Source organism: Gorilla gorilla, chromosome 9, assembly GCF_029281585.2.
Source record: "Gorilla gorilla gorilla isolate KB3781 chromosome 9, NHGRI_mGorGor1-v2.1_pri, whole genome shotgun sequence".
Taxonomy (NCBI): Eukaryota; Metazoa; Chordata; class Mammalia; order Primates; family Hominidae; genus Gorilla; species Gorilla gorilla.
The window spans coordinates 85,452,662-85,976,643 of NC_073233.2; the positions used below are offsets into that span (position 1 = coordinate 85,452,662).

The 523,982-nt window shown below is 42.1% G+C and overlaps 9 protein-coding genes and 1 pseudogene across 22 annotated transcripts; 3 read left to right on the plus strand and 7 right to left on the minus strand.

The window, feature by feature from the left end:
• The first annotated feature begins 7,679 nt into the window (after positions 1 to 7,679).
• Positions 7,680 to 30,638, plus strand: AQP11 (aquaporin 11). The gene is made up of 3 exons (XM_019035847.4): positions 7,680 to 8,710; positions 22,553 to 22,669; positions 28,295 to 30,638. The coding sequence occupies exons 1-3, from the start codon at positions 8,092 to 8,094 to the stop codon at positions 28,372 to 28,374; spliced, it is 816 nt and encodes a 271-aa protein (XP_018891392.3). The 5' UTR covers positions 7,680 to 8,091; the 3' UTR covers positions 28,375 to 30,638.
• A 4,508-nt stretch (positions 30,639 to 35,146) lies between these two features.
• Positions 35,147 to 56,916, minus strand: CLNS1A (chloride nucleotide-sensitive channel 1A). Of its 3 annotated transcripts, none has more exons than XM_004051865.5 (7): positions 56,658 to 56,916; positions 48,847 to 48,983; positions 44,835 to 44,936; positions 44,083 to 44,190; positions 41,626 to 41,799; positions 38,727 to 38,816; positions 35,147 to 35,690 (listed from the first exon to the last, which is right to left on the minus strand). In XM_004051865.5, the coding sequence occupies exons 1-6, from the start codon at positions 56,780 to 56,782 to the stop codon at positions 38,749 to 38,751; spliced, it is 714 nt and encodes a 237-aa protein (XP_004051913.2). In that variant the 5' UTR covers positions 56,783 to 56,916; the 3' UTR covers positions 35,147 to 35,690; positions 38,727 to 38,748. The 3 variants fall into 3 exon arrangements, with proteins under 3 accessions (XP_004051913.2, XP_004051914.2, XP_018892861.2); XM_004051866.5 differs by having other exon boundaries at positions 35,147 to 37,809; positions 56,658 to 56,890; XM_019037316.4 differs by lacking the exon at positions 41,626 to 41,799 and having other exon boundaries at positions 56,658 to 56,888.
• A 22,157-nt stretch (positions 56,917 to 79,073) lies between these two features.
• RSF1 (remodeling and spacing factor 1) lies at positions 79,074 to 239,495 on the minus strand. 2 transcript variants are annotated; one of them, XM_031015963.3, is made up of 16 exons: positions 239,023 to 239,495; positions 183,286 to 183,377; positions 165,721 to 165,813; positions 159,415 to 159,620; positions 144,159 to 144,313; positions 119,373 to 121,138; positions 117,131 to 117,337; positions 112,246 to 112,350; positions 110,200 to 110,279; positions 104,199 to 104,253; positions 102,799 to 102,908; positions 97,192 to 97,259; positions 95,905 to 96,112; positions 94,161 to 94,381; positions 91,165 to 91,353; positions 79,074 to 86,579 (listed from the first exon to the last, which is right to left on the minus strand). In XM_031015963.3, exons 1-16 carry the CDS (start codon positions 239,207 to 239,209, stop codon positions 86,005 to 86,007), a joined length of 4,317 nt encoding a protein of 1,438 aa, XP_030871823.3. In that variant the 5' UTR covers positions 239,210 to 239,495; the 3' UTR covers positions 79,074 to 86,004. The 2 variants fall into 2 exon arrangements, with proteins under 2 accessions (XP_030871823.3, XP_030871822.3); XM_031015962.3 differs by having other exon boundaries at positions 119,364 to 121,138.
• Positions 153,003 to 153,787, minus strand: LOC129525611 (ferritin heavy chain-like). The gene is made up of 2 exons (XM_063693411.1): positions 153,274 to 153,787; positions 153,003 to 153,155 (listed from the first exon to the last, which is right to left on the minus strand). Exons 1-2 carry the CDS (start codon positions 153,727 to 153,729, stop codon positions 153,087 to 153,089), a joined length of 525 nt encoding a protein of 174 aa, XP_063549481.1. The 5' UTR covers positions 153,730 to 153,787; the 3' UTR covers positions 153,003 to 153,086.
• LOC115936216 (small ribosomal subunit protein uS10-like) lies at positions 222,427 to 232,215 on the minus strand (annotated as a pseudogene).
• Positions 239,496 to 239,601: 106 nt separating the features above from the next.
• Positions 239,602 to 288,735, plus strand: AAMDC (adipogenesis associated Mth938 domain containing). Of its 9 annotated transcripts, XM_055356875.2 has the most exons (6): positions 239,630 to 239,736; positions 250,385 to 250,505; positions 259,481 to 259,686; positions 260,940 to 261,089; positions 286,103 to 286,198; positions 288,556 to 288,735. In XM_055356875.2, the coding sequence occupies exons 3-6, from the start codon at positions 259,648 to 259,650 to the stop codon at positions 288,694 to 288,696; spliced, it is 426 nt and encodes a 141-aa protein (XP_055212850.1). In that variant the 5' UTR covers positions 239,630 to 239,736; positions 250,385 to 250,505; positions 259,481 to 259,647; the 3' UTR covers positions 288,697 to 288,735. The 9 variants fall into 9 exon arrangements, with proteins under 9 accessions (XP_055212849.1, XP_055212852.1, XP_018893061.2 ...); XM_055356874.2 differs by lacking the exon at positions 250,385 to 250,505 and having other exon boundaries at positions 239,602 to 239,736; XM_055356877.2 differs by lacking the exon at positions 250,385 to 250,505 and having other exon boundaries at positions 239,602 to 239,675.
• Positions 288,736 to 295,096: 6,361 nt separating this feature from the next.
• Positions 295,097 to 418,155, minus strand: INTS4 (integrator complex subunit 4). The gene is made up of 23 exons (XM_031016212.3): positions 417,765 to 418,155; positions 414,284 to 414,475; positions 404,624 to 404,741; positions 402,170 to 402,276; positions 384,251 to 384,436; positions 383,639 to 383,689; positions 382,044 to 382,132; positions 379,250 to 379,370; positions 355,129 to 355,200; positions 352,602 to 352,776; positions 343,077 to 343,282; positions 339,478 to 339,620; positions 337,087 to 337,202; positions 336,079 to 336,212; positions 333,664 to 333,821; positions 322,548 to 322,641; positions 318,370 to 318,450; positions 316,955 to 317,085; positions 309,832 to 309,891; positions 307,231 to 307,390; positions 306,869 to 307,012; positions 300,203 to 300,323; positions 295,097 to 295,504 (listed from the first exon to the last, which is right to left on the minus strand). Exons 1-23 carry the CDS (start codon positions 417,816 to 417,818, stop codon positions 295,326 to 295,328), a joined length of 2,892 nt encoding a protein of 963 aa, XP_030872072.2. The 5' UTR covers positions 417,819 to 418,155; the 3' UTR covers positions 295,097 to 295,325.
• A 21,494-nt stretch (positions 418,156 to 439,649) lies between these two features.
• KCTD14 (potassium channel tetramerization domain containing 14) lies at positions 439,650 to 462,628 on the minus strand. 3 transcript variants are annotated; one of them, XM_063693414.1, is made up of 2 exons: positions 462,534 to 462,628; positions 439,650 to 441,205 (listed from the first exon to the last, which is right to left on the minus strand). In XM_063693414.1, exon 2 carries the CDS (start codon positions 441,203 to 441,205, stop codon positions 440,528 to 440,530), a length of 678 nt encoding a protein of 225 aa, XP_063549484.1. In that variant the 5' UTR covers positions 462,534 to 462,628; the 3' UTR covers positions 439,650 to 440,527. The 3 variants fall into 3 exon arrangements, with proteins under 3 accessions (XP_063549484.1, XP_063549483.1, XP_004051918.3); XM_063693413.1 differs by lacking the exon at positions 462,534 to 462,628 and adding an exon at positions 454,202 to 454,315; XM_004051870.4 differs by lacking the exon at positions 462,534 to 462,628 and adding an exon at positions 447,098 to 447,271.
• A 25,052-nt stretch (positions 462,629 to 487,680) lies between these two features.
• On the plus strand, positions 487,681 to 492,202 carry THRSP (thyroid hormone responsive). The gene is made up of 2 exons (XM_004051871.5): positions 487,681 to 488,198; positions 491,515 to 492,202. Exon 1 carries the CDS (start codon positions 487,739 to 487,741, stop codon positions 488,177 to 488,179), a length of 441 nt encoding a protein of 146 aa, XP_004051919.1. The 5' UTR covers positions 487,681 to 487,738; the 3' UTR covers positions 488,180 to 488,198; positions 491,515 to 492,202.
• A 1,629-nt stretch (positions 492,203 to 493,831) lies between these two features.
• Positions 493,832 to 503,606, minus strand: NDUFC2 (NADH:ubiquinone oxidoreductase subunit C2). The gene is made up of 3 exons (NM_001279694.1): positions 503,441 to 503,606; positions 496,840 to 496,983; positions 493,832 to 493,881 (listed from the first exon to the last, which is right to left on the minus strand). Exons 1-3 carry the CDS (start codon positions 503,604 to 503,606, stop codon positions 493,832 to 493,834), a joined length of 360 nt encoding a protein of 119 aa, NP_001266623.1.
• Positions 503,607 to 523,982: the final 20,376 nt, after the last annotated feature.

The following is a 523,982-nucleotide window of genomic DNA, read 5'->3' on the forward strand; positions in this document are numbered from 1 at the left end:
TAATGTAAGAAGACAGGAATAGGCCTCGACTTACTGCTAAAAAAGGAGGACTCTGTATATTTTTAAATGAAGAGTGTTGTTTTTACCTAAATCAATCTGGCCTGGTATATGACAACATAAAAAAGAAAAACTCAAGGATAGAGCCCAAAAACTCGCCAACCAAGAAGATAATTACGCTAAATCCCCTTGGGTACTCTCTAATTGGATGTCCTGGGTCCTCCCAGTTCTTAGTCCTTTAATACCTGTTTTTCTCCTTCTCTTATTTGGACTTGTGTCTTCTGTTTAGTTTCTCAATTCGTACAAAACTGCATCCAGGCCATCACCAATCATTCTATATGACAAATGCTCCAACAACCCCACAATATCACCCCTTACCCCAAAATCTTACTTCAGTTTAATCTTTCCCACTCTAGGTTCCCACGCTGCCCCAATCTCACTCAAAGCAGCCCTGAGAAACATTGCCATTATCTCTCCATATCACCCCCCAAAATTTTCGCCGCCCCAACACTTCACCACCATTTTGTTTTGTTTTTCTTATTAATATAAGAAGACAGGAATGTCAGGCCTCTGAACCCAAGCTAAGCCATCATATCTCCTGTGACCTGAACATATACATCCAGATGGCCTGAAGCAACCGAAGAACCACAAAAGAAGTGAAAATAGGCTGTTCCTGCCTTAACTGATGACACTCCACCACTGTGATTTATTCCTGCCCCATCCTAACTGATCTTGTGACATTCCTTCTCCTGGGCAATGAATCTCAGGAACTCCCCACCAAGCACCTTGTGACCCCTGCCCCTGCCCACAAGAGAACAACCCCCTTTAATTGTAATTTTCCACTACCTACCTACATCCTATGAAACTGCCCCACCCCTATCTCTCCCCTTTTGCTGACTCCTTTTTCGGATTCAGCTCACCTGTACTCAGGTGATTAAAAAGCTTTATTGCTCACACAAAGCCTGTTTGGTGGTCTCTTCACACAGATGCGGGTAACACCAATAGGCAGTAGGTAGACATGAGCACGGGGGAATTAAAGGGTCAAAGATTTGACCAAAATATTGGTTGGGGGAAAATGAGGAGAGTGAAAATCACCTGGTGACCACTGAACAGGTCCCAGAGACTAAAACTCCTAATCTGAGGAATTTAGAAGGGAAGAAAGACCACCTGGTGACCATCAAAGAGGCCATACAGAGGCAAAACTCCTTATCTGGGAGAAAATTAGAAGTAATTAGACTTCCCTGCGGGGCATGGTGGCTCACACTTGTAATCCCAGCACTTTGGGAGGCTGAGGCAGGCAGATCACCTGAGGTCAGAGTTTGAGACCAGCCTGGCCAACATGGTGAAACCCCGTTCTCTACTAAAAAAAATACAAAAAAAAAAAAAAAAAAATTAGCCAGGCTTGGTGGCGGGTGCCTGCAGACCCAGCTACTCAGGAGGCTGAGGCACAAGAATTGCTTGAACCCAAGAGGCAGAGGTTGCAGTGAGCCAAGATAGCACCAAAAGGACTTTCCTATTATCTAAAGCAGGGTTCTGGTTTCAGATTTCTTTCCCCCAAAAAAACTTATAAGTAAAATTTCTATACATCTCTGGAATGCCAAAACTCATTTGACAACCATAAATACCCCAAAGGAAAAACCCATGGAGGGCAGCGCTCTCAGTCCTCTCACTGACGCACCCTGCTGCACCCTTTTGCAACATTCTTCCTTTCTAATAAACTTTCCTTTTTTCAAACCTATACTGTTGTCGGTAAATTCTCTTACCAAACCACAAGTCGACCACTGCCCGGTGTCGGGGCTCTGAAACCTTGCCTGGCAGTAGAATCATCCAGAGAGCTTTAAGAAATCCAAATGGGCCAGGCGTGGTGGCTCACGCCTGTAATCCCAGCACTCTGGGAAGCCAAGGCATGTGGATTGCTTGAGCTCAGTTCACAGCCTGGGCAACAGGGCAAAACCCCATTTCTACAAAAAATACAAAACTCAACTGGGTATGGTGGTGCATAGCTGTAGTCCAACTATTGGGGAGGCTGAGGTGGGAGGATGGCTTGAGCCCAGGAAGTTGAGGCTGCAATGAGCCATGATCTTGCTACTGCACTCCAGCCTGGGGTGACAGAGGAGACTGTCTTCTAATGCCTGTGCTGCACCCCAGACCAGAGCCTCGGGCTGGGACCCTGGGCAGCAGACTTTTTCAGCTCCCCAAGTGATTCCAAAGTGCATCCAAGATGGAGAGGCATTGGACTAGATAATCTCTAAGGTTTCCTACCATTCTGGCATTAGGAAGCTAGAGAAAAACAACAATAAATAATTATTATATAATGGCTACTACACATTGAGTGGTGTCAAGCACTTCACCTAGAGCTCTATGTGTGCTATTTAATATTCACAGTTAACTTAAGGGGTAGGAATTATACAAATGAAGAAATAAGTTTGAAATGATTTTCATTTGCCCAACATCATGTAGCTAAATGTCAGAGCTAGAATTTTTACACAGGTCTGTCTGCTGCCCCAAACGGAAACTTGAAATTATTGCATTCTACTATTTTGCATAACTCTCACATGGCATTGAAAATGATTTTTTAAAATCTTGCTTACTTGGATGGAGGCAAATGCCTAATGCTTGTGAATGGGTAAAATATTTCTGTGAACTTAGGGGCTTTCACTCTATTTCCAGATACATATTTCTTGTTATAATGGCTCCACTTCTAAATACGGGCTGTAACCGTCTTTTTTTTAGACAGAGTCTAGCTCTGTCACCCAGGCTAGAGTGCAATGGCATGAGCTCAGCTCACTACAACCACAGCCTCCAAAGTAGCTGGGACTACAGGCACGCACCACCACACCTGGCCAGTTTTTATACTTTTTGTAGAGATGGGGTTTTGTCATGTTGCCCAGGCTAGTCTTGAACTCCTGAGCTTAAGCAATCCTCCTGCCTTGGCTTCCCAAAGCGCTATTTTTTATTCAGTATCTTCATACTGAAAAAGTCGACTGTGGAGCATGAATGGCCACCAAACAAATGAGTTTAAGATGCTGCCATCTTGTGGCATTTTGGGCCAGGCCAAGTGTGTAAGTAACCAACAGCGAGGACAGCCCGCACATGAAACTCTAGCTACACCTGCTGTTTTGCCATCTTTCCAGTGCCTTCCTACCGGTAACATCATTTTCTTTCTTCAAATTTAACACTAAGAAAGAATCAATGACAGCAACACAAGAAAATAAATAAGAACTGAGGATCAAATAATAAAGTCCTCTAAGGATCAAATAATAAGACCCTCTCCTTTTTTTTTTGACACGGAGTCTCGCTCTGTCACCCAGGCTGGAGTGCAGTGGCGCGATCTCAGCTCACTGCAACCTCCACCTCCCGGGTTCAAGCGATTCTCCTGCCTCAGCCTCCCGAGTAGCTGGGATTACAAGCATATGTCACCATGTCCAGCTAATTTTTGTATTTTTAGTAGAGACGGGGTTTCACTATGTTGGTCAGGCTGGTCTCGAACTCCTGACCTTATGATCCACCCACCTCGGCCTCCCAAAGTACTGGGATTACAGGCATGAGCCACCGCACCCGGCCCTCCTTCTAATAACTTGTTGTGTATAACCTTTGTCAGGTTAATTTTTCTGGGTCTGAAATTTCCTTCTATAAAATGGGGACAGTAACACTCATCTCATAGTATTGTTGTAAGTTCAAATTAGAACACGTGTAAATTCCTGGCAAATTGTAGGCATTTGACAAATGTGGCCAGACGTTCCTCCACTTAAACATTTGTGCTGTTGTGGGTGTTGCAATGCAAAACCCCTATCACTGAGTTCCCCCCACCACCCCCAGCAGTTTCCCCATTACTCACAGCATTCCAAGATCCTATCAGAGTCTGTATCCTCCAATTCTGCTTATCTCTTACCCCTGGACTTTTCACCCGGCCGACCCTGGGTGACCTGATACACAGCTCCCTCTCTGGCCTCAGTTCCCAACACCATGCCTCTCCTTCACCTTGCTCTGCCCACTGGCCTCCTCCCTTTTGCTGTTCCTCTGCCTGAAAGGCTCCCCTAGATACTCTCACAAAGTAGCACAAACACACAAATCCATCCCCAGTCCCTTTCTATCCCCTTTGACCTGTGTAGTTTTAATTTGCAGCACCTCTACCACTCATCTCATATTATGTTTGTTATTTTCTGGCTCCCTGCCCCAACTTAAGCACCTGAAGACAGAGACTTCATCTGTCCCTAGCGCCTTGCACAGTGCCTGGCACAGACTAGGCACCCAATTCATATTCGTTGAGAGAATGAACAAACCCCGGGGTAAAGGAATCTAGATGGGTGGCCAAGGCCATTTCCAGAGCACCAGCTCTCACAGTTTCAAGAATCACTGGAAGCTTATTCCAGGACCCCATCCACAGAGATCTGAGTAAGGATCTGTAAGTAGGCATGTTATTTATTTTTTAAAATTTTTTTATTTTTTATTTTTTTGAGACAGAGTCTCGCTCTGTCGCCCAGGCTGGAGTGCAGTGGCGGAATCTCGGCTCACCACAAGCTCCGCCTCCCAGGTTCATGCCATTCTCCTGCCCCAGCCTCCCGAGTAGCTGGGACTACATGTAGGCACCCACAACCGCGCCTGGCTAATTTTTTTTTTTTTTTGTATTTTCAGTAGAGATGGGGTTTCACTGTGGTCTCGATCTCCTGACCTCATGATCCACCCGCCCTGGCCTCCCAAAGTGGATTACAGGTGTGAGCCACTGTGCCCAGCAAGTAGGCATTTTAAATGACATCCATGTGAGTGTGAGGCAGTGGTCTGTGGCTCCTTTTGAAAAACACTGCTGTAGGGGAACAGATAAGCCTAAGAATAAGTTTACTAGAACAGGGATGCCCTAACAGAGTTTCTCAATCTTGGCACTAATAGCATTTGGGACCAAATCAATTCTTTGTCCTGGGTGCTGTCCTGTGCACTGCAGGATGTTTCATAGGATCCCTGGCCTCTGCTTGCTAGATGCCAGTAGCAATGCCCGCTCCCACCTGCTGTGACAATCAAAACTGTCTACAGACAAAGCCAAATGCCCCAAGGGGTGGTGGGGTGGAGGGGGGTGCAAACTTGCTGCCACCACCTTCCACAGAAAACTATTTCCCTGGAGTGTGCAAGGCCCTGGGCCAGTGTGTGTGGGTGTGTGTACAGGTGGGGGGAATGTTAATATTAACAATATGTTTTAAAATGTATTGCAAAACTCATGAGCTCATGTGAGCTATGGTGATTTACTGATGAAGATTTAGAATGAGTATAGAAGAGGTATTCAAGTTGTTGTCAACTTGTTGCCAACAAGTTGTCAAGTCAGTGCGCATGAAGATTCTTTGTAGTGTCCAGGTGCCGTGTCTTTCTGTTCTGGTTTGAGAACCATCTTTTTATGTTCTTTATTTTCAAATGCACCATTCCTTGCTGGTTTCATGGCTCCTACTCCTGAAGAAGGTAGCAATGCTGTTATTACTCACAATGCCATGACTGCTTGGAACCTGTTTGTATTGAAGCAATATAGACATTTTGGCTTCTGCTTATCCTCAAAACCTTTAACTCATGACACTGAATCATCCACCATAAGCACGTGGCTCCAGTGGCTCTGTTATAAAGATTGTTATCATGCTTCATTGATGACTAACACAAATGCACATCTTATCCAGAGTCTGAATGGAAATGATAACTACTTTTCTGGTAATGTTAAATTATCATTTCAGATTTTTTTTTTTTTTTTTTGAGACAGAGTTTCACTCTTGTTGCCCAGGCTGGAGTGCGATGGTGCGATCTCGGCTCACTGCAACCTCTGCCTCCCAGGTTCAAGCAATTCTCCTGCCTCAACCTCCCGAGTAGCTGGGATTACAGGCATGCACCACCACGCCTGGCTAATTTTGTATTTTTAGTAGAGATGGGGTTTCTCCATGTTGGTCAGGCTTGTCTCGAACTCCTGACCTCAGGTGATCCCCCGACCTGGGCCTCCCAAAGTTCTGGGATTACAGGCATGAGCCACCATGCCCAGCCTATCATTTCAGATTTTATGGCACAACCACATGACTCACCTTCCAACTATGTCTTCTCTTGAACTCATTAGGGTGTTATCATTGCATTTCCTTGAATGTAATCTTCCTCAGTATCAGTGGAACCCTTCCATCAGCAGGCAGAATAGATGAGTGGCCCATCTGCACAAGAGTGCTCTGGATAGGAGGTGTCACAGTGTACACAGGCAAGAGTCAGTGGACAGGCCCACACATGCAGCCCAAGCCAAAAGGTCAGTAGTAGAGAAGCAGCAGAAATTCCAAGATATGTGAGGGGGAAGATCAACAAAGTGCTAAGGTATAGCAGCTCAGTGTCTGCTTGTGACAGTCAACCGAAATCTGCATCGGCACCATCCTAATGGTCCAACTTCACATGAGCCAGTAAAATAATATTGTGCTGGCCAGCAGGAGTGATCTGCCCCACAGGCTGCCCTTTTGGAAATGTGGCCTGGCCACTGGGCTCTGAGACCACCCCATAGGCACACGTTCTGCAGCTCCTCAGGACATCTGTTTGACCCCATGCACTAGGAAGAAGGTTAGAGAGCACTTGAAGGGGAGAAACTGAGTTTAGAGCATCCCACCTGGAGAATACTACTAGTCCCAGCCTGTCCCAGTCAAAAGAGAGAAACTTGAAATTTCAAGGTGGGTACTCCACAGCGGGATGGACGGTGACAGGGCCCTGTCTGCCCAGGGCCAAGGGTGGTAGTACTGCACTAGAGCAATGGTGAGTAAGCCCGGCTAATTTTTGTTTTTTTTGTGGAGATGGGATTTCTCTATGTTGCCCAGGCTAGTCTCGAACTCCCGACCTCAGGTGATCCGCCCGCCTCGGCCTCCCAAAGTGCTGGGATTACAGGCGTGAGCCACCGCGCCCAGCCGCGCCCGGTTTTTGTTGTTGTTTTTGTTTCTAAAAACAGCGTCTCGCTCTGTGACCCAGGCAGGGGTGCAGTGGCGCGATCTCAGCTCACTGCAGCCTGGAACTCCTGGGGTCAAGCGGTCTTCCCGCCTAAGCCTCTCCGTGCTGGGACTACAGGCGCGCGCCACCTCACGCAGCCGTATTCCTGCTTTCAAAGCAGATGGAAGAGGTGCGCCAGGACCCCCAGTTCTTGGAAACAGACCTCTCCAGTTACCTGTTGTTTCCTCTTCACGAAGAGTGCATGTAACAGTAAGGCACAACTGTTTCATATTATACGTAAAGAGTTCATGCCAAAGGTCACATGCTAAAACTAGGCTACACTTTGAAGAATCACCGCTCAAGTTCTGGAAAAAAGAGGTGACCGTTGAACAACACTGTGAGGGTAATCGATGCCACTGAAATATACACTTAAACTGATTAAAGTGGCGAATTTTATCTGGCATATATTACCACCATTTTTAGAAATGTTTTTTGGCAGGTGAAGAAAAGCAAGGCTCCAGGAGGCCCTGCGCACCGGTCTACGCCCACTAACTCACCCGCCCCCTGCGCCGCGTCTCCCCTCTCAATTTCAGTCGCCCATTGATAAAAACGAGGTGGCTATGTGAGATGGCCTTCAGCGGTCTTTCCAGCTCCACGGTTTCACAGGGTGGAGCGGGGAAAGAAAAACTCTAAGGTCCTCGCTGCAAAGCAACCGTCTGAGCTCCGCCGCGCCGTGCCGCTGCTCTCCGCCCCGTAGTCCGGGTTTCACCGCCCGCAGGGGCGCAAGGGCCGCAGCACGCGTGCGCAGTGGGCACCAAGAGCGCTGCGTCGACCACGCCGCGCCGGCCCTCCGGCGCCGCGCCCGCCTACAAGGCCCTGAGGGAGACGGCGGAGGGCGAGTGCCCGGCGGGCTCGGCTGACCGTTGGCTCTGCGGCCGGCGCCCTAGGCGACCTCCCCTCGCCTCCCCGCCTCCCCGCCTCCTGGGCTCTGGTTCCAACACCCCAGCGCCGAGCCGGGGAGGCGGGGAAGACCCTCTAAGTGTGCCGCTCGAGAGCCTCCCGCTCGTCCCGCCCCGAGGGGCGTGAGAAGGGGAGGGGCTGCGGACTTCGGACTCGGGCCTGGAGACCGCCTCCTACCCAGAGCCGGAGCCCGCAACCCGCTCAGGCGGCGACGGAGCCATGTCGCCGCTGCTGGGGCTCCGGCCCGAGCTGCAGGACACCTGCACCTCGCTGGGACTGATGCTGTCGGTGGTGCTGCTCATGGGGCTGGCCCGCGTGGTCGCCCGGCAGCAGCTGCACAGGCCGGTGGCCCACGCCTTCGTCCTGGAGTTTCTAGCCACCTTCCAGCTCTGCTGCTGCACCCACGAGCTGCAACTGCTGAGCGAACAGCACCCCGCGCACCCCACCTGGACGCTGACGCTCGTCTACTTCTTCTCGCTTGTGCATGGCCTGACTCTGGTGGGCACGTCCAGCAACCCGTGCGGCGTGATGATGCAGATGATGCTGGGGGGCATGTCCCCCGAGACGGGTGCGGTGAGGCTATTGGCTCAGCTGGTTAGTGCCCTGTGCAGCAGGTACTGCACAAGCGCCTTATGGAGCTTGGGTCTGACCCAGTATCACGTCAGCGAGAGGAGCTTCGCTTGCAAGAATCCCATCCAAGTCGACTTGCTCAAAGCGGTCATCACAGAGGCCGTCTGCTCCTTTTTCTTCCACAGCGCTTTGCTGCACTTCCAGGAAGTCCGAACCAAGCTTCGTATCCACCTGCTGGCTGCACTCATCACCTTTTTGGTCTATGCAGGTTTGTCATTCTCACCAAATACTTGGCACTTCCAGAGCCTCTATGACATGAGGCTGTAAGTTCTTTACTAAAATACATTTGAAACCCTCTATCCCGCTATGATGTAAATGCTGGTATCCCCGTTATTCTAACCATTTTGCAGCCCGTTCTTAACCAGTAGGGCCGACACATAGAGCCTTCATGCAGTGCTTCTTTGAACACCCAGAGAAAGGAGCCGCCTCTGTGCTGAAACTGAGATACTGTGAGATATTGCCAAGGGTTCAGATATCCTACAAAGGGATTGTTTTAATGGTAGAAAGGAAAGATAACTTATTAACTGCCTCTTTCTTCATGCCAAGGTGGTATAGATCGTTTCGGATACTCTTACTGAAAAATGATCCTGGCTTTACAAAGTTCCTTTCGATTTAAAGCACAAGGCACATGATTGGTTAGTATAAGAGCGGAGGGTAGAAATTTTGTAGTTCCATTTTAGTCCTATAAATGATTTAAAGTCATTTCTTATTTCCTTAATAATTCATTTTGAGTTATGAAATTTCTTATTTCCTTAATAATTCATTTTGAGTTATACATGAGCTTTTAAGTGACCTATTAAGAAAAATGTGTTTAAATGATAACTTGCTTCAAATTAAAGATGTTTTTTAAAATATAACTCTTGAGAAATCTTTTGATTTCTTTTAAACCATTTGTTTACTTTGACAGATCTCAGATGCAGTGGGCAATCTAGTCCTAAGTGGGAGGAGGAAATCCAAAACACAAGTATTTAATGGTGAAATGTGTCATTTTAAATGATTACAACAGAATATCTTCATTGGGACTACATCTAAATTATAAAAGACTGTGGAGGCAGAAATAACAACAAAGGAAATTTGTGGTAATAATCTTCTGCCCATTAAAAGTGAAACCATGACTAGAAGCAAACTTCAAGATAAGGACTCCTAAACATGTACTTGACCTTCTAGGGTAAAAATGAAAGCCTTCAGCCGGGCGCGGTGGCTCACGCCTGTAATCCCAGCACTTTGGGAGACCGAGGTGGGTGGATCACCTGAGGTCAGGAGTTTGAGACCAGCCTCGCCAACATGGTGAAACCCCGTCTCTACTAAAAATACAAAAAAAATTTAGCCAGGCATGGTGGTGGGCGCCTGTAATCTCAGCTACTCGAGTATCTGAGGCGGGAGAATTGCTGGAACCCGGGAGGCGGAGGTTGCAGTGAGCTGAGATCGCGCCATTGTACTCCAGCCCAGGCGACAACAGTGAGACTCTGTCTCAAAAAGAAAGAAAGAAAGAAAGCCTTCCCAATCAATTTCCCCTTCTTTAGGTCTAGTACCACTTTTTAAGTAGACATAAATGGAAATAAGTGGTATAGAAGAGTTAAGGGGGCCGGGCACGGTGGCTCGCACCTGTCATCCCAACACTTTGGGAGGCCAAGGCGGGTGGATCGCTTGAGCCCAGGCGTTCGAGACTAGCCTGGGCAACATAGAGAAATCCCATCTCTACAAAAAATACAAAAATTAGCCGGGCGTGCTGGTGAGCACTTGTAGTCCCAACTACTTGGGAGGCTAAGGTGGGAGGATCACCCAAGTCCAGGAGGTTGAGGCTGTGGTGAGCTGTGATAGTGCCACTGCACTCCAGCCTGGGTTATAGAGACCCTGTCTGTCTCAAAAGAAAAAAAAGAGAAAAAGAGTGACAAATACAGGCATATTTGAGGGATTGGTGAGTAGTTGCTTATTTATTGAAGTTTTAGATTTTGGCTAAAGCAGAAACATCCCTTGTATATGAACAGAATTGTCGCTGCAAAAAGAGTTATACTATGGTTTAGCTCTTTATTTCTACAATTAAAAGCAGTAAAAACTTAAAAAAGAATTTTTACATCAATAGAACATTAACTACAGTTGGATTTTTCAATACCTGTGTTCCTCTTCCCTCTCTTGATTAACCTGAAGTTGATATTCTTTCTGTCTACTTTTAATACATATTTATGATTCCATAGATAATACTGTATATATTAGCCATTCCCTATTTTATCAGTGACAAAAAATTTGAGAGAAGAGACACAGATAATACTTGGAGTTATAGATCCAGTCATAGATATAAGGAAAGTTATTAGAAGTATCTATAAAATATCAACAGATCAAAAACACTGCCCTTTTTTTCTTGAAATGAGGGTACTAATTGATGGGGGAGAGGGAGAGTATAAAGGGAACACTAGAGCAGTGTTTCTCTCTGTATTAAAATCACCTGGGGAGCTCTTTAAACGTCCTTGTTCTGGGCCCACAGATTAAAATCCAATTGCTCTGGCACGGGTCTAGGCAGCGGTGTATTGTAAAGCTTCACAGGTGATCCCATTATGAAACCAAGGTAAAGAAGCACTGCTTTAGGAGTCTAGACCTGCACTGTGCAATTCAGTAGCCACTAGCTGCATGTGGCTGTTTACACTTAAATTAACTGAAATTAGATTCAGAGTAGCCACATTTCAAGTGGTCAGTTGTCAAATTGTGCTGTAGCTAGTGGGTACAGGATTGGACAGTGCTAGAGTCTGTTTGCATAGGTAGAACAAAATAGACAATTGTTGATTACTATTAGTTACAGAAATTTATAATGCAGTATGATCTTCCCTTTGTTTTCTGCCAATATAAGGGAGATAAGAATATTCAATTGTCAGCTGTTATAGGCCAAGCGTTTTGCAAGGAAATTTATGAGAGTTATCTTAATTCTTACAACAACCCATCGGCCGGGCACGGTGGCTCACGCCTGTAATCCCAGCACTTTGGGAGGCCGAGGCGGGCAGATCACGAGGTCAGGTGATCGAGACCATCCTGGCTAACATGGTGAAACCCCATCTCTACTAAAAAATACAAAAAAATTAGCCAGGCATGGTGGCGGGCGCCTGTAGTCCCAGCTACTCGGAAGACTGAGGCAGGAGAATGGCGTGAACCTGGGAGGCGGAGCTTGCAGTGAGCCGAGATCGAGTCATTGCACTCCAGCCTGGGAGACAGAGCGAGAGAGCGAGACTCCGTCTCCAAAAAAAAAAAAAAAACAACAACCCATCGATGAATACATTCTTCCCATTTTAAGTAAAGTAAGTGAGGCCCAGAAAAGTGAAATGACTTATCTAAGCTTACATAACTAGACTGTGTTAGAACTATGGTTCCAACTGGCACTAAAGCTCATACGGATTCATTATCAGCATTTCCACAGTGTGCTCCTCAAAAGTTAACAAAACTATACACAATTGAATATATTTAGCCATAAAAAGGAATGAAGTTATGATGTATACCACAGCATGAATGAACCTCAAAAACAATATGCCAAGCAAAATAAGCCAGACACAAAAAGACAAATACTGTAAGGCTCTACATATACAAAATAACTAGAATAGGCAACTTCATAGAGACAGAAAGTAGAATAGAGTTACCAGGGACTGTGGGGAGGAGGGAGGAATGGGGACTTATTGTTTAATGGGTACAAAGTTTCTGTTTATGTTATGAAAACCTTTGGAAATGGTGCTGCTGGTGAAACAGCGTGGTGAATGTAACACCAATGACTTAACACTTAAAAATGGCTAAAATGGCATACTTTATGGTATATATATATTTCACCATAATTTATACAATTTTTAAGTTACAAAATGATGTTGTTGCCCAATAAATTTGGCAGACACTGGATTAAACAGGTTTTCTAATTTTAAGACTTCATAGAGCCTTTACTATGCTTCTAAGTATTGTGAAACTCCAAGAGGAGGATTTGGAGCACAGTTTTTCAAACTTACGAGATCCTCTTGTCTAGGAGTGTGTAGCAGAAGAGAACATACTTTGGGAAATGCTGCACTAAGTCCCATCTCTCCCTTTTATTTTCTATGGCTATAAGTCATAACTTTGGAACAGAGTTGTTACAAATAGGACTGTCTTGGGACAGTTGGCTAAGTCAGGCATCATTACAAGTTATTATGATATGTCTTTTTTAAGCTTCTAGGATACTACAAGTACAGATTTGACAAAGGTGCACCTTGGGAGATTTCTTTAATCACTTGCATTTTGAAGGCACTGAGAAGTCACCAATACAGGGTACATCAAAATAACTTATGTATTTTAGGATTACAGAACATAAGCGTCCAGCAACATAGCCACAGGCTCCTGGGATAGCCAGTGACCAAGTGTCTGTGTATTTATTGATTTAGCACCCCAAATTTTGATGGGCACATGGAGCCCCAGTTATGTCATTACCATTTATCGTGTATTAACTGACTCCCCTAATCATGTAAAAAAAAAAAAAAAAAGCTGTGCGATTTATTAACATATTAGAGCTATAAACTGTTAATCAGATTTCAAGCAATCTTCCTTACTTTGGGTTCTGGAAGAATTTAGTTCAATGAACAGTTTGAGAGAGAGCTGCATTCATTTTTTATGCATAATTAGATATTGAAAAACACCTGGGCCGGGTGTGGTGGCTCACGCCTGTAATCCCAGCACTTTGGGAGGCCGAAGTGGGTGGATCACCTGAGGTCAGGAGTTTGAGACCAGCCTGACCAACATGGAGAAATCCCACCTCTACTAAAAATACAAAATTAGCTGGGCATGCTTGCGCATGCCTGTAATCCCAGCTACTCAGGAGGCAGAGACAGGAGAATCGCTTGAACCTGGGAGGCAGAGGTTGCAGTGAGCTGAGGTCGCGCCATTGCACTCCAGCCTGGGCAACAAGAGCAAAACTCCATCTCAAAAAAAGAAAAAAAGAAAAACATCTGTTATTTTACACGTCAGTTGTCTTTATTACCACATACTGCTCATTTCTTTCATAGAATTTTAAATTATATTGTTTTCTGACACAATGCCTGTTTTCCTCTACCAGATGACAAGCTTTGAGTCTGTAGACCACATTTGTTTTATTTGTCATAACATATATCAAGATCTTAGCATAGGACCTGGTACAAAGTAAATGTATTTTTAGAATAAGTGAACGAACTAGCAAATAGTCTGTTTACTCTAAAAAACTGTACAGGAAGAAATAATATGGCCGGGCAGGATGGCTCACGCCTGTAATCCCAGCACTTTGGGAGGCAGAGGCAGGCGGATCACCTGAGGTCGGGAGTTCGAGACCAGCCTGACCAACATGGAGAAACCCTGTCTCTACTAAAAATACAAAATTAGCTGGGTATGGTGGTGGGCACCTGTAATCCCAGCTACTTGGGAGGCTGAGGCAGGAGAATCGCTTGAACCCGGGAGGTGGAGATGGGAGGATCCCCTGAGCCCTGGAGGCGGAGGTTGCTGTGAGCCAAGATCCTGCCACTGCACTTCAGCCTGAGCAACAGAGCAAGACTCAGTGTCAAAAAAAAAAGAGAGAAGGGAACATACGTTCTTTTTAAATAGGAGTTATTATCAATTTACAAATGAAAAACACCTTCAAAGGTCCAAAATTTATTTTGTTATGCCAGTATAATATAGTGGTTAAGGTCGGGTGTAGTGGTTCATGCCTATAATCCCAGCACTTTGGGAGACGGAGGCGGGCGGATCACCTGAGTTCAGGAGTTCAAGACCAGCCTGTTGATTCATAATCTGAATCAACATGACCACCCACAGCCTATTCATTATCCTCACTACTCTACTATTCTTTAACCAATTCAACGCCAACATGGTAAAGCCCCATCTCTCCTAAAAATACAAAAATGAGCCTGGCATGGTGGCGGGCGCCTGTAATCCCAGCTACTTGGGAGGCTGAGGCAGTAGAATTGCTTGAACCTGAGAGGCGGAGGTTGCAGCGAGCTGATATCACACCAGTGCACTCCAGCCTGGGCAACAGAGCGAGACTATGTCTCAATTTAAAAAAAAAAAAAAAAAAAAAAAAAAAAAAAATATATATATATATATATATATATATATATGTATGTAATGGTTAAGGCCAGGTATGGTGGCTCATGTCTGTAATCCCAGGACTGGGACGTCAAGACAGGAGGACTGCATGAGGCCAGCAGTTTGAGACCAGTCTGGGCAACATAGCAAGACCCTGTCTCTACAAAAAAATTTTAAAATTAGCCAGGTATGGTGGTGCACGCCTGTAGTCTTAGCTACTTAAGAGGCTGAGACAGTAAGACTGCTTGAGCCCTGAAGTTTGAGGCTGTATTGAGCCATGATTTCATCACTGCATTCCAGCCTGAGTGAAAGAGTGAGATCTTGTTTCAATTTAAAAAAAAAAAGACTGTGCCCTTAGGCTGAATACTTATTTTGGGCCTCACTTTCCTCATCTCTAAAATGAAGAAATTTGATAAGACTAGTATGAGGAATAATAATTCAAGTTTGTAGCATAGTACCTGTCATACACGAAGTACTTGGGAGATAATTATTATTTATTATTATTATTTCCCTCTATATTTCTAACAGGCTTCCAGTATAATTTGATCATTTTTGCATATAATTTGATCAGTTTTATTGCTCACAACTCCTTTTGGGATAAATTCAGGAAAATGTAAGTTGTAACTTTTATAACGAAATTTGTCCATTGCAAATAAGTAAAGATTTTGGTACAAATCCCTAGGTGTTCCCCACAACATCTGAGAACAGTCTAATGTCATTCTTCCAGGTTTGTAAGAATAACCACTAATTTGAAAACAGGCCAGGCGCAGTGGCTCATGTCTGTAATCCCAGCACTTTCGGAGGCCGAAGTGGGCGGATCGCTTGAGGCCAGGAGTTAGAGACCAGCCTGGCCAAAATGGCGAAACCCAGTCTCTACTTAAAATACAAAAATTAGCCGGGCATGGTGGCTCGCGCCTGTAGTCTCAGCTACTCAGGAAGCTGAGGCATGAGAATCGCTTGAACCTAGGAGGTGGAGGTTGCAGTGAGCTGAGATTGCACCACTGCACTCCAGCCTGGATGACAGAGTGAGAATCTCTCAAAAAAAGAAAAGAAAAGAAAACAGCTAGCTAGCTAGCTTAGTTAGTAACATTAGCATATCAACAGAATACAAACCAGAAATGAAAAGTGGAGTTTGGAGATGCAAACTTTGAAATTATTTGCCCAGTAATGTCCGGGAGTAGAGATTGAATTTGGGGAAAACAAGCAGGCTTGTCATTAGAGAGGTATTTTCTTTTTTTCTTTTTTCTTTTGAGATGGAGTCTCGCTCTGTCACCCAGGCTGGAGTGCAGTGGCGCGATCTCGGCTCACTGCAACCTCCGACCCCCAGGTTCAAGCGATTCTCCTGCCTCAGCCTCCTGAGTAGCTGGGATTATAGGCGCGCTGTAATTTTTGTACTTTTAGTAGAGATGGGGTTTCACCATCTTGGCCAGGCTGGTCTTGAACTCCTGACCTTGGGATCCACCCACCTTGGCCTCCCAAAGTGCTGGGATTACAGGCGTGAGCCACTACATCCAGCCTAGAGAGGTATTTTCAACTCCTGACAATGATATTTTATCAGAGCTCATCAGGGTATGATAACACTCCTTTTGCTTTGCTTACGTGCTCATTAAAATGGGTTCTCTGGAGAGGGAAGACAAATATTCCGGTTACTGGAAAGCTAGCTTCCACTCTAAATTAATAAATAGACCTTCCAGCTTCTACATGGGTGTTATGTGATATTTAACTAGTATTCTTCTGTCACAGAGAATTTTATTCCCTTTAGGAATATTGAGAAACTTTAGTGCCTAAAATTGCCAGATTTGAGACTTAGCCTCTGGCTGTGGTAATTTCACCAAATCCATGCTGTCCTCTGACTCTTGGCAGTGGACTAGCTGGATCTCCCGGTTATACCTCTTCTTCAACATGCATGATTGTCATCTCCCCTTCAAATGTCAATAAATAGTAACTTGTTTTTTGAAGCCATCTTCTGATAGTTCCATGCCTGATGATTCTTTAAAAAATAATTCATTTTTAATTACACAATACGTGATATGTTCTCTATGTAAAAAATTCAAAGACTAGAGTGCCTTTTGACTGCCATCCTCCATGCCTTCGTGCCTGTTTCCTTTCCTTCCCTGTCTACTCTTCCTTCCACGGTAATCCTTGTCTCTGATGTTTGTGTTACAACCTTCCAAACTGGTTGTTTTTGTTGTTGTTTTTTGGGTTTTTTTTTGAGATGGAGTCTTGCTCTGTCGCCCAGGCTGGAGCACAGTGGTGCAATCTTGGCTCACTGCACCCTCTGTCTCGAAGGTTCAAATGATTATCCTGCCTCAGCCTCCTGAGTAGCTGGGATTAAAGGCGTCTGCCACCACACCTGGCTAATTTTTTTGTTTGTTTGTTTGTTTGAGATGGAGTTTCACTCTTGTTGCCCAGACTGGAGTGCAATGGCACGATTTAGGCTCACTGCAACCTCTGCCTCCCAGGTTCAAGTGATTCTCCTGCCTCAGCCTCCCGAGTAGCTGGGATTACAGGCATGCAGCACCACGTCTGGTTAATTTTATATTTTTAGTAGAGACAGGGTTTCTCCATGTTGGTCAGGCTGGTCTTGAACTCCCAGCCTTAGGTGATGTGCCCACCTCAGCCTCCCAAAGTGCTGGGATTACAGGCGTAAGCCACCATGCCTGGCCACACCTGGCTAATTTTTTTTTTCTTTTTTCTTTTTTTTTTTTTTGCACCCGAAGTAGCTGGGATTACAGGCACCTGCCACCACAGCTGGCTAATTTTTTTTTAATTAATTATTTTTTAAAATTATACTTTAAGATCTAGGGTACATGTGCACAACGTGCAGGTTTGTTACATAGATATACATGTGCCATGTTGGTCTGCTGCACCCATTAACTCATGATTTACATTAGGTATTTCTCCTAATACTATCCCTCCCCCAGCCCCCCACCCCATGACAGGCCCCACACCTGGCTACTTTTTGTATTTTTAGTAGGGGTTTCACCATGTTGCCCAGGCTGGTCTTGAACTCCTGACCTCAAATGATCCACCAGCCTCGGCCTTCCAAAGTGCTGGGATTATAGGCGTGAGGCACCATGCCCAGCCCCAAACTGTGTTTTTATTTTTATTTTTTTGAGACAGGGCTTCACTCTGTCACCCAGGCTGGAGCGCAGTGGTGCAATCAAAACCTCCGCCTTCCTGGCTCACAAGATCCTCCCACCTCAGCCTCCCGAGTAGCTGGGACCACAAGTACATGCCACCATACGCAGCCAATTTTTGTATTTTTTGTAGAGATGGGGGTTTTGCTATGTTGCCCAGGCTAGTCTTGAACTCCTGGACTCAACCAACCCGCCCATCTCAGCCTCCCAAAGTGCTGGGATTACAGGCACGAGCCATCAAACCCAGGCCCAAACTCTTTTCATGTGCATTTATTATACATATAGATAAAACCCTACAGGAATGATATATTATTACTGTTATTTACTTATTTATTTATTTTGAGACTGAGACTTGCTCTGTTGCCCAGGCTGGAGTACAGTGGCGTGATCTTGGCTCACTGCAACCTCTGCCTCCTGGGTACAAGCAGTTCTCCTGCCTGAGCCTCCCGAGTAGCTGGGACTACAGGTGCACGCCACCATGCCCAGCTATTTTTTCTTTTTTTGTATTTTAGTAGAAGTGGGGTTTTACCGTGTTGCCCAGGCTGGTTGCGAACTCCTGAGCTCAGGTGATACACCCACCTCGCCCTCCTAAAGTGCTGGGATTACAGGTGTGAGCCACTGCACCCAGCCAGGAATGACATATTATTATATATATTATTGTATATGTGTATACTTGTGTTAACATTAAAAAGTATCATACCTTACTCAGCAGGCTTTATTCCTGATAGCCAAGAGCCGGAAACATGAGGAGCCCCTCTGCCCGGCCAGCCGCCCCGTCCGGGAGGGAGGTGGGGGGGTCAGCCCCCCGCCCGGCCAGCCGCCCCGTCCGGGAGGTGAGGGGCACCTCTGCCCGGCCGCCCCTACTGGGAAGTGAGGAGCCCCTCTGCCCGGCCAGCCACCCCGTCCGGGAGGGAGGTGGGGGGGTCAGCCCCCCGCCCGGCCAGCCGCCCCGTCCGGGAGGGAGGTGGGGGGGGGTCAGCCCCCCGCCCGGCCAGCCGCCCCGTCCAGGAGGGAGGTGGGGGGGTCAGCCCCCCGCCCGGCCAGCCGCCCCGTCCAGGAGGTGACGGGCGCCTCTGCCCGGCCGCCCCTACTGGGAAGTGAGGAGCCCCTCTGCCCGGCCAGCCGCCCCGTCCAGGAGGGAGGTGGGGGGGTCAGCCCCCCGCCCGGCCAGCCACCCCGACTGGGAGGGAGGTGGGGGGCTCAGCACCCCCGCCCGGCCAGCCGCCCCGTCTGGGAGGGAGGTGGGGGGGTCGGCCCCCCGCCCAGCCAGCCGCCCCGTCTGGGAGGGAGGTGGGGGGGTCAGCCCCCTGCCCGGCCAGCCGCCCCGTCCGGGAGGTGGGGGGCGCCTCTGCCCAGCCGCCCCCACTGGGAAGTGAGGAGCCCCTCTGCCCGGCCACCACCCCGTCTGGGAGGTGTACCCAACAGCTCATTGAGAACGGGCCATGATGACAATGGCGGTTTTGTGGAATAGAAAGGGGGGCAAGGTGGGGAAAAGATTGAGAAATCGGAGGGTTGCTGTGTCTGTGTAGAAAGAAGTAGACATGGGAGACTTTTCATTTTGTTCTGTACTAAGAAAAATTCTTCTGCCTTGGGATCCTGTTGATCTATGACCTTACCCCCAACCCTGTGCTCTCTGAAACATGTACTGTGTCCACTCAGGGTTAAATGGAAAAAAAAAAAAAAAAAAAGCCGGAAACAACTGTCTGGATGTCCTTCAAGGGGCAAGTAGTTAAACAAATAGTTGGGGTAGTTGTGGAATGCAGAGAAGTGTTTGGAGATATATATTGGAGGAAGAAAGGGCAAGACACAGTCACAGGTCATTTATGACATGGAAGATACAGGATGAGGAAACAATTTGCTTTTTTTGGTGGTAGTTGTTCAACGATACATCTTGGATATCTACCTAGGTTAGTAAAGAGATTTCTCTCATTATTTCAAAACACTGCATGATATTCCAAAGTAATAGTAAATTTGTTTAGGGCTGTTTTCCTGTGAATGGATATTTAGGTTTTTCCTAGTTCTTTGCTACAATAAACAATCTTGTAGGGCCAGGTGTGGTGGCTCACGCCTGTAATCCCAGCACTTTGGGAGGCCGAGGCAGGTGGATCACGAGGCCAGGAGATCGAGACCATCCTGACTAACATGTTGAAACCCTGTCTGTACTAAAAATACAAAAAATTAGCCGGCCGTGGTGGCAGGCGCCTGTAGTCCCAGCTACTCGGGAGGCTGAGGCAGGAGAATGGTGTGAACCCAGGAGGTGGAGCTTGCAGTGAGCCGAGATCGTGCCACTGCACTCCAGCCTGGGCAACAGAGCGAGACTCCATCTCAAAAAAAAAAAAAATCTTGTATATGTCTTCTCATACACAAATACCAGTGTTTCTCTAGGACAGTAATTCTGAACTTAGGGACAGTTTTTCCCCCAGGGGACATTTTTGGTTGTTACAATGTGGGGAGAGGGAATAAGCCACTGCCATCTGAGTAGAGGCCAGGGATGCTGCTAAACATACTATGGTGCACAGGACAGCTCACAACAAAGAATTATCCAGTAAGACATTAAAGCCAATGCCATGTTTTTAGCTTTTGTTAACACAGAACCCACACCTGACATGGATTTCTGTATCCGTTAACTATTGCTGTGTAACACACCATTCAAAACTTTTTTTTTTTTTTTGAGACAGGATCTCACTCTGTCACCCAGGCTGGAGAGCGGTGGCACAATCTCGACTCACTGCAGCCTCAACCTCTGCAGGCTTAGTTTATTCTCCTGCCTTAGCCTCCCAAGTAGCTGGGACTACAGGCATGTGGCACCACAACCAGCTACTTTTTGTATTTCTTATAGAAACGGGGTTTTGCTATGTTGCCTGAGCTCATTACAAACTCCTGGGCTCAAGTGATCCACCCGCTTCAGCCTTCCAAGGTGTTAGGATTACAGGCATGAGCCACCATGCCTGGCCCCAAAACTGAGAATAATTTATTTTTCATGATTCTGTGGGTTATAGATGGGCAGTTCCTCTGAGATCTCTCATATAGCTGCATTCAACTGACCAGTGGTGAGGCTGGAAAGCCCAAGGTAGCCTCACTCATATGTCTGGCAGTTGTCAGCTGTCATCTAAGATGCCTCAGTTCTCTTCCGTGTGGCCTTTCATCCTCCAGCAGCCTAGACCAGCAAACTTACATGGTCAGGGCATTCTTCCAAGAGAGCAAAAAGTGGAAGCTGATGGGTTTATTAAGATGTGAACCTAGAATTCACACAGCAATCACTCCTATTACATTCAGAATTCCCATAGCCCTACTCTGCTGCATTCTATCTATCAACACAAGTTGCAAAGCCAGCTCATTTTTAAGAGAGGGAAAGTAGACAATGTCTTGCTGGGAGAAGCAGCTACCACTAAGTCACACTGATCAGAACTGCTGTGTGAGGATGAGAAGATTAGGAAGTGAAGTCATTTGAGTTTTAGAATGGTATAAGACTGATCAGTGGTGTTCATCTTAGATCTAGTGGAAAATCTTCAGTATACCATGGCCTTGAATACTGAAGTAAACTAAGTGAGGGTAATGATTCAGTCCATTTTTATCAATACATGCCTAAAAGTCACAGGTCATTTATATTATCATAGGTCATATTACATTATATTGTAAATGTCTGTGTGAGTCTTTATCTTTCTGCCCATGGTATCTAGTACACAGGAACTCAATAAGTTTTTGTGTAATCAAACTGAAATGACTAGCTGCCAACCAGACAATTCTGTTCACCCTTAGCAGTTGCAGGTTTAACATTCCAGGATTTGACTGTTCAAGAATGATTCCAAAGGTCTATGATATCATTTATAATTGCTGAGTCATGAATATGAATCATGCTGTGAGGCTGGTACACTAGAAAAAACTCTTAGCTATTGAGTGAGCTTAGTTCATTGCTAAATATCTTCATCTCAGCACAGCTTCATTGTTCTCGGCCTATTCAAGTGTGAAATCTCAGTAGTGAAATCTTATGAAAGGGCCACTTAATTTCCATGAAAACAGGCTACAATGGTGCATGTCAATAATAAAACTTCTGAAGATCTCAGGATCTATCTCTGTGGCTAAGTAAAAGAGGCAGAGTTGTGTGCCTAAGCTTCCACTTGGAAAAACTGCTGAAAATGTCACTGTCTGAGGGATGCTCTTAGGCTGGACTTTGAAAAGCGAAGACACAGCTCTGTGGAGTACTGCTGGACAGGCATCCAGCCTCCTCTTCCATTCCGTACTTGTGTGGCAAGACTATAGACTCCTAGCCCCATGTCAGAGAAATACCCTGGGTGCAGAGCTGGAACACAAATCCTAAAATGTAGCCAACAGTTATAATTTGTGCTTATCTCTCATGACTACTCACAGTCCCTTCTTAAGGGCTCTGTTGACAAGTAAAAATGGAAGCAATGATAAAGCTTTGGTCTACTGGTCCATTTTACCTTTTCAATACAAAGTTATGCTTGTACTCAAGAGGATCTTGGGTCATTGTATCTATTTAACTGTATTTTCATTTTACTTTTATTATTATTCATTCATTTAAATTGATAAATGTTCAGGGCAGCCAAATCTATTTTATAAAATGGTAGGAATAATAGAGCACATTAACTTTCAGTGTCCATTTTATAGTCTATAGGAAAAGCACTGGGTTCAAACTTTAATGTCCTCTGTCTTTTTTTTTAAAATAAGTGGCATATTATGATCTATGATTATAGTCTAAAATATGCTAGGTGATTCTGCAAAGGAAGATCACAGACTAAGAATACCTAAAATAAAAGTCACATTTAGTAACCATTTATTTCCAGTTACAAGAAAATGGAAGATAAATCATTTGAAATCACTCTGCTTAAAATCTGTTACAGGAGGAAGTCTAACAGGAGCTGTATTTAATCCAGCTTTGGCACTTTCGCTACATTTCATGTGTTTTGATGAAGCATTCCCTCAGTTTTTTATAGTATACTGGCTGGCTCCTTCTTTAGGTAAGCATATTTTTATTTAATATGTCTGAAAGATTAGGGTATTTTAAAATATGATATGTGTATATCATTGTAACATGTCAATTTCCAAAGCCACAGCAGGCACAAAACAGAAAATGAAAAAGGTAGCTAACATGCCTGAAATAATACTTTGTGTAGTATCCTTTAAAATTGTTAAAGGTAGTCAGTTTCAGATATGCTATCACTTTAAGAAACCTTGAGATCTGAGCACCAAAAAAGCAGAGTGCTTACTTCCCTTCAAAAATAATCTTTTTTTTTTTTGCTAAAGAAATTTGTTTTTTCACATTTGTGAGCTCCAAATAAAGTATCATTTAGTTCATTTGACTCATTTTGCAGAACAGCATCTCATGAAACAATGAATACCTGTATTAAGTATAGTTTAAAAATTATCCATATTACATTCCTGTTATTTTTATTGTTTTTGTTTTGTTTTTTTTCGAGACAGGGTCTCTCTTTGTCACCCAGGCTTGAGGGCAGTGGCATGATCATAGCCATAGCTCACTGTGCTTGAACTCCTGGGCACAAGCAATCCTCCTGCCTTAGCCTCCTGAGTAGCTGGGATGACAGGCATGTGCCACCACACCCGGCTAATTTTTGTATATTTTGTAGAGATGAGGTCTCGCTATGTTGCTCAGGCTACATTCCAGTTATTTCTATTTAGATCAGATATATAAACTCTTTATAAAGATGGGTCAAATAACACACAAAATTATACAATATACAAAAAATTATTATGCATTTCTTATATAAAGTTATCAGCATTTATTGATTTTGTTTAGTCATCTGTTTTAAGCCTGATTATAACTCATAACTGTAAGTGAATATGAAGATGCTTGGCCCTCCATTAATTCACTCTTCTTTTTATCCAGTTAGCATATTGTTTCTTGTTAGTCATTTTCTTTAAAACACACACACACATACACAGAAGTTAACACAGAAGGGAAGTACCATAACAGGTTTGAATAGTCAATCACTCTTTACTCTTCCTGTTTACCTTCCATTCCTCTATCTCACATTAATGTTATTGTTATGCTCAATATCATATTGTTATGCTCAATATTGTTATGCTATCAAATTGTTATGCCCAATAATATCTATAGGCCTAAACATGAAGAATATCAGAGAAAAACTGGTTTTAAATGCTAGTAATATAACTTTTGGTCAGTTCTACAGAGTGCTAGTATTTTCCGATAACTTCTTTAAAGAAAAATTTTCTCCATTTTTAGGCCGGGTGCAGTGGCTCACGCCTGTAATCCCAGCACTTTGGGAGGCCGAGGCGGGCGGATCATGAGGTCAGGAGATCGAGACCATCCTGGCTAACATGGCGAAACCCCGTCTCTACTAAAAATACAAAAAATTAGCTGGTCGTGGTGGCGGGCACCTGTAGTCCCAGCTACTTGGGAGGCTGAGGCAAGAGAATGGTGGGAACCCAGGAGGCGGAGCTTGCAGTGAGCTGAGATCGCGCCACTGCACTCCAGCTTGGGCGACAAAGCGAGACTCCATCTCAAAAAATCCGTTTCTAAATTTTAAAGTTAAAAAGGTCACTAATGTAAAGAAGTTAAGAAGTTAACAAACAAGGTCACTAATTGGGCAGGCCTACAGGTAGTTTTTATATGAAAAAATACCCCCAGTATGTCTGGAGACTAACATATATTAACATGATTTATTTGTTAGCGTGCTCCAACTACAATTGTAACAGTAGGCTAAGGCAGAGGTCCCCAAACCCCAGGCTGCAGACCAGTACAGTCCGTGGCCTGTTAGTAACCAGGCCGCACAGCAGCAGGTGAGTGGCAGTCAAGCTTACAAAGCTCCGTCTCCTGTCACATCAGCGGTGGCATTAGATTCTCATAGGAACATGAACCTTACTGTGAACTCAGCATGTGAGCAATCTAGGTTACACACTCCTTATGAGAATCTAACTAATGCCTGATGATCCAAGGTGGAACAGTTCCATCCCAAAACCATGCCCCCAGTCCATGGAAAAACTGTCTTCCAGGAAACCGGTCCCTGGTGCTAAAAAGGTTGAGGATCTCTGTGTTAAGGAATTATTTCATCCATTACTTGAAAGAACATTAAAAAGTAGCCAGGTAGGCTGGGTGCGGTGGCTCATGCCTGTAATCCCAGCACTATGGGAGGCCGAGGTGCGTGGATCACCTCAAGTCAGGAGTTTGAGACCAGCCTGGCCAACTCTACTAAAAATACAAAAATTAGCTGGGTGTGATGATGGGTGCCTGTACCCGGGAGGCTGAGGCAGGAGATTCACCTGAACTCAGGAGGTGGAGGTTGCAGTGAGCCGAGATCGCACTACTGCACTCTAGCCTGGGTGACAGAGCGAGTCTCAAAAAAAAAAAAAAAACAAAACAAAAAGCACAGTGGCACATGCTTATAGTCCTAGCTACTTGGGAGGCTGAGATAGAACTGCTTGAGGCCAGGAGTTCAAGGCCACCTTGGGCAACATAGCAAAACCACATCTAAAAAATATTTTTTTTTAAAAAGGGTCTTTATGGAAGAATTTTAAAAAGGAATCTGAAGTAATGACAATCTCTGTAAAAGGACCTTTATTTTTTCTTAGAACACATTTTCCAGCCAAAGCAGCACTTAATGACTTCCTGGAAGAACATACTAGAAAAAAAGCCTCACGATAGATAAAAAAGGAATGCTAAATCTTCTCCCTTTACAGAGCAGAAAGTGTGATAGGTTGGGGAAAGTGACTATATTCTCTTCATGTTAGTGTAGTACAAACAGGAAGATAACACATTATATGTAGCCAAAACATTTTAAAGAACCACTTACCCCCTAATAATCCGAACATCCCCCCCAACCCCGCCAAAAAAAAAAGCCGAAATCTCTTACAAATAGAAGTGGAATCAAACTTTTTTTGGTCTGGCTGTGTCACCCAGGCTGGAGTGCAGTGGTGCAATCTTGGCTTACTGCAACCTCTGCCTCCCAGGCGCAAGCGATCCTCCTGTCCCAGCCTCCCAGGTAGCTGGGACTACTGGTGTATGCCCCCACACCCAGCTAAGTTTTGTATTTTTTATAGAAATGGGGTTTCTATAAAACCACACCCAGCTAAGTTTTGTATTTTTTATAGAAATGGGGTTTCTATGTTGCTCAGGCTGGTCTCGAACTCCTGGGCTCAGGGGATCCGCCTGCCTTGGCCTGACAAAGTGCTGAGATTATAGGTGTGAGCCACCATACTTGGCTGAGATCAAACATTTTCGAATTCATATGATACTTTTTATATTTAGCTTGTTGAAAGTATGTATTCCAAGATTCTCAGTTGGTCTAAGGACCCCTACCTTTTAAAATAGACCCAACATAAAATATTTATTGTATTTTTGGTTTAAAGAGGCATGTTTCTATATTTCTTTCTGAGGTTTATGAATGAGAATAAAGGCATCTCCTTCAATATATGTAGATAAAAGACATGTATGTGAATAAATGATGATTTTTAGAATACTGCATTCTAGCCTGCCATTGAATTTTGTCATATATTGAAATTACCTTCCCACTGGAAAAAAAAATTGGCTCCAAATGAAATAAAGAAATAAAGCAACACATTATATAACTCTGAAAAGAATGGGAAAAAATAAATTATAAATTAAAAGAATCATTCAAAGAGTTAAGAGATGAGGAGTCCAAAATAAAAACAAAAACCCCAAAACAAACACCACTCAACTACCAAAGCTACATTAATTAGGCAGTGCCAGGGTGCCAGGGGAGTGAGATAGAGGAAAGAGTAATCCCAAGGTATCCACCTTCTTTCCTTCTTGACCAAGCAGGAAGCAAACTATTCTTGGGAGTCATAGTCCATATTCTTTCTTGTTTCTCATCACAGCAGAGATAATTATAATTCCTCTAATGTCCCCTGCCATCTTACCGAATTAAAAATTTAGAAATGTGACTATAAGGATGTATATGTGGCCTGGTGTAGTAGTACATGCATGTAGTCTCAGCTACTCGGCAGGCTGAGGTAGGAGAATCACTTGAGCCCAGGAAGTCGAAGCTGCAGTGAGCCGAGATCGTACCACTGCACTCCAGCTTGAGTGATGGGAGTGTGACCCTGTCTCAAAAAAAAAAAAAAAAAAGTATATAGAATTCTCTAGTTTATACATTTCATACAGTGAAAAGTAGAAAATTCTATTTGCTTCTATGAAACTGCAATTCTATTTTTGGAAAAAGTTTTAAATGTCTTATTTTCTAGTTCTGACTTTATAAAAAATGACAAAAAAATTTGTGGGTCAGTTAACATAGAGGTTGTTTCTGATTTTTTTTTTCATTTAAAGCCTTTGGTTGCAAACAGACTAATCTCTCACAAATATGTTAAGGTATCTAAGTGGTTGCCAAACCTTAAGGTTTTTTGTTGTTGCAAACAAGAAAACATAATTTCAAATGTGCATGTGACAAAACTTGTTTTCAATCTGAATTTAAACTGATCTAGGGCTTTAAGCCTGAATACATTCAGTTTAAGATGAAAAATTAACCACTGCAGATTTACTTTTCAGGATAGTGACTTGAGCCCTTGGCTCACTCTCCTTAGTCCCTATTTCACATTGAAAAATTAACCAAAAGCTACATGCCAGATTTCTCTGTTGTAATTCTCAGAAATGAAGATTACTAATATGTGAATTTTCAAAACATTTTGGGCCGGGTGCAGCAACTTACGCCTGTAATCCTAGCACTTTGGGAGGCCAAGGCGGGTGGATCATGAGTTTGAGACCAGACTGGCCAACATGGTGAAACCCCATCTCTACTAAAAATAAAAAAATTAGCCGAGCATGGTGGTGGGCGCCTGTAATCCCATCTACTCAGGAGGCTGAAGCAGGAGAATCGCTTGAACCTGTCGGGCAGAGGTTGCAGTGAGCCAAGATCACACCACTTCACTCCAGCCTGGGCGAAAGAGCAAAACTCTGTCTCAAAAACAAACAAATAAACAACAATTTTGTATTATATTTCAGATTTAAACTTCTACCATCAACTGAAATTTTGTTTAGATATTTTATTTGCTTGACACATCTCTAAAACCAGTTAATGGTCAGTTAAATAAGGTTGAGATAAAAATGAAAAAACTGTTAATAGTTGAGATTAATGAAAAAAGAGAGACTGGATAAAGTAACCTAACATTGTTTTTATTTGAACATTCTAAGTGAAAACTCCTAGTGCTTTCAGTTGCTTTATTCTCTAGGTATGTCCCTGGGGCACGGAGGGAAAGGAGAGTGTTACCATTTTAAAGAGGAGAAAATGAAGACCCAAGTCTAGAACTAAAGAGCCAGAACTAAAACTATACATCTTTGGATTTAGTTTATCCTTTGAATTCATTGTTTAGATCCTATTGGTTTTACCAAATGCATACTGTGTTTAAGGATTCACAGTTGAAGAAAAAATAATCTGAGAATAATAGATTTAAATCTGATGATATTAGATTTAAATCTGAGAATATTAGATTTAAATATCTAACATGTTTCACGTAGAATTGATGTAGCCAATTCTTTAAGCATGGCTTTCCAAACATCTAGGTATATAATTGTAATTTTAAAATATACCCACCTAGTGATTATGAACCTCCGTAAAGATTGTTTTTTTATTTTACTGTATTTTGTCTTTCAGGTATATTGTTGATGATTTTGATGTTCAGCTTTTTCCTTCCATGGCTGCATAACCACCATACAATTAATAAAAAGGAATAACTGTTCCAAAGACTCAGACTAACATACAGGACAGTCCAGCTGGATGTGATAAAGATTTTATCACCTCATATGGAAAACACCGGCTGCACTGGATTCATCAGTGTTAACTTCCTTTGAGGAAGCTGCCTTATAGTTTTCATTACTGGGACTTAAAAAAAAAAAATTACTGTGAAAATGAGGTATTCTGTACTTCTCAGTTAAGACTTGTTGTTTGAGTGATGTATTAAATGCTGCTAGAAAAGCCTCATTACATTAAACATAAATCAGTCTTAATTGATAATTGTTAACTTTGATGAAAAACAAGTACAGGATGAGAAGGGAAGTAAAGGTGATAGTAAGACCAGCGAATTTGTGTATCAAGGGTCACCAAAATGAACAGAATTTTTAACTATAAGTACAACGCGTCAACTTACAGAACTGGGGAGAGGATACTTTCAGCCACCACCTCACACAATGATACCATCAAACAGTGTCATCTTTCAACAGGAAAGTTGCTTTTAGAAGTAGAATATATATTCACTCACATGCAAACGATTTCCTACATTTTAAGTACATTAAAATCTAACACCTAAAATATTTTCTCTAAATAGACAATCTCACTAGCTCCAGCCAAGTGGTTATTCTTTAATAGAATATAATAAAACAAAACACCCATACAAAGTCAGGATTTAAGCTTTTCACATTCTCCTTTGAACCAACAGCTAGCTACCTTATGAAGTAGGGAGGGCATGTATTTTTAATCTCCATTTTACAGATAAGGAAACTAAGCCTAGATGGGTTTGCTGCCCTGGCTTAGATCACATAGAGCCAAATACCATCTCTAGTCTTCAACTTCAATCCAAAAATTCTTCTCGGTCACGATTATGACTAAAGGGAAATCAAGGGTTCATAGAAACATTAAATACTTTATAATAACGTTACAACTTGTTTAGAAATTAACTAGTATTTTTTGAGGTTTAAAGAACCTTCCAGTTTTACTATATTAGAAGGCTTCTTTTATTGTATGCGGTCTAATTTTTATTAAAAGTTCAGGCCATAAAAGGTTAAGTGTGTATCCCTTCAAAGGAAATTCCATTATCAGAGTTACAATTGAAATTAAAGGCTGGGCACAGTAGTTCACGCCTGTAATCCCAACACTTTGAGAGGCCGAGACAGGCGGATCACGAGGTCAAGAGATTGAGACCATCCTGGCCAAGATGGTGAAACCTCATCTCTACTAAAAATATAAAAATTAGCCAGGCATGGTGGCGTGCACCTGTAGTCGCAGTTGCCAGGTAATTTAAGTGCTGCTTGGTGACCAGCTTGTAGACAGTCACTCTGTCTATACCTGCAGACTGAACAGGTGCAGCCTTTTGCCAAGTCTACCCAACAAGGCAGCCAGCTTTGTATTTTAAAAAGCAGAGTTCGGCCGAGCACAGTGGCTCACGCCTGTAATCCCAGCACTTTGGGAGGCTGAGGTGGGTGGATCATAAGGTCAGGGATTCGAGACTAGCCTGGCCAAGATGGTGAAACCCTGTCTCCACTAAAGGTAGAAAAATTAGTCAGGCATGGTGGTGGGCGCCTGTAGTCCCAGCTACTCAGGAGGCTGAGGCAGGAGAATCGCTTGAACCCGGGAGGTGGAGGTTGCAGTGAGCCGAGATCGTGCCACTGCACTCCAGCCTGGGCAACAAGAGTGAAACTCCATCTTAAAAAAAAAAAAAAGAGTTCACAAATGTGACTAAATGGCTAAATGCAGTCTCTGACATATTTTATTTGGCCTCACAGTAGTTTAAAAAGTCGAAATTAAGTAAAATCCATAGTTCTAGCTGCTCTTAGAAAAACTCCAAAGACCTTGCAATACTAGGCCTGAATTCTGCCATACAACACAAAATAACGGTTGTTCCCTTTAAAATGGTCCCATCTTGCAAACATGAAGCTAAGTGTCACTTACTGTTTCATGGCTGTTTTTCTTATAGGAATATGCCTTTTTACATCTCTAGCATGAGGACTTCTGTGGGTTAAGAAAAATGAGTATTAATTTGTGAAAATGCCTAGCCCTCTGAACTTCCACTGTCAGACTTTGGAGTTTGTGACTTCTGATGACACTGCTACCTCTATAGCCCTCTCAAGTAGTGGCTCTTTTCTCTCCCACACCTAGTATACCACTGTGCCTGGAGGCAGAGTAGATTTCCTTGTCCTCAATGTCCTCATTGGATGCTTGTCCTCATTGGATGCTGCTCATCCATTCTCCTCTGCTGCTTCCATTAAAAACATGTCATCAGTTACCTGGGTACTTGTTGCAGTCTTCTAGTATACAGTCCCCTCAATTTCCCTTTGTTCCTTTCAGATCTTAGTTCCTGCCTCACTCTCTACCACCACCACAGTTATACTTCTTGGTGACAGATACAAAGATGATCCTTCCAGCTTCACGGCCTTGGAGTTCACTGGATCTCTCCTTTGAAAATTTTGTCTTCTACTTTGCCTCAGCTGCAATTTTGGTGGTAACCTTGAACTTACTTACTACCAATAACTGAAATCTTCTATGAACTCAGACACCCTACTCTCTAACCGCTGACCCCTTTTCAGCTCAGTCTCTCTAGGACCCCATCTCCAGTGATCCTTTGACCCCCACGTGGAACTTCTGTCCACTGATAACACCACTTTTTCACATCTCTCACCCCTCTCAAGTACCCTCTTCTCCTTAAGCAGCTTACTTGGCCAGTCATCATCACATGCATACACCCTTAACTCCCTTGCTCCTCTTATCTCATACTCACAGAGCTTAGCCTCAACTTGATTAAATACAACTGTTTGCTTATTCCATGCCTGCACTTGTGCAATAGAATAGCAGCTTTTTTTTTTTTTTTAAAGATTTGGGGTTGTAGTAGACAGCTGTACATTTTTTGCAATCCAGCATCTAAGCATCCTTCTTATCTGGGGTAATCCACTCCTGTAAGCATCTGCACAGCGGCAGCGTCCTTCCACTGTAGAAGCTGAAAGGCCCAGATACTCCTTCTGCCCTTGGCAATGAAGACACACAGTGCCAACCAGAAGTTTGCATCTTAAGTGTGGTGACTCACAGACACAGGGACAATCAAGAAATCAGTCTAACAGCAGCGGAGGAATCATAACATCTTATGTAGATTTCATCTTTTTATGAGCCTGGCTTATTTCAACTTTCCTGTCCATTTAGTGAGCTACCAGATAGCTTTCTAATAAAAATTTTCTGCTTAGGCCAGGCACAGTGCCTCACGCCTGTAATCCCAGCACTTTGAGAGGCCAAGGTGGGTGGATCACCTGAGGTCAGGAGTTCGAGACCAGTCTGACCAACATGGAGAAACCCTGTCTCTACTAAAAATACAAAATTAGCAGGGTGTGGTGGTGCATGCCTGTAATCCCAGCTACTGAGGAGGCTGACGCAGAATTGCTTGAACCCGGGAGGTGGAGGTTGTGGTGAGCCAAGAGCACGCCACTGCACTCCAGCCTGGGCAACAAGAGGAAAACTCCGTCTCAAAAAAAAAAAAAATTCTGCTTAGTCAGATTTGGATTTACAATCATAATTTGGGCTGATGCAGGGTCATAATTTTATGAACATAAATTGCTACACTGTCCTCATATTTGTACTGTTTACTATAGAGGCTTAGACTGCTATATTTTGTGGGAATATATGTTTACCTTTTTTCATAATTCTGTCAGCTATTTACTGCTGCTACTGATAGAACTACCTTTTTCTCCTTGTCAAACCCATTGTGTGCCTAGAAACTAGATATTCAAGTACATCAGACCTGTTTGTAGAGCAAGAGTAGAGATTTGCAGTGAAAGCCTGAGGTCCTGAGAAATAAGTATAGATTTCATGATGTCTAATTGCTCAGTGGATTTTTAAGCTAATCAGATGTATTCTAAATAGTGAGTTGATATATTTGTAGCTGCTGCTTTCTGTTATGAAAAGGATTACTACTATTAGTAACAACCACCATCTATTGAGCTATATTCTAGGCACTGTTGTTCTAAGTGCTTTACATGTACTAGTGATTCACGTAATCTCCAAAATAATCCATTTTTTTGTCATTTGAAATTATGAAGTTCCCCTAGATACTGATTTTACTTATGTAAACATGAGCAGAGTGAGATGTTAGTGAAAATATGTTCCAGCTCCTTCATAAAGGGATGGCAACAATTCTATGAGGATCCCCATGAGAGACAATGCTTAGAATTCAGTTATTGGTCACAAAAGATGAGTCACAGATATGGATTCATCCATTCTATACTTTTAAAACAGGATTTGCATGATAATCAGGTATATAATAGTGAACCCATCTGAAATCCTGCAGATAAATTCTATCTAAGTATCTATTATCTCTGAGCAGTAAGTAATCATACCTGTCTTCTTCTAAAAGTAAAGGACTATACAGATTGAATATCCCTTAAGCAAAATTATTGGGATCAAATGTATTTCAGATTTTGGAATGTTTTTAAAATTTTGGAATAATTCGCATTATACTGGTTAAGCATCCCTTATCCAAAAATCTGAAATCCAAAATGCCCCAATGAGCAGTTCCTTTGAGCATCATGTTAGCACTCAAAAATTTCAGATTTTGGGGAATTTCAGATTTCAGATTAGGAATACTCAACCTATATATTATGATCATCTGCACATAACCTCTCACCTTTACCAATACCGAGGAAGCTTCTAACAGAACCTCAAAAATACATAACCACATAACCTTTTTTGATTTGTTTTTTGAGATGGAGTTTTGCTCTTGTTGCCCAGGCTGGAGTGCAACGGTGTGACCTCAGCTAACTGCAACATCCGCCTCCTGGGTTCAAGGGAGTCTCCTGCCTCAGCCTCCCAAGTAGCTGGGATTAGAGGTGCCCCACCAACATGCCCAGCTAATTTTTTGTATTTTTGTAGAGACAGGGTTTCACCATGTTGGCCAGGCTAGTCTGGAACTCCTGACCTCAGGTGATCGACCCACCTCAGCCTCCCTAAGTGCTGAGATTATAGGCATGAGCCACCGTGCCCAGCCCCTATAAAGATTTAAACAAGCTTATGGCCTCAGCTCACTGCAACCTCTGCCTCCTGGGTTCAAGCGATTCTTGTGCCTCAGCCTCCTGAGTAGCTGGGATTACAGGTGCCCACCACCGTGCCTGGCTAATTTTTGTATTTTCAGTAGAGATGGGGTTTCACCGTATTGGCCAGGCTGGTCTCAAACTCCTGACCTCAAGTGATCTGCCCACCTCAGCCTCCCAAAGTGCTGGGATTACAGGTGTGAGCCACCACGTCCGGCTGGGACCATATCTTAATGAATACATTTTTTAAATGAAGAACCTAGAACAGAGAACCATTAACCCTAGCTTTTAGGAACATTTAGATGACTTACATTTTGGAGGGGAAATGTCTATGTACCTTTAAAGTCTCTCTACATCAGGAACACACAAAGAAAACAATTCCAGCAACCCTAAAATTAGGCTCAAATGAAATCCATAAATATTGCCTGGCTGATCATTATAAATTTTATCTTTTAAAAGCCTGACCTGCTCTTTTTTCTCAGCTTCTCTTTTCTCAATGCTACGGTTCTAACTATCTAGTGAATGTTACAGCTCAATCTTTGAAAGTCACTTAGTCTAATGAGGAAATAAGCCCAGAGAGGTGCCCACATGCTTTGGTCTCCTGCCTTTTTGCATATTGCATTGACCACAGCAACACCAACAAGAAACCGAGTACACTCTGAATCTTCTCGACATTTTGCTATCAGAGCAATTTATGTTCATGCAAAGTCACAATTATAAATTTGTTCCTTTTAAAAGGAACTCAAATGGAATTTCTAATATTAGCCTGTGAGAATGTCCTGACTGATTACTGAAGAATGGACAAACTTCTAGGATAGAATTATGGGTGTTGCTCAGATGGGTAGCAGAGAAACTTGGGAAGCTCTTGTACTGGCCATTGAAATGTTAACACTGAAACCCTGCAGCAGTGGGGAGAGTGTGCATGCTTTCTGCTGCTGGTAGGTGGTAAGGCTGTATGATGCTTTAAAGCACAGGCTCAAAAATCACAATTAACTATCTACATGACCTTAAGCAAGTTATTTTACCTCTCTCTATAACTCAGTTTCCTCAACTATAAAGTGGGATAAAAGCGTATCTCATAAGATAATTAAGAATATTATAATACATAATAAAGAACTCAGGACAGTGGCTGGTACAGAGGTCTCAGTAAATTTTAGTTTCCATTTCAAGTGGCTGTTTTACTTGCCTATTGTTAACAGACTCAGAAATTCTGAGAGTCTGGTTAGAAAAAGGAAAATTAGTTTTTTTTCAGTCTACCTTGCAAGATAAGGGAAACCAAGTGACAGTGCTGAAATGAACACTGGGCTGAGTGGTACCAAACATCAGTTTAGTCACTAATTAGCCATGTGATCCTGGTAAGAAGGTTAGCTTGTATAACCTTATTTTTAAGGACACATAATGATATCAAAAGTCCAAGTATAAATCAGTAATTACAAATCAGCCTTATAATACCCAGGTATCTATGAAAACTAAAAATTGAGAGTTGATAAATATAAGAAATTACTGCTGATCTAAAAGGAAGTGGCAGAAATCCCCTGAAATGTGTTAAATCTTTGCCTTACTAAATACTTGCCAGAAGCTATAACTATATTTTCTTATTAATTTCATGTTCATCTTCTCAACAAGTAAACAAAAATAAAGCCAACAAAATTCTCATATTTGCCAGCATTATTTTTTAAAAAACATTTCTCATTAATAGTTTTAGTCAAGAATGAGAGCAAAGTAATATAGAAAACCTAGGTTTATTTGTTAAGCCATTACAAAAACAAAACAATTACCATTTGAAGTACTTTGAGGACTTCATCCCAGACTCACTTGTTCTGTTACAGAAACTAACCTAAAAGGCTGGAAATTAAAGGATACAACCTAAGAGGTTATAACAGCAGACTGGTAAAACATGGCGAAAGGAGCTCTCTCTTTCCCCCGCAGTCTACCAAGCTCCTGTGCATTTTCACCACATAGATCTGCTAGCTTACAAATGATGCACACAGTCAAGGTAGGATTATAGGCCTACTCAGAGGGTACCCAGACACAGAAAGTTTTAGGGTAAATAATAAACTACAAATACCCTCTTGGTTAAGTTAATTCATCAAGTTAATAAAGGTCATATTATCTATCTTCTGCTGGTGACAACTTGTTGTCTCAGTATAGTCTGTCTCAAGAAAGAACTGGTTCAGGTTGGGTTTTGGAAAAGGAAAAAGACTTTCATTAACTTCACTCCAGAGTGGAAGAGGCACCAAGTTCTCTCCTACAGTTAGGAGCAGAATCTGAAAAACAAAAGGTTTACAGTGTTTACAGTAGTGATAATAATAATAGCTACTACTTATTGAATGCCTAGTCACGAGTGCCAGAGGACTTAGGTACATTTTATCTTAGCCTCTGCAACAACCCTGCAAGGTAGGTATTATCCTCCCCATTTTACAGATGGGGGAAGTGAGGATTAAATAAGTTATATGCCTTGTCCAAAGGTGTACACAAGTATGTGGCAGAGTTGTGATTCCACGATTAATGTGCCGTCTCCACCCCACCTCATGCATTGAGAAGTCCTAGTTCCATTATCCTGAAATTATTAACAGTTGCATAAACTACTCTTAATTATTTATTCCTTATTCATTCTTTTAAAGCAAGTACAATTTTAAATGATTAAAAATTTACACAGCCAGGTGTGGTGGCTCATGCCTGTAATCCCAGCATTTTGGGAGGCCAAGGTGGGCGGATCACCTGAGATCAGGAATTTGAGACCAGCCTGGCCAACATGGTGAAACCCCGTCCCTACTAAAAATACAAAATTAGGGCCGGGCACGGTGGCTCACACCTGTAATCCCAGCACTTTGGGAGGCCAAGGCAGGCGGATAACCTGAGGTCAGGAATTCAAGACCAGCCTGACCAAACATGGAGAAACCCTGTCTCTACTAAAATTACAAAATTAGCCGGGCGTGGTGGCACATGCCTGTAATCCCAGCTACTCGGGAGGATGAGGCAGGAGAATCACTTGAACCCGGGGGGGCGGAGGATTTGGTGAGCCGAGATTGCACCGTTGCACTCCAGCCTGGGCAACAAGAGCGAAACTCCATCTCAAAAAAAAAAAAAAAAAAAAATTAGCCGGGGTGTGGTGGTGGGCACCTGTAATCCCAGCTATTCAGGAGGCTGAGGCAGGAGAATTGCTTGAACCCGGGAGGCAGAGGTTGCAATGAACCAAGTTGCGCCACTGCACACCAGCCTAGGCAACAGAGCGAGACTCCCGTGTCAAAAAAAAAAAAAAAAAAAAATGTACAGACATTGTTCGGAATTCAGATCAATTATCCAGATGAAGAATATGTATAAACATTATACATAATGTTTATACATTATAAACAGGGTGCGGTGGCTCATGCCTGTAATCCCAGCACTTTGAGAGGCCGAGGCAGGCGGATCACGAGGTCAAAAGATCAAGACCATCCTGGCCAACATGGTGAAACCCTCTCTACTAAAAATACAAAAATTAGCCAGGCGTGGTGGCACGCGTCTGTAGTTCCAGCTACTTGGGAGACTGAGGCAGGAGAATCGCTTGAACCCAGGAGACAGAGGTTGCAGTGAGCCAAGATCACACCACTGCACTCCAGCCTGGGCGACAGAGCGAGATTCCATCTCAAAAAGAAAAAAAAAAAAACCGTTATGAATAAAATAATTCTCTGCCTCTGAGCTCTAGGACAAAATTAACAGAAAACAAAGCTCATTAAAAAGTTTGTGGCTATTTCACCATTAAAAAGAATCCTAAGAATTCTTGCCAAGGACTGCAGTAACATCCCATTTGTTTAACTGTTAGTGACATACCAAATGAGTTTCTCATGATTCTGATTAATAATAGAGTGGCTGATGTTCTCTGTATAGTCTATTCTTCAAAAGAAATACGTGAAAGCCCAAAGACCCAAAAATCTGTTTTCTAATTGCAATAAAACAGTTACTAAACAAGTATCACTGAACTGAAAAAATTAATATGCTATAATGTGATGAGAAATAAGGAAAGAATACTTAAGTTGATATCAAAGGATTTCCCATGAAGTAGAACAGTGAAGTTACTGACAATTGGAACTGTGAGAGCTAAAAATCAAAGTTAATAGAGCTCCAGTGACGTGAACACACGATTTTAACAGAGAAGACATTGCTAATTTTAAACTGTATGGCTACCACTGACAAAAGTAAATGTGGAAATTAAAATTAAGCATTTAAGGGAAAATATAAATCACAGAACTCTAAGAGGTTATTTTCTGATAGTTCCACTGGCAGGATGTGAGAAGAAAGCAGAGGTCCAGTATCACAATTCATGGTCAGTATAAGAAGCAATGTTATACAGTTTTCACAATGGCAGTAACTTGGAAGCTAACTGGAACTTTAAAAGGCTGGTTTCTGAAATGAAATAGAACAGGAGTAAAGGAATTAAAACTTGTAACTGGAGAAAAGTCAATGATTACAGAACTAGGTTCAGAACTAAAATCTGTATCAGAAGAAAAGAGAAGGAATTCTGAAATATTTATCATTGCAGGGAATAACAAAGGATCTTATAACTTAACTGGATGACTGACAGTGGTAGCAGAGTCAAGTCAAAACATATAAATCTTACCATGCTATTACCATATGCTTTAGTAAAATAAAAGAAGGCTAGCGAGAGCATCTCAAAGACTGGAGGATAGCCAGTATTCAAGAAAACAATGCTATAAGGTAGGAGGAAGTTGTAGTGGGGAAACAGGGACAACAATTTAACAACAGCTTATAAGGGACTACAATTACTGGTTCTAGCTCTGTATGATATGAACATGACCTTCAGTTATTATCTAACATATAGTTGAAATACTTAGGCTGGCAAAGGACAATATATTTCTCAGAATAATGGAGTAGCAAATAAATTGTCAGGAACAATCTGAGGTTTAAAAGAAGAAAAATTTTTTTAAAGAAGGAAAAAGAAATAGGCCAGATACAGTGGCTCACAGCTGTAATCCCAGTACTTTCGGATGCCGAGGAGGGAGAATCATTTGAGGCCAGGAGTTAGAGACCAGCCTGGGCAACAATGTGAGACCTTGTCTCTACGAAAAATTTTAAAATAAGCTTCATGTGGTAGCATGTGCCTATAGTCCCAGCTATTTGGGAGGGTGAGGCAGGTGGATTGCTTGAGTTCAAGGCTGTAGTGAGCTAGGATCATGCCACTGCACTCTAGCCTGGGTGACAGAGTAAGACCCTGTCTCAAAAAAGAATTTAAAAAAAAGTAGAAAGTAATCATTTCATATGATTTTCATGATCAGCAACAAGGGAGAAAATGAACTACTCACCTTAAACTTGCATAAATCATTTTCAGTGATCAACATCTGCATCCTCAAACTGTCCAGCAACTGTTGGTGTGGTATCCACCTCCATCCCATCTAAACAAAAAAATTAATTACTGAGCAATCCCTATGAACACTTCAGACAGGTAGATTCAACTTGTAACTTCTACCAGAAGAAAGCTAGTGCCCTCTGCTGGTAAGAATTGCTTTTTCCTCTTTTTGGAAAAGTCTGAAGGGACAAATTGAGAAAGAAAATGCTACCTGGGGATTTAGGCCACATCAAAATCAGTCTGCGACACTAACTGTGTAAATTCTCAACCTCAATACTAAAATAACTCTATGTAGGAACTTTCAAATGCAGTATCAATTGTTCACCCTTTACAGATCTAAGTATTTACTGTTAGGCTTTTTAAGGTATACAGCCCTATCCTCACAAAGTGAAAAGACAAAAATCAGTACAGCAAGCTTTTTGCTTATTTCCCTGTTTTTGTCATCTCATTAAATAAAAGGTGGGGAGGGAACAAGAGAAAAAAAACAAGAGCCCTGATATGGTTTGCCTGTGTCCCTACCCAAATTTCATCTTGAATTCCCACGTGTTGTGGGAGGGACCTGGTGGGAGGTAACTGAATTATGGGGGCAGGTCTTTCCCGTGCTGTTCTCATAATAATGAGTAAGTTTCACTAGATCTGATGGTTATATAAGGGGGAGCTTTCCTGCAAAAGCTCTTTTTGCTTGCTGCCTTCCATGTAAGATGTGACTTGCTCCTCCTTGTCTTCCACCACGATTGTGAGGTTTCCCTAGCCATATGGAACTGTAAGTCCAATGAAACCTCTTTCTTTTGCTAATTGCCCAGTCTTGAGTATGTCTTTATCAGCAGTGTGAAAACAGACTAATACAAGCCCCATGGAAAGAGTTGTCTTGGCCAGGCGCAGTGGCTCACGCCTGTAATCCCAGCACTTTGGGAGGCCAAGGTGGGTGGATCACCTGAGGTCAGGAGTTTGAGACCAGCCTGGCCAACATGGCGAAACCCCATGGCGAAATCTCTACCAAAAATACAAAAAAATTACCCGGGCATGGTGGCAGGCGCTTATAATCCCAGCTACTCGGGAGGCTGAGGCAGGAGAATGGCTTCAACCAGGAAGGCGGAGGCCAAGGCAGGCAGATCACCTGAGGTCAGGAGTTAGAGACCAGCCCGGCCAACATGGTGAAACCCCACCTCTACTAAAAATACAAAAATTAGCCAGGCATGGTGGTGCATGCCTGTAATCCCAACTACTCGGGAGGCTGAGGCAGAAGAATCTCTTAAACCCAGGAGGTGGAGGTTGAAGTAAGCCAAGATCATGCCACTGCACTCCAGCCTGGGCAACAGAGTGAGACTCTGTATTAAATAAATAAATAAATAAGTAAGACAGAATCATGGCCGGGTGCAGTGGCTCACGCCTGTAATCCCAACACTTTGGGAGGCTGAGGCGGGTGGATCACCTGAGGTCAGGAGTTCGAGACCAGCCTGGCCAACATGGTGAAACCCCGTCTCCACAAAAATACAAAAATTAGCTGGGGATGATAGTAGTGGGTAATCCCTGCTACTCAGGAGGCTGAGGTGGGAGAATCACTTGAACCTGGGAGGCAGGAGTTGCAGTAAGCCGAGGTCACGTTATTGTACTCCGGCCTGGACGACAGAGCAAGACTCTGTCTCAAACACACACACACACACACACACACACACACACACACACAGGGTATATACACACACAAAAGGACACAAGAGTGAAAGGATATGCAACAGAAAATTAATAGTAAATGCCTCTCAGAATTATATTTATTTTTTTCTACCTCTTCTTTGCCTGTGCATACTTTAAGCCAACATGGTGGAATCTTGTCTCTACTAAAAATACAAAAATTAGCTGGGAGTGGTGGCAGGCGCCAGTAACCCCAGCTATTCGGGAGGCTGAGGCAGGAGAATCGCTTGAACCCAGGAGGCGGAGGTTGTAGTGAGCCAAGATCGTGCCATTGCACTCCAGCCTCGGCAACAAGAGCGAAACTCCGTCTTAAGAAAAAAAGAAGGGTGTGATAGTTAAATTTATGCATCAGCTTGGCTAGGCAATGGTGTCCAGATAGTTGGTCAAACATTATTCTAGATGTTTCTGTGGAGGTTATTTTTTAGATGAGATTAGCCTTGTAAACTGGTGAAAACTGGGTGAAGGAGATTACCCTGCATAGTGTGGTGGGTCTCATTTAATCAGCTGGAGCCCTCAATAGGAAAAAGACTCACCTCCCCTGAGCAAGAAGAAATTCTGCCAGCAGAACTTCTGAGGCAGCAGAATGCAACATAAACTCTTCTCTTGGTCTCCAGTCTGCCGGCTTACCCTGCAGATTTTGGACTTGCCAGCCTTCAGTCACCACGTGGGCCAATTTCTTAAAATCTCTCTCTTGCTTTGGTGGGTGTGTGTATACCTGAAGAGATGCCTGAACTGACAGCCCTCAGAGATAACCTACCGTGGACTTCTAGCCTCCAAAACTATGAGACAATAAAATTCTATTGTTTGAGCCACCCAGCCTGTATGACACTTTGTTATAATAGCCCTAGCAAACTAATACACAGATGCAACAGTAAATTAATAGTGGATATCTCTCAGTTAGAATTACACTTGTTTCTTTTTCACTTCTACTTTCCTGTGCACATTAAAAAAATTTTTTTGACTATGAACAAAGACTTTTTTGGTAATGAGGAAAAAAAATCACTAAAAACAAATGACATAAGCATTCCTATACTATGTAATTCTGTATCTGCTTCCTATACTATAGTCAATTCTTTCTCTTAGTTATTAAAAGAACTTCTATTGACTATCCATAACTTATTGCCCAAGTGCTCATCTGACTGTTCACACTGCAAAAGGACACTCACCTTCATAATCTCTTATTGAATCTTCTGTCCTGACCCCAGCCATATTATACTGGCTGCTCACAGACTGAGAAAGCATTCCTTCTAATCTCTCCAGTGTGGCTTGGCCTTCTGCTGTTAGATGGGATAATCCTTCTTCATAGGTGTAAAATGTAGGGATGTCCCCCTGTCCTTGTTCTAAACAAACAGAAAACTTTAAAGTTTAAATACAACAATTAGAAAAAACAAAATGGAATCAATAATGTATCTGCCGCCAGCCTGGCCAGCATGGTGAAACCCTATCTCTACTAAAAATACAAAAAAATTAGCCAGGCGTGGTGGCACGCGCCTGTTGTCCCAGCTACTCAGGAGGCTGAGGCAGGAGAATCGCTTGAACCCCAGAGGTGGAAGTTGCAGTGAGCCGAGATCACGCCATTGTACTCCAGCCTGGGCAACAGAGCAAGACCTCGTCTTGGAAAAAAAAAAAAAAGAATCTGCTGAAGATAACATACTGTCCAAATAGGCTTCCAGGAAGATACTTTTCAACATTTATTTATACACATATATAGGGTACTGCTGAAGACAGAAATACAAAGAAGATGTCCCTACTCTCTAGGGTTATTAAAAGAGATAACAAACCAGTAAACAGCAATTCCCAAAGAATCCCAAGTCCAGGGACTAGAAAAAAAAAGTGCGTTCCTAAGGTCAGAGAGTCCTACATTATCCTGAGGTGGGAATTTTACAAGTGAGCACAAATTAATTTGATATTAATTTGTATAATGAAGATGTTTTCTGATTAAAAAACATGCTCCTTTCTTAAAAAAAATCAGGGCCAGGTGCAGTGGCTGATGTTTGTAATCCCAGCACTTTGAGAGGCCGAGGTGGGAGGACTGCTTGAGCCCAGGAGTTCAAGATCAGCCTGGACAACATAGTAAGACTTCATCTCTCCAAAAAAAATGTTTTTTTTAATTAGCCAGGCACAGTGGTGTGCACCTGTAGTCTCAGCTAATCGGGAGACTGGGGTGGGACAGCTTTGGTCCAGTAGTTCAAGGCTGCAGTGGGTGGAGAATGGTACCACTGTATTCCAGCCTGGGCAACAGAGTTAGACCCTGTTTAAAAAAAAAAAAAAAAAAATTAGAAATTCTGGAACATACAAAAAGGATGAAAAATTTTAAATCACTCAAAAATCTCAGAAAGATAAGGATATATTTAGGTATGTGATGGCGAATCCCAGAAATGTGTTTATCTCAGGCCAGGAAGTGGGTACATATGAAGGAAAGGGCTTTGGATACCCAGATTGGTGTACATAAGACCAGTAGGGAAAAGAAAAGAGAACAGCAGGTACTTCAAGCTATAAAGACTCTTATCACGCTAGTGACTGCATTCTGGTCTGGGGGAGGCAATCGGAAAGAGCTCTTAAATAAATGAAGTATGGTTCTGAGAAAAAGAAATGACCTTCGCAGTGAGCTGTTTGAAGGAACATGTTAAATAAAGATGCAGGCCAGGCCCAGTGGCTCATGCCTGTAATCCCAGCATTCTGGGAGGCCAAGGCCAGAGGATTGCTTGGGCCCAGGAGTTGGAGACCAGCTTGGGCAATATGGCAAAGCCCAGTCTTTATAAAAAATACACAAAAATTAGCCAGGCATGGTGGCGCAAGCCTGTAGTCCCAGGTACTCAGGAGGCTGAGCTGGGAGAATCATTTGAGTCCAGCAGGCAGAGGTTGCAGTGAGCAGAAATCACGCCACTGCACACCAGCCTGGGCATCAGAGTGAGACCCTGTTGCAAAATAATAATAGTAATAATAAAACAATATAAATGATCCAGGTTCTCAAGGTGTAGAGAGAGAAGCTTGTTCTCTGGGGGCAGCTGCCTCAGCTTAAAAGACTTTCCTGACCATCCACTTCCCTATCTACCATTTTCTTTCCTCCCATATGCTCTACTTACCCATTCTTCCCCATAACAATCTCTATTTCTTACGCTCAAAAATTTGTCTGTTGCAAAGGGCTTTGGCATAAAGTGTTCTACCGTGTCATTCTATTTTAATAATAATCTTACCAGCCAGGCACAGTGGCTCACACCTGTAATCCCAGCACTTTGGGAGGCCGAGGCAGGCGGATCACCTGAGGTCGGGAGTTCAAGACCAGCCTGACCAACATGGAGAAACCCCATCTCTACTAAAAATACAAAATTAGCCTGGTGTGGTGGCGCATGCCTGTAATCCCAGCTACTTGGAAGGCTGAGGCAGGAGAATCGCTTGAACCTAGGAGGCAGAGGTTGCAGTGAGCCGAGACCACACCATTGCACTCCAGCCTGGGCAACAAGAGCGAAAACTCCATCTCAAAAATAATAATAATAATTTTACCATACTGCATACTTTACAGTCATATAAAGAACTATAATCCTCTACCCTTAATACAAATAAATGCTTAAAATGAAACACTTAACAAACAAAAAAACCACTTTAAAATCCATTTCACTAACCATGTGCTTCCACATCATATTCTTCTCCATCGTAGTCATCTGAATCCTCATCCTCAGGATCTGGATGCAAGGCCTGGCATTCGCACATTGCAGTGAACATTGCCTCCACTGAACAAGGAAATTAAACTGTAACCAATCTTTTTTTGTAATAAAAGTAACCATCAGTGCAAATAAATTTAATGGGTACACAAAAGGCCACAATATTTACAAAATCTGCCAAATTGTAAGATCAATCTTGAAAGCGGTTGAAGCAAAAGACAAGTCATAAAATAATAAGAGTTCATTATGAGAGATTATTGCGATCTCTTCATGGCTTGTGGGATTTTCCAAGAAAAAAGGGTCAGAGTCCTGGTAAGACTGCTGGCATCAGGGTGAAGGGTGAAGACTGCTCTCAGCTGATAGGGCTCTTTCCAGCCATCCTGAGATCTTCCACTTTAAAACTGCCATAACTCCTCTGCCATCCAGCAGGTGAGACTAAGTCAACAGCACCAATCAGTAAAACTAACCAGAGTCCACTCACAAAATATACCCAGATGACAGAGTGTCTACAATATTCTCACTACATTCACAACCTTTGATATTAATAGGTATTTGGTCCTTAATGATATTACCAATGCTAAAATAAAGAAAAAGCAATAGAATGGAGGTAGTGGTGGTAAAGGTGAGAGGTGTGTGTGTGTGTGTATGTGTGTGTGTCAATTGGGAATGCTTGGTATGTAAAAGGGGAAGAATCAATACTGTAGAACACTCACATGCTGATTTATCACTAGGCATAAATCTAAATTCAGTAATAGGTTCAACATCATCATCACTGTCTTCCTCTTCTTCATCAGCAACAGGTTCTTTTGATTCTTCTAGAAAATAAAATACCCTTTTAATGTCATTATTTGACTTTAAAAAAATGAAGCATATTGAAAATCTGAATATTGCAATTCAATTTTAATTTCCAATTATGGTTGACAAATTTATTTCCAATTATGGTTGAAAAATTCTGATTATTTATCCAGTGAGCATCCTAGAAAAGCCTTGCCTCGATCTCCTGACCTCGAGATCCACCCACCTTGGCCTCCCAAAGTGCTCCCTCCACGCCTCACCGGGAATGAATTTTTAAGGTTATTTTTAAGGTAATCTAATCTCATCAACAATGAGCTAAGGGTCATCTTTTTTTTCTGAGACTGGGACTTGTTTTGTTGCCCAGACTGGACACCCTTGCCCTCTCAGGCCCAAGCGATCTTCCCACCTCAGCCTACTAAGCAGCTAGGACTACAGGCACTTGCCACCACACCCTGCTAATTTTTGTTTTTTTGAGATGGGGTCTTACGATGTTGCCCAGGCTGGTCTGAAACTCCTGGGCTCAAGTGATCCTCCTGTCTTGGCCATTCAAAATGCTGGGATTGTGGCCGAGGTGGGCGGATCACGAGGTCAGGAGTTTGAGTCCAGCCTGGCCAACATGGTGAAACCCCATCTCTACTAAAAATACAAAAATTAGCAAGGTGTGGTGGCAGGCGCCTATAATCCCAGCTACTCGGGAGGTTGAGTCAGGAGAATCATTTGAACCCGGGAGGTGGAGGTTGCAGTGAGCCAAGATCACAGCATCGCACTCCAGCCTAGGTGACAGGGTGAGACTCCATCACAAAAAAAAAAAATGCTGGGATTACAGATGTGAGCCACTGTGCCTGGTCGTGATGGTCTTTTTTTTTTTTTTTTTGAGATGGAGTCTTGCTCTGTCGCCCAGGCTGGACTGCAGTGGTGCCATCTCGGCTCACTGCAAACTCTGCCTCCTGGGTTCACCGCATTCTCCTGCCTCAGCCTCCTGAGTAGCTGGGACTACAGGCGCCCGCCACCACACCCAGCTAATTTTTTTGTATTTTTTTTAGTAGAGACGGGGTTTCACCGTGTTAGCCAGAATGGTCTTGATCTCCTGACCTCGTGATCCGCCCGCCTCGGCCTCCCAAAGTGCTGGGATTACAGGTGGGAGCCACCGCACCCAGCCCTGATGGTCATTTTTAAAGAGACTTACAGAGGTATGCCAAAGAGAAAAAAAAACTTGGAGCTTAGAGAATCAGAATGCAAGGAACAAAGGCTGGGAAAATATGATTCAAGCACATGTAATTTATGAGAGGAGTTCACGATAAAAAGAACTAAAGGGCCAGGCGAGGTGGCTAACGCCTGTAATCCCAGCACTTTGGGAGGCTGAGGTGGGTGGATCATGAGGTCAGGAGATGGAGAGCATCCTGGCCAACACAGTGAAACCCCATCTCTACTAAAATACAAAAAAAAAAAAAAAATTAGCGGGGCGTGGTGGCGGGCACCTGTAGTCCCAGCTACTCGGGAGGCTGAGGCAGAAGAATCGCTTGAACCCAGGAGGCGGAGGTTGCAGTGAGTTGAGATCGCGTCACTGCACTCCAGCCTGGCGACAGAGAAAGACTCTATCTCAAAAAAAAAAAAAAAAAAGGAACTGGAGAATTAGTGAAATAAATGTGACCCAGAAAGATACTAATTTCTAGTAAGATAGGAAATCCTGCATATCTTACTAAGAAAGGATTAATCATAATCACATCAATTACAACCAATCATATAGATTCTGTATGATTATAGAGCACATATTTAAAACACACACCCTAAAACCTACTGAACTGCTTTTTCCTAGTTTAGGACTCAGAGCATTTGCATTTTAAACAAGCTTCCCACGTATTTCTAATGTGTATCCATTAGTCTTGAGTTTGGGAACCAGAGACTAATATACTCCCTTAACTTTCTGGATGAAATTCAGGCTCAGAGAAATGCAAATGACTTGCCTAGCAAGTTAATGACAGAGTTTTTACTTTTTTTTCTTTTTTTCGACAGTTTTGCTCTGTTGCCCAGGCTGGAGTGCAGTGGCGTGATCTCGGCTCACTGCAACCTCCACCTCCCAGGTTCAAGTGATTCTCATGTCTCAGCCTCCCGAGTAGCTGGGATTACAGGCACCCGCCACCACGCCCAGCTAATTTTTGTATTTTTAGTAGAGACAGGGTTTCACCATGATGGCCAGGATGGTCTCGATCTCTTGACCTTGTGATCTGCCCGCCTTGGCCTCCCAAAGTGCTGGGATTACAGGTGTGAGCCACTGTGCCCGGCCTAATGACAGAGTTTTCTTATTCAATGTGCTTTTGCCCTTAGGCTAGTATTTATTAAATGCTATTTCCTAAGCCTTTCTCTTGGCATGTACCTTTCCCACCTCCAGTGCCCGTCACTATTTAGGGCCATTTCACACCAGCATCTGGAGTTGACTGACAAGAGCAAGGTTTCGCATTTCTGCAAATGAATGAATGCTTTAAACTAAACATGACACATAATATTCTTGGTTATAAAATCGTAGTTGCATTTACTTAGACGGAGAGTAAATTTTGTGCCAAATGCCTTATTAGGAAGTCTTACTACACTACTACACCCCAAGGTTAACAGCCTTTTACTTTTCCTCATCCTCTTTTTCAAATTTCACTAGATTTTTCAATGTCTTTGAACCTTTTCCAATGGCAAGAATTTGAAATCTTATAACAAAAATATTTTCAGATAGCTGAATCAGTCATTACCACCTAATGAGGCAGGTCTTGCCAAAAGTCCTAAGAATTACTAAATAGTGTCACAACTGAATATAAATGATCATATTATATCTGGAACCACATTAAAATCCAAATTTGAAAGAGCAATAGCCTTATAGGTAACTTCATAGGATTGTCTCTTACACACTACTTCAAAGAAAAGCAACCCGTTATTTTAAACATGAGCATCTTCACTAGATTTTTACAAGTCTTTGCAATTATCCCAAAGCAAAACTTGAGAATCTTTATATCCTACAGTTTCTCAACCTTGGCACTACTGACATTTGGATGGAATAATTCTTTGTTGTGGGGGACCATCTGTGCATAGCAGAATATTTAGTATAATAATAGCATCCTTGGCATCTAACTGCTAGACACCAATAATACCCTTCCTCTTTCAACCAAAATGTCACTGCCAAATGTGGGGGAATGGTGAGGCTGGTGGAGGCCCATGGAAAACATATCCCCCCTACAACCACTGAGACCCACTATTGTAACAAAATAAAACAGTTCCATCTTAAATTATGAGAAGCACAGGGTATACTGATCCAAGCCCCTAAGGGTGCCTTTTAAAAAGAGAAAGGCAGAATAAACAGTGAAACTTTAGAGGAAAAGCTAGAAATACATATCCATATCCATAATAAATGAAGAATTCTAAGTGTAAATATAGAGAAATATATACAGACACACATGAACATCCATTGTGAAAACTTCAAGTGTCCAAATTGCTGTGCTGAAATTTTGCTTAATAAACTACTACCCAAAATGAGTCAATGGCCTCAATGTTACATTGATTATTATCAAAGACTCTTTTTCTTTCTTTTTTTTTTTTTAGACGGAGTCTCACTTTGTCGCCCAGGCTGGAGTGCAGTGGCACGATCTCGGCTCACTACAAGCTCCACCTCCCAGGTTCACGCCATTCTCCTGCCTCAGCCTCCTGAGTAGCTGGGACTACAGGTGCCCGCCACCACGCCTGGCTAATGTTTTGTATTTTTTAGTAGAGATGGGTTTTCACTGTATTAGCCAGGATGGTCTCCATCTCCTGACCTTGTGATCCGCCTGCCTCGGCCTCCCAGAGTGCTGGGATTACAGGCATGAGCCACCGCGCCCGGCCTCAAAGACTCTTTTTTAAAATATAATTTGCTATCAAAGGAGGTATTAGATTAAATTACACCATACATACCTTCAAATTTGGCATTCACCATAACATACAAATGCTCTCCTAGACAGTCACTTCGGTCCCTGGATAATGCATGTAAACTAATGGTGGGGTATTCCAGTGAGAATCCTAATCCAGAGCCATCTAACCAAGACAGGCGGCTGAAAAACATGTTTTAAGTAGATTATTTTTAGAAAGTAAATCCTCATGTAAGACCACAAAGTATATAAAAGTTCAGCTTGGACACCTTTATGCATATAAATAAATTCAAGTTTACTTTTTTAGAAACGTTCATAAAATAAGAAAATTCAGTAGTGGAAACTGAGTTTTCTTTAAGATCAATTCTGTTACGGTCTCTTTCCCTCTAGCTATAAATTCAAACGGACTTGAAATTCCATTTTCCTCAGTCACATGTATGTTTCTATGACTTTCATGCTTACTCTTTTTTGGTATGTCTTCAAATACCCTCTTTGCTTTTGCAAATCCTCCCCTCTTCCATGAGGCCTCCCTTCAACTACACCAGTCCACAAAGATCTCTTCCTTTTCTGATTTGCAAATTTTAGCACTTAACTCTGTGGTAATGAGTCTTATATGTGCCCTTGTGGAATGTGAACTATTGGACAGCAGAACTTGTCACATTCCTTTATTTAACATTCTTCAAAACCGTTAACAAAGAGCTCAGGAGTTAAGTATGCAATAAATCCTTGGTAATCACGCATTTCTCCATGAATCCTACACTAAAAGACATATATATGAAATGGCTGTAATCACACTCACCGCAAGTCAGGAAATAATTATTACCCTGAGAGACAGATTCCCTGAAGCCTTTCATTTATTCAACGTCTTTAAGAGAAAGCCACAGAAAAGCTACGTCTAGTTTTCCCTCAAATGTGGTCAAATGCAAATATTTTATTGGTGTAACAAAGGAAACACATCACCAAAATCAGTATGTTGAGCTTTCAGTAGAGGCTAGCTAATTTTCTGATAATACTTCATCCATCTGGAGCTGTACCACTTAGCAGAAAAAAAGTAAAAAATCCTGAAGAAGTAAAAAAAAAAATGTTAATGCAATATAGTGGTTGCCTAGGGCTAGAAGGAAATAGGGAATGTGTGCTAGTGGGTACCAGGTTCTTTTTGGGGTGAAGAAAATATTCTAAAATTGTGGTGATAATTGCACAATTCTGTAAACAGACTAAAAACTACTGAATTGTATGTTTAAATGGTTAAACTGTATGCTATATGAATTATTTTTAAAAGTTAATGAAGTAAGACCCCTGTATCATTCTGTATTCTATACAATTTTAACAAGCCTGGCTGTCTAATTTCTAACCAAGCAAAAACAAAAGTAAAACAGGAGAACCTAGGACTGCCTTGGGCAGGAACAATGACAGTGTGACAGTCTGAGATCACTCATGTTCAGTGGAAGGGGAGGATGAACTTTACACCTCAGTTCCCCTAAATGAAATCAATGTCTAACCACATGACCCTCAGTTACCAAAAGCATTACCAAAAACAAAGGCAGATTATTAGATTGTGGTGATAACTGTACAACTCTGTAAATATACTAAAACTTATGTAATTGTATACTTTTTTTTTTTTTTTTTGAGACGGAGTCTCGGTCTGTCGCCCAGGCTGGAGTGCAGTGGCCGGATCTCGGCTCACTGCAAGCTCCGCCTCCTGGGTTCACGCCATTCTCTTGCCTCAGCCTCCCGAGTAGCTGGGACTACAGGCGCCCGCCACCACGCCCGGCTAATTTTTTGTATTTTTAGAGACGGGGTTTCACCGTGTTAGCCAGGATGGTCTGGATCTCCTGACCTCGTGATCCACCCGCCTCGGCCTCCCAAAGTGCTGGGATTACAGGCGTGAGCCACCGCACCCTGCCCCTAATTGTATACTTTCAAAAGGCAAAAGTAAGAATATATGCATTGTCATGTGGAAAGATTTCCATCCAACATTCTTATTGAAAAAAAAAAGTAAAGGAAAACTAGGAAGCTTATAAGTGATAAATCTTTGTTTTTTTGAGATGAAGTCTCACTCTGTCACCCAGGCTGGAGTGCAGTAGCATGATCTTGGCTCACTGCAATCTCCACCTCCAGGGTTCAGGTGATTCTCCTGCCTCAGCCTCCCAAGTAGATGGGATTACAGGCGTGTGACACCACACGTTGCTAATTTTTGTATTTTTAATAGAGATGGGGTTTTGCCATGACGGCCAGGCTGGTCTCAAACTCCCGACCTCAGGTGATCTGCCACCTCGGCCTCCCAAAGTGCCAGGATTACAGGTGTGAGCCACTGCGCCTGGCCTAAAAGTGATAAATCTTAAAGAGCTAAAAGTGATAAAAACTCTACAAATTGTTTTCCAGAACAACTCATTCCTACTGGTTCCAAAGAAACACTGTATTATGTAATGAGGTTATGTGCTGTATGCATCTTTCCTGCCCACTGCTTTCCTTTTAATGTGGAGATGAAATAATGCCCAAGTATCACGAGTCCCCTACAAAAGCTATATTATTTTAAAGCAAATAAACTGCCCTTTTCTGATCTCAAAAATTTTCTGGCGTTATCACAATTCAGAAAGAAACATTCCAAATTTGGGTGTCCAAAATAATTTCAAATATCCAGAGCCATAAAACTTGAATGACTCAATGACGACATGGAAAAACTGAAACCTAAACATAGAATGAGTGCCTATCAAATTATGGCCTTCACTTTTAAAAGCCATCATAATAACTCTGTAATTCCTTACTAGTGCAGAGAGAATACAAATGCTCCTCTGCACAGCATTTGCTATGGAACTCTCATAATCTTTTACATGAACTGGAATTATGCATTCTATAGGACAGAAGCCAAGTTCCACACTTAAAAACACTTATTCTAATCGTTAAATTCTTTTTTTTTAAATAAAAAAAGAAAAGAAACCCTAGGTTTCTGTATTTTACTTTTTCAGATTTACAAATGCAAATCATATATTAATATTCACAGATATTTTTAAATGGGAAAACAACTTACTTTCAACAACTTATTTTTTCCAACAGCATGTTACTATGTTAAAAAAGATTTGACATTATAAGCCGAGCGTGGTGGCTCAGGCCTATAATTTTGGGAGCATTTTGGGAGGCCGAGGTGGATGGATCACCTGAGGTCAGGAGTTCCAGACCAGCCTACCAACATGGCGAAACCCTGTCTCTATTAAAAATACGAAAATTAGCTGGGTGTGGTGGCAGGCACCTGTAATCCCAGCTACTTGGGAGGCTGAGGCAGGAGAATTGGTTGAATCCAGGAGGCGGAGGTTGCAGTGAACCAAGATCACGCTACCACACTCTAGCCTGGGCGACAGGGGGAGACTCCATCTCAAAAAAAAAAAAAAAAGAGATTTGACAGTACATTCATGTAATCTGGCAATTTTAATTTGAACAAATACCTATTAACAACAAATTAAATCCTATTGCACATGAATTCTTTGTTGTACCACCACCAGATTTTCTAATTCTAGCAGAGGCCACGATGAAATAGGCCAGACATGCTGCCATTAAAGTTTGCTGGGATGATTGTAATAAATCTACTCAAAGTATTCAAGTTCTAACTTTCAAGGTGCTGTAGAGAAACATAAAAGATTTCACTGTATCATCTAAAAATATAACTGTTTTGTCTGATCATTAAATTCTGATTTGCATTTACTCTTTGTATATATTCTAGAAGAAATCCTTCTAAAACATTTAATTAATCATACCCAGTTCCAAAGAAACCGTGAGTCAAAAGGAAAAGACAAGAAGAATTAGACACAGAGTAAACATGTAGAGAACATGTTTTGCTGAATTCAAATGCTTTTGCACAAGTATGGTGAATGTCCTTTATTCCCAGCACGGGATGAAAAACAGGACAGGAAGCTAAGAGAGGTCTTGAATTTGGGTTAACTTAATTATTTGGTTTAAGATTAATTTTGGAATGAGATACAAAAAAAAATTTTTTTAAGTTTAAATTACCTAATTTTAATTTGATTACCTATTTTATTTTACCTGTTTTAAACTATTTTATATTATTCATGCCTCTGTATCCTCCTTATTTGGATAAAAATTCAACTTCCTGGCCGGGTGCAGTGGCTAACGCCTATAATCCCAGCATCTTGGGAGGCCGAGGCAGATGGATCATCTGAGGTCGGGAGTTTGAGACAAGTCTGACCAACATGGAGAAATCCCATCTCTGCTAAAAATACAAAATTAGCCAGGCATGGTGGTGCATGCCTGTAATCCCAGCTACTCGGGAGGGTGAGGCAAAAGAATAGCTTGAACTCGGGAGGCGGAGGTTGCGGTGAGCCAAGATTGCGCCATTGCATTCCAGCCTGGGCAACAAGAGTGAAACTTCATCTCAAAAAAAAAAAAAAAAAAAAAAATTCAACTTCCTATAAAAAACTAAGCTCTGAAATAAGCCGGAGATTCTAAATCTTTCAACACAAATCTGAGAGACTAAACCAAGTCCAGCCAAACCTAATCTGTTGCTGTCCCTCTCTGCCTCAAACTAAACAGTTTCACCAAAGCCTAAAGGCTATAAGCCAAATTCATGAACATGACTCTCTCCTTCTCCAGCTTTGTTATCTCTGGGCATTCTCCCTCACTCCCTCAGATGAAGAACTGCTGGACTGTATATATATGTACACAGTATGTGTGTGTATTTATACTCTTTTTTTGTATTTATGTTTCACACACAAAAAAATTATTTTGGCCGGGCGCGGTGGCTCATGCCTGTAATCCCAGCACTTTGGGAGGCCAAGGTGGGTGGATCATGAGGTCAGGAATTCGAGACCAGCCTGGCCAACATGGTGAAACCCCGTCTCTACTAAAAATACAAAAATTAGCTGGGCGTGGTGGAGCACGTCTGTAGTCTCAGCTACTCAGGAGGCTGAGGCAGGAGAATCGCTTGAACCCGGGAGGCGGAGCTTGCAGTGAGCCAAGGTCGCGCCACTGCACTCCAGCCTGGGCGACAGAACAAGACTCTGTCTCAAAAAAAAAAAAAAAAATCTTAAAGAAGAAACATAAGAGATTTGTTTGTGAAAAGCTGAAACAAATAATGTTTAATTTTTTTAAGAGACAAGGTTTCACTCTGTCACCCAGGCTGGAATGCAGTAGTGTGATCACAGCTCACTGCAGCCTCAACTGCCCAGGCTCAAGTAATCCTCCCACCTCAGCTCCCCATAGTAACTGCGACTACAGGCAAGTGCAACCACGACCGGCTAATTTTTGCATTTTTTGTATTCTTTGCAGAGATGGGGTTTTGTCATGTTGTCCAGGCTGGTCAAGAACTCCTGGACTCAAGGGATCTGCTCACCTTGGCCTTCCGAAGTGCTGCGATTACAGGCGTAACCCACCTTGCCCAGGCTAAGAATTTTTTAAAAGCTGATAAGAACTTAAAAAGAGTTATACTTCCTTAGTATGAGAATTGTATTGTGGTTATACAAGATAATGTCCCTGTTCTTCTGAACAGGAAGTGGAAAACATGTCGACAATTCTCAAATGGCTCAGAAAAAAAAGAAAAACAGAGACATAAACATGGCAAAATGTTAACTAATAAATCTTTGTGAAGGGTGTATGGGTAGTAATAACACAACTTTTCTTTAGGTTTGAAATTTTTCTTTTTTTTTTTTTTTGAGACAGTCTCACTCTGTCGCCCAGGCTGGAATGCAATGGCATGATCTCGGCTTACTACAACCTCCGCCTCTCGGGTTCAAGCGATTCTCCTGCCTCAGCCTCCCAAGTAGCTGAGATTACAGGTGCACGCCACCACACCCGGCTAATTTTTGTATTTTAGTACAGACAGGGTTTCACATTGTTGGCCAGGCTGGTCTTGAACTCCTGTCATCAGTTGATCCACCCGCCTCAGCCTCCCAAAGTGCTGGTATTACAGGCGTGAGCCACCACACTGGATCTTAGGTTTGAAATTCTTCTAAATGCAAAAACCAATACAGGACTGTCCCTCAAAAGGAGTTATAATACTGAAAGAAGCGTCAACATACAGAAATGTCATGAATAAAAAAAGAATGCCTGGGAACTAGGAATGTATCTATGCTCCATCTTCCACCACTTCAAAGAAACTGCTTTCCCCAATTATCAAAGATTTCCTTGTCAATACTCAATATATGCTCTTCACATTTTGTTTTGACTGCTCCTTCCTCCTTTCTCAAGTCTCTTCTTCCATGACCCACCCATCGGCATATCCCTAGGGTTCTACACTTGGTCCTCTTCTCTTCTGAGATATCTAATCCATTTCCATGAGTATACACTAACACTTTAACGACCTCCAAACATCTCTCTTTAATACCACTTTCCCAAGACACACATTCTTTATTTATTTATTTATTTTTTTTGAGACAGGGTCTCACTCTGTCACGCAGGCTGGAGTGCAGGGGCACAATCACAGCTCACCGCAGCCTCGACCTCCTGGGCTCAGGTGATCCTCCCACCTCAGTTTCCTGAGTAGCTAGGACTACAGGCCGCCACCATGCCTGGCTAATTTTTGTATTTTTTGTAGAGACTGGGTTTCGCCATGCTGCCCAGGCTGATCTCAAACTCCTGGGCTCAAGCGATCCGCCTGCCTCAGCCTCTCAAAGTGCTGGGATTACAGGTGTGAGCCACCGCGCCCGGCCCAACACACACTCATATGCACAACTACTCCACACATGTCCTGACCAAACTCATTATCTGCCTCTCACCTCAATCTTGCTTTTCCTCCCATCCATATGTCCTATCTTAGTTTCTGGCCTGAAGCCTAAACCTTGCTCAATGTCTAAATTTCCCTTTAAAGCAGAGGTTCTTTACAGTTTTTGTGCTCTGGATTCTGTAGTAGGCAGAATTTTGGCCCCACGACCTTCACTTTCTGGTGTCATGCGGGTGAATATGTTATATTACACAGCAAAAGGGACTTCACAAACGTAATTAAGGTTACCAGTCGACAGTAACATAGGGAGATTATCCTGGATTTTACAGGTGGTTCCAAAGTAATCACATGAGCTCTTAAAAGTAGAGAATTTTCTCTGGCTGTAGACAAGTGATGGAGCAAAAGGGGAAGCAACACATATCTGAAGGGCAGGAAAGATTCAATGTCATTACAGGCTTCAAAGTAAAGAGAACTGCATGTCAAGGAAACAGGGACCTCAATTCTACAACCACAATATTTACGGTAGATCTGACTGTCAAAATACCAAAGTGCTCCACGTGGCCTAATAAAAGGGCAATTCCTTCCAGGACCCCAAAACGGGAGTCTGGTCTCTCTGCATATGACCCCTGTCTGTGTCGAGTTAAGGGTGTTCCTCTCCTTACTATACCTACAGAAGAAAATCCTTACTGTGTAACCAAACTTTAAAAGTCCTCCACAGTCGGCTCTGAAACTACGTATCCCAGAGAGGGGAACATCTCCTGCATCTGTTCATCCGGAAAGACAGGCACACTTCAGACCCTTAAAACCAGACCGTGCGTTAAGGGCAACGCACGCGTCAGACGTCCAGTAAATAGGCGAGTTAAAAAAAAAAAAAGAAAAAAAAAGAAAGAAAGAAAAGAAGAAGAAAGAAAGAGAGAGAGAAAGAGAAAGAGGAAAAAAAGGAAAAAAAAAAAAAAGCACAATCCATAAGAGGAAATTCCGGCCGGAGAAAACAGAGAATGGAAGACTCCGGAGGAGTACTAGAAAAATCGAGTCTTCCACCCGGTACAGGTATCCCTGAGGCGTCGGGCACGAGACCCCGCTCCCAGCAGGCCTCCAGGCCGCCCCTTGCCCGGCTCCTTCGCACCGCCTGCTCCAGCAAGGAGGAGGGCGGCGCGCAGGAGGCCGGCGCTGGGGACCAGGAACCCTACCTCTCAGCGATGTAAAGGGTACCAGTGCCGAGGCCCTTCCCGTTCAGCACAGCCTCAGTGTCTGGCTGCTGCCGCAGGAGCCCCTCCGCCGGCCCAGGCGGCGGGAAACTTTTGAGGAAGCTCATAGCAGCAGAGAGTGCGGCAACACAGGCCCTGAGGGAGTTGGAGCACAGCAATGCGTGCACCACACCGCCCGCCCTGGAAGAGGCAGTCACCCCGGAAGAACAACTTAGTCTGCCCCGGAATCTGAACGCCGTCGACCATAGAGATGAGACATTCTAGGAAAAGCGGCGGAGGTCGGCTAAGAACGTGTGGAGTTTGACCGCGCAACACCCCTCCCCTTCTTCCTCGCCATTTCTGAGGCTTTGGGCTTCAATAACTGAGGGTTCTGTGGGAAGTCCCTCAAAATTGTCACAGTGAAACCACCACTGCAAAATTATAACTGAGACACTGAAAGCGATCTGACCTACCCAAATCCATGTTGCTTCTAACCTCCAAACTGTCCTTGTTCATTCCTGGATATAGGCTGAACTAACTTTGGGAGGAACTTAGTTTACAGTTTGAAGTTTAAAACAAAGATGATGACAGCCTTTTCCCAAAACAAACTTCCTTCTTGCCTGGGGACTGGACTGCCTTTGTAGGACTAACAAATCAGCCACAAGATTAGAAATGATGGTTTAGATTAGAAATTACAGCTGCAAGCTACAAGATTCTGACCCTCCCTAAACTGCACCTAAGATCGGTGCTTGAGATATGTTGCAGACCCTGCACTTGATGGATCAGCTGGCACCACCAGATGGATAAACTGGCTATGTGATCTTGTGCCCCCTCCCCCCCAACCCAGGAACTGACTCAGCGCAAGAGGACAGCTTCAACTCCCTGTGATTTCATCTCCTACCCAACTAATCAGCACTCTTGACTCACTGGCCTTCCCCAACCTGCCAAATTATCCTTAAAAACTTTGATCCCTGGCTGGGCGCGGTGGCTCACGCCTGTAATCCCAGCACTTTGGGAGGCCGAGGCGGGCGGATCACCAGGTCAGGAGATCAAGACCATTCTGGCTAACACGGTGAAACCCCGTCTCTACTAAAAATACAAAAAAATTAGCCGGGTGTGGTGGCAGGCGCCTGTGGTCCCAGCTAATGGGGAGGCTGAGGCAGGAGAATGGCGTGAACCCGGGAGGCGGAGCTTGCAGTGAGCCGGGATGGCGCCACTGCACTCCAGCCTGGGCGACAGAGCGAGACTCCGTCTCAAAAAAAAAAAAAAAACAAAACAAACAAACAAAAAAAAAAACTTTGAGCCCTGAATGCTCTGGGAAACTGATTTGAGTAAAAATAAAACTCTAGGCCGGGTGCAGTGGCTCATGCTTGTAATCCCAGCACTTTGGGAGACTGAGGCGGGCAGATCACGAGGTCAGGAGATCGAGACCAGCCTGGCTAACACGGTGAAACCCCGTCTCTACTAAAAATACAAAAACAAAATTAGCCGGGCGTGGTGGCAGGCGCCTGTAGTCCCAGCTACTCGGGAGGTTGAAGCGGGAGAATGGCGTGAACCCGAGAGGCGGAGCTTGCAGTGAGCCGAGGTCGCGCCTTGGCACTCCAGCCTCGGCGACAGAGCGAGACTTCGTCTCAAAACAACAACAACAAACTCTAGTCTCCTGCACAGCAGCTCTGCGTGAATTACTGTTTTTCTATTACAATTTCTGTCTTGATAAATCAGCTCTGTCTAGGCAACAGGCAAGGTGAACCCATTGGGCCATTACAGCAGCAACCCTGTTACAACCCTGTAACCCAGTTACATACAACCCTGTTGTAATTGCCCATTGGGATCACCGTGCCTGCTGCTTAGACAGAGCCTATTTATCAAGACGGGGGAATTGCAATAGAGAAAGAGTAATACACCGGTGGCAGTGGCTCATGCCTGTAATCCCAGCATTTTGGAGGCCGAGGCGGACGGATCACCTGACGTCGGAAATTCAAGACCAGCCTGACCAACATGGAGAAACCCCGTCTCTACTAAAAATGAACAATTAACCTGGCGTGGTGGCGCATGCCTGTAATCCTAGCTACTCGGGAGGCTGAGGCAGGAGAATTGCTTGAACCCGGGAGGCGGAGGTTGCGGTGAGCCGAGATCACGCCATTGCACTCCAGCCTGGGCAAAAAGAGCGAAACACTGTCTCAAAAAAAAAAAAAAAAAAAAAAAACAAAGAGAGAAAGACTAATACATGGAGTCCCTTGCCAAAGGATGCATAGGACATAGAGACCACTCATCTGGAGCTCAGAAGTCTCCCAACTCGGTTATAATGTTCTGATCTGGCCACCCCACCCCCATCTCCTGGGACTGTTCACATCTCAGGTATACACAACCAAGCAGCATACATCAATCTAGGTCCTTATACTTCCCTAGTGCACAAGCCACGTCCCCACGTGTCAGGTGGGCAGATAAGTATAAAGGGTTAATAAGGGCAGGGTGAAGAGCTAGCTACATCAGTAAGGAGCTGGGGCACTGACTGGAAAGGAATTAATCCACCAAAATTGCAATTGATGTTCTGTTTCTTCGTTAGGCACTAAAGAGTATCGTAGTAAGAGGAAGAAAGACTTCCAAAATCGTCATAATGGTAGCTAAAGTTAACGAGTGTTCTGTGCCAGGCTCTCTTCCAGGCACTTTACCTGCACTTTGCTTGCATCATCTCTTCATTTACTCTTTGCAAGTTTGTGAAGTTACTATTATTGACCCACTTTACAGATGAGAGACCTGAGGCATTAAACTCAAGAGCAATAATTTGGCCATGAGAGAACAAGTGAAATTCAAGTAAATGCTCTTGTAAACTCAGTATGGTAATACCTTTGCAGTAGGACTGCTGAGGCTGGAGGACAGGATGTGTGGGGTAGTTTTGTTTCTATCTTCTCAACAGTTAGGCTGGCATTAAATTTTTAACGTGTTTGAGATCAGCCTGGGCAACATAGTGAGACCCCCATTTCTACCAAAAAATAAATAAATAAATTAGCCCAGCATGGTGGCATGTGCCTGTGATCCCAGCTACTTGGGAGGCTGAGGTGAGAGGATCATTTATTTGAGCCTCAGAAGTGGAGGCTACAGTGAGCCATGATTGTGCCACTGCACTCTAGCCTGGGTGGCAGAGCAAGACTCCATCTCAAAAAAAATTTTTTTTCCTTTAACGTAGACTAGTTTGTTGGTAGTGTTAAAGTGAATTAAATACGGGTTGAGGAGGGCTCTGTACTTCTATATTTGAGTCCTTGTGGATGCACTGTAACCTAAGTTAATAGGGAGATAACTTTGAAAACCTAACTTAGTAGTATTCACCTGTAAAAATAGCTGAGCCTTGGCCAATCCCAGCAGCCATACTTCAACAACTCATACACTGTTGAGTGTTCAAACTGTGTTCAAATAAGGCAGATGCCAACCTGTAACCAACCCAGCTGTTTCTGTACCTCACTTCCAATTCTTGTACATCACTTCTCTTGTTTTTTGTCTATAAATTTGTTGTGACCATGAGGCATCCCTGGAATCTCTCTGAATCTGCTGTGATTCTGGGGGCTGCTTGATTTGCAAATTATTCATTGCTCAATTAAACTCCTTGAAATTTAATTCTCTGAAGTTTTTCTTTTAACAGATGGTGTCAGAAGTGGGATCTGAAGTAGAGCTTGTAACGATCCCCAGGAGTGCTGAGTGAACAAGCAAGTTACCTGCAGAATCCACTGTGTCCTTTGATCTGTCACAGCAGCTGGGGATCCTGGTAAGTTCTCTCTCGGATTTCAGAGCTCCACAGATTAGTGTTTTGAGCTCTCTGAGTTCCTTTTTTTTTTTTTTTTCTGAGACAGAGTTTTGCTCTTGTTGCCCAGGCTGAGTGCAATGGCGAGATCTTGGCTCACTGTAACCTCTGCCTCCTGGGTTCAAGCAATTCTCCTGCCCCCTCCTGAGTAGCTGGGATTACAGGCATGCACCACCACACCCAGCTAATTTTTTATATTTTTAGTAGAGATGGGGTTTCTCCATGTTGGCCAGGCTGGTCTGGAGCTCCTGACCTTCAGGTGATCCACCCACCTCGGCCTCCCAAAGTGCTGGGATTACAGGCATAAGCCACCACACCCGGCCAGCTCTCTGAGTTTCTTTGAGCAAATTTCTTTTCCAAACTAGGTTTAGAAGTTGCAACAGAAACTAGACTGGGTCCAGGATCAAATCTGATCTGGTAATTAACTGGCTTGAATCCAGTTAGAGGCCTTTTATATCTGACTAGGCCAGAAAGAAACTGGTAGTACGTGGTAATATTGTTGGGGTTGTAAAATTTGGCTTTTGAAAATTCACAGGGATTTTTGTGTTCCTCCCCTTTATTTCATTTTTTTTGCTTGCTTAGGTAGGAAAAAATCATTGGCTAAGCTGATCAAGGGAAACTGAAAGTGAAGCCAATATCTTAGGTAAAAATAGATCCTTAATTTCTGGAGGACTGAGTTTCTTCCAGCTTATACCTGCATAAGTGTTAGGCCTGGGAAGCAGCAGAGCCTTACAGAAATGGCAAAATTTTACTAAACATAACTTACAGTGGAAAGTTTCAACTGAACAACAATGCACTGAAGTGCATTTAAAAATGAGGGCTCCCAAATTAGTCTCATCTAGGGATGCCTATTAATATGCAGAAGCTTCTAAAAAGATTTAAAGATGACAGGGCCCATCCAGGGGCAAGTTTGAGTCTTGCCCGTTTGATATTGGGTGCTAACTGGAGTGGCTAATGTCTATGTTTTGTCACATGTATTTTGCTCTGGCCAATGTGGAAAAAGATAAATTCTCTTTGTGTTGCAACTTGGCCCCCAGGGCTATAGTGCAGTGAGCCAGGTTACTAGAACAACTCAGGGAAAAGGCAACCAGCAAAAGTGAAAGGATTTCTTACCAATCAGACGTCTGTCCTCTCTCTGTGCAAACCGGTTGAATGAATGATAACAATCACTGTTTATATCCTCTGTAAAGTTTTTCTTAATGCAACAAAGGATTTTAAGGCTATTGTTAAACAGTAGCGAATCTGGTGGGCTTTGCGTGTCTTTCTGTATGGGTCTGTCATAAAGAGAAGTACCTTAGGATAAAACAAAAGGACCCCATAAGCCCGCTGTTCAAACCACCCCAGCAAACTAGTCAGTTCCAAACTTTGCTACAAGTCTCTTAAGAAAAAACAAAAAAACAAAAAACAAACCAACAAAAAAAAAACAGAAAAACTGGATGAGGTCTCCATCTTGTTTTATGTCCTTAGGAGCCTGACCTTGTAACCATGTGGAGAGTACTTTCTCTTGGTCTCCACCTTCCAGGAAACAGGAATTTGGGGGTTCATGTCATAGTTAGCTCCAAAAATCATTTTCAGGAGTTAAAAGCGTTTGCAAGCTCAAAATTAACTACCTTAGACTCCTTCTGGGAAGGGCAACAGAAAGAGCTCGGTGCTGTAGCTCAGCAGCTAAGGCTTTGCCATTTTACAGTGGTGGCCTGAGTTCAATTCCTGGCTTAGGATATGAGTACTTTCTGGGTGATATTTGTGTGACTTTTTTTTCTTCCTTTTTTTTTTTTTTTTTTTTTTGAGACGGAGTCTTGCTCTGTTGCCCAGGCTGGAGTACAGTGGCGTGATCTCGGCTCACCGCAAACTCCGCCTCCTGGGTTCAAGAGATTCTCCTGACAGACACCCGAGTAGCTGGGATTACAGGCGCCCACCACCATGCCTGGCTAAGTTTTTTGTATTTTTAGTAGAGAGGGTTTCACCATGTTGGCCAGGCTGGTCTCGATCTCCTGACCTCGCGATCTGCCCACCTCAGCCTCCCAAAGTGCTGGGATTATAGGCATGAGCCACCACACCTGGCCTGTGTGACCTTAATCATTTGTTAATTCTCTTCCCCTCCATGAACAACTTCAGGGTTCCCTTCTTGAATTTTCCTTTCTCTAAACACCTGGGAGGTTACCTTTTGTAAAGTTCAAAGTCCAGAAATTTTGGCCACTTGGCATGGCTAAAGTCAGGTAATAAGAGATTTAAGAGGATTTTAAAAAGAGCACTATGGTTAAAAGTCAGCTTAATTAAAAGTGGATATCTGCCAGGAGCAGTGGCTGGCAGCTGTAATCTCAGCACTTTGGGAGGCTGAAGCAGGAAGATTGCATTAGCCCAGGAGTTTGAGACCAGCCTGGGCAACATGGTGAAACCCCGTCTCTACAAAAAAATACAAAAATCAGCCAGGCGTGGTGTTGTGGGCCTGTGGTCCCTGCTACTCGGGAGACTGAGGCAAGAAAATCACTTGAATCTGGGAGGCGGAGGCTACAGTGAGCTGAGACTGCACCACTGCACTCCAGCCTGGGAGAAAGAGTGAGCCTCCATCTCAAAAAAGAAGTGGATATCCAATAGGTATATTTAAAAGGCCTTTATGCTTTTTTTTTTTTTTTATCTTGGATCTTGTTGTTCTAGAAAAAAGTTTTTTCTTTTCAGTCAACTGAATTATTTTTCTCCATTTTTTCTTGCCACTCAATGCATGCATGAGAGGCTCTAAGATAGCTTCTAATAGCCTGAGACTCCTTGGGAAAAACAGAGGAGGTGCCACACAATCCGTTTTGGGAAAAACCTCTGTTTTCTTCATGGAACCCCAGGAATTGAAAGTAGATAGATCCTTCTCAAAATCTTTGTTTTTGTTTTTTTCTCTCCTTCCTTCCTTCCTTCCTTCCTTCCCTCCATCCCTCCTTCCTTCCTTCCCTCCCTCCTTCCTTCCTTCCTTTTCTCTCTCCCTCCCTCCCTCCTTCCTTGCTTCCTTCCTTCCTTCCTTCCTTTCCTTTTCTTTCTTTTTTTTTTGAGACAGAGTCTCACTCTGTCCCCCAGGCTGGAGTGCAGTGGGGCAATCTCGGCTCACTGCAGCCTCCGCCTCTAGGTTCAAGATTCTCCTGCCTCAGCCTCCTGAGTAGCTGGGACTACAGAGGTGTGCCACCACACCTGGCTAATTTTTGTGTTTTTAGTAGAGATGAGGTTTCATCATACTGCCAGATTGGTCTCGAATTCCTGACCTCAAGTGATCTGCCTGCCTTGGCCCCCTAAAGTGCTGGGATTATAGGTATGAGCCACCACACTGGCCAGGGATCAGTTTTTAAGGATAATTTGGTGGGTATGGGGTGCCGGTGAGTCGGGAGTGCTGATTGGTCAGAGATGAAATCATAGGGAGTCCAAGCTGTCTTCTTGTGCTGAGTCAGTTCCTGGGTGGGGGCCACAAGATCAAATGAGCCAGTTTATTGAGCTGGGTGGTGCCAGCTGATCCATCAAGTGCAGGGTCTGCAAAACATCTCAGGCACAGATCTTAGGCCTTACAATAGTGATGTTATCCCCAGGAGCAATTTGGAGAGGGTCAGAATTGATCTTTTGGCTAATTTGTTAGTCCTACTTAGGCAGTCTAGTCCCCAGGCAAGATGTGGGTTTGTTTTGGGAAAGGGCTGTTATTGTCTTTGTTGTAAACTGCGGATTATAAACTAAGTGCCTCCCAAAGTCAGTTCAGCTAATGCCCAGGAATGAATAATGACAGCTTGGAGTTAGAGGCAAGATGGAGTTGGTTAAGTCAGATGTCTTTCAGTGTCTCAGTTATGATTTTGGAGTGGCAATTGTAACCTCATCCTCTTGAGTAGCTGGGAGTACAGGTGTGTACCACTATGCCTAACAGATTAAAAAAATTTTTTTTCTAGAGATGAAGTCTCACTATGTTGCCCAGGCTGGTCTCAAACTCCTGGGCTCAGGTGATCCTTCTGCCTTGCCTCCCAAAATTCTGGGATTACAGATGTGAGCCACCATGCCTGGCTACTTTGTAAAAGAACGCCTTCTCACCCATCGTCTAAGACAAATAGCATGAGTATGATTATATGCTGAGTCCTATGCATCCTCCTGTCCATCCTAAGAGTTGTCTTGATGACCCTGACACAGTACGTGTCAAAAGTGAAATTCACTAGAATGACCCTGACTCAATGATATGTGGTCCACGCGTTGTTTGGGTAGAGGAAAGATGAAGGGGAATGGGGTATGATGAATCTTTGGTGCCTGGGTGGCTATGGAATCATCCATGGTATAATAAAGCAGCTGAAACTCTGTTGTGAGGGGCAGAAGTTACCTATGGAATTTTAAAATGATAGCTCCAACTCCAGGAGATTTGGCTTAGTGGAACCCCTGGCTGCTTTTGGCTCTTCAGGCTAACACAGGGTTGGGGAGGGATGCAGTCCAGATGATACCTTTTATATTTGTTCTGTCTTCCAGGTGGAAAAAATAACCTCTCTTCCAGGTGGGGGGAAAAAAGATAACATTAGAGTCCAGGGCTACAGTAAAATTTTAGACAAAACAGAGGGAGAAGAATACCCCAACTCGTTCTTCAGCCTAGCTGCTGCCACTGATGCAGCAGACCCACCATGCCCACTCCTTAGATTCCAGCCAAGATCTTCTCTGGCAACTCAAATGTTAACCCTGTAAATGCTGAATTTACTACTGAGGTTTGAGTAAATTTGCAGTGAGAGCAAAAAAATGGGGGAATTTAAAAAAATGGTTTTGTATTTTGTGGCTGTTGTATCTGGATGTATAAACATTGACGTAAAATGTTACATGCTTCTAATTTCTTTCTTTTTTTTTTTTTTTTTTTTTTGTTTGTTTGTTTGAGACAGACTTTCCCTCTTGTTGCCCAGGCTGGAGTGCAATGGCACAATCTCGGCTCACCGCAACCTCTGCCTCCCGGGTTCAAGCAATTCTCCTGCCTCAGCCTCCCGAGTAGCTGGGATTACAGACATGTGCCACCACGCCCAGCTAATTTTGTATTTTTAGTAGAGACAGGGTTTCTCCATGTTGATCAGGCTGGTCTTGAACTCCTGACCTCACATGATCCACCCGCCTCAGCCTCCCAAAGTGGTGGGACACAGAGCCACTGAGCCTGGCCTATATGCTTGTAATTTCATAAATGCTAGAGGAACCATTCCAATCATGGAAAGCTGCAAAGACAACATGTTAATGATCAACACCTGTGAAAAGAAGGGAATGAAAATAAAAATTAAAGAGAGAAAAAGGAAAACACATTAGTGAAATGACTTAATTAACTCATTTTGCGGTCAAAACCTTGCTTTTTGTGGACACGTTAGAATATAAGTTCATTGAGTACTGGAAACAGAACAATTCTCCATAACTTCTTCTTCTTCTTCCTCTTATTATTATTATTAGAGACAGTCTCGCTCTGTTGCCCAGGCTGGAGTGCAATGGCGTGATCTCGGCTCACTGCAATCTCTGCCTCCCGGGTTCAAGCGATTCTCCTACCTCAGCCTCCCAAGTAGCTGGGATTACAGGCGCCCACCACTACACCTGGCTAATTTTTTTTGTATTTTTAGTAGAGATGGGGTTTCACCATGTTAGTCAAGCTGCTCTTGAACTCCTGACCTCAGGTGATCCGCCTGCCTTGGCCTCCCAAAGTGCTGGGATTACATGCATGAGCCACCATGCCTGGCCCATAACTGATTATTTATACTACAATTTTTGCTTATTAGAGCTTCAGGAAAATGGGAGGCAACATGAAAAGACAATCTCCAGACAGATACATTTTTGGAGTTTCAAAAGCAGTTTTTATTTTGGTAATAAGCTTTTGTGAAATCAGACACTTGACCCTTAAGAGACAGATGATTTTCTGGCCTGATACGCGATTTTTTTTTTTTTTTTTTTTTTGAGACAGAGTTTTAGTCTTGTTGCCCAGGCTGGAGTGCAACGGTGCAATCTCAGATCACTGCAACCTCTGCCTCCCGAGTTCAAGCGATTCTCCTGCCTCAGCCTGCCGAGTAGCTGGGATTACAGACATGCGCCACCACGCCCGGCTAATTTTATATTTTTAGTAGAGACGGGGTTTCACCATGTTGGCCAGGCTGGTCTCAAACTCCCGACCTCAGATGATCTGCCCGCCTCGGCCTCCCAAAGTGCTGGGATTACAGGCATGAGCCACCGCGCCTGGCCGATGTGTGATTTTTAAGTGGGTCATTTTGGACTATAAGACTAATAAGACAAAAAAGGTCAGTGGAATCCTGCTTGTCACTTAGATTTGGAACACAGTTTTCTGGTCCTGAAGCATATTGACTTTGCTGGTGCTGAAGAAGCTACTGGCTTTTATGTTATCCTGAATTCACAGACCCTAATTGCCTGGAACTCACACTACATAAAACTAGATACTGTCTGTTATGGGCCTGTTTCAGTCTCAACATGAGCTGTGCAGAACTGAAAGCAGACATATGCTCAAAAACAGCTCTTCCACTCATGGACCATTGCAGATTTAGGACAGTCCTTTGTGGGGCCATAAGTTGTGAAAACATCAGGGAAACTGGCTGGTCCATCTGGGTCACTTGCAGATACCTACAAGAAAGTGTTTATTCTCCGATGAGATTGTGTGAAATTAAATTACTCATCATCTCTATATTTTGGATGCAGAGACTAATTGCATTCCTAATGTGTGATCCCTGCCAAAAGCTGCAACTTAGGGGAGGGCACATCACAAACAGTATGAGCCCTCTGACAGATTAGACTCAACCCTTTCTCAGGAATGCCTCACTACTGTTGACTCGTGCTTGAATTTCCTAATTATTTGCAGTTTCAACAATGGATTGATGATACTCTAATCCTACTTCTCTCATCTTTCTCCTGGTACACAAATCTAAGTGCAGCTTGATTGTAAAATGCCGCTGTCTTCAGAAAAGCAAGGCTTTTCTAGGATGCTCACTGGATAAATAATCAGGATTAAAGGGCTGAGAAGTTATATAAACCCATTTTGAAAATGCATGAAAATTCAGGATGTTGTCCTGACCAACTTTTGAACATGATGTGTCTTTTTGATTAAGTGGTATAAAAATATTTTTCTGTGAAAATTCTTTTTTTATTTTTTTCATTTATTATTTTTGTCTTTATTTTTATTCTTATTCTTCATTTTCTTTTTTTTCTTTATTTAGGTGTTAAGAAACTGTTCTATAATATCGGTGAAAATTCTTTTGTCCTTCTTACATACAACTCCTCCAGACAAAAGATCCGGGTTAGAGTATGGGATGAAAAAAATGTAAGATATTGATCACTGACTAAATGGAACACACCGATTTTGTAAACGTGTAGGAAAACACAGCCCCAGCACCTGGGGAGGCCTGGTTGAGGGCAAGGGCAAGAAGGGAATTGATGTTCTTGTTTTTCAGAGTTGTTTCTGGAAACTTTCCCCTCTTACTGAACAAAAACTTCCCGTGCTGCCTTTCCAAGCTGCTTTGAGCACCTTTTATTCAAACTGACTTCTAAGCCTATGATCACAGCTGATAGAGCTGACTTTGAGACAGCAAGAGTGGTCCCTGCTCCTCAGCTTTCCAGGCAGAACACTTACAGATGTCATCCACACTCATGAGACTGATGAATTGATGTCAAGGACAAGCAAAACTGTTTGGAACTGGCCGGGCGCGGTGGCTCACACCTGTAATCCCAGCACTTTGGGAGGCCAAGGCAGGCGGATCACAAGGTCAGGAGATCGAGACCATCCTGGCTAACATGGTGAAACCCCATCTCTACTAAAAATACAAAAAATTAGCTGGGTGTGGTGGCGGGTGCCTGTAGTCTCAGCTACTCGGGAGGCTGAGGCAGGAGAATGGCGTGAACTTGGGAGGCGGAGCTTGCAGTGAGCTGAGATGGCGCCACTGCACTCCAGCCTGGGAGACAGTGAGACTCCCTCTCAAAAAACAAACAAACAAACAAACAAACAAAAGCTGTTTGGAACTGACTGCAGTACCTCTGATATCAAGAACTGAGCTGAATTGTTTTATTTTATTTTATTTTAATTTTAAAGACAGGATCTCATTCCATCCAGACTGGAGTGCAGTGGCTCTATCATGGCTCACTGTAGCCTTGACCTCGTGGGCTCAAGCAATCCTCCCACCTCAACCTCCCAAGTAGCCGGGACCACAGGCACATGCCACCATGCCCAGCTAACTTTTGTATTTTTTGTAGAGACCAGGTTTTGCCATGTTGTCCAGGCTGGTCTCAAACTTCTGAGTTCAAGCAATCCATCTGCCTCAGCCTCCCAAAGTCCTGGAATTACACGCATGAGCCACCATGCCTGACCTGAGCTGAATTATTTCAGACTAGAGTGGGAACCCATGGGTTAGAGGCCCCATGGTGGGAGGCCACATTGGGCACTCTGTTAACCTGTACTGCCTGACTAATGCATATTCTGTTTTGCAGTGCCCTAATTATTATAAACTTTTTTACAATAAGGTGTCTTTTGCTCTTAGATAAGAGCCAAGAGGTTGGATTGTGCAAAAAAAAGAATATCATAGCAAGCCTGAGAATACTTATCATTAGAAAGACCTGCTTACAAGCTTAGCCCTTCACTAGTGCCTGGGAACTTTGATTTTGAGACGATTCCTACTACCCTGGCTGTAAGAGGGGCTCACTGTGCCTTGTGTTTGTGCAAACAACATGGCTTATGCTGAACACGTGCTTTCCTTCTGGGGTCTGACATTTTGGTATGTGCTAGGCAAAATGGTGTTTGTGTGACTGGCTCCCAGTAAAAACTTGCCCCAAGCCTCTAGTGAGCTGCACAGGTAGGTACCTTTTCACATGTGTTGTCATAATTAAGTCAGTCTTGTGTGACTCCTCTGAGAGAGGACCTTTGGAAGCATGTACTTAATTACCTCGTTTCTGCCCATGGGCCATGTCCCTTTGCTGATTTTGCTTTTTATCTTTTCACTGTAATAAATGACAGCTGTCAGTCCTCCTGGTGAATCATTGATCCTGGAGTGATCTTGGAGATTCCCGACACAGTAGCCAAGTGGGATTTATCCCAGGAATGAAAGGTTGATTGAACATATGAAAATTAATGTAATACACCGTATTACTAAAGGGAGAAGCCATATAACCATCTCAATGGATACAGAAAAAGCATTTGACAAAATCCAACTCCCTTTCATGATAAAAAGACTGGCAAACTAAAAAATTAGGAGAGGAAGGTAACTTCCTCAATCAGATAAAAGACATCTATGAAAACCCTCAGCTAACTTCATACTTAATTGTGAAATACTGAATGTTTTCACCTAGGATCACGAACAACAGAAGGGTGTCCATTTTCGCTATGTTTCTTCATTGTACTGGAGGTTCTAGCCAGGCAATTAGGCGAGAAAAATAAACAAAAGGAATCCCTCTATTTCTAGTCACAGATGACATTATCTTGTATCTAGAAAATCTTAAGGGAATCCACATCAGAAAATTTATTAGAGCTAAATAAAGTTTAGCAAGATTACAGGTTACAAAATCAATATACAAAACTCAGGGCCAGGTGTGGTGGCTCACGCCTGTGTGAGCTGGGGCACTTTGGGAGGCTGAGGTGGGTGGATCACAAGGTCAGGAGTTTGAAACCAGCCTGGCCAATACGGTGAAACCCTATCTCTACTAAAAATACAAAAAAAAATTAGCCAGGCGTGGTGGCAGGTGCCTGTAATCCCAGCTACTCAGGAGGCTGAGGCAGGAGAATCGCTTGAACCCGGGAGGCGGAGGTTGCAATGAGCCGAGATCATGCCACTGCACTCCAGCCTGGGCGACCGAGCAAGACTCCATCTAAAACAAAAACAAAACAAAACAAAACAAAACAAAAAACCTCAGGTGTATTTTTTTTTCTTATTACACTTGTAGTAAAATACACATAATGTAAAATTTACAATCTGAACCATTTTCAGGTATACAGTTCAGTGGTGTTAAATATATTCACATTGTTTTGCAACCATTACCACCATCTATCTGGAAAACTCTTTTCATCTTACTAAACTGAAAATCTATACCCATTAAACAAAAACACTTCATTACCCTCCTGCCTAAGCCCCAGGCAACCACCATTCTACTGTCTGTATGAATTTAATGATTCTAGGTACCTCATATAAGTAGTATTTGTCTTTTTGTGACTGGCTTACTTCATTTAGCATAATGTCCTCAAGGTTTATCCAAATTATAACTCATCAGAATTTTCTTCCTTTTTAAAGGAGAATAATATTCCACTGTATGTTTATACCACATTTTGATTGTATTAATCTGTTGATGGACACCTGGGTTGCTTCCAACTTTGGTTATTGTGAATAGTGCTTCTGTGAACATGGGTGTACAGATATCCCTTTGAGGCCGGGCACAGTGTCTCATGCCTGTAATCCCAGAACTTTGGGAGGCTGAGGCGAGTGGATCACTTGAGGTCAGGAGTTCGAGACCAGCCTGGCCAACATGGTGCAACCCCGTCTCTACTAAAAATACAAAAATTAGCCGGGCATGGTGGCACACTCCTGTAATCCTAGCTACTCGGGAGGCTAAGGCAGGAGAATCGCTTGAACCCAGGAGGCGGAGGACGCAGCAAGCCGAGATCACACCATTGCGCTCCAGCCTGAACGACAGAGTGAGACTCTGTCTCAAAAAACAAACAAACAAACAGAAAACACACACAACCAAAAAAACAGATATCCCTTTGAAAGACTGCTTTCAGTTCTTTTCAATGTTTGCCAAGAAGCAAAATTGCTGGATCGTTTGGTAATTGTGTTTAAACATTTTTGAGAAACTGCTATACTTCTGTATTGTTTTCCACAGCAGCTGCACCATTTTACATTCCTGCCAACAATGCTCAGGGATTCCATTTTGGGCATGTCCTCATCAACCCTTATTATTATTTTTTGTTTGTTTTTTTGACAGCAGTCAGTACACAAGTCTTTCATCTGCTTAGTTAAGTTTATTCCTAAATAAAAATCAATTGTATTTAGGCCGGGTGCGGTGGCTCACACCTGTAATCCCAGTGCTTTGGGAGGCCGAGGTAGGTGGATCACCTGAGGTCAGGAAATCGAGACCAGCCTGACCAACATAGTGAAACCCCATCTCTACTAAAAATACAAATTAGCTGGACATGATGGGACATGCCTGTAATCCCAACTACTTGGGAGGCTGAAGCAGGACAATCGCTTGAACCTGGGAGGCAGAGGTTGCAGTGAGCGAAGATTGCACCATTGCACTCCAGCCTAGGCAATAAGAGCAAAACTCCATCTCAAAAACAAAAAAACTAAAAAACAGTTGTATTTATTTTCTGCTTAGCTTTTTTTTTTTAGAGGTGGGGTCTTGCTATGTTGCCCAGGCTGGCCTTGAACTTCTTGGTTCAAGCAGACCTCCTGCCTCAGCCCTCCGAGTAGCTGGGACTACAGTTGTATTTCTGTACACTAGCAATGAACAATACAAAAATGAAATTTGGCTGGGTACAGTGACTCACACTTGTAATCCCAGCATTTTGGGAGGCTGAAGTGGGTGGATCATTTGAGGTCAGGCATTGACGACCAGCCTGGCCAACATAGTGAAACCCCATCTTTACTAAAAATACAAAAATTAGCCAGGCATGGTGGCACATGCCTGTAATCCCAGCTACTAGGGAGGCTGAGGCAGGAGAATCGCTTGAACCCAGGAGGCAGAGGTTGAGGTGAGCTGAGATCACGCCACTGCATTCCAGCCTGGGCAACAAGAGCGAAACTCTGTCTCAAAACAAACAGACAAACAAACAAACAAATGCAATCTATATCAAAATTCCAACTGCCTTTTTTCACAGAAATTGACAAATGGAACCTAAAATTCACATGGAAATTTAAGAAGCCCAGAATAGTTAAAACAGTCTTGAATAAAAAAAAGGAGCCAAACTAAAGGACTTACATTGCCTGATTTTGTATCTTAGTAAGAAGTTACAGTGATCAAGACTGTGTAGTAGTAGAATAAGGACAGATGTATAGCTCAATGGAACCAAATTGAGAATCCAGAAGTAAACCCATACATTTAGGGTCAATAGATTTTTGACAGGGATGCCAAGATAATTAAATGAAGGAAAAAATAGTATCTTTTCTTTTCAATTTTTTGAGACAGGGTCTCACTCTGTTGCCCAGGCTGGAGTGCAGTGGCACAATCTTGGCTCACTGCAACCTCCGCCTCCCGGGTTCAAGCAATTCTCCCATCTCAGCCTCCTGAGTAGCTGGGACCTTAGGCATGCACCACCACACCCGGCTAATTGTTGTTGTTGTTGTTGTTGTTTTCTAGAGACAGCATTTAGCCATGTTGCCCAGTCTGGTCTTGAACTCCTGAGCTCAAGCTATCTGCCTACCCTGGCCTCCTAAAGTGTTGGGATTACAAGCGTAAGCCACTGCAACTGGCCAAGAATAGTATTTTCAACAAATCGTGCTGAAACAACTGTTTAACCACATGCAAAAGAATGAATTTGGATCCTTACCTCTCATCATATACAAAAATAACTCAGAAGGGATCTAAGTTCTAAACTTAAGAGTTAAACCTCCCAGCACTTTGGGAGGCCAAGGTGGGCGGATCATCTGAGGTTGGGAGTTCGAGACCAGCCTGACCAACATGGAGAAACCCCGTCTCTATTAAAAATACAAAATTAGCTGGGCATGGTGGCACATACCTGTAGTCCCAGCTACTCGGGAGGCTGAGGCAGGAGAATTGCTTGAACCCGGGATGCAGAGGTTGTGGTGAGCCAAGATTGTGCCATTGCACTCCAGCCTGGGCAACCAGAGTGAAACTCCGTATCAGGGGGAAAAAAAAAGAGTTAAACCAATTGGGTCAGGTGTGGTGGCTCATGCCTGTTAATCCCAGCTACCTGCAGGCTGTTGGCATGAAAACTGCTTGAACCCAAGAGGCGGAGGTTGTAGTGAGCCAGATTGTACCACTGCACTTCAGCCTGAGTGACAGAACGAGACCCTGTCTCAAAAAAAAAAAAAAAAAAAAAAAAGAGCTAAACCTATAAAACTCTTAGAAGAAAACATAAAATGTAAATCTTCAAGATATTGACTTAGGAAGTGTTTTCTTAGATCTCTAACATCAAGCATAGGCAACCAAAGAAAAAAAAAACAGAAATTGGACACCGGCAAAGTTAAAAAACCTTTGTGTATCAAAGGACACTATCAAGAAAGTGATTTATCAGAATCATAGAAAATATTGCAAATCATATATTTGGTAAAGGTCTGGTATTCAGAATTCAGCTGGTATTTACTTATAGCTCAACAATAAAAAGACAGCTCAATTAAAAATAGGTAGAGGTTTTTGGGACATTTCCATGAAAAAAAGCAAAAAAAAAAAAAAGAAAAAAGGAGGCGGGACAGAGGATTTATTTTTGCTTTTTTGTAAAGACAGGGTGTTGCTCTGTCACCCAGGCTGTAGTGCAGTGGTGCTGTCATAGCTTACTGTAACCTGAAACTCCTGGCCTCAAGCGATCCTCCCACCTTGGCCTCCCGAAGTGCTGTACTGAGATTAGAGGTGTGAGCCACTGTGCCTTGCCTCTCTTTTTTTTTTTTTTTTTTAAAGAGATGGCATCTTGCTCTGTCACCCAGGCCAGAGTGCAGTGGCATGATCATGGCTCACTGCAGCCTGCAACTCCTGGGCTCAGGTGATCCTTCTGCCTTAGCCTCCTAAACTGCTGGGACTACAGGTACATACCACCATGTTTGACTAATTTAAAAAATTTTTTTTGTATCAATGGGATCTCACTATGTTGCCCAGGCTGGTCTCAGACTCCTGGCCTCAAGCAATCTTCCTGCCTTGGCCTCCCATAGGTCTGGGATTACAGGCATAAGCCACCATTCCTGATCATAAAAATAGGCAAAGGATTTAAATGGACATTTCTACAAAGCAAATATATGAGCAGTGAGTAAGCGCATGAGAAGATGCTCAACATCATTAATCACTAGGAAATGCAAATCAAAACCACAATGAGATACCACTTCATATCCCCTAGAATGGCCATAATAAAAAGACTGTCAATAATAAATATTGTTGATGTGGAGAAATTGGAACACTTGTGCATTGCTAGTGGGAATGTAAAAAGGTGCAGGCACTGTGTAAAACAGGTTCAAATTTCTTCAAAAGTTAAACACAGAGTTATCATATGATCCAGCAATTCCACTCCTAGGTATGTACTCAAGAATGAAAAACATGCATGCCCACTCAAAGCTTGTACATGAATGTTTATTATTTCTAATAGCCCTGACCATTCATAGCCTCAAAGTGGAATTACTCAAATGTTCAAATGGATAAACAAGATGTGGCATATACATACAGTAGAATATTATTCATGCATATAAAAGAATGAAGTGGCTGGGTAGAGTGGCTCACGCCTGTAATCCCAGCACTTTGGGAGGCCGAGGTGGGTGGATCACCTGAGGTCAGGAGTTCAAGACCAGCCTGGCTAACATGGTGAAACCCTATCTCTACTAAAAATACAAAAATTAGCCAGGCATGGTGGCACACGCCTGTAATCCCAGCTACTCAGGAGGCTGAGGCAGGAGAATTGCTTGAACCCGGGAGGCAGAGGTTGCAGTGAGCTGAGATCATGCCACTGCACTCCAGCCTGGGTGACAGAGCAAGACTATAAAAAAAAAAAAAAAAAAAAAAAAAAAAAAGAAGTACTAACTTATGCTATAACATGATGAACCTTGAAAACATGTTAAATAAAAGACATTAGATCCGTAAGGGCTACACAGTGTGATTCCATTTATATGAAATGTCAAGAAGAGGCACACTTGTAGAGATAGAAAGTAATAGTACTTGGCAGGGACTACGGAGGAAATGGGTAGTCACTACTAATGAGTAGGGCGTTTTTAGGGTGTTGACAACCTTGTGAATATGCTTGATGAGGCAGGAGAATAGGGTCTGGAGGCAGGGAACCTAAGACCATTTCACATCACTTCTTAGAACCAAGTTGAAAAGAAAACTCATAACTTTCCACAGCCTAAGTAACAAAAGGACCAGAGGCTACTACTCCCTTTGCAAATCCCCCACCTTTTCTGCTGGGCAGTTGGGAAACTGGCTGCCTGAAACCAATCAGACTGTTTGCCGGCCAGTCTTTGTTTGCAACGTTCTGACTTTACCTTAGCCTCTGATTGGTTGCAAAAAGAGGAGAGTGAGCGTTGTACCCTCCACTTCAGTCTTTGATTGGTTGCTTTCCACAACCAATCAGACCGATTGAGAGCTACCACTTCATTTACATGAGGTGAGCATGAAGTGGCCAATGGAAAACCTCTAGGGGGTACTTGGACCTGAGAAGATTCTGTATCCGGGCCCTTGAGTCGCTGCTTCTCCAGCTTCCACACTGTGGAGTGTACTTTCATTTTCAATAAATCCCTGCTTTCCTTTTTTTGTTACTTCATTCTTTGCTTTGCTGGGTGTTTTGTCCAATTCTTTGTTCAAAACGCCAAGAACCTGGACAACTTGCAGTCAAGACCCTCTACCAGTAACACTAAAGACCTCTGAATTGTACACTTTATAATGGTGAACTTTATGGTATGTGAATTATCTCAATAAAAAACAAGAAACTTTTATAAATAAAACTTACAAGTTCTTTTGGACATCGTTATGTAATCACATCCAGATTATTAAAAGTGGCTGTCGGCCGGGTGCGGTGGCTCACGCCTGTAATCCCAGCACTTTGGGAGACCGAGGTAGGAGGATCGCAAGGTCAGGAGATCGAGACCATCCTGGCTAACACAATGAAACTCTGTCTCTACTAAAAATACAAAAAATTAGCTGGGTGTGGTGGTGCACGCCTGTAGTCCCAGATACTCGGGAGACTGAGGCAGGAGAATCACTTGAACTCGGGAGGTGGAGGTTGCAGTGAGCCGAGATCGAGTCACTGCACTCCAGCCTGGGCGACACAGTGAGACTCCATCTCAAAAAAAAAAAAAAAAAAAACGGCTATGTCAAAAAGGGGACAGTCATCTTAAAGACGGCTTCTTAGCATTCCATCTCCCCTCTCTGATATACTTTTCCTGCTTGTGGATCCTTGTCTTTCTTTTCCTTTTTTTTTTTTTTTTTGAGATGGAGTCTCGCTCTGTTGCTCAGGCTGTAGTGACCACTCATCATCATCACTTATGACCTCAAGTAATCCTCCCATCTCAGCCTCCCAAAGTGCTGGGATTACAGGCATGAGCCACTGCACCCAAGAGATCCTTGCCTTTCATCCTGGGCTCTCTGGCCCTCTCCTGGTTCTGCTCAGAGCATTGGCCAGTAAAATTTCAGCCCTACTTCTGCATTATTCTGAATCTGAAGCCAACTTTCTGATTTTCTATTAGGTTGGTGCAAAACTAATTGTTGGGCCAGACGCGGTGGCTCACACCTGTAATCCCAGCACTTTGGAAGGCCCAGGCAGGTGGTTCACCTGAGGTCAGGAGTTCCAGACCAGCCTGGCCAACATGGCGAAACCCAGTCTCTACTAAAAATACAAAGAAATCAGCTGGGCATGGTGGCACACATGCCTGTAATCCCAGCTATTCGGCAGGCTGCGGCAGGAGAACCCCTTGAACTGGGAGGCGGAGGTTGCAGTGAGCCGAGATCACACCACTGCACTCCAGCCTGGGCGACAGAGCGAGATTCTGTCTCAAAAAAAAAAAAAAAAAAAAAAAAAAAAAAAATTGTGGTTTTTGCCTTTAAAAAAATAGATATATGTATATTATATACAGCAGAAACTGCAATTACTTTTGCACCAACCTAATAGCATTGAGCCAGCTACCTCTCTTTGTTGTTGCTACAGAAAATCTTTTATGGTTGAAGCTAGGACAGTACAGGTTCAAATAAGGTTCTATCATCATTAATGAAGTACTTCCTCTAACTTTTTGGTTGTAAATGGTAGAGTAAGAGCTATTTGGTTATGTGAGTTCACAGTGCAATTACTGGTGTCCCACTAGCAAGCAATAATGTCAAAGAGAAAACAAAATGCACATTACATTCACCAGACAAACATGAAGCAAGTGCAGGGAAAAGGGAGGAATCACATTCCTGTTTTAAGTTTCAGCTTTCTGTAACAGCTGTTCCTGATAATAAAGTATGTTGCTGAGACGGTGGCTTGTTTCCTGGAGTTTCTCTTAGGAATTTCTGACATTTCAGTAATAATTTCCAAATACACTTTAGGGTTTTCCATAGTCTATTTATTTTAAAGACTGGAAGTTAAATAAGAAGTAACTGGGAAGGGTATTGAACCAGAGACAGGATCAAACTTTCGTTTTCCACAATAGGGAGAACTTTATTTAGAGAGGAGTGTGTGTCAAGTAATGGAGATCAGAGATAGAGAAGTAAGATGTGAAAGGCCCAGAGGCGGTAATAAAAAGACGACCGATCAAGGACACAGGCAGACAAGGTACTGCAAAAAGAAGATACCTCGTCAGAGACAGGACTAGGGAGAAAGATAGGTGCTCAAATGTGGGTAAAGTGGCTCTGAAATGGGCAAGGAGGAGTGATAAGGAAGCCATAGGTGGCCGATATCAGTACTAGTAGGTTCCCAGCTGTCTTCATTTGGGATTTGACTGTATATGCTACATTGCAATGTCAAGTTACATCCTCTTAGAGTGTCCTTTCTCTTTGATATTCATTTAGACTTTTAGTACCCTAAAGAGCTCATGCAAACTCATTAAGAATCAAAATGACACAAGCATTAATCTCACCCAGAAGGGTCCCAACATCTAACTTCAATAGAATATTTTCGTTATTTTTTATAATTCCGCCTCTACTAAAGAATCACAGAATAGTACACCAATTCTATTTGTAAAAGAAAAGAACTGTTCTACATCTTCTGGTCTTATAATCTGAAAAAGAAATGGGCTGGCTGAGCACAGTGGCTCACGTTATTTGACTGATTCTCTTAAAGTGAAAATTTCAAATAAATTTAGCATTGTAACTAGCCATTTTCTTGCTAGCACCGACCAGCTTTTACTCCATTAGGTGAAATTCTTCAAAAGTTCTTTACCTAGTTAATATTTTCCATCAGAATCACAAATACTCTGCTAGTTTGTTGGTAAAAAAGCAAGTTCAGTGTGAATTTTACTGTATTTCAAGAGTAAATAAAAACTGTCAAATCATTTGTAGCTGAGAAGCCTACTCAGGGTTGGAAGGACCGGTTAGTCATTTGGTCTAATCCATTTTTTAAGGCGTGGATCAATGTGTGGATGTTTGGTCTCCCAAACATCCCCTATTCCTAATAATTCACTTCCAAGCTTGTTTATTATTAGAGAACTAAGCTTCCTCCATAGAATGAATGGAAAACTTTTGCCCTATGGCTTCTGTCCTCTGGTCTAGTTCTGTGCTCCTATGGGACCACACAGAACAAGTCCACAGCCTCTATAATGTGTTAGTTCCCCAGAGGCTAAAGATAGAAATCAATAATAGTTTTCTAATATCTATATTTGTCGAGTTGGCAAATAGCCTTAAAAATTATTTTAGGGAAATTGATGCACTTGCAAATTTACTTTCTAGATAGTGGGAGAACAATTCATCTAGGCCTGGGTGATAAATTTTAACCGTCATGAACTGTTACAGACAATTTGTTCCATGTGCCACAAAATTTAAAATAAGCTAAGTTTGCAAACACATCATGCTAAATAATTCAAATTTAAATTTTTATTATGACAATTGACATATTAAGTGAAAGAAATGACAGAAGTATTATAATAAAACATTTTGAAAGAAAAAGTTACACAATTAGGCCAATAGCTATAAAATGGCTTTAGGCCTGGCTTATAACACCAAGAGTTCTGATCAGACTGTAGTGAGACACTGAACATTTCATTAACAAAAATACTGGCACCAGCCACAACATATTTTGGTTGTCACTTACAAGGAATATTGTATTTAAACAACTATGCACTGCAATTCTAACACACTAGGTGTTCATACACTGAAGTTAACCCCTGAAGCTTTAAGCTACCAAGAATTCCCATACTTTTAATGCACAGTTTACTTTGTGTGTTATCAGAATTACATTTCCAGTTTTCTGATCTTCCCTGCCCCCCCACCCCCACACACATGCAGTACATTATGTGACAGAGAGCACTCCAGCTTCTATTTGACTAACAGCACGGTCCTGATTACCTCAAGAGTTAGTTTTATGCTAATCTTGGAGCTTCTGCTTTAAATCTCATCTCCTAGAAACCAAATAAAACATTCTGAGAACCTATTCCAGGAATATTTTTTTTAACGCATAGGAAAATAAAGCATTTCATATAAGCATGTTGGAAAATTCAAGAGGCATTCTGATCAGTCCCTGAATTCCAGCTATTACTTTAAATCAAAATTCTAAAGATACCATTTATAAATTTTTATGTGGAATTTGTATTCTTCACATGGAAACTCATGATCTGCAGGCTTCCCTTCCGAATGAGGATAGCAAAAAACTGACGCTGGCAACACATGAATATAGCTTTGATAGAAATTATGACACACTTAGATGAATTTAATTATTTTCAAGAATACACTTGTACTACAAAGGTGAGAAATTAGAATGGCAAAATTATCAGATGGGAAAAAGTACTGACATTTAAACGAAGCTGTGAATATACCATGGTAAAATGTGCCATGTAAAAGACTGTGCTAGAATCAGAAGTTCTACAAGATTTCAAAATACTTAGTGAATAAGGAAGGAACTGAAACTTCAATTTGACTTCTCTTGCTGCCACGCTTCAGCAGACAACTATTCCTGTGGAATTAAGTCCACTGAATAACCAAATAGACCAATTCTAGTTTTTTCCTTCTTTTACATGAATAGATTAAAATCAAGCCCTGCTCTACCACCATCTTAGCATAGGACATACCCTTTCAAAGTGTACACAAAACCTCATGGCAGGTTTGGGCAAACTACAACAGATACCATCTCAAGAAGCTACTTTGAAAGAGAATAGAACACCAGACTAACATTGAGAATACCCTAGTTAGGTATCACAAAAATCATGCGCTGTAAGAATATGCTGTTAACAGCCAAATCTGGGCTACTGTAGCTGTTCTGATCCTGGAAATCCATTTACTAATATAAGCTAGATCTGTGTGTGTGTGTGTGTGTGTGTGTGTGTGTGTGTGTGCAATTTTCATGCAGTGACCTTAAAGCTTTGGAGACAGGGCTTGTTACTCTAATTTCAAGGCTTGTCCACACAGCAGTTGGCATGCACCAATTCTGCTAAAGGGCAGGAGAATGAAAAAGACATGGCACAAATTTTTAAACAATTTTAGGTTTAATTACATAATGCACCTGTAGATGATCTAGCATAAACACAATTGTAAAAAATCTACATCCTATTTTAGGGTATTTTCCCACCTCCCATCCCTTAAAAGCTGTACAGTTATTTTTTTTAAAAAAAGGTGACTCTCAGGCAAAATAAACTTTTTTTTTTTTTTGCAACATACAAAATAAGTTAAATGATTCAGAAGGTTTTGAGCCATGAAGTTCCCCAATAACTGTGTTCTGGCTGTTCATGAGCATGACGTGCAAGCTGCTGGTCTATGACCAGAACTCAATAAATACAGATCAAACAAAACCGCAAAACACTTAAATTAGATTTCTTTAGAAACTGATGAAAGTCAAGAAAATATATACTTAGGATTAACAATTCCATTCTTAACTTACATCATCCAGTGGCAAAAAGCACGAGGCAAGTATTCAGTCCTTAGCACACTTTCTAGCTTGTACCGGTTTGGCCAAAAAAGGAAAAAAAAAATTCCTTTAAAAATGTTTTTTTCTCATTCAAAATATCCAAGAAATTTTATAAATTTCTACTCATCTATTGTTATGCCCTCTTATATAACTTATGTATAGGATAGTCATATTTTAAAGTTATTAAAATAAACATCTTCACCAACTGAAACCATTACGATGTGCCAGAATTGGGTTTACTGAATTTTCCAAAGTGGTATAAATAGGAAAGGAAAAAAAAAATTGTGCTCAGGTGTCCAAAAGGAGGAAAAAAAGTCCACAAATTGGATCCTCTTCTAATCGACTTCCAGGAGGGTTTGCATGAATGAATACAAAAAGTGGTGAGTGTGTAACTAAAGTGGTTATATACTAAGCTCATTACATTTTGGCTTATGACTGCTTGCTTGGCAATTACTCTCTTCAACATATTACAGTTACTTAGCAATTCTTGGCACTCAAAAGATGTTAAAAGATAATTTAAGTTGGAGCAAAACATTTTGAAAACAAATTAAGTGAACATATAGCAACTCAGTTTAAATACATTGATAGCAAAAGGCTTTGACCTTAAGGATTGGTATAAAAATGACACAAAAAAATCAGTTAACTTGCCACTTCCAAGGTAGGTTTACAGGCACACACTTTGGGAAAGGTAGATAATATAGGAATGGATTTTAATCTGAGAAGATTCAATAATGGATCATATTAAGCAGAAGAGGGCTAGGTAGATTACAGCAGATATGCAGCCTTGGCATTCTCTGCTTCTTCGAGAACGAGGAATATATTTTGAGAATGTCAAACATCAGGAGAAACTGTTGTCTAGATTTTCTGTAATTAAATGATGTTCATAATATTTGTATCTGTTGCAATGCAGCCATCTTATTTCCTTCAATAGTTAATGACGGATTCATTTTTATTTTTTCTGATACTTATCTGAAGTGTGTGGGTGCGCACACACACACACACATATACACATGTACCATTTAACTCTGGGTCTTTGAATAGTTGTTCTATAGCTGTGAGGCATCACCTTGAATAACGGACCTGTTCCACTGTACTGGTAAAGAGTGGAGTTCCTAGCTTTTTCTGAATATTAAACTTGTAGATTCATTAGGTTCTTTACAGTTGTGTGGTAGAACCAGCAAAGGGTTAACATCTCTTATGCCCACAAACAAGCTAAAAAAGCAGTCCTTGTGACAAAGGACACCCCACCAATCCCACTTAAAAACAGCTAACATTTCCTCATCATTTTGACTATTAAACAAGTAAATGTCCATGTTTTTCTTAACATATGTACTTTGCTCAAATGTATATTATGGGATGGGTTTCATCAACCAAAAAGTAAAAACTGGGTATGTGTAACACCCTTTTAAAATTAATTTGTTTAAAAATTATTTTTCAAAAGCTTCATTAGCATTTAAAGTTTTTGGCTCTTGGGCAGGTCACTTTTATATATAGATTGCCAGTAGACATGAATTTATTCTAAATGAAACTACCCTTTATCCTCTGAATCTGTAACCTTGACCAATTGAAAAAAGGATGTCAAGGAAATATAACTTGATGTACATTCTTGAAAATATCTCTGCCATCATTTTGCAGTAATGTGCCAATGATGGAAAATGTTTTACACTAACTTCATCAGCACTGATGTACAAAACCAAAACGTTTTCAGTCTGAGTCCTCTTCACACATATTTCAGTTCAAAGCTTCTGCTGTGTGAAAAGCTGACTAGTTTTCAAACCTTTTCAGAAATTGCAAACTAAATATACTGAATATTAATCTACGTCTCCCTTTAATACATTAGCTACAGTCTAGAGTTTGACATCGGGAGTCCAACTTGTATTTCAACAAGGGGGGTTTAAATTATTAAAGGGCTCTATTATGTAGCAGCTATTTTGAGTCTAAATCCATGGTTAGTGCTCTAAAAAAGATCCAAGACTGTCTAAACTCTACATCAATTACTGCTTTCCTATACTTTCTGCAGTTCATAGTGACTGTATTGTCTTTGTATACAGAACATTTCGTTTTCTAAAATTTTTTAACTTCTTCAGAATACCTTCAGAGTGTATTTCAGTGATCATAAACTCTTTGAGGGACTGAATCTGAACTCCAAGCAGCACAACCGTTTTTGCACTGCTCAAAATTTAATAATCAATAATCTATCTGCCTAATAATGTTTTATCAACCGCTTGGATTACATTCTTGGTAGATTACCTATAGTTAATTGATTTAATCAAAATATAAGGTGAGAAGGGGTACATTCACTATCAAGTTGACGAACACTTATTCAAGTTTGGTAAATATCAGGCAGCACAGCACAAGTGGTCTCCAAACCTAAATGGAATACTCAGTCTTTGAGATGGTAAGAATTACCTTAGGCTTTCTATAGTAGAAGAGTAAAAATAACTCCTTATTTCACATTAGGCATCCTGTTAAAATTATCTACCCATTTAATACTACTTCTGATCACTTGGCTTAACTGAGGAATAGAATAGGTGGAAGAAGGAGCTGGTGTGTCCAGAGGTAGAGACAGGGCACATGGGAGAGTTTCCACACAATAGTGGCTTTACCCAGCTGCAGGACTAAAATGGTAGAGTGAGACTGGGTGGCAGGAAAGGGCACTTGTACATTCAAACCACTTACCTTGCACTAGTAGAAATCTTTATATTGCTTGCCTGTTTTAGATGGTTTAAAAGGTTCTTAGCTGACTTGCAAATAAATAAAACAAACCTAGCTGGAAAGGAGACTGTTAAGTAAATGCAGCTCCTTACACAGCCCTGCTTTACTGTCTGTGAATGTTAAGCCCTTCCCTCCCTTCCAGTGGAACACTGTCTCAAAATAAAAATCACAACTTACTTGGAACCACATGCTATTGGTGCATCCTATTTTTAGGTTGCTTTCATTATTTTATTTTTTATACAGATACATACACATTGCTAGAATCAAAGCAAAAATATTAATGGGCAGGTACTACAGAACTAAAGTGAAACAAAACAAAACAACGAACAACTGAAAAACAATAGCTATAAACTTTCAAGGCCAAAAGATAAGATTTAAGGGCAATACCTGTTGAAGAAGGAAAAGGAGTATAAAGTTCCTAGAGAGGTATTTATAATGCAAATCTAATGCCAGCTTCTTAGTAATAAAAAAGAGAAGTGCTTTACTATACACTGACTAGCACATAATACTTAATTTGGAAAGAAAAATTAATGACGTTCCTTGGGCCAGCAGCAGATATGGTGTGTCCATTGCCGGCAACAGACACAACACCGGAACAGAAAAACCCAAATCCCAGGGCTAAAGTATTCACAGAAGTAATGGTTGAAGGTTTCAGGATTTAACAGGCTAGGTTTAATCACAAGTGCTACACTCTATACAATGTTATGGCTCTGCCTGAAATTTTACAGCTATAACAGAAACTAAATAAGACAAAGTTCATATTTTAGTGTCAATTACATGTTAGGTATTTAGTTAGTTACAAACCCTTTTTTCTTGAAACAAAGGGCTTTTCTTTAAAGTGTTGAGATGTTTGAAATGGATGTCATGCCTATTAATTACATCGGCAGTTCTCATTCAACTCTATGTTGGTTGTATGACTATTAATGAATTTTAATAGAAGTCTAATGGCCAAAGGCCAAAACTACATTCAAACTCTGCTAATATATCCAGGCAGATAGGAAATTCCAACACACACACGCACACGCACACACACAAACACGCACACACGCTAAAACTCAAACTAAAAACCTCCCAAAGGAACTGCTTTGTTTGTAGACTTCAATTTGAAGTAGATACTAAGGGCAAGAATAGACCAGTTAAAATTCACCTGAAAATCTCTTCCCAGTCTTCAAATGTGCTAAAATCTCACTGTCAGCTTAGCATCTCTTCATGTATGTTATCTATAGATGTATTTTTTTCAAAATGATATTTCAGATATTTAAACATCAAGTGGCCAGAAGACAAGAGTTATACTATTGGCAAAGTTTACAGTCCACCCAGGCCTTAAGAAAGACCACATTCATTTCACTAATAACTCTCCATCAGACACAATATATTTGAGGCCACCTTATTACCACTGCATAAAGCTTATTTTAAAAAATTTGTTGCTAGCACAGTCTGGTTGGCAAAGCTTCATTATACATTTTACTGTACAAATGCTTTTCAGATGATTTTATTTTTTTTTAAACAAGAAACTCTGCTATAACAAAAATTTAGGTTAATTATGATGGTACTTTCACTGTCTCTTCTTTATTAAGTGTGGTTATCTCCAATAGTAAACAAGTTCATTTCACAAAGGCTGTTACTAAATGACTTATGTATGATGTTATCTACAATTCTCAAACTGTAACAGTACAGACTTGAACTTTTAAATTGTCTGTAAATCATCATCTATGCCATGAATGTTTAAATATAATATATATTTAATATGAAAAAGCTAAAGCACAAGTGCTTTCACCCACCCCTAAATTCTGTTTTGGGCCCTCACAGATTCGGAATGCATTTTCATCCACCCTTTTTCACAAAGTCAGGAGAGCTCAGGAAATATAAAGTCAAAAATATACAAATCTTTGTTGTTATTATAATAAGATTTTCTTTCCATGAATGAAATTACCAAGGACCATGAACCTGGAAAAAGAAAATCAAAAGGAATTTACAGCAATTATTTATCTTCAAAGTTCAGAACTGGTCACTTCACAGAAAGACTTCAGGATTTGTTGAAATTTTTCTTCTAAAAGTCATTCTGTAGTGGAGTTTTCTAGGAAAAATTAAACAGCTTTTAATAACTGGCCCGCTGGTGTGAGAGCTACCGTGGAATAAATTAGCACAAAAATGGAAAAAAGGTCTTATAACTGTTCACTGTTACAGACATAATCAACAAGGTCAGTCACTCTCAAAAGCTCATCTTCCTCCTCTTCTGGTGCTCCTGCCTCCTGCCCACCACTTGTCCCATTGGAGGCTAGGCTTGCACTGGCTGTGCTGTTGTCCTTGGGGGTCTGAGACTTCTCAGTAGGCTTGCCAATCAAGTTCTCAATGGCTTTGCCAGGGCTCTGTCCATTGGTTGAAGGTAAGTCCACTAAGCTATAGTCCAATGGGCTCCCCACTTTGCCTACATTTTCAAAGTCCTCTTCCTCATCACTTTCTATCCGATAGGGCTTCTTGGTGCTCTCTTGTTCTGAGGGCAGGACCCTAGGCTGGCTGTCATGGGCAGGCTGATTTGCATCTCCATGAGCATTGTCACAACTCTCCTCCTCATCCGTCTCAATCCGATGTAGCCGTTTGCGGGATGGTTTGCCTTCCTCTTCCTCCTCCTCCTCATCTGCTTCTGAATACTCATCTGTGCTTCGGCCCCGCTTTCGAACTGACCGCTTTGATTCTTTAGCTAGCTCGTCATCTTCAGAGTTCTTGGACAAATAGCTCTCTAGAATAAACAGCACATTTAAGCCATTGGCACGGTTAACCATAAACGAACTTAATTCTCCTTTTCCTCCCGATATTCACCCCACGTCCTGCTTTCAGAATTGCTTGTCCATAAATGTTTCCTTTCAATAATTGGCCTGATTTCTCTCTTCTCAGTCCCATAACAATGCCCAATATGATTCATGGTGTACTTTATTTATGATTTTAGACAATATTTTCTTTTTTTTTATTGAGACAGAGTCTCGCACTGTTGCCCTGGCTAGAATACAATGGTGTGATCTTGGCTCACTGCAACCTCCGCCTCCCGGGTTCAAGCGATTCTCCTGCCTCAGCCTCCCAAGTAGCTGGGATTACAGGCGCCAGCCACCATGCCTGGCTAACTTTTTGTATTTTTAGTAGAGACGGGGTTTCACTATGTTGGCCAGGCTGGTCTCGAACTCCTGACCTTGTGATCCATCTGCCTCGGCCTCCCAAAGTGCTGGGATTACAGGCATGAGCCACTGTGCCTGACCTTCTTTATTTTTTGAGATGGAGTCTCACTCTGTCTCCCAGGCTGGAGTATCGTGGCGCAAACTAGGCTCACTGCAACCTCTGCCTTCCAGATTCAAGCAATTCTCCTGTCTCAGCCTCCCAAGTAGCTGGGATTACAGGTGTGTGTGCCGCCACACCCAGCTAATTTCTTTGCATTTTTAGTAGAGACGGGGTTTCACCATGTTGGCCAGACTGATCTCAAACTCCTGGCCTCAAGTGATCTGCCCATCTTGGCCTCCCAAAGTGCTGGGATTATAGGTGTAAGCCACTGTGCCCAGCCAACAGCAGATTTCTTGGGGGAAGATGTCTGATAATGCTTGAATTAAATGAAGATAGGTTAGTTCAAACTAACAAACTCCTTCCCACTAGTACACAAATTAGGTTATCATGTCAACATGCTGATAAGGAAAGATTCAAACTGGACACCCAACTCTGTACATCTTAAACACTGTGCCAACTCTCATCTTAGTTATTAGACGCCCTTGGTAGTCTTAATTGTCTTCTCTTCTTTGTCTACATAGTTGGGCCCCCCTATCCATTAATTTAACCAACTGCAGATGGAAAATATTCAGGAAAAAAATAGATGGTAGTGTCTGAACTGAACATACATAGACTTTTTTCTTGTCATTCACTAAACAATACAGTATAACAATTATATAACATTTACGCTGTATCAGGTATTTTAAATATTCTAGAGATTTAAAGTATATAGAGGATAGGGGTAGGTTATATGCGAATATGACACCATTTTATATGAAGGACTTGTAAATCCAAGGATTTTGGTATCTGCGGGGATCCTGAAATCAATCCTCCATGGATACTGAAGATGACTCTACTTCCATTTTAGAAGAACTCACCTAGTCTCACAACTTGGCATGCCATCTATGTGCTAATGGCTCTCATATTTATTTTAGGCAACCACTGAATTCCAGACTAGTGTATCAAACTGCCTACTCGACATCTAGGCTTGGATATCTCTAAACAGGCATCTCAAATGATGTGTCTAAAACTGGGCTCCTAAACTTCCTCCTTAAACCTGCAGCCCTGTGGTCTCTACCAACTTGGTTTTTGGCAATTGCTCCTCCAATTGCTCAGTCATCCTTGATTCTTTTCTTTCTCTCATCCAACCCAACAGTAAATCCTTTGGGTCTCACTTTAAAACATATCCATAATGTGACTGCTTTCATCCCTTTACTGCTACTGACCCAGTTCCACCCTCCATCATCTCTCACCTGGACTATTACAATAACTTCCCAATGGGTCTTCTAGCTTCTGCCCTGGCCCCCTTCAATCTATTCATAACACAACTACCACAGCAAATTAAAATCTAAGTCAGATCATATCACTCTTTTGCTCAAAATGTGGGATGGTTTGCTTTCCTCTTCCTCCTCATCTGCTTCTGAATACTCATCTGTGCTTTGGCCCAAATGTTTCTCACCTTACACAAAATAAAAATCCAAAGTCTATACAATGTCCTACTCTGTGTTATCTAATATGATAAACACTAGTCACATGTGGTTATTTTAAATTTAAATTAGTTAAAATTAAATAAAAACAAAAATTCAGTTCCACGGTCACACTAGCCACATTTCAAGTGCTCAATAGCCATATGAGGTTAGTGGCTATTGTAACAATCAGCACACATATAATCAGTGCAGAAAGTTTAACTGCACAGCACTACTTATCATCAGAGGTTAGCACATTTTTTATGTAAGAGGCAGGCCCTATAGTCTCAGTCACAACAACTCAGCTTTTTGAGAAAGCAGGCAACAGACAATATGTAAACAAATTGGTATGGTAGTCTTCCAGTAAAAACTGTATTACAGGGCAGGGTGCAGTGGCTTACACCTGTAATCCTAACACTGTGGGAGGCCAAGGTAGGGGGGATCACTTGAGGCCAGGAGTTTAAGGTCAGCCAGGGCAACACTGCAAGATCTCATCTCTATAAAATAAATTTAAAAATTAGCAGTGTGGTAGCTTATGCCACTTCTAGCCACTTGGGAGGCTGAGGCGGGTGGACTGCTTGAGCACAGCAGATTGAGGCTATGGTGAGCTGTGATTGTGCCACTGCACGCCAGCCAGGGTGAGACCCTGTCTCAAAAACAAAAACAAAAACCTTGCTTTTTTATTTATGTAAGCAGGTGGGCTCTCGTTTGCTGACTGGCCCCCACTGACTTCTTTGCTTCATCTCATTATGTTTGCCTTCACTCATTCTGCTCCAACAACCCTGCACTCCCTTCCGTTTGCTGAACATGACAAGCACAAACACACCTCAAGGCCTTCATATTTATTGTTCCATCTGCCTGTATCATTCTTCTTTTAGATAAGTGCATGACTCACACACAACATTTCTTTCAGGTCTTCACTCAAATGTTTTCTTAGTGAGGATTTCCTTAGTATATTATCTGAAATTCAACTACTTTCCCAACCCCCTTTTCTCCTTTATTTTTTTCCAAAGCACTCATCTCTAATATATCATATATTCTACTTATCTATCTTGTTTATTGTCACCTTCTTCCCAACTAAAATAAGAGTTTCATAAGAGCTATTTTGTTTGCTGTTATATTCCAGTGCTTGGAATAGGGCCTAGTTTAATAAATATTCATATTTAATGGCTTAACTAATGCAATTTATGTTTGTTTCTGTGACACATGAAGGTAAGTACACATTCGAAAAAGATGTTCACCTCCCTTCTTTAGCATCCCACATCCAAACATTTTTTTTCCCTTTCTCTTTTGTCTTGGGCTCAAACTTAAATTCATGTTTAATCTATGAAAGCAAAACAATCTTCAAAACAGGCCATAAAGCCGGGCGCGATAGCTCACGCCTGTAATCCCAGCACTTTGGGAGGCCAAGGTGGGCGGATAACCTGAGGTCAGGAGTTTGAGACTAGCTTGGCCAACATGGTGAAACCCCATCTCTACTAAAAATACAAAAATTAGCCAGGCTTGGTGGCACATGCCTAAAATCCTAGCTATTGGGAGGCTGAGCCAGGAGAATCGTTTGAACTTGGGAGGCGGAGGTTGCAGTGAGCTGAGATCACACCACTGCACTCCAGCCTGGGTGACAGAGTGAGACTCTGTCACAAAAAAAAAAAAAAAAAAATATATATATATATATATATATATATATATATATGTGTGTGTGTGTGTGTATATGTATATGTGTGTGTATATATATGTATATATGTGTGTGTATATATGTATATATGTGTGTGTATATATATATACACACGTATATATATAAAATAAGTAAAACAAAAAAGACTAAATGGATGTAGGAAATTCATATTTTAGAGCTTGTCTTGTATTACTGGTAGGGGGCACAGTTATAGCTATTAGGAAATAAAACGGTTTCCAACTGAAATCATAGTCAAGGTGGAAAGAGACAGTAGGCACTTTTATTTGAAACCTTTTAGCTATTAAGGACATAAGAGGTTATTTCAAAATGAGGGCCATGAATAAGGGAGTAAGAAAAAGAAGTAGAATAATCTTGATCAGATCACAATTTTCTGAGACTTTTCTAGTTTCAATGAAAATTTAAATTACAATGGAGATCTTAAAAATTAGCCTCTTATTGAGTATCTTTTATTTAAACTATGGTAGGCACAAGATTATAGGTTTTATCTCAAAGATACTACTGGTTATACGGATTTTTTTTTTTTTTGAGACACAGTCTTGCTCTGTCACCCAGCGTGGAGTGCAGTGGCACAACCTTGGCTCACTGCAATCTCCGCCTCCCAGGTTCAAGCAATTCTCCTGCCTCAACCTCCTGAGTAGCTAAGATTACAGGCGCGTATCACCACACAGGCTAATTTTTTTATTTTTAGTAGAGACAAGGTCTCACCATGTTGGACAGGCTGGTCTTGAACTCCTGGCCTCAAGTGATCTGCTTGCCCTGGCCTCCCAAACTGCTGGGATTACAGGCGTGAGCCACCATGCCTGGCCTGGTTATATGAGTTTCAAAGAACGGTACAGAATCACAATCCTGAGTTCACTTTATAATGTCTATTTTGCCCTGTCCAAACTTCTATATATAGGAGGCCTATGCCTTACCTTCACTCTCTGAGCTGGAAAGTCTTCGCTTGTGTACTCGCCTTATTTCTTTACCACGTCGCAAACTCTTCTGGGAACCATCACTTTCTGAGTCTTCTTTGTAGTTAATTTGTCTTTTCTGATTTCTCCTTGACCGCCTTCGCCGAGTTTCTACAAAATCATCACTAAAATCATCACTGAAGTCACTTTCTATTTTAAAAAAAGGAAGAACAAAGTACAAAATTTAAGTCTATTAAGTAGAAATGTAGCTTAGGTTATAAAAATGAAAAGCTACCAAGCAGAGTTCAGTCATAAATATTTTTAAGTGAACAGTAATTTTTATGAGTCTCATTTTATTTGAGAGAGTATCTCACTATCACACAGGCTGGAGTGCAGTGGCATGAACATGGCTCACTACAGCCTCAACCTCCTGGGCTCAAGAGATGCTCTGGCCTCAGCTGCCCCAGTAGCTAAAGCTAGGATCACAGGCATATGCACTACCACTCCTGGCTACCTACCAAAGTGTTGAGATTACAACATGCCTGGCCTTTAAGTCTCCCTTAAAAAAAAAAAAAATGAGTCAATCTGTGCGGGTTTTTAATGCCAAACCTCACAATATATACTCTTAGCGGTGAATCCTCAAGATTAGAAAATGTTTTATCCTTTTTAGTTTGTTTGTTTTTGAGACAGAGTCTCACTATGTCGCCCAGGCTGGAGTGCAGTGGCATGATCTTGGCTCACTGCAAACTCCACCTCCCGGGTTCAAGCAATTCTCCTGCCTCAGCCTTCCGAGTAGCTGGGACTACAGGTACCCGCCACCACACCTGGCTAATTTTTGTATTTTTAGTAGAGATGGGGTTTCGCCATGTTGGCCAGGCTGGTCTTGAATTCCTGGCCTCAAGTGATCCGCCTGCCTCGGCCTCCCAAAGTGCTGGGATTACAGGTGTGAACCACCACACCTGGCCTAAATGTTTTATACTTTTTTAGAAATATTCCTTACTGCAGTCGACCTACAGCTACCTGGTCAGGTACACAGCTGCCATGACTGCTCTTCTTGGTAAACGGCTACCACAAATCCGCCTCCTGATAATATGCTGTTCTACCTGTGGCTATAGTCGTAATGTATTGCAGAGGTTATGCCCTCTAACCAAAGAAAACTCATGAATCTGTTCCACATAAATACAGAACTCAAGATATATTTTTGACTTTTCTCCATAAAGAATACAAATCTGCTAAATAAAGCACACAGACCTAGTTAAACTTGCAAAGCACTGCTAAATAGCATTGTTCCTGTCATCTCTGATCAATAAGCCAGAGTGAGGCTGTGGCATTATGTCACAGCTGTTTTTCAGAATGTTAAATTCCACCGAAGTACGACATTCAAGCTTGTTATTCTTTCGTGGATTTCAAACATTTCAAAATAGCTAGCCAATAGGTTGAAGTGGTTCTCACTGGCCAAAATTTGGGACAAATGGAGCCTAAATAGTGATGGGAATGTAGTATATCCACTGATCAGAATAAGAATCCACGAGTTTACATTGACATAAATAAACAAACATATGGAGGAGAAGGGAAATGTTCTTCCTTACAGAACAACAATAAATAAATATAACAGAAATGACAGAGTTAGAATTATCCACAGGAACTAAAACTAGCAGATGAAATATAAGGAACAGGATATTTAAATAGTCTCAAATTCCCACAAATTACTTATTAATTATAAGGAAAAATAATAAAGAGACTCAGAAGATGCAACATTCTCTGTGCTATTCCCACTATAAATGCATAATCTGAATCTTATCACAAGGAAACAAAAGAAATCCAAACTGTGAAACATCTACAAAACAACTAGTATGTACTCTTTAAAAATATCAAGATGAGACAAAATTTGAGGATTATTCCAGATTAATGGAGACTAAAGAGATGTGAATAAACGCATAGCCCTGGAATGGATCCTGGGTTAGGAAAAGAAAAAAAAGATATAAAGAATAATATGGAGATACTTGTTAAAAATTTGAATGTGTACTGTTAATTAGGTAATAGCATTATATCAATGTTAAAATATCTGAATTTGGTAATTGCACTGTGGTTATGTAAGAAAATGTCCTTGTCCTTAGGAAATAATCACTGATAAAGGGGCATGATATTATCATCACTTATTTAGATGGTTTAGGAAAAAAGATAAATAAAACCAAAAAAACCCCACAAGGATGGCCAGAGTCTGATACTCATATCTATGGTTCTTCTCCAATAAGATGACACCGATCAATTTGCCAATTACATAAAGCACGCATTTCTTTTAGCGGTTGAGCCTCTATTTACTCACTTAATAGGGATAAGCATACTCTATAACAACATCAACTACTGTTAATCTGTAAAAACTACTCAACACTGACTGTGGTCTAAATGAGAGTTAACTTATATTCTTCTCTCTCCAACAGCTGGGCATCTGAGGGAAATGTTCACAGTTTATTGAGAATGATTTCCAAGAAACCCTATGAAGATGAAGGTTTAGGAGTGGAAACATTTGACAACCAAGGAGTCATCACAATCCTACTAGGCATCTGATATGAAGTTAACGTATCAATCAGTATGTATTTTCTCAGATGTGCTTTCTATGAGAAAAATTTAGTCAGAAATAAGTCTTAAGAACAGAATTTTAAGAACTCTTAACTCCAGAAGTCATAAGAATTTGTTGAGCTGGCCAGCGTGCTGGCTCACGCCTGTAATCCCAGCACTTTGGGAGGCCGAGGTGGGCAGATCACCTGAGGTCGGGAGTTTGAGACCAGCCTGGCCAACATGGAGAAACTCCCTCTCTACTAAAAATACAAAATTAGCCAGGCATGGTGGCGCATGCCTGTAATCCCAGCTACTTGGGAGGCTGAGGTAGGAGAATCGCTTGAACCTGGGACACAGAGGTTGCAGTGAGCAGAGATGGTGCCATTGCACTTCAGCATGAGCAACAAGAAAAAAAAAAGAATTTATTGAGCTACCATATGGTTACAGATTATTTTTACCAGAGTCTCTACTGTTCTCCTCAGATTCCTCCTCTTCATCATCATCGGAATATTTTTTCTTTGGGGTCTTTCTTCGCAAACGCCTGCTCTGCCTCATTGGCCGAGAGGGGTGTCGCCTCAGTCTACGGCTACAAAAGTCAGTGTCACTGTCATCATTAGATGGCGGATCTTCTTCACTTTCATCTGGGTTTTCATCAGACACAACAAACTCATCTTGAGATCTGTCCAAGAGAAACCAGATAAAATACAATGGTATTTAGAAGAGTGAACCCATTTTTAAGAGTTCTGAGTTCAAATTCTGGTGAGCCCAGTGAATCATTAAGAATAGTGCAACATATCTGGATAATTGTATCAAATGCCCTATTTATAAAATGGGGAAAATGTTTTGCCACCTATCCTCTTAGGAGGGGTTGTAAAGATGAATTAATGTTGATTTCTGTACTGCTTTGACCTCTTGGGATGTCCCCCATGTTAAATTCGACATATTCAAAAGTGAATTCATTATTTCCCAATCTACTTCTCTCTTCTGTTCCCTGGCCTGGTATTTGGCACCATCACTCATCCAGTAACTCCAACCAGAAACGTGGTATTTATCCTAACTTTCCCCTTTTCATTTCTCATATCTAATAAATTAATAATTTCTCGAGTCTACCTCTTAAAAGATAATCTCTCAAACCTGATCTCTTCTGTTTTCAGCTTTTCATACTCACCTGAACTACAAAAACAACTCCACAAATAGTTTCTCTAATATCTGGTCTCATTTCCCCTCAATCTATCCTCCAAATGAATGCCAGGATGAACCTTTCTGAAGCACAAATCTCATATTAATTTAGTGTTTAAAACCCTTCACTGGTTTTGTATAATTTTCAGGATAAAGTCAAAACACTTATGCATGACAAATAAAACACTCCCTAATCCGGCTCTTTTTATCACTTGGCCACATCTCCAGTAGGGAACCCTCTACTTCATCCCCTTATTCCTGCTATCCAGAGCCAACAGGAGTTTCCCAAACATTCTATGACATTTTACGGCCTGCTGTCTTGGACATATGACTTCTATGCTTAGAATACCTTTTTCTTATCCTGCTTTTAGTCTCATACTTGTTGATTCCAAATACTCATTCTTCAAATTTCAGATCAAGCTTTACTTCTACTTTAAGGTTTACTCTTTGGATTAAGCCAACTTTCCTCTGTAGCCTAATTTATCTTTCCCTGTATTTTAGTAGCAGTTATGCAGAATGACTTTTTTTTTTTGTGGTTTATATACTTGTTTCCTCTTCTAATAATCTGAAAAGAGAAACTCTGCAGTATTATTTCAATTCCAACTCTGCAAAGAAGCCTTTCTTGATCTTCTATACTGGATTACCAGTCCAACTTCTATGAGTCATGAGAGGATAATATCTTATTTATTTTTCACATAGGACTGGAAACCCCTCATGGACCTGGCAGAAGGTGGCACAGAGGTACAGAGAAAGCTCTCAACAAATGAAAGTTTAATTGTAGTTAGTAAAATTTAAATACAATTTTGAATGTTAAACAACCATAAATCTATTTTCTGTTCTAAACTTTAAAAATGGGTCAAAATTAGTATTCTTGAATCTGCTTTAAATATCCTGAAAATAAACAGAGGTTGTCTATGTACATGAAGAAGAAAACCCTCATCACAGCATGGGCAAGCCTCTCTGCTAGCCCAGTCCTGTTCCTGCTGGTATCTAGGGATTGGGGTCTAGTAGGAGACCACACACCCATCACTGATCTTGAATTCATCCTCGCTCTCTTCTTCATCCAGGTTGCTATCACTGTCCAGATCGTTTAATCGCCGGCGTTTCTTCCTTCGAGCAGCAGCTGCCCTCTGGGGTCGTTTATTTTCTTTTCTTTCTTCATCCAAAATAGTAGAGATGTCTTTCCCACGATGACCTGTGATGGTGGAGATATCTTTTCCTCGGCCAACTCCTGAATTTGGGGGAGGGAAGTTCGGGGAGAGAAAAATACGTGTTTATTAAAAGCTTCCCTTTAATTTCTAGAGACAGTCCTTATTCATGCTTAGCAGCTCTTCATTTCTATATTTTCTTCCAACAAATATGCAGTTTTCTCATGACTTCAGCTGACAGAGGTCTCAGAGTTTTAGCATTCGTTTATCCTACTGAAGAGAAGTTTACTATGTAGGGAACCTCGTTTTTTAAATTTTTATATAATTCACACACCATAATATTCACCCTCTTAAAGTGTACAATTCAGACATTTTTAGTATAGTCACAAATTTGTGCAACCATCACCACTACCTAACTCCAGAACATTTTCATCACCCAAAAAAGAAACCTCATACCTATGAGCAGTCACTCAAGAATCTCTTCTTGAAAGCTGTCTTTTGGAAAAGGCTTTAGAAAGAGGCCAATAGAGTTTTTAAAAACAGTGTTTGCAGGACAGAAAAAGTGAGAATTCAGCAGCAAAAATGTAAATAAAACATACATCTCTGGAAAAGCCTTAAACAATCTACTTATTAATCTTTTCCAGCGTTTTCATAATAACTAAGTAGAAACCAGAATGTTCCATATTGGAGCATTGGCTAATAGTGCTTTAATTAAATTACCTTCAAGTTCTTCTATTTTAATGCCACTTACTAAAGACTATGAAATTAAGAAACTAATTTTTAATAGGTTAACTTAAAAAATTTTGGTTTAAATTATTTTGGTTCTGATTATCCATAATTTTTGAGACTTTGTAGTCTCAAAGACAACTGAAAAGTTTCCTCAGTTTTCTATATGGAATCAGAAGTAAATTTTTTAACCTATGCAGGAACATCAATGTTTTATATCAGCTTGTAAAACAAAACTGCTTTAAAAGTAGTTAGTAAGATCTGAGTCTATACACTGACATTGTATCCACAAATTACTCTAAATCTGAGACAACTAACATCAGTACTAATCATGATACATAATGGGAAAGAGAATAAAAACATATGCTCACTGCCCTAATTTGGGCACCTGAATGAACTTCTTGGCAGAGTTCTATGAAGAATGACAAACACATACCTCCTCCATCGGCTTCTTTGATGTCATCTTCAATAGCTTCATCAATTGCTTCATCAAACTCATCAAATCTAAAATATACACAATGATCACATTATAGCCTGTCCTGGCTTTTTTTTTTTTTTTTAATTATTTTTATTTATTTATTTTTGAGACGGAGTCTCGCTTTGTTGCCAGGCTGGAATGCAGTGGCGCCATCTCGGCTCACTGCAACCTCTGCCTCCCGGGTTCAAGGGATTCTCCAGCCTCAGCCTCCTGAGTAGCTGGGACTACAGACGCGTGCCACCAAACCCAGCTAATTTTTGTACTTTTAGTAGAGACGGGGTTTTACCATGTTGGCCAGAATGGTCTCGATCTCGACCTCGTGATCTGCCCGCCTCAGTCTCCCAAAGTGCTGGGATTACAGGCGTGAGCCACCGCACCCAGCTGTCCTTTTATTTTTAAACATTACCTTTAGCAGATGTCTGTTACTGTCTGATTGTTTATGTCCCCTCAAAATCCCCATGCTGAAATATTAAATCTCAAGGTGATGGTATTAGGAGGTGGGGTCTTTGGCAGAGCCCTCATGTATAAGCTTAGTGCCCATATAAAAGAAGCCAGAGAGAGACCCTTTGTTTCTTCCACCATATGGGGTTTCAGTGAGAAGATGGCCATCTATGAAGGAGCAGGCCTTCACTAGGCATTGGGTCTACCCTAAAAAGTCCCCTCATCCCTTCCGTGATTAAGAACACCCTAGAAGGTGCCATCTATGAACCAGAAAGCAGGCCCTCACCAGACAGCATACCTGCCAGTACCTTGACCTTGGACTTCCTAGTTTCTAGAACCGCAAGAAATAAATTTCTGTTGATTATAGGCTATCCAGTTTACGGTTACTTTGTGACAGCAGCCAAATTAGACTGAGGCAATGTCAGCAAAAATTTTTATAAAGGGCCAGATGGTAAATATTTTAGGCTTTTCAGACAATGCAGTCTCTGTTGTAACTACTCAACTCTGCCATTGTAGTGCAAAGCAGCTACGGACAACATGTAAGTAAATGATACAGACGTGTTTCAATAAAACTTTATGAGCATTAAAATTTGAATTATAGGTAATTTCCATATAATTTTCACAGGATATCATTTTTCTTTTGATCCTTTTCTTCAAGCATTTATAAAAACCACTTTGAGGTCACGTTGTACAAAAACTAGAAGTGAGCTGAATTTGGCCCACAGGCCATAATTTGCCAACTCCTAATTATACAAATCACATGGCAAAGTAAGTAAAACAAAATTACAGTTCCGTAAATACTATTAAGTCCTAATAACATGTCTGGGCACAGCGGCTTACATCTGTAATCTCAGCACTTTGGGAGGCCAAGGCAGGCAGATCACTTGAGCCCAGGAGTTCAAGACCAGCTTGGGCAACATGGTGAACCCGTCTCTATAAAGAATACAAAAAATTAGCTGGGTGTGTGGTGCGTGCCTGTAGTTCCAGCTACGTGGGGGGCCGAGACAAGAGGACTGCTTGAGCCCAAGGGGCAGAGGATGCAATAAGCCGAGAATGCACCACTGCATTCCAGCCTGGGGGACAGAGCGAGACCCTGTCTCAAAAAAAAAAAAAAAAGAAAAAAAGTCCCAATAATAGGGCTATATTATTACTGCTATTGAAAATTATATTATTACTGAAATTCATACACAAATGGTTAAAATTTTAGAACTAGGTAAAAGTATTTCTTGAAGCTGTTTACCTCGACTTAAAGAAAAGGATCAAGACTAAAGGATTCCTAAGATTTCTTCACATATAAAATGCCTTTTACTTCAGGGCTCAGCCAAAAGGATGAAGTAACTTGTTTAAATCTACGCTAAAAATGGTAATTACTAGCCTGTGTGGCTATTTATATTTAAATTCATTAAAATTTAAAATTCTGTTCCTCACTAGACATAATTCAAGTATTCAATAGTCACATATGGGTATGGCCACCATATCAGACATCAAAGAAATAGAATATTTCCATCACCAGAGTATATTATATTGAAGAGGGTGGGATTACGGGCACACAATGGATTAACAACAGCATCAAAACTAAAAGCTGGGGCTGGGTGCAGTGGCTCAGCACTCTTGGGAGGCTGAGGCAGGAGTATAACTTGAGCCCAGGAGGTTGAGACCAATCTGGGCTATATGGTGAGACCCTGTATCTACAAAACTAAAAAATTTAAAAAATTAGCCAGGTGTGGTGATGTGTGCCTGTAGTCCTAGCACTCTGGGAAGCTGAGGCAATAGGACTGCTTGTGGATAGGAGTTTGAGGCCGCAGTGAGCTGTGATCATGCCACTGCACTCCAGCCTGTGTGACAGAGTGAAATCCTGTCTCAAAAAAAGAAAAAAGACTAAAAACTGGAGGCTGGAAGTGGCTGTATACACCCTTAGTCCCAACTACTTGGGAGGCTGAGGCAGTAGGATGGCTTGAGCCCAGCAGTTGGGAGTCCAGTCTAGGCAACATAACAAGACCCCGTCTCTAAAAACTAAACATCCTGCCTTCTCAGTTAGAATATATAATTTCAAAGGACTCACAAATTTCAGATGGAGAGCTCTTCTTTTACAATGTAATTTTTACTGGCTGCATAGTATCTCACCTTACAGATGTATCATATTTAGTTAAAACAGTTTATTTCCAATTTTTCACAATTGCAATATTATGAGAAACATTCTTGTAGCTGCAGTGTGGATTTTTCTTAAGTTCTGAGAAAGTAAAACTCAGCACATCCATTCACTAGGGTAGAATAGCAGATACATATAAAGCCAGATGCCAGATGCAAAATTAACTGAAAAGAGCATTTGTTCTGAGGACAGGGTGCAGCTGTAAGGTGGCATAATAACCTATTTCTTTGAGTGACTACTTTCTTACTGAGAAATTTGTTTGCTAAAATCAAAGACCATCAGAAACTTCAGGCATCTGAAACTATTTCACAAAGAATGAAACATCCCACTCTTGCCTTAATGATAATCTAGGTCATTTTTAATGCAACTAAACAGCCTTGATTTATATCCCAGATGCAGAGCTTCAGATAAAAGATTTCTGAATACAACACTCCATGTATCTATAGTCCCTTGGTCTTGGTTGTCTCATCTGTCATGGTGGATTAACACAGATTATCCCTTTAAGCTCTAAAATCATATACGACTAAAATCGGAATTTAGGGTAAACTATGTATTTTCATATAAAATGTATTGTGTAATGCATTTATTTATACTCTACCTAGTTCCAAAATGACTGACATATTACAAAACAACTCAAACATGATATGTATTTCATCCATACATGCTTATGTGCAATTTCCTTCCTTCCCTCCTTCCTTACTTTCCCCTTTCCTTCCCTCTTCCCTGCCACCCTCTCTCTTACAGAGTCTCTCTATGATGCCCAGGATGGTCTTGAACTTTTGGGCTGAAACGATCCTCCTGCCTCAGTCTCCCAAAGTACTGGGATTTCAAGTGTAAGCCACCGTGCCCAGCCAATTTATGTGCAATTTCGTTTGTGAGAAACACTAGGTGAATGCAGAAAACTGCACCTAGCTGAAATGAGTTGCCCAGGAATCTACAAAACACACATACCTAAGACATCTACCAGTAACATCACTTCACTATGTGTTATAATAAAACTATAGCCTTTTGCATCTGATGTTATACTTTTCTGATTTCAGATAAACCTCCTTCTGCCACCACACCATAATTTACAAACTACAATTCTCTGCTTCCACAGACAAGCTTCAGGTATTTTTCAGTATAAAACGCCATAGTTAATGCAGTATTTATGTATTTCTTACTTATTTAACATATGTCAAATGGCGCTCCCATTTTTAGTAAATTCCTATCTTTTTTAATGCATCGCTAATGAAGTTTTTAATGTATGTCTCTAACCCCGTATTTTCCATAATCTCTACGGTTTTTCCTGTATAATTTTGCACAGCATGGTGATTTTTAAAAATACATGTTATGTTGCAGCAGAACTGACTTCACATTTGCACTTTCCATCTGTCAGCTTTGACTTCATACATACAGAAGAAAACTTTTTATTTTTTGAAGTATTTTTTTAAAGACTAGGATGGGCACTATTCCTGTATATATGGGATTTTACCCTTACTGAGTCTACCATATTTTTATAAAGTTTTAACACTAACAATAGAAGCAAATTCCTCCATGATTACTGATGCAAGTTTATAAATAAGAAGCAAGTTCAAAGTTAAGAGTTTCATAAAATCCACTGTTTTCCTTTTCCAGTTATTCAAGTTAAAAAACTGATTTGGTGTTATCCCAGCAGATTTTAGAAGCTGTAGGCCAAAAAATGATCTAAAATAACTAAAATATAATTTATTTATTATTTGAATGAGACAGCATGATTTAGTGGAAAGAACACTAGACTGGAAGATAGGGTTTTAGAAGATAAGGTTTCTAGGAATAGCTACTAACAGTGACCATGGAAAAATCTCTCTGGTATCTTTGGTGTTAAAAGGTAAACCAGGTAATATTTACTGATTCTTTCACTAGGTACTTATGGAGCATTAACTATCTGTCAGCACCATGCTAGGTATAGGGGACACAAGTCCATGTAAAACAGACATGGTCCTTACCTTCATGCTAACAATCTAGTGACGAAGAAAAATGTTAATAAATCATCACAACCACACTCATTACAATTGTAAGTGCTTTCAGGGAAAAGAACTGGTTGCTATGAAGGCATATAATGAGGGGGATTTGATCTAGACGAGGTTAACAAACTAAAACTGAAAAGGAAATTGCAGGTAAACAGCATGTGCAAAGGGACTAAAAGGCGATGCAGCAAACGCAGAGAGTGTAAGGGAGACTGTGATAAGATAGAGTTGGAGAGGGAAGTAGAGATGAGACTATGCAGTGCCTTACTGGCCTTGTTAAAAGTATCAATGCTTGGCTTGGTGTGGTGGCTCATGCCTGTAATCCCAGCACTTCGGGAGGCTGAAGTGGGCAGATCACCAGGTCAAGAGGTTGAGACTATCCTGGCCAACATGGTGAAACACCGTCTCTACTAAAAATACAAAAATTAGCTGGGCGTGGTGGCGGGCGCCTGTAGTCCCAGCTACGTGGGAGGCTGAGGCACGAGAATCGCTTGAACCCGAGAGGTGGAGGTTGCAGTGAGCCGAGATGGTGCCACTGCACTCCAGCCTGGCGACAGAGCAAGACTCCATCTCGGAAAAAACAAAACAAAACAATCCTTATCCCAAGAGCTATGGAAATCTGATAAAGTATGTTAAAGCAAAAGAGGATGACATGAACAGATTTACATTTGGAAAGGATCACTCTGCTCTAAAATTATATGACTAGGCCGGGCGCGGTGGCTCATGGCTGTAATCCCAGCACTTTGGGAGGCTGAGGAGGGCAAATCACCAGAGGTCAGGCATTCGAGACCAGCCTGGCCAACAAGAGCGAGACTCAAGTCTCAAAAAAAAAAGAAAAAAAAATTCTATGACTAAAGATGGAAGGCAAGAAATATATATACAACTGCTAATAATCAGCATGATAGGAAAAGCATACACTTCTGGATCATGCTCTGTACTTGCAAAATAAATCCTCTTTCGCTGTAGACATTTCCATACACTTCATACCTGTAGCTTATACATTTCCTTGTTCTTGTTGATCTCCTTTCAAGCAAGTTTGCTTTGGATTTTTTTGAATCTTTTTTCTTTTCTTCTTGATCTTCAGAAAAGTCTGGCTCCTTAAAAAATATGATAATAAGCATAGAGGTTATTCCTTATGCAGAACAAAGTTCCTTGGGATAAACAGTTTTGTAATCTCCATTTAGGTAGCACATGTGAAAGGTCTGAAAAAGTTTGAGATGATCCCCTCCAAAAGTGAATAAACATGGCAACACTGAGTATACAGATTAAAAAGAATGCTGGTGATTAAAGGATGAAATCCTTCTGTATTAAAATTCTTATGCTTTAGTGAGTTTATAACCAGTACTTGTTTTAAAACAGTCATGATGAAGTTTTTCCATTGATAATTTAATTTAATTTGCAACAGAAGATGTTCAACAGGTATGCTGCATGAATGAAAGATTTAGAAGAAAGGGGTTGCTACTCAAGGAAATAACTTGACAGGCCATTTAAGCTTGTGATTTAATTAAGCCGGAATGAAATTACTTATACACATTTTTACAAATTGCAAAAATTACAAATTATGTAAATTACAAAACTACATTTTATGCACTTTCACTCATGATATACCCACCTTAGTTATAAATTAGACTAATAAATGCAAAACAAAGGTAATCCTTCAAAAAACCCAAACTGTGTTGAAAAATACAAACTGAAGTTTTCAACAATCCCCAAAATAAAAATTAAAAATCAAATCTCCCCAAACTCTTCTTTAGTCATTTTACATAAACAGCATGCAAAACAAGCTAACAACACATTATAAAGTTCAGTGTAAAAACAGAAAACACACTCCAAAGGTAAAAGCTGTAAGTTTAGTTTAGATGTGATATCACATTTTGGAGTTACCTGCATACATAAAATTTCAATCATGAGGGATTATGGGTGATTTCTCGAAGGTCTTAAATTTCCATTTTTAATACTGGTATATCATAGATTTAAAACCACTGTCCAGGAGCGGTGGCTCATACCTATAATCCCGGCACTTTGGGAGACCAAGACAGGCAGATCACCTGAGGTCAGGAGTTCAAGACCATCCTGGCCAACACGGTGAAACCCCGTCTCTACTAAAAATACAAAAATTAGCCGGTATGGTGGCGGGCACCTGTAATCCCAGCTACTCAGGAGGCTGAGGCAGGAGAATTGCTTGAACCCAGGAGGCAGACACTGCAGTGAGCCGAGATTGCGCCATTGCACTCCAGTCTGGGCAACAAGAATGAAACTCCATCTCAAAATAAATAAATAAATAAATAAATAAATAAATAAAACCACTAACATTACATAAGGTGGGTAAAATTTTAGAGCAATTATGACAATCTCCCATTTAAAAACATTACAAATCAGAAACTTACTTGTGGAGGAATGATGTTTTCAATACTGATACCAACATACACCAAGCGTTCTTTTCTTTAGGTGAAAAACAAACAAAATACATGAGATTTGCAGAAAATAAAATTGTTATGTAAACATCACGAATACACATGTTAAAATTACAATTTCATGTTAACAGCAGAGGGTAAGTCACAGAAATGTTAGCTATTATTTATTTATTTATTTATTTATAGACAAGGTCTCACTCTCTTGCCCAGGGTGGACTGCAGTGGCGTAATGTTAGCTCACTGCAACCTCTACTTCCCGGGTTCAAGTGATTCTACTGCCTCAGCCTCGCAAGTAGCTGGGATTACAGGTGAGAGCCACCACAACCAGCTAATTTTTGTATTTTTAGTAGAGATGGGGTTTTGCCATGTTGGCCAGGCTGGTCTCAAATTCCTGGCCTCAAGCGATCCACCCACCTTGGCCTCTCAAAGTGCTGGGATTATAGGTGTGACCACTGCTCCTGGCCCATGTTAGCTATTAAGTATAAAACTTTAATATAGTATTAGTATGTGTGGGGAGCTCAACATTTCCTAGGGTTAAGATAACAATATCTTTCAGAAATGACTTACATTGGCGAAATAAAACCTATAACTGAAATAAGACAAGCAACTTCATCAAGAGTCATGCTGTGACAAGTTGATAAGATTAGATGGAAAGCCACCTTTGATTAGACAAATTAGATCTTTGTTATGCTGGAGAAAGTTTTTAGTAATATTTTGGGTGTATGTATAAACAATTATAATCTCATGGTAATAAATATTGCTATAAAAATTATGTAAACAAAACCTTATCAAGGTCCCAGTGAATGACACTGAGACCATTCATTCCTTGCTGTTGAAAGAGAAAAAAGCAATGCAGACGTATAGCTCTGTGCTCTAGAAGGCCACAACTGAAGATAAGTAGAGCCAGGAAATACAGACTTGAGCCAATGACATCTCCATAGTTTCATTTCCAAGAAACAAACCTTTGTTGATTTTAATTAAATTACGTATTAAAAAAACAGCAGGATGGCTGGGTGTGGTGGCTCATGCCTGTAATCCAAAGCAGGAGGTCCCCCGATGCTGGGAATTCAAGACCAGCTGGGCAACACAGTGAGACGCCTGTTTCTCTAAAAATTGAAAAAATAAAAATTGGCCAGGTATGGTGGCACACACCTATTGTCCCAGCTACTCAGAAGGCTGAGATGGGAAGATTACTTGAACTCAGGAGTTGGAGGTTGCAGTGAGCTTTGATCATGCCACTGCACTCCAGCCTGGGCATCAAGAGTGAGACCCTGTCTCAAAAAAAAAAAAAAAAAAAAAAAGAAAGCAGGTGTTTTCCCTGGTTCTCTCAAAGTTAATCCAATTCAAGAACAGCTGAGCTCTGACATGCCTCTGTATGTTAAATTGAACTGAACTGAAATAGTAACCATTCTGTCTCTCTCTGCTTGTAATGTTCCTTATATAAGGATATTAATGTATCCAGCTGGCTAGGTCTTTTAGAGTGCAGCCTTTAGTGCCCTGCTAACAAGAATATTCATGGTCTTTTTAGAGATAGGTTGTGATGCTATTAAAACTGGTATGTTTAAAAATCATTCAGTGGACTTCTAAAACATCAGATTTCACAGAGCATCACACCATCAGGTCTGTAGACAGTTGCTGGTTAGCCACTAAATACTCACTGAAATGTATATCCATCCCTCTTTTCCACAAGACCGTAGAGACCTCTGTGGTAAAGACCACATTATATACTTCCTCATTTGATTACACTCATTGGCATAAAGTAGGTACCCAATACATGTTGCTTAAATGTTGAATGACTGCATAAACAAGGGTTGCTTAGGGAGTAAATAGGGAGTAAAATGCTCTTGTATTATGACATAGGGAGTAAGTACGCCTCTAAGCTGCTAGGATGAATGCTAAATAAGTTATTTCACAGATTTTTAAAAAGTGAATATAAGTGCTTACTTTAGAAAACTGAATGATGATGGCTAGAATTTACAGCTAATATTTATTTTAGAAACACATATTTTGCTGTTTAGAGCTCCTAAGATTCATATACATGTGTGTGTATACATGCACACACACACATACTTGTATTCTAGGAACTATATACAACAAAAGCTTTGTTAACCAGATTATTAGGGAGAATCAGCAAACACCAACAACAATCCGTTAACTGGCTCTGTGCCAGACTGGTCTTCCTGTAACAGTAACTTTCCTTTCTTTTCTGTACACAATCTGAGAACTTAGTATATGACATAAAGTCATAATTACAGATGTCCTCTTAAAGGATGACATTTAAAGCCGGGTGTGGTAGCTCATGCCTGTAAACCCATAATTTTGGGTGGCCAAGGTGGGTAGATCACTTGAGGCTAGGCGTTTGAGACCAACCTGGCCAACATGGCAAAACCCCATCTGTAGTAAAAAATACAAAAATTAGCCGGGTGTGGTGGCGTGTGCCTGTGGTCCAAGCTACTCAGGAGGCTGAGGTGGGAGGATCACTTAAAGATGGGAGGCAGAGGTTGCAGTTATCGTGCCACTGCACTCTAGCCTGGGTGACAAAGCGAGACTCTGTCTCCAAAAAATAAAAAGGATGACATTTAAATAAAGAGGATTACCTAGAGTAGGAGAGAAAGTAAAGGAACTAGTAAATTGGAGACAGTAATATAAACAAATATTGTGGCATACTTTAAAATAAAAATTTCTAAAAATCAAAATATTTCATAATTGCAGTGGCATATCCTATAGTATATGAGGCTGTTGTCAAAATTTTTTCACCAGGCTTTTACACATATAAATGGTATAAGCATCAAAAGGCTCCAAAGAATAAGCAGGTAAGAAATTCTTAGTGGTTTACATTCTTGGCTTTTAGAAAGAATACATTCTCAGCTGGGAGTAGTGGCTCATGACTGTAATCCCAGCACTTTGGTAGGCCAAGGCAGGTGGATCACTTGAAGTCAGGAGTTCAAGACCAGCCTGGCCAACATGGTGAAATCCCCGTCTCTACTAAAAATACAAAAATTAGCTGGGCATTGTGGCGCGTGCCTGTAATCCCAGCTACTCGAGAGGCTGAGGCAGAAGAATCGCTTGAACCCAGGAGGCAGAGGTTACAGTGAGCTGAGACCCTGCCACTGCACCTGAACTCCAGGCTGGGTGACAGAGGAAGACTCCGTCTCAAAACAAAACAAAATTCTCTTCCTTAGTGGATGAGTCTATTAGCTATCTACATTTCTGAGACAAATCAGCTTCAGGACATGGGAAAACTGCTAATTTCTGAAAAGGATAAGCAGATTTGAGCAAGATGGAGGCAAAGGAAAAATCTAGTTTTTATTCGTGATTTAATTTAAATACCTTTAGTTACATCTTTTGCAGTGTCAAAAATAAAAACAAGAGAAACAGCACATCAAAATAGTCCTAGTAATTTCATACAGGATCATTCTTTATTTTTTAAAATGTTCTTGGAAAATATTCCAAATATCTGAAACACAAGTAGTTTATGGAAATAACCCAAGGTTTAGCTGGGTGTGGTGATGGGCACCTGTAGTCCCTCCTACTCGGGAGGCTGGGGCAGGAGGATCCCTTGAGCCCAGGAGTTCCAAGACCAGCCTGGGCAACATAGTGAGACCCTGTGTTCAAAAAAAAGAAAGAAAGAAATAACCTAGCATTTCTCAATTCAAAGTACTTTTATGTCCTAGTCAATTTGAGAGATTAACTTGCCTTTAAACTAAGTAGCATCCATTACGAGCCAGAGTGCTCAAACTGGGTAGTAAAAAAAACAAAACCTTTAGGTTCTGGAGGCTGAATCCATTTTTAAGGTTCACCTTTGCACAAGGTAAAGTGAGAGGATTATGGGACAAGCTGATTGCCTTAAGGCAAGCTAAATTTGGAGGGCGAGACTATGAGTCAGGGGATATAAGGTAAAGAAGTAGCAAATGAATGCTTAGATTTCCTCAATCATACTAGTGTATAAACGGGCATCAAGTCCTATGACAGATTAATCCTCTGAAAATTCTCCCCAACACCTCCACCTTATTATCACAATGCCTGCCCTAATTCAGGCCTTACAGACTCTCAGGTTTGCTATTCCAACAGTCCCAACTCTATTTCATTCTTCTGTTACCAGAGCATTTTTTTCTGAAATAAAGATATACTTACATACGTCTCCTTTGATGGCCGCCCCACTTTCTATAGAGAATAAATCAAATTCCCCAACCTGGAAAGCTATTCGCAATTTGGCCTTACTCAGCTTTTACAAAAATCTATCTCCTACCATTCCTCTACTGTCACTTTTACACTTTGCCTTTGCTCATGTTTGTGCTCTTTGTCTGAAATATGTTCATCGGTATAATCTCAATTTATCTTACAAGGCCTCTCTTGAGAACCCCAAATCCTATGAGAACTAAAATGCTCCTCCACCATGTTCCTGTACTGCTTTTAATATATCTCCACTTTTCCATTTTATCGTATCATTGGTTCATATGTCTGTACTATATTATTGGTTCATATGTCTGTATTCTCTAATAGAAGGTGAGTTCCATGTAAACAAGAGCTTTGTTTTTGATCTTTCCTCTTCAGTTTGGTATATAGTAGGTGAAAATGAATGTTTAGAAATAGATTAATTAAAGAAGGTACAAATAAATATGAACTATTGTCCTGATTATGAATCCCCTTTTAAAGACTAGGCTCAAGTTCAGTCTTAAGAACTTCATCTAAGAACCCTTCTCCAGGCTGGGCACAGTGGCTCACGCCTGTAATCCCAGCTCTTTGGAAGGCCGAGGCGGGTGAATCACAAGGTCAGCAGTTCGAGACTAGCCTGGCCAGTATGGTGAAATCCCTTCTCTACTAAAAACACAAAAATTAGCCAGGCGTGGTGGCGGGTGCCTGTAGTCCCAGCTACTCAGGAGGCTGAGGCAAAAAAATCACTTGAACCTGGGAGATGGAGGTTGCCATGAGCCGAGACTGTGCCACTGCACTCCAGTCTGGGCAACAGAGCAAGACTCCATCTCAAAAAAAAAAAAAAAAAACCTTCTCCAACTGCTTAAGACCACCACTGCAATGCTATATTGAAAAGAGGGGCATCTCTTACAGTCAGTAGGACACAATTCAGCATTTAATACTCTTTATTTCACCAATGTTAGCTGCCCACCCAAGGAGATGACAGGGATAACTGAATTACAGACCAGTTCTTACAGTTTTTTTGTATTCTCTACAATACTTAGTATGGACATACCCTCCACAATATTTGGGCCAATATTTATTCAGAGAAGGTTCTGACAAATACCTTATTTATTCATTTATTTATTTATTTTGAGACAGAGTCTCACTCTTGCCCAGGCTGCAGTGCAGTGGCGTGATCTTGGCTCACTGCAACGATTCTCCTGCCTCAGCCTCCGAGTAGTTGGGACTACAGGTGTGCGACACCATGCCCAGCTGATTTTTGTATTTTTAGTAGGGACAGGGTTTCACCATGTTGGCCAGGCTGACCTCAGGTGATCTGCCTGCCTCGGCCTCTCAAAGTGCTGGGATTACAGGCGGGAGCCACCATGCCCAGCTACTTCTGATAAATACTTCAGATAGAAAGTTGGCAAACATTTCCTATAAAAGGAAAGATAATAAGCATGCAAGCTTGGCAGGTCATAAGGTCTCTGTTGCAACTACTCAATGCTGCTGTCACAGGGCAAAAGTAGCCCCAGACAATATACAAACAAATGAGCAAGGTTGCGTTCAATAAAACTTTATTCACAGACAATAAAATTTGAGTATCATATAATTTTCATGTGTCATGAAATATGATTCTAGTTTTTTCCCCCCAATCATTTAAAAACATAAAAAACATTCTTAGTTAGCAGGCAGTACAAAAACAAAAAAGAGGCTGGATTTGGCCCACAGGCCACAGTATGCCAATCCTTGTTTTAGATGGATCCATTTATCCATACAGTGAGACAATTCTGCTCTCATATTCCCAAACAAAACATTAACACACATATAAAAATACCTTCGTTCGGCACGCTCTTTCTTCTTTAAGGCAACATCCAAATCCTGCAACTGTTCCTCTAATTTTTCACAGAGCAGTTTCTGAAGAAGCAAAATAGATAAGAGTAATTTTAAACAACTTTTAGCAATCATTTATTACATACATGTTAACTTCATGGGTAGTGTGCTCTGAGAGCTGGTAAGGGACCACATAGTAAGTGAACAATGAAGCTTTTCTTGTGTTTAATTAAACACACCTTTTGAACAGAAGATGAGCACAGTACCTTTGAAATAAAGCACACGTTAAAGAAACATATAGCTTTGCCAAAAGAAATGCATTCTGTGCCTATCCTACTGGCAATAGTCAATGTTTAAAACAGCATTTGGTTCAACATGTGTATGTAACAGTGATTATACTTTTTAAAAAAGATCCCAAGATGTTTTAAAGGGAGAAGGTTATACGTACGATATAACATAATGATGCCAAAAACTATTTTTTAAAAAAGGAGACTGGGCTGGTGTTAGTGCTGTGGTATTTACAACTAATTGATCACAACCAGTTACAGATTTTTTTGTTCTTTCTCCACTCCCAGGGCTTCACTTGACTATCCTTAAAAAAAAAGAGACTGTAAAAAAATATACAAACAATGCTACACAGTTACTGAGTCAAAACAGAGCTGAAAAATGTAATTGATAATAAAGCTGTGCTAAGCCACAGAAGTCCATTTCACTGAAGAATGCATAAAGCTCATCATTTTATTTTATTTTTTGAGACAGATCTCACTCTGTCACCCAGGCTGGCGTGCAGTGGCACAATCTTGGCTTACCGCAACCTCTGTCTCCCAGGTTCAAGCGATTCTGGTGCCTCAGTCTTCTAAGTAGCAGGGATTACAGGCGTGTGCCACCATGCCTGTCTAATTTTTGTACTTTTAGTAGAGATGGGATATCGTCATGTTGGTCAGACTGGTCTTGAATTCCTAGCCTCAAGTGATCTGCCTGCCTTGGCCTCCCAAAGTGCTGGGATTATAGGCATGAGCCACCATGCCTGGCCAAACTTTCATCATTTAAAAAAAATAATTATTACTACTTTTAAATGTTTTAGAGATGGTGTCTTGCTATGCTGCCCAGGCTGGTCTCAAACTCATGGCCTTGAGTGATCCTCCTGCCTCAGCCTCCCAAGGAGCTGGGACTATAGCTATGTGCCACCATGCCTGGCGGTGTTTTTGTTTTGTTTTTTGTTTTGTTTTGTTTTGTTTTTGAGACAGAGTCTTGCTCTGTTGCCAGGCTGGAGTACAATGGCGTGATCTTGGCTCACTGCAACCTCTGTCTCCCGGGTTCAAGCGATTCTCCTGCCTCAGCCTCCCGAGTAGCTTGGACTAAAGGCGTGTGCCACCATGCCCAGATAATTTTTGTATTTTTAGTAGAGACAGGGTTTCACCATGTTGGCCAGGATGGTCTCGATCTCTTGACCTTGTAATATGCCCACTTCGGCCTCCCAAAGTGCTGGGATTACAGGTGTGAGCCACTGTGTCTGGCCTAATCTACCATTTTTAAGGCAAATGAAAGTAGGTTTGTGAGAGAAAAGTAACCAATGAGCACAGCAGCACAGAAATAACCTGATTCTTCAGTTTCTAAAAGAAATTTGCCTAAGATAGAAGAGAAAGAGAATCTATGTTTCTCCTAAGCCTGATAACACCATCTACAAAACTACTGACAAATACAAAGTAGGTAGAAACCAAAAAAGAGGATGAAACAAAGTGATACGTAGGAAGAAACATATATCCTTCCTTCTACATATCTACACTTGGTGCTTTTTGTGCTTTTAACAAATACAAGAAAAAAATCATTCATAATTTTACAAAACTTAGAGGGCTTTTGATAACTGCTTTGGGAAAAAAAACAAAAAGGAAAACCTAAAAGCTATTAATAAAAGGTAGAAATCTAAACAGAGGTAAATATTATTTACACATTGCTTTGAAGGTTAAAAATATTCATTCAGCAGCTATTAAACAGTTATTAATTTGAATACAAACTCAAAGACTAGAAAACCAAGTGGGCGGGGTCTTACATGTTGGCAAGGTGGGCAGAACCATTCTCCATCTGGGATGATCATCAGGGGAGGGCGAAGGCAGGCAGTATGGTATCCACTATCGCAAGAGTCACACAGAAGAATCTGAAATAACCACACTGATGTCAACCTAACTATGACTAAAATTCAATGACTCTTAGGTTAAAGACGTTTCAATATCTCTGAGTACTATACTGCAAAGCACTCTTTATTTGCATAAAGCTAGTAAATAAAAAAGCTCTGATGATTAGTGATCTGACATTTATTTATTTATTTATTTATTTATTTGACAGAGTCTCGCTCTGTTGCCAGGCAGGAGTGCAGTGGCACAATTTTGGTTCACTGCAACCTCCGTCTCCCGGGTTCAAGTCATTCTTCTGCCTCAGCCTCCTGAGTAGCTGGGACTACAGGTGCCTGCCACCACACCCAGCTAATTTCTGTATTTTTAGTAGAGACGGGGTTTCACCATGTTGGTCAGGATGGTCTTGATCTCCTGACCTTGTGACCCACCCACCTCGGCCTCCCAAAGTGCTGGGATTACAAGCATAAGCCACCACGCCCAGCCCATGCTAATTTTTTAAAAAACCTAAAAAAAAGTTAAGCTATAAAATTTAGTTAAAAATAACAAGTCCTTTCTGACCTAGAGTTAGAATCCTTTTTCATTCAGTATATAGTCATAAAGGCTATAACAACATATTCCTCATAACAAAGTTTTAAAGCTCAAGTATCAAAGACTACCCTACCACACAGAATTTTTAAAACACAAAAAATTTCCATTTTAAATAGCATTTCAATTACTTACCTGTAAGAAACACTCATGGTTCTTTTTAAAATAAGGAAGAGACTGAGGTATAGAAAAGGAATACAACTACATTCAGAACCGCCATCATGTAATACAAAGGTTCGTAACATCACTTAGTCTTATAGTTGTTTTATCGGTATTTGAGTTTAAGAGGACCAAGGTCTAAAACTAAACACAGTATACTCAAAAATGTTTAATTTAAAAGAAACTTTTTACTTTTAAATAATTTTAGATTTACAGAAGAGTTCCAAGATGGTACAAAGTTCTCTTATATCCTTCACCCAATTTTTAACACCATTACCTCATATAACTATGGTACATTTATCAAAACTAAGAAATTAACATCAATACTATGAACTAAACAACAGGCTATTCAGATTTCACAAGTTCTTCCACTGATGTCCTTTTGTTGATTTTGAATCTTACATGTCCCCTTACATTCAGTTATGTTTTGTTAGTATCCCCAGTACGTAACCGTTTCTTGGTCCTTCTTTGTCTTCCCTGACCGACAGTTTGAGGAGTACTATGTTAGTCAGATATTTTTGGTAGACTGTCCTGAAATTTGAGTTTGTTTGATGTTTACTCATGATTAGACTGGGGTTCTGGGTTTTGGAGAAGAACCTACAGATGGGAAATGCCCTGCTCACTGCATTGTATCAGGGGATACATGTTATCAATGACTTACTACTGCTGTTATTAACTTTGGTCACTTGGTTAAAGTACATCTGTTGGTTTTATCCACTCTAAGGTCACCTTCCGTACTCTATTCTCATGATAAATGCAACCCACACTCAAGGGTAAGGGAATTAAGTTTTCTAGAAGTATGAGTATCAAATAATTTGTGGATATATATATTAAGTCTCAATAGTAATAAATCAATAAATACCTTGGGGGAGATGCACTGAAGCTATGCCAATATCTTCTCACTCCTTAAGGTTCTGCTCACTAGTTTTAGCATTCGCTGGGGATTTTGCTTGCAACGATTGTTACTGTGGTGTTCTGATGGTGATTTTCTATCTCCCTTATGCCTTCTACATATGTTATTAGGAATTATTCTGTAAGGAAAATAAGTCTCTTCTTCCCCACATTTGTTTATTCAATTATTTATATCAATATGAATTAATGATTATTTTATTCTTTGGGTTACAATCCAAAGCTATCATTATTTAATTTGTTGTTGGAACTGTTCCAGCCATGGACACAATGGAAGCTCTTTCAGGTTGTCTCTTGTGTCCTTGGGACTTGCCTGCATTTTTTTTTTAAGTACTTCCTTACTTTCTGGCACAACAGGATGTTTCAGGAACATCTTGTATTTTCCCTGCCCAAGACTTAGAACCAACCATTTCTTCAAGAAGCCCTAGCTCCTTTACTGGATAATGGTACTTAGAAACCAAGATCTGGATGCTCTGAAAGCTCACTGCTACTGGCAACTACTTTTAATCTCTCTCAGAGGACAGCGCTAAGATATGTATGTATGGATATGTATACACATATATCTTTCTGTGCCTATATTAAAATAAACATGGAGTTCATGCTAGTATCTCCAGTTCTAATCTACCATCATAGGGTTCATCATGGCTCCTATTATTTACACTTTATTTGCTCAACCCTAGTATAGATGAAGTTTCTACAATCTTAACCTGTACCATGGGGGTGGGAGGAGGCACACCATTACAATGCATCATCACTTGCTCGCAATACCCAGGGTTTGGTACTTACTTACATTAGCATTATACTTCTGGTATACAGTTGATTGCATAGGCACATGTGGACTAACCTGGCCACCTAATCAATTTATCACATAGTTTCTATAAAACGTAACCTAAATTTCAAATATCAAAATTACAGGTAAACTTTCAGAATTTATTTCTAAAGGGAAGATTGCTTCTACTCTGCAGTAAAGGCAAAGTCTCACTAAATAAATATTACCATGTAAGATTTCCAAGCCTCAGGTGATAATCCATTTATTTTGACTAAAACATCTGGAAAATCCCTTAGAGTTCTATATTCATTTATACATTTATTGCTTTTCTGCTGTTAAAGCTCAATTAAGACAAGGACCATGCCTTTCTAGCTCAGCAGCATATTCTTACGATTTAACACATAATAGCTGCTTGGTATTCTGACTTGAGGATTATCCTTAAGCACTTGGCATAAGAAATCTACCATATTTGGGATCTTCAGTTTCCAGTGTCATTCACAATATAATTTCTGCTCACCCCATTTTACTTCTCATTTCTTCACATCAGTTCATTACAGCAGCCTTTGCTGCCTTAGGTAAAATGCCCTCTTTTAGTTTAAAGGGACATTAGAAAATGGTAAGGAGAGAACACAAGTGATGCTTTTTTTTCTTGATTTAGAAGGCAGAAAAGACTACTATCTCAAATGTCCTCTTGGCCTTTATCTGTATAAAAATATTGACTTAACTTGCATAGCCTTGATGATCATAAAATGCTTAGAGGGATCTTCTCAGCATAATTTCAACATCTATTCTTCTCAGAGCTCAAGTCATTCTCTGGTTCTATCTTTTACTTGAGCCTTTAAAAACTACTGGGTTATGATAAATTTCATTGATAATACATTTAGTTTCCAGATATGATATTAACAGTAAGAAAGAAAAGAGTAAGTAAACCAGAATTAACTTTAACCCAGCACATAATATAGATCAGAAACTGTGCTAGGCAACTTTACACGAGCTGTTAAAAACGCTCCTCAGAAGTATGTGGCGTGAGTCCCACCTTACAATAAAGAAATCAAAATACAGAGAAGATAGCTCCTGATAAGTAGTATCCTGATAAGTAGGATCTGAATTCATGCTGTCTGGCCCTATGCTTTTCCCATCACATCATAATGCTTTGCAGGAAAAAAGAGCCTGGAGAACCACTTCTTAGGAATTTTCCAAACTTTAGAGGATCTCAAATGTTTCTGGTCCACACGATTCTACTCAAGTAGAAACATCTTTCTTTACATTTTCTTCTACTTAATAGCTGGAGTTTGCCTTTAAAGTAAAATCTATTCAAAAGAACAGCACAGGTGCATAGAATTAGGTATAACAAGGCTATTTCCTCAACAGACTCACTTATGAACTGCAAATTATATATATATAAAAATATATTATATAAAATATATTTATATATAATATATAACATATATATTATATATATAATAGATTAGATATTGATTCTCCTGATTCAGGCAACCTTTGAAGAACTTACTTCCTGGGGAAGAAAGCTCCCTATAAAAGTGGTACTATTCTTTTTGGAATATATCTGGTCTACAATTTATTCTCTTATAAACTAAAAATTTTTTTATGTTAAAAAAATTTTAGTCGGTATATAGCAGGTGTATATATTTATAGGGTACATGTGATGTTTTAATAAAGGCATCTAATGTGTAATAATCACACGGGATAACTAGGGTATCCATCACCTCAAGCATTTACCATTTGTTTTAGAAACATTCCAATGCCACTCTTTTGCCATTAAAAAAAATTTAAAGCCCTACTACATTATTACTTGACTTACATGTTTTTACAGGAAGGCAGTAAGGCCTTCAGGCCTAATTTACTTAAAGCTGGCATTTCAAAAATATCATTATAAAGTTACCTATTTATCTATCCAGCCATCCATGAGACAGGGTCTTGCTATGCTGCCCAGGCTGCATTTGAATTACTGGGCTCAAATCCTCCTACCTCAGCCACCTGAGTAGCTGGAACTACTGGCATGTGGCCACCATGCCAGGCAGAAATGCCATTATTAAGTAATTTAAAGGGAAAGAAGAAAAACTTAAAAAGAACAAACTAAAAATACTTGAATACATTCATCAATCTGTGAGAAGAGATTGAGATGTATTATTATGTAGAGGAAATATCAATATACAAGCCAAGTAGAATGAAAGTAGGCTCTTGATCACTGGCCTTCCTACAATTAGGTTATATGAGAAACAGAAATAAAGGTTACTCTGTAGCATACAAGTTATCATTAAGAAATTCAAATAATGATAAAACCCAGAAGACTTAGGTTGCTCCAGGCAACCTCACCATGTCTGTAATATGAGTATTGTTCATTTACATCAGGTACATACTAGCTCAGGATGGTTTGGAAGGCCACATTTTTTGCACGGTTCATCATCATCTGCTAGGATGGCTTCTTCACTTTCCTTTTCTTCTTCCTCTTCTGAAGCTGCAGATGATTTTTCACTGCCAGACCCTTCACTTTCATCATTGCTGGAATATTTCCATCTGCCACGTGTCCGAGAACCAGTCCATCGAACTTTGCCTTTGGGTTTTACCTTGTATAAAATAAAAAAAATTGGGATAATTTGATATTAGAATGTCTTTTAAAAATCTCCTGATTACATGTCCATTGTATAACAATATTCAGCCAATATACCAAAAAAAGGGGAGAAAATTATTATAGTCTCATCATCAGATATAGCTATGGTTAAATTTTGGTATATATTTCCACTATTTTTTCTACATTTTTGTTTACTTTTTTCTTAAAACCGAATTATAATGAACATTTGGTCTTATATTTTTCCTAGTCACATTCTCCTAACATTACTATAAATGCCATTACATAACTGTTTTTATCTAATCCTCTACTAGACATTTAGGTAGTTGTTTCCCATGTTTTTCACTTTCGTCAACAATGTACTGTATCTTTACAAATATTTTTACACACATCTCTGTGGTTAGGATAAATTCCTTGAAGAGGATTCTGGGTCAAAGGTCATGCACATTTTAAATACTTTGTAAGAGAATGATGACTATATTCTCACATATTTTCATATAAAAATTTAAAATCCTGTATTAGAGATAAATTTTAAATTTTAAATAAGCCAGAACTGCATATAAAAATCCTGACAAACGTAAAAATATATACATTCAGAGAGCAAATTTATAATGTGATTAACAGCTTTTTATTGTGTAGTTTTATACTCTTTTAACTTGTATTTTAGTTTATTCCTACACTATAGGTCGTCAGCAAAGAACAAAATAAGTCTAACAACAAAAGAGGAAACTTAAAAAAAAATTAAAAATTCAGTATCTCAGGGAACACAGGATCACTTACAATGAAGAATGATCTGATCGTTTAAATACATTAAAAAGAAAAGTAGCACTTTTGATTATGATAAATTCCCATAGATTAGCAAAAGACTTGTAAAATATTTTGCTTAAAATAACAGGGTCATAGTTATGATGAGTAATACCAACATTAATGAGCAAAATGGGGAAAATAGGCACTGTCATACACTGGTAATGCTATATTAATGGAGCCTTTTTGGAGGGCAATGTGGAAGTAGCTATCAAAACTTAAAATATACATGTCCCTTGACCCAGCAATTCCAATTCTAGGAGTCTATTCTAAAGAAATACTCACTCATGTCCAAAAGGATCTTCAATGCAGCATTGCCTGTAATAGTGAAAAATTGGAAACAACCTAAATGTCAATCAGTAAGTGAGTGGTTAAATAAACTGAGGTATATCCACACTATGGAGTACTGTGTGGCCATTAACAAGCAAAAGGGATACTATATCTACGGACATGAAGAGTTCAGAGACACTTTAAGTGAAAAACTCACAGAAAAATGAACATATTTGATCCAATTTCTTTTTTAAATAAGTAAATATTTATGAACATCCACATACATGCATGAAAAAGGACTGGAGGGCCAGGCACGGTGGCTCACGCCTGTAATCCCAGCACTTTGGGAGGCCGAGGTGGACGGATCACCAGGTCAAGAGATCGAGATCATCCTGGCCAACATGGCGAAAACCCACCTCTATTAAAAATACAAAAATTAGCTGGGTGTGGTGGCACGCTCCTGTAGTCCCAGCTACTTGGGAGACTGAGGCAAGAGAATCGCTTGAACCAGGGAGGCAGAGGTTGCAGTGAGCCGAGATAGTGCCATTGCACTCCAGCCTGGCGACAGAGCAAGACTGTCTCACAAAAAAAAAAAAAAAAAAAAAAGGACTGCAAAGATACTATACCCCAAACTGTTAATAGTGGCAATTATCCCCAAACTGTTAATAGTGGCAATGGGGAATTCTCATTCTATAATTCTACAGGTTGGATATTATTTGAATAGTTTACAAGGAGAATATATTCCTATACTACTTTTAATTTCTTAAAAAAGTTAAAAGATGACAAGAGTATAGAGTATAAGTAAGAGTATAAAGTCTGAAAAGGTATCTCAGACAGAGGAAGAAAGATACTTTTTCAGTTGTCTTTGATGACTAAGTTTTAGACAAAACCAAAAAACCTATTAATATATAGAGACAAATATTTTTAATTAAAGTTAAGACAAGTTTTACCTTGCTTACTTTAGAATTTGTATCTTTCTCTGATTTTTTCAAAATTTCCTTTTTGTCAGTTTTTTGCAAAGCTGTTGACTCTTCTTCCACCTCATCTTCTCCTTCCCCTCTTTTTTTATCAGCTTTCTGATCTCTGATCTCAGCCACTTTTGCAGTGGGTCTAGATATTCTTGGAGATCTTCTTAAAGTACGACCCACATTTGTTTTCTCCTCTTCCTTTTCTGTCTTCTCTTGCTTGTTTTCTGGTTCTAGAACTTTGGGGGGAGAATCGGGCTTCTTTTTCCGACTTGATATCCTGATTGTTAATTTGATGCCCTCTTTCTGCCTTTCAGAGGTTATCTCTGTATTTTCTGAGGCAGTGGTTTCTTCTTCAGGAACCAACTTATATTTGAATTTGCTTTTTTGCATAGAACCCTTTGTCTCAGAAGGCTCCTCTATGCCAGAGGTCTGGGCATTGTCCAGATTATCCACTTCTACCTTTGTGAACTCAGAATCCTCTTTTAGGGTTTCTAGGTCTACTTTTTTCACAGACTGGCCACCAACAGTACCTGTACTCTGGCATTCTACCACTTCTTTTTCTGAGGCTAGTTTCTCACAATGGTCAATGATATTAGATGGTGGAGAAGTTTCAGCTGCCTCAGGAGAGCCAGGCTTTTCTGACTCTAGAGTACTCTTTGGAACTTCTTCTGGTATTGGACTCAATCTTTGTGCGTCCTTATCAAGAAAAGTCTTTTTGGACTTCTCTAACTTTTCAAGACATTCTAGGATTGGTGGGCGCTTATCCTTCTTAGTTTTGGGAGACTTCTCTTCACCTTTCATGGTACACGACTCGGTGGAAGATAAAGCAGTTTTTAAAGAGAGATCTTTTGCCATCTCAGAAGACTCAAGAGAAGTTTCCATTTCTGGAGGATCGGGTTCCTCTATTTGTGCTTTTTGACTATGGATCTCTAAGACTGATATTGAACTATCTGCATCTTTCCTCAAAGGGGCTGTTTCTTTCTCAAGCTCACCTGTTTTCATACTTGTTATGACAGAATTTAAGGACTCTGTTCCATTTCCCTCCGTGATGATATTTCTGTCCTTAGAGGGGCTATAGCTCTCTTCCTTTGTCTCATAAAACTTTGTCTCTATTGGTTCTGTCTTAAAATTTGGAGCTACCCTTTCATCACTAACTTCTCCATTTACTAGCTGTTTCCCTTCATGACCCAAAGCAGTGATTGTAGAGATCCTTTTACAAGTCTCTTCCTCTTGTTTTATTTCATCTTTCAAAAACTCTTTTGTTGGAGTAACTGATTTACACAAAGGTCCCTTGACTGGACTGTCAAAATCATCACTCAGTTTAATTTCTCGTTTTTTTAGTGGTATCTTGGCCTGCTGGTCATTTTTAAGTTTCTCAGTTTCTTCAGTAGATTTCTCAGTAATTTCGTGAGAAGATTTAATATTGCCACCAAATTCGATCCTTTCAGGCTCCTGTGCCACTGGCTTCTCCATGCTACTTTTGGTATCTTTAGGATCTGCTCTACATTCCTTCACCTCAACTTTAATGGGTTTGACATTTTCCTTGAAGGAATCACTTTCTTCTTTGATAATCTTTTTCTCTTCATTTTCTGGCAAAGGTTTTTCTAGCTTCACTATGACTGGCAGTTTCACAAGTTCCTTTTCATCTTCTTTTTCTTTCTTCACAGTAGTCTCTTCTAGAACATTGGCTGTAGAACGGTTTTCTAAATCCATAGGCTGCTCCTCACTTTTCATCTTTTCACTTTCTTTCTGTTCCTCTAAAAATCAGAAAAAGCTTAATTACATGAATAGAAACTTTCAAGGCTATAAAATATAAGACTTAGTATAATGTATATTTCCACTTAAAGTTTCTATTTTAAAAGAGGTGGCCTCTGTCATTGGATATTTGACAGTAAAAAATAAAATCTGACAATGAAGAAAATTACAAAAACTTTGAGATACAACTTCTAGATATTAAAAAAACATTTAGAAAAATTTAGGTTTCTGCTTTTTACTTTTTGTTTTGGTGTTCTCAATGGATTGCAAATATTTATGCAGTTCAAATAATTTATTCAAATTCAAGAGATGGCTTAAAAACATAAAATTGAAAATGCTACCTAAAACATTTCCAGAAGACTGTATTTGTTTTAAAAACTGACAACTGTTAAAAGAACTGAGCACTTCATTTCACTGAGGTACCAGGAACACAGCAGTGGGAAAATGAAAAATATAGAAAGACAAAAAGCCCATATCCTATTACCCAGAGGCAATCACTAGTAATATTTTAGGTTACTTCCTTCTGGTCTTGTATATTTTTCACTAAGTTGGTATCATGTTGCCTCAATTTATTCATTGAAACATTGGCACTTTCTTATGATACTTTTATAAAATGATGCCTTTTATAAAAATTGAGTTTAATAATTATATAACATTCCTCAATGTGATCATATTACAACTTACTTTATCAAATGCCACCACTGAACATTTCAGAAGTTAGTACTATACAAAGAAACTGTTTAGATTTATCTGTCAATTCTTCTTTATACCTTATTGGCTATATATTTTCAACTTTTATGGAGTACCTAATACTAGTGCAGATTTAAGCACAACCAAAGCTATATTCAGTAAATAGCATAATCTCTGAATAGGATTATACAGACTGCATTCCAGAATTCATTGACTACTAATTTTACGTACATTTTTAATCCCTTCACCTTATCCTTGCTACTGAAAAACCTAATTCTAAACAAAGTTTTACTGAGACATAAATTTTTTTCCTAAAATTTTGAAATGATTCTCGTCAAGTTGATAAACCAGTTAGGATATATTTCATGGGAATAATGGGATGGAAAGAAGTGAGAAGATAAAGCAGGATATGTTTTTTGAAATGAAAATTTAACCACCATTTCTTTTATGTAGAATGATGTTGCAAATAAAAAAGCCAAGAACCATTTAGAACCATTCAGTGTCTGAGAGTTAAGCAACTGTAATCAGTATTTCTTCCTTCTTTACAAAGTCAGTGCCATAGGGAATGCTGCTAAAATATTTCAAGAGATGAGAGTAAAAAAAATTTTCAAAAATTCAAAATATAAAATAGTCCTACAGCATAAATAAGGTAAGAAAAAAACAGAGATGACAGTAATTATCTAAGTTGCATGTTTTCTCTTTCCCACTGATAAAACAGGTTTAATAAATTCTCATTTATTGAGATTAGCTAGTATATCAGGAAATTTAACTAAATGAACACCTTGTTTAACGGTTAAAATACTGATTACTATCTTTAAAAATAACTTCAACTGCCATGTGCAATGGCTCACGCCTTTAATCCCAGCACTTTGGGAGGCCAAGTTGGGTGGATCGCTTGAGCTCAGGAGTTTGAGACCAGCCTGGACAGCATGGTGAAACTCTGTCTCTACAAAAAATACAAAAAGTAGCCGGGGCATGGTGGTGTGTGCTTGTAGTTCCAGCTACTAGGTAGGCTGAGGTGGAAGGATCACTGGAGCCCAGGAGTTCAAGGTTAACCCTGATCCCTGATCATGCCACCACATTCCAGCCTGGGTACATTCCAGCCTGGGTGACAGAGTGAGATCCTGTCTCAAAAAAAAGAAACAAACAAACAAAACAAAAAAACCTTCAACCCAATACTAAGTGTGGCTAAACACAAGTTAATATTTTTTATCCCTATTCTATGGTTCACAAAGTATCTAAAGATTTCATCATGACCCTGATCCAACGTAAAATTAAGTTTCTCAGTTTCTTCAGATTTCTCCATGTTTTAATTCGAAGGTAACTGATCTTGGTTTGAGTAACAACACAGCAAAATAAAACAAGAAATGACATTAGGTTCAAGATTCCCAGGTTCACTAACAGTAATTTAGCTAGTGATGCATCTTTGGGTGTGTCACAAACTCACTGATCTTTCTTCATCTATAAATAAAGCAGCTGGACTAAATAACCTCAACTATTATTCTTCGCTGGTGTCATATTTCTTTTATTCTAAAAATGTTAAATTCTTGGTTTTTTGTGTGTTTGGCTTGGTTTTTTTTTTTTTTTGAGACGAAGTTTCGCTCTTGTTGCCCAGGCTGGAGTGCAATGGCGTGATCTCGGCTCACCACAACCTCCGCCTCCTGGGTTCAAGCGATTCTCTTGCCTCAGCCTCCCGAGTAGTTGGGATTACAGGCATGCACCACTACGCCTGGCTAATTTTGTATATTTAGTAGAGACGGGGTTTCTCCATGTTGGTCAGGTGGGTCTCGAACTCCTGACTGCAGGTGATCTGCCCACCTTGGCCTCCCAAAATGCTGGGATTACAGGTGTGAGCCACCACGCCCGGCTGGCTTGGTTCTTTTAAGAGAAAAAAATGACAACAATTAATATTCTAGCTCCTCTAAATTAAATAAATGTTTCCAAAATAGTGTAGAGAAAGGAAGAACTAGGACAGAATATGAACCTTTAAGCACTATAATAATTAGTAAAAAGGTCAGTTACACAAGCATTTTCCCAAAGTTTGTCAAAAGAAAGTTGTAAAAGAGCACATAAATGAGTTTAAAAGGCATAAAATTTGAAGTGACCAAAGGAAAAATTCACTCCAAAAATTGAAACACAGCATCATATTTCTTCACAAATGAGGTGACTCAAGAGAAGTGGTAGCTACTGTGGGTTTTTAAAGGTGATTCATTCATTTACTCAACAAATATTTATTGATCACTTATTATGTGCTTTCTCCACCACCCCTAGCAGAATCACTCTGTAATGATACATTGAATATTCTATGTAAGTTAACAGTAGAAGACACTGAGTTGCCTGCCGATTATCTAGTCTCCTCTTCTTTCTTACAAACAGAACTTATTTTGTTCAGGAAGGCACTTGCCTCCTCAAACACCTTAAAGCTGTGAGTCATGTGATCCAGTTATGACCAATGACATGCATGAGGAAGTCGTGGGTGAGAAGGGAGTCAGCTGACTGGTGCCTTTTGCCCTTTTCCCTTCTTTGGGTCCAGATTCTATACACAATACCTGGAGAAGGAGCTGTGGTCCCAGCTACGTGGGAGGATTGCTTGAGCCCAGGAAGTCAAGGCTGTAGTGAGCTATGACTCACTACACTCTTGTTGGTGCGACAAAGCAAGACCCTGTCTCAAAAAAAAACCAAAAAAACAAAAAAACCCAACAAACCAACAAAAAAACCCACCACACAAATAAAATGTTGGATATACAAGTGTTTTATACTATTTTTTATTTGAACTATTTCATTAAAAATTAAGACTCTCAGCCAGGTGCAGTGGCTTACGCCTGTAATCCCAGCACTTTGGGAGGCTAAGGTGGACAGATCACAAAGGTCAACACGGTGAAACCCTGTCTCTACTAAAAATACAAAATTAGCAGGGTGGGGTGGTGTGAGCCTGTAGTCCCAGCTACTCGGGAGGCTGAGGCAGGAGAATGGCTTGAACCCGGGAGGCAGAGGCTGCAGTGAGCTGAGATTGCCCCACTGCACTCCAGCCTGGCGACAGAGTGAGACTCTGTCTCCAAAAAAATTAAGACTCTCAGAGAGTCAGACAAACCTTAACGCTCTTGTGTCACCTCCACCTTGGCCAGCTGTGGGACCTTTAGAAAATTACCTGAAACTTTCTAAGTCTCTTTAGACTCTAAGCTCTTTAAAACTGAAACATAAATATCTATACCTCAAGGAGGAGCTGTGAGGATTTTTTTTTCTTTTTATCTTAGGGGACTTTTTGAAAATGGAGCATGCAAAGTACTTTTACACAGTACTTGGGAGCTATTATTAATTATTTGGCCCCATCTTTTTACCAGAAACTTCAGCCACATTGGAAAATTCAGTTTCCCAAAGCTGCCATGACTTTTTTGTTTTACTCTGTTAACTCTGCCTAGTAAGCAATTGCTATTTTGTACCTTTTAAGATTCCTCACTTTCCTAATTTTTTTTTTTTAACTTTTACTTTAGGTTCAAGGATACGTGCGCAGGTTTGTTATACAGGTAAATTGCGTATCATGAGGGTTTGACATACAGATTATTTTGTCATCCAGGCAATAATAAACATAGTATCTGATAGGTAGTTTTTTGATCCTGACCCTCCTCCCACCCTCCACCCACTTTCCTAATTTGTAAAACAACTAAAATAACAGGCACAATCTCCTGGGTTGCCAATGATTGCATACAATACCACATATAAGGCCTTCAGAAGAGTAATACCAGGCAAGCACTCAATGTTTGCCAATATTATTATATTATAGGCAAGATCTTACCTTCCTCAAGCCCAGTTACAATATCACTCCATTTTATAATTTTATCTGATCCTTTCCCTATAAGGAATTAACGGCTCCTTTTCTTGTGTTTGCACATTGCTTTATAGAGACTTCTATAGCAGCACTTACTGCCCAGAATTATAATTATTTATTTACAAATCTATGTATCCTACCAGTCTTATGAACTACTCTGGGGCAGAATCATGGATTATTCACCTGCAGTAAGACACTCAAACATGTGCTGACTAAATTGAATAACTGAAACGGTAACAAACGCTAGTCTAAATGTTGGCAAATAACATCAACACTTTTCATGAGGTAGCTTTTACTAACAGGAAGTCTTATGTAGACTGTAAAGCAATATTTAATTAAAAATTCTATGAAGCATATTTCACCAACCTACAAAGTGAGATTTGGGCAAGGACATGATACATTTAACAGATGCTAAGGTATACTGCATTGAAGAAGGATTAATAAATGCATTTACTTAAAAGACCATTTAAAATATAAGCTAAAACTAAAGATCCCAAAACAAAATTAGCCATGGATGTCAACCAACAATGCAGAGGCTGAAATGTTCAAACTCCACTAGTAATCAAAGAAATTAAAATTCAAAAAGCAGTGAGATTTTTAATTTAACCAACCAGCAAAGTTTTTATTTAGTCATAATGTTCAAAGCTTCTAGATACGGCAGAAGGAATTATGCTCATACACTGGTAGTATTAGCATAAATTAGGTAAAACCATTCAATAACTATTCAATAAATATTTACTGAGTGCCTGCTTTACACTTGGAAACCTCATTAAAGAATTTTTCAAAGACAGGGAAACTATCACGTAGCATGTTAAGTGCAAAAAGTAGAAAATAAAACTCATTTTTCATGTAATCCTAATTCACATAAATAAGCCAATAAATCTGTAACCACGCCTAGAATAATGACTAGAAAGAAACAGAACACAATGTTAACAGTATTGTTGCATCTTGATAATAGGATAACAACTAATTTTTATTTTTTGCTTTACACTTTCCCAAGCTTTCTATAGTGAACACGTAATATCTTTTTAACTAGATAAGTAAGAAACCCAGTGTGTTTAATGCAGGGAGTGGAGTGACAGGATCAGATCTGCACTTCAGAAAAGGTGCTCTTGGCCAGGCATGTTGGCTCATGCCTGTAATCCCAGCACTTTGGTAGGCCAAAGTGGGCAGATCATTTGAGCCCAGGAGTTTGAGACCAGCCTGGGCAACATAATAAAACCCGTCTCGACCAAATATAGAAAAATTCGTCAGGCATGGTGGTGCACACCTGTAGTTCCACGTAGTTCCAGCTATACTAGAGGCTGAGGTGGGAGGATCGCCTGAGCCCAGGGAAGCTGAGCCTGCAGTGAGCCATGACCACGCCAGTGCACTCCAGTCTGGACAACAAAGTGAAACTCTGTCCTCAAAAAATCCCCCAAATCAAAAAAAGCCAGTGATGTCTATTTTAAGCTAAGGCCAATCCTTCCATTAATGCTTTGCATTTCATATCCTCTAGCCCACTCAGAAAGAGTTTTAATCAAAGTTTCATCATCTCACTTGTTTTAATGAGCTCTCACTAGCTGTAGTATTGACAACAGATTCAAGTGAATGAAGACAGAAACAAGAATAAAGAAGGATTATTGCAAGAGAACTAATTATAAAAGCTCTTCAAGGCCATCCCATTTTATTCAGATTGAAAACGAAAATTGTCAATAAAGCACAAGGCCCTGCACAATTGGCAGGTCCCTCTCCCCCCTCTTTCAGAGCCTTACATGCCTGACCTTTTTCCTCCCCTGTTACAAATAGTCCCCACTCATTCTGCTTCAGCTATATTGCTAACCTTGCAAACAGACCAGCAAACTTTCTATAAAGGGTCACAGTAATATTATTAGCTTCCCAAGCCATGGAGTCTGTCACTACTCAAGTCTACCACTGTAGTGAAAAAGGAGTCATTGACAATCAAATATTAAATGAATAAATAAAATTTGATTAATAAAACAGGTGGCACAGGCCAGATTTGGAAGATAAACCCTGGTCAGTCAATCTTTGCTCTAACATAGTAAGTAAGCAGGGTTGTGCCACCTCAGGGTCCTGCCTGTTTTTGTCAGCATAAAAATCCTTTTTCTCTGGTATTTGCATGGCTTGCTCTCTCAGATCCTTTAGGACTCTACTCAAGTACCAACTCTTCCATGAGTCATTTTCTAGCAACTCAATCTAAAATCATGCCCCACTCTCTTCCCCAAATTATTTTCCTTCCATACCTCCTTACCACCATCTATACTATATATTTTATTTACTAATCTTGTTTATTGTTTGATAATTATGACATGTAACCTCCATCATGGGAAAAATTTGACTGCTTTTGTTCACGGCTACATTCACAATACTGAAGATAGTGCATGACAAATTGCATATACTCAATAAATATTTGTTGACTGAAATGAGTGAAATATGACAGGTGAAATATCACCTGTGTCTAAGAGTATATGTCTGCAACTGAAGTTTTGTTTGCCAAAGAAATTTTCACCATTTTGAAAATGTCAACAGACTTAACAGTTTCCAAAATGGGTTCAAATACTGAAATTATCATTTGATACTATCAAGTTGCACATAATGGAAAATTTTATGCAAGCTGCCTGCACCATTTTGCTGTATGATAAAGGGATCTGAATTTGTGCCAATTCTTTTTTTTTTTAATTTTTATTTTTTATTTTTAGAGACAATGTCTTGCTCTGTCACCCAGGCTAGAGTGCACTGGTATGATCATACCTCACTATAACCTCAAACTTCTGAGCTCAAGCAACCCTCCTGCCTAAGCCTCCTGAGTAACTGGTACTATAAGCAAGAGTCATCACGCCAGGCTAATCCCAAAGTGCTGGGATTACAGGCATGAGCCACTGCACCTGACCAGTGACAATTCTTTTATAACTTACTTTAAAATTTCATGGTACTTACTTGACAAAGGTATCAAGAATTTTTTAATGATTAAGTATAGCAAAGAAAACCACACAAAACAAATGCATAGCTTAATACAGTAGAAGGCAAAAATGAAAAAAAATTTAGCAGCTACCCCAAGAGAGCTATACATGCCTTTTCTAATATAATTCTCTTCTTTACCAAAAATAACTATTAATCTCACTTTTTTAAATTAAAAAAAAATTTGTTGACAAGTAAAAATTGTATATATGGCACACAAAATGATGTTTTGAAATATAAATACAGTGTAGAATGGCTAGATCAAGCTAGTTAACATATGTATTACCTCACAATATAATTTTTTTTTTGTAGTGAAAACACTTAAAATCTATTTGGCAATTTTAGGCATACGGTGTTATTAACTAGTCACCACATAGTACATATCTCTTGAACTTATTCCTTATTTTGTTGATAGTTTAGTTTTACAAGTTTATTTTCTTTTTAAGGACACGTTAATGTTATCCCCTCTATCCCTTATTTTTCTTGCAATTTATTTGTTCAAGACACCAAATCCACTGTCCTACAGTTTCTAGATACTGTAGACTACATTCCCATGTTCCTCTGTTCTTTGTTTATCCTGTGAATCATCCCTTCAACATATTCAGGTTCAATTTCTGTGGCAAAACTACTTCTCTGGTGTTGAGGAGTTCTTTATTAAGAGACATATGATATCTGGTTATTTCTCTTTTTATTAGCAGATGTTGATACTCAATATAAAAACTTTTAATTTATTAGCAATTTCAGAATGCTGACATTCCCATTCTATCATTCATTCATCTGTGACTAGTTGGAATACTTTTATAAAAACAAAAGTACTTTACTCATTTACTATCTTATTATATAGTGGTAAAGTTCATATACAAAAGGAAGGATACGTATTTGACTCTTTGAGTCATTTTAACATGGCTTTGATAACTTCCTTACTACCTGGAGTGACAAGATGATTCCTAGCTTATCATGCTGCAGAACTGAAATCAACCATTTTTCTGATTTTTTAAATTGGTTTAGTTTTGTGGGAAGTTGTATTTCAAGACCACGATCTGGGCATTAAGGATGCTCACAGGTACTGGGTTTACCAATGTTTCTAAGCCTTTTCAGTAAACAGGGTTAGGAAATACACACATAGACACCCCCCCCCCCCACCCACATTTTTAACTAAAAAAAAAAAAAAAAGACAAAACTCATGAGTTCATTCTGATAGTTCATGTTTTCTTAACCTTTTCTAGCTTACCTATTATTTGCTTTTCCCACACTGAAAATCTTGGTTTTCAAGGACACAGATAATATAATTAAGATATCATACTATTTTGTCTCAAATTATATACAAAACATTTTCAGAATAACAATACTGATACCATTACCAATGTCATTAAAGAAAAGTTAAAAAAGTTTGTGTATGTGGCCAGGTGCAGTGGCTCACGCCTGTAATCCCAGCACTGTGGAGGCCGAGGCGAGCGGATCACAAGGTCAGGAGTTTGAGACCAGCCTGGCCAACATGGTGAAACACCATCTGTACTAAAAATACAAAAAAATTAGCTGGGCGTGGTTGCAGGTGCCTGTAATCCTAGCTACTCAGGAGACTGAGGGCAGGAGAATTGCTTGTATCTCGGAGGTAGAGGTTGCAGTGAGCCCAGATCGAGCCATTGTACTCCAGTCCGGCAAGAAGAGTGAAAGTCCGTCTCAAAAACAAACAAACAAACTTAAAGTGCACTCTCACCCTACTTTCCCTAATGTTAAGAACTTACCTAACTAGAGTACAATTACCAAAACAGAAAATTAACATTGGTAAAATACTATTAAACAGATTTTATTCAAATTTCACCAGTTTTCCTTCAATGTCCTTTTTTATTCCAGGATCCATGTCTCAGTGTATTCTTTTTTTCCTTGGTCTCCTCCAACCCTTAGTCTCCTCCATTCCTCATTCTTTCTTTGTCTCTTCTGACCCTGACACAGTTATTCTGTAGAATACCTCTTAATTTGGGCTTGTTTGGTGTTTTCTCTAGATTAGACTGAGGTTATACAATCTAATGTGGAATTTTTTGACAATACTTCCACAAAAGTTACGTTGTGCTTTATATAAAGAGTTACATGATGTCAATATACCTGATATGGTTTGGCTGTGTCCCCACCCAAATCTCACCTTGAATTGTAATAATCCCCATGTGTCTAGGGCAGGGCCAGGTGGAGATAACTGAATCACGGGGGTGGTTCCCCCATACTGTTCTCGTGTAGTGAATAAGTCTCATGAGATGTGATGGTTTTATAAATGGGAGTTCCCCTGCACAAGCTCTCTTGCCTCCCGCCAAGACATGCCTTTGCTTCTCCTTTGCCTTCCACCATGATTATGAGGTCTCCCCAGCCATGCAGAACTGTGAGTCCATTAAACTTCTTTCCTTTATAAATTACCCAGTCTCAGGTGTCTCAGGTATATCTTTATTAGCAGCATGAGAACAGACTAATACAACACGTTACTGGTGAGGTTAACTATTTGATTAAGGTGATGTCAACTGGTTATTTCACTGTAAAATTACCATTTTCACCTTTGTAACAGATAAATATCCTGGGGGAGATACTTTGAAATTATGCTAATATCATGCTTCTAAACAAACTTTCACCCACTAATTTTAGTATCTATCAGGGATCTTGCTTGCAACAATTATTACTGTAGCATTTTCTTAATGGTGATTTTCTACTTCCCCCATTACATCTACATGTTTTAACTTATGTTCACTTGCAGGGAAAAGCTGCCCCTTCACCTTTATTTATTTATTCAAATTGTACTTACGTTAAGTCTGAACTCATAGATATTATTCTATGGATTAAAATCTATCTTTATATATTTTGTTACTAAAACTCTTACTGCTTTCAATATTGGGAAACTCCTTCCACTGGCACCTATGTCCTAATGATATGCCCAAATCCCTTTTTGAGCACATCCTTATTTTCCAGCATTACCAGATGTTTCAGGCTCATCTTGTGTTTTCCCTGCCTGTTCTTGAGATCAATCTCTTCTCTAAGGAGCTCTGGTTCCTCTTACAGGAGAATGACATTTTGAAATCAAAATCTGGAGGCTGTGTTCATTGTTACTGGGGTGTCACTGCTCTTAGATTCCTCTCATAAACACATATATGCAGGTATACTAACTCATACATATGATTAAACTTTTATTTATTTATCACCTACTACTGATGTTTTGTCAGTCATTTTGGCTATCTAAAGCTCATTCACGAGAAGATTCCTATACAAAACACTCACGGGAAAAGAGATTATAGATATTGGTAACAGCTTATCTGCAGTCTATCTGAAAGTCACATTGGCTGGACATAAAGTCCCTGGCTGACATTTTCTCCCCCCGAGAGTCTCTCAAATACATTATGGCATTTTCTTCTGGAATAAAGCACTGATGTCAAAAAGAGTGAAGGCAGTCTGATTTTCCTTCCCTTGTAAGTCATTTGGTCTTTTTGTCTGGATACCCAAGGTATTTCTTTCTTCAAAGAAAGCCCTGTAATTTTACTAGAAAATGTCTTGATGTTGAATGGTCTGCACTGAGTTTCCAACTACTTCAGGAAAGTGTTTTCCAACATAGTCTTTAGTTATTTATCTGTCCCCTTGCTTTTTCTTTTTTGTGGACACCTATCTCTTGGATCTTCTTTGCCTATTTTCAGTATAGCATTTTCTCTCAAATCCTTATATCCTATGTTTCTTTTGTTTTTTACAAATACCCTGTTTTCTAATTTTCTATTTTGTAAAGGCATTAATTCTTATGTTTGTTGACTCAGATGTTTATCTTAATCTTTTTAAAATTTTAACTCTTCTGAGTCCTACCACTTATTATAGTGCTCATGTTTGATGGGCATATCTTTCTGAGAAGCTTTCACTGTCTGTAGGGATGTTATTCTGCTTCTTGTTCTCTCTTGTTCTTATAATCCCAGGAGATTTGAACTTGCTCCCTTTTAGTTGTCTGGTTTTATGTACAAGTAGATTTCCTAAACTTTTAGAAAAAAGTCATTTTTATGATAGTTTTGCCAATTTCATAACTTTAGAGCTCCCCTGTTATTTTTGTGAAATACTCAAATTAAAGCAATGTACTTTATGAGATCACCTAACTCTATTCTTCTCCCATAATTTCATTTGAACCTTCTTTTTGTTTGTCCTGTTGTCCCTGTCCTACTTAATTTGGAGCCTATGCCCAGCAGTTTCACATCAGCGTAGAGCTTAATCCTGGAAAGGCTTTGGGTGGTGAGGATTGAGAATTCATGAGGCCCATAGTACCTGAGAATCTTTAAGACCTTTGTTGTAGATTTTGTCTATACGTTTTTGTTATTACCATCAATATGTTCCTTTTATGGGGGAATTGGTAGAGACTCAAAATCCACACCACTATTACTTTCCAAAATTCATGAATGATAAATTTTCCCCTTCTAATTCAAACCACAACAAACTCAGAGCAAACCAATTTCAACAGTTCCTCCAATCATGAAAGATTTCTTCTGTTTCTTTCTCCTTTTCTTCCTTGCTTCCTTCCTTCCCTCCTTCTCCAATAAGGAAAAATCTTTCACATAAGAAGCACTAGAGGCCAGGCGTGGTGACTCACACCTGTAATCCCACTTTGGGAGGCCAAGACAGGCAGATCACTTGAGCGCAGGAGTTTGAGACCAGCCTGGGCAACATGGTGAAACCTTGTCTCTACAGAAAATACAAAAATTAGCTAAGCACAGTGGCGCATGCCTGTAGTTCCAGCTACTCAAGAAGCTGGGGTAGGACTGATTGAGCCCTAGAGGCGAAAGCTGCAGTGAGCCATGTTTGAGCCACTCAACTCTAGCCTGGAGACAGAGCATAAACCTTGTCTTTAAAAAAAAAAGGCTTACTCCTGTAATCCCACTGCTTTAGAAGGTTGAGGTGGGAGGATTCCTTGAGGCCAGGAGTCTAAGACTGGGCAACATAGCAAGACCTCATCTCTACAAAAACTTTTTTTTTTTAATTAGCTGGACATGGTGGCACATGCCTGTAGTCTGAGTTACTCGGGAAACTCAGGTAGGAGGATTGCTTGAGCCTAGGAGTTCAAGGTTACAGTGATTTATGATCATGACACTGTATTCTATCCTGGGCAATTGAGCAAGACCTTATCTCTTAAAAAAAGTTCTTAAATTATTGGGAATGATAGAGGAGTTAAAAAATTATTTAAGTTCTTTAAAAAAAAGCAGCAGCACTACAGTCTGTATCCTATTGTTTATGGCAAAAAAATACAAGAAAGAAATGCAAACGTCAATGTATTTCCTGTCAATTTTTTCTACTTAACTCAAACATGATGTAAAAGACAGATGGTGATAATAAAGAGTATCTTTTCTTTTATTCCTATAAAAGGAAACTATTTTAGATATCATAATGTTGTAACAATAACATCTGTATTTATTAATCTCCCTATACTTGTTTAAAGTAAAACAATGTTTTATTTTATTTATTTATTTTTTTGAGAGAGAGTCGCACTCTGTCGCCCAGGCTGGAGTGCAGTGGCGCAATCTTGGCTCACTACAACCTCCACCTCCCAGGTTCAAGCGATTCTCCTGCCTTGGCTTCCCAAGTAGCTGGGATTACAGGCTCATGCCATCACACCCAGCTAATTTTTGTAATTTTAGTAGAGACAGGGTTTCACAATGTTGGCCAAGCTGGTCTTAAACTCCTGACTTCAAGTGATCCTCCCGCTTCAGCCTCCCAAAGTGTTGGGATTACAGGCGTGAGCCACCACACCCTGCCAAAACAATGTTTTATATAATAAAAATAGTAGGTTTTTTTCCTTTTTTGAGACAGGGTTTCACTCTGTCGCACAGGCTGGAGTATGGTGGTGTGAGCACGGCTCACTGCAGCCTCAACGTGCTGGGCTCAAGCCTGCATCAGCCTCCCCAGTAGCTGGGACCAAAGGCGTGTAACACCATGCTTGGCTAGTGCATTATTATACATTCAGTACATAAACTTTTTGATCCCCATCCATAAGTTTCTAGAAATTGCCCACAAGTATCAAAAAATGTTCAATCTTACTACTCATCAGGAAGATGTAAACTGAAACCACAATGAGGTATCACCTAACGCCTGTTAGGGTGGTTATTATCAAAGACAAGACAACAGGTGTAGGCAAAAATGAGGAAAAAAAAAAAAGAAAGAGAATCCCTGTACACTGTTGTTGAGAATGTGAAGCAGTACAGCCATATAGGAAACAGTATGGACGTTCCTCAAAAAATTAAAAATATTAAGTACTATAGGATTCAGTAATCCCACTACGGGGTATATCCAAAGAAAATGAAACCAGTTTGTTAACGAGATATCTGCACTCCCACGTTCCCTCCAGCATTAATCACAATAGGCAAGATATGGAATCAACCTAAGTGTCCATCAACAGATAAAAGGATAAAGAAAATATGATCTATATACATGATGGAATATTATTCAACATTAACAACAAAAGAAATCCTGTCATTTGTGACAACATGGATAAACCTGGAAGATACTATGCTAAGTGAAATAAGTCAGGAACAGAAACAAATACCCCATGATCTCACTTACATGTGGAATCTTAGAGTTGAACTCACAGAAGCAGAGTAGAATAGTGGTTATGAGGGACTGAAGGCGTGGGGAGATGCTGGTCAAAAGATAAAAACTTTCAGTTACGAAGAGTAAGTTCAAGAGATCTACTACTGTACAACATGGTGACTACAGTTACAACAACGTACTGTATACTTGAAAATTGCTAGGACAGGAGATTTTAAATGCTCTCATCACAAAAAAAGATAAGTCTGTGAGTCAATGCATATGGTAATTAGTTTTAGACATTCCACAATATGGAATTAGTTTTAGACATTCTACCATAAATATATACAACTTTTCTTTGTCAATTAAAAAATTTAAACCCAGCCAGGCACGCTGGCTCATGCCTATAATCCTAGCACTTTGGGAGGCCGAGACGGGTGGATCACTTGAGCTCAGGAGTTCAAGACCAGCCTGGGCAACACAGTGAAACCCTATCTCTACAGAAAAGGCAAAAATGAGCTAGGCATGGTGGCTTGTGCCTGTAGGCCCAGCTACTTGGGGGTCTGAGGCGGAAGGATCACTTGAGCCCAGGAGGTGGGGGTTGCAGTGAGCCAAGATCGCACCACTGTACCCCAGCATGGGCAAAAAAAACCAAAAACCAAAAACTAAAAAAAAAAACACCTTGCAATCTAGAATAAAAAAATAATATAAATACAGGATAAGGGTGTCACCCTTGGGGCCTCCTGAATACAGTAAGAATCCTGGAACTTTGGTCCACAGAGTTGATAGAAGAGATATTGGCTTCCATGGAACATGAGGCTTTTGAGTGGTTCCTGGACCCGCTCAACGTAAATCCCATCTGCTTGTTTCTCCAGTTGTCACCTGGGAGAAAACAGCTTCTGGATGGCCATAAGAACTGTTACAAAGACTATTCCTAAGGCTAGATGTTGCTCCTGTTGGCAAGCTATGATCCCTGTCCTAGATCGATCTCCGCATACTGATGCCAAGTGTTGTCTGTAGTAGTTTTGTGAATCTGAATACTGAAACCTAAGAAGGATCCCGACAGGCACTAAAGATATAAAACTGCAATGTATGGAAAAATACTGTGTTGTGTAGCTCATTTATTAATGAACACATTGACTCATGTATGGGAGCTTATCCAATTCACAAGTTTACCATGACAATGCCATGTTCCACTTTTAATTTTTTTAATACAAAAAAGTCCCTAGATAACGATACAGGGAAGTAAGTTCTTTTATCTCCAGTCATATTAAAATTCTCATCAAAGTTACAAAGAAATCATTATGAGTAACATCATAAATATCTGTGCTTTCATCAGGTACAATAGAAAATATAAAAAATAATTTAACATCTTGTCTCATTTATTACCAGTAATCTATTCACTACGAGCGAGAGTATTTCCAATTGTCCTTACATATGCAAATGCTCATTCTAGTTTGATACACTTTTTTGCTGCACTCAAACTCAAAATGAAAAGAAAGTTTTGGCCGGGCATGGTGGCTCACACCTGTAATCCCAGCACTTTGGGAGGCCAACGCAGGCAGATCACCTGAGGTCAGGACTGCAAGACCAGTCTGACCAACATGGAGAAACCCTGTCTCTACTAAAAATACAAAATTAGCTGGGCCTGGTGGCGCATGCCTGTAATCTCAACTACTCGGGAGGCTGAGGCAGGAGAATCGGTTGAACCCAAGAGGTGGAGGTTGCAGTGAGCCTAGATCGCGCCATTGTGCTCCAGCCTGGGCAACAAGAGTAAAACTCCGTCTCAGAAAAAAAAGAAAAAAAAACAGTTTTGATACACGTAATATTTTTCTCTTAAGAATATATAGCTGCACATCTCAGCATTCAAAAATGAATCTCCTTAAAATATCAGTCCTCCCCCTCCCAATTTCTTCCTCAGGTACCTTTTATGTTAACCATCATAGTTTTTACAATGGATAGTTTCATAGTATTACATGTTACAGACTGAACTGTGTCCCCCACAAATTCATATATTGAAGCCCTAATCCCCAATGTGACTGTATTTAGAGACAGAGCCTTTGGTGAGGTAATTATGGTTAAAGAATTCTCACAAGAGCGGGGGACTTTAACATTACAGGAATGGTGCTCTTATAAAATCAGAGGAACAGAAAACAGATAGCTTTTTCTCCACACACACAGAGAAGAGAGTCATTTGCAAGCCAGGAAAAGAGCCCTCATCAGAAATCAAATTTGCTACTTTTAACTCCAGAACTGAGAAAATAAGTTTCTGTTGTTTTAAGCCATCCAGTCTGTGGTATTTTGTTATGAATAGCCTGAACAGGCTAATAGACTACGTTAAGTTATATTATTTTGCCACATAGAACTTAAGCTTTATATCTGACATCACATTAATAATGATCAAAGGAAAATCATCAGTAAGTTAATCTACCTACTATAACTATACCGGGCTGGGTGCAGTGGCTCACGCCTATAATCTTAACATGTTGGGAGATGGAGGGGAGGATTGCCTGAGGCCAGGAGTTTGAGACCAGACAGGGCAACATAGTGAGACCCTGTCTCTACAAAAAATTAAAAAAGTAGCCACGCATGGTAGCATGTGCCTGTAGTCCCAGCGAGGCAGGAGGATCCCTTGAGCCCAGGAAATGGAGGTTACAGTGAGTTGTGATTGTGGCACTAGATTCCAGCCTGGGCAGTAAGAGCAAGACCTTGACTCTAAAAATAAATAAATACAAAAACCAACTATACTGACATACTTCACTTCAACAATTAGCAACTCTCTCCTTTTTCTGAAATAATTCTTGGTCTTTGTTATTCCAAAATTGATAAAGACATGAATACAATAAATATCTTATTTTCATGTTAACTACACTGTAAGAAAAAAATATAAGTCCAAGCACCTGAGACTAAGCCTGATTTTAGAGGGCAAAAGAAAGGAGTATGGCAAAATGGAGTGTAAATCTCACGTAAATAGAAACAACCATTACTCAGCTACAGAGTATTTTTGACATATAAAAATGATGATCCCAAGTTGACAACTTTTCTAATTTTCAATTTTAGATGTCAACAGCAACTTCATTTAAAAAATCAGTCATATGAAAACATATGTTCCCTCAAAAATTTGTATATTAACATTCACCGCTGCATTATCTATACCAAAAGGTGGAAAAATCCAAATGTCCATCAAGTGAACAGATAAATAAAATGTGTTATATCAATACAAATAAATATTATTCATCCGTAAAAAGGAATGAAGTACTGATACATGCTACAACATGGATGTTGTAATATTTAGCATATGTTTTTAACATTATGTTAGTGTAATGTTAAAAAAATTACGCTAAATGAAAATGTCAGACACAGATGGCCACATGCTGTATGATTCTATTTTTATGAAATGCTACAAAGAGACAAATCCATAAAGACAAAGTAGATTAATGGTTTTCAGGGGATGAGGGTAGGGAGAAATGGCAAGTAACTTCTAAGTGGGTACAGAATTTCTTTGTGGGGTGCCAGAAATGTTCTAGAATTAGTGGTTATGGTTGCACAATGCTGTGAATATACTAAAATCACTAAAATGGTGAATTTTATCTTAGCTTTTTAAAAACAAAGCAGCACTGTAGAAACCAAAATAAACACGTTTTTGGGCCAAATTAGGTCTGTGAGCTGCCAGTCTGTAAATTCTGTTCTTTATAAGAAATTCTCAAATGATATCTTATCTGATCACCTGTAGGCAGAAGTGCATGACTGTAAAAATTAAAAAAAGGACAATCTTCTTTCAATTAGTAGAATTAAAAACTAAATGTTAGTTGGGCTTCCCTCAACTTTTTCCCCAGAAAAGTTTCTTTTTAACTTTTTGGTCCCTTCTAAATTAGAATACAGTATCCAATGTAGAGAGAAAATATATATTAAATTCCATGGTGTTTTATATGCACGATACCTTCCAGGTAGTATTATCACCTAAATTAAGACAATGGATCTTAAACTCCCATAAAAGGGTATAAATGACACCAAACACTTACTTGGAAATCTACCACAGTCTGAGAATAACAACTCAAAAAGTATTTGAGCGTTTCAAGCCTGATGCCACGACTAGCCCTAATATAAGTGGGATACAAATAGTATAAATAAAGTTTCAGATGTTCCTTGAAGTATAATCAGACTTTCATGGGAGTTGGGGAGACAACATCTGAGGGAGAGAAACAGCATGCAGACACAGAAGGGAATGCCCAAGACATATGGAGAAAACAAAAGCATCTAGATGATCTGGAACCAGTACTCATGTAAGAAAAAGCAGGAGCTATTGCTAGAAAGAGAGACCAGACTGAGATTCTGAATGTTAGTCTAGCAAATTTAGACTTTCAGAAGGCAATTCGAATTGTCTTTGAAACAAAGTCAACTTAATTATTTAGTTGGTGTCACCATTTTCTAGGCCACTTATTGCCATTTTCCATTTTTTTGCCCACTTTTACAGTTAATATGTTTCTCCTTAACACCTATACAAAAATAAAAATTTATCTTACTGAGTTAAGATACAAGGCATGGCAATTTAACTAATGACTAAAGAAAAATCTATTTTAGCTACAAGAATAAGAGTGGTTGTTATTCCCTCTCCAGTGCCTATTTATTTTTATTTCTTGCTGCCCAATTTGCAAATATCTAATCATGCTTAATTTTTAACTTTTGTCACATTTTGCTTCAACACTCTATGTTAGACATTCCCCAGGACTGTTTCCGGCTTTTGACATACTCCTTCCCACCTGGCCCTGATCCCCCAACACAGCCCAAGGGTAATGTTTGTTTACATCCGAAAGGAATAAAAATGACAGAACAGAATCATATTTATTTGGTCTTGCCATGGAATAGACTACAAGAACTACATCTGAGAGGACAAGGGTGAGAGACAGGGTTTTTGGGGGCTGAAATTATATGCAAGTGCAGCATTAAAAGGGCACAGGGACTCTGGAGACAGATTGCCTAGTTTTGAATATTAGGTCTGCCATTAACAAGCTATGTGACCTTGGGAAAATTACCGAAATCACTCTTTATCTAATTTCCCTCATCTGAAAAAAGGGAAGTAATAATATTACACTACTAAACAGGGTTTGTTGTGAAAATGATCTGACAATATAGGCAAAAGCATTTAGAACAGTATTGGCACATGGTAAATGGTTTATGTGTTACTGTTTTATCTACTATAGTGTAAGCTTTACAAAAGCAAGGATTTTAGTCCTTCTTTATTAAACTATATGCCTAAAATCATGCTTAGCACAGAGAAGGTGCACAGTAAGTATTCACTGAATGAATGAATGAATGAATAAGAAACATTTTGTTGTTAGAGAAAGAGAAGCAGAAAAGCAAAAGAGAAGGTAGGCTGTGCGCGGTTGCCCACATCTGTAATCCCAGAACTTCAGAGGGCTGAGGCAAGAGGATTGCTTGAAGTCAGGAGTTCGAGACCAGCCTGGGCAACAAAGTGAGACCATGTCTTTACAAAATTAAAAATTAAAAAAACATTAGCCAGGCATGGTGGCGCACACCTGTAGTCCCAGCCACTCAGGAGGCTGAGGCAGGAGGATCACTTGAGCCCAGGAGTTCCAGAATGCAGCATACTATGATTGCACTACTGCACTCCAGCCCGGGTGACAGAGTGAGACTGTCTCTAAAATAAAAATAGAAGACAGAAAAACAAAGAGAATGAAATGTCCTGCTCCTCCTCTTCTACTTTTTCAAGGATGCCATCCCTCACAGACCATTTTCTCTTAGTTGTGTTGAGAGGTATAACATCAGCATTCATTGAGAAATGTTTTCAGAAACAGGTGTATAACGGCCTTTGGTGTATTTGTTTCAGAAGTTAGGAGATGACCTTATTACTCAAAATATGGTCCTCTAACCAGCAGTATCAGCATTACATAGGTCCTTGTTAAAATAGCCAATCAGCAGACAGCCAAGACCCACTCCACCAGATTCTGTACTTTAAAAAACTCCCGAAGTGAACACCCAGCATATTAAAGTTTGAGAAGTACTACTCTAGACCACTTTAAGAGCATAGGGTATAGAAGGATCAGGCTTCAAATCTAGACTCTGACACTTAATTATGTATATGATCTGAGGCAACATTATAAATGTTCCAATTTCCTCATCTGTAAAATTAAAATAATAATAGTAGTTACCTCAAAGAGTTGCTATGAGGATTAAATGAAAATCCATATGCAGCATTTGGTAGACTGCAAAGAAAACAGGATGTGCCCAATAAATGTTAGCTGTTGTTATTGTTGAAATCCCCCATTATCTACTATAAGGCCCCACAAAGAAATTTCAGCATTAACTATTAGGAATAGCTTACCTAGAAAAAGTTTGTTCTGTTTTTCTTTCTACTTTAAACTACACAATGAGTCTCCCTTCAAGATCAGTGTCAATTTTGAGGTCTTGTATTAGAAATAATTGCCTCTTAAATTTCTATTATTCTGACCTTGGTTTCCAATTCACATTTTCTCTGGCTTTGATTTTAATTGTGTATGGGAATAAGAAAATATGTGAATGAATGACCAAAATGAACAAGTAATATTAAGTTTAAACCTAGAACTAATCCTTGGAAAATACTACTAAAAAAGAATAGAAATTCAACAGGAGGCTCAGACTACTTTTAAATTATTATGCGTGGCTGGGCACAGTGACTCATTCCTATAATCCCAGCACTTTGGGAAGCCAAGGCAGGAGGGTCGCCTGAGGCCAAGTCAAGACCAGCCTGGGCAACAGAGCAAGATCCCATCTCTACAAAAAATAAAAAATGAAAACTAGCTGGGCCTGATGGCACATGCCTGTAGTCTTAGCTACTCAGGAGACGCTGAAGGGCTGGGATCACTTGAGCCCAAGAGTTCTAAGCTGCAGTGAGCAATGACTGCACCACTGTACTTCAGCCTGGGCGACAGAGAGAGATCCTGTCTCAAAGGAAAAAAAAAAAGCTCTCCTAAAGTAGTCTATAAGTTTAATTTTAACATATGAAAAATAATTTTTCAAAGCAGAAATTGGGCTTAGAAATAAAACCACCACAGACATTTGAAATAAAACCACATAAGCAATGAAAGACGGTAATCAACATTTCGGCTAAAAGCAATGCTTAATATATAGGAACATTATTATATACTACACGGAAAGGCATAATTCCTTGTTTACAAGCAATGCTTGCAGATATGGAATGCTTTCTATAAATGGTTTCCTGAGAGCAGCAAATAAAGGAATAACATTATTTTTAGGTTCTAATCAAAACTAGCAGAAGCAAACTAAAAGCAAAGAAAACATAATAAGGAAAGCAAATTCCTTCCCTTGTCATTAAAAGGTTATCAATAACAAATATTAACTAAAAAGATGTTGGTCAAAATTTCAGTTGGTTTCTTTCCTTTTGAAGAGCTCAGGACTTGGCTCTGTCTTCCTAGAATGGTTAGAATTTGATCTGCCTAGTTAAGCAAATTAGAAAACTCAATCAGAAATCAGGTTTAACAATTACAATTATCATAGACTTAAGAGTTTTCAAAGCATAATAAAAAAATAAACAACCCAAAGAAAAAATGGACAAAAAACTTGAATAAACATTTTTCCAAAGAAGATATACAAATGGCCAATAAACACTTGAAAAGATAGATGCTTAACATCACTTGTCATTAGGAACTAATAATTACAATGAGATGCTGTTATAAAAAAACAAACAGAAACAAGTGTTGGTGAGGATGGGAAGCAACTAGAGTCCTTGGGCACTACTGGAAGGAATGTAAAATGATGCAACTGCTGTGGAAAACAGCATGTGCTTCCTCAAAAAATTAAACACAGAATTACCATATATGATCCAGCAATTCCACTTCTGATTAAAAGAAGGGAAAGCAGGGGACTCAAGAGATATCTGTACACCCAGTTCATGGCAGCATTATTCCCAATGTCCAAAAGGTAGAAGAAATTCAAGTGCCCACTGATGGATGAATTGATAAACAAAATGTGGTATATACATACAATGGACAATTATTCAATAACTTATTATTATTAAAAGGAAGAAAATTCTGACATACACTACAACAGTGGTTCCCAACCTTTTGGCACCAGGAAACAGTTTCGTGGAAGACAATTTTTCTATAGGAGGTGGGCTGGGGGGATGGTTTTGGGATGAAACTGTTCCACCTCAGATCATCAAGCAGTAGATTCTCATGAGGAGTGTGCAACCTAGATCCCTTGCATAAGTGGTTCACAATAGGGTTTGTGCTCCCATGAGAATTTAATGCCGCCATTGATCTGACAGGAGGTGGAGCTTGGGCGGTAATGCTCACTAGAGTGGTAATGCTCACTCGTCCCTGCTCACCTCCTGCTGTGCAATCTGGTTCCTAACAGGTTACAGACCGATACTAGTCCTTGGCCTGGGGGCTGGGGACCCCTGTAACATGGATGAACTTTGAAGACACTATGCTATGTGAAATAAGCCTGTCACAAAAGTGCAAGCATTATGATTCCTCGGATATGAATGATCAAATTCATAAGAGACAGACAGCAGAATGAGAGATGCCAGGGGCTGAGGGGAAGGAAAAATGCAGAGTTTAGTGTTTAAAACATACAGAGCTTTAACTGAGAAAGATCAAAAAAGTTCTGGAGATGGATGGTGGTGATGGGTGCATCACAACAACATGAATGTACTTAATGCCACAGAACTGTATGGTTAAAAATGGTTAAAATGGTAAATTTTATGTTATATTTTGCCACAATAAAAAAGTTCATTAAATGTCTTCACATTCCTTAGTAAAAAATATTATGTTTTGATGATCTGAACATTTTTTACTAAGATATTTTTAAATGTTCTACATAAAAGAGCAACATATTTAATGTTTTTGGCCTCATTTTCTTTAAATTAAGGAAAAATCAACCTCCTTTTATAAGAAGGCTCCCAATTCAAATTGAGATAGAAATTCAGAATTATATAGTTGGGAAGAGGAGTGGAAGAATATGGAAGAGATTACAAAACAAAGCAAAACAAAACACACAAAAAAAACCTTGTTTAGGTGTTTCTTCCTCTTTTTTAGTCTCCTCATCCTCTAAGCTGGGACTTTCCCGAGAAGAGTTGTCTTGTTGGCTAGAGTTTTTCAATAGTACAGGATCAATTTGTGCTTTCAGGAGCGCAAGAGTCTCAGCCAACTCGTTTCGATTTCTAAACAAGGAAAAAAATAAGACAGCATAAAAACCTTTTTCCTGTTCTAGAGAACTTTCTGAATAATACCGATAGAAATTAAAATAAAAAAAGAAAAATACATTAAGAACATCAAAAACACTGGTACAGCTAGCCCTAATTAACCCTGAATTTTAAAAGCACTAAGAAAAACACATTAAAATATACTGTTCTTCAGAGAAGAATATTAGATTTTCCTCTCTACTGATTGGAATGACAATGAATATCTCTTTGGTTGAAAAGAAAAGTAGGAACAAAATTACACAAAAATCAACGTTTGATAACTTTAAAAATAGTATGTAATCTCTAAGGAGATGAAATCAATGTAAAACTTGATTGCAAAAGTATTTTTTTGTTTTGTTCTTGATTCATTTGGAAATAATTCTTTTCTACCTTCAGAGATAACAGCATTTGACACTGCTACAAAATTAAGATCCAGAACTTTCTGATTACAGCAAAACATCAGTTCCAATAACACAATTTAAAAACATAAAAAATTTTGGTAGCTGATTTTATTTTGTTAATAATGGTTTATGACTGATTCCACAATACCAGAAAATTCCAAATAAATAAGAGTCTAACCTATAAATTCTACTTAAAAAAAAAAAAAGAGACATGGTCTCACTTCGTCATCCAGGCTAGAATGCAGTGACCTGATCATGGCTCACGGTAACCTCAAATTCCCAGGCTCAAGACCCTCCTACCTCAGCCTCCCAAGTAGCTAGGACTACAGTTGTATATCCCTGTATCTGGCAAATAAAATCCTATATTTTTACTAGCAAAAACAAAGGTGTGGTATGGTTAATTTAAATGCCACTTACAACTGAGAAAACTCACTTGGATATTTTTCTTGCTCAGACAAGCAAGAAATGCTGTCAGACAGTGCATAATGCTGAAGATAAAAAGCAGACCCTGGACTAAGAGTTGGGAAACTGAGTTCTAGATGTGCCACTAGGTTATTAATTAGCACCAAGATCCTCCCATCTGTGTTCTCAATGTGCGATGTAAATACGCCTGATTCAAAGTGAAAACTGTTAAGATGAAATGACTCGTTTTCTTATCTGTCATGTCACATATGGCTCCTACCCTCCTTTCCCTTTCCAATTCCATGCCAGCTAGGTTCTACTGCTTTAGAGTAGGAACTCTGCATTCCAAAGAGCCCCTGGACAAGTTGTATATCCTCATTAGGCCTCAGCTTTCTTATTTGTAAAATAAAAGAACGGATTCTCTTGAGTATTACTAAATTGGTCTTCTAAATAAAGCAGTAAAATTGCCACTGATAAAAATCAGAAATTAAAATGACAATCATTTATTATACACGAGAATGAAACATACATGTTCATACATATCATATGAGCATATATAATAACCAGTCTAGAATTTTAATTATCTAATATCAAAAGGTAAGATTAGATGTTTTCTCAAAGTCTTGTCTGGTCCTGCCTCCATTTTACAGGAAGGAAAATTAAGACTCAGAGACTTTATTTATTTTTGGCAAGGATCCAGTCCCCTAATTTCATTACAACCTGCTTCTAACTTAAGGATCTATGCTTTATTTACTACTCATATTCCATTGAGAATTCCATATGTTAAAAAAAGGAAAAAGAGGATTCCATATGCAACAAATGGCTCGATCTATTTATTTCTCAAAGTCATGGTGGGAACTGAAGAGTATACTGAAGTTATGCACCATACCAATTTTAAAAAGCTTCAAAACGTAAGAGAGCTAATATTGCTAGGAAAATCTATTTCAATTACTTCCACTACTTTTTTTTTTTTTTTTTTTTGAGATGGAGTTTCACTCTTGTCACCCAGGCTGGAGTGCAATGGCAGGATCTTGGCTCACTGCAACCTCCTCCTCCTGGGTTCAAGCGATTTTCCTGCCTCAGACTCCCGAGAAGCTGGGATTACAGGCACCCATCACCACGCCTGGCTAATTTCTTTTGTAATTTTAGTAGAGATGAGGTTTCACCATGTTGGTCAGGCTAGTCTCGAACTCCTGACCTCAAGTGATCTGCCTGCCTTGGCCTCCCAAACTGTTGGGATTACAAGCGTGAGCCACTGCACCCAGCCTACTTCCACTACTTTAAGCAAAAAGGGAATTTAGCATTAAAATTTATTAAAGAACAACTCCCTAAAAGGCTTTTAATCTGTTTAATGTGTTTAAACACAAGCCTAAGGTAGTCGTTACTATTATGAAAACAAAACTACCCATCTTTGGGTTTTTCCTATTTTGAACAATTTTAAAAATCCTAAATCTGAGTTAGTCAGAGGAAATTTTTATGAATTCCCTCAAATCACATCCAAATTTCTTAACACTATCTACAGAATATTTTAGACTATGGACCCTAACAACAATCCAGTTGTTTTGCTACCCCTCCCTCACTTGTTCTCTGTTCTCCATACCATTTCTTCTTTCAGGCATGTTAAATGAGATATATCCCTCCAAAATACCAGGCTTTCTTAGGATATTGGGTGACTGATTGCACTTCTGCTCTCTTAGCCTGGAATGTGTTCCCCATGGCTAATTCCAATTACTCTCTCAAAGACAAGTATAGAATGAAAAAACAAAATCTAGTATATCTACATATGGAAATACTACTCAGCCATAAAAAGGAATAAAGTTCTGATTTATATTACATGGATAAACTTTGTAAAGATTATTCTACTTGAAAGTGGCCACACATGGCTGGGCATGGTGGCTCACACCTGTAATCCCAGCACTTTGAAGGGCAAGGCAGGCGGATCACCCGAGGTCGGGAGATGGAGACCAGCCTGACCAACATGGAGAAACAGGAAAGGAAAGGAAAGGAAAGGAAAGGAAAGGAAAGGAAAGGAAAGGAAAGGAAAGGAAAGGAAAGGAAAGGAAAGGGGAAAGGAAAGGGGAAAGCAAAGAGGAAAGGGAAGAGGAAAGGGAAGGCAAAAAGGAAGAGGAAAGGGAAGGGAAGGAAAAAGGGAAGGGAAGGGAAGGGAGAAGGGAGACGGGAGAAGGGAAGGGAAGGAAAGGAAAGGGAAAGAAAGAAAGAGGCCACACACAGAAAGTCACTTATTATATAATTCTATGTATATAAAATGTTGAGAATAGGCAAATTATAGACACAGAAAGATTGGTGGTTGTTAAGGGCTAGGAAAAGGGAGAATGAAGAATAACTGCTAATGGGTACAGGGTTTTCTTTTTAGGGTGAGAAAAATATCCCAGTGTTAGATAGTGGTACCAGATGCATAACTTGTAAAAAAAAAAAACTGCTCAATTATATATATTTTACAAAAAAGAGATGGTGGCTTGGACAAGAATGTAGCTATGAAGGAGAACTGATCAAATTCTAGATACAATCATGCATGAAGAGCTGATTGGATTTGCTGTTAGGGTAGATGTGGAGTGAGAGAAAAAGCAGTTATGGATGTGCTCCAAGGTTTTGGGCCCTGGGGTTTACACTTGGTATAAAAGCACTCTCTGTAGTCCCACTCTGTTCCTGAAGAAGCACCTGATGGAATCTGGTATAAGGTCTCTATTTGCTAAATTTCTCTCATCATTAATAACCAAACACTAACACTTGGTTATTATATTTACATCTCTGCTTATCTTTTTCATTCCTAAAGAAATTCTATTGACACATTCCATAGGGTTGAGCCAATGAAAGGATGTAGCTGCTATTAACAGAGATGGGACGTTCAGATTAGGGTAGAAAGGTTCAGAGTTTAGTTTCGGGCAGACTGGTTACTGACTTTGACTTAACCAGATTCTAAACTGTTATATTTTCCTATATGTACCTTAAGTTAATCTAGACTTCAATGAAATGGAACACGTCATCCTAACCATTATTATTGTGAAATATGATTTCTCCCAGCCTAGGAGTTGTTCAGAGTTTGAATTAGTGGTAGGTGCTAAACATTTCAGAAGCAATGAAGGAAAAAAAAAAAAATAACAAAAATAAACAGACGCCCCTGAACCCCACCCCCACACACACACAAAAAAGTCAAGTATAGGCATTATCTTCTGCCAAGTATGAGCCAAGCATCTGGTTCTTCCACAGCACCCTTGATAATCTCCATCACAGACTTTGTGACTCTGTATTACGTAATATCTCCCTGTACCTTTCTCCCATAACAAAAACTCCTTAACAAATGGGACCAGGTCTTCACATCTACAGAGCATAAAACAGTATAAATATAACAAGTCTTTTGTAAATATTTTAAATATATGATTCCAGAGTTGAGAAACAATATTCCAACTTTTTGGTATAAATGCCAAATTATTCAGTAGGCAAAAAAAAAAAAAAAAAAAAAAAAAAAAAAAATTGTGGAGGCCAAGAAAACTGAAGAGGCATTAATTAGTAATATCAATAGCAGTACTATTAATCTAAGATGTTAACATTAGTGAATGAGCACTATGTTCCAAGCATTAATTATTCCAAGAGTTTTATATTAGTTCATATAATTCCAATATAACCCAATTAAATAGGTATTAAATTATTCCCATTTTATGACTGAGGAAACTGAGGACACATAGAGAGGTATAGTAATTTGCCTAAGGTAAGTTAGTACAATTTAGCAAGACTGAATTTTGAAGTCTGACTTTAGAGCCCTTCTTAATCACTGTGCTATATTAGCAGGTTTTATATATATATATATACGGTTTAGAAATGCATTCATACAGTTCGTAATTATGGGTACATGAAAACTGTATACTATTTCAAATTCAACTTTTTGAAAATGACTGTCAAACCATTATCAATTTTGAAAATATTTTTAACGAGGTATAATTCATACTGTAAAATAAACATATTTTAAGCACTCAGTTCATCAGTTCTGACAAATGCATACATTGTGTAATCTACACCATAATCAACATAAGGAATATCACTACTCCCACAAAAATTCCCTCCTGTCCTTTCCTACTCAATTCCTTTTCCCCACCAAAGCAAGAAGAAATCACAGTTTTGATTATGATAACCATAGATTATACAGTTTGGCTGTGTCTCCACCCAAATCTCATCTTGAATTGTAACTCCCACAATTCCCACGTTGTGGGAGGAACCCAGTGGGAGGTGATTGAATTATGGGGTGTGTCTTTCCTGTTCTGTTCTCATGATAGTGAATGAGTCTCACGAGATCTGATGGTTTTGAAAACAGGAGTTTCCTGCACAAGCTCTTTGCCTGCCGCCATTGATGTAAGACATGACTTGCTCCTCCTTGCCTTCTGCCATGATTTTGATGCCTCCCCAGCCATGTGGAACTGTGAGTCCAATTAACCTCTTTCTTTTGTAAATTGCCCAGTCTTGTCTTTATCAGCAGCATGAAAACGGACTAATATAGTAAATTGGTACCAGGAGTGGGGCGTTGCTGAAAAGGTACCTGAAAATGTGGAAGTAGCTTAAAAAAATGGGTAAAAGGCAGAGGTTGGAAGAGTTTGGAGGGCTCAGAAGAAGATATGAAAATGTGGGAAAGTATGGAACTTCCTAGAGACTTGTTGAATGGTTTTGACAAAAATGCTGACAGCAATATGAACAATAAGGTCCAGGCTGAGGTAGTCTCAGAAGGAGATGAGGAACTTGTTCCCCAACTGGAGTAAGGGTGAGTTTTGTTATGTTTTAGCAGAGACTGGTGGCCTTTTCCCCTGCCCTAGAGATTTGTGGAACTTTGAACATGAAGGAGATGATTTAGGGCATGTGGAGGAAGAAATTTCTAAGCAGCAAAGCATTTAAGAGGTGACCTGAGTGCTGTTAAAGTCATTCAGTTTTATAAGGGAAGCAGAGCATAAAAGTTTGGAAAATTTGCAGCCTGGCAATGTGACAGAAAAGAAAATCCCATTTTCTGAGGAGAAATTCAAGTTGGCTTCAGAAATTTGCATAAGAAACAAGAAGCCAAATGTTATCCCTGAGACAAATGTCTCCAGGCATGTCAGAGGTCTTCACGCATGTCAGAGGTCTTCACGGCATCCCCTCCTATCACAGGCCTGGAGGCCTAGGAGGAAAACATGGTTTCATGGATCAGGCCCAGGGTCCACGTGCTGTGTGCAGCCTAGGGACTTAGTGCCCTGCATCTCAGCCACTCCAGTCATGGCTGAAAGCTGCCAATGCAGAGCTCAGGCTGTGGCTTCAGAGGGTGCAAGTCCCAAGCTTTGGCAGCTTCCATGTGGTGTTGAACCTGTGAATGCACAGAAGAATTGGAGTTTGGGAACCTCTGCCTAGATTTCAGAAGATGTACGGAAACGCCTGGATGCCCAGGCAGAAGTTTCCTGCAGGGGTTGGGGGCCTTCATGGAGAACCTCTGCTAGGGCAGTGTGGAAGGGAAATGTGGGATCAGAGCCACACAGAGTCCCTACTGGGGCACCACCTAGTGGAGCTGTGAGAAGAGGACCACTGTCCTCTAGATCCCAGAATGGTAGATCCACTGATAGCTTGCACCGTGTGCTTGGAAAAGCTGCAGATACTCAAGGCCAGCCCGTGAAAACAGCCAGGAGGGAGGCTGTACAGGGGCGCAGCTGCCCAAGACCATGGGAACCCACCACTTGCATCAGCATGACCCAGATGTGAGACAGTCAAGAGAGATGATTTTGGGGCTTTAAGATATGAATGCCCTGCTGGATTTTGGACTTGCATGGGGCCTATAGCCCCTTTGTTTTGGCCAACTTATCTCATTTGGAATGGCTGTGTTTACCCAATGCCTGTACCCCCATTGTATCTAGGAAGCAATTAACTTGCTTTTGATTTTACAGTCTCACAGGAAGAAGGGACTTGCCTTGTCTCAGATGAGATGTTGGACTGTGGACTTTTGAGTTAATGCTGAAATGAGTCAATACTTTGGGGGACTGTTGGGAAGGCATGATTGGTTTTGAACTATGAGGACATGAGATTTAGGAGGGGCCGGGGCAGAAAAATATGGTTTGGCTCTGTCCCCACCCAACTCTCATCTTAAATTGTAACTGCCACAATTCCCACCTGCTGTGGGAGGAATCCGGTGGAAGGTGATTGAATTAAGGGTGCAGGTTCATTTCCTGTGAGTGAATGAGTCTCACGAGATCTGATGGTTTTAAAAACAGGAGTTCCCTGCACAAGCTCTTTCTTTGCCTGCCGCCATCAATGAAAGGCATGACTTGCTCCTTCTTGCCTTCTGCCATAATTCTGAGGCCTGCCCAGCCACATGGAACTGTAAGTCCAATTAAACCTCTTTCTTTTGCAAATTGCCCAGTCTTGGGTATGTCTTTATCAGCAGCATGAAAATGGACTAACACAACAGATTTTTAATTTTATTAATTCTAGAACTTATCACAAATGGAATCAAACAGTATGTGCTTCTTTCACATACAAGGAATTTTGAGACAAATCCATATAGTTTCATAGGTCATACCTTTTTATTGCTTAGTAATAATTCATTGTATGAGTAATGTTAAGAATAAAGATGCTATGAACATTCTTATAAAAGGCTTTTTGTAAACATGTTTTCATTTCTCTAATATAAATACCCAGAAATGAAATTTATAGGTTATGGGATAATAGTTTGTTAACATTTGAAGAAACTGCAAAACTGTTTCCCAAAGTGGTTGTATCATTTTACACATACAAGAAGGTGTTTCAGTTGGTTCATATCCTTGCTAACATTTGGTGCTGTAAGCCATTTTCGTTTTACTAATTCTAATGGAAGTAAGGTAATACCTCATTGTGGTTTTAATTGGAAATTCTACAATGAATAATGATGCTAAGCACTTTTTCATATGAATACTGGCTATATATATATTTTCTTTATGAAGTAACTGCTCAACAGTCTGCATATAACTTTGTCTTCCTTAGTATACTTGGTATAAAAGTACTTTCTGTAGTCCCACTAAGATCCTGAAGAAGCTTGTGATGGAATCTGGTCTATGGTCTTTATTTGCTAAAATTCTCTAATCATTAATAACCAAACACTACCACCTTGTTATGTTTACATCTTTGATTTTTTTTTTTTTTTTTTTGAGACACAGGGTCTCACTCTGTTGCCCAGGCTAGAGTGCAGTGGTACAATCACAGTTCACTGCAGCCTCAAGCTCCTGTGCTCAACCAATCCTCCCACCTCAGCCTCTCAAGTCACTGAGACTACAGGCAAGTGCCACCACACCTTGCTGATTTTTGTATTTTTTGTAAAGACAGGGTTTCATCATGTTGCCTAGGCAGGTCTCCAACTGCTGGGTTCAAGCAAACTGCTCACCTGGGCCTCCCAAAGTGCTGAGGTTATAGGTGTGAGCCATCATGCTGAGCTCATCTTTTTCATTCCTAAACAAATTCTATTAACACACCCCATGGAGTGAATAAAATCACTTATTACATCATATTTGATGTAAAAATTTTTTTTCTGTACTTTTATCTTCTTTCATTGAGGCCTAAAGATGAAATAATGCTTTTGTGGCAATTCTGTTTTAAACATTAACTGGAATAAGTAGGACACTGGCTGGAGCTTAAACATTTTTGCTATTGAAACCTGTTGTAATAATTGGTTGAGCCATATGAAATCACCATTTTTATAGGTCAAAATGTTCAAATGTTAACAATTTCATATGGTTTAATGAAACTTAACTACTTCTATTGTTTTGTAAATCACATACTAAATCTTGTTTCAACTTAAAGTATAATTCTTTATATGTAAGTTAATTGCTTCCTATCTATTCATCTAATATATATATTTATATTATTATTACATTTTTTGGGGGGGGTACCAAATTTCTTCATCTGAAGGAATGGTACAAATCAAAGAACTTAGGTGGATGTTTTGGTACAACTTATAGAAAAGGTAAAGGAAACCCCAACATGCATGCACTGCCTTGGTAACCAGGGAAGTCACCCCACGGCTATGGGGAAATTAGCCGAGGCTTAGCTTTCATTATCACTGTCTCCCAGGGTGTGCTTGTCAAAGAGATATTCTGCCAAGCCAGATACGAGTGCTCCCATCTTGTGCAAGTTGGTCACATGGTCATCCAATTCTTTGATGGCTTTCACCTGCTCATTCAGGTAATGTGTCTCAATGAAGTCACACAAATGGGGGTCATTTTTGTCAGTGGCCAATTTGTGCAGTTCCAGTAGTGACTGATTCACATTTTTTTCCAAATGTAATGCACACTCCATCACATTCAGCCCACTCTCCCAGTCATCACAGTCTGGTTTTTTGATATCCTGAAGGAAGATTTGGCCACCTCGTTGGTTCTGCAGCTTCATCAGTTTCTCAGCATGTTCCCTCTCCTCATGAGATTGGTGAAGAAAGTATTTGGCAAAGTTCTTCAAAGCCACATCGTCACGGTCAAAGTAGTAAGACATGGACAGGTAAACGTAGGAGGCACAGAGCTCCAGGTTGATCTGGCGGTTGGTGGCGGCCTCTGAGTCCTGGTGGTAGTTCTGGCGCACCTGCGAGGTGGACGTGGTCCTCATGGCGGCGACTAAGGAGAGGTGGCGGTGGCGGCGGTGGCTGCGTGGCGCTGGGGCAGCGGCGGGGGCCTTGGGGCGGTCTGAGGGTGCCGTGAAGAGGTGAGGGAGGGCTGGCTATGGGCGGCGGGCTGGGGTGGGGGACGAGCGCCAGGTTCCGTCCAAGCACTGTTGAAGCAGGAAACCCCGATGACTCTTGGCAAAGAACGTCTCTATATTTATATTATTAATTTTGCAACTAGCAGAAATGGAAGTTGCTATGTAACAGTACAAGTTTTAAGACTGTGGTGATGTTATGGTATGAAATTTTCAGTAGATCAACTATGTAAAATTATCCCTTTTTGGTGGGTTCTCATTTTTTAAAAAATTCCATTTGATTTTTAATTTGCAAAGTTCAGTTTATTTCTAAATTTATCAATTATTAAGAAGGCTGACTTATTAGCTTTAGAAAATGGAACCCTAAAGACTAGATAACTTTTGTTATATAATCCTCTTTTAAGAATTAGGTAGAAACACGTTTCCAACACTAGCTCATCACCAAGAAAATAATACTGTTACTTTAAAGAAATTGTTTTAAGAAATAACAAGAAGCTTTTAATTTACTAGTAAAAAATAATACTTACTAGCTAAGAAAAGCACCTAAATGCAACCTATTAAATGAAAAAGTCAAAGTCAAAATCTCATTTGCTTTACTTGTTCTTCCCTTATCACTTGATTTTCTTCTTTCTTCTTTTTTGAGATGGAGGCCGCTCTGTTGTCGCCAGGCTGGAGTGCAGTGGCGCAATCTTGGCTCACTGCAACCTCTGCCTACTGGGTTCAAGTGATTCCCCTGCCTCAGCCTCCCGAGTAGCTGGGACTACAGGCACACGCCACAATGCCAGCTAATTTTTGTATTTTTAGTAGAGACGGAGTTTCACCATGTTGGCCAGGATGGTCTCGATATCTTGACCTCATGATCCACCCGCCTTGGCCTCCCAAAGTGCTGGGATTACAGGTGTGAGCCACCGCACCCGGCCATCACTTGATTTTCTAAAGAAATCTCTTGCTAAAAAGATTACTGCCTCTTACAAAACTCCACTTCACATAAACTTGCACGTTTAATTGAAAAATGTTTGACAACATCTATCAGTCTTAAGACAATCACTCCCCTGCAATGTACAAGGAAAAACAAACGTTCTTGCTCCTGTCAAATTCAGTTCTGCTTCCCCATAATTTGAATCCAGTGATCCTGGCTCAGCCTTTGAGATATTCTTCTACAAATTAATCCTTTAAATGTTTGAAGATATTTATGTCTGAGTAAATTTCTGCTAGATAAAGCATTTTCAGTATTCAATCATCTTCTTTGTGGTTGTTCCCATAATGGACTTTACTATATTAATGTTTCTTTCAGAGTCTGCCATTCAAACAGAAATACCATGCTCCAGGTATCTCATCCAAGTCAAATGAGATGATGCCCCACATTATTTTAGGCACTAAATATATATTAGTGACAACTAAGATCTTATCTTTATGAGGAGGCAAAAATTATTACAATGGTTTCTACATTCAACCTTTGCAACAATGAGAGACCTATGTGGACAAGACAGTTTACTATATTTGTCAGTAAGAGTTCCACTGTGTTGGGTTAAAGCTAATTGGAATGTCATGTCATAGAACATCTCATTTATAATATGCATAAACACACCCAACTGAAAATTTGAGATAAATTACCGTCCTTCCCCAGAAAATACACATATAATATTCACCTAAAATCTATTCTTTACAAGTTGAGGCCTTTCACAGGTGCCTGCAGCCCCTCTTAGAGATCTTAGAGCCATACTATTCACTATTACATCACCAATTGTTTAGCATAGTACCTATTACACAAGGATGTATGTAATAGAATTTATAAATTTAATGAAATAAAGGAATGTTAGTATGACAATCAGCTGTTTAAAAACTGAATTTCATTACACAAAATCAGAGTCAATAAACCAAACGATTTCTGAATGGTCCCAAATATTTCTGCATTATTTGGGCAATGTTCCCTGGCTCATTGTAAATAGAAACATATGTATTAATAGATGTCATCAAAATGACTAAAAATAACCCGGCACCATTTTCTGAAGAAATTTGTGGTTGTGAAAATGAGAAAACTATGGGATGGGTATGGTGGTTCACACCTGTAATCCCAGCACTTTGGGAGGCCACAGCAAGTGAATAGCTTGTGCTCGGGAGTTCGAGACCAGCATGGTCAACATGGCAAAACTCCGTCTCTACTAAAAGTACAAAAATTATCCAGGAGTGGTGGTTCACACCTGTAATCCCAGCTACTCAGGAGGCTGAGGCAGAAGAACGGCTTGAACCCGGGAGGCAGAAGTTGCAGGGAGCTGAGATCGCACCACTGCACTCCACACTCCAGCATGGGCAACAAAGCGAGATCCTGTCTCAAAAAAAAAAAAAAAAAAAAACCAAAAAAAAAAAAAAAAAAAAAAAAAACGGAAAACTGCGTGCAGGCATTAATCTACACGAGCATTTCCTTCTGAACAATTGCCACATACACCATTTTGTTTATCAAAAACAAATTTTAACAAATGGAAAGAAGTTTTATGTGTTTTGGGGTGTGTGTGTGTGTGTGTGTGTTTAAAAAGAGCAGAAGCCCAAGGAATAAAACGTGGAGAAATGATCAAGCATGAGAAGAGGTGAAAGCAACACCAGGGGAATTTTCTGACCTTTCTGCTGATAAGTATTTCTTTAGTGAATAAACTAAATTTCAGTCTTTGGAGTTAGAAAGGTTGTAAGAAAAACGAATAGCTGGCCAGGCACGGTGGCTCACGCCTGTAATCCCAGCACTTTGGGAGGCCGAGGCGGGCAGATCACGAGGTCAGGAGATCAAGACCATCCTGGCTATCACAGTGAAACCCCATCTCTACTAAAACTACAAAAAATTAGCCAGGCATGGTGGCGGGCGCCTGTAGTCCCAGCTACTTGGGAGGCTGAGGCAGAAGAATGGCGTGAACCCGGAAGGCGGAGCTTGCAGTGAGCCAAGATCGCGCCACTGCACTCCCGCCTGGGCGACAGAGTGAGACTCCGTCTCTAAAAACAAAAAAACAAAAGAAAAGCGAATAGTTAAAAAGTTAAAAAGGTGGAAATAAAAAGAGAAAAGGTTTATTGAGCATGTATTACAGTGTCAGTACCATTTCTCATATATTCCTCACAACAACTTTTTGAGGAAGTATTATCACTTTCATTTTAAAGTACAGGAATGTAACTCTCAGAAAAATTAAGTACAGTTAGCCCCCCATATCCACAGATCAAAATATTTAGAAAAAAATTAACTAAAGTTAATACAATAAAAATACAAATTAAAACTATAGTATAACAATTCTATACCTAGCATTTACAATGCATTAAGTATTATAAGTATATGGGAGGACGTGCATAGGTTATACACAGATATTATGTAAAGGGCTTAAGCATTTGCACATTTTGTTATCCATGAGGGTCTGGAACCAGTGCCCCATGGATACCAAGGGACAAAAGTAATGTGTCTACAGATGGTAAGTGGATGAACCCAGATTCAAACATAACTGTTAACTCTAAAATTTCACATCATGCATTAAGGTATAATCTACTTAAAACAGTACACATTAGACATTTTTTTCTCTTTTTTTTGGAGACGGAGCCTTGCTGTGTTGCCCAGGCTGGAGTACAATAGCGTGATCTTGGCTCACTGCAACCTCCACCTGCTGGTTCAAGCGATTCTCCAGCCACAGCCTCCCGAGTAGCTGGGATTACAAGTGTGTGCCACCAAACCCAGATAATTTTTTTTTTTTTATTTTAGTAGAGATGGGGTTTCACCATGTTGGCCAGGATGGTCTTGATCTCCTGACCGCGTAATCTGCCCACCTCAGCCCCCAAAGTGCTGGGATTACAGGCGTGACCCACTGTGCCCAGCCTTCCAGTTCTTTTTATCTTGAACTCCTCTCATAAATTACACCTCTGCCTCCTGGGTTCAAGCAATTCTTCTGCCTCAGCCTCCCGAGCAGCTGGGAGTACAGGCGTGCACCACCATGCCCGGCTAATTTTTTGTATTTTTAGTAGAGATGGGGTTTCACCATGCTAGCCAGGCTGGTCTCAAACTCCTGACCTTGTGATCCTCCTGCCTCGGCTTCCCAAAGTACTGAGATTACAGGTGTGAACCACCGCACCCAGCCCATTAGACATTATTTTAAACAACTATGACTGATCAATAGTAATCGTTATCTCACTGTCATATTTTCTTCATCTACAAAGAAGAAAAGAATGTTTTAAACAACTATGCCAAGTTAATATGGGAAATAACAGAAACAGTGGTATAATGTCATGAATAGATCATATTTATTCTTTGTATTTAAAGGAGAAATGGTAAATAAATTTTAGTTTAGGACTACTTTGTTTACCTCCGTTTAGCAAATTAATTACAAGGAAAATAATGTAATGATACATGCTTATGAAACAATCTCCCACGAGATTAATCAGTACACATTTATTCTTAGGGAATGAAAATTGAGCTTTTCTATGGGTTATTTTTTCAAAGCATTAATAAATAATCACTAAGAGAAATATGCTGAAATTCAAAATGGGGCAAAAAAACAGATATGAGTTAATGTCAGGAAAGTTTTTCATAAGCTAGCGGTTAGATAGCTATGAGTTTTCCCTACTTTATAGGACCCTGATATCTTCCAAATTAATATAATTTGTGGAATATTTCTAAATAATAAAGTTACAGTGACAGAAAACTAAAGACACAAAGATTCTGTAATAATGGTTCTAGTATTACTCATAGGGTTTAAGTTATATTTCATGGTTATATATTAAATGTTTCTGTTCAAATATATTTGTCAACACAAATAAAAAATCAAGATTTTTAAAAAGAGAACTATGACAAAAAAGTGCAATGTTCCCAAGATTTCCTCAGAACTCCAATAAAGAAATGTATGCACAGCAAATAGAATATATACTGTGTCAAGATGAACTGAATAAATTAAAATAATTAGAACTAGTTAATGCTGAATAGAAAACTATAGCTAAAGGCTGGGCCTGGTGGCTCACGCCTGTAATCCCAGCACTTTGGGAGGCCGAGGCGGGTAGATCACCTGAGGTCAGGAGTTCCAAGACCAGCCTGACCAACATGGAGAAACCTCATCTCTATTAAAAATACAAAATTAGCTGGGCATGGTGGCACACGCCTGTAATCCCAGCTACTTGGGAGGCTGAGGCAGGAGAATCGCTTGAACCTGGGAGACGGAGGTTGCAGTGAGCCGAGATTGCGCCATTGCACTCCAGCCTGGGCAACAAGAGCGAAACTCCATTTAAAAAAGAAAAGAAAACTACAGCTAAATAAGAACCAAACAATGCTTTTCTTGTGTTTTTGTCTAACAATGTATTTTTCTGTCCATATTATTTATAATTATTCAGATTCTGGCTTCCTGATGTATAAGGTATGTGTATATAATATGGACTGAACTGCTGAATATATTCATTTACTTGACGAATAAAAAGCTAAGTGCATACCATGGGTATTATGCTGGATACTAGGTGAGGCCTTGACAACTCCCAAAACTCACATACAAAAAACCACTTCTGTCTGATAGATAACATCCTAGTTTTGAAACGAGATCAATGTACAAAACACACAAATAAGTGTAAAAAGGTTCCAATAAAAGATACCTGACAATGCATTTCCATGAAGAGCCATCTTGATCATCTTGTTCTTCTATGTACATTCTGACATTGTGATCTTGATCCAATTGGTACCAGTACATGAGGCCATCTTTGTCTCGACCAATTGGCTGGAGACGCATAGTATCGGCATCCTCCTCATTAATAATATTCTTGAATTTGAGATTGTCATCAAACTGACACTCACAGAGGTACTGAAAAATAATCATAACATGACTTAAAATACCTCACAAATATTTCTCCATCACAGTAAATATGATACAATCGTAGAACTGATTCAGGGAAAGCAGTGGACAGAACACAAATACTGTATTCCTTCTTTCACTATCCTCTTCCCACTTTCATACAAACTGTTTAGAATAGCCAATATTTTAAGATAACATTTTATATTAACACCATACCAATTTATAGGTTTAACACAACCACTGACACACAAATCAAGTTTTATTTCAAAAGGAATGAGTCCGTTTGCACTAAAAACTCCCAAATCATCTCATGGTATAAGATTTTCTGTTTTAGGCCAGGCACAGTGGCTGACACCTGTAATCCCAGCACTGTGGGAGGCCAAGGCAGGAGGATCGCTTGAGTCCAGGAGTTAAAGGCTAGCCTGGGCAACATGGTGAAACCCTGTCTCTACAAAAAATACAAAAATTGGCCAGGTATGGTGGTGCACGCCTACAGTCCCAGCTATTTAGGGGGCTGGGCTGGGAGGTTGAGGATGCGGTGAGCTGTGATCTCGCCACTGCACTCTGGCTTGGGCAACAGATCAAGACCCTGTCTCAAAAAAAAAATTTCTATTAAAAAATTTTCATATTTTTTTTACATTTTCTTTATTTAAAATGACAAATAAAAATTGCATATATTTATGGTATACACCATGGTATTCTGATATATGTGTATAGTGTGGAATGGCTAAACCAAGCTAATAAACACATCTACTACCTAAGAATTTTTGGTGGTGAGAACATTTAAAATCTAGCCTCTTAGCAATTTTCAAATATATTATATATTGTTATTATCTATAGTCACCATGTTGTACAACTGATCTCCTGAACTAATTCCTCCTGTCTGACTTTTTGTAGCTTGGGCCAATATCTCCCCAGTCTACCCCTCACCTCCCTAATCCCTGGTAATCACCAATCTACTGTGATTCTATGAGTCTGACTCTTTTAGATTCCACATTAAGTAATATCATGGGGTATTTCTTTCAGTGCCTTGCTTATTTTACTTAACATAATGACCTCCAGGTTCAACCGTGTTGTCACGAAAGCAGGAATTTCCTTCTTTTCATTTTACATTCTTCTGTTGACGGACATTTAGAATGATCCTGTATCTTGATTATTGTGATTAATGCTGCAGTGAACACAGGAGTGCAGATACCACTTCAAGAAACAAATTCTTCTTCCGTTGGATATATATCCAGTAGTAGGATGCTGAATCATATGGTAGTTCTATTTCGAATTTTTTGAGGAGCCTCCATGTTATTTTCCATAATAGCCGAACTAATTTACATTCTCACAATCGGCGTGCAAGGGTTCCCTTTTCTTTTTTCTTTTTTGAGACAGAGTTTCATTCTGTCACCAGGCTGGAGTGCAGTGGCGCGATCTCGGCTCACTGTAACCTCCGCCTCCTGGGTTCAAGAGATTCTCTTGCCTCAGTCTCCTGAGTAGCTGGGACTACAGGGGCGTGCCACCATGCCCAGCTAATTTTTGTATTTTTAGTAGAGACGGGGTTTCATCATGTTGGTCAGGATGGTCTTGATCTCTTAACCTCATGATCCGCCTGCCTTGGCCTCCCAAAGTGCTGGGATTACAGGCATGAGCCACTGCACCTGGCCTCAAGGGTTCCCTTTTCTGTACATCTTTACCAAACTTGTTATCTCTTGTCTTGTCTTTTTGATAACAGCCATCCTAACAAGCATGAAGTGATATTCCACTGTGGTTTTAAAATGCATTACCCTGATAATTAGTGATATTGAGCATTTATTCATATATCTGTTGGCCATTTCCTACGTCTTTTTCTGAGAAATGTCTATTGAAGTCCTTTGCCCATTTTCAAATCAGATTACTTGTTTTCTTGCTGTTGCTTGAGTTCTTTATATGGTTTGAATATTGAACTCTTTTAGTAGTTTTATACTTTCGGGTCTATATTTAAGTCTTTAATCCACTAAGATAATTTGTGTATGGTGTAAGATAAGGGTCTAATTTCATTCTCCTGCATGTGGATCACCAGTTTTCCCAGCACCATTTATTGAATAGACTGCCCTTTGCACAGTGTATAATCCTGATACCACTGTCAAAAAGCAACTGACCATCAATACATGAGTTTGTTTCTGGGCTTTCTATCCTGTTCCAGTGGTCGATATATCTGCTTTTTACCAGTACCATGTTGTTTTGATTACTATAACTTAGTAGATTTTTGAGATCAGGTAGTATGATGCCTCCAGTTTTGTTCTTCTGGCTCAAGACTACTTTGGTTACTCAGGTTCCTGTGGTTCCATATGAATTTTAGGGTTGTGTTTTATTTCTGTGAACAATGCCATTGGAATTTGATAGGGACTGCATTGAATCTGTAGATCACTTTGGGTAGTACGGACATCTTAACAAGATTAATTCTTTTAATCCATGAACACAGGACATCTTTTCATTTGTCTTTTCTTTCATAATGTTTTGTAGTTTTCAGTATAGAGATCTTTTACCTCTTTGGTCAAATTTACTCCTAAATATTTTATTTTTTGATGCTATTGTAATGAATTGGTTTTTATAATTTCTTTTTTGGATTGTCTGTGATTTATGAGTAGAAACACTTCTAATTTTTGTATATTGATTTTATATCTCGCAATTTTACTGAATTCATTTATTAGTTCTAATTGTTGGTAGAGTTTTTAGGATTTTTTATACATAAAATCATGTCATCTGCAAACAGTCACAATTTAACTTCTTCCTTTCCAATTCAGATGACTTATTTCTTTTTGTACCTAACTGTTCTGGCTAGGACTTCCAGTACTATGTTGAATATAAGTGGCAAGTGGGTGTCCTTGTCTTGCTCCTGATGTTAAAGGAAAAGCTTTCAGTTTTTCACTGTTGGGTACCATGTAAGCTGAGGGGTTGTATTATATGGCCTTTACTGCACTGATACATATTCTTTTCATACCTAATTTGTTGAGAGTTTTTATCATGAAAGCAAAGTTGAATTTTCTCAAATGTTTTTTCTGCATATATTCATATGATCATATAATATTTGTCCTTCATTCTCTTAATGTGGAGCATCGCAACTTTATTTAGTTAATTAATTAATTTTTTGAGACAGAGTCTCGCTCTGTCACCCAGGCTAGAGTGCAGTGGTGCGGTCACAGCTCACTGCAACCTCTGCCTCCCCAGCTCAAGCGATTCTCCTGCCTCAGCCTCCCTAGTAGCTGGAATTACAGGTATGCGCCACCATGCCCAGCTGATTTTTGTACTTTTAGTAGAGATGTGGTTTCACCATGTTGGCCAGGCTGGTCCTGAACTCCTGACCTCTACTGATCCATCCGCCTCAGCCTCCCAAAGTGCTGGGATTACAGGCGTGAGCCACCCCGCCTGGCTTATTTATTTTTTAAAGACAAGAGTCTCACTCTGTTACCCAGGCTGAAGTGCAGTGGCACGATCACAGCTCAAGCAATCCTCTGCCTCAACCTCCCCAGTAGCTAGGTCTACAGGTACACGCCACAACACCCAGCTAGCTAGCTTTTTAAAATATTTTACAGAGAAGTGGTCTCGCTATGTTGCCCGGGCTGGTGTTGAACTCCTGGGCTGAAGTGATTCTCTTGCCTCAGCTTCCCAAAGTGCTGGGATTACAGGTGTGAGCCACTGTACCTGGCCATGTATCACATTTATTGATTTGCATAGGATGAACAATCCTTGCATTCTGGGATAAATCCCACTTGATCATGGTGAATGATCTCATTTATGTACAATTAAATTTGGTTGCTAGTATTTTGTTAAGGATTTTTGCATCTGTGTTCATTGGGAATATTACTTTTCTTTTAGTGTTTGTGTCCAGTTTTGGGATCAGTATAATGCTGGCCTTCTAAAATTAGTCTGGAAATATTTTCTCCTCTTCAGTTTTTTAGAAGACATTGAGAAGGACTACTATTAGTTATTCTTTAAATGTTTGGTAGAATTCAGCTGTGAAGTCATCATACCCTGGGCTTTTCTGTGATGGGACATTTTTGACTACTGGTTCAATTTTCTTACTTGTTATTGGTCTGTTCAGATTTTCTATTTCTTCGTAATTCAGTCTTAGTAAGATACATGCTTCTAGTATACATCCATTTTTTTTCTATATAATCCAAACAATTGTTCATAGTTGTTTCTATGATCCTTTGTATTTCTGTGGTATTGGTTATAATGTCTCCACTTTAATTTCTGATTTAAGTCTTCTCTCTTTCTTAGCCTAGCTAAAGGTTGTCAGTTTTGTTTATCTTCTCAAAAACCAACTCTTAGTTTTGTTTATCTTTTCTACTGTTTTTTTCTAGTCTCTATTTCATTTAATTTTACTCATATCTTGGTTATTTTCTTCCTTCTACTGAGTTTGGGTTTAGTTTGTTCTTCTAGTTTCTTGCAGTGTAACATTAGGTTGTTATTTGAGATCTTTCTTCTTTTTTAATATGGCCATCGATTGCTATAAACTTCCCTCTTAGATTTGCTTTTGCTGCATTTTGTAAGTTCTGGCATGTTGAGTTTCCATTTTCATTTCTCTCAAGAGTTTTAAAATTTCCTTTTGGATTTTTTTTAACATGTTGGTTATTCAGGAGTCATGGTATAAAACTTTCAATAATTCTTTCTCTCTTCCAGGTTTTAGGTGAACATTCTTCTTAAAGGACTATCTATTTTTGAAAGCCTGAGACATATGCAGTTTTCAAGGAAGGTAGATTTTCACTGATAGCTGGCTCTGGAGAATTCTCTTAATAAAAAGATATTCACATACTAGATTGGAAGAACTAACTAACTTTTTGTTATGTATTTTGTATGATTAGGGTATAAGTCAGATTTCTTCCTATCTCTGCCCGGGCAGACAACACATTAAGTTACTTCCTATTATAGCCCTTATGCCTTTGCCTATGTCAGCTATCCCAATGGTCTCTAAACATTTTTGATCAAGCATCCTTACTACTAAAAAAATTTGTAACACACCCTGAAAAGTTATATGTATTATATCCACTTTCTTATGTATTTACATAATAAATACATAGTATACACACTAATATATAATGTATGTAATGCTAAAGTATTACATACTTTTCAGTAGCATCCCCCTAACCTAGAGGTCAGTATCTATACTAAAGTATTACATACATTATAGGAATGCACAAAAAGGTATTTCAAAAATTGGGATTAATAAAAGTTACGAGTATAATTTCTATAACTTTGACTCGCAAGGAATCACAATTACCCCCTTGGGACCACAAGCTGGTCTAGAGACAGATGAACCTGCATGATTGTACACCCTGAAATCTGAGCTTACTATGACGTTTGGTTTTCTGAGACAGGTATCTTTTGGATCTTGAAGACTTCTGTGTAGGCTCCAACAGCAATCAACATCTAACAGCAAAATAACACCTACTCTATAGTCTTATCTAGCTCCAAAATAGTAATATGTATATTGACATTATATTTTAAGGTTCATCATAAAATCTTGAAGTCTTTTGAATAAGAAGCCTACTTACAAAACACTATAAATTTTAGAAGTAGCAAAAACTTCATTAATGTTTTCACAAAGAATATTTTTTCTCCTCTACTATGCTGGCCACTTTGCTACTAATTAGGGCCAACAGTAGGAAGTGGGCAGGAAAAGAAAGGAAAACTCAAACTTGTAAAAAAGCCTACTTTGAGATGACCCATTTAAATCAAGTTGGTTTGGTTATGTGAGGGTTTTATTAAGTACGAAATGACATGCTCCTAGTCATCCAGAAAACAGTATCTAATTGCTAATTTAGTAAATCAGTAGAAAATTATCCACAGTTTACAGTATATAGTAATGACTGTGAAGGCTGAAAACAATGAATAAAACTAATTTGGAGCAACTGCTTGCCCATGTTATTACTGTCCCTACAAGAAGAGATAATTAAACCTAGATATATTTATGCATCAAAAAACAGCACTTTAAAGAATAGATTGTCACTAAAAAATAGACACCATTGTCCTCTTCTGCTAATAATAAAAATGTCTACTTTTTGTTTATTTTCCAATTTAACCAGGAGTCAAAAGTTAAATTTTAAATTAAAATAACTGTAACAAATAATAGATTTATTACCTTTAAGAGTGCTAGTTTGCATTCAACACTCATTTCAAGATAGCCCTTCTTCTCCATCTCCCATGCCCAGGTACTGTTAAACTCTTGGCATATCTGTCAGATAAAGTTAATATCTTAATACATGAAAGCAATTTTTATTTATGTTCGTAGGCTTGTACAACTATGCTGTTCTTGTTAATACATGTTTATAAAGGAAAGAGGTTACACTAAACAGTCCAATCCAACTGCACCCTAAAATGCATACTACTTAAAATGATAAAAAATATTTACTATTGTTTGATAATTGAATTTAAGGTAAGAAGGGATCTCTGTAGCTCTCTCCTCTGCTATCAAGAACTTTATACATACTTTATAGACACATTTTCCCGCATGAGAGTAATTGTTTGATTCCATCTCTCCAAATGGCTGGAAGTTCCTTTAGGGCAATGACAAAAATTTATTCATCTTTTTGCCTAGGACAGAATTAGTTCAAAAAACATGCCAAATTCTACACATACTTTTAACCACGCCTCTCTTGAACTCATTGTTCTACTATTTAGGAGTAAAGTTAAATTTCCAATCTTGGCATATGAAAACTTATGTAACTTGGCTTTAAGATAAATGTCTAGGCTTCTCTTTCTACACAAGCATTTCAGGCAAACCAGAGCCACTGTAACAGACCAAAGAAAGAAGATCTGAATAACCACTGCACTTCAAAGCCAGTGCAAGAAACTTTCTCTCATTTCAGCAGCATCACCCTAAACTAGAGGTCAGAGGAAGCCAGTAAGGGAGGTTAACACAGTGAAATGCAAATGGGTTCTATGACCTCTGTGAGCTAGTTTTTTCAGCAATAAAACTGGAACATTAATAATATTATCTTAAAGGCCAAAGAGTAGGCATAAAATGATACAAAATGCCAGCAATTTCACATATTTCTTGCAATTCAAGGAGCAAAGAGCATAACGAGGGCCAAAGGAGAAGAACCAACACAAGGCAAGAGATTAACCTGGAGTACAGGGAATGGGGCAGACAGGAGAAAAACAAGCCAGCTCTCTCACGTGGGTTACCCTTTTCCTAGCCTGCACTAGTGTCATAGTGTCATCTCTTTTCATCGATTTGTGCAATAAAATAATAGATTAGTATTAATATAGAAAAAGAATACAAAACAAGCAGTATGGCCAGGAACAATATAATAGAGGATCTTTTTTTTTTTTTTCTTTTTTTTTTTTTGGAGATAGGTCTCACTCTGTTACCCAGGGTAGAGTACAGGGACACGATCACAGCTCACTGCAACCTTGACCCCCCTGGGCTCAGGTGATCCTCCCACCTCAGCCACCCGAGAAGCTGGGGCTATAGCCGTGTGCCACCACACCTGGCTGATTTTTGTACTTTTTGTAGAGACGGGGTTTCTTCATGTTGCCAAAATGGACAATGGACAGTCTTAAAAGACTCACAGGAAGCATGAGTTTCCCATTCCCTAGAATATATTACTTCCTCTGGCTGACAGTGTTACGTTTTTTAGAGAGAAAAAAAAGGATATACAGAAAAAGGGAAAAATATAAATATTACATGAGGAAGACCCTAAAGTGATTATATCAAAAGCTAAAATGTCAGAATCTGAATAGACATTTTACCACAATGAGAAAGATAATAATAAATGTTGGTTGACGATATGGAAAAATTTGAATGCTCACAGGTTGTTACTGGAAATGTAAAATGGTGCAGTTGCCTTGGAAAACAGCTTGGCAATTCCTAAAATGTTAATATTTAGCTACCATATGACTTAGCCATTACACGCCTAAGTATTTACACAAGAAAGAGGAAAACATACGTCCACACAAAAACTTGTACACAAATGTTCCTCGCAGTATTATTCACAACTGCCAAAAGGTGGAAGCAACCCAAATGTCCACTAACAGGTGAATGGATAAACTGTGGCACACCACACAATGGAATTTTATGTAGCCATAAAAAGAAATGAGGTAATAATATACTATAGCATGGACGAGGCTTGAAAACATGTTAAGTGAAAGAAACCAGACACAAAAGGCCATATATTGCATGATTCCATGTATATGAAGTGTCCAGAATAGTCAAATCCATACAGATAAAAGTAGATTAGCAGTTCCCAGTGGGTAGGGGAAGGAAGGAATGGGAAGTGACTGCTGATGGGTAGGCAATTTCTTTTCAGAGTAATAAAAGTGTTCTCAAATTAAGATAATGATGATGGTTGTATATTCCCTGTAAATATGTTAATAAACACTAAATTGTTTAAACGGTAAATTTTCTGGTATGTGAATATCTCAAATTTAAAAAAAAGAAAGACAGAGAGACAATCAACAATGCAGAGTCCAGCTATGACCTGAATGAAGCACTTATTGAGTGCTCGGTTGAGTACCAAGTCCCTAGAAGAAGATAACGTTGGCTGACTATCCCAGAGGCTAATGCCAAGTATGGGGAAGCTCATCCTTAGTATCTGAGAGGTGAAAAACGACACAGCTCCAAAGTTTGGCCAACAAACCAGATATGGAAGCACAGCCAATGGCTCACAGTGTCACAAATTCCAAAAACAACAACTACTGATTAGCATCTATGTGTAAAAGGGGAGGATAAAAAAAGAGAAATGGATATAAAGATGATAAAAATCCTTTGCCCCCACACTGCTTAACTTAAATTTACTGACCTTTATTTATAGCATTTAGGGTACATTTGTTTTGCAGATTTCAAAGATAAATTTACTACTCATTTTGTATTTCTGAGACGGAGTCTCACTCTGTCGCCCAGGCTGGAGTGCAGTGGTGCGATCTCGGCTCACTGCAACCTCCGCCTCCCGGGTTCAAGTGATTCTCCTGCCTCAGCCTCCCGAGTAGCTGAGACTACAGGCGCCCGCCACCATGCCCGGCTAATTTTTGTATTTTTGGTAGAGACGAGGTTTCACCATATTGGCCAGGCTGGTCTCAAATTCCTGACCTTGCGATTCACCTGGCTTGGCATCCCAAAGTGCTGGGATTACAGGTGTGAGCCACATGCCCGGCCCATTTTGTATTTCTTTAAGGGCAATTTAGACATACTGCTGTGCCATTTGATGTTAAAAAAAAAAAAAAAATCCACTAATTAGCTATGCACAAAACAGCCATAACCTACTGTTACCACAAAATGAACACTGCAAATAAAACTTGCAAATAAAAAGATTATTCAAAAAGATATCTAAATAATTCTTATGCAAAACTATTTAATCTACACCCGGGGTAAGCAAGTTTTTCCTCAAGGCCCAAACAAGAAATAATTTAGGCACTGTGGGCCATAGGGTCTCTCTTGTATCTATTCAAACCTACTATCATGGTGCAAAATCAGCCATAGAATATACATAAATGAATAGGCATGGCTGTATTCCCGTAACACTTTGTTTATGCATAATGAAATTTGAATTTCATGTAATTTTTACATGTCACCAAATATTATTCTTCTTTTGAGTTTTTCTCCCAATCATCTAAATATGTAAAAACCATTCTTAGCTTTTTGAGGCAGGTACCAGGCAGGATGTGGCTCATGAGCTATAATCTGCCTAGGGAGCCAAAAATTAGCTGTGTCTATCAGAGACTGTCTATAACGGTGAATTCTTGGGTCCTGGAAGCAACCAGATCCTAATTACATTGGTAATTCATATTAATTCCCCATGCTCCAACTTGTTTCTGACCAAGAAGCATTATAATTATAATTTGGTTTTACATGCAATTTCTCTTGAGGGAGAGAATGTTCTAATATCTAAAACATGAACAATTTGACATAACATTCATACCTATTATCACCATAAATCATTATTCTATAATACTTGTTCTTTGTTTGATTATCTATATAAATCTAGCTGATAGGTCAGGTCCTATTGCGTTCTCCTGCATGGTGCCTGAGGGACAACCATTCTCCTAACACAACACCAGAATCAATGTTTGGTGCCTGCAAGGGTGAAAGTCAAATATTTGGCCAGGGAGGCATCCTGGCCACCAGTCTACTGCCATTCCAATACCCCTTACATCTTTTCCTCCTAACCTCTACATACAGGTAAACAAGTGGAGGATGAGGATGGAAAATGTTGGGCAGAGGAAAGGAAGGGAGCTTTTTTAAAGGTTCCGTATCAGCTCAATATATATAGGAAAGGTGACTTCACATGCCTACAGAGCAAATACACAGACTTTATCTCAGTGGGATCATTAACTTATTTATCTTGGATTTATATAAACAATCAAAGTACCAATAATTCTTTTGGATAACTCAAAAGAAATTTAAAAAGAGGGTGTGAAATGGCTTCTAAGAGCCTAAGATCTCATCCCTGGGGGGAGCTAGCCCCACTTAAGTTCCAGTCTGGAAAAACCCAAGGCTCTCAAAGGAATTTACTTCTGATTCCAGGCAACATCTGAAGACAGGTCGCAGACCTCCCCTTCCCATTTATTAAACAAATTTAAAATTGTAAATCCTTCTTCTGTCCCCTTGAGATGCATATGTATTTCCTAAGACCCAGAATATCTTTCTGAAGGACCTGAAGGCCATTCCTTTGAAATGTAACCAACAGACAGGGCCTCAGTCTACCAGTCTCTGTGAGAGGGCAGATGCCTAATTTCCATTAATGCTACTTAGACAGAAATGACATAATCACAGAAGGTCAACAACGCTCTTAGCTTCTTTTTAAATTTTTCACTTCCATAACTTGACTAAAGCTCCCCCATTCCTCCCACTCCTCTCCCTATTCCCTCTTCCTCCTTTATAAACACCCAGTCACCTCTGCACAAATTCGAACACAGCACAGCTCCTTCCTGTACTGCGATAGTTACTGAATAAAATCTGTCTTTATCAGCTTTAACTAGTGTCAGGCTTTATCTTTGACAAGAGGAATCCTTGGAGATCATTTAGATCCAAATCCTTATTTTACAATTGAGAAACATAAAGTTGAAAGAGATTCACTTAACCAGTGACTCCACAAATATTACTATGTGCAGACTATATGGCAGTAACTAGTCTAGGAGCTCAGATACCATGGTGAAAAAGACAACCCATTCAAACTGATACAGGAGATAGAAAGAAATTATTTAGACAGACAGCGAGGGCAAAAGTCCTCAGCAGAACTTCCCTTCTAACAAAAAGCAGCCCAAGAAGTTATTTATTTTTCTAACAAAGAGCAGCCTGAAAAATCGAGCTGCAAACATAAATATGGAAGCTGAAAGGTTGCAAGGTGGAATGCTGGCAGCTGTGCCAATAGAAAAGGGATACCTGGGGGCTAGGCATGTCCACCATGGAAACTCCATCTTCCCTTTTTTGTTAGCACGTATACCGTAAGAAAGAAATGGGGAACATGGCACAGCTCAGGCTGAAAATCCGCCTGCATAATAAAAGACTAAGGTGGGGGATGCCAGAAATTCGCTCCTATGCGAACGGCACACCTATTCTTCACTGTTTTTTCACGCCCTATGTAGATTAGACACCACCTCCCCACCAATTCATCTATAAAACCCCTTGCATTTCACCGTGGAATGGCAACCCATTTTTCTGGGACCCCTCTCTGTAGCTGAGAGCTATTCTCTCTTTTGCCTATTAAACTTCCACTCTTAACCTCACTCTCTGTGTATCTGAGTCCTTGATGTCCCTGGCTGTGAGACAATAAACCTTGGATGTCGCCCCAGATGAGGTCGCAAACTGTCAGAGGTATCTGAACCAGAGCAGCTTCATCTTGAATAGGGGCTGAGTAACATAAGACTGAGACCTACTGGGCTGCATTCCCAGGAGGTTAAAGCATTCTAAGTCACAGGATGAGATAGGAAGTCGGCACAAGATAAAGGTCATAAGGGCCTTGCTGATAAAACAGGTTGCAGTAAAGAAACCGCCCCAAACCCCCCAAAACCAAGATGGCCACAAGAATGACCTATGGTTGTCCTCACTGCTACACTCCCACCAGCACCAAAACAGTCTACAAATGCGATGGCAACACCAGGAACAATTTTTACCCTATATGGTCTAAAATTTTAGACCATTTTACCCTATATGGTCTAAAAATGAGAGGCATGAATAACCCACACCTTGTTTAGCATATAATCAAGAAATAACCATAAAAATGGGCAAGCAGCAGTCCTCAAGGCTGCTCTGCCTATGGAGTAGCCATTCTTTTATTCCTTTATTTCTTAATAAACTTGCTTTCATTTTACCTTATGGATTTGCCTCGAATTCTTTCTTGTGCAAGCTCCAAGAACACTCTCTCGGGGTCTGGATTGGGACCTCTTTCTGGTAACAAAATCGCCTTTGCAAAAATTATACTAGTGAAAAAATTATGACAATGGGGGAGATCTAATCTAGCCAACTCCCATCTTGCCTTTAATCTGCCCTTAATTATTTCTGGGCTTAAACTTTGGGAGACATTTAGTTTACAATTTAAATGACAATGGCCCTTCCCCAAAACTCAACTGCCTTTGTAAAGCTAATGAGACACCACTAGGCTAGGAGGATAGAGGAGCCTGAACTGGCTAAGGTGTGCAAACTTGTCCAACGCGTGGCCCACAACAGGACAGTTTTAAATGCGGCCGAATACAAATCTGTAAACTTTCTTAAAACATGAGAATTTTTGTGATTTTTAAAAGCACATCAGCTATCATTCATGTTAGTGCCCCAAGGTAACTCCTCTTCTTCCAATGTGGCCCAGAGAAGCCAAAAGATTGGACTCCCCTGGTACAGGTAAAGGATTGCCAGCCATTATTCAGAAGGTAACAAGACATGCAACTTCTCCAATTATTCCTGCAGATAACATCACTATTGTACAACCTAAGATTGGCCTTTTAAGAGGTCTTTCCAGGTTTGTTGTATGTCTGATAACCAGTGGCTCCACGTGGACCTGCCAATCTGTGGCCCCACCCAGCAATGACCAAGTATGCAGGAAGACCATTTCTCTTGCACCCCCAACCAATAAGCAGTAAGCACCCATTGCCTAGCCACCCAACCCCTTCCCCTAAACTGTGTTTGAAAAACCCTAGCCCCCAAATGCTAGGGGAGATTAATTTGAATAATAATTATGACTCTGGTCTTCCCTTTAGATGGTTCTATCTTGGTAAAACTCTTCCACTATTGCAATTCAGCTGCTCTACATGGGCAGGGGGCATTGATTGGGTAGTTCTACCAACATGATGGAGGTTATATCCTATGAGGCAGTCAAACAGGAAAACTAGTAAGAAAATATCAAGCACTAAAAATAATATGCTGAAAATAAAAAAAGAGTAATGTGATACAGAAAGTTTAAGTACTACTCTGGATCAGGTGCTTACTGACGGCCTCAATAAAAAGTTGACATTTGAGACTGGGGTAGGTGACTCATGCCTGTAATCCCAGCACTTTGGGAGGTTGAGGTAGGAGGATCACTTAAACCCAGGAGTTTGAGACCAGCCTGGGTAATGTAGGGAGACTCTGTGTCTACTAAAAATTTTTTAAATGAGGGCTTGGTGTGTGGTGATTCACTCCTGTAATCCCAGCACACTGAGAGACCAAGGCAGGAGGATCGCTTGAGCCCAGGAGTTTGAGACCAGCCTGGGCAACATGGCAAAACCCTGTCTCTACAAAAAATTAGCCAGGCATGGTGGTGCAGGCCTGTAGTCCCAGCTAAGGTTGTGGGGTGGGGTTGAGGGGGTGGGGCTGAGGCAGAAGCCAGGGAGATGGTGGCTGCAGTGAGCTGAGGTCACGCCACTGCACTCCAGTTTAGGTGACAGTGAGACCCTGTGTCGAAAAAAAAGAAAACCCCCAAAAAACAAAAACTAAAACTAACAAAATTAGCCAGGTATGGTGGCTCATGTGTGTAGTCCCAGCCTGGTATAGCGGTACACATCTATAATCCTAGCTACTAGGGAGGCTGAGGCAGGAGGATTGCTTGAGCCCAGGAAGTCAAAGTTGCAGTGATCTTGCCACTGCACTCCAGCCTGGGTGACACAGTGAGACCCTGTCTCAAAAAACAAAAAAGGCCAGTGTAAATTAACTAGACTAAGGAGGAAAGTGGCAAAAGATATGGTAAAATAGGTAACCAAAGGCCAAATTATGTAGGTTAGGGTAAGGAATTAAGATTCTATTTCAAATATGATGGGATATCACTAAAGGATTTTAAATAAGGGGAAAATAGTATGATCTGATTAATGCTTCATTTGAAATCATGGCTGCTATGTAGAAAATGGATTGCAGAGGGGCAAGAAGGGGAAACTAGGAAACCAACCTGAAGGCCAATGGTGGCATGCATTATGATGGTAGTGGGGATCAGAGAGAAGTAAGCTGTGGTTTGGAGGTAGAATTATCAGGACAGCTGATGGAACAGATGTGGAGGGTGAATGGAAAGAAAAATCAAGGGTGACCCCTGGATTTATCAAGGTTCCTTGGCTTGAACAAACAGGAAAAATGCTTTTAACTAAGGTATTAAAACTGGGAGAAGGAAGTTAATGAGAGATTTGTTTGTACATAAAGATGATGGTATGTATCAGACATCTAAGAAACGTGTTGCTGAAAGTCATTCAGAGATCTTCTGAATGGGTCACATTGTCTTTACTCAAACCTTTCAAATCGGAATCAAGAAGATTTTTTTTTTTTTTTGAGATAGAGTCTTGCTCTGTTGCCCAGGCTGGAGTGCCATGGAGTGATCTCGGCTCACTGCAACCTCTGCCCTCCAGGTTCAAGCAATTCTTCTGCCTCAGCCTCCCGAGTAGCTGGGACTACAGGTACACGCCACCATGCCCAGCTAATTTTTGTTTTTAGTAGAGACGGGGTTTCACCATATTGGCCAGGCTAGTCTCGAACTCCTGACCTCGTGATCCGCCTGCCCTGGCCTCCGAAAGTGCTGGGATTACAGGTGCGAAGAAGAACTTAATAGTTGAGCTCTGGGAAGTGAAGAGCTGCATCTTACTCATATTCATATCCCTTGACAAAGTCTGAGACAAAGAGCAAGTACAAAACAAACATGATGAGTATATGAAAGACATACAAAGGTATTGTCTTTATCTTAATTTAAAAAAATGATCTTAACTAACAATAATTTCTTTAGGTAACACAACACATCCTAAAGAAACTTTTCAGGCCAGGCGTGGTGGCTCACACCTGTAATCCCAGCACTTTGGGAGTGCAAGGTGGGCAGATCACCTGAGGTTGGGAGTTTGAGACCAGCCTGACCAACACGGAGAAACCCCGTCTCAGCTAAAAATACAAAATTAGCTGGGCATGGTGGCACATGCTTGTAATCCCCAGCTACTAAGGAGGCTGAGGCAGGACAGTCCCCTGAACCCAGGAGGCAGAGGTTGCAGTGAGCTGAGATCACGCCATTGCACTCCAGCTTGGGCAACGAGAGCAAAACTCTGTCTCAAAAAAAAAAAAAGAAAGAAACTTTTCAATTCTTACTAGAATAATAACATTTTTTGCATATTTACTATGTGCCAAATACTATTTTAAGTACTTTAAAATATTAACTCAGTAAATTCTCATAACAACCTTTTCAGTAATTCCACAAACATTTACTATGTGCTGACTATGTGGCCGGAACTAGACAAACGCTCGGATACCATGATGAAGAAGACAACCTGTCATCATGGAGGTAGTAAGATGGGTAAACTAGTAAGAAAATATCAAGCAGTGAAAATGCTACACTGAAAATAAAATAATAACATGATAAAGAAAATTCTCTAACAACCCTTAGATTGAAAGTAATGTTAACCTCAGGAGGAAAGTACAGCAAAGTGGGTATGTGCTTTACTTAAAGAATGAGAGAAATAGCAACTGCAGTAATTATTCTGGAGGACTGAAACATTTACGGAACAGAGCTATGAGACATACTCCGCTTTAAATATTGGAAGGGCAAAGATGGATTAAAAGACAGTCTCTGCTCCAAGAATTTCAGAATCCAGAGAGGAAGAGACAATCGTAAACAAATAATTATCAAGGGAAAAGCAGTCAGTGAGTTATCTACAAAGTGAGTAACTGACACAGCTATGAAGTACTATGAAAACAGAGAGGAAACACTAACTCAAGCCAAGGGATGAAGGGAAACCAAGGAAACTTTTCTTCAGGTGGTGACATCTGTGCTAGGACCAGAAGAATGAATGAGGTTTTAATGGATAAGGAGGTATTTTTTTCAGAAAGAAAAAAAATATGTTTTCTAAAGGAGAGATGTGAATGATTATGGCATGTTCTGTCAAGGTGGAGTTGAATACAGTTCTTTATGCTAGAGCCCTAGCATAAAGGCTAACATAAAGCCCTGGCATAAAGGTTTTTGGGATTGGCAATGGACAGAGACAAGACCATGAAGGAAGACAATGAGCAGGTCTATGAAAGTGGGTCATGTCTAGTAAATATGGTGACCCAATGAGGCTCTGGAGGCACTAACAGCAAATAGTCCTGGGGCCAAGCACGGTGGCTCACACCTGTAATTCCAGCACTTTGGGAGGCCAAGGCGGGTGGATCACGAGGTTAGGAGATCGAGACCATCCTGGCCAACATGGTGAAACCCCGTCTCTACTAAAAATACAAAAATTGGTTGGGCGAGGTGGCACATGCCTGTAATCCCAGCTACTTGGGAGGCCGAGGCAGGAGAATTGCTTGAACCCGGGAAGCGGAGGTTGCAGTGAGCCGAGACTGTGCCACTGCACTCCAACCTGGCGACAGAGCGAAACTCCGTCTCAAAAAAAGAAGAAAAAAGAAAACAGTCCTGTTGGCACTGCAGGACAGATAGGAGCACAGATTCTAATGTCAAGGAGAACAACTAAAGCCAGTTGTAACAATTCAAAGGAAAGGTAATGAAGCTTGAGCTACGCTGTGGCAGAGGATATTCAAGAGAAGTCAGATTCAGACTAAGCGTGGTGGCTCATGCTTGTAATCTCAGCACTCTGGAAGGCTGGGAGATTACTTGAGCTCAGGGGTTCAAGATCAGCCTGGACAACATAGTGAGACACTGTCTCTAAAATAAAAAATTAAAAAATTAGCCAGGTGTGGTAGCGTGAGTCTGTAGTTCCGGCTACTGGGGAGGCTGAAGTAAGTGGAAGGATCACTCAGCCCAGGGGATCAAGGCTGCAGTGAGCTGTGACTGCGCCACTGCACTCTAGACTGGGAGACAGAGGGAGATCCAGTCTCAAAAATAAAAGAAGGTAGATTGGGATTGTACATGTATCTTAGGAAAGCAATAACAAGTCTACATGGTTTTACCACTCACAAAAGAACTTTCACATATTCCATTTTTAAGCGGATATCCAGTAAAACCACAAGACTTCTGAAAAAAGTCCAATTCATCTTTCTTTTATATTATACATAAGATTTCTTTTCAATGCAACATCCATCCATCTGTTGATGAACACAGGTTGTTTCTACCTTTTGGCTACAGTGAATAATGCTGCAATAAACACTGGCATACAAAGATCTGCTTCAGTCCCTGCTCTGGAGTAATTATATATGTAGAAGTGGAATTGCTAGGTCATATGGCAATTCTGATGAGCTTTATGAGGAACTGCCAAACTCCCTTCCATAGCAGCTGTACCATATTACACTCTCACGAAGAATTTAGGAAAGTTCCAATTTCTCCACAAATTCACCACACTTACTTTCCTTTTTTAAAAAAATAGCCATCCTGTTAGGTATAAAGTGGTATTTTACGGTTTTGAATCACATTTCCCCAGGGACAAATGATGATGAACTTCTTCTCATATGCTTTTTGATCTTTGCGTATCTTCTTTGAAGAAATGTCTATTAAAAATTTTGCCATTTGGGTTGTCTTTATGTTGTTGAGTTTTAGGAGCTCCTTATATGTATTCCAAATATTAAATGCTTATCAGTTATATGATTTGCAATACGTGCAATTTGCAATATAACTTCTTCCATTCTGTAGGCTGTCTTTTCACCTTCTTCATAATGTCCTTTGATGTACAAATGTTTTAAAATTTGACAAAGTCTAACTAATCTATTTTTTATGTTGTTGCTCAGTCTTCTGGTTTTCTATCTAAGAATCCATTGCCAGATCCAAGGTCATGAAGATTTCCCTTTATTTTTTTCTAAGAGTTTCATGATTTAGCCCTTATATTTAGGTTGTTGATCTATTTTCAGTGAATTTTTCTATATGATATGAAACAGTGTATCCACTATATTTTGCAAGCTGTCATAGTTCAACAAGTAAGTATTTTATACTATAGGCAACAGTCAAAAGATATTTTTAAAATACCACAAACCAGGTGCAGTGGCTCACACCTGTAATCCCAACACTTTGGGAGGCCAAGGCAGGAGGATCACTTGAGCCCAGGAGTTTGAGATCAGCCTGGGCAATGTGGCGAGATGCCATCTCTACAAAAAATAAAAAATTTTAGCTTGGCATTGTAAAAGTTTTATGAAAATGCTAAGGCCGGGCGTAGCGGCTCACACCTGTAATCCCAGCATTTTGGGACGCCAAGGCGGGCAGATCACGAGGTCAAGAGATCTCTCGAGACCATCCTCCCCAACATGGTGAAACCCCGTCTTTACTAAAAATACAAAAATTAGCCGGGCGTGGTAGCGTGTGCCTGTAATCCCAACTACTCACGAGGCTGAGGCAGGAGAATCGCTTAAATCCAGGAGGTGGAGGTTGCAGTGAGCCGAGATTGTGCCACTGCACTCACTCCAGCCTGGCGAAAAAGCAAGACTCCATCTCAAAAAGAAAAAGAAAATCCTTTGCAATATATAAAGCATTAAGCATTCATGCTCTATCAGACAAGCCTGTGTTCAATCCTTGCTTCACCATCTGGTGTCTATGTGACTTTGGGAGTAATTCACCATTCTGTGATCCAGGTTGTGGTGAGAATTAAATGGTGATGCATGTTAAAAAAAAAAAAAAAAAAGCATAGCACTGAGTTTATAATAAGCTGTCAAATGTTATCTATTATCATTATTATTAAAAAGTTACAAAGAAACTGGAAACCTCATAAATTGCTATGAGTACAACATAAATTGCTATGGTACAGCTGCTATGGAAAACAGTTTGGCAGGTCCTTAAAAAGTTAAACACAGAATTACCATATGACCCAACAATTCTACTCCTAGTTATATACAGGAGAGAAGTGAAAATACATGTTCACAGAAAAACTTGTACACAAATGTCCATAGCAGCATTATTCCTAATAGACAACAAAGTAGGAAACAAGCAAATGTCCATCAACTGATGATGGATACATAAAAGATGCTATTATCCATATAATGGGTTAGTATTTGGCAATAAAAAGGAATGAGATGATACATGATACAATGTACATAAACCTGGAAATCATTATACTAATACTAAGTGAAAGAAAATACAAAAGACCACATATTTTATGATTCCATTTATAAGAAATGTCCAGAGTAGGCAAATCCATACAGATGGATACAGGGGAAAAGGTGCGGGTGTGATTGATACTGATTGATAACAGATACAAGGCTTCTTACTGAGATGTTAGAAAAGTTCTGGAATTAGTGGTTATGTTTGCACAACATAGTGAATACACTAAAAACCAATGAACTGTACACTTCAAAATGGTGAATTTTATCTTATGTGAATTATATCTCAATAAAAAACACAAAATACTAACAATGCAAATAAAAATTAAGAGTATTAATCTTTACTTTTGAGAAATACAACAGTAAAGGAACATCTAGTTCTTGTCAAAATACAACCTAATTATCAAATGACAAAAGGCGACCTTTATGATTTGCTAACAGATGACAATGGGCCTTTCTGAAATTGCTGTTTAGATCAAGGCCATCTATTGCCAAATTTATTCATTTTCAAGGGATTTCTGAACCTAATACTAGGTACTTTACTTTCAGGGTACATATGAATACGGTCATCTCCTGTTGAGGGGTAGAAAAACACCCCAGAAAAGACACATTAGGTTATTTTCTTTCTTTTTTTTTTTTTTGAAACGGAGTCTCGCTCTGTCACCAGGGTGGAGTGCAGTGGCGCAATGTCGGCTCACCGCGATCTTGGCTCACTGCAACCTCCGCCTCCCAGATTCAAGCGATTCTCCTGCCTCAGCCTCCTGAGTAGCTGGGATTACAGGCGCGTGCCACCACGCCCAGCTAATTTTTTTTGTATTTTTAGTAGGGACGGGGTTTCATCACGTTGGTCAGGATGGTCTCAATCTCCTGACCTTGTGATCCGCCAGCCCTGGCCTCCCAAAGTGCTGGGATTACAGGCGTGAGCCGCCCCACCTGGCCACATTAGGTTATTTTCTACTTAATGACATCATCTTTCAAGCACTGAGCCCCCCAAAATGCTTTCTGCTTATTCTAAGATTCATATTTGCTTTCATTTTTTAACATTTCTTTGAAACACTTACTACATTCAATGTTACAGTATTTCTTTTTTTTTTTTAAACTCCTATTTACTTAGAAATTATTCTGATGCTAAAAGAAATCAAGTGCGATTTCTTTTAAGGGATAATTTATTAATAATTGGTTATCCCACTAGTTTTAAAGGTCTTCACACGGCTGTCTTCAGGAAAGAGGCAGGGCAGTAGAAGTAGAGGTGCAGGTACTAAATTTGTGAAGGCATGTGAAGGCAAATTGTTATTTAGCATAGTGGTATTCATTATCCATGGTCAAGGTGTCTGAAATTGCTCATTAATCAATCATTAACAACCACAGAAAATAGGGGAATTTCATGGAAGCGTAAAGGTTCACTGGCAGAGAAATTTCTTTATGACTTGCCAAGTAAAAGGAATGTGAAGAATAAGGCCAAGGCCCATCCAACAAAGCAAGAGTTAACAGGTCCTAGCAGAACTGCTAGTTTAAATTTCCATTCGGTGATTTTTTTTTTTTTTTTTTTTTTGAGACAGGGTCTCACTCTGTCGCCCAGGCTGGAGTGCAGTGGCATGATCTTGGCTCACTGCAGCCTCAACCTCCTGGGCTAGCTGAAGCAATACTTTCACTTCAGCCTCTTGCATAGCTGGGACTACAGGCATGCACCACCACACCCAGCTATTTTTTGTATTATTTTCTTTTCTTTTTTTTTCTTTTTTTTTTTTTTTTTTTTTTTTTTTTTGTAGAGAAGGGATTTTGCCATGTTGCCCAGGCTGGTCTCGAACTCCTGAGCTCAAGCAATCTACCTGCCTCAGCCTCCCAAAGTGCTAGGATTACACATGTGAGCCACTGTGCCCGGGTGGGTTTCCATATTTTTAGAAGGGCAATTCTGCTGTGAAAGTAAAAAGTCATCCGCCTAGATTTTTGAGGTCCTGTCTACTACGGATGAATGTATGTTAGCAAACGCAAGATACAGCACAATAACAAATGAATGCCCTTGGTTAAGCTCAGTTCCTAGACACCTCTCTCTCTCTCTTTCTCTCTCACTATCAATTATCAATAGTTGTTGATTTTACCTTCCAAATAGCTCTTACATCCACCCCCTCCTTTCCACCCCTAGTGCCAAAACCTTAATTCAGGTCTCCTTATTGCTCAGTTGGATTATCACAGTAACCTCCTGAACACATGACTGTTAGGCCTCCACTCACTATCATTTTCTCAAGGTACTTTCTATTACAGTAGGGCTAAGCTACTGGTTATTTCCTAACAAAATTTCTGCTCATTCTATAGGTCTTAGTTCAGCTGTCTTAGGGAATTACTAACAATAGATGACAAACAGATGCCAATGCTGACTGATTTGTGTAATAATGTAGTCTGCTAAGTCTAGGCTTAGCAGGAAAGGCTTAGGTTGGTAATGTCTGCTATGAGCAAAGCAACAAGGCCTAGCAGATGCCAGATACTTGCTCTGGATTTAAACAGAATTTTATATTAATTATATTCCATTTACTTCAAAAGGAAAAGAAACAGCTTTCAGTAATACATATGTACAATGATGCCACAAGGAGAAAGACGAGAGCGCTGTAAGAGCCATGTAACAGGGAAGGTAAAAATTCCATCAGAAAACTAGCTAATGATTATAACTAAGAAACAAATATAACAAAGTTAAGCTTACTGGCAGTCAAGGGAAAGAAAACTAAAATTGTCTCAGTGATTAATTGATCCATCTAATACTGATGCATAAAAGATTAAAAGAAGCCGCCGGGCACGGTGGCTCACGTCTGTAATTCCAGCACTTTGGGAGGCCGAGGTGGGCGGATCACGAGGTCAGGAGTTCAAGACTAGCCTGGCCAATATGATGAAACCCTGTCTCTACTAATAATACAAAAAAAATTAGCCAGGCGTGGTGGCACGCACCTGTAGTCCCAGCTACTCAGGAGGCTGAAGCAAGAGAATTGCTTGAACCCAGGAGGTGGGCATTGCAGTGAGCCGAGACAGCACCACTGCACTCTAGCCTGGGTGACAGAGTGAGACTCTGTCTTTAAAAAAAAAAAAAAAAAAGATTAAAAGAAGCCTTCAAGAAACTTACAATATACACAACAGACAAATGTGAGGAATATTTCATCAGTGATATTTTAAAGTACTGGATTCACCAAGTCCTGGATTTGAATGCTGGCTCTGTCGTTTTTAGCAATGTGAGACTGGACAAGTTACTCTATTTAGTTTCTCAAAATCAATTTCCTTGTGAGTAAAATGAGGATAACCAGTATTTTAAAGTCGAGATAATGCAAAGGAAGCACTAAACAGCGCCTGGTACATAATGAACATTCAATATAAAACCATATGACAGTTTCTAAAACAGGGTTAAACATAAATCCATGAAGGAACATCTTCCTGAGAGAAGGACTCAAGGAGACAGTACTACTTGAGCTGAGACCTAAAGGACAAATAAGTTGGCTAGGAAAACAAACTGGTGGGAAGGTACTCCAGGCAGAAGATACCATATATGCAAAAATTCTGAGGAACGAAAAAGATGGCATGTTTCTGCATCAGTGGTCCTCAACCTTTCTGGCATCAGGGACCAGTTTTGCGGAAGATAATTTGTCCACAGACTGGGAGTGGTGGGTGGGAGGGAGATGGTTTGGGGATGATTCAAATGCATTACATTTGAATCAACTAGATGGCCCCATCTGGAAGTGATGGGAGATAGTGACGGATCATCGTCAGTAGATTCTCATAAGGAGTGCACAACCTAGATCCTTCGCATGTGCAGTTCACGATAGGGTTCGCACTCCTATGAGAATCTATGCCGCAGCTGATCTCACAGGAAGCAGAGCTCACATGGTAAGGAGAGGAACGGGGATGACCACTATTGGTCTGTGGCCCAGGGGTTGGGGACCTCTGTTCTATATAACAGAGTCTAGGGGAACCACTAAATAAGTCTATGCATACTATGTGAACTAAAGCAAAAATGACAACATCCCTGAGCCTTATTAGTTTCTTACTTGATGTGATCAGGGTGATTTTAAGAATTAAATGAGAAAAGACATGAAAAGTCCTGAGCACAGTGTTAGGCACAAAAGAGATATAACACTTCAGAAATCTAACTTCAGGACTCAAGACTGCTACTAAGTAGTAGCAAAAGAAGAGAATCACATACTTGTAGTCATGTGGATTTTGGAGCCATAGTCTTACTTTTAGTAAACTAATTAAAAATTATGTGTATTATAAAACATAGTATCAATTTATGCTAGAGTAATATTTCAGTAATAGAGCAGGTAATTTACAAATACTAGTTACCTTGATCAAATATTTTTCCCATCTGTCTGCAGTAACAGATTTGCCAATTTTCCTCATCAGCTTCAAATGGAGCTCCACCAATTCTTTTGGTACTTAAAAGAAAGAAAAAAAATATCGTTAGCCAACAAAATAAAACAACTCTAAACATTTAAGATAATAAAAAAATAATCTTCTCCAACCCTGGATACTTTCTCAAAACAGACAGTGTTGATACTAGCTAACTTTTAGGCCTCTGAATCAAAAAAGCCTAAACTACAGCAAGAAATGACCAAAAACCACTTTCTCAAAGATAAGCAAGAATATTCACATTTTCTTTCAAAACACCATCAAATAAAAGTAAAACCTAATATAAAGTATGAACTTTGGTGATAATTATATGTCAGTGTAGGTTCATCAATTATAAGAAATGTACCATTATTGTGGGAGCCAATAGCAGAGAAGTTGTATGAGTATGGGGACAGGGATACATGGGAACTCTCCGTACTTGCTGCTTAATTTTTCTGTGAACCTAAAATTGCTCTTAAAAAAAGTTTGTTAAAAAAAAAAAACATCAAGTAAAAGCACTTAACTATACAACTAAAGTTTGTATTCTGTTTATCTGCAATAACAAATATTTGGTTCCTTTACTGAGATTTCAAAGACATACATTCATAGAATTAGAAAGGAACCAAGACGTATGATAGATACGACAGAAATTAAACTAACAGTTTCCAAACTCTTTTGGAAAACTCTTCCAATCTATCCCTTGTCTGATGTGTTAAACTTCTCTGTAGCATTTCTATGAATCTTTGCTTGACAAGCTTCATGGACAAAAAAATTACTTACCTTCCATAGCACTTAGTTCTGTTTTCTGGATAGTTCTAATTACTAGAAAGTTACCCTTACTCTCAGTCAAAATCTGCCCTCTGACAACTTCCTCTCCTGATTCTGGCTCTTATTCTCCAGTTTCAATGACAGTACTTTTAATCCCTCTTCTGCTGGAACCTTCAAGTATTTGAGGACTGCCGTATCTTCCCTCAGATTCTCTGCTTTGACTGTAAACAATCAGAGTTCCTCTAACTATTATTTAGGCATGGTCTGATTGTATTTAATTACATTAATTAGACCAGAGGGACACATACGGCTGTCAAAATAAGCATTTTTCTTTTTTCTTTTGAAACGGTATCTCACTCTTTTTGCCCAGGCTGAAGTGCCGTGGCACAATCTTGGCTCACTGTAATCTCCGCCTCCTGGGTTCAAGCAATTCTTCTGCCTCAGCCTCCCAAGTAGCTGGAATTACAGGTGCCCACCACTACTCCCGGCTAGTTTTTGCATTTTTAGTAGAGACAGGGTTTCACCACGTTAGCCAGGCTTGTCTGGAACTCCTGATCTCAGGCGATCTGCCCACCTTGGCCTCCCAAAATGCTGGGATTACAGGCATGAGCCACTGCACGAGGCCTAAAATGATCAAATATTTGTAACCTAAGAGAAATTACAGTATACTACCTAAAAAGATCCCATACTCAAATATATTGGCAAAATGCTGGATCAAAACAAAAAAGTTGTTTTTTTTTTTTCTTTAAACCACAGGACCATTGTCTTATCATTCGCCCTTATGTGCATTGTGAATATCCAAAATAGGTACATAATCTGCAGCATTCTCTAACATATTTGATCCACTATCTTGTAGGATACAAACACTCTGAGGGACAGGTTGGGAAATGATGACCTAATATTTTTCAGTCATTCTTTCATTCTCTACTAAAGCTCCTTCTGAATTTGAAACAACACTTTGAAATATAAAAACATTCACCCATTCAACTACTTTCAGTGGGTCAAATACTAGTAAGAAAGAAACAGTCATTCTGTCTTTAATGAGCCTACTTGAGTGAATCTTCATAGCAGGTAGAGTGGTGGGTTGGGGGTGGGAGTGGGGAACAGTGTTCAAAGACAAGTAAATAGACAAATCTACTAAGATGTGAAGTATGGGGGGTTAAGGGTGGAATGGAGAAAAGGAGGGAAAGGGCATTGCTTGCACAAAAAAAACAGATGCAAATAGCTAAAAAAACAAAAAGAACATGGAACTGGAGGAATGGACATAGATAATTACAGCCTAATGAGGCCAGGCTCAGAAGTTTAGATTTTATGTAAAAGTTTAAGCAGGAGAGTCTGCTGCATTTTAGAAGACCTTAATGACTGAATTGGAGGAAGACAGATTTTTAAATATTAACAAAAGAAGTTTTTATTTGCTTTTTTGTTTTAGGAGGTGGGGTGCAGGGCCGAAGCTAGATATAAATTCAGGAAAACCTCAATCCAGAAGATAGGAGTAGCCTAAACTAAGGTAGAGGTGGTACAGAGAGAAGTGGACAGATCTAAGAAATGTTTAGGAAACAAAATTATCAAAACTTAGTGATTTACTGGTTGTGCAGTGATAAAAGATCTGGGCTGGATTCTCAGCTGCCCCACCTATATAAGGAGACAATGGTTCTGGTGGAGTCTTTTAAACAATGAAGCTCAATTTCTCCATTAAAAAAGGCTGTGTTGGCTATCTCATGGAATTTTGAAACTGCATAGCGTTGTATAAATATAAAACACTTTTATTTCTCTTCTGTTTTAAAACCAAGGTCACTTTCTTCAATTTCTCCTTTTCCACAAACACAGAAGTATTGATGTTCCCCCTTCCCACATCTTAAACCTGCCTCCTATTTCCTCCTTTCCCTAGGACATGACTATACCTTCTTGCATCAGAAAAACAGCTATGGATAGTCTCCTGCAATCAAACCAATCTTCCAAAAAGACTGCTTTCATATCACTTCCCAGTTGGTAAGTATTTTTTATGGCTCCTAAATACCTACATAAACCCAGCCAGATTTCTTACCCTAGCCTCAGAGTCCCAATATTCAGTCTCGTACTAACTCTGCAATTCTTCTCTCTTACTTCCTGCACTGAAATCCTTGATTCGAATCATTTTGCCAGTTAATGGTCCACTAAGCATGCTCAGCCCATTACCTATGTGGGCTTTATTAAAGAGTTATTTATTGTTTTCTGCCCACTTGAATCATATTTATCTTTCAACGTCTAGGCAATACAAGTCCCAAAAGTCTCTGTGATAGATTTCTAGTACCAGCAACCTCTTTGTCCCTGGAATACCCACTGTATTCATACTGTCTGCATCACTCATTAAGCAGTTGGCTAAAACCTTTGCACCAGTGTTTTACGCACATCCCCCACCAGTGTTCTATGCTACACAGAATCATGAAAGATTTTGATACAACTGGTACTATTTTTTAAAAGCCAATACAAGACAAAAATAAAAGTGAATAAATATGTTTTCATCCCACTTTACAAATCTACTCATTGTTGATTTAGGCATGTACAAATAGATTATGTATTACTTGATTTATAAGAGTACTGGCTCTTCTACAGTCAGCACTGTGCAATAGAAATGTAAGGTGAGTCACATAATTTCAAATTTTCTAGTAAAATATTATAAAAAGTAAAAAGAGGTTAAAATTAATTTTAATAATATATTTTATTTAATGCCCTTTATCTAAAATTATATCAACATATTATCAGCTTTTTTTTTTTTTTTTTTGAGACAGAGTCTCGCTCTGTCACCCAGACTGGAGTGCAGTGGCGTGATCTTGGCTCACTGCAACCTCCGCCTCCCGGGTTCAAGCGATTCTCCTGCCTCAGCCTCCCCAGTAGCTGGGATTACAGGCGTGCGCCACCACGGCTGGCTAATTTTTATATTTTTAGTAAAGACGGGGTTTCGCCATGTTCGTCAGGCTGGTCTCGAACTCCTGACCTCATAATCTCCTGCCTTGGCCTCCCAAAGTGCTGGGATTACAGGCGTTGAGCCACTGCGCCCGGCCAATCACTATTTTTAAAGTATTACTTTCTTTTGTACTAAGTAAAAGATTTTACTTTTCAGACTATTTAAAATACATTGTGCATTTCACATTGACAGCACATCTCAATTCAAACTAGCTACATTTCAAGTGCTCAAGAGCCACATGTGGTTAGTGGCTACTGTACTGGATAGCACTGCATAGTGTAGACCCAGCATGCTTAAAATTAAAATTTATAACCCAACTGAATTAATATTTTGTTACAAATAGAACTGACAAGCTGATAATCTTTAAGTGCACTAGTATAATCTGTCAACTGATAAGAAACAGGCTATAGGAAAATTAATCAACATTATAGTTTATTAAACATTGAAATCACCATACTTTTTATTCTTTAAAACGGCACTGTCTATTAAATAGATTGCTCCAGGATGATCGAAATGTTCTATATCTACAGTTTTCAGTGCAGTAGCCATTAGCCACATGTGTCTACTGAGAAGCTGAAATGTGGCTAATGAAACTAAGGAACTCAATTCTTAATTTTATTTATTTTTAAATTATCTTAAATTTTAATAAACACGTAGTAAGTTGCTATGGCTTTGGACAGCTGTAAAGTATCAATCATATATATATATTTTTGAGATGGAGTCTCACTCTGTCGCCCAGGCTGGAGTGCAGTGGCGCGATCTCAGCCCACTAGAACCTCCACCTCCTGGGTTCAAATGATTCTCCTGCCTCAGCCTCCCAAGTAGCTGGGACTACAGGCACATGCCACCACACCTCGGCCTCCCAAAATACTGGGATTAGAGGTGTGAGCCACCGCACCCAGCCATCAATCATATTTTTTAAATACATGATCATTTTCTAAAACACTGACAAGCTCTAAATTCATTTATTACCTGCAAGATTTCTAAAACAGTTTCATTTCCAGAAGATAGTTAACTTCTTTCTAAAGATTTACTGATTAGCCACTTCAAGTCAATCCAAAAAATAGTTTTTGTCCTAATTGAACTGAAATATCCTCTACCTTTTCACATGATAAATTTCATAAAATAACCTTTAACAAACCCCCTTCTTTCACAGGGCCTCAGGAGGTGAAAGACTCTGAAGGAGAGAGAAACAGTCAGGGGCTATGTGAATTCATGAAGGGCTGCCAACATGACGTAGGTACGAAGTAGCAGAAAAGTGGTGGAATCCCAGACTACATTACTGATCCAATTACTCAAAGATGTTTTATATTTTGACATTTTTCTAAGCATCTTTCTAGCACCACGTCTTAAAAATGTCACTGCTCCTGCAATTCTATTGTGTTACTTATAATTTTCCTTTTTTGAATGGTAGAAATGTACAGCACCTCATAATGGCTAAACACATTAATTCTTATTCTTCAATAAAGTCTTCTACTTAAATTTAGTTTAAGCTTATAAGCAGAGATACAGTTATGGAAACAGTTGACACTTTATCTAGGCCATTGATAAAAGAACACTTATTTCAGACACAGTGATTCAAAGACAAGCTTACAATAAGCTTTTACTTACTGCCCAGTTTTTAGAAACTCTGTTGGGGGAGCAGTTTTAGAATAATGAGACTGATCCCACAGGCCACTTGATCCTTGAAATCACTGTCATGTATTCATACACCTTATCTTCAAAGAGTTCATTTAATCAATCATCCTAGTTTTCTGAAAAGCAAAGAAACAGCTCAAGACTATGAACTGTAACTTAGACGATCATCTAAAAAGGTATAGTACAGAGAGGCTGGGTGTGGTGGCTCATGCCTGTAATCCCAGCACTTTGGGAGGCCAAGGCGGGTGGATCACGAGGTCAGGAGATCGATACCACCCTGGCTAACACGGTAAAACCCCATCTCTACTAAAAATACAAAAAATTAGCCAGGTGTGGTGGCGTGCACCTGTAGTCCCAGCTACTCAGGAGGCTGAGAATTGCTTGAACCTGGGAGGCGGAGGATGCAGTGAGCCCAGATCGTGCCACTGCACTCCAGCCTAGGTGACAGAGTGAGACTCCATCTCAAAAAACAAAACAAAACAAAACAAAAGTATAGCACAGAGATTCCAGCTAAGTATATGCTTACCTCATTACCATTGTGGAAAAAAATAAATCCAAGAATAACTGTTATACAGGCAGATAAACCAAGGGGTATCTGCTGTTCCAATTTAGTTTTCTGAGTTCCACTGAGAATCATACTATTGTTCCCACATACATAAAGAAACACATCAAACATGGCTCAGATTATTTCAGAACCAAAAACTAGAAAATTTTATCTGCTACCAAGAAAGTAATCAGCATACTACAAATATCAGCATGGCTTGAGGTGGTGATAAGACCAGCAATCCAGAAAGAAGAACAGTATTAAGAGAAATGAAACCCTGTAAAACTGCAGCACCCTGTGAAACCACCTTTCCTGAAGAAGGATTCCTTATGAAGAGACAAGGCCTCTATAAGATGAAGTGAGTAACCCACACAGCAGTCAGTCTTTAAAGGGATACTCTGCTTATACTTATATAACCACTATCCTGGTAGAGGAATTTGTAGTACTTGAGGCAATGGCTTCTAGTACCAGATGTCTCCAGCTCCAATCAGATGACCCCATTTCCCCTCTTTCTATTCTTTCTAACTCAATTTAACGATCATAGAGAGGAATAAGGGGGGAAGAAAGAAAGGGACAGAAAGAGTCAAAACAAATTTAAAAAGAAAGAGTGACGTGACAGTACTTAAGGGGGAAGAACGGATTTTTTCCCCCAAACTAATTTCTCTCCCCAGTAATTTCAAATCTAGTGAAAAGTTCAAAGACTAGTACACTCTTCACCTGGATGCACCACTTGTCAACATTTTTGCCACTGAAAGGGAAACATGTGACACATGGTTAAAACCATCAGGAAATGCCTCTTTAATAAAGATGACACCGTAAAGATAAGAAACAGCCAACTAAGCCAAGGAAGAAGGGAGCATGCCAGGCAAAAGGAAATGCATGTATGAAAGTCCTGAGGAGGCCAACAGCTTCCTCCAATGTGGCTAGAAAAAGAAAATGATACAAGATGCTGCTACAGAAGGGAGCAAAGGCCAAGTCTTCGAGCTATGTAAAGAGTTTAGATTTTATTCTAAGGGTAATGAGACCCCACAGGAGGAATGCAGGAAAGTTTCAAGATTTAAGTTTTTAAAAGATCACTCTTTTAAATCCAGGATCTGTTTGAAATAATCTAGGGGGCAGGAAGCAGGGGTAGATGGAGTTACTGAAGAAACAAAATTGTACTAATGCTGAGTGACGGGCACACGAAAGTCCATTATATAACTTACTACTTTTATATATTTCACATTTTCCATAATTTAAAAATGTCCATAGGATAGAGATTACTTTGGCTGCGCTGTGAGGAACAAATTGGAGAGGGTATAAATATGACTATTTAGGAAGACATCGCAATACTTCAGATCAGGTAATGATGGCTTGGACTAAGGCTGTGGTGCAGAGATGTAGGAAAGTACCCTGAAGGAAAACTGCAAAAATTTAGAACTTTTCTAAAATGTTAAAACATTTTCTAAGAAGCACCTTTGCCAATCTTAATCCAAAGAAGTGACTGCTTTATGTGTCCTGTATGATGATCCCTATGAGTTTATTCATTCTGAAAAGCAGAAATCATGACTTTTAGTTTAATCACATCCATATTTCAGAAAGGCAATATGTACACACAGACATTTAACACTCAAGTCAAATAAATGTATTTGTACATTTTGTTTCTGACACTTTTTTTTTTTTGAGACAGGGTCTCACATCACTCAGGCTGGAGTGCAGTGGCACATCATGGCTCACCGCAGCCTCGATCTCCTGGACTCAACTGATCCTTCTACCTCAGCCTCCTGAGTAGTTGAGATTATAAGTAGGCACCACCATATATGGCTAAATTTTCTAATTTTTTTTTTGTACAGACAGGGTCCCACTATGTTGGCCAGGCTGGTCTCAAACTCCGGGGCTCAAGCGATCTGCCCATCTTGGCCTCCCAAAGTGCTGGGATTACACATGTAAGCTACCACGCCTGGCCGTTTCTCATACTTTTCATCATTTCAAAGGTCACATATCACTTAAAAACCTGCACTTAATATAACAACTATGATATTACTAAAAACTAGGTTATATGTATATTACAAAAAGCACTAGAAAGTCAGGAGAGAGGGGTGCAAACATTGAATTTGTCATTCATAATTGAAGGAATTACACGAGATGATCCAAAGTCCTCCAGCTCTAATATTCAATGTCTATGTCTAGGTATTGAGGTATTTATTTATTTGCCTTATAACAAGGCAACAATTGATAATACCATCTTACAATTTTGGAACTGGAAGCAATGATCTAATTCACACTCTTTTCAGACTGGAAAACTTAGACCTCAGATGTGACAAGAGTTGCCCAAGATGGGAAAAAAAAAAAAAAAAAAAGGCCAAGAAGAACATAGACATCTAGCCTTCCATTCCAGGGCTCTTTCCGATGTTTCTCAAAGTATCAAATGGATGAAGGAATAGTTCACAAGACCTAACTTATGAATCAAACCACTTTCTGCGCAGCTTCGTATCTGGTTTTTGATATTAGGTTGTTCCTGTCTATGCACCTTGAGGCATTATCCATTTCTAAAACATAACCCTGTCAAATAGTTACTGTGGAAACAGAAAAATTATTAATACTTCTTCCAATCCATTCTTCCTTTCTTAAAAAACAGCATTATTGAGATGTAATGCACATACCATACAACTCATCCACTTAAAGTGTACCATCCAATGGCTTTTAACGTATTACATTATTTATTTAACGGTGGTAAAATATATTTACTGTGAAATTTGCCATTTTAATCATTTTTTTTTTTAGTGTACAATCAGTGGCGCCAGTTACATGCCCAGCACTGCACAACCACCACACTATTTCCCAATCTATTCTTACAGTCAAAATTTTTGAAGCAGCCATTCCACTTCCAAACTGATTTCGGAAAATTTTAAATACAAAAAGCAGAGTCTGCTATAGTATATATGCTCAATGGTGGCAAACACTCGTTCTTGGAGGAAAGAAATCTAAATCTGGTCCTCTAAATCTAACTTAACCTTACCTGTCAAAATCTTATTCCTTTATATTTAACGTCTCTTGCTAGAGAAAAATTAATTTAAAATTAAATTATACTTTTCTCTTTAGTGGTGTGATAATTTTTAAAAATTCAAAAGTAAGTGTTGTTACTCAAAATGTAATATGCTATCATAGACAATGCCCAACCTACAAAGCAGCTCTATCCCACTGAAACCCACACAAAGCTGTAAACTGCCCAGTTACCCCTCAAAAACTAATTTTATCAATAATGTTCACTAGAATAGGAAAAATTATCTTGTAATTTTAATATTTAAAGCAGAAAAGTCAAGTACACTAGCTAAAAAAGTGTTTTAAATTTATCCCAAATGCTGATAATTAAGAGAAAACAATTGCTTAGATTTCTGGCCAAGATCAAGTGTAGTATCGGTTCTTATCAGTGTAATATCGACAACAACAACAAAAAAGAATACAGAACACATGAACTAAGTAAAACCAGGAAAGGAAAAGAGAAAGAAAATAAAGGTAAGCTCTTTAACTTCTTCAGTCCTAATTATCTTTAAGTCTCAATTCCTAATTATCTATCTTCTATCTCTTCTTCTTTCTCTCTCACCCTTAGATGTAAGCTCCATAAGCACAGCCACCTGCCTTTTTCATCACTGTATTCCCAGCACCAAGCACAGTTCCTACTTAATGGTAGACACTCAACTATTTGATGAACTGCAACAGGGACAAGAAAATAAAAAGAGAATGAAAGCAACAGGGAGAGGGGGAGTAAGCAATGTAAAATATTTCTGCAGACAGCTAGAAAAGAGAGTTCCAGGTTGGGCGTGGTAGCTCACGCCTGTAATCCCAGCACTTTGGGAGGCCAGGGCAGGCAGATCACGAGGTCAGGAGTTCGAGACCAGCCTGGCCAATATGGTGAACACCTGTCTCTACTAAAAAATACAAAAATTAGCCAGGCATGGTGGTGTGCACCTGTAGTCCCAGCTACTCGGGAGGCTGAGGCAGGAGAATCGCTTGAACCCGGGAGGTGGAGGTTGCAGTGAGCTGAGATTGCATCACTGCACTCCAGCCTGGCCACAGAGCGAGACTCTGTCTCAATAAATAAATAAATAAATTAATTAAAGAAAAGAAAAGAGAGTTCCTAGGCCAGATGCTGCAGTGGCTCACGCCTGTAATCCCAGTACTTTGGAAGGCAGAGGCAGGCAGATCACCTGAGGTCAGGAGTTCAAGACCAGCCTAGCCAACATGGTGAAACCCTGTTTCTTTTTTTCTTTTTTTTTTTGAGACAGGCTCTTGCACTGTCACCCCAGGCTGCTGTGCAACGGCATGATCTCGGCTTGCTGCAACCTCCGCTTCCCGGGTTCCAGTGATTCTCCTGCCTCAGCCTCCCGAGTAGCTAGGATTACAGGCGCCCGCCACCATGCCAGGATAATTTTTTTGTATTTTTAGTAGAGATGAGGTTTCACTATGTTGGCCAGGCTGGTCTCGAATCCTGACCTCATGATCTGCCCAACTCAGCCTCCCAAAGTGCTGGGATTACAGGCGTGAGCCACTGCGCCCGGCCGTGAAACGCTGTTTCTACTAAAAATACAAAAAAACTAGCTGGGCATGGTCGTGGGCACCTGTAATCCCAGCTACTCAGGAGGCTGAGACAGGAGAATCTCTTGAACCCGGGAGGCGGAGGTTGCAGTGAGCCAAGATTGCACCTTTGCATTCCAGCCTGGGTGACAACAGCGAGACTCCATCTCAAAAAAAAAAAAACAAAAAAAACCCAAAACACAAACTGAAGAGAGTTCCCTGTAGGTGTGAAAGAGAAATTATCTGAATGAATATATTAATATGCAGGAAGTGATACAGAAGAGATGAAAAACATGGCGAAGATGACTCTGGGTTGTTCAGATCACTGTGGGAGCGAACAGGTGATATCACTAACCGAAGAGGGCTCGTTGTTGTCTTTTCCCCGCTTTTCTCTCCCTTTTAAGGGGAGGAAAGGGAAAGGAGAATGCTCCCATGGACATCTGTATATAGGAGTAAATAACCAAGTCCATATATTTAATTAAAGAAATACTTATACAGGCATATTCTAGTATCAATCCTCTATAAAACGCCAGGCTTCTATGCTCATCATGTATATTCCATAGGTATTTAAAACTTGAGCAGGGCCAGGTCTGGTGGTTCACACCTGTAATCCCAATGCTTTGGGAGGCTGAGGAAGGAGGACAGCTGGAAGCCAGAAGTTTAATATCAGCCTGGGAAATAGTGAGACCCTGTTTGTTTGTTTGTTTAAACACAGAGTCTTGATCTGTTGCCTAGGCTGAAGTGCAGTGGCACGATCGGGACTCACTGACTGCAGCCTCAAACTCCTGGGCTCAAGCAATCCTCCTACTCAGCTTTCTCATGTAACTGAGACCACAGGCGTGTCCTACCATGCTTGACTAATTTTTAAATTTTTCTTTAGAGTCCAGGTTTCCTTACTATTGCCCAGGCTAGTCTTGATCTCCTGGGCTCAAGTGATCCTCTGGGCTCAGCCTTCCAAAGTGCTGGGATTAACACTCAAAAAAGACGCTGGGCATGGTAGCATGTGCTTGTAGTCCTCCTTAGCTACTTGGGTTGCCGAGGGAGGAGGAATGCTGGAGCCCAGGACTTCAAGGCTGTAGTGAGCGATTGCACCAACTGCACTTCAGCCTGGGTGCCAAAGTGAGACCCTGTATCACTAAAAACAAACAAACAAAAACGGGGGAAAAACCTTCAACAGCATATTAGAAGATTCCTTTATGATTCAAAACCATAATTTTAGGTGTTACAAAATCAGTTAGATGTTTCTTTTATAGACAATTCTGCAGAACTATAAACTTATACTGTAAGAACTCCATTTCTTTGTGAAATTTATATTTTGTCTTTACTCCTTGCTAATAAGTGATCAGCTCATACCTTTTTTCAGTTAACATTCATTTGACAAGCAGAGGTACCTAGATGAGTAGCATACTATGTCATCTTATAGTTTCCTGAGATTTTGTCATAAAGCAGAACGAAATGAGCTCATTATAGTTTCTAGTTATTTCAATAAATTAGAAAATGTATATGAATGTACTTCATATATCATAAAGCAATACCCAAGCCAAAGTTATCACTATTCACCAGCAGATGGTGATCATGTCTTACTTAAAGAAAAATTCTGACACCTTATTTGAGGGCTAGCCAGCCAATTGCTAAAAATGATCAATAAGCAAACTAGAGTATCTGAATAAAATGTTGGTGATTTTTAAGTACAATCAAATGGAACATCAGCAAACACAAGCAATAAAAAACAAGTTTAGAAGTCTGAAGACTTCTAAAGGAACTGTTTTCTCTATGTGAACATTTGCAAACTGGTAATTAAAGAAAAAGGTAACAATGAATGCATTTCTGGCAATCCTATATAGATTATTAAACCACTCATTCCACACTGAACTTCTTGAACTACAAATAGAAAAACTTCTACCCAGCAAAACAGTGACACTAAACCATTTAAAAAAAAAACAAAATGACAGACTAGTACAATAAAACCTCATGACCTCATCATCTCCCTTAAACAATTATAAATAAATGAACAAGAGACTTTTTTTCTTCTCCAATGGATCATTTTAAAGCAAATTCTAGATATCATTATTTCATCCATAAATACTTCAGTGTGTATCTCTAAAAGATAAAATTGCCATAATACCATTATTACCTCTTTGAAAATAACCACAATACCATTATGATATTAACTATAATTATTTTTAAATAACCATATCATTATTACCACATTTTCAAAATTAGTAATCCCCGCCAAGAGAGGTGGCTCACGCCTGTAATCCCAGCACTTTTGGAGGCTGCAGCGGGTGGATCTCCTGAGGTCAGGAGTTTGAGACCAGCCTGGTCAACATGGTGAAACCCTGTCGCTACTAAAAATATAAGAAATTAGCCAGGCGTGGTGGCGGGCGCCTGTAATCTCAGCTACTTGGGAGGCTGAGGAAGGAGAATCGCTTGAACCTGGGAGGTGGAGGTTGTGGTGAGCCAAGATGGCACCATTGCACTCCAGCCTGGGCAACAAGAGCGAAACTCCGTCTCAAAATAAATAAAAAAATAAATAAAGTAATACTTCCTTTTAAAGGTTCAGGAAAGCTGAGACCTTAATGACATTTTTAAAAGAGTTCCACCAAAAGAACTGAGTTGTGCTCAGTGAGGTGGCACACACCTGTAATCCTAGCTACTCGAGAGACTCAGACAGGAGGATTGCACCAACCCAGGAGTTCAAGACCAGTCTGGGCAACATAACAAGACCCTGTCTCAAAAACAAACAAACAAACAAATGAACGAACAAACAAGCAAGCAAAATTATTCCATTGTATTGAAAAATTAACATCCTTACTACTCTTCATTGTTGGCAAAGAAGCATCATTATCTCAATACCTAGTTCTTATGTGCATAAAATCTAACCTAACAGAAAATAAGACAAACAGTATCTTAAACTTCAGGTATGGTGGCTCATGCCTGTAATCCCAGCAGGCTGAGGCATAAGGATGGCTTGAGACCAGGAGTTTGAGAGCAGCCTAGGCAACACAGGGAGATCCTGTCTTGGTAAGGGGAGGGGAGAGGGAGCGGAGGAGGAGGGGGGAAGAGGGGGGAGGGGAGTGGAGGGGGGAGGGAAGAGGGGGAGGGAAGGGGGAATGGAGCAGGAGGGAAGAGGGGGAAGGAAGGGGGGAATGGAGCGGGAGGGAAGGGGGGGAATGCAGGGGGAGTGGATGGGGTGGGGGAAGGGGAGAGGATGGGGAGGGGAGTGGAGGGGGGAGGGAAGGGGGAATGGAGGGGGTGGGGGAGAGAAGGGGAAAGGATGGGGAGGGGAAGGGGTGGGGGAGGGAAGGGGAGACCATGGGGGAGGGAAGGGGAGAGGATGGGGGAGGGGAGGGGAAAAAATACCTTCAGGCTTTAGAGAAAAACAATGTTCCTAGCAGTGTTTTACTAAGACTGGGTCCCTTGAAAACTCATAAAACATGAAATTAACAAGTATTTTCATTTATATGTGACATTGAACAAATCTTTTACACTGCTGTTGGTCTCAAACAATAATAATATAAGGTTATCAAACATGTGGAAACTTTTTTTAATCAACTATTACCATGTTAAGAGCATGATAAAGTCCCCTCTAACATATGCTCCCTCTTCTCTCTTTCTGAAAAAAGTTCTTTGCAAACTCTTGCACTCAACTGATCTTCCTACCTCAGCCTACCAATTAGCTTGGACTATAGGCACACCACCATGCTCAGCTAATTTTTAACAATTTTTAGCAGAGATGAGTCTCACTATGTTGCCCAGGACTAAATGGACTCTTCAGTCTTTGTCTTAATTTGGGAACATGTGACACTGTTGATCATATCTTCCTTCTTGAAACGTGGACATTCTGTGACATCACTTTTCTGATTTATCTTATCTCTCTGTCCTTTTTTGGATTCCTTTGCAAGCCCTCTGTTTCTGGTCTATCCCTGAAAGCTAGTTATTTCCATTTTAGAATTTTCATTTCTTTAGTCCCTAAGTTATGTGATCCACCCTTTTGTTTCAATTTATCTTTTCATTCATTCATTTTTTTGGAGACAGAGTCTCACTCTGTTGCCCAGGCTGGAGTGCAGTGGTACTATCTCAGCTCACTGCAGCATCCACCTCCTGGGTTCAAGCGATCTCATGTCTGAGCCTCCCAAGTAGCTGGGATTACAGACATGCACCACCATGCCCAGCTAATTTTTGTATTTTTCGTAGAGACAGGGTTTCACCATGTTGGCCAGGCTGGTCTCAAACTCCTGACCTCAGGTGATCCACCCACTTAGGCCTCCCAAAGGCCATTTATTTATTTTTAGAGACAGAGTCTCACTCTGTTACTCAGGCTGGAGTGAAGTGGTGTGATCATAGCTCACTGCAGCCTTCAACTCCTGAGCTTGAGCGATCCTACTGCCTTAGCCTCCCTAGTAGCTGGGACTACAGGCACGCCACTATGCCTTGCTATTTCTAAAAAAAAATTTTTTTTTTCTGAGATGGAGTTTCGCTCTTGTTGCCCAGGCTGGAGTGCAATGGCACGATCTTGGCTCACTGCAACCTCCGCCTCCTGGGTTCAAGCCATTCTCCTGCCTCAGCCTCCCAAGTAGCTGGGATTACAGGCATGCGCCACCACGCCTGGCTAATTTTGTAGTTTTAGTAGAGATGGGGTTTCTCCATGTTGGTCAGGCTGGTCTCGAACTCTTGACCTCAGGTGATCTGCCCACCTCAGCCTGGGATTACAGGTGTGAACCACCACACCTGGCCTCTTAAAATTCTTTCTAGACACGGGCTGCTTAAATATACTATTGTCTTGCTGTGCTGGTTAAAGATTTGTTCAGGTAACAGAAAACCTTACTAGAGTGGCTTTACAAATAAAAGGTTACTTTTTCTCATGTAACGAGAAGTCCAGAGTAATGAGTTGCCAGTTTTTGTTTACTGGCTCAACAAATCTATCATACTGAACTTCTTGGAGTTCCCAAACATACCATGCTATTTCTAGCCTCTAGGGCTTAGCATGTACAGTTCCCTCTATTCTCACTCCATCTCCTCCCATCATGGGGTTCAATTTAGATGTTGCTTCCTTTGGAAATCATCCTTTTATCCCACTTAATCCAGACTAAGTGCCAATGCTGGGTGTTCCCAAATGATCCTAACTTGTACTTATGCATCACATTGTATCATAAATGCCTGTTTAATTAGCTCTATCCCACATTAAACAGGCCTATATCTTCAGCACCTAGGACAGTGGCTAGCACATACCATGCATTCCATAAAGACTTGTTCAATTCATTGGGTTTGGTCTTTAAAAAAACCAAATAACTTTTTGATAAACATCAACTTCTAACCCAAGTAACTAACTGATTAGCAAACAATAATACATGTTTCTTGCTCATACTTAAAGAACCAAACAGAAAAAAGGAACACATTTCTAAACCCATTAAGGAAACATGTAAAATAAAATATCTGTCTTCAGGATGTGCAATCAACCATTCCATGCCATCAACTTACAGGTGGACAAGCATAAACTGGCTTTTATGAAAACTGAAGTTTTAGGAAGTTTAGTGAGCTTGCTAATTAATACATGACAAAAGGCAGGCTACCTAAGATAATAAAAAACAAAACAGAAGAGAGACTATGGGCCGGGTGCTGTGGCTCACACCTGTAATCCCAGCACTTTGGGAAGCCAAGGTGGGCGAATCACTGGAGGTCAGGAGTTCGAGACAAGCCTGGCCAACATGGTGAAACCTGTCTCTACTAAAAATACAAAAATTAGCCGGGCGTGGTGGCACATGCTGGTAGTCCCTGCTACTCGGGAGGCTGAAGCAGGAGAATGGCTTGAACCCAGGAAGCAGCAGTTGCAGTGAGCCAAGATCATGCCACTGCACTATAGCCTGGGTGACAGAGCGAGACTCCGTCTCAAAAAAAAAAAAAGACTATGACTAAATAAATGGTTCTCCCATGCTCCACTTTGCAGTCAGTCACCCCACTTCTGGCCTCAGGAAACCATTGATCTGTTTTCCATATTACAGATTTGTCTTTTGTAGAGTTTCATATAATACGAACTCTTTTTGTCTGGCTTTTTTGCTTCACATGATGTTTTTGAGATTCACATTTTTTAACGTCAGTGTCCCTTTGTATGAATTTATAAAAATTTGGTCATCCAATCATTGGCTGATGAATGTTTGAATTGTCTTTTTTTTTTTTTTTTTTTTTTGAGAGAGAATCTCACTCTGTCACCCAGGCTGGAGTGCAGTGGCTCGATTTCGGCTCATTGCAACCTTCACCTCCTGGGTTCATACAATTCTCCTGCCTCAGCCCCGAGTACCTGGGATTACAGGCTTGTGCCACCATGCCCAGCTAATTTTTGTATTTTTAATAGAGATGGGGTGTCACCATGTTGGCCAGGCTGGTCTCAAACTTCTGACCTCAAGTGATCTGCCCACCTCAGCCTCGCAAAATGTTAGAATTACAGATGTGAGCCACTGTGCCTGGCCTCCGTGTTTTGACTATTATAAATAAAGCTGCTATGAATATTTCTGTGCAAGTCTTTGTATAGACATACATTTTTATTTCTCTTGAGTAGATAGCAGTGGAGCTCATGAGTTGTGTGGCAGAGACAGGTTTAACCTAATAAGAAACTCCCAAACATTTTGCCAATGTAAGTTGTACCATTTATTATTGTCTAAGAGTTCCAACTGTTTCACATCCTCAAAAACACTTGAGGTGTCAGTCATTTTTAAAGAATGTTTTTTTCTTTGTTGGATAGTGTTCTAGAAATATCAGTAATATCATTTGTTGACAATATCGTTCATGTCTTCTATATTCTGAATGATTTTGTCTAGTTGCACTATTGACTACTGAGAGGGAAGTGTTGAAATTTCCAGTTATAACTGCATTGTATATTTTTTAAGTTGTCAGTTTTTGCTTCATGTGTTTTAAAGCTCTGCTATTAGTAAAAATACTGTCAGAATTGTATCTTCCTAATGAACAGCATTATGAAACACTCCTATCTATTTCTAATATTCCTTTTCATTTTCTGATACTAATATAGTCATTAGTCTTTGCATTTTAGTTGGCTATAGTAATATAGCCATCTCATTTTCTGATATTAATATAGTAATTCCAGCTTTCTTATCATGAGTTTTGAGTATCATTTTCCATCCTTTTACTTTTAACCTATACCTTTATGTTTGAAGTGAATTTCTATAGACAGCATATACCTGGGTCTTTCTTTTCTATCCACTCTGCCAATCTCATTTAATTTTAATTACAATACCACATGTGGCTTAGTGGTGACATATTGGAGACAGCAGGTTTAGAACAAGGATTAGGCCAGAAGTGGTGGCTCACGAGGCCAGAAGTGGTGGCTCACGCCTGTAATCCCAACACTTTGGGAGGCTGAGGCAGGCAGATCACTTTCGGTCAGGAGCTGGAGACCAGCCAGGCCAACATGGCAAAACCCCGTTTCTACTAAATATACAAAACTTAGCCGGGTGTGGTGGTGCGCACCTGTAGTCCCAGCTACTCAGGAGGCTAAGGCAGGAGAATCGCATAAATCCAGGAGGTGGAGGTTGCAGTGAGCAGAGATCGTGCCACTGAACTCCAGCCTGGGCCACAGGGCGAGAATCCGTCTCAAAAAAAAAAAAAAAAAGAACAAGGATTAGCAAACTACTGCCCACAAGGGCTGTATGCAGCATATTACCTGCTTTAGTGGTGCCTGCAACTAACAATGTTTCTACATTTGAAAATAGGGTAGAGGGGAAAAAAAAATCAGAGAAAACATAATATTTTGACACACAACAACATGAAATTCAAATCTTAGTGTCTGTAACATTTTATTGGAACACAAAAAATGTAATTTCTATGGCTAATTTTGTGCCTCAAGAGCAGAATTAAACACTTTTAACAGACACTATTGATGATCACAAAGCCTAAAATTAAAATATTCTTTAATGTCTGACTCTTTACAGAAAAACTTGGCTAACCCCAAACTAAAATTATTTGTTTAATGCAATAACTGATATAATTGAGTTAAAATCTATAATCCTTCCATTTATTTTGTTCACATACATTTATTTGTTCCTTTCTTACTCCTTTTAATGTCTTCTTTTGAATTAACTTGATTAAAATGAACTTCATTTAACATCTACTCTTAGCTAATTAATTACACTTCTTTAAGTTTTTGTGGTTGCTTCAGGTTTTACAAAACAAAGCATCTTTAACTCAATACAGTCTACTATTAAATAATATTCCACCACCTCACATACAACATGAACACTTTTTACCCTTACATTATATTTGCAATTCCTTGTTCTCATCCTTAGTACTAGAGCTTTCATGTTTCACTTCCTCATATATTGTGAAATTTGCAATACATGGTGATTTTTGCTTCAAACGGCTAATTACCTTTTAAAAAGACTTTTTTAAAGTTGGGAAAAATTTAATTTTAACATATTTATCCTTTCTTCCACTTGTCATCACTTTGTCTAGGTCCAAGTTTTCATCCAAAGATGTTTCTTGTAGTGCAAGTGGCTAGCTCATAACATATTCTCTGGTTTTACCTGTCTGAAAAAGTTTTTATTTCACCCTAATTTTTGAAGGATATTTTGCTAGATATAGAAGTTTTCATCTAATACTTTTCATTTAGTACTTCTGCAACATCCATTATCAGCCGGGTGCAGTGGCTCACACCTGTAATCCCAGCGCTTTGGGAGACTGAGGCGGGCGGATTGCTTGAGCCCAGGAGTTTGAGACCAGCCTGGGCAACACAGCAAGACCTAGTCTCTACAAAAAATTAAAAAATTAGCCAGGCATAGTGGTGTGCGTCAGGAGTCCCAGCTACTCAGGAGGCTGAACTGGGAGGATCACTTGAGCCCAGGAAGTTGAGGCTGCAGTGAGCCATGTTTACTCCACTGCACTCCAGCCTGGGTGACACAGGAAGACCCGATTTCAAAAAAAAAAAAAAAAGTTACTTATCGCCTAGTTTGTATAGTTTCCAACAAAACGTCTTCTTTGTTCCTCTGTATATAATATGTCTTTTTCTTAGGTTGCCTTCAAGATTCTGTCACTGCTTTCTGGCAAAGGACAAACATACAAATGTCTGTGAATGTTTGTCTGTGTTTGTCCTACTTTAGGTTTGTTGAGATTATTGGGTTTGTGGGTTTATAATTTTCATCAAATTTGAAATTTTGCATTCATTATTCTTCCAATATTCTTGGCTCCATCCTCCTTCTAGGATCTCAAATACACTTTATGGAGCCTGCTTGATACTATTCCACAGACCAGTGAAGCACTTGATTATTTTCAGTTCTCTTTCTCACTGCTTCATTTTAGGATAAAGTCTACTGACATGTCTTCAAGTTCACTAGTTTGTTCTGCAGCATCCAATCTTCTGTGAAATGCCTTTCAGTAATTTATTTAAGATACTATTATTTTTTTAATCTCTAGAAGTTCTATATGTTTATTTTTCTTATCTTTCATTTCTTTCATTATGTTCATATTTTTCTTTAAATACTTTTACTAATTATAATACTTATTTTACTGTCCTTGTCTGCTAGATCTAGTATCTCCATCATTTCTGAATCTGCTTCTTTGGGTTCATTTTTCTCCTGGTTAAGAGTTAGACCAGTTTCTCAGCATAGCTAGTAATTTGAGCCATATTGAGTAAATTAAGCTTGGATGTTGGAAAATATCAATGTTACAATGCTGCTAAGATGTGCTGTTAAGATTTTGCAATGTGCTGTAAAAATCAGTTGGGCTTTGTTTTGGCAGGTATTTATTTGCAGATTCATCTTATCTTTTTAAGGCCTTTTCTGTCAGGTTTACTACAATGAATCAATTGGGTTCTCCATTGAATGCCCTGAGTGCTACAAAGAATATTTCACTCTGGTCAGAGTTCAAACATCTCCAGTGTAAGTTCTAGGAAATGTTTGGCTAGTAATAACCTGGATGTTCAGTGCCTAATGTTGTGGATTTTCACTGTTTGCATATACGACCTAGTCTTCAGCAAAGACTCAAGGTAGCCCATGTACAGATTTCTGAAATTCTGTCTTCTGCATAGCCCTCTTCTTTTCAGAACCTGGCCCTGCAACTTCTAGCTGCCTAAGCCTCTTGAAATCCAATCTTTGCCTCCTCAACTGAGTGAAGCTGCCAGACTCATTAGATTCTCTCTCTCTGTTTCTGCGGTCCTAAAGCTGCTTCCAGGCAGGAAACCCTGGTAGTGGTATAGGGCTCACTTCTTTTATTTCACCCATCACCCAGGGAAAACAGTCCTGATTTGCCTTAGTACAATACCTAAAAAGAGATGGTTGATGTATCTTGATCCAGTTTACTAGTTGTTTATGACAAGTGGGTAAAAGCCCCTTATTACTCCATCATGTCCAGAGAGAATTCTCAATTTTTAAAGCAACATTGGCTGGGCACAGTGGCTCATGCCTGTAATCCCAACAGTTTGGGAGGCTGAGGTGGGTGGATCACCTGAGATCAGGAGTTTGAGACCAGCCTCGCCAACATGGTGAAACTGTGTCTCTACTAAAAATACAAAAATTAGCCAGCCGTGGTGGCATACACCTGTAATCCCAGCTACTTAGGAGGCTGAGGCAGGAGAATTGCTTGAACCTGGGAGGCGGAGGTTGCAGTGAGCCGAGCTCACGCCATTGCACTCCAGCCCGGGCAACAAGAGCGAAACTCCATCTCAAAAAAAAAAAAAAAAAAAAAAGCAACATTAAAGAATTAAAGATGTGTACTTGAGCAGATGATATGAATTTTTAAAAGAGCAAATTGGCCAGGCGCAGTGGCTTACGCCTGTAATCCCAGCACTCTGGGAGGCCGAGGCGGGCGGATCACGGTGAAACCCCATCTCTACTGAAAAAAAAAAAATACAAAAAAATTAGCCTGGCATGGCAGCAGGCACCTGTAGTCCCAGCTACTCGGGAGGCTGAGGCAGGAGAATGGCGTGAACCTGGGAGGCAGAGGTTGCAGTGAGCCGAGATCGCGCCACTGTACTCCAACCCGGGCGACAGAGTGAGACTCTGTCTCAAAAAAAAAAAAAAAAAAAAAAAAGAATTATACGTGGATCTATTTGTTAAACATGAACTACGAATTCTAAAAAGAAACAATATGCATATTGTATAGTGGATTTTAACATTTCCATAAGGCAAAAGATCCTTAAAACTTTATAGGAGGATATTACTGTCTCCATTATGAAGAAACTCTGAAGTTAATAAATTGCCAGGTCACACAAATATCAAGTGGCAAGGCTAAGATTTCAACCCAGCTAATACTAAACATCCTGACATTTACTACGTACCATCATGCTTCCCATTAATTTATCCCCACAAATACTATGTATATTAAGAGATTTAGTCTACCAAACTGAATTTATTAAAGTATCCTATGTTGTGCTTAGCAAGATTATTGTTAACTTATCATTCAGAATATCTGATCAGCATGGGAATAAAAAATTACCCCATTTTGGTAAATAAATGTACTATTTATTTAAATTTAAAATTGGCATTTAAAAATATTTAAAGTGGCTGGAGCCTTGGACACCTTTTCACTCAAGCCAGGAGTACCCCAAGGAACACATATATTTCCTATTTCATATAGTTCAACATTATATTATGATCTGTTGTTGAGACCACTAGAATGTATGTTCCATTAAAGTTTTAGTCACAAGGTTTAGAGAAGGGGTTAGCATACAGTAGACACTCAATATACAGTGGGGAATAAAAGATCCCCATAATTTTAATTCTCCTAAAACTATAATGGTGGAGGCATATTACATCAAGATGGTGGGCTCACCTTCCTTCCCAAATCTCTCAAAATACAGTAAAAAAGAAAAAAAAGTACGTTCTTGTGTTTCCAACAAATATGGAGTAATAAGGACAAAGTTTACCTGACTGAAACAACTAAACGACAACAAAAATATATGAAACTAGACACTCAAGACATTATACAACGAGTAACAAAAGACTATGAATAGTGATACATGAGAGATGCAAAACAGAGATAAACCCTATAACTACCCCAATTTACAAACTGGGTAAAGAGGCAAACAGGGAGGATCAATCAAAAACCTGGCAATCTCCCTTAGAGAGATGAGGTTAAGAGTCAAGAAGGCAAAGGTAGAATTAACAGAGAAAAGTGTCAGAGAAGAGAGCTGCAGAGAGTACTGTGGAAATTTGCAGAGTCCCTCTGAGTCTTTAGCAAAGGACTGAGCAGGGCATGTACACGGGGAAATTACCCAAGGTCAGGGATAGAACTGCTCCAAAGGAATAAAGGGAATAGCACCCAACACCCACACAGGTCTATGAACAAGGCCTGCCCCCCAACAGCAAGTATGGAAAAGCTCATCTTTTGGCTAACACTGGTTAAAGCAGCAGGGGGTCAGCAAATTATATCCTACAGATCAAATGTGGTTCAGCACCTATTTTTGTATAGCCCAAGAACTAAGAATGACTTTTACATTATTAAATGGCTGAAAAAGGTAAAAAAAAGAACATTTCATGACAATTTAAAACTACATAAAATTTAAATTATAGTATCTAAAAATAAAGTTCACAACCATGTTTATTCATTTAAATACCATTTATGGTTGCTTTTATACTATAGTAGAAGAGAGAGATAGCTGACACACAAACTGTAGAGCCCACAAAGCCTAAAATACGTACTATCTGGGTCTTTACAGAAAAATAGGTCTTGCCTTAATATGAAAAAAATAAAAACTAGACTAAATGCATATCCAGTCCCACTTAACAAAGCTTAAAAATCAAGATGCTAAATAATCAATCTCTTTCCAATCAACTTAATCATAATGCAGAACAAACATCAAGAATATCATAGGAATATAAAAATATCCAGCATCTAGCATAGTAAAATTCAGAGTTTAGTATCTACTAAAAACTTACCAGGCATTGCTAATGTACCTTCAGAACAGTTAAAAAAAAAAAAAAAAAAAGAAAGTTCGAGTGCTGTGACTCACACCTGTAATCCCAGCACTATGGGAGGCCTAGACAGGCAACTGCTTGAGTCCAGGAGTTTGAGACGAGTCTGGGCAACACAGTGAAACCCCGTCTCTACTAAAAATACAAAAAAATACAAAAAATATTTGTCAGGTATGGAGGTGTACGCCTGTAATAGTAACTACTCGGGAGGCTGAGGTAGGAGAATCACTTGAGTCAGGAAGGTCAAGGCTGCAGTGAGCCAAGATCACACCACTGTACTCTAACCTGGGCAACCAGAGTGAGACACTATCTCAAAAAAAAAAGTAGGGGGAAAAAAAAAGTAAAATATTACCGGGCATGCAAAGGAAGCAGAAAAATTCAACCCAAAGTGAGAAAAACAAAAACAACAAAAAAAACCAAACCTGACCCAGAAATTACTGGTAATAGAATCAGTAGAAAAAGACATGAAAAGTTCTTATATGACTATGACTATAATCCATATGTTCAAGAACCTAGAGGAAAAACTGAAAACATGTTGAAGTGAGATAAGGTTAATATAAAAAAAGACCCAAACGAAAATTCTAGAAAGGGAAATTCTAAGGTCTGATACTGAATGGGATAAAAGGTAGAGCAGACAGGTTAAAAAAAAAAAAAAAAAAAGATTAGCGAACTTAAAAATGTAACAATGAAAACTAAACAAAATGATACAGAGGAAAAAAAACTGCCTTAGTCTAGTGAAAAAGGTATCCAATATAATGAAAATAACAGTCGTGGCATGCATCTAAAGCAGTATTTGTAGAAAAATTTATATGCTACAAATCCCAGTGGATACAGTTAAAGAAAAAGGAAAAAAAATTACAAAGCTAAAAATTCATTAGAAACAAAGAAAAGTCTCAAATCTATGACCAAAGCTTTCACCTTAAAAGACAACAAGGGAGAGACTTTAAGATTGCTAACTAGAGGCCGCCTCTACTAAGAACAACCAAAATAGTGAGTAGATAATGACACTTTGAATAGATCACCCAAGAGATAGATGCCAGGAAAAGAGAGGCATGTGGCTATAGTTCCAGCTACTTGTGAGGGTGAGATGGGAGGATTACTGAGGCCAAGAGTTGGAGACCAGCCTGGGTCAAAAAGCAAGACCTTATCTCAAAAAACTAATTTTTAAAAACATTAAAAAAAACAGAACACTGGAATTCAACAGAAAAATGACAGGAAACATCTACGGCAAGGAAGGAGAAAGAAATAAGGCAGCCTGCTCAACCCCCATCAAATGGGAGCCAGGAGAAACTCCCCAATGTGTTAAAAGGAAAAGTGAGAGCTCAGCGGTCCATGTTCCCACCGTGGATTTCTGCAATTCTAGCTAGCCACGGGAGAGGGCCTCAACTGTCACAGGTCCTGAAACTAACAAAGGAAGCTGTCGGGAGATTGTATGAAGATGCAGCTCCAGGGAGGGAGCTTGTCCTGGGTTCCACAGATTCCCTGAGACCTAGGCAGCTATAGCAAGGTGCCATTTTAGAGTCCTGTCCCCAACAGACTGCCCACTGTCCTGGGGCCCAATGCCACCAGGGCTGAGACTCAAGTGATGCGTGGACTACTGCCGCCGGGGCTGAGGCACAAGCAAGGCACAGGCTACCGCTGTCAGGGTTGAAGCATGAGCAAGTGGCAGGCCACTATGGCCACAGCTGAGGTGTGAGCACCCCCAGACTGATCAGGAGCTGAGATGTGAGCAGAGCGTGTGTTCCCCACCCACCAGTCTAAGCTACTACCATAGAAGGCAGCTCCACCCTCCACAGTGGCAGGGCCCCAACACATCCCTGATGGTCCCCAAGTCAATTATTCTGCCCAGGGCCTGGGGAATGCCCCGCACCTGCCCACCACTGATTGTACCTGCACACACCAACAGGGAGCCTGAGGATAAGCCCTTCTGGCCCAGCTTCACCCCCATTCACACCATCCCAGACACACATTCTGGAAACAGGGGACTGCTCAGCCTACCACTGTTGGTACGTGAGCATGCCTCCCAGTGGCCTGAGATTGGGCCTGTCTACCCGCAGCTGCCACCACAGCTGTAACCTACCTGCAGATGCCACCTGCAGGCCTTGGGAGTGGCTGGCCCAGTCTATCACAGCCACCGCCAACACCAGTACACACTGCTCAGGACCAAGAAGGCAGTCCTGCCACTGCCATCAACCATGCCATGCTGGCTGCCTAAGAGCCTGTATTAGTCCATTTTCATGTTGATTTACTGTATGAATCCATTTTCACACTGCTGATAAAGACATACCTGAGACTGGACAATTTACAAAAGAAAGGTTTATTGGACTTATAGTTCCACATGGCTAGGGAGGCTTCACAATCATGGTAGAAGGCAAGGAGGAGCAAGTCACATCTTACATGGATGGTGGCAGGCAAAGAGAGCTTGTGCAGGAAAACTCCCCCTTAAAATAACTATCAACTCTCATAAGACTTAGTTATTATCGTGAGGACAGCATGAGAAAGACCTGCCCTCATGTTTCAATTACCCCCACAGGGTCCCTCCCACAACACATGGTAATTCAAGATGAGATCTGGGTGGGGACACAGCCAAGCCATATCATTCTGCCCCGGCCCCTCCCAAATCTCATGTCCTCACATTTCAAAACCAAACATGCCTTCCCAACAGTCCCCCAAAGTCTTAACTCATTTCAGTATTAACTCAGGAGTCCACAGTCCAAAGTCTCATCTGAGACAAGGCAAGTCCCTTCTGCCTATGAGTCTGTAAAATCAAAAGTAAGTTAGTTACTTCCTAGATACAATGGGGGTACAGGAAGTTGATAAATACAGCCATTCCAAATGGGAGACACTGACCAAAACAAAGGGGCTACAGGCCTCTTGAAAGTCCGAAATCCAGTGGGACAGTCAAATCTTAAAGCTCCAAAATGACCTCCAGTGACTCCAGGTCTCATATACAGGTTACGCTGATGCAAAAGATGGGTTCCCATGGTCTTGGGCAGCTCCGCCCCTGTGGCTTTGGAGGGTATAGCCTCCTCCCTCCTGGCTGCTTTCATGGGCTAGTGTTGACTGTCTGCGGCTTTTCCAGGCACACGGTGCAAGCTCTCAGTGGATCTACCATTCTGGGATCTGGAGGATGGTGGCCCTCTTCTCACAGCTCCACTAGGCAGTGCCCCAGGTAGGGGCTCTGTGTAGGGGTTTCAACTCCACATTTCCCTTCTGCACTGCCCTAGCAGAGGTTCTCCACCCACTCCGTGAGGACCCTGCCCCTGCAGCAAACTTCTCCCTGGGTATCTAGGCATTTCCATACATCTTCTGAAATCTAGGTGGAGGTTCCCCAACCTCAATTCTTGACTTCTGTGCACCCACAGGCTCAACACCACATGGAAGTTGCCAAGGCTTGAGGCTTCCACCCTCTGAAGCAACAGCCCAAGCTGTAACTTGGCCCCTTTTAGTCATGGCTGGAGTGGCTGGGATGCAGAGCACCAAGCCCCTGGACTGCACACAGCATGGGGACTCTGGGCCAGTGCTGGGATGGGATGCCGTGAAGACCTCCGACATGCCCTGGAGACATTTTCCCCATTGTCTTGGGGATTAACATTTGGCCCCTCCTTACTTATGCAAATTTCTGCAGCAGACTTCAATTTCTCCTCAGAAAATGGGTTTTTCTTTTCTATTGTCAGGCTGCAAATTTTCCAAACTTTTATGTGGTGCTTCCCTTATAAAACTGAATGCCTTTAACAGCACCCAAGTTACATCTTGAATGTTTTGCTGCTTAGAAATTTCTTCCGCCAGATACCCTAAATCATTTCTCTCAAGTTCAAAGTTCCACAAATCTCTAGGGCAGGGGAAAATGTCGCCAGCCTCTTTGCTAAAACATAACAAGAATCATCATTGTTCCAGTTCCCAGCAAGTTCCTCTTCTCCATCTGAGACCATCTCAGCCTGGATCTTATTGTCCATATCGCTATCAGGCTTTTGGTCAAAGCCATTCATCACGTCTCTAGGAAGTTCTAAACTTTCCTACATTTTCCTATTTTCTTTTGAGCCCTCCAAACTGTTCCAACCTCTGCCTGTTACCCAGTTCCAAAGTCGTTTCCACATTTTCAGGTATCTTTTCAGCAACACCCCACTCTACTGGTACCAAGTTACTGTATTACTCTGTTGTCATGCTGCTGATAAAGACACACCCAAGACTGGGCAATTTACAAAAGAAAGAGGTTTATTGCATTTGCAGTTCCATATGGCTGGGGAGGCTTCACAATCATGGCAGAAGGCAAGGAGGAGCAACTCACACACTATACGGATGGCGGCAGGCAGAGAGAGCTTGTGCAGGGAAACTCCCCCTTATAGTAACCATCAGATCTCATGAAACTTACTCATTATCATGAGGACAGCACCAGAAAGACCTGCTCCCATGATTCAATTACCTCCCACCAAGTCCATCCCACAACACATGGGAATTCAAGATGAGATTTGGGTGGGGACACAGCCAAACCATATCCAAGCCCAAGAACCCACCCCCACTCTCCCAGCCCATGCTGCCACTACTGGCATCTGAGTAGGCCAGCTGGAGGCCCAAGAATCGGCCTGTCTGTACCTGGCTAACACCGGTGCTGGTGTACGTCACCCTGAGACCAAAGACAGGTATGCTCAGCCCATAAATCCCACCACTGGGGACAGAAGACTAGCCCAGCTAGCAACCCAGTCCCCAGGAACACTTCACCACAGCCTCTACTAATAACCAGACCCTAAGCTGTCAAGGACAAAACAGGTACCCCTGACGTTGTTTAGAGCCAAAGAAATCATACAGAGATTACATTATCATATATGCCCAGAATCTCAGCAGAAACTTTACCAGCCAGGAGAGAATGTAATGACATATTCAAAGGTCTGAAAAAAAAAAAAAAACTGCCAATCAATATACTATACCTACCAAAATTACCCTTTGTAAGTGAGAAAAATCTTTCCCTGACAAGCAAAAGTTAAGAAAATTCATCACCATTAAAGGGAATTCATTACCATTAGACCAGACCTACAAGAAATGCTCAAAGGAGTACTAAACCTGGAAGTGAAAGGATGATATTTACCATTGTGAAAACACACAAAAGTATAAAATTCATGGGTAAACATACAAATGAGGAAGAGAAAGGACTCAAAAGGTACCACGACATTAAAACCTGTAAATCACAAAGATAAACAAGAAAAAGAAAAGAACAAAGAATACATACAACAAGCAGAAAACAACAATATGACAGGAACAAAACATCACATATCAATAATAACCTTGAATGTAAATGAATCTGTCTCCACTTGAAAGACACAAACTGGCTGAATGGATAAAGAAACATGATCTGGCCAGGTGCAGTGGCTCACGCCTGTAATCCCAGCACTTTAAGAGGCCAAGGTGAGAGGATCACTTTAGGTCAGGAGTTCGAAACCAGCCTTGTCTACATAGCAAGTCCTCATCTCTACAAAAGAAAAAAATTTAAAATTAGCCAGGCGTGGTAGCCTGCACCTGTAGTCTCAGCTACTCAGGAGGCTAAGGCAGAAGATTGCTTAAGTCCAGGAATTTAAGGCTGCAGTAAGCCATGATCATGCCACTGTACTTCCAGCCTGGGTGACAGGAGAGATCTTCCCTCAAAAAAAAAAGAAAAAACAAGAAATATGATCCAACTATATGATGCCTAGAAAAAACACACTTTACCAGTAAAGACACATATAGACTAAAAGAGGTGGAAAGATATTCCACACAGACGAAAATCAGAAGTGAGCAGGAGTAGCTAAACATATATCAGATATGGATGTGAGGGTGACCTGGCTGCGACATCTGTCACTCCACTGATCGCCAGGATTGATTCAGTTGATCTGGCTGGCTAGGCAGGTATCCCCTACCCCCCTCACTGGCTCCATGTGCATCCCTCCAGAAGCTGGGCACTTGGTCGAAGAGGACAACCATCCCCAATACAGGAGGACCGGTCTTCCATCAAGGGTGTTAAGAGTAGCTGCACTCTCCTGATAGAACCTCCAAACAAGCTCTCAGGGGTAGCTATACATAAAAACAACTTTAAGTCAAAAAAGGTAATTAAAAAAAAAAAGATGATGAAGGTCATTATATAATGATAAAGGGATGAATCCAGCAAAAGGATATAACAATTCTAAACATATATGCACTCAACACTGGAGCACACAAGTTCACAAAGAAAATATTACTAGATCTAAACAGAGAGACAGACTCCAGTATAATAACAGTGAGGGACTTCAACATTCCACTGTTGAAGGGGATAAGACAGATTCTCTAGACAGAAAATCAACAAACATGGATTTAAAAGGGACTTTGCACCAAATGGACCTTACAGATAGATACCTACTGAACATTCTAACTAACTGCACAATACTTCTTCTCATCAGCACGTGGAACATCTTCCAGGAAGTGTTAGTCCACAAAAGAAGTCTCAATTAATTTTAAGAAATCGAAATCATCTAAGTATCTTCTCAGTCCACAATGGAATAAAATGAGAAACAAATATCAAGAGGAACTTTAGAAACCATACAAATACATGGGGCCAGGCTCTGGTGGCTCATGCCTGTAATCCCCGCACTTTGCAAGGACAAGGTGGGAGGATTACTTGAGCCCAGGAGTTCAAGACAAGCCCGGGCAAAATAGTGAAACCCTGTCTATAAATAAAAAATAAATAAATAAAAGATTTAAAAAAACATATAAACACATGGAAATCAAATAACATGTTCCTGAACAACCACCGGGTCAATGAAGTAAGATGGAGGTCAAAAACTTCCTTGAAACAAATTATCAATCTCTTCATGATAAAAACTCTCAACAAACTAGGCATAGAAGGAATACACCTCAAAATAACAAAGCCCATAGATAACAAACCCACAGCTAACATCATACTGAATATGTACAAGTTGAAAAACTTTCCTCTAAGAACTGAAACAAGAAAGACAAGGATGAATACTTTCAGCACTCCTAAATCAACATAGTACTGGAAGTCCTAGCTAAAGCAGTAAGGCAAGAGAAAGAAAGGAAAGGTATCCAAATTGGAAAGAAGGAGGTCAAACTTTCCCTCTCTGCAGATGATATGACCCTGTAATTAGAAAAACCTAAAGATTTTACCAAATACCTCTTAGAACATTCAGTAATGTTGCAAGAGACAAAAATCAACATATAAAAATCAGTAGCATTTTTATACACCAATAACACAAGAGCGAAAAAGGAATCAAGAAGGCAATCCCATTTGCAATAACTACAAAAAAAAAATGAAATACCTACAAATACATTTAAACAAGAAGGTAAAAGATCTCTACAAGCAAAACTAGAAAACACTGACTGAAAGAAACCGAAGAGGACAAAATGGAAAGACATCACATGTTCATTGATTAAAAGAATATCAATAAAATGACCATACTGCTCAAAGCAATCTACAGATTCAATGCAATTCCTATGAAAATACTAAGATCAGTTTTCATAGAACTAGAAAACACAATGCTGAAATCACATGAAACAAACAAAAAAACCCTGCAGAACAGCCAAAGCAATCCTGAACAAAAGGATCCAAACAGAGAGACAGTTGTCAACAAAGCTGGGGGCATCACACTACCCAACTTAAAAATATATTACAAGCTACAGTAACCAAAACATTTCAGTATTGGTATAAAATCAGACACACAGACCAATGAAACAGAATAGAGAACTCAGAAATAAATATATTTACAGCCAACTGATCTTAGACAAAGCTGTCAAGAACCTACACCAGGGAAAGGACACCCTCTCAAATAAGTGGTGCTGAAAAAACTGGAAAAGCATATGCAGAAGAATAAAACTGGACCTCTATTTCTCATCAAACACAAAAATCAAATCAAGATGAATTAACAACTTAAACATTATTTGTAGAAAACATAGGGAAAACTCTTCAGGACACTGACCTAGGCAAAGATATTAAAGCTAAGAAGAGCTCTGGTAGAATTCAGCTGTGAATCCATCTGGTCCTGGACTTTTTTTGGTTAGCAGGTATTAATCACTGCCTCAATTTCAGAACTTGTTATTGGTTTACTCAGGGATTCGACTTTTCCTGGTTTAGAGGTGTATGTGTCCAGGAATTTATCCATTTCTTCTAGAATTTCTAGTTTATTTGCGTAGAGGCGTTTATAGCATTCTCTGATGGTAGTTTGTATTTCTGTGGGATCAGCAGTGATATCCCCTATATCGTTTTTTATTGTGTCTATTTGATTCTTCTCTCTTTTCTTTTTTATTAGTATTCCAAAAAATAGGAAAAGAGGGAATCCTCCCTAACACATTTTATGAGGCCAGCACCACCCTGATAGCAAAACCTGGCAGACACACAACAAAAAAAGAAAATTTCAGGCCAATATCCCTGATGAACATCAATGTGAAAATCCTCAATACAATACTGGCAAACCAAATCCAGCAGCACATCAAAAAGCTTATCTACCACGATCAAGGCAACTTCATCCCTGGGATTCAAGGCTGGTTCAACATACACAAGTCAATAAACATAATTCATCACATAAACAGAACCAATGACAAAAATTACATGATTATCTCAATAGATGCAAAAAAGGCCTTTGACAAAATTGAACAGCCTTTCATGCTAAAAAATCTCAATAAACTAGATATCGATGGAAACGTATTTCAAAATAATAAGAGCTATTTATGACAAACCCACAGCCAGTATCGTACTGAACAGGCAAAAACTGGAAGCATTCTCTTTGAAAACTGGCAGAAGACAAGGATGCCCTCTCTCACCACTCCTATTCAACATAGTACTGGAAGTTCTGGCTAGGGCAATCAGGCAACAGAAAGAAAGAAAGGGTATTCAAATAGGAAGAGAGGAAGTCAAATTGTCTCTGTTTGCAAATAACATGATTATACATTTAGAAAATCCCATTGTCTCAATCCAAAATCTCCTTAAGCTAATAAGCAACTTCGACAAAGTCTCAGGCTATAAAATCAATGTGCAAAAATCACAAGCATTCCTATACACCAATAACAGACAAACTGAGAGCCAAATCATGAGTGAACTCCCATTCAAAATTGCTACAAAGAGAATAAAATACCTAAGAATCCAACTTACAAAGGATGTGAAGGACCTCTTCAAGGAGAACTACAAACTACTGCTCAACGCAATAAGAGAGGACACAAACAAATGGAAAAACATTCTATGCTCATGGATAGGAAGAATCAATATCATGAAAATGGCCATACTGCCAAAAGTAATTTATAGATTCAATGCTATCCCCATCAAGCTACCGCTGACTTTCTTCACAGAATTGGAAAAAAACTAATTTAAACTTCATATGGAACCAAAAAAGAGCCTGCATAGCCAAGACAATCCTGGGCAAGGAGAACAAAGCTGGAGGCATCAAGCTACCTGACTTCTAACTATACTACAAGGCTAGAGTAACCACAACAGCATTGGTACTGGTACCAAAACAGATATATAGTCCAATGGAGCAAAACAGAGGCCTCAGAAATAACACCACACATCTACAACCATATGATCTTTGACAAACCTGACACAAACAAGTAATGGGGAAAAGATCCCCTATTTAATAAACGGTGTTGGGAAAACTGGCTAGCCATATGCAGAAAACTGAAACTGGATCCCTTCCTTAAACCTTACACAAAAATCAACTCAAGATGGATCAAAGACTTAAATGTGAGGCCTAGGACCATAAAAATCCTAGAAGAAAATCTGGCCAATACCATCCAGGACATAGGCATGGGCAAAGACTTCATGTCTAAAACACTAAAAGCAATGGCAACAAAGCCAAAATTGACAAACGGAATCTAATTAAACTAAAGAGCTTCTGCACAGCAAAAGAAACTATCATCAGAGTGAACAGGCAACCCATAAAATGAGAAAAAATTTTTGAAATCTATCCATCTGACAAACGGCTAATATCCAGAATCTACAACAAACTTAAACAAATTTACAAGAAAAAAACAACCCCATCAAAAAGTGGGCAAGGGATATGAACAGACACTTCTCAAAAGAAGACATTTATGCAGCCACAGACATGAAAAAATTCTCATCATCACTGGTCATTAGGCAAATGCAAATCAAAACCACAATGAGATACCATCTCACGCCAGTTAGAATGGCAATCATTAAAAAGTCAGGAAACAACAGATGCTGGAGAGGATGTGGAGAAAAATAGGAATGCTTTTACACTGTTGGTGGGAGTGTAAATTAGTTCAAACATTGTGGAAGACAGTGTGGCGATTCCTCAAGGGTCTAGAACTAGAAATACCATTTGACCCAGCGATCCCATTACTGGGGTACATACCCAAAGGATTATAAATCATTCTACTATAAAGACACATGAACACGTATGTTTACTGCAGCATAAATCACAATACAAAGACTTGGAACCAACCCAAATGTCCATCAATGATAGGCTGGATAAAGAAAATGTGGCACACAGGCCGGGCGCAGTGGCTCATGCCTGTAATCCTAGCACTTTGGGAGGCCAAGGTGGGTGGATCAACTGACGTCAGGAGCTCGAGATCAGCCTGGCCAACATGGTGAAACCCCATCTCTACTAAAAATACAAAATTTAGCCAGGCACACACACGCCTATAATCCCAGCTCCTTGGAAGGCTGAGGAAGGAGAATTGCTTGAACCTGGGAGGTGGAGGTTGCAGTGAGCCGAGATCATGCCACTGCACTCGAGTCTGCATGACAGGAACGAGACTCCATCTAAAAAAAAAAAAAAACAAAGGCACATATACACCATGGAATACTATACAGCCATAAAAAAGGATGAGTTCATGTCTTTTGCAGGGACATGGATGAAGCTGGAAACTATCACTCTCAGCAAACTATCACAAGAACAGAAAACCAAACACCACACGTTCTCACTCAGAAGTGGGAGTTGAACAATGAGAACACATGGACACAGGGAGGCGAACATCACACAACAGGGCTTGTCGGGAGGTGGGGGGTTAGGGGAGGGATAACATTAGGAGACATACCTAATGTAGGTGACAGGTTGATGGCACGTGTATACCTATGTAATGAAACTGCACATTCTGTATATGTACCCCAAAACTTAAAGTATAATAAAAAAAAGAAAAAAAAAGAGCCCAAAAGCCTTGAACAAAAACAAAAATAAACAAATGGAACTATATTAAATTCAAAAGCTACACGCAGAAAAATAAGCAGTCAACAGTGTGAAGACACAACCTCTTGAATGGGGGAAAATATTTACAAACTGCTCATATGACAGAGGAATAATATCTAGAATATACAAGAAACTCAAACTAAATAGTAAAAAAAAATAATAATAAAGACTAAAAATAAATTCCATTAGAAAATGGGTAGGCAGGGTGCAGTGGCTCACGCTTGTAATCCCAGCACTTTGGGAATATGAGGCGGGAGGATCACTGGAGCCCAGGAATCTGAGACCAGCTTGCAACATGGCAAAACTCCATCTCTATAAAAAATACAAAAATTAGCCAGGTGTGGTGGCATGTGCCTATAGCCCCAGCTACTCAGGAAGTGAAAGGATCGCTTGAGATCAGGAGAGGTCGAGGCTGCAGTGAGCCATAATCTTGTCTATGCACTTCAGCCTGGGTGACAGAGTGAGACCCTGTCTCCAAAGAAAAAAAAAAAAAAGCAAAGGATATGAATAGACAATATTGTGTAACCATCACCACTACATAATTACAAAATATTTCCATTAACCCAGAAGGAAATCTTGTCCTTTCAAATTTCACCACCCCAATCTCGGGCAGCCATTAATTTATTTCCTGTCTCTATGAATTTGCCTATTCTGAATTTGTCATGTAAATGGAATCACACTCAAAGAAAAGAAAAGCTGGTTGTTTGAAAAGATTAATAAAACTGATAAACCTTTAACTAGACTGATGAAGAAAAATAGAAGACTCAAGTTTCCCAAGTCAGAAATGCAAGCAGGGATAGTACTAACAACCTTACATAAATAAAAAGATTATAAAAGAATACTATGAAAATTGCATGCCAACAAATTAGATAGCCTAGATGAAATTATCAACTTCACTGAAACGAACTACCAAAATGTACTCAAGAGGAAACAGAAAATGTGAATATCCCTGTACAGAGTAAAGAGACTGAGTCACAAATCAGCTTTCCCACAAAGCATTGCAGCTACGTGGGAGGCTAATGTGTGAGGATCACTTTAGATCAGGAATTTAAGGCCAAAGTGCCCTACAATTGCTCCCGTGAATAGCCACTGCACTCCATCCAGCCTGGGTGACGTGGCAAGACCCTATTCTCTAAAAATAAATAAATAAATAAAAATAAAGTTTTGGCTGTGGCAGGGCATAGTGGCTCATACCTGTAATCCCAGCACTTTGGGAGGCTGAGGTGGGTGGATCACTTGAGGTCAGGAGTTGGAGACCAGCCTGACCAACATGGTGAAACCCCGCCTCTACTAAAAATACAAAACTTTGCCAGGTGTATTGGCACACACCTGTAATCCCAGCTTTGCGGGAGGCTGAGGCAGGAGAATCATTTGAACCCGGGAGGCAGAGGTTGCAGTGAGCTGAGATCACACCACTGCACTCCAGCCTGGGCAACAAAACAAGAACCTGTCTCAAAAAAAAAGAAAAGAAAAAAGTATTTCCCACAAAGAAAGCCCAGTACCAGATGGCTTCACTAATTCTACCAAACATTTATAAAAGAATTAACACCAGCTGGGTGTGGTAGCACATGCCTGTCATCTCAGCACTTTGGAAGGGAGAGGGAGGATCACTTGAGGTCAAGAGTATGAGACCAGCCTGGGCAACACAGCAAGACACTATCTCTACAAAACACTCAAAATTAGCTAGGCTTGGTGGCAAACACCTGTACTCCTAGCTACACAACAGGCTGAGATGGGAAGACAGCTTGAGCCCAAGACTTCAAGGCTGAAGGGAGGTATGATTGCACCACTGCACTCCAGCTTGGGCTACAGTGAGACTCTGTCTCTTCAATTAGCTGAGTGTGATGGTGCACCCTAAGTTCTCAGGAAGCTGACGCAAGAGGACTGTTTGAGCCTACTAGGTCAAGGTGGCAGTGAGCCATAATCGCACTATCGCACTCCAACCTGGGTAACAGAGCAAGGCCTTCTCTCTCTCTCTCTCAAAAAAAGAATTAATTCCAATCCTTCTCAAACTCCTCCAAAACACAAAAGAGGATAGAACACTTCCCACACTTCCAATTCATTTTATAAGGCCAGGATTACCTTGTATATATAAGAATACAAGGTTGGGGCTGGGCTCAGTGGCTTACACCTGTAATCCCAGCACTTTGGGACACCAAGGTGGCTGGATCACCTGAGGTCAGGAGTTTTGAGACCAGCCTGGTCAACATGGTGAAACCCCAACTCTACTAAAAATACAAAAGTAGCCGGGTGTGGTGGCACATGCCTGTAGTCCCAGCTACTCGGGAGTTTGAGACAGGAGAATCACTTGAACCCAGGAGGCGGAGGCTGCAATAAGCTGAGAGCTTGCCACTGCACTCCAGCCTGGGCAAAACAGAGCAAGACTCGGTCTCAAAAAAAGAAGAAATACATATTTGATCTCTGCTCCACAGTTCCTGACACAGAGCTCCTAAAATCCTTGTAAATTCCTGAGTGATAGGGCGCTAGCAGCATCTTTTGTTCTAATATGTGCTCTTTGGACCTGGTTCCTGACACAGAGCTCCTAAATTCCTTGCAATTTCCTGAGCAATGGGGTAACAGGCATGTCTACACAGAGCTCTTAAATCCCGTGGAATTTCCTGGGTGATAGAAGCCTCTTTTGTTCTAATGAGGCAACTCTTGGTGGGCTCCTGGAATCTTCAGAATGAGAACTGGTCACCAGGAAGACCAAGCCATGATTACATGCCTAGAGCCTGGAACTTTCAGCCCCATCCACTTCCTCCAGAGAGCGAAGAGTCTGGAGACTGGGTTAACAATCAATCATGCCTACATGATGAAACCTCCATTAAAAAAAAATCCCTAAGCTGGCTGGGCATGGTAGCTCATGCCTGTAATCCCAGCACTTTGGGAGGCTGAGGCAGGAGGACCGCTTGAGCCTAGGAATGCAAGAACAGCCTGGGCAACAGAGAGAGACCCCATTTCTATAAAATAATAAAAATAATAATAATAATCCCTAAACTAGGATTTAGACAGCTTCTGAGTTGGTGAATGCATTCATGTGCTGGGGGACAGAAGCGCCTGCACTTGGGACTCTTCCAGATCTTGTTTACCCAGCGTACCTCTTCATCTGGCTGCTCGTTTATAACCTCCATAATAAAGCTGAAACAGAAGTAAAGTGTTTCCCTGAGTTTTGTGAGCCAATACAGTAGGTTATTGAACCTAAGAAGGAAGTTGTGAGAACCCCCAATTTGTAGTTAAGTCAGACAGAAGTGTGGGGACCCCTGGAACCCAATACTTGCAACTGATGTCTAAAGTGGGAAGGCAGTCTTGTGGGTCCGAGTCTTTAATTTGTGGGACTGTGGTAACTCTAGGTAGTAACTGTCAGAATCAAATTAAATTTTAATACACCCAGTTGGTGTGTGCAGAGAAATGGAAAATTGCTTGGTGTGGAAAAACCACAAATTTGGTGTCAGAGTATTCTGTGGATAGAAGGAACAAATTTTCACTTACTTTAATACTGAAACCATTTAATTAATTAATTAATTTTTTTTTTTTTGAGACAGAGTTTTACTCTTATTGCTCAGGCTGGAATGCAATGGCGCGATCTCAGCCCACTGCAATCTCCGCCTCCTGGGTTCAAGCGATTCTCCTGCCTCAGCCTCCCAAGTAGCTGGGATTACAGGCATGCACCAGCACGCGTGGCTAATTTTGTATTTTTAGTAGAGACAGGGTTTCACCATGTTGGCATGTTGGCCAGGCTGGTCTCGAACTCCTGACCTCAGGTGATCCACCCACCTTGGCCTCCCAAAGTGCTAGGATTACAGGAGTGAGCCACCAAAACCATTTAAAAGACATCACAAGAAAAAAACTTTCAACAATATACTAGCAAACTATGATATACAGTGCCTCTCCAGTGCCTCTCACTCCAGCCTGGGTGACAGAGTGAGGCCTCATCTCTAAAAAACAAACAAACAAAAACCTAGCAAACTGAATTCAGCAACATATGAAAGACATTATATACTATGAACAAATGGGACGGGATAGGGGCTAGCCATGCCAGAAGGACCTATTGTGAGATTAGAGGGTAGGGGCTTTATGCCACGTAGTTTCAGCCCAACCTCCAGGGACAGGATAGGAGCTAGAGAGTGAGTTCTTTTGTTTGTTTTGAAATAGGGTCTCACTTTGTTCCCCAGGCTGGAGTGCAGTGGCACAACCATGGCTCACTGGAGCCTCTACCTCCTGGGCTCAAGAGATCCTCCCGCCTCAGTCCCCCAAGTAACCAGGACTACAGTTGCATGTCACCAAACCCAGCTAATTTTTTTATTTTTTGTAGAGACAGGGTTCAACATGTTGCCCAGGCTAGTCTTGAATTCCTGAGCTCAAGCGATTCACCCACCTCGGCCTCCCAAAGTGCTGGGATTACAGGCATGAGCCACTGTGCCTAGTCAAGAGTGAGTTCTATCACAAAACAAATACCCTAATAAAAACTGTTATGTTGGCTGGGCGTAGTGGCTCACGCCTGTAATCCCAGCACTTTGGGAGGCCAAGGCGGGTGGATCACTTGAGGTCAGGAGTTCCAGACCAGCCTGGCCAACATGGTGAAACCCTGTCTCTACTAAAAATACAAAAATTAGCCGGGCATGGTGGTGCGCACCTGTAATCCCAGGTACACAGGAGGCTGAGGCAGGAGAATTGCTTAAACCTGAAGGCGGAGGTTGCAGTGAGCCAAGAGCACACTACTGCACTCCAGTGTGGGCAACAGGGTGAGACTTCATCTCAAAAAAAAGCTGTTATGCATGGCCAAGTGTGGTGGCTCACACCTATAATCCTAGCACTTTGGGAGGCCAAGGCAGGAGGATCATTTGAGGCCAGAAATTCAAGATCAGCCTGAGCAACATAGTGAGACCCCATCTCTAGAAAAATATAACTAAATTAACTGGGCATGGTAACATGTGCCTGTAGTCCCCCCTACTTGGCAGGAGGATCGCTTGAGCCCAGGAGCTCAGGGCTGCAGTGGGCCATGTTGCACCACTGTACTGCAGCCTGGGCAACAAAGCAACACCCTGCCTGAAAAGAGAAACAAAAAACTGTCATACTGAGCAGTTTCCTGACTGGTGAACACAATGATGTGCTGGGAAGGTGACATGCCCTGATTCTACAGGCAGAGGGCACAGAAGCTCTGCATCCAGGACCCTTCCAGACCTTGCCCTATGTGTCTTTTCATCTGGCTGGTCTTACGTTGTATCCTTTATAATAAAGCCATAACTGTAAATAAAGCTCTTTCTTGAGTTCTGTGAGTCATTCCAGTGAATTACAGAACCTGAGGTGGGTTATGGGAAATCCTCAGATTTGTAGCCTGTCGGGTAGAAGGGCAGGTAGCATGGGGACCCCACCTATAGCTGGCATGTGAAATGGGGACAGTCTTGTTGGTGACATTCTACCTTGTAAAATGATGGAACCATCCTTCACTAATTAAATGGCATGAGACCAGACTTTACTTATAGCTCAAATAATATTACAGGTCTATATAAGCACATGGTGTCTAATAGTTGGAGAGCCAGCCACGGTGGCTCACGCCTGTAATCCCAGAACTTTGGGAGGCCAAAGTGGGCGGATCACTTGAGCCCAGAAGTTTAAGACCAGCCTGGGCAACACAGTGAGACTCCATCTCTAGAAAAAAAAAATTAGCTGAGTATGGTGACACGTTCCTGTGGTACCAGCTACTCAGGAGGCTGAGGTAGAAGGATAGCTTGAGCTCAGGTCAAGGCTGCAGTAAGCCGTGATTCCACCACTATACTCCAGCCGGGGTAACAGAGCAAGACCTTGTCTCAAAAAAGGCTGGATAAAGAGTTGTTCCTCAGATGGAATTCAAGTCAAATTATATTTCTTCTAGACAATTTTTCAAGATCAATCAGGAATCTCTTTACCAACTTTCAACCCCCACAAACACACATATCACTTATGTGTACTTCTCATCTACAATGAACTAAATCCACACTATATATTAAACATGTGTTTATTTATCTAGAGTGGTATTTCAAGTTATTGGAAGTTCCTGTTTGTTTCTTTGGGGGGAGAAAGGAACAAAAAGGATGTCCAATAAGTATCAAATCTCTGCACCTAGCAGAAAAAAGCAATCTCTAAAATTACAACTTTTTTTTGCAAATAAAAATGACAGAATGTCTTGGCAGGGCACAGGCTCGTGCCTGTACTCCCCGTGCTTTGGAGGCTGAGGTGGGTGGATCACCTGAGGTCAGGAGTTCGAGACCAGCCCGGCCTACATGGTGAAACCCTGTCTCTACTAAAATACAAAACTTAGCCAGGCGTGGTGGCATGCTGAGGCAGGAGAATTGCTTGAACCCAGGAGGCAGAGGTTGCAATGAGCCAAGATCACACCACTACACTCCAGCCTGGGAGAGAGAGCGAGACTCCATCTCAAAAAAAGAAAAAAGAAAAAAAAGAAAAGACAGATTATCTCACTAAAGAAAACTTTACCTATAAGAGAAAACAATTGGGTACAAATGCCAGGATAGTTAATTAAAGTTAATTTTAATTACCTTAAGTACATAAATAAGGCACTCTAAAAAAATTCTTCTTAAAAGCATAAATGTTAAATGCATACTTAACGTTTATATAGCATATATATACATGTATGTAACAACTTAATTCACAAAAACAAGAATTGCAAAATATATTGCTATAATCTGTTTATTCAAGTAAGCTTTTAGAAAGCTATGAAATTAACATGGTAGTGCTTCAAATAGTACTTATATGTAAGTTACCAGAATTCTGATTGTTTAAAACTAGAAAGTCACATATTTTCCCTATAAACAAACGCTGGGTCTTTTCAGCTGTTTCCCTCCTCAGTAAATGGAACTACTAACTACCCACTCTCCAAGCCAGAAGTCTGGAAATTAATACTATTCCTACTCAAAACACTTTGCATCAATCCATTAACTAAGTCCTTATCTATTCTACCTGCAACTTCTCCTTCTCAGATCTAGCCTTTTCTCTCACTCCCTATGGCCACTTCCCCAACTTTCTCACAATAGGAATGTAATATTATAACAACCTCCAGCTGGTTTCCCTATCACCACCCCAAACTGCCCACTGCCTTTCCAACACCCCAAAAGAATTGTTTCAGAAATGAGAATTTCAGGTCACCCCTGGTGAAGATCATATAAATCCATTCAGAGAAACTGGGGTGGGGCTCTTAGAAAAAAAAAAAGGTAAATAACAGAAACGGAATAATGACTTTTCCCTCATGGTGTCCTGGGAAAGATAAATAAAAAATTGAATTTTTAACTATATTCAGAGGATTCAAATAAAAAGTAATAAGCTTAGAAGTGGTTAGTAACATATGCTTTTCATGCAGTTAAGACATGGTATAACCAAATAACCCAAAAAATGAGTTGAGTGATTACCCAAAGATTTTCCATCTCAGGCACTATTATAAAACCCAGCCTGGGCTATGTAGCAACACCCATCTCTATAAAAAAAGATTTTTTTTTTTTTTTTAACTAGCCAGGTGTAGGGGCACAAGTAGTGCTAGCTACTTGGGAGGCTGAGGCAGGAAGATCACTTGAGTCCAGGAGTTCTATGTTGCAGTGAGCTATGACTGCACCACTGCGCTGCAGTCTGGGCAATAGAGCAAGACCCTCTCTCTAAATAAAGAGAAAGAAAGAAAGGAAGAAAAGAAAGACCAAAGATGGGGAGGACCCAGAAGGAAACACCTGAGTCATTAAAAAAAAAAAAAAAAAAATTAAATGAGTGAAAAAGCAAGGGAGGAGGGGGTGAGAATTCAGTAATGTATATCTTTACAAGCTATATCCAAAAGAAAAAAGTTATACCCTGAAAAATGTCTAGCAAACAAGGGATGAAGAGAAAATCTAAAAATATTTTGAAATACATGACACATTCATTCAGCTAACATTTGAGTATCTACTATATGCTAAATACTAGGCTAGAAATAGAGTGAATAAGAGAAAATTAATTCCTTATAGAATTTATTGTCAGTCACTGGCATGTTGCCTTTATTTAATGTGCTACATTTTTACTTTAAAGAAGGGAAAAATACATGCAAATCATTTATAACTCCCAATCTAATTTTCTCATATGGTCTTAAGTTCCTCAACCACAAACCTTATCAGAAACCTAACGTATACAGTTAGGTTACAATTTCCCATACATGCCACATTATCAGAAACTTCTATGTCTTTTCCCATGCTGTTCCCTGCCTCAAACGCTTTTCCAACTTTTACTCAACCATTCAAATTTCCATAATGCCTACAGTTATGTTATGATTTCCCCTGACCAAAATTAGGTACTTGCTCATTTATATTCCCAAAGCACCCTAGAATTACTCTAAACAGTAGTTATACTTTGTATTATAACTGCCTGCATAACTATATTCATGCAAACAAGATCAAGCAAACATGATACAAATATCTGCTGTCTACAAGAAACAAAATTTAGAATCAAAGACACAAGGAGGTTAAAAGGATGGAAAGGAACACACCATGCAAAGTAAACAAAAGACCATGCAAAGTAAACGAAAGACAGCTGAAGTGGCTATGCTAATACCAGACAAAACAGACTTTAATCTGAGCATAAATATAGAGTTTAAGACAAAATTTCAAGTATTAGGAAAAATAGGTAAGAACAGACATTCCTGATTACACATTAAAATCACTGATGCCAGGGCCTCAATCCCCAGAGATTCTGATTTCAACGGAGCATTGTTAAGGCCTAGGCATCAGTATTTTTCAGAGGGATTCAAGGGCTTCTAATGCACAGCCCGTAGTTAATGACACACGATTATCATAAGGGCTGAAAAACACTGAACTACAAGGAAAAGACAATTGCTTTAATTAGGGTAAATAGAAGTCATGGCAGTACAGGAACACACCCTGGAGGCATTTGATAACACAATGCACAAAACTTGTATAGGTACAGGAGACGAAGTCTAATTTCCAAAATATTCAAGAAGAAAATTATTTCGTCGAGCCAATCCCATTAAAAAAATTTTTTTTAAATAAAAAAATTAGGCTGGGTGCGGTGGCTCACACCTCTAATCCCAGCACTTTGGGAGGCCAAAGCAGGCGAATCACTTGAGGTCAGGAGTTCAAGACCAGCCTGGATAACATGGTGAAACCCTGTCTCTATTAAAAGTACAAAAATTAGCTGGGCATGATGGTGTGTGCCTGTACTCCCAGCTATTCAGGAGGCTGAGGCAGGAGAATCACTTGAACCCAAGGTGGAGGTTGCAGTGAGCCGAGATCATGCCACTGCACTGCAGCCTGGGCAACAGAGAAAGACTCTGTCTAAAAAAACAAACAAACAAACAAAAACACAACAACAACAACAAGAAAATTATTTCAAAGTGTGAGGAAGACTAGGATTTTCCCAAGCAATGATGAAAAGCTGGTTAAGATTCATGTTCAAATATCAAGGCATTCAACTGTACCTATGACTTGTAGTTCTTTGGTTTCAATATATTTTAGTATCCCATTCAAATATTATACCTTTTAAAAATAATGTTCATGCTAATAAAATTAAAACTTTTAAAGTAAAAAGAGGTGAGTGGGGAAATATGCTATGTTATCTGACTCAGAAGCCTAAGTGTTCAGATCATTGCTTAGTATTCAGACCACAACCATAGTACTGTGGATCACACTACAATCATTGTAAGAGCATACCTGTGGGGACAAAACACTGGTTAACAGTTGGGCTCTGAAGCCAGACTTATCCAGTTTTAAATTCCCACAGCATTACAAGTATCTTTTTATCAAAATTTTCTCCAACCCTTTAACACTGTGTGACTTCAGGCAAGTTACTTTACCTCTCTAAATAGTTTCCTTATCTATAAAATGAAAATAATGACACTATAAATAGAGTGGCTCTAAGGATTAAATAAGATAATCTTGGTAGATGACTTTATCATGGAGTCTGGCTCAACAGTAAGCTCTGATAATTACAACAGTACTACTACAGGCATTTAACCTATAAAATTATGGTAAAGCATGCATACTACAAAGCCCCTTATTTTTGCATTTTTGTAATCTATTTTTCTACGAAAGATAAGAATGGAGAAGATAAGGTTTAAAAGGGAAGTCCAAAATACGGGAAAATAGGACACTAAAGGAGTGAGATATAGTTATCATGGTGAATACAACTAGGTAACAATAGAAGATAGGGTATAAAATGAAAAGGCCATGAGGCAAAAAGATAGCAAGGAGAAACCAGTTGACCACAGTCAAAATTCATAGGACAAAAAACCTCTAAAATGAGGAATATTATGGAATGTCTGAATTCAGATGCCAAACCAAGTTAGTGCTGCTGTAGATGGTTTATTTATGGTTCTGATAAACTGGAGGTTGGCAAGACTTTAATGGGAATATAAAGTAAGCTCCATTATACTTCTGATTAATCAAAGTTTTCCAACATTACCATCTTGCTATATCCCCAAACTCCAAATACCAAAAGCAAGTTAGAATGGATTATTTGGAATAACTCATTCTACCTAATTTTCTTTTCCTAAAACACTTTTAACATCTAAACATTGAAGAAGTGGCAATTATATTTGCAGAACCAACTGTGAGGATGCTAAGGACAAAAGGAAAAGTGTAAGTATCAAACTCCCTGAGATATCTAGCATAACACATGCCTAAGCTTCATAACCAGTACTGCACTTTTGCTGCAAAATACACTGATGACCAAGGCATTTAATCCCACTTACTAGTAAGCTATTATCTAGTACATTCTTTCCCAGTCCTGTGTCCTCTAAGTAACCTAAGTAAATCTTTTAAGTTCTACCTTTAATAACTATGTCCTTTCCCATCTGAGTACACGGCATCACCATTCATCCAACCTTACCCTCACCTAATCAGTCCACTTGGATAAGACTTTGAGGCCAGTATAGCAGCAATGTTACAACAACTCTTACCCTCACTACCAATTACCATGTCACATGGCTCCCATCCTGGCATTGCCTTATGACAATTAGGCAGAGGTAGCTGTGGCTACTCTTGAATGAAAGAAATTTAGTTCAATGTAATGTCATCACCTTGTTAACAAAAAAGCTTTTAGACTCACCTAACCCAAGAGGAGTAGTTAATACTAAAACAGTTGTATGTAAAATTAGATCAATACTGGGGAGACTACTGTTCCACTAAGTTTCATTCACAGGACATTCTAGGCATTTAATTGGTATTATATTGGTTCCTTTTTATTTTTATTTTTTGCGGGGGAGAGGGGTGGAGTCTCCCTCTGTTGCCCAGACTGGAGTGCAATGGCATAATCATGGCTCACTGTAATCTCTGCCTCCTGGGTTCAAGCAATTGTCGTGTGGCAGCCTCCTAGGTAGCTGGGATTACAGGTGTATCCCACCACATCCAGCTAATTTGTATTTTTAATAGAGACCAGGTTTCACCATGTTGGCGAGGCTGGAAATTTGTATTATATTGGTTCTAAATGTATTTTCAAATACAGAGATCATCATCTGATAAGACTTCCATCTTCATACACTGGAATAAAGATCAGCAAATTTTTTTCTGTAAAGGGCTAGACAGATAATAAGTTCTTCAGGTTTTGGGTTTTGTTTTTTTCTGAGACAGGGTCTTGCTGTTTCACCCAGGCTGGAGTGCAGTGGCATGATCAGCCTCAACCTCTGGGACTCAGACAATCCTCCGAAAGTGCTTGGATTGCAAGTATGAACCACCATACCCAGCCCAATACTTTAGGTTTTGAAGTTATATGTTCTCTGTGACCATCACTCAACTCTGCCACAGTTGTGTGAAAGCAGCTACAGACAACAGTATGTAAACAAATGAACATGGCTGTATACCAGTAAAACCTTATTTACAAAGATAGAGAGGACAGGCTGTAGATTGCCCACCACTGTACTAAGCTATCACAGACTAGGCTTTAACTTCAAAGTTTTAGAGCAGAACATGGTCCTATAGTAAGTTAAGGAAAACTATTAATTCCACATACATTTACTACATATTTGCTATTACCCACCAACTGCTGGTGATAAAATAAAGTAAGAAACCCTGTCCTCAAAGAGTTTACCATCTCGTAGGCTAGGCAGTAACTGCAAAAAGTGTTATGAGTACTGTGGCATAAAATCTACAAAGTGTACATGCAGGGTAAGGAGATTGAAGTGGTTAATTTAACTTGAGAGACAGAAAGAAGGAAATTTTCCACAGAGCATTTGATGCTTAAAGAGCAGACTAATGATGGGTACAGTGAGCAGGCAAGGGAAGGAAGATGGGGATGGGATATTCGACTCAGAGGCAGGAGGATGAAGAAAAAGCATAAATGTAAAACAACCTTTCACATCTTCAGAGATGTAAAAGCAGTTCGGCGTGATTAAAACTAGCAACGAGAACAGAAAAGCAAGGTTGAATATAAAAGGGGATAAAGACTCAATATAACTTGGTATCAAAGAAAGTGTCAGAGGCTAAGGTCTAGGATGCCTCCTTGGTTTCTGATCTGAGTGACTTGGGTAGATGACAGTAACATTCATTTAAGAGGTAATTCAAGATTAAGAATAAATAAATAGGCTGAGCTTGGTGGCTCACGCCTGTAATCCCAGCACTTTGGGAGGCTGAGTCAGGTGGATTGCTTGAGCCCAGCAGTTTGAGACCAGCCTGGGCAACATAATGAAACCCTGTCTCTATCAAAAATACAAAAAATTTGTAGCTGGGTGTGGTGGCACATGCCTGTAGTCCCCAGCAACTTGAGAGGCTGAAATGGGAGGATCGCCTGAGTCTGGGAGGTAGAGGTTGCAGTCAGCAGAGAACAAGCCACTGCACTCCAGCCTGGGTGACAGAGTGAGACCCTGTCTATAAAAAAAAGAGTACATAAATACAAGCAGAAATTCAATTTTCCTTTTATAAAGCCTCTTTAGAAATCTAGTTTTAAATAATTTTTTTGGTGATTATCAAAGAAATGCACAATTAACATAGAAAATGAAATGTGAAAAAATGTAAGAAAAACCAAAGGGAAAAAAACTATATAATCCTACTATCCAGAAAATGATTAAGATAAACATGTACAAATACTGGAGAAAAAAGCTTAGAGTCTAAAAATAAATACAGACTCAACCTTCACTATGAAAGCTTTCTGGAAGAACTCTTGCTTACATGAGCCATATATACATTATATACTTCATGTTGCTCTTCAAGCAATCCTTGTTCAACTACAGGAGGCTGAAGCCTGGTCTGTCTGCTGTCAAGTTTTGCCCTCATGCTCTTCTTTCTTAAAATCAGTTTGGGCTGGATGTGGTGGCTCACGCCTGTAATCCCAGCACTTTGGGAGGCCGGGGCAGGCAGATCACTTGAGGTCAGGAGTTTTTGAGATCAGCCTGGCCAACATGGCGAAACCCCATCTCTACTAAGAATGCAAAAAAATTAGCTGGGCGTGGTGGCGGGCACCTGTAGTCCCAGCTACTCAGGAGGCTGAAGCAGGAGAATCACTTGAACCCAGGAGGCAGAGGTTGCAGTGAGCTAGGATCGCACTACTACACCCTAGCCTGGGCGACAGAGCTCCATCTCAAAAAAAAAAAAAAAACAAAACCAGTCTGGTGTAGTTTCTGCTTGCTGTGCCCTCACAACTCATGTTCTTACACTGAAAAGATCACCTTAATTTTGGACAAACATTCTAAGCATAACTTTTAATTCTTGCTCTTTGTCCAGCCTCTAAACTGGTAAGATTAAATAAACACTGCAAATTCCCCACCACCTCATCCCTGCTTCTTCTGTTTATTAACAGAAAGGCACAAATTATGAAATAATTTGCTAAAATCAGAATATCTTACACAACTTACTTTGAGAGAAACCAAATTTATTTGATAAGTATTTTTAAATGAATATTAAAACTTACTTAATTCTGAGCAAAACATGAAAGTAGTCTAATGATGAATGGGATCAAGTCTGCCATTTATAATTTTTTTTTAACAACTGGTAATCAATTTATTAAAATAGTTGACTTAAGCATCTGCAATGGTGACTTTCACCTCAACTCCTGGCTCAAACTGATGGAAGCAACCTGCTTAACAATCTCAGAAGGACTGTGCAAGTCAATGAGTCGCTTGTGGATTCTCATCTGGAAAGGATCCCATGTCTTAGAACCTTCACCACAAGGACTTTTTCTGTAGTGATTCTCAAAGTCTTGGTAGGTATTCGAACTGGTCCTTTCACTTGGAGATTCTTTGCCTTTGCTCCTCTGATGAAGTCAGCACACACCTTTTCCAGGGATTTTATGTTGCGGCTCGTTAGAGTGATTCAATTTCGGTGAACTGCCACCTCCAGCTCCACGCGTGTTTTTCCGGTAACCTTCAAAGCCATAGCTGCTGCACGGCTTCCTGACCGACTTGTTCCTCGGCGAGAGCGAACAGCAGTGAGTAAGGAGCAGGAGCCTGCGGATCACCGATCCGCAGCACCTACCACCGTGACTTCCTCAAAGAGTGGCCATTTATAATTTGTAAAAGGACACACACACACACACACACACACAGATAATGGAGAATTAATACAATTTAACACATCCCTAAACTCAGGATAAAAATAAGAAGTGGCTGGGCACAGTGGCTCATGCCTGCAATCCCAGCACTTTGAGAGGTGGAGGCGGCTGGATCACCTGAGGCCAGGAGTTCAAGACCAGCCTGACCAACATGGCAAAACCTGTCCCTACTAAACACATAAAAATGAGCCAGGCATGGTGGTACATGCCTGTAATCCCAGTTACTTGGGAGAGTGAGGCAGGAGAATCACTTGAACCCAGGAGGCAGAGGTTGTAGTGAACCAGGATCGCGCCACTGCACTCCAGCCTGGGCGACAGAGCGAGACTGTCTCAAAAAAAAAAAAAAAAGAAGTTTTGGCCACAACTGGTGACTCATGCCTGTAACCCCAACACTTTGGGAGGCCAAGGTGGGAGTATCACCTGAGGCCAAGAGTTCAAGACCAGCCTGGACAATATAGCAAGACCTCATTCTCTACCAAAAAAATTTTTAAAAATTAGCTGGGCATGGTGGCATGTGCCTGTAGTTCCAACTACTCAGGAGGTTGGGGCAGGAGGATTTCTTGAGCCCAGGAATTCAAGGCCCTAACTCTGGGGGTGGGGGGGGGGGGAAGACAGAGTCTTGCTCTGTCACCCAGGCTGGAGTGCAGTGGCACCATCTTGGCTCACTGCAACCTCTGCCTCCCAGGTTCAAGCAATTCTCCTGCCTCGGTCTCCCGAGTAGCTGGGATTACAGGTGCCTGACACCAGGTCTGGCTAATTTTTGTATTTTTAGTACAGATGGGGTTTCACCATGTTCACCAGGCTGGTCTCAAACTCCTGACCTCAGGTGATCCGCCGCCTGGGCCTCCCTAAGTGCTGGGATTACAGGCATGAGCCACCGTGCCCAGCCAAAAAAATACATTTTTATAAAGTAGGCATTCACCTCAGAAATCCTTTGATAATGTTTGAAGCAATACCAGTTTAATACTGTTTAAGTCAGTTTCCTCTATTATTGTGGTTCAATTGTTTAGTGACTTGGAAACCCACAAAATATGGTTTTTTTTTTTAATTTCAGTGCCTCCTTTCTTCCTAACACACTGGTGCAAACCTCATACGGAGCACACTGGAGCTAGCAGGCACTGCAGTTTATGGCATACAAGTGAAAGAAAGCGTAAAATGGAAGAAGCAGCCCCTTCAAATGGCTAAAGGTGGTGCGACTTCAGACATGAGGATCAGGAAATGGAAGCAAAGGGGAAGTGGAAGAGTAAGGAGAGAATGCCTGCTGTTCTCTCTAGTTTAGGCATCAATTTGCCTGGAGGCACTGCTTGTGCCCAACAGTACAAGAGCGAGCAAAAATGTTTAAAAGTTAGCTAATGCAAACCTAACTTACAGATATGACCATATAAAGCTAAACAAATTATAAATCAAAGCCTGCTAGAATATATGTGATTACAAAGTGTACATTATACTTGCCCATATAATTAAATGTTTTTAAAAGAAAATAGAAAATACCCTAATATCTTTTGTGGGATCTACTCTACAATAAAAACAGAAAACAAACAAAAAAAGCCAAGCATAATATATTAAGACTATACCCATCAGGTAGAGTAAAATTTTATTAAATCTAACAACACACATAACTGTCTTCCTTGAATACATGATTCAGTTTAACATGTACTTTAGGCCTGAATTATTCTTTTTCATATTGCATGTGGTCATACATCTCACCATAAAATTGTTAGATAATTTTAGTTTACAACTGTAGACTAGAATGCACAGACTATTGCTCCACTTGATAAAATCTCAGAGAAAAAAATAAGTCTTTGATGTCATTAGTTTCAAGCTCAGTTTAGCTATTTCTTACTAGATTAGAAATGTCTTTTAAAAGGCTCACGTTTAATGTTTTTTTAAAAAAATAATCCCCACAATATTTACTGTAGCTACATCTGTACATAGCAGATGCTCAATATATATATTAAGTGAATAAACTCACTAATAAATGCTTGCTTACCTTCTTACCAGTGAGGTCTGTTTAAGAACTTAACAAAACATCTAAATTTAAGGCAAACTTTTTAATCATTAAAAGACTAAAAAGTAAGCCAGTTTGCATTAACAGGCTCATGTTAGCCAGACAAGTCCCTCTGTCTCCATTACCTCCTAGTTCCTAGGACAATGCCAACAACCTCCCTCCAAACCTCCGTAACTTTACTCTATGACATATCAAAAATGGTGGAGATGAAATCTATTTCCCTCTTTTCATCTAATAAGTGCCCTAAAGAATATTTGCTTTTTCAAAGGCAGAAGAGACACAACTAAAAAGTTTCAACCTAACCAGGCTCTGGCCCCAGCAATACTACTATTAATGTATGTATGCCCTACCAGTGTCTACCACTGTAGACTCATGCAACCTCTAGTACACGCACCTGGTAAAATCTTTTGTTTAAATCAACACGTGGCCCCAGTTACAGTAATCACCTTTCCACTTTATCAAATGCACCTAAAAATATATTGTTACACACAGATCAGTTACAGTACCAGTAAGAGACACCATAGTAAGTTTTAGTTCTAATTCCAGTTAAAAAGGCATTTTTTTAACTTTGATATTTTGACTTCGAGTTAAAATTCAAATCATTAAATGCAAAAATGAAACAAAAAACTAATGGCTCAACTTACTTAATATCATACAACTAATTCAGCCAACCATAGTATAAACTATGAGAATCCTAACACATTATCTGTATTTACCTTAATAAATTTATTAGATATATATAACATCTCAACCAATATCCAGACTGTTTTTAAAGAATACAGTAGTATAGTTTCCTCTTGAAAAGAAATATTCTCTGCAAGAGAGGAAAGATACTTAGGAGCCTTGGGTGTCAGGGATCTCACAAAGTCAACGTCGACTTTATCCATAACCACCATCATCTACCTCCAGTTAGGAGAAACCTGGGGAAGTCCACACAAAGCACAGAATTGGGAGGACTAAAGTAGACTGCAGGGAGAGGAGGATAAAACACCACCTTCATTTGGCACATCCTTTTATAACTAGTATCAACTATAAATCTAAATTTTTTGTTGACAATTTCAGCATATATGTGGGCTTTTCAAATAAGAATTTGACTAACACCAACAGTTAGCTGTATACACTTGAAATCTCTCTCTGTAGCTTGATTTTCCTCCTGAAAAATAAAGGCAATGACACAATAGTCCCTCCTTTCTGGCCCCGAAATTCAATGGTAGTTTCTAGAGCAAAGGTTCTCAAACATTCTAGGTTCACGGCACCCTCAGTATCTCAGTAATTTTCTCACAGCAGCCCTAGGCCAGAAACAATAACATTTCCACTTATTAAGTAGTCAGTAGCCATGCGAAAAAATAACCTAGCTAAATTTCAACAAATAATGTTTTTACTTCATTCTTAACCATAATTACTTGTGAAATGTGTATTACTGTTGGGCACTGCACAACTTTTCAAACCTTGGAATCAGAGTGGACCCTGCTATCCTCTTTCCTGCTGCATACTGACTTTTTTGTGAATTTTACCACAGCAACCGCTAAAAAACCAGCTTCACAAAGACATATCATCTATAGAAATGTGGCACAACCTTGAAACCATGAAGTATGTCAAGGCAGTAGTTCACCTGGCAACCAGCAAATTTCGGCTACCACTGTATCCTACTTGAAAATTTAAACTATCAGATGGAGTTGGCAACAATGCTCTAGGGTGCCTTGATGCAGTTTGGAAACCATGATCCTATGGCAAGGTATATAATTTTGTGGCTTTGGACTCAGACTTGGGTTGGAAATCATATTCTACCATTAACTATAGACTCTTAAGCACCTTAATCTATTGAGCCTTAGTTTCTATGCCTGCCAAATAGGAATAATACTATCAACTTCAGAGAACAGTTGCAAGGAACTAAATCCATGTCTTTTAACTCTTGTACACTACAACTCTTTCCCAAAAAGACTCAGTTCAAATCTTGTTGGCTGAGCCACTATCATTTTATCAGCTATTTGAAACAGGCTGAAAGTTTATAATAGCTGATAAAACGACAGAGGTTCACCCAACAAGCCAACTTTGGTGATGACATCATGGTTCATCATCAAAGTTCTGAAAATCTTTTCCCTGCACAGTAACAGCATTTCACCTGCAGAGACTTCTCATTTGCCAAGTGTTCTCAACTGCATAACATTAATTAATAATTATTCTAAGATCACCTTATGATAGGATCTATTATTATCAGTCCCCTTAGCAACTCTATACCAACGGTAATGCAGTGGCTGAAATAAATGATCCTTCTTAGCCCAGGTTACCTGTCATTTTTACTTACTTAGTGAACCACTATTCAATTCAACTGACTCTAATATTGTATTCCTGTGATATTAATATAAACTAAATGCACTGGTCAAAATACCTAAAAGAAACGTAGATTCAAGCAATCTCATATACTACCCAAAATACCACGCCATCCCAGAAAACCTATGCATTTCAACTTGGTCCAAAGAAATTACCAAAACAATTTACTAGCCATCCTTTCCCCAAATGCCCACAGTTCGTTCTCTGAGAGATACATTACTATCACTTCCCAAGGCATCCTAAAAGCAACTTACTAAGGCATCCTACTTCACAATGACTACTTTCTTAAAAATTAAAAAACGGGCCAGGCTTGGTGGCTCACGCCTGTAAAGCACTTTGGGAGGCCAAGGTGTGTGGATCACGAGGTCAGGAGTTCGAGATCAACCTGGCAAACATGGTGAAACCCCGTCTCTACTAAAAATACAAAAATTAGACGGGCGCGGTGGTGCACACCTGTAATCCCAGCTACTCGGGAGGCTGGGGCAGGAGAATCGCTTGAACCTGGGAGGCGGAGGTAGCAGTGAGCCCAGATCCTGCCACTGCATTCCTGCCTGGGCAACAGAGTGAGACTCCGTCTCAAAAAACAAATAAAAATAAAAAATATAAAAAAGAATGTAAATACAATTTGATAATGAAATTACAATGGGAGCTTAATTTTTAAACAAATTCTGTGAGAAGCCTTTATATAATGTAATCAGTCACCCTCCTATTTTGTACTATTTTTTAAATTAGCCTTTTGTAAGCCAGTTTGTTACAGGTAGAGGGGATGTGGACAGGTAAGAACAGATTACTAGGCTTGTATTATAACTGCTGTATTAATTTGAGTCTTCTGTAGCCATAACATCATACAGATTCTTTATAGGTAATATTCTGAAGAACTTCATACTTGGCGCTACCTAGCAATGCAAATAAATTCGGTTAACAGAAACTTCTTCATTTACATAGAGAATAGAAGAGCGACCCTGCTTTCTTGGAAAGGAAACAGCTATCTGTCTTGTACAATACCCAATCCACTTTGGCCAGCTAATATGGAGAAAAAAAGAGACCTATTTGGAAAACGTTTCTTCTCCAGCCAAGGGCTGTTTCCAGATAAAGGCAATGCTCAGAGTATAACAAAAAAGCCTTCTCTGAGGAAAGAAAAGTGCCAGAAAAGGAGAGGCAGGGATTGGGAATAAATGGGGGTGAGTATAAGCACTCAGTGTGAAGGCTGGAGGCAGCAGGCGCAGCGCTGAGATGCTCCAGCAAAAGAACCAGCAGCAGCAGCAGGAAGTTTCAATGGGGCCGGGCAGAGCATGCGCCCTGCACCCGCGCGGTGGCCTTATGTGGAAGGAGCACCACTTGCGAACACCAATAATAGACCAGCGGCACCAGAGAGAGAAACATGAGCAACAAGCACCTTCTTCAACTGTTTCCCCCTCCGTCAGAGCCCCTCCTCCAGCCTACATACTAACCACCCCACCCTACCGTGCAAATGGGAGGGAGACGACTTCTTCGCCTAAGCCCGGCTGCCAAGATGAAGGGGGAAGGGATTGGAAAAGTGGGGAGATGCTCGTCTATTATTTTGGGGGAGGTGGGGAGAGGAAGGAGAACTATGGAGGAGGAATTAACCCTCTCCTCTCCAAAGTGGAGCTGAACCGACTTCGCCCCCCTACCGAGAATGGAGAAGAACCCCCTCCCGTGGGGGAGGAGCAGACCTCCCCACTCCAAGGAAGGAGTTTTAGGGGTTAAAGCAGCCCTCGAGGGGAAGGGAAAAGGGACAAATCTCTCACGGGAGTTCCCAACAGAGGGAGGGAGAGTTGAGTGTCCGCTGGCCCCCGCCCACCCAGGTGAAGGGAGATAAGGAGGTGTCCGGAGTAGCCGAGCCCAGCCTTCCCCGAGATGGTCGGGAAGACTGGTGGGAGGAAGGGAGGGAGTAAGGGTGGGGAGGAGGAGAAAAGCGCAAAGCTGGCCGGAACCTGCGCTCCCCTTCCCCCGCCGCCAAGGGGGAGACGGGGTGGGGGGCCGCCCTCCGCCGCGGAGAAGCAGTCCCCGGGGCTGCCGACCGGCACAATGACCCCTCCCCGCCTCCAGCCCACACCTAGCCCGCAACGCCTCCACCTCAGCTCCCCGCCCGGCCGAGTGGCCCTAGGGGGCCTCCGCCCCGCCTCCCCACTGCCCAAGACCCCGGGGGCTGGGCGGAGAAGACCAGCCCGGCGGAGTTGCGTCCCAGGGGGAAGACAGAGCCGCGGAGGCCCGAGCCGCGAAGAACCGGGGCGCCTATGAAGAGCGGAGAGCAGGAGCGCGCCAGGGCCGCTTCCCGCCGGGCGTTCGGGCCCCTCGCTTACCTTCTCCGTTGCCGACGTCCGGCGGCGGCGCCTGCAGCACCCGCTCCAGCTCAGGGAACGGCAACTCAGGCAGGTCTAGCAGCGGCCCGTAGCGCTCCAAGAAGGAGCAGACTACGGCGAAGTTGGGGCACGAACCCGGGCAGCCCGGAGGAGCCATCACCGCCGCCGCTGCCGCCGCCGTCGCCATTTTGAACTGGAGGATGGAGGAGGAGGCGATGGGGGGGCGGGGGAAGTTGGGGTGCCGAGGGATGGCAGGGCAGCCTTACGGACGACAGGAGGCGCTCTCAAGTGGGCTCCTCTGCGGATCCCAGCGTCTCAGGGACGGCTCCGCGATCCCACAATACATCGGCGGCCCGGAGCAGTCGAGAACCGAGTCAGACGGGAGACAGAGCGGCCCTCTGCGCCTTTCACTTTCCGCCCTCTTTCCGCCCCCTTCTCTCCTCCCCTTCGGGCTTGCCACTGCCTCGTGTGACAGGGGGAATGAAAACAAGGGAAGCGGGGCGGGGAGGCGGGCTGGAAGCGGGAGGGGCGGGACTTCTCGAGAACAATGGCCAATGGACGCAGAGGGGGCGGGGCCTCGGGCGCCGTTCAACTGCAGGGCGTATTCCCGGAGGGCAGTTGGGGAGCGCAGATCCCGGAGCAGCGCTGGGAGCGTAAGTGCGGGCAGAGCACTGCGCCGTTTGGGAACGCAACTTTGAGGAGACAGTGCGGTGGGTGAGTTTGCGGGGGAATCCTGAAACTAGGCCACGAGATGGTGGAGAGGTTGAGGAGAATAAACAGAAAAAGGGAATAGGGCGGGGGAAAGCACAGTTGTGGGAGAAGGTTGGGAAGGGGAAAGGTAGAGATGTGCCCTTAATTAGGGGCTGGGCTGGGACCTCGGTAAGACGTCTCTGTGGAAGTTTGCCGACGGGGTATTGCTCTCTGCTGGGGTACAGGAATCGCAGCTTTGCTGGAAAAGCAGGATCTGAGGGAACGGAACTCTGGGGGAATCGTCGGAGTGAGGAGTTAGGGCCCTGCTGGGAGAAGAGGATCTGAGGAGACCAGGCTCTGCTAGGGGGCCATGGTGTGAGGGGAAGGGGTTCTGTTCAGGGACCAGAATCGGAGTGTGGGCTGGGACTCCATTGAGAGGCCGAACACGGCAGGAGACGGTGGAGCAGCGAAAAGTTTGTTAGAAGACAGGGTTCCACTTCGGGGCGGGGTGGGGGGCAGTGAACATTCCCACAAAGAACGCCAGAGAGAAACTACCAATAATGTAAAATAGAATGTGCAGCCTGAGAGGCAGTACACGTTATGCTTAGAAGCCTGAGCTTTGGATTCAGCCAGGCCTGAGTCCTAGCGGGGCTACTTCATGACACTGTAGAGGTTTCTTTATTTCTTTGAACTCCTTAGAGTGGGGTGATAATAGTACCTACATCATACGGTATTACTAGATAAATCACAGTAAAGTGATTAGCACAGTGCCGTAGCACATAGTGAGTACTTAAAAAATATTAGTTATCAAAAAAGGAGTTCCTATAATTTAGACTGAATTCCGCTATATTTATTTAGTCTATAATTTATTACTTTGAGAATTTTCTGAGTGCATTTAAAACTCAACGTAGTACCTAATTCCTAAAAAGAATTTGGCCGGGCGCGGTGGCTCATGCCTGTAATCCCAACACTTTGGGAAACCGAGGTGGGTGCGTCACCTGAGCTCTGCAGTTCCAGACCAGCCTGGGCAACACGGTGAAACCCCGTCTCTAGTAAAAATAACGAAAATTAGCCGGGAATCCTTGGGAGGCTGATGCAGGACAATCCCTTGAACCGGGGAGGCGAAGGTTGCAGTGAGTCGAGGTCGCGCCTCTGCACTCCAGCCTGAGCGACAGAGCAAGACTCCACCTCAAAAAAAAAAAAAAAAGAATTTGAAGCAAGGTACAACACAAACCATGTAAAAAAGAGAAATCTGTAATTATAGAAAGATAAGAAATAGATGGGCAAATAATTATATGAGTAACAGGGAAAATGGTCACACAAACGCCGAATTTTTTTCTTCATTTCCAGGTTTTTTTAAAAAGGGGAAAAACCATAAGGGTGTGTATTATTCCCATTATCTAAAGAAAGAATACTCAATTTATCAAGAGAAAAATTCTATATTGTAAGAAGAATTTATTGCCTTGAATAGTGATTCATAGTCTTGAGTGGTATACAAACCGTTTTTAAAGGAAAAAAAGTTCTTTTGAAACTTAGCAAATACTTTTGAAAATTTCACTGTAAGAAATACTGATGTAAGAAATCAAAGTCTAAAGAACACCGTAAATGTACTTAATGCCACTGAAGTATACACTTAAAGTGGTTAAAATGGCATATTTTATGTTACATGTATTTTACGACAATAAAAAAGTTTTTAAGAAATTAAAATCCGCCGGGCGCTGTGGCTCACGCCTGTAATCCCAGCACTTTGGGAGGCTGAGACGGGCGGGTCACGAGGTCAGGAGATCAAGACCATCCTGGCTAACGCGGTGAAACCCGTCTCTACTAAAAATACAAAAAATTAGCCGGGCGTGGTGGCGGCGGGCCCCTGTAGACAGCTACTCGGGAGGCTGAGGCAGGAGAATGGCATGGACCCGGGAGGCGGAGCTTGCAGTGAACCAAGGTTGTGCCACTGCACTCCAGCCTGGGCGACAGAACAAGACTCCGTCTCAAAAAAAAAATAAAAGAAATTAAAATCCTACTTCAGGAAAATATCTTTATGGTTATGAATTATCACTGCCAAAGAAGTTTTAATTTAATGAGTGGGAAAATATTGTTTTTAAGCAATTACTGAAATGAAACACAAAACTAAACTAAAACATTTTTATAGAATTCCCAAACTGGCAAGTATATATCTCTTGACCCTGGGGACCTGAAGACTCCAGTTTAAGAATAATCTGGGCGAGTTGGGGTGGCTCATGCCTGTAATCCAAGCACTCTGGGAGGCCGAGCAGGAGGACCCCTTGAGCCAAGGAGTTCGAGACCAGCCTGGGCAAGGTAGTGAGACCTCATCTGTAATCCCATGTAGTTGCCACTGCACTCCAGCCTGGGCGACAGAACTACACCCTGTCTCAAAAAAAAAAAAAAAAAAAAAGAATAATTCGACCCAGAATACAGTTTTAACAACAGTTTTGTGGAAACATACAAAGACTTTCATATACTGGTTACTTAACTGACCTTAAATAAAAGCCAGGTACAGGATATTTTAAAATAAAATTGTATCTTTGTGAAGGAATTTCTATGGAAAGAACCTTCAAACCTAAAAGGAAGATTTATTATGTGAACCTTGCCTGTACTTTCTATCTTTGCTTCTAGCTTTTGCAGCACTTCACTTCCCACATTCCAGTGAGGTTGTGAAATAACATTCTAAAAAAAAAATAAAGCTTTATTACTATAGTTTTCTTTTCTCACTGCTCACACTGTTAGTCAAACAGAGACTGATAAATAAAGGTTAGAGTTTCTGCCTTTTCTAATCTAGATCGGCAGGGAAACAGAGTCCTTTGGCATCAGAAAGTTATATCCACCCAAAGATAAGAAGTGTTTTGCTACAAAGCAAGGTTTAAGCATGGCTTCCTTCACTAAAGTCTGTTCTTGAAAATAAATGACACACACCCATAATGCTATCATCACTTCTTGCTTTCCTGGGCTAAGAGAAATTGTGGAATACAGAGCTTAACGACAATTTATGTAGTTATATAAGTGAGTTATATTTATCAGACTGGAATGTAAAGGTGCAAAAAAGAGTAGCTATTTTTAAAACCTGTATTTGATTTATTGCTACTGACATGAAGAGGCCTTTAAATAAGCATTAAGTTACACTTGGTTCAACTTTGTTTATGAATAAGAAATTTCTTAAGATATTTCAAATTTCATGTCCTATTAGGGGGAAGTATTTTGCTCAATTAGAATTAATGGCTAATTTATTAAAAATACCAAAAAGTCAAAAACAACCCAAATATTCATCAACAGAAAAATATAAATTGTGATATACTACTCAGAGTAATACACACTGTTGATATACACTACAGCCTGGGTGAATCTTAAAAACATGTTGACTAAAAGAAGGCAGACACAAAAGAGTTAGGTACTGTACAATTCCATCAATATGAAGGTCAAAACTAATCTGTGGCAATAGAAATCAAAGTAGTTGTTTCCTTTGAGCTTGGAAGGGTATTGACTAGAAAGGGGCACAAGGGGACTTTGTAGATAGTTTCTATATCTTGATTGGCAAGTTTATTTCTCAAAATTCATTGAACTCTATAAACACTGCATTCAACTAAATGCAATGCAATTATGCTTCAATTTTAGAAGTTAATGGTTTATTCCTATATAATCCCAATTAGCATTGGTACCAGTCTGCCTTTTATACAAATTTATACACATTTCTGTCTCCTTCATATGTTATCTTTGCATTTGTTACATAGTTTTTTTGTTGTTGTTGTTTTTCTTTTTGAGACAGAGTCTCACTCTATCACCCAGGCTAGGGTGCAGTGACGCGATCTCAGCTCACTGCATGCTCCAACTCCTGGTTTCACGCCATTCTATTGCCTCAGCCTCCGGAGTAGCTGGGGCTACAGGCGTCTGCCACCATGCCCGGCTAATTTTTTTTGTATTTTTAGTAGAGACGGGGTTTCACCATGTTAGCCAGGATGGTCTCGATCTCCTGACCTCGTGATCTGCTCACCTCAGCCTCCCAAAGTGCTGGGATTACAGGCATGAGCCACCACGCCTGGCTGCTTTTTTTTTTAATGGATATTATAAGCTCAGTAAATGTATATTGAGGCAAACTGAATTCCATTTTAGGGCCAATTTGGGGAATTCCTAATCAAGGATGAGCAAATTAGGTTTATCTAAAACTCACTTTAAAAAAGCTAAAACAAGCTGCGCGCAGTGGTTCAAAAAAGCTGAAGGTATATGGACATAATATTACATGTAGTGAAAAAGCTATTCAGTGTCAACAGAAATAGGAATCTCTACTCTTTGAGATAGTTTAATAAGAAGATGTATGAAAATAAAAGGAAGCCCTAATACAAACAAGATGTAAACCAACCATTTTCTGGATATTTGTCTTGATAACTGAATTCTGTGTTACAACAGAATTCTATTCATTGAAGAAGACACCTTTAGAAGTGTCTTACTACCCATTTTTTTTGTTTTTTTTTTTTTTTTTGAGTCAGTCTCACTCTGTCGCCCTGGCTGGAGTGCAGTGGCACGATCTAGGCTCACTGCAACCTCTGCCTCCTGAGTTCAAGTGATTCTCCTGCCTCAGCCTCCCATGTAGCTGGGATTACAGGCAAGCGCCACTACATCCGGCTAATTTTTGTATTTTTTGTAGAGATGGGGTTTCACTATGTTGGCCAGGCTGGTCTCAAACTCCTGACCTCAGGTGATCTGCTCACCTTGGCCTCCCAAAGTGCTGGGATTACAAGCGTGAGCCACCGTCTTACTACCCATCTTTTTTTGAGACTTATGCATGAGTCTATTCTCTGACAAGCCTGGCTAAGATTGGTTTCTCTGATGGAGTAAAGATTTTTACTGAAAAGAAAAATGAGCGGGGAGCCAGATGCAGTGGCTCATGCCTATAATCTCAGCACTCTGAGAGGCTGAGGTGGGAGTTCAAGACCAGCCTGGTCAACATGGTGAAACTTCGTCTCTACTAAAAATGCAAAAATTAGGTGGGCATGGTGGTGCATGCCTGTAGTCCCAGCTACTCGGGAGGCTGAGGCAGGAGAATCACTTGAACCCAGGAGGCAGAGGTTGCAGTGAGCCAAGATCACACCATTGCACTCTGGCCTGGGTGACAGAGTGAGACATCATCTCAAAAAAAAAAAAAAAAAAAGATGGGGGACAGCCTGTATTATTATGTTTTATGTCTTTTAGCTATGTGTCTATGTTTTAAATTTTTATTATTAAATAATTCAGAACAGGGATAATCATCGGCAGTTTGACATTCTATACAGCAAGGCCTGATATTCACTTGTATGAACCAGAAAGGCTGTACTGACTGTTAAACTGTTAAGATACTGTATTTACATGCCAGTTGCAGCATAGTCACTACCCTGAGCCTCCCAAGTACACTCCTGCTACACTGGCTAGCCAGTCTGTCTCCAACAACACCCAGCAACCGAACCTTTGAAACAGACACACCAGACCCTATAACTGTGTGCCTGCAAATCAGATAATCTCAATGAAATGAACACATTTCTAGAATAACATGAACTATGGAAACTCACTCAAGAATAACTAGAAAATCTGAATGAACCCATAATAAGTAAAAATACTGAATTGGAGCTGGGCGCAATGGCTCATGCCTGTAATCCCAGCACTTTGAGAGGCTGAGGTGGGCAGAACACCTGAGGTCAGAAGTTCGAGACCAGCCTGGCCAACATAGTGAAACACCGTCTCTACTAAAAATACAAAAATTAGCCGGGTGTCATGGCACACACCCGTTGTCCCTGCTATGCAGGAGGCTGAGGCAGGAGAATCACTTGAACCCAGGAGGCAGAGGTTGCAGTGAGCTGAGATGGGGCCACTGCACTTCAGCCTGGGTGACAGAGTGAAACTCGTCTCAAAAAAAAAAAAAAATCGAATTGGGAATTTGAAATTTGCCCCTGGCCCCGCCCCCCTCAGAAAAGAAAAAAAGCTCAGATTCAGATGGCTTCATGGTCAGTTCTACCAAAAGTTGAAATAAGAATTAATACCAATGCTTCACAAATTCATACCAAAAACTAGAAGAGAGGGAACACTTCCCAACTTATTCTGTGAGGACAGAGTTTCCTTAGTAGCAAGATAGAGAAAAATATCACAAGGAAAGAAAGCCCAATACCTCATGTGAATCTAGCAAACACAGCAATCCTCAATGAAATACTAGCAAACCAGTTCCAACCACATATAAAAAGGATTATACACCATAAACAAGTGGGATTCATCCCAACTATGCAATATTGGCTTAAAATCTAAAAATCAATATATTGTAATATAGTTACAGAATAAAAGAAACAACATAGTCATCTCAATAGATGCAGAAAACTCATTTGACAAAATTCAATATTCTTTCATGTTAAAAATAATAAACTAGGAAGAGAAGGGAACTTTTTCAGCCTGATTAAGAGCATTATGAAAAACCCATGCCTAATATATGGAATGCTGAAAACTAATTCCTCCCTCCTAAGGTCAGGAACAAGACAAGGATGTTTGCTATATCCACTTACATGTAATATTATACTGGAGGTTGTAGCCAGTGTGTCAAGAAAAAAATAAAAGGCATCCAGATTGGCATGGAAGAAGTAAAACAAGCTCTATCTTAAATTACTGATCTTGTATATAGGAAATCCTAAAGAATCCACAAATAAAGCTATTAGAACAAATAGACAAGCATGTTTGCAGGATACAAGATAAATACTCAAAAATCATGTGTTATTCTATACATTAGCAATGAACAATCCAAAAATGAAATCAGACCAGGCACAGTGGCTCCTGCCTGTAATCCCAGCACTTTGGGAGGCGAGGTAAGTGGATCACTTGAGGCCAGGAGTTCAAGACCAGCCTGGCCAACATGGTGAAACTCCATCTCTACTGAAAAATACAAAAAACTAGCTGGGTATGGTGATGCGCACCTGTAATCCCAGCTACTAGGGAGGCTGAGGCAGGAGAATCACTTGAACTTGGGAGGCAGAGGTTGCAGTGAGCCAAAATTGCACCACTGCACTCCAGCCTGGGTGACAGAGCGCAACTCTGTCTCAAAAAAACAAAATACACAAACAGCAAAAAAATGATATCGATAACTCCATTTACAATAGAATCAGAAAATATTTAGAGATTTCTTAAAAAGAAATACAAGAATGAAAATTATAGCCGGGCGCGGTGGCTCACACCTGTAATCCCAGCACTTTGGGAGGCTGAGGCAGATGGATCACAAGGTCAGGAGATCGAGACCATCGTGGCTAACATGGTGAAACCCCATCTCTACTAAAAATACAAAAACAAAATTAGCCAGGTGTGGTAGTGGGCGCCTGTAGTCCCAGCTTCTCGGGAGGCTGAGGCGGGAGAATGGCGTGAACCCAGGAGGTGGAGCTTGCAGTGAGCCAAGATCGCACCACTGCACTGCAGCCTGGGCAACAGAGCGAGACTCCATCTCAAAAAAAAGAAAAAAGAAAATTATAAAACATTGTTCAAGGAAATTTTAAAAGACGTACATGGGAAGAAAACACATATTCATGGATTGGAAGATTTAATATTGATAAGATGCCAATACTCTTTAAGTTGAAGTACAGATTCAACAGATTCACTCTCCATCAAAATTCCAGCTAGCTTCTTTGAAGAAATTGACAAGTTGATCCTAATACTAATGTGGAAATTCAGAGAACCCAGAATATCCAAAACAGTTTTTCAGATGATGAACAAAGTTGAAGGACTCACACTTCCTGGCTTCCAAAGTTACTACACAGCTACGGTAATCAAGATTGTGTGTAGTAATGGCATATGACAGACTGTGTCTCCCCCAGATTCATATGTTGAAGCCCTAACCCCTAATGTGACTGTATTTAGAGATAATGCCTATAGGAAGGAGTTAACTAAAGTTAAACAGTGTCATGAGGGTGGGGCCCTAATGTGATAGAACTGGTAATTTTATAAGAACAGAAATAGAGAGAGAGCTCTTTCTCTTCACATGCATATGCCAAGGAGAGGCCATGTGAAGACACAGAGAGATGGCAGACATCTCCAACCCAAGGAGAAAGCCCTCACGAGATACCAGTCAGGCCAGCACCTTATCTTGGATATGCGAGCTCCAGAACTGTGAAAAATAAATTTTTGTTGTTTAAGTTACCAGTCTATGGTATTTTTTATAGTAGTCAGGCTGAATAACAAATAGCCATTTGGGTCAATGGAACAGAATGGAGACTCACATATAAACCTATACATCTAGAGTAAATTGATTTAAAATAAACATACCAAGACCATCTAATGGGGAAAGAATAGTTTTGCAACAAATGATGCTGGGAAAACTGGAGATCCACATAGAAAAGAATGAAGTTGAACCCCTAATTCATTCCATATAAATAATTCAGAATGTTTCAGACGACTACATTTGTGAGACCTGAAACTAAAACTCTTAGAAGAAAACAAGGGTAAATCTTTAAGACCTTGGATATGGCAATGGATTCTTAGAAATAACACCAAATCCACAAGCAACAAAAGAAAAATAAATTAATAGACCTCATCAAAATTAAAAACTTGTGTGCTTTACAAAAACATGTGTCAAAAAGTCAAGACCATCAGTCCAAACGTGGGGCTTAAGAAAGAAAATCAAGTCTGGGCACAGTTGCTCATGCTTGTAATCCCAGCACTTTCGGAGACCAAGGCCGGAGGATCACTTGAGGCCAGGAATTTGAGACCATCCTGGGAAACATAGTGAGACCCCATCTCTACAAAATTCTTTTTTATAGCCAGACATGGTGATGCACACCTGTAGTCCTAGCTGCTCAGGAGCCTGAGGTGGGAAAATCACTTGAGCCCAGGATTGAGGCTGTGGTAAGCTGATTGTGCCATTGCACTCCAGCTTAGGCAACAGAGCAAGACCCTGTACCTAAAAGAAGAAAAGAAAAGAAAGTCAAAAGACAACCTACAAAATAGGAAAAAATATATCCAGTAAGAGATTCATCTAGAATATGTTAAAAACATGTTGGGAGCTGAAAAGGCCAAAGGGATCATGACCAACTCAGCATTCCGCTGGAGGCTATATGATCAAACAGCAAACTGTTTATCATGAATGCAGAATGTGGGCAAACTGATACTGCTCTGCCACCAAAAGGTTTGCTGAGGGCCTCACTCCCTGGCAGTGGGCTCCTTAAAGTTATCTATTGAGAAATTTAGCGCCTATTGTTTGAAGAATGCAGTCTTACAAGCCTGCTGTGAATCAAACTGCTGATGACACCCACCCCCCACCCACCTCCACTTCTTGCTATCTCTTTTGCCTAATAAATATGGAGGGCTGTGTAAAGCTCAGGGCCCTTGTCCACTAGAGGCAAGGTGCCCCCGACCCTTTCTTCCAAATATACTCTTTTGTCTCTTGTCTTTTATTCGCGCGTTTGCCCCCGCTTTATTCAGTCCCATAGGTCCGTGTGGGTTACACAGTGGCACCCCAAACAGCAACAGGATTGGGTGCTCTACAAAAACACATGTCAATAATAAAAAAGACAAATAATTGGCATTTCACCAAAGAAAATATACAAATAGCCAACAAGCAAATGAAAAGATACTCAACATCATTGATCATCAAGAAATAAATAATGAAAACCACAATGAAATAGCACTTTATGGTTGGGCACAGTGGCTCATACCTGTAATCCCATTACTTTGGGAGACTGAGGTGGGAGAATTGCTTGAGTCCAGGAGTTTGAGACCATTCTGGGAAACATGGCAAGACCCTGTCTCTACAAAATATACCAAAAAAAAAACAAAACAAAAAAATAGCTAGACGCGGTGGCATGCACCTGTAGTCCCAGCTACTTGAGAAGCTGAGATGGGAGAATTGGTCGAGGCTTCAATGAGCTGTAATCATGTCACAGCACTCCAGTCTGGACAACAAAGCAAGACCCTGTCTCAGAAAAAAGAAAGAAAGAAAAAAATACCACTTCACACCCACAATGATGGTTTGAAATTGGTGTTGACAAGGATATGGAGAAAGCAGAACCCTCATCACTGCTAGTGGAATTGCAAAGTTGTGGATCTGCTATGTAACAGTCTGATAGCTCCTCAAAATGATAAACATAAAGTTACTTGAACCAGCAGTTCCTTTCCTAGCTATACCCAAGAAAAAGGAGCATATGTCCATGAAAAAATTTTTACATAAATGTTCATAACAAGCATTGTTTCTAATGTCAAAAATTGGAGACAACCCAATGGCCATTAGCTGTTTAATACAGATTCTTTGGCTACTCCTTGAAATTCTTACTTAGTAGATCTCTGTTGGAGCCTAGGTATCTGCAAGCACATGATGTGATTATCATTCTGGTGTTCTGAGAACCAATCTTAATACACCCTGCTCTACCCTTACCTTCTTGATTTTACTCTCCCAAGCCATGCTTACTATGGGATGTAATTTCTTCCACACAACATGAAAGAAGCAGCCACCTTTCACACTACTTAGGTATCTTTTTTTTTTTTCTTTTTTTTTTCTGAGACAGGGTCTCACTCTGTCACCCAGGCTGGAGTGCAGTGGTACGATCTTGGCTCACTGCAACCTCTGCCTCCCAGTTTCAAGTGATTCTCGTGCCTCAGTCTCCCAAGTAGCTGGGATTACAGACATGTGCCACAATGCCTGGCTAATTTTTGTATTTTTTTTTTTTTTTAGTAGAGATGAGGTTTCACCATGTTGGCCAGTCTGGTCTTGAACTCCTGACCTCAAGTGATCCACCCACTTCGGCCTCTCAGAAGTGCTGGGATTACAGGCATGAGCCACCACGCCTGGCCAGGTATCTTTTTAAATCTTGTATGAAATTATGTCACTGTTCTGTTGACAAACATCTTGTGACTTCATTTTCTCTAAAGTCCAAATCTCTTGACATACCTATGATATCCACCATAATCTGAACTCAATCTACCTCTCCAGCTACATCATGCACTATACTCTAATCACACTGACAATAGTTAACTGTACTTACAATTATAGGTTTGGAAGTGGCAATACACAAAAACCATCAACATCATATATTTCTGGCAGGGTTGATTCTCATATATAAATTTATTCTTTGAGTTTATAAGTTTATAAAAAATGAAACTTCACAAATAGAGGAACTTTTTTTTTTTTTTGAGACGGCGTTTCGCTCTTGTTGCCCAGGCTGGAGTGCAATGGTGTGATCTCGGCTCACTGCAACCTCCGCCTCCCGAGTTCAAGCGATTCTTCTGCCTCAGCCTCCCCAGTAGCTGGGATTACAGGCATGCGCCACCATGCCCACCTAATTTTGTATTTTTAGCAGAGGCGGGGTTTCTCCATGTTGGTCAGGCTGGTCTGAAACTCCGGACCTCAGGTGATCCGCCCGCCTCAGCCTCCCAAAGTACTGGGATTACAGGCGTGAGCCACCGCGCCTGGCCATAGAGGAACTTTTATATTTATTCTTCAAATGTATTTCCAGTATTTTCTCATGTAGTACCCTCTGTTTTAAGAAAAAAAAAAAGTCCTCCTACCCCCCAGTTTTCCCCATATTTGCCTGTTGAAATTTTTTTTATACCCAGGCTTATAGTGATGTTGTCAAAGAAGAATTCAGTCCATTTGTGCTCTGTAACAGCAGTCCCTAACCTTTTTGGCACAAGGGACCAGTATTGTGGAAGACAGTTTTTCCACAGACCAGGACAGAGATGGTTTCAGGATGATTCAAGCTCATTACATTTATTGTGCACTTTATTGTATATATGTGTGTGTGTGTATGTGTGTGTGTGTGTGTGTGTATATATATATATATATATTTTTTTTTTTCTTTTTTTTGAGACAGGGTCTCATTCTGTCACCCAGGCTGGAGTGCAATGGCAGATCTCATATCAGTGCAACCTCAGTCTCTGGGGTTCAAGCGATTCTCTTGCCTCGGCTTTGGAGTAGCTGGGACTACAGGCATTCACCACCACACCCAGCTAATGTTTGCATTTTTAGTAGAGACGGGGTTTTTGCCATGTTGGCCAGGCTGTTTATTTTTATTATTATTACATTGTAGTATATAATGAAATAATTATACAACTGACCATAATACAGAATCAGTGGGAGCCCTGAGCTTGTTTTCCTACAACTAGATGGTTCCATCTGGGAGTGATGGGAGACAGTGACAGATCATCAGGCATTAGATTTTCATAAGGAACTGTGCAACCTAAATCCCTCACATGTGCAGTTCACAATAGGGTTCACGCATCTATGATCATCTAATGCTGCTGCTGACGTGTCAGGAGGTAGAGCTCGGGCAGCAATGTGAGCCATGGGAAGTGGCTTACATACAGACAAAGTATCACTCACTCACCTGATGCTTACCTCCTGCTGTGCAGCCCAGTTCCTAACAGATCATGGACTGGTAGCAGGCCTGTACCCAGGGGTTGGGGACTCCTGCTCTATAAGTCTTCTCAGAGTTAATCACTATTCCCACTAATATCCCCTTGTACTTCATTTGTACCTATTAGAATGTTTATCAATACCTAACATTAAAATTCTCTACTCACCCTGGACTTAGCACAGTCTGATTTGTATTACAGTTAATCGTATATTAATACTTATCTATCATTCCATCTAGATTTTGACGTTTCTTCTTGAAGTCATGAAATGATTCCATTTATTTTTGAGTAATTCTACCTTCCTAATTATTTATTCTGCCAGCTCTCAGCACAAAGAGTTATACATGTTAGAAGCTCAAAAATGTTTCTTGAACAGAAATAAATTGAAAAGGCAACTGAAAGCAAATGCAAACTGTAGATGAAGAAAACTGCTTTTGAAACTAGTTACCACCATATATTAAGTAAAGTTGTCAACAGCAGAAAAAGTATCCCATTATATGTCTGTTTTTTATGGTGCTTTAAATCTTATAATCCTAGACATAGTTATGCAGATTCATATATACTTCATACACAAACCAAGATTATAAATACTAATTCAATGAATAAAATGTAAATTACATATCAACAAATACAAATGGTAAACAAACTCACTTAATGGTTAGGGAAGCAATGGTTGCATTCCCAACTATGAAGTAAACACTTTAGGTGATTTTGAAGAAATTAGAAGATGCAAAGTTTCTACAGAAGTAAACACATAATGAAGATCAGAGAATCTCTTAATTATGATTTTATTATCAAACTGAGAAGGGCATGAGGAAACCATTACATCTTTTATGATGAATTTCATGGATAAAGTTGATTTTTTTTTTTTTTTTTGAGACAGAGTCATGCAGTCTCGGCTCACTGCAACCTCCTCCTCCCAGGTTCAAGTGATTCTCCTGCCTCAGCCTCCTGAGTAGCTGGGATTACAAGTACATACCACCTCGTTCAGCTAATTTTTGTATTTTTGGTACATATGGGTTTTCACCATGTTGGTCAGGCTGATCTCGAACTCCTGACCTCAGGTGATCCATCCACCTTGGCCTCCCAAAGTTCTGGGATTACAGACGTGAGCCACTGCGCCTGGCCAAGAAAATGGATTTTAAGGGTAATTCAAATGGCTAGGAAAAGACTGATTAAGTACTTGCAGAAGAAATGTTTCTAGTATCAAGATAAGGAGGTATAATGGAAAGGACATAACTTTTGACATCTGATGGCTTTAGTTTCAAATCTCACCTTTACCACTCAAACTGTAACATTATTGATAATTAATACTGAGAATGTAATACAGAAGTTAAAAAAATGAATATTATCTCATGAGCTAAACCAGAGTAGTCCGAAGGGTATCCATATTTTTATAAAAAGAAACAACAAAAATCTGATTTATAAGGATAAATAATTATTTCAGAGACTAGTACTTCCTTAATACGTATTCTCCCCTTGAAATCTCTACTTTTAAGCTGGGCACATTGCCTCTTAGAACAGATGGATCTAGCATTGTTTGCAGTTGAGTGTGACCACATGACTGTATTCTAGCAAATAACATGCAAACAGAAGTATTCTCTGAAACCTTTCAGGAAATTTCTTAAAGGACACCAGACATATACCCTTTGCCCTGTCCCACTTTATCTCTTTATTCTGTTGCTTGGAACATGGATGTGATCGCCAGAGCTCCACATTAAACTATGAGAGTGAAGTCCTCATCATCAAGACTGTGAGGCTGAAACCTGGAAGCCTCCTAATTCCTAGACTTTGGGATAACTACTATACCTGCCGTATGTTGACTACCTCTGGACTTTAAACTTTGTCTTATTTAAGCCACTATGCTTTGGGGTATGTTTAACTCATGTAGTGATTATGGTTTACTTTCTAAATCAGACTCATCTTCCTTGTTGATACTCCCAAAAAAGCAGCAGTGACATTTTATCTCCCAGGAAGTTGTTTTCCTAATAATAAATTCTATAATTTTCCTATGCATTTCCTTATTTAATAGTTGTTGAGTCTAAAGTTGGGGCCAGGCGTGGTGGCTCACGCCTGTAATCCCAGCATTTTGGGAGACTGAGGTGGGCAGATCGCTTGAGATCAGGAATTTGAGACCAGCCTGGCAAACATGGCGAAACCCTGTCTCTACCAAAATATACAAAAAATTAACCAGGCGTGGTGGCATGTACCTGTAATCCCAGCTACCAGGGTGGCTGAGGCACAAGAATCACTTGGAGGTTGCAGTGAGCCGAGATCATGCCACTGCACTCTAGCCTGGGTGACAGTGTGAGACTCTGTGTCAAAAAAGAAAAAAATAATAATAATAAAAATAAAGTTGAAGTAGAATGGCAAAGTGAATTGAAGAATACATGCTGTAGAGTCAGACAGACTTAGATTCAAATTCTCATTTTCTCACTTATTAGCTATATAACTTGGAAGAAAGTTCTTAACCACTCTCCAATCTTGATGTTGAGATAACAGATCTAAAATATCTGGTACATAGTAGGTTCCCAATAAATATTCCTTTTTTTCTCAATTGAATTTTAAGACCCAGTTCAAATACTATTTCCTCAAACATATTTATTTAATTTCCTACTTAGAAATTGCTGTGCACTGAATGTGCCCTCCCCACCAACTTCATACATTGAAGCCCTAACCCCAAAAATGACTGTAGTTAGAGATAGGGTCTTCAAGGAGGTAGTTAAAATTAAATGAGATCATAAGAGTCAGGCCCTAATCTAATAGGATGGGTGAATTTATAAGAAGAGAAAGAGATAGCAGGTGTGCCCATGCAAGCAGAAAAAGCCATGTGAGAAAACAGCAAAAGGCATCCGTTTCCAAGCCAAAAAGCCCTCGCCATAAACCAACCAATCCTATTGGCACCTTGATCTTGGACTTCTGGTCTCCAGAAGTGTGAGAAAATAAATTTCTATTGTTTTAAGACACGCAGTCTGTGGTATTTTGTAATGGAAGCCCTATCAGACTAATAAAGAAATCCTCAAAACATACTCGTTATGTCTCTCCTTATATCACTTTTTAAAAGTTACTTTGTTTTTTCTTAAGAAATTACCCTGTGGCCGGGCGCAGTGGCTTACGCTTGTAATCCCAGTACTTTGGGAGGCCTAGGCGGGTGGATCACCTGAGGCTGGGAGTTTGAGACCAGCCTGAACAACATGGAGAAACCCCATCTCTACTAAAAATACAAAATTAGCTGGGCATGGTGGTGGGCACCTGTAATCCTAACTACTCAGGAGGCTGAGGCAGGAGAATCGCTTGAACCCGGGAGGCGGAGGTTGCGGTGAGCCAAGATCGTGCCATCCAGCCTGGGCAACAAGAGCGAAACTCCATCTCAAAAAAAGAAAAAGTTACCTTGTAATTATATGTGTTTGTCTTCTCTACTGTAGTATTAGATCCTCAAAAACAGGAATCAAGTTTTATGAATTTGTATCTTCCTTCCATAGCACCCATAACAATATATTGAACTTCTGTGTTATTTGTTTTTTGTTTGAGTTTTTTGTTTGTTTGTTTGCTTGCTTGTTTTTTGAGATGTAGTCTCGCTCTGTCACCCAGGCTGGAGTGCAGCGGCACGATCTCAGCTCACTGCAACCTCCGCCTCCCAGGTTCAAACGATTCTCCTGCCTCAGTCTACCGAGTAGCTGGGATTACAGGCACCCGCCACCACACCCAGTTAATTTTTGTTATTTTTAGTAGAGACAGGGTTTCACCACGTTGGCCAGGCTGGTCTCTTAACTCCTGACCTCGTGATCCGCCTGCCTCAGCCTCCCAAAATGCTGGCATCACAGATGTAAGCCACTGCGCCCGTCCCTTTGGTTTTTGTTTGTTTGTTTGTTTTTGAGATGGAGTCTCGCTCTGTCACCCAGGCTGGAGTGCAGTGGTGCGATCTTGGCTCATTGTTACCTCCACCTCCTGCCTCAGCATCCCGGGTAGATGGGACTACAGGTGTGCATCACTACGCCCAGCTAATTTTTGTATTTTTAGTAGAGACAGGGTTTCACCATGTTGGCCAGGCTGGTCTTGAACTCCTGACCTCAAGTGATCCACCTGCTTTGGCCATCCAAAGTGCTGGGATTACAGGTGTGAACCACCACGCCCAGCCCTCTGGTACTTATTTTTTAGATGGACATTCAGAAATTGAGCCTGGGCACAGTGGCTCATGCCTATAATGCAAGCACTTGGGAGGCTGAGGAGAGAAGACAGATTAGCTTGAGCCCAGGATTTGGAGTCCAACATGGGCAACATAGTGAGACCCTGGCTCTAAAAATAAATAAATAAATAAATAAAATTACAAAATTAGCTGGATGTGGTGCCACACACCTCTAGTTCCAGCTAGGAACTAGCCTGAGGTGGGAAGATCACTGGAGCCCAGGGGCTTGAGGTTGCAGTGAGCTAAGATCACGCTACTGCACTCCAGACTGGATGAAAGAATGATACACTGTCTCTTTGATATTAATAATAAGTTGAACTTGCAAAAATGGGTTATTAGTTATTAATGTTAATCAGAAGTAAGACTTTCTAATCGTCTTTAGTTGGAGATTAATTATGGTTAAGGAGACACATATAGGTGCCAAATTGACAAGAGGTAGACTGTGACTGTTAGTTTTATGTGTCAACATGGTAAGGTTATAGTATGGTTATTTAATCAAATACTAATCTAAGTGTTGCTGTGAACATACCTTGTAGATATGGTTAACATCTACAGTCAGTAAACTAGTGTATATATGAGATTATATCCTTGATACACTGAGTTGGCCTCTTCCAATCAGTTTAAAGTCCAAGCAAAACTGATGTTTCTTTGAAGAAGAAATACTGCCTCAGTACCATAACAACTCTTGCCCAAGGGTGAGGAGCTTACCAGTATTATCTACACATTTTGGACTTGCCAGCCTCCAAAATTTTGTGAGCCACTTTTTTGAAACAAGTCTGTCAATATTTATAGTCATCTGCTTCTGTTTCTCTGGATAACCCTGACTGATACAAGTACCTTTTTTTGTTTGTTTGTTTTTTGAGACAGAGTCTCGCTCTTTTGCCCAGGCCAGACTGCAGTGGCATTATCTGGGCTCACTGCAAGCTCTGCCTCCTGGGTTCATGCCATTCTCCTGCCTCAGCCTCTCGAGTAGCTGAGACTACAGGCGCCCACCACCGCGCCCGGCTAATTTTTTGTATTTTTAGTAGAGATGGAGTTTCACCGTGTTAGCCAGGATGGTCTCGATCTCCTGACCACGTGATCCACCCACCTCGGCCTCCCAAAGTGCTGGGATTACAGGCGTGAGCCACCGCGCCCAGCAATACAAGTACCTTTTACTTACTGTGCTTACCAGTGCTAGAATTTCCATTTTATTCCTTTTTGAAGTGTTTCCTTATTGAGATCCTGTATTTGCTGAGTCATTGTTACCATATTTTTGTTTATTTCTTTGTGCTTTATTCCCTTTATACTACTTTCTTTGAAGTCTTTGCTAAATGTCAGACTTCTGAGAATACTCAATTACTCAGATACAGTTTCTTTTTTAATTAATTAATTAATTTTTGGAGACAGAGTCTTGCTCAGTCACCCAGGCTGGAGTATAGTGGCAAGATCATTGCTCACTGCAGCCTCAAACTCATGGGCTCAAGTGATCCTCCTGCCTCAGCCTCCTGAGTAGCTAGCACTATAGGTGCAAAGCCAACACACCTGGCTTTTTTTTGCTTGTTTTTGTAGAAACCGGGTCTCCCAATAGGAATGCTTTTACACTATTGGTGGAAATGTAAATTAGTTCAACCTTTGTGGAAGACAGTGGGGCAATTCCTCAAAGACCTAGAACTAGAAATGCCATTTGACCCAGCAATCCCATTACTGGGTATATACCCAGAGGAATATAAATCATTCTGTTATAAAGAGAAATGCACACATATATTCATTGCAGCACTGTTTACAATAGCAAAGACATGGAATCAACCCATATGCCCATCAGTGATAGACTGGATAAAGAAAATATGGTACCTCTACACCATGGTATACTATGCAACCATAAAGGGGAACAAGATCATGTCCTTTGCAGGGACATGGATGGAGCTGGAAGCCATTATCCTCAGCAGACTAACACAGGAACAGAAAACTGAACACCACATGTTCTCACTTATAAGTGGGTGCTGAACAATGAGAACACATGGACACAGGGAGGGGAACAACACACACTGGGGCTTGCTGGTGGGGGTCAGGGGGAGGGAGAGCATCAGGATAAATAGCTAATCCATGTGGGGCTTAATACCTAGGTGATGGGTTGATAGGTGCAGCAAACCACCATGGCACACGTGTACCTATGTAACGAACGTGCATGTCTTACACATGTATCCTGGAACGTAAAAAAAATGTTACATACATATAACAATTTCCAAGATATTGGAAAGCAAAAAAGCAAAATAAAGACCAGGGTTGATAGCATGTTATCATTTCTGTAATATTAGAGTATGGAGAGGGGGACAGTAAACACACACACACACAACACCCAGGGATTTGAATGATTAATGCACAATATACCCTTGAAAAGAAACATGAAAATTAGGTATCTGGGGTTCATGGGAGCAAGGAAACTTTCACTTTCTACTGTTTAGTACCTTTTGAATTAAAAGTATCTTTAAGTGGCTCACGCCTGTAATCCCAGCACTTTGGGAGGCCAAGGCAGGTGGATCACCTGAGGTCAGGAGACCAAGACCAGCCTGGCCAACATAGTGAAACCCTGTCTTCAACAAAAATACAAAAATTAGCCGGGCGTGGTAGCGCACGCCTGTAATCCCAGCTACTTGGGCGGCTGAGGCAGGATAATCACTTGAACCCCGGAGGTGGAGGTTGCAGTGAGCCAAGATCGCGCCACTGCACTCCAGCCTGGGCAACAGAGCCAGACTCCATCTCAAAAGAAAAAAAAGTGTTTAATGTATTTCTATTAGAAAAATAAAATTCTAATAAAAACATAAAAGAAACTGGGTACCCCTATGATGCCCAGGCTGGTCTTGAAATTCTGGCCTCAAGTGAAACTCCCACCTTGGCCTCCCAATGTGCTGGGATTACAGGCATGAGCCACCACACCCAGCCCCAGGTAACAGTTTCAGTTTACTGAGTGTGGGTCATAGTTTTTGTTTATTTGCATGCCTTGTAATTTTTTGTTGAAGGGTGACATTTTAGATAACATATTGTAGGACAGTGTGGATGGCATCCAGCCTGGGGAAACAACTTTTCCCCCGAAAGTTGTTCTTTTGTTTATTTGTGTGTGTGGGTTTAGCCATTTGCCTATACTAAATGTCTTAATCCATTTTGTGCTTAATCCATGTTGTGCTCCTATAACTGAATACCTGAAACTGGGTAATTTAACATTTATAATGAAAATAATTTTTTTTCTCACAGTTCTGGAGGCTGGGAAGTCCAAGACCAGTTGGCTCGCATCTGGTGAGAGCCTTCTTGCTGCATCATCCTATGGTGGAAGTCATCACATGGTGGAAGCGCAAAGACAGGGCCATACTTGTCCTTTTATAATGAACCTACTACTCCTGCAATAACAGCATAATCTATTCATGAGGGTGGAACCCTCATGGCTTAATCAGCTCTTAAAGGTCCCACCTCTTAATGTTGTTATAATGGCAGTTAAATTTAAACATGAGTTTGGAAGGGTGCAGACATTCAAACCATAGCACTAAACTAAATCTATGAATTCTCCCATGCAATATGTGTCTACTGAAGTCTCTGTTCTGTTAGGGTTTTTTCCTTGATTTTATTCTTAAACCCAGTTTCCCAAGGTTCTCCTTGGTGTGTATATAGCTTAGTGTTCAGCCAAACATTAATTAAACATTTGGCTCAAACACCTTGAGCCAGTAAGACTTTCTCTCTCTACTGATGGATCACTGTGTGTACGGGGGAGTGCGTTCAAAGTCCAGCTGTTGTATGTCTTCACTGGCTTTTACATTCTGCAAGGCCCTCTTGAACCTTCTTGCTTATCCACTGTGTATGTGCTGAGGATCCATTAGCCCAGAATGTTTGGGTGTCTTGGGTCTATCTTCCAAGTCTTTGATGCATATCCTTGCAGCCTCTGGTCCACTTGGGATATGTAGAGAGCTTATAAAGCCCCCTGTGGCTATGTCATCCCTGGGAAATTCCTGTTAAATCCCACCTAGTTTGCCAATCCATAGCTTGCCTCAAATAAAAGGCAACATAAGGCAAGCAGAGCCACCTTCTATCCATGTTTGCTTGCCACTGAGATCACCTTTTTAAACTGATAATGGCTCCAACTCAAGTAAGCCTCCTTTGGCCATGGCGGCAAGGCTGTTCATTTTCATGTCCTGCCCCAACCTACTTGAACTTCACTTACAACAGAACTGGAGTGGTGGAATGGGGGTTGTTCCAGGCAAGAACAACAAAAAAAATTGTCCTTATCTGAAATTCAGCGATCTTCATGAATAAGCATTTCTCTGATAGTGGTATATGCCTTTAATTTTATTTCTAGAGTGACAAATTTTTGGTTTTGACAGTTTTTTTCTAGCTTTATAGTTTCTTCTTGGGGAGAGAATATGTCAACCTCACTCCATCATGCTGAAGTAAATCTTCATCTGTTAATTTTATCTTTCAAAAATATCCTAAGGATTCCTTCTGGAGCCTGATAAGTAATTGCAGTATCTGGTTTCTATGGTTGGATGATTCAGGATTCCAGGAATAATAGTTACTCTTTAGACCTCTAAAGAAGAAGTGACAACCACGTAAATGAAAAGATGCTTCTTAAATCATGGAGAATCAGGGCTTAGTATCACTGTATTTTGAAACTGTTTCAGCCTTACTTTATAACTGATTTAGTATATTTTTCTTTTAATTTCAGATTTCAGTGAAGTTCCTTATGACTTCCCCTGAAATTGCTTCCTTATCATGGGGGCAAATGAAAGTAAAAGGCTCTAATACAACCTATAAGGACTGCAAAGTATGGCCAGGGGGCAGTCGGACTTGGGATTGGAGAGAAACAGGAACTGAGGTAAGATATTAGTCTTTGGTTGATACTACATGAGGCTGACCAAGTGGTTTCCAACTTCCTAAGCTGCAATGACTAAGTGAAAAACTATTTCTCTTGTGTCTTTTTGAGATATAATTCATATACCATTAAATTTACCCTTTTAAAGTATGCAATTAAATGGACTTCTTATATTCAATGCCCCTGTAGTGACATTATAGTGACTTACATTCATAAACTTGTACAACAGTTACCACTGTTAGTTCCAGAATATATTTATCACCTCAGAAAGGAACCACATAACCACTACCAGTCAGTGCCCATTTACTACCACTCCTAGCCCCTAGAAATAAAAAATCTACTTTCTGTTGTTATAGATATGCCTATTCTGGATGTTTTCTGTAAATTACATCATTCAGATATCTTAGGTGTGTTCCTAGGAGTGGATTTGTGGGTTATATAGTGTTTAACCTTTTGAGGTACTGCCAGACTATCTTCCAAGGCACCTGCACCATTTTACATCTCCACTAGGAATATAGGAAGGTTCCAATTTTTCCACATTCCTCCTCAACACATTGTTATTTTCATTGTTTTGTTTTTATTAGAACCATCTTATTAGGTGTGAAGTGTTGTTCTCATTGCGGTTTTGATTTGCCTTTCCCTGCATTTCCTCAAGTATTCTCAGTGTGCCATTCCCAAGGTAGAGCCTCCTTTCCATGAGTGTAAGTTGGGCAAAACAAGGGAGCCTCTACCTTTTGACCCCACTCACCTGGGATGTAGCCTCAACAACAGAAAGATGGGGGCAGGATGAGAGGCACTAAAGTCCTGCTCCTCCTGGGAAGGAAGCCTTCCAGCTAGATGCTGAGGGGAGAAAGAGTCTTGTGTTCTTGGCTATGGCAATCTGGAGAGTAGTCTCTGCCTCACAATGGGGATGGGGCAGGAAGGCATTTATCTTGACGCCTCCACTGTACATGTGCACAGATTCTTACCTGTCTTACCAAATATCTCAATGAGTTCTGGCTTCTATAAAAAAATTGTCATAGACTGAGTGCCTTAAATAATAAACATTTATTTCTCACAGTTCTGGAGACTGAAAGTGTGAGATTAGGATGCCAGCATGGTTCTGGTCCTTGTATTAGTTCATTTTCATTAGTTCATTTTCATGCTGCCGATAAAGACATAAATGAGACTGGGGAGAAAAAGAGGTTTAATGGACTTACAGTTCCACATGGCTGGGGAGGCCTCACAATCATGGCAGAAGGCAAGGAGGAGCAAGTCACGTCTTACATGGATGGTGGCAGGCAAAGAGAGCTTGTGCAGAGAAACTCTCGTTTTTAAAACCATCAGATCTCATGAGACTCATTCACTATCACGAGAGCAGCACAGGAAAGACCCACCCCCATAATTCAATCACCTCCCACCGAGTTCCTCTCACAATATGCAGGAATTGTGGGAGTTAAAAATCTAAGATGAGATTTGGGTGGGGACACAGCCAAACTGTATCAGCCCTCTTCCAGTTTGCAGACAGCCAACTTCTCTTTGTATCCTTACGTGGTGGAAACAGAGGTAGCTAGCTTTTGGGCTTCTTATAAGGGCACTAATCTCATTCATGAGGGCTCTACCCTTAGGACCCAGTTACCTCCTATAGGCCCCACCTCTAAATAACATCACATTGGGATTAGAGTTTCAATATATACATTTTTAAGGGACACACATATTAAGTCCATTGCAGCAAATTTTTTTTTTACAGTTTTTTCTTTCTTTCTTTCTTTGTTTTTTTTTTTTGGAGACAGTCTCCCTCTGTCGTCCAGGCTAGAGTGCAGTGGTCAGATCATGGCGCACTGTAGTCTACACCACCTGGGTGAAAGGGATCTTCCTCCCTCAGCCTCCTGAGTAGCAAGGACCACAGGCATGCAATCACACCTGGCTTATTTTTTTTAGTTTTTATAGAGATGAGGTCTCACTACATTGCCCAGGCTGGTCTTGAACTCCTGACCCCAAGAAATCCTCCCACCTTGGCCTCCCAAAATGCTGAGATTACAGGCATAAGCCGTCATGCCCAGCCAGATTTTGTTGAATACATGTTTATTCATTGGGTATTTGCTCTTAGGACCATTTCCAGAGGCTTTAGGGATTTTGTTGTTGTTGTTTTGTTGAGTTCTTGGTTTGGGTTTTTCTTTGTCGTTATTATTAATAATTTTTCACATAGGAGTGGGTCAGTGGAGCGCCTCATGATGTAATGATGGAAGTAGATCCTTCATTTTTGAAGAATAGTTTGTTGGATATAGATTTCTTGATCAATAGTCTTTTTCTTTCAGCACTTTCAATATGCCATCCCACCACCTTTTGGCTTCATTGGTTTCTAATGATAAATCAACCATTAGCATTATTAGATCTCCCTTGGACTTGTTGAGTTGCTTCTCTCTAACTGCTTTCAAAACACATCATAGTAATTTAACTATGATATGTCTAGGTATGGATATCTTTGAGTTTGTCCTACTTGGAATTTATTGAGCTTCATGAAGATGTAGATTATTGTTTTTTTAATCAAATTTGGGGAAGTTTAGAGCCATTATTTCTTCAAGTATTCTTTCTACTCCTATCTCCCTTTTCTTGTGACTCCCATTATGAATATATTGATAGGCATTAGGGTGTCCTACAGGTCTCTGAGTCTATATTCTTTGTCTTCATTTTTTTTCTTTCCTTTGTCTCAGACTGGATAATCTCAATTGACCTATTTTCAATTTTGTTGATTCTCATCTGCTGTTGAGCCCCTATAGTGACATTTTTATTTCCATCATTGTACTTTCCAGCTCCAGAATTTCTTTTTCTTTTCTTTTTTTTTGGTGGGGGGATAGACTATTGCTCTGTCGCCACTATTGCTCTGTCGCCACATGGAGTGCCGTGGCACAATTTCAGCTCACTGCAACCTCCGCCTCCCAGGTTCAAGCAATTCTCCTGCCTCAGCCTCCTGTGTAGCTGGGATTACAGGTGCACCCCACCATGTCCAGCTCTTTTTGTATTTTTAGTAGAGACAGGGTTTTACCATGTTGGCCAGGCTGGTCTCAAATTCCTGACCTCAAGTGATCCACCCACCTCGGCCTCCCAAAGTGCTGGGTTTATAGGTGAGCCACCACACCTGGCCCAGAATTTCTGTTTGGTTATTTTTAACAATTTATATTTCTTTATTGATATTTTTTATTTGGTAAGATATTGTTATACTTTCCTTTAGTTCTTTTGAACATGGTTTCCTTTGGCTCCTATTACATATTTAAAATCGCTGATTTACAGTCTTTCTCTGTAAGTCCAATGTCTGGGCTTCCTCTGGGATAGTTTCTACTGTCTGTTTCCCCCAGTCCCCATATGGACCTGCCTTTCTTTTTTTTGTCTTTCTTAATGTCTTTGTTGTTTTGTTTATATTTCTCATTTTTTTTTTTTGAGAACTGGACATTTTACATAATATAATGTGGCAACACCGGAAATCAACTCCCCCTCCCATTCTGAGGGTTTGTTGTTGCTATTTTTGCAGTTATTTGTTCCTATGTGGTTCTATAAAGTCTGTATTCTTTGTTTGTGGCTTCTGAGGTCTGCTAATTTACCTTAGTGATGAGCTAATGATTTGACTGAGATTTCTTTACGTTGCTGGAATCAGACGTTTAGATTTACCCATGTGTCTACCAGTTGCCTTTCTTATTATTCATTTTTGTAATTTAGATCTTTTGAGGTCAATTTCTTCTTTTAGAAATATCAGTATCCAGCTGGGCGTGATGGCTCACGCCTGTGATCACAGCACTTTGAGAGACCAAGGCAGGCAGCTCATTTTAGGCCAGGAAATTGATACCATCCTGGCCAACATGGTGAAACCCCATCGTCTCCTCAACTTTGGGAGGCTGAGGCAGGCGGATCACCTGAGGTCGGGAGTCCGAGGGCAGCCTGACCAACGTGGAGAAACCCCGTCTCTATTAACAATACAAAATTAGCCGGGTGTGGTGGCGCATGCCTGTAATCCCAGCTACTTGGGAGGCTGAGGCAGGAGAATCGCTTGAACCCAGGAGGTGGAGGTTGCGGTGAGCCAAGATTGCGCCATTGCACTCCATCCTGGGTAACAAGAGTGAAACTCCATCTCACAAAAAGAAATTAGTATCCTTTAGAAGTTCTTTCAGTAAGGATTTCCTGGTGATCTCTCCCAGTTTTTATTTGTCTGAAAAGGTCCTTGTTTTTTAATTTTAATTTGTCTTGTATTCTAAGTTGACAATTTTTTTTAGAACTTTATTTGTAGGAACCCTGAATAATCAGACTATGCCATTTGGGATCTGTCCCATAAAGGAAGATTCATATTTGCTTCTTTTCTGTATCCTGTGTTACTCTCAATCTGGGATCACTTTTAATTTTTTGACTGATGGCTTCCAAAACTGGGCTGATAGTGTAAATTTGAGCCCCAAACTGATGTATGAGCAGGTTTATGGTTATAAATTATCAGGGAAGACATTTTTCCCCTCTAGAGCCATGACTGAGCAGAAAGCTTTCCTCATCTTTTTCATTTGCCAAGGGGTGGAATTTTTGGGTCTCAGAATGTGTGATAAAATGCAAGACTCTGAGAATGGCAGTGCCTTAGGGTAACTTCAATATCAGTTCACCATTTTGATTTCCAACTCCCCCTTCACTTTGGCCTTTGGGAATTTCCCTTTCCTTTCTGCAAGCTCAGCTATGTATTTCAGAGGATGTTTATTTTTATCTGGCATTTGGTTTAAGGAAACTTTGTAGGTTGTATAGTCTATTACATTGTTCTGCATTGTAAACAGTTATGCCTACAAAATTAGGCCCTACATAGAAAGAGAGCCCTAACACATATTCTTTGTTCATGCCTTGGTTTTGAACTGCATGCACTCATTGATGATTGTGACACCCAGTTTGGTTTGTTAGTTACCAACCTAGATCATAATGGATGGAATATACCTAGATTGGTAAAAAGAATAGGAGGGCATGGAGATATAGAAGGGACAGAATGAAAGAAAACTGAGGAATAAGAAGCCTTAAATCATGTAGCCTACTTGAACCAAATGGCTCCATCGGAGTGAAGTTGGAAAATGGGAAGAATAGGTGGTGGTGTCGTTAATAGAGCATCTATATATGCAGAACTTAGTTTATATTGTATTCAGTTAATAAGTCATAACCACTTTAGCTAGTGTATTAGTCAGGGTTCTCCAGAAAAACAGAACTAGTAGGAGATACATATATATAAAATCAGGTTTACTATAAGAAATTGACTTGTCCGTGATCTGCTGTCTGCAAGTCTGAAGTCCTAAAAACCCCGGGAGCTGAAGGTTTAAATCCCAGTCCAAGAGCAGAAGAAATTGAGATGAGATGTCCCAGTTAAAATGGTGAGGCAGAAAAAAAGAGGCAAATTCTCCTTCCTCTGCCTTATGTTCTTTTCAGGCCCTCAATGGATTGGATGATGCCTACCAACATAGGGGAGGGTAGTCTACCGAGTCCACCAATTTAAATACTAATCTCATCCATAGACATTCTCACAGACACACCCAGAAATAATATTTAATTTGGGCAGTCTGTGGTCCAGTTGAGCTGGCACATAAAATTAACCATCAAAGATACTTATGTGGGACAGTGATGTGTCTGACAAAGGTTATCCAGACTGTGGTTTAAGTTATACTGGAGCACAAACTTACATGGCTTCCACACTTGAGAGATTCATTTCCCTTCAGAAATGGCTTTAGTGCTGTATATTTCTATTTTTCCCACATAAGACCATATGAGTTAATATTACCATTAACCTCATTCTTTTTTTTTGAGACGGAGTCTTGCTCTGTCACCCAGGCTGGAGTGCAGGGCGTGATCTCGGCACACTGCAACCTCCGCCTCCCAGGTTCAAGCGATTCTCCTACCTCAGCCTCCCGAGTAGCTGGGATTACAGGCACCCACCACCTCACTTGGCTAATTTTTTTGTATTTTCAGTAGAGATGGGGTTTCACCATGTTGGCCAGGTTGGTCTCGAACGCCTGACCTCAGGTGATCCGCCTGCCTTGACCTCCCAAAGTGCTGGGATTACAGGTGTGAGCCACCGTGCCTGGCCAACCTCATTCTTTATAGAAACTTAAGCACAGAGAAGTTATATAACTTCAAGTTATATAACTTGTGTAGGCACAGAGCTATAAACGTGTGAAAGCAAACAGTAAGCTCAGGTCAGATTGTAACTTGCTTTCCTGTTTCTTTCTACTACATATTGTTTCCTCTTATATCCACAACACTGTCTCCCAAGCTGGAGTGCAGGGTTGTAATCATAGCTCACTGCAACCTCAACCTCTTAGCGATCCTTCAGCCTGCTCTTATCATCCCAACTAGCTAGAAGTAGAAGTATGTGCCACAATGCCTGGCTAATTTATTTTTATTTTTTGTAGAGACAGAGTCTGTCTATGTTGCTCAGGCTGGTCTCAAACTCCTGGCCTGAAGTGGTACTCCTTTTTTTTTTTTTAAAGATGGGGTCTCACTTGGTCCCCCAGGCTGGAGTGCAATGGCGCCATTATTGTTCACTGTAGCCTTGATCTCCCAGGCTCAAGCGCTCCTCCCACCTCAACCTCCTGAGTAGCTGGGACCACAGGCAATTGCCTCCATACCTGGCTAATTTTTTATTTTTTATTTTTATTTTTATTATTTTTTTGAGACAGAGTCTTGCTCTGTCGCCCAGGCTGGAATGCAGTGGCGTGACCTTGGCTCACTGCAACCTCTGACTCCCGGGTTCAAGTGATTCTCTTGCCTCAGCCTCCTGAGTAGCTGGGATTACTGGTGTGTGTGACCACGCCCGGCTAATTTCTTTTGTATTTTTAGTAAAGATGGCTTTCACCATGTTGGCCAGGCTTGTCTCAAACTCCTGACCTCATGAATAACTTAGTGCTGTCTTGGTGATAGTGAGTGAGTTGTCAAGAGATCTGGTTATTTAAAAGTATGTGGTACCTCCCCCAACCTTGCTCCTGCTTTCATCATATGACATGCCTACTCCCACTTCACGTTCTGCCATGGGTAAAAGCTCCCTGAGGCCTCCTCAGAAGTCAAGCAGATGCTGGCATCATGCTTGTACAGCCTGCAGAACTGTGAAGCAATTAAACCTTTTTTGTTTATAAATTACCATCTCAGGTATTTCTTTATAGCAAAGTAAGAAAGGCCTCTGTTGAACTTCTTGAATTTTGAATATTTTCAAACTGTGATCCAACAAATTATAAAAGAAATAGAATAAACAGTTGCATACCATCAATTCAGATTCACGAGTTGTTAACATTCTGCCACATTTGCTTTATCTAGCCCTCTGTGGCCCTCTTCTCTCCTTCTCATAATTATTTTTACTAAATAATTTGGAAGTAGTTGTGGGCAGCCATAGTGGCTCACATCTGTAATCCCAGCACTTTGGGAGGACGAGGGACGAGATGGGAGGACCTCCTTGTGACCAGGAGGTCAAGGCTGCAGTGAGCCATGATTGCATCAGTGAGCTTCACTCCAGCCTGGCCAACAGAATGAGACACTGTCTCAAAAAAAAAAAAAAAAAAAGAAGAAGAAGAAGAAGTTCAAAGAAAAAGAAAGAAAAAGTCACTGAAATTAATGATCATTTTTAATGTTGTCAATTTGACATATGGAATTTGGTTTATTTGTTTCTGTTTGCATACAATTTTAGATGCCTCCCATTTCCTGTCTGTCTTGATTTTAACTTTCTGAATATGTAAAATATTTACATGATTCAAAATTCAAACTTCAAACTATGACAGTCACTTGCTGTTCACTATCACCAGAACAGCAAGAGAGATATCCACATCCATGATCCAGTCACCTCCCATCAGGTCCCTCCTCCAACACTGGGGATTACAATTCAACATGAGATTTGCGCAGGGACACAAATCCAAACCATATCATAGATAGACTTAGAAAGTCTTATTCACCTCCCTATCTCTTCCATCATATTCCCACCTCACTCCATGTAGGTAATTATTTTGTATTAGTTTCTGGTTTATCCTTTTTTGTATTTTTCTGGAAAAAATAAGCAAATACAAATATACATATATAAATAATTTTTTCTTTTTTTCCCATTTTCCATACGCAAAAGGTAGCATGCCTTCTTTATATTCTGTTCACTTAATATATACAGAAAATCATGATATCAGTTCATAGAGATATGTCTTTTTCTTTTTTACTACTGTATAGTAACCAACTTTGTGAATGTAATATTGTTTATTCACTTTAGTCCTAAGGGATGGGTACTCGATTGCTTTCAATATTTTAGTACTATAAACAATACTACATTGAATAACCATGTACTTTTTTTTGTATTGTTGAAAGTGTATACCCAGGGTAAATTTTTAGAACTGAGATTGTGCTTAAACAGTAAATGTAAATGTAGATTTGTTAGATATTGCCAAATTCCCCTTTTTAGGGGTTGTACCATATTTTAGTATTACTAACAATTTATGAAAAGGCCAATTTTAAAATGTAGAAATGTTTAAATTTGTTAGTAAAAGTGAACAGTATTTGTATTAGTCCATTCTTGCATTGCTGTAAAGAACTACCTGAGACTGGTTAGTTTCTAAAGAAAAGAGGTTTAATTGGCTCAGGTTTCCATAGGCTGTACAGGAAGCATTGCTAGGGAGGCCTCAGGAAACTTACAATCATGGCAGAAGGCAAAGAGGAAGCTGGCATGTCTTACATGGCCAGAGCAGGAGGCAGGAGAGTGGGGAGGTGCTATATACTTTTAAACAACCAGAACTCATGGGAATTCACTCACTATCACGAGAACAGCAAGGGGGATATTGGCCCCATGATCTAGTGGCCTCACACCAGGCCCCTTCTCCAGCACTGGGGATTATAATTCGATATGAGATTTGGTCAGGGACACAAATCCAAACCATATCATTCTGCATCTGGCCCCTCCCAAATCTCATGTCCTTCTCACATTTCAAATTACAGCCATGCCAGGCAGTGGCTCACCCCTGTAATCCCAGCACTTTGGGAGGCCAAAGTGGATGGATTGCTTCAGGTGAGGAGTTCATGACCAGCCTGGCCAACATGATGAAACCCTGTCTCTACTAAAAATATAAAAATTAGCTGGGCATGGTGGTGCACCCCTGTAATCCCAGCTACTTGGTAGGCTGAGGCAGGAGAATTGCTTGAATCCAGGAGGTGGAGGTGGCAGTGAGCTGAGATTGCACCACTGCACTCCAGCCTGAGTGACAGAGTGAGACTCCATCTCAAAAAAATAAACAAATAAATACAACCATGCCTTCCCAACAGTCCTCCAAATTCTTTTTTTTTTTTTTTTGAGAAAGAGTCTCACTCCGTTGCCCAGGCTGGAGTGCAGTGGTGCCATCTCGGCTCACTGCAACCTCCACCTCCCAGGTTCATGCCATTCTCCTGCCTCAGCCTCCCGAGTAGCTGGGACTACAGGCGCCTGCCACCACACCCGGCTAATTTTTTTTGTATTTGTAGTAGAGACGGGGTTTCATCGTGTTAGCCAGGATTGGCTCGATCTCCTGACCTCATGATCCACCCGTCTCAGCCTCCCAAAGTGCTGGGATTACAGGCGTGAGCCACCGTGCCCGGCTATCCTCCAAATTCTTAACACATTCCAGCATTAACTGAAAAGTCCACAGTCCAAAGTCTCATCTAATACAAGGCAAGTCTCTTCTGCCTATGAGCCTATAAGATCAAAAACAGTTAGTTACTTCCAAGATACAATGGGGTTATAGGCATTGGCTAAATACTTCCATTCCAAAAGTGAGAAATTAGCCAAAACAAAGAAGCTACAGGCCCATGCAAGTCTGAAACCCAGCAGGGCAGTAATTAAAACTTAAAACTCCAAAATAATATCCTTTGGCTCCATGTCTCACATCCAGGTAACACTGATGCAAGGGGTGGGTTCCCAAGGCTTTGGGCAGCTCTGCCTCTGTGGCTCTGCAGGGTGCAACCCCTGTGGCTGCTTTCACGGGCTGGCATTGAGTGCCTGCAGGTTTTCCAGGTGCATGGTGCAAGCCGTTGGTGGATCTACCATTCTCATGTCTGGAGGATGGTGGCCCTCTTCTCACACCTCCATTAACCACTGTCCCAGTGGGGACTCTGTGTAGGGGCTCCAACCCCACATTTGCCCTCCATACTGCTATTGTAGAGGTTTTCCATGAGGGCTATGCACCCCCAGCAGACTTCTGCCTGGACATCAAGCATTTCCATACATCCTCTAAAAACTAGGCAGAGGCTCCCAAGCCTCAATTGTCACACTCTGTGCACCCACCGGCTTAACACCTCATGGAAGCCACCAAGGCCTATGGCTTGCGCCCTCTGAAGCATCAGCCTGAGCTGTACCTTGGCCCCTTTTAACCATAGCTAGAGCTGGAGTGGCCGTGATGCAGGGTGCTATGACCTGAGGCTGCACAGAGCAGTGAGGCCTTGTACCTGTCCCACAAAACCATTATTTCCTCCTAGGCCTCCAGGCCTGTGATGGGAGGAGCTACTGTGAAGGTCTCTGAAATTGCTTCCAGGAATTTTCCCCATTATCTTGGTTATGAATATTTGGCTCCTCTTTACATATGCAAATTTCTACAGCTGGCTTGAATTCCTCTCCTGAAAATGTTTTTTTTTTTTCTTTTTTTGTTTTGAGACAGAGTCTCACTCTGTTGCCCAGGCTGGAGTGCAGTGGCACGATCTCGGCTCACTGCAACCTCCACCTCCCAGATTCATGCCGTTCTCCTGCCTCAGCCTCCCAAGTAGCTGGGACTACAGGTGCCTGCCACCACACCCAGCTAACTTTTTCTTTTTTTTTTTTTTTGTATTTTTAGTAGAGACGGGGTGTCACCGTGTTAGCCAGGATGGTCGTGATCTCCTAACCTCATGATCCACCTGTCTTGGCCTCCCAAAGTGCTGGGATTACAGGTGTGAGCCACCACGCCTGGCCTTTTTTTTCTTTTATGCCACATGACCAGGCTGCAAATTTTTCAAACCTTTATAATCTGCTTCCCTTTTAAATGTAAGTTCCAGTTTTATGTCTTTTTTTTTTTTTTTTTTTTGCTCAAGAATATGAGCATAGGCTGCTAGAGGCAGCCAGACCATGTCTTGAGTGTTTTGCTGCTTAGAAATTTCTCCCACCAGCCAAGTGCAGTGGCTCATCCCTGTAATCCCAGCACTTTGGGAGGCCAAGGTTATGAGGTGGGCCAAGGTGAGCAGATTGCTTAAGTTCAGGAGTTCAAGACTAGCCTGGGCAACATGGCAAAACCCTGGCTCTATCAAAAACACAAAAATTTCACTGTGTGTGGTGGTGTGCACCTGTAATCCCAGCTACTTGTGAGGCTGAGGTAGGGGGATTCCTTGAGCCCAGGAGGCAGAGTTGCAGTGAGCTGAGATTGCCCCATTGCACTCCAGCCTGGGTGACAGAGTGACACTCTGTCTCAAAAAAAAGAAGAAAGATCTTCCACCAGATACCCTAAATCATCACTCTCAAGTTCAAAGTTCTACAGATCTCTAGGGCAGGGGCACAATGCCCCCAGTCTGTTTACTAAAGCATAGCACAAGTAACCTTTACACTAGTTCCCAATAAGTTCCTCATCTCCGAGACCTTCTCAGCCTGGACTTCACTGTCCATATCACAATCAGCATTTTGGTCACAACCATTCAACGGGTCTCTAGGAATTTCCAAATTTGCCCTCATCTTCCTTTCTTCTTCTGAGCCCTTCAAACTATTCCACCCTCTGCCCATTACCTAGTTCCATAGCTGCTTCCACATTTTTGGGTATCTTTATAGCAATACCCCCTTCCTGGTACCAATTTTCTTTGGTAGTCTCTTCTTGCATTGCTATAAAGAGCTACCTGAGACTGGTTAGTTTCTAGAGAAAAGAGTTTTAATTGGCTCACGGTTCCACAGGCTGTACAGGAAGCATAGCTGGGGAGCCTCAGGAAACTTACTATCATGGCAGAAGGTGAAGAGGAAGCTGGCACATCTTACATGGCTGGAGCAAGAGGAAGAGAGCAAGCAGAGAGGTGCTATACACTTTAAACAACCAGATCTCACTCACTATCATGAGAACAGCAAGGGGGATACTGGCCCCATGATCCATTCACCTCCCACCAGTCCCCTTCTCCAACATTGGGGATTACAATTCGACATGAGATTTGGGCAGGGACACAAATCCAAACCATGTCAGTATTCCATATTTCATTCTTTACTGAAGTCAAAGTTGAAAACAGAATACAAGGTGGAGGCTCCCAAGAATGAAAGGACAGACTGGTGATTTCTCAGAGCATGTTAGAATCCTTCATTTAAGCTCAAATATTCTAGCATCCAAAAATGAATTTCGATGTGTGGCATCATTAATTCACTATGAAGTAATAGTGCATATGTCATCACCCAACATTAAAAGATATGTAGGTTCTGCTTACTGGCGTTGTCTTTAAGATAAATCACCTTTTCTGCCTTCAAGAAGCTCTATAGAGGAATTAAGCAAAAAGATAATTGTAATAAGTGCCATGGTAGATGAAACAAGAGAGGTATAATGGTAATGAGAGGAAGGAATACCTAAGACTGCCTAGATCACTTAGAGGTATTCTTCACAGAAAGTGGGATCTTTGACCTGACTCTTGAAGGAGAAGTTTCCCAGGTAAACAGTGGTAACTAGCTTACTGGCAGGAAAAACATATCTCTAGATGTAGAAGTGTAGGAAAAAATGCTGGAGTAGAATCATGGGAAGAGCTCTTCAATTTGTCACTATCTATAAATATTTATTTTTATAGGAATATCTATAAATATTTATATTTGTAGGAAGCTCTAAAGTCATATAATTGGTTGAGACTAGATTGATATTTAAGATCCGTCCAAGCCTTGGATCCTATGACTCTGATTATTTTGTTTGATTTATTTATTTATTTTAATTTTACTTTAAGTTCTCGGATACATGTGCAGAACATGCAGGTTTGTTACATAGGTGTACATGTGCTGCCAGGATGGTTTGCTGCACCTATCAACCCATCAACTGTTTTTGTTTTTTTTTTTTTTTTTTGAGATGGAGTCTCGCTCTGTCACCCAGGCTGGAGGGCATTGGTGTAATCTTGGCTCACTGCAGCCTCCACCTCCCAGGTTCAAGTGATTCTCCTGCCTCAGCCTCCCAAGTAGCTGGGACTACAGGTGCGTGCCACCATGCCCTGCTAATTTTTGTATTTTTAGTAGAGACAGGGTTTCACCATATTGGCCAGGCTGGTCTTGAACTCCTGACCTTGTGATCTGCCCACACTGGCCCCCAAAGTGCTGGGATTACAGGCGTGAGCCACCGTGCCCGGCCGTCATCTAGGTTTTAAGCCCCACATGCATTAGGTATTTGTCCTAATGCTGTCCCTCACAGGGTGACCCAGGCTGGAGTACAGTGGTATGATCATATTTCACTATAACCTCAAACTCCTGGACTCAAGCAATCCTGCCGTGTCAGCCTCCTGAGTAGCTGAGACTACAGTTGTGTGCCACCATGCCTGGCTAATATATATACTTTTTTTTTTTTTTTTTTAAGACAGACTCTTGCTCTGTCACCCAGGCTGCAGTGCAGTTGTGCAATCTCGGCTCACTACAACCTCCACCTCCTGCGTTTAAGCAATTCTTTTTTTTTTTTTTTTTTGTAGTTGCAAGATTTAATAGAGTGAAAACAGAGCTCCCATACAAAGGGAAGAGACCCAAAGAGGGTTGCCATTGCCAGCTCGAATGCTGGCTCGAATGCCCACTGTGCTCTCAGGCGATAGATGATTGGCTATTTCTTTACCTCCTGTTTTTGCCTAATTATCATTTTAATGAGCTCTCTTTGCTACCTGATTGGTTGGTTGTGAGCTAAGTTGCAAGCCCTGTGTTTAAAGGTGGATGCGGTCACCTTCCCAGCTAGGCTTAGGGATTCTTAGTCGGCCTAGGAAATCCAGCTAGTCCTGTTTCTCAGTCCCCCCTCTCAACAGGAAAACCCAAGTGCTGTTGGGGAGGTTGGCCGATGATGGCTCTAACTGCTTCCTGCTGAATTGGGGCGTAGTAGGGGTTGTGCAGTTGAGATTTCCTCGGGAGGGGTGCCTTTGATGTCATTAACATCAGAGCATGGGCTAGCAGGCCAGTCCAGGGGTCCGCGGTAGGTCTTAGTCATGGACTGCATTGGGGGCTCCATTTGAAGAATGATTTGTAGTTTTACAGCTTCGATTCTGGAAGAGACAAACTTAACAAGGAGGTTAGAGATACAGGGATTGAAATGTATGGCCTGCAGTGCAGGGGATTATTTCTTTGGCACACTTTACAGGCCCTGACTATCTGCTTGATAGTTTTGAAAAGGCCTGGTCCAGTAATGATTTGGCCATCTGATGGGTGTTATCAATGCCTAAGTGAAAGGTTTGGTGAAGGGTTTTAAATAATTTCCATTGGTTAGCTGCAGGCAAAAGTATTTTTCCTTCTTCAGTGGCTAGCCATCCTGAAGGGAGGAAACTATGTCCTCCTGAGGTTCCCCATTCTATTTCTTCTTTTGAGTACAGGGGCTTGGTTTCCCAGAGGGGATTACCCCATATTAGGGGTCCTTCTATAAGCATTTCTGATGGAGGGTCCTGTCTTGCAGCTCTTTTTGCTTCAATATCTGCTTGGTAGTTCCCTTCTATTTCCCTTTCCTTTCCTTTCTGATGACCCCAGCAGTGTAAGACTGCTACCTCTTTAAGTTTCTGTACAGCCAATAATAATTTCGTAATGGCTTCCTGATGTTTGATAGGTCTTCCCTCGGAAGTTAGGAATTCCTTTTCTCTCCATATTGCTGCATGGGCATGGAGGACTAGATAAGCATACTTAGAGTCTGTATATATATTTACCCTTTTTCCTTCTCCTAATTCTAGTGCCTGAGTGAGGGCTATTAGTTCTGCCAGCTGAGCACTAGTTCCTGGAGTGAGGGGATTACTTTCAAGTATTCCATTATCACTGACCACTGCATACCCCGCATTTTGAAGTCCTTTTTCTACAAAGGAACTTCCATCAGTATACAAGTTGAGGTTGGGATCAGTCAAGGGAACCCCTAAAAGGTCCCCTCGAGTGGCATAGGTTTGAGCAATTACTTGTTGACAGTTATGTTCTATCTTTTCTTCATTTTCTGGAAGAAATGTGGCTGGGTTAAGAGTTGCACAAGTGCACAGTCGCAGCACTGGCCCTTCAAGTAATACAGCCTGATATTTAAGTAAACGGTTGTCTGACAGCCACAAGTCTCCTTTAGCAGTGAGTATGCCGTTCACATCATGAGATCACAGTAAGATCTCTTCCCTGTATTATTTTAACTGCTTTAGATATTAAGACTGCTATTGCTGCCATTACCCATAAACAATGAGGCCAACCCTTTGCCACTACATCAGTTTTCTTACTCAGGTATGCCACAGGTTGCAAGCTCGTCTCTCGGACATGTGTAAGGACTCCTAAAGCTATCCCTGTTTTTTCTGTGACATTATGAAGTCTTGCCCCGTTGGCAAGCTTAACACTGGGGCTTGGGTTAGGGCCTTCTTTAGGGCCTGGAAATCTGCTTCTGCTTCAGGTGTCCACCTTACTAAATGGGTATTGCTTTCTGAGTTTCCTTAATTAGTGTATATAATGGCCTGGCTATTTCACCATACCTGGGAATCCATATTTGGCAGAGCCTATTATGCCAAGGAATCCTCTTAGTTGCTTTAGGGTTTGGGATGAGGATAAGCCAGTGTGGGCTGGGTACATTCCTCACTGAGGGCCCTGGTGCCTTAGGATAATTTTAGCCCTAAGTATTTAGCCTGCTGTGAGCAGAGCTGAGCGTTTGGTTTGGAAACCTGGTAGCCACAGGTGGCAAGGAAATTTAAGAGCGCTTGGGTGGCTTGATGGCACAAGGTTTCTGAAAGGGCAGCTAAAAGTAAATCATCCATGTACTGAAGGACAAGAGTGTCCAGGTGTGAGAACTGGCTCAAGTCTTGGGCTAATGCCTGGCCAAATAGATGGGGGCTGTCCCTGAACCCTTGGGGTAAAACAGTCCAGGTGAATTGAGACGTTGGGTTTGAAGGATCTTCAAAGGCAAACAAGAATTGAGAGTCAGGATGTACAGGGATGCAGAAAAAGGCATCCTTAAGGTCCAGGACTGTAAACCACTCTGCTTCCTCTGGTATTTGGGAAAGCAGAGTACAACGGTTAGGTATAGCTGGGTATAAAGGGACAACAGCCTCATTGATAATCCTGAGATCTTGCACTAACGTTCACTGTCTGTTGGGTTTCTGTACCCCTAAAATTGGAGTATTGCAGGGGCTACTGCATGATTTTACTAGGCCGTGGGCTTTTAGGTTCTTAACAATTTTCTTGAGTCCTTGTTGGGCCTCGGGTCTAAGCAGGTACTGCCTTTGGTAGAGAAAGGAGGCGGAATCCTTTAATTTGAACAGTATGGGCATTTTTTGCTCATCCATATTGTCCTTCTGTTGCCCAGACTTCAGGATTAATTCCTTCCTCAAGCAGGGGACAACAAATGGGTGTTCTTTCTCCTATGTTCAGGTGTATAATGGCCCCTGCTTTTGCTAGAATGTCTCTCCCTAACAAGGGAGTGGGGTTTTCAGGCATAATTAGAAAAGCATGTGAAAAGAGTAAAGTTCCCCAGTCACAACTTAGTGGCTGAGAGAGAAGTATCTAGTGACTGGCTGTCCTAGGACCCCTTGGATAGTGACAGATCTGGAGGACAGTTGTCCAGGACAGGAGAGTAAGACTGAGAAGGCCGTGCCAGTGTCCAAGAGACAGTTAACCTCCTGGCCCTCAATGGTCAAGTATACCCGGGGCTCTGTGAGGGTGATGGCATGAGCTGGCACTTGCCCTGGGCACCCTCAGTCCTGCTGCTGGATCATCTGGTTAATGGCTTCTGACTCAGAGGACCTTCATCCCCTGGGGCAGTGGGCCTTCCAGCGATTCCCTTGACATAACGGGCATGGACGAGGGGGCGGCTTATTTCTATGAGGACAGTCTTTTTTAAAGTGTCCTTGTAGACTGCACTGGAAGCAAGCCCTATTAGGCATTCGATTTCCCTAGCCTTTCCGTGTTCCAGATCCTCCAAAGTCCGCTTGCCTGAAGGCCATGACTAAAGCGGTGGCCTTTTTTTTATCCCGTTTGTCCCGTTCTGCCTGCTCCTCCTGATCTCTATTACAAAAAACCAAGGTTGCCAAGTTCAATAGGGTTTCTAAGTTTTTTGAAGTTTTTTCTAATGTCTGCAGCTGACTGAGTGATAAACCTATCCTTTAAGATTAGTCGGCCTTCAATACAGTCAGGTGACAGAGAGGTATGCTTTCTCAATGCCTCCCTTAGTCTCTCCAGAAAGGCGGTAGGATTTTCTTCCTTTCCCTGTGTTATAGTGGACATAATTGAATAATTCATAGGCTTCTTCCTAGTTTTCCTTAGTCCTTCTAGCACGCAAGTTAGCAAATGTCTGCGGTACCAATCTGCATGTTCTGATTCTGTGTCCCAGTGAGGGTCTACACTGGGAACTGCCTGCTGGCCTGTGGGGAATCGTTCTCTTTCCTCTGTTGTCATCCTATCATTGACCTGAGATACCAGAGATCGCCAAACTCTCGGGCTGCAGTTATGGCGGCACTTCTCTCATTTGGCGTTAGTGTCTGATTTAGCAGTAACATTGTATCTCCATGTCAGATCAGAGGATTGTCCTAACCCTTGTAAAACATCAATATAGCCATCAGGGTTATCTGAGAATTTACCTAGGTCTATTTTAATTTGCTTCAAGTCTGAGAGAGAAAAAGGTACATGTACTCTGGCTGGGCCGAATTCTCCTCCTCCCACCACTTGGAGAGGGCATAATTGGGGAATATTGGCACTCTTTGGTTCATTGTTTACCCCTTTGTCTATCTCCTTTTGGATCGTTTAGGTTGAAGGGGTGTCCTTATTAGTTGGGGAAGGAGTTGGGGGGACACTGGAGTAGGGAGGTAGACTCGAGGGCTTCCTGTAGGGCATAAATCACACTTTTTACATAATTGCGAGTTGTCTGTTAATGAAAAGAAAGTTTGTACATATGGCACTTCACTCTTGCTTCTTTTCTACAAAAGAGGTGTAGGTGTAAGATGGTGTTATAATTTATACTTCCCTCAGGAGGCCAGGTTTCTCCCCCTTGAAGAGGATATCATGGCCAGGTGGTACTGCAGAAAAATATAAGTCATTTCTTTGTTAGTGTCTGAGAGTCAAATTGGTCCCAATTCTCCAGAATATATCTTAGGGGTGTTTTTGCCTTGGGGGGAATGTTTCCCATTGCTTTGGAGGTCCCTTCATGGTTGCCAAATGTTACCGGGGGGTCCTTGCTCCCAGAGCTCCTAATGTGGTGGCGGGCTGCTTCCAAGATGGTGGCAAGCCTCGTGTTCTCTGACCAGGGGTGCTTGGCCTCACGGATTCCAAGGAATGGAATCTTGGGCCATGCTGTGAGTGTTATAGCCCTATCAGAAGCCGTGGATCACGGAAGAGAACCGTGGAACCCAGTGACTAGTGTTCAGCTCAATTAGGACGAACCCAGGCACTTAGCCATGCAGGAACAATGGCAAGCCTTTATTTAGCCCAATCGGGAGCGGCAGTGGGCACTCAGGAGCACAGCAGACACCCTGCCGGATCCAGAGGGATGGAAGTCAGCAGCGGGTCTGTGACGGCGGCAAACAGCAGTGGTGGACGGTGAGCGAAAGCTCAGCTCGAGCCATAACAAACACGGACCAGAAGAGTGCAGTTGCAAGATTTAAGAGTGAAAACAGAGCTCCCATACAAAGGGAGGGGACCCAAAGAGGGTAGCCTGCGTTTAAGCAATTCTTGTGCCTCAGCCTCCTGATTAGCTGGGATTACAGGCATGTGCCACTACGCCTGGCTAATTTTTGTAATTTTAGTAGAGACAGGGTTTCACTATGTTGGCCAGGATGGTCTTGAACTCCTGGCCTCAAGAGATCCACCCACCTTGGCCTCCCAAAGTGCTGGGATTGTAGGCATGAGCCACCGCACCTGGCTGATTTTTTATGAGACGAAGTCTCACTATGTTGCCCAGGCTGGTCTCAAACTCCTGGCCTCAAGCGACCCTCCTGCCTGAGCCCCTCAAAGCACTGAGATTACAGGTGTGAGCCTCCCTGCCTACCCCTATAACTCTCATTATTGCAGCTAATATGGTGGACTTGAATCTTATTACGGGATTAAAATTTTAAAGTCAGCAATTATGATAAAATTTGCAAATAGTTTAAATCCTTTAAGATGATCCCTTTTTTTTTTTTGAGACAGAGTTTCACTCTTTTCGCCCAGGCTGGAGTTCAGTGGTGCGATCCTGGCTCACTGCAACCTCTGCCTCCCATGTTTAAGCGATTCTCCTGCCTCAGCCTCCCGAGTAGCTGGGATTACAGGTGCCTGCTACCACACCCAGCTAATTATGGTATTTTTAGTAGAGATGGAGTTTCACCATGTTTGCCAGGCTGGTCTCGAACTCCTGACCTCAGGTGATATGCCCGCCTCAGCCTCCCAAAGTGTTAGGATTACAGGCATGAGCCACCGCTCCTGGCCAAGATGATCCCTTTAATATTAGAACATAATGATTATTCTTGGGCCCATCTCTACTAAAAATACAAAAATTAGCCAGGCGTGGTGGCACATGCCTGTAATCCCAGCTATAGGCTGAGGGAGGGAGAATCGCTTGAACCCGGGAGTCGGAGGTTGCAGTGAGCCAAGATCAAGCCACTGCACTCCAGCCTGGGCAACAGAGTGAGATGCCATCTCAAAAAATAAAAAATAAAAAAAAGAACATAGTGGTTATTCTTGATTGAGAACCAGATTAACTAGTTGCCTTGCATTTAGGGTGTATATTATGTGAAAAAATGCATACTGTGGTTCTAAACACTAGAAATACACTCAGTGAGTCAAAGGTTCATATTGGAAGCAGCAACTATGAAATTGACATAGAAGGAATAGTAGATACTTGTCTGCTATCTCATGTACAATCCAGGGCATATGTTCCTTGAATAGAATGAATTGCCAGGCACAGTGGCTCACACCTGTAATCTCAACACTTTGGGAGGCCAAGATGGGAGGATTGTTTGAGCCTAGGAGTTCAAGACAAGCCTGGGCAATATAGAGAGACCTCGTTGCTACAGAAAGCTAAAAAATTAGCCAGGCATGGTGGCACATCTGTATTCCCAGCTACTTGGGAGGCTGAGGTGGGAGGATCACCTGGGCCTGGGAGATTGAGGCTGCAGTGAGCCCTGATCGCACCACTGCCCTCCAGCCTCAGTGACAGAGTGAGACCCTGTCTCAAAAACAAAAAAGAATGACTGAATTACTCTATTTCCCTAGTTCTTACTCTCTCCTTCTCTGGACCCATATAGTTGAATTCCCATAAGGTAAAGGCCCCTATAATATGTCTCCCTTGTATATATTTTGCAAATTAGACATAGTGTCTAATGTGGTTTAGTCCCCAACATTCATTCTACTGCACATGATTTGCCTAACTAGTCATGGTTTAGTTTAGTAATTGATTACTTAGCATGATTACTTAGTGTGAAGGCCAAGGTGTTGTAATAGAAATCTCAAAATTCAGTAGCATAAAGAAGATAGAAGTGTCTTTCTCTCATAAATTATTGTGGCCAGTCCAAACTGGTGGTAGGGTGGGAGAGATGTGGATAGCACAATTTCATTTAGGGGCCTAGGTTTTTTCTTTCTGTTGCTCTACCATCTCCTAGAACATTTGAATTGTAGGAACCGGTTGTAGGCATGGCAGGGCTCTAACTTGCAAGGAAGAGGAAAGAGAAGAAAAGCTCATGCCAAACCTATATATGAAATCATTTCTTCTGCTCATGTTCCATTGAATTTTATATTAGTGATAGCACAGTCACATGACCACACTTAACTGCAAGAAGTACAGAAAACGGAGTGTCTAGCTTATCAGCTATATGCCCCAGAAAATGGGCAGAATGGATTTTGAAAGAACAACTAGTCATCTGCCATTATGAGATGGGAGGGTAAGTTGGCTAGCAGACTTTTGGAAAAGATTTCCATTTTCCTAAACTAATAAAGAAGCACATATAATACTAGACCAAAAGTTTGTTGTTAATATTTTGATAATTCCACTTGCATGAAATGTTTCCTCTATAATCTTACATATCTTCTTTTGCGTATTCTAAAACATTATTCTGAGAAGGGGACCATCGGCCTCAATAGACTGCCAGAGGGGCCTGTAGCACAAAAACAGGCCTCTGCCCTGGCAGAGGCAGCAAGATTATTTAACAGCCTGTTAATTCAGACAAGCAATAATGAGAATGTGACTCAGGCAGTGTCCACGGGATAGATTCCAGAGATCCTTTAAACTTCACTCACAGAATCTGCTTTTATCAGCAGTACAGCCAGATGATAGCATTGCTACTACCCATTTATGCTCACTTAATTTTGGCAGAAGGAAATACTTCTTTGGAAGAGTAGTTTAGGAATGTTTTCTTTTTAAAGTTAGCATGAAATAGGGAGAAATGTTCAAGACAGACAGGATGCCATCTTGTTGTTTAGCTGGCATAATGGATATTAGCTGGACATTTTTCCACAATTAATAGCTTCCCCCGCAGAAAAAACAATAAGCTTTTACCACCTTAGATCGTGTGACAGAAAGCCTCTTAAAGTAGAGGAACAGAATCAGACACTCAATAGGAAGAAAAGCCTTAGTGATTTGCCCTGAGGGATTGGAAGCAGCACAGGAATTGCTAGTGGCAGGTTGAGGATGCCTCAATAATAGTCTCATGCTCCAATCCCAGGCCTCTGCACAAAATTGAGTAATCACTGCCAACGCCTGGATCCACAGCGCCCTTGCAGAGTTATCTTTCATTGCTTTGTACATGACACTGTGAGCCTGCAGTAAAGCAGCAGCAGCCCAGTTCATCACTTGAGTTCCATTGATCCAGCCACTCCAATGGGCTGTGGCTGTCTCCAGTCTAATCTCCAGAGGATTATGGGTTTGTAGTCTCCTATGACCTTACCCTTGGATTTCCAGCAGTCAGTGGCCTCTTGTTTCATTTTACTAGAATGTGAGCTCTGGGTGAGAGAGTGAGACTCCGTCTCGAAAAAAAAAATATTAAAAAAAATAAAACTGCACATGTAAATATGTAAGACATTATTATTACAGGATTTAATGAAAAGTCATATTCATCCTCCCCATACGTTTCTTTTTTTTCTTTTTCCTTTTTTTTGAGACAGAGTTTCGCTCTTGTCACCCAGGCTGGAGTGTAGTGGCACAATCTCAGCTCACTGCAACCTCCACTTCCTGGGTTCAAGTGATTCTCCTGCCTCAGCCTCCTGAGTAGCTGGAATTACAGGCGCATGTCACCACACCCGGCTAATTTTTGTATTTTTAGTAGAGACAAGGTTTCACCACCTTAGCCAGGCTGGTCTTGAACTCCTGACCTCAGGTAATCCTCCCTCCTTGGCCTCCCAAAGTGCTGGGATTACAGGCATGAGCCACTGTGCCCGGCCCTCATGCCTTTCATAAATATATAAATTTCATTCCTATCTCCATAACGCCTCATCTTCCTGAACTGGAAAACGCTTCTTTCTCTCGCCCATTTGTTATCTCTTTGATAATTTCAACAGCTCTTTTCCTATACCATCTCTACCATTAGAATGTACCCCTTCTACAACCACTGCAACAAGGCCTATTCATGTTCATACTTTGAGACCCAGTTAAAACAGCATGTCTTCCATGACAGTTTCCCACTTGGGTTTATTCACTCTGTCTTCTGAGATCCTCAACTCCATTTCTTCTCATCCTACTACAAATATTTGCACATTTTCACTAACCTTACCTGAATGAAACTCCATGAAACATTTGGTTCATCTCAGTATTTCTACTGCTTAGAAATACTGAGACTTGGCACAGAGTTAAGTTCTCAGTAAATGCTGGATGAATGAATGAAAGGATAGAGGTATATGGGTCAGGAAAGGAATGCTTTGTCTTTGTGAGCTTCAGTGCTAAAAGCATTGTCCTTGTGCAGATACATAACAGGCGGAGCCCGGTAGGTTGGGCTGGTAGTTCCCAAACTCTAACTCCCATATCCCTTTGCTGACATAGAGGTAGTTCAAGAAGCTACCATCCTTTAATGCTCAATTCATCTTTGTTAAACACTTCACCTTAAATGTGCCTAGAAGACTGGGAGGACTTTTCAGAGTGATTGGTAGGTTTTAAAGCATAAAAAGAAGTTTCCTGGAGTTAGCTGGGAAGATTAGGAAGTTCAGAAAAAAAGTAACAATATAGAGATTGTTATGAAATTTTTCTAAAGTCAAAATTTTAGCATGCTATGCAAGTGCTTTCTTTTCCCACCTCATCTGTCACTCTACACACAAGTTGTACTGACTTTAACTGTTCTTCTAGTCTTTTTCTTTCCTCTGAGCCTTTTTTTTTTTTTTTTTGAGACAGAGTCTCGTTCTATCGCCCAGGCTGGAGTGCAGTGGCACAATCTTGGCTCACTGCAAGCTCAGCCTCCCGAGTAGCTGGGATTACAGGCACCCGCTACCTGGCCCGGCTAATTTTTTGTATGTTTAGTGGAGACGGGGTTTCACCGTGTTAGCCAGGATGTTCTTGATCTCCTGACCTCGTGATCCACCCGCCTCAGCCTCCCAAAGTGCTGGGATTACAGGTGTGAGCCACCACGCCCAGCCGCCTTTTTTTTTTTTTTTTTTGAGATGAAGTCTTGGTCTTGTTGCCCAGGCTGGAGTGCAATGGCGTGATCTCAGCTCACTGCAACCTCTGCCTCCCAGGTTCAAGTGATTCTCTTGCCTCAGCCTCCCGAATAGCTGGGACTACAGGCACGCGCCACCACACCTAGCTAATTTTTGTATTTTTAGTTGAGATGGGGTTTCGCCATGTTGACCAGGCTGGTATCAAACTCCTGACCTCAGCCTCCCAAAGTGTTGGGATTACAGGTGTGAGTCACCATACCTGGCCACATTTTTTTTTTTTTTTTAATGTACAGTCCAGAGGTTTTTTGTTGTTGTTGTTGTTGTTGTTGTTTTAACACAAATTATGGCGTGAATTCACAGGGAATAGGCTCCAGCAACTCAGGCTCCTTCCCATTGGTTCTTACACAGTGTGCTTCTCTGGGTGGAGCAGGCTGGCGTTTAATTTGAACCTGGGTACCTTTCTCTCTGGCTTCCTTCTTTTACTAAACATTTTCCTTCACACATTTCAGGAAGCTCTATTGGCTCTTAGTGTGCTTAATGTGCTCAATAGGCACAATTCTCTTGGCAAGAATCTGGCCTGTAACTTATTTGTTTACAACAATGCCAACAGCATGTTGGGTAATAACGTAGACTCTTCCAGTTTTGCCATGGTAACATTTGTGGGACATTCCTTTTTGAACAGTACCCATTCCCTTGATGTCTACAGTATCACCTGTCTTATAGATTCACATGTACCATGTGGCCAAAGGAACAACTCCATATTTTCTAAAAGGCCTAGAGGACATATATTGGGTGCATCTCCTCTTTCCCTTTGTATTTGTCATTTTGGCAAATTACTGGAAGATGATTGTTCCAGCCAAAAGGTCCTGAGCCTTTTTAAATGCTTTTTCCTGTACTTGGAATGCCTTGTTTCCCGGATTTCGTTTATTTATCTCTTTTTCTTTTTTTTGAGATAGGGTCTCACTCTGTTGCCCAGGATGGAGTGCAGTGGTGCAGTCATGGCTCACTGCAGCCTTGACCTCCCAGGCCCAAGCAATCCTCCCAACTCAGCTCTCCTGAGTAGCTGGGACTACAAGCATAAGCCACCACACCCAGCTAAGTTTTTATTTTTTGTAGAGACATGGTCTCCCTATGTTGCCCAGACTGGTCTTGAACTCCTAGGTTCAAGGGATCCTGCCTCGTCAGCCTCCCTAAGTGCCTTAAAGAGCCTATGAGTGATGCTTGGCACAAAGTGAACCTCAGTAGACATTTCTTGAATGAATGAATCCCACAAGAATGCCTATTGCAATGAAAGATTGAGAGCAGGTACCTGTCTACTTTCTCTTTCCACATCCAGCACTCTCCTGGTGTGCAGCCTGCAGATGTGAAGGAAGTTGTTGAGAAGGGTGTACAGACTCTTGTGATTGGCCGAGGGATGAGTGAGGCCTTGAAGGTAGGTGTTGGTATGCACAGCATTCCTGAGGACAGGTGGGGATCTCTTGGGCCTTTGTCTTACAGACTTGTCCTTCTTGGGAGGTCATCTTTATATATCATGTACCCTCATTTTGCTGACCCAGGATAGCAATGGCTGCACACATTCCTCTGCCTCATCAGTGTTGGGCTCTCCAGTCTACCTAACCCTGAGACAGTGTCATTTCAACTATTTCTCAGAATCCCTCAAGTTCTACAAGGATCACTATTTGGTCCTTTATATTTTAATAATACTTTATATCCTCATAGTATATTTTATAGTACTTCTAATTTTTCTTTTCTTGGACACATTTATAGTTTTCCCCTCTTCAGAAAAAAATTTAATTTTATTTTTCTTTTTTAAAAAATATAGATGGGGTCTCACTATTGTTGCCCACACTGGTCTTGAGCTCCTGAGCTCAAATGATCTCCCGCCTCGGCCTCCCAAAATGCTAGGATTACAAATGTGAGCTACCACGTCTGGCCTATTTTTTAATTTTCTTTTTCTTTTTTTTTTTTTTGAGACGGATTCTTGTTCTGTCGCCCAGGCTGAGTGCAGTGGCGCCATCTTGGCTCACTGTAACCTCTGCCTCCCGGGTTCATGCCATTCTCCTGTCTCAGCCTCCTGAGTAGCTGGGACTACAGGCGCCCGCCACCACGCCCGGCTAATTTTTTTGTATTTTTAGTAGAGACGGGGTTTCACCGTGTTAGCCAGGATGGTCTTGATCTCCTGACCTCGTGATCCACCTGCCTCAGCCTCCCAAAGTGTTGGGATTACGGGTGTGAGCCACCATGCCTGGCTTATTTTTTAATTTTCTTACAGAAATAATATATGCTCATTGTAAAAGATTTAAAAATTCAATGCAGAAATGTAGAAGTAAAAAGGTGGGAGATTCCCTTCCCAATCTTCACATTTGATGTATATTTCTCCAGTCTTCTCTGAATGCATCTGCAAATATATACACACTTACACATATAGATACACGTTTATATACTTATAACCATTTTACATAAATAGGTCAGTGCTATATGAATTCTATAACTTTTTCCCCCACTTACATTACTGTATTATGGATAGTCTTCCATATAGAGGCCTACCTCATTCTTTCCTTTATAGATGTCCTACAGTCCTGTTCCTTACTGATGAAGGTGCCCCTTATATCTAGGGCTTTATATATATAGGGCACCTTCATCAGTAGGGCTCAAGCAATCCTCCCATTTTGGCCTCCTGAAGTGCTGGGATTAAAGGCTTGAGCCACCATGCCCGGCCTATTTATATCTTAAAATTTTAAACTAGTTTTTTTTCCCCATTACAATAATTCCTATCTGATAGGGTACTTTTATAAATCTCAAATATATAGAAAATATAGGGCATATTAAAAAATATTTCACTTGAGTTCTTTCTGAGGCAGAGTCTAATTAAAATCTATTTTAAAAAAATATTCAGGACAAGCCAGAGTTGAGAAAATATCTAATAATAGCTGTCACTATTAAGAACATCTTTTATATAAATTCATTTACAAATATTTATTAAGCATTTTCTATGGGTAGGGCACTATTCTAGAAACTGGTGACGGTGCGATAAACAAGACAAACAAGGTTCATGCCCCTCATGGATAATAAAAAACTAGACAACTTCAGATAATAATAAACGCAGTGAAGAAAATGGTGACTTATGCTGGGCTACTAGGGGGTGGGCAAGAAAGGCCTTTGTGAGAAGACATTTGAGCTGCAGTGTACATACATGAGTCAATTTCATCCTCACACCAACCCTGTGATGTAAGTACTATTATACCTATTTTACAAGGGAAGAAATTGGGGCTGGGAGACTTTAAAGAGCTAGCCTAACATTTCTTAGCTAGCATGCGGCAAAGAAGAAATTTAGACTCAGTTTAGACTAACTCAAACATTTAACATTTATGGAGTTTGCACACCAAGGTAGATGTTTCACATACCCTTAGCTCAGTTAGTTGTCATACCAACCCTAGGTGTTAATATCCCTAATTTACAGACATGAAAACAAAGACTCAGAGAATTTAATTTACTTACCCAAGGTTACACTGCCAGTAAGGATGTAAATCCAAGGCTAACTGCAAATCCCATGTTCTTTCATTTCCATTTCACTTGAGCTTTATGCATGGGTATTATGATACCTCTGACAAAGAGGCCTTTTTGACTCATTGGGGCTCACTGCCAAATTTTGGACTGGTGATACACTGAGTGATCGTGAAGTGACAATTGTCACTGTCTAATTCTGTAGAGTACACCTGCCTCATGGCAGTAAAGGAACCCCTGGGGGGCCTTTCCCCCTACTTACTCATCTCTTTTCCACCTTCCCAGGTGCCTTCATCAACTGTGGAGTACCTCAAGAAACATGGCATTGATGTGCGGGTCCTCCAGACAGAGCAGGCAGTGAAGGAGTATAATGCCTTGGTTGCCCAAGGGGTCAGGGTGGGAGGTGTCTTCCATTCCACCTGCTGATGGAGCCTTAAGAGGAGAATAAATCACTAAGTGCCTATGCCTGTGACTGTCACTCACCATTCTCCAAACCAGCCTCCCCTAAACATTTTTGGACACCTACTCATGCCAGGTCCTGTGCTAGGCTCTTGGGATGCAGGGATGACCAAGACAAGGTCCCTGTCCTTGAGGGTGCTAAAAGAAAAAAAGATGAGACAGAAGTTTAATAATATAGTGAATGAACTGAGGGAACATCTGAGTAACAGGAACAGTAGGAGTATGCCCTGGGAGTTGGGTTCTAGATAGGCTGTTCTACTAACCAACCCTGAGACTGGAGCCAGATTGTTCTCTCTGGGCTTCAAATTTCAACTATAGGCCAGGCGCCATGGCTCACACCTGTAATCCCAACACTTTGGGAGGCCGAGGTGGGCAGATCACTTGAGGTCAGGAGTTCAACCCCAGCCTAGCCAACATGGTGAAACCCCATCTCTATTAAAACTACAAAAATTAGCTGGGCATGGTGGCACGAGCCTGTAATCCCAGCTACTTGGGAGGCTAAGGCAGAAGGAGGATCACTTGAACCCGAGAGGTAGAGGTTGCGGTGAGCCGAAATGGCGCCACTGCACTCCAGCCTGGGTGACAGTGAGAGACTCCGTTTCAAAAAAGAAAAAATTCAAGTATAAAATGTTGGGGCTGGCTAGATGCCCTTTAAAGGTTCCTACTGGCTCAGATAGTCTTTGTTCTATTAAATACCAAGGTGGCCTTTGTGAAGCCTTAGAATAGACTGAGAGAACTACAAGTTATCAGCATCACCTTATTTTTTAATTTTTCTTTCTTTTTAAAGAAGACCTATGGGCTTTGGTGTCAAATAGCCTTGACTTAGAACTGCACCTCACTGCCACTCACTGGTTGGGTATTTGTCTAATTTCTTAGTTTCACTGGTCTCATCTGTCAGATCAGGATAACATTAGCAGTACCTGGAGTCATTGTAGGTATTAAATGAGGCAATTCATAGAAAGTATTAACTCACTGCATGGCATTTAGTAAGGACTCAATACATTAAACCACTGTTGTCCTTATCTTTCTATTAATGGGGATACTGTGTAAAGCCAACTAGTTTCATTTTATGGTTCTTAATATAGCAGCTTATTATTTCAAAGAGCCATAGAATGTTGCAGCCCAAAGGAACTATCTCACTCATTTATTCAGTAATTCTCTTTCATATCCATTTACGGACAGCCTATTACTAATTTTCTTATGACCAGTTATTGTTGGGCCCTGGGGGAATAAGGATGAATGTTACAATTCCTGCCCTTGGGAATTATGTTGTATGAGAGAAAGATAAATAAGTAAACAATAATGATACAATGTTAATATTATAATAGTTACTAGGTCCAGTGGTGGCACAAAGAAAAGACTAATTTATCCCACTAGCATGGAAGGAAAATTAAGGAAGACATCACTAAGGAGATGACATTTAAGCTGAGTCTTAAAAAATGGAAGGTTCATTAATTCACTGAAAAAACACTTACTTGGCAGCTCTTTTAACTAGACATTTACTAGGTATGGTATTTATCACAGCCATAACTAAATAAAATCGCTCCACCCCAGCCATCATTGGAGCAGCAGCAGTGGAAAGATGATTTTTGCTTCACATGGTCCTGCCACCTGACTACGTAGTTAGTTAGGCTTCTGACCTACAGGGACCAATCTATAGACTGGACAGCAACTTAAGATGTGGCTTGGCAAGAAAAGCTGAAACAGTATGGAAAGTGAAGGGATTTATTTTTTTCCAAGTTCTCCAAGTAAGTAGCAGATGTAGGATTAGAACCCATCACTGTGTCTTTATCATTTTATGGCATACACCTCCTTGCTCCCTAGAAGCAGACGGGAGTGAGTGCTTCACAGACCTGACACCCAGCATTGAAGTCTCGGAAGGATCTGCTTGGTGCCCTTTCCGCAGCCCTTTCATTTGTCAGATGACAGATCTTTCTAGATCTGTTCCCTTGGCTCATAAAGCCAGCCCTCTCTATAGCTAAGAGGGATGTTTGATAAAATTCAGACTGTTTCTCTAGTGATGCAGTCTTTTTTTTTTTTTGGTCAAATGTAAGGTGAGACAGCTCTGGTGGGTGTTGAATTCGGTGTGGATGTAATCATTCTTCCTAAGTGGGTTGTCTCCAATTAAAGAGAACTTAGTGTAAACTTCTTAGAGACAGAAGTATCTGTCAGTGATATTATTAAACTTTTAAGAAAACCTGCTAATACGTAGCCCCTACTTTGGAACCTGGTGCACATGGTTAACGATGGAAATATGTAGAGCTTGAAGGGAAGCTGTTTTTCCACATAACTATACTTAGTCTTCTGTCTTAAATCATTGAAGCCTCTGAGTTAGTTTGTAGGTAGAACAGCCCTCAAGCTGCCCACAGGTCATTTCTTCTAGCCTGAGTGGTTAAGACAAGAAGTTGGCCGGGTGCGGTGGCTCACGCCTGTAATCCCAGCGCTTTGGGAGGCCAAGGTGGGCAGATCACCTGAGGTCAGCAGTTCGAGACCAGCCTGGCCAACATGGTGAAACCCCATCTCTACTAAAAATACAAAAATTAGCCAGGCGTGGTGGCACGTGCCTGTAATCCCAGTTAGTCTACTTGGGAGGCTGAGGCAGGAGAATCGCTGGAATCAGGGAGGCAGAGCCTGCTGTGAGGTGAGATCGTGCCACTGCACTCCAGCCTGGGTGACAGAGCAAGATTCCATCTCAAAAAAAAAAAAAAAAAAAGACATGAAGTTGGCCACGGCTAGGTGTGCACCTTTCTTCTCCATGATTGTGTTTGCTGAGTTCAATCATCTCAAAGCAAATATAAAGTCCTTTCAGAAACCTGAATCTTTTTTTGCAGCATGCCATGGTACTGCTACCTTTGCTCTGGAGACACAGAATCATTCTTTCCTTGCCCGGTATGTGCCAGGAGTTGTGCTGGGGATACAGCACAGACATTCTTACAGTCCAGGTACAGATCAGTTGGAAGAAATAAGACGTGTAAACATTACAGTGAGGATGTAGAAGTTGCAAATTGGCACAAATCTACCTGGAGACATGTTTTGTTTGTCTCAGTAATTTTAATATTTACTGTAGTTACCAAGGTTTTTTAACTTTCATGAAAATGAAGATTTCTGGCTGTTTTGGAAGAATGGGAAGAACTGACACCACTAGGTCCACACTTAGAAATGAAAATAACTGAGTGGAATGGAATAGCACTGCCTTCTCCAACAGAGAATGTGCTCTCTGATTCTTCCAATTGCTGTTATCTTCTAGGCCACTTTATTCCTTTACTTTTCCTGCCTACCTTTCTTAAGGGGTTTGCATTTGTGAACCTGCAATGCAATATTAATAAATACTATACTACGTGTGAAGAATATAGTATAGGAGGCTGTGGGAACATAGAGGAAATGTTCCAAGCCCATAAGAGACACAGATATGTCCTAGAACAAGGCCCAGTCCTGAAGAATGGAAGGAAAGAACCACAGGAGACAGTCTGAGGAGCACATTCCCAGGCTCAGCAGGTCCAAAGGCCTAGAGGTGAGAGAAAAAGACTACAGGTAATTCTGTTCAAGTGGAGTACAGAGACAGTTTGGGACACGGAATATGAGGCTGGAGACGAAGCAGAGCCATGAAGAGCCTTCAAGACAGGAATTCAGACCTTTTCCTGGGATAAGTAGTGATCCACTGAAAGGGACTGAGCAGGGGAATGGTGTGGTCAGATCAGCTCATCACTTAAGGAGGGCTGATGGTGGTTCCATCAGTATAGAAACAGTATAAGAAGAGGACTAAGAAACATGAAGGAAGAGGAATCTAAAGGACTTGATGGCTACTTTTGTGTGAGGGATGAGGAAGGAATCCAACGTGCCAAACAGGTTTCTGGCTCTGACTGCTGGGTGCATGCTAGACCACTCACTAAGAACAGACCCCTGTGATGAAAGTCACCTGGGGAAGAAACCGGAGGCCTGGGTTCCAGGCTTAGCTTCACCACTAACTCAGTCTCTCTGGGCCTGCGTATTTATTTGTAAACGAAGGTGCCACACTGGAGTGCTCTTTATGCCCCCTTTGAAACCTTTATAAAAAGGTCTTTATTTTTTTTTTTTCACTTCAGTGAAAAAGTACAGAATCAGATAGAGAAAAACTAAAATTCTCATATTCCCCAGAACGTGAAAATTCAGGGTAAAAGCAATTTAAAAAGTTGAGCCCAACCCCGATACGATACTTGAATTCCTTAGCAACAAATTTGTCAGGAGCTTGTTCAACCTCTGCCCAAGCTCATCTAGCCTGGAGAATTCTATACCCCCTAGTACAGCCCGTTCAATTCTTACACAGCTTTTAAAAATGTATTCTGATACCAAGCCAAAACCTGTCCCTTAGTGCATGTCTACCTTTGATGGAAGAAGTACTACATTTTGCATTTTTAAGACAGGATCAAGTCCTGGCTTTGTCCCTTAGGAGACAGACATTATCTCAAAGCCTCTGTTTCCTTACATGGAAAATGAGGGCTAACTTGGAGTATTTTTATAAAAGGGGTACTTATCTGAAAAATATCAGCATATTCTTCCCTTAGAAGGTTTTCTATAATTACAGCACGATGGGCTCAGGCAGCAGCCATGGTTCTTCATGTTTTTGTCTAGGCTCCAACCCAGCAGCTGCCATCAGGTGTTCATGTCAGGGCTGTGGTACAATTCCACCTGGCTACAGCTTCATGGCACATCCTTGAGAGATGCAAAACAGGTAAGCACACTAGAAAAGTCAGCTCCCTGGAGTTAATCATTCTTCCCCTAGTCCCTCTTTAGCACTCATGACCTCGTGGAAATAGACTGCCTGATCTGTCATTTCCTAACTGTGTGACCTAGGACAGGTTACTTATTTCTCTCAACTTCAGCTGCCTTGTTTATAAAATGAAGATAACAGTACCTAGAGAGTTAATTAATTAATGTAAAGAGCTTACAACACTGCCAGGTACACCCAAGTACCTTAAACCAAAAGTTAAAACATGCTTGAATTTAAATTCCAGCTCCACCTCTGAGTAATTGTATTATCTTGCTATTATTTTTATAAGCTTGCCAAGTGTCAAATATGATCAAGAGTAGCTGCAGGTTCAGATTCTACCAATTGTTATTTAATCCATCCTATTCAACCACCGTTGAGGTCCAATTATCTTCGTTTCACAGATGAGGAAACTGAGGCAGAGAGAGCTGAAGATTTGAAGGCTTTTTCCCATATACTTCCCCTGAGGTGGTATAGCTTAGACCTTTGGGATCTTCTTGGATTTGAATGAATACAGGCTTTATTACTTACTGTACAGTAATAGCCTCATTTGGCTATTGTGAAGATTAAATGACAGGTAAAGTACATAGCACAGGTGGTACCAAAGGTTAACCTCTCTGGAGCACTGACTGTTATATCACACTTGCAATTTTTTTTTTTAAACAGAGATGGGGTCTCACTATGTTGCCCAGGCTGGTCTTGAACTCCTGGGCTCAAGCAATCCTCCTGCCTCCTATAATCCCAAAGTCCTGGGATTATAGGCATGAGCCACAGCCCCCAGCCCCATGCCTAAAACTTTTAACTCACATGCAGCATCAACTCATCAGAGATGCTGCAGTAAATTACTTTATTTCTTGCACTGGACCCCTGTTTCCCATAATCCTGATTTCTTTTGTAAAATATAGCTCGTCTATATTATTTATTTAAAGCCATAGAGGTCCTAAGAATAATGGCAGGCAAGATCAAGAATTTCCTTCAAAGCAAGGCGCGGTTGCTCAACACCTGTAATCCCAGCACTTTGGGAGGCCAAGGTGGGCAGATCACAAGGTCAGGAGATCAAGACCATCCTGGCTAACATGGTGAAACCCCGTCTCTACTAAAAATACAAAAAATTAGCAACGCGTGGTGACAGGCGCCTGTAGTCCCACCTACTCAGGAGGCTGAGGCAGGAGAACGGCTTGAACCTGGGAGGCAGAGGTTGCAGTAAGCCAAGATCACGCCACTGCACTCCAGCCTGAGTGACACAGCAAGACTCCATCTCAAAAAAAAAAAAAAAAAAAAATTTCCTCAAAGATGAAAATGATTCATTCTCCAGCTATTCAGTCCTTGGCCCAGCTACTGCCTGCATTAGGGAAGAGGCTTCTTAGCAAGGTAACACATGTTTAAGGTCCTTCAGCAACTGTCAATGGTAAAAAAAAAAAGTACAGCTGTTAAAGCGGCCTTGGAGTTGCCCTGACAAACACACCGTCACTTTAAGAAATAAGACTATAGCTCAAATAACCAGTTATCAGGAGGTAGCTGGATCTTTGTGTTTCACACCTGAGGAACAGCATGTAAGCACATAGTATAAAAGCTGAAGCTATAGCCACACGCATTTCTTTACAGACCAGGAACTAGATCAGCTTGGTATTTTCTCAACTTTATTGTGGAGAGAAGAAGGGTAAGTAGACTTGAAGGTTTTTTATTTTTTAATGAAGAAACAATTTATCCTGTGTTTGATACCAGATGAGACTGTAAGGGTCACATACTCCTTAAGCCTACACATCAATTCCAGGTGAAGTGCTTCAGGCTTGGCTCATTCTGACACCTAAGAAGGGCCCTCTAGGCCATAGTTGGAAAGACTGTTTTTGCCTTAGCGCCGTGCAGGTTTGGGCATTATATAAACTTTTACAGGCTTGCTGAAGGGAATGGTGCCCTCGATGCTGGTTTCCACCTGTGGTGACATCTCACCACCCTCCATCCAGGGGCATTTTGGAATGCGAGCACTGGAGTTGTAGGCCAGCAGCAGCCTCACTTCCACCTGGCATGCCTCTGAAAAAAAGATAAAAAAAATCCTCTATAACTAGGCAACTGCTAGGAATGAGGATGAAATGTGAAGTTAAAGAAATATCAAAATGGAAGCAGTAGGGAGAAATTTCTTCATCTGTCCACATCCCTCCCCTTACCCTCACCAAACAAAACACTGAGCCTGCAGATGTGATGCTGTTCCATCACCTTCCCCTTGGGCTCACTGTGGCACAGAGCCAAAGCTGCTGAGGCAACTGAAGAGCAAGCTAAAAACCCTTCCAGGAAGATAATTGCTTCATGATCTGCTCTATGAACTGGGCTCAAATTCTTATGCAGGTGTGGATTTGGGCAGTTTCAGAAGGTGCATGTGGCTTATTCTGATACCCAGTTGGGCTCTTCCTGCGCAGTTCCATCTCAAGCCTCAGGGCTGCATGTACCACAGACTACTTTCTTAGTGGAGAGGAAGCCTTTGAATAGGAAGTGGTTTGCCAAAAAATTTCTGGCCAATGAACAGGAACATGTTTCAGGGATCTAAAATGTCTGAAAACATCTCATTCTTTCATTACATTATCTTACAATATAATCATCTAGTGTCTCTATGTGGCAGGTCCTAGCAAGAATAATTAAGAACTCCCCTCAAGTTGCCTGCTGTTTGGTTGAGGAAACAGATAGTTGCAATGGAGTACAACACACGCTCTAACCAAGCCTGCAAGAAGTACTGAGGAGGGAGTGCAGGAAGGCTTTGAAATAGAATATCCATTCTATGCCAAACAGGTAACCCCAAGAGTTCTTATCCTGCTACATTATGAAAGAAAGACTGTCACAATCTTGGCAAAAGTATCAGAATCAGATAGGTTCTCAGAGACTCCCCAGATGCACACCTGGGTAAGAATTTGAGCCCAGTTCATAAACTGAAGCAGTTACTCATTCTATTAACCACAAGCTTCTATAAAGAAGAGGGAGAGAATTTCAGAAAAATGTAAGGGCAAGTGCAAAGGCCAGAATGGAGTGAGCTTGGGATGTCTCCTTAATTTGGTGCAACCAGAGCAAAAAGTGTAAGTTGAAGATGATCCCAAGGCTAAGAAGTTCAGAGGGTAGGAATGAAGGCTAGATGGATCTAAATTAACAAGGGCAGAGACTCCAGGACTTCTCAATGCCTCCCCAGACCTCTTCCTGGTTACATCCAAGCTTCTCTCTATGCGTCAGAGTAGAGACTGGATTGCTGTCCTCCAGGATGGGAAAGGTTTGCAGTCAGCCCAAGGCCACAGCAATCCAGTGCACCTCAGATTTCAGCATGAGATCTAAGTGCAGCCTCAGCATCAAGTACCAGCCATGTGATAAGCACACACTCACATGACAACATGAGGGACATGCAGCAGCCATGAGTGTAACTGTCATGAAACTAACACTGTTCTCTGATACCAGGCTCCAGATGAATCTCCCACTTAGGGTGGAATCAAAATAGGTACCTGTATCTGCTTTCCTGCCACACTCTCCCATTCCATCCCAGGTGGCAGACCACAACCACAGCCCCAGTTGGCACAGCACTTTCAAGAAGCCAAATCCTGGTAAAAGCTGGATAAGGCTCAAGCCTATAATCCCAGCACTTTGGGAGGCCAAGGCAGGAGAATCACGTGATCCCAGGTGTTTGAGACTAGCCTGGGCAACATAGTGAGACCTGTCTCTACAAAAAATAAAAATAATTAGCCAGGCATATAGTCTCAGTTACTAGGGGGACTGAGGTGGGAGGAACCACTTGAGCCCGAGAGGATCACACCACTGCACTCCAGCCTGGGCAACAGAAGGAAACACTGTCTCAAAACAAACAAACAAACAAACAAAAAACAAATAAATCCTGCTAAGGTCAGAGGGAGTTTGATGTAGGACTCAGCCCTACAGGGTCATTTTGCATTCCCTTACCAACATTTGATAAGAATGGCAATTCAAGGCAATGCCATAGGAGTAAAGCAGAGAAGAGAGAAAACAAGGAGGGGAACTTGGGAGAAGGAGACAAGATCATCTAGGACAACTCATGCAACTTATGCGTCATGCCTGGAAGAATATATCTCCTAGCAGGTTTATATTCTTATTCTCATCTTAATGAGACAGGGAAGTAAAATAACTTTCTCAGGATCACACAGCAAAGGAAGCAGAATTTGAAACATGGTCTATGACTGAGCTTCCTACGTGGCAGCATCCTGCCTCCCAGAGGAGAGGCCCCTCCCTGGTGGGGAGCTACTGAGGGACTGAAGGAGCTCCCTAGAAACTCCAGGCCCCATCACCTAGATTAGGAGAAAGAAAGTGCAAGTTCATTTACAATGAGACATATTTCACTTCAGTGCCCCAAACCGGAAGGGACATAGCACAGTGAGGGCTGGGAAGGGTGACTGCCAGCTTTAGCACTATCACTGATCAGGTATGTGGGCCTCCATTTATGTATCTGTAAAATGAAGAAGAGAATACTAATTTCCACTGCAGAGTTGGTCTAAAGATTAAATGAATTTTTATTGCACATTTAAAACCTTGTATTCAATTTTCATTATTTGTTGAGTGCCTACTACATGTCAGGCACTAGAGACACAGGCTACTAAAACACTGGAGATACAGAGGCAAAGACAAGCAAGTTCCCTGCTCTACGGAAGCCTACATCCTAATGGGAAAGTCAGTAAGTAATTAAATGTGAAAACACATCTGAAACCGGTGCGCACTATATATAAACAATTAAAACAGAGATTTGTAATAGTGACTGGGTAGCGACCATTCAGAGGAGGTGATCTTGTTTCCTTGTTTCTGATGTTTTGTTTTTTTTTTTCTTTTGAGTCAGGGTCTTGCTGTGTTACCCAGGCTGGGGTGTAGTGGCATGATCAGGGCTCCCTGCAGCCTTGACCCCCGAGACTCAAGCAATCTTCCTGCCTCAGCCTCCTGAGTAGCTGGGACTACAGGCACATGCCACCATGCCCAGTTAACTTTTTTATATCTATTGTAGAGATAGGGTTGCCCTATATTGCCCATGCTGGTCTCAGACTCTTGGGCTCAATCAATCCTCCCACCTCAGCCTCCCGAAGATTACAGGTACAAGCCACCATGCCTGGCTGTGATCTTGTATAAGTTAAAATTATTCAGGCTCAGGATCGCCTGGCAATACCAAACAAGGAAGTCTGCAATGAACTAGGATACCTTAAGAGCAAATGGGGCCTAGGAAAAAGAACCTTGAGCTTGGGGGCAGATCAGCTGAGTTCTAACTCTGGCCTTGGCAATGACTTGCTGTGTGACCAGGGACAAGTCAGTACCCTCTCAAGACCTTCCACAATCTTTGGAGCTACAGCATACTGTAATTTGCTTTCCTGAGCCTTGTCCCTCCCAAAACAATACTGTCCTACAGCATTTCCTTCCCCATGTCCGGGATCCCTTCAGCAGAAGATATTAGAATAAGGAATCTATTTTCCTGTGGGGCCAGTGGTTTGGCAAATAGTGCAAAAACATTCCAGGCAGCCAGATTATGGAATGAGGAATACTCAGGGAAGCATGTCCTGGGTAGCAGAACTGCTGGATGCTCCCTCAACTACACCAGGCCTACCACCACTAGAACCCCAAAGGGGCTGCCCTAACATCCAACAGCTTCATAAAGTCATCATTTCCCATCTAACACCCTGACAGAGGGAAACCATTAATAAAGGCCCAGCGCAGTGGCTCATGCCTGTAATCCCACTACTTTGGGAGGCCAAGGCGGGTGGATCACCTGAGGTCAGGAGTTCGAGACTAGCTTGGCCAACATGACGAAACCCTGTCTCTACTAAAATACAAAAAAATTAGCCAGGTGTAGTGACGTGCACCTGTAATCCCAGCTACTCGGGAGGCTGAGACAGGAGAAGCACCTGAACCCAGGAGGCAGAGGTTGCAGTGAGCCGAGATTGCACCACTGCACTCCAGCCTGGGCAAGAGCAAGACTCCGTCTCAAAATAATAATAATAATAATAATAATAATAATAGCCTTATAATTATGTGTTTAAAAACACAGAGTGAAAGAAAATTCCAAAAGGCATTCCCTATCTCTAAAATAAACCAAATTTGGTGGCATTAAACACCTCCAGTAACAGTGCTCCTGAACCATCTCCAATTATTTGGGAAACACCACTGAGGCCAATTCTGCCCCCTATTCTAGGTTCTGCAGACTGAGGTCTTTTTAAGTTTTTTAAAGCAGGCTTACAGGCTTGAAATGTAATCTCCTTTGTACTTGTATTCTCCCATTTTATCCTCACAATTCAGACATATAAGTTGGCAAATGAAAAAAAATATTTTTAAAAATCCTCACAACTAATTTGTAGGTTGAGAATTATTATTGTCATTTGGAAGATGAGGAAAAAGACTCAGAAAGGGAGAGACTTGTCTAAGGTGACCAAGCAAGTCAGTGGCAGTTAGGATAAGAATAATCTCCTGGTGTCCAGACCAGGGCCCTTTCCATGAGACTCCATTCTATCATAATCGCCTGTATATCTTCCAACAGAATCTTATCTCTCATGCAATCAAAGCACTGTAGCAAATTAGCCCAAATATATCCAGTTTTTTATCCACTTAATGAGTGCTTATAAACTCATTAAGTTCAATTCTTACAAGGCCTGATTCATCCATGTATTTTTTTCAAACTTTAAAAACCAAACACTTAAGGGTAGGTGTGATCTCCAGCAGCATATTTCCGTTCCCACCCTGGTCCTGACTCCTTACCTGTCCAAGCGGTGTGGGAGAGGTAAACCTGAGTGATGAGCCGGTGCCGCCCTGGGCCAGGATTCCGGAAGTCTGCAGGCTTGGGGTGAATCATCTGAGCCTGGCCATCTGGATATAAGACCTAAAGGGTGACAGAAATGAGAAAAAGGCAGAAGTGAGAGGAGCATTTAACAAAATGGATGATGACATCTGTTATGAACCTCAAAACACAAGAAGAAACATGACACCAACTTTACTAAGATTGAGCCTTGGGGGTAGGTCAATACTGTAGACATCTCTATTCCCCTAATCCAGCATGAAGCAGTGTTCAGTAAACATTTCCTGAATTCATGGTGAATAAGTAATGAACAGAGTGTCTCTATTAAGCGCAAAGACAGGTAAGAATATTAATTCTGATTATGAAAAGTGTTCTCAGGCACCTTCACCAGAAGAGCACTCCCTCCCTGGCTCTGAATCATACCATGGCCCAGCATCCATCACCAACCACTAGTATTTGGAGTTATTTTGTAATTGCATTCTTTCCACTACATTGCAAGCAGCTAGGAAGTCATTTATCTCTCTCTCTACGGAGAGACGGCTCAATGAAGAGTCCACTCAAATCACTGGCCAGTTCTTTAAGGCTCACGAACTGCAACAGAGTTATTTCCTCAGCATCCTGGGGGACCTCCCAGCTCCCTGTGTAGACAGCCTACTATACTGCAGCGTACAAAGGAACTAGAGGAACAAATGAAGCTTATCCTAGGACTAGGACCTGCTCTATGTAAATATACTTATGAAGGCAGAGTAGGGAACCACACAGGTCTTCCAACGTTGAAACTGTGGTCAATGTTGAAACTGTGGAAGGCATGTCTCACCCACTTGCCCTAGAATCCTTCATCTCTCCTCAGGTCATGGGGCCTCCCCCTGATTCTACACTTCTTTCTTTCTTTTTTTTTTTTTTTTTAAGACAGGGTCTTACTCTGCCACCCAGGCTGGAATGCAGTGGCACGATCATAACTCACTGAAGCCTCAAACTCCTGGGCGCAAGTGATCTTCCTGCCTCAGCCTCCTGAGGAGTGGGGATTACAGGCACGTGCCACCACGCCAGGTAATTTTCTTTTTAAATTTTTTTGTAGAGACAAGATCTTGCTATGTTGCCCAGGCTGGTCTCCAACTCTTGACCTCAAGTGATCCTCCTGCCTCAGACTCCCATAGTGTTGGAATTACTGGCATGAGCAACTGTGCCCAGCCTACCCTTATTTCTTTTTCTTTTTTCTTTTCTTGAGATAGTCTCACTCTGTCACACAAGCTGAACTGCAGTGGCATGATCTCGGCTCACTGCAAACTCCGCCTCCCGGGTTAAAGTGATTCTCCTGCCTCAGCCTCCCAAGTAGCTAGGATTACAGGCGCCCACTGTCATGCCCGGCTAATTTTGTATCTTTAGTAGAGATGGGGTTTCACCATGTTGGCCAGGTTGGTCTCGAACTCCTGACCTCAGGTGATCTTCCTACTTCAGCCTCCCAAAGTGTTGGGATTACAGGCGTGAGCCACCACACCTGGCCTACTCTTATTTCTTAAAGCTGCTACTCCCCACTCTAGTTCTAGGCTCCAAGCTCCCAAACCTACTATAGAAAAAAAATGCAGGTGTCTCAGTTTCCTGATCCTTCTTATCTTTAAAGACAAGTGCTTGGGCTTCATTTTTTTTTAGAAAATGAAAGGGAGGGCCGGCCACAGTGGCTCACACCTGTAATCCCAGCACTTTGGGAGGCTGAGCCAGGTGGATTACTTGAGGTCAGGAGTTCAAGACCAGTCTGGTCAACATGATGAAACCCCTTCTCTATTAAAAATACAAAAATTAGCTGGGTATGGTGGTGTGTGCCTATAGTCCCAGCTACTTGGAAGGCTGAAGCAGGAGAATCACTTGAACCTGGGAGGCAGAGGTTGCAGTGAGCTGAGATCACTGCCACTGCACTCCAGCCTGGGTGACAGAGTGAGATTCTGTCTCAAAAAAAAGAAAGAAAGAAAGAAAAAGAAGGGCAGAGGGGGGCTGAAACAGCAATGATCATGGGAAAAACAAATGAACAGGGGCCATAATTTCTGTGTTCAGCAGGTGCAGTGGCTCATGCCTATAATCCCAGCATTTTGGGGGGCTGAGGCAGAAGGATTGCTTGAAGACAGGAGTTTAAGAACAGACTGGGCAAAAAAGTAAGACCCCCCCAATCTCCACACAAAAAAAATTAAAATTAGCCAGGTGTAGTGGTGTGTATCTCTAGTTCCAGCTACTCAGGAGGCTGAGGCAGGAGGATCCCTTGGACACAGAAGTTTGAGGTCACAGTGAGCTGACCATGCCACTGCACTCCAGCCCAGGCAACAGACAGAGACCTTGTCTCAAAAAAAAGAAAAAAAAAATTCCCAGCATTCTCAGCAAAACTGTCCTTGGTGAAAGGCCTTCACTCCTCTGTGAAATGGTTGCTGGAAGCCTTCTTTCATTTGTCTACTTCAAAAGTGGAGCTTAGAAACCTGTGGCCCAAGTAGGTCAGAGGAAGGAAATGGCCAGTATGAATGATCATCACGTAGAATACAGTAACCTAGATTAGGGCTTCATCCCTGGGATGCAAGGCTGGTTCAACATACGAAAATCAATAAATGTAATCCAGCATATAAACAGAACCAAAGACAAAAACCACATGATTATCTCAATAGATGCAGAAAAGGCCTTTGACAAAATTCAACAACCTTCATGCTAAAAACTCTCAATAAATTAGGTATTGATGAGACATATCTCAAAATAATAAGAGCTATCTATGACAAACCCACAGCCAATATCATACTGAATGGGCAAAAACTGGAAGCATTCCCTTTGAAAACTGGCACAAGACAGGGATGCCCTTTCTCACCACTCCTATTCAACATGGTGTTGGAAGTGCTGGCCAGGGAGGGCAATTAGGTAGGAGAAGGAAATAAAGGGTATTCAGTTAGGAAAAGAGGAAGTCAAATTGTCCCTGTTTGCAGATGACATGATTGTATATCTAGAAAACCCCATCGTCTCAGCCCAAAATCTCCTTAAGCTGATAAGCAACTTCAGCAAAGTCTCAGGATACAAAATCAATGTGCAAAAATCACAAGCATTCTTATACACCAATAACAGACAAACAGAGAGCCAAATCATGAGTGAACTCCCCATTCACAATTGGTTCAAAGAGAATAAAATACCTAGGAATCCAACTTACAAGGGATGTGAAGGACCTCTTCAAGGAGAACTACAAACCACTGCTCAATGAAATAAAAGAGGATACAAACAAATGGAAGAACATTCCATGCTCATGGGTAGGAAGAATCAATATCGTGAAAATGGCCATACTGCCCAAGGTAATTTATAGATTCAATGCCATCCCCATCAAGCTACCAATGACTTTCTTCACAGAATTGGAAAAAACTACTTTAAAGTTCATATGGAACCAAAAAAGAGCCCACATCGCCAAGTCAATCCTAAGCCAAAAGAACAAAGCTGGAGGCATCATGCTACCTGACTTCAAACTATACTACAAGCCTACAGTAACCAGAACAGCATGGTACTGTTACCAAAACAGAGATATAGATCAATGGAACAGAACAGAGCCCTCAGAAATAATGCCACATATCTACAACCATCTGATCTTTGACAAACCTGACAAAAACAAGCAATGGGGAAAGGATTCCCTATTTAATAAATGGTGCTGGGAAAACTGGCTAGTCATATGTAGAAAGCTGAAACTGGATCCCTTCCTTATGCCTTATACAAAAATTAATTCAAGATGGATTAAAGACTTACATGTTAGACCTAAAACCATAAAAACCCTAGAAGAAAACCTAGGCAATACCATTCAGGACTTAGGCATGGGCAAGGACCTCATGTCTAAAACAGCAAAAGCAATGGCAACAAAAGCCAAAATTGAGAAATGGGATCTAACTAAACTAAAGAGCTTCTGCACAGCAAAAGAAACTACCATCAGAGTGAACAGGCAACCTACAAAATGGGAGAAAATTTTCGTAACCTACTCATCTGACAAAGGGCTAATATCCAGAATCTACAATGAACTCAAACAAATCTACAAGAAAAAAACAAACAACCCCATCAAAAAGTGGGCGAAGGATATGAACAGACACTTCTCAAAAGAAGACATTTATGCAGCCAAAAAACATATGAAAAAATGCTCATCATCACTGGCCATCAGAGAAATGCAAATCAAAACCACAATGAGATACCATCCCACACCAGTTAGAATGGCGATCATTAAAAAGTCAGGAAACAACAGGTGCTGGAGAGGATGTGGAGAAATAGGAACACTTTTACACTGTTGGTGGGACTGTAAACTAGTTCAACCATTGTGGATGTCAGTGTGGCGATTCCTCAGGGATCTAGAACTAGAAATACCATTGGACCCAGTCATCCCATTACTGGGTATATACCCAAAGGATTATAAATCATGCTGCTATAAAGACACATGCACACGTATGTTTATTGCAGCACCATTCACAATAGCAAAGACTTGGAACCAGCCCAGATGTCCAACAACGATAGACTGGATTAAGAAAATGTGGCACATATACATCATGGAATACTATGCAGCCATAAAAAATGATGAAACTAGAAACCATCATTCTCAGCAAACTATCACAAGGACAAAAAACCAAACACCGCATGTTCTCACTCATAGGTGGGAATTGAACAATGAGAACACATGGACACAGGAAGGGGAACATCACACCCTGGGGACTGTTGTGGGGTGGGGGGAGGGGGGAGGGATAGCATTTGGAGATATACCTAATGCTAAATGACGAGTTAATGGGTGTAGCACACCAGCATGGCACATGTATACAGATGTAACAAACCTGCACATTGTGCACATGTACCCTAAAACTTAAAGTATAATAATAATACAATAAAGTAAAATGTTAATGAATGGAGTTCTGCAGGGTTTGCTTTAAAGAACAGATCTACAGTATTTTAATGGGGAATGCAATCTCAGTGTCATCTCTGAGGCATGTTTACTGCTATATCTCTATCGAGCACCTGAAGTAGTGCCTGGAACAGAGGAATGACTCAGGGTGTGGTGACTGGACTGGACGGCACTTTCAAACCACTGGACCTGTCCCACGATGGGGCAGTGAGTTTCCTGTCCCTCTACCTATAAGGTATCTAAAAGGTTTAGCCTTGCGTGTGGTAGAGGTGCTTTGAAGGGGGTTTTTTAGGAGACAGTCTAGGAGATGACCCTTAAGTAACCTGCCTACAATCTCCTTTACGCTCAGGTGATCAGTGAAGTTTTTTTCAGGGACAATGTAAAACAGTAGTTCTGCTGGTATCACTGACTACGTATTAGAATCCCCTATGAACTCTTAAACACTAGTGTCCATAGGCCCTATTCTCGGGATTTTGATTTAATTAATGTAGGCTGACACCTATTCATCTGTTCTTCTTAATGCTTTCTGAGTAATCCTAAAGTGCAGTGAAGGTGGACAACCACTAATATGGAAAAAAACAAAAACAACAAAAAAAAACACTCCAATATGCAATACAACTTCACAGCTAGCTCAGAACTAGTTCTCTGCAGGTCTCATAATTTATAATAATTCCTGCTTGGAAGCCAGAAGGCCCGTTCCTCTATTGTCACCATAGCCAAAAAGCATAATCTTCAAGGCCTGATTCATCCTTACCTCCTCCAGGAAGTCTTCTCTGCCTGTTCCAGCCTATTTTTCTGTCCCCTTATTGTACTTCCTGCCAGTGCTTGCATCCCTGCTTTGACTCACATCCCTTTGGCCCTTCTCTCATATCCCTTGTGCCCTTCTCCTTTCCTTTCCTGAGCCTCCACCACACTCCAAATTGAATACTCTAAAAGGTTTAGCCCTGCATGTGGTAGAGGTGCTTTGAAAGGGGTTTTTTAGGAGACAGTCTAGGAGATGACCCATCCTGTGCATGTCTACTCACCAAACCCTGTTTTATAATTGCCTGCCCATTTGTATGTCTCTCAGTGAAACTGTGCACACCCCGAGAGGAAGAACTGTGACATATTTACCTTGGCAACCACAGCACTTAGTGCATGCAATAGAGTAAACACGATTGCACAGATGGATGGAAGGAAGGATGAATGAGTGGACAGATGGATGAATGAAGGAGTAGTACTCTTTGTGGGGCTTAATTGCACTGTCTGAATTGATTAGTGTCTCTACTACATTTCTCATGTGTCTCTATTACATCTATGTAACTTGGGAAAGAATATTTCCTAGTAATTGCTTTTTCCCCATCCATAAATTTTATCTGCCAGCCGACTGACTCACAGCCTGAAAGGAACTTGTTTATTACAATTTTCTGTAACAAAGACCAAATCTTAACGTCACATTACAAGATTAGAAAAGGTCTTATCATTTAGTGAACCCTTACTGGGTCCTGGGGGCTTTAAATACATTATCTCTTTATGTCAACTCCTCCTATTTGTCAGTTGTAGAATCTGAGACTCAGAGCTTAAAGTAACTTGCTCCAAACCACACTCAGCAGTAGTTGAGATTCAAGCCTAGGTTCTTTCCCACAGAGGCTCATTTCTTCTCCTGTCCCAGTTTCTGTCCCTCAAGTAGAGACTACAGGGTACTAACATTAAATACTTCAACACAAGGTCAGTCTAGAAGCTCCATGAGGACCCAAACCCGACAGACCTGGACCTTAACAGTGTTCTGAGGATCCTGCACATGCTCCAGGGTTGCATCAACATCCAGGGCAACCACCAACCCAGAGGTAAACCGTAAAGGGTTGTCTGACTCGCCCGCTGGCTCGATGATGGTGGCTGAGGCTTTGTGGATCTGTAAGCAAGAGGAAAATCCTATGATTTTAAAGCCAGGTCATTCCTGGACAAGAAAACACATCTTTTTTCTGTCTCCTTATCTAATGAGTGGGCATGTGGGAGCCACTCAGAGGAACAGCCTAGCCCAGCTGCTCCATTGGTCAAAGAAGATCACCAAGGTAAAGATTTTTGACCGTCTGGACAGATTTGGCCTACAGGGGCCAAATAGACCCTGACCTGCTCTGGAAGTGGGAGATGCAGAAAGGCACTCTGTCGCAGCATGGTCTGTAGAATTTTGACCACTTCTGCAGGTTTGGATGTCATGAGTCGGGGCATAAGGTCAAGGAGTTTATCCACAAAGCTGTCCTGCAAGTGGGGCAAATCAGTGATGAAATACCTGGAGGAACAAACAGAAGCAACTGATTCATTCAACTGTGCACTCATTCACCACAGGCTGGGCCCCAGACACCTATCAAACCCTGAAGTAGGAAGAATGATGAAGTGAGAGAAGCTTGCAGTTTATGACCAAGATAGACTGGTACCTATACAATCATGCCTCAGTCACATGATCATCAGAAAGGCCTCTGTTTATTGATAACCATTATGTGCCAGGCATACTCTTAAGTGTTTTACATGATCTTATTTAACTCCCAGCAATCCTATGCATCATTAGAATTTTTATTTTCATATTATAGATTCATTAATTATTTTAACAAATACATTTTTAAGACCTACGAAGCGCCAAGCACTATTTTAGGTTCTGGAAACACAGTGAACGAAAGAGAAAAAAACGATTGCTTCAATGGAGCTTACATTCAAGTGGCAGAAACACTGAGACTCAGAGGGGATGATGCCTCACTGAGGCTCAGAAAAGTTAAGTACGTTACTCCTGGCTCAGACTGATCCAATTTTGTGCCTTGTGCCAGTGGATAGTCAAAAAATATCTCACTGAGGAGGTGATATCTGTGCAGGAACTCAAAGGATGAATTAAGAACATCAGATGAAGAACTTTGGGGATTCAGAGCTATCATCTTCCCAAAAATCTTTTCAACCCAACTGTGCAAAAACAGACTCTCTACTTTAAAGAAACTAAAGCAAAAGTAAGGCATGAACTTATTTCAGATTCAAAACTAGAATTTTTTTTTATTTTCTTTTTGAGAAGGAGTCTCGCACTATTGCCCGGGCTGGTGTGCAATGGCGTGATCTCGGCTCACTGGAACCTCCGCCTCCCAGGTTCAAGCAATTCTCCTGCCTCAGCCTCCCGAGTAGCTGGGACTACAGCTGCCCACCACCACACCCTACTAATTTTTTGTATTTTTTAGTAGAGACAGGGTTTCACTATATTGGCCAGGCTGGTCTCGAACTCCTGACCTCGTGATCCACCCGCCTCGGCCTCCCAAAGTGCTGGGATTACAGGCGTGAGCCACCGCGCCCAGCCTCAAAACTAGGATCTTAAAAAGCCAAGCTAGATGGTAAGTTTGCTAGAGAGTATTACCTGCTGGTGAAGGTAGTGTTGCAACTCAGCCCTGTAAGAAGCTATCATCAACCCAGTGACAAGTACAGAGTCATAAAAACCTCAGGTTTGGTGAACTTCATGAGGGCAGAGACAATGAGCGGAAGAAATGAAACAGACTTCATCAGTGCTTTAAGATCCTATGTCTTCTCCCAGTATTATTCTGCCAGCATACCAGAAGTCTGGTCACTCCCTCGACTCCTATTTCTTCATCAAGCTTTCCATTCAACTACTGCATGTGCTTTAACGGATTCATTCCATATAAAACTCTGAAAAAATATATGTATTCTACAAAATAAAATTTACCTACAGAATTGCAAAACAATTGTTTGTAGATTATAGAGAAATATTCAAGTGTAAGAACAGTGTGGGCCTGGTGCAGTAGTTCACACCTGTAATCCCAATACTTTGGGAGGCAGAGGCAGGAGGATCTCTTGAAGCCAAAAGTTTGAGACCAGCCTGAGCAACACAGCAAGACCCCATCTCTAAAAAAAAAATATTAAAAATTATCCAGGCATGGTGGCACATGCCTGTAGTCCTAGCTACTCAGGAGTCTGAAGTGGGATGATAGCTTTAGCCCAGGAGTTCAAGGGTGCAGTGAGCTGTGCCAGTCTGGGTGACAGAGTGAGACCCTGTCTCAAAAAATAATAATGAGGTCAGACACGGTGGTGGCTCACACCTGTAATCCCAGCACTTTGGGAGGCCAAGGCAGGCAGATCACTTGAGGTCAGGAGTTAGAGACCAGCCTGGCCAACATGATGAAACCCCGTCTCTACTAAAAATACAAAAATTAGCCAGGTGTGGTGGCAGGCACCTGTAGTGCCAACTACTTGGGAGGCTGAGGCAGAAGAATCACTTGAACCCAGGAGGCGGAGGCTGCAGTGAGCCAAGACTGCACCACTGCACTCCAGCCTGGGTGACAGAGCAAGACTGTCTCAAATAAATAAATAAATAAATAAATACGAATGGTGTGAACGAACAGTGTTGAAAAAAACAGATGACTAATGATTTTTTTCAACAAACGTATTTACACGTTTTCTTCATATTACTTGTCTTTTTATGGCCTAGCTGAGTGCTAAATGCAAGTGATTCCTGGTAGGTTTAGTTTTGAAGCTCCAACTTCAAAGACGTTTCTATAACATTAAGGAAAAAAACCAAATTAGGTTTTTTTTTCCTAATTTAAGGTTAACGACATGGCCACAGATGATAGCTTGGCTGCACAAGCTAAACCAAGGAATGTGATTTGTGATTGTTCCTATTGCCTGCAAGTGCTATACTCCGTGTAATCAAGATTTAATAAGCCAGAAGAGTTATAAAATACTTACCTCTGAAAAAAGTCTACTTCCTGTAAAAATTTTTCACACATCCCAAATAAGGGGTCAAGTCTGTAGAAAAGAAATGTAAAATAATTTGCTTGTGAAATCTGCAAACTGAGGAGGACCAAAAGTCCCAGAAACCTGAGCCTAAATTAAAGGAAAATTAGCATATTACACTATAAAAATGATCTCTAAAAGTAACAGAAGACTCCTAATGGACCTGGGGGAAACACCTGTCGGGATCCCAAGACCTGATTAAACCACTGCAGTGCCCATTAAGCTCAAAGAATATTAAAAGTCAAAGACTATCACAGGCTACATTTGGCACTAGACTCACTACGAATACAGGAGAGAAGCATAGCATGTGGGCAGTACAGTGTCAAGTTCCCCTTCTGCAGGAGTCCTTGCTTCATTAGCATCTTAGCTAGTATGGTCTCTATACCTACCTGATTTAGATCTCATCTCCTTGCACATGAGCTGTCAGCATTGGGATGAAAGCTCCCAGATAGCTGTGTGGACTGCTGCAAGATCTATCCAGTTTCAAGAATCACTGCACTCAATGAAGCCTACAGCCATTGTATCGGCATCTGGAAACTAGTTCATTTATATTTCCTTCTGGTCTACATGCAATTTACTCAGAGATCATTTTTTCCATAGCGGTATAGCCTACTAATGTAGTTGATACTGTAAGGGCTCCAAGAAACATACCTAAAAAGTTAACTAAATTCCTGTGCAAGAGGGGAAAAGGTTTTGTTACTCTTTTGGCGACAGACATAGATGGTGTTCCTTCCTCTCTATCTTGAATTACTTGGCCTCACAGTACTTGAGAACATTTCATTTCAGTAAAAAGTTATTGCATACCTAAATAATCCAGGCAACATGCTAGGTCAATATGACTTACTAAGTTTTGACCTTTGTATATTTTCTTCCTATTTATTGTATGTAATTTCTGCATGAAATTTCCCACTTGTTTTCTTTAATATATTATTCATTGGAGGAATAAAGTTCCCACCAAGATAAAACAAATACTCTTTCCTTATGTAAAAATATTTAAGAGAATGATGTCAAGGTTTAGTCTTTTTATTAAAATATAGTCTCCATGAGTAGACTTTGTATTCTTCATCATATATTTCCTAGCACAGGCAGCATTCAATAAGTATTTGCTGAATGAACAAAAAATGGGGCCGGGGGTAGATGGCAAATGGAAACCTACTCTGGAAGCAACATTCATTCTAATTCTTTTCCTAAAAAAAAAAAAAAGTAGCACTTGAAAGTTTTTAAACTAATCTTCTACCAGAAATGGAAGTGAAATTTCATAGTGAGGTTACCCACCAAACACCACAAGGAGTGAGAGGGCTAGAAGGGAGAATTCCAGCCAAGCAGGGGCACAAAGGAAAGCAATTTGGCCAAGCAGTGACATTTCCTCACTTGTTTGCCTGGTTATATAGAGAATCATCTTGGAGAGACTCCAGGAAGTAAAATACAAAAAGATTTGGGAACTCTCCCCAAACGTCAAAAAAGAGCAGGCATCCTCATCAACAGGCCATATACATGAAGTAGGCCTCTAAGAACTCCTACTTTTCCTTTGGTGTGAAGGAAGGAAAGCTATGAAAGTGAGGCTCATTCGGGGGCTAACAATCATTAAAGAATACAAATTACCAATTTAAACTAGTCTAGACTTTCATTGTAAGTAGGCAAAGACAATGGAAAATGACTAGGTGTTATAAACGACAATCAGGAGCTGTAAAGGAGACCAAGCAGTCCTCAAAAAGAGTTAAGTCAAGGCAAGAAAGCACAGAAAACTTTTTTAAAAATTCTAATCAACAACCTCGGTGAGAGTTAACAGGGGATTTAAAAGGATATTACATTGACAAAGCAAGAGAAACTGCTACAGAAACAGCAGATGACAAGAAGAGAAACTATACAGAAAAAAAGGAAAAAAATAGTAGAGAAGCACACTTGGAAATAAAACACATAATAATGAAATCAAACTCAACAGTTCAGAACAGTGGAATCAACAACAATGTAAACTGAAATGATAAACTAAAAAAAGCATATTAAAGAATTTACTGGCCAGGCACAGTGGCTCACGCCTGTAATTCCAACACTTTGGGAGGCTGAGGCAGGCAGATCACCCGAGGTCAGAAGTTCAAGACCAGCCTGACCAAACATGGAGAAACCCTGTCTCTACTAAAAATACAAAATTAGCCGGGTGCAGTGGCGCATGCCTGTAATCCCAGCTACTTGGGAGGCTGAGGCAGGAGAATCTCTTGAACCCGGGAGGTGGAGGTTGCGAGGAGCTGAGATTGTGCCATTACACTCCAGCCTAGGCATCAAGAGCAAAACTCCGTCTCAAAAAAAAAAAAAAAAAAAAGAATTTACTCAGAATACAGAATAGAAAAACAAAGAAATTGAAATTACAAAAGAAAAGGTATAGGAAAAATAGATCCAGAAAATCCAACATTTAGTATAACAGACTAGAGTGTATAGAAGAAGTAAAGAAATAATGGAGAAAAAAAAAAATCCCTGAGCCAAAAACAGCTGATACTTCAAACTCCCACCGAAGATCAGCAAGAATATTGAAAGAAAACACATACCTAGACATATCCTGGTGAAATTAAAGAAAGAAAGAAAATTTTAAAGCAAGTTTGAGCATGAAAAATAAGCTGTAGGGAAGAGAACCAGACTGACATAAAACATTCAACTGTAACATTAAATACTAAAAGGGAACATAGCAGAGGCAGAGAGTCTCTGTGAACCTATTCTGGTTTGGCGGGGGTTGCCCAATAAAATAAATAAATAAAGGCACCATAGCAATATGGAAATAATTGGAAAAGAATTCCATTTATGTATGAGAGCAAATGAATTTAAAAGGCGACAGAGAACAGTGGTGGCAAAGTTGGAGCTAAACTTAAAAAGATTATAAGTGGTGGCTCACGTCTGTAATCCTAGCACTTTGGGATGCCGAGGTGGGAGGATACTTTGAGTTCAGGAGTTCAAGACTGGCCTGGACAACGCAGTGAAACCATGTTTCTATTATTTTTAAAAATAAAAAATATTTTATAAAAAAATTAAAAATAAAAATAAACAAGGATATACAAGGATTATGTACTTATAACTTTAAAAGATTATATTTATAAACATAAAAATTAATAGAAGCTACATTATAAAAACATAATCAGCTGAAACAAACCTCCAAGTTATTATTATTATTTATTTATTTTTTTTTTTTTGAGACAGAGTCTCACTCTGTCACCCAGGCTAGAGTGCAGTGGTGGGATCTCAGCTCACTGCGAGCTCCACCTCCTGGGTTCATGCCATTCTCCTGCCTCAGCCTCCCGAGTAGCTGGGATTACAGGCACCTGCCACCACGCCCGGCTAATTTTTTTTTTTATTTTTAGTAGAGACGGGGTTTCACCATGTTAGCCAGGATGGTTTCAATCTCCTGACCTCGTGATCCACCCGATTCGGCCTCCCAAAGTGCTGGCGTTACAGGCGTTAGCCACCGCACCCAGCCATATTATTGTTATTATTTTGAAGACATAGGGTCTTGTTCTGTTGCCCAAGTTGGAGTGCAATGGCATGATCATAGCTCACTGTAGCCTCGAACTCCTGGGCTCAAGGGATCCTCCCACCTCAGCCTCCCAAGTAACTAGGACCACAGGTGCACACCACCAATGTCCAGCTAATTTTTGATTTTTATTTTTTAGAGACAGGGTCTCACTATGTTGCTTAGGCTGGGGTCAAACTCCTGGCTGGACTCAAGCAATCCTCCTGCTTTGGCCTCCCAAAGTCTGGGATTACAGGCGTGAGCCACTGCATCTAGCCCAAATTGTTATTATTATTTTTTGCTCAGTAAGAGACCTTAACTGGCCTAAATTATTATTATTATTTGAGACAGAGTCTCACTCTGTCACCCAGGCTGGAGTGCAGTGGTGCGATCTCGGCTCACTGCAACCTCTGCCTCCTGGGTTCAAGCAATTTTCTGCCTCAGCCTCCCGAGTAGCTGGGATTACAGATGCCCACAACCATGCCTGGCTAATTTTTTGTATTTTTAGTAGAGATGGGGTTTCACCATCTTGGCCAGGCTGGTCTTGAACTCCTGGCCTCGTGATCCACCTGTCTTGGACTCCCAAAGTGATGGGATTACAGGCGTGAGCCACTGCACCCGGCCAACTGGCCCAAATTACTTAAGCAGTAAGAGACAAACAAAAGCATACTAAAATCTTCATCTTCATCTTAGATCATCTTGATCTCTTAGATCATCTTGATCTTAGAGAGGTGACCATAAATTCTGTTTAACTTTTTATGCTAATAAATATAAGTTCAATATGTTCATTAAAAGTATAAGTAATAACAGTATTACTAAAACTAATATTAGTTAACATGTATCAAGTATTTATAATGGATGTGACAGACACTATTTTAAAGGCTTTGCATATAATAATCCAGCCAGGCACGGTAGCTCACGCCTGGAATCCCAGCACTTTGGGAGGCCAAGGCAGGTGGATCACTTGAGGCCAGGAGTTTGAGACCAGCATGGCCAACATGGTGAAACCCCATCTCTCCTAAAAATAAAAAAATTAGCTGAGTGTGGTGACATGTGCCTGTAGTCCCAGCTACTTGGGAGGCTGAGGCATGAGAGTTGCTTGGACCTGGGAACCAGAGGTTGCAGTGAGTTGAGATCGTGCCACTGCACTCCAGCCTGGGTGATAGAGCAAGACTCTGTCTCATAAATAAATAAAATAAATAAGTGGTTTTGCATATAATAATTCAATAACCCTTACAATAACCCTGTGAGGAAGAGATAGGTACTACTATTATCTCAGTTTAACTTATGGGAACAAACTGAGGCCAAGAAGTGTTAAGTAACTTGTCCAAGGGTTACTCAGTTTGCAAATGGTAAAGTCAAGATGTGAACCCAAGTAGTGTGGCACCACAGCCCTCTTAACCAGTATGTTCTACTGCCTCTCACTTGAAGAGTTTAGAATTAGGGTGCATAACTTTCAAACCCCTGGAGGAAAAAAGAAAACAATCTAGCAAAACTTAAAAAAGAAAAAAAGAAAAAAGCAGGAATGCATACAAATGAAAAATATAGGCTGGTCTCGGTGGCTCACGCCTGTAATCCTAGCACTTTGGGAGGCCGAGTCAGGTGGATCACCTGAGTTCAGGAGTTCGAGACCAGCCTGGCTAACATGGTGAAACCCGTCTCTACTGAAAATACAAAATTAGCCGGGCATGGTGTTGCATGCCTGTAATCCCAGCTACTTGGGAGGCTGAGGCAGGAGAATCGCTTGAACCCAGGAGGCAGAGGTTGCAGTGAGCTGAGATCGGACCACTGCACTCCAGCCTGGGCGACAAGAGCGAGACTTTGTCTAAAAGAAAAAAAAAAAGAAAAATATAAAATATTATAGCATGAGTAAAGACCTAAAAACATTAGTATCTTTATATAATGACACGACAAGATAAGCATATTATAATGCTGGGTGAAAGGAATAGGAGGCAGAACAGCAAAGTATGGTATGATCCCCTTTATGTTATTGTACACATCTTTATAATCTATGTTTATATGGTTTGGGAAAATCTGGAAGTATACACATGAAATGCTGGCAGCTGTTTTCAAAGTGGTAGATTACCAGAGAACCTTCACTTACCCTGTAATATTTTAATTTTTCTAACAATTATATATAAACTAAAAAAAATCTTTTTTAAAAAACAGTATAGATGCCATCACAAGCACCTTTGTTTTTTCAGCTATAACTGGCACATAGTAGGGATTAAACATTTGTTAAATGAATATATGAATATCTTTTTTTTTTTTTTTCTATAAAGATGGAGTCTTGCTCTGTTGCCCAGGCTGGAGTGCAGTGGTGTGATTTCGGCTCACTGCAACCTCCACCTCCCGGGTTCTAGAGATTCTCCTGCCTCAGCCTCCCGAGTAGCTGGGACTACTGGTGCATGCCACCACGCCCGGCTAATTTTATGTATTTTTAGTAGAGACAAGGGTTTCACCATGTTAGCCAGGATGCTCTTGATCTCCTGACCTCGTGATCTGCCCACCTTGGCCTCCCAAAGTGCTGGGATTACAGGTGTGAGCAACCACACCCGGCCACATATGAATATCTTTAAGATTAAATGATTCTTTGACTTTATGAGGTCACTATCAAGATAAGTGAAGAAATAAAATATTTTATTTTTCAGGATGTTATTTCTGACCTAGTATGTTTCTGTGTTTAAGCATTCATATTTATATCTCTATGGCACTTTTTTTTTTTGACACAGCAGCTGGACTGAGCATCAAACATGTCTGTGAGCTGGCAATGAGTCACCTAAGTACTTTTTTGTATCAAATCTATGATGCCATCATTCTTAAGATGCACCTTTATTTTATGAAATAGTAAGAAACAAAAAACACTATGGGACACCATCAAAATATCTGATTTCAGAGAAGTTACAATAATAAAAAATGTGTATCTTGGAATCAATGAAATGTGGCAATTCCAGTTATCTGAAAGTCTTACAGATATAATTACACTGAGCTCTTATTATGTATCAAGTACCATGCTAAGTGTTTTTACATGTATTATCTCATTTATTCTTCATAGAAATGTCATGAGGTAGATGCTGTCTTCATTTTCATTTTGTACAGGGAAACAGGGTACAGAAAGGTTCATAACCAAACAACTAGTAAGTAGAAAAGACAAGATTTGAACAAAGTAGTCTGACTTCCCAGTACATCCTCTTAATTTATCCTTATTGCCTGAGAAAAAGCTTATTAGTCCCTTCAGAACAGAAAAAGTGGTCCCTGGCACTAAATTCTTAAGGAAATCTATCAAGTAGGAGGATACAGAATGTCCTTATTGCCAGATAAAGTCCAGTGTTGTGCTATATGTAATGGAGAGTCACCAGAGGGTTGTTAGCAAGGGAGAGACACAATTGGATTTCCAAGGGTCTAATCTGATCCAACAACAGAATTTGTAATATCTGACAAAAATGAATAGATCACACATTCCTTAGCTAGTCTTTCCTAAATTTCATTTCACTTATCATTAACTTTCGTGTGATGTCTGAATGCATTTGAAGTATCTTTGAAAGGAACATGCCACATATTTTGGCCAACCCCACATCTTACCCTCGTGTAGTTCGTGCTGTTACTATAAGTTGCAAAGCTTTGGCCTGCAGCCTCATGTGATGTATAATCACCACCTGCTTATTCTCCACACCACTGTACATGAATTCCATTTTGTAGGTCTCTTCCATAATCTATAAAGGAAAGATAATTAACAATCAATAAAAATATCATGGTCTTACTTGAGAGCAGCATAGAATTCTACTGTTAAATGACCTTAGGTGAAACTCTTAACTGAGATTTTACATCCCTATGCTTTTAAGTGTTGAAAGAAATTAGTATAGTATGCCTTGTAAAAAGAGAATAAATTATTTTGCCTATTTAAAAAGAAGACTGACCTGGTAATAAAATCATCTTAGTTGATGATGTGAAGATAAGAAAGTTTAATCACTAAGCAAACTGCAAAGCACTGAAAGCACTGCTTCTTACCCTAAATGAAGCCCACTCTGCTGTGGGAACAAATTAATACATATTATGTATGGAAACCCAATCCCCACAAAGTCCTCAAGAATTAAGCATCAGGAACTATTAACCATATGTTAGTTATCCTGACAGACTGTTCCATGGGCCTGGTCTGAGGGAGTTTGGGACGGAAATAAGTGCAAGAAAACATGGAAGACTTGACCTGCAAGAGATCACCAAGTCTCAATACTCAGGTGCAAAGGGGAACGGCTCAAAGCTAAAAAGAAATAAACTAGAGACAAATAAAATTAAAGCCTACTTAATGAACTACCCAGGACCTTTTAACGTTGAAGAGATGGTACAGGCTAAAGATATAAACAACCTTAACTGAGTTGGGCTACATTTTCAGATGAAAGATTCATGATAGTAGAGACAGCGTTTCACCATGTTGGCCAGGCTGGTCTCAAACTCCTAACCTTAAGTGATGCGCCATCTCAGCCTCCCAAAGTGCTGGGATTACAGGTGTGAGCCACCGCACCCGGCCCAACTGCCACATTTTATAGAAGAGAAAAAATCCAGGGAATTTAAGTAACTTGCTCAATATCACTCAGCAAATCAGAGGAAGACCTGGGACTAGGACCCAGGTCCCCTGAGTCCAAAGTGAGTGCTGTGTCTCCTAGTTATGCTCCTTCTCATATCACTAACTTCTGTCATAGCCTAAAATTAGGGAGGCCACAGCAGAGGTATAGAGCTACAGGAAGGCCTCTGGCTCCGCCTTGGACCAGACAATTCCTGGACAGAGACCTATTTGAAGGGAAGGTCTGAATAAGCTTACCTGTGTTGCTGCTGCTGAGGCCAAATCACTCTGCTTCAAATACAAAGGGGCAGCTACATTCCACAACTTTTCCTGCAAGGCCTACACAGACAGAGCTATAGGAAGGCCTCTGGTTCTGCCTTGGACCAGACAATTCCTGGACAGAGAGACCTGTTTGAAGGGAAGGTCTGAATAAGCTTACCTGTTTCGCTGCTGCTGAGGCCAAATCACTCTGCTTCAAATACAAAGGGGCAGCTACATTCCACAACTTTTCCTGCAAGGCCTACACAGACAAATCAGGAGGGAACAGAATACCGAGGTCACAAAGACTGGCCTATCATTTGGGATTTACATTTTTGTTTTCCTTTGAAAGTCTCCCATGAACAGGACTTCTCAATTAATCTTATTCTTTTAACCCAATCAGCTGTATCTATTATGGAGAAAGATGAGACCAATGGTTTGGGCTAAATGAATTCCCACCCATTTGATCCAATTCTTGGCCCAAAGGCTCTGTGTCCCAGATCAGTGCTTCTGGAAGCAGAGGACAGGAACCACGAAAGCTTCACCAGAATGCGCAGGCAAGCCAGCTTCCGAGCTCTAGGCACTCCTTGTTCCCAGAGCCACTGGACTAACCCAAGCCACCTAGATACTTCTTCCTTAACTGTGGTTCTTTTTTCTTTTCCCCTATGCTCATTATGTTGTAAGCCCCAACCACTTTACCAACATATTCAACTAGAAATCAAGCAGCTTTCCTAGATTTCTCCCTCTTTCAATCTTTCTACATTCAAAACCACCACTAACAGCCATGATTTTACCTTCCATCTCTCTCCTCATCTATCCATCCACATGACCTCATCTCTTGCACAAACTTCTGTGACAGCCTCTTATTTTCTCAGTCCTTCTGAATTACAGATGTAATCAAATGACATTACAGAAAACCTAGACTAACACTGTCCAATAGAAATATAACATGAGTTATATATATATAATTTTAAATATTCTCATAGCCACAGTTTTTGAATTACAAAGATGTAAGTTAATTTTGAAGATATAAAGACTAAGTTAATTTTTTTAAAAAGTTTATTTAACCCAGTATATCCAAGATATTAACATTTCACCATGCAGTATTTTTTAAATTATTAATTGGTTTACATCTTCTCTTCATACTAAGTCTGAGAAATCCAGTGTGTATTTTGCACTTAATAACACATCTCAGTTTGGACTAACAACTTTTCGAGTGCTCAAGAGTCCCATGTATCTGGTGGCTATCAAATTAAACAGTGGTAGGTCTAAACTATAGATAAAAACTATAGGAATTTCTGGAATATTTACTTCTAATCATTTCTTGTATGCATGTTTTTTGACAGTTGTAGTCAGAAAGCAGAATTAAGTTTGGGGATTAGATCATAATCCCAAAACATACAATCCCAAATGTTGAAATCCTCACATCCAAATTCTGGGGAAGTGATTAGTGTGTTTTGGGTTGTATGCAGGATAGTTGCATCATGTTAGTTGTATCATGTTAGGCACAACTATTACCATGTTATTGTCTTTATTTGGAAATCAAATATGGCTTAAGGAGATGCGTATGAGTGCCAAGCTGACAAGGGGTGGACTTGTGGACCTAATTTTAGGTGTCAGCTTGACTAGATTAAGGAATATCAGAAACCTGGTAAAACATTATTTTGTTTTACACATTGAGGGTGTGTCTATGAGAGTGTTTCCAGAAGAGATTAGTGTATAAATCTGAGTGTACTAGGTGGAGACTATCTGCCCTCAATGTTGGCGGGCACCATCCAATCAGCCAGTGGCCAGGAGAGAACAAATACTTAAGACGAAATGGGCTGGGAGCGGTGGCTCATGCCTGTAATCCTAGCACTTTGGAAGGCTGAGGTGGGTGGATGACCTGAGGTCAGGAGATCGAGACCAGCCTGACCAACATGGCAAAATCCTGTCTCTACTAAAAATACAAAAATTAGCCAGGCGTGGTGGTGCACACCTGTAATCCCAGCTACTTGGGAGGCTGAGACAGGAGAATTGCTTGAACCCAAGAGGCAGAGGTTGCAGCAGTGAGCCGAGATCACGCCACTGTATTCAGCCTGGGTGATAAGCTGAGACTCTGTCTCAAAAAAAAAAAAAAGGCAAAATAGCAAAACGGACTCTCTGGGTTCTGCTGCTTGGATATCAGAAATCTGACTCCATGAAAGTGCATCATCACAATACTGACTTTGTGTATAAGCATTGAGTGTGTACACAAAATGCTGAAACTTCCTCAATAAATGAGATATCCTTTTCGTACATCTGCATTTGTGAAAGATAAAATTTCTTGAGATCTCAGCTCTTTGGGTGACTGCATATGCAGTGGTGACCCAGCACAGTTTCCATCAATCTCGTCAAAAGACTTGAGGTTGTTGGGCACAGTATTTCAGATGACCACAGTTAATAAGCTGGGCATACACAATTAACAACCAAAGTGATATGCATTTATACCTTTCCCTTTATGACCAATTTCTTTATAAATATGGCTCATCTGCTCATAACTGTTAGACCCACCCAACTGTCATTAGTAACCTGAGTGTTTATGCTTGCAAAAATGTATGTTGTTATTGTCTGTTTTATTATATTAAGTGATGTATAAAGTATTCTGTTGTGTTTTTATGTTTCTCAAATAAATTCCCCTTTAAAAAATAAATATCTTTAAATTTTTTAAATTATTTCTTCCATAATTATATTTTGGGGATTTTGATATTTTCTGGGCTGTGGTTTTGGGATTTCAGACTTTAGGGATTTTAGTCTTTTGGAATTTAAACAGTTTAGGACTATGATGTTCTGGACTATCTTTTGGGATTATGATTGGCTCCCCTTCTTTTGGGTACATAACATTACACCCTAAGTATTTTGTCGCGTTGTTGTATAATTCTTCATAAAGAATTACTGACTACAGAATATACTGCTAGGTAGCTGTACCAAAATTTATTTAGCTTTTTTCCTGTTATTAAACACACTTGCCTTGGGTTCTGGCTCTGGGCCCCTCACCTACACTGTCACCCCTTGTCATTGAATAACCAACAATTATGTGTTCTTTTTAGGAGTAATCACTTCTCTTTCCTCACCCATATTTTGCTACTATAGAAAAGTGGATTCTTCTCCATGGCCTCCTTGAATTCCTGGGGTTTCACAGAGGCTTGGAAAAGTCAAACAACCTTGCAAAGGGGCAGGAAGGAACTTCCTGGAGTGATGAAAATGTTCTACGACTTGCCTATGGTGGTGATTACACAGATATATACATTAGAAAGAACATATCTAGCCTAACAAGGACCATTTAAGTGCCAAGTATACATACCCACCTTTACATGTATAGGCACACCTGCACAACTGTAAATATAACATTTAGCACAAGTTCACACAGTAGAAAATAACTTTTGACTCCCTGATTTACTCTGACTTTAGCCAAACATCATTAATCACTTTGAAAACAAAGAACACTTTGAACTAGGGCCAAGATAAAAGTTCGTCAAGTGAGAAGGGCTCTCCTAAATTCTGTGCCAAAATTTATAGTAAAATTCTGCTACAGAAGCTGAAAGATACTGAACTCATTTAATTGTTTTTTAACTCAGCAAAACTAAATAGATTCTTGGGTACCAATTCTGTGTATAGCTGACTACTGAGTAAGAAACGCCAGCAAGTTGGTCTTTTTAAAAGCAATGAAATCAACCTTTTAACTTTGATGAAGTGCAATGAGTTTTTTTGTTTGTTTGTTTGTTTTCTTTAAAGACAGGATCTTGGTCTGTCATCCAGGCTGGAGTGCAATCTCACTGCAGCCTTGACCTCCTAGGCTCAAGCAGTCCTCCCAACTCCAGCCGAGTAGCTGGATATACAGGAATGCACCACCACACCTGCCTATTTTTAAATTTTCTTGTAGAGATGAGGTGTCGCTATGTTGCCCAGGCTGGTCTCAAACTCTTGAGCTCAAGCGATCCTCCTGCCTTGGCCTGCCAAAGTGCTAAGATTACAGGTGTGAGCCACCGCACCTGGCCTTCAAATGAGCATTTTAAGAAAATAGTCTAAAACTTCATACAATTCCTTTGCTAATCAAATTATACAAAACATTTACAACCTTGGGATTCTAACTAAAATGATTATCCAATCTGCTCTAATTATATTATGATAAACGAATTCTCCCCAAATTTACAAATTCCTATGAGTTAATATTTCGTTAATTAGAGACAAATGTAATCACACTGCAGAGTACATATTTCTCCATTGTCAAGTGGTTGCATTAAGACCATAAGTTTTATAACTTACGGCCTCACACACTGCTGGATCCACAAAGATGCATTTTTAGCAACACAATCATAAATGGAATGGATGCAAACCAACCTTGATGAGAAGTAGTTGACAGCGAAGATAGGTGGCAGAGAAATCAGCTACTCCTGCCAATTCAGATTGAAGTTCTCCAAGTCTTTGCAGATCCCTATAGTAAATAAAACCCCCAAGGCAAACACAGGATAAGGATAATGCCACCAACATAAAGATCATGTCAAAAGCATTTTATCATTTTATACCTAGTAAACAGTCATACATTTTTAAATGACGACACTGAATGCTGGAGTGGTTATAATAAAATTGGTTCACTGACACTGTGATAGTAGTTTAAGCTGATGTAACCCTTTTGGAAAGCAAAACCGTACTGTTATAAAGGCACATATATGGTAAAATGTTTTGATTCATAGCTTTACACTGAAAATTAATACTAAGAGAAATATTCAACAGAAATGAAATGCTTTATGGGTCATAATATTCATTGTTATGTGGACTATTATAGTAAAAACTCAGTAGCTACTTATTCAATGGTGAAAAAAATATTGAGTAAATTATGATGCATCCAATCAAGTAAATTTTTTTTTATTATACTTTAAGTTCTGGGGTACATGTGCAGAACGTGCAGGTTTGTTACATAGGTATACACGCGTCATGATGGTTTGCTGCATCCATCTTTTTTTTTTTTTTTTTTTTGAGGTGGAGTCTCGCTCTGTTGCCCAGACTGGAGTACAGTGGCGTGATCTCGACTCACTGCAACCTCTGTCCCCTGGGTTCAAGCGATTCTCCTGCCTTAGCCTCCTGACTAGCTGGGATTGCAGACGCACACCAGCACACCCAGCTAATTTTTGTATTTTTAGTAGAGACAGGGTTTCACCATGTTGGCCAGGCTGGTCTCAAGCTCCTGACCTCGTGATCTGCCTGCCTCGGCCTCTCATAGTGCTGGGATTACAGGCGTGAGCCACCGCCCCCGGCCCAAGTAAATATTTTGTAGCCATTAAAATATGAAATGGTTAATAAGGTGTATGATCTCAACTATGTAAAAACTATATAGAGGAGAAAAATACATTGAGGTGGTTTTCTGGATAATGGTAATAGGGTGCTCTTTAGTACCTTCTCCCAACTATGCTTTATTTTCCGAGTTTTTAAGACAACGAACAAGTATTTTTTTGTATCAGAAAAAAACACTATTTTTTAAAAAGGTATTATGGTAGACACTGTTGGTTGCCTGTCCAGTTAGCCATTCTCCACTTCTTTATTACTAATTGAACTCTGATTTTGTTCAAGGGAACATGTCCCCAAGCCCAATTCCAAGTAGTATCTGATTGAACTAAGCCAATTAGTGCACATTGTCTGTCTGGATATGTGACCTGAGTTGACCTTGTCAGTTCAGATGAAAGTACTTTATTCCATGCTTACAACAAATTGGTGTGTCTGTCTGTCTCTCGCTGGACCGGGCAAGGATGCTTATAGCCCTGATTGCCATTAGCAGCATACTGTAACTCTAAGGGAAAAAAACCTTAAGATAAAGCCAATGCTGAAGACAAAAAAAGTCCAAAGAGAAATAGAGACACTAGGTCCTCAATGATATAAATAAGCCACTTAATCATACCATATCTCCAATTTCTGGACATCTGGAAAAATATCTTAGTCATGCAACTGCTATAACAAAATATCATAGACTGGGTGGGTTATAAACAACCGAAATTTATTTCTCGCAGTTGTATAGGCTGGGAAGTCCAAAATCAAGACACCTACAGATTTGGTTTCTAGTGAGGGCTCATTTCCTCATAGGTTGCACCTTCTACATGTATCTTCATATGGTGGAAGTCACAAACGAGCTCCCTTAGGCCTCTTTTAAAGGTTATTAATCTCATTCATGACCTAATCACCTCCCAAAGACCTCACTTCCTCATAACATCACCTTGGGGTTAGGATTGCAGTATATGAATTTGGGGGAGACATAAACTTTCAGATCATAACAGGAAATAAATAGCCATTATAAGCTAGCTTGTGAAAAGCATCCTAACTGGATATAAGTATAGACACAATGACTGTAACCATATGAAAACATATCTGCCTATAGTCAGAAATTAGAAAGTGTCATACACAAATAAAATAGTTGTGCTAGAATTATTGGTGATTTAAAACATTTAGTTTTCATATTTATGCAGCCAAAAGACACATGAAAAAATGCTCATCATCACTGGCCATCAGAGAAATGCAAATCAAAACCACAATGAGATACCATCTCACACCAGTTAGAATGGCGATCATTAAAAAGTCAGGAATCAACACGTGCTGGAGAGGATGTGGAGAAATAGGAACACTTTTACACTGTTGGTGGGACTGTAAACTAGTTCAACCATTGTGGAAGTCAGTGTGGCGATTCCTCAGGGATCTAGAACTAGAAATATCATTTGACCCAGCCATCCCATTACTGGGTATATACCCAAAGGATTATAAATCATGCTGCTATAAAGACACATGCACACATATGTTTATTGCGGCACTATTCACAATAGCAAAGACTTGGAACCAACCCAAATGTCCAACAATGATAGACTGGATTAAGAAAATGTGGCATATATACACCATGGAATACTATGCAGCCATAAAAAATGACAAGTTCATGTCCTTTGTAGGGACATGGATGAAGCTGGAAACCATCATTCTCAGCAAACTAACACAAGAACAGAAAACCAAACACCGCATGTTCTCACTCATAGGTGGGAATTGAACAATGAGAGCACATGGACACAGGAAGGGGAACATCACACCCCGGGGCCTGTTGTGGGGTGGGGGAGTGGGGAGGGATAGCTTTAGGAGATATACCTAATGCTAAATGATGAGTTAATGGGTGCAGCACACCAACATGGCACATGTATACATATGTAACTAACCTGCACATTGTGCACATGTACCCTAAAACTTAAAAAGTATAATAAAAAAAAAAAAGAGAAAATGTTTCTTTAAAAAAAAACTTAGTTTTTTTGAATAGTTAATACATACTTAAGGTATAGAATTCAAAGGATATACAATTAAATTAAATTAAATTAGTCCCCCTTCCTACGCCTGTGTCCTGTAGCCCTGCCACCCTGTGTACCTTCCCAGAGGCAACTATTACCAGTTTCTTTTGAATTTTGAAATATGCCATGCATTTACAAAAAGTACTGGTTTTCTTTGCTTTCTTCTTTTTTAGGGGAGGAATGTGAGTGTGTGTGTGTTTGTATATTACCTAACCATCTCAGCATTCATAGAAAGCTGACTCATTACTTTTTAATAGCAACATTAAATTCTGAATAGAAATGCAAACTGTGGGAAACCTTAAGGTCTGAGTCACTTGGGAAGCTGTCTGTTTCAGAGCCGGCATAACACATCAGGTTTCACAGTAGCCTGGAAAAAACCGTCCACTGGACTATGCCACTTCCTCCCACCTCATGCTCGGCGGGTAACGTTATGATAGTTAAAGATGCCTCCTGGGGACTTTGACATCAAGAAGGAGATGCCTACAAAGGGGCAAAGAGTAAATTACTCTCAAAGTGATTGAAGAATTAATGTATGATATATATCACTTCTTATTCGTTTGGGTTGCTTGAACTGGTCCTGGAGGGCCTACCCAAAGCATGGGAACCCAGCACAATGAAAGCCAAGACCATAGACTAGCTAAGCCCAACTGCGAAGTGTGAGTTTGGTGGCCAGATGGTCTCTTCCTTTCACTTCTCTGATTTTTCTCTTGCAAGAGACAGCCCTGAAGTATTCTACTTCAGAAGCATTTGTGTTTCCTCTCCAGGAAGATTCTGCCTTCTATGACAATTATACAGAATACAGACCAAATGACTGTACATTAACTAACCGATTCCAAATGTTACTTTATTCCCCTGCCCCGGAATTGTAGCAGTTGTTCTGAAGTGCACAAAACAAGATGTAACCCAATCCAACACAAATAGCCATAAGAAATCTGAACTTCTGTACAAACAAAAATGGAAACTTGTTAACTCTGGGAAAAATCCTGTCCCCCAGTGTTACCTCTCTTTATCTCTTTATGCTCACAATTCTCAGGAAGCCTCAATCTAGACATCCATCAGGAGACTATGGGCTCTAATGAGAAAGGTAAACTGAGCACATTCTATGTGCACTGTACTGTGCTGGCTGTTTCCTTACTTGAGCTCACTTAATCCTCACAATATGAATTGCAATTAATCTTATTTCACTGAACAGGAAACTAAAGATCAGAATTTAAGTGGCTTGCCTAAGGTCACAGAATAAACAACAAAACAGGACATGAACTAGATAGAGTCAGCTCTGACTCCAAAGGTATTTTTTTAACCATATCATATTGCATCTCATTTATTTATTTGCTATTAAACTCTTTTCATTTATTTATTAATTACATCAAACACAGATGAGACCAAAACTAATTTAAAACTAGATACGGCTAGGCGCGGTGGCTCACACCTGTAATCCTAGCACTTTAGGAGGCCAAGGTGGGTGGATTGCCTGAGCTCAGGAGTTCGAGACCAGCCTGGGCAACACGGTGATACCCCATCTCTACTAAAATACAAAAAATTAGCCAGGTGTGGTGGAGTGCGCCTGTAGTCCCAGCTATTCAGGATGCTGGGGCAGGAGAATTGCTTGAACCTGGGAGGCAGAGGTTGCCCTGAACCGAGATTGCACCACTGCACTCCAGCCTGAACGACGGAGACTCCATCTCCAAAAAAAAAAAAAAAAACAGCTGGATACACTGGGCCACTTTTCTTTAGATGCTATCAGGCAGAGCAAAACAGTTCCTCCCAGGAACACACACATTAGCAATCTATATGATGCCATTATGCCACTATGTGTAAACACATTTACATATAGTGATTCTTTTTAAGCTTACACAATAGGCTGAATTAATTATTTAAATCACTATTAAAGATAGTCAAAAAGATTCTGGATGTGCAAATCAAATGTAGTTTATTTTTTTCAATCTCTTAGAATCTCTAAAAATCAAATTTATAATTAATATCTCTTAGTAGCTTAGTAGAGCAAAAAGGAATGTTAGGAAATACAAAATAAATACAAAGTCTTGGTGACCTCTAAAACGCCATCTTTATTCCTGCACCTAGATGATGACAGATTACAAACGTGTATTTCTACTCTTTAATTACTAGACCAGTTCCAATACTACACAATAGGCGCTCTCCCTAAAAGACAATAAAAGTTTCAACGCAAAAAGAGGATTTTAAATAATTCAACTAAAAAATCCCATGTTCTTCAATGGTTAGTGTGTAAAAGAATTCCCATCAGAAAAGTAGTACATTTCTTTCTATCTCTGATAAATGAAGCCCCTTCTGTTTCAGGTAATAATGAGCTATTTTACTCCAAAAGAACAATTCTCTATTATGGAACACTTCTAAGGTGATATGGTTCCTGAAACAACACTGTGTACAGCAACAGCACTTTCATGGACTTAACACAAAAATGTAAACTTTGAAAAACAGGAGGTCACTATTCATACTGAGAAATAGCAGACAAATGACTGCAGCATTCCTTAAAAGACAATCCCCTTCAACCCTGCTAGTGAGTTTAAACATGATTACATTTATAAAATTTGATTTAGTTACAAAATGTCAAGAGCATGTCCAGTATGTTAAATAAGCCAGTTAGTTTAATTTTTTTTTTTTTTTTTTTTTTTTTTTTTGAGATGGAGTCTCACTCTGTCGCCCAGGCTGGAGTGCAGTGGCGTGATCTCTGCTCACCACAAGTTCTGCCTCCCAGGTTCGCACCATTCTCCTGCCTCAGCCTCCCGAGTAGCTGGGACTACAGGCACCTGCCACCACGCCTGGCTAATTTTTTGTATTTTTAGTAGAGACGGGGTTTCATCGTGTTAGCTAGGATGGACTCGATCTCCTGAGCTCGTGATCCGCCCACCTTGGCCTCCCAAAGTGTTGGGATTACAGGCGTGAGCCACCGCGCCCGGCCAGTTAGTTTAAATTTTAAAGCAAACATCCATAAATGTCCAACTATTATCTATGTAACTGATATTCTCAAAATGCTTTTGCCACATATCATTACAATAATCTTCACAACAGTTCTACGGGTGCAAGCCACAGCATCTGGCTCATAGGTGAGATCTTCATTGGGTTAAATGGCTGTTTGGATTACAAAACAGGGCACTGTGTATGACAGTGAAATTTGTTTTACACTCATACTAACAAATACATGGCTCCAGTCCTCATCAGAGAACCTTCTGTATGAAAGGCTAACATTTCACTCCATAACAACTCAGAAAGTGTAAGTTGTGGAGAACCCCAGGGGTCAACTGATCTAATCTCATGTGATACAGGAATCCCCTGTAAATCACTGCACATCACAGAATATGGATTTTAGAGTTGACAAAGCTGAACTCAAATCCTGCTTCTGCCTCTTCTTAGCAAATTACTTCATGTCTGCAATGATGGTTGTAAAGCATCGCAGGTGCCCTCAGTGCTATGGTCCATCTGCTTCCTTTTCCAGATTTTTCACCATCCTGCCTATGCTCCTGAATACACACTCAAGCTAGAAACACAGAGCCCCGAACTTAGGACAGTGATCTGGCCGGCCACTGCCTAGCAAGACTATCATCTCAGGAAACCCAGACCATGAAGGCGAGTACCTTCTAAGAGCCAGCACTGCAGCTGATCACCAAATTGGCTAGCTTTTGTGCCTTTTGCACTTGCTTTAGTGCCAACAGGCTAAAACTGTCAAGCACAAAATCTAAGTGTTTATTTAGGTGGGGATGAGTCAGGAAGTAGACTGTATTTTACTGGGCTCAGGGCCAACAACCTCATTCAGTGGCCTCCAAAACTAAACACTTTGTTGAGGGAGAAGAGAAATCGCTTCACAAGAGGTATAGAAAGGACTGGAATCTCCGCTTACAGAGCTGTGGACTGCCCAGAGCTTACAGCAGGATCAGCAAATTTTTTCTGTAAAAGGTCAAATAGTAAATATGTTAGGTTTTACAGGCCGTATGGTCTCTGTGGCAGCTACTCAACTCTGTGATTGTATCATGAAAGCAACTACAGACAATACCTAAACAAATGAGTGTGGGTGTGCTTCAATCAGATCTTACATACAAAAGCAGGCAACAGGCCAGCTTTGGTCCACAGGCTGTAGTTTGGTAACTCCTAGTTTAGAGTACTGTTACTGGCACATCACAGGCACACAATAAATATCAAGTATATGATTCAATGTACAGTGGCAAGAGAACAAACTGCCATGCTAAAATCATTTCAACCTAAAAAATAATTCAGTTTTCCCTATCTTTTATTGTTACTGATTACAGTGATGGTATTCAGGTGAACACTCTGCCATTCGGAATATCATTTAGGCTTAGCCTGTGCAGCTAATGCAGCTTCTTCACACCACACAGCCATCTTTGACATATTTCAACTTGTTAACGATTCATGTTCTGCAGCCCTTTTGGCTGATGCTATCACTGCAAAGCAGTGATATGTGTGAGTCCATTCATTACGGTAACAAGCTTTCACTCAAGCTTTGTTTCTTGCAGTATCTATCATTTCTAGTGTGATCTCCTCCACTGATTTTTAAAAATCCAGTCAACAGTAGGATTTTCTTGTTGAACTGTGAAGGCCTGTGCTAGGTAGGGACTTTGTGAATCATCCCTGCTTGGGTCCCAGAGCTACTGGGGGGCCCATCACTGGAGTGGCTGGTGAGACCCTCTAGGGCATGAGAGTTGCTATGGGCCTCTGTGTGGCTTCTAGAGGCTTCCCAGGGGCACAAAGACTAAGTGACCCAGGTGGAAGCTCAGGAGGCTCACGCTGGACACATGCTGCACACTCTGGCTCTCCTGTGGCTGCAGCTGCACCCACCTACCCAGCATTCTCCCCACGACCTGTCCAGCCCAAGCCCATGGCACTCCCAGGGGAGCCCAGGACACCCTCAACTTTTTATTGGATTACTAGAGTATCAGACCACCCATTTATCTCTCAGTTCCTCACTCCCACCCCTGCACCCAGCAAGTCACCAAGTCCCCCGGGTGAGTAAACTGGAGCTAACAGCAGTTGGTACTTATGGCACATACTGGATTTGGCTCACTCACTCGTGGTATTCCTATCTTCATCTACTGTATCTTCCTAGACTACATAAGCTGCAAAGTTAAAAACTGCATTTCTCAGATTCCCTTGAGCTAGGTTCCAGACATGATTTATTATCAGTCAATCAAACACATTTGCATGAGTTTTGCATAGGGAATAATGTTAAGTGGGAAGAAAGGCAGAATGCAAGACATGGTTCTGGAGCCAGCAGCTTTATCGGTAGCATCCTGACTCAATAGGCAGCTTTCCTGATCATAGCAGGAACATCAGCCTCCTTGGTGGCCCACTCATTGTGTGGCTCTGGAAATCATTCCTGGATATTCCACCTAGTCTGTTTCTTTAGCCTTCCCAACAACTCTGTGAGCCATGTAACATTCTGTAATAAATTTCTTTCTGCTTAAATTAGTTAAAAGCCTCTTCTGTTTTCTGCAAATGAACCCTGAGCAATAAACTTGACTAAGATCAAACAACTACAAGTCATGTGTTGTTTAACGATGGAGATACATTCTGAGACATACACTGTTATATGATTTTGTCTCACAAACATCATAGAGTATATTTACACAAATCTAAACGGTATAGCCTACTACACACCTAGGCTATATGGTATAGTCTGTTGCTCCTAGGCTACAAATCTGTACAGCATGTTACTGTACTAAAGACTGTAGGCAACTGTAACACTGGTTACAATGGTAAATATTGGTAAATATGGTAAACAATGGTAAATATCTGTATATCTAAACATCAAAAAGGTACAGTAAAAATATAATCATGGGACCACCACAACGTTGTTATTCAGTGCATGACTGTATTAGCTCAGACGTTAAACAAAATGAGTCTGCCCTCAAAGCTCCATTCACTCAATCACTATACTACACCACTGCAGTTCTGGGAGGCTGTTCTCCCTCAGGTCTCCCAGCTCTTCTAACGTCTGCTGAAGTTGGAATTGTCTTCCGCACATGGACTACGAAACTGACATGCTCAGTTATCATTTCATACTAGCTAAAGGATCTTCTCCTTTGTGAAGCATCCCTCACCACCACTACTGTGATGGGTCGGGGACTTTCATCTGTTTTTCCACAGCATCTATGCTTCTCTTCACTGTATCATTTATCAAATTGATGATTTCTGGGTCCTGTAATAAACAGTGAGTACCTTAAGAACAAATGTCATTTCTTATTTCTCTCTACCCTCAGCAACTGGCTTATTAGAATAAACGAATAGTTAATGCTGCTAAGTGAATGAATGACCTAATATAATGGGAAAACATAACTTGGAGGATGGTTCAGTTGGCCGGCTTTATAACATGTTAAGATGCAATAATGGACAGGAAAGCATGAACAAAGTACAAAGCGCTGTTATCCACCATCATAAGTCTTTGTCTATATCCATCTTGTCTACATGGGCTCTCTAAGGGCAGAATCCTAGCTAGCTGATCTGTATCTAGCACAGAGCTTGTTTCTTAGTGTATGGAATGAAATCATCCACTAAAAATTATTAATTGAATGTGGCTGGTACCAAATACTCTTCCGGGCAGATCAAAAGAGATCTCAACTAAGATACAAATTATATAATATAATATTTTTCCTTCTTTCTTTTTTTTTTTTGAGATGGAGTCTCACTCTGTTGCCCAGACTGGAGTGCAGTGGCGCGATCCTGGCTCACTGCAAGCTCCGCCTCCCGAGTTCAAGCGATTCTTGTGCCTCAATCTCCCAAGTAGCTGGGATTACAGGCACGTGCCACCACACCCGGCTAATTTTTGTATTTTTAGTAGAGACGGGGTTTCACTCAACGGGGCTGGTCTTGAACTCCTAGCCTCAAGTGATCCTCCCGCCTCGGTCTCCCAAAGTGCTGGGATTACAGGCATGAGCCACTGCACCTGGCCGATATAATATTTTTCTCTTTTAAGAGCAAACAATAAAGAATTTAAACTCATTTGCTTTTAGCAAAAGCAGTACTGTTTGCTCCTCAAAGATATAATTTTTTAATCTTTTAAGAGCAAACAATACTGCTTTTGCTAAAAGCAAATGAGTTTAAATTTTTTTCGTATCATTCAGGCCATTTTGAGGAAGGTCTGGCAAAGCCTTTTGGTTGTTCCCCAATATCTTTCTCCCATTCTTCCTGAGTATTAGAGTCATCACATGTAAACCAGGCATTAGTCATCCAGAATAAAGACTGCATGTCCTCGCTCCTTGAAGTGAGAGATGGCCATGTGACTTAAGTTCTAGTCAATGGAATGCAAGTAAAATTAGAGTGTACAACTTTTGGGAAGTGTCTTTAAACAAACCACAGGTTGGAGATGATACCTTTCTCTTCCCATTTCCTTTTCCCCACAGGATGGAATACAGGGGGCACAGTTAAATTCTGAATTGTTAAGCAGAGGCTGCTTGATGCAGAAGATGAAGACACAAGAAAGAATGAGCCTAGGCCGGGCACAGTGGCTCACGCCTGTAATTCCAGCACTTTGGGAGGCCGAGGCAGGAGGATCACTTGAGCTCAGGAGTTTGAGACCGGCCTGGCCACCATGGTGAAACCTTGACTCTACAAAAAAAAAAAAGCCAAAATTAGCCAGGTGTGGTGGCATATGCCTGTGGTCCCAGCTACTTGGGAGGCTGAAGTGGGAGAATCACTTGCAGTGAGCTGATATTATGCCACTGCACTCCAGCCTGGGTGACAGGGTGAGACCCTGTCTCAAAAAAAAAAAAAAAAAAAAATGAGCAAGCCTAGATCCCTGATGGTCATCTCAGCCCTGTCCTGCCTATGAGAAAGAACTAAATTTTGCTCCTGTTTTAGCCACTGTTACTTTGCATTTTGGTCACTCATCCTAACATATAAAATTAAAAAACTAAAAACAGGTTCTTTGTAACTATTTCTGTTGTGTACTAATCATCAATCGAGTCATGAATATAAACAGCTCTTTTAAAAAATATGTTCAAACCACAATCTAATCCAAATATAAACAGACCATAAAACCGTGTGTGAATGTAGACCAATAGAGTCAGAATATCAAGCCTAGTAACCAACACCAGAATTCAGAACAGTCAAGCTGAGTGTAACAGCACTAACTCTGTCAGATGAAGGGATGATTACCCTACCTGATGGTGAATTCCAGCAGCTCCTGGGCTCCCTGAGGGTCCAAGTGCTGAAGACTATACACTCTTTCAAGGCTCTGCTGCAGGAACTGCTGGGAAGGATCCTCTTGAGGTATGATGCTGGGAGAAACAGCTGATGACACCAGTTTTCTACCTGGTAACTAAGCAAACAGAGTGGGATTATAGAGTCATTAAGTTTGGTGGCTCAGCTTTTGGTAACACACACACAAACACATAAAAGCACATTAAAAACGTGAGCTAAACAAAACAAAGGGGAAAAAAGGCTAGGATATTCTATAAATAACATTTCTCCCCTTCCTCAGCAACATTGGGAGTTAAAGAGAAAGAGACAAAATGCAAACATGGTCTACCCAATACAGCCGCAGCTGCCAGGAGAAAAACAGAAAGATATAATATTTTCTATTGCTAACTGAAATAAATGGGCCAACCATAGGAAGGAGACTAAAAATTAAACTGTTGTTACATTTTTTTTTTTTTTAGACAGAGTTTCACTCTTGTTGCCCAGAGTGCAATGGTACCATCTCGGCTCACTGCAACCTCCGCCTCCCAGGTTCAAGCGATTCTCTTGCCTCAGCCTCCTGAGTAGCTGGGATTAGAGGTGGCCGCCCCCACACACAGCTAATTTTGTATTTTTAGTAGAGACAGGGTTTCTCCATGTCGGTCAGGCTGGTCTCGAACTCCTGACCACAGGTGATCTGCCTGCCTCGGCCACCCAGAGTGCTGGGATTACAGGCGTGAGCCACTGCACCCGGCCACATTTATCTTTAAAACACTATCTTATCTTTCACTTGAAGGAAGAATAATGATTTATACCCAAATAAATTTATATAGCATATAATTTTTTCATAAGAATAATTTTTTTTTATTTTTGGCCTAGCCCTACAGATATACTTATTCTTACTGTTAAAAGTGGTTACCTTTTAAGATGGATGGGGAGGAGAGAGCAAAGAGTATTTCACTTTTCATTTTGTATCTACTTGTCTTTTGTTTTTTTTTGAGATGGAGTCTCGCTCTGTCGCCCAGGCTGAAGTGCAGTGGCGCAATCTTGGCTCATTGCAACCTCTGCCTCCTGAGTTCAAGCAATTCTCCTGCCACAGCTTCCCGAGTAGCTAGGACTACAGGTGCCCATCACCATGCCCAGTTAATTTTTATATTTTTAGTAGAGATGAGGTTTCACCATGTTGGCCAGGGTGGTCATGAACTCCTGACCTCAGATGATCCACCCGCCTTGGCCTCCCAAAATGCTTAGATTACAGGTATGAGCCACCGCACCTGGCCTCATTTTGTATTTTCTATAAAGTTTAAATTTTCTAACCATATATATATATATATATATATAAATGTTCCTCTAAATAAACACATATTACTCCAAATAAAGTGATTTGGAGTCACCCAAGCAGGGATGAGTTAATGCAAATAGAGAGATTGGAAGAGTACCTGAGCCACAGCATTCACGAAGTGTTTGCTATTATTATTATGATCCATTTTTAAATTTTCTTCTATATATCTCTAGGTTTTAAAAATAGTAAAGGTTTTATTTTTAAAAAATAAGCACTTGTGGAGAATCATGGCTATACGTAATAGTTAAAATATAACAATTTAGGCTGGGTGTGGTGACTCACGCCTGTAATCCCAGCACTCTGGGAGGCCGAGGCAGGCAGATCACGAGGTCAGGAGATCAAGACCATCCTGGCTAACACGGTGAAACCCTGTCTCTACTAAAAATACAAAAAATTAGCCGGGCGTGGTGGCAGGCGCCTGTAGTCCCAGCTACTCGGGAGGCTGAGGCAGGAGAATGGAGTGAACCTGGGAGGCGGAGCTTGCAGTGAGCCGAGATCACGCCACTGCACTTCAGCCTGGGCGACAGAGCGAGACTCCGTCTCAAAAAGTAATAATAATAAAAATAAATATATATATATATATATATATATATATATATATATATATATATATAACAATTTAAATTCTTGATCTAAAATATAATCTATTGTTCCAGGTTCCTTTCTTCTTGCCTAATATCAATAACCCAGGGACACCAAAAAAAATGAATCATCTTAAAAGGTAAAGGATACAAAAGCAAAAGTATAAAACAATGGCAAAGAGCCCAAGAGAGAAAGAGAATGAACAAACAAGTTTTCAGAGAATATATGGACTGCTTTCTACTATTTAATAACCACAAAGCACAAAAAATAAAAAGCCAAAAACAAACTGCACACAGTGGTGCTCACCTGTAATCCCAGCGACTTGGGAGGCTGAGCCAGGAGGATGGCTTAAGCCCAGGAGTTTGAGACCGCCCTGGGCAACATAACAAGACCCCAATCTCAAAGGAAAACATGAACAAAAATAACCCTACCCCATGCAAAATAAAAACAAGGACAACAGATGTTTTCAACATACCCTCAAGGCAGGAACAAGATGAGAAAGACTGTCTCGGAGGTAGGCATAGTGCCTGAAGGTGTGATCTGAGAACAATGCTGGCATTGTTGGACAGGTTTTAGCAGCATTGAAAATAAGTACCAAAACTGCAATATCTGATAGATCACTGGGTTAAGTAAACTTGGAAGTATAAAAGGTTGGCCAGATTCTGGCACTCTCACTTTCCACCTCCAAAATCTCCACCAAGAGACTATGATTTTCTAATAATCAAAGAAATGCAAATACAAACAACAAAATACATTCCTCTACTCCACCCATACCCCCGATTACCAAAGGTTTTTAAAAATGCCAGAGACTGCCAAGAATACAAAAAATGGAAATGGTTTTTCCTATAAAGTAAGCAACTATATTGCCTATCAAAGTACATACTGGCCAGGCATGGTGGCTCACGCCTGTAATCCCAACACTTTGGGAGGCTGAGGTGGGTGGATCACTTGAGGTCAGGAGTTTGAGACCAGCCTGGGCAACAAGGTAAAACCCCGTCTCTACTAAAAATACAAAAATTAGCCGGGAGTGGTGGCAGGCACCTGTAATCCCAGCTACTTGGGAGGCTGAGCCAGGAGAATCATTTGAATCCGGGAGACAGAGGTTGCAGTGAGCTGGGGTGGTGCCACTGCACTCCAGCCCAAGCAACAGGTTAGGAATTTGAGACCAGCCTGGCCAACATGGTGATAACCCGTCTCTACTAAAAATACAAAAATTAGCTGGGTGTGGTAGCGGGCGCCTATAATCCCAGCTACTCAGGAGGCTGAGGCAGGAGAATTGCTTGAACCCGGGAGGCAGAGGTTTCAGTGAGCCGAGATCAGGCCACTGCACTCCAGCCTGGGTGACAGAATGAGACTCTGTCTTCAAAAAAAAAAGAAAGAAAAGCAAAGAAAAGAAAATTCAGACCACCCTAGCTACACTGCAGAAGGAGATGCCAAAGCTGCCTGCCAACACATCAGGGCCCATCCTAAGCACAGAGGATACAAGCTGGATCATCCATGTCTGGTTCAGCTGTGTCAAAAAATGGGTGGGTGCTCAGAAGCTCTGGCACCAAGGGAAGCACCAGGGTTGGATGCCGACTTCCCAGAAACTTCAAGCACCTGAAACAAACAAATAAGAATGCACATCAACAAATTAGTAAAGTTAGTCCTTTGAAAAGTACTAGGAACTGGAATCATAAAACCTGAACTGGAATTGGAAATTCTCAACCATATACTTTTGCTAACTCTATGACTTCAGATAAGTCACCCAGTCATTCTGGAACTCGGTTAATTCATCTAAAAAAACTGGTTATTATAAAGATAAAAGAATTGGTTATTTAACCAAGAGCCATTTCCCCTATCTTTCTTCCTGAGAGAGCCCTGATTTTACTCAGGTATCAGGCAGGCAGCAAAGTGCTCAGAAAAGGCAGGTCCAGCCCAAGAGCTGAACCACTATTGGTCTAAACCCATCATGGCAATCCCATTCCCATTTTCCAGTGACTGGTTTGCTGGTGGGCAAGTAAGCCAGTTCTAGACAATGGAGCACGAGAGTATGCTGGCTGGGGAGCTTCTCAGGGATGTTTTTGCAAATCAAAAGAGCAATGCATGAAAGGGAATGACCCTTCCTTTCTGTCTTGAGATATTATCTTATGAGGCAGCCATCTTACAACTATGAGAAGAAAGCCGGCCGGGTGTGGTGGCTCACGCCTATAATCCCAACACTTTGCAAGGCCGAGGTGGCTGGATCAGGAGGTCAAGAGATCAAGACCATCCTGGCCAACATGGTGAAACCCCATCTCTACTAAAAATACAAAAATTAGCTGGGCATGGTGGCACGGGCCTGTAGTCCCAGCTACTCGGGAGGCTGAGGCAGGAGAATCGCTTGAACCTGGGAGGCGGAGGTTCAGTGAGCCAATATTATGCCAATGCACTCCACCCTGGCGATAAAGAGAGACTCTGTCTCAAAAAAAAAAAAAAAGCCAAGAGAACTGCAGAGAAACCAAAGAGAGCCCTGGTAACCTGTTGAATGACCAATCCTGAAACCAACCTTCTGACCACTTGTTATGAAAAAACAGACTTATTGGCTAAGATATTTTTAATCAGATTGTCTTTTTTATTTGTGGGCAAAAACATTCTGATTGATATCCTGGGTGAAGTCCTGAAATCACAGATCTGTCTGAAACTAAGTAGCCTTATGCAAGTAAATTTTTTCATCTACAAAATGAGATTAAAAGTCATTACTTCATAGAGTTGCTATACGCATTAAATAACTAACATAAAGTACTTAGTAAAGGGTCTGTCACATAGTAAGAACTCAATGTTAGCTATTATAACTACATGAGGGCCCTTTATAAACTAGAAGGAACTATAAAAGCAAGGTAATTATATATTTTTATTATTGTTTATGTTTTTTTTTTTTTTTTTGAGACTGAGTCTTGCTCTGTTGCCCAGGCTGGCATGCAGTGGCACAATCTCGGCTCACTGCAACCTCTACTTCCAGGCTTCAAGCGATTCTCCTGCCTTCGCCTCCCGAGTATCTGGGATTACAGGCGTGTGCCACTAGGCCCGGCAGATTTTTGCATTTTTAGTAGAGATGAGGTTTCACCATGTTGGCCAGGGTGGTCTTGAACTCCTGACCTCAGGTGATCCACCCGCCCCAGCCTCCCAAAGTGCTGGGATTATAGGCATGAGCCACTGCACCCAGCCAATTTAGTGCACCTTCTAAACCAGAACTTAATGAATAAAAAATAATAAGGCCAGGCACAGTGGCTCATGCCTGTAATCTCAGCACTTTGGGAGGCCGGGGCAGGGGGATTACCTGAGGTCAGGAGTTCAAGACCAGCCTAACCAACATGGTAAAACCCCATCTCTACTAAAAAAAAAAAAAAAAAAAAATTAGTTGGGGTATGGTGGCGTGCAACCTATAATCCCAGTTACTCGAGAGGCTGAGGCAGGAGAATCACTTGAACCCAGGAGGCAGAAGTTGCAGTGAGCTGAGATCACGCCACTGCATTCTAGTCAGGGTGACAGAGCGAGACTCCGTCTCAAAAAAAAAAGTAACAAAACAAAACACTACATAGGAGAAAGAGGAAATCTAATTAATTTATTTCTATACTTGTAACAGCTACCACAAGGGTTGGTGCATAGTCAGCACACAGCATGCACATAATATTTGCTAGGTGGATAGATGCACAAATTAGTAAATAATCTAAAATGTGATACTCAGCTTAGGAATCAGATTCCTGAGAGTTCGGTTAAGTTGAATCAGGTTTCTAAAGTAAAGGCAAAATTCAGGGCCATACTATCCTCAATCTATAAGGACGGAACAAATGTCAGCATTGTACATTTACCACATTATGGGACTCAGTGAGTAAATGGGCAAAAAAGTCATTACTTCCATATGGAGTCCCTATCAGTAGGGTACTTGGTTAAATTCTTCAGCAGCTCCACCAATGCAAGATGAATCCCTTCTTTGGTTGAAACATTAGTACAGCATAAGAGTTCATGAAGAGCCTCTCGAATATCTCTGGATGAATCCTTTCAAAAAAAAGTAATAATAATAGTAGTTACTGTTGGTTAGCAGACTCAGCCTCTATCTACTATCCCCTTCTCCCCAGCCACCTTCCCATCTAGGGTGGCCATGTAACAAAGTATGTGGAAGTTTTTTAGCTGAAATTCCTGAAATACCTTTCATTTTATTGATAAAGGACCAGAGGCAGTAGCTTTATCCCCTTTGTTCTTTAACCTTCCTTTTCCATCCTATCTGGAACTCAATCATGATGCTGAAGGTACAAGAGCCTTTTTGCAACTAGGAAAAAGGACAGGCTAAGAACAAAGGCTAAGAGAGAGGCTGGGAATGGCCAGTTAGCAGAACACTCAGAACACACATACTTATTAAGTTTGCCATCTTATACAGGCACAGTTTGTGGCATCCCAAAACAATTACAACAGTAACATCAAAGATCACTGATCACAGATCACTGTAACAGACGTAATAATGAAAAAGTTTGAAATATTGCAAGAATTACCAAAATGTGACACAGACATAGAGTGAGCACATGCTATTGGAAAAACAGCACCGACAGACTTGCTCAATGCATGGTTGCCGCAATCTCTCAATTTATTAAAAAAACACAATATCTGCAAAGCCCAATAAAGAGAGGTATACCTGTATGTGTTAAATGGAGGAGTGAGGGAAAAAGTCAATCTATCTGAAGTGAATTTCAAGATTTCAAGAATGAGAAATATTAAAAGAGAGGCAAATCGAAATGTCACTCCTATCCATAAAATTCTGCAACAGTTTTCCATAATGTTAGAATAAAATCCAGACATCTTAAAATGACCTACAAGGCTCTCCACCTGTCCCTAATCCCCTCTCAGACTTCATCTCATGCCACATTTCTACTTTCTCACTGTGGTTCACTCCTACTGGCTTTCTCTCTATTCTGCAAACACAACAAAGCTCACTTGTGTTTTAGAGCCTTCTCACTAGCTGTTGCCTCTACCTGAAGTTATTCTCCCAGTCTTCACATAGCTAACTTCTGTTTATCATTCAAGACTCACCTTGAACATCATCTCCTCAAAAAGTCTTTACTAACCACTCAAATTACAGAGAAATTCCCCATTCCTCCATCATACTGTTTATCTTCTGCAAAACATTTATCACCATCTGAAATCATTTTGTTTACTCCACCTCTCTTTAGAATATAAGTTTTATGACAGCAGGCATCCTGTCTGTTTTGATATCCCTATATTTCTAATACATAGACAGTGCTTGTTGAATAAAGAAGTGAATTTTTCTAGGCAGGGTAGGATCTTGACATAGCAGGAAAAAAAAAAGGCAAATTCCAGCTGGAAGGGTCAGCAAGGTAAGGCTCAAAGCAATGAAGCCCAGTGACACAGAAAATATAAGGGAGAAGTGCACAGCAGGGTGGAAGAATAGTCTACTGTAAGTTTATAGTGGTCTGAACTCCTGAAAAGAATTAAAAGGCAAGGATTCTTTGTGAGTTATATACATAAGTACTCACAAATAAGCATACCTGTGAACAATTCTGTACATCAAAACATAGCTTGGAACATAGCTCAGCTACTCAGCAAACACTTACCGAGCACCTAATTGTGCCAGACACTGCTGCAAGACATTGGTAATAAAAAAATGAAGAGTCAGCCGGGCACGGTGGCTCACACCATAATCCCAGCACTTTGGGAGGCCAAGGTGGGTGGATCACTTGAGGTCAGGAGTTTGAGACCAGCCTGGCCAATACGGTGAAACACCATCTCTACTAAAAAAAAAAATATACAAAAATTAGTATTGTGGTGCGTGCCTGTAATCCCAGCTACTCGGGAGACTGAGGCAGGAGAATTGCTTGAACTCAGGAGGTGAAGGTTGCAGTAAGCCAAGATCGCACCACCGCATTCCACCCTGGGGAACAGAGCGAGACTCAGCCTCAAAAAAAAAAAAAAAAAAAAAGGAAAGGAAAGGAAAAAGGAAAAGAAAAAGAAAAGGAAAGGAAAGGAAAACAAAAGAGAAAAGTCAAGACACCTTGAGGAGCTCACAGTCTTATGAAATAGAGAATTACTGAAAAATGCTACAGCAGTATACACAGGGTGCTATGGGAATAGAGTGGTGGCGTTTAGCCCACCCAGTGCTGGGAGTAACAGTTAGGGAAGGCTTCCTGGATATGTTACCTAATATAGGCTGTGGGAATAAGTGGACGTCTCCTGGGTTAAAGTGGCAGTTTTGCAAACTGTGGGGGAAAATTACATCAAAGGTAAAATTGTGAGGAAAAGCAATATGTGTAGGAAAGTGACTTCAGCATAAAGTTCAAGGTGAGGAATGGTGGAAAAGAAAGCTAAAAAGGAAAGGAGTGGCTAGGCTATGTATGAGGCCACCCATGAAGAACCGCACATAGAATGTAAACTTATTTTTAGGAAAAAATACATGAAAAAATTATAAAGATTTATAATTCAGGAAAAATCTTAGTAGAAGTGCTAAGCAGCTGAGAGAATGGTAGGGACCTTCAAAACCAAAGCACCAGCTATTCTTTAAAGTACGCAGTAGAAATCTGTTACAAGTGTTCTAAAAACTAAGCACCTAATTACTATCCCTTTCACATCTGAACCCCATCTTCCCCAAAAAGGAAACCAGAGGACAAACCCCATTTATGAATACTCTGAAGAACTTGAGTAGTTGCAATTAAAATCCAGACATTTTAGAAAAATAATACAAGAACCACCTAGAGCTGTACGGCCTGGGAAGCAACTCTGTGTTTACATTCTGGTTCAGCCACTAACTCAGACAACTTATTTTTTTCTCTATAAAATTCCCAGGGTAGAATGAATCAATCCCTAAGAGCACTTGCTGCTATAACAGCCTATGATTCACTACAAGAATAAAATCAAATTAAAGGTTGAAAAGAGCTCTTCATTATTTAGCCCCTACCTTATCTATAGCCACGTCCTCCACTCTTCCATCTCTTCAACTCTACGCTATCATTATAATAAACTCTTTTTAGTTCCTTGAATATATCATATTCTGTCTTATCTCTGCATCTTTAGACATTGCTCCCTCTGTCTGGTACCCTTTCATCCTACCACCAGTGTCACTTCTCCTTTAAAAAAGATGCACTTCAGCCTGAGTGACAGAGTGAGACCCTGTCTCAAAAGAAGAAGGCAAAAAAAACCCTAGTTAAGTCCTACTCCTCCTTCAAGTGTCCACTACAGCACTTCCTCCTTCTTCCCAACCTCACCTCAGCCAATTCAGGTTAGACACTATGTATTCCCTAGGCATCCTATCCTTTCTTGATCACAGAAAGACCAAGCTTATTCAAATTTCCTGTTTCACAGTCAATTTCTTCCATCTTAGGGGGTATGGTGACAAAACAGAACTGTGCTCCCTGATATACTGTTCTGTCACCAATGCCTAGCACAATACCTGATTTTAACAGGGGGGGTGAGGGATGAAGAAATGAGTAACAAATTAGAAACACTCACCTCTAGCACAGCCAGGACAGTGTCAAGCTGATCTTCTCGGAGGGTGATGTTGTTAGAGATTTTTCTCATGGTATGTATGGACTGCAGACGTACTTCCTCAATTTCATCGTTGAACATGTCAACTAGGAAATCAAGGCACTTCTCAGCAAAAGAGGGTGAAGACTGGGCCAACATGCAGAGGGCCTCCACAGCAGCAATACGAACCTCTAGAAAAAAGAACAAATGAAATTGCACATCAGGCTGGGCACAGTGGCTCACGCCTGTAATCCCAACAACACTTTGGGAGGCCAAGGTAGGCAGATCACTTGAGCCCGCCTATGCAACGTGGTAAAACTCTGTTTCTACCAAAAATATTAAAAAATTAGCTGGGTGTGGTAGCGTGCGCCTGTTGTCTCAGCTACTTGGGAGGCTGAGATGGGAGGATCACTTGAACCTGGGAGGCAGAAATTACAGTTAGCCAAGGTCATGCCACTGCACTCCAGCCTGGTGACAGAATGAGACCCTATCTCAAAACAAAACACACAAAAACCAAATTAGCCAAGTGTGGTGGCACACGCCTATATCCCATCTACTTGGGAGGCTGAGGCAGGAAGATCACTTGTGCCCAGGAGTTTGAGGCTGCAGTGAGCCATGATCGTGCCACTACACTCCATCCTGGTGACAGAGTGGGCCCCTGTCTCAAAAAAAAAAAAAACTCCAAAAACAAAAAACCAAAAACTGCACATCAGCCAGGTGCAGTGCCATACACCAAAGTCCCAGCTACTCAGGAAGCTGAGGTGGGAGGATCATTTGCGCTCAGGAGTTCAAGGCCGGCCTGAGCAACACACTGAAGCCCCATATTTTATATATATATATAGTAACTCATATCAAATTAAGAGCCATGGGAAAAGTCCAAGATGCATTCCTTCTCCTTCAGGCTGTCTTCTATTCTCTACTCCTCTCATTCTATAAACTCTCCCTGGGAGATCTCTAGGCCCACAGCTTCACAGACCACCCACCTTAACGTCGATCTAAGAACATGGACTTTAGTATCACAAGGACTATGGCTTAAATCTGACACCACATATATGTGATGAAGTCACATGTCTGTCTACATTAACTTCTTGAAAATTAAATTGTCTTACTTATCTCAGTATTCTGACCACAGTACTTTTTAAAAAGTCAGTTAGTAAATAATGTTATCATTAAGATTAAAGTAGACTAAATATCATTGTTTGAATTTTAGAGGTAAGATTCAGCAATGTGGATTCACTTGCCTCAAAGTGAATGAGGGCAGGAATAGGACCAATACTCAGGTCTGTTGATTGTAGGCTAAAATCATATAGTAGTTAAGGATACATACTTGGAATGATAGAGGTCTCAGAGCAAACTGTAGTGAATGATCCCTCCACTAAGTTGGAGGGTGATCTTGAATAAGTAACTCAACTTCCTGGCACCTCAAATTTCTCACCTGGTAAATAGAGATAATACTCATTTCCTGACAGAGTTGTTAGGACTAAATGAGATAATACAGGTAAACCACATAGGGACCCTGCCTGGCATATTTTAAGGGCTCAATAAATATCACCTAGGGTATAGGTTTGGGTTCTGTAAGCACCCTGAAAACAGAGGCATGTTTTCCACCCCTTGGCATGCTCAGAACATGTAAACAATAAAGCCACTGATCCGAGGAAGCCCTTTCTTCATTCACTAATAAGTGGGTCCTGAACACGTATTATATGCTAGGTGCAGTACTAAGGGCTAGGATACAAAGATGAGAAATGAGTAAGACACAGAAAATGCTCACAAGACTTCTATACATGGTTGTTTTTTTCTAGTGATTCCCATATGCTTCTGTAACAAAATGGACTATTCCAAAACAAAATAAAACAAAAAGTACCTAAAGTTGTGGTTAAAACTCACAAACACAATTTCCTCTTTGTATAAAGAAAGGTTTTATAGACATGTTAAAAGTAGAGTTACTACATTAAAGACAGATGATTCAGGTTTTTCTTGGTAGTTATGAATTCCTCCTCTTTATCAGAAGAGAACAATTTTCTTCACTTCACAATAATATAATTTAAACATGAAATTGCTAATTATAAGGCAAGCTAGAGATAAACCCAAACATGTTAAGTGCTGGCTCTTCCTCCTAGAATTTTATCCATTACACCACACTGACTCATATGTAACCTTTGCAAGTCCACCAAGGCAATCAGGAAGGAACTTCTGATCAGAAAGAGATAATCATTGTGACCTCAGCTGATACAATTCCAAGCAGAAGCAAAGAAATGTGGTATTTTACTTTGCCTGAACGGCCAGACTATAAGCAAGAAAATTGACATTTTCCACTGAACTTTTTGGAATGTTGAAGATATGTCGGCCAGGCATGTCACGCCTGTAATCCCAGCACTTTGAGAGGCCAAGGCAGGAGGATCACTTGAGCCCAGGAGTTCAACACCAGCCTGGGCAACATAGTGAGACCCCATCTCTATAAAAAAAGTTAATCAAAAATAAATAAATAATACGTCACAGATTCCCTATGGGTACAGAGCAGAGAAAAGGAATCTACTATACTATATTTTAAAAAAGACTGATCCTCAGCATCTGCACATGTATAATCGGATCTAGACTTAGCTACCTATTAGGTTTGTACTTAGTACTAAAGATACAAAGATGAACAAAAGCAAGACTACCCCCCAGGCTTACAAACAAGAACAGTTAATTGCATTACAGAGTGATGACTGTTGCCATGGAAAAGCACAGGGAATGTAAGAAAATGCATATGAAGAAATATAGCTCAATCAATGGGATCAGAGGTGGCTTTCTGTAATATGTGATCCCTAAAAACAATAACTAAAAGAGCTGCTAAGCCAAAAGAAAGAAAAAGTCCTTTCTAGAAGAAAAGCTACATGCACAAAGTCCCAAAAAGGAGGGAGAAGATGGATAAATTAGAAGACTAGAAGTATGTGAGGCACTACACTAGAGTGAACAGCCAGTGAAATAAGGCTCCATTTCATTCCCAGCAATGCATCCCTAAAACCCAAATTTTCCCAGAATTGTATAAATGTGATAAAATTAGAAAGCTGTCATACCTGATACCTGGTTATGGTATACTCACTTTTTAAACTTAAGTTAATTTGATTACATCTTAACAACATTTGTAACACGAAGATAAATCCTTGAGGAGATGGATACCTATTCTATATGATGTGATTATTTCATATTTCATGCCTGTATCAAAACATCTCAAGGATCTAGAACCAGAAATACCATTTGACCCAAGAATCCCATTACTGGGCATATACCCAAAGCATTATAAATCATTCTACTATAAAAACACATGCACACATATGTTTATTGCAGCACTATATACAATAGTAAAGACTTGGAACCAACCCAAAGGCCCATCAATGATAGACTGGATAAAGAAAATGTGGCACATATACACCATGGAATACCACGCAGCCATAAAAAAGGATGAGTTCATGTTCTTTGCAGGGACATGGCTGAAGCTGGAAACCATCATTCTCAGCAAACTAGCACAAGAACAGAAAACCAAACACCACATGTTCTCACTCATAAGTGGGAGGTGAACAATGAGAACACATAGACACTGAAGGTGGGGAGGCATCACACACTGGGGCCTATCGGGGGTGGGGGACTGGGGGAGGGATAGCATTAGGAGAAATACCTAACGTAGATGATGGGTTGAGGGGTGCAGCAAACCACCATGGCACGTGTATACCTATGTAACAAACCTGCACGTTCTGCACATGTACCCCAGAACTTAAAAGTATAAAAAAAAGTACTTAAAAAATCTTAATGGCAAACTGAAAACTGTATAACTAAATCATATAAATGTTAAAAGTGGCCCTCTCCCTGTCCCTCTCCGTCCCCCTCTCCCCACAGTCTCCCTCTCCCTCTCCCTCTCCCTCCACGGTCTCCCTCTGATGCCGAGCCCGAAGCTGGACTGTACTGCCACCATCTCGGCTCACTGCAACCTCCCTGCCTGATTCTCCTGCCTCAGCCTGCCGAGTGCCTGGGATTACAGGCGCGCGCCACCACGCCTGACTGGTTTTCGTATTTTTTTGGTGGAGACGGGGTTTCGCTGTGTTGGCCGGGCTGGTCTCCAGCTCCTAACCGCGAGTGACCTGCCAGCCTCAGCCTGCTGAGGTGCTGGGATTGCAGATGGAGTCTCGCTCATTCAGTGCTCAATGTTGCCCAGGCTGGAGTGCAGTGGCATGATCTCGGCTCGCTACAACCTCCACTTCCCAGCCGCCTGCCTTGGCCTCCCAAAGTGCCGAGATTGCAGCCTCTGCCCGGCCGCCACCCAGTCTGGGAAGTGAGGAGCGTCTCTGCCTGGCTGCCCATCATCTGGGATGTGAGGAGCCCCTCTGCCCGGCCGCCCAGTCTGGGAAGTGAGGAGCGCCTCTTCCCGGCCGCCATCCCATCTAGGAAGTGAGGAGCGTCTCTGCCCGGCCGCCCATCGTCTGAGATGTGGGGAGCGCCTCTGCCCCGCCACCCCGTCTGGGATGTGAGGAGCGCCTCTGCCCGGCTGCAACCCCGTGTGGGACGTGAGGAGCATCTCTGCCCGGCCGCCCCCTATGAGAAGTGAAGAGCCCCTCCGCCCGGCAGCCGCCCCATCTGGGAAGTGAGGAGTGTCTCCGCCCAGCAGCCGCCCAGTACGGGAGGTGGGGGCAGCCCCCGCCCGGCTGGCCGCCCCGTCCGGGAGGTGGGGGGCGCCTCTGCCCAGCCGCCCCATCTGGGAAGTGAGGAGCCCCTCTGCCCGGCAGCCACCCCGTCTGGGAGGTGTGCCCGGCAGCTCATTGAGAGTGGGCCATGATGACGATGGCGGTTTTGTGGAGTGGAGAAGGGGGAAATGTGGGGAGGGGATGGAGGGGTCGGATTGTTGCTGTGTCTGTGTAGAGGGAAGTGGACGTAGGAGACTCCATTTTGTTCTGTACTAAGAAAAATTCTTCTGCCTTGGGATGCTGTTAATCTATGACCTTACCCCCAACCCCGTGCTCTCTGAAACATGTGCTGTGTCCACTCAGGGTTAAATGGATTAAGGGTAGTGCAAGATGCACTTTGTTAAACAGATGCTTGAAGGCAGCATGCTCTTTAAGAGTCATCACCACTCCCTAATCTCAAGTACCCAGGGACACAAACACTGTGGAAGGCCGCAGGGTCCTCGGCCTAGGAAAACCAGAGACCCTTGTTCACTTGCTTATCTGCTGACCTTCCCTCCACTATTGTCCTATGACCCTGCCAAATCCCCCTCTCCGAGAAACACCCAAGAATGATCAATAAATACTAAAAAAAAAAAAAAAAGAATGATGCAAATGCCTAGATCTGCACATTTCTAAAAGGGTGACTGCAGGGAGACAAATCCCAGAAGGAAGAGACAAACATGAGAATGTTGTTGTGTTGGAGAGGTGGGATTACGGATGTTTTCTTCTTTTCAAAATTTCCATGACTTGTTACATTGCCATTGAATTCAATAATAAAGAGCATTAAAACTCAAAAAAAAAAATAAATAAATAAAAGTGATGAAATTTAGTTGTAGAAATGAAACAAAGCAAAAATGCTAATAGAAACAAAATAGGTTTCAGTTACTCATTTTAGAGTAAAATAGGTTTTAATAACTGGACTTCCTTATTATCCAATATTATTTAAACTGTAATTCATATTTTAAGTTCATAGAGAATCAAAAAGCAGAGGTAGATTTACTCTCTATACATATGGAACATTTTAGAACAAATGATAGGATAACCCAATTCTTAACATCTACTGATGAAAAACTTTCTTTCAAAAATAATATTCTTGCCCTTCTAAGATGTAGTTCTATCCTGAGGTATGATTTTATAGGCACTTTTAAGACCTGGCACAGGTCTCTGGCACAAATTTACTGTAAAATGTGGACAATCAACATTACCTCACCAGGTCTGTTACCCTTGCTGACAATGAAGAGGCTGGAGTCAATCATCTCAAAGCACTGAAATTCTGAGATGTACGTGAGACAGATAGCATATTGGAAATCACAGGGGCTTTATAGGACGTCTATTACAAGATGGAGTAATGAGGACCAGCTTTATCCTCCAAGGATGAGACAGAGACAAAATATATGAAACAACAGCATTCCAGACACTGGGCATCTGGCAATAAAGGACTGCAATCCCTGAGAGATGGGAAATAAATGAGGTGATCTCAATGATTACAGCAATTCTGTTTAGAGAGACTCCAGGCACTAGGTCTTCTCTCCCTGAGTTGAGAAGATTGAGCTAGGAGTTTGGGAAGTCCAATGTGGCTAGAGTTCATAGAGCAAATCACTGGAAAGGAGAGAACTACACAGAGAGACAGAGAGCTTGGGAGATCTGCAGATGGTCGCCTCAAGTCTTCAGCTGAATTCTGATCTGTGAGACAGAGACCATCTGAGGCCTGGAAAAGAACCACTCAAAACAATGAGAGGAAACAATCTCCAGAGGTCACACAGGGCCTATAAAACCACAGTTAACTTAGATGAATTTTGCAGCCAGGTGTGGTGGCTTACGTCTGTCATCCTAAAACTCTGGGAGGCCGAGGTGGCCAGATTGCTTGAGGCCAGGACTTCAAGCCTGGCCTGGGCAACATGGCAAAACCCCATCTCTACAAAAAATACAAAAATTAGCCAGGTGTGGTGGTGTCCACCTGTGGTCCTAGTTACTCAGGAGGCTGAGGTGGGAAGATCATTTGAGCCCAGGAGGTCAAGGCTGCAGCGAGCCGTGACTGTACCTTGGCACTCCAGCCTGAGCAACAGAGCAAGATCCTGTCTCAAAAAAAAAAAAAAAAGAAAAGAAAAGAAAGAGAGAAAAAAGAAAAGAAGAGGTTTTGCGCTTCAAGTAGTGCAAAAGAAGAGTTTTTTGCTTCACTAGTGGAGAAAAGTAAGCTGTAGGCTAAATGCTACTCTAATGCTGCCTAACAAAGTATAAGACCTGAAAAAATGGATCCCAGAACAAAGCTCAAAAATATTTATAGGAATAAAATAATGTTCAGTATCCAATAAAGTGAAATCTATAATGTCTGGCATCCAATTAAAAATTATCAGACATGAAAAGACACAGGATGGAATATATACAGGATGGAATATATAATACTGGAGGAAAAAAATCAATCAAAACCAACTTACGAATCACAGAAATAATAGTCCTAGTAAACAAGGATAGTAAGACAATTATAAACATATTATCTGTTGACAAAGCTAGAGGAAAGATTAAGTATGTTAAGAAAGACATGGTAGATACTAAAAAGACGCAAATTCTTTCTTCTTTTTTTTGAGACAGGGTCTCGCTCTGTCACCCAGACTGGAGTGCACTTGTGTGATCATGGCTCCCTGCAACCTCTAACTCCTGGGCTCAAGCAATCCTCCTGTCTCAGCCTCCCAAGTAGCTGGGACTAAAGGCATGCACAACCATGTCTGGCTAATTTTAAATTTTTTGTAGAGATAGGGTCTCCTTATGTGGTCCAGGATGGAAAAAACCCAAATTCTAATCAAACTTCTAGAGACAGAAACTACATGTCTGAGATGAAAAATATACTAGGTGGGATTAACATCAGATTATATCTTGCAACACTCAAAGACAAAGCAATAGATACTATCCAAAATCAAACACAAAGAGAAAATAAAAACTGGAGAAAGAAAGGAAGGAAGGAAGGAAGAATAGAGCATCAGTGAGCTGTAAAACAATGTCAGTATCCTAATGCATGTGTAATGAAAGTCGCCAAAGGGCCTGTAGAGTCAGAGAAATTTAAAAAAATAATAGTGGCTGGGTATGGTGGCTCACACCTGTAATCCCAGCACTTTGGGAGGCTGAAGCGGGCAGATAAGTTGAGCTCAGGAGTTTGAGACCAGCCTCGGCAACATGGCAAAACCCCGTCTCTACTAAAAATACAGAAATTAGCCGAGAGTGGTGGTGGGCACCTGCAGTCTCAGCTACTCGGGAAGCTGAAGCATGAGAATTGTCTGAACTCAGGATGCAGAGGTTGCAGTGAGCCAAGGTCACACCACTGCACTTCAGCCTGGGCAAAACTCTGTCCCTGCCACACCCCCTGAAAAAAAAAGAGAGAGAAAGAAATAATAGCAAAAAAAAAATTTCCAACTGTGATGAAAACTATTTGATTCAAGAAGCTCAACAAACTCCAAACAAAAGAAACATGACATGAACTATACTATACCCAGGCATATCATAACCAAATTGCTTAAAACCAGTGATAAAGAGAAATCTTAAAAGCAGCTTGAGATAAAAAGACACATTATATACAGAGGAAGATAAAAACGACAGCAGATTTCTCAACAGAAAACTATGGAGCAATACCATTAAAAGACTGGTAGAGGCCATGCACAGTGGCTCACGCCCGCAATCTATCAACACTTTAGGAGGCCAAGGCAAAAGGATCACTTGAGCCCAGGAGTTCAAGACTGGCTTGGACAATATAGGGAGGCCCTGTCTCTACAAAAAATTAAAAAATTAGCCGGGCATGGTGACACGAGCTTCTGGTCCCAGCTACTCGAGAGGCTGAGGTGGGAGGATTGCTTGGGTCCAGGAAGTCAAGGCTTCAGTGAGCTGTGATCACACCACTACACTCTAGCCTGGGTGACAGAGTGAGACCCTGTCTCAAAAAACAAAAAAGTCTCTTGGAAAAAAAAACTTATTAATCTAGAATTGTATTCCCACAAAAATATCTTTCTATATTTATTTATTTATTTATTTTTTGAGACAGAGTTTTGCTCTGTTGCTTGCTCAGGCTGGAGTGCAGTGGCACCATCTCAGCTCACTGCAACCTCTGCCTCCTGAGTTCAAGTGATTCTTGTGTCTGAGCCTCTCTAGCAGCTGAGATTACAGGTGCATGCCACCATACCAGCTGTTTTTTGTATTTTTAGTAGATCCAGGGTTTCACCATGTTAACCAGGCTGGTCTTGAACTCCGGGCCTCAAGTGATCCTCCAGCCTCAGCCTCCCAAAGTGCTGGGATTACAGGTGTAAGCCACCACGCCTGGCCCAAAAATATCTTTCAAAAATGAAGGTGAAATAAAATATTCATCAGTCATATAAAGGTTTGGCAGTCAGACATACCTAGGTTTAAATCTTGCTCTGTCTCTTACTAGCTGGGTAAGTAATATCAAGTTATTATTTTTATTAATATCAATTTTAATTACCAATTATTAAGTGCTTATTATAAATAGGCACATGTATTATGCCAAGTTCTTTATGTATACAGAACCTCATTTAATTCTCACAACTCAGAAAGATAGTTATTATTATCCCTGTTTTATAAAAATGCTGGAATTTAAATACAGATTGACTGAACCCAAATCTCTTGCTCTTTACCATTGTCTCATACTACTGGGGCCTCAGTCTCTTCTGTGTGTAAAATAAAAAGCATAGTAAGTACTTCCCAGAGTTACTGTGAGGACTAAATGAAACGATACATGTGTATCACCCAGTACAATGCCTGACACACAGCAGTCACTTAAAGAGTGCTATTGCTATTATACAGTCATACTTACCATACATCTCATCTTCCAACCCATGAACAAAAGCTCCACAAGCTCCTGACTCAATCAAGTTCACAGCCCCGGTATCTACTTCTTCCTTGGGAGCATCATCTCCCCACTTTCTGCCACTGGAAAACTCCCCCGAACTGTAAAGTTCCTTGGCACGCTCATGTGCAGTACGTTTCCTCTGCAGAGGACAACAACAATTACCAATTGTAGGAGATTCATGAAGAACACTAAGATGAACCCTGAGAACATGGGAAGGCAGAAAATAAAACTGCTCTTTGAGAGTTACGTTTGTAAAAATTATCAGTAGTTCATACAAGAGAAATGCAAATTCAACTTAAAATGAAACCAAAGCCTTGCTGGTCTATAATAGCTGAAAGTACCTAATTAAAGAGGATAAAGATAGCTGAAGAATGTGTTAAGAAAGTTGGTTATGTTTGCTGTGGCAGCAAAATAGGAAAGAGAGAGCCAGAGAGGCAAATAATGGCAGTGCCCCTCCAAAAACCATCTTGGGTAGACAATACGTTGACTCTAAGAAAACAATTATCGGGCAGGGAGCAGGTGGCTCACACCTGTAATCCCAGCACTTTGGGAGGCCAAGGCAGGCTGATCACGAGGTCAGGAGATTGAGACCATCCTGGCCAACATGGTGAAACTCCATCTCTACTATAAGTACAAAAATTAGCTGGGCGTGGTGGCACATGCCTGTAGTCCCAGCTACTCAGGAGGCGGAGGTTGCAGTGAGCTGAGATCATGCCACTGCACTCCAGCCTAGCGACAGAGCAAGACTCCGCCTCAAAAAAAAAATTATCTTCAGTCCCAGTAAAAGTATTTTTCTATTTGGCAACATTGCGTTCTATTTCAGCTACAGTACAGTCACTAAATAATCTAGTAAACTCACTTTACACAGAGATTGCCTAAGGTGGAATATACTGGTTAGTGTATCCAGTCCACTTGACAGTTATGGTTCTCATCACAAATGAATGACCTGGCACTCCGTTTTATATATCAGCCTCTCATGAAACCCCATCTTTAAAAAACTACAAAAAATTAGCCGGGTGTGGTGGTACACACCTGTAGTCCCAGCTACTCAGGAGGCCGAGGTGAGAGGATCACTTGAGCCCGGGAGGCAGAGGTTGCAGTGAACCAAGATCACACCACTGCACTCCAGCCTGGGCGACAGAGCGAGACCCTGTCTCAAACAAAAAAAAAACAAAACCCTGTCTCAAACAAACAAAAAAACCACGCACAAGAAAAAGAGCTGAGAGACATATACCAAAATGACCAAAGTCATTATATTAGGGTAGCAGGCATATGGGTAAATTGTTTTCCTTTCCCTTATCAAAAATTCTACAACTCTATAATATCACTTTTATAATTTCAAAATTGAGGTACTAACAATGAATGTACATATTATTTTCTCAGACTCAAATTTGGTTCTGCAAACCACGTTAGTGAACCATCACAATCAAAGCTTAAGGGCATTTCATAAGAGGCATTTGGGGCCGGGCACAATGGCTCACATCTGTAATCCCAGCACTTTGGGAGGCAGAGGCAAGAAGATTGCCTGGGCTCAGGAGTTCAAGACCAACATGAGGAACACAGCAAGACCTCATCTCTACTAAAGATTAAAAAAAATTAGCTGGGCATGGTGAGGTATGCCTGTAGTCCCAGCTACTCAGGAGGGTGAGGTGGGAGGAATGCTTGAGCCCAGGAGATCAAAGTTGCATTGAGTAATGATTGTGCCACTGCATTCCAGCCTGGGCAATAGAGTGAGACCCTGTTTCAAAAAAAAAAGAAAAAATGGCGTGGAGTTGGGGGTATTTTGTTACTGTTTGGAGAAAGGCTTTACTCAGTCTTCCATGGTAACTGCTGCTGAAAAGGAGTCCTAAAATGTCATACCATCTCACAAAATGAGAATGGGCCTTTGTAGTTCCTAACAAATAGAAAATTAATCTTTTGGGGTTTTCTGGGGGTTTTTTTTGTTGTTTTTTGGGTTTTGTTTTTTGAGACAGAGTCCCACTCTGTTGCCTAGGCTGGAGTGCAGTGGTGCGATCTTGGCTCACTGCAACCTCTGGTCTCCAGGGTTCAAGTGATTCTCTGCCTCAGTCACCCAAGTAGCTAGGACTACAGGCGCATGCCACCACACCTAGCTAATTTTTGTTTTTTAGTTGAGACGGGGTTCATCATGTTGGCCGGGCTGGTCTCAAACTCCTGGCTGCAAGTGATCCACCTGCCTCAGCCTCCCAAAGTGCTGGGATTACAGGTGTGAGCCACTGCACCTGGCTTAGAAAATTAATCTTGCCTCTTTTTTGTAAAGCATAACCTGTGCAAAGTACTTCATTACAATAATACAAAATTTAATGAAGTCACTTGTTATTTGCTTCAATTTACTAAGATTTTAAATTAAAATGTAATACAGTTATCATGTTAATTTAACAAATGCTGCTAAGTTAAATCAACACAACTCAGCATACTGCCCCCCTACATTGGTTACAGAAACCCAGTTTAAACAACAAAGAATAAAAGGTACCCTCAGATCTGACATCAGCTTCTTGTCAAGGGTCTGCTCCAAGAAATGAGAACTGACTTGCTCCATAGAGCCCTACAAAAAGAAAAATCCAGAGCATATAAAACAACTTTTATGATTTGAACATTATCTTAAAATTCAGAGTCTATAGACAATTTAAGTGCATAAAGATAATATTATTCATGACAGTAAAGATGCTATGGGTTCTGAATCAGCAGGAAAATAAAAATATTAGCAGCAGCTAACACCTAAATAGAGCTTAGAATGTGTCACCTACTGTGCTTTTTTTTTTTTTTTTTCTTTCCTGAGATGGAGTTTTGCTCTTGTCACCCAGGCTGGAGTGCAGTGGCATGATCTCAGCTCATTGCAACCTCTGCCACCCAGGTTCAAGCAATTCTCCTGCCTCAGCCTCCTGAGTAGCTGGGATTACAGGTGCCCGCCACCATGCCCGGCTAATTTTTTGTATTTGTATTTGTAATTGTAATTTTTTGTTTTTGTATTTGTAATTTTTAGTAGAGACGGGGTTTCACCACGTTGGGCAGGCTAGTCTCAAACTCCTGACCTCAGGTGATCTGCCTACCTCGGCCTCCCAAAGTGCTGGGATTACAGGCGTGAGCCACCACGCCCGGCCACTATGTGTCATGTACTATTCTAAGGGCTTTAGATGTGTATTAACTCATTTAAATCCTCACTATAACCCTGAGAAGTAAATACTATATTAGTCCCATTTTATATATGGAGAAAAGACACAAAAAGATTAAATAACATATTGACGGTCACAAAGAATAAATTCCAGAGCTAGGAGATAAATCCAGGCTCCAAAATCCTTTCCCTTAACGACTACTCTCCACTCCTTTTCATTCTTCTTTCCATTCATCTGTTCATTCATTCATGCATTCAATTAAACAAATATTTAGCAACCATTCAATTATATGTCTACAGTTACCAGGAACAAGAATACAAAAACAAAAAGACCACAGCTGTACACTCAACAATCTCACAGACTAGTAAGGGAAACTGACAAGAAAAGAGATTATTGCAATATGGTATGAAATGCTGCAATACACATCTATGAATGATGCCATGGGAATGGAGAGAACAAGCAGTATTAAGGTACAGGCAGGGAGAGGTATACTTGGAGAAATGAAAATCACAGTGCGAAAGCCAAGTGGGAAATATTAAGTCGTTTTACAAATGGAACGTAAGATAGGGCTCTTGAAAATGAGGCAGTACAGATAGGATAATAAAGAGCCTTATTTGCCATAGTAAGGGGTTTGCCTTATAAATAATTATTACATAATCCCTGTTAAACATCTAATGAGCTTAACAATGTATAAAATATTTTACTTATATTTTTCCAATTTATTCTTCCCAATAATCCCATATACCTCTCATCCCCATTTTCTAGATGAGAACTGAGGCTGAGATTAGGCAACTTACTCATTTCAAGTAAGGGAGAACATAGATTTATATTTCATAAAGCCCATCTTGCAACAGTATGACTAATGGACCATAAGGAATCAAAATGAAAGCAAAAAGACTAGTTTCAGAGGCTGTTGGAGCAGGTCCTAGACGTTAAGAAATTTATCTGAGATCTTCTCTAATTCCTAAGTTAATAAATGCGGAAATGCTTATACAGGCTCAGATCTTTTCTCTAATCAAATTTTTCATAGGAAATTACATGTTCCTGGGGAATGTCCTTACTCAAGTTAACACCTTTCCTATGATTCCACAAAAACAACTGCTGTACTATTTTGACTAAAGTAGTTTCAAAACCACTTTTTCTTTTGTTACATAGATCTGAGCCAATGTCATATCTAACATCCATTTTTTAAATCCAAACAACAATTTTATAAATAAGAACTATAAACTCTCAAGACCTCCTAAATCTCTCTCTAGCTTTACCACCAGCATTAGCTGTTGGCTTTTTTCTACTAGAATAAAATTTTCATGACTTCACAGTAAGTTGCTTCATCCATAATTCCCAGTGCCCTCCTCCAATGCCCTCAGCTGCACGCTCATCCAACACAGCAGCACAGAGGGAGTACTATGAAATTTGTGCCCCCAAAAATTAAATATCATTACTTGAAATAAATTTTCAATGTCACCTAAGAACAGGTGAAGCTTTCCATTTTAAGTCCACAAACACAGAGTCCTATAGCATAGTAATCCACTTGAAAAATGGTGAGATGTCTATTACTGCAGGACCAGTGGAAATGGAGAAGGGATGGATTTAGGGGATGTCAAGAAGGAAGAACTGATATGAGTTGTGACTCAATGGATGTGAGACATAGAAAAACTATTCCCAAATTCCTCTGGTTCATGACCTAGCAGATGATAGTATCATTTACGAAAACATAGAGAAACAGATTTGGACCAAAAAGATAATGAGTTCATTATAAAGTGCACCTCACCAATGAGAAAAAAAGCTACATTCTGGTGTACTTTAACCAAGACAAATATGTTTAGATTAAGATGGAATCTCTCCAACTGTACTACTAGCACTACTTAACAACCTAAATTTAGGTAGTTAATGCTATGAAAACCTTACTTAACACTGAGAAAACCATTTCACTTGAGAGCCTTATTAAATGTATGTGAAATTTAGATACAAGATATTTAACAATTATCACACCTGCTTTAAGAGCAAAAACTGCTCAACTGGTGTAAATAACATAAGTCTATGCAACTAGGTGATAAGTACATCAGACATAAAACTGCCACTAACTAGGAATATCTGCATTTACCCTGGGAAAGACCAGTCATGGGCAGACTTACAGGCATAAAAGTCTATAAACTAACAGTCTGAAAATGTTGTAATTTTTAAGGTCAATGACTTCTTAAGGCTTATAAAAGTAGTGACTGTATTCTAAATAGTCCCATGAATCTGCTTACTGGGACCTCAAGTTTCTTTGCCCCACAAATAGGACAGTTATAAATAAGTAAAAGCTAACCTCTTTTACATGGTTTTGAATTTTCTGATGTAACACATATCAGAAAATTTTTCATACTGCTATAAGCCAAAGGGATTGGAAACTATTCACTTTTTAAGCAAGATAGACTCGAGGCTACAAAGCTAAGTTGCTGCAGAACCTGGCTTCTGTTTTCCTCTCCAACTTACCTCGTTACAGATCCCCTATATTGAACAATACCCCCGCAACTAGAAAGCACTAAACTGCTTGTAGTTTAGTATGATATTGCAGCTTAGTATATTGCTATGCATGATAATGTACTGCTTTTATATCCCTGCTCATATTTTCTCTTTCTCTGCATCGCTACCTAGTTACTCATCCTTCAAAACTCAGTTCAGAGATCAGCTCCTCCAAGAAGCCTTCTGTGGTTGTGGTTGGTGCTCTTTCCTACCAGTACCAGGTATTATTATTCACTGATTAGCTATCCCTGGCTACCTATCAACTTCGTTGAAGACAGAAACTGTCCTCGATGTTTGTCGATTTGCTGAACAGGTGATCTAAAGATTATACAGGTTGAACATCCCAGTTCCAAAAATCTGAAATCCAAAATGCTCCAAAATCCAAAATTTTTTGAGTACCAACATGATGCTCAAAGGAAATGTTCACTGGAGCACTTCACATTTTGGATTTTGGAGCATATTTCAGATTTGGGATGCCCAACAAGTAAGTATAATACAAATAAAATATTCCAAAATCCAAAAACAAAACAAAACAAAACAAAATCCAAAACACTTCTGGTCTCAAGCATTTTGGATAGGGGATACTCAATCTGTATGCAGATTTGTTTAAAAAAAATGGCTCACCAGAGTTACCTGGCACATATCACCCACAACAAAAAGGGACCAAAATAACAAATAACTATATTTCAATTAAAATGACTGTAGATATATGCTGCAGAGCACCAGAGAAAGGGCAAAATCCCTGTGGAGCATGGAAGCCTCAGGATAGCACCACAGGGAAGGGAGTGAGGCTTCCTACCTGCCACACTGTCTCCCTTGCCAAAATCAGCTTAAAATCAGAGGAAATTCTTACAGGGAAAAAGTAAGCTGGAGATACCTATCAGTGGTCCCCACTGCTGCCACAGGCACCAGCAATTCTTGATAAAGGAGAGTCCTTAAGTCCTCAGTGGCCACAAATCCAGTCTGGAGAGTAGCCAAGGGATCATTCAGCTGTACTGCCTCAGAGTGGGAGCCCACCTTGTCCTAAGCTGCTGTAGCATGGCACCAAGTTGAAGCTAGACTCACTACTAGTGTGCATCCTGCCCTGGGGACCAGTAGCAACTGACTCTTTTCATCCCTGAGAACCCGCCATCATTCTACCGTGATCACACGATGGTCTGCAGCACCATAACCCCATCCACATAGAGTCTAGGTCAAACAGAGTGACGATGATCTCAGCATCAGACCCCACACAGCGCTACCAACCATCCAGAAAACAGGCAGACATGCACAGCAAGGAAGCCATCAAATAGACAGCTGGCAGCGCTTTACCCAACACCCCTGTTCCATACAACCATCTGGGCTACCAAGTATGCACGCACCAGTACTCAGCCAAAAAGCCAATCCTGCGGCAGCCCCACTCCCTCACAACCCATCACAGAACCACCTGCCCACGCCCTGCCTGATAGCTGGTAATTCAGTGGTCCTGTCCCCTAAAACTGGCCACGATAGAGTCCCAGAGTCCCACAGTCCCACAGCACACAGTCTAACTGGTCCTGTGGTAGCCCTGGCCCCCTACCATAGACTGCTGCCAAACTGCCCAGCCCCACTGCACAAAAGCATTTGAGCCTAGCCCAAAGCAACAGCCAACCAGGCAGTAGACCCATTTCCCTACATAGCCACAGAGCTGCCCAGCAGGCCACCGCGGCAAAGGCCTGAGCCCAGCACGACAGCCACCACAGCAGTAACTACTGCCTCCCTGGAAAACCAGATAGACAGCCTGGCAGCCATTTTAGCCTGTACATGTCTTGGCCAAAAATCAGCTCAGTACCCTCATCTACAGCATTGCCATCACAAACTCCCACAGCCTAGGCAACTGAGGCAATTGCAAACATCAATGACTAGGATTATAGCTGAAGATTACAGCTGAAGCTGACAAGGATTATTACACCACCCACTGAGTCCACCCAGAACCAAAGGCAACACACCATACCCAGCTAATACCCTAAAACCATCTACAGAAAAAGACTGTTACTATATACTAGCCACTCAATAAAATTGAAAAGAGCAACTACTCTACTAAATGCATAGATATCAACATCCAGTATCTTGCACACGATAAATGAAAATCAAGGAACATGACACCCTCAAAGGAATACAGTAAGTCTCCTGGCTGGGGGCAGTGGCTCACATCTGTAATCCCAGCACTTTGGGAGGCCAAGACAGCCAGAAAGCATGAGCTCAGGAGTTCAAGACCATTCTGGGCAACATGGCAAAACCCGTCTCTACAAAATATAAAAAAATTAGTCGGGTGTGGTGGCATGCGCCTGTAGTCCTAGCTACTCAGCAGGCTGAGGTGGGAGGATCACTTAAACCCAGGAGGAGAAGGTTGCAGTGAGCTGAGATCATGCCACTGTACTTCAGCCTGGGTGACAGAGCAAGACCCTGTCTCAAAAAAAAAAAAAAAGGAAAAAAGTCTCCAATGACAGACACCAAAGAAAAGGACACTTACAAAATGCCTGAAAAGGAATTCAAAATAGTGATCTAAAGGAAACTCAGTAAGATACAAGAGAATACAGACAAACAATTAAATGAAATCAGGAAAATAATTCATGATCCGAATGAGAAATTCAACAGAAATCCATATCATAAAAAACAACCAAACAGAAATCTTGGAACTGAAGAATTCAATGAAAAAAATAAAAATAGTATACAATTGAGAGCTTCAATAATAGACTAGGATCAAGCAGAAGAAAGAATTTCTGAGGGGAGAGCCAAGATGGCCGAATAGGAACAGCTCCGGTCTACAGCTCCCAGCGTGAGCGACGCAGAAGACGGGTGATTTCTGCATTTCCATCTGAGGTACTGGGTTCATCTCACTAGGGAGTGCCAGACAGTGGGCGCAGGCCAGTGGGTGCAGCGCACCGTGCGCGAGCCAAAGCAGGGCGAGGCATTGCCTCACCTGGGAAGCGCAAGGGGTCAGGGAGTTCCCTTTCTGAGTCAAAGAAAGGGGTGACGGACGCACCTGGAAAATCGGGTCACTCCCACCCGATTATTGCGCTTTTCAGACCGGCTTAAAAAACGGCGCACCACGAGACTATATCCCACACCTGACTCGGAGGGTCCTACGCCCACGGAATCTCGCTGATTGCTAGCACAGCAGTCTGAGATCAAACTGCAAGGCGGCAGCGAGGCTGGGGGAGGGGCGCCCGCCATTGCCCAGGCTTGAATAGGTAAACAAAGCAGCCGGGAAGCTCGAACTGGGTGGAGCCCACCACAGCTCAAGGAGGCTTGCCTGCCTCTGTAGGCTCCACCTCTGGGGGCAGGGCACAGACAAACAAAAAGACAGCAGTAACCTCTGCAGACTTAAATGTCCCTGTCTGACAGCTTTGAAGAGAGCAGTGGTTCTCCCAGCACGCAGCTGGAGATCTGAGAACCAGCAGACTGCCTCCTCAAGTGGGTCCCTGACCCCTGACCCCCGAGCAGCCTAACTGGGAGGCACCCCCCAGCAGGGGCACACTGACACCTCACACGGCAGGGTATTCCAACAGACCTGCAGCTGAGGGTCCTGTCTGTTAGAAGGAAAACTAACAAACAGAAAGGACATCCACACTGAAAACCCATCTGTACATCACCATCATCAAAGACCAAAAGTAGATAAAACCACAAAGATGGGGAAAAAACAGAACAGAAAAACTGGAAACTCTAAAACGCAGAGCACCTCTCCTCCTCCAAAGGAACGCAGTCCCTCACCAGCAACGGAACAAAGCTGGATGGAGAATGAGTTTGACGAGCTGAGAGAAGAAGGCTTCAGACGATCAAATTACTCTGAGCTACGGGAGGACATTCAAACCAAAGGCAAAGAAGTTGAAAACTTTGAAAAAAATTTAGAAGAATGTATAACTAGAATAACCAATACAGAGAAGTGCTTAAAGGAGCTGATGGAGCTGAAAACCAAGGCTCGAGAACTACGTGAAGAATGCAGAAGCCTCAGGAGCCGATGCGATCAACTGGAAGAAAGGGTATCAGCAATGGAAGATGAAATGAATGAAACGAAGCGAGAAGGGAAGTCTAGAGAAAAAAGAATAAAAAGAAATGAGCAAAGCCTCCAAGAAATATGGGACTATGTGAAAAGACCAAATCTACGTCTGATTGGTGTACCTGAAAGTGATGCGGAGAATGGAACCAAGTTGGAAAACACTCTGCAGGATATTATCCAGGAGAACTTCCCCAATCTAGCAAGGCAGGCCAACATTCAGATTCAGGAAATACAGAGAACACCACAAAGATACTCCTCGAGAAGAGCAACTCCAAGACACATAATTGTCAGATTCACCAAAGTTGAAATGAAGGAAAAAATGTTAAGGGCAGCCAGAGAGAAAGGTCGGGTTACCCTCAAAGGGAAGCCCATCAGACTAACAGCGGATTTCTCGGCAGAAACCCTACAAGCCAGAAGAGAGTGGGGGCCAATATTCAACATTCTTAAAGAAAAGAATTTTCAACCCAGAATTTCATATCCAGCCAAACTAAGCTTCATAAGTGAAGGAGGAATAAAATACTTTACAGACAAGCAAATGCTGAGAGATTTTGTCACCACCAGGCCTGCCCTAAAAGAGCTCCTGAAGGAAGCGCTAAACATGGAAAGGAACAACCGGTACCAGCCGCTGCAAAATCATGCCGAAATGTAAAGACCATGGAGACTAGGAAGAAACTGCATCAACTAATGAGCAAAATCACCAGCTAACATCATAATGACAGGATCAAATTCACACATAACAATATTAACTTTAAATGTAAATGGACTAAATTCTCCAATTAAAAGACACAGACTGGCAAGTTGGATAAAGAGTCAAGACCCATCAGTATGCTGTATTCAGGAAACCCATCTCACGTGCAGAGACACACATAGGCTCAAAATAAAAGGATGGAGGAAGATCTACCAAGCAAATGGAAAACAAAAAAAGGCAGGGGTTGCAATCCTAGTCTCTGACAAAACAGACTTTAAACCAACAAAGATCAAAAGAGACAAAGAAGGCCATTACATAATGGTAAAGGGATCAATTCAACAAGAGGAGCTAACTATCCTAAATATATATGCACCCAATACAGGAGCACCCAGATTCATAAAGCAAGTCCTGAGTGACCTACAAAGAGACTTAGACTCCCACACATTAATAATGGGAGACTTTAACACCCCACTGTCAACATTAGACAGATCAACGAGACAGAAAGTCAACAAGGATACCCAGGAATTGAACTCAGCTCTGCACCAAGTGGACCTAATAGACATCTACAGAACTCTCCACCCCAAATCAACAGAATATACATTTTTTTCAGCACCACACCACACCTATTCCAAAATTGACCACATAGTTGGAAGTAAAGCTCTCCTCAGCAAATGTAAAAGAACAGAAATTATAACAAACTATCTCTCAGACCACAGTGCAATCAAACTAGAACTCAGGATTAAAAATCTCACTCAAAGCCGCTCAACTACATGGAAACTGAACAACCTGCTCCTGAATGACTACTGGGTACATAACGAAATGAAGGCAGAAATAAAGATGTTCTTTGAAACCAACGAGAACAAAGACACAACATACCAGAATCTCTGGGATGCATTCAAAGCAGTGTGTAGAGGGAAATTTATAGCACTAAATGCCCACAAGAGAAAGCAGGAAAGATCCAAAATTGACACCCTAACATCACAATTAAAAGAACTAGAAAAGCAAGAGCAAACACATTCAAAAGCTAGCAGAAGGCAAGAAATAACTAAAATCAGAGCAGAACTGAAGGAAATAGAGACACAAAAAACCCTTCAAAAAATCAATGAATCCAGGAGCTGGTTTTTTGAAAGGGTCAACAAAATTGATAGACCGCTAGCAAGACTAATAAAGAAAAAAAGAGAGAAGAATCAAATAGACACAATAAAAAATGATAATGGGGATATCACCACCGATCCCACAGAAATACAAACTACCATCAGAGAATACTACAAACACCTCTACGCAAATAAACTAGAAAATCTAGAAGAAATGGATACATTCCTTGACACATACACTCTCCCAAGACTAAACCAGGAAGAAGTTGAATCTCTGAATAGACCAATAACAGGAGCTGAAATTGTGGCAATAATCAATAGTTTACCAACCAAAAAGAGTCCAGGACCAGATGGATTCACAGCCGAATTCTACCAGAGGTACAAGGAGGAACTGGTACCATTCCTTCTGAAACTATTCCAATCAATAGAAAAAGAGGGAATCCTCCCTAACTCATTTTATGAGGCCAGCATCATTCTGATACCAAAGCCGGGCAGAGACACAACCAAAAAAGAGAATTTTAGACCAATATCCTTGATGAACATTGATGCAAAAATCCTCAATAAAATACTGGCAAACCGAATCCAGCAGCACATCAAAAAGCTTATCCACCATGATCAAGTGGGCTTCATCCCCGGGATGCAAGGCTGGTTCAATATACGCAAATCAATAAATGTAATCCAGCATATAAACAGAGCCAAAGACAAAAACCACATGATTATCTCAATAGATGCAGAAAAAGCCTTTGACAAAATTCAACAACCCTTCATGCTAAAAACTCTCAATAAATTAGGTATTGATGGGACGTATTTCAAAATAATAAGAGCTATCTATGACAAACCCACAGCCAATATCATACTGAATGGGCAAAAACTGGAAGCATTCCCTTTGAAAACTGGCACAAGACAGGGATGCCCTCTCTCACCGCTCCTATTCAACATAGTGTTGGAAGTTCTGGCCAGGGCAATCAGGCAGGAGAAGGAAATAAAGGGTATTCAATTAGGAAAAGAGGAAGTCAAATTGTCCCTGTTTGCAGACGACATGATTGTTTATCTAGAAAACCCCATTGTCTCAGCCCAAAATCTCCTTAAGCTGATAAGCAACTTCAGCAAAGTCTCAGGATACAAAATCAATGTACAAAAATCACAAGCATTCTTATACACCAACAACAGACAAACAGAGAGCCAAATCATGAGTGAACTCCCATTCACAATTGCTTCAAAGAGAATAAAATACCTAGGAATCCAACTTACAAGGGATGTGAAGGACCTCTTCAAGGAGAACTACAAACCACTGCTCAAGGAAATAAAAGAGGATACAAACAAATGGAAGAACATTCCATGCTCATGGGTAGGAAGAATCAATATCGTGAAAATGGCCATACTGCCCAAGGTAATTTACAGATTCAATGCCATCCCCATCAAGCTACCAATGACTTTCTTCACAGAATTGGAAAAAACTACTTTAAAGTTCATATGGAACCAAAAAAGAGCCCGCATTGCCAAGTCAATCCTAAGCCAAAAGAACAAAGCTGGAGGCATCACACTACCTGACTTCAAACTATACTACAAGGCTACAGTAACAAAAACAGCATGGTACTGTTACCAAAACAGAGATATAGATCAATGGAACAGAACAGAGCCCTCAGAAATAACGCCGCATACCTACAACTATCTGATCTTTGACAAACCTGAGAAAAACAAACAATGGGGAAAGGATTCCCTATTTAATAAATGGTGCTGGGAAAACTGGCTAGCCATATGTAGAAAGCTGAAACTGGATCCCTTCCTTACACCTTATACAAAAATCAATTCAAGATGGATTAAAGATTTAAACGTTAGACCTAAAACCATAAAAACCCTAGAAGAAAACCTAGGCATTACCATTCAGGACATAGGCGTGGGCAAGGACTTCATGTCCAAAACACCAAAAGCAATGGCAACAAAAGCCAAAATTGACAAATGGGATCTAATTAAACTAAAGAGCTTCTGCACAGCAAAAGAAACTACCATCAGAGTGAACAGGCAACCTACAACATGGGAGAAAATTTTCGCAACCTACTCATCTGACAAAGGGCTAATATCCAGAATCTACAATGAACTCAAACAAATTTACAAGAAAAAAACAAACAACCCCATCAAAAAGTGGGCGAAGGACATGAACAGACACTTCTCAAAAGAAGACATTTATGCAGCCAAAAAACACATGAAAAAATGCTCATCATCACTGGCCATCAGAGAAATGCAAATCAAAACCACTATGAGATATCATCTCACACCAGTTAGAATGGCAATCATTAAAAAGTCAGGAAACAACAGGTGCTGGAGAGGATGTGGAGAAATAGGAACACTTTTACACTGTTGGTGGGACTGTAAACTAGTTCAACCATTGTGGAAGTCAGTGTGGCGATTCCTCAGGGATCTAGAACTAGAAATACCATTTGACCCAGCCATCCCATTACTGGGTATATACCCAAAGGACTATAAATCATGCTGCTATAAAGACACATGCACACGTATGTTTATTGCGGCATTATTCACAATAGCAAAGACTTGGAACCAACCCAAATGTCCAACAATGATAGACTGGATTAAGAAAATGTGGCACATATACACCATGGAATACTATGCAGCCATAAAAAATGATGAGTTCATGTCCTTTGTAGGGACATGGATGAAATTGGAAACCATCATTCTCAGTAAACTATCGCAAGAACAAAAAACCAAACACCGCATATTCTCACTCATAGGTGGGAACTGAACAATGAGATCACATGGACACAGGAAGGGGAATATCACACTCTGGGGACTGTTGTGGGGTGGGGGGAGGGGGGAGGGATAGCATTGGGAGATATACCACCAGCATGGCACATGTATACATATGTAACTAACCTGCACAATGTGCACATGTACCCTAAAACTTAAAGTATAATAAAAAAAAAAAAAAAAAAAAAAAAAAAGAATTTCTGACCTTGAAGACAGGTCTTTTGAAATAACCCATTAAGAGGAAAAAAAAAAAAAAACAAATAAGAATAAAAAAGAAAGCCTTGGAACATATGGGACATCAACAGGCAAACAAATACTTGCATTGAAGATTGCCTGATGGAGAAGAGACAGAGAAAGGCACAGAAAACCCATTTGATGAAATGATAGCTGAAAACTTGCCAAGTAGTGGGAGAAATACAGACATCCAGATTCAGGAAGTTCAAAGGTTCACAATTACATTCAACCCAAAAAGATCCTCTCCAAGGTACATTATAATCAAACTATCGAAAGTCAAAGAGTAAGACTTTCAAAGCTGCAAGAGAAAATTGTCAAGAGAATCTCCATTACTATCAACAGATTTCTCAGCAGAAACCTCGTAGACCAGGAGAGAATGGGATAGAATTAATATATTCAAGGTAATGAATGCTACAACTAGAAACAAAAGGACAATAATCACTATCATAACAACACACAAAAGTATAAAACTCACCAGTAAAGGTAAACTCATAAATCAAACAGATCAAACCCCAGTGATACAATATGTCATATAAAATTTTCAATCTGCTAGTATGAAGGTTAAATTCAAAATGGTCAAAAACTACAACAGCTACAAATAGTAGCTAAGGAACACATAACAGATGAAGAAGAAAATTAAGGCAACAAAAATATAAATTGAAGTGGGGAGGGAAAAAACCTAGGGTCCTTTTATGTAACCAAAGTTGAGTTGCTATCAGCTTAAAACATTCTATTGTAACTGCAAGACTTTTTTTTTCCCCTTTGAGACAGTCTTACTCTGATGCCCACGCTAGAGCATAGTGGCCTGATCATGGCTCACTGCAGCCTCAATCTTCCAGGCTCAAGCGGTCCTCCCACCTCAGCCTCCTGGGTAGCTGAGACTACAGGTGTGTGCCACCATGCCCGGCTGATTTCTTTTTTCTTTATTTAGTAGAAACGAGGTCTCACTATGTTGCCCAGGCTGGTCTCAAACTCATGAGCTCAAGCGATCTGCCTGCCTCAGCCTCCCAAAGTGCTGGGATAATAGGCAAGAGCCATCACACCAGCCTAACTGAAGACTCTGTAGTAACTATGTAGAAAAAAGTTACAGCAGATACACAAACAAGAAAGAGAATGAAAATAAAGCGTGGCCCCACAGAAAACCACTAAATCAGAGGTAAACAACAAGAAAGGAAGACAAGAACAAAGGATCTCCAAAATTACTTTTTGGTAATTAACAAAATGGCAGGAATAAGACCTTATCTATCAATAACAATCTTGAATATAGCTGGGCGCGGTGGCTCATGCCTGTAATCCCAGCACCTTGGGAGGCCAAGGCAGGCGAATCACTTGCGGCCAGGAGTTTGAGACCAGCATGGCCAACATGGCAAACCCGTCTCTAATAAAAATGCAAAAAAATTAGTCGGGCGTGGTGGCACACGCCTGTAATCCCGGTACTGGGGAGGTTGGGGCATGAAAATCACTTGAACCCAGGAGGTGAAGGTTGCAGTGAGTTGAGATCACACCAGTGCATTCCAGCCTAGGTGACGGAGTGAGACCCTGTCTCAAAGAAACAAAAAAAAAAAAAAAAGAAGAAGAAGAAGAAAAAAATCTTGAATATAAATAGATTAAGTTCTTCCATTAAAAGGTACACTACAGCCTGGGAAACAGAGAGACAGACACCCTGTCTCAAAGAAAGAAAAAAAAAAAAAGGTATACATTGGTTAAATAGATTAAAACACAAAATCTAAGTATACATTGCCTAGAAGAAACACACTTCACAAGCAAGAATTAAAACATATACCAAAACCTATGGTATGCAACAAAAGCAGTTCTAAGATATAAGTGTACAGCAATAAATGGCTACACCAAAAAAGAAGAACAATCTGGTTTTTAATTTTTTTTAGCGACAGTTTCGCTGTTGTCCAGGCTGGAGTCCCCAGGAGTTTAAGGTTGCTGTGAGCTATGACTATGCAATCGCGGAACCGCACTCCAGCCTAGGCAACAGAGCAAGACCCTGACTTAAAGAAGAAAATAAAAAAAGAATAAAATCTTGTCATTTGCCACATCGATAAACCTGGAGGACATCATGTAAAGTGAAATAAGCCAGACAAGGAAAGACAAATATTGCATGATCTAAGACTTAAACATAAGACCTAAAACCATAAAAACCCTAGAAGAAAACCTAGGCAATACCATTCAGGACATAGGCATGGGCTAAGACTTCATGACTAAAACACCAAAAGCAATGGCAATGAAGCCAAAATTGAGAAATGGGATCTAATTAAACTAAAGAGCTTCTGCACAGCAAAAGAAACTATCATCAGAGTGAACAGGCCCCCTACAGAATGGGAGAAAATTTTTGCAATCTATCCATCTGCCAAAGAGCTAATATCCAGAATCTACAAAGAACTTAAACAAATTTACAAAAAAAAAAAAAAAAAAACAACCCATCAAAAAGTGGGTGAAGGATATGAACAGACACTTCTCAAAAGAAGACATTTATGTGACCAACAAACATATGAAAGAAAGCTCATCATTACTGGTTATTAGAGAAATGCAAATCAAAACCACAATGAGATACCATCTCACACCAGTTAGAATGGCGATCATTAAAAAGTCAGAAAACAACAGGTGCTGGAGAGGATCTGGAGAAATAGGAACACTTTCACACTGTTGGTGGGAGTGTAAATTAGTTCAGCCATTGTGGAAGACAGCATGGCGATTCCTCAAGGATCTAGAACCAGAAATACCATTTGACCCAGCAATCCCATTACTGGGTATATACCCAAAGGATTATAAATCATTCTACTATAAAAACACATGCACACGTATGTTTATTGCAGCACTGTTCACAACAGTAAAGACTTAGAACCAACCCAAAGGCCCATCAATGATAGACTGGACAAAGAAAATGTGGCGCATATACACCATGGAATACCATGCAGCCACAAAAAAGGATGAGTTCATGTTCTGTGCAGGGACATGGATGAAGCTGGAAACCATCATTCTCAGCAAACTAACACAAGAACAGAAAACCAAATAGCGCATGTTCTCACTCATAAGTGAGAGTTGAACAATGTGAACACATGGACACAAGGAGGGAAACATCACACACCAGGGACTGTCAGAGGGTGGGGGGCTGGGGGGGAACAGCATTAGGAGAAATACCTAATGTAGATGATAGGTTGATGGGTGCAGCAAACTACCATGGCACATGTATACCTATGTCACAAACCTGCACGTTCTGCACATGTATCCCAGAATTTAAAGTATTAAAAAAAAAATTGATATCATAGAGGCAGAGAGTATAACAGTGGTTAGCAGACACTGGGGAGGGGAGGGAGTAGGAGAGAATGGGAAGAGACTGGACAACAGATACAAAGTCACAATGAAGAGAAATAAATTCTGGTGTTCAACTGCACATAAAGGTGACTATGATTAACAGTAAAATATTGTATATTATAAAATATACAATATTATAGCTGCAAGAGAGGCTGCTGAAAGTTCATGACAAAGAAATGACAAATGTATGAGGTGATAACTATACTAACTATCCTGATTGGATTAATATTCAACATAGATGTGTATCAAAACATCAACTTGTCCTCTCCCTCTCCCTCTCCCTCTCCCTCTCCCTCTCCCTCTCCCTCTCCCTCTCCCTCTCCCTCTCCCTCTCCCTCTCCCTCTCCCTCTCCCTCTCCCTCTCCCTCTCCCTCTCCCTCTCCCTCTCCCTCTCCCTCTCCCTCTCCCTCTCCCTCTCCCTCTCCCTCTCCCCTCTTTCCACGGTCTCCCTCTGATGCCGAGCCGAAGCTGGACGGTACTGCTGCCATCTCAGCTCACTGCAACCTCCCTGCCTGATTCTCCTGCCTCAGCCTGCCGAGTGCCTGCGATTGCAGGCACGCACCGCCCCGCCTGACTGGTTTTCGTATTTTTTTGGTGGAGACGGGGTTTCGCTGTGTTGGCTGGGCTGGTCTCCAGCTCCTAACCGCGAGTGATCAGCCAGCCTCGGCCTCCCGAGGTGCCGGGATTGCAGACAGAGTCTGGTTAACTCAGTGCTCAATGGTGCCCAGGCTGGAGTGCAGTGGCGTGATCTTGGCCCGCTACAACCACCTCCCAGCCGCCTGCCTTGGCCTCCCAAAGTGCCGAGATTGCAGCCTCTGCCCGGCTGCCGCCCCGTCTGGGAAGTGAGGAGCGTCTCCGCCTGGCCGCCCATCGTCCGGGATGTGAGGAGCCCCTCTGCCTGGCTGCCCAGTCTGGAAAGTGAGGAGCGTCTCTGCCCGGCCGCCATCCCATCTAGGAAACAAGGAGCGCCTCTTCCCAGCCGCCATCACATCTGGGAAGTGAGGAGCCTCTCTGCCCGGCCGCCCATCGTCTGAGATGTGGGGAGCACCTCTGCCCTGCCGCCCAGTCCGGGATGTGAGGAGCGTCTCTGCCCGGCCGCCCCGTCTGAGAAGTGAGGAGACCTGCTGCCTGGCAACCGCCCCGTCTGAGAAGTGAGGAGCCCCTCCGCCCGGCAGCCACCCTGCCCGAGAAGTGAGGAGCCCCTCCGCCCAGCAGCCACCCCGTCTGGGAAGTGAGGAGCGTCTCCGCCCGGCAGCCACCTCGTCCGGGAGGGAGGTGGAGGGATCAGCCCCCCGCCCGGCCAGCCACCCTGTCCGGGAGGTGAGGGGCGCCTCTGCCCGGCCACCCCTACTGGGAAGTGAGGAGCCCCTCTGCCCGGCCAGCCGCTCCGTCCGGGAGGGAGGTGGGGGGGGTCAGCCCCCCGCCCGGCCAGCCAACCCGTCCAGGAGGGAGGTGGGGGGGGGTCAGTCCCCCGCCCGGCCAGCCGCCCCGTCCGGGAGGGAGGTGGGGGGGTTAGCCCACCGCCCAGCCTGCCGCCCTGTCCAGGAGGGAGGTGGGGGTTCGGCCCCCCGCCTGGCCGGCCACCCGGTCCGAGAGGTGAGGGGCGCCTCTGCCCGGCCGCCCCTACTGGGAAGTGAGGAGCCCCTCTGCCCGGCCAGCCGCCCCGTCCGGAAGGGAGGTGGGGGGGTCAGCCCCCCGCCTGGCCAGCCACCCCGTCCGGAAGGGAGGGGGGGGGTCAACCCCCCGTCTGGCCAGCCGCCCCGTCCGGGAGGTGAGGGGCACCTCTGCCCGGCCGCCCCTACTGGGAAGTGAGGAGCCCCCCCCGCCCGGCCAGCCGCCCCGTCCGGGAGGGAGGTGGGGGGGTCAGCCCCCCGCCAAGCAAGCCGCCCCGTCCGGGAGGTGAGGGGCGCCTCTGCCCGGCCGCCCCTACTGGGAAGTGAGGAGCCCCTCAGCCCGGCCAGCCGCCCCGTCCGGGAGGGAGGTGGGGGGGTCAGCCCACCGCCCAGCCTGCCACCCTGTCTGGGAGGGAGGTGGGGGGGTCAGCCCCCCGCCGGGCCAGCCAACCCGTCCAGGAGAGAGGTGGGGGGGGGGTCAGTCCCCCGCCCGGCCAGCCGCCCCATCCGGGAGGGAGGTGGAGGGGCCAGCCCCCCGCCCGGCGAGCCGCCCCGTCCGGAAGGGAGGTGGGGGGGTTAGCCCACCGCCCAGCCTGCCGCCCTGTCCAGGAGGGAGGTGGGGGTTCGGCCCCCCGCCTGGCTGGCCACCCGGTCCGAGAGGTGAGGGGCGCCTCTGCCCGGCCGCCCCTACTGGGAAGTGAGGAGCCCCTCTGCCCGGCCAGCCGCTCTGTCCGGGAGGGAGGTGGGGGGGTCAGCCCCCCGCCCGGCCAGCCACCCCGTCCGGAAGGGAGGTGGGGGGGTCAACCCCCCTCCTGGCCAGCCGCCCCGTCCGGGAGGTGAGGGGCACCTCTGCCCGGCCGCCCCTACTGGGAAGTGAGGAGCCCCCCCCGCCCGGCCAGCCGCCCCGTCCGGGAGGGAGGTGGGGGGGTCAGCCCCCCGCCAAGCAAGCCGCCCCGTCCGGGAGGTGAGGGGCGCCTCTGCCCGGCCGCCCCTACTGGGAAGTGAGGAGCCCCTCAGCCCGGCCAGCCGCCCCGTCCGGGAGGGAGGTGGGGGGGTCAGCCCACCGCCCAGCCTGCCACCCTGTCCGGGAGGGAGGTGGGGGGTCAGCCCCCCGCCTGGCCAGCCGCCCCGTCCGGGAGGGAGGTGGGGGCGTCAGCCCACTGCCCAGCCTGCCGCCCTGTCCGGGAGGGAGGTGGGGGTTCGGCCCCCCGCCTGGCCAGCCGCCCCATCCGGGAGGTGAGGGGCGCCTCTGCCCGGCCGCCCCTACTGGGAAGTGAGGAGCCCCTCTGCCCGGCCAGCCGCCCCGACCAGGAGGGAGGTGGGGGGGGGGTCAGCCCCCTGCCCAGCCAGCCACCCCGTCCGGGAGGTGAGGGGCACCTCTGCCCGGCCGCCCCTACTGGGAAGTGAGGAGCCCCTCTGCCCGGCCACCACCCCGGCTTGGAGGTGTACCCAACAGCTCATTGAGAACGGGTCATGATGACAATGGCGGTTTTGTGGAATGGAAAGGGGGGAAAGGTGGGGAAAAGATTGAGAAATCGGATGGTTGCCGTGTCTGTGTAGAAAGAGGTAGACATGGGAGACTTTTCATTTTGTTCTGTACTAAGAAAAAATTCTTCTGCCTTGGGATCCTGTTGATCTGTGACCCTACCCCCAACCCTGTGCTCTCTGAAACATGTGCTGTATCCACTCAGGGTTGAATGGATTAAGGGCGGTGCAAGATGTGCTTTGTTAAACAGTTGCTTGAAGGCAGCATGCTCGTTAAGAGCCATCACCACTCCCTAATCTCAAGTACCCAGGGACACAAACACTGCGGAAGGCCGCAGGGTCCTCTGCCTAGGGAAACCAGAGAACTTTGTTCACTTGCTTATCTGCTGACCTTCCCTCCGCTATTGTCCTGTAACCCTACCAAATCCCCCTCTGCGAGAAACACCCAAGAATGATCAATAAAAAAAACAAAAAAAAAAACAAAAAAAAAAAACATCAACTTGTGCCCCATATATACAATGTGTCAATTTTTGTTTGTTTTATTATACTTTAAGTTTTAGGGTACATGTGCACATTGTGCAGGTTAGTTACATATGTATACATATGCCATGTTGGTGTGCCGTACCCATCAACTCGTCATTTAACATTAGGTATATCTCCTAATGCTATCCCTCCCCCCTCCCCCCACCCCACAACAGGTGCTGGTGTGTGATGTTCCCCTTCCTGTGTCCATGTGTTCTCATTGTTCAATTCCCACCTGTGAGTGAGAACAGGCGGTGTTTGGTTTTTTGTCCTTGCGATAGTTTGCTGAGAATGATGGTTTCCAGCTTCATCCATGTCCCTACAAAGGACATGAACTCATCATTTTTTATGGCTGCATAGTATTCCATGGTGTATATGTGCCACATTTTCTTAATCCAGTCTGTCATTGTTGGACATTTGGCTTGGTTCCAAGTCTTTGCTATTGTGAACGGTGCCACAATAAACATACATGTGCTTGTGTCTTTATAGCAGCATGATTTATAATCCTTTGGGTATATTCCCAGTAATGGGATTGCTGGGTCAAATGGTATTTCTAGTTCAAGATCCCTGAGGAATCGCTACAGGTACCAAAACAGAGATATAGACCAATAGAACAGAATAGAACCCTCAGAAATAATGCCGCATATCTACAACCATCTGATCTTTGACAAATCTGACAAAAACGAGAAATGGGGAAAGGATTCTCTATTTAATAAATGGTGCTGGGAAAACTGGCTAGCCATATGTAGAAAGCTGAAACTGGATCCCTTCCTTACACCTTACACAAAAATTAATTCAAGATGGATTAAAGACTTAAATGTTAGACCTAAAACCATAAAAATCATAGAAGAAAACCTAGGCAATACCATTCAGGACCCAGGCATGGGCAAGGACTTCATGTCTAAAACACCAAAAGCAATGGTAACAAAAGCCAAAATTGACAAATGGGATCTAATTAAACTAAACAGCTTGTGCACAGCAAAAGAAACTACCATCAGAGTGAACAGGCAACCTACAGAATGGGAGAAAATTTTTGCAATCTACTCATCTGACAAAGGGCTAATATCCAGAATCTACAATGAACTCAAACAAATCTACAAGAAAAAAACAAACAGCCCCATCAAAAAGTGGGTGAAGGATATGAGCAGACACTTCTCAAAAGAAGACATTTATGCAGCCAAAAGACACAGGAAAAAATGCTCATCATCACTGCCCATCAGAGAAATGCAAATCAAAACCATAATGAGATACCATCTCACACCAGTTAGAATGGCAATCATTAAAAAGTCAGGAAACAACAGGTGCTGGAGAGGATGTGGAGAAATATGAACACTTTTACACTGTTGGTGGGACTGTAAACTAGTTCAACCAATGTGTCAATTTTTTAAAATTAATTAATTTTTAATGAAAGATTATACACAAATCACTTGATCACAGGTTTATCTACTGGAGAGCTGGAGTAGGGCAGCTTTACCTCTTAGCTTGCACAGAGATACTAATAAAGCAGCAGGGCCTTAACTGGCCAATCCCAATGTGTAACTGGATACTCACCAGGAAAGGATTATACATGGGCTTTAGATTATGAAGTTTGAAGTCCTCATCTGTCATTTACTATCTGTGTGGTCTCAGACAAATTATACCACATTCCTAAATTTTAATTTTGTTATTTATAAGTAATACATTTACCTCAGAGAGTTTAAAAAGATTAAAAGTTACTTGCAAAAGTATGCAAATGAGTTAGGCATGTGTGCTTGTATATAAAGAAGTGGGTTAATATTTATGTGTGAATATGTGTGTATTTATGTGTGTATGTATGACTAAAAATGCCTCATTTAGTAGGCCAGGAACTCTATACATAGTAGTAATTATTATTATCAGCAAGATAAGAATGATTATTATTTCTGAATACAAACATAATTACTTATATAATTTGAAGCTGTTCAGATTTAACATGAAATTATAACACAAGGCATGTGACTCAAGTTAGAGTCATTCAAGTAGAAATCCTTTCAATGTACCATATGTTATACATACAACTTTATGCAAATAAATTTCAGATCCTATAGAGTACAAAACTGAAAATTTTGAATGATTCTTACTTTAAGGATTACTTTTTAAAACTGCCTATTCAGGTAAAGATATATCATTAATTTACTCCTCTAAAACATCTTTCTCCTCCCCACTCCCACCTAGAGTTCATCGTAGATCCTCTGTAAATGCTGAATGAAAGGATCTGATGAATGATTAGACTGTTCTGAATTTTAAAACATTCATAACCCAAAAGAAAGTTTTAAAATATGAATTCAGAAATAAAATCAGTAACAGCTGGCTTGTTTAACTCTACTATGCACAAGAGTGGAAATACTCCAATCATCCATTACTATATCTCATGAAAGTGCTTCACACAGGTTTCAGCAAATACTCCCATAAATACTGGTCACAGGACTAAAGCTATCACTGGATCAGTGTCCAGTACAGTCAGAAACAAAGCATTCAGCCAACAATCTCACCAAGAATGGCAGGGCTGGGGGCACTCAAAGGGGAAGTGTCCAAAAAGAATCACAGATTTTCCTGCTGTGACACGTATACAAATTTTTACAGATACTTACACACACATATATTTATATACTATGCCCCCACCCACCCTACATAGTATAGTACTTTTTAGTTTATAAACATTTTCATAGACTGTATCTTATTTGAGCATCATGACAACACTGTCAGGTAAATATGAGAGATATTAGAACCCCACTTAACAGATGAGGAAACTGAGACTAATATCAAGTGACATATACAAGGTAACACAGATATAAAATAAGGGTATTAGGCCAACACTCTATTACAAAACAATTTTATCCCTTAAAAGTTAAACAATTTTTTTTTTTTTGAGACAGGGTCTCGCTCTTTTGCACAGGCTGGAGTGCAATGGCACAATCTCGGCTCACTGCAACCCCTGCCTCCCAGGTTCAAGTGATCCTCCCACCTCAGCCCCCAGAATAGCTGGGACTACAGGTGTGTGTCATCACACAAGGCTAGTTTTTGTATTTTTAGTAGAGATGGGGTTTCACCATGTTGGCCAGGCTGGTCTCGAACTCCTGACCTCAAGTGATTTGCCTGCTTCGGCCTCCCAAAGTGCTGGGATTATAGGTGTGAGCCACTGCACCTCTGCCTCCCGGGTAACCTCTGCCTCCCAGGTTCAAGAGATTCTCCTGTCTCAGCTTCCCAAGTAGCTAGGACTAGAGGCGCGTGCCACCACGCCCAGCTAATTTTTGTATTTTTAGTAGAGACGGGGTTTCACCATGTCGGCCAGGATGGTCTCGATCTCTTGACCTCGTGATCCGCCCGCCTTGGCCTCCCAAAGTGCTGGGATTATAGGCGTGAGCCACAATAAGTTAAAAATTTTCAATAAATGTGCTGAGTCCTCAAAAAGAAAACAGAAAAGTACCAAGCTAAAAGATGCAAGATCAGGATCTGACCTCACTCTACAATTTTCTGTCTGTATAAGCTGGATAACTTACTTAACTCCTCAGAGCCTCAGTTTTCTCATCTAGAAAATGATAACAGCATTTTTAAAAAAAAATTTTTTTTAATTTTTTAAAATTTTATTTTTTGAAAAATAGAGATGGGGTCTTGCTGTGTTGCCCAGGCTGGTCTTGAACTCCTGGGCTCAAGTGACCCGCCCACCTCAGCCTCCTAAAGTGCTAGGATTATGGGCATGAGCCACCATGCCCCAACTGGATAATGGCATCTATCTTGCAGGGTTACTGTAAAGAGAAAATGAGAAAATATATGTAAGGGGCCTCCTTCAAATTATCTAAGATAGTGGTCCCCCACCTTTTTGGCATCCAGGTTCAGTTTCATGGAAGAAACCAGAGAGGGTGGTGAAGCAGGGTGATTTTAGGATGAAACTGTTCCACCTCAGATCATCAGGAATTAGACTCTCACAAGGAGCATGAAACCTAGATCCCGCACATGCTCAGTTCACAATAGGGTTCACACTCCTATGATAATCGAATGCAGCTGCTGATCTGACAGCAGGCAGAGCTCAGGCAGTAATACGTGCTCATCTACCACTCACCTCCTGTTGTGTGGCCTGGTTCCTAACAAGCCATGGACCAGGACTGGTCCACAGCCTGGGGGTTTGAGCCTCCTGAACTAGGACATAACAAGTGCTTAATAAATGTGAAAAACTTTTTTTTTATTGTTTTCCTTTTTCTCTAGGCTCCGGCTATCTTAATTCCTAGTAGGGTTAATAGAATTATGTTTTAAGATTCTTTCTAGTTCTAAAAGGCTATTTCTCTACAGGAGAGTGAACTATTTCTTTCTATATTAAGAAATTTTGGGGCTGGGAGTAGTGGCTTAAACCTGTAATCCCAACAATTTGGGAGGCCAAGGCAGAAGGATCACTTGAGCCTAGGAATTCAAGACCAGCCTGGGCACAAAGCAAGACCCCATGTCTACAAAAAATACAAATTAGCTAGGCAGGGTGGCACATGCCTGTAGTCCCAGCTACTCAGGAGGCTGAGGTGGAAGGATCGCTTGAGCCTGGCAGGTCAAGGCTGCAGTGAGCCGTGACTGCACTATTGCACTCCTGCCTGAGCAACAGAGGAAGACCCTGTCTCAAGAAAAGAAAAAGGAAAATAAATTCTGGGGTTTTAAATTCAGGTCACACTGCCCCATCTGTAGTTTCTCAAAATGTTTGTAAAAACTTAACAAGAAATGTGTTCATTTAAAAAAAGGATTATTGGCTGGGTGTAGTGGCTCACATCTATAATCCCAGCCTTTTTTTTTTTTTTTTTGAGATGAGAGTCTCCCCCTTGTCGCCAGGCTGGAGTGCAGTAGCGTGATCTTGGCTCACTGCAACTTCCGCCTCCCGGGTTCAAGCGATTCTCCTGCCTCAGCCTCCCGAGTAGCTGGGATTACAGGCATGCGCCACCATGCCCAGCTAATTTTTGTATTTTTAGTAGAGACGGGGTTTCACCATGTTGGCCAGGATGGTCTCAATCTCCTGACCTCGTGATCCGCCTGCCTTGGCCTCCCAAAGTGCTGGAATTACAGGTTTGAGTCACCGCACCCAGCCTGTAATCCCAGTCTTTTGGGAGGCTGAGGCAGGAGGACTGCTTGAGGCCAAGAGTTTGAGACCAACCTGGGCCACACAGTCCTCATTTCTACAGAAAAGAAAATAAATAAATATATACATGCATACATACATACATAAAAAGTATAACTTACCAACAGTTTTGCTGCCTGAACACGAACCACCCAAGAGCCATCACTGACCATGTGACAAATTTTTCCAAACGCATCATCAACTAAGCGTATTTCTTCATTAGAAGAAGGAATTGGGACAATGCTAAATTAAAAGAAAAGAAATGAAATCACTTAGAACAAAACATGAACCTAAGTCTGCAGGCTCAGGCCAGGCACAGTGGCTCACATCTATAATCCCAACACTTTGGGAGGCCCAGGCAGGTAGATTGCTTGAGCCCAAGAGTTCAAGACCAACCTGAGCAATATGGCAAAACCTCATCTCTACAAAAAAAATACAAAAATTAGCTAGGCGTGGTGGCATGCGCTGATAGTCCCAGCTACTTGGGAGGCTGAAGTGGGAAGATAACTTTAGCTCTGGAGGTGAAGGTTACGGTGAGCTGAGATCACACCATGGCACTCCAGCCTGGATGACAGAGCAAGACCCTGTCTCAAAAACTAAATACAGTCTGGGCGCAATGGCTCACGCCTGTAATCCCAACACTTTGGGAGGCTGAGGCAGGTGGATAACTTGAGGTCAAGAGTTCGAGACCAGCCTGGCCAACATGGCGAAACCTCCTCTCTACTAAAAATATAAAAATTAGCCGGGCATGGTGACACATGTCTGCAATGCCAGCTACTCAGGAGGCTGAGGCAGGAGAATCGCTTGAACCTGGAACGTGGAGGTTGCAGTGATCCGAGATAGTGCCACTACACTCCAGCCTGGGCAACAGAGCGAGACTCCATCTAAAATAATAATAATAATAATAATAATAATAATAATAATAATAATAATAAACAAATACATAAGTAAGTAAGGCTGCAGGCTCAATAAACTGAGAACAGTCAATGAAGACTGACACACACAAAAATGATAATTGAATAGTTCAAATCCTAGAATGATTAAATACAGTTTGGAATAAACAAATCACTCTGGGAGTACAAACCAACTCTTTCAGTTGCATTGCAAATTATGCTTTTTTTTGAGACAGGGTCTCACTTCTGTCACCCAGGCTGGAGTGCAGTGGCGTGAGCACTGCTCACCACAGTGTCAACTTCCTGGGTCAGGTGATCCTCCCAGTTCACTCTCCTGAGTAGCCGGGACTACAAAAGCATGCCACCACACCCAGCTAATTTTTTATATTTTTAGTAGAGATGGTTCACCATGTTGCCCAGGCTGATCTCAAACTCCTGAGATCAAGCAATCCGCCCGCCTCAGCCTCCCAAAGTGCTAGGATTACAGGGCTGAGCCACTGCAACCAGGTGCAAATTTTCAATGTATTGAATAAAAGTGTGTAACCCACCAAAGGTTCAGCCAGGCTGTAATCCCAGCACACTGAGATACTGAGGCGGGCAGATTACCTGAAGCCAGGGGTTCAAGACCAGCCTACCCAACATGGCAAAACCTCATCTCTACTAAAAATACAAAAAATGAGCTGGGTGTGGTGGTGCGCAACTGTAATTCCAGCTACTTGGGAGGCTCAGGCATGAGAATTGCTTCAACCCAGGAGTTGGAGGTTGCAGTAAGCCGAGATCACATCATTGCACTGCAGCCTGGGCCACAGAGCAAGACCCTGCCTTAAAAAAAAAAAGTACGTAACCCACCAAAGGTTCAAAGATTTATGAAATTATCAAAAACTAGCTTCCACCGAATATTTCATATCCTTAAGTTTATTATCTTCTGTAACTGAACTTCTTTTTTTTTTTTTTTTTTTTTGAGAGAAAGTGTCTTGCTCTGTGACCCAGGCTGGAGTGCAGTGGTGCGATCTCAGCTCACTGCAATCTCCACTTCCCGGGTTCAAGCGATTCTCCTGTCTCAGCCTCCCTAGTAGCTGGGATTACAGGCGTGTGCCACCATGCCCGGCTAATTTTTGTATTTTTAGTAGAGATGAGGTTTCACCATGTTGACCAGGCTGGTCTTGAACTCCTGACCTGAGGTGATCCGCCCACCTCGGCCTCCGAAAGTGCTGGGATTACAGGCACCACCGTGTCCAGACTGAACTTCTATAAATACAGTAAATCTCAGAATAAATCAATATAAAACTTACTTATCAATCCAGTCCTAAAAGAAGAGACAATTTCCAGTTAGCCCTTTTCTTTGTATGTGTCTAAGTCCTAAAACACTACAAATGGAGCCTACTCCTACAGGTTTATTAATTCATTCTGGTTTTCAAATTTTGGCAGTTTAATGAAGAGGAAAAAACACCTCTTTTTCCTATGCAAGGAAAAATAAAATATTCTATAAATATTTATAAATAAAAGATAAATAAATATTTATAAATATAATATTCTATCTTACAAAATATAATAAATAATATTGCCTACCTCCTCAAAGAATCACTGTGGTTAATTTAATTGCTGTGAAAATATTTTTAACCAGGAAAACTACATAAGAGATCATTATTCTCAAACTCATCTGGTATCTTTATCTGGCATTTGGCACAAGCCAAACTAAAATGGGTCCCAAACAATTTTAAAGATTTTTTTGTAAAGTACTGAAAACCATTTAAGAAAGATATTCCAATTTCTTCACTTACGGATGAGAAGGTTAGGACAAAAGAAGTGAAGTATCTTTCCAAAGGTGTACAGAAACTTCCTATCAGAGATGAAAAATGAGGACCAGGCAATCTGATTTTCACGGCCTGTGCTTTTCCCTTACTCCCCATTGCCTTCCAAAAATGTAACCAACATTTCTTTTCTAGAAGTGGGGTTTTTCTATGGTGAGAAGAGAGGAAAACGGCTTCACAATCAACAAAAGCCAACTTACACCCACACTGACCTTTCAGGATAGAGCTGACTGACAACCCAGATAAGCTGGACTGCAGCACTGCGCACTTGTTCATAGTCATCAGAGAGTAATTTACAGGCCTGCAAAGAAGAATTCCAAAAGTCTATTAGTTCTGTGTCCTCTCAGGCAATGTTTAAACTATTTTCAAAGTGAAGATAGGGTGGTTGGATAAGGATGCCCAGTAAAACACTTGTGTGTGGTTTTAACTTCTTGAATATTTGCTTAAAAATGAATCTTGACCTCTGTCAGCTGCTCTGGCTGTATTCTGACTATGCACCCTACCCCATGTCTGAAAGGAGAATCACAGACTGACAGCATAAAAACATCTAGAACAGATCAAACCCAGCAAAGCATGCTGGGAGCCCACAGTACTGTTCTCACAGGTTCAAACACCAATTATGGGTTTTTCCTCCCCCTGTAAAAATCAAAGCATACACTTCTGTTTACCTTGGTCTGAAATCATTGGCCTCTGTTTCAATCCACTCACTCTTTATGGGTAGCCCCATACTCCCTAAATACTGATGGCTTTGAATACCTACCCTTAGCTCTGATTTCTCCTGATCTCCAGACCTTTATAACTACTTATGGCTGGAATTCTCTTCATGGATGTCCCATCAAACTTTTATACTCAACACACGCAAACCTGAACTCATTAAGGAAGCAAATTCTACCTTATATCTTAAATTCTACACTATCAGTCCATCCTCACTCCCTTGATGCTGTCATTACTGCTTGCCTAGATTACTAACAGAGTCTTATGCCACCAAACATCTGAATCAGCCAACTAACTTCCCTTCCTCTGAGTCCTTACAATCCAAGTTTCCTTTGAATTATTTGGCTTCCCACATAGTTTTCTTATAGAAAAAGAAGGCGATGGTCACACCACCACAAGCATTCTGGACCCATTCTACTTCATTCAATAGAGGAATAAACTTGGTTCACACATCTGTGATGGGGCTTGGCCAATTATCTTCTTCCCATGAGAGATAAAACCACTCTTGGCGGGCTAACAAAACCTAATCTCTGAACATGGATTTAGATTCCTTTTACCAGATTCAGTCAATTATCCTCCAAGAGAAATACAGCCTCATAAAGCCTTTTGGTTGGCCGTCAATCAGCTTTTCCACAACTTCATTATACCTTTCTTTACCACTACTACTACATGCATGTGACTTTTTTTTTTATATGATCCTATGGTCTTGGTCACCCTTCTCCAGACACACTCCAGTTTGTGAAGTGTGATGCCCAGAAATGACTTCATGTATGGCCCAACCAAACAGTGATCAGAAAGACTAACACATTCCTTATTCTAAATGCTACACTTTTCTTCAGGTACTCTCACTCTCATACTGAACTTTGTAAATCCTCCTAAAAGTCCTTTTCACATGTACTAGCGCTATTTAATTACATAACCTCCATTCTCTTCCTGAAAAGTATGTTTTGAATATGACTTCACATCCATCTCAATCAACACTGCCACTATTAACTAGCGAAGTCCTTACGTTTTCAAATTCTGAGAACCTGTGTGCCGCCCTCCCAGCTTCATGATACCTCCACCCCTTCCAGACAGTAATCATATAAGGTACCTGATTATAAATTGTTTGGTGTAATTTCAGTCCTCTTTCATGGAGCTGCAACTAGATAATAAATATATAGTTTAAGTGCTTGGGAGGAAAAGAGCAATATTTCCAATGTCTCCCCACAATCTCACATATTTTCCCCTATTGTATCAGGCTAACATGGTTCCATTTAGCCAAAATTAGTGCTATATAAATAAGAAACCTTGTCGTCTTTCAATAGGAGCATTCAAGCATTTCACAAATCTAACCCATGGACTGTCCCAAGAAGGTATTAGAAAAATATGAAATAATGATATGAAGCCTAAAGAAAAAATGATTAACACCACCTCCCCCTATTATAATATCATACCAAGTCATATGCCTCCAAGTCAAAGGAATTATAACAGGTTCCTATTGTGCTTTCCATGTTTCATAAATACACATGAAAGCTACCAGAGAAAGCCAAAAAAGCACACTTGTATACAGGAATGTGTGTCACTGAGTTCTGTGAGGCCACCACCAATACCTTCCTGAAAGTATATGCTGAAGAATTCACAATGTATCCAAGGCAGCACTAGCTATAAACTTAAAAAACAAAAATGAACACTAGCCCCAACTAGTTTCCATAATCACATTTACCATGGCTTTTATAGCTGCTGTTCTGACACGTGGGTCTTGGTCACTGAAGTAATCCCCTATAATCTTCTGGACATCTCTGGCAGCTAGGCCTTCTGCATCTTTTGTGACACTTTTCTCCAAAGAGCCAAGATTGCCAAGTAACTGCAGGCACTTATTTCTTACACCATGAGACGTATCTGTCAGATGCTATTAAAAAAAAAAAAAAGAAAGAAAAAAAGAAAAAGAAAAAAAGGACATGATTAAGATATCTTAACAAACACAGACAAGACCAGAAACAAAAGCATTGCAGCAACCTTAGGGGTGATTTCAAGACCTATATTCTTAGGACAGTCTGTCTAGCATCATGTTACTTGAGTACGTGTCTTCTCAAAAAAACATGAGTCCTTAGAAAATAAAAGTCCTGGCTTTTCATCTTTGTATTCCCAATACCTAGCACGTTGCCTTGTACAGAGTAGGTACTTTAAAATTCGTCCCTGACTGCATTTTATTTGCTTTCAAATTTTAAAACCAGACAAAAATGTATAAATTTTTAAAACTTTTAATACCCATAGAAATATGCAAAATCTTAAGTGTACAGCTCAATAAATTTTCACAAATACACATATATAACAAGCACCCAGATTAAACAGTATATAACCAACACTCCAGAAATATCCCTCATTCCTCCTCCCAGCAACAACCTCACCACATCATCACCAAAAACAGCTACTATCCTGACTTCTAACACACAGGTTCATTTGTTTATTTTTGTACATTATGAAATCAAATAGTATCTGGCTTCTGTGGCTTATTATGTTTGTAAGATTTATGCAAGGTATGGCAGATAGCAATGGTTCATTTATTCTTGTTACTTATACAGTATTCATTTGTAAATACATGAAAATCTATTTAGCCTTTCCGTTGATGAATATTTAAGTTATTTCCAGTCTTTGGCTATTTTGAATAATGCTACTGTGATTACTCTTGTATGTGGCTTTTGGTGTACATGTTCACGTTTTTGTTGGATATATATGTAGAAGTAGAATTGATAGGTAACAAGACATGCTTCAGCTTAAGGAGATACTGCCAGTTGGGCACAGCAGCTCATGCCTATAATCCCAGCACTTTGGGAGGCCAAGGCAGGAAGATCACTTGAGCCCAGGAGTTCAAGACTGTCCTGGGCAAATGGGACTATAGGCATGTGGTGGCACACACCTATAGTCCCAGCTACCCAGAAGACTGAGGTAGGAGGATCCTTTGAGCCTCAGAGGTGGAGGTTGCAGTGAGCCGTGATCATGCCATTGCACTCCAACCTGGGTGACAGAGTGAGATACTGCCTCCAAAAAAGAAGATACTGCCAAATAGTTTTCCATAATGGCTGTACTAATTTACACTTCCACCAGTGCTGCATAAGTGTTCTAGATGTGCCACATCCTTGTCAACATTTAGTACTATCAATATTTTTTATTTTAGCACCTCACCACAAATTTTAATAACTTATTAGTTTTCCTCCTGCATTACCCTAGTCCAATGCTACTAAAACAAGCTATTTGCATAACATAGTAACATAAATTAAAAATACTTTGAAGAAATGAGGTAATAAAAATGGTACAAAACTCTGGATTTCAAACTTCTTTTGACTAGCACCCAAAGTAAGAAACACATAATATTGCAACACAGTACATAAAAACACACATACAGCAAGTTTAACAAAACAATATTTACCTTATAGCTTGTGATTTACTCTGGTATTTGTATTTTATTTTTTTTCAAAAAAATAAATCACGTCTCATGAAATTGGTCACATTACCCACTAATGGATAATGATTCTCAAAGTGAGTCACTAGTGCGGAGAAAAGTGAATGGGACTTGGCCAGCTTGGACAACACAGCGAGGCCCCATTTCTTTAAAAAAAAATTTATAGCCGGGTGTGGTGGCACACACCTGTAATCCCAGCTACTCAGGAGGCTGAGGCCAGAGAATTGCTTGAACCCAGGAGGCGGAGGTTTCAGTGAGCCAAGATCACGCCACTGCACTCCAGCCTGAGCAACAGAGCAAGACTGTCTCAAACCGTGCCCCCTAAAAATCAAAAACAAAACAAATGAACTATTTATATTTAGTATAAAAATATCATTTCTCATGACTAAACTGTTGATTGCACCTCTGTTACAAACACTTTGATTTTCAAGCAATAAACTAAATCCTTCTAGCTTCTATTAACCAGGCAACAATAATGCACAATCAATGTATTACTGCACACTGAATCTTAGCCCAAAAGAGAGTCTCATGCTCTCAGGGAAACAATTACAATTTTATGATGTCCTTCCCCTACAAGTCACTTCTTGCATCAAGGTCATCATCATTAAGAACTGCTTTTCTTTATACTGTTGGATAAAAACTTATTAATTAAAAAAAAATTGCTAAGTGTCTGCAGATGCTATTTGGGTGTTACACACTTTGTCAGGCCATTGAAGTGCCATTATTTTTATATTAATGGAGCAAGTAAGGAAACCACATCCCCAATAATAAGACCAATTTGTGTCAAAAATAAAAATTAATTTACAATTTTGCTATATATTAAAAAAATGGTTCTGTGTATCAACAAAATCTGAGAATGAAGTTGAATAAGACAAAAATAACATACTGATCCATTCAGCATCGATATGGATTTTTTTTTCTTTTGAGATAAGGGTCTTGCTCTGTCACCCAGGCTGGAGTGCAGTGTTGCAATCAGCATTCACTGCAACCTTGGCCTGACAAGCTCAAGAGATACTCCCACCTCAGTCTCCTGAGTAGCTGGGGACCACAGGTGTGTGCCATCACACCTGGCTAATTTTTAAAATTTTTGTAGAGATGGGATGTTGCCACATTGCCCAGACTGGTCTCAAACTCTTGGGCTCAGGTGATCCTTGATATGAATAGTTTTTAAGGACAGATAACAATTTGGTGTATTCTGTATGCAGATTCTAATGGATACCCTCTTTTAACAAGAACTTTGTTCTCCCAGAAAAATCTTTACAAATAGGAAAGAAAGCAGAAGACCCTCAATTTCAGTTGTGCAGATGCTACACAAGAAAACTGCATTAATTTCTTGTCAAGTCTTTGAACTACCTCTATTCATTTCTCAAATGAGGATTAGCTATCCAATAAGTGAAATGATTAAGGAGAGGATAAATGAGAAGAACTTTGAAAAGTATCCAAAAGCATGACTTTCTTCCTACTGTGATACAAAGAATACAACAGAGTAACATCCTGTATTTAAAAATTATTGGCCGGGTGCAGTGGCTCACGCCTGTAATCCCAGCACTTTGGGAGGCCAAGGCGGGTGGATCATGAGGTCAGGAGATCGAGACCATCCTGGCTAACATGGTGAAACCCCATCTCTACTAAAAAAAAAATACAAAAAAAATTAGCCGGACATGGTCGCGGGCACCTGTAGTCCCAGCTACTCGGGAGGCTGAGGCAGGAGAACGGCGTGAACCCGGGAGGCGGAGCTTGCAGTGAGCCGAGATCGCGCCACTGCACTCCAGCCTGGGTGACAGAGCGAGACTCTTTCTCAAAAATAAAAATAAAAATAAAAATTATTATAAAGAGACAATTTAAACTTCAAAAAATAATGATTATACTATTACATAGTAAATAAAACAGGAGACAAATGGAAGGAAGGAGGAAGGAATGAGGAAGGGCAAGTGGAGGGAGGAAGGGAGGGAAAGCAGGAAGGAAAGAAGAGAGGGAGGGAGGGGAGGCAAGCTCTATGGTAATAACAAAGTCAGGCAAGATTTAATAACAGTTGCTAAAATGGTGGGTAGTTTGATGAGGAAGAGCATATTTACATAATCTCAAAGTATCCACAAATTATCTATTTTTGATTTTAATGTTTTATTATAGTCATAGTTATATATATTTATGGGATACAATGTGATACTTTAATACATGTATGCAATGTGCAATTATTAAATCAAGCTAATTAACATATATCCATCACCTATCCTTTTTTGTGGTGAGACATTTGAAATATTCACTTAGGTTTTTGTTTTTTAAGAGACAACATCTTCCTCTGTCACCTAGGCTGGAGTGTAGTGGCACGATCATAGCTCACATAGCCTGGAACTCCTGGGTTCAAGCAATCCTCCTGACTCAGCCTGAGAATACAGGTGCAAGCCACCATGCCCAGCTACTTTTTTTACTTTTGTAGAGACAGAGTCTCACCACATTTGCCCAGGCTGGTCTTGAATTCCTGGACTCAAGCAAACCTCCCACCTTGACCTCACAAAGTGTTGGGATTACAGGTATGAGCCACTGCACCTCCCTACTCTTAATTATTTTTAAATATACATTATTGTGGACTATAGTCACCTGCTATGTAATAGATCTCAAAACCTATTCCTCCTATTCCTCCTGTTGAGCTGAAACTTTATAACCTTTGACCAGCAACTCCCTCCTCCATCACTTTACTACCACTCCTAGCCTCTGGTGATCATCACTCTACTCTGAGTTCAACTTTTTAAAATTACACACACAAATGAGATCATGTGGCATGTGTTTTTCTGTGCTTGGCTTATGTCACTTAGTATAATGTCTTCAAGGTTCATACATGTTGTCATGAATGACAGGATCTCCTTCATTTACAAGGCTGAATAGTATTCCATTGCATGTTATACACCACATCTTCTTTATCCATTCATCTGCTGATAAACAGGTTGATTCCATACATTGGCTATTGTGAATACTGCTGCAATCAACATTGGAGTGCAAGCATCCCTTCAACATACTGATTTCAATTCCTTTAGATATATACCCGGAAGCGGGATGGCTAGATCACATGCTAGTTCTATTTTTAGTTTTTTGAGACCTTCATCTTGTTTTCCATAAATAGTTGTACTAATTTACATCTTCGCCAACAGTGTACGAGGGTTTCCTTGTCTCCCCATACCAACACTTGTTATTGTTCATCTTTTTTATAAAAACCATTCTAATAGATGTGAGGTGACATCTCACTTAATTTGCATTTTCCCGACACTTAGTGATGTTGTACACTTTTTCATGAACCTGTTGGTCATCTGTAAGAAGCGTCTGTTCTGGTCCTTTGCCCATTTTTTAGCCAGGTTTTGTTGTTGTTGTTGCTACTTAGTTGAATTCCTTGTATATTTTGGATATTAGCCCTTGTCAGATATATGGTTTACACATTTTGTTTTTTTTACCTCTATGGGTTGTCTCTTCACTTAGTTTCTTTTCTTGTACAGAAACTATTTAGTTTGATACAGTCCCATTTGTCTATTTTTTGTGGTTGGTTGGTTGCCTGCTCTTTTAAAGTCACAACAAAAAATCATTGCCCAGATCAATGCCACAGAGCTTTCCCTGTGTTTTCTTCTAGTAGTTTTACAGTTTCAGGTCTTATGTTTTAAGTCTTTAATCCACTCAGTTCAAGTATGTGTATGACGTAAGTGTCTAATTTCATTCTCCTGCATGTGAATGACCATTTCTCCCAGCATCATCTATTGAATAGATTGTCCTTTACCCAGTGTGTGTTCTTGGCACCACTGTCAAAAATCAGCTGACCATAAATGCATGGGTTTGTTTCTGGGCTTTCTATCCTGTTCCTTTAGTACTGTTTTTATGCCAGTACCATGTTGTTTTGACTACAAATGCTTTATATTTTGAAAATAGGGAATGTAATGCCTCTGGCTTTGTTCTTTTTGTTCAAAATTGTTTTGCTATTCAGTGTTTTGTGGTTTCACACAAACTTTAAAGATTTTTTTTCTATTTCTGTGAAAAATGATATTGGAATTTTGATAGGGATTACACTGAATCTGCAGATCATTTTGGGTAATATGGACGTTTTAACATATTAATTCTTCCAACCCACGAATTTTAGGGAACTGTCATACTGTTTTCCACAATGGCTGCACTATTTTGCACTACTACTATCAATGCACAAGGGTTCCAATCCTTGCCAATACTTTTTTTTTCTTTTTGGCAATAGCTATCCTAATGGGTATGAAGTGGTATCTCACTGTGGTTTTGATTTTCTTTCCCTAATGATTAGTGATTAGTGATATTAAGCATCTTTTCATATTGGATTATTGACCATCTATATGTCTTCTTTGGAAAAAAGAGTTTCCTTAAGGAACTCATGACCCAACAGTCATAGTTACAAAAGAAATGCAATACATTATAACTGCATTTGGAGGTGGGGCCTTTCAGGAGGTAATTAAGGTTAAATGAGGTCATAAGGATGGGACTCTAGTGTCCTTATGAGAGCTCTCTCTCATGCACAGGGGAGAGGCCATATGCCCACACAGCGAGTGGGCAGTTGTCTTTAAGCCAGGTAGAGAGCCTTCACTAGGAACTGAATTTGCCAGCACCTTAATCTTAGATTCTAGACTTCAGAAACGTGAGCAATTTCTGTTGTTTAGGCCATCCAGCCTGTGGCATTTTGTTATGGCAGCCCTTACAGAGGTATATCCCAGAAGTGAACTGTTGGATCATATGGCAATTCTATTTTTAATTTTGGGGATCAAATAACTCTATAATCAAAACCTGGCAGACACCACCTAAGCCAAGCATCAAAGGCAACATCATGAACAAGTCAAACGTCATCTGTGCCTCATGATGTTATACATTATGAGGGACACAAAATTCTGTTATATTCTTGTCAAAATGCATTGGCTGAATCTAAACTGAAAATATCAGATAAAACCAGATTGCAAGACATTTTACAAAATAAATGCCCTACACTCTTCAAAAATGCCAAGGTAATGAAAGACAAAGAAAGGTTGAGTGATCTTTTCAGATTAAGGAAAACAAAAGAGACATGAAAACTAAATATAGTCATGCATCAATTACCAACAAGGATACATTCTGAGAAACGCATCATTAGGTGATTTCATCATTGTGCAAACATCAGAGTGTACTTACCCAAACCTAGATTGTAAAGCCTACTACACCTAGACTACATGATATAGCCTAATGCTCCTAGGCTATAAACCTGTACAACATGTTACTGTACTGAATATTGTAGGCAACTGTAACATAATGGTAAGTATTTGTGTATCTAAACATATCTACACATAGAAAAAGTACAGTAAAAATATAATATTATAACTTTATGGGACCACTGTTGTATATGCAGTCCATCCTTGACTGAAATGTCATTATTATGTGATGCATGCTGTAATTGATATCCTTAAAAAAATACATATGAAACATTTACTTCAGTGGGAAAATGGCATGATTTCTCCAATTTACTTAAATGGTACATTATTCAGCTGTAAAAAGGAAGAAAATTCTGACACATGTTACGATGTGGATGAACTTTGAGGACATTGTGCTAAGAAAAATAAGCTAGGCACAAAAGGACAAATATTGCGTGATTCCACTTACCTGAAGTCCCTACAGTAGTCAAATTTATAAAAACAGAATATAGAATGGTGGTTGTTAGGGACTAGGGGATGGGGACATGGGGAGTTATTGTTTAATGGGTATAGAGTTTCACTTCTGCAAAACAAAAAGAGCTCTGTCAATGAAGGGTGGTGATGATCACACAACTTTGTGAATATACTTAATGCCACTAAACAGTATGTTTTAAAATGGTTGACATGGCAAATTTTATGTTAATCTGTATTTTATGACAATTTTATTAAAAACTTAAACACTTAATTACCATATGGCCCCAAAATTCCTCTCCTTAGTATACATCCAAGAGAACTGAAAACATGTATTAAGCAAAAATTTGTAAGTGAATATCCTTGGTATATATCCAAGAGAACTGAAAACATATATATATAAAGCAAAAAACTTGTAAGTGAATATTCATAGCAGCATTATTCAAATTAGCCAAAACGTGGAAAAAATGTAAATGTTGATAAATTCACCAAAATTCAGTGAAGTATAATTTTTTTTCTTATATTTATTTATTTTGAGACAGAGTCTCACTCTGTCGCCCAGGCTGGGGTGCAGTGGTGTGATCTCAGCTCACTGCAGCCTCTGCTTCCCTGGTTCAAGTGATTCTCATGCCTCAGCCATCAGGGTAGCTGGGATTACCACCACACCCGGCTAATTTTTGTATTTTTAGTAGAGACAGGGTTATCACCATGTTGGCCAGGCTGGTCTCAAACTCCTGGCCTCAAGTGATCTGCCTGCTTTGGCCTCCCAGAGTGCTGGGATTACAAGTGTGAGCCACCATGCCAGGCCTGAAGTATAAATTTTTAATAGCTGTGATAAGATATAATACACATACCAATTCTCCCAGAAAATGTAAGCAATTCTCCCAGATAACATGTACAAATCAATGGTATGTATGTATAGGTGTATGTATGTATATGTATGTATGTATTTATGAATGAATGAATAAATGACAGGGCCTTGCTCTGTCGCCCAGCGTGGAACGCAGTGATGTCCTCATAGCTCATTGCAGCCTTGACCTCCTGGGCTCAAGTAATCCTCTCACCTCAGCCTCCCAAAGTAGCTGGGGCTACAGATGTGCACCATCACACCTGCTAGTTCTTTTGCACAGATGAGGTCTCATTGTGTTGCTCAAGCTGATCTTGAACACCTGCACTCAAGCGCGCTTCCCACCTTGGCCTCCCAAAGCGTTAGGATTACAGGCATGAGCTACTGCACCTGGCCAATTCAATGCTTTTCCGTACTGCACATATATGCACAACCATCACCACAGTCAGTTTTCAAACATTATCATTACAGAAAGATCCCCTCCTGCAAAAAAAAAAAAAAAAAAAAGCCATTCTGTATCCTTTAGCTATCAACCTCCTATCTCTCTGTTTGCCTAAGCCCTAACCAACCACTAATGTACTTTCTGTCTCTATAGACTTAACCTATTATGGAAATTTAATATAAACTGACTCATGTAATAGGTGGTCTTTCGTGTCTGGCTTCTTTCACTTAGCATAATGTTTTCAAAGTCCAACGAAGCTGTAGAATGTATTGGTATTTTATTCTTTTTAATGGCCAAATAATATTCTAACGTGCATTATTTATCAATTCATCAGCTGATGGTCATTTGACTTGCTCCCACCTTTGACTATTATGAATGCTGCTGCTACAAACAACCATAGGGCCAGGTGCAGTGGCTCATGCCTATAATCCCAGCACTTTGGGAGGCTGAGGTGGGCAGATCACCTGAGGTCAAGAGTTCAAGACCAGGCTGGCCAACATGGTGAAACCCCGTCTCTATTAAAAATACAAAAAAATTAGCCAGGCGTAGTGGTGGGCACCTGCAGTCCCAGCTACTCAGGAGGCTGAGGCAGGAGAATTGCTTGAACCCGGGAGGCAGAGGTTGCAGTGAGCCAAGATCGCACCATTGCACTCCAGCTTGGGTGACAGAGTGACTCTATCTGGGGAAGAAAAAAATTCATATACAAACTTCTCAGTTAATGTTTCAGTTTGTTGGTAGATATCTACAAGCAGAACAGCTGGGTCCTATGGTAAGGCTATTTTTAATTTTTTGAGGAACTGCCAGACTGTTTTTGAAAGGAGCTGAGCGAACACCAGGCACAGTGGCTCACTCCTGTAATCCTAGCACTTTGGGAGGCTGAGGCAGGCAGATCTCTTGAGCTCAGGAGTTCAAGACCAGCCAGGGTAACATGCCAAAACCCCATCTCTACAAAAAATACAAAAGTTAGCCAGGCATGGTGGCATGCACCTATAGTCCCAGCTACTTGGGAGGCTGAGGCAGGAGGATCACTTGAGCCTGGGAGGCAGTTTTATTACAGCCATCCTAGAAATGTGAGATAGCATCTCATTGTGGGTTTTTTGTTTTTTGTTTTCAGACAAGAGTCTTGCTCTTGTCACCCAGGCTGGAATGCAATGGGAAGATCTTGGCTCACTGCAACCTCTGCCTCCCAGGTTCGAGCCTCATGCCTCAGCCTCCCGAGTAGCTGGGATTACAGGCGCCCACCACCATGCCTGGCTAATTTTTGTATTTTTAGTAGAAACAGGGTTTCATCATGTTGGCCAGGCTGGTCTCGAACTCCTGATCTCAAGTGATCCACCCGCCTTGGCCTCCCACAGTGCTGGGATTAAAGGCGTGAGCCACAGCACCCAGCTCATTGTGGTTTTGATATGCATTTCCCTAGTGACAGGTGATGTTAAGCTTTTGTGTTGTATGTTTATCTTTTTTCTATATCTATTTGGCAGTGGATTATTAGATTTTTTGTAACACCTATTCAGATCTTTTGCCCATGTTAGTTTAATACTTTTTTTTTAATTTGCCACTTTCCCTCCTCTGTCATGTTTTTAATTGGGTTGTTTGTATTTTTATTATTGGGTTGTAAGAGTTCCTTAGATAGTCTAAATACAATTACCAGCTGGGCGAAGTGGCTCACGCTGTAATCCCAGCACTTTGGGAAGCCAAGGTGGGTGGATCACTTGAGGTCAGGAGTTTGAGGTCAGCCTGACCAACATAGTGAAACCCCGTCTCTACCAAAAATACAAAAAATCAGCTGGGCACACGCCTGTAATCCCAGCTACTAGGGAGGCTGAAGCAGGAGAACCACTTGAACCTGGGAGGCAGAGGTTGCAGTGAGCCGAGGTCAAGCCACCACTGCACTCCAGCCTGGATGACAAAGTGAGACTCCAACTCAAAAAAACAAAAAAAAACAAAAATACAATTACCTCATTATATGTATGATTTACAAATATTTTTTGCCATACTGTGGGTTGTCTTTTCACCTTCTTGGGTCCCCTGAAAAACAAGTTTTCAGTTTTGGTGAAACCCAATTTATTTACTTTTTTCTTTTAGAACATGTGCTTTTGTTAAATCTAATAATCCACTCCCAAATCCAAGGACACGAAAATATACTACTATATTTTCTTCTAAGGGGTTTATAATTTTAGCTCACATATATTCAGGTCTTTGACTCATTTTGAGTTAATTTTTGCATGGTGTGAGGTAAGTTTCCAACTTTCTTCTTTTACACGTGGATAGACAGTTGTCCCAACACCATGCATTGAAAAGACAATTTTTTTCTCCATTGAATGGTACTGGCATCCATACAGAAAATCAGTTGACCAAAGACACATGAGTTTATTTCTTCTCCTTCTTCTTCTTTTGTTAGAGACAGGGTCTTGCTGTGTCACTCAGGCTGGACTGCAGTAGCGCAGTCTCGGCTCACTGGCAGCCTCAACCTCCCAGGCTTAAGCAATCCTCCCATCTCAGCCTCCCGAGTAGCTGAGACTACAGGCACACACCACCATTCGTGGCTAGTTTTTATATTTTTTGTAGAGATGGGGTTTTGCCATGTTGCCCAGGCTGGTCTCAAACTCCCGGGCTCAAGTGATCTGCTCACCTCAGCCTCCCAAAGTAGTGGGATTACAGGCATGAGCCACCACACCAGGCCAATTTCTTGACTCTCAATACTTTTTTTTTATTTTTGAGACAGAGTCTCAATCTGTCGCCCAGGTTGGAGTGTAGTGGTGCGATCACAGCTCACTGCAACCTCCACCTCCCAGGTTCAAGCGATTTTCCTGCCTCAGCCTCCCCAGTAGCTGGGATTACAGGCGTGTGCCATCACACCTGGCTAATTTTTGTATTTTTAGTAGAGACAGGGTTTCACCATGTTGGCCAGGCTGGTCTCAAACTCCTGACCTCAAGTGATCTGCCTACCATGGCCTCCCAAAGTGCTAGGATTACAGGCATGAGCCACCATGCCTGGACCTGACTCTCAATTCTATTCCATTTATCTTTACATCTATCTTCATATAGTACCATAGTATCTGGATATTACTGGTGCTTCTTTTGTTAGATTTATTCATAAGTTTTCTTTTGTGGGTTTTTTTTTTTTTTAAATACAGATAGGGTCTCATTCTGCTGCCCAGGCTTAGTGGAGTGGCATAATCAAGGCTCATAAGGCTCACTGCAGCCTTGTCCTCCTAGGTTCAAACAATTCTCTCTCCTCAGCTTCCCAAATAGCGGAGACTACAGGCATGTGCCACCATACCTGACTAATTTTTTCAATTTTTAGTAGAGATGAGATCTCACTGAGTTGCCCAGGCTGGTCTCCAGTTCCTGAGCTCAAAAGATTCTATTGCCTCAACCTCCCATAGTGCCGGGATTACAGGCAAGAGGCACCACCACACCCAGCCATCAGTATTATTTTTGATGCTACCATAATTGAATTATTTTCCTAATTTCATTTTCATATTGTTCACTGCAAGTGTGTATAAATACAATTTATATTTTGTATGCTGATTTTGTATCCTGCAATCTTGCTAAACTCATCTATTATTTCAAACAGTTTTTTAGTGGATTCCCTAGGATTTTCTACATACAAGGTTATGTCACCTGTGAATACGGGGAGATAATTTTACTTTTTCTTTTCCAAAATAGAGGACTTTTATTTCTTTTCTATGCCTAATAGCCCTGGCAAGAACTTCTAGTACAATGTTAAACAGAAGTGAAGAAAAATATAATGACCTATTTGTTTTGTTTCTCATTTTAGGGGGAAAGCATTCAATCTGTCAAAATTAAGTATGATGTTTCCTGTCAGCTTTTTTTTTTTTTAGATTCCATTTATGAGGGTCAGGAAGTTCCGTCTATTCCTGACCTATTCTATCCTAAAGCCTAAAAATATTACAAGATATTTTATGTGTTCTTATAATACAAGGGTGTTAAGAGTTTGTTAAATGCTTTTTCTTCATTTATTGTTATGATCATGTTTTTTATCCTCGATAGTGTATTACATTCATTTATTTTCAGATACTAAACCAACCTTGCATTCCTGGAATAAATCCCACTTGATTATGGTATATACTCCTACTTGTATGTTGCTGGAGTTGATTTGCTAGTATTTTGTTAAAGATATTTGGATCCACATTCATAAGAGTCACTGGTCTGTAGTTTTCGTTTCTTGTGATGTCTTTTGTCTGTTTCTGGTAACTCATAGAATGAGTTTGGAAGTGTTCTCTCCTGTTCTATTTCTTGGGAGAGTTTGTAAAGAATTTGCATTAATTCTTATTTCAATATTTGGTAGAATTCACCAGTGAAGCCATTGAGGCCTGAGCTTTTCTTTGTAGGGATTTGTTTAGTTGGTTTTCTTAATCACTAATTCAATTACTTTACTTGTCATAGATCTATTCAGATTGTCTATTTCTTTAGTCATTTTCAGTAGTTTTTGTCTTTCTAATAATTTGTCCACTTAACTAAGTTATCTAATTTATTGGTATATAATTTTTCTTTTCTTTTTTTTTTTTTTTTTTTTGAGATGGCGTCTTGCTCTGTCACCCAGGCTGGAGTGCAATGGTGTGATCTCAGCTCACTGCAACCTCTGCCTCCCAGGTTCAAGTGATTCTCCTGCCTCAGCCGCCTGAGTAGCTGGGATTACAGGCACGCACCACCATACCTGGCTAATTTTTGTATTTTTAGTAGAGACGGGGTTTCACCATGTTGGTCAGGAAGGTCTTGAACTCCTGACCTTGTGATCTGCCCACCTCAGCCTGCCAAAGTGCTGGGATTACAGGTGTGAGCCACTGCACCCAGCCTATGATTTTTCATAATATTAACTTATAATCCTTTTTAGTTCTGTCAGGTCTGTAATAATGTCTTTTATTTTTTTTTTCCTGACCCAAGGTCTTGCTCTGCCACCCACGCTAGAGTACAGTGGCACAATCACAGCTCCTTACAGTCTCAACCTCCCAGGCACAGCGATCCTCCCATCTCAGCCTCCCAGGTAGCTGGACTACAGGTACAAGCCACCAGACCCGGCTAATTTTTTTGTTTTATGTAGATATGGGGTCTTCCTATGTGACCCAGGCTGGTCTTGAACTCCTGGGCTCAAGTGATCCTCCTGCCTTGACCTCTCAAACTGTGGGATTACAGACATAAGCCACCGCCCTAGACAGTATCCTCACTTTTCCTTTTTTTTTCTAATATGTCCATCTTCTGGTCCTCTCATTTCTGAGTCTAGTAATTTGAGTCTTCTCTCTCTTTCTTGGTCAATATAACTAAAGGTTTGTCAATTTTGTTGATCTTTTCAGAGAAGTAAATTTGGTTTTGTTGATTATCTGTTGTTTTTCTATTCTGTTTAATTAATTTCTATTCTAATCTTTAGTATTCCCTTCCTTCACATGCTTTAAGTTTAATGGGTGCTTCTTTTTCCAGCATCTTAAGTTGGAAGGTTAGGTTACTGATTTTAGATCCTTATTCTTGTTTTTTTTTTATGATGGGCACTTAAAACTATAAACTTCTATAAGCACTGCTTTAGCTGCATCATTTTCTATTTTATTCATCTCAAAGTATTTTCTAATTTCCCTTTTGATTTCTTCGTTGACTCATTAGTTACATAGAAGTATGTTGTTTAATTTCCACGTTTGTGGGTTTACTAAATTTCTTCCTGTTAACTAATTTATAATTTCATCCCACTGTGGTCAGAAAACACACTTTGTATCTTTTCTATCAAGAGTAAATATTTGTATATAAATTATATCTCAATTAAAAAAAAACTTTTAGGCACATTGTATGATAGTCATAAACCAAAATGGCACTTGGCAATAGAAACAGCGGTTATAGTTATGAATCACAGATAGCCTTCATTACTGTAGTCTGAAAAAGCTTGTGACAGATCTGCCATTGACAAACAGTTGCAATTTTTACCCTATTAAGAACCTCTACAGGCCGGGTGCAGTGGCTCACACCTGTAATCCCAGCACTTTGGGAGGCCGAGGCAGGCGGATCATGAGGTCAGGAGATTGAGACCACCCTGGCTAACATGGTGAAACCCCGTCTCTACTAAAAGTACAAAAATTAGCTGGGCGTGGTGGCACGCACCTGTAGTCCCAGCTACTCGGGAGGCTGAGGCAGGAGAATTGCCTGAACCCGGGAGGCAGAGGTGTCAGTGAGCCGAGATCACGTCACTGCACTCCAGCCTGGATGACAGAGCGAGACTCTGTCTCAAAAAAAAAAAAAAGGAAACTCCACAAACGATTTAAAAAAAACACACACACACAAACTCCATATGCTTAACTGGCAAAGGACATAAAAAGTTCATTCACATAAGAGGAAATACAAATAAAGGAAAAACATATGAAAAAGAAACCTCATTAGCAGTCTTTTCAAAAAAGAGATTTTTTAAAAATGAAGTATCATTTTCCACATACCAAATTAACAGGTTTATCTTTGATTTTTAAACATTAATATCTAATGCTAGAATAATGCAGTGAAACTAGGCACTCTCATATACTGCTTGTGGGCATATAAACTGGAACACTTTGGAAAGCAATTTGACAAAAAGTATTAAGAGCCTTAGATGGGCACAGTAGTTCACACACGTAATCTCGGGCAACATAGCAAGACCCTCGTCTTTTTTTCAAAAAAATAAAGAACACAGCCTTTAAAAAAGTCTAGGCCAGGCACTGTGGCTCATGCCTGTGATCCCAGCACTTCAGGAGGTCAAAGTTGGAGGAACACTTGAGCCCAGGAGTTCGAGACCAGCCTGGGCAACACAATGAGACCCTGACTCTATTCTTCTCAGGGATCTAGAACTAGAAATACTATTTGACCCAGCAATCCCATTACTGAGTATATACCCAAAGGATTATAAATCATGATGCTATAAAGACACATGCACATGTATGTTTATTGTGGCACTATTCACAATAGCAAAGACTTGGAACCAACCCAAATGTCCAACAATGATAGACTGGATTAAGAAAATATGGCACATATACACCATGGAATACTATGCAGCCATAAAAAATGATGAGTTCATGTCCTTTGTAGGGACATGGATGAAGCTGGAAACCATCATTCTCAGCAAACTATTGCAAGGACAAAAAACCAAACACCACATGTTCTCACTCATAGGTGGGACCTGAACAATGAGAACACATGGACACAGGAAGGGGAACATCACACACCAGGGCCTGTTGTGGGGTGGGGGAAGGGGGGAGGGATAGCATTTGGAGATATATCTAATGTTAAATTACGAGTTACTGGGTGCAGCACACCAACATGGCACATGTATACATATGTAACTAACCTGCACGTTGCGCACATGTACCCTAAAACTTAAAGTATAATAAAAAATAAAAAGAATAAAATAAAATAAAAATAAAAATAAATAAATTCTAAATGTTTTCAATTAGTAATTTAGTAATTCTATTTTGATAGTCTGTGTTTCAGAAATAATTTTAAATACAGAAAATATTTTAGACTAACAATATGCCCTGCAGTATTATTTCCAATTAAATAAATGGCTACAATGTAAAGTCAGTAATAGGTGAATAGTTAGGTAAAAAGTATGGTTTAATTATTGGACACAATATCACACAGCTATTACAAATTATATTTATAAAACACATACAAGAAAAATACTTATGTTAGCAAAAAAGGAGCAAAATTATATCACAATATCACATAGCCATTACAAATTATGTTTATAAAACACATACAAGAAAAATACTTATGTTAGCAAAAAAGGAACAAAATTACATGATTACAGCAATGTATTTAAAGAAAAAACAATGGCAAATGATTTGCATACAGAAAAAAAATCAGAAAGCCATATATCAAAAGACAAATAATGATTCCCTTTGGGTACTGAATTATGAATGCATTTTTCTTTACAGTTTTCAGTATCTTTCCGAATTTTCTATGAGTACAAATTATTATAATAAAAATATATTTAAGTATATAAAATCTTATAGTTAAAAATATATTTAAAGCAGATTTAAGAAACAGTTACTGCAGATATCACAACCCATTCATTATGACAACTCTCAGAAGCAAACTTCACAGATATATATTTTCTCTCACAGGGGAGACGTACTTACTCTCCCACACACATAATCCCTAGTTTTTTCCATTTAAGCTGTTTTTTTTTTGTTTGTTTGTTTTTAAAGACAGAGTCTCACTCTATCACCCAGACTGGAGTGCAGTGGCACAATCTCCACTCACATAACCTCTGTCTTGCAGGTTCCAGCGATTCTCCTGCCTCAGCCTGCCTAGTAGCTGGGATTACAGGCATGCATCACCGTGCCCGGCTAATTTTTTTTGTATTTTTAGTAGAGATGGGGTTTTACCATGTTGGTCAGGCTGGTTTCAAACTCCTGATCTCAAATGATCCGCCCACCTCTGCCTCCCAAAGTGCTGGGATTACAGGTGTGAGCCACCGTACCTGGCCCTATTTAAGCTTTTAGTATTGTACTTGTCAAAGTGTTTTTGGTTTTATGCATGTCTGTTTTTTTAAGATAAATCAAGTAATCTTTCCTGCGTCTCTGAGATAGCTTTCTAATTTCAAGAATATAATACTCTAACACAGTTCAAATGCATTTGACTTTTTTATATTCTCAAAGTTGTCAAAAAGATCCAAAGTAAAATCACTTCTACAAGGTTCTAGGGGTTGCTGTGTATACACAAAGAGGCTAATTAACCTCCAAATTAAATCAAAAGGCACAATTAATGTATTAATACATGTATTTAAAAATCAGAAAAAAAGAACGTACAAAACTTTTCCCATACATTTACTTGTGTATAGTTTGTCTGTTTATTGAAGCAACAAGGCATAGTAAAAACAAAACAAGTTTGGGGTCAGAAAAAAATACAGTTTATACCCTGGTACTGCAACCTCCTAGCTGTGCAAACTTAGACAAATCAGACTCCATAAATCTTAATTTTCACCTTTGTAAAAGAGAAATAACGGTACTTACTTGAAGGATTGTGAGGACCAAATGAAAAACTGAATACAAAGCACCATAACAAGCAGAGTGCATTATTAGGCACAATATACACAGTAACTATGTACTGTGATTATTTTCATTTGTTTTGAAAGGATGACGAAATACACTTTATAACAAGTGTACTTAACTTTATTCCTAATCCAACACCAAGAGATGAAAAAAATGAGGCAGCTCTTAAAACCATTAATGGTCCTTAGCAGTCCTCAGTTACCAGTTTAGGATGGATCTGAGTAGATTTTATACTCTTACCTTGCAGGCCACATCAACTAATCGCATTTGGATAGCTTGATTCTCTGGTAGCTTAGTGCCAATTGCAAGCAAAGTATCCAGCAGTTGAGCTAGGACTTGATGAGACTCTAGAGAGGGAGATAGAAAGTTGGCTTGTAGAATTTCGAAAGGGGTAACTATATAAACTAATTTACTTGGGTAAAGAATGTAGATTGGCTAGGCGCAGTGACTCACAACTGTAATCCCAGCACTTTGAGAAGCCGAGGCAGGAGAATCCCTTGAGCCCAGGAGTTCAAGACTAGCCTGGGCAACATAGGGAGACTCCGTTTCTACAAAAATAAATCTGAAAAAATGAGTCAGCCAGGTGGTGTGCGCCCAGAGTCTCAGCTACTTAGGAGGCCGAGGTAGGAGGACTGCTTGAGCCTCAGAGATCAAGGCAGCAGTGAGCGGTAATCGCGCCACACCACTCCAGCCTGGGCAACAGAGCGAGACCCAGTCCTAAAAAAACAGAAAAAAAAATAGACTTTTGTCAACTGGGTTCTACTGTGTGATCCTTCATGCCCTCAACTAAAAGCTAAGTTCCTAAACGGATCATGTTTAAATGTCTGAGTACTCCACAGGATAGAGTACAGTTCTATATACATAGTGTGCTCCAAAAATGTTTAGTGCTTGACTGATTCAAGAGTCTTTTCACACTAAGAAACAGAAAAAAAAAAAAAGGCCAGGCACGGTGGTGGCTCATGCCTGTAATCCCAGCACTTTGGGAGGCTGAGGCAGGCAGATCATGAGGTCAGGAATTCGAGACCAGTCTGACCAACATGGTGAAACACCATCTCTACTAAAAACACAAAAAATAGCCAGGCATGGTGGCACGTGCCTGTAATCCCAGCTACTCAGGAGGCTGAGGCAGGAGAATGGCTTGAACCCGGGAGGCGGAGGTTGCAGTGAGCCGAGATCGCTCCACTGCACTCCAGCCTAGGCGACAGAGCAAGACTCCATCTCAAAAAAAAAAAAAAGAAGAAACAGAAAAAAAAAAAAAATTTTTCCATTGACTTCAAGATAAAGTCCAAATATCCTAGAAGGCATATAATACATACATACCAGGCCTTCCATGTTGTCTACCCTTGCCTACCTTTCCAGCTTCATCTCTTTCAGGTCTCCTTTAACACTCTTTTTTCCAACTACTTATAATTCCATGCCCCCTATCTTTGCTCAGGCTAACTTCTCTACGTAGAATGCCTTCCCCCACACCTGACTCCATTCTTGACCCCACTCCCCACTGAACACCTAGTTATCCTTAAAATGTCACCTCTCACGTAGCTACCATAAGAATTTTCCATGGGAAAAAACGATACTTCTGTACTGAAGCAATGTTATTGTTTTGGTGCTTGTATTTTTTTTTTATTTTATTTTTTGAGACAGCGCCTCGCTCTGTCACCCAGGCTGAAATGCAGTGGCATGATCATGGCTCACTGCAGCCTCAATCTCCTAGGCCCAAGAAGTCCTCACATTTTAGCCTCCCAAGCAGCTGGGATAAAGGTGTGAGTAACCATGTTTGGCTAATTTTTTAATATTTTATAGAGACAAGATCTAATTATGTTGCCCAGACTGGTCTCAAATTCCTGGGCTCAAGGGATCCTCCCACCTCGACCTCCCAACGTTTTGGTATTACAGGCCTAGCCTAACCTGTGCCTAGCCTGTTTTAGTGCTTTTAAAAATGTGTCTTGGCCGGGCGCGGTGGCTCTCGCCTGTAATTCCAGCACTTTGGGAGGCTGAAGTGGGTGGATCACAAGGTCAGGAGATCGAGACCATCATGGCTAACATGGTGAAACCCTGTCTCTACTAAAAATACAAAAAAAATCAGCCAGGGCATGGTGGCAGGCACCTGTAGTCCCAGCTACTTGGGAGGCTGAGGCAGGAGAATGGCGTGAACCCGGGAGGCAGAGCTTGCAGTGAGCCGAGATCGTGCCACTGCACTCCAGCCTGGGAGACAGAGCGAGACTCCGTTAAAAAAAAAAAATGTTTCTTGATGGAACGAGTACTGTATGTTCAGTTACAGGTTTCAGGTAAGCTGAAATAATCCTTTTAGAAAGCAATAGGGTAATATATAGCAAGGGTCATTAACATGTTTGGACTTCTGGACTCCAGCCTGAGGCTGCTCAATATATCAAGGCCCTGCCTCAAAACAAAAAACAAACAAGCAAAAAAAAAAAAAAAAAAAAAACAGGGACAATAATGTCTATATCATATGTAAACTACCTCAAATATATGGTAGGTACCTGGCCAATAAATGACAGCTATTAAGAGATAAAACTGTATTTCTACTCTAATGTAAATATGTATATATGGTTTCATCAAATTATCCTCAAATTCCTCTTCAATAACAATCAACACAACAAAATTTTGTCCTAAATTCTATACAAAAAGAACTAAATATTTCTGCTCTGACTATAGAGCTTTTAAATTGCAACTTACTTTCATTCTGCAGGATGTTAATGGCATCATCCATAATGCAGTCTGGTGAAAATCCTGCTGTCTTTGATAATAAACCCAACAATGATGCAATTTTCAGTCTCACAGATGGATCATTCTCCTGGAAAATAAAAAGCAATTGTCACTTTGATGCTTTACACTTAGCTAACCAACAAACAGGAACATGGAAAACTAACATCCCAAAAGAGATTCAATGATCCAAGTATTCTACGGCATCATTTCTGAAAAATTAATTTTATATACTTCTGGAGAGACAGCTTTCTTTTATTTATTTATTTATTTATTTATTTATTTTTGAGATGGAGTTTTAATCTGTTGCCCAGCCTGGAGTGCAGTGCGTGATCTTGGCTCAATGGAACCTCTGCCAGGGAGACAGCTTTCTCAGTTGATACATTACATCCGAATACTACAAAGTGAATGAGAACTTTTCTATGCCATTCTGATGTCATTATCTTCTAATAAAAAACGTGCCATTGGCATTAAAAGTACCTGACTTCCACTGAGTAGTCATGTTAGACACAAGTCAGAGCAACTTGCACCAACAACTGGGTATACAACATTGCTGCCAGTACCACTGCTCTTGGAGTCCCTGGAAAGTGAGTGTTGCAGCTACCACTGCTATCACCAGAAAGAATCTTTCATTCTACCTGTCTTTTTTTTTTTTTTTTTTGAAACAGGTTCTCACTGTCTCCCAGGTCAGAGTGCAGTGGTGCAATCATGGCTAACTAGAGCCTTGACCTCCTGGGCTCAAGTGAACCTCCAACCTCAGCCTCCGAAGTAGCTGGGACTACAGATACATGCTACCACACCTGGCTACTTTTTTTTAATTTTTAGTAGAGATGAGCTTTTGCTTTGTTGCCCAGGTTGGTCTCAAACTCCTGAGTTCAAGCAATCCTCCTGCCTCGGCTTCCCAAAGTGCTGGAATTACAGGTGTGAGCCACCACGCTCAGCCCTACCTGCTTTTTTGAATCACCAGATCCTGATTAGAAGTCTGGAGGAGGCAAGTGTGACTGTCTGAGTGTAAGTCTTGTGCCTGGGGCCCAGCTGCAGGGGAGACTGACAAAGAAATAGTCTGGCTGTTTTAGCTTAGAGAGAGGGAGGTGGTCTCTAATGGGCACCAAAATTCCTGTGGTGAGAAATTTCCTCCAAAGACAAACAGGAATGCTCTCTTGTTCACTGCCATATCTCAAGAATATAGCACAATACCTGACACTGAAAAGATCAATAAATATATGTGAAATGAGAGGGAAAAAAGTACCTAGCCAGTGCTGAGAATAGATCATCTTTCTATACTAAAGACAAAATTACTTAAGTGTATGCTCAAAGGATAAGGTGCTTTTCAAATAAGACCAACTCACTGCCTCCTATATTCAGTTTCTAAGGAGGTCACCAGGCACAATAAGGAGGCCTAAAGCAGGAAAAGGGGCAATAGATACAGCGTTGGAAGATCTAAAATCCTGGCACGCTATGCCACTTATTATGCACATAACTTTAGAAAAGTCACTTTCTTGGGAACTTACCTTAAGGTGTGAGGTGAAGCAGAAAGAGAAAGGGCTTTGAAATTAGCCAGATGTAGGTGTGAAGCCTGGATTCAATACACAACAGCTGTATGTCTTAAACAATTAACCTCTCTGAGCCTTATCTGTGAAATGGGGGTAATAACCTCAGAGGGCTACTGAGAGGAAAATTACTAGCACAAAAATGGGCATATAGTAGGCAGTCAAATAACAGTTCCTTGATCTTTATTATTTTCTTCCTTCTACTAAGTCTGGGTTTAGTTTGCTGTTTTTCTAGTTTTGTTTTGTTAAATAACAGAGACAGGGTCTCACTATGTTGCCGGTTTGGTTTTGAACTCCTGGGCTCCTGCCTAGGCCTCCCAAAGTGCTGGGATTACACGTGTGAGTCACCATGCCCCAGTCTTCTTCTAGTTCTTTAAGTTGTAAAGTTAGATTCTTGATTTGAAATTAGTAGCAGAATATATTAACAATTCCAAAACTGAACAAGAGAAACAACCCAAATCAAAACTGGGCAAAGAACTTGAATAGACATTTCTCCAAAGAAGATATACAAATGGCCAAATAAACACATGAAAAGAGGCTCAACATCACTAATCATTACAGAAATGCAAATCAAAACTACAATGAGACACCATCTCACACTCGTTAAGATGGCTACTATCAAAAAACAGAAAACAAGTGTTGGCAAGGATGTAGAGAAATTAGAATCTTTGTGACCTGCTGGTGGGGATGTAAAACAGCAAAGCCACTGTGGAAAACAGTATGATGGAAATCGCTTCTGGGCCTTTTGGCTAAGATCAAGTGTAGGAAAACAGTATGGTGGCTCCTTAAAAAATTAATAATAGAATTAGATATGATCCAGCAATTCCACTTTTGGGTATATACTCAAAAAAACTTAAAGCAGGGTCTTGAAGAAATATTTGGACAAATATGTTCATAGCAGCATTATTCACAACAGCTAAAATGTGGAAGCAATGCAAGTATCCATTGGCAAATAAATAGATAAGCAAAATATGGTATATACACATAATGGAATATTATTTAGCCTTAAAAAAGAAGGAAATTCTGACATAGCCTAACACATGGATAAACCTAGAGGATATTATGCTAAGTGAAAAAAGCCAGGCACAAAAAGACAAATACTTTATAATTCCACTTATATGAGGTACTTAGAGCAGTTGAAATCACGGAGACAAAATGTAGAATGAGACCGGGCACAGTGGCTCACATCTGTAATCCCAACACCTTGGGAGGCCAAGGCAGGCAGATCACCCTACGTCAGGAAGTTTGAGACCAGACTGACCAACATGGCTAAACCCTGTCTCTACCAAAAATACAAAAATTAGGCAGGCATGGTGGTGCACGCCTATAGTCCCAGCTACTCGGGAGGCCGAGGCAGGAGAATCACTTGAACACAGGAGGCAGAAGTTGCAGTGAGCTGAGATCACGCCACTGCACTCCAGCCTGGGTGACAGAGTGAGACTCTGTGTCAAAAAATAAAAAAATAATAATAAAAAAAAAAAGGTAGATGGTGGTTGCCAGGGGCTGGAGGTGGGGGTGATGGAGGATTACTGTTTAATGGGGAAAGAGTTTCAGTTTTACAAGATGAAAAGAGTTCTGGAGATGGATGGTGGTGATGGCTGCATAACAATATGAATGTACTTAATACACATGAACTGCACACTTAAAATGGTTAAGATAATAAATTTTAATTGTTACCACAATTAAGAAATGATTAGCCAGGCATGGTGGCACATGCCTATAGTTCCAGCTACTTAGGAGGCTGAGGTGAGAGGATTGCATAAGCCTGGGAGGTGGAGGTTTCAGTGAACCATGATAGCACCACTGCACTCCAGCCTGGAGTGAGACCTTGTTAGGAAAAAAAAGGGAAAAAAGTGGGGGGAAAGAAAATAAATGTAAATGAAAAAAAAAAAAAAGGAGATAAGAGAGCATCTGACCATCTGACCTAGTGACATTCCTTATCCATTTGGATACTTTACTCAAGTTCTTTTACTTTCTGAAATAATCCCTTAGCACTCCTTCTACTATGACACATAAATGATCTCCTTCACACCTGAGCTAAAAACAGAATTACCTCCAGGGAAGCCTTCTCTAATAATTGTTTCTTCTGACCATTAAAACTGTCTTGGTTCAGGCTTTCATCAACTTTCCCCAAACTTACAGTCTTCTAATTGGTCACTCTAACTCCAGTCATCCAATTCCTTTATCCGCCATACTTCCCCTCAGAGTGACATTTCTAAAACAAAAACTGACAAGGTAGAATACAAGGCCCTTTAGAATCAGATCCCTTCCAAATCTTCTGGTCTTATCTCTTGATGAGCTCCCAACCTAAAATCTGCACCAGCCAAACTAGCTGCATTTCTTCTAATGTGATAGCCTGTCTCACATCTCCATGCCCATGTTCACGGTTGCTCACAACTAAAATGTCTTTCCCCCTGTCTTCCAAATGGCCAAAATCTATTTCTAGGACTTTTCTCAAGCATCGCTACCACTCTATAATGCACTTCTGGATCCCTGCTTCCAATAATTAATCGCCCCCTTCTTTGAGGCCATATTATAACCTACCCCAGATTTCATAAGACCTGAAACACTGTATTGTTATTAATTCATTTCTTATTTATTCAAGACTCAGATCAGGGATTACATCATCTACATCTCTATTACCAACATGAAGCACAAAGCCTGGCACAGAGTAAGTATTCAGACATGCTGAGCAAATGAAAAAATAAGCAAATGGAAAACTTTAGCACTTACTATCTACATACTACATATATGGTCTGCCGACTACACTGCTAGCCCCTAAAGGACAAAGAACATGTCTCACAGCTCTGCATCCTCCATAGCTACTAGCACAGTAGCATAAGTGAAGAATCAATCATGTGAAATAAGTTCAGATACTAATGCCTGATCACAAAAAAAAAAGTAGGAAAAAGCAGAAGCCAGAGTAGTTTTATCCACTAAAATATTAATATAAAATACCACATTTCTGGATAGAACAGAAGAAAGGGTAAAAAACACTATGGTCAACAATCTAGAACTGGGTCCATCTGGCATCCCTCCTCATTTCCTTAGGAGCTAGGGTCCACTTGATTAATGCATGCAGCATGGACTGGTTAAAGTGCTTGAGATCTGACATCAGAACACCTGAGTTAAATTTTGCTTTTAGACATGACAAAAGATTATGTTTTTTAAGAGTCTTCACCACATTTATGCAGCCAACAGACATGAAAAAATGCTCACCATCACTGGTCATCAGAGAAATGCAAATCAAAACCACAATGAGATACCATCTCACATCAGTTAGAATGGCAATCATTAAAAAGTCAGGAAACAACAGATGCTGGAGAGGATGTGGAGAAATAGGAACACTTTTACACTGTTGGTGGGAGTGTAAATTAGTTCAACCATTGTGGAAGAGAGTATGGCAATTCCTCAAGGATCTAGAACTAGAAATACCATTTGACCCAGCAATCCCATTACTGGGTATATACCCAAAGGATTATAAATCATGCTACTATAAAGATACATGTGTACATATGTTTACTGCGGCACTATTCACAAGAGCAAAGACTTGGAAGTAACCCAAATGTCCACCAACGATAGACTGGATTAAGAAAATGTGGCACATATACACCATGGAATACTATGCAGCCATAAAAAAGGATGCGTTCATGTCCTTTGCAGGGAAATGGATGAAGCTGAAAACCATCATTCTCAGCAAACTATCACAAGGACAGAAAACCAAACACCGCATGTTCTCACTCATAGGTGGGAACTGAACAGTGAGAACACTTGGACACAGGGCGGGAAACATCACACACCGGGGCCTGTTGGGGAGTGGGGGGCTGGGGGAGGGATAGCATTAGGAGAAATACCTAAAGTAAATGATGAGTTAACGGGTGCAGCAAGCCAACATGGCACATGTATACATATGTAACAAACCTGCACGCTGTGCACATGTGCCCTAGAACCTAAAGTATAATAATAAAAAAAGAGTCTTCACCACTTAAAGATATAAACCAAAATTTATGATTAAAATAATATGATGCCAGGAATTTATTTTCATAAGAATCTGGTGGAGAAGGTGAGGGTAAAGAAGTAGAAGTGGATTGGGGAAGAGGGAAAATGAAACAAGTTTGGCCACAAAATGATAATTTTTGAAGCCAGGTAATGGGTACATGGGAATTAATTAAACTATTCTCTCTACTTACATAGTATATATCTGAAATGTTCCATAACAAAAGGTTTTTTAAAAAAAAAACCCAAGTTCAAATCCATACCTTCCATTTACTAGCTGGGTGACCTTGGATACTAAACAGCTCTAAGCTTAGTTCCATATCTGGAATTTAGAGATAACAATGGTGCTGTCATCAGGATTAAATAAAATATTACATATGGAAAGTGCTTTCAAACTCTAACAAGCAATATAATGTCAACTGCTCTAAGAAGTATTATTATAGATGATTATTGGTACTAGAGCTTTAATATAATAATAACGGTAGATATTGCTAAGAAAAAGACTAACAGAAAATAGATCACTGAGAGATCGAAAACTTCTTGAGAACAGAAATCCTGATTTTGGTCAGATGTGGTAGCTCACGCCTGTAATCCCAATGCTTTGGGAGGGCCAAGCAGGAGGGTTGCTTGAGCTCAGGAATTCGAGACCAGCCTGGGCAACACAGAGAGACTCCATCTCTACAAAAAAATTTAAAAAGAAAAAATTAGCTGGGAGTGGTGGCATGTGCCTGTGGTCCCAGCTCCTCAGGAGGCTGAGGTGGGAGGATGGCTTGAGCCTGGGAGTCCAGACTTCAGTGAGCAGTGATCACGCCATTGCACTCTAGACTGGGCAACAGAGCAACACTCAAAAAGATGCCAGGCACAGTGGTTCATGCCTGTAATCCCAGCACTTTGGGAGGCTGAGGTAGGTGAATCGCTTGAGCCCAGGAGTTTGAGACCAACCTTGGCAACATGGTGAAACCTCATCTCTATCAAAAATACAAAAATTAGCCAGTCTCATAACCCAGTCTCTAGATAGATAGATATGATTTTTAAAAATTTTTTTTTAAAGAAAAGAACAACAAAAAAAGAAAGCCTGATTTTATTCATGTAAAACGTAAGTGAAACATTTATAATGTCCCTTCAATGTTCCTAGGAACCTGCCAGGCACTGGGATAGAGACTAATGGATCTGCAGCCTCTGAATTTACGGAGCTCAAAGTCTGAAGGAGATAGACACATATGGCAAACAATCGCAACGCATAAGACTTAACAATTGTGCTAATGGACACCGTCCAGTGCCCAGAACAAAGTCTGATATATATTTGTTGAGTAAAATGTATCACAAAAGCATCAATTAATTCACTTACTCATTCAACAAATATTTATTTTACCAGGCACTGTTCTTGATTCTGTAGAAACAACAATTAAAAAACATAAAAATCCCTGCTCAAGGGAAGCTTATGTTCCTGCATGGGGAAATGGACAAGGAACATAATTAACAAGAAATTATAGAGAATATTAGAAGATGGTAATTACTATGGAGAAAACAAAATCAAGGAAGGGGACTAGGAAGTGCGGGGTGGGGATAGGCAGTTTCGATATGAAACAGAAGGGTAAAGGAAGACCTCAATGTAACGGTGACATTTGCATGCTGATAGTTGCAATATGAAGTACAAGTCACCATTTATAACATAGTCTTAAAATTGTGAAAAATATGCTTAACTTAAATCTAACAAAGCCTATAGATCTAACTTTCAGTTCATAGTAAATACAGAGAACAGAGGAACAAGTTAATCCTTAAAGAAGTAAATGAATTCAGAAAACAAGACATTTTACAAAAGAACTGTCTCAGTTTCTTCATCAAATCAATGTCACCAAAATAGTAACTGTTGTAGATTTTTTAAAAAGACTGAATGCCATGTGGGGACCTGGTTTGCATTTTGATTTGAATACATCAACTATAAAAAGGTATTGGGAGAACAACTAGAGAAATCTAAATATCAACTAATTCTTAGATGACATTAAAGAATTACTTAACTTTATTCATTAGGGTTAGGTGGCTATGTTAAAAAATAAAAAGTCCCTCTACTTTCTCATAGCAGTGAGAAAAGAAAAGAAAACAACAAAAAGGTATCCCTTTTTAATAGATATGTAATGAAATAATTAGAAAAAAATGACATATCTTTTTAAAAATTCAACAAAACAAGGCTGGGCGCGGTGGCTCACGCCTGTAATCCCAGCACTTTGGGAGGCCAAGTCAGGTGGATCACCTGAGGTCTGGAATTCGAGACTAGCCTGGCCAACATGGTGAAACCCCATCTCTACTAAAAATACAAAATTAGCTGGGCGTGATGGCGCACGCCTGTAGTCCTAGCTACTTGGGAGGCTGAGGCAGGAGAATTGCTTGAACCCAGGAGTGCTATTACACTCCAGCCTGGGCAACAGAGTGAGACTCATCTCAAAAAAAATAATAACAAAATAAAATTCAGTGAAAAAATAGAGCAAATTTGGCAAAATACTAATAACTGTTAAATTCTAGGAATGGATATTTGGTAGGCCACTATAGTATTTTATCTACTTTTCCATAAGCTTAACAATTTGGAGGCTGAGTGTGGTGGTTCACACCTGTAATCTCAGCAATTTAGGAGCCCAAGGAGGGTGGATTGCTTGAGCCCAGGAATTTGAGATCAGCCTGTGCAACATAGCAAAGCCCTGTCTCTACAAAAAAAAAAAAAATACAAAAATTAGCCAGGCATGCTGCACATGCCTGTAGTCCCAGCTACTCAGAAGGCTGAGGCAGGAGGATCAATTGAGCCTCGGAGGTCGAGGGTACAGTGAGCCGTGATAGCACCACTGCACTCCCGCCTGGGCAAGAAAGCAAGACCCCATCTCAAAAATAATAATAGTAATAATAATAATGATTTTTGGGCTGGGCATGGTAGCTCACGCTTGCAATCCCAGCACTTTGGGAGGCCAGGGTGCATGGATCACTTGAGGTCAGGAGTATAAGACCAGCCTGGCCAACACAGCAAAACCCCATCTCTACTAAAAATACAAAAAAAAATTAGCTGGGTGTGGTGTCACATACCTGTGGTCCTAGCCACTCTGGAGGCTGACACAGGAGAATCACTTAAACCAAAGAGACGGAGGTTGCAGTGAGCCAAGATTGTGCCACCACTATACTCCAGCCTGAGTGACAGACCAAGTCTCAAAAAAAAAAAAAAAAAAAGGCAAAACTTAGCCTGGAGTAGTGGCACGTCTGCAGTCCCACCTACGTGGAAGGCTGAGCCAGGAGAATCACTTAAGCCCAGGAGTTCCAGGCTACAGTGACCTATGATGGTGCCACTAAACTCTAGGCTGGGTGACAGTGAGCCTCTGTCTCAAAAACAATTTTTTTGGCCAGACGCAGTGGCTCACGCCTGTAATCCTAACACTTTGGGAGGCCAAGGTGGCTGCATCACTTAAGGTCAGGAGTTCGAGACCAGCCTGGCCAACATGGCAAAACCCCGTCTCTACTAAAAATACAAAAATTAGCAGGGTGTGGTGGCACGTGCCTGTAATCCCAGCTACTAAGGAGGCTGAGGCAGGAGACTCGCTTGAACCCAGAAGGCAGAGGTTGCAGTGAGCCAAGATTGCACTACTGCACTCCAGCATGGGCAACAGAGTGAGACTCTGTCTCCAAAAAAAAAAAAAAAAAAAAAAAATGTATTTTTAATTAAAAAAGAGGGCCACTGCAATTAGATATGAGGGCCATGAATTAGGAAAGGGACAGCAGGACCACATTCCAGAGATGAATGGGTCATGATTGATATTAACTCCTCTTTTGTGCTTCCACTGTACTCTGCACATACTGCACTCACAGTAACTTCAGCAGTATGATGCACCTTATCATTGACATGTCTTGTTTCCATCTACTATACACAGTATAACTTTCTGAGGTCAAGATCTGTATCTTTTTTATCTCGGTATCCATAGCACCTAGCACATGGAAGACACTCAATAAAACCTTGCTAATGAATACCTTATTTATTTGTAATATTAACCATTCTGCAGACATGATACAACTCCCATGATATACTCCCATCAGATCCCCAAGATTTTCTTACCTTGTAATAATGTTCCAAGAGAATCCTGACTACTCCCTCTACGCTTTCTGCCTCGACAGGCTTCCTGGCAAACTGGAGCAAGTATTGCAAAGCATCTGCTGGGGAGGTAGCTTTACACAGATCTATGTGGAGTGCTGCAGATTTACTTGGTTTTGTTAGTCGGAGTTTCTTAGTAGCAATTTCCTCCTGTGGCTGCAAGGGGTAGAGAAAACTGAAAACACAGAATCTGCAAATTTAACTTTGCCTCATTTGGTGGAAATGATTTTCCATTATACCAAATAATATATTTAGCTGATGGACTTAGGAAAATACAGTATTATAAACTAGAAAGAGTACCGGGTTGGTGACAAGGCCATGAGTCTCAATTTTGCCTTTGCCAGCTCCTATGACTTTAGGCAAGTCATTTAATTTCTCTGAGTCTCAGTTTATGTCTCTGTAAAATAGGTATACTTTTTTTTTTCTTAGAGATGGAGTCTCTCTATGTTGCCCAGGCTGGTCTTAACTCCTGGGCTCAAGCAATCCTCGCACCTCAGCCTCCCAAAGTGCTGGGATTACAAGCATGAGCCACGGTGCCCAGACTTACACTAACATTTTGCTCTACCTATCTCTGAGGATTGTGGTAGCCTTTGGGTTTAGAGGTCACACAAAGGATCTACTCCATTTTTTTGAGACAGAGCAAGACACTGTCGCCCAGGCAGGAGTGCAATGGTGCAATCTTGGCTTGCTGCAATCTCCACCTCCTAGGTTCAAACGATTCTCTGACTGACACCCAACATGCTGGGATTATAGGTGTGTGCCACCTCCACCTACTACATTCAAGCGATTCACCTCCCTGACTCCCAACTAGCTGGAATTACAGGTGTGTGCCACCACACATGGCTAATTTTTGTATTTCTAGTAGAGACAGGTTTTGCCATGTTACCCAGGCTGGTTTCGAACTTCTGGCCTCAAGTGATCCCTCTGCTTCAGTCTCCCAAAGTCCATTCTTTATTAGAAAACAAATATCAGACAGGGCATGGTGGCTCACGCCTGTAATCCCAGCACTTTGAGAGGCTGAGGCAGGCGGATCACTTGAGGCCAGGAGTTCAAGACCAGCCTGGCCAATATGGCAAAACCCCGTCTCTACTAAAAACACAAAAATTAGCTGGGGGTGGTGGTGTATGCCTGCAGTCCCAGCTATGCAGGAGGCTGAGGATTGCATGAACCCAGGAGGCAGAAGCTGCAGTGAGCTAGGATTGAGCAACTGCACACCAGTTTGGGCGAAAAGAGCGAAACTCCATCTCAAAACAGAAGAAAAGGAAACAAATATCCGATGGGCGTAGTGGCTTACACCTGAAATCCTAGCACTTTGGGAGGCTGAGGCAGGAGGATCCCTTGAGCCCAGGAGTTCGAGACCAGGCTGGGCAACATGGTGAAATCCTGTCTCTATTAAAAAATAATAATAAAATAAAGTAAATTTCCTTACCACCTAATAGTGCATTTTTATGTACTGAGCAATCACTTCCTTACAAATTCACATTTCTATAGAAAAGAGACTAGAATTGTTCTAGACAAGAACACAGTATGACATGATAAAAAGAATAAGGACTTTGGAGTCAGAGGAATTTGTGTTCAATAACAACTTACTAGCTGGGGAAGGCCTTCTTCTATAGGAGGGCATACCAATACTTTATTATCACAGAGCTAGTCAATACATCTGTTATTAAACATAAATTTATTATACGTATATGTAAGTGCTAGGCACATATCAGTTCTCCCTCCTCATCTTTTCAGCGGAGAAAAAAGAACAGAAGCACTAAGATCTCATTTAATCACTTTATGTTAACAACTGATGAAAAATTAAGTGAAGAAATTAGCTCTTCCTTTAAAATTCTTAGCCATTTCTATCCTAGTCCTCTCAAACTCAGTTTTCAGTCTTATCAAAGCTGTAGTTAGGTCAAAAGCTAGGAATTTTTTCCCTAAGTATTATATAAGGGAGAGGACAACCAATATCAACTGTCATTCAACCACCAATAACACTTTAGTGAGCCAGGCCCTATTGTCCATCTCCAGGACACGGAGATGAGCCAGGCATTAGCTCTGCCATCAAGGACCTCCGACTGGTGGGAAGATAGGTACACCGGTAATTACAGCAGCACTGAACGAAAAGTAAAAATAGATTAGTACCACAGAATGCTACAGAAACAGGTGAAGAAGAGACTAAGCTCTCACTGAGGTTTCATTTGGGTCTTGAAGCACAAATGTTAAGTCCACTGGTTGGAGAACAAAAAGAAAGGGAAGAATGGCATGTATTCTGTGTAGAAGAGACAACCAGTGCAAGAGTTTTGAGATATGCAAACACAAGAACACATGGCATATCTGGTCATGTGAGGATGGGTGGAAGAGGGCTGAGCAGTCTTGGGAAATGGGAACAACAGAATGTTGGGAAGAGAGGAAATTACATTGTGCAACAGTGCTAATGTTCTTAATGTCACTGAACTTTATACTTAAAATTGTTAAAATTGTAAATTTTATATTATGTATTGACATATTTTGTATTATGTATTAACATATTTTAATGCTGGATGAATGAATCAATGTAATGTTTAAGGATCAGTATCCTGCTGGATGCTCTAAGCCTTGCCACTCTACAAGTCTAAGGATCTAAGAATGCAACCAATGCACTGGTGTAAATTTGGGGGCATGTCAGGAATGCAGAATCTTGCCTCACCTCCTCTGCTTGACTTATCAAATAGAATCGACATTTGAACAACGTCCCCAGGTAATTTGTATACACATTAAAATCTGAGAAATAGGACATTAGGATGATTTAGGATCAACCCTAGCAACATCTACGTGGAGACACATGGAGCATCACTGACTCCTGACAGGGACTCTGCCCACCTGTCACAACTTCATGGTGAGGAAGGTACTGCCCTCCTTCCTAGGTGAGCTGTTCTACCAATAGAGAGCTCCTCCCCTATGAAGTCTGTGACCCCCGCCTTAGACTGCGCCTGAAGGAATTCTATAGACCCTTCTTTCAGCCCCTTAGAACCTTGTGTATATTCCAACTGGTCCCTGGGAGGTTTTTTTTTGGAACGGGGGTGCGGGGAGGCTAGAAGAGGCTCTGCTGCTAACTGGCTGTATCCTCGTACCCCTCCGGAAGGCTCAATGTCCACATCTGGAAAACGAGGATGCTAATGTAACGCGATGGAGCAAAGTCGTGTGAGAGAATAAAATGAGATAACGGATAAGAACAGTTTCGCAAATTAAAAAACACTGTTTCTCCTAATAATTTTTTAAAAATCCTGTCAGACTTCACATATTAATGACAACAGCGGCTGCAAACTAACACGCCCACTAACTTGCAATATCAGAGATCATCAACAAGTCAGCACTTAACACGGGCGTATGGAGCCTCTTCTGTTCCGGCAAAGTGCCTGGGATTTGGATAATCTACCCTGGTCCGGATCGGTTCTGGATCTTTCCCGCCAGAGCTTACCTGAACCACTTTCGTGAATTCCTCATAAACCCGCTTCTTAAGGTGCGCCGCCATGCCTAGCCGCGGGCCCTCTCAGCTTCCGTACACTAGGAGGGAGGCGGGGGGGGGGGTGGACGGATCCGGAAAACTTCCGTAGGCGCGGGGGGTGGGTGGATGACTTGCCGAGATCCCACAAGGCAGTGGGATTTGGGGAAAGAGCGACCACTTCCTGTTGCTCGACTGCCTCGCCACTGTACGGACTGATTTGGAGGCCTAGGCCTCCTGCGCCGGAAGAACGGAAATAAGAGCTTCGTTTGTGGGAGGCGGGGCCTCTGGCGGGAGGAGCTGAGACTGAAAGGGTGGGCAACCCAATGGGAGCTTTGGGAGGCTGGCTGGTGGCCTCGGAGTGGCTAAGAGACTAGCGCGGCGCGGCGCGAAGGGAGGGAGGGAGGAAGTACAGGTTAAAGGGCAGAGGCGGAGTGCTCCAGAGCTAGAGGCAAAACCCGGAGCTCTGTAAGGGGTTTACGACTCGTGAAAAAACTCAGAGGCTCGGCTGACTTTCCCATCATCCTTTGCTGTACGCGATGCTGTTTGTAGGTTTCCTGAGCACTGCCTTTGTTCAAGCTGTGCGCCACCTCTCTTGTTTTGGGGTGCCTTTCCATAGTTCCTTATTCCAGTTTTGCAAACTTTAAGGCATCAATCCCTGCTCTGATAGCTATAGTACAGTAGAAGACTTCTGAGACCAAGGATAAAGCAACAAAGCTACAGACTACAGCTCTGGTTCTTGAGCAAATGGCTCAACTACAAATACATTTATAATAACTAACCTGACAAAGATGTGACAATGGAGTGAAATAATGCAGGAACATTTTACGGACTGTAAGGTGTAGTGCACATGTTAGTGTCAGTAAATCCAAGGTCAAGTTTTGCAACCTACATGAAACTAGCTGTTCATTATTTTGGTCTTTCAAAAGAATGTGGGCCAGGCGTGATGACTCATGCCTGTAATCCCAATACTTTGGCAGGCCGAGGCGGATGGATCACTTGAGGTCAGGAGTTCGAGACCAGCCTGGCCAACATGGGGAAACCCCGTCTCTACTAAAAATACAAAAATTAGTCGGGGCATGGTGGCACACGCCTGTAATCCCAGCTTCTTGGGAGGTTGAGGCAGAAGAATCACTTGAACATGGGAAGCGGAGGTTGCAGTGAGCCGAGATCGCGCCACTGCACTCCAGCCTGGGCGACAGAGCGAGACTCCGTATCAAAAAAAAAAAAAATTAATGTGGGATAGTTTTAAAAAAAAAGCAGGAGGCTGAGGTGGATACAGAGGACTCAAAAATAAACAAAAGATAGTATTTATCCTTAAGGTCCTACAATCTGAGAAGACAGACACCCAAACTGATGGTGACAGTGCAACTGAAATGTGCTGGGTAACGGGAATGAATGTGGTTCAAACAGACCTAATTTCTTCAGAGTGCCTCAGGGAAGGCTTTCCTAAAATTAGAGGAAACTGGGAGTGGTGGCTCACGCCTATAATTCCAGCACTTTGAGAGGCCGAGGCGGGCAGATCACCTAGTCCAAAAGTTTTGAGACCAGCCTGGGCAACATGGCGAAATCTACTTTAAAAATACAAAATTTAGCTGGGCATGATGGTGGCCCACGCCTGAAGTCCCAGCTACTCTGGAGGCTGAGGTGGGAAAATCGCTTGGGCCTGGGATGTGGAGGTTGCAGTGAGCCGAGATCGAGCCACTGCACTCCAGCCTGGGCAACAGAGTGAGACCCTGTCTCCAAAAAAAAAAAAAAAAAGGCTGGGCGCGTTGGCTCACCCCTATAATTCCAACACTTTGGGAGGCCGAGGCAGGCGGATCACCTGAGGTCGGGAGTTCGAGACCAGCCTGGCCAACATGGTGAAACCCCGTCTCTCCTAAAAATACAAAAACTAGCCGGGCGTCGGGGTGGGTGACTGTAATCCTAGCTACACGGGAGGCTGAAGCAGGAGAATCGTTTGAACCCAGGTGGCAGCGGCTGCAGTGCGCCAAGATCGGGCCTCTGTACTCCAGCCTGGGCAACAGAGCGAGACTCTGTCTCAAGAAAAAAAAAGAAAAAAAAAAGGAAACTATTTCTAATGCAGCTTTAAAAGAATGAGTTTTTCCAGAAACAAAGGCATCCCAGACCGCCGAGATAAGATATACAAATATGTCAAGGGAAATGAAAAACATTTAGCAAACAGTACCTTTAATAAAGTTTAGCTGCTATTATTACCATTATCATATTCTATCAAATCTAAGCTGCCAGCAATTGTAAAATCAATATTTTATTTATTATGTTAAGAAAAGAAATGCTGAAATTAAATACAATGGTTTCTAATTGCTTAGATTTGTTATGTATACTTACAGAAACAGCTCTTTTTAACTTATTTAGACATAGATTTGTATCTTACCTCGCACTGCTGTTTCCATGTCTTTCTGTGCACATAAGAACTTTTTAATGCCAAATTATAGGGTAATCTATTTGGAGATATATTTAATAGTAATTTAAAATAACACATGTAATTCCAAAATTGCACAGAGCTCAGTCGAAGCGATGACACCATGAACTGCTACGACTCAGTACACATATGAGCGATTGGCCAACATCTCCTGATTTCAGAGACATTAAATGTGCATCATAGCATCAATGATACAGAGTATTATCATCGTTATTAAATACATGGCGGCCAGGTGCGGTGGCTCACACCTGTAATCCCAGCACTTTGGAAGACCAAGGTGAGAGGATAGCTTGAGCTCAGGAGTTGGAGACCAGCCTGGGCAACATGGTGAAAACCTCTCTCTACCAAAAATACAAAAAATTAGCTGGGCATGGTGGCATATGCCTGTAGTGCCAGCTACTCAGGAGGCTGAGGTAGGAAGATTGCTTGAGCCCGCTTGGCAGAGATTGCAGTAGCTGAGATCGCACCACTGCACTCCAGCCTGGGTGACAGAATGAGACCCTGTCTCAAAATAATAAATAAATAAATAAATAAATGCATGGCTTTAGGAAGGAGTTTGGTGCATTCTGAAAACCAAAGGAACTTCAGTTCATGTTGAAAGTTAAGTGCATGCAGGGAACAGAAGAAGCAATAAAAATAAAGTTGAGGCCAGGCATGGTGCCTCATGCCTGTAATCCCAGTACTTTGGGAGGTGGTAGGTGGGAGGATCCCTTGAGCTCAGGAGTTCCAGACCAGCCAGTCCAACAGAAAGAGACCCTGTCTCTATATTTAAAAAAAAAAAAAAAAAAAATTTATATGGAGTTTATCTCTGTCACCCAGGCTGCAGTGCAGTGGCACAATCGTGGCTCCCTGCAGCCTCGATCTCTGAGGTTCAAGCGATTCTCCTGCCTCAGCCTCATGAGTAGCTGAGATTACAGGCATGCACCACCACACCCAGCTAATCTTTTTGCATTTTTAGTAGAGACAGGGTCTCAACATGTTGCCAAGGCTGGTCTCAAACTCCTGACCTCAAGTGATCTGCCCACCTCGGCCTCCCAAAGTGCTGGGATTACAGGCGTGAGCCACCATGCCTGGCTATATAAATTTTTTTTAAATTATAAATAAATAAATTTGAGAAGTTGGTATAGCCAACTTCTCAATGAGCCAGACTGGTATAGAAACAAGAACACACATTCTTTAATGTTGAATTGAAAAACTGTCTTTATTGTATTGATGCCACTTTCCTTTGACTTTTATTATTACTTATGAAAATACATTAAGGTTCACCTGTGAATGAATCCGTGAGGCTTCAGTCTTCTCTCTCTCTTGCATAACAGCAGCCCAACTTAGTAACTTCTTCTCTACCTGCTGGTTCAGAACAAGAGCCCCAGTGGTCTGGGGACAGTCTCATTACATGTCCAGTGTAATGAACAATGACTATGTTCTCTAGGGCAACTGTTCCTCCCTTGGGGAGTAAGTATTCCAAACCTACTGAGCCCAAGAATTCATAAATGAATTATTAGGTGTAAAAGAGAGAGGAACTGCTCCTATCTCCACCCTTTGATATCCAGACCCATGTTCTAACTGTGGGAGAAGCAGTACTATGTTTTAGCTGTTGGTATAAGGCATATGCCACAAACAGCAGCCCAAACTCACAACGTGTTGGCTCTTGACTAGCGCTATAACTGAATCTCCAGAAGGTTATTATTCTGCTTTATTATAGAACCTACATCTGAATGATAGGGTTCCTGGCAAGACCAAGAAGTTTCTTCACTACAATTTTCTCAGCATAAAATAAGCTCCTTAATCAGAAGCAATGTGTGGAGTACTATGATAATGAACGAGGCATCCATAGATGATGGAGCTGGCAGAAATATTGCAGGCAGGGAAGTCAAATCTGAATTTGGAATATGAATCTATTCCTGTGAGGACAAATCACTGCTCCTTCCATGATGGAAAGGATCCAGTGTGTAGTTGAAAGATTGCAAAAAAAGCCCCAAATCTCCCCCTCTCGGTATGTATACCCCTTGAAGTATGACTTTGAAGGTACTTTTATTAAGAGATGAAATCTATATTATCACCCTTTGAATTTGTGCTGGCCTTGTGACAGGCCAATACAATGTGGTAGAAGTGACAGCGTGCTAATTTTGAGTCTAAGCCTCAAGGTCCACCCACATACAATTTCCCAGACCTTTTGTTTGATTTTGGACCCCCCACCATTGCCATGACAGCAAATCCAACCTGGCCTGCTGAAGAGTGAGTGACCACATGGAACACAGGCAAATTGACCCACCTGAAGCCATCTGAGACCAGCTCTGCCCCAGCTAATCCACCAGCTGACTACAGATGTATGCATGATCTCAGCTGAGACCAGAACTGCCCAACCTGTAGGCCTGTGAGAAATAATTAATAGCTGTAGTCTTAAGTCATTACATTTGGGGGTAGGAAATTGTCACACAGTCAGGCACTCCCTAAGCGCTAAGTTAAGTTGCCACACTTCATCTGGTAAGGAGACAACAAGCCCAAATGATTTAGGCAGTCGATTATTCACAGCATAGCAGGTGGCATGAACTCCAAATTTGTTTCAGTTCTCCTTGCCAACCAAGCACCATGGCAGTTATACAGGTGAATGCCATGCACACAATAGATCTGTAACAGCTGAGAACACTGAGCTTAGGAACTTCCCATTCTTGAAAGAGGACTGCTGAGAAACTTGTCCTCTGGAGGCAGACTTTATTATACTGGTCAGGAAACAAATCTGCCTTCCACCCCATGGGGGACATTTTTTTTTATCACTCTGAAATGTTTCCAGGATTTGAGGACCATATTAGCTTTATTACCCTGGAATATAAGTAAATCTGCTCCCTGCTCCTAAGCAGCTTTGCAAACATCCTCAAACAAAGCTGTTGATGCCATTTGCTCAGAAACACCAGAATTTTTCCCAACAGTTTGCTAACTGATTTGCAGTGCAATAAACCTCCCACCAAGAAGTGCCTGGTACCCTCTGAGAATAATACCATATCAGGGGCTTAGTGTTGGTCTCTTTCTACTATTGGCAGGTTGGACATACATCAGTGGCTAGATTAGCTTTGGTGAGAGGAAGTCTGTACTGTGCAGCCCATGAATAGCCTCTATCCCTGCCATTATGGCAGGGATTTTTGTTCATGTCTCCATCGAGCAAGCACTGAGGAGCTGGGGAAAGAGGCTGGCTGACATCCACAGGTTGGATCATTGTGCCCTTGATTTTTGAGACCCTCTTCTAGAATGGGTGCCCTCTGGTGGACATTCACAAGGAGCACAGACATTTACACCTACACCAGTTTCCCAGGATTTCTTATCACCCATCTTCCACTCTTGAACTTGCCAAGTCTCTGGCCAACCAGGAATGGGCCCTGGGTATGCAGAAGGACCTAACAATCAGCCTCCCAGGACACTAAGCACAGCAGAAAAGAGCAGATAATGAGTGGGGGCTGGGGGAAGGCAGCAGAAGATGAGGGAAATAAGTAGAGAATTAAAAACAAACAAACAACAACAACAACAAAAACAGGTACCCTAAGAGAAAAAATGTAGAACTGAAAACCTGATGCAGTGCTATGAACTAGGATATCTTCATGAGGGTAATCTACAAAGGTTTACATCTTTCTTTGTGTTTTTCCTTTAGATTATGTTGACAGTTACGTTTAGCATACGGTTTTAAGATTTTCTCTTCTGACTCTATAATTTTCTTTGGTTAGTCCCAACAGATCTAAGAAGTTTCATATATTCATACAAATGAAGCAGAGATTGCCTTTTGAACATGATTACTATCATTGCTATTTTGGGTTTTGTTGTTGTTGTTGTTGTTGTTGTTTGAGACAGAGTCTTGCTCTTGTTGCCCTGGCTGGAGTGCAATGGTGCAATCTCAGCCACTGCAACCTCCGCCTCCCGGGTTCAAGAGATTCTCCTGCCTCAGCCTCCAGAGTAGCTGGGATTACAGACGCCTGCCACCACACCCGGCTAATGTTTGTATTTTTAGTAGAGACAAGATTTCACTACGTTGGCCAGGCTGATCTCAAAACTCCTGACTTCAAGTGATCCACCCGCCTCGGCCTCCGAAAGTGCCGGGATTACAGGCATGAGCCATTGCACCTGGCCTGCTATTTTGTCCTTTCTGTTTTGAAAGAGGAAGGGAGGAGATGGTATTAATGAGTAGGCAACCAACAATGTTCTTGTAATTCATGTACTTGTAATTTTGTGTATATGAGACAGGGTCTCGCTCTGTTGCCCAGGCTGGAGTGCAGTGACACGATCATGGCTTGCTGCAGTCTTGACCTTCCAGGCTCAAGTGATCCTCCCACCTCAGCATCCTGAAAAGCTAGGACAGCAGGCTTGTGCCACCACACCCGGCTAATTGTTTTGTTTATTTGTTTGTGTGTTTGTTTGTTTGTTTTTTGTAGAGGCAGGGTCTCACCATGTTGCCCAGGTTGGTTTTGAACTCCTGCCCTCAAGTGATCCTCCTGCCTTGGCCTCCCAAAGTGCTAGGATTACAGGTGTGAGCCACTGTGCCTAATTTATATCTTTTTTTTTTTCTTTTCGAGATGGAGCTTCGCTCTTGTCACTCAGGCTGGCGTGCAATGGCACCATCTCTGCTCACTGCAACCTCCACCTCCCGGGTTCAAGCTATTCTGCCTCAGCCTCCCAAATAGCTGGGATTACAGGCGCCTGCCACCATGGCTGGCTAATTTTGTATTTTTAGCAGAGATGGGGTTTCACCATGTTGGCCAGGCTGGTCACAAACTCCTGACCTCAGGTGATCCGCCCGCTGTGGCTTCGAAAAGTGCTGGGATTATAAGCGTTAGCCACCGCGCCTGGCCTTATATTTATATCTTTTTGGATATTTCTTTTTTGTACAGTCTTGTAAGTCCCACTACCTTAAATCCTTTTTGGAGCAAATATTTAATTAAATTACATTGAATTAAATGAGCATTCTCCTCACCTTAATTTTAAGCCATCCATAAATGTAATTTTAATAGCAGCATAACATTACATTATACAGACATAATATAATGACTTAAAACTATTTATTGCTTCTCAGAATAGGCTATTAAAAGAAAAAATACTGCTTATTTCCAAAAGTTTTGCTATCGTGAGATAAAAATGTTTTGTTTTTTGTTTTGTTTTGTTTTGTTTTTTGAGACGGAGTCTTGCTCTGTCGCTCAGGATGGAGTGGCATGGTGCAATCTTGGCTCACTGTAACCTCTGCCTCCTAGGTTCATGGAATTCTCCTGCCTCAGCCCAACAAGTAACTGAGATTACAGGTGTGCACCCCCATGCCCGACTAATTTTTGTATTTTTAGTAGAGACAGGGTTTCACCATGTTGGCCAGGCTGGTCAAATGAACTTCTAACCTCAGGTGATCCACCTGTCTTGGCCTCATAAAGTGCTGGGATTACATAGGTGTGAGCACAGCGCCCGGTCAACAGTACGTTATCTTAACTGTATTATGGATTGAGAGTTGGGGAGGTATTGGAATTGCCTTTGTTTAATAAAATTGTTTGGAAGTTGCTTAGGAGGACAGTCATTATCTTAAGAACATGCATGCAATCTAGAACCAAGCAACAAAGGAGGTAGCTAAACTGGAGCATGGTCTTCTCTTTGCAAATAGAAGGAACACGAGAGGGCTCATGGAGAATTGTTGTGTTTCTAAAGCCTTGGTTTGGAACTGGCACACTGTCATTTCCACACATATTCCATTGGCTGGCATAAGTTAGTGAGGCAGGGAAGAATAGCCCCACCCACAGCGGAGCATGGCAAGAAAATGGAAAGAAGAGAGAATAGTTAACAAATACAATCTACTAGTAAAAAGTCCCCAGTGATGGGATGATTCACACACTATTAAGAATAAATATGTCCAATAGTCAATTGGGAGTTGTGGTTCTGTATTATAAATCCTCTCGCCTTAATTGCCTATATTTTCCACCATCAGCTGTGTGCACAAATAGGTTAGGGAGTGGCATTTATAAAAAAAAAAATTAAAGACCTGTATGTTAAATCTGGTGAACATTGTGTAGAACAGCAACAATGGGTTTAAGACACCCAGATGAGGAGCAGTAGTGGAAGACCAGAACAGACCTTGAGAACACAAGCACTCCAGGAATGTGCAGAAACCTTAGGGAGGACATTACCTTTCCTTAACTCATGAAACTGAGATGTTAAGCAATCCTGTTTAGATCTTAAGGAGCAGGATGTCTCCAGTGAAAATGCAGGTGACAAAAATATCTGAATCTCTTAAGTACTGCCTTGGAATCTAATCTCATAGGAGTAATTACTGATCAAAGTATGGACTCTTTTCCCCAGGCTCTTGATAATGTTGAATTTCTTCATGATGAAAAGATGAAGTAGACATTCAAGAATGTCCACCCTAAATTGTCAGCCATATTAAAACCAAGAAAGGAAACCGTAGACCAACCTTGAAAATAAGAAAAAAATATACAAACAGATGTGATTCCTGAATTATAATGCTCTTTGAAAATGACTGTTCTGAACAATTTTGTGATTGAATTTAAAACTCCATACATATTAATTCCTTAAACTTCAAAAGTTAACAATACTGTAAATAGGTAAACAGTTGTCTCTGATGTCAACTCAAACAATATTTTAAGTCTGACAAGAAAGATAGGTAACTGCCAAAGTAAATATCTCAAGCAGCTATGGATCATGACAGGCTTTATTATATATACAGTACTTATAAAATCACAAGTTGTGGCCAGGCACGGTGGCTCACACCTGTAATCCCAGCACTTGGGGAGGCCAAGGCGGGAGGAGTGCTTGAGGCTGGGAGTTCGAGACCAGCTTGAGCAACATGGTGAAACCACTTCTCTACAAAATATATAAAAATTAGCCAGGTGTGGTGGCGTACACCTGTGGTCCCAGCTACTTGGGCTGCTGAGGCAGAAAAATCACCTGAGCCCAGGGAGGTTGAGGCTTTGGTGAGCCATGATCACACCGCTGTACTTCATCCTAGGTGACAGAGCGAGACTCTGTCTCAAAAGAAAACAAGCTAAAACACCAAAGAACAGAAAACTAAACCTTTGGACCTCATAGTAAAATGAAAAATTGAAAAAGAAATTCCAAAACAGTCACAAGGGAACTTTTTTTTTTTTCTGAGACAGAGTCTAGCTCTGTCGCCTAGGCTGGAGTGCAATGGCATGATCTCGGCTCACTGAAACCTCTGCCTCCTGGGTTCAAGCAATTCTCCTGCCTCAGCCTCCTGAGTAGCTGGGATTACAGGCACGCACCACCACACCTAGCTAATTTTTGTATTTTTGGTAGAGATGCGGTTTCACTGTGTTTCCCAGGCTGGTCTCGAACTCCTGACCTCGCGATCCGCCTGCCTCGGCCTCCCAAAGTACTGGGATTACAAGCGTAAGCCACCATGTCTGGCACAAGGGAACTTTATGTATGCTATCATCCATCTCACGTGGCTTCAGTTTAAACATTTGCTCTACAAAAAGATGGGCATAGTGGCTGCTCTGTCTGTTTAAAGATGTGAAGGATGTACAGCCCAGATACTTCCCAGAAGGGTCTGTAAGAGACACCGTGACTTTGGCCTTGCCCTTGCCCTACATTGCTTTTAGCCTTGAAATTTTGACTCAGCAATATCAGAGCCCTAAAATGTGCTGGATATTTTCAAATATATTACTTGATTTTACTCTCTGTATTAGTTTCCTGAGGCTGCCAACCACAAATGTGGTAGCTTAAAACAGCAAACATTTATTGTCTCACAGTTCTGGAGGCTAGAAGTCCAAAATTCACTTATTGGCAGAACTGTCCTCTCTCTGGAGGCTCTAGGAGAGAATCTGTACCTTGCCTCTTCCAGCTTCTGGCTGCTGCCACAGCATTCCTGAGCTTGTGGTCATTTTTATTTATTTAATTTTTTAATTTTTTGAGGCAGGGTCTCACTGTATCTCCCAGCCTGAGTGCAGTGTGATCATGGCTCACTGCAGCCTCGAACTTCCAGGCTAATGCAATCCTCCCACCTCAGCCTGCCAAGTAGCTGGGACTACAGCTGTGCACCACCATGCCTGGCTATTTATTTATTAGTAGAGATGGGACCTCGCTATGTTGCTTAGGCTGGTCTCGAATTCCTGGATGCAAGTGATCCTCCCCTTCAGCCTCCCACGGTGTTGGGATACAGGTGTGAGCCACTGCACCTGGCCTCTTATGGTTGTATTACCCCTCCTTTACATTGTCTTCTCTTCTGTGTGCCTCTTATAAGGATTTATAAGGAAAGATTGTCTCTGGATTTAGGATCCACCCAGATAATACAGAAGAATCTCCTCATCTTCAAATCTTTAACTTAATTACATCTGCAAAAATTCTTTTTCCAAATAAGGTAACATCTATAGATTCTGGGGATTATGAGGTGGACATAGCATTTGGGGGACCACCATTCAACCCACTGCACTCTCACAACCTTGTGGAGCAGATCCCCTTTCAAGAACTCCCCCAGAGTTTCTTGCTTAAGAACACTGTGATAGATGAGCTGCCATTCAAAGTAAGGTCTCAGACAGTCGCAGTGGCTCACACCTGTAATCTCGGCACTTTGGGAGGCTGAGGCAGGTGGATCACTTGAGGTCAGGAGTTCGAGACCAGCCTGGCAAACACGGTGAAACCCATCTCTACTAAAAATACAAAAAAAAAAAAAAAAAAAAATTAACCGGGCATGGTGACAAGCGCCTGTAATCCCAGCTACTCGGGAGGCTGAGGCATGAGAATCGCTTGAATCTGAGAGGTGGAAGTTGCAGTGAGCCGAGATCATGCCACTGCACTCCAGCCTGAGTGACGGAGCGAGACTTCATCTCACAAAAAAACAAAGTAGGGTCTCTGGTCGACTTCCAGTGTTCCTTCAATTATGCCACACTTTGTTGACATCGCCATAGAACAGTAATAATACGGACATACCTCATTTTATTGCATTTGCTTTATTGTGCTTCACAGATATTGCCTATTTTATAAATGGAAAGTTTGTGGCAACTGTGTTTTGAGCAAGTCTACAGGTGCGGTTGTTCCAGTAGCATATGCTCACTTGAAATCTCTGTGTCGCATTTTGGTAATTTTCACAATATTTCAACCTTTTTCATTATTTTATATCTGTTATGGTGATCCGTGATCAGTGATTTTTGATGTCACTATTCTAATTATTTGGGGCCACCACAAACAACATCCATATAAGATGGAAAACACAATAAATAAATGTGTGTGTTCTGACTGTCCCACTGACTGTCAATGCCCTGTCTCCCTCCCTCTCTTCAGGCCTCCCTATTCCTTGAGATACAATATTGAAATTCCCTGACACAAAATAATATTGAACAGTTAATAGCCCTACATAATGGCCTCTAAGTGCTCAAGTGAAAGGAAGAGTCCCAGGCCAGGCATGGTAGCTTGCGCCTGTAATATCAGCAGTTTGGGAGGCTAAGACTGGAGGATTGCTTGAGCTCAGGAGTTTGGACCAGCCTGGGCAACATAGTGAGACAAAAAATAAAATTAGCTGGGCATGGTGGCACATGCCTGTGGTCCCAGCTACTTGGGAGGTTGAGGTGGGAGGGTCACGTGAGCCCAAGAAGTTGAGGCTACAGTGAGCTGAGATTGTGCCATTGCACTACAGCCTGGGCAACACAGCAGATCCCCATCTCCAAAAAAAATAAAAATAAAGGAAGAGTCCCACATTTCCTACTTTAAATCAAAAGTTGGAAATGATTGGCTGGACACGGTGGCTCATGCCTATCATCCCAACATTTTGGGAGGCCAAGGTGGGAGGCCTGCTTGAGCCCAGGAGTTGGAGACCAGCCTGGGAAACAAGGCAAGACCCCGTCTCTACAAAATTTTAAAAATTAGTTGGGTGTGGTGGCACACACCTGTGGTCCCAGCTACTCAGGAGGTTGAAATGGGAGGATTGCTTGAGCCCAGGAGGTCGAGGCTGCAGTGAGCCATGATTGTGCCACTGCACTCCAGCCTGAGCAACAGGGCAAGACCCTGTCTCAAAAAATATGTAAAAATGAAAGAAAGAAAGGGAGAATCAATTGATGTGGCAAACTTCTCTGTTGTTTTATTTTATAAAATTGCCACAGTCACTCCAACCTTCAGCAACCACCATCCTGATCAGTCAGCAGCCATCAACATGGAGACAAGAGCCTCCACCAGCAAGAAGATTATGACTCAGTGAAGGTTCAGATGATGGTTAGCATTTTTAGCAATAAAGTATTCTTAAATTAAGGTGTATGCATTGTTTTTTAGACATAATGCCACTGTGTACTTAATAGATTATAGTATAGGCTGGGTCCAGTGGCCTGTAATCCCAACACTTTGGGAGGCCAAGGCAGGAAGGTTGCTTGAACCCAGGAGCTCAAGACCAGCCTGGGCATCATAATGAGACCTCGTCTCTCCAAAGATCAGAAAACTAGCTGGGCATGGTGGCTTGCATCTGTAGTGCCAGCTACTGGGGGCACTGAGGTGGGAGAATCACCTGAGCCCAGGAGGTCAAGGCTGCAGTGAGCCATGAACCCCAAGCCACTACACTTCAGTCTCAGTGAGTATAGTATAGTGCAAACATAACTTTTGTATGCAGTAGGAAACCAAAAAATTCATGTGCCTTTATTGTGATATTCGCTTTATCGTGATGGTCTAAAACTGAACTCACAGTATCTGTGAGATATGCCTGGACTAATATCCAATGTTGATTGAGCTTTTTCTATGTCCCAGGTGCTGCCACATGTACTTTTTATTCCATTTTATTTATTTATTTATTTATTTATTTATTTATTTTTGAGACTGAGTCTCGCTTTGTTGCCCAGGGTGGAGTGCAGTGGCGCAATCTCGTCTCACAGCATCCTCTGCCTCCCAAGTGATTCTCCTGCCTTAGCTTCCTGAGTAGCTGGGATTACAGGTGCCTGACACCACATCCAGCTAATTTTTTTTTGTATTTTTTGTAGAGACAGGTTTCTTCGCCATGTTGCCTGGGCTGGTCTCAAACTCCTGGCCTCAAGTGATCCACCTGCCTTGGCCTCCCAAAGTGCTGGGATTACAGGCATGAGCCACCACACCTGGCCTTTTTTCTTTTTTTTTTTTTTGAGACAGTGTCTCACTTTGTTGCATAGGCTGGAGTACAGTGGTGTGATCACAGCTCACTGCAGCCTCAACCTGTGCTCAAGTCATCCTCTCATCTCAGTCCCCCGAGTAGCTGGGACTACAGGCCAGTACCACCATGCCTGGCTAATTTAAAATTTTTTGTAGAGACAGGGTCTTATTATGTTGCCCAGGCAACATAATAATAGTGAATTTGAGCTCAAGTGAGCTCAAGTGATCTGCCCACCTAGGCATCCCAAAGTACTGGGATTACACGCATGAGCCACCGTGCCCAGCCAGGTCTTTTAAAAATATCTTGGTGAGGGGCGCCTCTGCCCGGCCGCCCCTACTGGGAAGTGAGGAGCCCCTCTGCCCGGCCAGCCGCCCCGTCCAGGAGGGAGGTGGGGGGGGTCAGCCCCCCGCCCGGCCAGCCGCCCTGTCCGGGAGGTGAGGGGCGCCTCTGCCCGGCCGCCCCTACTGGGAGGTGAGGAGCCCCTCTGCCCGGCCACCACCCCGTCTGGGAGGTGTACCCAACAGCTCATTGAGAACGGGCCATGATGACAATGGCGGTTTTGTGGAATAGAAAGGGGGGAAAGGTGGGGAAAAGATTGAGAAATCGGATGGTTGCCGTGTCTGTGTAGAAAGAGGTAGACATGGGAGACTTTTCATTTTGTTCTGTACTAAGAAAAATTCTTCTGCCTTGGGATCCTGTTGATCTGCGACCTTACCCCCAACCCTGTGCTCTCTGAAACATGTGCTGTATCCACTCAGGGTTGAATGGATTAAGGGCGGTGCAAGATGTGCTTTGTTAAACAGATGCTTGAAGGCAGCATGCTCGTTAAGAGTCATCACCACTCCCTAATCTCAAGTACCCAGGGACACAAACACTGCGGAAGGCCGCAGGGCCCTCTGCCTAGGAAAACCAGAGAACTTTGTTCACTTGTTTATCTGCTGACCTTCCCTCCACTGTTGTCCTGTGACCCTGCCAAGTCCCCCTCTGCGAGAAACACCCAAGAATGATCAATAAAAAATAAAAAAAATAAAAAAAAAACAAACAAAAACAAAGATTTTCAAACTTAAAAAAAAAAAATCTCCATGTCCCTGTTCCATACGTTCAATCTTTCCACTAGCTTCTTTAACACATATAATATGGTTACAACCACTGTTTTAAGTCTTTGCCTACTATTTCTACCATCTCTGGTTTTGTTTATCATCTATCATCATAATTTCTGGATCAGTTTCTACCGATTAATTCTTTTCCTCCTGTGGGCTGTATTTTTCCCCTTTTTTTGCAAGCATTATAGTCCTAGACAAACTCCTCAGCATTTTTTATAGGCATGGTTAAGTAACTTGAAAAGTTTGATTCTTTCACTGCTTGCTTCTTTTTTTTTCTTTTTTTTTTTTTTTTTTTGAGACAGAGTCTCACTCTGTCACCCAGGCTGGAGTGCAGTGGTGTGATTTCAGCTCACTGCAACCTCTGCCCCCTGGGTTCAAATGACTCTCCTGCCTCAGCCTGCCAGGTAACAGAGGTTACAGGCATGGGCCACCACTCCTGGCTAATTTTTTGTATTTTTATTAGAGATGGGGTTTCACTATGTTGGCCAGGCTGGTCTCAAACTCCTGACCTCAAATGATCCGCCCACCTTAGCCTCCCAACGTGCTGGGATTACAGGTGTGAGCCACCACGCCCGGCCCTGCTTGCTTTTAAGCTTTAAGTAGAACCAGAACAGTATTTAATTTAGGGTAAATTTTCTCCACTGCTAATGCAAGACCTTTTTACTCTAACTGAGTCCCTGTGAATTATAAGGTCTTTCTCTCTGGCTGTTGGGAATATGCACTTTTCCTGGTCCTGATCTCTGGACACTGTTCCCACTAATCTTTTCTCTACCCAGCTTTGGGTGGTTTCCTCGCATATGTGCACTGATGAGTACGGCACTGAATACTCAAGAGGGACCTCATGCAGGTCTCCCGAGTCTTCTCTCTGTGGAGTCCTCTCTTCTCTGATACTCTGCCTTGAAACTCTTGTTGTTTGGCTTCCTGGGATTCCCAGATCTTTCTCTTCAATTCAAGGTAACTCCCAGTCTCTGCCTGGGTTCCCCTCCCTGCACCAGGCCCTGAATATCTTCTCCAGTCAGCAAGCTGGGGTCATCATAGGACCTATCTCATTTGCTCCCTGTCTCTGAGTTCCTTGTCCTTAGTTGCCTAATGTACAATGTGTTGAGATCCGTTGCTTCACATATTTTGTCCAGTTTTTCGTTGTTTCAGGTAGAAGGGTAAATCCAGTGCCTGTTACTCCATTTTGCCCAAAAAGGGGCATCTCTAGGGATATTTATCACAATTGCTTTGAAGTTCTGCTCTCCATATCCTCTTTCCTCCAAGAAACATTCTGTTATTTTTGTTTCTTCCTATTATTTAATTTAATTAATTAATCTATTTATTTATTTATTTATTTTTGAGACAGGATCTCACTCTGTCACCCAAGCTGGAGTGCAGTGGTGTGATCTCAGCTCACTGCAGCCTCCACCTCCTGGGCTCAAGCAATCCTCGTGGCTCAGGCTCCCCAGTAGCTGGGACCACAGGCACATGCCACCATGCCTGGCCATTTGCTTGTTCCTAATTTTAACATTATAAGCTTTCTTCAAATGTCTGTCTCTTGGCTGCGCAGAGTGGCTCATGCCTATAATCCCAGCACTTTGGGAGGCTGATGCGGCAGATCACTTGAGCCCAGGAGTTCAAGACCAGCCTAGGCAGCATGGCGAAACCCCATTTCTACTAAAAATAGAAAAATTAGCTGGGCATAGTGGCACACACCTGTAGTCCCAGCCACTTGGGAGGCTGAGGTGGGAGGATCACCTGAGTCCAGGAGGCAGAGGTTGCAGTGAGCCAAGATCATGCCACTGGACTTCAGTCTGGGTGACAGAGTAAGATCCTGTCTCAAAAAAAAAAAAAAAAGTAAGTTACTAAAAACAGCAAAAGAGCTGATTTGAACCTCTGTATAGGTATAGCAGAGCTTGCTGGTTACATCTCTAATATTCACTTTCTCCCTCTCTCTTAAAGAACACAATTGTGTGGAGATGGTATTATGCCCAGCACACACACACACAAACACAAAAGCAATTACATTTTCCAGTCTCTCTTGCATACTGTGTAGAGGTGTGGCCATATGTCACAATTCTAGCCAACAAAATGTAAACAGATGTCATTGGTTGGGACTTCTGGGGAAGTCCCTTAAAATGAAGTGTATCTATTTTCTATTAGTGAATGACAAACCACTCCAAAACATAGAGGGGTTTTATTTATTTATTTTTCATTTTTCTATTTCAAACTACAATCATCAATAGAACAGAGAGGTTTAAAACATCATTATTTACTCATGATTCTGCAATTCAGGCAGGTCTCCACTGAGCAATCCTGGGGTCACTCACTCGGCTGGGTCATCTTGTAGTTCATTTGGGGCTTGAGAGCCTCCTCTATTCCCCCTCTCATAACCTCTCCAGTGGAATTGCCTGGTTTTCTTTTATGGCACTGGAAGCATTCCAAGAGAGCAAGCCCCATGCACAAATGCTTATGAAGCCTTGGCTTGTGTCATATTTGTTGATGTCCCATTGGCAAACAAGTCACATCACCAAGCCCAAAGTCAAAGTCGCAGAGGGCTATGCGGTTCTATCATTGAGCAGTGAAGCAGCCTACAGCTACTCTGGGAAGCATTCATGTCGCCAGGTGTGGAGGCAACCCTGGAGTTGGTGAAGGAGGTAGCTTTTTGGTAAGCTTGGAAGTAGTTGTAACACCACTTGCTCGATATGGGACCCTCTTAGGACATACCAAAGGTCTTGTGCTCAGAGCAATCACATAGAATAGCAAGTTGGGAACTTTTCTATATATAATCCTCAAGCCTTTAGTTAAATGTTGATGCATATTATCCCTGGCATTAGCATGGTGTGTCCATGCTCAGACCAAAGTAATAAAGAGGAAAAAAAATCCCACCAGTAACGTCCATTGATGGTAGTTCTACATAGATCCTAGGAAAATCATGATCCAGGAAATGCAGCAATTTGAACAATGGGCCAAGTGGTACTGATTAGCGTGGAGCAAGGTAATGATTTAAAAAAAAAAAAAAAAAAAAGGCTGGAACAAAGAATGATTCACACTACAAGTACACCACCACCAATCCCAAGGACTCCCAGAAGCAGCTGAAAAAGACTTTGATGGAGAGGGAAGTCAAAGTTCTTAGGCCAAGTAGATATGGACTTAGTGCATCAAGTAAGTTTGGATCAATATCAAAGTAAAAAAGGGAGACTGTCGTAGACTAAGAGACTAAAGCTGTTTTTCTCAAATTTTGATGAATTTTAGAAATGCCTGAGGAAGATTTTTAAAACCCAATGGTCAGACCACACCCAAAACAGTTAAATTAAGGTCTCTAGGGATGGAGCCCATATTTCTTAAGGCTACTTGACTGATTGATTCCAAAATGTGACCAAGGTGAGAATCTCTGAACTGAAGAAAACCTAACAACCAAGTGTAATGCATGAACTTTGATTGGATTTTTTAAAAAGACCATAAAATACATTTGTGGAACAATTGTCAAAATAGATAATACATGTAATATTTTAGATTTGTTAATTTTTTTTCTTTTTTTGAGACAGAGCCTCTCTCTGTTGCCCAGGCTGGAGTGCAATGGCACGATCTTGGCTCACTGCAACCTCCACCTCCCAGGTTCAAGCAATCCTTCTGCCTCAGCCTCCCAAGTAGAGGGCACTACAGGCACACACCACCATGCCTGGCTAATTTTTGTATTTTTAGTAGAGATGGGGTTTCACTATATGGCCAGGCTGGTCTCAAATTCCTGACCTCAAGTGATCCACAAGCCTCGGCCTCCCAAAGTGCTGGGATTACAGGCATGAGCCACCATGCCCAGCCTAGATTTGTTAATTTTTAAAGAAGTGATAATGTGGGCTGAGTGCGGTGGCTCACACTTGTCTTCCCAACACTGGAAGGCCGAGGTGAGAGGATCACTTGAGCCCAGGAGTTGGAGACCATCCTGGGCAACATAAGGAGACCCCATCTCTACAAAAAATTTTAAAAATCAGCCAGGCATGGTGGTACACACCTGTAGTCCCAGCTACTGGGGAGGCTGAGGTGGGAGGATTGCTTGAGCTCAGGAGGTCAAAGCTGGAGTGAGCTGTGATTGTCCTACTGCACTCCAGTCTGGGTGACAGAGTAAGACCCTGACTCAAAAAAAGAAAGGAAGGAAAGAAGGAAGGAAGGAGAGAGAAAAAAAGAAATAATGGTAACCGTGTTATTCTTAGGAGATGTAAACTGAAGTATTTAGGTGGAGGGATGTTAATGTCTGCAACTTACCTTCCAATTGTTCAGCGAATGATTATAAATGTATACATGCATGTGTATAGAGAAAGATCGCATAAATGTGTCAAAATAGTAATAACTGGTGGAGCTAGGTACAAAGTTTAATGTGGGCCAGGTGCAGTGGCTCATGCCTGTAATCCCAGGACTTTGAGATGCCAAGGTGGGCAGCTCACCTAAGGTCAGGAGTTCAAGACCAGACTGGCCTACATGGTGAAACCCCATCTTTACTAAAAATTAAAAAATTAGCTAGGTGTGGTGGCGCACGCTTCGAGTTCCACCTATCCAGGAGGCCAAGGCAGGAGAATCACTTCAACCCAAGAGGCGGAGGTTGCAGTGAGCCGAGATAGTGCCACTGCACTCCAGCCTGGGCAACACAGTAAGAACCTGTCTCAAAAAAGAAAAAAATTAAATATACTACTCTTTTACCTTTTCTGTATATATGAAAACTTTCCAAATAAAAAGTTTGGGAAAAGTTATTTGGGGAATTAACATATGAACACCTGTACTCATAAGCAGATGAAATATCCCTCTTGGAGTCCCATCTGAGATTTTTTTTTTTTTTTTTTTTGAAACAAAGTCTCACTCTGTTGCCCAGGCTGGAGTGCAGTGGGATGATCTCAGCTCACTGTAACCTCTGTCTCCTGGGTTCAAGTGATTATCCTGCCTCAGCCTCCCAAGTAGCTGGGATTACAGGCATGTACCACCACACCTGGCTAATTTTTTTGTATTTTTAGTAGAAAATTTAGTTTCACCATGTTGGCCAGGTGGGTCTTGAACTCCTGACCTCAAGTGATCCACCTGCCTCGGCATCCCAAAGTGCTGGGATTACAGGCGTTAGCCACTGCACCCTTCCCCATCTGAGTTTATTAAAACTCATGTAATCACGTATATCTGCACCAGGGCAAGACTAAAGTGAGGTCAGCGAGAAGCCTAGTCCTGGCCCTGATACGCACCATAGATTAGAACAAGTTGGTAATTAGAATGGGGTCCATACCAATGAAGAGGAGTGGTCACCCCTGGTTTGGGTCGACCAGTGAACTGCTATTGGCCTGAAGTTAATGAGACTCTACAGCAGTTGTCAGCCTTAACTGCACAATGAAATCATCTGAAGGAGCTTTAAAAAATATTCTTTCCTGGGCCCCACCTCTAGAGATTCTGATTTGTTTCAGGTGTTGTCTGGGTATGCCCTACATTGGAGTGTTTTAACTTATCCCAGGTGATTCTAATTAATGTGCAGCCAAAGTTGAGAACCATTGCTCTTCATACTGCCTTATACAACCTGGACAACTATAAAGGGATTGATAAGGTTCTCAGGGAGAACAGGTATGTGGTTTTACCAGAGTTGGAAGAGACTTTTTTATTATCATTTGAGACTCAGAGAGATTCTAGCAATAGGAGGAGCCAGAAAGTTCTTTTATTTTTTTAATTTTAAAATTTAAAAATAGAGACAGAGTCTCACTATGTTGCTCAGGCTGGTCTTGAACTCCTGGGCTCAAGCAATCCTCCTGCCTCAGCCTCCCAAAGTGCTAGGATTACAGGTGTGAGCCACCATGCCTGGCCTAGAAAGTTCTCATACCATGGAGACTAGACCTTTTTTCTCAAGGGCAAGGGACAATATGTTTAAAATACTTGGGCATAGGAGCAACCCCACAGGCCCAAACCCGGAGCTCTCAAAGGGATGGGATGAATTACTGTTGTAGGTTGTAAGTATTAGAGACAGCTGCTCAGCCTTTTGAAGAAATGGCAAGGAACAGAAAACTGAAAGTATCCTCAAGGAGTCAGATTCTAACCCAAAAGAAAAGTTTCTGGACATTGGTTGAAATATACATGACACTGCAGGAGGGGAAGGTATCACAAAGTGAAAAATTCAGTGGTTTGTGAAAGGTCTGGCTAGACACAGTGGTTATCCCATTAGGAGGCAAAGCCAGGTTCTTATAGGTACACATGGTCTCTCTTGAGTAGGAGGTCACTTCCAGATCTGTCACCACAGAAGAAGTGTCCCAAAGGGAAAAGAAATAAAGTGAGAGAGGATTGGGTAGGCAGTACTCATTCTAGCTTGCCTGGGACTTCCAAGTTGGTTTTATTTATTTATTTATTTATTTTTTGAGACAGGGTCTCCCTGTGTCACTTAGGCTGGAGTGCAGTGGCGAGATCTTGGCTCACTGCAACCTTTGCCTCCCAGATTCAAGCGATTCTCATGCCTCAGCCTCCAAGTAGCTGGGACTACAGGCATGTGCCACCACACCTGGCTAACTATTTTTTTATTTTTAGTAGAGACAGTGATATGGTTTGGCTGTCTCCCCACCCAGATCTCATCTTGAATTCCCACATGTTGTGGGAGGGGACCTTGTGGGAGGTAATTGAATCATGGGGGCAGGTCTTTCCCGTGTTGTTCTCGTGATAGTGAATAAGTCTCATGAGATCTGATGGTTTTAAAAAGGGGAGTTTCCCTGCACTTGCTCTCTCTTGTCTGTTGTCATGTGAGATATGCCTTTCACCTTCCACCATGATTGTGAGGCTTCCCCAGCCACGTGGAACTGTAAGTCCATTAAAACTCTCTCTTTTGTAAATTGCCCAGTCTCAGGTATGTCTTTATCAGCAGCGTGAAAACAGACTAATACAGATGGGGTTTCACCATGTTGGCCAGGCTGGTCTTGAACCCCTGACCTCAAGTTCTCTGCCTGCCTCAGCCTCCCAAAGTGCTGTGATTACAGGCGTGAGCCACTGCACCCGATGAGACTTCCAAGTTTTCATACTGGAAGTCCTGTATCCCAAGAAACCCTTTGGTCCCAAGAAAGAAACCCTATGTCCCAAGAAGGTCCCAGACAACCCACATAGCTGATCAAGCTACTATGCAGGGAAGGGGGTCATCTAATTCAGACCTGGACTTGGAGAAGAATGAATGTCTACATGTATCCTCCTTTAGAGGACAAGTCCTGTATTAGGGTGAGAAGCAGAACCAAAACTGAGACTCTCGTGCAAGTGGTTTATTGATGGAGTGCTCTTAGGAGAAGGGGAGTGAGGGAAGCAGCGTAGGACAGAGGAAAAAAACTGAGTAAGAATGTGCTCTCAGAAGAAGACTGACTTCAGCTTGATTCCATGAGGAGCTCTGGGAAAGGAAGTTCCTTGACGTAAGAGGTCAGTCTTTTGTACCTCCATACAAGAGGTAGCAATTCTTTTCTAGAGATGGTCTCAAAATTAGAATACATCAAAATCACTTGGAGGGTTTGGTAAATCAGAATGCTGTGCCAACCCCCAGAGATTCTGATTCAGTAGGTCTGAGGTGGGGCCTGAGGATTTGTATTTCCAGCAAGTTCACAGGTAATGCTGATGATGCACTTTGAAAACCTCCACTCTAGAGAAGAGGACAGCTCCGAGGTTTTAGCACCCACAGCATCTCACAAAGGGGATCACGAAAGCACCTACTACATGAAGGCACATGCCAGAGACAGATGGATTGGACCCCAAGCTGGGGCTATGTAGACTACATCTTTAGGTCAGAACATCTAGATTCACAGTACCTTGTATGTTCCTGTTGTCATCTCACATCTCTTGCCAACGCATTGTTGAAACATTCTTACTTGGTCTTGTTATTGGACTTCAAGAGAAGGGTCTGGGAGATACATGAGGCTTTGAAAAGGAAGTAGCTGCAAGTTGCTAGGCAAATATAGTGGCATCAGTTGCAATGGAGTGGAAAGTCCTTAAATGAGTGATCAATATTTAGTGGCAAGGCTCTAGACCAACCCTGGAAATTGCCTGATGTTTGTGAAATTAAAAGAAAATGGCTTTGATGGCAACTTTTAATTTCATAAGCCACGCCAGAATTCATAACAGTCTCTGCTCCTGAGGATCACCACCAGGTGAAGGTGAACGAATAAATGTTAAAATGGAATTCGTTTCTTTTGGTGGGGTACGTCAGGTAGAACTTGGAGAATACCTTGTACCCCTGGGCCTTAATGTCCATCTCCAGGCAGTGCATGAGGTCGCTGTTGTCTAGGACCGCCTTCCAGGGCCCAAACTTGACAACGGACTTGAACATCTTCTTATCCTGCAGAAAACACAGGACCTCTGAATAATATGCATCCTGCTCCTCAGTTTCCACCAGGCACACAAGCACGCTGGACTTCCGTGCTGTTATGGCTTCTGCACGTGCCAGGCGCACCATGAGCTCCAGGTTCTCGCTGTAGCCCGGCACTTGCAGCAAAAACTGCTTCCGAGACACCTGCTCACCAAAGATCTGTGGCATGTCCTCCAGCAGCTTGACCAAAGGCTTGATTTCGTAGAACTGAGCCTCACGGTACACTTCAGGGATGTGCTGTGTGGGTACTTGCCCAGTGCGCAGGTAGTCCAGGATGGGTCTGAAATAGGTGCTGGGGCGGTCGATGAAGAAGCGGCCCTCCGCGTCCGTGGAGGCCTTGGCTAAGCTAGAGAACATCTCTGCCAGCTTTGAGCCCGGAAACTTCCTCAGGGTACCCAGGGTGGTGGTGTGGAACTCACCCCCGACGTTCAGCTCCACAACAGTAGACATCTGGGGGCACAAGAGGCAGAGTAAACCAACACGCCATCTCCCCTGAGCGCATTACTTATTTTTATCCAAAGGATAACTGGATAAAAAACTTAGGGGAGCCATAATGATTGGCTTCAGCTAGTGAAAGGCCCATCTTACTAAAGAGGGTTATATTTATGCTGTGTTGCTCCAGGGGGTGGGCTTTTTTTTTTTTTTTTTTCCGACGGAGTCTCGCTCTGTCACCCAGGCTAGAGTGCAGTGGTGCAATCTCGGCTCACTGCAACTTCCACCTCGATTAAAGCAACTCTCCTGCCTCAGCCTCCCTAATCGCTGGGACTGCAGGCACCCGCCATCATGCCCAACTAATTTTTGTATTTTTAGTAAAGACGAGGTTTCGCCATGTTTGCTAGTCTGGTCTCAAACTCCTGACCTCACGTGATCCGCCTGCCTCAGCCTCCCACAGTGCCCGGCCGAGGGTGGGCATTTTAAAGAAGAAGAAAGATTTCTGTTTGAAAAAAGAATACCCATTCAAGCATCTTAATTTTAGGTCATAGAATGTTATGGGAGGAGGCCAGGCACGGTGGCTCACGCCTGTAATCCCAGCACTTTGGGAGGATGAGGCAGACAGATCACCTGAGGTCAGGCGTTCAAGACAAGCCTGGCCAACTTGGCAAAACCCTGTTTCTACTAAAAATACAAAAATTAGCCAGGTGTGATGGCACGCGCCTGTAATCCCAGCTACTCAGGAGGCTGAGGTACAAGAATCACCTGAACCTGGGAGGTGGAGGCTGCAGTGAGCCAAGATCACCCCACTGCACTCCAGCCTGGGTGACAGAGTAAGACTCTGTCTCAAAAAACCAACAATAACAACAACAACAACAATAACAGAAGAACGTTATGGGAAGAGGCTGCCATGGAAGGAAGTCTCAGCAATGATACTTCCAAAGTCCGTGGCCTTTGGCAAGACTTTTTCCCTCTTACGGCCTCAGTTTCCTCATCTATAAAATAAGGATATTGGCCGGGCATAGTGGCTCATGCCTGTAATCCCAACACTTTGGGAGGCCAAGGCAGGAGGATCACTTGTGGCCAGGAGTTGGAGACCAGCCTAGGCAACATAGCAAGACCCCATCTCTGTTGTTTTTTAAATAGATTTAAGGAAAAAAAATTTTTTTTTAAAGTAAAGGCCGGGCATGGTGCCTCACGCCTATAATCCCAGCACTTTGGGAGACTGAGGTGAGTGGATCACTTGAGACCAGGAGTTCGAAACCAGCCTGGCCAACATGGTGAAACCCCATCTCTACTAAAAATACAGTAATTAGCCAGGCATGGTGGCACATGCCTATAGTCCCAGCTGCTCAGGAGGCTGAGGCAGGAGAATCGCTTGAACCCAGGAGGCAGAGGTTACAATGAGCTGAGATCATGCCACTGCACTCCAGCCTGCGCGACAGAATGAGAGTCCAACTCAAAAAAAAAATAAGAAGAAGAAAGTAAAATGGGGACGTGGAGTTGTTATGAAGTCAAGAGTTTCCAACCTGGGATGCTCAACTCTGATCTAAGATATAATAAAAGCTGGGGGTGAAGGAGGAGGGACAATTCCAACATTTCAGAAAGACTAAAGAAACCATACATGTGTTCATTCAGGAAGAATTTCTTGGGTATTTACTATGTATCCACATCCTGTGCTGGGAGTTGGGGACAAACATTCTTATTTCATATAGATTAGAAGTTCTGGTTAACAGTTCGCATGCCCTTGATTGATTTAAAAATGGAATTTTTTCTTTTCTTTTTTTTTTTTTTTTTTGAGACGGAGTCTCGCTCAGTCGCCCAGGCTAGAGTGCAGTGATGTGATCTTGGCCCACTACAACTTCAGCCTCCCAGGCTCAAGCAATTATCGTGCCTCAGCCTCCCAAGTACAGATGTGCACCACCATGCCTGGCTAATTTTTGTATTTTTAGTACAGACTGGGTTTCACCAGGTTGGCCAGGCTGGTCTCGAGCTCCTGACCTCAAGTGATCTGTCCACCTAGGCCTCCCAAAGTGCTGGGATTACAGGCGTGAGCCACAGCCCCAGCCAGAAAATTGAATTTTTTTTTAAGAGATGCGGTCTTGCTCTGTTGTTGCCCAGACTGGGTGTGCAGTGGCATGATTATAACTCACTGCAGCCTTGAACTTGGGCTCAAGTCATCCTCCTGCCTCAGCCTCCCAAGTAGATGGAACTACAGGACATTCAACACTGCATCTGGCTACTTAAAAAAATTTTTTTAGAGACGGGTCTTACTATGTTGCCCAGGCTGGTCTTGAACTCCTGGATTCAAGGCTTCCTCCTGCCTGAGCCTCCCAAGCAGGTGGGATTACAGATGCAAGCCACCACGCCCAGCAAAAATGAAATTTGTTTGATGAATGTTTTTCAAAATATAGGCCCATGAGACTTAAATAATAACAGGAATATTCTTCGTAATGAAAAGGCCAGTAACTCTACATATTGTGGGTGTAAAACTGCTTCACAAACTGTGAAGTGCAGTGCAAATGCAAGTTTGGTTGTTCAACAAAACTTTTAGAGGCCACCTCTCTGTGCCAGACCCTGGGCTGAGCACTAAGACTGGTTGTTAAGTGATGATGTCAGAATCTGAACTCAGGTCCGTTTTACTCCAAGCTTGAGCTCTTAGTCATTACATAAATTACCTTCAGGCTTCCAGTACCTTCACTCTTCATTCCCTTAGTGACTCATTCATTCAACAAAATGTATGTTGGGCCTATTACATGCAAACCTTGTGCCAAACAGAAGAACAGGACACAGTCCCCGCTTTCAAGGAACTCACAGTGGAGAGAGCGAAATAGACGGCTTAAGCATGTAGGTGCTGAGAGGGAAGACTGAAAGGTAGGAGGGGTCAGGTCTTTTTGTGGATGTGGGTTGGAGGCTGTCAGAGAAGATTTCCTAAGGGATGTGATGGCTGCTGCTGCTGAGGAATAGATGCATAGTGTTAGAGGGAAGATTTAACCACAAGAGTGGGGATGGGGACAGGGCTCAGGAATGTCCCTCAGTCTGATTTAGGTGTGTCCTCATTCTCAACTGGTCTGTGGGCTCTCCTAAGATTAAAGTACTGGAGTTAAGAGAGTCAAAGGCAACCAAACTGCTGGAGAAATCTGATTGCCATGACAACATCTCCTACCAGGGGACAGTTCTGCTGACTGGAAGGGAGAAGGCAGAGGAGAGGATGCATCTTGACAGCAGCCAAACAATAGAGCTGAGAAAAATAAGCCCAGAACCTCTGATTCTTTCTCCCATAAACCTCAAGGCCCCTTGGCAGGGCTGTTTGGTTAACCCTGAAGTCACCTCTGTAAAGCACGCAGTTAAATGCAAAGCTGCAGAGTTTAACCCTTGAATGGACCAATATGTTCTCATTACTCCTACACCACTGAAAGCTCTCAGGTCCTCCTAATGTCCCCATGTTACAGGCAAGGAAAGCTCAGACAGAAGTCACACAGCTAGGATGTGATGAAGTTGGAGCTGAGATGATACCTGTATTAGCATGACTCCAACACAGTAAGGGTGCCTCACCCCGATCCTTCCCAACATCCTGCCCCTCTACTGCCAATACTTAGATATGTGCCCAGGGCCCTTTGCTTTCCTTCTCTGGAACTAAGCTTAGTCATCTGTGAAACAGGGAGGCAAAATGGACCAAAAGAACGCTAAGCTTCCCCAGCTCTGAAAGTCTAACAGATCCAGTCACATCAAATATCCTTTCTGAAGCTAATTTCCAGATGCTTCAAAAAAACAGGCTGGGTGCAGTGGCTTACGCCTGTAATCCCAGCACTTTGGGAGGCCAAGGTGGGAGGATCACTTGAGGCCAGGAGTTCAAGACTAGCCTGGACAACATGGCAAAACCCTATCTCTACTAAAAATACAAAAAATTAGCTGGGCCCTGGTGGTGCATGCCTCTAATCCCAGCTACTTGGGAGGCTGAGAATTGCTTGAACCTGGAAGGCAGAGGTCGCAGTGAGCCAAGATTGCACTACTGCACTCCAGCCTAGGTGACAGAGGGAGACCCTGTCTCAAAAAAAAAAAAAAAAAAGTTTCCTGCACTGACATCTTCAGCTCCATTTCTTTATCAAACAAGACCTCAGCCGTGTTCCTAAGCTTCTTTTTGTTTTTTGTTTTTGTTTGCTTGTTTTTTGTTTTGAGACAAGGTCTCACTCTGTTGCCCAGGCTGGAGTGCAGTGGTACAATCTCGGCTCACTGCAACCCCCACCTCTTAGGCTCAAGCGATTCTCCTGCCTCAGCCTCCAGAGTGGCTGGGACTACAGGCGTGTGCCACCCTGTCCAGCTAATTTCTGTATTTTTTATACCGACAGGGTTTTGCCATGTTGGCCAGGCTGGCCTCGAACTCCTGAGGTAGGTGGTCCACCCACCTCTGCCTCCCAAAGTGCTGGAACTACAGGCATGAGCTACCACGCCTGGCTGAGAGTACGTTTTCTGAAGTACAGATCTGATCCTGTCACTCCCTGCATTAAACACTTGAGTAACTTTTCATTCCCTTCCAGATAAACTCCAGACTCCATAACAAGGTTTAGAGGCCCTTTGCAACTAGGCTGCTACTTCGCCCCTCGCAATCAACTACCAGAACTGCCTGCTGCTCCCCACCCCTCCAATCCAGAGCTGGGCAAGCCCCCTCACCTCCAGAAGCTCACTCACTTGCCATCCACACTCCTTTCTCTGACCCCACTCATCCTTCAGATGAATTCCTCTGGGAGTCCTTCGGGGTGAGTTGTCTCACTGTGATCCCAGAAAGTCCTACACTACTATACTTCCGCTGGCCTGGCAGTTCTTCCCTTGCAATTCCCTGTTTCTTCATTGACTGTGAGGTTCCTGGCCAAGTGCTGTGTTTCACGCCTGTAATCCCAGCACTTTGGGAGGCTGAGGTAGGAGGATTGCCTGTGCCTAAGAGTTTGAGACCAGCCTGGAGTCTCAACCAGGAGTTTGAGACCAGCCTGGGTCTCACCAACATGGCGAGACCCCATCTCTATTTTAACAAACAAACAAACAAAAACTCTGTGAGGCTCCTAAGGGAGGGGAATATCCTCTGATTTACAGGAGCATCTAGTATTCTGTTCAAGGCCAATCTTGCCCTACCTGGCATCATGCACAGTGCCTTACACTTCCCCAGTAATTCATTCAGGCATTTATGGAGCACCTAGGGTGGTCCTGGCACTAGGCATGTGGCTTTGTCAATAGCCAACAACAATGACGTGATCATGGCCCTATTAGAGAGAGCCACGCTGCCCTGCTGCTGGATCTGCTTTCTCTTCCTCCAGATCTTCAAGATGACTCTCAGTGCAGGAGAGAACCCGAATGTTCTGCTCCCAGAGTGCACGCAGCCTTTTCCCCATCCTCCTCCCCAACTCCCCTCACCCAAGCTGGGGACCAGGCAGGCAAGCAGAGGGATTTGGGACCCAGCCAGAGGGCAGGGGCAGGCTGGAGACCCAGCCAGGGGGCAGGGGCAGGCTGGAGAGGGCTGCAGGTGAGGGAAAGATCCTCTGGCCGAGCTGGTTGGATGGGCTTCTCCCACCGGGAGCAGGGGAGAAGGTGGGGCAGAGGAGGAGCCGTGGGCTAGGACAAGCCGGGGGGAAGAGAGAAGGGAGAGGAACTAAAGACCCAATGTAGAGGGAGGAAGCAAAAGGGCAAAGAGGAAAGGCTGGACAGAGCCAAACCAGAAAGGGACACCGAGGCGCGAAAGGAGAGTGATCCCAGCAGGAGGGACGGCAAAGAGAGAAGAGAGCGACCAGCCCGAGGTGAAGGGGGACAGCGCGCCAGAAGCAGGGGCTCGGGCGTCTGGGAGGGACGGGCAGGAGAAACTGGAAGGGAGGGAAGAGGCGGAGGACAGAGGCGCGGGGACGCAGCTAGCCTCGCACTTACCGTCGGCCGCCTGGGCTGGGGGGACTGGGGCAGAGGGGTCTGGCTCGTCATCCTGCCCACTGGCCGCTCCACTGCGCAGCCCTGCCACATGCAGATCACTTGGGCCAGCGGAAGTGCCCCTGGCTGCCCGCCCCTAGGTGGGAACACCGAGGCTCAAGGCGGGACGGGGTTGAGCCAGGCGTGGCTTGCAGTGAGACCGGGCCAAGTGCAGAAAGAAATGGACAGTCTGTCTATTTGGGGCTTCTAAAAGTTGTTAGGCCCTGAGAAGGGCTGACTTTGGAGACCGAGAAATGGAGCAGACCCCTTAAGGACTGACCTTTTGATATAGATTAACTTCCTTCCTTTTCTTTCTTTCTTTTTTTTTTTTTTTTTTTCAGAGACAGGGTCTCACTCTGTCGCGCAGGCTGAAGTACCGTGGCGGATCAGGCTCACTGCAACCTCAACCTCCTGGGCTCAAGTGATCCTCCCACCCCAGCCTCCCAAAGCGGTGAGATTACAGGCCTGAGCCACGGCAACTTGCCTCTTCCTGTATTTTCTTTTACACTTAAATAAATTATTTAAACATATTGCTTGAATCCCGTTATTAAAGTTGACATTAGTTAATGCCCCTCTCTGGGCCTCGAAGTTCCCAGTAGTGAAATGGGGGAGGCAGAAGGAATTGACATTGACTGACACTGACAACCAGAGACTTTCTATTCCCTACAGTCCTAGGGAGTGAAAGATCTGCAACACCCATTTTACAGATCAGAAAACTGGCGCTCTAGGAGGTAGGGTGGTGTTAAAATGTAAAGTCTGAGGATCAACAAAACTTTTTTAAGAGTATACTTGAGTAACAGGCAATTCTTGAATTGGGGAACACCAGATGGAAAGAGGTTGAGTGTTCCCATGACAATGCATCAGAGGCAAATATTTATGGGGAGAATGTGGAAGCAAGATATTTTATTGGGGACAGGCATGGTGGCTCACGCCTGTAATCCTAGCACTTTGGGAGGCCAAAGCGGACAGATCATTTGAGGTCAGAAGTTCGAGACCAGCCGGATCAAAATGGTGAAACCCCATCTCTACTGAAAATACAAAAATTAGCTGGGTGTGATGGCATGTGCCTGTAATCCCAGATACTCTGGACGCTGAGGCAGGAGAATCGCTGGAACCCGGGAGGCAGAGATTGTAGTGAGCTAAGATTGCACCACTGAACTCCAGCCTGGGCAACAAAGATTCCCTCTCAAAAAAAAAAAAAAAAATATATATATATATATATATATATATAGTTGGTTACAGTTACAAAATCTACTTTTTTGGTTTCCTTTGTTGAAAAGTCCACAGCTACTTAATTATATGTTAGTTGGCTGCTTGTGGTTGGCTGATGTTAAGTTTCGTTTCTGTCTAACATTAGCATTTACCAGAAATGACTCTATTAGTCAGGGTTCTACAGAGGGACAGAACTAACGGAATAGGGTTGGACACAGTTGCTCACGCCTGTAATCTCAGCACTTTGGGAGGCCATGGCAGGTGGATCACCTGAGGTTAGGAGTTGGAGACTAGCCTGACTAACATGGTGAAACCCCATCTCTACAAAATACAAAAAATTAGCTGGGCGTGGTGGTGGGCACCTGTAATCCCAGCTACTTGGGAGGCTGAGGCAGAAGAATCGCTTGAACCTAGGAGGCGGAGGTTGCAGTGAGCTGAGATCAAGCCATTGCACTCCAGCCTGGGCAACAAGAGTATAATCCCATCTCAAAAAACAATAATAATAAAATAAAACTAATGGTATATATACATACACATATATTTGTATATATATATTCCGTTACTTTTTTAACTCCCCTTTATATATATACATATGTGTGTATATATACACACACACACATATATACACACGTGTGTGTGTGTGTGTGTGTGTGTATATATATATGGGAGTTTATTAAGTATTAACTCACACAATCACAAGGTCCCACAACAGGCCATTGGCAGGCTGAGAAGCAAGGAGAGCCAGTCCGAGTTCCAAAAATGAAGAACTTGGAGTCTGATGTTTGAGGGCAGGAAGCATCCAGCACGGGAAAAAGATGTAGGCTGGGAGGCTAGGCCAGTCTCTCTTTTCACATTTTTCTGCCTGCTTTATGTTCTAGCCATGCTGGCAGCTGATTAGATTGTGCCCACCCAGATTAAGGGTGGGCCATCCTTTCCCAGACCACTGACTCAAATGTTAATTTCCATTGGGAACACCCTCACAGGCACACCCAGGATCAATACTTTGTGTCCTTCAATCCAATCAAGTTGACAGTCAGTATTAACCACCACATTGACCCAAGTTAAGTTTTGCTTATGTTTGCAAATCCAGCAAGGCTGAGTTCCCTTATGAGGCCTAACTAGCATTGTCTAGCCAGGGATTCTTCAGGCCTTATCTCCATTTTAATTTACTATAACAGTGGCCTGTGTAGACTATTTAGCCAGCCCAGGGCAGCTGCTTGGAGTACAAAGCATGCCCATTGGTGAAAAGAGTTAGGTATCTGTTTTGTGGGGTTGTTTTCCTAGAGTTAAAATATAACTCTAAAGGAGAGGGAGCATAATTTCCCACTCCTTAAGTGTGGGCTATGCACCATGACTTCTTCCAACGAGTACAATATAGGAAGGAGGAAAAAGAGAAGAAACTTTACATTGGGGAAACTGATCAATACTACTCCAGCCAGGTGACCAAAGTCAGTTGCCAACAGTTATCGACCATGATGACAGTATGTGCTTGCTGTAAACCAAACAGTATCTGAGACAAGTCTCAACCAATTTAAAAGTTTATTTTGCCAAGGTTAAGAACATGCCCACGATACAACCTCAGGATGTCCTCAGGTCATGTGCCCAAGGTGGTCAGGCTACAACTTGGTTTTATATATTCAAGGAGACATAAGACACTAGGGCCACGCATGGTGGCTCACGCCTGTAATCTCACCACTTTGGGAGGCCAAGGCAGGTGGATCATTTGAAGTCAGGAATTTGAGACCAGCCTGGCCAACATGGTGAAACCCTATCTCTACTAAAAAGGTAAAAATTAGCCGGGCATGGTGGTGCGTGCCTGTATCCCCGGCTACGGCTACTAAGGAGGCTGAGGCAGGAAAATCACTTGAACCCGGGAGGCAGAGGTTGCAGTGAGCTGAGATCGCACCATTGCACTCCAGCCTGGAAGATAGAGTGAGCCTCCATCTCAAAAAAAAAAAAAAAAGAAAAGAAAAGAAAAGAAAAGAAAAGACATCAATTGGCTAGGCATCAGTGGCTCAGTCTATAATCCCAAGGGAGTGGATCTGGGAGGCCAAGATGGGAGGATCACTTGACCCCAGGAGTTCAAGTCCAGCCTGGGCAACATGGTGAGTCCCTATGTCTGCAAAAAATACAAAACTTAGTCGGGCATGGTGACATGTGCCTGTAGTCTCAGCTACTTGGGAGGCTGAGGCAAGAGGATCTCTTGAGCCTAGGAGGTCAGGGCTGTAGTCACCTATGATCACACCACTGCACCCCAGCTTGGGCAGTGGAATGAGATCCTGTTTCAAAAAATATATATCTCTGTTGGACTAGAGATTGTAAATAAATATATAAGGCCAGGTGTAGTGGCTCACGCCTGTAATCCCAGCACTTTGAGAGGCCAAGGTGGGCAGATCATTTGAGGTCAGGAGTTTGGCACTAGCCTGGCCAACATGGTAAAACCCCAATTCTACTAAAAGTACAAAAAATTAGCTGGCGTGGTGGCGTGCGCCTGTAGTCCCAGCTACTCAGGAGGCTGAGGCAGGAGAATTGCTTGAACCTGGGAGGTGGAGGTTGCAGTGAGCCGAGATTATGACACTGCACTCTAGCCTGGGCAACAGAGCGAGAATCCATCTCAAAAAAAAAGTAATTAATTAATTAATTAATTAAAATATAATAAAATTGAAGATACCAGTTAATACATGTATGATGCACATTGGTTAGGTCCAAAAAGACTGGACAGCTGGAAGGAGTTGTGGGGGCTTCCAGGTCATAAGCAGATTCAACGATTTTCTGATTCTGAGGCGTGGAAACTCATGCCTGTAATCGCAGCACTTTGGGAGGCTAAGGTAGGCAGATAGCTTGAGCCCAGGAGCTGGGGACCAACCTGGGCAGCATAGCAAGACCCCGTCCCTATTTTTTTTTTTTTTTTTGAGGCAGAGTCTCGCTCTGTCACCAGGCTGAAGTGCAGCGGTGCAACCTCGGCTCACTACAACCTCTGCCTCCCAAGTTCAAGCAATTCTCCTGCCTCAGCCTCCCGAGTAGCTGGGATTACAGGCATGTACCACCACAACCAGCTAATTTTTGTATTTTTAGTAGAGACGGGGTTTCACCATGTTGGCCAGGATGGTCTCGATCTCCTGACCTTGTGATCTGCCTGGCTCGGCCTCCCAAAGTGCTAGGATTACAGGCGTGAGCCACCACTCCCAGCCAGACCCTGTCTCTACTTTTAAAAAATAAAAATAAAAAAGCAAGGATTTTCTGCTTGCCAATGGGTTATTATCTAAAGACCTGAGATCAATAGAAAGGGATGTCTGGGTTACTATAAAGGGTTGCGTAGACCAAGGTTTTATCATGCAGATGAAGCCTCCAGGTAGCAGGTTTCAGAGAGAATAGATTGCAAATATTTCTTATCAGACTTAAAGACTGACAGACTTTGCGCATGACTGACAGACTGTTCTGTCAGTCTTAAGGTCTCTGTTTTGATGGTAATACTGGTCAGCTGTGCCTGAATTCCAAAAGGGGGAAGGGTATAATGAGGCATGTGTGACCTCCTTCCAGTCATGGCCTGAACTAGTTTTTCAGGTTAGCTTTGGAATGCCCTTGGCCAGAAGGAGGGGTCCATTCAGATGGTTGGGGGGCTGAGACTTTCATTTTTTGTTTATAGTACCGAGTATATACCCTTGATGTGATGTGAGGAAAATGATCTTCCTCCCCAAAACTCATAACCTCAGTTCAATCATGAGAAAAACATCAGAGAAATTTCAATAGAGGGACATCCTATAATATAACTGACCAGTACTCCTCAAAACTATCAAGGTCACCCAAAAGAGGAAAAATCTGAGAAACTGTCACAGTCAAGAGCATCCTAAGGGGCCAGGAGCAGTGGCTCACGCCCGTAATCCCAACACTTTGGGAGGCTGAGGCAGGTGGATCATGAGGTCAAGAGTTCAATAACAGCCTGGCCAGCATAGTGAAACCCCATATCTACTAAAAATACAAAAATTAGCCGGGCATGGTGGCATGCGCCTATAGTTCCAGCTACTCGGGAGGCTGAAGCAGGAGAATTGCTTGAATCCGGGAGGCGGAGGTTGTAGTGAGCCCAGATCACACCACTGCATTCCAGCTTTGGCAATAGAGCAAGTGTCCATCTCAAAAAAAAATAAATAAATAGCATCCTGAGGGGATGTGACAAGTATATCATGTGGAGCCAGGCATGGTGACTCACACCTGTGATCGCAGCACTTTGAAAGACCGAGATCAGCAGATCAGTTGAGCCCAGGAGTTTGAGACTAGCCTGGGAAACATGGCAAAACCCCATCTCTGCAGACAATACAAAAATTAACTGGGTATGGTGGCACACGTGTGTAGTCACAGCTATTTGGGAGGGTAAAGTAAAAGGATCACTTGATCCTGGGAGGCGAGAAGAGACAAACCGGGTTATTAAAAGACATGCATAAAAATGAGGTCAGGCACAGTGGCTCAGCACTTTGGGAGGCCGAGGTGGGCAGATCACTTCAGGTCAGGAGTTCGAGACCAGCCTGACCAATATGGTGAAACCCCATCTCTACTAAAAATACAAAAATTAGCTGGGCATGGTGGTGCATGCCTGTAATCCTAGCTACTGGGGAGGCTTAGGCATGAGAATCGCTTGAACCCCGGAGGAGGAGGTTGCAGTGAGCGAAGACCACGCCACTGCAGTCCAGCCTGAGCAACAGAGCAAGACTCCGTCTCCAAAAAAAAAAGAGATGTATAAAAACAAAACAAGGGGGTAAGGATGGCTTAGAAATCCTGAAGTCGCTGACACGCCCAGATAACTAGTGACTATAGTTACGCCTGCTAAGATTTGGGTGCATGGAGCTTGGCTTTGGTTAGCTCCCTTGGTCTTATTTTACCAAACGAAGAAACCTCCCGGTTATGGGCACCCTATTTACTGCTGTCACCTGACAGGATTTGCAGGGTAATTCCCCAGAACTAGTATATTGATCCAGATTTTCTGTTTTTAGCCAGAGGTCACTGGTTGGTTCACATGAATAAGCAGGGTTAATTTAAAATGTGGGGAAAAACTTAAAAACAACTAATGAAACTGGAATGTAATGTCAAGTGTATGATAAGTTTTGAAACTTAATTTTTCTCTCTCCTGTTCTCACTTTTGTCAAAAAGAGATTATGATAGGACTGAGTTGTTTGCAAAATAAACTTTAGTCTTATGGTTGACCTGATTATTTGCATAAAGTTCAGCCAGAATAATTATTTTTACTAGGGTTTTTTAATAGGTTTTGATGGAACTCAGTGCCACAAGGAATCTCAGACAAGACTTTTTTTTTTTTTTTTTTTTTTTTTTGAGATGGAGTCTCGCTCTGTCCCCCAGGCTGGAGTGCAGTGGCGCAATCTCGGCTCACTGCAAGCTCCACCTCCCAGGTTCACACCATTCTCATGCCTCAGCCTCCCAAGTAGCTGGGACTACAGGTGCCCACCACCATGCCTGGCTAATTTTTTTTTGTATTTTTTAGTAGAGACAGGGTTTCACCGTGTTAGCCAGGATGGTCTCGATCTCCTGACCTCATGATCCACCTGCCTCAGCCTCCCAAAGTGCTGGGATTACAGGTGTGAGCCATCGTGCCTGGCCTTTCTGTGAGAAAATTTCTTTAGAGCAAGAGCTCTCTCTGTCTCCATTCCTGGACAGGGATATAAAACCTGCTTGCTTCTTCCCCCCCCTACCACCCCAATTGCGTGTTCTTTCTTTGCCACCAATGCAAAGTAGGAAAAAAATTCAGTTTTCCAGTGACATTAGCACATTTGACCCTGGCAGTTCAAAATAGGCATTAGCACCTCCATTTTCTATATGAGGACCCCAAGCCTCCCAGAGATGAAGCACCTCTTTGAGTCAGTCAGGCCAGGAGACGAGAGAGCAGGGCTCTAGTTTCGGCTCTGCCACCAGTTTGCAGTACCACCTTAGACACGTCCCTGCCCCTCTCTGGGCCTCAGTTCTCCACCTATAATATGGTGGGGGTTTGTGTATTTTCTGAGATGGTCTCTGTGATCCTGGCTTGCTTGATGCTATGGCAACAAAAGAATTCAAACAGCCCCTTGCTATTGCCTATCATTGTATCTTGTTTCCCTTTGGCCTGACTCCAAGAGCAAGCACTGCTTCCTTCTGCCCTCCCCTCACTCACTCCCCTCTGTTCTTCAGGAGACAATGCGGCCAGCCCCTCTCCCCTCCAGGCGGCTGGGCTTTAGGCCAGCCAGCCAAATGGCAGCTGGGACTCAGATGAAAGGGCCCTCAGAAGGCTGCTTGTGGCAGAGTGCCCAGCCTAACCCAGCCCAGGCTTGGCAGCCTGGGGCTCAGCTGTGCCACGAGGCATCCTGTCCACCCGCTCCCATACAAGGCTCCCTTTGTGAGTCCTGCAGAGAGGGAGACCCCTGCCAACCCACAAGGACCCTCTTCCCCTCCCTCTGCTCCATACCTGCTTGAGAAATATGCAAGTCTGTAGAGAATGGTCCAGGACTACATCAGATTGACCTGACTGTGCCAGGCACTTTGGAGAGCTTTATCCCATTGACTCTTCAGAATAACGCTGATAGCAAGTAATGGGGTTTTTTTTTTTTTTTTTGAGACAGAATCTCACTCTGTCACCCAGACTCTAGGCTGGAGTGCAGTGTCACTAACATAGCTAACTGAAGACTCGACATCCTGGAATCAAGCAACACTTCTGCCTCAGCCTCCCAAGTAGCTGGGATTACCACTAACGCCCAGCTAATTTTTTTTACTTTTTTGTAGAGATGGTGTCTCACTATGTTGCCCAGACTGGTCTCAAACCCCTGAGCTCAAGCAATCTTTCTACCTTGGCCTCCCAAAGTACTGAGATTACAGGTGTGAGCCACCATGCCTGCAATCTCTTTTTATTTATTTGTGGTTTTTTTTAAATTTATTTTATTTTTTTTGAGACAGGGTCTTGCTCTGTTGCCCAGGCTGCAGTGCAGTGGTGTGATCTCGGCTCACTGCAACCTCCGCCTCCAGAGTTCAAGCAATTCTCCTGCCTCAGCCTCTCGAGTAGCTGGGATTACAGGCACCAGCCATCATGCCTGGCTAATTTTTGTATTTTTTTTTTTTTAGTAGAGATGGGGTTTCACCATGTTGGCCAGGTTGGTCTCAAACTCCTGATCTCTAGCGGTCTGCCCACCTCGGCCTCTCAAAGTGCTGGGATTATAGGCGTGAGCCACAGCACCCAGCCCATAATCCCTTTTTAGAGAGGAGGAACACATATTTGCCTACTGTGTGTCAATCATGGCACCAGGCACTGGGGAAAGAGTAGTGAACCAGGGGACAAGAGCTAACCTCATGGGGCCCATTGTCAGCTGTAATTGAATAACCACAGAAATGAATATCTGGTTTCACAGTGTGACCAGTGCTCTGAGAAGAAAGTGGAAGAAACTATAGATATGGATAGACATGCTAAAGAGCCCATAGGTAATGGTGGATCACAGATAATGGTGGCTCACAGATAATGGTGAACCAATGTGTCCTCCTTCCCTTTGGGAAGTCCCCCACTCCACCCAGGGAATTCTTTATTTAGAAGAAAGTCCCCTGAACTCTGGGAGCCTCATATTCTTCAGTTCAAAAATGGGAGTTGTGATGCCCCTACCATTTCTGGGAGGAATCTGGGAGGCCCTGTACCGTCAGTGCCAGGCACATGGAGGCACAGGGAGGAAGTATGGCTGGGCTTCCTTCAAACCACTCCACTTGATTGGGTCCCAGCCCCAGCAAGCTCCTTTCTGGAGGGAGCAGGCAGCCAGAGCTTCTGGATAAGGTTAGAACCTGCTCAGTTTCAGCCTTGACTGGAAGAACAGAGAGCCTGGCTGGAAGCCAGGCATTTCCCTAGTTCACCAGCTCTTGGGCCTTTTAACCCCAAAAATGCCTCTTGCAAGGCACAGGAGTCAAGATGCCCAGGCTAGGAAATGGTAGTAAAAGGTAACCTTTGTTTCACAGGCATTATCTCATTTAATCTTCACAACAACCCTATAAGGAAGACTAAAGGAAGATTAAAACCACCCCCATTTTCCAGGTGATGAAATTGAAGCTTAGAAAGCCTATTTTGCTAAACCACGATTCAAATCCAGGCAGTCTGGCTTCAGGAACTGCTCTGTTGTCCACACCCTGCCCTTCCAGGCCAGGACACAAGGCCAGTACTGCCCTACTCCCAGCCTTGCCCTCTTTCCTCCACATCTTCTCTGGGAGAACATAAAGTGATCTACTTCTCTTTTTTTTTTTTTTTTTTTTTTGAGACAGCATCTCAATTTGTCACCCAGTCTGGAGTACAGTGGTGCAAAGATGGCTTAATGCAGCCTCAACCTCTCAGGCTCAACCATGTCACCCCCAACAGGTACAGCACCATGCCCAGCTAATTTTTAAATTTTTTTTATAGAGCTGGGGGTCTCACTATGTTGCCCAAGCTGGTCTCAAACTCCTAGGTTGAAATCATCCTCCCACCTTAGGCTCCCAAAGTGTTCAGATTACAGGCCTATCCCATGATGCCCAACCATAGTCTACTTCAAATCTACCACTAGGCTGCTGTCAGACCTGGGGCCTCAGTGTCCTCATCTGCAAAATAAGGAGGGAACAGTTGGGCTTGATTATGGTTAAGATCCCTTCCAACTCTATCAGTCTTTGTTCTTTCTAGCATAAGTGGTGTCAGCATAAGCCCTTGAAAGGCATGAGGTACCATTTCCTTTCTTAGGATTAGCCCCTAGAGCACACACGTGCAAAGACGCTATGTGCACAAGAATGTTCGTTGCATCATTGTTTGCAAAAGCAAAAGACCAGAAGCAGCCTAAATGTCCATCATTTGGGGACTGGTTAAATAAGAATATATCCATATAGGAGAACACTCTTCTATTATTGAAAATGAGGTGAATATCTGTGGCTAATATAGGAAGGTCACCAAGATAACAAAGACAGGGGCAGGGCACGGTGGCTCACGCCTGTAATCCCAGCACTTTGGGAGGCCGAGGAGGGCAGATCACTTCAGGTCAGGAGTTCAAGACCAGCCTGGCCAACATGGTGAAACCCTGTCTCTACTAAAAATACAAAAATTAGCCGGGCATGGTGGCAGGCACCTGTAGTCCCAGCTACTCAGGAAGCTGAGGCAGGAGAATCACTTGAACCCAGGAGGCAGAGGTTGCAGTGAGCTGAGATTGTACCACTGTACTCCAGCCTGGGCAACAGAGCGAGACTCCTTCTCAAAAAAAAAAAAAAAAAAATTAGCCAGGTGTTGTGGCACACGCCTGTAATCCTAGCTACTTGGGAGGCTGAGGCACGAGGATTGCTCGAACCAGAGGTAGAGGTTGCAATGAGCCGAGATCACACCACTGCACTACAGCTTGGGCGACAGAGTAAGACTCCATCTCAAAAAAAAAAAAAGATAACAAAGACAATAATAGTGTGTGTGTATGTGTATATATATATATACACACATTATATATAATACATATATGCACACCATTGCATTTGCAACGGTAATTTCTGGAAGGATATAAAGGAGACTTAGTCATCATTACCTCTGGAAAGAGGACCAGGAATACATCATGGGACAAAAATTACTTTTTTGTTTCTGAAACAGGGTCTTGCTCTGTCACCCAGGCTGGAGTGCAGTGGATGCCACACCCAGCTCTTTTATTTATTTATTTTTTTGAGACAGGGTCTCACTCTGTCACCCAGGCTGGAGTTCAGGGGTGCCACAATCACAGTTCACCACAGCCTCAACCTCCTGGACTCAAGAGATCCCCCGACCTCAGCCTCCTGAGTAGCTGGAACTACAGGTGCACAGCACCATGCCTGGCTAGTTTTTAAATTTTTTGTAGAGACGAGAACTTCCTGTGTTGCCCAGGCTGAACTCCTGGGCTCAAGCAATTCTCACTGGCTTTCCAAAATGCTGGAATTACAGGCGTGAGCCACTGTGCCTGGAGGAAAATTACTTTTCATTGTATATTATTTTATACTGTCTTAATCTTTCTCTCTCTCTCTCTCTCTGCCTCTCTCCTCTCTCTGTTTTTCACCCAAACACTCTGTATGGGTGTTTCTTTCTTTCTTTCTTTTTTTCAAGTCATGTGTAGAGGACAGATTGTGTGACCTGGGTTCAAGTCCTGGCCTTGATATTAACTACATGGTCTTGTACAAATCTCATCTTTTTGCTGGGCTAAGTAATCTTGCAGGTCCCTTCAGTGCAGAGGTGGGAACGGACAGCCCACGTGTTTTCAAGACAGTCTGAGTCATCCCCAAACAGACTATAGCCAAGCAGGGGACCCTGCTCACCATGGCCTCAGTGATCTCAATCCCTCTCGCCTGAGTTTATGGGCCATGAGCTCTCCGAGGTAAACTGTAGTGAACATGTGTAACATTTCCACCCTGCTTTTATTCACTCTCCTTTGTAAAGAACCACGGCTTTGCTTCGGGGGCCACCCCCTTCTTTACTCTCTACTGCCACCATCTTGCCACCATATGTAGCCTGAGATTGAAGTTAACCTACAAAGGAACATAGAACTAAGAGTTGATGAGAACCTGATTGCTGGCTATCATTTGAGCACTGATGAAGCTCTGCCTAAGGCCCTACCCCTGGAGTTTCCAGTTAGGTGACCGAGGGTTTTCCTTTTTGACTTACACCACTTTACAATGGGTATATCTGTCACTTCTGGCATTCTAAAGAGGCCAGTGGGAGTGGAGAGCATGCTGTAACTCTTCTACCTGTCTCTCCAGATCCACCCCAGCCTTTTCTACTCTGGGAGGCTGATCCTTATGGGGTGCATCCACAGGCTTCCATGCACCCTGGCTTCCAACTGAGTTTGGCCAATGGGAGCTTAGCGGGAGATCAGAGGCAAGAGGAGGCAGAAGCCAGAATATTTCTTCCCGGGCCCTCTCCCTGTCGAGTTCCTATACATTGGCTGCATCCCTCTTCTGAAGGTCCCAGCCCGTGATAGCTGTCTCCACACAGCTATCATCTCAGTTCTGCTAACTGCCCCCTTCCTCACCCTGTTACTAACCCTCAGGGTCTGCACTATCACTTGTTACTCTCCCCGAACCCTGCCAAAGGGACTGTTTGTAAAGAGTCCCTTTATGGGCCAGGCGCGGTGGCTCACGCCTGTAATCCTAGCACTTTGGGGGGCCGAGGCAGGTGGATCACTTGAGGTCAGGAGTTCGAAACCAGCTCGGCCATCACGGTGAAACCCTTTCTCTACTAAAAATACAAAAAATTAGCTGGCCATTGTGGTGCGCACCTGTAATCCCAACTACTTGGTAGGCTGAGGCAGGAGAATCATTTGAATGCAGGAGGCAGAGGTTGCAGTGAGCTGAGATTGTGCCACCACACTCTAGCCTGGGCAACAGAGCGAGACTCCATCTCAAAAAAAAAAAAAAAAAAATGTCCCTTCATGGCCGGGCACAGTGGCTCACGCCTGTAATCCCAGCACTTTGGGAGGTCAAAGGAGGCGGATCACTTGAGGTCAGGAGTTTGAGACCAGCCTGGCCAACATGGCGAAACCCCGTCTCTACTAAAATACAAAAATTTGCTGGGTGTGGTGATGGGTGCCTGTAGTCCCAGCTACTTGGGAGGCTGAGGCAGGAGAATCACTTGAACCCAGGAGGAGGAGGTTGCATTGAGCAGAGATTGCACCACTGCACTCCAGCCTGCATGACAGAATGAGACTGTCTCAAAAAAAAAACAAAAGAGTCCCTTTATGAAAGTCTCCTGAAATACCCAGCTTGAGAGAACTATCTATGTTCTGCCTGCATATCTATATGTGTCTCAAGTGTGAGTGTGAATGTGTGTGCACACATGTGCATGCATTGTGTCTATGCTGTACACTTGACAGTCTCAAACTGGGACAAGAGGGGAGCTGATTTTCACAGGTGCTCACCATGTGCCAGACTCCACGCAGGGTACTTTGTATGCACGATTGAGTTTCATCCTCACAATTCTATAAAGTGGGTATTTTTAGCCACATTTCACAAAAGATAAAACCAAGGCCCAGAGAGGTGAAGACACTCACCTAAAGTCCCACAGCTAAATAAATAGAGGAAACAGGATTCAAAACCCATATACATCTGGCTGTAAAGCCTGTGTCCTTTAGCCTCCTCTGGGCACTGCTTTCCCAAATGCCTGGCTCATTCTCATACTTTAGATCTCAGCTTAAATGTTACCTTTCCCAAGAGGCCTTCCGTGACCACTCTATTTGAAGGCTGTCATCAATGATTCTTTTTAGTAAGACATTGCTTTTCCTTCAGAACATGCCTTTGTTTACTGAATGTCTGTCCCAAGCTCCATGAGGGCAGCCAGTCTCCACATCTGTGGTTTTGTTCACCACTGTGATCCTGGTGCTGAGCACATGTGGCTGCTACATGCTAGGCCCCAGATAAATCGCTGCTAAGTGAAAACATGGCAAAGGAAAGGAACAGACATGTATTAAGTGCCTGCCCAATGCCAGGCATTTTACACAGTTTGTCTTAGGAAGTACATGCTGTTGTCCCATTTTGCTAATGAGGAAACCAAGGCCAAAGAAGGAATATGACTTTCCCAAAGTCACGGAACCATGAGCCAGTGTTCAAAACCAGGTCCCTCTGAGCCACAGCTGTGCTCATTCCATGGTGCCCTCTGTCCCCTACTCAGGTGTCCACCACAGGATGAGAGACAGAGGGGCCAATCAGTAAAACTCATGTGAATCATTCCTGGACAAACAGAAACTGGGGAGCAAATAGTGTCTGCTACAACCACTCCCCCGGGGCCAGCCACTCCCAGACCTCGTGGGCACACGCCCTCCCAGCCCAGCCAGGACACATCCTCTTCCCTGTTTGACCTCAGGCTCTAGGCCCAGCTCCACCCATTCTGTGACCTCCACAAACACTGTTTCTGGGCTCTCTTTGCAGGGCTACTTATGGCTGATAACTTGCTCTCCAAGCTCCCAAGGGCCAGCTCCAAGGCCCTGAGCACCAGGGACTGGTGCACCCCTGAGCCCTGCGAGGAGGCCAGTTCACCAGCTGGTGCCAATAAAGAAGGGACCTCCTGCTGAGCCCCCAGAACTATACTCAGCCCAGGCTGGCACATGGGAGGACCTTTTCCTACCTCCTCCCTTTGCTTTCAGACCCTGCCCATGTTCCACTTTAAAATCACTGCCTCCAGCCAGCCTGGCCAAAATGGTGAAACCCCGTCTCTACTAAAAACACAAAAATTAGCCGGGTGTGGTGGTGGGCGCCTGTAATCCCAGCTGCTCGGGAGAGGCACGACAATCGCTTGAACCCGGGAGGCAGAGGTTGCAGTGAGCCAAGATCGCGCCACTGCACTCCAGCCTAGTCAACAAGAGTGAGACCCTGTTTCAAAAATAAATAAATAAATAAAATCATTGCCTCCCTAATGGGAGGCTTCTGGGATGCTGAATAAAGTTCTTTTTCTTGAGCTAGGTACTGGTTCCACAAGTGTGCTCACTTTGTGAATATTAACTTAGGTGCATTCCTCTGTGTGTAAGTTACATTTCAATAAAAAGTTGACCAAAAAAAAAAAAAAAAAATCAGTGCTACCTGACTCTTGCCCCAGGCTTCCCCACCAGACCAGCATGGATTAAGGCACTCTGCCCCCCACACCATCCTTTCTCTCTACTTCCCCAAACATATCCAGAGGCCCTTCCCATGTAAGGGTTTCTGACTGAAAATCGGCCAGCAAAGACAGGACAGAACGAAGTAGCCAACATGGGCAGCGTCCCAAGTCTTGGGACCTCGGGTGTCCTGTTCCTGGTGGACAGCTCCTCCTGCCTTCTCTGAGACATCTTTTGAAGCCCCATAGGCCTTTCCATGGTCCAGTTCGAGTGAGAGGTTCTCGGATCCTTTCCCTATTCTTACCCCAAACCTCTTTCTCAGGCCATGCTGATGGCCTCTGGCCTGCAGGGCCAATTTTCTGGTGCCCAGGACCACATGCAAACAATTATTGTTTACCAACTGTCCACTGTCACTCAGAAGGGCATCTCCCATGGCCTGGACCCAGGACCTCTCCCAACTTGTCCTCCTTGGGTTCCTGGAGAGGAATCAACCGCACCCCATCCGGATCCCCGCTCACTGGCTCCCCAGCCCAAGTGCGTAGGCCCCAGCTGGTTACCCCAAGTGAACAGCTTCTCCACCATCTCACACAGCCCAGACACCTGGACCCAAGAGAAGGGGGCGACCTGCATACCTAATGGGTGGTGGCAGCAGAACTCCCCACAGCAAACACAGCAGGGGTGTCAGACAGGGATCCTGGGGACAAGCAACAGAGGCCAATGTCACCCCCTGAAACAGAAAGAGAATTTCTTAGAAGACTATCAGTGTTCACAAAGGACGAGGACCAGGAGTTCAGAGGGCCCAGGCCAGGAGCCTGACTGGAGCCACACTGCAGAACTGGATGGCTACTGCTGCTGTGGTCACGGTCAGGCCCGGATGTACCAGGGGCTGCCAGCAAAAGAATCCCATCTCTTGCAAGGGATTCCATAGTGGGAGCAAGGGCCAGGAATTGGCGCCCTGCCTAAAACTCATGGGAATTTCCCCAGAAGGGAGAATATGGGGCTAGGAGGGAAGGAGTAGAGTCTGGACTTTAGATTACCAAAAAAAAAAAAAAACAGCTGTCTATGACCACAGGGTTGGGCTGAACTGAATTTCAAGAGGACCTTGAACTGGGACAGGGTTGGTGCCACCCCTACTACATATACATCCACTAACAGAACTTGAATAATGCCATTTAAAATATTTATTTAACCAGGCCAGGTGCGGCAGTTCATGCCTGTAATCCCAGCACTTTGAGAGGCCGAGGCAGGCAGACCGCTTGAGCCCAGGAGTTCAAGACCAGCCTGGAAAACGTGGAGAGATCCCATCTCTACAAAAAATACAAAAAAAAAAAAAAAAAATTAGCCAGGTGTGGTGGTGTGCTCCTGTAATCCCAGCTTCTCAGGAGGCTGAGGTGGGAGGATTGCTTGAGCCCCAGTAGTTGAGGCTGCAGTGAGCCATGATCTCACCACTGTACTCCAGCTTGGGTGACAGAGCAAGACTCTGTCTCAAAAAGAAAAAAAAAAAAAGAAAACATTTATTTAAACATGTATGAGCCTGGGGCAACATGGTGAAACTTTGTCTCTACAAAAGAAAAAAAAATAGCTAGGCATGTTGATATGTGTCTGTAGCCCCAGTTAATCAGGAGACCGAGGTGGGAGGATCACTTGAGCCCAGGTGGTTGAGGCTGCAGTGAGCCAGTCTGGGAGACAGAGTGAGGCCCTGTCTCAAAAAAAAAAAAAGTGTACTCATTTTTTCCATCTGGTATCGTGACGATTTCCCCCATATGAAGGGCTCCTCTGTACCACTTTTTAAAATGGCGACAGAGCATTGTGTTGTATGAATGTATCATAAATCTACTAAGCCACATTTTACTTCTTTCTTCTCTCCTTCCTTCTGTATTTTTTCTCTCTTTCTCTACTATGACAGTGCTGCAGTGAGCATCCTTGATAGCTAAGGCACTGTGCAAGGAGTAGGCACTTTTTTGAGCTCTTATTCAGTGTTTCCAAATTACTAAGAAAGCTGTGCCCACCATCCAGGCACACAGAGTGTGGCTGCCCTGTTTATGTTTTTGCCCCATGTTCGGAGTCTGACCTCCAACAGACTTCTGGGGCTGCAGGCAAGGGCTGAAACCAGAGCTGGCTGCTGGCCAGGAGCTGAGAACCAAGCCAAGGCTGCCCCCGTTTCCCGTGTCATGTCTTCCTGGAATCTAAAGTACGGGCATTTTTTCTGGCTGATTCAAAGTACCCTCAGAAACTCACTTCCTGCTCCATGTTCTTTTTCCTTTCTCCTGTCTTCTCCTTCTCTCTTCCCTGTCTCTTTTCTTTCTTTCTTTATTCTTTTTTTCCTTTCTGTTTCCTCTTTCTCCCTCCACTTCTTCCTGTGTCTCTTCTCTCTTTAACTCTGCTCCTCTTTCTCTCTGGTTCTTTTCTCTTTGTGTGTCTCTCTGCTGTTTTCTTCCTCTTTTGCCTTCTTTCTGCACCTTTTAATTTTCTCCCCCTGGAATCCAGCCTCATTTCTGTGTCTTTTCTCCGTCTCTTCGGTGGCTGTCTGTCCTCCATCCACCACTCCTGTTCTGTGAGTCATCCCTTCCCCAGGGAGAGAAGGCAACCAACATTCTCCTTGCTAGGCCTTGATTTTTTATTTTATTTTTATTTTTTTTTGAGACAGAGTTTCACTCTTGGCCCCCAGTCTGGAGTGCAATGGCACGATCTTGGCTCACTGCAACCTCCGCCTTCCGGGTTCAAGCAATTCTTCTGCCTCAGCCTCCCAGTAGCTAGGATTACAGGTACGCATCACCACGCCCGGCTGATTTTTGTATTTTTAGTAGAAATGGGGTTTCACCATGTTGGCCAAGCTGGTCTCCAACTCCTGACCTCAGGTGACCCGCCCGCCTCAACCTCCCGAAGTGCTGGGATTATAGGCGTGAGCCACCGCGCCTGGCCACTAGGACTTAATTTGAATGGAAGGTGATTTTGCCTCTTACAAAGGACAAAGCTAACAGATCTCCGAAGTGGGAGCTGCCTGGTAAGCCAGGTTGACCCAGGCACTCTGGGCTTCAAGGATTGGGAGACACACAGTCTGTCAAGCTTCCATTAGAGGCTCTATCACCCCCAGGGGCCAGCACACTGGGTCTGATGACTCACCAGGGCAGCACTGGCGCAGTGGCAGCAGGATGTAGGTAGGGGCACTGGAGTTTATGATGTTGCTGCAGGGAGCAAACCTACTGTGTGTGGGTGGGCTCAGGGCTGGATGCTGGAGACCCAAGAACACAGCAGACCCAGTCTGCATGAAACTGAGAGACTGGACTAGCTGGATTTCCTAGGCCGACTAAGAATCCCTAAGCCTAGCTGGGAAGGTGACCGCTTCCACCTTTAAACACGGGGCTTACAACTTAGCTCACACGGGACCAATCAGATAGTAAGGAGAGCTCACTAAAATGCTAATTAGGCAACAACAGGAGGTAAAGAAATAGCCAATCATCTGTTGCCTGAGAGCACAGTGGGAGGGACAATGATCAGGATATAAACCCAGGCACTGGAGCCGGCAATGGCAACCCCCTTTGGGTCCCCTCCCTTTGTATGGGAGTTCTGTTTTCACGCTATTTCACTCTATTAAATCTTGCAACTGCACTCTTCTGGTCCATGTTTGTTACGGCTCGAGCTGAGCTTTCGCTCACCATCCACCACTGCTGTTTACTGCTGACTCCCATCCCTCCGGATCTGGCAGGGTGTCCTCTGTGCTCCTGATCCAGCGAGACTCCCGTTGCCACTCACAATCATGCTAAAGGCTTGCCATTGTTCCTGCACAGCTAAGTGCCTGGGTTCATCCTAATCGAGCTGAACACTAGTCACTGGGTTCCACGGTTCTCTTCCGTGACCCACAGCTTCTAATAGAGCTATAACACTCACCGCATGGCCCAAGATTCCATTCCTTGGAATCCGTGAGGCCAAGAAAGGCTTGCCACCATCTTGGAAGTGGCCTGCCACCATCTTGGAAGTGGCTCACCACCATCTTGGGAGCTCTGTGAGCAAGGACCCCTGGTAAAAAAAACCACCTTCGCAAAATTATCACAGTGGCTGACTCCATCTTGCTTCTGGTGTCACAGGCTGACTGTCTTTGCTCATTCCTGGGCATATGCCAAGCTAACTTTGGGAGAAATTTAGTTCATAGTTTAAATGATAATGGCTGGACACGGTGGCTCACTCCTGTAATCCCAGCACTTTGGGAGGCCAAGTGGGGTGGATCACTTGAGGTCAGGAATTCCAGATCAGCCTTGTCAACATGGTGAAAACCCATCTCTATTAAAAATACAAGAATTAGCCAGGCGTGGTGGCACATGTCTATAGTCCCAGCTACTCAGGAGCCTGAGGCACGAGAATTGCTTGAACCTGGGAGGCGGAGGTTGCAGTGAGCCAAGATCCCACCGCCACACTGCAGCCTAGGCAACAGAGCGAGACTATCTCAAAAAGAAGAAAGAAAAAAAATAGAAGAAAGAGAAAAGAAAAATCCCTAACCTATGCGCTTTGAACGAGATTGATTTGAGTAATAACTCCATCTCCTACATGGCATGGCCACCTTCGTGTTGAAGCAGCATCATTGTCTGGGGTAAATATCTGAGGTTCATTGCCTCATGCCAAGGAGATCAAGGTCACGGACTCACACAAGGAGTGAGTTTAAGAGAGAAGTTTAATAGGCAAGAGAAAGGGAAAAGTTCTCTCTCCTGCAGAGAGAAAGGCTCCGGAGTGGGTCTTCTGGTTCTGTGGTGAAATGCATGGGGTTTTCTAGACGAGTTTGAGGAGGTGGTGTCTGATTTACATAGGGCACAAAAGATTGGTCAGACCCGGTGTGCCATTTATATAGCTTGCGAAGAAGCTGGCCACCCCACCCTAATTTTTCATTATGCAAATGACTTCCCTACCTGGCCGGTGCCATGTTGCCTGCTTCTTTACTGCACACATGGTTGACAAAGAAAAGGGAAGAGGGGCTGGGCACCGTGGCTCACACCTGTAATCCCTGCCTTGGCCTCCCAAAGTGCTGGGATTACAAGTGATCCACCTGCCTTGGCCTCCCAAAGTGCTGGGATTACAGGAGTGAGCCACCGCACTTGGCCTCTGTTACACTTTTAAATGCACACACCCTATGTTCCAGCAGCCCAACCCCTGGCATTTTCTTCTACCAAAATACTCTCATGTGTACTATGTAGTAAGATATTTGTTGCAATGTTGCTTGTATTATCCACAAAATAGGAATACACTCAATATCCATTCATTAGAATGGTTAGATAAAATGATGATGTCTCTTGCTATGGAATAACTGTCATCACTAAAAAAGAATGAGGTATTCAGATAAACCAAAAGTAGGTTAGTAGTGCTAGGATGACAGGTGTGAGCCACTGCACCCAGCCTGTGTGTGCTTTTCGTATGAAACAATTAAACATACTCAATAAAACAAATACCATCCTTGCTTGCAAAGAGCTCAGAATCAAGTGAGGGGATAGATTGAGACAGAGGGAATGCCAACAGAATCGTTCGTGACAGGGCTGGCACAAGCACAGTGGAGGGGCCCCCTGAACCAGCTCGTGGGGTGTCAGGGAAGGCCTCCTGGAACAGGTGACATTTTGACTCGGGTCTTCCAAGACCAAAAGGTGTTGGTCAAGTGGAGAAGCAGGGGCAGGATTCTTCTGGTGGAAGGTGAGGCAAAGTGGTGCAGCCCACATGCAGCTGACAGAGAAGGAAGGGTTTCACTCAGGGAACTGATGGCAGCTTTGTCTTGGGTGGATCCTCTGAGGAGGTCTCTTCTGGCTCGAGGTGACAGACACCCTGAATAGCTCTTAGGGAAAGTCTGGAAACTAATACGATGTAAATGAAGACTTTCCAGTAGCCTCAGAATTTCAGCTGAGGCCCCAAAGGCAGAAACAAGGCCAGAGTTGCTGATCCTAAAGTGAGGCTGGACCACCCACCTAGGATTCCCCAGAAGGGAGAACAGAGTTAAAACCCACCTCTTCACCTACTTCCTGACCACAAAGACAGGCGACATCCTCAGAAGCTGGAGGGGAAATTTCTCTGGACAGAGTTGTCAACGTGCTCCCTCAGCCTGTTCCCCAGCCCACACCCCAAAACAGGGAGTAGAGGGCGCTGCCCTCCCTCACCTCTAACCAGGTGAGCGAGGCTTTAGGAGAACTATCTGGGGAGTCTTGGAGGTGGAGACTCTGGGGTCTGGAATCTGCCTGGCACCTAGCAGGGTGTGGAGGGGCTGCTAGGCAGGGGCTGCACTGCCAGCTGTGTGCTTCCTGTGACCCACATGTGGACCCCGCAGAAAAATCCTCCTGAAAAGGACCTGGTGGAAGAGAGCTTCTATCTAGGGGTGAGGGGACTCCGGCAGAATGAGACTGGAGGTGTGAGGAGGGTTGTAGTAGCTGAGGGGCAGTAAGTGAGTATAACCTCCAGTAGGTTCTTCCGCCCACTGCACAGACAAAACCAATTCACTGAGACCACGCAGCATTGTAATAAAGATAGAGTTTAATTGCCACAAGGCCAGCCATGCCGCACAGGAGAATGAGTTATTTCTCAAATTGTTAGCAGTAGTGAATCTGTATGGGTCTGTAGTAACCTCCATTCTTGCCTCCTCAGAGGAAGGAATTAGTCGGAGGGGCATAAGGCAGAGGGAGTGACCAAGGCAAGTTTTAGAGCAGGAGTGAAAGTTTATTAAAAAGTTTTAGAGCAGGAACAAAAGGAAGTAAAGTACACTTGGAAGAGGACCAAGCAGGTGACTTGAGAGATCCTTGTCCGGTTTGACATTGGACTTGGGGCTTTATACCTTGGCATGCTTCCGGGGTTTTGCGCCTCCCCTCCCTTGATATTTCCTTGGTGCGGGCTGTCCACATGCACAGTGGCCTGCCAGCACTTGGGAGGGGCCCGCATGTGTAGTATGTTTACTGAAGTTGTTCACATGCTTATTTCAGGCATTTTTCTCTTACCAGTCAAGTGTTCCTAGAGGAAGGTCACACACAAGTTAAGCTGTGCCATTTTGCCTCGTAGGTGTGAATGCTCAAGCCCACTCACCCAACTCCTGAGATCTTTTTTTGAGACAGGGTCTCACTTTGTCACCCAGGCTGGAGGGCAATGGCACAAACACAGCCCACTGCGGCCTTGACCTCCCAGGCTCAAGCAATCCTCTTGCCTCCGCCCTCAAGTAGCTGGGACTACCAACACATGCCACCACGCCCAGCTAATTTTTTTTGTATTTTTTGTAGAGACAAGGTTTGCCATGTTGCCCAGAGTGGTCTTGAACTCCTGAGCTCAAGCAATTGCCTGCCTTGGCCTCCCAAAGTACCAATCTTAGGTTCTACGATAGTGATGTTATCTGCAGGAGTAATTGGGGAAGTTGCATATCTTCCCTCTGCCTCTGGAATAATGGTTGGCAATCGTTTATGTCTGCACCTTAGCAGAACTCAGGCTCAACATCCTCCTGACCTGGTTGGTCTCTCATTAGCTTTACAAAGGCAGTTGAGTTTTGGAGAAGGGCTGCTATCATTTAAACTATAAACTAAATGTCTTCCAAAGTTAGCTTGGCCTAAACCCAGGAGTGACCAAAGGCAGTTTGGAGGTTAAAGGCAAGATGAGGGTTGGTTAGATCAGATGTCTTTTGTGGCCCTAATTTTCTCACTGTCATAGTTTTTGCAAAGGCAGTTTCATAAGCAGCCCTGGGGGAGACAGCCCCTCTTTATAAGGGTACTACTGAGGAGAGATGTGAGGGTTTTCATAGCGCCCGTCAAAGTGCTCCCAAAAGCCCAGAGTACTCAGGTCCTCCTCAGACGTTGCTGCCTCTACCGCTTCTCCCCCACCCCACCCAGGAAGAGTCCGAGGCAGCCTGCGTAGGGGCAGGAGGAGCAGAAGAGCTGGGTGAGGACGCAGGGAGGCTGCCGGTCCTCTCCCCAGTCAGCAGGTGTCCCAGTTAGAGGCAGCCTCAGGAGGGGGCGTTTGCCAGAATAATGGCCTGCACTTAGACACAAGCTGGAATTACCTGACAGTAAACCGGGGAGGACTCCGAGAAAAGCGAGTGATCTGCCGAGATTTCCCCCAGAAACAGCAAAAAAGGAGTCCACAGAATCAGTTCGCAAGGGCAGGAGCAGGAAAGAAAGAGATCGGCTCAGTGCTTTTCCCTGCTAAGTCAAGCCCCTTTAGTAAACCAGCTACAGAACATCGACGCTGTCTATGTGGTGAGGGTGTCTTGGAAAGATGAGAGGATTTGACAATTGTGAGCCGGAAAGCTCGCGTGTTGGCGGGAGGCCAGGGTCCCCGCAACTCCAGGCCTGGGCCTGCCCGGCAGCGCCCTCTGCTGGCCGGAGCCGCGACGGCGGGGGCCCCGCCTGAACCGGAGCCCTGAGCCTGGGGCTGGGAGTCCAACCTTCCCAGAGTCTGCAGTTCTTTGGGGACAGGCATACATGCATGGATTGAGCCACCCACGATAAGAGGCGCACCTTGCAATGAGAGGAGAGCCTATCCTAAAGGGGAAGGGGGCTGATCTGGCGAAAATGTCAGCGCGGGGGCTGAGGCTGGACTTAAGGGGGCGAGGTTAGGAAGAGGTGAGCAAAGATTTGGAAGTTATGGTGGAGTTTGGGAGAGAGCGCAGGCATGCTGGAGAATCATCAGTATATATGTAAGTATGTATCTTGCTATTTCATGCCTCTGAACTTTTGCTGAGGCTTGCATTTATTCCTAGAAAACATTTCTCACTTTTCCTTTTCTGTTGTTATAAGTACTTAATCTATTCAAAAATATTAGATGAATATATAAATATTCATGTAGCCATTACTAAGCTTGGGAAATAATGAATATAAAGTACTCATGTACGCTTCCCTTTTTCCCCTCCCTCCACCCAGATGGCTCCTTCAATTTGCTTTTTCATTCCTACGTTTAAGTTTGTGTTTACTACCTATGTAGGTATAAAGAATATATAGATACATTAAATCATAATTTTGGGGGTTTTTTTGAGACAGCGCATTGCTCTGTAGCCCAGGCTGGAGTGCTGCGGCAATGATCACGGCTCACTGCAGCCTTGACCTCCTGGGCACAAGCAATCCTCCTGCCTCAGCCTCTTGAGTAGCTGGGACCATAGGCGCATGCCACCACACCCAGCTAACTTAAATTTTTTGTAGAGATGGGGTCTCTTTATGCTGCCCAGGTTGCAAAAATATTTTTTAATAGAGATGGGGCCTCTCACTATGTCACCCATCTTGTAGTCAGACTCGTGGCCTCAAGCAATCCTCCTACCCTGGCCTCCCGAAGTGCTAGGATTACAGCCCACCATACCCAGCCAGAAAAATTTTAATAGGTATATATTTTATTAAATATACTATATCCTGGCCAGGCACGGTGGCTCATGGCTGTAATCCTAGCACTTTTGGAGGCTGAGGTAGGGGCATCACTTGAGGCCAGGAGTTCAAGACCAGCCTGGACAATGTGATGAAACTTATATTTCTTTTTTTTTTTTTTTTTTTTTTGAGACAGAGTCTCGCTCTGTTGCCCAGGCTGGAGTGCAGTGGCACAATCTCAGCTCACTGCAAGCTCCGCCTCCTGGGTTCACGCCATTCTCCTGCCTCAACCTCCTGAGTAGCTAAGACTACAGGCGCCTGCCACCACACCTGGCTAATTTTTTGTATTTTTAGTAGAGACGGGGTTTCACCATGTTAGCCAGGATGGTCTCGATCTCCTGACCTCATGATCTGCCTGCCTCGGCCTCCCAAAGTGCTGGGATTACAGGCGTGAGACACTGTGCCCAGCCAACTTATATTTCTTGTCTCTACAAGAAATAAAAAAATTAGCTGGACTTGGTGGCACATGCCTGTAGTCCCAGCTACTCGGGAAGGCTGAGGTGGGAGAATCCTTTGAGCCTGGGAAGTTGAGGCTACAGCAAGCCGTGATTATGCCACTGTACTCCAGCCTGGGTGACAGAGTGAGATCTTGACTCAAAAAAACAAAACAGGCCAGGTGCCGTGGCTCACGCCTATAATCCCAACACTTTGGGAGGCCGAGGCAGGCAGATCACCTGAGGTCAGGAGTTCCAGACCAGCCTGACCAACATGGTGAAACCCCATCTCTACTAAAAATACAAAAATTAGCTGGGTGTGATGGCTCATGCCTGTAATCCTAGCTACTCGGGAGGCTGAGGCAGGAGAATCACTTGAACCTAGGAGGCAGAGGTTGCAGTGAGCTAAGATTGAACCACTGCACTCCAGCCTGGGCGACAGAGTGAGACTCCATTTCAAAACCAAAAACAAACAAAAAAATAAAATAATAAAATAAAAACAAAACAAAAATACAAGGCACCAAAGCAAGGTAACAGGTGCCTGCAGTCTGAGCTAATGAGGAAGCTGAAGTGGGAGGATGGTTTGAGCCTTGGAGCTTGAGACCGGCCTAGGCAACATCGTGAGACTTCATCTCAAAAAAGAAAGAAAAAAATACCATGGCATGTAAAAACAAAATTGAAAGGGATGAGTGTGGTAGGCACAATAATGGCCCCCAAAGATGCCCCCTTCCTAATTCCTGGAACCTGTAAATGTTAGGTTACATGGCAAAGGGAAATTAAGGGGGCAGATGGAGTTAAGATTGCTAATCAGCTGACCTTAAAATGGAAAGATTATCCTGAATTATCCAGCAGTACCCAATGTAACTGGAAGAGGGAGAACCAGAGAGGCAGCATGAAAAGGTGTTCCTGGCTTTGAACACAGAGGAAAAGATTACAAGCCAAAGAGTGCAGGCAGCCTCTAGGAGCCAGAAAAGACAAGGAACGAATTCTCCCCAGAGCCTCCAGAAAGGAGGGCAGCGCTGCTGACCCCTTGATTTTATGCTGGTGAGACCCATGTTGGACTTCTGACCTCCAGGATTATAAGGTAATAAATGTTTGTTGCTTTAAGCCCCTAGGTTTGTGTTCATCTGTTACAACAGCAATACAAAATTAATACAAGGAGCGTCACCAGCAGCGAATCCGTATGGGTCTGCCGCAACCTCAGTTCTTGCCTCCTCAGCGAAAGAATTCGACTGAGGCACATAAGGCAGAAGGAGAAACCGAGACATGTCTTAGAGCAGGAGTGAAAGTTTATTACAAGCTTTAGAGCAGGAAAGGAAAGAAAGTACACTTGGGGCTGAGTGTGGTTGCTCATGCCTGTAATCCCAGCACTTTGGGAGGCTGAAGCGGGTAGATCACGTGAGGTCAGGAGTTCAAGACCAACCTGGCCAACATAGTGAAACCCAGTCTCTACTAAAAACACAAAAATCAACCGGGTGTGGTGGCACGTGCCTGTAATCCCAGCTACTCGGGAGGCTGAGGCAGGATAATCGCCTGAACCTAGGAGGCAGAGGTTGCAGTGAGCCAAGATCGTGCCACTGTACTCCAGCCTGGGTGACAGAGCGAAACTCTGTTGCAAAAAAAAAAGAAAGAAAGTACACTTGGAAGAGGGTCAAGCCAATGACTTGAAAGCCAAGCCAAGTGCACTGTTTAACCTTTTGACTTGGGGTTTTATACATTGGCAAACTTCTGGGGTCTTCTATCCCTTCTCCCCCTATTCTTCCCTTGGGGCTGGCTACCGGCATGTGCAGAGGCCTCCTAGTGCTTGGGAGGGGAGCATGCGCAGTGTGTTTCCTGGAGTTGTGCACTGCTCACTCAAGGCATTCTTCCCTTACCAGTCAAACGTCCCTAGGAGGTCATTTACCAGTTAAACTCCACCATTTTGCCTCTTAGTATGCATGTGGGGGCCCACTTGCCCAGTTCCTGAGATCTTATTACCAGTTTCAGGTTTTTCCTATCTACTGGGAGACTGCCGGTCCCTGATGCCAGATGCAACCAATTATTATTTTAGTGTAACAGCTTAACAACCACTTGACCCTCACCTGATGGTCACCTGACTTTCCTGGTTGAGAGGTGGGGCCTCTCCTGCCCTGCTCATGTCTGACCAGCTATCTACTGTAACAGTCACGGAAGGTGTTTGAGTAAGGGATGGATGGGGGGGTTCTTCTTGTACTGCAGAAGGATTGGTTGTGAAGGAAGGCATCATGGAGATGCCAGAACGGGAGCCCGTCACTGTGAACCTGGCTGGAAAGGGGAAAAGGGGAAGACACCCCCAAAGGATGGCAGCAGGTGGATTGAGAGCTGGAACCTCAGAAGGCCGGGAAGAATGGCGTTCACTGGCTGAGTTTTGTGGATGAACTCGTGGATCTTGACGCATGTCTCCTCCTTCTCTAGGAAAGCCCCCTCGCAGCACCTGTGCAGAGTGGGGAGTGGGTCCTCAAACACTTCCTGGACTCTGGCCTGGGTCCCAGACTGGGGGCCAGCACTGTAGGCAGACCAAGAGCTGGCCCGAGGGAGGGAGACTCCGGAGCTCCTCTGACAGGGCCTGGCCGTGGCAGAAGGAGGTAGCTGAGCTTGCTAGAGTCCAGGGGTTGGCGTTGGCAGCCTCCCTGCTGAGCGCCCTCTGTGGCCAGCACTTCCTTGGGGAAAACTCAGCAAAAATCTATTGGTTGAGAAAATGGAGGCAGGAGAGAAGCACACCACAGGTAGACAGACCCCACAGTCTTCATTCATTCATCCTTTCAGTCAGCAAACTAAGGACACTTTCCTAAGCTCCTTGGGTATAGTAGTCAAAATGAAGAGTCAAGGCTTGGTTCTTAGGCTGAGCACAGTGGCTCACTCCTGTAATCCTAGCACTTTGGGAGGCCGAGGCGGGAGGATTGCTTGAGATCAAGAGTTCAAGACCAACCCAGACAACATAGCGAGACCCCTGTCTCTAAAAAAAAATAAAATAAAAAAAGACCTGGTTCTTGCCCTCCAGGGGCTCCCAGATAGGAGAGAGAGAGAGAGACATGTTTTGGTATGAGTCTAGTCGCAGAATTTTGGAGTCCAAAGCCTTATAGTACATGATACCTATGGATTGAGGGCTGGAGCCCCAGAAGGCCAGGAAGAATGGGAAGGCCAGGAAGAAGTCCTCCCAGGGGAGGAACAAAGCATGACTGGAAATATAAGTTGGAGTCTCAGTTTCCTCATTGGTGAATTGTAGGGGTTGGGTTGCTGGATTACTGTGGAGCCTTGGAGTTCTGACAACTCAGACATTTGAGATTGGCTGATGAGGGGGTGCTTTGTTGACATCGCCCCTCTCTCTACCTCTCATCAAACCTAGAAGGCCTTAGGCTGGCCCCCAGGGCTAATTGCATCAGCTAGAGGAAGGGCTGTGTTTTCCCAGAACTGGGGGAGGGGTGTGACAGGGGGGAAGTTGGGGATGGGGCTGGACGGGAAGACCTGCCCCTGCTCCTGGTCCACTCTGGTCAGCCCTTCATAAGGTGCCTTTGTAACAGTAGAGTTCGCAGCAGATTCTCCGAACAGCAGAGATACCCATATTCCAGAGTAAGCAGGAAAGGTCTGGGCCTCTTAGCGTGACTTAAGGACTCCAGAAAAGGGGCCCCACCACTCCCTCAAATAAATAGCTTTCCTTAGCTGGTTGTTTGGCTCATCATGCCTCAAAACCCTCCATTCAGAGGAACTGTGTTTTTTAGCTTGGAAGATGCTGCCCTTTCCAGATAGGAGACTGAGGCCTACAAAGGCAGACTGACTTGCTTAAGATCATGTCCAAGTTAGTTCTGTCCTTTTATTTTTTATTTATTTTTTTGAGACAAGGTTTCACTCTGTCATCCAGGCTGGAATGCAGTGGCAAAATCATGACTCACTGAAGCCTCAACCTCCTGGGCTCAAGCAATCCTCCCACCTCAGGTTCCTGGGTAGCTGAGACTACAGGCGAGTGCCACCATGCTGGGCTAACTTTTATTTTTTTATTATTATTATTTGAGACAAGTCTTGCTCTGTCGCCCAGGCTGGAGTGCAGTAGTGCGATCTCAGCTCACTGCAGCCTCCACCTCCCAGGCTCAAGCAATTCTCCTACTTCAGCCTCCCAAGTAGCTGGGACTACAGGCATGCACCTCCACCCTCAGTTAATTTTTGTATTTTTTGTAGAGGCAGGGTTTCACCATGTTGCGCAGGCTGGTCTTGAACTCTTGGACTCAAGTGATCCACCTGCCTCAGCCTCTCAAAGTGTTGGGATTACAGGCATAAGCCACTGCGCCTGGCTCATATTTTTTTTTTGTAGAGGCAAAGTCTCACTATGTTGCCCAGGCTGGTCTCAAACTCCTGGGCTCAAGCAATCCTCCTGCCTTGGCCTCCCAAAGTGCTGAGATTACAGGCGTGAGCCACTGTGCCGGCCAGTTGTTTTGTTTTGTTTTGTTTTTTGAGATGGAGTCTCACTTTGTTGCCCAGGCTGGAATTCAGTGGTGCAATCTCAGCTCACTGCAACCTCTGCCTCCCTGGTTCAAGCAATTCTCTTGCCTCAGCCTCCCAAGTAACTGGGATTACAGGCGCGTGCCACCATGCCAGGATAATTTTTGGATTTTTAGTAGAGACGGGGTTTCACCATGTTGGCCAGGCTGGTCTTGAACTCCTGGCCTCAAGTGATCTGCCCGCCTCAGCCTCTCAAAGTGTTGGGATTACAGGCGTGAGCCACAGTGCTGGCCAGTTGTATCTTTAAGGAGAGTATTTTGTGATCAGTAGCACTTGCTCTTCCCTCTACCTGGATAGCAGATCTTCCAAAAACTGAGAACATTCAGGTCTTAGCACAGCTGTTTCTACTTCCTGGGCATAATAACCATGTTTGGAATTGGGCATCTTCAGAGGATCTTGTTGAAATGCAGTTCCAATTCAGTAGGTCCTGGCTGGGGCCTGAGAATCTGCATTCCCGATGAGCTCTGGGGTAACTTGATGGATGGGGCTGGTCTGCAGATAACAGTGAGTAGTAAGGTTTGTTACCTTCTTTTCTTCTTCTTCTTTTTTTTTTTTTTTTGAGATGGAGTCTTGCTCTGTCGCCCAGGCTGGAGTGCAGTGGTGCAATCTCAGCTCATTGTAACCTCTACCGGGTTCAAGTGATTCCCCTGCCTCAGCCTCCCGAGTAGCTGGGATTCCAGGCGCCCACCACGATGCACAGCTAATTTTTTTTTTTTTTTTTTTTTTTTTTGTATTTTTAGTAGAGATGGGGTTTCACCATGTTGACCAGGCTGGTCTCGAACTCCTGACCTCAAGTGATCCGCCTGTGCTGGGTGTGAGCCACTGTACCTGGCCTCGTTACCTTATTTTCTTCCTAGTACAAGTCACAATGTGATGTTAACCATATTGATCTGTGCATTGTTGGTCATTGCTCTCTTCCAACTAGTTATAAGCTGCCCTGAGTGCAGGGACCATGCCTACCTCATGTCCTGTTATATCCCCAGGCCCAGCAGAGTGTTGGCACATAGTGGGCTCCCAATACAAGAACTCCCCTGAGGGACAAAGCAGAGGGTTGAAGCACACAACAGGGGTTGAGTGCCTGGGGACAGGAGTGGGGCAGATCATGAAAATAAGGCTCCTGTTTTTCTTTTTTTTTTTTTTTGAGATGGAGTTTCGCTCTTGTTGCCCAGGCTGGAGTGTAATGGCACGATCTCGGCTCACTGCAACCTCAGTCTCCCAGGTTCAAGTGATTCTTCTGCCTCAGCCTCCGGAGAAGCTGGGATTATAGGCATGCGCCACCACGCCTGGCTAATTTTGTATTTTTAGTAGAGACGGGGTTTCTCCATGTTGGTTGCGAACTCCCGACCTCAGGTGATCTGCCCGCCTCGGCCTCCTAAAGTGCTGGGATGACAGGCTAAGCCACCGCACCCAGCTTGTTCTTTTTTTTCTTAAGAGACAAAGTCTCACACTGTCGCCCAGGCTGAGTGCAGTGGCGTGATCATAGCTCACAGCAGCCTCAACCTCTCAGACTCAAGTGATCCTCCCGCTTCAGCCTCCCAAATAGGTGGGACTACAGGCATGTGCACCACACCTGGCAAATTGTGTTTATTTTTTGTAGAAAGGAGGTCTTGCCTATATTGCCCAAGCTGGTCTCAAACTCCTGGGCTCAAGCAGTCCTCCTGCCTCAGTCTCCCAAAGTACTTGGATTATAGGCGTGCACCCAGCCAGCCCCTGATTCTTTAAAAATCTTTAAATATATATATATAATATATGTATAATATAGCTTATATATGTATTATATATATAAATTATATATGTGTACTATATATATAAAAAATACATACATATATATATAATTAATTTTTTTTAAGAGACAAGGTCTCACTATGTTGCTCAGGCTGGTCTCAAACTCTTGGGCTCAAGCAGTCCTCCCGCCTCAGCCTCCCAAAGCCTGAGATTACAGGTGTGAGCCACGGCACCTGGCCAGCTCCTGATGCTTGACCCCAGTAGTTCTGGACTGGTGTGACAAGGCAAAGAAAAACAGCCTGAAGCCCATAGCTATCAGGTGATGTGTGTATATACATAAATCATTTTTTAGGCCAGGCATGGTGGCTCATGCCTGTAATCCCAGCTTTGGGAGGCCAAGGTGGGCAGATCACCTGAGGTTAGGAGTTCAAGACAAGCCTGGCCAATATGGTGAAACCCCATCTCTACTAAAAACACAAACTTTAGCCGAGCATGGTGGTGAATGCCTGTAATCCCAGCTACTAGGGAGGCTGAGGCATGAGAACTGCTTGAACCCAGGAGGCGGAGGTTGCAGTGAGCCAAGATCGCACCACTGCACTCCAGCCTGGGCAACAGAGTGAGACTCTGTCTCAAAAATAAAAAAAAAAGATATTTTATTGGCTACATTTATGAAATTGTCTCCCAGGCAGGAGAATCACTTGAGCTCAGGAGTTCAAGACCAGCCTGGGCAACATGGTGAAACCCTATATCTACAAAACATACAAAAAATTAGCCAGGCGTGGTGGTGGGTGCCTGTAGTCCCTGCTACTTGGGAGGCTGAGGTAGGAGAATCTCTTGAACCCAGGTGGCGGAGGTTGCAGTGAGCTGAGATCACATCACTGCACTCCAGCCTGTGCAACAGAGCAAGACTCTGTCTCAAAAAAATTTTTTAAATCACTTTTTAAACTTGGAAGCTTTTCCCAACCTTGGCTGAATTCATTCTGTAGCTTCCTGGGGTCAAGCCCAGCCAGGGTTACTTAGGATCTGGCAGCCTCAGGCACCACTTGTTCATCTTGCCCCTTGCACCACATTCCCACACTGTTCCCGGCCTGTCCCTTGAGAGCGTTGACCCCAGTCCATCTGTGGCCAGTTCAGTTTGCCAGCTTGGGGCATCCAGATCATCCAGATACTCTGGGGGTGAGGCCATAGGCAACGCTGCCAAGCCCATTCCAGTAAGCACCTCATTCAGCCTCAGTTTCCCTGCAAGAGGGCGGGAGGGAAGACTTAAGAAACTGAATGAAGCCTGAGGTCTAGTCCAGGCTACTTCGCTTCTGTTACTTCCCTTCCCTTCTTTGCTGGAATTTTCTTTTCTTTTCTTTCTTTTTTTTTTTTTTTTTTTCTGAGACAGGGTCTTGATCTGTCACCCAGGCTGGAGTGCAGTGGTGCAGTCTTGGCTCACTGCAACCTTCACCTCCTGGGTTCAAGCAATCCTCCCACCTCAGCCTCCTGAGTAGCTGGGATTACAGGTGGCACCACCACACCCAGCTAATTTTTTTTTTTTTTTTTTTTTTTTGAGACGGAGTCTCGCTCTGTCGTGCCCAGGCTGGAGTACAGTGGCGCCATCTCGGCTCACTGCAAACTCTGCCTCCTAGGTTCAAGCGATTCTCCTGCCTCAGCCTCCCAAATAGCTGGGATTACAGGCGCCCGCCACCATGCCCGGGTAATTTTTTGTATTTTTAGTAGAGACGGGGTTTCACCATGTTGGCCAGGCTGGTCTCAAGCTCCTGACCTTAGGTGATCCACCTACCTCAGCCTAATTTTTGTATTTTTAGTAGAGAGGAGGTTTTGCCATGTTGGCCAGGCTGGTCTCGAACTTCTGGCCTCAAGTGATCTACCTGCCTTGGCCTCCCAAAGTGCTGGGATTACAGGCATAAGCCACTGCACCCAGACCCTTTGCTGGAATTTTCTATCTGCAATGGCTTGAGTGGACCAGATAACCTGTCAACCCTTGGATGTGGCATTTTTGAGCAGGAAGAACTGAGTCCCTGTGGAACCACTGTCCCTCTATATCTCTTAAAGAGACCCTGCCACCCTCTACTCCTATAACTTGTCTGCATCTATGCCTGTCCCCTTAGAACACTCCTTCTGTCTTCTAATCTGACACGTGGCTAGCAGCATTTTATCTGGCCTTCTGTCTGCCAGGGAGACATGGAGGCAGCCTGGGCGCATAGCCTGCTGGGAGGGAGGGAATGATGGAGGGAGGCCTCCTCATGTGCTCTGCCCACAGCTCTTTTTTTCACCAAATTATTATACTAATTCATTCACTCTCTCCCTTTTCCACCAGCACACTCATGTTCTCCCTTCCTCTTTCTGTATTCCCTCCAGTTCAAGCCCAAGAACATGTCTGGGAATAGACTTGCCTCAAAAGGGGTTAAAATACACACATAGCCAGGCACAGTGGCTCATGCCTGTAATCCTAGCACTTTGGGAAGGTGAAGCAGGCAGATTACTTGAGGCCAGGAATTTGAGACCAGCCTGGCCAACATGGCAAATCCCCGTGTCTACTAAAAATATAAAAATTAAGGCTGGGTGTGGTGGCTCACGCCTGTAATCCCAGCACTTTAGGAGACCGAGGCAGGTGGATCATTTGAGTTCAGGAGTTCAAGACCAGCCTGCCCAACATGGTGAGACCCTGTCTGTACTGAAAATACAAAAATTAGCCAGGCATGGTGGTGCTCGCCTGTAATCCTAGCTACTCGGGAGGGTGAGGTAGGAGAATCACTTGAACCTGGGAGGTGGAATTGCAGTGAGCCGAGATCATGACACTGCACTCCAACCTGGGCAACAGAGCAAGACTCCATCTCAAAAAAATAAAATGCCCAGGCGCGGTGGGTCACGCCTATAATCCCAACACTTTAGGAGGCCGAGGTGGGCGGATCACGAGGTCAGGAGATTGAGACCATTCTGGCTAGCACGGTGAAACCCTGTCTCTACTAAAAAAAATAAAAAAAATTAGCTGGGCGTGGTGGCGGGCGCCTGTAGTCCCAGCTGCTCCAGAGGCTGAGGCAGGAGAATGGCGTGAACCCGGGAGGTGGAGCTTGCAGTGAGCCGAGATCACGCCACTGCACTCCAGCCTGGGCGACAGAATGAGACTCTGTCTCAAAAAAAAAAAAAAAAAAATAGCCACATGTGGTGGTGGGTACCATAATTGCAGCTAGTCGGGAGGCTGGGGCAGAGAATCACACGAACCCAGGAGGCCGAGGTTGCAGTGAGCTGAGATCACACCAGTGCACTGCAGCCTAGGTGACACAGCAAGACTCTGTCTCAAAAAAAAAAAAAAAAAAAAACACACACACACACGCAGAATAACACGGAAAGGCACAAGGACACTGCATTCAGGAGTTTACCAAAGTCTGAGCTAGAGAGGAATTAACAAAGGTCGCCCTCTTGGTTATCTAGATGGGGTCAATGAGGCCCAGGGGACCCAGGTCTGCTCCACACCACTGGGCAAAAGAAGCAGGAGGCAGCTACTCTTGGGGCACCCTGGCCTGCCCACCACACCGGAGTCAGTGCTCCCAGCCCTGTCCACGCATGGATCATGTTTTCCGGTTCTGAGTTGGTGACCCTGAGGCTAAGTCCAAAATGCAAGAATTAAGGCAGAGAGTAATGCCCGTAGGGACCTGGACCTGGACACAAGAGTTATACAATCGGGGCTGGAAGAGCCTTCATGCAGAAATCTCCAAACTCCTCATTTGACAGCGTGGATGCTAGAGCCCAGGGAGCCTGCTTGCAAGTGGCCCGGAGGCAGCACCAGAACCCAGTTACAGTCTCCAGCCTTGTGGTCTTTGCCTGTGCCCACTGCTCTCCAATCCTGGATGTTCGAATACCAGGGAAGCCCCCACCTTTTTTAAAAATAGAGATGGGGTCTTGCTGTGTTGCCCAGGCTGGTCTCAAACTCCTGCCTCAAGTGATCTTCCCACGTTGGCCTCCAAAGTGGAAACCCCAGTTTCTTGAGGAGAAAAAAATTCAACAAATTTTTCCCCAAATAAAGATTAGAGAAAAACAAAACAAAAGTGTTATAGGGCTAAAAATGAATAAATCAGGCTGGGTGCAGTGGCTCACGCTTGTAATCCAGCACTTTGGGAGGCCGAGGTGGGCGGATCACCTGAGGTCAGGAGTTCGAGACCAGCTGGCCAACATGGTGAAACCCCGTCTCTACTAAAAATACAAAAATTAGCCAGGTGTGGTGGTGCACGCCTGTAATCCCAGTTACTTGGGAGGCTGTGGCAGAAGAATCGGTTGAACCCGGGAGGCAGAGGTTGCAGTGAGCCAAGACTCTGTCTCAAAAAAAAAAATCAAAATTTTTTTGTGTTTGAAACAGGGTCTCCCTCTGTCACCTAGGCTGGAGTGCAGTGGCATGCTCATGGCTCACTGCAGCCTCCACCTTCTGGGTCCAAGAGATCCTTCCACCTCAGCCTCCCAGGTAGCTGAGACCACAGGCGCTTGCCACCACACCTGGCTAGTTTTTTTTTTTTATTTTTTGTAGAGATGGGGTTTTGCCATGTTGCCCATGTTGGTCTCAAACTCCTGGACTCAAACAATCTACCTGCCTTGGCCTCCCAAAGTGCTGGGCTTACAGGCATGAGCCACCATGCCTGCCCTGGTTACATTACTTAACCTAATACATTAATTTAGAAAAATTACTCTTTTCCATTTGTAGGTTAGGAAACAGTTTTATGCAAATTCTTCATTCTGCTGATTGATTGAGGTAATGTTGGATTGTTATGTCTTGCTCATAGTAAAGTAGAGGAAAAGCATCCTGTATAATGAATATTGTCAGGACGTGAGTATGGCACCATCTTTTCTTTCCTAAGTAATAATTCTAGAAAAGAACCTCACCTTATAGTCAGGCCTGTGAGGTATTTTTGAACACCTGCCATTATATACAACTCCTGGGTGGCCACATGGTCCCTTGCCACACCAGAGGCCTCACTGCTGCCTCCCTTCAAGCCAGGGTAACTATTTCTCTTTTTCTTTTCTTTCTTTTTTTTTTTTTTGAAACAGAGTCTTGCTCTGTCACCCAGGCTGGAGTGCAGTGGCTTGATCTCTGCTCACTGCAACCTCGGCCGCCCGCGTTCAAGCGATTCTCCCACCTCAGCCTCCCGAGTAGCTGGGACTACAGGCATGTGCCACCACGCCCAGCTAATTTTTTTGTATTTTTAGTGGAGACAGGGTTTCATCATGTTGGCCAGGCTGGTCTTGAACTCCTGATCTCTATGATCCACCCGCCTCGGCCTCCCAAAGTGCTGGGATTACAGGCATGAGCTACCACGTCCGGCCTGGGAACCTGCTTTTTGAGGTGACTGGACATTATAAACAAAGAACCTAGAATGTACTAGGAATTGAATCTAGGCTGAGTGCAATGGCTCAGGCCTGTAATCCACTGCAGTGCACTTCGGGAGGCCAAGGTGGGAGGATGGTTTGAGCTCAGGAGTTTGAGACCAGCCTGGGCAACATAGGGAGACCCAGTCTCTGCAAAAATAATAATTTTTTAAAAACTAGGCTGGGTGTGGTGGCTCATGCCTGTAATCCCAGCACTTTGGGAGGCCAAGGCAGGCAGATCACAAGGTCAGGAGATCAAGACCAGCCTGACCAATATGGTGAAACCCCATCTCTACTAAAAATACAAAAATTAGCCGTGTGTGGTGGCGTTCACCTGTAATCCCAGCTACTTGGGAGGCTGAGGCAGGAGAATCGCTTGAACCCTGGAGATGGAGGTTGCGGTGAGCCGAGATCGCGCCACTACACTCCAGCCTGGGTGACAGGTGAGACTCCGTCTCAAAACAAAAAAAAAAAACTGGCCAGATGTGATGGCTATTTGTGGTCACAGTTATCTGGGAGGTTGAGGTGGGAGGATTGCGTGGGCCCAGAAAGTGGAGATTGCAGTGAGCCATAATCATGCCACTGCACTCCAGCCTGGGTGACAGAGCCAGACCCTGTATCAAAAAAAAAAAAAAAAAAAAACTAGTAAATCTAATGGTCATCATACAGCCAATAGTTACTGAGCATTTGCAGTGATGAAATGTAGAGTGGCAAGTCCAGGCATGGAGAAATAAATGAGGAATGCAGGGAGCAGGGTCAGAAGGCAGAATCGGCTAGAAAGAAGGCAGTGCCTGCTTATTTTATTTTATTATTTTATTTTTTGTTGTTGTTGTTGTTGTTGAGATGGAATCTTGCTCTGTTGCCCAGGCGGGAGTGCAGTAGTGCGATCTAGGCTCACTGCAACCTCCACCTCCTGGGCTCAAGCAATTCTCCTGCTCAGCCTCCCAAGTAGCTGGGATTACAGGCGCCCACCACCACGCCCGGCTAATTTTTTGTATTTTTAGTAGAAACGGGGTTTCACCATGTTGGCCAGCTGGTGTCGAACTCCTGACCTCAGGTGATCCACCCGCCTCGGCCTCCTAAAGTGCTGGGATTACAGACGTGAGCCACCGCGCCTGGCTTAATGTCTGCTTATTGAGTCCCGCAGTCTCCTAGGCATTTCATAAATATCATCTCTCACCCCATCACACCCGTAGGGAAGAGTCAGGACACATTTCAACTCCTCTTTGCCAAGGAATGAATAATGTGTGTTCCTTGGCTTATTGCTTTACCGTCTCAGGTCTCAGTTTCCTCATCTGTAAATGGGGTTTACCTACCACATACAATTGTTGTTCTGCTCTAAGAACTTTGTATATTGCCGGGTGTGGTGGCTCACACGTGTAATCCCAGCACTGGCCATCATGGTGAAAGCCCATCTCCACTAAAAATACAAAAATTATCCAGGCGTGGTGGAGGGCACCTGTAGCCCCAGCTACTCGGGAGGCTGAAGCAGGAGACTAGCTTAAACCCAGGAGACGGAGGTTGCAATGAGCCAAGATCATGCCACTGCACTCCAGCCTGAGCGACAGAGTGACACCCTGTCTCAAAAAAAAAAAAAAAAAAGCTCAAGGTTAAAAAAAAAAGAACTTTGCATATATAACTTAGCTTAGAATAATATGTCCTCAGTTACTGTTTGCCCTTATCATTATTACAACATATGAGGAAGCCGAGGCTCAGGGAGGCTGGTGCTCTCTGTTTCCCTCCACCGCTTGCAGTACACAGAGGGTTAAGGTGGAAGTTTTGCCCTCTGCAGCTGGCCCAGGCCTGGATTTGGCTGCCTGTTCTGCCCTGGAGAAGCAAGGCCAACTGTCAACACAGGGTGACTTCAGGTCATCTGTGGCTATGCGTGGCCAGCCTGCCAAGGGGACTTGATGAGAGGGAAGATCACTGCTTTCCTCTCAGGTCTGATGGAGCTAGGGCAGGCCTACTCCTGTCATGTCCGAGCTATGAGACCTTGGGCAAGTACCTCTCCCTTTCTGAGTCTCAGTTTTGTCTCAGTTTTATCTTGGGATACTTATGTTTTTCTGTCTCAGGGCCCCTGTGGAAACTGAGTTGGCACACCACTCTGCTGTGCCATCATAAGCATAGTTAAGGCCAGTAACTCTGAGTGGGGTAAATATTACAATTTAAAGGGGAGGGGTTATAGGGAAGTAGAATATTTTTTTCTTTTTCTTTTTTTTTCGAGACAGGGTCTTGCTGTGTCACCCAGGCCAGAGTGCAGTGGTGCCATCACAGTTCACTGCAGCCTTGACCTCCCGGGCTCAAGCAATCCTCCCACCTCAGCCACTTGAGTAGCTGAGACCTCAGATATGTGCCATCACACCCAGCTGATTTTTTAAAATTAATTTTTTGTAGAGATAGGGTCTCACATGTTGCCCATGCTGGTCTCAAACTACTGGGTTCAAATCATCCTCCTGCCTCAGCCTTCCAAAGTACTGGGATTACAGGCATGAGCCACCATGCAGGGCTGGGAGGCAGAATTTTGTTCAGTCTAAAGATAAGCTTTTTCATAGCTCTGGCTGTAGTGGGAGGGAGCAGAGGAGTGAATGATTGTCAGTTGGGAGGGTGCAGAGTGGGCTCCTGCCCTAGGGTGGAGGTGAGGGTGGCTTAGGTGAGACAACACAGAGGCCCTGTTCAGCCCCACGTCCCCTCCCTGTGCTCCCTCCTCCTCTCCTCTCCTGCAGGCGTGGGAGGTATCTTCAGCAGATTTCACCAGAGGCAGTGGAGGAGGCAGGTACCTGAGCCAGAACTCAGAATGTCTTATTCTCCACTTGACTCTGCCACTAACTTGTTGTGCAACTTTGGGCCTTTCCCCAGGCCTTCATTTTCTTTTCTTTTCTTTTCTTTTCTTTTCTTTTTTTTTTTGAGGCAGAGTCTCGCTCTGTCGCCCAGGCTGGAGTGCAGTGGCGCGGCGTCATCTCGGCTCACTGCAAGCTCCACCTTCTGAGTTCACGCCATTCTACTGCCTCAGCCTCCCGAGTAGCCGGGACTGCAGGCGCCCACCACCACGCCCGGCTTATTTTTTGTATTTTTAGTAGAGACAGGGTTTCACCACGTTAGCCAAGATGGTCTCGATCTCCTGACCTTGTGATCCACCCGCCTGGGCCTCCCAAAGTGCTGGGATTACAGGCGTGAGCCACTGCGCCCGGCCATTTTCTTAAATATCTAATAAAAATATATAGCAAATGCAGTTTGTAAACTATGACAATATGACCACGAAAAGATTATTATCTTCCAAGACTGCTGGTCCAAGGAAAGGTCAATAATAAAGTGGAAGCATTATAGCTTATGGAATGACTGGTTAGATTTGGGAGAAGCCTTAGCAATAATCTAGAATCTGCATAGATAATACATCTGAGGATTGGGCTTTGTGGTTTACAAAGCATTTTTTTCCTCTTTTGATCCCAGCCGCTTGTCTGGACTGATACAAAGCATTTTTATTAGTTTGTCTTACTCAATCCTCACACCACCTCAAATTTACAGAGGATATGGATCTGGTTAACTTGTATGACTATGTAACCTCATGTCAGTCCACAGCACTGCCTGGAGGTGGGTAGAGGTGGTCCTGGGCTGGAATCCCAGCCCCAGTGGGACCTTGAACAAGTTACTTTAGCTGTCTGCACCTAAATTTCCTCACTGGCAAAACAGGAATACTGGTGGTTCACACCTGCAATTCCAGCACTTTGGGAGGCTGAGGTGGGAGGATTGCTTGAGTCCAGGAGTTCAAAACCAGACTGGGCAACATAGCAAGACCATCTCTACAAAAATTAAATAAATAAAACACTTACAAGGGTTGTGGTGAAGATTAAATGAGATCACTCACGAAAAAGCTCAGCAGACCCTGATGTGCAGTAGGTGCTCAATAAATGTTAGCCAGCAAAAAACAAACAAAAAAAAACTCAGCTAGGAAATTACAGTACTGGGCTTCTGACTCCAACCTCAGTGTTCCTTGCCCCACATCAAGCTGTTTCACTTCAAATCCTCTCCATTTCACAATGGAGTCACCCCGGGTTGAAGGAGTGAACTGTGCTTTGGAGGGCTGCCCTAAGCAGGCAGCAAAGAGACAGCTTGGTCTCCAGTGACCTGAAAGAATTATTTATTGCCCTGAAGTCCAGTGTACCAGTTGCCAAAGGGAAAATCTTCCTTCCAACTGGCTCAGCAAGCTGACAGAGGAAGAGTCGGGTTCTTGCTGGGGCAGTCATGCAGAGCTGGGATGACAAGCAGAAGGCTGGCAGATCTGTCTCTGGGCAGATGGATCACCTGATACAGATGCTGGGGCCTGAGCCCTGGGATTGGCCCAAAACAGGGCTGTGTTGACCCAACAACTGGGCATTGGCATCCTGTCAATCTGCTGAGAGCCTAGAAATAGTGCGGGGGCAGTCTGCTGGTCTCATTGTGCCAGAGGAAGCAACCATGCAGGTGCTAACCAAGCGTTACCCCAAGAACTGCCTGCTGACCGTCATGGACCGGTATTCAGCCGAGGTGCACAACATGGAGCAGGTGGTGATGATCCCCAGCCTTCTGCGGGACGTGCAGCTGAGTGGGCCTGGGGGCCAGGCCCAGGCTGAGGCCTCTGACCTCTACACCTACTTCACCATGCTCAAGGCCATCTGTGTGGATGTGGACCATGGGCTGCTGCCGCGGGAGGAGTGGCAGGCCAAGGTGGCAGGCGGCGAAGAGAATGGAACTGCAGAGACAGAGGAAGTCGAGGACGAGAGTGCCTCAGGAGAGCTGGACCTGGAAGCCCAGTTCCACCTGCACTTCTCCAGCCTCCATCACATCCTCATGCACCTCACCGAGAAAGCCCAGGAGGTGACAAGGAAATACCAGGAAATGACGGGACAAGTTTGGTAGACCTTGGACACTAGGGAAGGTAATGGTGGCCATGCTGGTGGGTGTGAGTCTACAAAGGGACATTCCAGGAGAGGAGAGGGGGCAGTGGTGCAACCCAGTGGGAGAGGAACAGCCTGGCTCTCAGACAGAGCCACTCTTGGGTCAGGGTATTGGGACCACAACCTAGGAGGGCCTAAGACTAGGCCTGTGTTACTATCCTTCTGACCTCAAATTGGCAATTGCAATGAAGTGATATGGAAACAGAAGGAAAAGTGGCCTGTGAGGGCATATCTCATATGCACATATATGTGTTTGTGCATGTGTGCATTTATTAGTATGTGAATGCTTGTAAATGTGTGAATTGAATGAGTGTGTTCTCATCAGTGACTTTGTTAAGAATTTGATTGAAGAGGGGCCGGGCGCTGTGGCTCACACCAAAGCACTTTGGGAGGCCGAGGCGGGCGGATCATGAGGCCAGGAGATTGAGACCATCCTGGCTAACATGGTGAAACCCAATCTCTACTAAAAATACAAAAAATTAGCTGGGCGTGGTGGTGGGTGCCTGTAGTCCCAGCTACTCGGGAGGCTGAGGCAGGAGAATGGCATGAACCTGGGAGGCGGAGGTTGCAGTGAGCTGAGATTGTGCCACTGCACTCCAGCCTAGGTGACAGAGGGAGACTCCATCTCAAAAAAAAAAAAACTTACCTAAGGCATGCACATTGATTTAAGTGAACATTGTGAATTCCATTTGTGTGACAGTGTTTCCCAACATTTTTTCAAGTCACAGAACGTGGAAAATTATTATATGGCACATGGGGATACATAGGTGAGGCTGCTTGCAGTAGTGCTACAACAGGCTGGGGGTACTCTGACCATCCCAGGTTGGAACCAACCAAACGGGAAGCCGAGGGACCAGTCATGGCACTCTAATCCATTCCAGGCAAACCGGAGTATGCAGACATGCCTGTTGGGAAGCCCTGTTGTATGTACATATGAATATGTGTTCCAGTCTGAGCCTACATATCTATGCACAGAGGGGCTGGGGTGGTGAGTGTGGATGAGCAGCAAGCTAGACAAGCAGGTGGCAGAGGGTAGGAGGTGGGAAGGGGCCCTAGCATGGTCACCACTAGTTCACTCATGGATAAAGACTAGTATTAATAGAAATTGGACCACAGCACCTGCCAGTTTTGATTCTGTGCCACCTGCCAGCCCTGCTCCCACAAACTGGTCTCATTAGTTGTAAACAACATCCACATCCATTGCAATCTCAAAACCACCTGATGCAGCTATGTAGGAAAAGATTCTCATCCCCAGTTTACTAGTATGGAAATTGAAGCCAGAGAGGTGAAGTGACTCACCCAAAGTCACACAGTAAGGAGACAAAAGTAAGACTGGCCTCAACTTTGAGCTGAGTGTTCTTTCCATCGTACCCACTGTCTGCCATTTTGTGTTATCTTCATAATCTGTGTGAAGGCTGCTCTGTAATTATGCGGAATAAACATGGACCCCCAAACACAGAGCCTATGGAGAGCTCTGCTCCAGGCATTTTCTCAGCCGTTTTTCCTTCTCCCGCTTCAAACCCAAACTGTCAACCTCAACCCTTCTTCCCTCTCGCGTTGAGGCTCCCTGAGTTGCCTCACAGAGGTTCTTCTTGAATTAGACTGGGCTGTGTCAACTGCTCTGGGTTCACGTTCTGATTCCATCACTAATAAGCTGTGGGGCCTTGGGCAAGCTAATTCATTTCTCTGGGTTTCAGCTTCTTCACTGAATAATAACAGTGGTAGTAAAACTAACAACTGGCATTTGAATAGTTTTAAGATCACTTTGCATATCCATTATCTAATGGAATTATCATCCCCCCCCCTTTTTTAAATTTTGAGACGGAGTCTCACCCTGTCCCCCAGGTTGGAGTGCAATGTGCAATCTCAGCTCACTGCCACCTCCGCCTCCCAGGTTCAAGAGATTTTCCTCAGCCTCCCAAGTAGCTAGGATTACAGGCGTGTGCCACCACACCCAGCTAATTTTTTTTAAATCTTTGGTAGAGACAGGGTTTCACCATGTTGGCCAGGCTGGTCTCGAACTCCTGACCTCGTGATCCACCTGCCTCGGCCTCCCGAAGTGCTGGGATTACAGGCATGAGCCACCGCGCCCAGCCTATCATTCCCTTTTGCAGATGAGAAAACCAGAGGCCTGAGAAGTAAAATGAGTCCAAGTTTACTCAGTAAATAACAGCCAAGATGTGAACCCTGGCCTAATTAGTCTAATTCTTTTCCTCTACAGTGGTGTTCCTTAGAGCCTTAGACTTTTGCAGAGTGGGCTCAAAGTGGGAACTGGGCATGGCAGAGTGGGTAGAAACCACACTCTGACTCACTCAGTTGCTTCAAAGGCCAGAGCAGCAACTCTATGCCATAACGTTTCAACACACCCTAACCTGATTTTCATTCAGAGGCAATATGGTATAGCAACAGTTAAAAATCTGGGCTCTTTTTCTGGCTCTTCCATTGACTTCTGTATTATCCTAGACAACTTTTTTTTTGAGATGGAGTCTCACCCTATTGCCAGGCTGGAGTGCAGTGGCGCGATCTCAGCTCACTGCAACCTCCACCTCCCGGATTCAAGCAATTCTCCTGCCTCAGCCACCCGAGTAGTTGGGACTACAGGTGCACGCCACCACACCCAGCTAATTTTTTGTATTTTTAGTAGAGATGGGGTTTCACCATGTTGGCCAAGATGGTCTCGATCTCCTGACCTTGTGATCCTCCCCGCTCGGCTTCCAAAAGTGCTGGGATTACAGGCGTGAGCCACCGCACCCAACCTTTTTTTTTTTTTTTTTTTTGAGATGGAGTCTTGCTCTTGTCTCCCAGGCTGGAGTGCAGTGGCGCCACCTTGGCTCACTACAACCTCTGCCTCCCAGATTCAAGCAAGTCTCCTGCCTCAGCCTCCCGAGTAGCAGGGATTACAGGCTCACGCCACCATGCCTGGCTAATTTTTGTACTTTTAGTAGAGACGGGGTTTCACCATGTTGGCCAGGCTGGTCTCGAACTCCTGACCCCAAGTGATCCACCCACCTTGGCCTCCCAAAGTGCTGGGATTACAGGCGTGAGCCACCACGCCCGGCCCTAGACAACTTATCTTACCTTTCTGTATCTGTTTCCTTGTTAGTAAAATATAGCAGAGAAATCAAATGAGTTATTCCAGCTCTGACAACCTAGGATTCTCCTTACAGTGCTGAGGCACTGCCAGTTTTCCAACAGCAACATCAGCATTGTTCTTCCTGCTTCAGTGGGCATGTGACAGTATCTTGGTTGTTTGAATTGATACTGACTTGGCCTTTTAAAAATTTCTTCACTCCACAGATCCCTTCACATGATAGAAGACAGACTCTTTGATGAGGCCGGTGGAGCAGTTCACTAGCCATGATGAGAGCAGAAAGGCCTAGACCTGCAGCCAGAAGTGAAGGCGGCTCAGTTCTCCGGGATGCTTCTCTACCTCCTGAGCACCAATTCCTGGATTCCAGTCACTGGCTCACCTTTAGAATGTCTGTTGCTATTCACTGCTCCCCTCGCTCCTCTTAACAGCTTGGGGAGGTGACCAATGGTTCAGGAGGGACTAGACAGTCACCTGTCCAGTGTGGTATGGTAGGAAGAGTGTAGGTGTTGGTACGTGACCAAAATTCACATCCCTCCTCATGGCAGTCATTCAGTATGTGTACTTGCACAAGTTATTTAACCCATTGGAGCCTAAATTCCCTCATCTATAAAATGGGGATAATATTATCTACCTCACAAGCTTATGAAAACTAAACATGATGAATCAAAAGCACTTGGCATGTGAGGGCTATTAAAATAGCCTGATTTTTTTTTCTCCCCCTCTCCCCAATGTATTTGCGGTGGCCCTTGCTTTTTACCCTCCAGAGCTAAGAGGTAGCAGAGTCTCGGGATGAGTGGTTCACCCTCTTTTACTTGGCGACCACTGATGAGGTCAACAACAGGTGAACTATAAACCTATTTATTGCAGAACTAATAAAAAATCCAAAGCCTTGTATTTGTACATCTTTATTATTTCTAAAGCACTTTCTCCAACCTAATTTCAGTTTTTATAATTGGTACTCAAGAAAATAGAGACAGAAATCATTTGATTTTGCCCAGAAACCATCTGCTTATATTTATAAGGCCACCTAATTTGAAATCACATATAGGCCAGGTGCGGTGGCTCACGCCTGTAATTCCAACACTTTGGAAGGCCAAGGCAGGTGGATCACAAGGTCAAGAGATTGAGACCATCTTGGCCAACATGGTGAAACCCCATCTCTACTAAAAACACAAAAATCAGCTGGGCATCGTGGCATGCACCTGTAGTCCCAGCTACTCGGGAGGCTGAGGCAGGAGAATTGCTTGAACCCAGGAGGTGGAGGTTGCAGTGAGCCGAAATTGCGCCACTGCACTCCAGCCTGATGACAGAGCAAGACTGTCTCAAAAAAAAAAAAAAAATACCACATATACTTTATCTCCAAAACCTAATCTGATTATAAATTCTAAGCTAGGAAACAAAAACTTTTGGGACAAGTACTTTTTTTTTGACAGGGTCTCCTTTGTCACCCAGGCTGGAGTGTCACCCAGGCTGCAGTGAACTGTGACACAATCACAATTAATTGCATCCTCGAATTCCAGGGCTCAATAGATCCTCCCACCTCAGCCTTATGAGTAGCTGAGATTGCAGGAACGTGCCACCACGCCCAGCTAATTTTTGTATTTTATGTAGAGACAGTGTTTCACCATGTTGCCCAAGTTGGTCTTGAACTCCTGGGCTCACGCAATCTGCCCTGCCTCAGCCTCTCAAAGTGCTGGGATTACAGGCATGAGCCACTGCATCGGGCCAGGACAAGCATTTGATAAGCCATAAAAAGTAACCTCATTCCAGTTAGGTACAGTCTTTTGCTTCTAATTGCACCAAGCTCCACTGTAGACAGTATTAGCTCCTGAGTCCACTTTCTCCAGGATAACCCACCTAAGAGCAAAGACAACTTGGCAACATAAGATTTCTGTTTTCCTTGTCTGGAGTCTCCTCCTTCGAAACCACCTTCTATATCATTCATTATAGACAGCTCAGAAATACAAACCTGACTGTATGATTTAAAACGCCTTAATGACTTAATACCTACAGGATGAAGTCAAAATTATTTGGCAAGAGTCACAGAATCCTCCATAATCTGGCTCACTCTAAATTCACTGTGCACTAGGACAGGGGCAGGCAAACCTTTTCTGAAAGGGCTACATGTTAATTAGGCTTTGCAGGCCATAGGTCTCTATCACAAGTACTCAATTCTGCTCTTGCAGCATGGCAGTCGCCATAAACAACATGTAAACAAATGAGCATGGCTGTGTTCCAATGAGACTTTATTGGCAGTGGGCCAGATTTGGGTAGTCTGCTAACTCTAAACTAGAATTCAACCTCATCTTAAAATCTTTCAGATGGGTGAATGGAAACTGACCATTCTCTGATGAACTATTTTTCTTACAACAATAAAAAGAGTCAGAGTACTCATGGTAAGTATTTTAATTACAAGGTGTCAACATACAGATTAGCATAAGCTTCAACTGTCATAAGAAACATGTTCCATCAAATTCAGAAACAGCAGGTATCAGTGAAACTGGAGCAAGCATTTTGAAGACTTCAACGTATTGGATGGAATTTTTCAAAAATTTCACCATATGTTTTCTTATCTATAAAAGGAAAGATCATAAAAGATTTATTTTAAAAATATGTTTTAAAAATTGTATTTCCTAAAGGAAAATTAACACTCACTAATCTTACGATTGAAATCCTGCTGTGGTCTGAATGTTCATGTCCCCCCAAAGTTCATAAATTGAAATGTAACCCCCAAGATAACAATATTAAGAGGTTAGGACTTTGGGAGGTGATTAGGTCACAAAGGCTCTGTCCTCATGAGTGGGATCGGCTTAGGGGACCTTGTTTGCCTCTTCTACCATGTGAGGACACAGCAAGATGGCATCATCTATGAAGCAGAGTGGGCCCTCAGCAGACACCAACTGTGCTGGTACCCTGATCTTGGACTTCCCAGCCTCCAGAATTGCAAGCAATAAATTTCTATTATTTATATATTACCCAGTCTATTCTGCAATTATACAGGTGGTAAGAAAAACAAAGTTAAAAAAAATTTTTTTAATTACCCAGTTTAAGGCATTTTGTTATAGTAGGCCAAACGGACTAAGACAAACCCCTAAGAATTTCCTTATTTTCTTGTCCTTGACTATGGCTTGGTAATCACTGAAGGATTTTCTTTCATTGACTGAAGAATAACTTTGGAGGAATCTGTGATGACAACCAAATGGCTGCCAAGAGGGACAAGGTGCTGCCAGGAGTATCCTGACTGAAGAGGTGAAGGAAGAAATAAACACAGAGGGGCACAGGTCAGCTAGGAGAGGCCAACAGCCAATGTGGTCAAGCTCTCCGGGCTCCCACTGTCTGTGCATGAGGCTCTTGGCACAACTGCCAGTAATCTGCAGCTCAGAAACAGAATGAGCCCTGAAGCTATACACACTCCTGCAGACACAGGGAACTCATGGAACTATGTCTAGGCAAAGAGCCAGAGGTCTGAGACTGAAGACTCCTCAGCCACTGGGCCTCACTCCTAGTAATCAATATATCCAAGATGACTTCCAGCTCCAACATTTAACGGTTCTGGGTACTATGCATTCCCGATACATCCACTATTCATGGCTTTGTGCTAGTCTTTAAGCTCTTCTTTGGCAAAAAAAGAAACTGTATCTTTCTGATCCACCATAAATATCATATATGTGACTGAAGGCTGTGGGAATATTAAAGAGTAATAAAATTTTAGAGCTAAATAAGACCTTAGAGATCATTCAGTGTAATGAAATTTAAATGTTTTATATCACGCATTTACATTAACAGAAGAATCTTTTGTGTTTTTTTTTTTTTTTTTTTTGAGACAGGGTCTCGCTCTGTCACCTAGGCTGGAATGCAGTGGTGTGATCATGGCTCACGGCACCTTGTCCTTCCAGGCTCAAGTAATCCTCCTGCCTCAGCCTCCCAAGTCACTGGGTCTATAGGCATGTGCCACCACACCCAGCTAATTTTTTAATTTTCTGTAGAGATGAGGTCTCACTATGTTGCCGAGACTGGGGAAAATCTATTTATGTTTACAAGTTCAAATTTTTTCTATACTCATTCATTTACACATTTAATAAGGCTATGTGTGCCAAACCCCTGGGGAGACCAAAAAAAACTGTCGTAGTAGTTAAACTCCCAGCCTACAGAGACTCATATATGTGCACATCTGTGTTGTGTATATGTGTGTAAAACACAGGTGAGAAAAGTTATATTACAACTATTAATAGATTCATAGCAGACTAGAGATAGAGCACCCTGAGGGAATGCCTGACTGTAGCTGGGTGAAAGCTTCACTGAGATAATAAAAGCAGAAATTTGCTAGGTGGATGGGATGGAAACAGGGGCAAGAGGAAGAATAACATAGCAGGAAGAAGGTACAGCATGTATAAAGCAATATAGGGCAGGTTTGGGACAAAGCATTTCACCAGGCAAATGATGAGTGATGAGGAATGAGGAAGTGTTCCATACGGTTCATATCCACTATTATGCATAAGTGCCTGCTATGTGTAGGCTCTATACAAGAGGCTGGGGAAACAAAGACGAAGCTACAATCCATGAAGAACACACACATGTGTATATCATATGGTAGATAAGAATGTGGGTAAAGTGTTTCTACCAGAGGACAGGCAATTAGCTAAGCTGGAGTAAATGAGCCATCCTAAGGAGTCTGGATTTTATCCACTAGGCAATGGATGACTTATTTATTTTATTTTATTTTTTGAGACACAGTCTTGCTGTGACACCCAGGCTGGAGTGCAATGGCGCGATCTCAGCTCACTGCAACCTCCGCCTCCCAGGTTCAAGCGATTCTCCTGCCTCAGCCTCCCAAGTAGCTGGGATTATAGGCACCCGCCATCATGCCCGGCTAATTTTTGTATTTCTAATAGAGACAGGGTTTCACCATGTTGGCCAGGCTGGTCTCAAACTCCTGACCTCAAGTGATCTGCCCCACTCGGCCCCCCAAAGTGCTGGGATTACAGGCGTGAGCCACTGCGACCGGCCGGATGACTAATTTAAACAGATGTGATCAGATTTGCTGTCATTGGAAATAAGACCAAAGCAAGTGGTGAGTTAAGAGGCAAGTGCAACAGTCCAAGCAAGAGATTATCAAGGCCTGAACCAGGGTAGTGGTAGTGGGAGAGGAGAGTTCAAAGTTAAGAAATATTTAGGAAGTAGAACTGATAAGACCTGATGACTAACGGGAAGTGAAAGAGAAAGACTTGACGATTCTCAGGCTTCTGGCTTGAGTGTCCAGGTGGACAGTAGTGCCATTCTCTGAAGCAGGACACAGAGGAGCAGGAGGTTTGGGAAGGCAGAGGGGATATGAGTTTTGTTTGCTGTCCAAAGGACACAGAGGTAGTCAGACAGAAACTGGATATATTAATTCAAGAGAATTTTGGTCTATAGACTAAGATGTGGGAGTCAACAGAATTTAGAAAGTATCTAAAGCCATACACATGGATAAGATTAACCAGGGAAAATAATAATACAGTAAACACAGATTCTCTAAAATTAACTTGAAATACCTTCTTCAGGAAAATCCTCTGGATGTAATTTCATATATCCAAACATTTCACGGTCCCTCACAGCATACAGGTAGTCTTCACGTTTTACAAGATAATATCCAGCAAAAAAAAAGGCCGTAATATATAGAAGCTGGCGATGCAAACCTGAAATTCAAATGACAAATCCCAAAGAAAGCAAAAATTAGTCCATGTGTATTAAGAGTTACATTTTTGGCTGGACGCAGCGGCTCACACCTGTAATCCCAGCACTTTGGGAGGCCAAGACAGGTGGATCACCTGAGGTCAGGAGTTCGAGACCAGCCTGGCCAACATGGTGAAACCCTGTCTCTACTAAAAATACAAAATTTGGCTGGGGGTGGTGGCGGGTGCCTGTAGTTTCAGCTACTTGGGAGGCTGAGGCAGGCGAATCATTGGAACCTGGGAGGCAGAGGTTGCAGTAAGCTGATATTGCGCCATTGCACTCCAGCCTGGGTGACAAAGCGCCTGGCCTGTTATGGCATTTCTTAAAAAAATAAAAATAAAAAAAGCACTGGGCTCAGTGGCTCACGCCTGTAATCCCAGCACTTTGGGAGGCTGAGGCAGGTGGATCACCTGAGGTCAGGAGTACAAGACCAGTTCACATGGTGAAACCCTGTCTCTACTAAAAATACAAAAATCAGCCAGACGTGGTGGTGGGCGCCTGTAATCCCAACTACTCGGGTGGCTGAGGCAGGAGAATTGTTAGAACCCGGGAGGCAGAGGTTGCAGTGAGCCGAGATTGCGCCATTGCACTCCAGCCTGGGGGACAGAGTGAGGCTCTGTCTCAAAAAAAAAAAAAAAAAAAGCTATTCTGAACAAACCACTTTGATCCTTGACTTTGAGACATCCTACATAGTCTTTTTTTTTTTTGAGACAGGGTCTAGCTCTGTCGCCCAGGCTGGCGTGCAGTGGCACAATCACAGCTCACTGCAGCCTCAACCTCCTAGGCTCAAGCAATCCTCTCACCTCAGCTTCCCAAGTAGCTGGGACCAAAAGCGTGCACCACCATGCCTTTTTTCTTTCTTTCTTTCTTTTTTTTTTTTTTTAAGAGGGATCTTGCTATGTTTCCCAGACTGGTCTTGAACTCCTGGGCTCAAGTGATCCCCCTGCCTCAGCCTCCCAAAGTGTTAGGATTACAGGAATGAGCCACCACACTCGGCCCACATTATCACTTCTTTAAAGGTGAACAAATCTAAAATATTACATGCAATGTATATTTTAGCATATAGCACTTAATATTTATTTAATAAATGAATGAACAGCCTTGGGCAATTCAATTTACTACCTTTAAAACATAGACAAGACCTATCCTGGATGGGCGTGGTGGCTCACAACTGTAATCCCAGCACTTTGGGAGGCTGAGGTGGGTGGATCACCTGAGGTCAGGAGTTCAAGACCAGCCTGGCCAACATGGTGAAACCCCGTCTCTACTAAAAATACAAAAATTAGCCGGGCGTGGTAGCACACACCTGTAGTCCCAGCTACTCAGGAGGCTGAGGCTGGAGAATCGCTTGAAGCCAGGAGGTGGACATTGCAGTGAGCCAAGATCGCACCACTGAACTCTAGCCTGGGCGACAGAATGAGACTCCGTCTCAAAAAAAAAAAAAAAAAAAACAAAAAAAGACCTATCCTATCTTTCTCATAGTAGTAGCATATAAAACAAGACATATGCATATAAAAGTATTTCCGAAAATGTATAGAACAATAAAAATGAAAAATATTCCTATGTTCTAGAACTGGACAGAGCACTCTCTCTTACCCCAAACAGCCACTGCTTTCCATAATGGGCTACCCGCCATATAGCAAACCAAAGAGCGCATGTTCTCCCATGTGCCACTGGACTGCAGAGACACACAGAACCAGACTCTCTCTACGCTGACCCATGTTCCTCACAGAAAGACTCCATAAGCGTTCGAGATGATGATGTCAGCATCCTAGCCCTAAAGGCATGGCTTGGCCTCTTGCCAAGGCCCCATTTTCCTAACCTCTCTCCTCATTCTCTCTTAGTGGTCTACCTCTCACTACCTGCACACCCCATCTACAATCATTTTCCCATTGTTTACTCAGTGAGTCTAACCCCGGCAGCTATTGTGCTCTTTGCAGAACATCATAAATTACTGATAAACTAGAGATCAATAAATATTTAATTTTGTGGGCTATACTTAGAATACCAACTAACTCTAAATTTCGGGCACATTAAGTGGTAACCAGCAAGAAGGTTAAGTTTTAAAAAACAGATGATGAGAGAAAAACTTATAAAAAAATTCTATTTATTGATAGTACAGTAGGGTGACTACGGTTAACAATAATTTGTTGTATAGTTCAAAATTGCTGAAGGAGAGGAATTTGAATGCTCCCAACATAAAGAAGGGGTGAATGTTTGGGGTGATGGATGTCCCATTTGCCCCAGTTTCAACATTACACATTGTATGCATGTATCAAAATACCACATGTACCCCCAAAATACGTACAACTTATTTTTAAAGTCTTATTTTCAAAGAATTATTTTAACATTTCCTGCTAATTTGAAAAAGAGCTACACAATTTTATTTCATTGATAGAAATTCATTATTATGAGACATATTCATTATTATGAGACAGAATCTTGCTCTGTCACTTAGGCTAGAATACAGAGGCATGATCACACTCACTGCAGCCTCAACCACCCAGGCTCAAGTGATCCTCTTACTTCAGTCTCCCAAGTAGCTGGGATCACAGGTGCATGCCACCACGTCCAGATAGCTTAAAAAAATTTCTTTTGTAGAGACAAAGTTTCCCTGTGTTTCCCAGGCTGGTCTTGAAACCTGGGCTCAAGCAATCCTCCCGCCTCAGCCTTCCAAAGTGTTGGGATTACAGGTGTGAGCCACGGTGTCCGGCCAGAATATCCCATTACTCACAGAATGCCAGGTACTCTCCAGGGCTGTAGTTTGAAAATCTACCATATCTCTTTCACCACTCCTCCAACTCTCTTAGAAACATTATTTATGTGACACACACCTTCACTCTATATGCACAATCTTGTACCACAATTTGTCTTTTTAATGGATATGGCCATCTGGTCTGTAAACCTTTGGAGGATTGGGACCATGTTTTATATTCCTCGTAATCTACATATACTTATTCACTCAATACTACTATTTTTTTTTTTAAGACAGAGTCTCAGTCTGTCGCCCAGGCTGGAGTGCAATGGCACAATCTCGGCTCACTGCAATCTCCACCTCCCAGGTTCAAGCAATTCTCCAGCCTCAGCCTCCCAAGTAGCTGGGATTACAGGCATGTGCCACCACGCCTGGCTAATTTTTGTATTTTTAGTAAAGACAGGGTTTCACCATGTTGGTCAGGCTGGTCTTGAACTCTTGACCTCAGGTGATCCACCTGCCTCAGCCTCCCAAAATGCTGGGATTACAGGCATGAGCCACCACACCTGACCTCACTCAATACTTATTGAACACCTACTATAGATATTAGACACTGAGCTAGATAAACACAATATGCATTCAGTAAATGCTGTTGAGGACAACCATTTCAACAAAGTCCTAGGACCTAAATCTTCCAAAGCAATTTAGGGAAGCTCTGGGAACTCAGGAAGTCTGATCCCTACTCCTGGGCTAAGCAGTTTATATTCATTATCTCATCCAGTCCTCAGAGATAGGGAACTTCCTCAGAATCAAATTACTAGTAGGGTGGAGGTGATGTCAAACCCCAAAGCATATGCTCTTAACTGCTATACTCTTCTGTCTCCCAGAAAGGCACAAACGGCTAAACTAACAACAATGAGATTAAGTGGTACATAAGTCACATTTCAGCCAACCTTTACTTCCTCTAGAGCATTCTCCCTCCCAACTGTATCTCTTTTGTGCTCCTAAAGTGCTTTCTGTTCACCCACCTCTATCAAAACATGTATCTATCATACCAAGATCAGCAACAGACTGTTTACTTGTTTGTCTCCCTGATTTCACTAGGAGCTCCAAAGGGCACATAACAGAGAAACAGTTAAGTAAGGCCAGGCACAGTGGCTCACACCTATAACCCCAGCACTCTGGGAGGCCGAGGTGGCAGGATCACTTGAGGCCAGAAGTTTGAGACCAGCCTGGCCAAGATGGCAAGACCCCATCTCTACAAAAAATTTAAAAATTGGCCAGGCCTGGTGGTATGTACCTGTAGTCCCAGCTACTTGGAAGGCTAGGATAGGAGGATCGCCTGAGCCCAGGAGGTCGAGGCTGCAGTGAGCCATGATTGCACCACTGCCCTCTAGCCTGGGTGACAGAGTGAGACCCTGCCTCAAAAAAAAAAAAAAGGGTTCTGTAAATGAACAATTTACAAATATATGGTAAACTGTTTGCAAAACAAGAGCTAAGGAAGGGGAACTCTGTCCAGCACCTTTTGCATGTCAGACATTTTACCTACAGAATCTCACTCAATTCTCACAACAAATATGCAAAAATTAATTATTCTTATTTTATAGATGAGGAAACTTTGGCTCTGATCGACCTGACCATGTAACTTGACCAAAGTGACACAGCTGGAAAGCAGCAGAGCAAGTCTGTTTATTTATTTATTTATTGGAGACAAGGTCTCAACTTTGTTGCCCAGGCTGGAGTGCAGTGGTGCAATCGTGGCTCGCTGCAGCCTCAACCTCATGGGCTCAAGTGATTCTCCTCCCTTAGCTTCCTGAGTACCTGGGACTACAAGTGCACATCACCATGCCTGGCTAATTTTTTAAATTTTTTTGTAGAGACAGGGTCTCACTATGTTGCCCAGGCTGGTCTTGAACTCCTGGCCTCAAGAGATGTTCCTGCCTTGGTCTCCCAAAGTGCTGGGATTACAGGTGTGAACCACAGTGCCTGTGCCTAGTGAGCAAGTTTGTTTAGTTCCAAAGTGGAGCTCTTTTCATTACACCAAGTGACAGTCTTGGGCAAATGTGAAGTGGTGATGAAAAGGGAAAACCTCGAGTCCTCAGAGGCATAAATGGACAAAGATGACTCCTTTCTGAAGTGAGGAGTTATGTCCAAGGGTGATAGGACTTCAGTACTATTTGAGCACTGGAAATGTGGGATTTGATGGGTTGGGAGCTGACCTTCAGGCATGACATACAGCTGTAAGAAGGCAAAAGAGGTACAAGTGTGGTGACTCCTAATTGCCTGAACCATTGCCTGAGCTTTTTTCCTGATTGTGCTTCTTGGCTCCAATCAACGCCTCACATTGCTGACAAAGATGACTTTTTAAAATACAGAGCTCATCACTGCACCCTTGCAGCTCTCAAAAGCTTACAAAGTTCCTGACTGCCTAGCAAATAAATTGCCATGCTCTGCTAAAATCTCCCTTGCAGTTTTATCTAAACCTGAACACTCACTCAATCATCAAACACCCTCCATTCAGAGGTCCTTGCCCCCATTGGCTCCCACTAGCCCCACAGGCCTAGAAAGCTGTCTGTCTCTCAGTCCTGCCTGATAATCAAAGTTAACTTCAAAGACCCCTCTTCCAAAGTTCCTCTCCTCTTTTCCCTCTGGAAATCCATAGAGCTTAGCAAAGCTACTGTGGTGGTTATTATCAGAATAGTCAGTGTCTCTGATAGGAGGCCAGTGACATACTACTGGGAAGTACAGCACACTGGTTTAGAGCCTCCTATTCAAACCGTGGTCCTCAGACCAGCAGCAGCAGTGTTTGAGCGCTTGTTGTTAACATCAAGTTCCTCCCCAGACCTCATGAATCAGAATCCGTTTTTTTTTTTTTTTTTTTTGAGACAGGGTCTCACTTTGTTGCCCAGGTTGGAGTGCAATGGTGCAATCTCGGCTTACTGCAACCTCTGCCTTCCAGACTCAAACGACCCTCCTGCCTCAGCCTCCCTCAGCCTGGGACCACAGGCGTGCACCACCACGCCCGGCTAACTTTTGTATTTTTTTGTAGAGACGGGTTTTCGCCCTGTTGCCCATACTGGTATCGAATTCCTGAGCTCAGGCGATCCGCCCGCCACGGCCTCCCAAGGCGCTGGGATTACAGGTGTGAGCCACCTCGCGCAGCCCAGAATCCGAATTTTAACAAGACACCTATGCTATTCGTATGCACATTAAGTTTGAGAAGCACTGATGTCCAATATCCATTCAGAGGTCAAAAAAAAAAAAAAAAAAAAAACACCAAGCTCTGCTACTTAATAGCCATATGACCTTGGGCAAGCTGCTGTTAACCTGTTAGGCTCGGTTTCCTCGTTGTGAATAATACATCCCTAAAAGTGTTTTAAGGCCGAAATGCTATCAGTAATGCCCATAGTGTGAGTAGTGCATGGCATGGAGTCATGGCTCATTTGTGCACACAGCACAACACGAACTGAGGAGAGTAGTTTCGGGTCCTTCAGACTCAGTTCCTGCTTCACTGCACCTCAGTTTCTTCAAGTGCCAAATGACACTCTGGCTCTGCTTGATTCTAAAGAGCTAATGGGGCGCGGACTCCCCGGAAAGGCGAGATGGGGCCAGCTAGGCAAAAAGGCACGGAAAAGCAGAGCACCTCAGGGGGGCCTACGGCCGGGCCAGTCTGCAGCCCTACGACCCCCTCTCCTCCCAGCCGATCCCGGCCGCGCAGCACTCACCAGCCGTAGCGATCGGCCTCCGCCGGATCAGGTTATCAATCAGGCCGGAGCAGTAGCCCAAGAAGCCGATGTAGAGGAGCCGCGGGTCGGTCAGCTTGGGCGGGGGCAGGCTCCGGGCCTCATCCGGCAGAAACCGTAAGGGCTCTGGGTTCCGCCGTGCGATCATGGTGACGCCGTTTCCACTTGAGGCCTGGTCTCAGACCACGAACTACAAGGAAAACCACGACGATCACTACCCGGGCCTAAGCGGTCAGCTTTCTCCTCCTCCTCTGCGCGCCGGACTCACGGGCACGGCGCAGCGCGGTGCAGCGCCCAAACGCTTCCCGGTGCGTGTTGCTGCGGGAACCCCGCACGCAAAGTTCCGGGCTACTAAGTTTCACTTTGCTCGTCCGCCCGCGCTAATTCTCTGGTGGGAGTGGGATTCACGGACCTGGTAACGCGGGGTCGAGGAGTACCCCAAACAAGCCAAACTGGGCGAAGACTAGGAGATACTGATTTTCTTTTCTCCCAACTTCCCCAACCAGAATTGCCTCTTCCTCCCCTGCCCCTTCTGGAAAGATTTATCTTTTCATCCAATACCCACAAATGGGCATGATGCATAGTTTTGAGAAACGTAATTAATTGAAATTCCATAAAAGCTAGTTTTCGTTTTCTGAGTTTTCAGTCGTTCATTCGCATAGACACACCCTCCAAAGCCTAAAATTAAGGTCTGGCCAGCAACAAAAGAATTTAGAGAAGCCCAGGACTGGATCGTTTTAGTCTATTGTTGAAATTCAGATTCGGAGGCAGCACCCTAAAATGTTTCACCTCTGGGTCTTCAAGTCCTTACACATGGCTGAGTGAGGAGGTGTTCCCTAAAGGTTTGAGTAATGAGGCCAGGCGCCGTCACTCACGCCTGTAATCCCATCACTTTGGGAGGCTGAAGTGAGCGGATCATCTGAAGGTCAGGAGTTCAAGACCAGCTTGGCCAACGTGGTGAAACCCCATCTCTACGAAAAATACAAAAAATTAGCTGGGCGTGGTGGCGGGTGCCTGTAGTCCCAGCTACTGGGAAGGCTGAGGCAGCATAATCGGCTGCTCGGGAAGCTGAGGGAGGAGAATCGCTTGAACCTGGGAGGCGGAGGTTGCAGTGAGCCGAGATCGCACCATTGCATTCCAGCCTGGTCAACAAGAGCGAAACTTCGTCTCAAAAAGAAAAAAAAAAAGGTTTGAGTAATGAAAGAAGGAATTTATAATTCTGTTAAGCAATTTTCCAGTCTCTGCTGTCAGGCCTCTCAGCCGAAGCTCAACCATTGTAACCCCTGTGACTTGCACATATGCGTCCAGATGGCCTGCAGGAGCCAAGAAGTCTGGGGCAGCCAAAAACCCACAAAAGAAGTAAAACAGCCACTTCCTGCCTTAACTGATTAACAAACATTCCACCATTCCACCATTGTGACTGGTCCCTGCCCTACCTTAACTGATCAACCATCCTTGTGACATTCTTCTTCTGGACAATAAGTCTTATGATCTCCCCATCATGTACCTTGTGACCCCCTCCCCTGCTAACAATAGATAACAACCACCTTTTACTGTAATTTTCCATTACCTACCTAAATCCTATAAAGCAACCCCTTCCCCATCTCCCTTCGCTGATTCTCTTTTCGGACTCAGCCCACTTGCACCCAAGTGAATAAACAGCCTTGCTGCTCACACAAAGCCTGTTGGTGGTCTCTTCACACGGATGCATTTGACATTTGGTGCTATGACTTGGATCGGGGGACCTCCCTTGGGAGATCAATCCCCTGTCCTCCCGCTCTTTGCTCCGTGAGGAAGATCTACCTACGACCTCGGGTCCTCAGACCAGCCCAAGGAACATCTCACCAATTTTAAATCGGGTAAGTGGCCTCTTTCTACTCTCTTCTTCAACCTCTCTCACTATCCCTCAACCTCTTTCTCCTTTCAATTTCGGCACCACCCTTCAGTCTCTCCCTTCCCTTAATTTCGGTTCCTTTCCCTGTCTGGTAGAGACAGAGGAGACGCGTTTTATCTGTGGACCCAAAACTCTGGCGCTGGTCATGGGCTCGGGAAGACTGTCTTCCCTTGTGTTTAATCACTGCAGGGACGCCTGCCTGATTATTCACCCACATTTCAGAGGTGTTCGATCACTGCGGGGACACCTGTTTTGATCTTCCACCTTGGTGGCAAGTACCACTTCCCCTGGGTGGCAAGTACCACCCCCCCTCTCTCCATGTCTCGACCTCTTCCTTTCTCTAAACTTACCTTTTTACTATGGGCAACCTTCAGCCCTCCATTCCTTCTTCCTCTCTTAGCCTGTGTTCTTAAAAACTTAAAACCTCTTCAACTCTCACCTGACCTAAAACCTAAGTGTCTTATTTTCTTCTGCAACACCACTTGGCCCCAATACAAACTTGATAATGACTCTAAATGGCCAGAAAAGAGCACTTTCGATTTCTCCAGCCTACAAGATCTAGATAATTTTTGTCATAAAATGGGCAAATGGTCTGAGGTGCCCTACATCCAGGCATTTTTTACACTTCGTTCCTTCCCTAATCTCTGTTCCCAGTGCGACTTGTCGCAAATCTTCCTTCTTTCCCTCCCGCCTGTCCCTTCAGTCCCAACCTGAAGTGCCGGTGAGTCTTTTGAATATTTCTTTTCTACCGACCCATCTGACTTCTACCCTCCTCCCTAGACTGCTCCTCCTCAGGCTACTCCCCACCAGGCTGAATCAGCCTCCAACTCTTCCTCAGCCTCCACTTCCCCACCCTACAACCCTTCTATCATCTCCCCTCCCCACACCCGGTCCAGCTTACAATTTCGTTCTGCGGCAAATACTCCCCCACCTGCCCAATAATTTCCTCTTCGAGAAGTGGCTAGAAATGAGGGCATCGTCAGAGTGCATGTACCATTTTCTCTATCAGACCTTTCCCAAATTAATCAACACTTAGGCTCCTTCTCGTCAGACCCCACCAAATATATACATGAATTCCAGTATTTAACCCAGTCTTACAATTTAACCTGGAGTGGCTTAAATGTCATCCTAATTTCTACCCTCTCCCCAGATGAATGGGAAAGAGTGTTTCCTCTAGCCCAGTCCCACACAGACATCCACTGGCTTTATGAGCCAGGCCTCCAGGAAGGTATTACAGATGGTTCCCTGAGAAGATCCCCAGTGGCACTATCAGGCAGGTTCCTCAGGTATAGCTAGGTGAGATTACATGATTTCCTGCCTAGTTGAAGGGCTTAAAAAGGCAGCATACAAATCTGTTAATGATGACAAACTTAAAGAAACTACCCAAGGTAAAGATGAAAACCCAGCCCAGTTCATGGCCTGTTTGGTGGCTACCCTTAGATGCTTTATAGCCCTAGACCCTGAAGGGCCAGAAGGCTGTCTTATTCTTGATATGCATTTTATCACCCAGTCAGCTCCTGACATTAGAAAAAAGCTTCACAAATTTGAATCTGGCCCTCAAACCCCACAACAGGAATTAATCAACCTCGCCTTCAATGTGTACAATAATAGAGAAGAGGCAGCCAAGCAGAAACACATTTCTGAGTTACAATTACTTGCCTCTGCTGTGAGACAAAACCCAGCTGCACCTCCGGCACACAAGAACTTCAAAATGCCTAAGCTGCAGTGGTCAGGCTTTCCTACAGGACCTCCTCCCTCAGGATCTTGCTTCAAGTGCCAGAAATCTGGCCAGTGGGCCAAGGAATGCCTGCAGCCCAGGATTTCTCCCAAGCCATGTTCCATCTGTGCAGTGACCCACTGGAAATCAGACTGCCCAGCTCACCCGGCAGCCACTTCCAGAGCCCAGCCCCTAAAGCTCTGGCCCAAGGGTCTCTGACTGACTCCTTACCAGACCTTCTCAGCTTAGTGGCTGAAGACTGACGCTGCCCGATCACCTTGGAAGCCCCCTGGACCATCATGGATGCCAAGCTTCGGGTAACTTTCACAGTGGAAGGTAAGTCTGTCCCCTTTTTAATCGATACAGGGGCTACCCACTCCACATTACCTTATTTTCAAGGACCTGTTTCCCTTGCCCACATAACCATTGTGGGTATTGACAGCCAGGTTTCTAAACCTCTTAAAACTCCCCAACTTTGGTGCCAACTTGTACAACATTCTTTTATGCACTCCTTTTTAGTTATTCCCACCTGCTCAGTTCCCTTATTAGGTTGAGATGTTTTAACAAAATTATCCGCCACCCTGACTATTCCTGGACGACAGCCACATCTCATTGCTGCCCTTCTTCCCAACCCAAAGCCTCCTTCACTTCTTCCTCTTGTATCCCCCCACCTTAACCCACAAGTATGGGATACCTCTACTCCCTCCCTAGCAACCGATCACACACCCATTACTATCCCATTAAAACCTAATCACCCTTACCCCCCTCAGTGCCAGTATCCCATCCCACAACAGACTTTAAAGGGACTAAAGCCTATTATCTCTCGTCTGCTACAGTATGGGCTTTTAAAGCCTCCAAACTCTCCTTACAATTCCCCCATTTTACCTGTCCAAAAACCGGACAAGTCTTACAGGTTAATTCAGGATCTGCGCCTTATCAACCAAATTGTTTTGGCTATCCACTCTGTGGTGCCCAATCCGTACACTCTTTTGTCCTCAATACCTTCCTCCACAACTCACTATTCCGTTCTTGATCTTAAAGATGCTTTTTTCACTATTCCCCTGCACCCCTCGTCCCAGCCCTCTTTGCTTTTACCTGGATTGACCCTGACACCCATCAGTCCCAGCAACTTACCTGGGCTGTACTGCCACGAGGCTTCAGGGACAGCCCTCATTCCTTCAGCCAAGCTCTTTCTCATGATTTACTTTCTTTCCACCCCTCTGCTTCTCACCTTATTCAATATATTGATGACCTTCTACTTTGTAGCCCCTCCTTTAAATCTTCTCAACAAGACACCCTCCTGCTCCTTCAACATTTATTCTCGAAACCATTATATAAACTCACAAAGGGAAACCTAGCCAACCCCATAGATCCTAAATCCCTTCCCCACTCCTCTTTCCATTCCTTGAAAACAGCTCTAGAAACTGCTACCACACTAGCTCTCCCTGACTCATCCCAACCTTTTCATTACACACAGCTGAAGTACAGGGCTGTGTGGTCGGAATTCTTACACAAGGACCGGGACCGCGCCCTGTAGCCTTTTTGTCTGAACAGCTTGACCTTATTGTTTTAGGCTGGCCCTCATGTTTGCGTGTGGCAGCTGCCACCACTCTAATACTTTTAGAGGCCCTTAAAATCACAAACTATGGTCAACTCACTCTCTACAGTTCTCATAACTTTCAAAATCTATTTTCTTCCTCAAACCTGATGCATATACTTTCTGCCCCTCCAGCTCCTTCAGCTATACTCACTCTTTGTTGAGTCTCCCACAGTTACCATTGTTCCTGGCCCAGACTTCAATCCGGCCTCCCACATTATTCCTGATACCACACCTGACCCCCATGACTGTATCTCTCTGACCTACCTGGCATTTCAACTTCTGTCACAACCTTCCATTGTCTTTCTAATGACTTTCCTGCTAGCATTACAGATATATCACAAACTTTATCAGTCCTTCGGGCCCAGGTCGGTTCCTTAGTCGCAGTTGTCCTCCAAAATCACCAAGGCCTTGACCTACTCACTGCTGAAAAAGGAGAACTCTGCATATTTTTAAATGAAGAATGTTGTTTTCATCTAAATCAATCCAGCCTGCTATATGACAACATAAAAAAGCTCAAAGTTAGGGCCCCAAAACTCGCCAGCCAGGCAAATCATTATGCTGGACCTACCTGGGCACTTTCTAACTGGGCGTCTTGGCTCCTCCCTACTCTTAGTCCCCTGGTACCTGTTTTTCTCCTTCTCTATTTGGGCCTTTTGTCTTTCATTTAGTCTCTCAATTCATACAAAACCGCATCCAGGCCATCACTAATCATTCCATACTGCAGTTGCTGCTTCTAACAACCCCATGGTACTATCCTGTGCCCCCAAATCTCCCCACAGCCTAAACTTCTATTCCTCGTCGTATTATACTCCTTCTCACCTTTAGGACTAAACCAGTGATGAACTCCTGGCAACATCCAGACATGACCAAGCTTCTATGCAACACCCCCTCCAAACGGCTGTCCAAACATACTTCCAGGCCTGCTTCACCGGTTCCTCTAAACCATAATCTCTGAGGACCTGCTGTCTATAAAAACAACTTCCTTCAGGCCTTGTCCTCCAAAATGTTCCCCACCCCCAAAATCAAAGACCTCTGAATTAAAAATCTAAAATGCCTGGGGTGGCAGCTGTCAAATCCTTGCCCATGGGGTCCTCAGGCCTACTCATATAGAAATGACCAGCAATATGCATATACAGGACCAGTTCCACATATCTGGTACTCAGGTCAACATCCAGGACGACACATGGTCTGTCATTGGTTATTAGAAGGCCTAGGACATTTCTCTCTTTGCCAGCCCCAACTTATTCCAGGAGACAGGGACTATTGTACTTACTATCTTTCCTGTATAGGGTCTGCAATAAGGACTATTGAACTCCTCCATTCAAAGCACCACTCACACCTTTGGGAAAAAAGTAACATAATAGACTTTTGGCTCGATGCCAGGGGATCCTATTCATGTGATGGAAAATGGGGACAAAAGGCCTTGGTATATAAAACGTTATTCCTACCTTGGCCTAGAAACTCACTGCCACCTACCTTAAAGCTATTATGCTTAATTGCTATTTTTAGATAATTTATTCTACTAGGAGAATTCCAAGCTCAAAAATATGCTAACTGGTGCCTTGTTACCCACACAAAATTGTACCCGAAAACTTTCTAGACCAACTCACTATAAAATTAAATTTTCTTTAGGTGTCCATGCCGCCCCTAAGTCATGCCTGAAGCAGCCCTGAGAAACATCGCCCCTGCCCCAATAATCCCCAGTAAAAACTTATATTTTATCTTTTTTTATAACTTTATATTTTATAAACAAAAAGACAGGAATGTCAGGCCTCTGCGCCGAAGCTCAGCCATTGTAACCCCTGTGACTTGCATATATGTGTCCAGATGGCCTGCAGGAGCCAAGAAGTCTGGGGCAGCTGAAAAACCACAAAAGAAGTAAAAGAGCCAGTTCCTGCCTTAACAGATTCACCAACATTCCACCATTCCACCATTGTGACTGGTCCCTACCCTACCTTAACGGATCGATTGACCTTGTGACATTCTTCTTCTGGACAATGAGTCTTACGATCTCCCTACCATGTACCTTGTGACCCCCCTTCTCTGCTAACAATAGATAACCACCTTTTAGTGTAATTTTCCATTACCTACCCAACTCCTATAGGGCAACCCCTTCCACATCTCCCTTCGCTGACTCTCTTTTCAGACTCAGCCCACTTGCACCCAAGTGAATAAACAGGCTTGTTGCTCACACAAAGCCTGTTGGTGGCCTCTTCACACAGACATGCGTGACATCTGCTCACCCACCTCTAATACTGCAGATTGAATAGTTCCCTTTGGAAAGCCCTTCCTGATGTTGAGCTAAAATGTCTTCCTGTCATGTCCATTCATTAGTAGAATAAACATTTTATCCAAACGAGGCTGATTAAACCAGAGGTTTATGCAAAGGTATATGCATCAAAGATAGTGATTTCCTGAGTGGAAGAATTAAATACCAGCTAAGAGTGATTACGTAAAGCATGGACCTTTTATCTCTATAGAAAAAACACTACCTGACAATATTTCAAGTTAGAATTTTGCTTTTCTTTTTCTCAAGTCAGGGTCTCATTCTGTCACACAGACTGGAGTGCAGTGGTGCGATCATGCTGGCTAATTTTTAAATTTTTTGTAGAGACAGGGTCTTGCTATGTTGCCCAGGTTGGTCTAGAGCTCCTGGGCTCAAGGGATCCTCCTGCCTTGGCCTCCCAAAGTGCTGGGATTACAGGCATGAGGCAACTCGCCCAGCCCAAATTAGGATTTTTCTGGAGTGTATATTAGCACTTTCCTGAAAGGCAGCAAATGTTTCAAAAGTTCACACCCTTTAACTCAATAATTACACATCTAGGAATCTTATTCTCTGAAAATAGTATAGCATGGAAAACGTTTTTTGCACAAATTTTTGTTTTTTTAACCACAGTGTTTCTTTTAAAATGTTATTAAAAGAATAAAAACAACCAAAAATGTTCCTCAGAAGCAATATGTAAATTCTGAATACCAGATAAACTACTAGGCAAGCATCTAAAATAAAGTTTACAGATTTTCTTAAAACATGATGAAATACTTGTGTATTCAATGGATATTCCAAGGCTCAGCTTCTATAAAAAAAAATCTAACTCTGAGTAAGGGGATCCATAACAGAAGCCTAGCCCACTGCTCCTCAACACATAACCCCCACAATCTTCTGGGCCTGTTTTTTTATGAGACAGAGGTTCACTCTGTCGCCCAGGTTGGAGTGCAGTGGCGCGATGTCAGCTAACTGCAACTTCTGCCTCCCTGGTTCAAGCAATTCTCCTGCCTCAGCCTCCCCAGTAGCTGGGATTACAGGTGCGTGCCACCATGTCCTGCTAATTTTTGTATTTTTAGTAAAGATGGGGTTTCGCCCTGTTGGCCAGGCTGGTCTCAAACTCCTGACCTCAAGTGATCTGCCCACCTCGGCTTCCCAAAGTGCTGGGATTACAGGCGTGAGCTACTGCAACTGGCCCTTTTTTGTTTTGCTTTGTGGGTTGTTTTTTTTTTTTTTTGAGACGGAGTCTTACTCTGTCACCCAGGCTGGAGTCCAGTGGCACAATATCGGCTCACTGCAAGCTCCGCCTCGGGTTCATGCCAATCTCCCGCCTCAGCCTTCCGAGTAGCTGGGACTACAGGTGCCCACCACCACACCCAGCTAATTTTTTGTATTTTTAGTAGAGACGGGGTTTCACCGTGTTGGCCAGGATGGTCTCGATCTCCTGACCTCATGATCTGCCCACCTTGGCCTCCCAAAGTGCTAGGATTACAGGCGTGAGCCACTGCACCCGGCTGTTTGTTTTGTTTTTTTGAGACGGAGTTTCACTCTTGTTACCTATGCTGGAGTGCAATGGTGCGATCTCGGCTCACCACAATCTCTACCTCCTGGGTTCAAGTGATTCTCCTGCCTCAGCCTCCCGAGTAGCTGGGATTACAGGCATGCGCCACCACGCCTGGCTACTTTTGTATTTTAGTAGAGATGGGGTTTCTCCATGTTGGTCAGGCTGGTCTTGAACTCCTGAACTCAAATGATCCACCTGCCTCGGCCTCCCAAAGTGCTGGGATTACAGGTGTGAGCCACCACGCTCGGCCCAGATCTATGATGTGCAAATATTTTCTTCCATTCTGTAAGCTGCGTTTTCACTCTGCTTCCTTTGATGTACAGGAGTTTTAAAGTTTGATGTATTCCCGGCCGGGCGCAGTGGCTCACACTCCTAGCACTTTGGGAGGCTGAGGCAGGTGGATTGCCTGAGCTCAGGAGGTCGGGACCAGCCTGGGCAACATGGTGAAACACCGTCTCTACTAAAATACAAAAAATTAGCCAGGCGTGGTGGCGGGCGCCTGTAGTCCCAGCTATTCAGGAGGCTGAGGCAGGAGAATCACTTGAACCCAGGAGGTGGAGGTTGCAGTGAGCCGAGATCATGCCACTGCACTCCAACCTGGGTGACAGAGCAAGACTCCATCTCCAAAAAGAAAAAAAAAAGTTTGATGTAGTCCCATTTGTCTAGTGTTGCTTTTGTTACCTATATTTTTGGTGTCATATCCAAGAAATCATTGCAAAATCCAATGTTCTGAAGCTGTTTTCTTTTCTTTTCCTTTTTTTTTTTTTTTTTTTTTTTTTTTGAGACAGGGTCTCAGTGTCGCCCAGGCTGGAGTGCAATGGCACAATCTTGGCTGACTACAACATCCGCCTCCTGGGTTCAAGTGATTCTCCCACCTCAGGTTCCCAAGTAGTTGCGATTATAGGCGTGAGACATCACACCAGTTAATTTTTTTGTATTTTTAGTAGAGACAGGGTTTCGCCATGTTGGCCAGGCTGGTCTCAAACTCCTGGTCTCAAGTGATCCACCTGCCTCGGCCCCCCAAAGTGCTGGGATTACAGGCATGAGCCGCCACGCCTGGCCTGAAGTTGTATTTTCTTCTGGGAGTTTTAGATCTTATAGTTAGGCCTTTAATCCATCTTGAGTTGGTTTTTTTTTTTTTTTTTTTTCTCTGAGACAGAGTCTTACTCTGTCACCCAGGCTGGAGTGCAGTGGCGCAATCTCGGTTCACTGCAACCTCCACTTCCCGGGTTCAAGCAATTCTCCTGCCTCAGCCTCCCAAGTAGCTGAGATTACAGGTGCCTGCCACCATGCCTGGTTAATTTTTGAATTTTTAATAGAGACAGAGTTTCACCATGTTGGCCAGGCTGATCACGAACTCCTGACTTCAGGTGATGCACCCACCTTGGCCTCCCAAAGTGCTGGGATTACAGGTGTGAGCCACCATGCCTGACCATTTTAATTTTTGTACGTGGTATAAGGTAAGGTTCCAACTTCATCTTTTGCATGTGGATATTCAGTTTTCCCAACACAGACTATCCTTTCCCCCATGTATAGTCTTGGCACTCTTGATGAAGATCACTTGGCCATATACACAATGGTTTATTTCTAGGCTCTCTATTCTGTACCATTGGGTCTATCTATGTGTGTATGCCAGTACCATATCTTCTTTTTTTTTTGAGATGGAGTCTTGCTCTGTTGCCCAGGCTGGAGTGCAGTGGCACGATCTCGGCTCACCGCAACCTCCACCTCCCGGGTTCAAGCAATTCTCCTGCCTCAGCCTCCCAAGTAGCTGGGACTACAGGTGCATGCCACCACACCCAGCTAATTTTTTTGTATTTTTAATAGAGGTGGGGTTTCACCGTGTTAGTGAGGATGGTCTCGATCTCCTGACCTGGTGATCTGCTGAGTCTGTCCCGCAGACTCTGGCTGAGCAATGGATGAAAGAAGTACACTGACACAGGTATTTTGCCTGACAGCGCAGCTAGGGTACCGCATGGCTCAGCACCACTGACGAGAGAGTGCAGCAGCCACTGAGAGAGTGCAGTCCCAATAAGCTGGCCCTGCTCGCATTTATGTAGTACATATTTAATGACAAAGGGTTGAAGCAAACACAATTTGTGGGTAATAAACATTGTTGACCCCCCAAGTAGAGAGCAGTCCTGTGCTCGAATGATCAAAGGTTGGTTTCTGGAGACAGAAGTAAACAAATTTATCTAGATAAGTTTCTTTGCATTCCCTTGTTATCTGCCCTTTGCTCTCAGGCTCCGGATAAGAAAATTTGACTGCCTTCAGCCATAATTCCCTTCCGAAGCTTTTGGAAAACCTCCCGGCCTTCCAAGAAGGTTTGCGTCTTTCCCTATAACTTTTTCTTACAACTTTTCCCACCACCCTGACAGAACTCCTACAGTGATCCACCCGCCTCAGCCTCCCAAATTGCTAGGATTACAGGTGTGAGCCACCACACCCAGCACCCCCCCCTCCTTTTTTTTTTTTTGAGTCAGTCTTACTCTTTGGTGCAGGCTGGAGTCCAGTGGCATGATCACGGCTCACTGCAGCCTCAACCTCCTGGGCTCAAGAGATCCTCCCACCTCAGCCTCCTAAGTAGCTGGGGCTACAGGCCTACACCACCCCAGCTGCCTAATTTTTTTTTTTTTTTGAGACAGAGTCTTGCTTTGTTGCCCAGGAAGGAGTGCAGTGGCGCGATCTCCGCTCACTGCAAGCTCTGCCTCCCAAGTTTACACCATTCTCCTGCCTCAGCCTCCCAAAGTGCTGGGATTACAGGTGTGAGCTACCACACCTGGCCTTCAGCTGGCTAATTTTTTAAATTTTTTGTAGAGATGGAGCCTCACTATGTTGTCCAGAATGGTCGAGCTCCTGGGCTCAAGCAATCCTTCCACCTCAGCCTCCCAAAGCATTGGGATTACAGGTGTGAGCCACTGTGCTAGCCTTATATATACACTCTGATGCTAATCTTTTGTTAAATATATGGCAGATATCTTTTCCAACTATTCTGCTTGCCTTTGAATGTTATTTATGGAGTCTGGGGTGGTTGTCATAAAGTGTAAACTATTGGTTTAGTAAAATGTATCAATCTTTTTCTTTGTTGTCTATGTTTTCAATATTATTAAGAAGCCTTGTTTTTTCTAAGACCGTAAAGATATGCTCAGATATTTTCTTCCCAAGTTTTAGCTTTGCATGTTTAATCCATTCGAATTTTTGTTTTTGTGTTGAGTGTGGGGAATATTACATGTGAAAACTGGCCCAACATCATTTATTATTAAAGTCCATCTTGTCCCTACTAGTATTTAATGCCTCCTTTAATACACATCACGTTCTCACAAATGCCATGGTCTATTTCTGAAATCTACTTTGTTCCACAGTTCTCTTTACCAATTACTATACCCATATCATACAATCTAATAACCATAGTGTTGAATCATTCCTTAATATCTGATAGGGTGTATCATCTACTTTTTTTCAAAGCTAATACATGTTAGCAATTATTATTATTACTATTTGTACACCTTTAGACTTCCTTATGATTTTAAAATCACCTTGTCAAGTTATTTGAAAAATCTCATTAGGTTATTGATTAGAATTTCATTAAATTTATAGACTCCTATGGAAAGAACTGATATATTTAAAATGCTGAGTCTTCTGATCTATGAACATGGTATATATTTATGCATTTATTCAAATTTCCTTTTATATCCCTCAATAAACCATTAGCATTTTCTCTACAAAATTCTTGAACATTTTAACTAGTATGTCTCTAGGTATTTATAGTTTTTGTTACTGTTGCAAATATCTTTATATTCTATTACTTTTCTAATTGGTTAATTAGAATGCTGCTCTTGTAGTCAGCAATTTTGCTACACTTTCCTATTAGTTCCAATAGTTTTCCACTTGATTCTGTTGGGTTTCCCCATATCCTTGGCAACCTTTGCCTGTTGTCTGTTGCCATTGCCAAAGTTTAATTTTTGCCAGTCTTCTAGTAGAAATGTTATTTCACTATGGTTTTGCTTTTCCTTTATTATTAGCAAAGCTGAATATATTTTCATATTTATTGATTCTTCTATAGTTTCCTCTTCCATGAATGAATTGGTTGTTCATCTTTTACCCATTTTTTAAAAATGTTTTAATTTTTTTTGTAGAGATGGGATTTCACCATGTTGCCTCAGCTGGTCTCGAACTCCTGGGCTCAAGCAATTCAACCGCCTTGGTCTCCCAAAGTGCTGGGATTACAGGCATCAGCCACCACACCCAGCCAATCTTTTTCTTTATGGTTTATAGTGTGTCTTTAAAAATTCTTTCTGGCTGGGCCTGGTGGCTCACGCTTGTAACCCCAGCACTTTGGGAGGACAAGGCAGGTGGATCACTTCAGGTCAGGAGTTTGAAACCAACCTGGCCAACATGGTGAAACTCTGTCTCTACTAAAAATACAAAAATTAGCTGGGCGTGGGGACTTGTGTCGGTAATCCCAGCAACTTGGGAGGCTGAGGCAGAAGAATTGCTTGAACCTGGGAGGTGGAGGTTGCAGTGAGCTGAGATCGCACCACTGCACTCCAGCCTGGCCGACAGAGTGAGACTCTGTCTCAAAGAAAAAATGGCAAAGAATATCAACACAGTTCTCAGAAGAGAAAACACAAATGGCTACGCTGAGCACAGTGGCTCACACCTGTAATCCCAGCACTTTGGAAGGTGAGGTGAAAGGATCGCTTGAGCCCAGGTGTTCAAGACCAACCTCAGCAATCTAGTAAACCATTTCTATTTAAAAAATAATGAAAATAGGGTCAGGTATGGTAGCTGATGCCTGTAATCCCAGCACTTTGGGAGGCCAAGGCAGGTGGATCACTGGAGGTCAGGAGTTCAAGACCAGCCTAAGCAACATGGTGAAACCCTGTCCCTACTAAAAATACAAAAATGAGCTGGGTGTGATGGTACCCGCCTGTAGTTCCAGCTACTCAGGTGGCTAAGGCAGGAGAATCTTTTGAATCTGGGAGGTGGAGGTTGCAGTGTGCTGCCTGGGCGAGGAGCAAGACTCCGTCTCAATCAATCAAACAAATACAAATGGCTCTTAAACATATAAGAAGTTTCTAACCTCTCTCATAAGAGAAATACAAATGAAGATAACAGATGTCACTGGCAAAGCTTGATGACACAGTAAATTGGCAAATGTGTGAATAGGCATCCTTATACATTGCCTGTGAAACAAACTGATGCAACTTCTATCACCAATTTGGCAACATCTATCGAAATTACAACTGAGCATAGCCTTCAACATAGAAATTCTAGTTCTGGCCGGGCGTGGTGGCTTATGCCTGTAATCCCAGCACTTTGGGAGGCCGAGGCGGGCGGATTACCTAAGGTCAGGAGTTTGAGATCAGCCTGACCAACATGGAGAAACTCCATCTCTACTAAAAATACAAAAAAAAAAAAAAAAAAAAAAAAGAAAGAAATTCTAGTTCTATTAAGCATATTCTGAGAGTGAAAAAAAAAGAGAAATTCTAGTTCTAGAAATTTAATTCAACATGTGCAGTCCTAGCACACAGGCAGAATGGAATACTGATATTGATATTGATTGCAGTGTTATTCATACTGTCAAAAATGGAAACAACTTAAATGTCCACTAAGAGAAATCTTGTTAAATAAATTCTGGTCCATCTATACAATAGACACTGTAATGAACAGACTCTAAGATGGCCCCAATTATCTCTGCTTCCTGGAACTCATGCTAGTAATCCCCTCCCATACATGTGGGTTGGACATGTAAGTTCTTCTAACATAGAATGTGGCAAAGGTGACAGGATGTCACTTTCATGATTACATTACACAAGATCATGACATATTATTATTTTTTGAGACAAGGTCTGGCTCTATCACTGAGGCTGGAGTGCAGTGGTGCAATCTTGGCTCACTGTAACCTCCCCCTCCCAGGTTCAAGCCATCCTCTCACCTCAGCCTCCTGAGTAGCTGGGACTACCATGACCAGCTAATTTTTGTATATTTTGTAGTGACAGTGTTTTGCCCTGTTGCCCATGCTGGTCTCAAACTCATGAGCTCAAGGGATCCATCTGCCTCAGTCTCCCAAAGTGCTGGGATTATAGGTGTTAGTCACCCTGCCTGCCCAAGATCATGACAGCTATCTTGATAGCCAACTTCCTTCCTTGATGTCTTTGATGAAGCTAGCTGCCATGTTGTGACTACCCCATGAAGAGGGTCAATTGACAAGGAATTGAGGGTTGGTTTCCACCCAAAAGCCAACAAGAAACTGAGGCCCTCAGTCCTACAACCCATAGATAATTGAATTCTGCCAACAACCGTGGAAGCAGATCTTTTCTCAGTCAAACCTTGGGATGAGACCACAACTCTGGGTGGCACCTTGATTGCAGCCTTGTGAGAGATCCTGAAGCAGAGGACCCAGATAAGCTGTGCCTAGACTCCTGACTTACAGAAACTGTGAGACAGTAAATGTGTTTTTTTCAGCCACTATGTTGTTACACAGCAATAGATAACTAATACAGATAATATGCAGCTCTTAAAAGAATGATGCAATTCTATATGTACTGATAACAGAATAAACTCCAAAATATACTAAGCATACACACACACACACACACACACACACACACACACACAAAAGTGAGGTCATCAGGCACAGTGGCTCACACCTGTAATCCCAGCACTTTGGGAGGCCGAGGTGGGCGGACTGCTTGAGCCAGGAGCTCAAGACCAGCCTGGGCAAAATGGTGAAACCCCATCTCTACAAAAAATACAAAAATTATCTGGTCCTGGTCATGCCTCCTATAATCCCAGCTACTTGGGAGGCTGAGGTGGAGGTTGCAGTGAACCGAGACTGCACCACTGTACTCCAGCCTGGGCAACAAAGCAGGACCCTGTCAAAAAATAAAGAATAAAAAATGTGAGGTCAAAAGTGTGTATAATGTTTTCATTTATGTACATAAAAATACTTGTCTATGCATAGAATATCTCTGGCATCTCTGGAATGATACATTAAAAAATTGGTAACAATGGTTGCCTCTTGGTAGGGGAACTGGGTAGCTGGGGACCTCACGAATTTTGCTCCATCTACATGAAAGTAACTCAGAAAATCTGAAAACCATTTGTTCCCACTTGACTTAAAATCAAATTCCCACATGATTTGGGCGCTGCCTACTTCTTTATCTTCAATTTATACCACTCTTCTTTGCTCTTAGGACCCTCTAGCCACTAGAATATAAATTCCTTGTAGGCAGGAATATGGCTTTCTTGTCCACTTTTTGATCTCCAGCACTGAGCACAATGTATAACACTCAATAGAAATTCATTAAATATTTTTGTGAAGTGATAATGGATTTCATTTGCAGTTTTAGTAGGGATTAAGAGATGTAATGTCTAGCACCGTACTTGGCACATAACAGTATGGGGTTTTCCTTCTGTGTATCACCTGAAGGGCTGTTATTTAAATATGAGTAGACCTTCAGTATGTTCTGCTCCAGAAACCAATAGGAGAAAGTCAGAGAAGGAAAAATACTAATTCATCATTAAAAATGCCCTAACAAACAGCTGCACATATGAGAGGGGCTGCTTTGAGAGGTGAACACTCCCATCCTGCTTTAATCAGCTATCTTTGTCAGAAAAACACTTAAAAAATTAATAAATCTGGTCGGGTGCAGTGACTCATGCCTGTAATACCAGCACTTTGGGAGGCTGAGGCAGGCGGATTGCCTGAGCTCAGGAGTTCGAGACCAGCTTGGGCAACACGGTGAAACCGTCTTTACTAAAATACAAAAAATTAGCTGGGCGTGGCGGCGTGCTACTCGGGAGGCTGAGGCAGGAAATGCTTGAACCCGGGAGGCGGAGGTTGCAGTGAGCCAAGATTGCCCGGGCGACAGAGCGAGACTCCGTCTTCAAACAATAGTAATAATAAATAAAAATAAAAAATATGTGGACTGTACTTCTGAAAGCCTTTCTAGGACTCTGAAATTCTTATAAACAGTCTCTTTTCAGAGCATTGTACAGAGGTATACTGAGTCTTGTCCCTTTCATAGTCACTTTATCAGTACAAATACTTTTGTTGTTTTTTTTTTAAAGAGTCTAGTTCTGTCACCCAGGCTGGAGTGCAGTGGTGCAATCTCAGTTCACTCCAACCTCCGCCTTCCGGGTTCAAGCAATTCTCCTGCCTCGGCCTCCTGAGTAGCTGGGATTACAGGCACCCACTACCCCGCCTGGCTAATTTTTGTGTTTTTAGTAGAGATGGAGTTTCACCATGTTAGCCAGGCTGGTCTCAAACTCCTGACCTCAAGTGATTCACCTGCCTCAGCCTCCCAAAGTACTGGGGTTACAGGCGTGAGCCACCACACCCGACATATATTGTTTTTGTTTTTTTTTTAAGATGGAGTCTCACTCTGTTGCCTAGGCTGGAGTGCAGTGGCACGATCTCGGCTCACTGCAAGCTCTGCCTCCCGGGTTCACGCCATTCTCCTGCCTCAGCCTCCCAAGTAGCTGGGACTACAGGCGCTCGCCACCATGCCCGGCTAATTTTTTGTATTTTTAGTAGAGATGGGGTTTCACCGTATTAGCCAGGATGGTCTTGATCTCCTGACCTTGTGATCCGCCTGCCTCGGCCTCCAACATATATTGTTTTTGTTTCTGACTCCACAGTTTGAAAAAAAAATTAGTACCTTTATTGACTTTTGTATAAAATGGAGATGCTGAATATGGGACTTCATTGTGAGAAATGAATGGCTATACTGCTTCAAGCTTTTAAGGTTTACATGATCATTCCAATCTTAACTGCCATTAGCACAGTAGCCAATTTCTTTGGAGAAAAACAAAGGGATAGATGGATTTTTTTAAAAACCAACATCATGCTATAAGTGTAATTTCATCAAAATCTTAAAGAGAAATATATCTAAAAACAAATGTTCAAACTCTTTTTAACAGATGACTCATGATGCAATTAAAATCAAAATATGTGCATAAAATTGACATTTTAATCAAAAATACATATTTTTCAAAGGTCATTATTTTATTGGCATGTTTTCTTTCCTATTAACTGCAAACAGAAGCCGCATGGGCTATACCTAGGGGGCATTTCTGATACTGAGTGCTTCCTTCACAAAGTTTCAGGGTGGAAGTCTATAACACTATACAAGTCTATAACACTTAACAAGAAACACTATACCAGAGTTGGGCTAGAAAGACAGCACATCTTCCTAGTAGTTCCCGCCCAGTTCTGGCTCTATGCCTCCACCTGGGGAAAGATACAGTGACCAACAACACGAAGTCCCACCACCTATTCTTTTATCTTCTTAAATTGTGGCACATTGCATATACATTAATTAGTAGGTAAGAAATGAATTATGTATCTTATTTGTTTACATTTTGATAATACTATCTTGTTCTTAAACTTTGCTTAATTCCAGATTTCAAAATATTTTGAAACAGCATTTCTTTTTTTTTTAAGATGGGGTCTTGCTGTGTCACCCAGGCTGGAGTGCATTGGCAGGATCATGGCTCATTGCAGCCTCAATTGCCTGGGCTCAAGTGATTCTCCCACTTCAGCTTCCTGAGTAGCTGAGATTACAGGCACGGGCCATCACGCCTGGCTAATTTTTATTTTTGTAGAGACAGGTCTCACTATGTTGCCCAGGCTGGTCTTGAACTCCTGGACTCCAGTAATCCTCCTGCCTCGGTGTCCCAAAGTGCTATGAGCCACCACACGCCACCAGCACTTCATTTATTGACTGAAATTTAGGAATTTGTTGTTGAAAACCACCCATATCTCTGTAAAGTTTTAAAACATGATTACAAAGTATAGTGCTTGGAAAAGAATAAAAGAATCTTGGGCTCTAGACAAAAAGTCTAGATTCTAGTCTGTGTTGGCACCAACAAGGTATTCTTCAGAGTCTGGAGCCATTTCCCTCCCGGTAATATAAGACATTGACTTTTTTTTTTTTTTTTTTTTTTTTGAGACAGGGTCTTGCTTACTTCCCCAGGCTGGAACACAGTGCTGTGATCACAGCTCACTTAGCCTCGGCTTCCAGGATTCAAGTGATCCTCCCACCTCAGTCTCTTGAGTAGCTGGGACTACAGCGCATGTCACCACGCTTGGCTAATTTTTTGATTTTTTGTAGACAAAGGGTGTCACTATGTTGCCCAGGCTGGTCTTGAACTCCTGGGCTCAAGTGATCTGCCTGCCTCAGGCTCCCAAAGTGCTGGGATTACAAGTGTGGGTCACTGTGCTCAGCTGAACTGCTTTAAGGCTATATTTGGACTTTGAAGTCAAATGAAAATGTATATGAAGCCATGTGAATATATGAAACAGATCAAAGCTATTTACTATGGACAGAGCCCAGGGCCTCTGAGGTAACACTGAAGAACCTCCAGTGCTCTACAGAACATTCTGGAAATCCCTACACTAGATGAGCTCTTCCCCTTCTGACATCACATCACTTTCATAATAACAACCAACAAAGTAAATTTGGTCAGGTTGAAATGCATCCAAATTCATCTTCTACTTTTTTTTTTTTTGGCTTGGACAACAGCAAAGACGTGAGGAACTATACTGGTCCTTTGTGTTAATGCTTGTACTAATAAAATATTTAGGTGTTAATCATGGCTGGTTTGGTGTGCTTCATTCATTCATTCATTCAACTGTGCTAAAAACTGGGGCTATGAAGACAAGTGTGGTCTCAAACTACTAGTCTCCTGGGGAAAAGAGGTAAACATAACACAGTATTACAGCGGTTAATGGTATCAGCAGACTCCTGGCACAGTGGGAGCAACTCAATTCTGCAGGAGGAGGGAAGGTAGAGGGATAGGAAAAGATTCACATAAATAGCAATGCTATTGACCGAGCACTTAAAATGCATCAGGCAGTGTTCTAAATCTTTTATGTAATCATTTTAGAGATGAGAACATTCAGATAAAAGATGGTTAAATAACCTGCCTACAGATTTAAAAAAAATGATGGAGGCAAGATTTACAACCAGGCCATACGACTTTAAGGCCCCTACTCTTAATCACTACACCATTCTGCCTTTATATTCACAGACATGGCAGCAGTTAAGCTGAATCTTGAAGAGGTTCATATAATCAGATGACAGGGTAGAAGTCAGCAGAGAGGAGAGGAAGCAGCATGAATGAAAGGGAACAGAGGTACAAGACAGCATGGCACACGGGGAGTTTGAAGTTGTTAGGCCAGCTGGAACACAGGGTGGAGGAGAGACTGTGGGCAGGAAAACAGGTAGAGGCGCTACGCTTCCCTCCCCCTTTGGCAAGATCCCCATCTTTGTCTCTGCAATAACAGACCCAAAAGAAATCTTAGAAAATGGAGTAGACGGAAGAGATGGAATAACTGGATTCCATCTCAGAATGCCATTGACCTTGGAGTCTCTCTGATCTTAGGGGATAATGGGTAAATAAAATGTACGAATTCTGCCTGAGGGCTGAAAAAAAAATAGAAATAAAATAAAATGTGTGAAAGTTCCTACTGTTGA

Coding starts and splice junctions, on each gene's coding strand:
- AQP11 (XM_019035847.4), top strand. CDS start 8,092: ATGTCGCCGCTGCTGGGGCTCCGGCCCGAGCTGCAGGACACCTGCACC. Junction 8,711..22,552: donor CACCTTTTTGGTCTATGCAG/GTTTGTCATTCT, acceptor AATCTGTTACAG/GAGGAAGTCTAACAGGAGCT. Junction 22,670..28,294: donor CTGGCTGGCTCCTTCTTTAG/GTAAGCATATTT, acceptor TTTGTCTTTCAG/GTATATTGTTGATGATTTTG.
- CLNS1A (XM_004051865.5), bottom strand. CDS start 56,782: ATGAGCTTCCTCAAAAGTTTCCCGCCGCCTGGGCCGGCGGAGGGGCTC. Junction 41,800..44,082: donor ATATGATGTGGAAGCACATG/GTTAGTGAAATG, acceptor CTGTTTGTTTAG/AACAAGGACAGGGGGACATC. Junction 38,817..41,625: donor TTCAATAAGAGATTATGAAG/GTGAGTGTCCTT, acceptor TTTTTTGTTTAG/ATGGGATGGAGGTGGATACC.
- LOC129525611 (XM_063693411.1), bottom strand. CDS start 153,729: ATGAGGACCACGTCCACCTCGCAGGTGCGCCAGAACTACCACCAGGAC. Junction 153,156..153,273: donor TCAAAGAATTGGATGACCAT/GTGACCAACTTG, acceptor ATTTCCCCATAG/CCGTGGGGTGACTTCCCTGG.
- RSF1 (XM_031015962.3), bottom strand. CDS start 239,209: ATGGCGACGGCGGCGGCAGCGGCGGCGGTGATGGCTCCTCCGGGCTGC. Junction 110,280..112,245: donor TCTGCCCACCTTGCCAACAT/GTAAGACCCCGC, acceptor TTGCTTCTTCAG/AAACTGCTCTGTGAAAAATT. Junction 104,254..110,199: donor AAAGAGCGTGCCGAACGAAG/GTATTTTTATAT, acceptor TTTCACCTAAAG/AAAAGAACGCTTGGTGTATG.
- AAMDC (XM_055356874.2), top strand. CDS start 259,648: ATGAGGGTGGAACCCTCATGGCTTAATCAGCTCTTAAAG. Junction 261,090..286,102: donor GGAGAGAAACAGGAACTGAG/GTAAGATATTAG, acceptor TTCCACATCCAG/CACTCTCCTGGTGTGCAGCC. Junction 286,199..288,555: donor GGATGAGTGAGGCCTTGAAG/GTAGGTGTTGGT, acceptor CCACCTTCCCAG/GTGCCTTCATCAACTGTGGA.
- INTS4 (XM_031016212.3), bottom strand. CDS start 417,818: ATGGCGGCGCACCTTAAGAAGCGGGTTTATGAGGAATTCACGAAAGTG. Junction 307,391..309,831: donor GAAGTAGACTTTTTTCAGAG/GTAAGTATTTTA, acceptor TTGTTCCTCCAG/GTATTTCATCACTGATTTGC. Junction 300,324..306,868: donor AGAACACTGTTAAGGTCCAG/GTCTGTCGGGTT, acceptor GTCACCCTTTAG/GTCTTATATCCAGATGGCCA.
- KCTD14 (XM_004051870.4), bottom strand. CDS start 447,187: ATGTGGCAGGGCTGCGCAGTGGAGCGGCCAGTGGGCAGGATGACGAGC. Junction 441,206..447,097: donor CCCAGCCCAGGCGGCCGACG/GTAAGTGCGAGG, acceptor TTGTGCCCCCAG/ATGTCTACTGTTGTGGAGCT.
- THRSP (XM_004051871.5), top strand. CDS start 487,739: ATGCAGGTGCTAACCAAGCGTTACCCCAAGAACTGCCTGCTGACCGTC.
- NDUFC2 (NM_001279694.1), bottom strand. CDS start 503,606: ATGATCGCACGGCGGAACCCAGAGCCCTTACGGTTTCTGCCGGATGAG. Junction 496,984..503,440: donor GAGGCCGATCGCTACGGCTG/GTGAGTGCTGCG, acceptor TTTGAATTTCAG/GTTTGCATCGCCAGCTTCTA. Junction 493,882..496,839: donor AGAGGATTTTCCTGAAGAAG/GTATTTCAAGTT, acceptor TTCCTTTTATAG/ATAAGAAAACATATGGTGAA.